This window comes from Leptonotus elevatus, chromosome 12, assembly GCF_054856555.1.
Source record: "Leptonotus elevatus isolate MCC_2025b chromosome 12, RoL_Lele_1.0, whole genome shotgun sequence".
Lineage (NCBI taxonomy): Eukaryota > Metazoa > Chordata > Actinopteri > Syngnathiformes > Syngnathidae > Leptonotus > Leptonotus elevatus.
The window spans coordinates 6,399,485-6,976,200 of record NC_141250.1 but is presented as its reverse complement, the minus strand read 5'-3'; the positions used below and the strand labels follow the sequence as shown (position 1 = coordinate 6,976,200).

At 40.0% G+C, this 576,716-nt stretch overlaps 16 protein-coding genes across 54 annotated transcripts in view; 6 read left to right on the top strand and 10 right to left on the bottom strand.

Moving 5' to 3' along the window:
- Positions 1–7,875, bottom strand: part of shox (shox homeobox) — a 10,488-nt gene extending 2,613 nt beyond the window's left edge. Inside the window, exons 1-4 of one of the 2 annotated variants that reach the window (XM_086092086.1) lie at positions 7,400–7,875; positions 6,001–6,212; positions 4,154–4,211; positions 3,928–4,037 (exon numbers count right to left, since the gene is read on the bottom strand). In XM_086092086.1, coding sequence (XP_085948212.1) covers positions 3,928–4,037; positions 4,154–4,211; positions 6,001–6,212; positions 7,400–7,643 — 624 coding nt within the window. In that variant the 5' untranslated portion in view covers positions 7,644–7,875. The remainder of the gene's footprint in view (positions 1–3,927; positions 4,038–4,153; positions 4,212–6,000; positions 6,213–7,399) is intronic. The other variant, XM_086092088.1, reaches the window with a different exon arrangement.
- A 103,292-nt stretch (positions 7,876–111,167) lies between these two features.
- On the top strand, positions 111,168–140,207 carry ppp2r3b (protein phosphatase 2, regulatory subunit B'', beta). 2 transcript variants are annotated; one of them, XM_086092002.1, is made up of 14 exons: positions 111,168–111,345; positions 111,815–112,203; positions 128,005–128,190; positions 128,391–128,494; positions 130,143–130,245; positions 132,131–132,205; positions 132,277–132,363; positions 132,447–132,603; positions 132,684–132,732; positions 134,236–134,325; positions 134,406–134,581; positions 137,325–137,443; positions 137,509–137,615; positions 139,671–140,207. In XM_086092002.1, exons 2-14 carry the CDS (start codon positions 111,850–111,852, stop codon positions 139,801–139,803), a joined length of 1,740 nt encoding a protein of 579 aa, XP_085948128.1. In that variant the 5' UTR covers positions 111,168–111,345; positions 111,815–111,849; the 3' UTR covers positions 139,804–140,207. The 2 variants fall into 2 exon arrangements, with proteins under 2 accessions (XP_085948128.1, XP_085948129.1); XM_086092003.1 differs by lacking the exons at positions 111,168–111,345; positions 111,815–112,203 and adding an exon at positions 123,354–123,774.
- Positions 140,208–141,170: 963 nt separating this feature from the next.
- On the bottom strand, positions 141,171–162,328 carry LOC147164385 (cohesin subunit SA-2). The gene is made up of 32 exons (XM_086091699.1): positions 162,183–162,328; positions 157,135–157,239; positions 156,936–157,026; positions 156,504–156,668; positions 156,348–156,444; positions 156,178–156,266; positions 156,033–156,104; positions 154,808–155,012; positions 154,443–154,567; positions 154,297–154,370; positions 154,106–154,229; positions 153,915–154,013; positions 152,698–152,777; positions 152,502–152,609; positions 151,592–151,712; positions 151,399–151,516; positions 151,225–151,328; positions 149,637–149,729; positions 149,488–149,574; positions 149,134–149,334; positions 147,936–148,012; positions 147,779–147,866; positions 147,629–147,709; positions 146,598–146,690; positions 146,328–146,502; positions 144,381–144,514; positions 143,385–143,486; positions 143,153–143,310; positions 142,966–143,082; positions 141,817–141,995; positions 141,676–141,745; positions 141,171–141,601 (listed from the first exon to the last, which is right to left on the bottom strand). The coding sequence occupies exons 2-32, from the start codon at positions 157,182–157,184 to the stop codon at positions 141,475–141,477; spliced, it is 3,504 nt and encodes a 1,167-aa protein (XP_085947825.1). The 5' UTR covers positions 157,185–157,239; positions 162,183–162,328; the 3' UTR covers positions 141,171–141,474.
- Positions 162,329–162,833: 505 nt separating this feature from the next.
- On the bottom strand, positions 162,834–167,569 carry LOC147164384 (uncharacterized). Its single transcript, XM_086091446.1, has 8 exons — positions 167,221–167,569; positions 166,993–167,111; positions 165,506–165,566; positions 165,351–165,418; positions 164,825–164,927; positions 163,858–163,976; positions 163,634–163,779; positions 162,834–163,131 (listed from the first exon to the last, which is right to left on the bottom strand). The coding sequence occupies exons 1-8, from the start codon at positions 167,279–167,281 to the stop codon at positions 163,023–163,025; spliced, it is 786 nt and encodes a 261-aa protein (XP_085947572.1). The 5' UTR covers positions 167,282–167,569; the 3' UTR covers positions 162,834–163,022.
- A 590-nt stretch (positions 167,570–168,159) lies between these two features.
- Positions 168,160–187,441, bottom strand: med14 (mediator complex subunit 14). Of its 2 annotated transcripts, XM_086091292.1 has the most exons (29): positions 187,012–187,441; positions 183,535–183,561; positions 183,346–183,451; positions 183,087–183,260; positions 182,050–182,179; positions 181,848–181,976; positions 180,671–180,778; positions 180,122–180,254; positions 179,049–179,199; positions 178,864–178,975; positions 178,042–178,167; positions 177,893–177,971; positions 177,556–177,715; positions 177,275–177,469; positions 176,936–177,070; positions 176,749–176,825; positions 175,164–175,324; positions 174,936–175,082; positions 174,503–174,747; positions 173,761–174,030; positions 172,981–173,224; positions 172,531–172,653; positions 172,163–172,339; positions 170,917–171,155; positions 170,668–170,847; positions 170,118–170,225; positions 169,801–169,926; positions 169,530–169,725; positions 168,160–168,774 (listed from the first exon to the last, which is right to left on the bottom strand). In XM_086091292.1, exons 1-29 carry the CDS (start codon positions 187,185–187,187, stop codon positions 168,701–168,703), a joined length of 4,308 nt encoding a protein of 1,435 aa, XP_085947418.1. In that variant the 5' UTR covers positions 187,188–187,441; the 3' UTR covers positions 168,160–168,700. The 2 variants fall into 2 exon arrangements, with proteins under 2 accessions (XP_085947418.1, XP_085947419.1); XM_086091293.1 differs by lacking the exon at positions 172,531–172,653.
- Positions 186,689–253,706, top strand: usp9 (ubiquitin specific peptidase 9). 10 transcript variants are annotated; one of them, XM_086091284.1, is made up of 47 exons: positions 186,689–186,815; positions 197,720–197,983; positions 204,803–204,948; positions 208,714–208,793; positions 212,261–212,373; positions 214,629–214,847; positions 214,948–215,063; positions 215,146–215,397; positions 215,486–215,621; positions 215,702–215,854; positions 217,949–218,053; positions 218,368–218,574; positions 220,863–220,999; positions 225,196–225,329; positions 225,405–225,495; positions 225,582–225,695; positions 225,774–226,002; positions 228,816–228,911; positions 229,010–229,221; positions 229,311–229,551; positions 230,648–230,797; positions 230,902–231,022; positions 231,648–231,778; positions 233,682–233,960; positions 234,054–234,179; positions 237,769–237,906; positions 237,984–238,150; positions 238,261–238,369; positions 238,448–238,618; positions 238,691–238,837; positions 240,229–240,436; positions 240,726–240,946; positions 241,013–241,215; positions 241,281–241,454; positions 241,790–241,931; positions 242,045–242,801; positions 244,219–244,342; positions 244,409–244,634; positions 244,726–244,855; positions 244,969–245,154; positions 245,586–245,806; positions 245,893–245,981; positions 247,550–247,706; positions 248,173–248,385; positions 250,501–250,530; positions 250,821–250,919; positions 251,812–253,706. In XM_086091284.1, the coding sequence occupies exons 2-47, from the start codon at positions 197,888–197,890 to the stop codon at positions 252,103–252,105; spliced, it is 7,890 nt and encodes a 2,629-aa protein (XP_085947410.1). In that variant the 5' UTR covers positions 186,689–186,815; positions 197,720–197,887; the 3' UTR covers positions 252,106–253,706. The 10 variants fall into 10 exon arrangements, with proteins under 10 accessions (XP_085947410.1, XP_085947409.1, XP_085947416.1 ...); XM_086091283.1 differs by lacking the exon at positions 186,689–186,815 and adding an exon at positions 191,458–191,612; XM_086091290.1 differs by lacking the exon at positions 186,689–186,815 and adding an exon at positions 191,943–192,436 and having other exon boundaries at positions 240,277–240,436.
- Positions 253,707–255,412: 1,706 nt separating this feature from the next.
- Positions 255,413–257,135, bottom strand: rpl8 (ribosomal protein L8). Its single transcript, XM_086091294.1, has 6 exons — positions 256,989–257,135; positions 256,387–256,530; positions 256,182–256,323; positions 255,882–256,100; positions 255,686–255,801; positions 255,413–255,608 (listed from the first exon to the last, which is right to left on the bottom strand). The coding sequence occupies exons 2-6, from the start codon at positions 256,522–256,524 to the stop codon at positions 255,450–255,452; spliced, it is 774 nt and encodes a 257-aa protein (XP_085947420.1). The 5' UTR covers positions 256,525–256,530; positions 256,989–257,135; the 3' UTR covers positions 255,413–255,449.
- Positions 257,136–262,251: 5,116 nt separating this feature from the next.
- ddx3xa (DEAD-box helicase 3 X-linked a) lies at positions 262,252–282,209 on the top strand. 2 transcript variants are annotated; one of them, XM_086091831.1, is made up of 18 exons: positions 262,252–262,568; positions 263,224–263,275; positions 263,497–263,544; positions 271,046–271,181; positions 271,857–271,961; positions 272,051–272,150; positions 272,213–272,348; positions 272,433–272,530; positions 272,595–272,693; positions 272,809–272,969; positions 273,065–273,209; positions 273,729–273,873; positions 274,067–274,117; positions 275,393–275,574; positions 275,647–275,764; positions 276,640–276,793; positions 278,960–279,078; positions 279,287–282,209. In XM_086091831.1, exons 1-18 carry the CDS (start codon positions 262,524–262,526, stop codon positions 279,370–279,372), a joined length of 1,980 nt encoding a protein of 659 aa, XP_085947957.1. In that variant the 5' UTR covers positions 262,252–262,523; the 3' UTR covers positions 279,373–282,209. The 2 variants fall into 2 exon arrangements, with proteins under 2 accessions (XP_085947957.1, XP_085947958.1); XM_086091832.1 differs by lacking the exon at positions 274,067–274,117.
- A 2,922-nt stretch (positions 282,210–285,131) lies between these two features.
- nyx (nyctalopin) lies at positions 285,132–290,144 on the top strand. The gene is made up of 5 exons (XM_086090371.1): positions 285,132–285,371; positions 285,494–285,558; positions 286,515–286,801; positions 288,157–288,461; positions 288,846–290,144. Exons 2-5 carry the CDS (start codon positions 285,537–285,539, stop codon positions 289,642–289,644), a joined length of 1,413 nt encoding a protein of 470 aa, XP_085946497.1. The 5' UTR covers positions 285,132–285,371; positions 285,494–285,536; the 3' UTR covers positions 289,645–290,144.
- A 2,345-nt stretch (positions 290,145–292,489) lies between these two features.
- On the bottom strand, positions 292,490–394,571 carry caska (calcium/calmodulin-dependent serine protein kinase a). Of its 20 annotated transcripts, none has more exons than XM_086090762.1 (30): positions 393,852–394,571; positions 342,691–342,803; positions 335,743–335,848; positions 331,653–331,730; positions 331,488–331,560; positions 319,908–320,010; positions 319,574–319,749; positions 318,438–318,581; positions 318,146–318,229; positions 317,068–317,167; positions 316,358–316,375; positions 316,131–316,252; positions 312,222–312,299; positions 308,574–308,624; positions 308,109–308,189; positions 306,237–306,425; positions 306,065–306,143; positions 305,889–305,974; positions 305,746–305,814; positions 303,688–303,756; positions 303,231–303,266; positions 301,790–301,831; positions 301,207–301,403; positions 299,725–299,840; positions 297,446–297,526; positions 296,721–296,801; positions 296,435–296,637; positions 294,660–294,743; positions 294,493–294,519; positions 292,490–293,120 (listed from the first exon to the last, which is right to left on the bottom strand). In XM_086090762.1, the coding sequence occupies exons 1-30, from the start codon at positions 393,908–393,910 to the stop codon at positions 292,944–292,946; spliced, it is 2,922 nt and encodes a 973-aa protein (XP_085946888.1). In that variant the 5' UTR covers positions 393,911–394,571; the 3' UTR covers positions 292,490–292,943. The 20 variants fall into 20 exon arrangements, with proteins under 20 accessions (XP_085946888.1, XP_085946889.1, XP_085946891.1 ...); XM_086090763.1 differs by having other exon boundaries at positions 297,446–297,511; XM_086090765.1 differs by having other exon boundaries at positions 318,438–318,560; positions 393,852–394,570.
- Positions 321,806–324,915, top strand: gpr34b (G protein-coupled receptor 34b). The gene is made up of 3 exons (XM_086091475.1): positions 321,806–322,103; positions 322,982–323,554; positions 324,349–324,915. The coding sequence occupies exons 1-3, from the start codon at positions 322,096–322,098 to the stop codon at positions 324,896–324,898; spliced, it is 1,131 nt and encodes a 376-aa protein (XP_085947601.1). The 5' UTR covers positions 321,806–322,095; the 3' UTR covers positions 324,899–324,915.
- Positions 394,572–423,630: 29,059 nt separating the features above from the next.
- On the bottom strand, positions 423,631–458,223 carry maoa (monoamine oxidase a). Its single transcript, XM_086091361.1, has 15 exons — positions 458,151–458,223; positions 448,127–448,221; positions 447,764–447,901; positions 437,527–437,631; positions 437,378–437,469; positions 436,920–437,061; positions 435,460–435,609; positions 433,445–433,604; positions 433,262–433,358; positions 432,830–432,883; positions 432,699–432,756; positions 430,964–431,061; positions 430,780–430,891; positions 425,879–425,941; positions 423,631–425,792 (listed from the first exon to the last, which is right to left on the bottom strand). The coding sequence occupies exons 1-15, from the start codon at positions 458,203–458,205 to the stop codon at positions 425,637–425,639; spliced, it is 1,575 nt and encodes a 524-aa protein (XP_085947487.1). The 5' UTR covers positions 458,206–458,223; the 3' UTR covers positions 423,631–425,636.
- A 4,727-nt stretch (positions 458,224–462,950) lies between these two features.
- On the bottom strand, positions 462,951–494,330 carry ndp (norrin cystine knot growth factor NDP). Of its 3 annotated transcripts, XR_015096706.1 has the most exons (4): positions 494,217–494,312; positions 473,364–473,850; positions 463,124–463,781; positions 462,951–463,090 (listed from the first exon to the last, which is right to left on the bottom strand). XR_015096706.1 is itself a non-coding variant. In XM_086091550.1 (3 exons), exons 2-3 carry the CDS (start codon positions 473,571–473,573, stop codon positions 463,557–463,559), a joined length of 435 nt encoding a protein of 144 aa, XP_085947676.1. In that variant the 5' UTR covers positions 473,574–473,808; positions 494,217–494,330; the 3' UTR covers positions 462,951–463,556. The 3 variants fall into 3 exon arrangements, 2 of the variants coding, with proteins under 2 accessions (XP_085947676.1, XP_085947675.1); XM_086091550.1 differs by having other exon boundaries at positions 462,951–463,781; positions 473,364–473,808; positions 494,217–494,330; XM_086091549.1 differs by having other exon boundaries at positions 462,951–463,781.
- Positions 494,331–506,882: 12,552 nt separating this feature from the next.
- efhc2 (EF-hand domain (C-terminal) containing 2) lies at positions 506,883–519,652 on the bottom strand. Of its 2 annotated transcripts, none has more exons than XM_086091557.1 (15): positions 519,531–519,652; positions 517,987–518,175; positions 517,768–517,909; positions 517,073–517,296; positions 516,722–516,973; positions 515,252–515,359; positions 515,013–515,151; positions 513,007–513,172; positions 512,716–512,858; positions 512,401–512,597; positions 512,194–512,327; positions 511,273–511,467; positions 507,540–507,632; positions 507,348–507,447; positions 506,883–507,195 (listed from the first exon to the last, which is right to left on the bottom strand). In XM_086091557.1, the coding sequence occupies exons 1-15, from the start codon at positions 519,567–519,569 to the stop codon at positions 507,073–507,075; spliced, it is 2,244 nt and encodes a 747-aa protein (XP_085947683.1). In that variant the 5' UTR covers positions 519,570–519,652; the 3' UTR covers positions 506,883–507,072. The 2 variants fall into 2 exon arrangements, with proteins under 2 accessions (XP_085947683.1, XP_085947682.1); XM_086091556.1 differs by having other exon boundaries at positions 515,252–515,369; positions 516,723–516,973.
- Positions 519,653–519,819: 167 nt separating this feature from the next.
- On the bottom strand, positions 519,820–524,545 carry fundc1 (FUN14 domain containing 1). 2 transcript variants are annotated; one of them, XM_086090577.1, is made up of 6 exons: positions 524,455–524,545; positions 524,240–524,301; positions 523,661–523,814; positions 521,063–521,138; positions 520,851–520,979; positions 519,820–520,508 (listed from the first exon to the last, which is right to left on the bottom strand). In XM_086090577.1, the coding sequence occupies exons 2-6, from the start codon at positions 524,256–524,258 to the stop codon at positions 520,431–520,433; spliced, it is 456 nt and encodes a 151-aa protein (XP_085946703.1). In that variant the 5' UTR covers positions 524,259–524,301; positions 524,455–524,545; the 3' UTR covers positions 519,820–520,430. The 2 variants fall into 2 exon arrangements, with proteins under 2 accessions (XP_085946703.1, XP_085946701.1); XM_086090575.1 differs by having other exon boundaries at positions 524,240–524,519.
- A 511-nt stretch (positions 524,546–525,056) lies between these two features.
- On the top strand, positions 525,057–576,458 carry kdm6a (lysine (K)-specific demethylase 6A). Of its 3 annotated transcripts, XM_086090572.1 has the most exons (30): positions 525,057–525,553; positions 525,705–525,768; positions 532,030–532,138; positions 532,235–532,284; positions 532,684–532,742; positions 539,671–539,791; positions 550,862–550,916; positions 551,299–551,333; positions 554,230–554,323; positions 555,655–555,781; positions 557,372–557,470; positions 557,807–558,026; positions 558,268–558,408; positions 559,087–559,179; positions 559,280–559,357; positions 560,205–560,312; positions 560,392–560,775; positions 561,977–562,803; positions 564,582–564,711; positions 564,847–564,952; positions 565,522–565,727; positions 565,856–565,908; positions 565,986–566,054; positions 566,720–566,868; positions 566,953–567,067; positions 567,136–567,323; positions 567,422–567,563; positions 571,276–571,402; positions 571,485–571,655; positions 574,980–576,458. In XM_086090572.1, exons 1-30 carry the CDS (start codon positions 525,372–525,374, stop codon positions 575,004–575,006), a joined length of 4,329 nt encoding a protein of 1,442 aa, XP_085946698.1. In that variant the 5' UTR covers positions 525,057–525,371; the 3' UTR covers positions 575,007–576,458. The 3 variants fall into 3 exon arrangements, with proteins under 3 accessions (XP_085946698.1, XP_085946699.1, XP_085946700.1); XM_086090573.1 differs by lacking the exon at positions 558,268–558,408; XM_086090574.1 differs by lacking the exons at positions 525,057–525,553; positions 525,705–525,768; positions 532,030–532,138; ... (1 more) ...; positions 532,684–532,742; positions 539,671–539,791 and adding an exon at positions 544,294–544,445.
- The last annotated feature ends 258 nt before the right edge of the window (positions 576,459–576,716 follow it).

Genomic DNA, 576,716 nt, shown 5'->3' with positions numbered 1-576,716 from the left:
ACTCATATATTTGGAGTTATAAATATTTATCCAGACATATTCCTGAGTCAAAAGCAGCGGAGGGTAAAAAAAAAAAAGAGGCCATGGCGTATCCCTTTTCACATTCTGGGCAATTATTTCCTGAAAGAAGGAGGTGAAAATGAAGCATGTGCTGACTTCAGAAGAAGAAGACGTTGCCATTTCGCATGTGTCTCAAACGGCACATGAACAAGTGGGAAACTATTTGCTGCTTTGCTTTTCCAACCCAAATAAAAGCTTTAAATTGACCACGTAAATGTTTTTTTTTTTTGTATTATTATTATTCTTTTAGGTTAAAATGCTGAAAATGAAAATGGAAGTTGGACACTGTTTGCAGTTAGGGTTGCTTAGCACCTCAAGGGCAAACAAACATTGTGACGAACTGATTAAAAACTACATTGAGTCACTTTCTTGGAGGGAGGCGACAGCAGCTAAACAAAAAACAGGTGCTCCAACTGTCTGACCAAAGGCACGAAAACATGATGAACATTTTGTTGTTGTTGTGTTTCGGACAAAGTGACGCTGCAGCTATGTGGGAAAAAGTGACTAAAAGTGTGACGATAACCAGAGCAAAAGGCGACTTAACCTAGCTTTAGCTAAGTGAAATCTCTGTGACAGCCATTAATCAACTTTACATGCATTGGATCCATAACACGCTCTAAAAACAGTTGGGTCAAAAGTAACCCAATTATGGATCAAAAATGGACCGATCCACTATATGGATCCATTTGACCCAACTTTCTGGGTTGTTTTATATTAAATGGCCCAATTTTTTACCCAAGTAAGGGATCTGACCAATACTTATGAGTTGTTTTATACTAAAAAAAAAAACATTTCTTGACTCAAAGTAGAGCATCGATCCATTTTTGACCCATAGTTGGGTTATTTTTGACCCCAAAAAGTACAAAAGTAAACCGCAAAATTCATGACTAAGTATTATTTTTTTATTTTTTTATTTTAGACACATTTATTTGTTCAAAACACTGAACATTAAACATACAAATAAATAATAAAAACTAAAATAGGCTGACATTCAGGCAACAGTGTCCAAAGACACACCCGCAGATGCGACACAGTTGTTTGTTGATTTATTTATTTATTTTTATAATATTGAAGGTTTATAATAATAAACTTAGGTTTGTGTGAACGCCACATGTGTAAGCTCTGAAATGCTTTGGGAATTATGTTTCTATCTGCTTCAGTTATTTAGTAGGCATTGACAATAATGTTGAAATATGCAGGATATCCAGGATCTAGGGGGAGGGGGGCGTGCCATTGAGTCGCCAACGTGGAGGGAATCGAATTGAATCGGGGAAAACGAAAATCAAATCGAACTCTTGTGAATCGACATCGAATCAATTAAGTAAATTGGAATTGATACCCGGCCCTAATTTTAATGCATATTGAAATTGTTTTCATTGAGGGGAGGGGCTGAGGGTCCTGGTTGGTCGCCATATTTTCACACCACTGCAGACACACAATAAAAACACTCGCACGGAGCATTGAGCTAAACTAAATTAGCCGCATGGTAAATAGCCAATGGGACTGAATCCAAGCTCACTCGGCCACGCCCCTGTGTGTGTTGATTATACTTCATAAATCCAGTTAACATTTTTGACATTTTCTTTTAATGATGTTTACATAGAATACTGTTTTTTTTCCTGGCAACTGGAACCGATTAACGGCATTATAATTAATTGTAATGGATACAAGTAGCTTGAGTTACAAGCTTGGTCACCAAATTCAAACTGCAAGACTCCAAAAGTAACAGATTAATTCAATGTCGACGATTTCCTTTGAGAAAAAATGTTGACATCAAATTGTCTCTTCAGGTGTTAAGCCTACAAAGTGCAGTTCACCTGCGTAGTTCTTTTTTTTTCTCACCTCACTCCAGCAGCTTTGGCTGTGTTTGGCGAGCGTCTCTCAGCATGCAGGCCTCACACTCCTCCCGCCAGCTCAAGCTCGATAAGCGTCATTTCGCTTTTCAACCCCTCCCCGCCTTTCATCGTCTCTTTCATGTGCTCACGCCTGCCGCCCCATTGGCCTAATTAGGCCGCCGCATGTCACAACATAGTGGGCGAGAGAAAGTGAGACCGAAAGAGAGAGAGAGAGAAAGAGCAGCAAATGGAGGATGATGAAGTCCGCCGTTGAGGGGGTGAACGGTGGGGAATGGCTACACAAAAAAGGGATAATCGCACATCCAGCTCAAACTCTTGCCTGTTTGTTATGTCCTACTTTACTTTTGATTGATTGCACTGAGCAACTCAGGAAAGAGAATGTAAAGACATAAATGTTGGGAAAAGGCGGAAAGTCACAACGGCAGCACACCTGTGCTGTGTTTTTAAAGGGGCGTGGCCTAGTGAGTGATGTTAGTAATGTGACCAATTAATCTCAGAGCATCCAGACGTGAGTTTTGGCCTCCTGTAGCTATTTGCGACTGTTCTCATTTTTTATTTGTGTGATCTGTCCTGTTATTCTTTACAATCCAATTTTGGCACAAGAAAACCCCCCCACATTGAACAAACAACTGTTTGTAAGTCGTACTCATTTGATTCCTTGGTGGCCATCACAATTTTCCTCCACTTTTGTTAGTACGCTACAGAGCAATGAGATATTAAATTGTATCTTCTGCTTTCGTCACTTTTGTTGCTAAGCTATGGCTACAGCTCAATAATAAAGTTCCATTTCTGTTCTTTGGTCGTCGTCACACTTTTTGTCATTTTTTTCATCAATATAGCAATTGTGATTTAATATTCTGTTACTTTTTAAAGGGCTTCTTCAGGTGTTTTTTGTTTGTTTTTTTTAAACACGCAATACATTCATTGGTATAACTCTAAACAATATCAGGTGTACTACACTCTAAAAAATAGGGTCAAGAATGGACCAATCCTCTACTTGGGGCAACTTTGAGTCAAGTAATTGCTCTTTTAGTGTTCTAAACAACTCGTAAATATTGGTCAGATCCTTGACTTGGGTCAAAAAATTTCATAATTTTGTATAAAATAACCCAGAAAATTGGTCAAATTAACCCATAAAGTGGATCGGTCCATTTTGTAATCCATAATTGGGTTACTTTTGACCCAACTGTTTTTAAAGTGAAATGTTTTGGTCTTTTAGGTTAGGCTTAAGGATCAAATAAAAGAAAATGAACCATGAATTCATATCAAAGTTAGTACTTCAATTTGAGTTTTAACATTTTGACTTACAGTCCTTTACGTGTTCGCTCTATACAACTTCACAAAATTAAGCAAGGCAAGTGTGACATAAGCTTAAATCATTAATCAGATTACAACAATAATGCAAACAAATATGTGGCTTTACCACTTCAGCTTTTCGTGATCCATAATACAATGACTTGTAAACATGTAGACTACACTTATTAAAAACTGAACTTATCATGACACTGTATAATGAAATAAATAAAAAATACATACATCGGATGACGCCTTTCATTTTTTCAAAATTGCAGCCTTTTGCGATTTGAAAATTGCATTCTACTACATTGCGACGTCGATTTGAATGTAATTAATTGTTCAGCCCTATAATATAGTACGCGGCCCACGCGGCTCACGGTTTCTCACCCCATGCAGCTTTTTGGTGCACTTAAAGAGCAGAGACGTTACACGTAGATCAAGGACCGGTTTTGGACCACAGGGACCATTGTATAAATTTTGTTCCACTGCAGTGGTACCTTAGCTGACAATCATTTCATGACCAACTCACTATCAAATCAGTTTTCCGCATTGAACGGAATTGAAATACCAAAAATGCATTCCAGAGCCTAACAAAATGCCACAGGACACCAACCTTGAAGTTCCCGTCATTTCAGGGTAGAAATTGGACTGTGTACTATAGTATCATCCCCCCCACACCCCCAAAAGACCCCTCGGAGTGGCTCGTGCGCCTTACCTGTTGGAAGGGCATCCGGAGAGCCCCCATGTTGACGTAGGGTGCAACCCTGCAGGCGTCCAGGTGACTGCCGCTGCCCAAGATGACCCCTGGGGAGAAGGGAAAGATGTCTGTCAGACAGCCAGACAGTGTTATGTGAGATGAGAGCACTTCTTTGCAATATTTTCTTTCATTGACATCAAATTAAGCATTGATTTCAAATCAATGTTGAAAAAGCAACATTTACCTTTGTGCATCTGATTTTCTTGTTTTCGACATTTCGCTCTTCTGTTTTGAAACCAAACCTGCAATTGAGAAAAAGGAAAATCACCATTAGAGAGCAGGAATAAAATCACCTTCAAACTTGATTTATTTTATTTTTTTTGTCAGTGGCGGAGAACAAAATCATCCATCCAGCCAATCACATGAACAAATGTTCCATTATTACATTATACAGTATTTACCGTAAACTATATGAACCCAGTAGTAAAATATAAGATACTTAAGGAAAGCAACAGCCACACATTGCAAGTAAAGCATATCAAGGTATCAAAAAATATGATGAAATGTACTTTATAGAATGTATAAACAATTATATAACAATAAAAAATATGATTACATTCAATATTTTTTTAGAAGCATGACACACATTGAATTTTTTTTTTATCAAATAGCATTTTCGAATTTGAAGTGAAGCATTGCAAATGGTGGAAGGTTAATGAAATAAAAGGACTAATATCAAGAAGTTTGTTGCATACTTGGTTTTATGTAAAAAAATTAATGTTGCATAATAAAGTAAATTATTTCAAGTATTGTGCATTTTTGACACTATTTTTTAAAGAAGGGAAGCGAAAATACACTCTTGCAGTCTTCTGGCTGCTCTTATGTGTGGCTGCAGACTGCAGGCAATTATTAATCATCATCAACCTAATTTGTCCTCATGAATAATCTGAACTAGCCCCGCCCCCTCGGACCCCCGCAATGATTTAGATTACGCTGATGGGGAATTAACGAGCGCCTCAAAAGACGATAATGATCGAATCCAACAACGGGCCTGTCAATACATGTTTTGAAGAGGCAACAGTCGGAAGTAAAGTGAAAAACAGTTGAATCAATTTGGATTATTATTACTATGTTATTATTATGTTATGACGCATGATCCTTCAATGTGTAATAGGAGTTGCAAGGTGCGAGCTACACAGCTTCAGACAGAGTATTTGTTCATTAAGCACCACTCAATGATACGGCCTAATCTCATTTCCGCTTTGAATTATTTTTTTATTTTTTTTGTATTCCAGACAGTGAATAATGACATTTAATTTAGCACGGCCCAACATATTCGCGCTAAGTGCATTAGTGGCTGGCTCTCATAACTTTCAATTACATCCAATGACAGCTGCTCTCACACAAAAAAACAACAACAACAAAAAAAATTCCACCAACGAATTTGAAAAGGAATGCATTTGAAAAGACTCCCAAATACTTGCACACATATACGCAGCACTATAAATACATAATACTTATATAATACTGAGTTGGACAAGTGGTCACGCGCGCTCACGCCTCATTCATGCAAAATTAAACAAAATAATTGTGGTATCAGCAGCACCGAATTTTTCTGCGGGTTTGCAATATAATGTATACATATATATTGTAAATTGAATCTGTTATTGAGGGACAGATTGAGCCTATAAATTACAGAAATATGAGAGGTTGAAATTACGCGATCGTTGAGAAAAGACAAATTTGCCTCCACGAATAACGGAAATTATGTATATGTAAATATTTTTACCAGATGACGTCACCTAATTGCATATGCGTGTGTAATTCTGCGAAATATTCTCATTTTAAACATTTAATAAATAGATTCAGTTGATTTATTTTTATTTTATTTCTATTTTTTTGTATCTCGAGCTCGTTGGCGGAGTGACCAACTGAAACTCCAAAATCACAAATAAACACATAATAATACTAACAATGAAAAAACCTAATGTACTTTTATAGCTCATTATGCTCTTTTGGTATCTGTGAATGACTGAAATGAATTGTTGTCTTCTTTTTGCCTGCAGCGAGCGCTCGCGCGCATGCACGTACCTGTACGCGGGCCTCGGAGAGGCCGAGTCGCTGGCTGAGCTCCTCCCGCATGAAAGCGTCCGGGTAGTGCGTCTCGTCGAACAGGCGCTCCAGCTCGTTGAGTTGCTCCAGCGTGAAGTTGGTGCGACTCCTGCGCTGCTTCAGCTTGCCCTGAGCGTCCTCGTCTTCAGACTTCACATCCTCCTTCTTGTCCTTGCTGCACTCGTAGATGCCTGCACGCGCGCACGTCACATAATCAACGCAAGGTCGGCAAGGCACCTTCCACGTGCTGTATATGTAGCGACACTTTTATTTTTATTTTATCAATCCAGCCATACGCATACATACATTATCTGAACAGCTTCTTTAACCAATTAAAGGATAAAGAAATTCGGACAAATTATTGCTATACGCCTTCGGTATTGTTAGTCATCGAAATTGCTGGTATTTTTACATTATATATATTTTTTTATATAGTTTGGAGTAATGAGTAATTATTATTATTATTATTATTATTTAATTTGCTGTTTGTTGTGTGTATTTTTCTACATTTGGGTATTTATTAATGAAATTATGTTAGGCTAGGAAATGACAACTCGTAATGCTCATTTTCATCCTAAAATTTTATTATATTATATAATTATTATATAAATAAATAAATATACATATATATATATATATATATATATATATATATATATATATATATATATAATTTACATATTAAATATTGTTTTTGTTTTGTTGATTGGCTCCACGTGCCCTGCAAGTTACTGCATGTCAACTTTTAATTGAAACAAGGAGCACCTAATAGGAGTAAAGCTGTACTGATATAAAATATAATAATCATTAAAATGCATCTTGGTTGCATCCACGTGTATATCTTAAAATAAAATAAAATAAAATAATCCAAGAAATATTAATATACACTTTAGTCACTACATTGGAGTTTCGCATTAGTTTAAAAATCAGACAAATGGCACATGTGCAGCTATTTTGGGGAATTATTTTTTTCATTTTAAATATGTAAACAGACTAACATAAATTAATGCAATGAGTAAATGTTACATATGGTCGTTTTTATTTGTGCAACATGCAGCTCGAATAACACTATTTGGAGAGATTTTCTAAATAAATTATAAAAGTCAAAAAATTACTTTTGCGACCAAATACACGCCATGTTAAAGTCTGTGGGGGGGGGGGGGGATGTCATAATTATCATATAGGTTTGATATATTGATTTCGAGTTAAAATCACTATTTAGTCACAAAAATCCAACACATAAAAAACTTGAACCTCACTTGATTTTGCGCAATTTTTCAGCGCCCTGCGCGCTACGCCAGCTTCCAAACGATCATCAATTGCAATTGTTTTTGTTTTTTTGTTTTTTTGGGGAGGGGTGCTCGAGCAAGCCGTTTACCTTCGGCGGGCCGCGTGACGTGGAAGTCCTTGAGCTTGTCCTTGTCCAGCTCCGCATGCTCCTTGTAGGCGTGCAGCGGGCAGTGGGCGCCCTCGCTGAAGTCTTGCTCGGCGGGGCTGCCCAGCTCCCGCGGCCGCCCCAAGCCGGACGTCTCCAGAACCTCCCGGTACGTGATGGCCTCCTTGCTGCTCTCTTTGCTCTTCGCCTCGAACGATTTGGACACGAACGCCGTCAGCTCTTCCATGTCCTCTCCCTTCCCTTATTTAGGAAAAAAAAAAAAAAAAGCCCCCCCCCTTCTTGACCCCGATCCCTCTGATCCTCCCCGGGGTATGGAAAAAAAAATGAAAATAAAATATCAAAAATAATGAAAATGAAAAAAAAAAAATCCAAATAAAAATCCACGCGGTGTGAGAGCTCCGTGCTGCCTCGCAGTGAGTGTATGGAGAGAGTGGGAGTGGAAGGAGTGGAGGTGAGATCACTCCTGCTGTTGTGAGTGTGTTTTGGAGAGACGACTATTTATACCACCTCAAGACCACCCCCTTTCTTTCACACACACACACACGTACACACGCGCGCGCGCGCACACACACACACACACACACACACTCTTCTCTGCGTCTGGTGCAATTAAAGGCCTTAGCGCACTCCACGCACAATTCAACTTTCGGCAAGCCCACCCCCCCCCCCCCCCTTTTTTTCTCTTTTTTAAAATGTATTTATTTCCTTTTTAAACTCCACTAATCAATGATGAACTGATGGAGGCGCTTAAATGGATTAAAGTAAAAGTGCAGGTGGAGATTGGGGGGGGGGGGGGCATTAAAATGCTCACCATGGCTCTGTTCATGCTACATAATAATTAATCAGCCCCCCCCCCCCCAAATGGGGTGGGGACTGAAAGATGATACCTTGTTGGTGAGTTATTTATTTTATAGGCCTATTGTTAAAGCAAAATGTGCACCAATGTTTTGTTTTTTTTAATATGTACTTTCTTGACAATTATTTCAATTTTAAATATTATTGGGCTACTGTATTATTTTTTCGAGGATTGTTATTATTTATTTTTATTGGTGTCCAAACCACGTTTGTCTTACGGAGCATTAAACATTTATTTGAGCTATTACTGAACTAATCATGACCTAACCTTCTGTTTTTTTTTATCTTGGTCTATTTTTAAAAAATATATTTTTCCCATTTTTTTTGAAAGCCACAAGACCATTAAAAATAGGAAATCTTATATTTAACACACATTTTTATAATAAAGAATGCGAGACTTGATGTATTTAAATTCCATATTTTTAAGACATAGCTCTACGTAACGTTTTAATGCTTGGATAATCTATAATGTATGTCTGTCATCCTTTGTGGTCGCGAGTGCAGGATGGCAATCAATACATATATCAGCAGTATGTATGAGGGTATCGTGGGCTGTTGGGGTACAAATGTCGCTTGGATGTACCAAGTGAGTCAATCAAGGCTTTTTAACTGAGCTCCCTGAGAGCAGGCCGGCACACGAGCAGCAGGGGGAAAAAAGGCCGGGAGAGGCGCGCGCTCCCCGGGGAAGGCGGGCCCGCCAGCACCGCGCATGCAAGCTCCATCCAACCAGCAGCGCGTCTCTCCTTTAACAGCTCCTCTGCTGCGTCTAATGACGCCCTTGGATGTCTCTCCATTTATCAGACACGCGCGCACACACACAACATTTTCTGCTGTTAATAAACCCTCTTAAAGACGCGCACGAGCTTTTCGCCTGCGCTTTAAGCAACACCCAACTAAATGGCGTTAACTATAATTATTCAAATACATGATTATGAGAGGTGATAATTAGTTTTATTCATAATATAATTTATTTATATGTGGAAAATCATGCTTATCAAATGTAATGTAAAGCTTAATTTGCTGACGCATGCACGTTTGACTGAAACTGTAGCCATGACATGTTGTGCTTTTACACGTTGAAGTATGACATTGAAGTCTTGTTTTTGAGGTGCTGCTCCAATCAGACGCGTGCATGCATGCGTGCATGCTGCATTTTAGTGGACCAAAAAAAAAAAAACTCTTAAAGGAGCCTCAATCATATTTTCATAAGCTGTTCTTCTCCCCTACAAACACACAACCCCCACCATCCTGCTGCACTGGAAAATAATTATCTATGATTATTATTATTGTTATTATTATTATTGGATATACATTATGTGTTCTAAAAATGGATTACTCAGTCACATCCCCACATGCCTTTAATGATGCAAGTTCAAGTTCAGTTAACATTTATCAACTTATTCACACCACTACCACCTCAAGTGCAGATATAGCACGTTATTATTATTATTATTATTATTATTATTGCCATTATTATTTATATTATTGTTAATATTAGTATTGTCGTTATTATTATATATATATTATTATATGTATTTCAGGTTGTTTTATTAATGACGTGTCACCTTACATGATGATGATATTGATGATAGTATTATTATTATTATTACTATACTGTACCTAAATAGCCAGTTATAACTTCTCAGAAACTTTTGACTTATGGATAAAATGTGACTATAATGGATTCATATCATTTAAATATGAACTCATACTTCATTCAACACAAGAAGCTATAATGTGTAGGATGTATTTTTGTATATAACCTTGATTCATGTTGACTATGAAAAAATCATAGTGAATTACAATATCAAGAATTGGTAAAAAAAAATATGAATACTGTATATCCATTAATATAAATTTAGACACTGCAAAACTTGAGTGCTGTTTGTAGTATAAAAGCGCTCAGTACAATATATAATTCTTTACCCATTTAGTCTCAGCGATGAGGCAAGATGGGAATGTCTGGTCATCTTCTCATCCTCCATTTACTCATCGTGAGAGGAGTTGAGGAATTCTTCCTTGTACCTGCTTGTGAAGGCTCCTTAACATTCTCCAAGCATCAGCACTCGTCACTGTGTGTGTATTGGGAGGGTTGGGTCGAGAGAGACAGGGAGAGAAACTGTCGTGGAGGACCACCTATGGCACATGTGCATTTACATGGTCCAGAAGAATGTTTGTAAAAAAAAAAAAAAAAAAAAAAAAAAACATTAAAAAAAAAAACTCACTAGACAGGGTAAAATAAATCAGCATTGATATCAACTTTCAATAGCTGCTACTTTTAACATACACAGAACAGCAACACATACAAGCAACATACAATACTCACAGGCATGTATTTTCTCTGCTGTACTAGAACAATGGCTTAGAGCTTAGTTGGGGACCCTCTCTGCCTCTTCTTCTATTCATACTTCAGTTGCAGGACAAAGTGGCATGACGCTAAACTCTAAATTCGGACTTGTCTGTATATTGTAAAGACCCATTTAACAAAAAACAAAAAAATAAGACCATTTAAAAATCTGCGCTATAGCGGAGTCACAAACGATGAACCGCGATATAGTGAGGGAATTCACTATAAACAAAAGCACAGTGTGTGCAGATTAGCATTGCAGCAATGGGAAGATTATTAGCAAGTTTCATCTACAACATTAGCATTAAACTAATGTAGGTACTTTAAATCCTCGTGTTGACGCTGTCGCTAATCCATCACCGTGTGTCAACATTTAACATGATCCCAAATGCAGCGCTGGGTTGTCGGCATGTGGGCCAAAAATGGTTTTCTACGTGAAATGGATCGCTAACAACATTTTGAACATGTCAACGTCATCGTTTGTGCACGGGTGCAACAATCTATAACTAGAGCTGCGAGATGATAATGAATTATGTTTACCTCACCTGTACAGTATATATTGTGAGCCTGAGCTACAGCTGACAATGTATTTCTGTAGTTGTTGACATATTTGAGCTGTTGCTATCATTAACGACAGTTAGGAGTCCTGAGGCTGGTCTGCGGGGATCTTGTGCTTCATTTATGCCTTTTCTTTTTCTCTTTTTACATTTCAACCATTGAAGGCTGCATGTGTATTCAAAAGCCTCCTCTGCTGTTGAAACCAAGCATCCAGCACTAAGAAGGACGAAAATGTGAGCGGTTCGGATGTTTTGACAATGCGCCCGTGTTGAATTGTTGTGTGTACTCTGTAGCCACGGGGCACTGGGAAAGCATGAAATTGACATTAACTCCTTAAATTGGGGCTGGATTTGCAAGGAAAGCGCACTCTTCCTGATGCATGTCTCTCTCCCCTAACAAGTTACATCACCCCATTAATTAGCCATTATGTTTTTCTTTTAAATTATTTAATGCTGGAGTGCAGAATGTGGTTCGTGGGCCATACAGGATGCAAAAGAGCATTTGATCTGGTCCATCGTGGAATTCAAGACATTATATGCTCATATATATATATATATATATATATATATATATATATATATATATATATATATATATATATATATATATATATATATATATATATATATATATACAGGGTGTCAAAATTAGTGCGTTCATTTTGAGTTTATTTCAAGTTCCTTTAACACCACTCATTTCTTTAATGCGCGATTAATGACCGCCCCTTACTTGGAAAGCCTGTACTGGGGGAATTCTACTCGCAATGCAGCAGATACGGCCACATCAAAATTTAACAGTAAAGAATTTAATAATAATGCATATATTTGTGGAGATTGGGGTCAAGTTGTATTTTACAATTTTAAAAATGTGCAGAATTTCTCTAGTTTCTTTATGCTAAAGATTAGATCGCACTGAGCTGGCACCAACATATTACAAATGCAATTATGCCATCTAGTGGCAGAAAAATGACCTCAACACAAATCAACATTACACTTGTTTTTTTACAATATAGTACATCTTTTTAATTTTAAGTCAATTTTATAAATTATTATGAACTTACTGTATCAATGACTAAAAAGATGCAGCCATATTTCTGCTAGTTTAATATTTGTTCCACTTATATGTTAGCAGGAGTAGGGAAACGTAGAAAAAATATTTTATCGTACATTTTTCGTACATTTACAACAGATACAAAATGTACGATTAATCGTATATATATATATATATATATATATATATATATATATATATATATATATATATATATATATATATATATATATATATGAGATTTATCTGATCTAAGAGGATAAATGCTTAAATGGACCCCGTTATAGAAAAAAGGTCGACGGCGTTGTGGTGAAAAGCTCCACAGGGGAAAAAGCAACAATTGCGCCAAATCAATAGTGTGCAAATAATTCATGGCTGATCACATGGTGTTTTAGCTCCTGATTTGCAGTAGAAATCCCAGTTTAGTTTGGCTCCCAGAGGGCAACATGAAAGAGAGTTGGGGAAGGGGGGGGGGGGGGGGCAAGCAGGGGGATAAATAATAATAGGAGGACATTGATCATTTTTGGGGAGGGGTGTGCCGAGACAGCTGAACCAAGGCGCATACGTACGTGTATATATACATTATTTAGACTGGCGTGTGTTGTGTGCGTTTTCTTGCATCAGGTTGGCGTCAGCGCCCACTCACCCCCTCCCCCCCTCCCGGGAGTCGTGGCGATGACCACAAATGTGAAACAAACCCCAGTTTGAACAGTCGGTCACAGCTTGTAATTAATTTAGCCAACACCGACATGGATCGGGTTCCCTCCTGGCAGGGGGAGTCGACCCGCAGACGTGTTAACAACGTCTTCAGAGAGCAATGAGGCCCATTTGCAGTAAGTGTCTTGCTTTGTGTATCGGGCCATTGGGGGGGGAGTCCCCCTGGTGTCGGCCAGCGGAGGCTCCTTTAATGGAGTGATGCTACACTGTCTCAATCGCGCTATTACAAGCTGGTCCACTGAGAGGTTTCATAGAAGAGACTCTTGCGTGCGAGACATCGTCATTGGAATGAACAGAATGACACAAAGATCAAGTGAGTGGTGCGAGGAATACAAAAAGAACAGCAGAGTGTGACAATAACAAAAGGCACCACAGTGGGAAGCGGGTTGCATCACAGTGAGATGATTCTGGGAGCAGATTTTGACTCGGGCCTTTCCTCCAAATGTGCGATAGTTTCACTTCAAAAACACCATTGAATACTAAATATGTCGTTAGATCCATTGATGACTGAACCATATTAAATGCTTATGACAACAGATGAACAAAATGTGAAGTTTTTCCCTCCCATGTTGAGAATCAACTTGGTGAGCCTTTAGTAACTCATTTATGTCAAAGATGAACATACCTTGGTACCTCGCTTGATGAACGTCTGTCACCATGTTTGAACGAGCCCTTATCACACTACACTTGCTCAGTGTGAAAAGTCCGTGCAACAGCGTGCCCATATTTGGAAGTGCTGATGTAGCAGCCAACCAGGAAGTAAACAGCGAGGCTTTTCCCACTGTTTTGGATGAGAAGAGGACCACACCTGGACAGAATGTATCTTTTATTGTTTTAAAAGAAAACCCTGTCTATGCTCATTTTAAGAATGAGGACAAGAAGAGGACAAAATGTATCTTTCGTTGTTGATCAAGGCTTTCTTCATTCTCCTCATGCTGTTGCCTGTAAATAAGTCCACCAAAACAAAAATAAATTGCCCCACCAGCCCCTCTCGTATTGGAAATACTCTTAGCTTGGTAAAGCTAACATCTGAGAACTTAACAAAATAAAAGCAATCAACATTGTGAAAAGAAGTCACTATAACACAATTATATATATATATATATATATATATATATATATATATATATATATATATATATATATATATATATGTACAGGGAGTCCTCAAGTTATGTCGTACGCGACGTACGTCGTTTCGACTTTACAGTGCCCGTGCCTCGTCCGTAGCACCTTCTTTTTTTGTTAATTTCCCACAGTAATCACGCCATTTTAAAGTTGTGTTGTTGTTACCCCCAGCAACGGACGTCCATTTAGCAGGTCGGCTTACCATCAAGCGCGTCACATTTCCGTGTTTAAGTTTGAATTAGCTCCGCTCTGCCGTCCGTCAGCAATGAATGTCCATGCGGAAACACAAAATATTGGTTTTGGCTCTTTCGGGTCGTGCAAATATGTTTTTTAAAATTACTATACAAAGTATTTTCATGTAAACATTGACTTTAACGGTGAAATACGACTTGAGTCGAAATTTGGATTACACCGCCAGCGTAGGAACGTAACTCGGCCGTAACTCAAGGACTCCCTTTATATATATATATATATATATATATATATATATATAAAGAGAGAGAGAGAGAGAGAGAGAGAGAGAGAGAGATAGATAGATAGATAGATAGATAGATAGATAGATAGATAGATAGATAGATAGATAGATAGATAGATAGATAGATAGATAGATAGATAGATAGATAGATAGATAGATAGATAGATAGATAGATAGATAGATAGATAGATAGATAGATAGATAGATAGATAGATAGATAGATAAACTCAACAATCTTTGAAAATAAATATTGCCATCATTCAGGACTAAATTGTTTTGTTTTTTAAAACATCTTAGTTAGGTTCATTCGTCCATTATCTTTTCCAATCACAAAAACGTGTTAGTATAATTGAGGATGCTTTAATGGTTTTGTGATAATGACGTATGTGAGGTTTAGTAAAAAGAAACGACTGTCACATTGCCTCACACGCACTTTAGCTCAATAACGAAATAACCTGTTTACACCAAATTTTGGGGCATGAGCCAAAAGAGAACGATTGCATTTTGAAGCTGATCTGGGGTTATTTTTCACGTTTCCTGGGGCATTGTACAACATCTTTAAAAATATGAGAAGTGGCGGGTATTGGTTTGTTGATTTCATGCTGATCTGAATTGGGATTTTTCGACCTTGATTGGGGGGAGATTGTTGGAAGGGGTGGAGGCATAGACCATATCAAGATGGCAGTGTCCTCGCCGGCTGCAAGCAATAATTAATCTGATTCCCTCGAAAATGTAAAGAAGGTAGACACAGGTGAACCGCTGACACGTGTCATATGAAATATAGAAGCTAACACATTTGCATGACATTTCTGATCTTTTAATTACATTTGCCCTCTCATCCCATCTCTCGGTCACGTGACGCGCATATGTAATCAGCAGGTATTATTGGTCGATTCTTGATATGAAAGCACGAACACTAAAAAGCCTGCAGCCATGCTCCTTGCCTCCAATGTTGTTTTTCGCGAGAAAATTAAGCGATTGACTAATGGTATAAACGCCATTAATTAGCGGCAGCAGTTGGCCAAACAGTCGTCTCTGCCTGCCGCTAATAAGAAATCAATTAGCAAATGAATTGGTCATTAAGTGAAGAGCTCATCTTGGCCGGGGCATTTTTTTTAATGATTTTTTTTTCTTTCTAATGCGTGTGATGGCGGCTAATTGCGTGTGTCATATGGCGCTGGAAGCCTTCAGCATGCCTAATGAAGCGTCATTAGATCATCACTGGCACTCTTGGAAGATTCTCAGGGAAAAACCTGCTTGCCAATTATTTTTAATTGCCACACAGAGCACAAACAAGCGAGCAGCCGCCGCACCTTGCTGGCCCAACACGCTGCGTTTTCTCCACGACTTCATTTGGAAGCGATTAGGGCAGCGGGGCCGGGCCGGGCTCGTTTTTAAAGAGCCCATCAGCTCAAATGGCGACGCTCGTTGTCGCCGCGTTTCCTGTCTGGCTTTGATGCAAGCGGCGAGAGAACATGGCGGACGTGTCTCTTTATAGCCTACGTGCACGTGTTTGCTTGGCTTGTCTGCAGTTTAGGTCTCATTTTTGTGTCAGGCCAGACACTCCATTCAACATCACAGATACTATGTTTGTAATGTTATCACATCCTATAAAAACAACGTATGTCCAATTAGTGCTTTTAGTTTCATTACGACCGCAAATAGCAGCAAACATTGAAATCCAGAACTCTTAATGTTTCACAGCCATTTGTTTTAAATGGACAATTTAACATGTAATTTTTCATAACATCAAAGGCAGTTCAGTCTTGATACAGGATATTAAACGTTTTCACACTCATTAATTTAATCTTGAATAACATGGTGATGATAATGACACTATACGTTTCCATAAACATCAAAGTCTTAACCCTAGAAAGCCTGAACCAAGAAATATATGAGAGAAAATTCAGATAATTTTTAAATAGAGTATTTATTAGTCCTTTTGAACATTTTTTTTTAAATCTACTTCCACATATGACTTTTGATTTGTGTCATATTTGATACATCTGGTCATAAATTTGTACAGACATATCACACATATTGGTATATATCTATTAGTATTTATTATTGCATTATAGCACAGCTGGACAGCAAAAACTGGCGAGCAACAAAGAAACTGTAAGTCCACAGGCTCACTATATTAACTCTTTGACTGCCAGCCGTTTTCAGAAAAGGGATGCCGTCAGTGCCAGCCGATTTAAGCATTTTGACTGATCTTTCAAGGTCCACAGAAAATGTTCTGTTTGGACTATGGAAACACACGTACTACCAAATGAAAGACTGGACTTTCATCTTTCATCAGAAAAAGTTTGTTTCTACCTTATTCCGTTCTTTAGTAATCAACAATAGAAAATGGTTAGTTTCACCCGATTTCGCTTGTTTTGGACTCAAATACGGAGAAATCAAGCTTTTAGTGAAACGATATTATTTCTTGCATTCTAGTGAATTTTACACTTCTTTTTGTCCATGAATGATGCCACAAACACCTAAATAGTGCTTTACTTCTATAAAACACTACCACCAAGAATGAAAAAGTGTTTTTTGATAGCAAAATACGTTTATTTACATTCAACAGTGTAACAATTTGACAACAATTTGGCAAACTATTTACAAATGTGTGCAACTGTGGTGCTATTTACAAATATGTGGATGTTTCAACGACAGTTTTTCTTTTTGTTTTTTCTCCCCTGCGTGCAAGGAGACGCAACAGCATTTGCACAACAGATTGCCTCTTCGCGTGCAAAAGCTCCACTTTCTTGCAGGCCGTTTTTTCCGGGGAATAGCAAGTATATACTGCAGTGTGTGTTGCCATCAAGTCTAATATCAGGATCATGCTACGGTTACGTTACGGTGGTGTTACGTCTGGCTTCCTCATGTCCTTCAGTTGCTATACCGGGTGGTAGATGTTCTGATCCATCTTATCCACTCCATTCATGGTGGCATCGTAGTCCAGAACCAGTGTCTTCTCCGTGATCAGACTGTACCCGCTCCTCCGATGAATATGCATTGGACTCGGGGTACTCTTCATTGTCCGACAAAATGTCCGCATGTGGAGCTCCGGCGTTAGCAGAGCTAGCCGGTGATGCTTTATGACGTGAGAATAAAGGCCGCGTCCAACTGTGGCGTCAACCTCGGGATTCACCATCATCATCAATGTGCATTGGTCGATGCCAACTCTCCATCGCCCGATCGAATGTCCGATTGTGTAGAAGTACCCGGTCGGTTATTGTGCGCGTTTTCCGGCCTTAGCAGCGCTAGCCGCGCTTAGCCGCGCTTAGCCGGTGAGGCTTACTACGTGATCATAACGGTCGCGTCAAGGCTTCCAACTTTGGCGTCAAGCTCGGAGTCATCATCATCGTCGACATCAATGCGCTTTTTAGTATTGATCGATGCTTTCCGTCTTTGAAAAAAATGCTCAAGCGTGAGCTGCTTGCAACCGGTTGCTTGGTCAGCCATTGTGGCTTCATCAGCCATTGTCTCCTCAACACTCTAGCTCCGCCTCACGTCTTCTACTGACGCCCACGGTGGGCGGCCCATCCAACCTTGTGCAAAGAGAGTCATCGCTGCCATCTAGGGGCCAAAACGAGTCCTTATACTAACCAGATCTGCCTGATACTTTCAGCACAGCTGTCCAAGGCTTTCCTCCACCCGTTTCCAAAAAAAAACAAAAAAAACATAGTGAACGTCTTTTAACGTCCTCGGCGCCCTTCCGTAGGTTTATGCTAAACGTTTTATAACGTTTATGGCGGTCAAAGAGTTAAACGGAAACAAAAAAAACAGTGGGCTTCTCGGCGCCACCATGCGTCACGATAAGCGTATACATCCACGGCGTCAAAAACATTGATGGCCAAAACGAAAAACAAGAACAAGGAGGTGCCACTTTGTGACATGGTGCCACACTGCGGATTGTTACACTTCACAAGTGGGATTTCCGAGTTCAAGGGGGCGTTCTAGTACACACTTCCTGGTTTGAAGTCGGAAACCCCGACTTCCCACTTTCCTCAAATGTAGCATAAATCCACACAAAATAATTAGACAACAAGGGACACCTGGAGGAGACACAAGTGGCTGAGGGCACTGATTGGCTGACACAAGAGGGAAGGCAGACAAGCACAGGTGGACAAGATCACACTTAACGAGACAAAGGGAGACGCAAAGAAAACATAACAAAACAGACCACAACCAACCAAAAGAAAACAAGAAAACCCAAATCACCCAATAAGCATTTTCATAAATAGCCAACACGCACTTCAAATCCTACAAAATTGTGATACACTGCCAGCGCCGCATTTTGCTTTTAGGTTGTGAAAAATTTAGTGTTTGGTCACCAAATTGCCAGACAATTGAATATGCCGGAATGTTGAGGGGTAGCACAATCTACCAAATTCACATACAAGTTAAAGTTTGCCGGCACAAAATTGAAGATGTGCCAGATTTTACACCGAGCATACGTGCGCCTGTCTACCTATTAGGGCCCCTTTTGTCTTGAATGAGGCAAATGTGCCTTTTTCATAATCATCAAATACAATTTGGTCATGAATTCATTCTAATTTATGTTTTCATGAACTGCAAACACAATGTTTTGAGTAATCGACTCTGTCCTGTGACAAATATTTATGTCCATTATTTTATTATTTTTTTTACGTTTTTGGAATGTCTGCATTAGGTTTCATCCCATAAACGTATAAATGTAAAAAAATGACAAAAATAGACATAAGTGTTTTTCACAGGACAGCGACATATTGCTATCCAAAACAAACTCTGTCTTGAATGATGGTAACATATGCGTTTTCCTAAAATCAAAGACATTCTTGTTTTATCATGCTAACATGTTTTTATAAACATCAAAGACAATTTAGTCTTCAATGATGTTGCAATTGTACCGTTACTATATATATATATATATATATATATATATATATATATATATATATATATATATATATATATATATATATATATAGTGGTTATAGTAGTTGTAGTTGGTATCATGTCTGTGTTTTGTGAGCATTCAAGACAACTTGAGAAGTTTCAATTAGGCTATATCTTACTATTTTGTAGAATCTTTTGTCAAAATGACAAAAATCATCGGAACTATTTTTGTTCTCCTGGAAAGATACCAATTTAACAGACAGCATGGTCTGGTTATGAATATTTATGTTGTTAAGGGGACATGTATGTTAGGCAGGAGAAACAAATGTTAGAGAGCATTTCTTATGGACATAAATAATGAAGATAAGGACAAAGAGCTTGCTGTATCATGAAGTAAACGTCATTGCAGTCCTCTAAGAAGATTGAGGCTCCTTCTCACACAACACGTGTTTCCAATCTGACCCGGGATAACTGTCATTTGATGAAAGGAAAATTGCTTGAGAGTGTCAATCCCGCTGATGCGTTCTGACATTTTCCGCCCCCCTCTCCCCCCTTCCAAACGTGGGGTATTTTCCTCCTCCTCGTGGTGTCTGCATGAGAAACAAAACAATACGCTCGCTTCGGCCAAGGACTGAGTTTTGCAAATAGACCAAAAGAACCAAATTCAATTGTTGTCAGAACAATCGCTTGGATGGCGCAAAATGTTTGTGACCGGCGTCAACACAGCTGTCATCCAATCGCATTTCTTCGTTTCGGCCGGAAAAATGCTCACTTTGAGACAGCAGCCAAGCGAGCAGGCGAAGTTGCACAGGCGGTGTGGCCAAGGCTTCCGATGTGCAACCATGCCAAACACTTCCTCCCAGGTGCGAAAAAAGAGGGCCGGGCCTTTTGAGTTTGACGGCGGCTGCAAACGGCGCTCCAGATGTCCATCAATATTTAGCAGTCAACAAAGCGCCGGGAGGGGCGGCGACGCAGCAGCTGACGACTGCTGAACTGTTGACTCTCACTTTAAGTGCTGCAATAAAGTGGGCCACACTGTGACACTTTGCTTCAGACGTATACAGTTAGTTCAGTGAAAAAAAGACATGAGCTCCACTTTCTATATTATTTGAACAAACATTGAGGGTCACCTGAAAATGGGTTCACTGGGAAAGTACGTACAGTAATTGTGGGAATGCTGAAGCATATGTTATTGTGATTTTTATTCTCCACATTTTCGCCTGTGTATACAACTCCCACATAATACTTCCCATTTTCACTGTGCCGTGAATTTGAATAAGTCGAGTCAGCTCAGTGCTTAGAGCAATTACATTCCACCACGAAGAATCTGGGTTCAAATTCCGCTTGGGCCACATTTTAGTACATTCGATGGTTCGATACCAATTGACCATCTTATCAGGAAATGGATCATAATTTATATGGAATAATTAAATACCACCTTAGACAGATTGCAGTTCAAGTTTTCTTTTTATTCATTTGTCATTTAACTACATTTAAAAATGTGTAATTTCACATAATTTATCTTTCAATTTACTTCATAAGAATCTTAGCATTCAGCTAATAGCATACAGCTTTTCAGCATTCCCACTCAATTTCTGCAGAAATTGCACTTTGTTTAGTATCACTCTCATACTTATTTATTTTCTTCCACATTAGTTTAATCTAAACCCCTAGATAGAAAATTACCTGTGTTATGGGGTTTCTCGTCGCAGTCAAAATTGAATTTTGCGCCTTATCAAAACACACTGAATAACAAAACTGAGAATCAAAAATGTTAAAGTTTTTCCGATCGGCGGTCCCGAAAAGACTTTGCCGAACTGAACACACGTGCGTTAAAGTGGAGCAACACTCTCACATCACCTGTCGCAGATACAAATACAAACAAATCCACAGTTAAATTCTAACTGTACAATGTGATATAATTACATATTGATATAATAAATTAGAAAAAATCACATCATATGATGAATAAGAGGTTCATAACAGGCTAAAAACAGCTGCAGCTTTTTTTCAGTACATACATAAAGTAAACCTTTAAAGCCTCAGTGTGTATTTTTTTTAGCTCCATCTAGTGGTGAACTAGTAATTCAATAAAAAAAACTATTGATTTCAATAATCTGCAAAAAAAACTATATTCCATCATATATATATATATATATATATATATATATATATATATATATATATATATATATATATATATATATATATATATATATATATATAATTGTAGATCTAGTAATCACTAATTATGACATTGCTGTCGTCTCACTTTACAAAAGGTTGCCATGTTTCGCCGCCATCTTCCTGCGACGGATGCTCAAAGGACAACTTCGCAAACATAGTTAGCCTGGTGGTGCTTGCGTCGAGTGTCGGACCTTATGGGTTGACTGCTGCTTACCTTCCACAGCTGTGGGCTGCGGGTGGTCGTTGCTGACTCCCGTGATTCAGGCTCCCATCGCTTGTCACCTTCTGCTTTGCTTTCTCAAGCTTTTACTAGCTTTTTTTTTTTTTGTAGGTTGTCCCGCTAGCCGCTCTTGTTAGCTGCTCCAGCTAAATCCGGCTGCCAAGTCGCCGTCGCTCGCCGAGATGCTCGTTCGCTCAGGCAAATTAAGAATTGGTGGTATGTTTGCGAAGTGTGGTCTCTCTGAGCCACCGTAGTGTGTGCCTCTAAACGCATACATTTCGGCTGAATTCTATGCTATAGCGACATCTAGTGGTCGCTTTTTACCCAGTGTGGCTTTAACGCAATAATGGTGGGATAGATGAGGTGAGTTTTAGTACTAAAATTCAAAGAGGTTTATAAAACTGCTGGAATAGAGAGTGTGGGTGGGTAGTGGGATTCTTTATTCTGAGTCTACATTAAATGTTTACTTTAAATTCTTCATTCCCTTTCAAAATGATGAATTGTCGAGTGCGCACTGACAATAAAAGAGTCCAAGTTGAAATATTGGATGACTGCATTATGACAGGTGGTCAAATAAATTTGTCGAGCACTATTCAGAGTGTAAATTCTGTCAGCTAGTTGAACCAATAAAGATAATCCACACAATTTGAATTGTATTTTTTTCTTTACCTTGATAAACCTCTAAAAAATAAAGAATTTCTCTCGACTCTTTTCCACAGCTGATGGATTGAAGTCAAGAGAGCAGTGACTTCACTTGAGCATGTGCACACATGTGCTTGCAGCGCCCTCAAATCGCATTAGAAGTCGTCTAATTGAGGTTTATGATGCTGAAGAGAGCATATGCTCTCTGGGCCAATTGAATCATTACGAGAGCGCTCAGTCGAGGGTGAAGAGCTGCCAGAACTGCTGCGTATCCCTCCATTATTCACACTGTAAGCGGATGCAGGACTCGGTTCTTAGACGCGGGACCCCGCGGTGAGACGCTCCTTGACCGGCCTTGATGCACAGACGCGGGTGGGGGGGGGGGAGTGAAGCGGACAGGCGCAAAGACAGCCCCTCACACTTAAAAAGGCAAACAGACATTTCATTTTATAAGCTTTCCACTGCCACCGCCGCACTTGATGAAATTTACATGACACGTCAGAAATGCCGCAAGAGGCTCTTTGGTGCCTGAAAAATACATCAGTCGCCATCTTTTGTGAGATGGAATGAAAATACACTTTACACACTCACATGCGTCGACGTGTGCAAACAAAAAGGACGGAGCCGGCATGGCGGCGGCACAAAAAGCGGGTCGCGTGCCCCTCGGTGTCATGTCTCATCGTGATGATCTAAATGAATGAGAATGGATGGTGCCTTCCACCAAATGCGGTTAGGGGCCCGCTTGCTTGATTCAATGAAGGCGCTGTGGTGGCAGGCAGGTGTCGCTGGCAGATTTCCCTCAAATGGGGTCACTGAATTAACAAATCAAGTTAACATAACACTTGATGGGGGGGTCCCGATTCGCTGGAACGGGTCCCCTTGCATTTCGTCTGCACGGATGCTCCCCTCTTGTGTCCAGATGTCCTTTCCTGGCCCAGAGTCACTCTTTGGATGACTGCACTGCAAAAACTAAAATCTTAAGTAAGATATAATTTCTTACATTTAACCAAAATTTGCTTATTTTGATTTGACAAGTTATTTTTACTTAAAATGAAATTGTCAGGCAAGATTATTGTGCTTATTCTAAGATACTTATTACTTAATTATCTTATTTGATCAAGCAGTCTTGGCATAAAGTGTTAACAGACAGTTTTAAGTACTGTGAGGATTAAAACAAGCATTTGCCACATTTTAAGATGACAACTAACCAACATCAAAGGCCCTGAACTGGGGTTTCATGAGTTTTCTTATTTTATGATTTTGCATAATCTAGTAATAAGATAAATGGAAAAAAATACAAGTACGAAAACAGACGAGTGCCATATGGTTCATTTCGTTATATTTACTAAGCTCATTTGTCCTTTTTTCAGTTCCAGCTCAGTGGTCTAGTGGTAGAGTGCCTGCCCTCAGACTTGAAGGTTGCGGGTTCTATTCCTGGCTAGGTCATGACAAACAAAATGGGACCTGTTACCTCCCTGCTTGACACTCAAGCTAAATTATCCAAGCGTAAAAGAAAATACTCTTACAGAAGAGTAAGAAGTTGACATTACTTGTTTTTAGTCTGAAAATACTATTTTCAAGACCGCAGTGGTTGATATGGGCCTAGTATTACTTTCTTTTCAAAATCTTACCGGAAAATTAAAGTAAAATGTTTTTGTTCTGTTGGCAGAAAATTTTGCTTATTTGAAGTAATAATTTTCCTATTTTACAGTACTTTTTGCAGTGTGTCTTTCGTGGCCCTAAACTACAATAGTTTTCAAGGGCGGGCCAGTACGATGTCAGGGGGATTTATGTGTGACCTCAGGAAATATATATATATTTTTTTGTGCATACTAGAATCACATGTTATTGCACATCCTCTACTTTAGGTGGCAGTAGCGCTCTCATTGTTAGAGAGTGTGCAAGGAATATTAGCTCCTCTGCTTACAACTCTATACAAAAAGTGAGTCTCAAGCATCAAATGTGATGTAAACTGTGGCTGAAAAACTGATTTGTCATTGTAACATGAGGATTTGCTGTAAAAAGATGTAGGATGAGTAGATTTAAAAAATGTAAAACCAGGACACTACAATTTTGCTCAAATTCATGTATTGTATACAATAAATCGCCTAAAGGGATTATCGATAACAAATTAAATTGCTAGTCAATCTGGTTCCTGTTGTTATTACCTTAGCTAATGCTAAATGCTATCTTGGTAGACAGTTCAACATCGCTAAGCAAGCCAATGCACTCGCCATTTTCGAGCCTTTTATGGTTGATCCTGGCTTCCGTGTCATTTACGCAACAGTCCCGCATTGAAACTTTGGAAATATGCCACCAGAAAGGCTCAGCTTGCGTTGGGTCTGACCGGCAACCGCAGCATTAGGCTACATTTCCCATGATTCTTAGACACAGAACCAGGAAGTAGTTCTTGTTCCACTGTGATGAATATGCGCCTGCTAGCGATTAGATACGGATGAGAATGAGACAAAAATGCATTTGATAGTAAATACCAAGGACATTCTTAATTTGTTTGTCGTATGAAGTGCTAGCTTATGACTAACTGCGTGATTGGCATACACATGGCCCAAAAAAACGCGATTTTGGGACAATACCTGCGTAAAAGTGGGACAAAACAAAAAAATATGACAAAAGTGAGCACATAAGAAGTTAGAACATTAACTTACCCTGTTGCTGAAGCGTCCGTCTCCACAGTCTCCACTTTGCTGCAGGACTCATTTATCTTGCTTCCCTCAGTCTCTTTACATATAAAATGTGTCTTCTTCTTGAACCCGAGTAGTCATTACAGGAGGAGATGTGCTTTCACATATGTTGTTTTTTGTTGTCTTGTCTCCTTTAGACTAATGTGCTCAATGTGGTAAGGTTTTGTACACCTTTCTCTGAAAACAATGCTACATTTCTGTGAGGTAGCCTAATTCTAAATAGTGACAGAAAATAAATAAATGAAAGGACAAGTATTTAATTATCAGTAATTACATTAATATTTCTACTCAAATCCGATTCAGATTCAGGCAACTTTATTTATCCCACGAGGGGATAAATAAAGTTGCAATTGAAATCACCCTAGTCCAGATCCATTTTGCTGTGTTCCTTCCTCACCAAGCACTTTCTTTCCTGGAAGCCAAAATAAATATTGCAAGAAGGTTTAAAAGAGGTGCTAATTCTCCGAGGTACACAAGCCAATTGTAGGCCTTTTGAAACATGCCTGCGGGTGCGGTTTCAGCCGCTAAACGCATCCAAGCGTTGTTTCCGAGCGTTAAATGAGTGATGCGTGAGCTCCGTGAAGTGTTGTAGCTGGCAAAGGCGTCAGCGGCAATACCTCATCGTACCGACCGTGCGAGTCCTCTTTTTCTTCTTCTTTATTTTGCAATAACAATCCTAATTTATTTGACTGGAGCTGGGGCGGCGCACTTCGGGAAGAATGCAAGCGTTTTAAAAGCGCCTAAACGGGTCTGCAAGCAGGCTGTCACGCTCGCTTACGGCCTCCGCCATCCGTCGACCCGCCGGCGGCGCAAACTGTTAGCAGCCGTTAGCCGCGCTAAAAGGGAATACTAATGGAAATTGGGAATGAATGGCATTAAAAAAAGCTCAAAGCGGGCTTATATGCAGATGTACGTGGTCCATTACCTCCGTTTACCTTGGCTTTTATTCAGCATCTGACAGCAGTAAACAACTGTGAAAACATCTACGCACGCAGGTGAAACTGATTGTGACGAGTGCTATAAAAAAAATACACTTCCAGGGCGAGGAAACTATTTAAAGTGACGCTTTATGGGGTTTATGGCTACAAATGACAGCAGTTCTGATGGAATTGAGGAGCGAGCCATTGCTTATTCATGGGGAGTTACGCTGATGGATGTGTACAGTGAGTCAATCATAAACAGCTCTCATCCGCTAATCAGGAGGCAGCGTTGGGCCGGGGATGCCTGTGAGTGGGACTGCGGGACTGACAAATCTAATGATCAACAAATAATGGGAAGAAAAACAACAACGCTCGCAAGTAGAAATGAGACTTTCCAGACAAGTTGTGCTGAGTTTTTTAAGGCGCACCTTCCTCAGCATCCCCCTCAGCTGCGTCCATTTCCATAAACGCTGCCGGCTGTCTCACCTCCACCAGGAACGCCGCCCGGCTAAATGCCTCGGCTTCTCATTTGGCTCCCCTTTCTCTCCTTCTCTCCCAAATGTTCATTATCAGCATAGCGGCTCGCCCGGGAGTGGAAAAGAGTTGAGAGATGAGATCATTGACAGCTTGATGTGACGCAGGTCAATTGAACTAACAGGTTTTTGTGTGTTTAGATTCTAAATGGGACACTTGTGTCGGCTGTTCTTGGCTCGCACGCACACACTGGAGGCTGTAATGAGCAGGTTATGCAAAGGCACAGGCGGCCCAAATCTGTGATTATAATCAAGCTCTCTCCACCTCCATTGCTCACCTCCCTCGCTTCCTGTGTGTAGAGAATCATTCCATAAAATACGACTTTATTGATTAACACCCGCCCTCGCTCAAATGAGTCTTGTTTTACATGATTAGTCGCGCAGCAGGGACACGACACGCACCTTAGAAGTCCAGTACCTCACCGCCGGTCCCGGAACTGCAATCTTTTAGGAGTTTACAGCCTTCAGGGGTTGTTTGGACTTTTCCGCGTCAAGCGCTTGAGCATGCAGGTAAGACGCGCCCGCCTGTCAAAGATGTCTGGCAGCGACACATCTGGCGACCCATCTGGAAGTCAACTCACGCGTCGAATGCCACGCGACCTCGATTGTCTCGTGGCGGCAGATGAGTGTCAGCAAGTCAAGCGATGCTCCACTTTTTACAAAGAGGAAACTACATATGAGAGAATGACGGCAAAATAACGTGTTTTGTATTTGAATTAGGACTATTACCTTTAGTCTTTTTTAAGTTGCGTCATTCTTTTCATAACGTAAGAGTTTTTTTCCCCTTCCAAAACGTATTGTATTTATATTTTTGCTCTTTGTCTAGTCATGTAGTATCTATTTTTTCTCATATTTGACCTGCAATTACCACCTTGCATATTTGAATTTTTTCCTTCTTTTTTTCCTTCAATATTTTTAAATTTTTGTGGTGCCTTTTTTGTTTCTTTGTGTTTCCCAAATGTTCCCCATCTTTGAACATTTATGGAATGGAATCCAATTTATTGTCATTGCACATGTCAAAAGCACAGCGCAATTTAATTAACAGTTACAATCCGTCCAAGAGACATAAAAAAAAAACTGAATGGAAACCTGATGGTTCATCAAACAGCACCCCTATTTTTCAGATGAAAAAGTAAAATATGCTCCAATAAGGGCGGGGCACAGCATGGGTTTGGAAGAAAACCTCAGCAAACAGCCACATGAATAGAAGACACAACAAACAACGACATGCACATGTGGAAGTGAACATTTCAATAGTGCTGCCAGCACCTTCTAAACTTTGCAAAAAAATCAAGAAACTGCCAATTTAAAGCACCAAAATTCCAATTATTTATGTGTCTTCGTTCAACATTCTGGTCAGAAAGAATGGACAGTCGTAGACAAGCTAGGCTTCCCCATTCCTGATCTTCACGTTGAGAATATTTGGCCAATTTCATTAAGAGTCCAGTTGATCAATTCCAGAATCTTTATTTTTGGAGGAAAATACAACGGGAGGCTCGTGATAGTTTTAGACAAAAAGACCACATGTGACAAAGCCAGCAAGCAAGAACAATAATGCTACGTTCAGACCGAACCGAATATATTGCGATTGCTTCACACTTTGACAATTAAACAAACAAACTCACCAGATAAGCCGACCTCCACACTTCTTCCTCCAAGTAATCTCCTTTTTGGCCCGATCCCGGTACACGTAAATAGAGTAAAAAGTGTCTTCCTCCATCGAAAGCCAAGAAGGAAGTGTTTTTTAAGTTTGGGGGTTAAATTCCTTTTTTTAATCTTCTTCAGTGAATTTTAAATGGTCAATTGGTGGGTTTCTCAATTTGCAGTTTTGCTCGGTCCCTATCCCCATCAGTGACAACTGTATATTGTTCTGTATGTATTTATTTTTAAGTACACACCGATAAAAGCAATGTAAAAACTACCTAGGTCTTGGTCTGGAACGGATTAATTACTTTCCCGTTCATTCCAATAGGAAACTTTGCTTCAGTTTGCAAAATGAGTTTCAGAATGAACTAAATTCATGAACTGAGTTTTTGCTTTTTTTTTTTTTTAAAGGACAATTCCGGTAATTGAGGTGAGTATGTTTTCTTCAAATTGTCTCTGGTAGTTTAGCTACACACTTTTAAAAGTAATGAGAACATGACAAATGTCATGATGTGAAAATGGTCTTGAAGTGAAAGTGCAATCCAGACCTACTTGAGGTCTGTGTCTCCTCCCCTGAGGAAGAGTCAGCAGTGACAAACACACACGATATGCAACAGTCTGTCATGTACTCTCAGTGGATCACACACTCATGATAGCCACACATACACTCACATTTTCTTTTTCAACATTTGCACATTTCCTGTAAAGCTTTCCTGGCGTGCCACATGTCAAGATGATATGAAGACACCACCCCAAAATATGTCAGTGGGTAAAGAGGATGGCGTCCATCTCAGCCAAGGCCACTTTCATGTGATGGCTGTTCGGCTGTGTGATGTCATGTGATATGAAGGCGCCCCGTCTGTCACATGACATGAGCAGTCTGACAGAGGCTGTGATGGTGCTCAGGCGGCAAGCACATTGCACTTTTCCCTATGTGTGGCCAAATTCTTTCTAACTTACTTCCTGCATGTGACTCCTGTGCCATTTGTACAGAAGAGTGACGTGGAAAAAAGCCGTCTCACACAGGCAGTGTGAAAGGGGCCGCATGGTGTGACACAGGAAGAGTTTACGGAGTTGATTGATGGTAGAGAGGTGGGATAAAAACAGGCGGGAGAAGGAGATAATGAGGTGTTTTGATGTGACGTACTAGTTAGAGCGTTCAAACGCACAAGTCAGCTCGTGCGGGGCATCAACACACACACAAATACGCACACACACTTTCACTTAATAGAGGGCGCTGGCCTTGTCAGTCACATCTTCCTCTCCATTTTCTAGCTTGACCTGTTAAACTGCTGAGAAGCTCATAGATGTAGCAGCTCCAAACGTGAACTGTGTTTAGCCCAAGAGCTAATAATGACACAAATCATCTTTTGTATCATTAGTTTTATATGCTTGAACTTCATTTGGGGGGTTAAAATTACATTTAAATATTAAAGCTTAACAGACACTTGTCCAAATCTATTTACAGTTCATTCACTGGCCACAACATTAGGTATACATGTCGGTGGCACCAACATTTGGTCAATCTAAAAAAAAAAATTCACAAATCTGTAATATGGTCAGTTTTACAAATTACTGACTATTCTGAAGTGTTGAAAATGCTTTTCTCTCTTTGATTATGCAATGATAATGGTAGAACAAATATGCTGCTTTGGGGGTCTCCTGAAAACGAGTTTGGAGGTACAATGAGTCCACCCAATACAAGTCAATCTTATGACATCCAATGCTACAGCCTACATTTAGTCAAAATGAGTATTGGGGCCACATAGGAAAGGAAAAATGTGCGAGATTCAGTTTTTTATTCCTTAATTACAATGGGTAAAATATTCATATTAAATACAAATATAATTAAATTAAATATTAATTTAGCTAGAAATGTATTTGTTAATGTATATTAAGTCATTTATTTTAATTGCATTCTCATTCATTTTTTTCTCATAAAAATGTAAAGCAGCAATATATTTATATGTGAAGACTCTGATCTTGTTAATGATTCTTCACAATAATGATCAGCAATGATTTAACTAGGTAGGATAAACATCAATATGCAACAATTTATTTATGGAAATCTCTGCAAGTTTGTATGTTTTCATATGATCGTCCAATCATTGGTGAGCTATATTTAGAACAGGCTCGTGGACTATTGATGTGGTCCTTAGGGGCTACTTGCTCCCCCAGAGCACCATATTGATGTAAAGAATACAGAGTATTTTATATTATGACTTAATTCTCGCAACATTAGCACTTCTCAGATTTTTGGGGTCAAAGTTAAATGAAATATTTTAACTGTTACTTGTTTTCTTGTCTTGTGTTTTTAGCCACCGTGACACTGTCAGTCAAAAATGACCATTACATTGCAATTAATGTCAAGAATGTGCAGTCGCACCAAATCTTGTGGCTAGTTTTCTTTTACATGCACATGTACATGGGTAGTATTTACATGTAGAGTATGCAGCGATAACAAGGATTGTTGTGTGTGTGTGTGTGTGCAGAGTGACAAGAGACAGCGCATGGAAGCGTGTTTGTGGATGCGTTCACACTGATGCAAGGTCTGGATTGTTTATCGACAATAGTTGATAGTCCATTTGAACGAATCTCAAAATCTCAAACCTCAAAGGGGGGTTGGGGTGGGGGGGGGGGGGCACATATATTGTGCATACAAAGAAGAAAATTTATGATGGAATTTAAACACAGTGAAAGTTTGAAAAGTGAATTCAAGGTTGGAAAAAATAAAAACAGATGCCTTACCTCAAATAGATGCTTTTTGTCTCCCCAGGAAACCAAATTAACACTAATTGACTGTAATTAGCTTTACAATGACCGATAGGCTCATGTAAATAGTTTTGGGAAACATCGCAGCCAGATGTGGCATCTGTAAAGTTGAAGTTCACTGTGGACTTTAAAGTGAAGTGAATGTTTGCTAAATGACCCCAAACTAATTTGAGACATGAAAAACCGTGCAAGTGTCATTTTAAACAAAACTAATAAAACAGTACAATGCTAAATAATCAAATAGAGGGCTCACCTCAAATAAATGCCTCTGTCTTATCCTTCAGGAAATAAAAATAACAGTAGTTGGCTGTAATTAGTTGTAAAAACAACAAAACCGTCCCTACTTTTAGCTTGATAACAATTCTTTGATGCTCACTAAGCTGAAGACTAGCTTTGAAGTTTAGAGAGAAAATTGCGGTCAGTTTTGAGTCAAACAATCTTTTTCTTTTTTTTTAACGCAAAAGATAATGACGGAAGAGGATGCGGCACCGGGACACAGACGATCTGAGAAGGAATGACGAGAGGCCGGCTCGGATGAGTGCTGATAAAGGCAACTCGAAACAGATGATCACTCATACAACAGAAAGGTTGTTTCAAAGTAAAACAGGAAGTGATGATAAAGGGAAAAACACACACGTCTCTAAAAAAATATCGCATGACGACTCTTATAGTTTCAAAGAAATAATAATGCTCAGTTTAGGTTTATGCTCTCAGAGAACTATTAATTGAACAATGAGTTTGTTATTGTAGTTAGCAGAGGTAAGAGCTCTTTCTAATATTTTTGCAGGAGAAGGCAGAAGTGGGAAAAGGAAGGAAGGAAGTAGGGCGGTAGAATATGAAAGCTTAAGGCAGTCGAGGGTCTTGGCATAGTAACAAAGGCACAACACATTGTCACCAAGGGGAGCACAGTTTGATGACATATGCAGTACTGGGAAGCAGCCGATTGAACAGAAGGGAAAAAGTCACAAAAACGTAAAGCAGGAAATTTATGATGATGATGATGATGATGATTATCATCATCATGATGATGATGATAGCAGTCTTTTCAAAAATAGGATAAAGATTAATAATGGTATGAGAGTTTTAAACTCAGATTCGATAAAAAAAAAAAAAAGGTTGCACCTATTATCTCAACCTGCACTGACTTTGCATTAAGATGGCCTAAAATTGTTTTGTTTTTGTTTTTGGCTGCTTTTAAATGGTCATAACTGTCTTAATAATTGTCACAGCAAAACAATACATGCATCACTGGTATTGTCGCATAAAAGACCAATCGAAAGATCTGATAATTCTGGTTTCATTCCTATACACTCTAAAAATGGATTGGCCAAAAAAAAAAACTAGGTTGAGCTCATATTGGCTTGATTAACCAATAAATTGGTCAGACATTGACCATTCTGAGTGGTTACGGGCATACCAATTTTATTGGTTAGCCAAACAACCAATAAAATTGGTTACAATAGAAAGAAAGTCTGGATAGATCACTTGGAAATATATTTATTGTATCAATTTATTTTCTTCTAAATATATTTATTATTATTAAATTTGTATTATTATTATTAAATTTGTATCTGTTTTTAGGGTGTACCTAAATCATGGCAGGTGGATTTTGCTCAAGACTTGTGAATGACATTGAAATCCATGAAAAAGATATATATATATTTTTTACTTAAATTGTTCTTAATCTGAAATATTCTGTGTAGTCGGCTGGTCAGAACGTGTGGACCGCACACTTAAACTTTCAAGAACAACTTTAAAAAAAAAATCTGTATAAAATAAATAAAAGTGATGTTCTGTCTCTCTGTTCGATCCAAAAAGAAAGAAAGAAAGAACTTAAACAGTCAACAAACATTTGATAATTTCTTGGAAATGTCATTTCCAATATTATTAGTAAGTGTGGTGTATTGCAAATGTATCCAAACTTTCAGTGTAGTATGATGTCGCACCTTTGCGGGGCACTTGACTTACTAAAGCAGGGGTGAGCACATTCGGTCCTCGAGGGCCGGAGTCCTGCAGGTCTTGGATGTTTCCCTTCTCCAACACAGCTGATATATGATCAGCTCATTAGCAAGCTCTGCATAAGCTTGGTAACGATCCTGTTGATTGGAATCAGCTGCGTTGCAGCAGGGAAACCTCCAAAACCTGCAGGACGCCGGCCCTTGAGGACCGAGTTTGCCCACCACTGTACTAAAGCCTCTGGAGCGCCGAAGAGGCAAAATGCTCAAGTTAGTGGGAAAACACAAGCAAGGTCATATTTGACAGGTAAAGGCCACATTTCAGGTTTGCTCCACTCAGAGCGTGTCGTTGGCATGAAGTTGCGTAAATGATCACTTCAAATCGGTAGGAGTTCAGTTTGAAACTTTACATTTTCCCTCTTAAGTGAACGGGAGAACATGGATGCCTGTGAGACTTTTATTATTCTTTTTACATCTTAATTGAAACAGTGATCATTTTTACACTTTTATGATTGTGATATTTTGAACTTGGAGCAGACAAACAACGAATGGTGTGTATTGTGTGCATGCATGTGTGTGCGTTATAAAGCGAGGGAGGTAGCAATGAGTTGGTGGAATAAATCAGACCCAGCCGATGTGTGTTTACCTTGCCAGGCCCCGCGGGACTCTGGGTAATTGAGCATGAGCAGATCAGCAATAGAAAAGCCATTTAACACACACACACAAGGTGCTGGCCTTTGAGGTAACAAAGCGTGAAGGGTTGCGCACGGCGGTAAGAGACGACATTAGGTGTCGTTAGAGTGGTTCAATCTCCACTGATGATACACGCGTGGCCTCATAAAACATTAATACAAACGTCCTCATCGAGCGGTTGAGCCAGCTCTGCTGATGCATAAATCAAGCGCCTCTTCATTCCAGCGTGCAGCCGCTGCTACCTGCTGCTCAACATCAAAATGTTATTTAAGTCAGGCTAACTGACAGCAGACATTCAAAGCGGGGAAACGGCACCATTTATCTCAACTGGTTCATTGATTTCATATCTCCATTCAGCAAACATTAAAAGCCACACTGGGGCCCTCGATCCATCCATCAATAGAAATCCGTACAGTACTGTCAAGGGTTATAGTAGCAGCCACATGCTACCAAATTTCTACTATAAATCCTCAGTCATTCCAAATGAAGTTACAATGTACGTATGATTTTGTTTGACCTGATTTTCTATCAATATCGCACAAGATGTACATAAGTCAGAGGTCAACTCAGAGGGCATTAAAGAGATCATTTCATCTTTGGATGTTTATGGCTGTTTAAATTCAAAACTTTGTAGAAACAGTTTTGTTATTATTAGGGGTGTGAATTGCCTAGTACCTGGCGATTCGATTCGTATCACGATTCGATTCGATACCAATTCATCCCAATCCGAATCTATAAATTGATTATTGCAATGTTTTTTTTTACTCACATTTTGAAAATACAAATCAGTAAACTTGTACACTGTAAGATTTTGTATGAAAATTTAATTATAAAATTCAGTCTTATAACAGAGCCACTGCATTTAGCAAACAGGTTGCAGTCTGTTTCATCTTTGAACAGCACTGAAATTAAATATTAAGGCTTAATGTTCCATTAATATAACATTCTTCCATGCTTAATGTGTGAATCCTAACCCTAAATAAGACATTTTGTTGAATATTCCCATTAAAAAATGATGTTTAAAAATCGATTCGGCCGCATATTGAATCGATTCGAGAATTGCGTGCTGTAATATTGCGATATATTGCCGAATCGTTTTTTTCTAACACCCCTATTTATTATTATTAATAGTGGTTACTTTTACTTATATGGTGGTTATAGAGGGTTACATTGTGATTTGTAATATTAAAAAGTACTGTACAATACAGTAAATACAGTATTTGTAGAATAGAATAGCTCTCTCAATGTTAAATGTACAATAAAATTTGTCGGTACAGAAAAGTGAGCACAGTCGAGCGCATTTCGTGTGTGCCAATCTCCTGCATTGGCTCTAGCGAGTCCTTCTGCCATATTGGTCTCTCTCTACACTTTAAATGGATTAATATTAATGTGGAGAGCCACTTCAATTGACCGGGAGTCGGCTGCATTCCCTCCCAAAATTGTACAAGCACTCTCTTCTCTCTGTGCTAGTCAAGAAAAATACCAAAAGAAAGAAAACTCCACCCATGCACACAAACTAGACTTGAGCTAGGAATGAAAATAGGGCTTGAAAAAACTAGTACATTTTTTTTCACTCAGAAATTCTAAGTACATTTTGAGATTTTTGTGTACATTTTACCAGTTAAAAAAAAAAGCTACTCAAGGGCTGAGGAACAACTCCACGCCCTACAGGTTATGAGACACCCACTGTACCACCTGAGCCGCTCCTGCTGGCTGTTAGTATATTGATGGAGTCAGGCGAAATCCTTGTTCTGTACCAAGACCTGTTTCTGGTCTCATTTTGGACACACCAGAAATGCAGTACAATGGCAAACAGCAAGAGTGGCATTGCTCAGGTGTTAGAGTGGCTTTCTCCGAAGCTGAAAGTCATGAGTTTGTTTCTTAACGCTTGAGTATCTTAAAAAAAGATAGAACTTGTAAAATGTACTCAAAATCACCTTGTAAAATGTACTTAGAATTTCTGAGTGAAAGACTTTACTAGGTTTTTTCAAGTAAATAGTACACTTTTATTAATATTTTTTTACAGTGTAGGTTCAAATCTGCCAGTGTGGAGTTTGCATGTTCGGATTTTCAAAATTAAAAACTAGTACGGTTGAATACACAATAAATTTCACGAAATTGAATCGCTAGTCAATCTTCAATGTGGGGGGAGTGAAAGACGGTGTAAGGGCCGACAGGGAGTTGGTCATTGCTAATGCTAAATGCTAACTTATTTGACAGTTCAACAGCGCTAAAAACGTCCATGCACTCGCCATTATCTTTTTTTTTTTGCTCTGTCCCGACAGCTATTGGAAGCTGGCTGTGCCGGTCACACATTGTAACACTATAAATATACCGCTGGAAAGCTCAGCTAGTTTTGGCTGACCAGCAAGTGGTGATACTAAGCCAAAATTTCCCATGATTCTTAGATGTGAAAGTAAGAAGTACTTCTAGTTCCGGTCAATGCCGAGTCCCTCAACCAAAATCCGCTGGGATTGACTGACGCTCACTTGTGAGGTGTGACTGATTTTAATTACAGCTGTCAAAATGTATTGATTAATCGACAAGTAATCAATTAGCAAATTAATTTTAAAGGGATACTTGACTCATTGAATTTGATAACTACATTATTTTTTGTATACAATTAATACTTTTAAAAAATTGTTTTTCCGCTTGTTTTCGACCGAAGATGACATCACTTGTGCTGAGGAAGTAGATAACAACCAATCACGGCTCAGTTTGCTGACCAAACTCAGAAAACAGGTGAGCCATGATTAGTCGTTACCTACTTCCTCAGCACAGGTGATGTCATCTTCAGTCGACAGCAAGCGGAAACGTGTGTTTTTAAAGGTATTAGTTCTACATTATTTTTCATGTAGAAGTTATCAAATTAATTCTGGACAAAATATTGACTTTTTACTGCTGAAAATGGCTCAATTTGGTCCACTAATATTTGAGTAATCGTTTGGAGCCATTTTTTAATTTATTTAAAAATGATCCAAAACCTCTGGTTTTGGATCATTTTTGGGCATATCAACGAAATTGTTCACTGATTTCTGTAGTCGACTGATTATCTTCTGTGTTTGATCAAAATAAGACATTTGCAAACATCTGTTTTTACTTCGGCAAAAAACAATGATCGAACCATCAATCCCCCTTTTTTTAATCACTAAACCAGGGACGGCCCTAACAGTACACTTCACTTTTACTGTAGTTGAATGCCCCTATTTCAAACATACGGCACAGCCGCTATAGTTATTAAGTGTGGCCTGTATTCTGAATGATAAATTGGCCAAATTGACCAATACAACAAAGTACAATGTCACCTCTATACCTTTGTTTATTCATACGTTGTGAAAGCTCAACGCATGTAAACAACTTGAAGATGAAGCAAAACGCGCTTCAACAATTTTTTGTATGTTGTAACGGCACCATTAAAACAACGGTATGCTGTACAGTGTGTGTGCGCGTAGTCGCGTGCATGTGTGTGTGCGCGTGCGTGTGCATTCCCGCTCTTGTAATGGCGTCATGAAAATTCATGATGAGAGCATGTTAAGTGCATTAGTCAGTCTCCTGAGTTCCAGCACATGAATAAAACCAACAAGGCGCGCAGGAAGGAGAAAAAACATGGAAATTCATTTTGATGCCTAATTATTTTTGGACTTGACAGCCCAGCCTGTGTGTATGCATGTGTGTGTGCGTGCACGTACGCTATATGTGTGCAGGTCGTCCGTGTTGCTGAGTAGATGCACAGTGCAAAACGGGGGGCCCTTCATTATGGGCCATAATGAGTACATCCGCTCCCCACACACACACACACACATCGGCTGGGGAACCTTTGTTGCATTGTTTTGTACCGACACCTTGTGCGACAAATCAACACGCGCTGTGCGACAAATCAATACAGTGCGTGGCTGGAGTAGCTCGGCTGCGGCGATCATGATGTCGCCACGCTTGCCTTCTTCCTCCTCTCGTTATGTTTTGACATGTACCAATCATTACCACGGCCCTAACACCGCCAGTGTGTGTGAGACAGTGCCACGCGAACACACACACACACACACTTACACACACCCAGAACAGTGAAGCAAATTATAATATTTGTGTCGAACATATCTGCTATTTGCTGAGCTGGCTGGCTGCTGTTTAACAATGTCTTGCATTTGACTTAGAGCATACACAGGATTCAAAATGGAGTCTCAACGCATGTGTGTGTCCATTTTCTGTAGCTTGTCCTCATTAGGGTCGCAGGTGAGCCCGAGCCTTATCCCGGCTGACTTGGAGAAGAGGCGAGGGAATGGTCGCCAGCCAATCACAAGGCATATTAGGCAAGGAAACATTTCCACTCACATTCACACCTCTGGACAATTTTCAGTGAATCTTACTTGCACATGATTGGAATGTGGGAGGAAGCCAGAGTACCTGGAGAAATTGTTCCAATGCAGGTTCAAACCTTGATCTCCAGATTATGACATTCTAACCCCTTGCACAATGCGCTGACCCTGATTTGAACCCCTTTGGACCCATAGATGAATGCAGTGGACATGACATATTTTTATTAGTATGAGTATTTTTTTTAATATTAGTATTTTATTATTAGATTAGTGTGTAAATTCCTTGTTAACTGTAAGATACTGTTGGAGTCACGACCACACCGACCGAGACCAACACATTATCGAGACTAGAGAATATTGAGACCAAGACAAGACCAAGGATTTTGGGGGTCCAGACCGAGACGAGACTAAGACTTTTGGGGGTCCACACCGAGACGAGACCAAGACTTTTGGGGGTGCACACCGAGACGAGACCAAGACTTTTGGGGGTTCAGACCAAGACGAGACCAAGACTTTTGGGGGTCCGGACCGAGATGAGACCAAGACTTTTGGGGGTCCACACCGAGACGAGACCAAGACTTTTGGGGGTCCGGACCGAGACGAGACTAAGACTTTTGGGGGTCCACACCGAGACGAGACCAAGACTTTTGGGGGTACACACCGAGACGAGACCAAGACTTTTGGGGGTCCGGACCGAGACGAGACCAAGACTTTTGGGGGTCCACACCGAGACGATACCAAGACTTTTGGGGGTCCGGACCGAGATGAGACCTAAACCTTTGGGGTCAGCACTAGCTAACCAATCACAATCGGAAGTTGATTAGCATGATGTTCATGTTAAAAATGTCACATTTAAGCTTGGTAAGTTTACAACACGTTACATCCATACTATCCTGGCATCCACTATAATAAATAAATAAATAAATAAATAAAAAACATGAGATAGAAAAGAGTGAAAGTCATTAAAAAAAAAAAAAGTGCAGCAGAAAAAATGCGGGTCTGAAGGGGATATTACTGTCTTCTTGATGGTAACTAAACCAAGTGTGGGAAACCTATGGCCTCAGGGCCATATAAACACGGCCCACTTAAGCAATTTTGTGGTTTTATTTCCTTTTTAAGAAGAAAGAAGGTGGTTCTAAACACCAAGTTGTGTAATTTTCAAGGAGGAAGCAGATAGCCACAAATGGGCAATAATAAAGGAGATAATGTTGATATTTTGAGAGGCTGTTGGCAATGATCAATTGTCCCATTCATTGATTGCACTCATTCATTTTGGACTCTCCACACTTTGATTACTGCGGATTCACTCTATCGCCGATTTAAATGAAAGTGAATTTCTATTTTTGGCTGTTACTAATTCAAATTCAAATTTTTAACCAAAGTCAAACCAGTGGCCATCAGTCGGCCATTGATAAGAACTTGCTGCCAAACCTCACACACTGCGTGACAATTCTGCTTCTTCTTCTTCTGCGCTGTGGGCCTTAGCTTCCGGAGTTAGCCGGTTTAGCACCAATTTGTTGTACAAGCCAAACCCCGTTTTCCACTTGTCATAACTGTTCATTTGTGTTTTCCTAACTTTTACTTGGTAATCCACTCTGTCAAAGCTAGAATCATGTTGATTTTTAACAATATCTGACACAAGATGGGAGACTGTTTAAGAAATTTGGAATTGGTTTGTGCCAGGTCACACTGCGAAACATTGTGTTTCTAACCTTTATGTGCTAATCCACTCTGCCAAAGTAATCCTATTGAAATGTGTTAAGGAAGCTGACTTCCAAGATATATATCGGACTGGAAGGTGATTATTTATTTATTTCAATCCGAGGCTAACCAATGTTTTTATCTAACTATGTATCTTTTAAATTATGTAGCTATTCAGTGCAACAATTCCACTTAATCAAACCAAGAACCCAAGTGATTTTTATTTGTATTCTATTTTTTGTGGCTTCCTACACAATTGTTGTCGGTTTAGCGCACCTCTCGACTTGTTTTGCTCCAGCAAAAACTACAATTTTCCTGTCGACTGATTTCTCTTGTCTGATTGCTCCAGTGTGACTTTTACGGAACTTCCTCTTCTTCCCTCTCGGAGAAAACCGACGATACGCTTCCTCTCGCTAATGTGCGTCTGACCAAAGATTTTCCTACCTTTGGATAATCACAAGCACCTGTGTGGGTGCATGCAAACGTAATAATACTAATCAACCCCATTGGTGGGGGAGGGGGGTGGGGCCGAGAGTCCTTCCTGGCGACGCGCTTCACTGCAAAGGATGCGGCGGCGGCAGGGATGGGCCAAATCTTCCAGGATTAGCCGCAGGGACGAGAGCAAAGAAGCGCATCCGGATGGAATTTATTGGTTTATGATTGGCCTTATCCCCACCGTATTAGCCTCTTGATTGCTCCAGCAGACATTATTGGACGCTTCCGCTGGAACAGAAATGGGGAAAAAGGGGAAAATAGAGGCTAGTGAACAATTACGCTCACTGGCCTGTGTCGGGAATCTAAGGCTGAATCACTCACAATTGTCCAGTCTGCCTTTTTTTTTTTTAAATAATGTCAGACTTTATTTAAGTCAAAACAACCCGAGTCAACCCAAAACTATTCTTTACGATATGTTCTATGCGCCTTCGCCAGTCTAAACACGTCATTCTGCTTACTATTGCTTTTGTGGAATGATGAATTTTAAGCAGCATAATGTACCTGTTTTATCCATCTCACGGGGCGGCCATTTTGGCTCTTCCTGTTAAGTGAAAAAGGCATCACAGTTGCTCAGGGCTGGGGTAATGATAATTTTACTGAGTTTGGTCATGTGACATTTGCAAGCTGATTTCTAGATTCAGATTTCTACAATGATTCAGAAAGATTGTGCCGTGCTGCTGTTATATACTCAACAAAAATATTGACGCAACACTTTTGTTTTTGTTCTTGATCTAAAGATCTAAAACTTCTTCCACACACACAATATCACCGGTTCTCTCAAATATTGTCCACAAACCAGTCAAAGGCAAAGACGGAAGCAAACATCATCCCTCAAACAAATCCCGTACACACAGAAGCATTTCAAAACTTGCGTGTGTCCAAAAGAAGACGCTGAGGACGTTTAACGGCTGTAATGTTTATGGCAAGTCGGGAGTGGCGCTGTAGCGCAGCCACAGGGAGTTAACGGAAAGCATAGAAGAAGAATCAGAGGAACACTTTTTTTTCTAACTTTATTGCAATTTACAGAACAAACATGGCCTAGCATGTATCGAAACAACATGAAAAAGACGTGTGGACGGGGCCTAAATCTGTGATAGTGAGCACTTCTCCTTTGTCGAGATAATCCATTCCACCTCACAGGTGTGCCATATCAAGATGCTGACTAGACACCATGATTAGTGCACAGGTGTGCCTTAGACTGGTTTTCTGAGTCTGAGACAAAACTGCACCTTTCAGAGCGGACTTTTATTGTGAGCAGTCTAAGGCACACCTGTGCACTAATCACGGTGTCTAAGCATCTTGATATGGCACACCTGCGAGGTGGGATGGATTATCACAACAAAGAAGAACTGCTCACTATCACAGAACTATTGTGAACAATATTTGAGAGAAATGTTGATATTGTGTAAGTGGAAAGTTTTAGATCTTTGAGTTCATCTCATTAAAAAATGGGAGCAAAAACAGAAGTGTTGCATTTATGTTTTCGTTGAGTATTATGAATGAAATCCAGTGACATCCACCACACACGTCCACGGTGTGTCAAATTGGTCTGCCTGCACCTCGATCAATCACATTGCACCACCTGCGCTACCATTTAGACCTGCTTTTATTTACCGAGTCTAAAATTTAAACATGTACTTTATGTCACCAAATTGGAGATGTGCCCCATTACTGGAGGGGTTAGAGTTAGGTTGTTACAAACACGTTAAACTACACTTGCACAAAAATGGAGATGCGGTCAGTTTTTATGCTGGTTGCAATCGACAGTACTATCTGTGAACAAATTGTCAGGTGTGTCGGGGGCGAGGCAGCTTTGTGCTCCTGGCTTTTATTTCTTATATTTTCATCAATTTGTCAAAGTATAAAAAAGTTTCAACCATTATTGCTTGGAATCCTATTGATGGGATGAGAGTTAAGTGCTGCATCCAGATGGAATGTATTGGTTTATCCCGACCACATTAACCTCGTGATTGCTTGAGAAGACATTATTGGATGCTTCCACTGGGGAGAAAAATGGTGAAAATGGAGGCTGGCGAACAATCACGTTCGCCGGCCCGTGTAAGGTCGAGCGAGTAATAGGACTCAAATGGAGAGAGAGAAAGGACGAAGAGGAGGTGTGCTGCGCTTTGCCGGGGTTGTGCTGAACGGGTGGGAATGTGCCCGATCATCGATTAAAGTGCAATTGTGCAATTTCGTTCCTGTTCTTGCACAATGAGGAATGAGATTAAGCTCAATTTGGACCTGTTCAAGAGAGCTCCTCACCTTTGTGTTTAAAGGTGTATACACACACATACACGAACACGCACACGCACACAGTGTCAGCGCACCCCCGAGGGAAATCAGGCGTCTGGAGACAGGTCAGCCCTGGCCCATGTATATATTCATGGGCTTAATCTGGCATCATTCCTCCCTGCTGCCAGGGAGAGCACAAATGTATTTCATTTACACAATCTCCATTTGGCTCGCGCTCACCCAGCACCAATACTTGGGGGAAAGTAGGCCCGGAATGTTCGCATAAACACGCATGGATGTGAGGTGTAAAAAACAGAAGAAGCAGTATTGCAGAACGGTGGCAGCTGCGCTCGTCAGTCCGAGCGTGAGGATGAGCGTTGCAGCCAGCAGATGCTGCGTGTGTATTAAACAGATGAATTATTAAAAGATGCTTGACACATGAAAAGTGGCTCCTCGGGCTATGAAGGAAAATGTTTATTCTTCTGCCACAAGACTTCTCCATAGCCAACACTTTAGGTGCACTTACTTTCAAAGTGATGGAGCTCCAACTAACAATGCATGTGACTTACAAGTTTAATTTGTTCCATAACCAAATTCATAACTCAAGTTTACGTGTACTGGTTATCAAATCAATGTTCCCAATTGAAGTGAAATGAAATGCCGTGAACCCCTTCAAGAAAAAAAATCAAATTTTTTGTTCCATGTTTTTAAGAAAGAGAAATAACATTTTACTGTATTGTATGTATATCAGGGGTGTCAAAATTAGTGCATTAATTTGGAGTTAATTTAACGGCGCACATTTTTTAATGCACAATTAATGCCTAGTTAAAACCTTACTTGGAAAGCCTGTACTGGGGGAATTCCAGTCGCACCGAAGCATACACGTCCACGTCAGAATATAGCAGTAATACATTTAATAATAATGCATATCTTTATGGAGACTGGGGTCAAGTTGTATTGTACATTTAAAAAAATTGCAGAATTTCACTTCATGTTAAAGATTAGATCGTTCTTAATATGAAAAGAAGAATGCACTGAGCTGTCACCAACGTCTTACAAATGCAATAATGCCATCTAGTGGCATAAAAAAGACCTCAGCACAAATCAATATCACACTCTTTTTTTTTTCAGTACAGTACATCTTTTTAATTTTAAGTAATTTGTTATGAATTATTATGAAATTACAGTATCAATGACTAAAAGATGCAGCCATATTTATATTAGTTTAACTTTTTTCCACTTTTATGTTAACAAGACTATGAAAACTTGGAAAAAAATATTTGATTGTACTTTTGTACAATTGTATCTCCCAGTGTTTTCTTCGAGGCCATCTGAATCCAGCCCGGATCTCTGTTGTTACTTTGTATTTTGTTTTCCTAATTCCGCACCTCACGTAACAATTTGCCTTTGATGGGAGTGGTCGAGTAAGTGACGTCAGGAGTTAGAGTTTTCGTCTTGTTTGCATTTGGCCTATCATCCCACTCAAAAAACAACAGAAAATGCATTGTGACTGCCCCCCATGCAAGTAGCTTTATTTCTCAGGGTGCAATGAAAGATAATCAGCGGGAGATTATGTAGTTTTACTTAGTGTCTAAAAATTATTATTTGTTCTATCTATCTTTTAGGGCTGTAACAATAACGGCAATATCGCGATATCCCCAAAACTACCACAATTTTGTCATTGTCATGTCACAATATTAAAAGTAGGACATCTATTAAAAAGGCCTGGTTGATTTGTGCAGTTCTAGCACCCTCTGGTGGTAAGTTTATTAGTGTGGTTTAATTTTAACTATGCGTGTTTTAGCCACCTACATTTAAGGAAACGTAACACATTTGAGTTTCTCCACAAATTGACTTGGTTTACAATGTGTGCATGCATTAGCATGTAAGTGCCTCAATATGAAGTGTTATTCAGGGTTTTAGGTCATTTATGTGCATTGTGGTTGATGTTACCTGTAATTATGAACTCATCTAATTCTATAGATGAGACGTTTAAAAGAAAATGACTGGCCAAGCCTATGTCTCTGTCTCTGTTGTTATGTACAAAAACACATTATATATTGTGAGGGTTTTTTTCCCCGATATGAGATCTCTTCTTTTTTTTTTTACAATATCGTGAGTATTTATAAAGGTTCGTGAGATTTTTTTATATCACAAACCTCCCCACAATATCGTGATAGTTATCGTATCATGAGGTTCATTTTGTGATTTCGTTTCGTGACGTTTGGATATTGTTACATCCCTACTATCTATGCCAGTGACGTATAGTGAAAAGCAGGCCCAGATTTCACACAGAGCACTTTCATTAAAACAAGACCACCATTAGTTCAGTCATTTTGTTTGGTGTTTTACTGTGAGATTTTAAATGGGTGTTTTGGCTCAGTCAAAGTTGTGAAACCAATTGAGCTTCTTTGGGCCTTCATGTATTAGTCCACTCTGTCTGGGCAAGAACCCTATTGATGTTGAACTACTTTGCCAAAAGCACAAAACAGCCAAGATAAAAGTTGTGTCATCATTTAAGAAGTTTAGCTAACAGTACAACTGCTTCCATAATGTCAGCAGACACCAGCGGAGAGCTTATTAAGGCCACTATTCATATGTTTTTGAGCACAATACATACATCATTAAAGTTTACATAGCGCAACGAAAAATGGTGACCGTAATAATGGTTTAGGTGGGGGTGTCGCCATGGCGATGAAAGCCTTTTTCCATGTAAACTTTAATGACTTATGCCATCCTTATGCGGCGGTTTCAACACAGCATCTGTTTGTCTTTCTTTTTGAGCCACAACGACTTTGCTCCAATTAAGGAAATTCCTCGCGTCGTTTACGACCTTTGAATTTGTCCTCCCATTGCGGCATTGCTTGTTCCTCGTGGCGGTGTCGGCATCTGAGAGCAAGGTGCGCGGGTGATTAAGGGATTGTGTGGAAACCACCCGCGTGCTCTTAAACGCACCAATGCTAGTTTAGCATCCATCTTCCCCACACTTTGGAGTGTGATCAAGGACTCCTCAGTGACTTTTAGGAAGCTAGCCTGTCGCTTCATGATTAGAGGGTCAGTGAGTGAAATGGCTGCTCGACCCACGACTTGTCCCCGGTCGCTAACTTGATGACATCAGAGGCCAGCGGGGGGTCGCCGGGCCTTTTCCCGACCTCACCTTTTGCGGCGCAGATAATGAGGCGTCATCCCTTCCTTCACTTCCAGCTTCCCGCTCAATTGCTACTGGATATCCTCCCACCCCACCCCACCCCAATTGTCCTGCAGACCAGAGACACCCTACTGTTTCTGCTCCTGCAGCCCTCTAATGACTGGCACACAAGAAGAACACGGCCACGACTTGCACCTGCGAGTTGCCTCGGTCTTGTAGCTCAGATGTGCTCCGGAGGAGGCCACCTCCACTGTCTGTGATGTGAACCACCGGCCCCTGTGCTCGCTCATTTGTCAGCCAAACCATTCCCACGGGAGTGCTTCGTGTCAGTCTATTGTATCCTGATAGCCGCATGGGTCTACTCGGTGGAACACCAGCAAGGATTGGAGTGGAGTCATTTGTCAGCAAGCCATTGAAGAAAGACGACTTCTTTCCCGACCAAGTTAGAGATGTATTAAGCGATTCCGTTCACTCCAATTGATTTAGTGCTAATCCACATCACTTTTAACGCAGACTGGCCAATCCAAACGCAGAGAAGAGATCCGACACAGTCCCGGAACCACTCAATTGAATTACATTTTTCACAATTGCTTGTGTACAGCTCACTTCATATCAGTTGGGTCAATTACTCAATCAGTTAGTCGTGTAGATGTAGCTCGATTGTCTAATGATTAAATGAAGGCAAAAGACGTGATGCACTTTGTACATGGTGGTTTAATCAGCAGATGCTAAGGAGGCTAGCTTCAGGCAAGTTACCATACGCAAAATGTGGGGGAAATAATCAGTTTTGTTCGTTTGTGGTGCTATGGTTTAATAGATATTACACAGTTGAATTTAATAACTGACCATAAAGGCTTTTTACGGCATAAATGACGGCGGCACCGGCGACCGAATTAGCAAGTGCTAAGTTGCTAACGTACCTAAATAACACTGCCAAGACTTGCGTGAAACTGCTACTTGCAGTGGCGCAGATGGGAAAATATTTTAATTCAGCTATCGTTGAGTAACCTACATGTCAAACCTTATCTATCCAAGGAGAGAAAAGTTACAAACACTGACTGAATACAGTATTGTTCCTTCTATCATTCACATTGAGCAAACACATTATTTATAAAAAAAATTACGACTCATGGTGTGTTCAATTAGAAATCGGAATTTAGACCTCTAACTATTCCTAGCGCTTCCCAGCCTTACAAAACATGTAACTATAATGTTTACATGATAGGCAGATAGCATACGCTTGGCTTGAAGAAGAAGGTTGATTGAAATCCTGATTCAGAGATCGGAGTTTCGACATTTGTGTAACTTCAACACGTCAGTTGTACCACAACTTACCCTGTTCATTGGCGCAGCTCCATATCCACTTAATTTCACCAACCTCGACCCTCCCCGCGGCGTCCCCAGTGGGGTGGGGCTCGTCCGGGGGTTCGATGACTGCAGCAAGTCCGAATAGGTGCTCTGTTGCCGGTGCATGCCTCCCTTTGAATCTGGAGCTCATAGCATTCCAAGTTCTTCCCGCAGCCCCGCTCCAAGTAGCTCGGGATAGTGGCTTGTGCATAATTAAGCGGCGGCAAGGTCTATATCCCGTCAGGCGGACGCCGTTGGAGCTCCAAGCGGAGTACCAGCAGCCGGCGACTGGCCCGGGATACGCGGACTTCCCGATTCTTTGTTTTCATTTATTTTGTTAAATGTATGAAGACCATTCACCCCAAATTGAAAAAGTTGTTAGTTTATTGAAGAAGAAAAAAAGTTTTCTATTTGTAATGGGGTGAAGTGTTGTTCATATGCCGCAGACGCTCTTCACTGCCCCCTATAGCTTGGGAGAATATGGACCACAGCGGGGAAAAGCCGCGCTGTGTATGATGAAGGCAGCAAAACGTGTGCTCGCAGGCGCACACCGTCAAGCAAAAACCCTTCAAAAGTCGAGAGCCAGGGTTAAAAAACTGAGGGGGACGCGTCTCCCCCCCTCCCCAGTACCATCTGCGCCCGTGGCTACTTCGATGGCATTTTGACCACACATAAAGGGGAAATAAATCCAGGTTGTACAAACTGGTAAATCCTTTTGTATGGTCAGATTTGAAAGCACTCACCGGTGTAAGAGAGGGGTATTCCGCATAGCAGCGTCGCCGAGTTGAAAAAAAAAAAAGCACTCCTGACACTTGGCAATGGTAATATCATCCAACCTGTCCACCTCGCGCATATATATCATGTCCTTTTCATCAAAGTGACTGTCAATGCTCTTGGGCGGAAAGTTGAGGGATAAACTTGTAGACCATCAACCCAGCGTCGCTACTTTACTGCCATGGGGTGCGTGTTCAGAGAAATAGTTACGTGACGTCTGGATCTTTTCTTCTATTTTTGCTCCTTTAAAAGGTAGTTAATGTCATATTTGTGTTTTAAGGCACATGAAACGTGACCTGTATAATCCATAGGGGGAAAAAAAGTTCTGTTTCCAAAACCAATAATCGGAGTAGACCACACACTTTGAATAAAGCTATGCAGTCATCTGCATGCTACGTTTAGTCTGTTTGGACAAGTTACAATCCATGGTGCTAGTACATTAGCCAGCTTCAGGCATCTGCACAAGAGAGGGGGGAAAAGAGTTTTGTTTCAAAAATTCACAAAAGATAAACATATGCTTTATATAATGTATTGCGGTCATCTGCTGCGTCAGTTCAGTCCAAGCTGTTGTCTATTGCAATACAGTTGTGAAATCTGTATGTAATGTTGTTGTTTGCTTGGTAACCCGAATGCTAATGCTACTCATGTGAAGTCTGGGTACTATCCGTGGCACTAGCAAGCTTAGCCAGCCAAGCTAACAAAGCAAGCTACATGCTTCTGGTTCTAATCTTTGTGCATATCTCTAGTGTAAATCCAAAAGGAGACACAATTTGACACAATGGCTAGATGCCTTCGCATCATTGGCAGTCATGAGGACGCCATATTGTACCTTTACTAAGTGCCTTAAGAAGACAGCATTCTGTTATCTGTTCATTACGTGTCTGTCGGGGTGTCTTTAAATGCTAAGTCGTTTTATTTTATTTTAGTTTAATTTAGTAATATCATGCAGGTGTTCTCTTATTTTTTGGTATTAAGACTAATGGGATATTAGTGGCCTATTCACCATGCAAACATCGCAATAAGTTGAAGCTCTCCTGTCTCATTCGCCATCCAAGGAGCAGTGAGGTTTTGAACTTGTAAGCGCTGTTGAAAGGTGACACAGTTCTGAGTCGTGACGACTTTGAACACTCAAATAATCTTGTTTTCTTGAGGGGGAGCACCTTGACAAGACAACAGTTGTTTTTGTTGTTGTTGTTGTCAACTAACTTAAAAAAAAAAAAATCAAACAAAATCAAAAGTTGCAGAACCTTCTCGTTTGCCCCCAAATCAGCATGAAGCTTCTTTGGTGCAAGATTGGTGAGGTGTGAACCGCCATGTTGTCACCTTCTAAAGACTTGCATGCTGACAAATAGACAAATAGGTATTTTATGTTTAGATCAAACTGTTTTGGGACTCTCCGAAGCCCACCCAAAACCTGTCTTAGCCTACCCCTCATGACTATGTAGAATTGTCAATAAATTTTACTTCTGATTGGTGGGTGGGCATTTCCTGATGACCACAACAAAAAAATGCCGCACGAGCATATGTAACTTGGCTTCTGTCTAGTCATTGTCAGAAGCATAAACATTTCCAGCTGTGTTAACACCAAGGAGCAGGTAATGCTTCATTTCTAAAATGGCGTGATCTATCAATTGCATAAATGACAATTGATCACACAGCGATTCTGTTTGCCGTTTCTTGAATTGCTTTTTGTGTTAATTTGTGATATTAAATGTCACTATGAAGTATCTAATGCCATTATAGGGTATGTATAAACTTGGTGGGGTTTTTTGTTTTTGTTTTTTTAGGAGTTTGCCTTTGTTTATTCGTCATGTAGTTATATTGTATGATGTCATATTTTTGGCTGGCAGCACGTGAAAAGGCGCGATGAAATGTGAGAGACCCTTATTATTATGTTTCAGAGACGGGGGATAGAGAGGGTCCAAAACCTGGAAGAAGCAGGTGAGAAAGGGTATTGATTGTTTAAGGGGTGGAACTAGATAAGTCATTTTACTTCTTCCTACACCCTTTTTGAACAGAATCTTGTTTTTTGAAATTGAATACTGGTAGAACAATGATGTCATAGCTAAAAATATATATTTTATTATGTTGTGTATGTACAATTGTTTACAAACATATGCAGGGTTGTAGAAAATTTGGAGACGGCCGCCACCACCTAATTTGCTCGCCGCCTCCAGCCTGAGCGACCTTTTTTTTTTATAAGTTTTATGAAAATGTACAAAACTGATAAAATATTCTAATATCAATGAAAGCAGTTTTTATTTCAAAGTTCACCTTTTACTTTGTTTTGACCACATTTTCAACATATATTTTTCATTGAATATCAACAAGTTCTAGTGACTGTGTAAATACAAAACAGATCTAATCAAATATCGTCATTGTTTGAGTAAAAATGACCCAAAGGAGTTTTCATTCGTCCATCCATTTTCTGTACTGCTTAAATTGCAGCACAATGTAAGCAGCGACCAAACCCCTCCCCACCACCACCAAATCATATACCACATGTGGCTTCCACCCTAAAAATGAGAACCTAGAATCGCCTCTGGAACATAAAGTAGCATGTTCAGTGAAGTTTTATGATGGTGGTAGTTTGAGCCTGCAGCAAATTAATTCCCACTAGATTATTTCTGAAGGGCAAAAAAGTATATTATATAGAAAACATTTCAAGTAAACTAATATCGTTCGGCTTGGAAGATTGTGCTGTACAAGTCATTTATGTAAAGGAAATATTGTCATACTTGTGCAATCTTGGCAACGTCAAGTTCCTCAGATTGTTCTAATGCAAATATAACCACCTTGCAATGCTGAAGACGTTGTCATGTGCAAATCTGTCTTTTTTTCCCCCCACCGCTGTCATTTTTCCCAGCTCCCTGCCCTCAGTCAAACCTTGCGAGCGGGATTTGTCTAGGATGAATAGTTTGATGATTTATAGGCCGGCTCGCCACATATACAATTACATGCGGCGCTCGTACCTTATATGAATGCCATTTTCCCAAAGTCCCTCCTTAAAAGAGACACCAGCCATTTGTCTCCTCAGCCACGCCAATAACAAGCCATCTGTCGCGCGTGGACATGAAAGATTAAAATAATATACAGTATGAAAGCTCCCCATTCACTTGCTAATGTCCGACATTCGCCGACGCACAGGCCAAAGCTGTCATCTCTCCCAGGAAGAGGTCATTAGCGCTCTTCCTCCGTGCCGGCTGCCACCGGCCAAACCTCATTTAGCAGGGGGGGCCGCAACAATGGGCCGCCAAATGCCCGGCTAATCCGCGCCATCCTTTGTATTCATTGAGGGCCGGGGGCCTCCCGAGGTGAGGGCCCTGCTGGTGGTGCATGTGCGCGTCGCAGGGCGGGGGTCAACTTCAAATCCACGTCAGTGATTAGCGCCCTCACCGTCCATTAGGAACAGTGAATGTGCGTGCGTGTGCGTGTGCGTGTGCGTGTGCGTGTGTGTGTGTGTGTGTGTGTGTGTGTGTGTGTGTGTGTGTGTGTGTGTGTGTGTGTGTGTGTGTGTGTGTGTGTGTGTGTGTGTGTGTGTGTGTGTGTGTGTGTGCGTGCGTGCGTGCGTGCGTGCGTGCGTGTGGGTGATCCTGAGTAAATAAATAGCAGATTAGAGGGGAACACAGTTGTTGATCTGAGCCGGTTCAAATGGCCACCATGCAATAATGAATGTGGCATCACCTACTGCAACTGTACGTATGATTTAATTCCACATGATTTATTATTTTTGACTGGATAAGTCAAACCTTATTGATCACATGCTTAGTTTTACATTGTGCAAAGAGTACTAATCATAAATGTTGCAAATAAAGGTGGTCAAAAAAGCAGTTTGAAATTGCAATATAAAAGAACACACTGGTTGAGTGAAGAATAAGAGTAGTGGGAAAATAAATTCATAACATCCATATTATAATATTAGCATAAAATAAAAGGCAATTATTTTCCCAGAGTAACGTTGGGAAGAGAAAAAGACTTAACATTAAAGGAATAATGTGTAGATTAAATGGTTAACTTAAAACGGTACAATTTTTATACGAGTAAATAATATTGCGACTAAAAAGAAGGGATTTTACCAGAATAAAATCCCCAAAATGATGCATTTTACGAGAAGAAAATATGTGATTTTCGGCCAGTGAAGTAGCAATATTACGAGAAAAGATCTGATTTTACAAGAATAAAGTCATTAGAAATACTTTATTGAGAATGTAGTCAAAATATACAGTATTACAGGAAACATGTAATAATTCCATGCTAATGTCATATTAATCAAATAATATAAGTTTTCAAGAAAAATATGATTTTAATATGACATTAAAATCTAATAATTTTATGAGAATAAAGCTTTTTATTGCAAAAAAAGATGTGATTTTATGAGAATACATTTATGAATTAAAGAAAAACAATACTGTGCCAATATATTTAGAATATAGCTAGGAAAAAACTACATAATGACTGTAAAAACACGTGAATAATAATAATCCAAATCGAAGTGGGGTATTTTAAGAAGAAATTAAAAATGTTCAGCTTGTTTAGACATTTACCGGGCAGCACCTAGGGGTTTAAAAAAAAAAAGAAAAAAGACTCACATTTATACATAGTATTCACATGACGTCACCGACCCCCCGCCTTTGGTGTGGCAAGCGGCCAGCAATACAACGCAAGCAAATGCTAAGGAGCGCTCGTGTTGCTTACTACAAGTTACTTTTATTTATTCATTTTGTTCATTCATTCCAGATTTTTACAAACCGCTTCACAATGGTGCAAACCTGTGCTGTTCACGGGTGCAAAATTGGGTGAACTAAGATATGAAATGAAACTTCTATATATTATTCACATGCATGACAAAGAAGTGTCCAAAATTACAAAGATCCATCATGCAGGATTTCCAACCGTCAAAGTCTACCAAAGTGTGTTCTAACCATTTTGATTATCATTGTCATTGTAAGATGGTAAAAATGCTTCTACCATAATGCAATCGTGATATTTGTGAGTCGCTAGCCGTGGCTAGCTCTGGCTAAAAATAGATTTGTGGTCAAGATGTTCGTTTTTTAGATCTCTCCAAATACCCTCCTTAAGGTCTCTTATTTTCATTACCCAGCAGCCCAAAAGTTTTTAGGAGCGTAAACTTGCAAGAGAAAGAAGTGCTGTTTACGCTTTGGTCAAGTCATATTAGTAGCTAGTTGTCAAATTAACATTATCAACAGCATAAGCACTTTAAAGATAATCTCACATTTATGTGTGGCCTAAATACTCCTCTTCCTCCATTTATCTTCCACTCCTCAATCCTCATTTCACCTTCACACAAGCTTCTCTTTCTTACACGGACGTCAATTATAAATAACCTTGTCAGTGTGGCCATTCAAAGGGAGAGACTTGGAATCCAGTGGAGAGCGCTGTCTGAAGACATAGCTAAGATAACTTGGAGCTTAATGCACGATGGAGTGACATCCACTCCTGCAGGGGAAGCCCTCGCCTCGATGACGTTTAAATATTTGCTGCTCAAACCTGCCAAAGAAAAGTTGTAATATTATGAGAAAAAATATATTAAGAATAAAATGTCATTGGGCGGGGGATGATTTACTATTCAGGTATCACGAGAGAGCAACAGCACAGGGGGAAAAAATCTGAATTTTGTAAGAATTGAGTCTATGATTTGGAATAATGTTGTAATTTTGTCATGTTGTAAAAGAAGAAAAAATATTTTTATAATTTTTGACATTAGGAAAAATTCTGTTTTGAGTAATGCCACAATATGACGAAAAATACATAATTAAAAAAAATTTGTCACAACACTATCCGAAACAAGAAGAAGGAAATCAAATTTTACAAAGGACAAAAAATTACAAGAAAATCCTCATTTTATGAGATTGAAGATTTTTAAACAAGAACGAGTCATTATTTTACAAAAATACATGTGCAATATTGTGTTGGGAAAAATAAGTTGAATTATGGTGGTGAAGCTTTACTTCATGAGGATTTGTTACGAAAACCTGCCAGTGAAGTCCTTCTCAAGTTCTTCTTCAGTGAGGCCAAGAGTGATTGTTTCTGTCAGTTGTCCTGATTGGATTAAAGTGTCCGTCCATTACCTTCATCACTGACCTTCTCAAGCTGGTTAACTGCAAATTCCTTAACCCAGACATTAATTCCATCTAACAGCAACGGTAGAGCTCATGGCAACATAAAGGAGCCGGGAAAAGTCTACCGTGAAAAAATAGGTTCGATCTAAAATAATCCATGTTGGAAGTTTCTCCTATTTTTCCGATTTTGGCGGAGATCAAAGGCGGGTTTCAGGTCTAATTAAGTAAATGAATGCAGATCCCAGACCTTCTGGCTGGGACTGAGGCCTTGGAGGGATCCAATGCTGAAAATCCACCTCAGATTTAAATAATTAATATGACTCCTTGAGCTCCACAGAGGAAGGGGGGGCCCTGTCTTGGAGTTTAGAACAATGTCACTGCCAAGTGTAATGCTGTTTGTCTCCATAAAAACGAGCTGCCACTCCATTGTGCCGTCTCCTCGGACCGCTCCCGTCTTTTGTCATGCTAACGGAGGGAGGCTTTGCTAAAGAAGGCCCGCGGCCTGAGCCGTGTTTCCAGGCAGAAGCAAGCTGGGCCTGAGCTCTCGGGGACTCGGAGCTGGGGTCATTTTATGCTTTTTAATCCTCCTAATCCCCATTAGAAGGGGCTTGGTGGAGACAAATCTGCTCCCAGAGGTCCTTAGGATTCAAACGCCGTGCTTGAGCAACTGTATTATTTGATAACAACAATGGCGGAGGATGGCGAGGGAAACGTGAGGCGACAGACTGCAGGAGTGAGAACAGTAACAGGAACAAGAAAGATAAGAATCTACAATGCGATCGAGGGAGGGATGGAGATCACTATCTTGACCCTTGAGATGGATAAACCAAGTCACATGACATACGTGAAAGTCTGACTCTCATGCTAATGACCCTTATGTTGGGCCCCCGTGCGTTAAGACCCCCGAGCTGCCTCCGGAGTGCCCCACCCCTCCAGTGTGGACGGCAGGCACAGTGGGCTGGCTGGAAGAGCCCGGCATAATCCAGAAGGGACCTATTCAAATTAATACACTCCTGTTAACCTCATCTCAGACAAGCTCTCTTCATTATCGCTCAATTAATGCTGCATACATGAAGAGGGCTGGGCCTCAGCAGAAGCCTACTGTCTGAGCGGCGTGACCAAAGATTCCAAAAGTCATGCTGGGACCTATAAACACCGACGGGTGAGGAGAGGACAAACGAGACCAGACGTAGACCTAGTGACTTAAAACAGGGAAAGCAAAAGGGATGGTGGTGAAGTTTGAGTCCAGTTGGGTGCAAAATTCCGTTTTCAGAAAGATTCGGAATAAGACGCAAGGCAAAAGTACTGATATTCTGTACTTAAGAAGAAGGACACATATTTAAGTAATAAAAGACTCACATGATTCAAATGAACAAATACAACCTATATATAACCTAACCTATATATATATATGTTTGTTTTGTTTTTTTCAGATTAGAGATCTTTCATGCCAGAAGGTTGTTGTTTATAGGCTTACAAAATCAAAAATAGCAAAAAGCAAAATCTTGCTTTTCCAAATCTGTTGCTCTCTGGTTAAAGTTCCTCCAAGTCTCTCAACGTTCCTCAATTTTCATGTTTCTAATTTATACGATCAAGATCTTAATTATGATTAACTTTGCACTTCTGCATTTACGTCTTTACTACATTTTGTCCTCTGCGGAGTTTGAAAAACACAAGCTATTTTGAAATTTTGGATTCATATTCCACAAATGTAATATTAATAGTGAGGTCGCATATGACATATTATTATCAAGAAAAGTGTAAGTTTGACTTCTCCTTTAAAGAACTTCCGCTTGAAAGCCCATTGTAGGAACACAAACACAACATTTTGTAAAGCCAGATATGACGCTTTGGGAGTTCATTGTCAGCAAGTTGGGGGTAAAGTCACCCAGAAAGTTATAGCTAACTATGACCGATCCTCAGTTGACTAACTTTAACATTCTTTATACTTGAATCAACATTTTGTTATTCCGCCGTGTGCTCCCACATGTAATCCGCCGCTTCAGCCCGCTTTCCGGAGTTGACTCTGGGTGTTGAAGCAAACGCTGTGGGAGCAGGTTAGCTGTCTGCAGTGTGCATATAGCCCGCAGCCAAAGACCGAGCAAAACAGAAAGCACAAGTCTGGCCTGTCTGCGGGATGCCAGGATTGCTTAGCGCACCAGAAGTACACCGCTGTCATGTCGCAAAGAAATGCTTGAGAACTTCACGTATTACGTAGCTGTGGAATTACCAGGCCGAATCGCTCTAACTAATGTTGTGCGCGGGATGACGGTAGCCCGTAGCTACGTGTTTAATGGCTGGAATCTCTTAATACGGTTCATCAATAAACATCCTGGAGTTGCTAATTGTTTGTAGGCTACATCTGCTCTTATATGCACCTACCTAAGACTTCTGTCCAAGTCTACTGACTCTTGCTTTAGGCTAACGTTTGACAGCTAGCATCTCCTACACGCGTTTGGCATCCCATAATTACACTCCTGACGATCGCTTCCAGGCATTCCTTCGCAACTTGCCATCATATCATTATAGCAAAAAAATAATCCCGACAGTCACGACTGACAATATCGTTCCAAATCACTCTAAAATGATCATGTGACACAAGAATGCAAGTGTACGTGACTGCAGGGTTCATTCACATTCCAATCTGGCCAGAATGTCTCAGGCAGGAGTGTCCAAGATATGCCATCTTGGGTTGCGGTATGGGAAGTATATATTATTAGAGGCTTTCTTTGGTAGAATGCACGCATGCAGGCAAGGCCTAGCATGAACAAGTATTCTCCCTTCTCATGTCCTTTAATATGCTAACCAAAATACAATGAAGCCTCAATACAATTTGAAATTTTACTTCCAATGGCTATTTAAGATCGCTCGATGAATGAATTAATAAGTTTTGTTGATACTATTATTTTTCAATGGCATGACATCATCTCTCTACAAGTTCTGAACTCCTGTTTTCCATGATTGTCAAATTCCTTTCAAACGCTACCAGTGCAGCCGGGAGCCTGTGTGTTTAACATGTTTGCACGTGCGCTGACAGCCTTTGAGCCCGTTTCTCGCCTCCGCTAAAAGTGCTCAGGGCACAAAGCTACCCCCGCCCCCCCAACACCTCAAACAACCCACACACCTGAACATGGCCCCTGCGCCTGACAGCCGCTGAAGGTAAGCGGCGAAGACATCCTGACACACGTGCGTAAAAAGCACTTTTGATGCAGGGAAAATGGACCGCTTTGCTGTGTGTGTGTACAAACAACAGCAAAATGTCAACACGAGGCGGCGAGTCCAACGGGAGGCAACAACATACACGCACACACACACACACACTAGTTCATATGATATTACTGCAAGCACCAAAGGGCCCTTTTGCTTGTCTGCCTCCATCTTGACATCGTTTGTATCATGATCCCTGTCATCCAATCATTCAGTACAAGACAAAGAAACATGCATATAAACCTGTTCTGCCACAGATGTTGCCCCATTTTCACTTTATACCAAGAGCAGGGGTCTCCAAGGTGTAAACGAGCGGAACATTTGTGGTGCACATCTTTCTTTCTTCATTATTCCGTGGCATACTGATTCTCACACACAAAAAAAACATATGGCCCTTATCAGAGCATTATGGGCTCTATTTGTCATATTTAGGACGCCAGCTAGTTAACACCTCCTTTTTTGCACGGTCTCCACGCGGCTTCATTCCGTCTTACTGTTTTTAATTTGTACTAGATGAAGAATTAACACTCACAATGGTGCAAAATGCCAGAAGCAATCGTTGAGATGGCTTGAATGTAATTGGTCCATCCAGTATCCATGTACTCAGATGGGGGTTTCCATGTCGAGGCCTCTGCACACCAATCCCACATTGGCAATTGAGATGCCCCCGACACGGCTGTCGGGCCAGTTTTTGGAATTTGTGACATCGCTAGCTAGCGAGTGAATCGGTGTATGAAACAAGAAGTGGAAGTGACAAACGCAAAAAAAAAAAGGGCAAAGAAGAACAGTCTCATGAAGAAGGCGCACACAGGTTTTGCTCATTTATTACTTGACGTTGTTCGCACCAGCATAGGATTTGGCCGCACCATTTTACAGCATACCATACATACTCATCTACAGTTGTCTTAATAGGCATAACAAGACAGAGACTCAAGATAGTTTGTAAAATATTTTCCTGAAACAAGTTTGTCTGCAATGGCTGACCAAACAGGTTGATTATTTTTATACAACTTTAAAAGAACACATAAAAGGCTTTGCCTTTATGTGAAAAAATGTTTTGTTCAAATCCGCGATTTTCACCTGTTTTTCAAATCAACAAATTGTAAATATTTAGTTCCGGTTTTGAATTGTTGAAGGTACGTTTGTGGATCAGCAGGCACATACATTTATTTTTGAGACAAATGTCATGAGTGTTTTCAAGATACCGTATTCACGCATCCGTTCCGAACACTCCATTGAACGGGAACGTCTTATTTCATGTTTTTTCTATAGAAATTTGAAATTGAAAAACCAAAAACGAGCCTGTATGTGATCTATTTGCGCTTATTTAACCCAAGTCGGGAAACAAAGAATGACTATAATTAGTTTACCTGAAGCCGGAAGACTTTCCTCTTCTTCTTACATCGCAGCAGCAGCAGCAGACAAAGTAGCAGCAGAAGAAGAACTTTTTCCGGGTCAAGACAACGCAAGCTCTGAACGTATTCGGTGTTATAAACCAATCAGCAGTTCATCTTTTAACTTCTTCCATTCGTACTGCTTGACGCAGAGCGCTTACATTGGTATTGGTATTGTGAGTGGGGGTGGAAGCATTGGTCTAACATAGTATTTGTGAATGGTTGTTTGTCTACATGTGCAAATGGATCAATCGATACCCTGACCACCATTGGATTGGTTTGAGGCTGTTAATCAAAATATGAAGAATACAAAGTGGATTTTGGGGGGGGGGGGGGGGGGAACTGTGATAAGGAGAACATCGGGTTCCAATGTTTATATTTGTGCCATACTACCCTAATTCATGTTTAAAGGTAACAATTTAGAAAGTACAATCTGATACAAGTTAGCGAACCATGAAACAGATTTTTTATTTTTGTTTACCTCAAATTGTTGCATTGTGTTTCTTAGACTATAATCCACTTCCTTGTGCTTCCCCTTCCCAATCAATCTCCTCACATTCCCTGCAGCTTCTCACTCTCCCATCTGCCATGTTTTCCATGGGTTAGGCCTGGGCGTGGGGGGGGGGGGGGGGGGTGCGTTGTTAGGGTCAGGACCCTGCGATGCTGTGGAAGATAAGTGCATGCTTTAACCCAGGGCTACACCTGTAGGCTGGTGCTCAGCGATGCTAATCCCTCAGGCGTCCGCTAATACTGATGATCCACATCTGAGACCCTCTCCCGTGGGAGTGCAGCAATGTTGCATTGTGGGGGCTGACAGATGAGGCTACAGGGGGGTAACCTGTATCTACGCCTGCATGGGGGTGGGGGGGTGCTTTTTCCTCAGCTTCCACCTTTATACAGTATGATCGTATCTTCATTTGCAGTCAACAATAAGGAAATTCATGAGCAGGTGGCATCGTTCTGCAACAAACAGATGTTTCTGTCTGCAAGTACCCCAACCCAAACCCCTCCTTTTTCTTTATGTCGTCGTCTCCCTTTGGCTTCTCTCTTTCAATGAATCACACTATTGTCTCACAAAGGAAAATCACAAATGCTCATCCTCCTGTTTGTCTGCCACACGTCTCAATGTTGGGAAACAAACAGCGCTGTTCCAACAGTATGTTGCGCTTAGCTCTAGTGATTAATAATAGCATCTAATGCTAAGTCTACTAGTCAAATGGGTTAAGTACACAGTAGCGAGGGTTTCATTATCACGAGGATGGCCAGTAGTCGTGTGAAAAATTAAGCTCAAGTGCTTCTTCTGTTAAAAGGTACAGTGTGTATTATTTTATTACATCTAGTGGTTAACTGATTGAATGCAATCTTTTTTAAGCATGTGCACTACGGCGCCTCAGTGAGACCACACTTCGCGAGCCTACCATCAATTACCACTTTGGTATGAGCAAGCGAGCAGCGATGGCAAGTACAGAGCGAGCAGCAGTAAATTAGCTGGAGTGGCTAGAAAGAGTGACGAGCGAAAACTCACTGGAACGGCTAAGAAGAATGGCTAGCAAGAAATAGCTGGATTGGCTAACAAGAGTGGCTAGCAGGAGAAGGTGACTAAAGCTAGCAAAGCAGAGGGAGACAAGCCCCGGAAGCCCAAATCACGGGACTCAGCGATGAGATGACCACCTGCAGGACCCAGCTGTGGAAGGTAATCGACCGATTGGGTCCGACACTAGCTGTAATCACCACCAGAGCGAACTACGTTTGCAAAGGTCTCCATTGGGTATCCATAACAGAAAGATGGCGGGGAAACATGTCAACTTCCTGTAAGGCGTGCTGCGAATTAATACTAGAACTACGATTATATATATTTTTTTAAATGTACGTATTATTGTAATCAATAGTGGATTTTTAAATGAATGAATTATTAGTTCACCACTAAATGCCGCACTGTCACCTTAAGGTCGTATCCCACTGAGGAGCGAACATTGCAGAACGCATTGAATATTAAATTCACCAACTATAAGGTTGTCGTCTGTCATTTTTGTGACGTTTTAGCGACCTTTGAGACAACCTCTCAATTAACTTGAAATCTGGGTCAAATTGAGTGATTGTCTGTCCTGTTTTTATTCACAATTTATTTTTTATTTTTTTACCCAGAGTGTAAATCCAGTAGATTAAATTGATTATTTTTCATTTCCTTTTTATTTAGAAGATGTACCGGTAATACTAATAATTGGACAAGTTTGTCCAGTCCAAGTAATTGCTGTGACATGTTGCAGCATTGTTCATTTTGGACTTTGTTTCCTGGTCTATTTTGCTAAAATAAATAAATAAATTATGGCGTCATAAAGTATTGCCATAATTTAGATCAGTGTTTCTCAACCTTTTTTGAGCCACGGAACACTTTTTTCATTGACAAAATCTCAAGGCAAACCAGCCAAAACTAACTAAACTAGTGTTTTATTTTTTAATGCTTATATATACAAACTTTTGTACACTTTCAATAAAGAGAGTATGGTGATATATCTTCAGTGTAATAATTCTACATATTAAAAGACATGTATAAGGATTGATTTACGCCAGAAAACTGTCCAACTCCATTTCACCATTCACATACAAATGTTATACAGCTGCGTACCATTTCTGACTTTAATCCGTTCGGTGGTCCCGACTCCATCCCCTCCGTCAGTGTGATTTGCCAAAACTGCATATTTCTTTCAACACTTTTCACATGTTTAGCACTCGTGACATCAAAGAAATACAATTGTTGGCGCTATGAAAGACATACTGGTATCTTTTCTTTATCACTGTTAGGGTGCTTGTGGAGTCGCGATGTTAATGGTTCTTGTTGGAACAGAATTGTCAACAAATCGATCCTCATGGCGGCCGTTTTTCAGCAAATCTCTGCTGTTATTTTGATGAATGTTACTCTTGCCAAAGTTGTCAAACTCACAATTGAAGGTGAGGGATGTGGACTCTTTGCTAAAATGCTAAGGAAGGAAGACGCGTTTCTCACGTAGTGACACACTTCCCGAGGCGCCTCCAAAATAAAAATCATTACACAGTTCAGCTGTCAAGAGACTTTTATTGTGACGAGGTCCGACAACAACAGTGCCTCTAACTGTGCGCAAATAACATTTTTCAGAGCCAGTCACTGCACAACGTCTTGTAAGCTTACTTCGAGCCTTGAAACTAATAAATAAATTGTAACGCAACGCAACGCATTTCACATACAATAACGGCGTTTTTTACAAATTATGAGTACATGTGTAGACGTGATATTCATAGCCTGAAAATATTAGAATGAAACTCACAAAATTTTGGATTATATTAACATTGTAAGCGTTTTTCATCTTTATTCTTACCCACATCCTATTTCTGTAGCAACATGTGTCTCCTAAGACCAACACTCGTCTTGAACGACAATCTTGCTTCCCGCTGGGTCCTTTCTTGGTCGATTCGTTCTGTCAGGAGGTAGTGATGGTTGCGGACCCAAACGCAGGCAAGCAGGGCAAGGAGGAAGAGGTGATGTAAAAAATAAAAAAATTAAAAAAGTAATTTCATTACACAAAACAAAAGCGAACTTCAAATGGCAAGTGAAACAAAACTTGGGGAGGACAACAAGGCAAAAAACTGGCAGCCTGACGTGAGGAAAACGACAATGAATCGACACAGGAGACTAAATACACACACACATTAACGACACAACAAGACACACTTGGGGCAAGACACAAGTGGCTGTGGGTACTGATTGGTTGACACGTGGAAGGGCAGGATTACACTTAACAAGACCAAGGGAGATACACAAGGAAAAACAGAACCCAAACATGACATATATATATATATATATATATATATATATATATATATATATATATATATATATATATATATATATATATATATATATACACACAAATAATAGGTAATTAATGACACATTTAATAACACATTGATTGATTAAATTCCATATTTAATTAATAAATGAAACATTTAATGAATTAATGACACATTTATTTCATTATTTAATCCATAGAATGTTTGCTTGCGACACAGAGGGGGGGAAATGGCCAAGTAATGGCTCTTAACTGGGAAAACTCCTAAGTTTTAATGTTTATTTCAACTTCAAAATAAAAACTGAGATAACCACTGCAAAGACAACAAATCCGTCGACCTTAACAGAAAAATCGGCAAAAAGGAACTCTGCTCCTTTTTCCATCCAGTCCCAGTTATCATTAAAAATCAATCGTTTTCTTTTAAGTGCCACGTGAGACATTTAATAAGGACATTAACTTGCAAAGCCAGAAGAGGCCAAGTAATTAAACAAGGGGCCTTACAGTATAGCACTATAAAGGCACCTTGAAGAGTCTCGGTGGTGCTCCTCGGGGCCCTTGCCGCCATCTGATGTGTTAATAAAACAAAAAAAAAATCATTAGGCTAAATTAAAACGCTGTTTGAGCGTAAGTGGATCCTTTAATGAGGTCAGAGGAGAGGAAGGCCATCGATTATCAATCATGGAGGTCCTTAAGTCTCACACGCACACACTGGTCAGCCTATGTCGACTGTCTCTACAGCATGTTCCGAGGCTCACTTACAGGGCGTCGCAAACATCCCCCGTTCAGCACATCTGTCGATTTAATTAGCGGTACTGATTCCTCCAGCAGCAGGCATTGATATCTAAAAATACAAACAAAACAATAAAAAGTGATTTTAAAGAGACAAGATGCAGTAAAAGCTGACAATTATGTTAATGTAGTTGAGTTTGGGATGGCAGGACGTGTGTGTAAACAGGACAGGATTAGCATCTCGCAGCAAAACAAACGTTACGAATGTTAATTGGATGCCACTTTGAAGCGTTCGTTCATTTAGCCTCCATCAAAACGTGCTGTTGTCTGGTTGAAAGAAAAAGCCATTAACACTATCAAAGTCATCATCATAGCAGATATGCTACGACAAAGAAGTCTTTTTTTCCCCTTTTAAAAACAATAATGCATCAATGGTTGTGTTTTAGGTCATCAAAAGGGTTGAGAGTTAGGATTCATTACATTTCATACAAATTGGATGACATCAAGATTTTCAGTCACTCTTAAAGTCTAAGTGAATATTTGCTTTTAATTCTGTATTCATGACAGTGGTTAATTTCTTGCTTTGCTCTTCACTTTTTTTTCACGTTGCAATGTTACAGTTAGCATAATTGTCCGTTAGTTTTGTCTGACTAATAAAGTAAATCCACTCGCCAAGATAGAAGTAAAGACGTGCTGTTTGTTGGCTAGCCATTAGCCATTTCATCTACATGCTACTTATGTTAGCATATTTGGATAAATTCATGTGCGTATGTAACTTATCTGATCTAATTAATTGTACTGATATTTTACTGAACATTCAGACCTTTTTTCCTACTCAGTATCATTGGCATCACTGATAATTAATAATTTTGTAATGAGGATGACATTGCAAAAAAAGCCAAAGACAAAACTACATTTGCTAACTTCTTGATTTTGGTTTGTTTGACCGATTTTGTTTGAGGCATTTTTCCAGATCATTTTGTTTAACCTGAAGATTATTCAACTTGTGTGCCATTTTGACGAACTGGGAAAGTAAAACTGCTCGCCAGCTGACACGCACGTAACCCACGTTTGTCTGGTTTCCATGCGAGCAGTTAGCCATAATGATTTAATTTACATGCTAGCTAGCATCTATCTTATTTAGGGTTGTGGTGCCTTAGCATGCTGATGAAATTAATGTGTGTAGATAGTGTAACTGATATTCATTTGTTTGCTATTGTACCAAGCACCCAGCCTTTTTCCTATGGCGTAGTAAGTTTCGTTTTCTGTTCTCCACTTTTGCTAGCTTATAGCTTACTATTTAAATAGCTGTGGTCACCTGCACCCGAGTTAACAGAAGACTTGGGTGTGGCTGTAATTGCCTGCCTGGCAAGTGTGAACATCTCCATAAGGATACATCCAGAAGCATCTTTTGTGCTTCAGTGGCGCAGAGACAGCAAGACAAACACGCGCAACATCCCCACCACTGACAACTCCGCCAAAGCCACATCCACACACAAACACGGAGCGTCCCTGATCACAGCCGCTCTCGGGCCTCTTCTGCTCGACACGATCGCTGCCTGTCATTAGTCAGCCAGCCGCTAAATTATTCAAGCGTGCACATGTTTGGAAGCATCCAAACACAGCAGACACAATGCCGTGCAAAACGCTTTCATGCGCCGAGCGGGGGGGGGAAAAAAACACAAAATCGGACCCTCGGAATGAATGAATAAATAAATAAATAAGCGAAACAAACAAAAAACAAGCAAGGGGGGGGAGTATGGGAGGAATATGACGGCGTAATTTCGTGCTTCCACTTCAATGCCAGTCAAATTAAAAGGGAATCTTAATGCACGTGTCTCTCCCGCCATTGATGTGCGCTCTCCGCAATATGGCTGACAATCTATTCCCACACTGGCGCCCGCTGCCACTCAAAGCAAGCAGAGCGGCGCTACTGTAGCGATTAGACAGCCTCTTTTGGGGGTGCAACTGATGCCTTTTTAGTGGAAATAAAACCATCAGCTCTGCTGCGCGCGCGCGTGTGTGTGGGTGTGTGCGCGCGCGTGTGTGTGTGTGCGCTCACATTCAATGTCAGCACTCCAAGTCTTCTTAAACAGTGTATTATACTAATATTACAAGTAGAGCTGTCAAACGATTAAACTTTTAATCAGATTAATCACATCTTAGAATTTTGATTAATCACGATGAATCGCTTAATTAAAAAAGGCTTTTATATCAAAAAAAAAATTCCCGCCAAATTTGAAGAGCACTGGTTATGTGTTCATTCTTTTGACATTTAATGTTATGAGGACGTCTTCAAAAAAATTTGATCTACTGCACACGCTCATTCTCCTCTTTTTCTAATCAGTTAATTACTTGCATAATTTAAAATGGAAAAAAAATTACCCCAATATTTTGACATGAACAAATATTCTAAATGTGATACGCAAATGCTTTACTTTAATGCAAGCAATTATTTTTATTGCTAAAACACAACCTGTGCTACCTTAAAGGTAGTCATCCGCTGTCACGCTAAAGGATAATCTATGGTCAAAATTAATAGTGCGATTAATCTGCGTTCATTTATGATTAATGCAATAATTTTTTGTGATTATTTAATCAGTTAATGCTTTAACTTTGATAGCATTAATTACAAGTAACAACAATTTACCATTTTTAAATAATAAATAAGTAGATAATAATGAGAACAAAAATAAAAGATTGTTATAAAAAAATAAAATAATGTTAATAATCAATAAAAAAATACTGTACTATAACTCGTTTTTTCAAGAAAATAGTATTACACTACTGTTAATACTACTGTCCATTGAATCTTTGTACTTTTAATTCAGAGATCATTCACCTCTTTGAAACTGAGAGCTACTTTTTGGGTACTGATTAATGCAAGTTTTTTTCAGTTTGACACACAAATTTGCCCAAATTACTTTTAGCAATGTTATTATTTTTGTCTATTCATGTGAAGTCAAAATCATGATACTTTTTCACAATATCAATATGCAACACTTAAAAAAAATAATCTCTGCCAGTGCTCAAATGATTCCTTCTACAACATTCCTAGAAAATCACAATGTCCCCATCAGACGTGAACAAGCCCTCGGGCATAATGTTGGTGACCCCGATTTTAACTAAATCAAGCATAACTTACAATGTTATGTTTTTGACAGCCATGTAATGCTACCTCATAATAAATAAACTTCATTTTAAAATTAGCTTTAGAGAAATAAAATAATTATCACTAGTGTAAAGGGAATATACATGGCTCATTATCACCAATGAAAACCGACTGCCATTAAATTGAAAAGCGAGCATCCAGCATCATGAAGTGCTGTTATGCAAACACTTTCATTTTCAGTAAACTCTTGTCGTATTATCATTTTGAATAAGATTGAAGAATTTCAAACTGAATGCACATTTTTATTCAAAATTAAAATAGCAAAAGACACATTAGATACACAGTGAACTGAATGTCTGCTGACATCTTGCCTGATTACTTTTGTAACGCGTTACTCCCAGCACTGCGCGGGTGTGGTAAAGTGGGTAAACAGCATTTGACATGTTTTCAATGTGGTTACATTAGAACAAGCTGCGTTGGATTGAAAAGCTAATATTCCAGCCATGCAAATCATCAATCATGGGAAAAGGCCTATTAATTATTCAGTCAAAGTGTCTAATTCAAGAATCAATGTCGGGAAGCAGAGGGAGTGCTTGGGATGAGGGAGGGAACGGAGGCGGGGGGGTAATATAAAGGAATAGGGAATTACCCCTCGCTCTGTGAGCTGTGGCCCGTCTCGTCGCGAGCTGTCAAAAACAACTCGTTTCATCTCCCCAAGTTTAAAGACGACTTTGGAAACATTTTCCTGCACAAAACTCGTTAGGTCTTTGTTCCTCATTAGTTCCCCCTTTCCGTCTCTGCTCCTCCGCCTCTTTTGTCCCCCGCCACCATCCGTCCATCCTTTCTTTTTTCTTCGAAGTTCTTCGACCGTCTGACTCAGGCGTTTTCTTGAAGTTCGCTATTGTGCCCTCTGATCTGCGGCAATTACAATCTCTTCCTTGGGAATTCATTATTTACGTTCAATTAAACAAATCCCGTCCTCTGTGTCTAAGTGGTCGGCGGTAACGAAGCTCTAATACAAAGACTGGCCATGTTAACGCCAGCTCCTCAAAAGGTGTTTCCAGAGGCTTCATTACTCGCCATACGCTCCAACCACTTCAAAGATCATTAGCATGTATTATTAATGGATTAATATCCAATATCTGACTATCCTTAAAAAAAAAAAAGTTATGGACTGAGAGTTAACATCAGAACGCTCTCATTTGAGGATGGGCTTCTGAACTTTTTACACAAGAGTTTAGGCCTTGGAAGCTCTCTCCAGGCTTTTCTCATTAGGGTCACGAGAGTTCGTACGATGCATTTAAAGTGGCACAGACAGCCTGAGAACACCTCATTCGGCAAGAAATGAGAGTTTAAATCTGGCCGATACAAGAAATGAAATCTCACTGAATTAATTTCAAGCCGACTGGGAGCTGCAGACGAAGCTTCTGGCAGAATGTCCTTTGGACATGTGAGTCACCTCAGCTCTGGGTTTACAGATGCACGCAAAGGACACCGTTACCGACGAAGAAACATGGAGGAGACCGGGGCTGCTTTGCTACATCTTATAATGAATGTTGTGAATCTGTGCTGGGTACAATGAAATACCAAGATGATCAAGGAATTCTGGAATGTAATGTGCTGCCCAGTGTCAAGGAGCTTGGTCCAAAATAAATAAATAAATAAATAAATAAATAAAGCTTTGTTTCAGCTGCAGGTCATAGGTCCTCCAACACTGTAAAGACACAAAACACACAGCTAAAACACACAAGAATAAAAAGAACAAAATATACAACTGTTCTGACCTCCCCAGATGCCTACCATTTTGCATTTGGCCCACAGTGAATATAAAAAAATAAAATAAAATAAAAAGAGCTTAAGTGCTAGATTTTTATAATGTAAGAAACATTAAACTAAGATGAACTTTTTCCATCTTCACTCTGAACTGTAACATGAACACTCCATCCATTTATTCATTTATGATAGCAAGTTGTTCTCATTAGGGTCGCAGGTGAACTGGATCATATCCCATCTGACTTTTGGACAAGACATCATGGACTGGTCACCAGCCAATGGCAGGTAAGCAATTCAATTGAAAAACACACTGAACACCTTAACTCAGTCACTCGCAGCCATTTTCACTGAAGCAACCCCCTTTGCTCCCAGCTGTTTTACTGGATTTTGACTGATTTTGAAAGGCCCACAGAATATTGTGTTCTATTGCTATAAAAACATACCAAACACCTACAAAAAGAAAGATTAGAGTCTCTTCTTTCATCAGGAAAAAAACATATTTGTATCTGTTTCCATTTTGCAGCAATAGGCATTATAGTTTAGCTAAGTTTCATCATAATTCACAAATCTATTTAGAATTGTGAGTAATTGAGGTTTTTTTCAAAATGGCCCCGGCTGATCTCTTATACTCTGATGCCACCTGCTGACCGTTTTTCGTAATAACTAACATTGCTTTAAGCGACCTCTTCAGGTCAGAGGCTGCATCAAAACCTTCTGTATGCTCTAGGATAAAAAATATATATTTTAAAAAAACAACAACATATAAATACATTTTGGGGACCATGGCAATATTTAAATGAAAATGTTTTCATACGTTTTTAGGAGCAAATGAGTTAAGAAGAAAAGAGTCAAACAGAAAACCTCCTAAATGGAAACACGGTTGTGTCAAAGTCACGTCAGAGAGTAGTGAGTGCACATTTGCCCTCATTTAAAGTGACTTTGTAGCTGAGCAGAGCGATGTCATTTATTTAAAGGTATCAGCTCGGAGAACAGTGCAACAAAAAGATCCAATTAAGCTATAAGCAGGCATGAACAGAGGCAGAATAGCCATCGGGAGTTACGGGAGTTTCCAAACAGTGTAGTCCATTGGACATTGGTTTTCCACAAAACCATTCCACCCCACATGGGGAGTATGAGTGGAGATGTATACAGGATTTGTCCTCGCAATCTGACACATTTGTAGAGTTTTTGCAGTGAAGTCATGTTGATAGGACACCTACTCAAAAACACTAAATAATGTAACAAGATCTAAATTTGCATCAACAAGTTATTAGATTAAGGGTGTCTCTGCAAGAAATAGTAAATAATTATAAGTCATGTGTTTTTACTGATTATTTTTCCCTAGTCCAAAAGAATGAGGTTGATTAGGGCCTTCTTGAAATTGATTCCCTTTGTCATGAGGCCAATAAATTGCCATTTTCAAGGCTCAAAATTACATTTTGCAGGTGTGTTCATGCTGTAGAAAATGTATGTCCAGTATGGCCCAAAGGTGTGACATTCCAAACTTCGGTTTGCTCGCCCTTTTTATTTTTTATTTGTTTTTAATGAAACACCCAATGCCAGTTTTACTTTACAACATGACATTTGGTAGGCATGTCAATCATGAGTAGTACCAGAAAAAATCCAAGAATGTAATCACATAGAAAATCACCAAGAAGTAGAAATCATTTTAGGGTCCTTTTTTGGCCATTTATCGAGGCCCTTCAAAAACAAACTTTTGGACAACCAAAAAGAGTGATCTCGACCTGACCAGATGTCTTGAGTAGAATAGAATCATACGTAGTTACTGGCATAAATCAATACATGCAGTAATTACACACCTGATCCTCAGATTTTCTTCAAACTTCCGTCCATTCCTGCTTGTGGCTTTAATTTCTCGAGTTTAAAGCAACACTAAGGAACTTTTCAACATTCATAAAATATTTTCATAACTCTTCTGATGAAACATCGACTTACAGCAAGTTGAACTTTGTCATGGCCTGAGGGCGTCTGTATCGCTCTTACTGGCACTAAGCAACTTTGAGGAGGGTGGCAGGAACCCTGCCACACAAGAAAACTACAAACACGCAGACTGCTTTATGACATTCATCACTTCCCCCGTTCCCCATTCGTTACAAAGACGCAAGTCGATTCGAACGTCTACACACAATGACTTCTGTCATGACAGAAGCTGCAGAACAACCCAAGAAACAAAAAGTTTTTTTCTGAGGAGACGAAAAAATATAAATAAAAAAAGGGAGGCCACCCAGTTAAAAGGTCACTCGAGAATCAACAATGGTTTCAATTGTTGGAAAGTTCTTAAGTTTTGCTTCAATTCACACATATTTGTAAAAAAAAGAATGAATAAATAAATAAAAGTTTAATTTGTGTTTCAAGTTTCTTTTAACAGTTCAGTTAACTCGTCTGTCTGTTTGTGGATCACTATTCGAGAATCCACTTATTTCCTTTTTTTCTGTAGAAACTATCCTCAGGTATCACTATTTGCATATTGTTGTGCGCTTTGGACACCCAAAGAAGCTCCAAGATGTAACCATAGCCCTTGCTTGTAGAAAAATTGTAATTTGCAATTTGAAGTGTTAGTAAAAGCTCCAATTACTTGCATTTTTTCGATATTCAGCACAGAGCTTTACTGTACACCTTTTATATCCATTGTAAGTGGACCTGTGGATGAGGATAACTCACACGGCGCACGTACAGTATTGTTTAAGGCAGTCAAGTGCACACAACAAGGATCACGAAAGATAACAGAGGGCTTTCTCTGTGCATGTTCAACAACACTGTGACTGTCAACAATCAGGCATAAATTAGCAGCCTTGGCCTCTACTCTAGTTATTCTAGTAATTACCTCCCTCGAGGGCACACACACACACGCACACATTTCGAACGCTGCACGACACCTCATAGCGAAGGGAGGGGCCTGCACACATCAACACAAGATTCATCCGGCCTCTTTGATTGGCCGCGGAAATGAAAACAAACAACAACAAAAAACCGCTTGAAACCTTGGGAACGATGGCGCTGATGAAAGCTCATCACTACTTCCCATTAGGGGACGGCCACCTCACAGACAGACGCTGACTGATTGACGGACAGTTGTGAGAAGACAACACATTGCCAGTATCAGAGTTCAGTGAAGGCGGGCGGCGAGACAGACGGGAAGAGCGAGACAGGAAGGAGGTGGAACGCTGACAAGCTCATCTCCATTTTTGACAATGGGGGGAGCGTCTGAAGCGCCGAGAACAGAGGGAGGACTTTAGCGCCTTTCATCTTGTCATAATTATCTCCAAGAAGCCACATGAAACGCTAAATCTCTAATTTTTTTGGTTGTTTATAAATTAGAGAACAAGGACATTTTTTTTTCTGTGACAACTCTGATGGCTTTTTTTCCCTCACTCTTCCCTCTGTGCATGCTTGAGCAGTCCTGGGCTAATGATGGTGTCTCTTCTTAAGACCAACGGGGGCGCGAGGATGAAAATTGCAATAAAAAACGACACTAAACACAATTTAGCAAATGAACGGCGAGCTGAAGTGTCAGGATACGAAGAACGTCGTTATCCAAATTATTGCAAGTCAGTCCAAGCGTCTGTGTGCTGTCATCCACCACTATTAAAAGCAGATATTTTGTGCATTTGCAATTTTTCCACAATTTAAAACATTTCCCTGGTATCTTAGTCAAATGTCTGTGGTGCGGTGTGGTTGAAATAACCCAAGGATGAAAGATTGTACCCTCGTTTTCACAGCCCTGGTGAAATCCTGGTGATGAGCAGTGCCTGGTTTCAGAGTTCAATCTTTGTCTCATCAGACCACAGAATTTACTTTCTCATGGTCTGAGAGTCCTTCAGGTGCCTTTTGGCAAACTCCAAGTGGGCTTCCATGCGCCACTGTTCAGGCCTGATTGGTGGAGTGCTGCAGAAGATGGTTCTCCTCTCTCCGCAAAGGCCCGCTGGAGCTCTGACAGAGTGACTATCGAGTCCTGGCAGTTCAAAACTCATTCCATTTGATGGAGGCCACTTTGCTCCTTGGAACCTTACTGTACCGTTCCCCAGATTTGCTCTTCACAATCCTGTCTCAGAAGTCTACAGACAATTCCCTTAACTTCAACTTTTTTTTTAAAAAGGCAGATAACTTTACTTGGTCATTTAATTTCCCACTTGATGCATGGGCAGACACTCCAAAGACACTATTTGTATACAAACAATAAGAAGTCGATTTTCCAAGTCCCTGTAAAGGGATTAGGTCAATGGTTCACTTGTGACTCGTGACTGCCTTTCACCGATAGCCCGTTGAGATAGACTCCAAATCCCTGCAACTCTCAGAGCAAGTGCTATGGAAAAAGGAAGCATCCAAGCTGACTTCTGGGTGAGAGGCGAGTACACAGTAAATTTTATATAGTCAATTTTACTTTGAAAAAGTCTATAATCAGTCCCAGTCTAAAAAGAGTCAACTTTACACTCGGAAAATAGTAACATATCATATATATAATAAAAATAAATCAAATTGTAAAAATTACTCAAGGATTCAGGAACAATCCCACAACTTTCCACATGTGAGACAGCCACTCTATCACTTGAGCTATGCCATGCCCACTGTTGGATAACATTGCTGGTGTGTCCAAAAGGAGACCAAAAATGGATTTCACCTGACACCAGCGATATACTGACACATAATAGGACCGGCTTGACTCAGCAGGTTGATTGGCCATCTCTCAACCTGAAGGTGCTGTGATCGTTCCTCAACTCTTGAGTGATTTATTTATTAAATATCTTATTCTCTTCCAAGTGTAAAGTTTACTTTAGTTTAGACTAGGACCGAATATACCGGTAGTCTTTTTAGAGTAAAATTTACTATACCGAATTGACTGTGTACACAGTGGAATGGCTGCCAGTCAATTATAGGGCACATAAAGAGACCCAACCGTTCAGACTGACATTCACTTGTGGATAATTCACACTTCACTTAATCTGCATGTTCATGGTAGTTTTTCTGAGAAAACCTGCTCAAGCACGGAGAAAACATGAAAACTTCTTACAGGAAAGCTGCAGCCAAGATTTGAATCCCGAACCTCAGAACAGTTATGCAGTGGTAAATCATCCTTCCTTTATTTAACGCCGATCAAGGAAATGTACCGAAAGGATGTCCACAATAAAATCAACACTATCGAGAATTTGAGGGCTTCAATTGTGCACATGTTAGCATGTTTTAAAAAGAGAGCCAGGCGCTGTCCATGTGTGTGAAACGTTGGACGAATTTGAGACAGCTGACCTGTGGTGACCTCTGCCAAAGGTCAGAGGTGATAAGGAGCACAGATGGCTGGTCAGCAGAGAGAGTGGACACTGAACAAATTCATACATAGCAGGAGATGTGATTGTCTGGAGCATATGTCTGAAAAAATAACACTCGTGGGATAATAACCCTAACCCTAACCGTGAACATATGATCCCAATTTTGAAGGAAAATCCAGAACCGTAACGAAAATGGGTGCATACTGACAGCCCTATGCTAAACTTAATTTTTTAAATACTTCATTAATGAAAAAAATAATATACATGAAGATTTTGTTATTTAGGAATTGAATAAATAAAAGACGAAGTAAGGGCTCAAGGTAAATGTCTGGGCTCACATTTAAATCTAAATACAGGAACTTGTGTCGCCACCAGCCTTATTATACAACGTTAAAAACATTAAAATTCTGTTGGTCATTTGCAGGTTTTACAAGTTATCTTTAACTGACTACTAACTGTTGTATGTTTTTCCTAAACATAACATTTTCGTTCATACTGCGTAAAAATGAGTATGAAAGATTGTATCTATATGTGCATTTGATTGACTGGTTTCCAGTCCAGGGTGTAATGTGCCTTTGGCTCTACGTCAGCTGGGATAGACTCCAGCTTCTCGCGACCCAGGAACAAGATAAACTCCACCGAAAAATCTTTGGATAGATTTTATGCTTGATTCATTGGCGACATCTCAAAGATGTAAAAAAAGAAAAAGAAAAAAAGATTAATTTAGTGTCCTGTGATTGACTGGCGACCAGTCCAGGGTATACCCTGCCTCTTGCCCAAGTCAACTTAGACCCTAATAAGGACATGCACTATAGAAAATGAATGGAGGTGAATTGAGCTTGAAATTGCTGTTCAAAATGGTAAAATGTCAACAGCACACTGAAATCGAAAGAGTCTGTTAAAACACTTAATGATGACACGACATCTCAGACAAATAGGTGGTGTTATTAGAACACCTAAGAAATGTGTTTAGCACTGTATCTAAAAAAAAAAGTTATCTAATTTTGTCTCCTCTGTCACCTTCCTTTATTTATCCCTAATGGTAGTTTACAGCCACAAGGTAATCACTTGTTACTTGCTCGCCCTCGGTGTGAATCCCAAGCAGGTCTACGGCTGCGTCTGTGAATCCTAATGTCTGGATGGAAGCGAGGCGGCAAGCGAGAGCGAGGCTGACAGCGGCGCTTGACACGGGCATTAAATCATGCCCCGAGGAGTCCTCCATCCACGCGCCCCCTGACAGCCGCACTGTCATCACGACCAGGCCACTTCCTATGTCTCTTGACATTGCCGCGGCAGAATTAGTCACAGCATCAGATGTAAATTGGCGCTGTTCAAGGATGATAATGAGCGCCAAGATACATGTCGGTGTCGGTGACGCCACGCCGCCGTGATGGGCTGTCCCGAAAGCCGCCCTCCATTAGGCCTAATGGCGTTCCGGTAAGGGCAGGAAGGTGGGAGCAAGGGGACGGACAAGGAGAAAGTTTTCCTGTTTTTGGCACCTTTTGGAGGGGATGGCGTGAAACAAAGTCACTTCAACCATTCAAACTTTTATAGTATTCAACTGGAATGACACAATAGATGCTGACCTCCACCAAGGCCAAATAATCAATTTTTGTGGCGCAGATTTATAGGCAGCATCCATCTTGTGACGTGTATTACAAACAGGTGCCAAAGCAAAATGTGTTCACTGACACGTCCAATCCAACTTTTTTTTTTCCATAGAGAGCTTTAAGAAGAACCCAATTCGGCCAAAGTGCATAAGGTAAACAAAGAAAATAGAAATACAGCAAGAAACAATATCTAGGTGAAATATTGGGCATATAAGACCTATATAAAACAAAGTACAAATCAACAACTCAAACTGAGGAAAAAAGGCACAAAGATTTAAAAACAGGAATTGAATCGGCCCATCTTCGGGGCAGCAAATAAGAATGCGCAGTAACAATGAAACATAAATTTGCAACCTTTCCAAAATGGGTCTAAAAAAGTTAATGCATTCTTCCAATTCCCCACAAATCTACATTTAAAACTTACGTGTGAGTGTCTGGGCTCGGGCTGCTCCTGTGTGAGTTTGTCATTGAGTTTATGTATTTTACATTGCATTACAGTAAATGAGTATTCTGTAAAAATCAATTTTAAAAAAATCACTGCTTAAAAATGTAATATTTAATAAACTGCAAAATAGCAGGGTAGCTCAGTATTGAAATAAAAACAACTGTGATACATTATGCCATGTATGTGACTGAAGTGGGGAATACTAATGGAAAAGTTTGTGGGGGGAATAACATTGTTAAAAAAAAAAGGTTTTATTTTTTGGGTAGATTTAACAATGGATGGAGGAGAATAATGACAGTATCAATATTTAATACAGTGAGCTTTTAGTTTATGATTCTACTAACAGCGTGCAATAGCTCAGTTATAGACGTTTTTTAGACTACGGCATTGTACAATTTATGTACAAATTTGGGTTACGTCGCCATGGTAACGGATCTTCATATGCGACCTGTTGTATCGATACTGAGAGATAATGATATGATCTCATACATTTTGATGTATCATGAATTTATTACTATATTATATTTGTATTATACACACACTACTCACTTTTAGAAATAGTGGAAACTAACAATATTTTTTGAAAAATTCCAGTCAGGTTTTAGGCATTATCATAGTACTGAAACGTCACTTCTTCGGGTCACAAATGACCTTTTGATGAATGCAGACTATTCTTTTACTGGTTCTTTTGGGCATTAGTTCTGCATTTGATACAGTCGACCATGTTATTATGATTGATAGGCTGAAAACTTGGGTTGGGCTCTCTGGCACTGTTCTGGAATGGTTTAATTCTTACCTAGCAAATGGGACATTTTGGGTTTCCCTGGGTGAGCATGTATCCTCACCTCTGCAGCTTAATTCTGGTGTACCACAAGGCTTCATTCTGGGGCCTATTTTATTCTCAATTTACATGTTACCGCTGGGATCAATTATTCGCCGTCATAAAATAGCACTTCATTGTTATGCTGATGACACTCAGTTATATATTTCAGTAAAACCCACTGATTTTAGCAATGTATTGGTATTGCAGAACTGTTTAGCTGATGTTTGAAAGTGGCTGACAAATAATTTCCTGCAATTAAATTCAAACAAAACAGAAGTTATTATATTTGACCCAAAGGAAGTCTCAGATAGGTTACAATCTTTACTTGGCTCTTTTGTTTTGAATATTAGACCTTCTTCTCGAAATCTTGGTGTGATATCTGATTCAGAACTGAAGTTTGATATCCATGTAATGACGCTCGTGCAGTCATGTTACTTGCAACTCCGCAATATTGCTAGAATCAGGTCGGTTCTCTCATTTGAGGATACCGGAAAAAAATAATCATACCTTTGTATCGTCAAAACTGGATTATTGTAATTTACTTGCTTGAATAAGAATTCTTTGAACAAACTACAAGTAGTTCAAAATTCTGCTGCTTATTAGAAATAGTAAAATAACTCATATCACCCCGATTTTGACATCTTTACATTGGCTGCCGGTACAATTTAGAATTGATTTTAAAATTGTATTAATAACTTTTAAAGCATTCCATGGCATGGCACCAGAATATATTAGTGAGCTTTTAAATCCGAGTCCAAGTTAAAAACTAAGTGTGATCGAGCTTTTGTTGTTAAGGCCCCGAGACTCTGGAACAGGATTCCTAACCATGTTAGAAATGCGGAGTCAAGTCTTTTTTAAAGACTTATTTTTGGGGGCTTGCGTTTTCTGATTACAATGTTTGACTTTTTTTGTATTAGTATATTTGTATGTTTATTCTTTTTATTTTTATTTTTTTCTTCTTATGTCTAATTGTTTTAACTGCCTGTTGGCTTTTATGTGCTTTATATATATATTTTTTGTAAAGCACCTAATAAATAAAATCATTATTATTATTATTAAAAGTTAAGGATAATCAGGTGAAATTTCAAGATGAACCTAAAATGAACAACCTTTACCTTTGAACTTAATTTGACCTTCTCTGACCTTTTCCATGACCATGTTTAACTAACAATATCTCAGTACTTGTTGCACAACTTACTCTTCTCTAACAAGGGTCTGAAAAAAAAAAAAAGGGGGATCCATTCCCATCCCCAATCATCTTACTGGCGACCAATACAGGGATGACAATAGTCTGCCCATCTGTCAAACTTCCATCTCACTATTCTCCAATTGACAATGCCCGTGCATGCATGCGGCGTGTACACTTACGCTAACATAATGCAGTAATGGCTGCCAGTGTTGCCATTTTGCCTGCCCGTGAGCCAGCCAGCGCCTGGCCCAGATGCATACATTTGCCATAATGAGGCAGGTGGCCTCGACAGACGTTCGTTCTGTCGCCACGGTGACACCGCGGAACACCGCCTAGCGCTCTGGGCATCTGACTGACAGTGCCAGTCCTAGTCCTGTCCTTACCGCCCTCACTTTCCCCGTGTTTTTCTCTTTCTCCGCCTCTATGTGTGTGGTTACATTTCTCCGCTTCCCAGCAATTCCAAATGAAGATAGCTCAAGGTCATTAATTGAAGTGCCGACTCACTAACAGTGTTAAAATCTTGCCGTAATTAAAATTTAATAAATAATAGATGATGTATATTTTGCCGTAATTGCCTTCTCGTTAGCCTCCTACATGCTAATTCATGCAGGGGAGCTAATTATCGTTTTAATATGAAGCTAGCGGTGTATCCAAAGAGATGTCGAAGATGAAGCAGTGAGGTCCCGTTGAGGCTATTTCACAAGGTCAAGCTCCCGTTTCCCCTCCAAATCCCCCTGCCCCCTCCCAAAAAAAAAAGCGGAGTGGTCCAAAATTCAAAATTCCCTGACAGCCACTTAATTATCAAAGTATAGGAAGTGGGAAATGGCAAAGATAAAAGCCGGAAGCAAGAAGAGGCATTAGCAAGAATTCCCAGTTGCCTCAAAGTAAAGACGAAAGCTTAAGACGCACAATGAAGCGCCAGAAGATGCTAGCTGTACGAAAAACACTACAATAGTGATTATTCAAGACAGAAACACCAGATTTTCATCAAGGGTGCGTAAAATGGAGTGTTTTCTGTTTTATCAAAGTATTCGTTCCCCGTTTATCTTCGCTGCACACTCCACAGTTTCTTTGGGGAGGGAAGGGGCGGAGTTTTTCTTACCTCATTTGAAGTCATGTCTTCCTTTGTCAACTGTGGCTGTCGCTTTAAGATCGTGCACGTACTCGCACGCGTGCCACGAAACGAGCCTGACAAAGATGCTGCAGTTACACTTTGGGCCAGAGGTGGCAGTTGAGAGTAAAAAACTGATAAACTGCACAAAGATCCTTTAAAAAAATAAATAAAGCAGGATATATATTGTTAATTGTATAATTCTATAAAATTTGAGAATCTTTTTATTTACTAATTTACTGCTAGCATTTTTAGCCAATTATTTTTGTTTCATTGTTGACAAAAAGGCAAACAGTAAATTCTGTAGACTAAATTTGATTCTGTTTAGAGTGGGACCAAATTGACTCAGTTTTAGAGTAATATTTACACCTGGAAGAGAGTAAAATAATTGGGGGGGGGGGTAAATAATAAAAGTCACTCAAGGGTTGAGGAACTAACTCACAACCTTGAGCTTGGGAGACAGCCAATAGCAAATAGTAGAAAGAGCATAGCTCAGGTGGTAGTGTTGCAGTCTCCCAAGCTGAAGGTTGTGAGTTAGTTCCTCAACCCTTGAGTGCATTTTATTTATGTATTTCAATTCTTTATTTTACTCTATTCCAAGTGTAAATATTACTCTAAAACTGAGACTATTTGGTCCCACTCTAAATAGACTCAAATTTACTCTACAGAATTTACTGCGTGGTTTGCATTTTGTTCCTTCATTGCACCAATTCAATCGAACAATGACCTCATAACCAAGTCATGTACTCACGGATTTTTGTCATAGTGTTACATCCGCTGGCTAAAATATATACCGAACCCACCAAACCATGTGGAGCAAAATGGAAAAGAGAGAGCCATGTAGCTGTGAAAACAACACTGCCAAAACTCCAATGGGTGTCGTTCAAAGGCTGCATTGCATTGCACTGTAGCATGCAACATATTTTCTCCCTTGTTTTTCTATTTGGGATGCGTCGTTTTGCGTCTTTGAACGCTCCCCACGTGGCATCCTCCCGCTGCTTTGTGCGCGTTTAATGTATCAGTCATTCAGGTGGGGAGTGACGGCAATGGCATTGTCCCATTTTCCCGACGCCGCTCTGGGTGAAAGTGAACGTGACACATCTTTGGATGCATGCAGGAGGCATGTTTATTGGGAGAGACGTCTTTTATTCTCCACACGTTTACATCACGCGGAGCTCGGCCAGGGCGCTCTTGATCCCAATCCCTCTGTGGATGTGTGAAGAGTGGGGAGGGGCCTGCGAACGTGTATTTGTGTGAATAGAAAAACGATCATTTCAAATTGATAAACGCAAGCGGGGCTGAACTGGCTCCAAAAAATGGCCCTGGCATTTTGGCTTAGGCCCGCTGGCCCCGGCCCAACTCCTGAACAACCCTGGCTGCCACGTAGCTATGCCACTGATGTCGATTGGTTCAGTTTGCTGTCTATATTGGATATGGATTAATGGGCTGCTCCCTCTAAATTGCGGCCTGGTCTCTCGGGGTAAAATGGAGGACAATGATAGCGCGCATCGCAGGCCCACCGGGCATATGCCCTGAATGCCAGATGGCCAGTCCAGACCTGGATGTAGGAGTTCAGAAATTCACCAGTCTCTACCCCAGTTAGTCAGTGGTTTCAACCATAGTACTCATAATATACCCCACAGTCTTTACTTTACTCCTTTCTTTTGATGCCCTTAATCTCCTCTTGGGTCTCCTTATTGTGCCTCGGAAGTAAATACAGGATCACCTCGTACTCTCTGGTCATTATTTGTCTTTTTCCAACTTGTGTTTAGTGTGGCGTTGTTTTCTAAGTTGATAAAAATGATTACAGAAAAATGTAAATTTTAATATTTCAAAATATACATCTATCTATCTATCTGTCTGTCTATCCATCTATCTCTCTATCTCTCTATCTATCTATCTATCTATCTATCTATCTCACTAGGCCATGGCCATTAAATACACAATGCTACGTTGTTGTGATTTAATATACAGTGCTATTTTTCTTCAAAAAAAATTAAGAGTTAAGAAGCTTTATTGTCATTGTAAAATACAACAACATATCGTTTGTTTGCATCTGGGTGGCTGGAACAGATTACTGGCATTTCAATTCATTTCAGTGTTGAAAATAAATTTGATTAAAGAACTGTCAGGTTTACTATACAAGATCATCCATGTGACTACGTAAACAAGATGAAGATACCCTCCATCCATTTAGATTGTGCGAAACAACAGATAGAGTAGCAAACTGGGCCGAGGTGCTGACCCAGTGGAAAACTGCGTTGTCCCTTTAAATTAATGAGCACCAGAACACTTCCGCAGCGCTTGGCTATTAGGAGGAGAAACTATTTGAAAGTGAATTTTAGATATCCGGTAGTGGTGCTTTTTTGCCTGGGAGTGGCAGGTGAGAGACGGCACACACACGCACGCACGCACGCACACACAGCATGGATGATCAAAAGGGGCCAACGGCTGCCGACCATTATGCCAATGACACTTTGAGTAAGAAGTCCAGAGAGCGCGGCGACATGACAGCCATTAGGGATCCAAAGTGGGACTTTAAAGGGCAGCTGAAGGATGACTGTCAGCGCCCAATCAAAGGCGCACAAAGTTAAATCTTCATAATGTATCGCGCAGGAGAACTCCAACGCTCCCAAGGAAAAGAAGGAGAAGAAGTGTCCCGCGCACAGCGACGACGCCACGCTCGGGCCCGCAAACATCAAGCAGACCACTGGAACAAAGGCCTGATGAGGTGAGTTCAGAGAGAAACCAAAACCGATGGCGGTGAGCGGGCGCCATTGTGCGGATAGATCATTAAGTTGGAGTTAAACTCCAACACGTTTGTTTCATGTGAAAGAGGCACTAAGTCATGCATCACTTGGTGACCTCCTGCAACTTTTTGACTACGTATTACGCACTTTTAATGCTCCCTGGACATTTACTACAATTTTGGACTTAATATGATACGTATATGGTCACCTCCATTTTTTAATCCCATCCCTTACATGCTTAGACAAGTCCAAGAATAGTTGTTGTGCTTTTTTTTCTGTAGAATTTGATATCTAAAATGCATTTAATTGTATTTTTTCCATCTTTTCATTCATTTATTTCATTAGGGAAAAGTGAATTGACTTAGTGTTAATTATCAGGTAAAAAGTGAAGTAAAAATATTTAAAGAAATACTGTACATTAAATAAAAAATTGTGTTTATTACGCTTTTTCTCCATAGGTTTGGCACATTTCTTCAAACTGAGATGACATTTAGTAAATTTGATTCTATTTTGAGTGGGACCAAATAGACTCCGTTTTAGAGTAATATTTACACTTGGAAGAGAGTAAAATAAAGAATTGACCCCCAAAAAAGTCACTGAAGTGTTGAGGAACCTTCAGGTTGGGAAACAGCCGCCGTACCACCTGAGCTACGCCACTTCTACTGTTTGCTTAGCTCCAAGATGTTTTTGGTCTCAGAGTTATGAAGATTCCAGCTGACACAGCAGGGGTAGCCAAGTTCGGTCCTCAAGAGCCACTATCCTGCCTGTTTTCCATGTTTCTCTCCACTAACACACCTGATTCATGATCAGGATCGTTATCAGGCTTCTGCAAAGCGTGCTGATGAGCTGGACATTAGATTCAGCTACGCTGAAGGAGGAAGACATGGAAAACAGGCTGGATAGTGGCTCTCGAGGACCGAACTTGGCCACCCCTGTACTACAGTAACACACAGCAGGAGCTCTTTTGCTCAGGGCGTCGATTGGCTGTCTCCCAAGCTGAAGGTCGTGAGTTCGTTCCCCAAACTTGAGTGACTTTTATTTATTTATTTTTCAATTCTTTATTTTACTCTCTTCCAAGTGTAAATATTACTTTACACTCTAAATAGAACCAAATTTACTCTACAGAATTTACTGGGTAGTAAAAGTGTTACAGTAGTTCGTTTACGCTGTGCGCTAGATATAATTTTAGTTATGAGTTTTTCATAAATATTGAGAATTTGGCTTACACTTTCTTTTGTTGCAGTCTAATGTGTAAGTAACTTTGCGTGAATAAATTTTTTTTGCAATTTCCTTGACTGTGAGTGGAGTATGTCAAACCGCAAACTTTGAAAACTGCTCTTGTAAAATAATTTTTTCCCTCTCTTATATATATAATTGTATTTTGTTAGCGGCACCTCAGCTGTTGTGACAAAACATCTAATGATTTTGACTTGCAGTGCTCACAGAATACCAAAGCGACGATGCATTTTGGAGACAGATAGAAATTTGATTTTGACACATAGGTAAACTGTTTTGGGAGAGATACGAGCTTTTGCAGATGATCCATGGTGTTGTGCAAAATCATCCAAGTTACTTTTGGCAAAAGCACAAAGTGAATGCAGTTGAGCCAAAGCAATTGAGAAGGGTCTTTGCAGTTGTGACAGTACCGATTCTTTGTTTGGGAAAGGAACTTGGAGTGAAGCACGCGTGACCAGTTTTGGGATAGATATGTGCTTTTGCTAATGAACTGATAGGTTGTGAATAATATGTAAGTCTGTTTGGCCAAATGAGCTTGCAGTTTTGAAAATGTCATCTCAGTTTCAAGAAATGTGCCAAACCTATGGAGAAAAACTTTAAATAGTAATCATACATGATCAATTTTCAAATGAGGCAAAACAGACACCTGGGTGTCTGTTTTAAAGGGGAAGTTCTACCCAAACATTTTCTTTACAGTAATAAGTTGTATGTGCCCCCACTGGTCTTAACGTGGCATTCTGATTAATATTGTGTTTGTGGAATATGAGTTATTCTGCTAAATCCATCCGTTTTAATCCATCTGAGTGGTGGCCACTTGCTGCCAACTGAAAATGACAACACAGTTGCTCACAAGTAACAACCACTCACGGCCCATCTTCAGAAAACAAGGTGAGCTGTGATTGGCCGTTACCTGAGCCCTAAGCAACTGTGCTGTTATTTGCAGTCGACAACAAGTGGCAAAATGAGATGGGGGGGGGGGGGGGGGAATCACAATTGATAACAATACCATGTTTAGACAAGGGCTGCATAGAACATATTATGGTAAAGAGCATTTTGGAGTTGACTTCCCCTTTAATCTTTTTGCCTTTTGCTGTTTCAGAAATAGAAGGTGGTACGGTATGGCCGGGACCGGAAAACAATGTTGTTTTGTGTATAATGTTTGTGTATGATGGAGAATTAAATAAATAAAAATGCACAGTGCAGCCATCTTACATCATGCTGCAATGAAGTAGCCTGCTAGCTAAAAAAAAAAAAAAAAAAAAAACTACAACTGACAAACTACACTCAGTGTTTTGTTTTGCTCTTTTGTTTTTTTGATTTTACATTATAGAATAATTTATTTTCCCATTTTTCAGTTTGGGTCGTATGATCCGGCTGGAAGGTGGTCTCCAAGTGCTCACTTCACAGATCTACCTTTAGCCAACTTTATGTCATCTGCCGGTAGAGTTCTGCTTGCAGTTCCTTAGAATCCTATTTTGTGTGCCTCGACCTGCTGCAAGAGCAAATCAAGCAAATTAAGCAAATTTGTGTCTTTTCTCACCGTGTCAAGAACAATCAGCACTTTTGTTAAAGTTAAAGTACCACTGATTGTCACACCCAACTATGTGGGGCGAAAATTGTTCTCCGCATTTGAACCATCCCCTGAGGGAGCAGTGAGCAGCAGGGATTGCGCTCGGGCAGCATCTATCACTTCAACTGGCAGCGAAACAAGTCAGCTGTGTTTACACGCAAAGCATGTTTTTTAAAATGTGCCTTGCTGCACCAGCTTGCATGGGTCTTAAAAAATACCAAAACCTGGTCTAACCAGCCCCTGCGCAGATTTACACTACAACTCGCACCAGACTTGCACCGGGCACGAAAATAGAGCCCTTTGTATTTCCTAAATTCATTTGGAGTTACAGTACATGCTTTTCACATTTTGGCAAACATGCATTATTGTTTCATCAATCAAATTAAAGAAAGAGTTGTTTTATTTTATTTGAGTTCAACATAATTTGAAATATTTAGCTCTACACATTATTGATATTTATCTCAGTCATCACTGCCTTGTCAGTATTTTTGAATGAGAAAAACTGTGGAAAATATGTTGTTTTTTAAACGAAAACAAAAAACACATTTACACATTCAAACTAGTGTACACTATTTTTAAAAGTTACATCTATTAAGTATGACACTAAGAGATACATGTTTTTCAAGGTGAATAATAATTTTTCAATTGAATTCATTTTCAAACACAATTTGAAAGTATAGAGAATGAGAGTGGATGCATTTCAATTGATATTTTTAATGAAATCAAACAAAATCTTTTTTTACTGTCAAAAAAAAAATGTAGCTTTTTTTTTGTTGCCATAATTTGGCAGGGTCAACTGCTATAATGCTAACCCTAATTGCATCCCAAATTTCACATAAAAAAAGAATGTTGCCAAGAAGAATATTTAACAACCTACAAGCAGACCACTGTCTTCTGTTAACATTTGATAGAACACACAGTGCAGCATGAGGTGCTTTTATGCTGGCATATTGGACTAGAGGTGTGGCGTTGGCACGGGCCGAGCGTTCACCGCCGCTTCTCCCTTCTTGGCAGGAGAACAGCGTCTAATGCGTCTCCGTGTCGCATAATCAAGGATTTCACACTCTTTGAATCTTTGATGTGGGAGAAGCCCGCCACCCTCACTGTACACACACACAGAAACACGCGCACACACACATCTCTGATCTGCCTCCAATTAATGATGTCAAATGAGTGTGTTTACAGGCTCATTAGATTACCGCTGCAGAAATAGAGCACCGCCCTACCACAAAGACACATGCGCACACACGCACACACATGTACCAAGGCTTCCTCTGTATTGACGTTCCCGTGGAAGGAGGCCTCATGGCAAACCACCAAAGTACTTTTGCCACCACATTTCATATCTGTGCCTCGGTGTGTTTAAAAAACGGTTTGATAACTTACAACAGCATACAATTGTGCACTCTAAAAACAGTTGGGAAAAAAGTAACCCAATTATGGATCAAAAATGGACTGATTTGACCCAACTTCCTAGGATGTTTTATACAAAATGACCCTCTTTTTTTTTTTTACCCAAGTAAAGGATCTGACCAATATTTATGAGTTGTTTTATACTAAAAGACCAATTTTTTGACTCAAAGTTGGGTCAAATTGACCCAAGTATAGGATCGGTCCATTTTTCACCCATAATTGGGTTATTTTTGACCCAACTGGTATTAGAGTGTGCTAGAAACTAGGGACTGAACAGGTCCTGTATGAGCAAAACAAAACAATGCTCAATTAACCCAAATATTTTTTGAAGACCAGGAGCTGGTGGTTTTTAAGTTGGCACAAGTACTACTTTCGCCACAAATCCATTTTGTAGCAATCATCAACAACAACAAAAATCTCTTAAGGCCATTGATTGGGGAATGTCTTGCTTCTCTGAATTTGATACACCCTCGTTGTTAATGCTCGCAAGGGAATATAAAAATTGTCTGATAGCTCCACTAATTTTGGGAGATCTCTTGTTTTCTGTTAATTGTGTGAAAATGATTGTTAATTAATTAAGTTAATTAAGTTTTTGAGATAAAATAGAGAGCACTACTTGGTTACAATTAGAAGAGGCACTGCTGATTCACTCAGCTAGATTGCCCTTTAAATTGGATTAACACAAATCCTGCAAAATTGGCACAACAAAGCCATAACCGATCATTCCACATTTGTCCAACTTTGTTTTTTCAGAACCCAACGAAGGCGTTATATTGATGCAACTGTGTGCGCTTCCACGGAGCAGCACGGCATCCCACAATCACTTAATTCGATGATTTCAGCACCAACGTCTGACGTGACATATAAAATACTCGTGGAACACTAACAATTGTTTACGACATGGTCAAGCCTTTTCCTTTGCCGGTCCCTCTCTTTGGAATGACCTCCAGCTGAAAGTTAGGCAAGTGCCTTCTATATCCATTTTTGAAAAGTCATCTTAAAACAAATGTGTGTTCTATGGTTTTGGGCTCAGCAATATTTTATATCCTGGCTGACTTTGGTCAAAAGGCATTCACAATCACATGAAAAATTTAGAATCTTCAATTTACCCAACGGATGCTTTGGGGATGCCGCGCTGCCATTCAGTGGTATGTTTTATTTTCGATTCATTGTTCATTTTCACCCATAGACAGTCAAGTAAATGTAGTCAAAAGACCAACCCTTGTTAAGAACGGTAGTAACAGCAGTCGAGCTCATTACTATGCATCAGAGTTGTTCATGTTTCATTCATCAAGCAACTGCAACTCACACGTCCTTCGCTCTACACAGTGGCTTGTTGGCATGCAAAGCAGCTTTAACCTCTCTATCGCCCCCTGTTGGGTTGGAGGTCACGCCCCCCCATCTACTCTACGCACGCCAAGGGGTCCCCACTTTCAATGCACTACACTAATGAGATGAGTGTGAATCACAGGCTAAGGCAAAGCCAGCTGTTGCCATTCATATTTCATAGCTACATATATGTTTCACTGTACATATGTGATTGATGTAATGGCCTCTTTAATTTGTGAGGCATGCAAGACGCTGATGAGTTCTAATGTTGCCCCCTGTTGGTGAGAGGTGTCAAAAAAAATACTCTCCAGTTAAAACAATGTATTAGAACAGTTGTTCTCAACCCCGGTCCTCGAGTACCCCTACCCAGCCTGTTTTCCATGTCTCTCACAAGCAACACAGGTGTTTTAAACAATCAGCTAATCAGCAAGCTCTGCATGAAGCTTGATAACGATCCTCAGCTGTGTTGGCTGAAGGAGACATGAAAAACAGGCTGGATAGGGGTACTCGGGACCGAGGTTGAGAACCACTGTATTAGAATGTATGTAAAAAAAAAAAAGTTTTATTTTTTTCAGCAATTTTATCCAAAACACAATTTAGAATAAATTTTGATGTTTTATTTGGATAAAACCGTAACTATTTTAATTATTTAAAAAATGTATTTCCAGGTGCATGATTTTCACAATACACAGTATATTATTTATCTTTTTTTTCTGTTTTTAGATCCAAGTCACATTTATTTTTGTGTGTATGCATGCACACACGTGCACACACACACTCAAAAATAGATGTAAATAAATATGTAATATATTTGGGATGTTCAATACCACTTTTTTCAGACCGAGACCAGTACAAGTACGGTACTCAGCTCTTACCGATACCGATACCAAGTACCGATACCACTGGTACTTTTGATACACAAAATTTCCCCAAAAACACAATGGCAGATAAAAAAAAGATTGTCATATCCCAATATAGCATTTTCCCTTTAAATCCCATGAAATTAATGGAAATTTTCTATTCTTGTAATTTCTAGTTCCTGGGAGTAAAACAGCCACAAGGGGGCGCCGTCAGGAGAACCAATACCTTGAAATATGGCCTGGTATCGGTCCGATACGAATACCTGGTATCGGTATTTGCCCATGGGGTTTTGCTGACAATCTATACAATAATGATGTCAAAAGATATTAAATTATACATACATTACAAAATTGTTTATACATGTTTGTCACCAAAAAATTACTCTTTGTTGTCATTTAATTTCCAATTATTTTTATTTATATATACAATATATAACATATTTTGTATGAATTTTGAATTGTGGTATTTTGCAACAATTCTACTTCAATAAATACTAATAATTTGTAATAATTTAGCTCGAAATAAGTGGTTAGAACATTCGCTTCTCAGTTGAGTTATCGAATAGGCTCTGGCTTACCTGTGTGGAGTTTGCATTGACTCCTCCCACATTCGTGTCCAGGGTGTCTAGGGATTTCAAACAACACAATCAAATAATTTTCTGTTTATCTCAATTACAAGTCATATGAACAGCAAACATTGTTTGGTTTTGCCCATTATGTTTGATATAACACAATTATCCTAATAAAATGCAAAAGAATGTCAGTTACAATAAAGTGGAACGAGTAGGAAAAAACACACTTACGAAATGAAGCCAAATATTTTACAACTATTGATTTTTATTTCTTTGACTTTATTAACTCACCGAGGTCACTTTACATAACACAAGTTGACCCCATACTGTTACAATAACAGTGTCAACACATCAGCCCAATTGAACACTTCCGGTTTACACCAGCCTACACAAAACTTGAGTGGCAGCGTTTTACTGTGTGTGTGTGTGTGCGATGTATATGTATTTCTTACACTTGCTGCATGTATGTTGAGTTTACTTGTCCAACTTGGGTCCACAGACTTTGCCGCACTTCCTTTTGTTTTTGCTGGCTACAACCTAGAATAACGAAAAGATCAGTAATGTTACTAACACCTCTCTCTTGCAAAGCATAAATTGTCCGACATTTTTGCTGGATCACATACTTACTTCAGCAGATGATGGTTCCGTAGATTGAGTGGATTATGGGCGAGAATTAGATAAGAACCCCAAATAGGCATGTCAATCAGTTTGGTCCATCTCCTTCCACCTCTCTTCAAAATCTAGCCTTCCTTTAAGATTAGTGCAATCTAAAATAATTTTCTGGATGGAATCTGGGATGAAAAACTCAATAAAGACTTGATGTTTTTCACAAGTACATGCTAGCCGCGTTGGCCCTGTTTGCATCCTTACCACATTAGCATCTGCAGGGTGGCTCATTTCTTGGGCAAAGAAAACCATTTGAATTTGGCATTTTTTGACATCCATATTTCTTCAGTTGCTAACTGGCGGTCATGTTCTGGTGCTGGAGTTGGCTTCTGACGAGCTGGGCCCGGTGTTGGCTGCTGGTGGGCTCTTCGTCTTCAATTTCATCCTAATTGGTGGTCAACTTCATCCTCTTCTTCAAAGTTACAGTCAGCCTCTGAATTTTCAGAAATGTGATCTTCACATTCTGAAACCTCTTCCTTGACATCATCAGAAGCTTCTTTCCCTTCCAAAATATTTTACAAGGCCAAGATAATCTTTTGGCAATCTTGATCAGTTGTGATAACTTATTGCAACTAAATAAAAGTGTGGAGAGTTTAGGTCCACCCAAAACCTCAAATTGTTACACTTTTATTAAAGCTAAACACCCTGTATGTAATATAAATCCATAGGGGGGGGGGGGGTCTCTCCACTATCCAGTCATCGAAAATGTGTTTTGATTTATGTTCTTTTTTTTTTAATATTGTTTCTTTTCTTCTTTTTTTCAAAAACTGAACACGGGTCACACAGTCCCGAACATCATACAAGGGTTAACTTATCTTACTCAGTATTGCCTGAACAAAATAAACTACACATGCCAGAAAGCAACACTGTGAAAATGACGGCTTTCCTAATATTTACTTCTTTTTTTAACTCAAGATCTTTTTTATAATGTAGCAAAAAATATAAACTGTACTTACTTCACACTCACTCATTTTCAAACTACACACTCACACATGCACACACACATTTATAGTCTAACATTTATTGCCTCCCACAGGGAAGTCACTGCATTAAGCTTTTTCCCATCTTACATTCCCAAATGTTGGCTTAAACTGTTAAAAGACTTACTGGTGGCAACATTCGTATCAGGCTTGATCACATGAGCCATTCCGACTGAGTCTTTTTATTTTTTGTAATGTTGCCCAGGCATCTTTTTTTTATACTCCTCTGGTCGTCTCTTATGTGGTTCCACACACTAGAGGCTTTGTGGTTAAATTATGTATTAAGGTCAATGTCAAAACAGGGAAGATGTGTAATCTGCAGGGAGTTTCCTTTTATTCATTATTACAGTGAAGGCTGAGCACAACTGTCAGCCGGCCGTGCTTGTGCTCAGCATGGAGCCCCCACCGTCCCCCCTCCCATCACCATCATCATCATCTCCCCCTTGACTCCCCCCTCCTCCTCTTCCCCCACCGCCACCCTCTTCATCATCATCATCCCCCTCCCTCCTCCCCTGGACAGGCTCCTGATAGATTTAGCCAGCTAACCCATCTCACTTTGGAATCTCCCTCTTCTTACAGCGCCATTCTGAGAGCTGTCAAGTGCTCCTACATGCCGTGTCATCAATCTGATAAAGAGAGGGAGAGAGGGAGGGGGCAGGTGGAGTGCAGGAAGGGAGGTGTCACGCCATCCACTTGTAGTTTAGGGTATTTGTCTAATCTGGAATCATGTCAGGATACAGCGAGGCGACACGCAAAGGCTGCCCCATGTGACTCCACACTTGTGGAGGACTGGGGTGGGGCGGAGCGGGGGGAGCAGAAGCAGGTGATGATGAGTGTTTTTTTGTTTGTTTGTTTGTTGGTTTTTAGTCAGCGTGGGGAAAAATATGGATATCACAAAATTGCAGTCTCAACTTTTAACAACCTCTGATATTGATACTAAACCAAAAATATGACTCATACATTATGACTCATATAATGTGACCAAAAATACACCTCTAAGTGGTCAATTCCATGTGAGTTTTTTTAATTACGTTCATCCAAATTGTGATGAAAAATATGTTAACTAAAAAAAAAGAAATTTCATAATTCCTCACCATTCTCAGAGGTTCTGTTTGCGTATAAACTGTATTTGTTTTCATACTCTATTAATTTTGGTTTGAATTTTCAATTAATTATATTGTTTATGCATAATTTGGATTGACATTTTTTGTGTATAATTCTAAACTAATAAGTAAAATATATATATAAAATCTCCAATGTAATCAATTTACTTATTAATGGTAAAGAGAAGGGAAAAAAATACTAACAAATATTATTTAAGTCTTATTTTCTCTATTGGAAGTCATTTTAATTATTTAATTTGAATGTAATATTTTCTTAGGTTTTGCAAGATGCAGGTCAAAGGTGAAAAAATCATTCACACTCACTCACATTCAATGTGTCATAGGTGTGAGCAGTGCTTGACATGCAAATTCCATACAGGAAGGCCTGATCAAAATGATGCTAAAATTCAGTTAATTGTAATTAAAACTTCAGCTGAATTAAAAATCAATATTTAAATATTGATTTAATGTGGATTTTGTTTTTTGTTTTGGAGGGGGATGATTATGACCAAAAACATTTTCAACCAAAAAAAGAAAAAATCAGTGTGCAATTCCCACCTCTGTTCATATAACTGAAGAATTTTTATTGTAATTTATTTAGTTTTATGTGCATCCTCTTCACAGGAGTTTTTGAAGGATTTCAAACCTTATTTGTATTCTAACTAATAGGGTTGGCGTTTTCTAACTCATTACATTTTGGAGAGAAGCCATTTATGACATCGTAAAAATTTGATTAAAAAAAAATACTCAAATTATTAATTAAAAAAAATTCCCGGATAATCTATTTCTTTCATTTGGCCAGTAAAAATAAACTGGGGGGGATCCTCTTTAAAATGTTCAATTTATCAGACTGTACTAGGGTTCAAGTAGGGTACAAGCTATAGGGTTCAGCTATCTCTTAATATTAACTATAAAGATAAGCTCTGGTATGATGCAATATCTGAACAAATCTTTGTTATGAATTGTGATTATTTGTGGGTTACCTTTTTTTATGAGCTTGGTGGCCTTTCATTTGTTTGTCAAATTTCACGATGTGACAAATCAAAATCCAAGCTATTACAGCAGATGTACGACTGATTCAACAAATGATGCGTTCAATGTCCTGACAGTTAAAACAAACACTGAGGCCAACCTACCGCCCCTCCCTCGACCTTCATCCTCCAGCCTTGACCGCTCCTCTCGCTCTCCGCTAGCTGTGCTCTCCAAAATGACTCCTGACTGCTGGGCCTAATTAGCGGCTCCTCACTGACCCGCGCCGGGGCGAAAGGCCTCGTCAGAACACTGATTCGACATGAGCCCCCGCGCCGGCCCAGCGCCTCACGCTAATGAATACTAATGAACGATTAGCACTGCGGGGACACCGACAACATGTCAGCGCCGTCCAAGTGCCGAGGCGGGTGGATGACGATGCGCGAATATGCAAACATCCCAGCGGAGATGGCGGGAGGAGGCGTAGAAGGCGTGAAGGTTAAACAACAGAGTGAGATGCATTATGCTCAACAATACAACATTGTCTGTATTGTCTTGACCTTCACTTCTCCAATACGGTTTTGTTGACTTCACTTGACACTGGCCAAATTAAGAATAGTCCAGACTTGTGCCTTCAAAAAGTCTTTCTGACCTTCTTTCACAGGTTGTTTGAAGTCAATATCCAGCCTTTGCCACTATTCTATTGCAGACACTTTAATTTGCTGCTGTGTCTTGCTGCCTTCAGTTCTGACTTTAATAAGTATGTTCTATGTTTTCATAGATTAGGCCATTACTCAAAAAATCTTGAGTTGCTTTCACGGTATGTTTGGGCCCACCGGGTTTTTGCCAATGACTGAAACTCATTTTAGTTCCGGGCTTTCACCTTTTCGAGTGGTCGGTCCAGTTTGTCCATGGCCTAACAATGGGTCAAAATGTTTCCTGCTTTTTTTTTCTGCAAATAATTACAAGTACATACAAAATATTCCCATGCATTAACTATTATCTTATTGCAGAGTAATCTGAAAGTTCTTAAGAAAAATGTGTGGAAAATTGTTGCATCAAATCCTGATTAACAGCCAAATTTCAAATGTCATTGAAGTGGTTGTCATTGCGCCCTCCAGTGGAGGGGGGTTGCGTAGACGAACGATTCGATGAACGAATATTTTGAACGGTTCTTTTTTTAATGAACTGATTCTAAAGATTCAGTTCACTTAAAAGAACTGTCATGCCCATCACTAGTATGTTTGACACCCTTGGACAAGGCCATTAAATAATACAGCATTCATTTTCTTTTCATTGAAAAAGTCTTGAGTTGTTTTAACAGTATGTTAAGACCACTGATCTGTATATGTTACTGGATAGCCGACAGCCCATACACGCCCGTGCAAGCCATTGAAGCCACAGGGCGGCCATTTTACACCTCCCATCTAGCGAGCAGACTACTGTACGATATACGTACAGATTAGACATATACAACATGTAGGCTCTTAGTATAGGGGGGGGGGGGTTGTTGTGTATTTTTAAACTAGTGGATGGTATTTGCTGCTTTGAAGAACCCCTTTTTCTTTGATTGCTCAGTTTCTTAGGCCCCAATATTAGATTTGGCATATTTTGTTGAATTACAGTTATAATTCTTTAATAATAAATATACAAGTTTCCTCCTGTAAACATCATTAAGCATATCATTTATACATGTATTTAAGGCAAGTAGTAAAATGTCTGAAGTCCTCTTGTTTATGTTTAAGAAATTTAAAACATCATAAATCATGCGGTTTCTACTAAGTACTGTCTCAAATGTTCTCCAATTTCGATACTGTAAATGTATAGGATCGTATGCAGAGAAACGTTTCTTGGGAGGAGCAATATGGCGCCCTCGAAAGTCTTGGCCTATCGGTTATCCAGTCATATATACAGATCAGTGGTTAAGGCTTATCTATTTGGCCGACTTGTGTTGTAGCATTTGACTGAGTGTGAGTAGTGTACAAGACATTTAGCTTTGTCAAGTCTTCACTTGCTGCTTATTTGTTGGTCTTTCAGTTTTCACATTTATCTTCAATAAAGTCCCAATAGTTTCTTTGTGCTTACAGAGCATGTCGCCAGCCAGCATCCATCTATCCTACCAGTTTTGTAGCATTTGACTGAATGTGAGCAGAGAGTATCAGATACTTTGTTAGGCCTTCAGTTGCTTCTTCACGTTTGTAAATGCCGCTAGCTGTAGGTTCTTTTTTTATTGTCAGAGCAGCCCACTGCGTAAGATGTTTAGCTTGTGTATCCACGCGCAAAATAAAGTGTGTGGGTATGTGTGTGTTTGTCTGTCAGTGAAGAGATCTCCAACTTGCCGGCGTGTTTGATCTGCGCGTACATAATCTCCCGCTCTTTGAATTTCAATTCCACTGTCATGTAAACCCTTTTCATCCCGGCCGACTGTTGCTGCTCTAATAATAATATTCAGCTTTTAGGTCACCGCCAAATGCTAATTAGGTTGCTATTTTAATTAATATGCCCCTGCAGGTTTCCAAATCAAATCAGCTTTAACGCCGCAGCGTACACAATAAATTACAGTCAACCCCAAAATAAAACCATTTTAATGAAAAAAGGCGAATTTTAAGGTGAACCAGGAGCAGCTCTCATTTGAAATATGTTTACATAAATTGCTCATTGTTGTTAAAATAAAATTACCATGCACACTGGGAAACGTTTGAAGGCACTGTAGGCTACATGTTTCACTTTATTTCTCATAGAGGCACAGATGAACCTGATCATAAGTTTAAAGAATCAGCTTAACCCGCCTTTAAAATGTGGCGAGTGTGCAAATGTACTAGTTGGCACACAGACCGAAGGAGTTTAATATTTTAGCATTCAAGAAATCGTATTAAATCTGCATGGGTTACAAGAGTTAAATATGCAATTGTTGAAGTTTTGCTTGTAAAGACGGCTCCACACGGGGAAGTTTTTAACGTCTTAACTGTTTTTTAAAATGATAAAATGTCTGCCATGTGTGCTTTTTACGTTATATTGTGTTGTGTACTTGACGTCACATTTCTAATATAGCACCACACACGTAATGATGCCTGTTGTAGTACCAAGACTGACCTGTGAGAGGCAGCATGGTACCAAAAGGAAGCCAGGCTAACTGTTAGCTTATTTTGTAACTACCGGTACATTGGAGTTGCAAACTCTTTTTGTCTATTTTATTGTTGTATTTTAGAGACACCTTTTACAAACGGGAGCTTCAAGTTGCTTCCTAATTGCCATATCGTTTAACTTGTCACACACACTTAGGATTTGCTATTGAATATATTGAACTGGTATAATATTTACAATACTTCTTGTGGTGGTCTATACATAGTATTCACATGACGTCACCGAACCCCAACCAAATGCTAAGGAGCGCTCGTGTTGCTTAGGTACAAGTTACTTTGATTGATTAATTTGTTCATTCATTCTGGATTTTCAAGAACCGCTTCACAATGGTGCACGTGTGCGGTTCACGGGTGCAAAATTGGGCAAACAAAGATGTGAAATAAAACTTCTAGATAGTATTCACATGCCGTCATTTTCCCCACATTGTGTACCGGTCCATGGAATGTCGAATGGGAACGGCAAAGAAGTGTCCGGAATTACAAACGACAAAGTCTACCAAAGTGTGTTCTGACCATTTTGATTAAGGTAAGTGTCACTGTAAGATGGTAAAAATGCTTTTACCATAATGCGATCATGATATATGTGAGCCGCTAGCCGAGGTTAGCTCTGGCTAAAAATAGATTTGTGGTCAAGATGTTTGATTTTGAGATCACTCCAAATACCCTCCTTAAGGTCTCTTATTTTTCTTTCCCAGCAGCCCAAAAGTTGAAATTGTTGTTAAAGTGTACGAAAATAAGTGATGAATCAACAATGTGATTGTTGTTGTTTTTGTTGTAACATGCTAGCGCTAGTAGCTAGCGCGTTCGGGGGAACTAGCTACTTGGTTTAAAAAATAACCCGAGAGTCTTCACCTTGAATTCACAATTGATAAATGCACATAGCAACCAATAAAATCCGACAGTACAGAAGACGCAAGAATGTCCGTGTTTTGAGACCCGTACGTTTTCAAGTCGTCCGGTGCGGGCAGTTTCGGCAAATGTTTGTAATCCAATCGATTCCACTAACCAAACGTTTCAACGTGTACCGCTGCAAAGAGTGTTGAGCTAAATCTTCCGCATACGTCTTGCTTACACAAGTAACGTTAGAGGAAGCTGGGGGTGACATTTGTCAATAGCAAAAGAACATTCGGTGTAAACTCAATAAAAGCAAAGCTGACTTCACTGGAAAGTTGCCCCACCTTGAGGGGCGGGCTCGCGACCCCGTGACGTCAGTGAATACTATGTATAACGTCTTCTCACGGGTGCGATCAATTTAGAGGAATCACTGGCATGAAGATGGACAAACATGGGCTAGGGTAGTTTTACTTTCAGTTTTACTTGACGCTTTTTGGACAAGTCTAATTTGCATGCTTATTAAAGGTATACAGGACTTATGAATAGCTAACCAGCTATTTTGTGAAATGGTTAATTTCAACTCTCCCATGAAATAAAAAATCAATTTATGTTGAGCGATTATGATTTTAAAGCACTTTTTATTCATATTTTTGCATTAAGTACAGTATCAGCCATTTTGGACAGTCACGTGATCATCATGACGTATGGCGTGTGTAAAACACACATTGAATGACATGCCCGCCACTGACAACAAAGACACTCACGAGCAATTATTGCGTCCCACGGTGGACCTCAAAGGTGAAATTACGCCCCTATAGCAAAGAAGCACTTCTTCAAAAGCAGTACAGCCACGGAGGACTCGCCAAAGATGTGTATCCAGCTGAAAGCCGAGATGAAAATTGGCCGATAAGGAGGACTCACTCACGTGGCCGGCTCATAGTAAGTTGAAGTTGGGGAGCGTCTGCAAGTTGCATGTTACAGAGGCTCAAATTACCAGTCAAGTCACCATTGACATTGTTCACTCTGGAAATGTAATTAATTTGTGGATGGTCCCCAACCTGGACTGTAAACATCTGGGTGACTTTTACTCTGCTAGGCCAAGCTACATGTGTGCTAAACCCGCTTTTGCCCACATTAGGAGAGGCCACCCTCCACCGCCCACCACCACACGGAATGACATGAAACCTCTGATCAGAACTGGCGCAGTAATTGGGATAGAAGAGACAGCCTTTTTGTTGCCCATTACGTCAGCAAACTCGCATTGAAATGAACGAAGACGGCTTTCGTTTACGCACGGGATACGTCATCAGGACCACGTGACCAGGATAATGCCATTCACCGCGGTATGTTTTTATTTTTATACTTAATTAGTTTAAAGGAAAATTGAAGGAATAAGATGCCAGAGATATTTGCACTTTTATTCTTTATACACAATGCCTAATACAATTTTGGAAAATGAGTTATAAGTCTTGTATCGCTTTAAAGCCAAATACAAATACCATTAGTTGCACTTCTTTGGGTGTAATCTCAGAGCAAAACACGCTGCTCAAATTACCTCCATGGAGCCAGCTCGCAAATCAACACTGCTGGACTGGAGTGTGGTGTGTGTAAGCAGACATGGAAGCGCAAAATTTTGAGAATTGTTTCTAAAAGAAGATTATAAGAAAGAGGCCCGTAAATCAGTCAGTTTTGATTGTTTTTGTTCAACATTTGTATTTTACAGGAGATGAATTGTATTCAAGGATCAGAGAAAGCTACAAGAAAATCTTTTGAATCACTTTGAATTTGATGATCTTAAATAATTCCAAGATTTTACAAGTTTAGTGGAAAATAGCAGAAGTAGAAAAATGTGATTAATCGCGATTATGGAAAATTGTGACAACATTGTAAACTGACAGCATCAGTTTATACATGCTAAACGGAGTGCACTTTTACATCACTTTTATTTACACCATATGTATTTATTTTGCATGCATGTGCAAGTATTTGTAGGTTTAGTATACTTCAAAATGAAGAGATGGGTTAATTAATGTTGTGTGGGGAATCTTGAATTAAAGATGTAAATCCTGACATTTTGGCATGAGGGACAGTGGTCTCCAAGGTCTGGATTATTCTTGGCATCTACCAATTAACACCATGTCTCTTCTTTTATGTTCACTTCAATTAGGAGCCTTTACCATTTTTAAATTCTTTTCTTCTCACTAGTTGGAGAGTGTCAGTGAGGCTGATCAAAGGAGGCCGCGCACCATAGGTAACGCTGCTTTGCATAAAGACATCTGCATATTTCCTTTTCGCATGAATTACACCGAGCAAGCGTGGAGGCAAGCAGCTGCACTAGGACACTCACGTCGAGAGGGAAACACTTGCACATGGGGCAATGCCAGGTTCCTGATACAAGCTGTTGCTGTAACCGTTAAAAGTGTTCAAGTGTAAGTAGGAAGCATAAACACTAAACACCAAAATGGACGCCTTATTGTAGTGCAGTTTGGGTCTAAGCAAATTTGATTTGGGGTGGGCTGATTATTTTTTGCGATTATTTTATTTATTTTATTTTTTTATTTTTGAGGGATTAAAATGAATGAAAAATATAATAAGGAACTTGTGTTAATTTACAAAGCAAAGCAACTAAAACCCCTTAGATATAGAAAAAAAGACTTAAAATGTAAGAAGTACTTGAAACAAAATGACAAACATGTTTTATAAAACTAATATAAATGTCAATATTTTGGTCTTGAACCTGTAAAATGTGTAAACGCTTTAGTTAAAAATATCAAAATAAACTAACTTGATCCAAATATTAAACATTGTTTCTTCTTCAATACTACTTCTGCCAAAAAAATAATAAATATAACAATAATAATAATACTATTCAAAATAGTACTCAAGGTGGTCTTTGGGGACCCTAGTGGTCATGGGGCCTGAAACAGGTGCTTAGTTCATCTATACCTTGGACAGCCCTAATTGGGGGATTTTTTTTCAATGACATCACCACAGAAATGCATCAGTGATCGCTTATTATACACTAACACTAGGTGACTAATTCCACTGCTAGTATCTCATTGGTCAAGCAGATTCATCATTGTCACGTTCGCGACTACGCTGCAATAAACGAAAAAAAATAACCACATGCTCTAATAATCCACATTGCTGCAGGGCTCTGCTTTTATGCTGCCCCTAATCGTCTCTTGGATCAAATCAGCATGAGTAATTGACACCTCTCCTAGAAAGTGTGAATGGCACAAAATGGTGGTTCAGTGCTACTTTTGTCTGAATGAAACTTCTCAACTGACTGGCACCAAATAATTATTCTATTGCCATGGCCTAAGAACAAAAACAGAAAATAAGTGAGTTTCGCTGTCAATAACGGAGTATAGGTTCTGAATCGTCATCCTACTATTATGTTATGTGATGTGCTCAGTATATTACTTAAAAGGCCTAGTAATAGCATTAGTTTCAAATGGAAAACTTATTTTTTTCAACATGCAAATGTTTTGCTAAGCTACATAAGAAACGTTTTAGTTGTGCTTATTTTCTATTTGATCGTTTTTCGCTGCTCAAAGCCATCTAATGTTTTGACGGACTGACAAATGAAGCCCGCCCTTCAGATGAACACACATCACATGCTTTGTTTGCGCATCATCATTTCATTCCAACGTTAGCTCCACCGATGAATCAATGGGCAAATGAAGTGAGCGGCGCTGAGCGATAGGCGCCGTTCTATTGATGTTCACTCTTCCTGCACATATTGAACGCTCTTTAGGCCAAGTGCTGACATCGGAATAAAGAGGACGGCCGTGCGGTTCGGCAGCCTCGGGCAAAAGGGAGCCATGAAGAAAAAGAGGAAGAAAGACCATCTACTGAGTCTGAAGTGCATCCAAAGTGCTCTTTGTGGTCACATTTAATGCTTAAAAAGATTCTTTAATGAGACACATGGAGGGTAATATAAAGAGGAACTCCACTCTAGTCATAATTACAGTGTAACTGTGATGAATGATATATTATGTGTAGCTGTTGGCGCTCATATAGCAGCCCAGGCTTGTTTTGAAACGTGTCACTTTAACTGAAGACTCCAAACAAAGCCAGATGTTGTATATAGATCACGTTTGACATTGCATAGATTTAGAAAGGAGTATTTTTAAATGCGCTGCACTTTCACCCCCAGTGAGGAGCTGACAGTATATTTGATCCATTGTTCTTGACTTTATGATGATAATAATAATAATAAAAAACTGGAATTAAAGGTTGGCACATTCAGACATCAAAACTTGACGTCTGTGTGTTTTCATAACCTGAGTGTCACAAGGCATTAGGAGGAAATGATGCTGAGAGAACACAGTACATACTGCCATCTAGTGGTCAAATTGGTCACTAGTTGGACCAGATAATATGGCATACAAGGAACCTCCAACAGAAAACTGAAACCTTCATACACAACTCCTGCAGGCATCTGAATTCTCCTAAATAATAGTAATAATTGCATTTAACATCTCAGAAATAAAGACAATTCTCATTTGATCCATGTTATGTACTGGCATGTCTTTGTTTTATAATCATATTATGAGAATAATTTAGCACATTTATAAGAAAAAGGTATTATATATTTTAGGTCGAAGTCATAATATTAAATTTTATTTAAACAAAAAATAATATATATATTTTAGATAATATAGATTTTTCACAGATCACAGTGTTACACCAGGGTTTTTTGGGGGGAAGGGAGGCAAGGTATATTAAGAGTATTAAAATGAAAGAAACTGCCTCATTGCTTCTCTAGTTGTGTTGCACACAACTTGTATTAATCCACTTTTCTCCAATTCTTTTTATGATGATTCTTGTAAATTTAATTTTAGAAAAATAATTATTTATCATCTAATGTTGTATTTTTTTTATTTTGACTGTGGCTCTAATGCACCATCATAACAAATTGCAAACCCCGATCAAAAGAATCAATTATTCACATGTTGCTAGGCGGAATTCCAAATGATATGACCTTTGGACCTTTCCAAAGTTTTTGTTAACAAAATTGTTCTTTCTGTTGTTTGTTTGCTACTAAGTACATAAAAAATGACAAGATAAAAAAAAAAGCCTTAATCTTGATCAATGTAGCCAAATTAGCATGCATCAACACCATTTTACGGACAAATATACTGTTTACATGTTTGATTGAAATTCATGGCAGACAGTACAAACAGCACGGTGTACTAGTGGTTAGCACGTCTGTCACACAGTTCTGAGGTTCGGAATTTGAATCTCGGCTCCGGCTTGTGTGGCGTTCACACGATCTGGCTGACGGGGATAAGATAAGATAGAAAGATAGATAGAAAATGGATAGAATGGCAACCCCACAGCTCCCCCTGCTTCCAGCAGGTCATTTGTCATTGTTCCTTTTGGCACCAATACAAGCGGACTGTAGCTTTCAAAGGTGAGAGGAAATTCATGTATCCACATGCAGCTTCAATCAGATGCTCACCCAAATGTTAGACTTTTTTCCACAGGAAGTTTCATGGAAATTAATTGTGTAGCTTTATTTTGTGATCCACCGACCAACAACACTGTACACATCAGGAGTACAAGAAGGCAACGACAACAAAAATCGCATACAGTACGCACAAAGCAAACAATCTCACATTCAGTTTGAAATGTTCATCGTGCCAGTCTCTGTGCATTAAAGCTCATGAGTGGGGTCATGCTCCGCCCCCTTTGCTATCCTTCAATTGCTTTTCATTGAGTCTGTCCCGTCAGGTAGTGGATGTTCATCCTTTTCCGTCACAGTACAGCAAACAACAAATAAAAATTACTCTAGTGTCCTTTTTTTTAAACTCATAATTTCTCCTTCAACAAGAGCAGTTCAACAATAGTTCACATGATTCATTATGAAACTTATATAAACAGATTTATTTGCTTAAACTTTCATTTTCATGTTGATTTGCAGCTGTCGCTAGGCAAATTGTGTGGGTCTTTTTATGAAAGGCATAATCCAATTTTATTTATAATGCTATTTGACTATGACTAGTTATAGTCAGATGCTCCGTGCATATAATATATGCTGAATATAATTTGTATGTCAAGGTTGTACTTGCATTAACAAAAATCTATCTTATGGTACATGCAGTTTACTACAGTACATACTAATGGTATCAATAAACAATTGGAGCATGCCTTATGAGGTACTGTGGTACCTTGACTTATGAGTGCACCTATTTGCGAGATTTTCAAGTTACGAGCTGTTGTTTGTTTTAGTTTTTTCATGTTGAGAGCTACAATTTGAGTTACGAGCGGTGAAAGTGGAAAAAATAGAGCAACTAAGGCAATTTAATGCCCTCACATGTGGGCAAGGAGAGCCGTTAGCCTGTAAGAGCACTTGCACAAATCAACTTAAACACTTAAGTTTTATGTTTGTATACATAAAACATGCATTTTGTGTTGTTTTGTTTTGTTTTGTAGATTGCTTATGTTATGTCAATTCATTCCCAATGTGGCTAATGTCACTCTCTAACTGAAGTCTATTGCTATTGATCTACTTTATTTGAGTACATGCACATACTGTAGCAATAAACCCTTGTCACTCACAGTATTAAAAAGTTGATGTTTCTATGATGTTGATGATACTCCTCTGCCCTCCTTTTTAACGAGAGTGCGCTCGTCAGGGGAGGGACGCTAGCAGAGCCTTTTTTTGATATTGTGGTAAGGGAGCCAACGTTAATGCTCCTAATTCACAACACCAATCAAGCAGGGAATGACAGTAATTAGCAGCTGCTTATTGTTTGCTTATTGTTGTCGTATCATCCTATTTGGAGGTCAGCAAGCGGAGAGGCTCCTTTGAAGTGTTAGGCGACGCTTTCAAGATTAAAAGGAGCATTAGACACTCCTTGGTGAACTGCGCACTAATTGATCACCTTTTTGTGCAAAATTGTGTTTCATACATTGTTTGAGGTCAATATGATGATTGCTGATGGCTTCAATGTGGAAATTGACGATTTGATTGTTGGTTCACTCTATGTTAATGGTATTGCCTTCTTTCTCTCCTTGCTGTAAAAACACATTCACACTCAGCGGCAGATTTCAAATTTGTCGTCAATGGCGCTTGTTGATGTCAGTAGTTTTACATCCTCTGATTAGTTGGTCAGATCAAAAATTGTTACAGCGCCCCAAGCCACCGTGCGCACTCCCTTCCCTCAAACAATCGCTGGATGATGGCCGACCCCCGTTGTATTTTCCCATTTGATTTTATTCCCATTTGGAATTATATTAAAAAGTTATAGAGAGATTTGAAATGATATTGAATGTAATGAATGTTTTTTTCGAATGTGTCATTGGGAATGAATGTGAATTTTTTAAGTGGGTATTGTATTGGGGAAAATGTAGAATTTTTAGTCAGTGGGGAATTTTTGGCAAATTAATAATAGTTCCCGAGGTGAATTGAATGAACAAAATAATTTCAATTTCAAATGGGAACGATGTAAATATGCAATGCTGATTGTGCCATTTGGAACTAATGATAAAGAACCTTTGGGGAAACCCGGGTCTTTGGGATTTAATGGGGAATTTTTGGGTGAAAAATTTAGCATTTTGACTGATATTTGGACTGAGAAAAATACTAGCCTCCATGGGTGTGAATTTTTGGAAAATGTTGAGATTTCAATGATGGGAATCAGATAAATAATATGAAAGGAGATGCATGTCAAAAATGGGAGGAATAAAAAATACGAATAACATATAACATCTCTTATGAATATGATTTACAGTACTTTATTTCATTTTTGGTTTGTTTTTGTCATGTTTGTCTTTGTAAGTTTGAATCTTCGTTCATCTTTTCCCATTTACATAAAGTGAAAGGCAGAACTATTAAATGCCCCTGCACTACCACACGTCATTATTTTAGTACATACACTGCAATGTGACTCCTGGAAAATGTTCACTCGATAATAGTTGGGAAAGGACGCCTATAGTGAATACATAGTGGTCATTGTATACAATGAGCCACTTGTAGTAGTTACGTCCTTGATTTTACTAGCAATAAATATGTAAAACGTGATAGTTTCAACATCCTGGGCAAGAGTCATTGGGCTAACTCTAATGGCCGTCCATGCAGACAAATCTGCCCAGTTCTCCTTGTTCACGGCATGAAAGTCAGAAAGAGATGGAAATAAGCGAGGCCTTGGTGGTAGCGAGGTCGTTAGCGTTTGCTTTTATCCTCCTCTGCACTTATTGGAGGTTAGGGAAGCCTGTTCTCCATCACCCAAGGCCTCACCTTTGAACATACTCACACTCACACACATACACACACAGGTATCTCTTTCATTTGGCCTGCTTGAATTTCATCATTCACTTTTACATCACATTAGCGGGATGTGGGCGTGTCGGTGCGTCACGGGGCCGCTGTTACTCCAGGAGAAGACGTGAATAATGCACGGACCGAGGCAGCGGCAACATGGCACACGCGGAAACACTGCAGAGAAGGGGGGGGGGGGGGGGTATTGAAGGACTTATCTGCATAAATGTGTCTGGATTTTATTACATTACAATGTGGATTGGTTTCATGAAAGGGATGCAAGTCAGTCAGTGGATATCAAAGTACTACAACCAACTGCTTTAATGTGACTGACAAGCTGTGTCCGGCTATTTTTTGACAATAGATGAGGACATATTTGATTTAAAAGAACATCTTTATTTATTTTATTGTCATTGTTGCGGAACAAAAAACTTCAGCTAGGCTACTCTGTGCAGCTGCATATTAGTTTCACAAATTCTTCTATTGATTTCACCTCTATGCCGTTTTCGTGCTCAGGCCAAAGCAATACCACCTCAAAGGACCTAGGTGCCAAGAAACTATGTAGATGTGAGTTGAGGAGCTTTTTTGGTGCCATCTTGTTGCGTGTATAGGTTATTACAAACCTTTTATGGGGTGTTGCTGATTTGTGGCAGGGCTCAGTGTCATCGTTTTTAATAGTTGGGAGGAGTGGGTAGTATCTTATGAACATCTAACAGCAAATCTATTGAACAGCAAATCCAGGTACAGTGAAAATTGTACAAAGACTGGTGCTTCTTCTTTTTTTTTAGGTCGTGTATAAGTGTTTCCACATTGGTGGGCATTGTGTGAGATGTAAATAGACTGAAATGCAAGAATAATTTGAAAGCGCTATATAAATAAAGATGACTTGACTAATGTAACTGCGGTGATTAGGTATCATGGGTATCATGTAGAATTGTAAATATTGCATAAAGACAGTGTTAACATTCTGTTGAATTGATGTCTGTGAATCAAAAGTGAGCATTGATAACTTTGCAAAGGCACAGTTCTTATATTGGATCTCAGGTGTATCTAATTTTACAGTAATTGTGCTTAAATCTATCTCTCTATTGGCATTCTCACAGCTAGGTTCTTCCGTTATAGTCTTTCATGAATATTTGATTTGGGAGGAAAATCTCCTAAGGCCTCAATAGGCGGAGGCATTTTTTCCATTTTAAAGTCACATTCAAATGAAAGGAGCGCCCTCCTTTTTTTTTCTTTTCACGGAATCCAAATGTTGACGCAAGACAGTTTGATTGTGCGCCTTGTGATTTTCTTCAGGAATGAAAAAAAAACGAGCATTGTAAGCCATTAAAAGAGTCTCTGACTACCCAACGCCATTTTTGGAGAATCATAACCGGTTCATTTGAACATCTTATCAAACAGGGGAAATGTTTGGGATCAAAGTCATTCCCGGTCCAAAATATCGCTAGAGCGGCGGCGGCGTTCTTGTAAAATAGTGGCGAGCGCTTATTTCAACAATGTGTGGCTATTATTGGAAAGCAGATCCATCCACTAATCTATCACATTGACTTTGAAGTGTTGCACACTTGAAGGCATTTCAAGAGCACAGTGAAGGCTCACATTCCTGCAGGAATACAACATGTTCAAATCAGACTGTATACCACCTGAAAAAACACTCTTATTCTATTCTCACTTTGAGCACTGCTGATTTTTTTAAGCAGTGAAACACAATATAAGACTTAACTTTTACGTCACAAAGCAGCCACAACAGTCATAAAATTGTGTGTAATGTTGAATAATACGTATAAGAGTAGGTGGCAACTATTTAATCAAACGCAAATGGGGGAGACATATCAATTAAGTTAAATAGATTGTTTACAAATGCATTTTGCGATGTAAACAACATCATTCATTCGATCATCCTCTAATTGCTTATCCTCACACAATGACACAAACAATCAAGGTGGAAGGCGTTCTCCAAGTGCCCACTTGACAGATCTGAAATCGCTCTGGCTAACTTGACATCATCCGCCGGTGAAGATCTGCTTGCAGTTCCTCATAAACGTCATTTGAGTTCCTGCGTGGACTCCAGCAAATCGGCTTCTTTTTCTGCAATAGCAAATTGGTAATGAAAACACAGACATTTTGAGAAACCTCTCAAATATTGCAAACAAGTTTTTACGCTCTCAGGAGGTGGTGTTTGCGATATTTTGATATAGAAGTATATCGCAAAAGAGTAGTGGAAAGACATTTTTTGCATTTCCACTAGTCATGTGACCTCACTGAGTCACATAGTTGGGAAATAAAGGAAATACTGAGCCACTTGCTTTTGTGTCAGAACTACGTCCCGAGGTGATAGATAGATAGATAGATAGATAGATAGATAGATAGATAGATAGATAGATAGATAGATAGATAGATAGATAGATAGATAGATGGATGGATGGATGGATGGATGGATGGACGGACGGACGGACGGACGGACGGACGGACGGACGGACGGACGGACGGACGGACGGACAGACAGACAGACAGACAGACAGACAGACAGACAGACAGACAGATAGATAGATAGATAGATAGATAGATAGATAGATAGATAGATAGATAGATAGATAGATAGATAGATAGATAGATAGATAGATAGATAGATGTGATTGCATTATCTGACACAATCAGCTATCAAGCCTTTGAATTTGTGAGCATAAGTCACAAACCAAACAAACTAGTGGAAGAAAGTTAAATCCTAAGCGTTTAGATTTATGCTTTATGCAGGCGGACTGTGGCAATAAACAACACCAAACAGCACAAATCCCAGGCCGCCACACAATACTTTCAAGTGTGTTCACGGCGCTTATTAGAGCAGATTGCTTTTGGCCCACTTCACAGAGCAGCCCGTGCAGCATGGCTGACAGCAGCACTGCACACATGAACTCCTCGCTTAGCACAGTGCTACGCTAAGCAGCAGTACCCCTGTGGTTTCAGCCTCGGCCAAACACTTTGAAATGTCCTTCAAGGCATGGAAAAAAAATAACATGCACTGCAGTGCTTTTGGCTAAAACATCTTATTTGTACGCTGTAATTACGCTTTGAAAAGTAGCAAAGTTTCAACTTTAAAAGACTTTTCACTTTTTATCTCTCCATTGCTGATATTGATTGGGTTCTCGCGAGCGCGTAAAGAAAAGGCTGGATGTTGTGAAGGAGAACAAAGAGCTCTTTAGCGGCCGCCGTCAACTTTGAAAGTTTCACGTGTGATTTGATGGTACTGTCAAGGGAAGCAAAAGAATACAATAAAAAAAAAAAAGTCAATAATCTTCACAACTGGCTCAGTTCTTCATTGGAAAAAATTAAGGCATGTAGCTTACTGGAAGCAAATTTACAGGTTAGATATACACTAATTGGACATAATTGGCCTTAATGTTTATAGTATACACAAGAACAGTATAATTCCCCATCAACAGTGTGTTGTGTGTGCAGTCCTCATGTATGTACTTCTCTACACATGTATACTTCTGTGAAGATTTCTTATTGCTGCACTTCTTATTTAACTTTAATTTATTATTACTATTTAATTTAATTTTATCTCTTTCTTTTCTGTTGTTTCTTCCTTACTGTAACTGCAGCTGGACGGAGTCCAGGAAAAAGATCCCCACGGGGAAAATAAAAGTATATCGTATCGTATCGTAACAGCATAAGCAGTAGAAAATTTACAATAACAACCCTAACCCTCACACATGACCGGTCGGCCAAGATGAACGGTGTCTCATTGTGCCTGCTTCCCAACGGTGATCTGTGATTGCCCTGGCCATTCGTTTTCTTTGTTTTATTCTAACCATTCAAAATCTGACCCAATACAAAAAAAAATTCCTAGCCCATTTTCCCTGTCTTCTTTGAGATGACTTTCAGGCGAGTACCTTTGGATCCCTTTTCTGTTTTTAATAAATATTTTAAATCCTGACTAAACCATGTGCTGTTCCACACAACCAAAACGCACACAAACACGCTTGGCCTCTTGCTTCGGAAAGAGTCAAATCAGGAACAGATGTAGAATTGTTATTCATGCAAATGGTTTAAGAATACAAAGTGGATAGAGTTCCTGGAAATACCCTGCTGATATGTCAGATTTCATAATTTAATTGTTTATCATAAATCCATTACAAATGTAATATCTACCTGTATGGACGACTGCATTTCCTGTCTGTTTCTTCTCATGATAAATCAACAACAAAAATGACATACTGTACTTTTATATTATATTTCCTTGTGATTCGCAATTACATTAAATATAGTATACAGTAGTTTTTAACTGCAAGTATATTTGTTGAAGGCATGCAAATTGAGAGTGTATATTTAAATAATTTTTCATTAAATTGCTAAGGAAAGCCCACATCAGACACATACAGTAAAGATTAAATTCTCTTAAAGCCTCTTAAATATAAAGTGAAACAAAAACTAGATACAATTGCACTCCGTACTTTTTTTTGCAATTGGTACGCCCATACTTCACCTATTGTGCACGTTCAAGTGTAGCGACACTGGTCATCAATTAATCAATTAGTTTTATTATAGAAACGAGCTGTGGATTTATAAAGTTGGATTTTTCGAACACAATCTGTTAAAATGTATCAATCTTATAATCAATCAATAATCCTATTTAAAACATTCAACAAATTATTACAACGGTGATTGTATGTGATTTGTTTCCTTACCATTGCTGGTATATTGCTTATTTCCATTGTTGAGACACTATACAAATTCTGAATAAAAACTGAATGCATTTATGTGTAATTATTCAGAATAGAACATAGAGAACAGGTCAAAAGTTTAAACTGAGAAAATGAAACATTTTAAGGGAAAACTATGTTGATTTTAAATTCCATGGTGTCAACAAATCTAAAAAAAAAAGTCGGGACAAGGCCATTTTCACCACTGTGAGGCATCCCCTCTTCTTTTTACAACAGTCTGCAAACGTCTGGGGATTGAGGAGACAAGTTTCTCAAGTATAGAAATAGGAATGCTGTCCCATTCTTGTCTAACACGCGTTTCTCTAACTGTTCAACTGTCTTGGGCTTTCTTTGTTGCACCTTTCCCTTTATGATGCGCCAAATGTGCTCTATAAGTGAAAGAAGTGGACCTTTTCCTACGCAGCCATGATGTTGTAATTGGTGGTGCATGTGGTCTGACTTTATCGTGTTGAGAAATGCAAGATCTTCTGTGAAAGTGATGATGTCTGGATGGGAGCAAATGTTGTTCTCCAATCTGAATATACCTTTCAGCATTGACGATGCCTTGCCAGATGTGGAAGCTGCCCATGCCACACGTACTCATGCAACCCTATACCATCACAGATGCAGGCTTATAAACTGAGTGCTGATAACAACTTGGGCTGTCCTTGTCCTCTTTAGTCAGTATGACATAGCGCCCCAGTTTTCCACAAAGAATTTCGAATTGTGTTTCGTCTGACCACAAAACAGGTTTCCACTTTGCCACACTCCATTTTAAATGACCCCTGGCCCAGAGAAACGCCTGCGCTTCTTGGTCTGCTTTAGAAATGGCTTCTTCTTTGTACTGTCAAGTTTCATCTGGCAACGGCGGCTGGCACGGTGGATTGTGTTCACCCACAATGTTTTCTGGAATTATTGCTGAGCCCTTTCTGTGATTTACCTTACAGTAAGCATTCCTGTTTGCGGTGCAGTGCCGTTTAAGGGCCCGAAGATCATGGGCATCCAGTATGATTTTTCGGCCTTGACCCTTACACACACAGAGATTATTCCAGATTCTCTGAATCTTTGGATGATGTTATGCACTGTATATGATGATTACTTCAACCTTTTTGCAATTTTTCGCTGGTAAACATCTTTCTGATATTTCTCCACTATCTTTCTACGCAACATTGGAGGAATTGGTGATTCTCTACCCATCTTCGCTTCACACTGCCACTCCGAGAAGCTCTTTTTATACTCCAATCAAGTTGCCAATGAACCTCATTAGTGGTAAGTGGTCTTCCAGCTGTTTTTTTTTTATAAGTGCAATTGACTTAGCTTCTTATTGCTGTCCCAACTGTTTGAGATTTGTTGGCACCATGAAATTTACAATCAACATAGTTTTCCCTTAAAATGAAAATGTTCTCAGTTTAAACTTTTGACCTGTCATCTATGTTCTATTCTGAACAAAATATTTAAATTTGGCACTTCCACATAATTGCATTCAGTTTTTATTCACAATTTGTATAGTGTCCCAACTTTTTGGGAATTGGGTTTGTAGTTGTTTTGTACTATTGTTCGTATGTGCTATATTAATTACCATTTTTGGTATCACTTTCTTTCCTTACCAATGCTTGTATATATATTGTTGATACCTGTTACTTATGGTAACTTTACTATGAAATGACATGTTGTCGTTTCAGTACTAACTTGTGAATTATTGTTCGATACATTTTAACACATCTGCTTACACAGTATTAAAGTCCTTAGTTAGCTTCTGGATTTTTGTTGTTGTGTTTACATAAATAAGGGAGGGCTTTAATACGTTATTCTTTATTCGTGCTAATTTTCAGCCATTACTGGAAACTTTTTTGGAACGGGAGTTTTTTGCTCTTGTTGTTGGTAGAACATGAAATAAGCTTTGCAATTGCTTCCTTGCCATTCAACTGTGTAATGTCATTGCCCGCCCTAAAACAAACAAACAAACAGACAGGCAGACAGACAAATAATAAATAAATAAATAAATAAATAAATAGTTGAAAGCACCCGTTCCAATATACAATGAATGATTGTCCATCACTATTGAGTTTTTTATTACTGTACGTATTTATCTCATATGACATTACATACATATCTAGTCATACCCTGTTTTCCTTGTATATTTTGACTATCTAATCTCTAAATATAAAGTAAATATAATCTCTGTATTAACAAACTATGAATGGTTGGTGCAAACAATGAACTTCGTTCTTTTGAGAGGCTCTTCTTACTTCTTACAGAGATCCTGGCGTAAATCACCCACTGTAACCAGTGTTTTCAATAAAAACAGCATTTAAGTTGTCAGTAAGAGTGGCAACGTAAGATGGATGCCCTCTGGCTTCACCCGTGAGGGGACAGTTGACAGTCCATTCATATGTACGTGCATTTGAGACGGAGAAATTCCCATTACTGTATACATTGAACGCCTCACACCAGATCTCGCGATAAGCTCGTGTGGTTACCAGGGGAACACGATTTTGAAAAAGTTGGAGCCGAGTGGCAGAGAGGCATGCAGAGTGGACTTGATCAACGTCACACAGTCCGCATTCCGTATTAGGGTTGAATATATGTTCACCAGCATTTCCAAATGAAGGGAATAAGGTAGCGTGGTACTACCGTACTTGGAATTTACGTGCTTTCAGTACAAGGTTGGTATTTTTAGCTTAGCTTGCTAGCGCTAACTGGCTAATGCTAACTCAAAACAACTTCCCCCAAACTATTTTACTAACGTCTCTATGCTTTTCCGTTGTTGTAATCATTGAGTTTTCGTTGTTATTTGCCACCGCGGTGTTTAAAATAGGCAATATTGTGTGGTCGCTCATGCGAGCCTGCGGGTTCAAAGCATCGACGCGCTAAAATCCAATAATGTTTGTGTGTTTGTGATAGTGTAACATTAGTAGAAAACAAGGTCGACTCCTAGCCAACCAATGGTCCGTATGCACTGCAAAACTGCACAGCATCGTCGGGGTGGGTGTTGTCATGTGTAGCCCCTTTCATTGTAGCCAAATAAGCTGGCAAAATACCTGTAGGTTGTCGTAGGATGCTGTGCAAGTGTGCATTTCTGCAGCAGTAGTAATACTGAAATGAAACATTGATGCTATTATTGTTTCTGTGCAGGTACTTAACCTGTGGAATATTGGGCTTCCTTCAAAATGCCATCCAGTCAGATTCTTCAACCAGTCCTCAAGTTGAAGGTGGACGAGCTCTTCCTCACCTGGTTGAGCGATCCCAAAACCCAGGCGGTGCTCAAAGACTACCTAGACCTCATCAAAAGCAGACAACACGGCGAATTAAGCAATGTGGGCATCAAGGAGAAGTGCACTCTGACCTTCAACCAGAACAACAATGTGGAATTCCAAAAGAACTTGAAAGAGAAGAAGTCAGCTGCCCCTAATTTGTCCATGAGTCCGCCTTGTGCCTCAACCCTGCCCTCAGGATGTAACGCTGGCACGAGGGTGATGGGACCCCACGGCAGGATCTTACGGAGGTCCGTCAGCTCCAAAAAGGTAAGTAATCTAATGCAATGTCCCAACCTTTTTCGGCAAAGGTACACACAAAAAAAAATAGCTCTGTGAAAATTAATACCGGTAGTATAGCCCACAAAATAAAATAAAAATTGATGAGGGGTGTCCAAACTTTTTCTTCCAAGGGCCACATACAGAAAAATTTAAGGAGGCAAAGGACATCTTTAATTTATTTATTACACTTAAACCAGTCCATCAGTTTGGGTAGTTTTTTTCCCCAGTTTTTAAAAAAATGCGTATTTTGTAATGTCATTTATGTTTTAAATGATTTTATTTTTGTGTGTGTCTAAAAGCCCTACTTGAGACATGCATTGGAAAGTAGCATTAGCTACAAAAGCTGTGATGCTGTGCATTAGAGATTGTTTATCATTCATCTATATTGTGGCAGCTGTCCCGATTTAAAATAAACATTAAACAAAATCAAATAAAAAAAAAAGCTATGTGAAGCCACTGTCTAATACAGATGTTTTTATGTATGCTGTATATAAGGAACAATAAAACAGCTAGGTAGTATAGTAAAAAGTCAATAATTTTTCAGAATTGTCAGGTGGCCAGTGAGCTTGTATCCTACAAGAATAGAGCCACCCCTGCATAGAAAAGCAACAGAATCACATCTCCACATTTCGGACTGTAACAGGAGCATTGCTGTATCAAGCTTACCGTGATTGGTTGAAAACAAGGAAGTGAGAGATGAAAATGAACTACTTCTTCTCTTCCCCTGCTTTTCCACAGTGTAGAAAGTAAGTACTGTAGTACAATGTTTCTGCTGCAAGCTGCAAAGCAATGAATGGCCATTGTTTTGGCACTAGTACTACCGATTTTAACCATGCAAACGTTTCTTCTTTTTTTTTTACCCTGCTCCCTAAAATAATTGGAATCATGTATCATTTGGAATGGAAAAAAAGATGAACCAAAATTGTTTAAATTCAAATAAAGGCCAACCCAACCCTATGCTCAGTGTGCATTCTGAAATGATATATTTGCAAACAAAATGCCAGGAAAATGTGTTTGTTTTTGGATAAGTCATAGAAAAGTATTGCTAAAAAAGTGTTTGAGCCCTGAATTCGGCATTGCCTTTAACTCAGACCTCAGCCTAACGTTACAATTACCATGTCTGTATGTGTTTTTACAAAGCAACACAACTTCTGCTGGCATATAACGTGTCAGAAATGTTCCAAGACTGCTGTCACAAAATATATACAGTAGTGTTCCCTCACTTTTCGCGGGTGTTACGTTCCACACCCACCCACGATAGGGGAATTTCCGCGAAGTAGAGGACATAACATTTTATTTATTCTTTGTTTATTTATTTTGTTTTTTGGTGGCGAGTTATGCTTCTATTGAGCCATAATGAAGCCACCACACCGTTCCCACCCTTCGAAACACTTGTTAACTTTGAAAATGGCAGCATAAATAAAGAATACAGTAAATCCGGGAGGGGTGGGCAGGGGGCCAGGGGTCGGTGATGATAATCTCTGAAAAACCCACCAAATAGAAAGGTACAACCCAACATAAACCCTGTAATGTATGAATTTTGGACCCTAATACAAATCCGTGACATAGTGAATCTGTGATAAGTGAACTGTGAACTATGAGTTTTCCCCTTCATTGTGGGCCAGCCGATCGACCATCGAGCACTTTTCTAGAAGAAGCTGTATCAGGACAAATAGTGGTTGCTGTACCATAACGTCGTGCCTGCTCCCAGTGCCACTTTTCCCGGTTTCTGGTTGAGAAATCCTTTTTTTTTAATGATCAAGTTGACTTCACTGTATTTCCTTTCACACAGCCACCATCCTGCCTCAGCCCCTTTCACACATAACATCGGCACAGGAGAGAAAAAGTTGTCAAAAGATGGCTTTGACAGAAAGGAGTTATTGTAAACAAGAGGCTCATGTATCCTATGTGATCTTTCCCAGTGTGGCCACAAGAGGAGGCTGAGTAGCATCTGAATGTGTTGTCTGTTCCCGCAACATTGTCCCAGAGTAGGCCCATAGTCATAATTATACGGACGCTTTCCAAACATTCCAACCTCGCCCATTAATTACTATGTATGATCATACTGGCTCAGCATGTTGATATAATTTTTTTCCCTGCTTCAAGTTTACTTTCTGGAAGCTCACAACAATTCTGTTTGTCTTCTATCAAAGTTTGCTTGTCCTTAAAATGTTGACAAGATGAGATGCAACTATGTAGCAAGCACTGGCTGGCGGTGCCTACTGTGCATATGGCGCATGTGTTGCAATGACAGTGAGGAAGGAAGACAGCTGGAGAAGGGCTGGGGGGGGGGGGGTGTACACGCTCCTCCAGGCTTCACCTTCTGCATGTTGGCACGCACAACACCTGAGGACATATTTTTGTACTGTAAAGATCATAACTACATGCTCTACTACCTGATGCACATATATAATGTACATACTATGCATTAAGGATTTGTGTGGATTTAATACTGGATTAATAGTATCTCGGGCTGCAGCTAATGATTATTTGAACTCATTCACTCGCAGCCATTTTCACTGAAGCAATCCCTTTCACTCCCGGCTGTTTTACTGGATTTTGACAGGTTTAGCAAGGCCCACAGAATATTGTGTTCTATTGCTATAAAAACATGGAACCTACCAAAACAAAGATTAGAGTCTCTTCTTTCATCAGGATTTTTTTTTTATATTTCTATCTGTTTCTAATTTGCAGCATTCGAATATAGCTGAGTTTCATCATTATTCACATTCCTGTTGAAAACGCTGTCAAAAAGGGCTTGTTGCAACATAGCGCTGGCTGATCTCTTATACTCTGCTGCCACCTGCTGGCCGTTTATTTATTTATTTAACAACTACCATTGCTTTAAGGCCACCTCTTCATGTCAGAAGCTGCATCAAAGCCTTCTGTATGTTCTTGCATAAAAACTTTTTTTTTTTAAGTATAAATACATTTTTGGAGAGTGAAGGACAAAGTATTAAAAAAAAAACATATTTACACATTTTAGGGTTTGAATTAGTTCTATAAATCGACAGATTTTTCCACTTGCTGTTGACTGAAAATGACATCACAGCTAATTACTGTCATGGCTCTTCTGTTTTTTGGGTTTGGTCATGTAATGTTCACAAGTTAAGCAGGGAGTCATCGAGTTACGTCGTATGCGACGTTCGTCGTTTCGACTTAACCGCGCCCGTGACTCGCGAGTAGCACTTTTTTTTTGGTGTTAATTTCCCACAGTAATCACGCCATTTTAAAGTTATTTAAAGTAGTGTTGTTACCTCCAGTGACGGACATCCATCAGCAGGTCGCTATCAGGTGTGTCACATTTCCGTGTTTAAGTTTGAATTAGCTCCGCTCTGCCGTCCGTCAGCAATAAATGTCCGTGTGGAAACACAAAATATTGATTGCGCAAATATGTTTTTTTTCTAAATTACTGTGCAAAATATCGACTTTAACGGTGAAATCTGACGTAAGTCGAAATTCGGGTTACATCGCCAGCGTTGGAGCGGAACTCCGCCATAACTTGAGGACTCCCTGTATTCTAAAATGTTGGTTTCTGTATTCATTCATTGTTTTAGTTTTAAGCTGATATATTATATTGTTATATGATATGTGCTTTTCCATCATGTATTATCAAAGGGCGATTGACAAGTATGTTTTATTAGACATTGGTAATCTTGTTAAAATGTTGTATGTGCATTGGTGTACTGTTAAAAAAGATTTATGATGGCGCTGAAACTGATTGATTCCGCTTCCATTGTTCTCTATGGTAAAAATCCTTACTCAATGAGTTGGCTTTGGAGTTTTGTGAATAAGATCTAAAGCATCAGTTGGACAGTATGTGCACTCGGAGTGTAATGTGGCACATCATGTGGCAGCCACGGGTCATTCAATATTAAAGGAACTGTGTGGTTATAACTGGGGGAGTGCAGCGGGGCGTGCTTCTATTTTAAGACAACAAAATGGATTCCTGCGTACTGGTGCATTCTTGGGCAGATTAATGGAAAAAATTTGATTTATGTCCCGGTGATGCGGCCCACAACAGCTGGTGCGACTTTGACACCGGACCCTGCAGAGAGTCCCGTGTCGCCATTAAATACCCAGAATTCCCCCGCCAGGCAGAGGCGTGGCGACACACTCATGCACTAGATCAGGTGCTAGTTGAGGATGGTTATTGACATTTTGCACATGACAGTTGTTTAAAGGCCTCAGCTCATACATGGGCATTCTAGAGTCATAGTTTTTTTCTTGATATTACAGAATAACTATTTTAAGTAGGCCTCTCTAATCTGTGCCCTACAAGTGTCTTTATTTAAAGTGGCTTGTAAATGAATGGAGGTTGGTATTTACGTGATGTAGATGTAAGAAATTTGAGCTGCACTTGGAAACCCTGAAGATGCCTTGCAAGTTTATTCTTGTGTCAAACAGAAATGAATGACAGTCAACTCAAATGAAGAATTAGCGTGCATATTCAGCTAGTTTTGCATGACTCTCATTACTCAGAAAGTCAGTAAGTGATTATAAGACTTATTACACTGTGTTCCAAACTAGTATTTATAGTAACAGTTTGTTTACATAATGGTGAACACTTGGACAATACAAATCTACGTACTGTTGGAGATTATTTGAGCGTGACTCAGAGCAAATGGTCTCCTTTTAGTAAAGCCATATTAAGGAAAGTTCCCGAGCAACAAATGCATCGTATTAAGAGAGCAGCTGTTAAAACGCCAATGATGACAAGAAGCAAGCGGCTATTTGAAGGCGATGGTATCCCTGGAGTCTCAACAGCCTTTTAATGCAGAATTCTCCCGACGGCTTGCAGTCATACATAAAGCTGTATTTCGGCCACATCAACCTAATGTTCACAAGGACATTTGCAGTTTGCTCAAAAATACAAGAATCGTTGAGAACCTTTTTTTTTTTTTTTTTTTTTTTCCACTGATGAATATCAGATGGTTGGAGTTCTGGATGGTGTTAGTGGCTATTCACAAGAGTGACCTTTAGGGCTGTAATAATGAGTAGTTGGATGGTAGGTCCGTGAAGGTATTAAAATGACCTCTACAAAATATGTGAAGTTCAACGGACTGTTTGCTGCCATGGTCAAAATAACTGTTCCTCCTTCAATAAAATATTTACACACATACCAGTTTACGCTGCAGAAAATACTATCAGTGCTGTAAAAAGTGAGAAAAACTCATGGTCTGGTCAATCACCAGCATCCAGTTTCTATGAAAAAAAAGATGGCCTGTAAAGTTGAGTCAATTTTAATCGTTTTGTTTAACAGTTGTATTTTACAGGAGAATTATTCTATTGAAGAATCAAAGGAAGTTATTGAAACAGTCTTTGATTCTAAATGTATTTTATATTTAATGATTTACAAAAGTACAAATGTAGAAAATAGAGTGCAATTAAAAATGTATGTGTAAGGCTTTGTGCTGATTTATAGATCTGTAAAAATGTTTGCTTATCATCAACTAAATGTCCAATACTGCTGGCATATCTATGCACATATAAGTGCAGCTGTTTATATGTTTGTTTTCTTTTGTAAGAGGGTAGTTTTTTACTTCTTCCTACTCCCTTTTGAACATGTAAGCTGTGCTTAATGATGATTATGTATGTAAAAACTAAACAAAAAAACGTTTTTATTTTATTTGCAGTATTTCTGTTGCTGGTTTATATGTTCAATAAACAAACAAACACATTTTATATAAATTCCAATATTTTACTCAAGTAAATATCTGTTTAAGCTTTTGAAAAATAAACTAGAAGTAGAACAAATGTGATTAATCGTGACTAAAATTATGCGATTAATTAGGTTGAAAATTGTAACCGCTTCATAGCACTCGATTCCTCTCATTACTTGGTCAAAACGTGATGAAAAAACCTCGTAAACATTATGGTGAATTTTGCAAGCCGTGACAGCTCAGTGGCGATGAAACCTTTTTCTCCTTTTTTTTTTCTCGACCCTATGCGTGCGTGACGGCATTGGACTAAGGGTTTGTCTTCACTCTGAACTTGGCGATGATCTGTAAGTTGGTCGCTCTGTTTTTATTGTTTAATTGAAGCAGTCTCACAGTACACAAAAGCCAATGAAGTATTAAATGCAGAAAACTCACGCAAAACATGCCTCGTAATTTGATCGATCTTTTAGACATATTACTGATTGTGTTGTACTGTTTTTTTGTTTGTTTTTGTTTGTTAAGACAGTTATTGCGTTTGCCTGTGACTATCATACAAACCAGGCATATTGTTATCATAGTCAATCAAACAACATTTGATGACATCTAATGAGCCTCACAAAACATATTACAACGATCCAAAGTCCAATGCTTTTCAATGAGCAGAGTGTCGTTTCACTGAGGGAAAATGTTGCATTTGCGGAAAGTGGGAAATCGGAATTATCCCATCGGATTGTGTCAGTTCCGACCTCAAAGCGTTCGAGGCAAATGTAAATACAAGACATGTTCATGGACACAAAGTGATTTGGAATGACTGTTAACCAGAACAACAAAGAATTTATCGAAATCAGCCATCTTTGTTTTTTACATTTACCTCAAACGCTGTGAGGACCTCAAATGCAACACAAGACTTGTGACGTAATTTCGAAATTGTCAATAGATTGGAGGGACCGTTCATTGTGACATGTATTTTATATTGTTTAATACAACATATTAAAATTTGTAGATATCGTGTCCCATTCATATTAAGAGGAAACAGCTGGTAGTACAAAGTACACGTCCAAACAGCAGTTAAAATGTGATACAGACTTACTGTATAATTTTTTGATGGACTTGGCAATGTTTTTGTTCTGGATGAGTAATTTTGCACACGAAAAAGAAAAAAAGGTAGGTTTGTTTTATTTTATTTGTCTTGTATGTATGTACGTATATGGCAGTTGAAACAAATCCATTCGTATTTATGTTTCCTGTCAAAGTAGTTGAAAGCCAACCAGCGTCATGTCATGTTTTTGACTTTGGATGTTCCACTGTCCAGTCATTGCAAACTTGACAATAAAAAGTTTCCTTAGCTTTTGTCTCTAAGGATTAAGTGTAGCAGAACTTGTCTGTGTATTGTCTGTGCTGGTGAGCGCAGCTGACATGACAGTTGTTGTGGGGACACCTATGTCAGGCAGCTGATGTGCTCACGTCATGTTCCCGCTGTTGGCCTTCCCTGAACGTCTCATTCTGACCGTCCCTTTCACCAAATTTTGGCCCCCATTCACGTCTCATCATTCCACTGTGTACACGTGCATTGACAAATTCTTCGCCCTCCTTTGGTAATGTTCCCTGCAAGTTGTTTCTTGCATGTTAAAGAGCAAACCTGCAATCATTGCACTCATCTTCTCATTCTAATTCCAGACTCTTAGGCTTTCTTACACTCTTGTGTAATAAGCAGCGCATGACTTAAATTGGGTTTATGCTCAAACTACCGTGATGGTCAGCATGACTTTTGTGTCACAATAACTCTTTGGAGTAAACACATTCACTCCCACTGGACACAGTTAGTAGGTAGAACACAATTTGTTTGGAAAATTCTTCCCAAATAAAGACAATCTTGACAGTGAACCCTTGTTTATGGCGGGGGAGGGGTACGTTAAACTTATTAAACAAACATTTTAAACACATTGTTAATGTATTTGAACTCCAAAAAATTGTAAGCATAAAATGTCTAGAAAATATTGTATACAAATTGGCCTTTAAAAACTGGGGTCTGTTGGGTTGGCCTTTGACGTGGATGGGGCTGCATGTGAGTGTCTGGGTGTGAGCTGTGGTGGCCGAAAGTAACTTTTACCTGAGGTTGTTTCACTGTTCTCCCGACTGTTCGATAAACGGCTGAAAAGTGCATCTGTGACTGTGGCTCACATTTGTGACAATTACAATAAGTACTCTGTAAAAAAACTATTAAAACTAATATAGTGAGGGGTTTGACCAATCATTAATCACATTTTAGTGGGTCAGCACTGCACAATGGAACCTCAGAAGTACCGGTAGTACACTGTGGAAGCTTTTTGTTTAAACTTTTTTTTTTAAATCAATTTAAAAAAAGTTTCCGAAGTGTTTAAAAAAAGCCTCATTAAATGGTGTTAAAATAAACTACATCACAATTAAACATCAAGTAAGCAAAAAACGATAAGATAATGGCAGCATCTGTTGTAATGTGTAAAATTGTTGTTGGACAGCAACATTTGAGTTCAACATCACAGGGTGGGAGAAGGTTGGTGTTAAACTTCACACTCATGTCCTTGGATTTTAAGTTTTAAGTTTAAAGGTCCCATCCATCAAAATCCAACATTTCCCACTGTTGTATGCATAATATTAGGTAAAAAGGTACGAGTCTGTGACGTGATTTAAGTTTGACATCAAAGTGATTTGCTTTTGTTGTTTATCAACGCAAGGCACAAAGGCCTGCCAAAGCGAGCCAATTTGAATTTGGCATCAATGTCCATCCATCCATCAATCCTTTTTCTGAACCGCTTTATTTCTCACAAGGGTCGCAGGAGTACTGGAGCCTATTCCACGGGTGGCATAGCATAATTTCTCAAGCATAATATGCACTCGGGTATATAATAAGTCTCCCCCAAATCACCCTTCAAAGCTTATTTTCTTGTGTACTCATGTATGCGCTTCCCCAATTTGCTACATTCCATGCTCAAAAAAACTGAACTAATATCTGCAGAGTAATTTGATAGATTAGGATTTCTCTTGTTCAGGCACATATTGTTTTGCATAAAGAGAAGTTTTCTCAGTTTCGGCAGTAAACATTCAAGCCCACTGATATGAATACTGGTAGTGGTTCAGAGATACAACACGACCGTTTGAACATTGCTAGTCAATCTAGTGACCGGTGATTGTGTTGGCTCCTAAATACAATCTTTGTTGAAAGTTGAACAGCTGTAAAGAGTGCAATCCACTCACAAGATACGCCAAACAGGTCGGCTTTTCACCGATCGAGGATCAGTGATCGACCAAAAAATTTAGATTGGTGCGCCCCTAATTTATAAATAGTGTATGTGCAAACCAATATGTAAGGTCCCATTTTACTGTACTGATCCCAAAATGATTTACACTTGGATTGGACCTCATTATACTGTGGCTTTATTAATTTTGTCCTCACTATACAGCAAAAAAAGTTGTATTTATTCAATGCAACATCATTATGTCCGCTCGCAAACTGCATTCATTGTGCAGACTTCACATTTGTTTTGCTTTCAAACAGACCGAGCAAAAGCACACGCGAGATGACGGTTCCATGTGATCTACTGGTTGTTTTGTGCATTTGTTTCCATGTATGGCTTGAATTGATTAGCATTCAAAGAAGAAATAAAAACAAGGCGCCTGGGAGGGAAAAAGCCGTCATGCAAACAGCTTATCAAGCTTGTGCAGTGTCCTGCATGGCGTATAACAGGAAGTACATAAAACAGTGGAAAACGTTGGTCTTTGTCATCCTCTCATCTAAAAATAATGTGTGTGGGTGCAGGCAAGTTCATAACATAACGTTAACAAATATTGTTTTGTTTACATGTCTGTGGTGAGCATGTGTAAATCAAACAGGCTTTTTTTGGGCCATGTGAAAGGCGACACCGTTAGATCAGCAACTTTGTGAAGAATTGATGTAATTGCCGTCACTTTTGGGACATAAGTGGACCGCAGCACCGTCGCAAACAGTTCTTGCCTGGTGCTTTTAATAGGCTCAGACTACTTCGGACATCATTCTTTGAATTTGACGTGTCCCGTCCCTCCGCTATCCCCCTCCTTCCTCCACCGTCGCACATCAACTATAATAAGATGTGGAATGGCTGGCAGCCCGAGCTCACAGAGGGAAGGCAAAACAAAGCAAAGCATAATATGGGAAGCAGAGGAGCTAGATGTATGCATGACGTACGTCGAGTGAATATGTCACACACTAATTTGGATGATTCTCTGAGGAAACTACGTTTTGATATCTTGGCTGTCACACGGAGATTATTTTGTCTTGTTCTTGGTATTTATACTTACAGAAAAGCTGGTTAGAAAAAAATTGTCCGTAATATTCAGTCACTGTGAGGGTTCTTCCCATCCATAGAAGGTACTTGCAGTACTTGTATTTGTAAGAGAAAACATATTTTTCATAACTCAGAATATTAGGAGAAGGGTGTTTTTACTTTACGAGAGTAAAAAAAAATTACAATTTCACTAAAGACAGAATCTAAGAAAGTAACGTGGATGGATGAAGTCCTACAGAAATTGGTATTAATTTAACAAAATAATTATAATCAATTAAACACCAAGGGAAAGTTCGATTTTATGAGAATAAACATCAAGTTGTCCGTAACTTTTTTTTAATACATTTAATCACTGTAAAGGTTTGAATTAGAGCTGTTAAACGATTACATTTTTTATTCAGATTAATCACATTTTAGAATTGGGATTACTCTCCATTAATCACTTAAAAAGGCTTTTTATCAACTTTTTTTGCCCGCCAAATTTGAATAGCACCTGTTATATGTTAATTCTTTCGACATTTAATGTTATGAAGACTTCAACTTTTTTTTTGATCCACTGCGCACACTAATCCGCCTCTTTTTCTAATAAGTGAATTACTTGCATAATTTAAAATGAAAAAAAAAACGACCCCACTAGTTTGACATTCTTAATGTCATATGCAAACGTTTCTTAAATGTTTTAGTTTAACACATGTAGTTATATTTGTTGCTCAAAAACAACCTATGTTACTTCAACGTAACTATCCGCTGTCAAACTAAAGGATAATTTGTGGTCAATATTAATAGTACGATTAATCTGCGTTAATACATGATTAATGCGATATTTTTGTGTGTAATTTTACCAATTTTAACTGTGGATGCATTTGTGGTACTCCTGAATTTACCACATGGTAAAGCTTGAAATTGACATTGGAAAGTTGTGATGTTCCCTGATTGTTTCTATGTCTGATGTTGCTGGAGGTTTAAACTAGTGAACCCTTGTACTGTGTCATCATGTTGCTCAGGTGCATCCCCCAATTGGCCGCTGTGAGCGAGCTGCATCAACAGGTCTGCTTTTCTTTACGTAACCTTCCACGAGCGCACAGGAATGCAAACTGGAAAGGGCAGATCCAATGTGCACACCCCTCCCATCCCCATACGCACAGAGAGCGAGTCCCACACACAGACGTCCTGTCACTCCTTATCTTCCCGGCAGTGTTGAGAAGAGCGCTCCCTTTGCCCCTGTCCACTGTACGTGTGTGTTGTGTAGCGGCAAGCAGAGTTGAGATTGCGCGACCCGATCTGGAATGGGAGAGGGAGTCACAGTAGCAGCTGCTGCCTTGCATTAAGCTGTTCTGACTCACTCAGAGGACAAACGCAGGGATACGCACAACTTCTACAAACAATAGCGCCTTACTTGTCCAACCCGTCCGGACCCCACTGGATTTGTTTATGTGTTCTCCGTGGTGTGCGCCGTGAGGATGAGGATGAGGGAGTTGTCTCTGCGTCAGGACCCTGACCTGAGGAAGGAGCTAGCCTTGCTGGCGCGAGGCTGTGACTTTGTATTGCCCTCGCGCTTCAAGAAGAGGCTTAAAGCCTTCCAGCAAGGACAGGCCGAGGTTCGTATGGGGGGTACTGGACTCATGCCAAGGGACTTGGATTTTATGTTCTTGTTATGCTTCTCTTGTGAAAACTGAGCACCAACTAATTGAAGTTCATGTCACTATTCCGTTCTTTGATAGCCAATGGCGTAGGTGTTCCCTTGTTGATGTCACTTGTTCAGTGACATCAAGTGTGCGCCACATTTACTGGGTAGCATTCGTCTTGCGCTGTTTGCCCACCAGCAGCTGTTGCCATGTCAATATTTGTTAGCCAAAGGCACAGGTGTTGCTTTGGCCTTGTGAGATCGGCCGATCGCCACATTTATTGGATGGGGTTTGTCTTGCATGGTGTACCATCCAACACATGCGCCACCATCCAGAGCCAGTTCCTATCACCATATCATTCTTTGATAGCCAGTGGCACAGATTTTCCTTAGGCCCTGTAATTAAAGTTCCTTCAGTTCCCAAAATCATACGATCCTCTGTTAGCCAATGTCACAGGTGTTCCTTCGGCCCTCGGAGATCTGGTGTGCACCACATTTTTACTGGGCGGTGGACTTCTTGCGCAGTATGCCCCTTGTAGCCCACTCCTCTGTCCTTGCTTCAGGCCACATCACTGGGAATGTGTAAAATGTCATGAGGCTTAGCAAGTCGAGCTTCAGGCGCTTAGCTAGTGGTTAGCATAGGGGGTTAGAGGAGGGGGACAGTGTGTGGCAGCAGAAGAGGTTTATGTCCTTTTATAGCAATGGCTGACACCGGCACACGGTGCAGCACAGCATCAGGCGCATTCATCATTCATTGTGTTACCCTCAGTAGTGTTTATAGTTTAGACCATGTTGTCAGGTGTTACATGAGTTTGCAGGTGAGAAACAGACGTCAACTGGAGTGGCACTCATTGATATTCACTCACACCGCATAAAGACTCACTCAATATTCGTATCTTAGATACCATGGTAATGGTTTGCTGCCATCTGCCTATGACTGAATCTTGTTTTTAAGTTTCAATTTAAATTCTTTTTTTTTTTTTTTTTTTAATCTATCCATTTCACGTTCTAGCAGATGTTGTGCAGGCACCACTTTTGGAGTTATGTCTGTGCTCAAAAATTGATCCTGATGAAAAGTCAGCCAAATTGTCCTTGGTTCATACCAAACCTACAACCTTTTTTCTTTTCATCTTTACACATTAGTCACGCTGGTAAAATCAACAAACTTCTATCCATTCCATTCTTCCACTTTGATGGAGTTAGTCCTCCACAAATGTCGAAGCAAACAGCCAGACACCATGGAGAATAATCCACTCAGTCACCTTCAAATCTAAGTACAACCTAAGTCATCTTTGGCTATAAGATGACACCTGAGACCATGTTAGTCCCATCATAACATCTCATCTTTTGCAGCATCATGTTTTTCCAGGAATATGAGATCATATTAAAGACCACATTTGTCAATAGTGTTGTAAACTCTGGTCTCAGAATCAGTTTCAAGGTCGCTTTGATTTTCCTTGTGATATCAGTGGCATCTTTTAAAATTGACATTGATTGACTTGGCCAAAGAGTGAATATCGTAGGGATGGCATGGCTCAGTGGTTGAGTGGTCATCTCCCAATCCAGAGGTTGTGGGTTCAATCCCCAGCCCTTGTGACCATGTCAAAGTGTCAACATACTGCACCGCCAGTTGCTACTGATGCTGCATCATCAATGGGTGAATGAGGAGTCAAGTGTTAAGCGCTTTGAGTGCCTTGTAATTGGAAAAGCGAAAGTGAAAAGTGAAAGCCCATTTTCCGTTTAACAGGCCTTATCTCATCTTGTTTTCACATCTGTTTAGAGAATATGCAGGCCACACAGTACTCATTAGTGGTGATTGGTATAATTTGATGTTGTTTAAACACCCACTCACTCAAGTGTGTAGACTGCAGCAAAAAAGTGGCGGGCGATCAAGGCAGCCGTTTAAAAAAAAAATATCCGCACTCCTCATCCATTCCTCTAATGTAGATGTGATTTGTATGAGGCCTACCACCTGCGGATGAAATGCCAAAGTGTAAAAAGCACTTGCAAGCACACACGGCACAATGCGTCATTGAATGGCGGCCATCAAATGTGCTCAATGGAAATAAAAAGCGCAAAAATGATTGATCAATTTAGTGGATAAATCTCAAAATATTGAATATTTCATATTTAAAAAGCAGCAGCATGTTGATTTTCATCACATTTATTTATGACATTTTTATTAGTGACCCAGCTGGACCAGCATCAGTGAACTTGAGGTGACCTGACACAGTGGCCCCAAGGGCCATCAGGCCTCTCCGTTAATGAAACTCCTGAAATGGCAGAATATGCTGGCAGACTGGCATTGTAAAAGTATCTAATGATATTCCAACGTGCATCAATCAGCATGCAGCTATTGGAACACTCTAAAACACGAGACTGTGGTTCATCTCATCATTTTATTAGCAGCATGTGTTAGTTTTGCTGTGTCTGCAGAAACATCTGCCATGAAATAACAATTTATGAACTTTATGAACAATCTCAAAAGCCGATATAGTATCTCACTGAGCGGTGAATGCTTGCGAACTGTGTGAACAACTAGTGAATTTTGGGTTTTCATCAGGATTTGTAAGATGTTCACAGACAGTTTTACTTGTCGTAAAGACATTTTGAACATGTTCAGACAGTTTTTCACTGTCTGCGAAGATCTTTTGAAACCTTTTACGAGCCCTGACTGAAACCTCAAATTAGCTACAATCGCACTTTTCATTCATGGATTTGTTTAAATTTCCACTTTACTTTGTAAAAGATGATGCTGACAGTGGAAACTCCCTACACTTTTTATTTAAAAAAATTAACATTAAAAAAAGAAAAAGAAGAAGTAATTATGTTGAAATTTTGGAAAACTTTATTTACATTAAAAAACTTTAGGCAGCTATTTAGTTGCTTCGTTTTTAATTTAGTTTAACACATGCTGGAAGCTCCCTAGACTTTTTGTTAGAATTTTTACACAAAGCTGTCTATTCCTTACATGTTTGAAAATGAAAATTGGAAAGGTTGTTTTAACAAACATGCTTATTAATGGCATTTCAACAAAAAAATTATTTTTCACAAATATTTTCTCTTTTACTGCAAATTAATATCGACTTGAAATATCAGTTATCGGCCTCCTTGACTACTAATAATCACTATCGGTATCGGCCCTGAAAAAAATATATCGGTCTATCACTATCTGTAACCATCCCAAAATTTCTGCCTGTTGTTAAATTTTAACTGTTGTTGTTGTGGCTGTAGCTTGCATTTTTGTATAACTGCACTGAGGAATGCTATCTTATTTAAATGATTAAACCTGAGATGGTACGTTGTGGTATGTTGTGAAAACATTGCAGTGCAACAGATGATGTCAGTTTCCTAGTCAGGCCAGTTGACTAATCCTCTCTGCCCATCAAGACATCAAAACAGAGGACCAGTTGGCTGTTTACCTCTAAATAGAGAACACAAAGTGTAAGTGGATAGAAGTTATTGCAGAGTCCTTAAGCCAAATCAGCTGATGTTGTTGTTTGATCAGCACTGACTGTTTTTCAGTCCTCATTTCCTCAAATAGTGGCCTGCCTTTTAATGGTACCCCGATTAATTGCCAAATGCATCGTCCACTTAAAGAAACACTCCAGCCCAATAGACCTCCTTTTTCCAAATTTTCCAGGAATACAAAAATGACAGGAGGTTGCACTAGGGGGCTGTAATGATACTTTATGGACTAACATGTTTACCATAACACACACCGCCCTCACAGCAAACATGGCGCCTGTAAAGCTGAGGTCGTAATAAAATGTGAAGTATAGATAGATATTGTATTATGTGTTTGTTGGTCAAATGAAGTGCTTTTTATATCCAAATGTTGATGGTGTTTTCTTTTTATTAGAAACACAATAAAAATAAACAGAATTTAGTGATATCTGTTTTTTAATGGACAGTGGCAATTATTATTATTATTATTATTATTGATTTAATATTGTTATTCAAATGCTTTTGGAGAAATAGTAATAGACATAAAGAGTTTCCGCTAAAGTACCCAATAGGATCTGCAGTTAAGTAAAAAAACGCACTTTGCTACTCTATAAAGAATGCTGTTTTTAATGGAGTGCTTAAGTATTAGCAACTGTTGTGAAAGGAAGAGTTAAGAGGGATCTTAAGACTATCATTAGCATACGATAACATCATGTGGTTAACAGTGTGTGTGCCTGTGTGTGTGTTTTTACATCAGGCGCAGGTGAGGACAGAGGAGCCCGTCAGCCGCGCGCTGAGCGAAAGCATTCCAAAGTTTTACTTCCCGCAAGGTCGGCCCCAAGCCAACGTTAACATCGACGGCCTCATTTCCAAAATTGAGGCGACGTTCTGCCAATTCCCCAATGAAAGGGCCACCATTGAGGACATGGGGCAGGTTGCCAAGGTGAGAAAGTGATTTGCAGCATGCCACCCAGTCACATGATTTACGTGTTTGCTCCTTTCACACCAAAAATACGAGCCCATCCTCCCTGTGGTTTGAGGGAAACCTAAAATGTTTCCTCAGGGAAATGATCAAATGATGCAAGTCTTTATTTATTTTAAGCATTCAAATGTCCTTGGTTATAACAACGTGTGTCTGCTCAGGCCTGCGAGTGTCCCCTCTACTGGAAGGTGCCATTGTTCTGCTCGGCCGGGGGCGACAGGACGGGCTTCGTGTCTGTGCACAAGTTCGTGGCTATGTGGCGCAAGTAAGACAATGGCCGCTTTTGTCGACGCGTTCAGCTGGGCCGCTCGTGCACACGCTCGTACAACGCCGCCTGTTTGAACTGTTATTTCCTTGGCATCAGTAAACACAAATGATGGGTGGCAAAGGCCTTACAAACATTTGCACTGCGAACAAAAACAGGACAAGAAAAACATGACTTTTAGAAATGTAAGCATGCACAGTTGTGTGCAAAAGTCTCAGCCGCCATTTGGTGAGTGTTGTTTTTTGCTATTCTGTAATGACCCTATATAATTCAGAAGTGAACTGTTGACATAAAAAAGTTAAAACTACAATTTAATAAAACCTGTTTTGTTTGCACTTTATATGTACAGTGTTGAGTATGTGAGAGTGAATACACAAATTTAGATTAAATTGTAAAGTAGTATCTTCATCAAATTACTATATTGCTTATACTAAGTTTGTCTGTGACCCTCATTGGATTTGTTTGAACAATTCTAAACTGTTAACCAAGTGAAAAAAATTTACTTGATCATAGAATTATGTATTTGTGCGATCTGTTAGCCATAGCTGTGGTAATGGCAGAATATCTCACCAACACGTCCATTAAAGCCACACAAGCATTCAAACAGTGACCATAAATTTCTGCATCTTTAACCACATCCTCACCAAAATGTGCCCATGTACAAAATTTCAATATGCAGTATGTGTTCTAAGTAGGGGTCAACTGATTAATCAACCGATTATGGCCCTTCAAACATCGGCCAAAAATAATAATAATAATAAAATAGTTTGTTTATTTATTTATTTATTGACAAACCAAAAATATTATTCAAAAAATACTGGCAAACATTTAGTTTTTCACGAAAATGGAGGGAAATGTGGATAAAAATTCCATAAAGGAATGGAAAAAATCAAAAATATAAGAAAAATATTGTTGTTTCAATTGTAATATCACCATTCGCCACTAGATGGCAGACATGTCTTAGTTACTGTAGGTCTTATACTGCTCTATACTACAACGTGAGTAACCATAATAATTTGGCAGGACAAATATAGTACCTCAATAATATTAAATTTTTGAGTGAGTTAATTTTTGTGAAGAAATGTACAAAATTAGTTTTTAAACAATATATTTACAGGTAAGAACTGCTATTCGTGAAGCAGGTCGGTCACTATATATATATATATATATATATATATATATATATATAGTTCTTACCTGTAAATGTATATATATATATTTTTTTTTTTTATCAATTGGCCGATTGTAATCTGTATTGTTTTTCTGACAACAATTTGCATCTGCCTCCAAAAATCCGTATCAGTCAGCCCTAGTAACATTTACGGTGTAATATGTAAAAGTATTGCACACTGTGGGCATATGCCCTTGTATTAAGCATTCAGAAAGCTGGACAAGCTGACCTTTGACTTGAGCTCATAATCGAGCTGTTCTTAGATGAGAGGCCACAACAGATGCTCACCTTTTCCTCCCCCCCTTTTTTTTTTTTAAACTACCACCACTCTCAACGCTGATAATTACCCAGAAGCCATCCAGAATCCTAATTCCAGAATGTATTAGAGCTGTTCTCCTCTCATAATAGGACACAACAAAAGAGGGAGTAACCTCGCCACCATCTGTTCTCTCTTTCTTCCCCCGCCCCGCCATGCAGGACGCTGCAGACCTGTCACGACGAGGCCGCCAAATTCGTGCACCTCCTGGCCAAGCCTGGCTGTAATTACCTGGAACAAGACGACTTTATTCCCTTCCTGCAGGTACTGGCAAGGCCGCACGCGCGCTCGCCACTTTGGCTCGCCTTGTGGCTCACACAGGAGTAATTCATATGCACTCGATGGCCACTTCATTAGGAACACCTGCGTGGTGTTAACCTTTGATTGACAGTGTCAGCGACTCAGCGATGTATTACTTAAAGCAGAAGTGGAAAGAGCACTCATTGTACATAAGTACAGGGGGTCCTTGCATTAAAGTCTAAGCATGTTTTTTTTTTACTAATGTAGTGGACATGAACCGATGCCATATAATGCGGATTTTGTTTTGAAGAATATTCCATCGGGGTGTGTAGGCGGTCTTTACGCTTGCGATTGATTCCGGTGGCGCGCTCGCTTTAATTTGTGTGCTTGCACGAGGGGGAAATGTCTTTTGACTGTTGTGATGAATGAGAGGCCGATTGAGGCGGAGTAGATGCGACTGTTTCCGCCCGTTTCCCCCCGCTTGTGATTTATGTGTTTCGCTATGATTTAATTTCTCACAGTGGGAGTCAAAGAGGCACGGAAATAAGGCTTTTTAATTCCTGCGCAGACTGAGCATTTATGTCAACACATGGGAATGAGGGCATAAAAAAATTACTTATGATGTATTTAAAAAAATAAAAAAATAGCTGCACTTATGTGGCACGAGAAAGAAGGTTAATAAGAGCACCTGCATTTTTCATTGGCCTTGTCACCACTGTTCAGTCACAAAGTTCAGTGCCGTTCACGCTTATTTATATCATTGCAAAATATTTGTAGAGAAGGTCTCTTACTTCAAAGTTTACATTTGCACGATATAAACATTGCTGTAATGCACATCTTCACCCAATGTCAGGTTCAGGCAACCTAGAACTTTTAATAAACAACAAATCAGAAAGGAAGACAAGAAGTTTAAATTACTTTTGCGCGCGAGGAGAATGGAAAGACATGTGTCCATTTAGTCTCTTATCGCGCTCTGGTCACACTTCGCCATTCCCTCTTTTTATTGGATATTCACTAGTTACATAGCGGTTGGTGTTCTAAAGGGGAGGGGGAACACACAACAGCCGTCACAGATACAAATCATCGTGCAGAAAATAATGTAGACATGTTTTTCTTCAGCACTGAAACTTTCAAAGTCAAAGCTTCAACAGTTCAATCGCAAAATGTTCCAGTCGTCATCTTGCTATAAGGCCACAGTTCTTGTTTTTGAAGATGAAGGAGCACGAGTCATATCTCCCTTTTGTTTTCTTCACAGAATAAATGCTTAGAAGAATAAATATGGGATACCTTATGTACATTCTTCTAACACCAAAACAGAACATAATGAAAGGAAATGTGAGGAAAGTTGTACATATAGATGGAAAAGGCAAATTACCCATTTTTTGCCATATTATTACCAGAAGTGGTGTGCCAATGCGAGTTGCGCACTGGAAATTCAATAAGTTGCTCCAGTTCAAAGTCCGTGTACTCAGGGATGGAACCGGCCATAAAAATAAAATAAAAGCTTGATAAGTCATATGTGCAGGAGAGTTGCGCGGCTTTGACGGTTTATCGCCATGTCGCTGCAGCTTTGACCGTCCAAAATACAGTATGTCCTTACGCGGTCAGTGGTGCAAAAAAAGAGCGGACAGCGGTCGGCTGCCCCAGAGAACTGTGCTAAGCTAGTTAGCTGATCACAGGCAATTCATTTTCCGAAATAAATTTTTGGTGTTAAATATGACATTAATGTCTTTTTATAAAACATAAAATTATATATTTTTTCTAGCATCATGAAGTCATTTATAACCTTTATATCTTTACAACCTCATTTTAATTTAAGTGAGCTTCACTAGCTACTGCTTAGCTTCGATGTCGCCGCACTGGGAATGTGAGCGAAAGGCGATGTGATGGGGCTGTTGTCGTCTTTCAGGACGTGGTGAATTCTCACGCCGGCCTTGCTTTTCTGAAGGAGGCGTCGGACTTCCACTCCAGATACATCACCACGGTACGGTGCCCTAAAACATCACATGCACGCTGTTACCTTGATGTCGTCGTTGAGCGTGTCCATACTTACAGGTGATCCAAAGGATATTTTACAACGTCAACCGCTCGTGGAACGGAAAAATAACTTGTTACGAGCTCCAGAAAAGTAACTTCCTTCAGGTTGGTGTCAACATGAGGATTTACAAATGCTCCGTTGGAAATACGCGTCATTCTATTTGTCTGTGTTTTGTTTGCTGGGTTAGAACGTGGCGCTGCTGGAGCAAGAAGAAGATGTGAACCAGCTGACGGAGTTCTTCTCCTACGAGCACTTCTATGTCATCTACTGCAAGTTCTGGGAGCTGGACACCGACCACGACCTGTACATCGACCCCAAGGACCTGGCGCAGCACAACGACCAAGGTGCGTGCCCAGGCCACACGCAAGATGGACGCTCCACTAGCATGTCCAAAGACTCACGTTTGCTGATTGTTTTTTCCAAGCCATCTCCCAAAAGATGATTGACAGGATATTCTCAGGAACAGTCACAAGGTAAGAGGCACACTCACTTGCAGCAAAAATGCACTCTGGTTAGTTTTTTTGGACAATGATTGTTTTTCCTGTAATAAGAATTCCACATTATCGTAATGTAACTTTTTTGTATTGCATTATTTTTCCTTCAAATTACAATGAAATACTAAATCTTTCAATTAACGCTAAGGTTTTTGTAAAATTACCCCCAACACCCCTCCCCCACCCCCCATAATAATACAACTTTAGCCAAGCATATTTATATATTTTTCAACAAATTTCCCCTGAAATATGAAATTTTTATTCCAATGTATTTTAAGTTTCATAATGTAAAACACTTACTAATGTCAACATTTCTAAATGTTCCCATTTTTCAATATTCTTGCATTTTTTAAATTAGTTTCATTCTTGTGGAACAGTAGACTTATTCGTATAAAATTACTGCATGTTTTTTTTTTTATATATATTATGAGGTCATATTACCACTATATATTTCCCTTAAAAAATGACTTTTTAAATTATGATTTTATTCTTGTGAAATGATAACCTTATTCATGTAATATTAGGCCTTAAAATCTTCTTGTATTTCTTTTTCCTCGCATGGTACTTATTTTATTTTTATGAAATTACTTCTTTTTTGTTGCACTTTTGCCATTGTCGTCATCAATTTACTGCTATTTTTTAAATATGTTTTTTCTTTTTGGGATAGGGTCCTTCTAAAACTTTATTAAAAAATATTTAATCAAAATGCATTTTTACTTGTTTTATGTCTATTACCAAGTTATTTTGTTAAATTACAACTGTATTTAAAAAAACAAAAAACTAAAGCATACAAGTATCATTCTTGTGTAAGTGTATTTTTATTTGTATTATTTTCAATTATTCTTGTAAAATTACAACTATATTTTGCACAAAAAATTCTCAGATCAAATTTTTTCTTTTCTATTTTATTTTTTTGCAATTATACAGCGTTATTATTATTATTATTTCATTATATTACCATTGTTGTCATCAATTTACGGCTAAGTTTTTTTTTATTTTTTTTTATGTATTTTTAGGATAGGGTCCTTCTAAAACTTAAAGAAATAAAATAAGGACTTTTTCATCGTATTTAATAAAATAGTATTTTTACTTGTTTTATTACTATTACCAAGTTATTTTTATTAAATTACAATAGTATTTTTTTTTTAAACATATTTTTTGTATTATTTTCGTTAACCACTTCATTCTTATAAAATTACTACTATATATATATATATATATATATATATATATATATATATATATATATATATATATATATCATATATACGGTATATTGCAAAAATGTGATTTTTTTCTCAGATATTTTTTTTTTTTTCCGTATTTTCTTGCAATGTTATAACTGTATTCTTACATTATGGCTTTGTAATATTATTGGGGGGGAAATCAACAGGTTTTGTTTTTAAAATTGCCATTTTTTTCACAAGAATCTGACTCTTGTAAGAAAAAAAAAATCTGACTTGTTTTGTTTGTGATATTGAGGGACCGGCGCGTGTTCAAGGAAGGCCGCTTGAGTTACCCCGACTTCGTGTGGTTCCTCATCTCCGAGGAGGACAAGAAAACGGACACCAGGTACACTAACTTCTTCACGCCGGTTGTTGGACTTGAAAACGAGAGTGACCGTCTTGTCGCGCGTGCGTGTTTGCTTCCAGTATCGAATACTGGTTCCGCTGCATGGACCTGGACGGCGACGGCGTGCTGAGCATGTACGAGATGGAGTACTTCTACGAGGAGCAGTGCCAGAAGCTGGAGAGCATGGCCATCGAACCGCTGCCCTTCGAGGACTGCCTCTGCCAGATGCTCGACCTCGTCAGGCCTCGGGTCCAAGGTCGGTCGTCTCTTACTCGCCCCGCGGGAAATTCCGCCTTTTCTCCATGATTGATTGACAAGTGGCCCACAGCTGTTGGTGTCATCCACATGCACGCACACGTGTCGTTAGCGCAGGAATTTCAGCCATCGTTTAGCACGTAATAGGACACCAAAGCGCTATTTCAGAGCAAAGACATGTCGACATTTATTCTTTTCAACACAATCACACCTGTTAAAAAATAAAAAATAAAATGACCTACAACCTAAAGCGAAAGTCAACCTCCCCAAAAATGTTGACAATAAAATGTTCTATACAGCCCCACTAGTCTAAATATGTTATTTTGTTTAATATTGCGTTAGTGGAATATGAGTTAAGCAGCAAAATCCAGCCGTTTTTAGGTGTCAGGTAACAACCAATCACAGCACAGCTTCAGAAAACAGGTGAGCTCTGATTGGTTGTTGCCTGAGGGCTGAGCAAATGTGATGTCATCTACAGTCGACAGCAAGTGGCAAAATGGCCGAGATGGAGAAAAAAATGGCTGGATTTTGCTGCATAACTCATCTTCCACAAATCTAATATTAATCAGAATGTCATGTTTACACTAGTGAGGTGACATATAAAATATTATTGTCAAGAAATATTTAAGGTCGACTTCCACTTTAAATGTAAAATTATGCAATTTTCTGTTACTACATTTTTCTCATCAAGTTACAGCTTGGTCTTGTAAATTACACTGCACACTACCACATTTTTTGATCAGAGATGTTTGGGGTTTTTTTTGTGGTTGTTTTACTTTTCTAGATGATTTTTTTGTGCTGATTTAGAATCACATCATAGCTATAAATATTAATGCATGGTAAATTCCGTATTGTGCAAAAGCTTTTTGTAGGTCAAACCAAAAAACTAAAAATATTTCAAAAATCTGAAGTTCTAGAAAAAAAGTAATCTTTTTTAAATCAGTGTCAAAAATATGTATAAATCAATTTGATTAAAATTTGCATTTGACCAGTATTAACTAATTTGCTCTAAAAAACGTATGAACATTTTTATTTTAAATATTTTGCCATGGTCCCAAAAACATCTTTATACATTTTTTATGTTGTTGTTTTTTTTTATGGTAGAGCATACAGTAGGCTTTGATGCAGCATTTGAACTGAAGATGTGGCTTAAAGCAATAGTAGTTGATACAAAAAACGGCCAGCAGGTGGCAGCAGAGCAAAAGAGGTCAGCCAGGGCCATGTTGCAACAAGCTCTTTTTGACAGTGTTTTCAACAGGTTTGTGAATAATGATGAAATTTAGCTATATTCTAACGCTAATTGCTACAAAACGGAAACCGATAGAAATATACTTTTTTTCATGATTAAAGAAGAGACTCTAATCTTTCTTTTGGTAGGTTCCATGTTTTTATAGCAATAGAAGACAATATTCTAGTAAAACAGCCGGAAGCAAAGTGGGTTGCTTCAGTGAAAATGGCTTCCAGTGAATGAGTTAAATTATTTTTTGTTGTAGTTTTATAATATTTTTTACTTTTTATATTATAACTTCAGTTCTAGTCTTTTTCTCCAGCAAATCAAAAATTTTCACATCACGGTTTCATTTACATTTTGTCTTCCTGTTTCTCTTGTACGTTGGAAACATGAAAATAGTCACTAGACTTAACACCAATCTGAAAAAAACTGTATTGTACACCTGTTGTGGGGTTCTCTTTATACTTAACCCCTCCCCCGGGGCATCACATGGAACAATTAGACATGTGTTTAATTTATTATAGCACACAAGGCATTTTAATCATGATTTTATTCTTATTATACATTTGTATAAATATGGCCCCACTAATAAATCATGAAACAAGCGAGTTACTGAATGAAACACAAACTTCCACACTAGGGATAGACCGATAATCGGCCCGGCCGATATTCAGCATTTAATGAATATCGGCATTGGCCTCTTATTTTGTTTTGATGGCCAATAGATTAAAAACTGTTATTTTTGCTCCGACGGGCACTTTTCTCCTCCGTCTACTCTCAGTCTGCGGCTGTTGACTCCCTGCAACGTTGGCACACAGCACCATCTGATTGGTTGCTCTTGCAGTGCTAACAGCCAATAAACAGCAATTAGCTTTAGCTTGCGGGCTAACCTAATAGCTGTTTTTTAGCAGCTATTTGGGAGTTAGCGTGTGGGTGAACGGTTAGCCCGCGAGCTAACCGTTAGCTCGCGAATTAGCGGCTATTAGCCCACGAGCTAACAGGCGAGCTTGCGAATTAGCAGTTATTTGCGGGTTAGCGTGCGGGTGAATGGTTAGCCCACGAGCTAACAGGCGAGCTCGCGAATTAGCGGCTATTAGGTTAGCCCGTGAGGTAACGGTTAGCTCGTGGGCTAACCTAATAGCCATTTTTTAGCGGCTATTTGGGAGTTAGCGTGTGGGTGAACGGTTAGCCTGTGAGCTAACAGTTAGCTTGCGAATTAGCAGCTATTAGTCCACGAGCTAACAGGCTAGCTCGCGAATTAGCGGCTATTAGGTTAGCCCGTGAAGTAACGGTTAACTCGCGGGCTAACCTAGTAGCCATTTTTTAGCGTCTATTTGGGAGTTATCCTGGGGTTAGCGTGCGGGTGAATGGTTAGCCCGCGAGCTAACAGTTAGCTGTATATCGGCTTCAAATATCGGTTATCAACCTCCCTGACAACCGATAATCGATATCGGCCCTGAAAAAAGCATATCGATCTATCTCTATTCCACACTGATGTGAATGACGACGGCAGGTCAGATCACGCTGAGGGACCTGAAGAGGTGCAAGCTGTCGCACATCTTCTTTGACACCTTCTTCAACATCGAGAAGTACCTGGACCACGAGCAGCGGGACCCCTTCTCCATCATCAGGGTGAGCACGCGGCGCACACGCCCGCCCAGCCTCCCGGGGCCCCGTTAACCGTCCGCCTTTGACAGGAAGTGGAGTCGGAGGGACAGGAAGTGTCCGACTGGGAGCGGTACGCCGCCGAGGAGTACGACATCCTGGTGGCTGAAGAGGCGGCCGGGAATCACTGCGACGACGGGTACGGTCACGCTTTTGACTTGCAGGTCACAACATTAGGTACACTTGCACAAGATGGATCCAAAATGAGATACTCGAGCAGGAATACAACCTTGCGGAAATGTCATAGCGTCATCCAACCGGTTGAATTAGCACGACCGAGAATTTTGGATACAACCCTCGCATTTGCTTCTAAAGGTTATTTCTCGTGAAAACATTTGAGTGGTTCTCAGTTTTTTTTAGATAGAGCGTCGTCACACTGTCAGTCAGCTGATAGTTGATAAGTTTATTGTGTGGCACTTTAGGACCACCACTAACCTCTGAAGGTGGACCACCTCCCGGCAGGTAAGACCATCGCGGTACCAGAAACCAATCCAAACGTTCTCCTTCCTTCTTTTGTCAAGACCGCTCTGGTCTTTAAACCAACCTGACCACGTGCCACCAAAACCTGCATCAAATGTTCTCCTGCACTTTCACACCTTCGTCTTCTTCTCCTTTGTCTTCTCCATTCACACACTCGTCTTTTTTTTTTATAGTCAACAATCTGCATGACACAAAAGCATTGCTGAGATTTTCGCTTTAGATCATGAGGGAGGGGAAGTCAACAACAAAGTTTGCATTTGACTGGAAAAATGTCATGTCATGAAAATGAATTCCATCAAATTCTAAAAACAAACTTTTGTAAAGAAAAAGTCCTAATGTGAGAATGAAAATGTAATTTTACAAAAACAAAGTTGAAGTATGACAACTGTTGGAATATTCCAAGAAAAGTTTTGATATTGTGAGAACAAAGTCCAAATATTAGAACATTAAAGTAATTTTACAACATAAAAGTGAAAGCTGTATGCGAATAGTTGTCATTTTAAAAGGTTATATCCTGACTATATTTTTGCAAATAAAGTCGGATTTTCAAGTCTTATAATGTTGTGTAAGTATTACGCCGTATCATAGTCATACTGTCATTTTATCAGAGATAGTGAAATGAGAAAAACGTGAAATTACAACAAAAAAAAAAAGCCTAACTTATCATCTAGAAGACATTTTGATATTTCATGAGTATAATATTTTTTTCCCCCAATAAAACTATATGCATATGATCTGACACATGCATTGCACGGATAATCCGTTAGAGGGCAGTATCACCCAGCTGATGGCTTTTCCAACGACCTTGCAAAATCGCCTCAATTGAAACCTGAAAACTTATTAATAGTGGGAAATGTTCTTTCTGATTTTTGGAAATACTAATATGTTTGATATGTCTGTTTATTATTATATTTTTGATAGTTATAAATGTACAAATTAAAGCATTGTGACCAGATGTATCAAATATGACACAAATCAAAAGTCATATTCATATATAGTCATATATATGTTTATTTAAAAAAAATATATCAAAAGGACCAATAAATACTCTGTTTACAAAGAATCTGAATGTTCTCATATTTCATGGTTCAGGCTTTATAGGGTTATTAAGAGAGAGAAAAAAAAATATATATATATTTTTTTTAAACATGTCATAATATTTTACTCTTGTAAAAATCAGAACAACATTTTACCAAGAAAAAAAATGTACGGCGCTGATGTGTAAAACCCGGAAGTCAGAAGTCCGTGGCATCTACCCCAAACTCCTTCCGCACTCTCTGACAATGAGCGCACCACTGCCACCTACCATAGTGGATGTGATATTACAATTTATTCTACTAACCCCCCCCCCCCCCCCCCCAAAAAAAATTTGTTCCCTGAGGTCACTCGTGCAAAACATAGTAAAATATGAATATTATAGAAATAGTTGTCATGGGGGGGGACATAATATTAGTTCAACTATTTAACTAATTTCATGATAATTGTATTTACTGACTTTGATTGAAATGTAATTTGGAGAAAGGAGTAGCTTTGCTCTCAGACCAGCACGTTTTTGTGATGCTTCTGATTGGCTTCCCTGGTCAGGGTTTTTATTAGGCAAAATAGCACCACCTGCTGCTTTGGTGTGCACAAAGACTGCCCTCCTGTGGCAGCAGAAGCGCATTGCATGCCTTCTTTTTCCCCAAATAACATTTAGCGGCGGTTATGTGTTCAGGTACGAAGCCCCGCTGAGTCCCTTGGAAGCTCACATCTCAAGCGACCTGGGTCTGTCCAAAAGGCACTTCTTCCAGATTCCCTCGCCGCACTGCAACCTGGACGACTACGAGTACGAGGATGACTTTGAATGAGCGAGCGCCAATAAAGCAGCCTTGATGTTCTCACAAGCGGCTTACTGACAGCCAAACGCTGCTTCTTCTTTCTTGGCACTTTCCACGATTTACACCCGATGAAGAAATTGCCATGGCATCACAAACTTGACTGACTCTCCACGTCTGTCCCTGTCCCTCCGTCCGTCCATTGGCTCGCTTTACATTCCAGTGACCATACCGGAAGCTTCTCTACAACAAAATGCCAAATCATCACATTGGACTCTGCGTGTGTGTGTGCGTGCGTGTTTTAAGTGTGCGTGAGATGGGTCTTGTAATTTAATAGATGAATTTATAAATACTATATATGAATGTGTAAATAGTGTTTGCTGTGATATAAATCATTTGGGCAAGTTTTTCTATCTAATAAAGTTAATAAAGCCTCAGTCATTGACTAATAGTTTTATTTACATAAGATATACCATTAAATACATTAACAAAGAACAATAGAGCTAGCCCGCAATTGGTGAAACTGCAAAAAAAAAAAAAAACTTCAATAACGTTTTCTACAAAACAGGGATTTACATTTTAACAGTAATGCCCCGTACTGAGCCCTGTGGTACACCACTAAACTGGAATTTAGCTCAACTACACATGAAAGAGGATAGGACCATAAAGTGGTGATAAAGGGAAAAAAATTAACTATTTATATATATATGACAGCATAAATTGGGCAAAATGGAAGACTAAATGTGGATTTTTTTTGAGGAAGAAGTCATAATATAAACTACATATAGATTATAAGAATTGTATGCAGGTTTTATGGAAATTAAATTTCTCAAGGATTATTGTTTATGTTTGCTTAGAATTTTGTGATATAATTTGATGAGGAAAGGGATCATATCAAGAATTAAATCATTGTTGGGAGGAAGTTCTCAACTTTATTTCGAACATTTAAAATGACAAAACAAAAGAGCATAATTTGACAATTGTGTCAAAAACAAATGACAGAGACATTTTAAGTTATTCCACAAAACAAGGATGAAATAAAAGTTTTTGTTCTCATAAATAATGACTTCCAAAGAAAGTTGTTTACAAAAGAAAATACTTACTGTTTGAAATGGAATAGGATGAAGCAACTGCTTATCTGAAGTTGGTAAAAAATTGGCAAGAATAATTAAAAAACAAAAAATGTAATTGTAATTTTACAAAGAAGTCATACGTCAAAAAAGTCCTAATTTTGCAAGCAAAAATGACAATATTGAAATCAAGAAAATTGAAAAACAAATGTCAAACTTGTATTTACAAGTTTAAATATGAAATTTTTCATGAAAAAATGCTATTGCTATTTAACATATATTATCCGTATATATTTTTACAATACCACCCCCCCCCCCCCCCCCCACAATTAAACTATCACTTTATTCGCTACTTCTGTAAACTTTTCCATGTGCTTTAATGAAAATTGTAATAAATAGGAAAAGTCATCATTGCGGACAATATTATCTTTTGGGGCACCTCCAGGAAGTGAAAATGGACATACCGTACCGTACCGTACCGTACCGTTCTGTACGTATCCTCCAGAGTTTGCAGCGAAAACGCTTCATATTCAATATAATGTACAGTACGTACAAAAAAATGACACGACACGTTACAAACTATGGAACTAATGTCAAAAGGCAAAAGGACAAGCGAGAGCACCAAAAACGTTTGTCAGAGTTCAACTTCGACAGCATCTTCATCGCCGTCATCATCATCGTCACGAGCTCCCGCGTTGAGTGTCATTTGAGTCGGGGGTCTTTTGACGAGAGGTTCCAGGTTCGTTGGTGTGGTCTTGTTGCTGAGTATCAGATAAAGAAACGTAAAAGGTGAGACAAATCAACAGAAAAGGCAGCGAAAGTTTCCGTTGCGTACCTGGGAATCGATCGCTGAACTTTTCCAACTTGGAGCTCAGTGTGGCTGAGTGGTCCGAAACATTTGCTACCTGCGGAAGAAAAACAAACAACAGAAGAGTCGTTTCCTTCAATCATCTCGAAACGTATTGGACGTACATACCTTCCACTTTGTTTTTGGACACGTTGGAGCGTCCAGGCTGCTTTTTGTCCGAGCTGCCGTGGGAGGCGGCATCGTCTCCTTCGGCCAATAGGGAGCCTCGGTAGAAGAGCAGCGGCTGCCAGCGGTCGTCCCTGAGGTCCGCCATGTGGTCCGAGGTGTGCTTCTGCAAGTAAGATAACCTGCGCACGCACGCACGCACGCACAGTCATTGATGGACCCCTCAAACATGTATACAATTGCCTATGGATGCCACACGATTGCGGCAAAGCACTACTTTTTGTCTTAATGAAAATTCTCAGCGTATTCAACATAGATTCTTGGCACAAGATGGTGGCAAAGCACTATTTTTGTCTAAATGAAACTCCTCAACAGACTTCAACATAGTTCAATGGTACAAGCTCGCGCCAAAGCACTACTTTTGTCTTTTTTTCTGAGAGAGTTCAGTATTGTTCATTCGGTAATTTAATCGGTAATTGATGGACCCCTCAAACATGTATACAATTGCCTATGGATGCCACAAGATTGCGGCAAAGCACTACTTTTTGTCTTAATGAGGCTTCTCAGCTTATTCAACATAGTTCCTTGGCACAAGATGGCGGCAAAACACTACTTTTGTCTTAATGAAACTCCTCAAGCCACTTCAACACAGTTAATTGGCATAAGATTGCGTCAAAGCACTACTTTTGTCTGATTGAAACTTCTCAGCTGACTTCCACATTTCCTTTGCATAAGATGGTGACAAAGCACTACTTTTGTCTTAATGAAACTTCTCAATGCACTTCAACATAGTTCATTGGCACAAGATTACGCCAAAGTACTACTTTTGTTTCATTAAAACTCCATCTTATTTCAACAGTTGCTCAGCACAAGATGGTGACAAAGCACTATTTTTGTCTTAATGAGGCTTCTCAGCTTATTCAATGTAGTTCCTTGGCACAAGATGGCGGCAAAACACTACTTTTGTCTTAGTGAAACTCCTCAACGCACTTCAACATAGTTCAATGGGACAAGATTGCGGCAAAGCACTACTTTTGTCTTAATGAAACTCCTCAAGCCACTTTAACATTGTTCCTTGGCAGAAGATGGTGGCAAAGCACTACTTTTGTCTGTTATGTGCAGCACTTTGAGGATATCGCGCGGGACACTCACACTGTCCTCTTGTCCGGTTTGAGTAGTTTGCTGGAGAACTCGGCCAGGATGCTCAAATAGGGCAAGAACGTCGGTGCGGAACTTTCAAAGTCCTGGAAGACAAATTGGATGCCGCTCCTGCGAAAAGTAACGCGCGCACTTCACTCGCAGAAAGCAGCAGCGCAGACACGCAAGAGCATTTGCTGACCTGTGTATGAGGACGACACACTCGCGAAACTTGACGAGGTCCCCGAAGGTGAGGGCGAAGCGTCTGGCCAGCTCCTTGATGCCGGTGAAGGTCTGGACTCCCTGTTGGACGCGAGGCGAGCCTCCGGCCTCCTGCTCACGCTTCAGACGCACAAACAGCTTGCCAGGACGCAACAGAAAACAAAAACTGCATCCTTAGTCTTTGCCAGTTGATCTTATGAATGTGCGCTTACCTGCTGTAAAGAGAGCACCAGCGTACGAGCGCTCTCCAGCTTATCAATGAGTCTGCTCCTGTGGATGGTCTCCTTGATGATGTCACCGAAGTCGTTCTGGTACTGATGGACGACAGCAACAAAGTCACAACACTCCAAAATGTTAAATAAAAATGAAGAAAAGTGTGATCACAAATTTGACAGCACAGTAAATTCTATAGAGCAAATGATCTTTTTCACCTTATTATTTCTTCTTATTAGGCTATTTGGTCCCACTCAAAGAGAGTACATTTTAATCAAAGCATTTTTAGTGTGTATGAAAGAAATTTGCCTATCCCATTAACTCATTCTTTTTTTCTTTTTCTTTTCTGGAGATCATTCATTCGCAGCCATTTTCACTGAAGCAACCACTTTTTGACTGATTTTGCAAGGCACGGAATATTGTGTTCTATTGCTATAAAAACATGGAACCTACCAAAAGAAAGATTAGAGTCTCTTCTTTCATCAGGATAAAAAGTATATTTGTATCCGTTTTCCAGCAATTAGCATTAGAATATAGCTACGTTTTTTTTCAACATGGCCCTGGTTGATCTCTTTTGCTCTGCTGCCACCTGTTGGCCGTTTGTGTAATAACTACCATTTCTTCAACCGTTCTTTGCAGTTGAGAGGCTGCGTCAAAATCTTCCGTATGTTGTTCTAGCATAAAAAATAAAAATTTAAACGAATAAATATGTCTTTGGGACACTTCAAACATTTAAAATAGAACGTATTTATATGTTTCTTTTGGAGCAAATGAGTTAAAAAGACTATTAAAGATTTTCCACTCAGAAATTCTAAGTAAATTTTGCAAAAAGAGATTTTGACTAAATTTGACTAGTTTATTAAAAAATAAAAAATAAAGTTACACAAGGGTTGAGGAAGGAACTTCAGCCTGGGAGCCTGCCACTCTACCACTCCTACTGTTCGCTTACATCCAAAAAGTTGTTATTCGAAATGAAGGATTTAATGTCAATCTACCTTCACATAGAAGGTAAAGATGTCCGCCGCCATGCTCATCTCCAACACGCCGTGTAGGGTGAGCTTACAGTAGGCAGCCAGCATGACTCTTCTTCTGTGAAGATCCTCCATCTTCTCTTCAGAGTGCCCACAGCCTGAGAGGGACCACGTAGAGAAGATAAAGTTACTAATGGCCACAGGTGGCTCAAAACCTTATTTCCCAATCCAAGACCTGAAGATCTCAATAGTGGTCATCCGTAGAGGTTGCAACAAGTCATGAAAAAGTGGGGATGTTTCTAGACTACCTGAAGGCCTCAGGCAAGAAAGACCACGGAGACGTCCCCAAAAAACAATAACAAGCCAACTTGTAGACCATTATGAGCTCTCTCTCTTTCTCTCTGGAGCCCGTACTAGCCATAAGCTAGCTAATAGTTAGTAAGTGGCCCTATGAGGGGGATTCTTAACCCCTTGTTGCTGAAGTGTCCAAAACAGTATCTAATTTGTGGGGTGGTGTCAGCCATGACATTGTCCCTTTAGCTTGGGGGCCCAAGCCATTGCCCTGTTGCGGCAATAATTGCTCGCAAGACAAGGTAACACAAAATTTGGACTGTATACTATACCCCCCCCCCCCCCCCCCCCAACACCTGCGAGGGTCGGCTAGAACGGAGCAAGCCTCGGCACAATCATTTCAGCAGGTGCAACATCAAAGGTAACGAGGATGTTTGCGGCGACAGCATGTGGCTTCAATCGGCGGCGAGGCCAATAAAACGAGCGAGGAGGTGAGCCAGAGTTGAGTGGATTTTTCTCACGGAAAAAGAGATTGGAGCCACTTGATGCTTTGGCCTCGCCGTGATCTCCCACACAAGAACAAGTGTCCATAAAAGCCAAAAGTACTAGCAGGCTAATCCCATAAAACAGCAGCTTTTTAGAAGCAATAATCCCCCCCGGTGTGTTGCTTTGAACAGTGAGAAGCTTCCCCCCGGACCACTTATTGACTCGCCTGGTCTCTCCACCATATTTGGATGCGATAGTTCATTCAGTGTACAACAGTTATTAAAAACCACTGAAGGAATGTATCCATTTAACACCTCCTTTTTAGAATTACAACATGCTAAAGCTGTTTTCGTCATCTTACAATATATACAATAATATATAACACACATGGACTTTAGGTCAGAACACATGAAATATGATTTGAAGGTCTCACTCTGCTTTCGCAACTGCTGCAGAGACGTAAGGTAGTTGTAAACTGTATGCCTCCATATTACTTATAGACAGAGCGAGGGCACCACCTAGTGTGCAAGATGGGTTCTACACATTGATAAAAATTTAAATATTGGGAGATGTACTGTTTGGCATTGTTTGCAACAATCTTTTACAATATTTTACAATGTTATTGGAGTTGTTCCACAGGACAATATTTTAATGGTTCAGTCATTGTTTACTTTTAATATTACTTTTGTTGAAATTATTCTCTTATTATATTTACTTGTTCTGATTATAATTTATAAGCAAATGGACACGTTTTATGTTTATACATGTACCATATATTATTATTCTCTTGTAATATTTTATTACTATTATTGTTCTACTGAAAACAATTCTATGAACTATTTTGAATTTCAGTTTTAAAAAAATCTTAATATATCTATTTGTTTAAATATAGTAGAGATTTATGATTTATTATTATCATTATCTGCCACTAAAATAATTGTAATATTAATAAGAAAAGAGACTATTCAAAATCACAGTGACTTTCGACCAATGAAAATAGCTTGAAAGTTGCATCTTGTTCAATTTCAACCCAAATGATATTGCAAACCCAATAAAGGAAATGCAAGATGATAAGAAATAGAGAAAAAAAGGATGCAGTATATAAAATAGAATGGAACCTTTCCCAATTACCAAAAACAACACAAATGTGCAGTTAATATCTGTAAACTATTCAACGTGTAAATAACCTCTCACCTTTGCGTTCGTGGTCACAGTCTGGCCCGACAAAGACGTTCTTGCACACAAAGTTCAACAGCGCCATCTGCAGTTTGGGCGTGGGTGTGTAGGGCAGGGGGGCCCAGGAGGTGGGATGCCACACTTGTTGCTGGTAGGAATGAGCAGTCAGCACGTCACACACACCCAGGAATGCCTGAAACGGGAATAACAATAATAATAATAATAATAATAATAGGAAATTGAGAGCGGAGAAAATGGATTACTCTTAATAAGAATGACACTTTTTACCTGCTGCCTGACACTGTGGTCGGCGTGGGAGAGACAACGATGACTTGCCTCACTGAGCACACGCAACTGAAGCCTCTGGGACACAGCCTTGTCCTAATACACGACAATAATGTAACAAACACGCTGGCTACAATATTTAATAACAACACGTATTGAAAATTCTGTTTTTACCTAGGCTTAGTTTGAATGTAACTTACCAAAATGTTCATTATTGTGGTAGTACTACTGTATACAGCATAGTGTTAATTTCATCACCCATTTTTAAATTTAGTCTCAGTTTTAGTCCAGTTTAATGTTGAACATTTCGGATCTAAAACTATTTCACATAAAATGTTCTCTCATCTTTTTGATGAAAAACAACTTGACACACAATTACAGTATATCAACAAGTGGCTACTATGGCTCCATGCTATGAGCTAGTAAATTAGCCAGCATTTGTTAGCGGTTGGATTAACATTATTGTTGAAACGTTATAGCCGTTGGATTAATGTTGCATTATAAATATCATTTACTTCTTTCTTTTTTTAACCGTTCACCGTGAATCCCCCTCCTGCCTGTACCATGTGTTTGTGCATGTTGCACTCGCTAGCTGTAGATTTAAAAGGCCGGTGTGTCACAGTGACACACGAGCAGAGACAAGATTTTACAAAATCATATCATTTTGTCTCTAAAATGGTCACTTAGATGTCCATAGATTTTAGCCGAGTGGAGTACATTTTCGTCTCGTCTTCATTAGTCGACGAAAATGCATACTGATTTAGTCCCAGTTATTGTTTATTAATGAGGGATTTAGTCTAGTCTAGTTTCAGTCCTGTGAAAATTTTGTGTTGACGAAATTATCTTTGTTTAGTTTCCGTTGACAAAATTAACACTAATGCAGAGGTGTAGAAGTGCACTGTGAGCTGTTAGTAGTATTTTGATTATTTAGCTACTGTCTTCCTATGAACAATGCCAACATCAGAATTGAGATTAATTTAGTAATCATTTTTCATTCGCTGTTTGTGTATTTATTATATTTTGCAATAACTCACCCTGGAGGTCAAAATGTCACTGCTTGTGCTCAATGACCAGAAAACACAGTAACACAGACACTGTAGCACTTCCTTTAATACCTGTCAGAAAAGATATCATTAAGGTGATATGTTTTAAATCCTAAAATCCCCCATATTAACCTTAATGACCTGAGGTGGCGGCTCCTTCTGGCTGCACTCTACCGGCAGCAGAGGCGAAAGCAGCTCAAACAGATTCCAGCCGGATAGATCATGACAGCTGACAGAATGCATAAGAAATGTCAGTAGAAGATCATGATGAGAATGCGATTTGTTTTCAACAACTTACTTGTGAAAAGCGCTGACTTTCTTCAGTGTGACGAAAAGGTCTCCAGTTTGCTCCTCATCAGCAGAGAAGATTCCCCCCTGCAAAATGGAGCTTAATTGTTTGCATGGAAGAAAAACATCTTGGGTTGAGTATAGAACAAAAATATATCAATAGGGTTCTTTCTATAGGGCAGGACGGAAATACTGAAGTTTGTGTGCTGCAAAGATGTTGAAAAGAAAAAGCATCTCCTGATCTAACATTCAACTCTACCTCCACACTGGGTCAGACTGCCTTTAAAGGGGAAGTCAACCTTAAACGCTTCTTGACAATAATATATGTGACCTCACTAGTCTAAACATGACATTCTGATTAATATTACATTTGTGGAATAAGAGTTATGCAGCAAAATCCAGCCGTTTTTATCGACCTCAAGGGGGCGGCCATTTTTGCCACTTGCTGTCAACTGAAGATGACATCACTGTTGTTCAGGCTACGACCAATCAGAGCTCACCTGTTTTCTGAAGCTGAGCTGTGCCAAAATGGCTGCCTTCTAATATAGATCAAAACTGCGGGATTGTGATGCTGGACTCAATATTAACCAGAATGCCGTATTTAGTCTAGTGGGGCTGCATAGAACATATTATTGTCAAGAATTTTTTGGGGGGTTGACTTCCCTTTTAAAAGTACAAGATACCTTCATGGCCTAAGGTCATTAGAGTTCTTGCTCTGCTAACGTGACAGAAATCCTTTGAGTTTGAAGGTTACGTTAAAATTGTGGCTACTCAATAAGGTAACCCACCTTCTTCCCCCCCAAGATATTTATTTATTTAAGTTTAAAAATACTAAAAAGTTCACGTTCCAATAAAATGCCTGTTCCCATGTTTGCGCTGGAGCTGTACCACCACGTGAGTCTTGCAGTTACTCGTGCATTAGCAATTAATCGCTTTGTAGTAAACATACAAATCATAAAACACAACGGGACAGACATCTTATGAAATAAATAGGATTCTTGTCTTACTACTAATGAATGAATGAATGAATGAATGAATGAATGAATGAATGAAAGACACTTGTATGGCCCAAAATCATTCTGGATTCAGCTCTGCCAACAGAGATGATCAGCTGACTTCAGCCAAGTCAAAGACACAAGACCAGATCACTGTTAAAATCAGTAAGATTCTTCTAATTGATGGTGTTGCTAGCCCTGGTAGAAGCTCACCTTGCGGGACTCAGTCAGCAGGTCTTTCAGGTGGTCCACCCAACCCTGAACCAAGGAATCTCTGATGGGCCGAACCACAGATCCCCAGGTGGTCTCTTCTCCACACATACTAAGGAACGTGCGGGACGCCGCCTCCAGGACGGCGGCGTCCGAGTGGACCTCCAGGACAGCTCGAAATTCTGCCAAAAGCCTGGAAACCAACTGAGGAAGAGGAAAAGTTGGCACCTAAAGTTAATGAACTATGGAGCTTTATTGACTGGCAGAGAAACCAACGCAGGTGTAAACATCATTAAAACATCCCATTTAACTTCATGAAGTATGAAACCCGCACCGACATTGGGCCGGAATGCTGACCTGTGTGTTTTGGGCCTCGGCGCTCTCTGGCACAAAGTACTGAGGAATCCTCATCAAGGAGGCAACAATATCCCAGCGACCTGAAAACTTAAAGTAGCGATATGTGTCATTCAAACATATTGACAATGATGACTGGCAGGCAGGCATACCTTGACGAGTAAGCGTGGAAGCACCGTGAGGAAATGCCGTGTTAGCTTTGTGCAGTCATCTACCTGAACTTTCTTCTCTCTGGAACTCAACATCTGGTTGAAAAGACACACATGAACATCCACTTAATGGTTAATGTCTTGCTAGGAATTACAAGTATTCTGTATAGCACGGTACAGTACTGTATGTAGTAGTTTGTTAAATAGCTTGTGTTTTGAGAAGAGTTCTAATATTGTATTTTGACCATCTATTTTTTATACTGGCTTCTATGAATTAATTTGTATACCAATGCCTACTGTCTTGTAGGTCATGTTTTTGTAATTATTTTCTTAATTTTTTTTAATTTATTTGAGATAATTCTCCTTTCAATAAAGCTTTTAAATGGTAAATGTAATGGACTGCATTTATATAGCGCTTTAACTACACCATATGGTGCCCAAAGCGCTTTACAATTAAGCCTCACATTCACCCATTCATACACCAGTGGTCGGCTGCTGCCATGTCCACAAATCGGGGTTCAATGTCTTGCTAGAGGACACTTCGACAAGGTCACCAGGGGTGAAGATCGAACCCACAACCTTAAAGATGGGACACGACCACTCAACCACTGAGCCACGCTTCCCCTAGTCAAACTTTTATGATCTTCCCAATTTATGAATAATTTCACTTTTCATTGACTTTTTTTTCTTAGTGTTGATTTAATTTAATTCAGGATATTTTAATTACGCTTGTATTGTATTAACTCAACTATTTATGTGTAATTAATTTTTTACTTGAAGGGACAATGTGCAGAAATTTAGTGGTGAACTAATAGAATGCAATGACCTAAATTCAAGGCAAGTGGATTTTGAAGCACCCGCACTACGGTGCCTCAAAGAAACCTTTTTTTTTTTACATGCATATTATTGAAATTATAAGTGGAATTTGAAAATTAATGAATGAAGAAAATCAATTTTTTTTAAATATACACACTGTGATTTAAAGTTTACTTGTATTCTAATTGGTTGTCTTTTTATTACTGCTTATTTTATTTCAGATTATTTTCTTACTTTGAAAATTCTATCTAGCGCACATATTTATGCATAATTTACTTTGACTATAGGAAGCATTCTATCCCTTGTGTAGAATTTTTTTGGGGTGCTTTTTTTCCCTTACTGTTTATTTTTACTGGTAGGTTATTGCTATTTTTTTAAATAAAAGTTTTCATCTTTCTAGCTCTTATATTTGTACACAAATTACTTTGATAAGGTGAGCAGTGCAATCGTTTTGAACGACTTACTTTATTTTGACTTTAACACCACAGTACTCTACTTCCTTTTTAGTAGTATTTTAGTTAACATAAAAATAATTTACTTTAGTGCAGTATCTTGTGTTTAGCCTCTATGTGCTGTAGTTGGTTTAAGTAAGGCTCTATATAGTAAAGTTTGAAAGGTGCTAGAATTCAAGAAAGTCCCTCATGGATTAATAATCCTCTGTAATCTACATTATACTTCTATACATTTCCAACTAATAGGCACTTTCTTTTTACTCATTCCTACAACATCAAAAATTGTGCATTATGAGTGTGACTGACTATACAAAATCATCAACCTTCTTTGCACCATTCCTCCCAGCCAGCACTGGTCCTTCTGATGCCTGACGCACAGAGGCAAGCATGATCTCCACGAGCACCGCTTTTTCCTCCCCAATGAGGCCTACAAACAAGAGTCAGTCATTTGTTTAAAAAAAAAAAAAAAGCAACGAGCAAATCCTCCCAAACTGTACCCAGCATAGGATTGTGAGCGTCTTGCAGCAGTAAAGACGTGATGGCGGGCCAGTCTTTGAGCAGGCCTCCACTGCAGTCCCACAGGCTGTCCACGAGGTAGACCACATGGTTGTGCAGCTGGACACGGATTTGTTAGGAGTGCGCTGGAATGGACATGAATCTCAGGCATGCGAATTCAAATGAGTGTTTCACCTTAGAGCTCTGGTAAAATTCCAGCAGGGCCTTGAATCTTGTAAACGTTTGTTGTTTATGAGCCTCCTCTTGACTTATTTCATCCTGATTGTTAGTAGCAGGGTCATCAGTGCTGAGAACCCTGAAAGAAACACAAAACATATCCTTTTTAATTTAGCCAAACTAAAAACAGTGAAGGTTTTTTTTCTCTCATTTCATTCCATTTAAAATTATTTTATTTTAGAATTTATTATATTATTACCATTCCCCCATACATACATATAATGGTACATGGACTTTTGCCTATTAAATATTGTTAAGAGTCTTTGGGTCTTTCGCAGGGTTATTATATTTTTGGTTTTTTAATTTAGTTAGTTTTAATTAGTTTTCAAGGTGGTTCTGTTAGTTTTTATTAGTTTTAGTTCATTCATAAATGTTTAGTTTTAGTTAGTTTCAGTATTAGTATTAGTTTTATTTTTTAAATGTGTATTAATTGTGCGCAATATTTAAAAAACACCATGGGAGCAACGTCATCTGAAGGTGCTTTTCTATTGGCTGCTGCTAATTGACGTCACTTTTGTGTGACACACTTTCAAATGTACTTATTCCGGTTAATATAAAAATAAATCTACTTAAAATCACATTTAAAATCATCCCCAAAGGCTCATGCATCAAATTTATTACTAAAGACTAAAACAAAGGACGTTTTTGTTATAATTATAGTTAGTTTTGTAAACATAAAATGTAGTTTCAGTTACTTTTTGTTTTTTTTAAAAGCATCTTCGTTTTTATTTTATTTCGTTAACGAAATAGATTTTAAAATTTTTGTTTTAGTTTTTTCATTAGTTTTAGTTAACTAAGATAACCTTGGTCCTTCGAGCACTTCAAATTATTGGCAAGGTTGTGGTTTTTTTTACCCAAAATTGTCTACCTGAGAAAGAGCAGCTCCCCAGTTGTGGCTGCAAGGGGGCGCTGTGAGGAATAAACAAGCTGAAGGAGAGGCTTGTAGTCATCTGCAGTGAGCACATCTTCATATGTTCTGAAGGGATATTGACATAGAGAGCAGTGAAACAATCACTATTATGAAATAAAAAAGTATCATCGTTGCTCAGGGAGTGGTGGCTAACTTGGAGATGAGCAGCACCAATTTCATGGTCTGCAAAGCCACTTCGTTGTCTTTATCCAGCGTCATAGAGATCATACGATCCTGGAAAACAAGCATTAATTATTAGTTTTTTTTTTTTTTTAATACAACGTCTTTCTCTAATATATACTGTACCTTGTCTCTAATAAGCTTCTGGTATGCTTTGCATTACATGAATACACTCAGACTATTTAAAGACATACACTAAAAAAGGTGACTTGGTTTTTTTACAGCTTCATCAACCCTCCATAGCAAAACTCAACTCAATTGTTTTTATAAAGCTCTTTTAGACAACCATTCGCTGCATAAAAAGTGCTGTACATGGAGTAAAAATTAGTCAGGCAATAAAGACAGGTAAAACCAAATAAAACAATAATCAACCCTATAAGGCCAAACGTATCATATTAAATACAAGACATTTTTCCCCCCATTAAAACCGTGACGTATATGATCTGACACATGCATTGCACGGATAAACCATTAGAGGGCAGTATCACCCAGCTGATGGCTTTTCCAGCGACCTTGCAAGATCGCCCCAATTGAGAAAGGAGAGACACCTATACTTATTAATAGTGGGAAATGTTCTTTCTGATTTTTGTAAATACTAATATGTTTGATATGTCTGTTTATTATTATATTTTTGAAAGTTATAAATGTACAAATGTAAAGCACTGTGACCGGATGTATCAAATATGACACAAATCAAAAGTCATATGTGGAAGTAGATTTTTTTTTTAATGTTTGTTTGTTCAAAAGGACGAATAAATAATCTATTTACAAAGAATTTAGAATTTTTGCTTATATATTTCATGGTTTAGGATTGATAGGGATAATAGATATCATAAGTAAGTATCAGATACCGTTGTTGACATTTTATGCAAATTATGCATTACCTTCCATAATAAGATAAGAAGTAGTAAAATAGTTTAAACATTTAATAAGAATGAAAAGTTACAAAAAAAATACCATATCTTTATTATTCATTTAAATTATATGCACACTTTAAAAAGGTACTGGCTCCACCATTTACTAAACTGAAACAATGATATAAGTATGTGTATTTCTGGATTATGGCACTCAATGCTAACAGCCTTATGTTATTGCTAAATAGTGTACTTTGACCTCATATATTTTCTACCCTCTACTGGATTTGATGCTGTTTGAGGAGTTCATCTCACACTAAACAAAGAACGTGACTACCTTGAAGCGGCTGGTGAAGAGGTCCAGTTGAGGCAGAACAGCGGGATCTCCATATAAACTCTGCAAGCCTAATACACACTTGAGACGCGCATCTGGAATCTATAGGACAATACCACATCAACACAAATGGAAAACAGTATTCTTAGGAATAGAAAATCGTATTAGCCGTGTGTACTGCATAACTTGTTCACCTTGTCATATGACATCCAGTCCATGTATTTGAGGTAAGTGTCATTGAGGAACACAGAGCTGTAGAGCCTCATCCATAGGCCCAACTCCTCCACGCAGATGGAACGAATTTCTGGAAGCACGTCACTGCACCACACACACAGAAAATATTAGCTTTCAACAGTGTGTTCAGAAGACCATGAAGTAGTTGTACCGATATCTCTTGAGAAAAACAGCCTTGAAGATGACGTCCATCATGCTCTCAATCTCGGACCTCTTCTGCTGCAGCTTGAAGACAAAAGAGCAGATGTTTGGAATGTTATTTGTATGCTGGCAAGAGGAAAACACCTTAAATCTTACCTCCTTGACTTTCTGTTGTGCTCGCTCCATCTGTCTGCTTGGTCTCTGCGCCAACTTTTGACTCTTTTCAACACCCGTGCTCAGATTGACAGCCACGTCCATCAGGGAGCTCAATAGTTTTACCGCTGATCAAAATGATGAATCAAAGGATGAATTAATACTCTAACAAATATATATAATATTTCATCTGAAAAATAAAATAAAGTGACCTTTTCAAATTCAGCGACATCAAATTACCCTAAAACCGTTTCAACTCTCTCGGCACTAAAATGTAATGAATATAATGTAAATATAAAAAAGAACCTAAAATAGCTGCATCAAAGCAAAACAGACTTGCACTGTGTGTGCGCGCACGTGGCCATTACCTGCTAGCGTGCAGGTGTGTCGGAATGCTCGTACGTGGGAGTCGGACAGCTCAGAAAGCAGCGAGATGAGCGTGTTAATCAAGTAGCTGTCAAATATGAGGGTGTGTTGACACTGGCACACCAGCACAGACACAAAGTCGCACAGCTCCGAATGGAACCATCGGCCGTACGGTCCGGGTTGGATCAGAGGGTACTCCATGCTGTCCTGAGGGGCAGCAAAGTGTTACACAGGTTTATACATTTTCACCATGAACAATTTGGCCTATTACTTGTATACTAATCACTGAAGCTTTGTTTCATCGTGGCAATCAGGTCATAATGAAGACGTTTATTTAATGCTTATTGTGAACTTGCACCTGTGGAAAAACATGCGCTACTATTATTGGTCATTTGAAACTTATTTAAAATATAGTAGTATCTCACAAAAGTGAATGCACCCCTCATTTTTGTAAATACTGTACAGTATGGTTATGTTGCCAATAAAGTGTAATTGTACATCCACTACAGTATGTGGCAGTGGTGCTCTCATTTGCAAGTAGTATTAGAGCCGCTGCAGAGGTGTACTTAACAATTTTAGAGACAAATGATACTAGTTATAGTCAGCATAGAGTTGGGGGTGCGCAAAATATTTTCTTCCTCCTGGAGGGGACGTGACAAAAAAATAATTGAGAAGCGTTGCTAAGCGTGGGCAGTATTTTATTTTGAAATGGCTTGGTCAGAACCATCAAAAAGCCCAAAATGGATCACAATACCGCCTAGGGCTTAATTAATGTTGAAACCGCTGACAACAAAAGTGAGTACACCCCTAAAAGAAATTAGGCCCAATGTGTCAATAATTTGCCTCCATTATTTCTCAGCACTGCCTTAAACTTCTTGGATATAGAGACAAGAGGAGGTTCAAAGGTTTCATCTGGAAATCTCCTCCATTCGTCCATGACATCACAAAGCTGGTGGATGTTAAAGAGCATTTGCTCTTCCACCTTTTGTGCGTTAAAAAATTTAAATAAAACACGTATTTATTCATTAGAATTTTTTTTTTTTAATATTTGTTTATTGTGATTGTTTATTAATCATAGTTAGTTTACAATTAAATTTACTTTATACTATACAGTATTGTAAATAAAATGCTTTAAGTGTGAATTTTTTTGTGATATGAAATTAATATGACAAAATTGTCTACCATTTGTATTACTGACTGACTGTTAGCATAGGACAGAATCCTTACAGCATCCGTCGGCCAAGTGACAGTGAGAATCCATGGAAAAGCCAGAAACTTCTTGTATTGCAGACCGGCAACCTAAAAACGTAGTATTTTGTACACTCTTAGCACAAAGTTGTGTAACATTTGCAACAAATCAACGTCTTTTGACCTCATCCAAGTCCTCCACCAACTCGTCCGCCATCTTGTCCATGGCCTCACTGTCGCCTTTGGTTTGACACATTTCTGCTGTGACCACACCTGTAAAACAAAACAAAAAACACATTTGGCATTTATGCATGCAAGCTGACAGCTGATCATTACAGTGTAATGGCTGCTTACCTTTGCAACCACAGCACTGGATGAAGAAGCTAATGAGGTCGAGGAGGGACGCGTCTCTGTCCGCCGCGTAGGCCTCGGCCCAGCCGTCAATCACCACCTGCACGGATGACAGTCAGAAGCGGCAAAGAACCAGGATGTTGTAACAGTCAATCTTACCCGCATGGCGCTTGGACCCATTGTAATGACGTCAAACAGAGTGACGGCCTCCGCATGTGCACGTTTACGATGGCAGACGCTGTCCTTTCGAGCGCTGCAACGGCGACTTTTTGCCTTTTTGCTTGTGACGTTCTCCACTTCCTTGTGAGTTCTTTTCCGACGCCACTGTGGTTTACACAACCAACACACACATGGAGTAAATAGCGGTATGAGTGGTCACAGGACAAAATTTAACTTAGTAACACTACTATAATGAAATAAACAAGACGAATCAATTTTTTTTTTTTACCTCAGACTACAACATTGCCATAAAGTTACAACTCTAGTACTTTGCGAATCAGATTTTGAGTGGCATTCTACTGCAATTTTCCTCACCGGGGCTCTAGAATCTCAGATTTCTCCGTTTTCTGTAATGCAGCATGAATAACTTACCCCTCTCTTGTGTCTGTTCTCATTGCCAGACTCATCCTCGGAATTGTTGACAGCTCCTGAGGCATTTGCCTTGTCCGGGTTTGAGCTTTTACTGACAAGAAAAATGAGACATTATTGTACATTGATACAATATAAATGAGCCAGAAGGAAACATAGTGTCTATTTTATTCTGTAATGTAAAAAATAAAAATAAAAATACTTCAGCTTAGAGGGACCGGATGCGGCTGCAGACGCGGGGTCTGGTATCATCTCCTTCTTCACACAGCACTCACGTGACTCGCTTAACTGGGAGCTTCTCTTTGGTCTTAAAATCAGAAAAGCATCATTTAATCACCTTACCATAGGCCTACACTGCCTCAAGACTCCCACGTTGCACTCTATGCTCCATCTTTATTTTTTTACATTCAAATGTAAGCATGCTACTAACCTGCTTCTCTCTCTGTTTCATTGAAATTAACTGCGTTTATTTTATTATATTAAATCTTATAGACAATAATTCACTCATAATGGATGTCCACTGAGCGCCACATACAAAATGAATGAAGAAGGTAATTTCATTTTATGAGTATGAAAAAAAGCTGAACCTAATTTAATATGATGTAGGGGTATGTATGCAAGAAGTAATAATACAGGCACTTAAAAAAAAATTAAAAAATTAAAAAATAAAAATCTCAAATTTGTGTTAGTGGTGACACATAGCAAAAAGCTGTTAATATTAGTGTGATTTTAAAATGTTGCTATTAACTCATTCACTGCCAGCCCAGTTCAAATGGAATTTTGACATCTATAACCGTCAATGGCAGTGAATGAGGTAAAAAAAAGAAGAAGATGATATCATGTAGGGGTGAAATAGTGTATTTTTTAAACAACAACAAAAAAACACTGCTTTTATTCAGTTTCTGGTTTCTCCCAAATGATCAGTGATGACGTTATTTTCTGTGCAGTGTTTTCTCTCGTTTATTCCTGAAGTTAAAAAACACCCGCAATAGGTCAAATCTGCAAAGTAGTCAGGTTTGTTTTAAGGCTGTAAAACCCCTCGGCAGTTAGCACACACTTTAAAGACTTTTCTCAGACAGGCATTACCATTTTCTAACATTTCTCTCTTGTGTAAAAACTCTCACTGTTCAAATCTTCATAAATTTTAAAAACGAAGTAAAAATTGCACTGAAAAAAATCTGCGAAACAGTGAGGTTGTGAAAGGTGAACCACGTTATAACGAGGGGAACACCATACAAACCTCTTTTAAATACAGAATACTAGAAGTCGGAATGTTTTGTGTGCAAAACCACAGTGACGACAAGCCAGGCTGTGGTCTTCCTCACTATCCGTGATCAAGTGGCCATCCCTTACGGAAACAAATGCTCACTACTTAAAAAGTCATCACAAAAGGAGTAAAAAAATAAAAATAAAAATAAAGAATGTTGTGCTCATGTAGTTTTCTTTGTCGTAGGTTAGTAAAATGTCAATAATTGTGTAGTCTTACGAGTTTTCACCAAAGAATGAGTGGATTCTAGTGAACTTTTGTTTTATTTATTTTTCCCTTTTCGGACACATTATTACAGGTTACATCGATCACATCACATCATTTGCAACATTGACATCCGAAAAAAGGGCTGACGGGTAGAAGCCATCAGCTTGTTAGTAACCCGTCCCCATCGACTCTTACTAAACTAAAATCAGTCAGTTATATACATTGATTATGATAGTCATTAATTCATATCGTTATCCCAGACTTATGTTTGCACACTCCTCGCTCAGTTCATCTTGAATGTCCATGTGTAAGTTGCGGATCGTCCCAGTCATTTGGAATTGGTATATCAGTTCCCGGACGCCACCAACAGGCCCACCCAACCAGGAAAGCAGCCAATGCGAGCGCATGCTCCTTCACCAGTAGCGTCTTCGCTGACCTTGGATCAGCTTTCACACATGTTGTGGCATCCAGAAGAGTAGATCGGCTTGCATTCTGCCCATTGCGTCCACAGCAATGTTCACTCCATTCTGGACAGGTCAGCACTACCTTTACAAGCATCCGAAGATGCTTACTTGTAGATCTTGATACTCCTTATCGCTCACCAAAGCCGTCCACCGAGCAGAGTAGCCCCCCGCCCGCCGCATCCAGGAACCAAATTCACCAACCCCATTGTGAATATTGACAGCAGATTCATTGCAGCCACAATACAACCTTATCACGACAGCCTTGCATGTTGCATCAAATGTCCAACCAGAAATAGAGCCAGACAATGTTTACATTCTTACAGGAACAGCAATGCATGTTACCAATGCAGATGGATAAACAAGAGTTAACCTTGGCAGTGTCAGCACGTAATCATATGCTATATTGACATTATTCAAATCATAGCGACTCCAGTTTTGGGTTAATTAGTAATAGTAATATGTTACAATAATTTTATTTGGGCAAGACGCAATCCACAATTTAATGATGTGAGTTACTGATTGCAGTTATGGTCTCTCAAACTCCGCCAATTCTTCCACTCTTCTCACGATCCGTATTTTCATCTGAGCAGATGAGTTTTCTTGTGTTTGAAGGTCTTTTGTCCATGTGTCCTCGATAAGTCCATTCTTACTCAATTGTCGCTCCTTTTTGGCAATGTCAGCATTTTGTTTATAGTGAGATTTTCGTTGACGTAAACATGTTTATCTTTAAGCTTGTATCTATCTCTCAATCTCTATCTATCTTTTTCTTCCTGCCAACAAACCTGATCAGAACTGCTGGTGGTCGTGTCCCCCCAGTTGGAAGCCAAAAGCACATCTGAATGTGCGATGGATCCACAATGAATCCCAAATCTCTGAGTTGAGTTGTTACTTGCTGTTCGACAGTCTCGTTCGCTGAAGCTTGGTCTATGGAGGTAAATTTGGTGCAAAACTAACTTGTGCAAAAAATGTGTACCTGTAGAAAAAAGTCTAAATTTGTATCTGTAAAAGTCGTGATTTGTATCTGTAAAAAAAATGTGTGCCTGTAAAAAAAAAAATTGTGTCTGTAAAAGAAATGTGTACCTGTAAAAAAAAAAATTGTGTCTGTAAAATAAATTTGTACCTGTAAAAAAAAAAATGTGTATGTGTAAAACAAATTTGTATCTGTAAAAACAAATTTGTACCTGTAAAAGTCATGATTTGTATCTGTACAAAAAAATTTTTGTACCTGTACAAAAACTATAAATTTGTATCTGTAAAAGTTGTGATTTGTACCTGTAGAAATGACAACTTATAGTCAAAGAAGTCGCCACTAGGAGTCACAAGTGGGTTTTCTGCTGCTGTTCAGTGACGTGAGTTTTGCCCCATTTTTCGCGCTACAAATGGAGCAAAACTAATTTGTACTTGTAGAGCGCCGTGATTTGTACTCGTAAAGAAGGGGGCGGGCTCTGGTGTAATGAAGGGTTGTTTTGACCAATCAAGTGAGAAAGATTTGAGCGGATTGGAGCGCAACCTCATTGGTTTAGCGAACGACGGTGGCGGGACTCGCGGAAGGATACAAGCAGGACACATCGTCGCCAACCAACATACATATTAAGAATACTTCTTAATATGTATGTTGAGGAAGAATACTTCAGTATTCTTAATATGTATGTTGAGGAAGAATACTTCAGTCGACTGAAGTATTCTTAATATGTATGTTGGTTGGCGACGATGTGTCCTGCTTGTATCCTTCCGCGAGTCCCGCCACCGTCGTTCGCTAAACCAATGAGGTTGCGCTCCAATCCGCTCAAATCCTTCTCACTTGATTGGTCAAAACAACCCTTCATTACACCAGAGCCCGCCCCCTTCTTTACGAGTACAAATCACGGCGCTCTACAAGTACAAATTAGTTTTGCTCCATTTGTAGCGCGAAAAATGGGGCAAAACTCACGTCACTGAACAGCAGCAGAAAACCCACTTGTGACTCCTAGTGGCGACTTCTTTGACTACAAGTTGTCATTTCTACAGGTACAAATCACAACTTTTACAGATACAAATTTATAGTTTTTGTACAGGTACAAAAAAATTTTTGTACAGATACAAATCATGACTTTTACAGGTACAAATTTGTTTTTACAGATACAAATTTGTTTTACACATACACATTTTTTTTTTTTACAGGTACAAATTTATTTTACAGACACAATTTTTTTTTTTACAGGTACACATTTCTTTTACAGACACAATTTTTTTTTTTACAGGCACACATTTTTTTTACAGATACAAATCACGACTTTTACAGATACAAATTTAGACTTTTTTCTACAGGTACACATTTTTTTGCACAAGTTAGTTTTGCACCAAATTTACCTCTATATTGGTCAGAATCAACTGCCGGTCTCAGCTCTCGCCAGAGGGCCGCAGCGCGGTTTAATCTGGATACATGTAACTATCACTTCGTTGATACGAAAATTATGTTCCAAATCCTCCACTTTTTGTTCCAAGGCAACAATGCGTCAATTTTTTTTCTTGTGTCTCTCTCTTCAACTGCCTGCAGAAGTGGCTCAATGCTCTTTTTCATTTCAAGTATTTCGGTGACCATTTCTTTGAGTTTTGCAAGAGAAGATTTGCTCTCCTCAATCTCGTCAGCTCTTTTTGCGCCAGGCATATTGCAACAACGTAGTCAAAAATCCCAATGTAAAAATCAACAAAATATTTAGAAGTCACAAGCGAGTGCAGGAGCGAGTACAGATACGTCCTTGACTTGAACTAACATTAAAAGCTACATTGGATCAGTCTAATTGAACACACCTACTGCACTACTTGTTAAGATAAACACAATAAAAAAGCCATTAATATGCTAATTACAGCCACGTGTGCGTGTGCGTGTGCGCGTGTGCGTGTGGTGGGAGGTCGCGACTCGCTATGAGATGCTGTGCGATAGTCCTCAATTCATCTAAGGGGAAACACAATCTGAACCGCCCACGGGATAATTGTTATTGTTCTTTAGCGTTCTGCACATAATGTTGAATAAAACTACATTAATCGAGAAAAGTATTACAAGTACATTTTAGAAAATGGTTCCACTTCTACATAGAAGGAGCACTTTTGCCCGGGGCACTTCGGCAGAATCACAAGGGAATTGAACGGTGTTTTGACGGCACAGAGAGCAATTAGCTAGCTATACCACACAGTGAGATCAAATAATCCTCTTTATCCCAAATAAAAATAAAATATAATCCATGGCTAGTGAACTGTATTGTGAACATCACACGTTGATAGTCACATCAAAGGTATGTCAGACAAACCTAATAAAACAACTGGCATGCTTACCGTTATTGTCGTAGACAATTCTTCGGCGAACATAATTTTATTATTTTAAAATACATCTGTACTGAAAACAAATTATTCGCTGAATTCTGGCATGTTTTCCCCCGTTGTTTTCAGTACCGTGTCTCTCACAGTCAAGTTTACAGGAAATACAGAACGTTCTTGATTGGCTAAAATACTAAACCGGAATTGTGTGATTGGATTCTCACTAAACGTAAATCTCTTAGAGTCCCTCCCCCTTAACCGATTGGTCCGTGCTGTGCTGTGCTGCATTCGTTCCTTTCTGGAAACATTGTAAACATTGGCAATATAAGAGTTTCCTTTTATATTCTTTATATTACGTTGATACAGTTACTTCCTTTGATGTTTTAGACAGACAGACAGCTAGACAGCTAAACAGCTAGACAGATAGATAGTTAGATATAGATAGATAGATAGATAGATAGATAGATAGATAGATAGATAGATAGATAGATAGATAGATAGATTGATTGATTTTGTTTCTATCTGATGATGTCTGTTGCTTCGCCAGGTTGAGATTGCAAATGAGAATTGTTTTGCTTTTGACTCTGTAGCTTCCACTGTAGCTACATGTGAAAATAAAATAATAATCCCACGAGTCACCAATCGCATTAAAATTTATTGTTACAGGTATAAAAAGCATTCATAACACGTCACAGTGCAAGATTCAGACAAACCATTGCAAAAACGTACATGTTGGATTTTATAATGGATTTTATAATCCAACAGTTCTAATGCCATAGCACCATCTGAGTCTATATAAAAAATAAAATTAAAATAAAACTAAGAATGAAACCCACTGGGGCTAGTCGTCAGACAACATCAAGACACAAACTGGGACATGAAGGTCATGGCCTGGTCAAGGTCATCGGTGAGCTCGTCCGGAAGCGACAACACTGCTGACGTCAGTTTGTGAGTAATGTTTAATATCCTACAGAGGTAAAAAGGTTATGAGATTGGATTAGATTAGATTCCACCTCATTACACGTCACATGTAAAAGGTAACAAAATGCAGAAACCAGCCATGGTATGCCATCTCTACTGTCCTAAACACATCTGAAGTCCTAACCTGAGGATAATCTTATAGAACAAACAGATAGTTGGGTGTTTGACATCCTTTGTCAGGAAGGCAGGAAGGAGCAAAATCCTGGGGGGGGGGGGGGAAGCTCCATTGCCTTTATTTGTAGACTATTGTATAGACAGCAGTTGAGTATCACTGAATTAGCTATGAGACTATTTCTTTAACTAATCAGGTTTAAAAATTGTCCTCACAGTACGCCCTTGATGTCAGTATTTTCCTTCCTCTGATTGGTTGGACAAAGCAAAACTGGTTACAGCCAACAACAACTTTCCATATACAGTATTCATTATGACTCTCAGAGAATACCTAAAACATTTTGCTCCTCTGTTTAACATGATACACTTGAACTCACCAGTGGATATAATGAGCAGCCAGCTGAGGTTCGTGCCTGGAGCCTTCCTCCACCACCAGAGACTCTTTCATCTGCTTGAAGTTGGCCTCGATGTCCTTCTTTGTCTCGGAGAAGATGTCGACACAGTGGAAGGAGCTGACTACTTGCTGTGAAAAATAATAATGAAAAAGACACTTAATAGCAAGCCACTAAAAAGTAAAGGGAAGCAAGTGAAGTGATCTCACGTATATAACGGAGAGCTGGTGGGCGATATATTTGTGACTTCCCAGGTGCCTGATGTCTTCCTCAAGCTGCTGACTCAGCACAAGCAGCTGATTCAGTTTGGCAATGTGGGAGAAATAGTCTGCAAAGGAAGCATCAGCTTGCAGGGAACTCTGTCCAGTTTGATGATGCTTCAAAGTATGCATACTGAATTTATGGAAACAAATATGATGTAGCATTCAAACTAATATGTATGAGCATTTGTGTGATTATTTTTAAAATTTTGAGCAAAGGCTCTTAGGTATAGACACAGAATTATGAAACCTTTTTTTCTACACCTTCTAATGTGGGCGGACCACTGCATACAATTTTGAGATCATTTTAAGCATTCTGCATAAAAACGGTGGTACGTGGACTGGTTCAATGCCACTTGCAGCTTTAATTTGTTTAGAAAATTGCATTGCGGGCCACTCCAAATACTACATAATGCATACAGTACAGTGTTCCCCCACATATTTGTGATTTGCTACACATGAATTAAAATTGCCTGTAGAAGTCACAAGATGTCAGCAAAGCACTACTTTTGTCAATATGAAACTCTTAAACTTACATCAGCATAGTTCCTTGGCAAGGAGATGGCAGCAAAGTAATACTTTTATTTCTTTGGACTCAGCACAAAAATAGCAAATTTCGTGTCACTGTGTGAAAGCTAATGATCTTGCTTCACAATGTTCTGCCCAAGGTGTTTTTAATGTTAGTTCATAACAGTTTTTATTTTGGCATTGGTTAGTGGTGGTGGATATTGCCTGTACTGTTAAATAATAAAAGGCTTTCTGATGACAATGTGGTACAGGTGGTTTCAAATTCTGAACAAATTGAAGAGGTTCAAATGTGCATGTAAAACAGTACAACATAAGAATCCTTCATACATTTCATATGCATGTGTGTTATATATCAATTAAGATTGTGGCTCCAAGGACAAAGCCTTACCATCCATTGGTGGCCTCTCCAACATGTCCACCGGGCTTCCTTGAATGAGGAAAACCTCGACACGTGGAAACATTGCAGACAAACCCACCATGTCCAGGTAATCCTATGAAGGGAATATGGAGACTTTTTTTTTTTTACACTTGAAGCATCTACAGAAGAGATGGGCAAAGCCACACGGGCCACTTATGGCCAGCTCCATTCTTTAGTCCAGCCCAATGAGCATTTACTTTATCAAGAATCCTGTAGTATTTTTTTTTTTAAACTGAAAGTAGTTCATAAAAATGCACTGTATTCTACTTTTATTCATTTCTAATTATACATTACTCACATTTGTATTATTTATAGTTAAAATAAACTATTCTACATACAATTTTTACACCAACCCCCCTCCCCCAACACACCATTTTTTATTTTATTTTTTAACTTATCTAAAAAAGTCTTTCTCTGCTATTTATAAATGAAATTTTGCCTTGGAGCACAAAAGTCTGCCCACCCCTGATCTGCAGCCATGCATGTGATGTGATACCTCAAGTTGTGGCATAGGCTTTGGTAGATGTTCAAGGCACTGCAGCATCTGGTCGAGAATCTCCGATCCTGGAGGACGACAGCAGATACAGTGAAACACAATATGCATTTATACAATACAATATTCATTCTGTACAATATGTTGTCCCTGCTGACCTTGAGCCTGGAAGGTGTCTGACTCCTCTGGGCTACAGCCTTGTCTTAACTGCTCCTGGAACTGTCACAGGAATGAAAAACTATACAGTACAGTATGTGTATACTTTAAACATGAATGCAACATGTGACTTGGACACTTTATTAGGCACACTGGCAGATGAACAACACAATAGCTGTATAAAATAATCAACCATAATCTTGTGATTGACATTGCTAGATTTCAATACAGTGCAAAAATATGCCTGCTAATATTAACAGTGATAAACGTTTCACACTTGTATAAAAATGAGTAATTTAAAAAAAATTGAAGTCCACAGCATAACTTGTGCCACTTTGCATCGTGTTCATCGTTTGGAGGGTTTATTGTTTTTACATTTGAATAGGCCTACTAGCAGTGAGGAAACTGTATGGTGGCCTACTCACAGGGATTAGCACGTCAACCTCAAAAAAAAAATTCAGAGTTTAAATCCTTGCTACAACCTCTGTGTGCTTCCATGATTGTGTTGTCCAACTTCACCTTCTTCACAAATTTAAAGACATTTGTCAGGTTAATTAATTATAATTGGTGTGAATATGGTTATTTGGCTGTCTGTATGTCCCCTAAAATAAGCTCCAGCTCACGCACGGTGAGAACAAGCGCTATGGTTCAAAACACTCGCATCTCAAAGTGTCTTTCTCCATTGAAATGAATGGATATTCCATTTAACTGTTCCGGCCTCCCACAAAACACAAGCAAAATGTTACACATTTTTTCATAAGGCAAAATAGCACTCTATATTGTACTTTGTTTAAAAAAAAAACAGTAATTATGAAATTAAACAGAATTTAAAGAATTAAACTGTTTTTGAACATTGTTTTGCTTCAATTCAGAGGACCATGGGTTGCTTCTGGTGTGTGCGCCTCAGCCACCTGGGGGCATTATAATACATGCAGAGAAACAAAAAACAGTTTCACCACTGACTCAGTAAGCTGCAGTAATAGTCAATTCAATTACATAAGGGATAAAGAATATATTCCTATGAGTTTTGTTAAATATGTTTACATGTGTTGAAATATCCTTTGCCTTTAGGGTTGTAACTTGTTACACCACAATGCCAAATGCTATTTGTTAGCCCTTCGGCATGGTGTTGCATTGAAGGTTAGCATTAACAATGAAGCTGGACAAGTTCGTCTGGCAAGTTAAACAGACTTTCCTATGGCAAAGTACGTGGTTGTGTTAAGTACACAATGCGTAATTCTCTTTGTTTTTTGTTTAGTTTGGTAGTAAACCTAAACTTGGAGTGGCAATTAAACAAGTTGAATCTTTTCTCTCTCTCTCTCTCTTTTTAAAGAAGATAAAAATGTTACATATAAATCCCTGCCCCGTTAACTCATTATTTATACTCATGCTTTATAATGGGCACGTAAATAACCCTGCAGGAGTACATCCAAAGTACTGTATTTTTGTCAACAATGCTGCGTTCAAGGATACTCGGGTGAGTGTGTACCTCCTGCATCTGCGCCCTGATGAGGAGGTCCAGCTGCCCACAGAGACACAGCATCTCCACAGCCACCTGTTCTGGTTTTAGGCGGAGGGGCATCAGGGGTCTCTTCACCTGTAGCTCCACTAAACGGACACACACCTTAATCCACTTAGTTATAGTAACAATCACACACGAAGCAACATGGATCAATATAGTAAATGGAGGATTTTTATAAAGCTAGCGTAGACTTACCTTTAAACGCCTCACGGTAGACGCTCGGCTGACAAAGCGGCTCTGATAAGCATCCTGCCATCTTAAAAAAATAAATCACTTTGGTGAATGTGACTAAATCCACACAGAGCACAAGTGGAAAGAACTAGGAGGAAGCGCCTTTTTTACGCATGTTTGGAGCGGCTATGGTGCGCTCGAGGTGTGCAGCGGTTAAGTCGCGATAACCATTCTCGGAAATTGTCCTATTTGCCTAGTTGTCTGGACAGGTGATGTTCGGAGGCGCTATTTTGGGAGTTGGTCGGATGGATACATCGAAGCGACCACCACCCGCCCCTCAACCCACGCCCTGTCAGTGCCAGCCGTGCAGCCGCAGTCTGTCAGTGGGGGCCGTGAACGCCCCTCCTCGCTTACAATGACGTCATGCTTAAAAAAAGCGATCCAAGTTGTTTTCTTTATTTATACTCAGTATTTTATATAAAACGAAGGTTTACAGCACTATATATTTTTTTCTTTTTTTCTCTTGGGTGAGAAATTAAAAAAACTGGAGCCATGCCTGTTTATTATATACACTATGAAATGTGCACATTAACAAAAACAAAAAATAATACATTTATTTGTGTTGATGCGACCCTTGTGAGGAATAAGCAGTTCGGACAATGGATGGATGGTCAAATGACTCAAATTAATGACATTAGGCCTCTTGACATGGAAGAGCCGCCCCAACGAGGTTGATTAAATATCAAAGCTTGACAGAAGGGAAAAACCTTCCGTTAACATCATGATCAAATAAAGCCAATGCTATCCAAGTCATGACTGCTGCAACAAAGTGGAGAGTGTGAAATCACAAATTTAAATCTATATTTTGTACAGTACAGTATACTGTATTGAACAAAAGGTACCGGTATTTATATTTTATGTGGTGCTGCCATTGTCTCACACTCAAATAAATGTGCTACTTGCTCTCTAGCAGTGGAAGACCATCCTCGGTTTGCTTTATTAAATAGCAAAGATATACAGAATGTATCAAATCCTTCCATTATGATCAAATACTTGTGAAGTGTGTGACAGCTGTGAAAGAGTTAAATAAAATGCAGACAGAGCTTTTAGCAAAAGACTAAGGAATCGTTCATGACACTACATCAGAAGGGCATAACAAAAACAACAAATGAGGCTAACATTCAAATATACAACAATGTACATTTTGTAAACAAAATTAATTTCAATAGATAATATTCTGTTTACAAGTTCCCCCATGAGAGAAAAAATATTATCGATATCCAAAATATACCTCATCTGCTCATCTTAAGCTGGTAACAAAAACGACCAGCACTTTGTTGTTCACTGTGGTTTAAACTGGGCTCCATGATAGCAATTGAACATGGCGTTAAAACAAGTGAGAGGCCACAGCTGTTCAATGCCGACATTGTCTTCGGAAGGGTAGCAATGAATTCACTGTCACGGTGTCAAAGCTGAGGTCCAATTAGTTGTTTGTTGTTGTTGTTCACTGTCGTGTGCCGGGCGGCAAGGTCAGGTTGGCCATCAGCTCGTGGACAGATGCAAATATGGTGCACTCCCCTAGATGGGAAGGAAACACACTTAAGAATAGTAGAAACATAAGGTCGTACACAATCACTATGCATCCCACCAGGAATTGTCCAATTATATCTGAAGAAAAATTCCTACACATACAAGTATTGCTACTGAGCTGATTTATGTCTGATGCATGCAGTTCAAAATCAGGGGCTAAGTTCGCAATTCAATTATTTCCACTCGGTGAGGATCAAAGCCTATGGCAGTGCAGTTACTTTGTTTAAATAAACCATGTCAACAGAATGTTTCTGAGCTGAGCAGAGTTTGAATGATGATGCATGCAGATTAAAATGAGGGGCTTAATTAGCCATTAAATGAAAGTTGGTGAAAGGGAAAACCATTATATTGTTAATTTATTTCTGAACAACATAAACACAGTCTCTGGATTAAGTGAATCTGATGGATGCAGGCCAAAGCCAGGGTCTAAACGAGGGGTCACCAACCTTTTTGAAACTAGAAGCTACGGTTCTTGGGTACTGATTAATGCAAAGGGCTACCACTTAGATACACACTTCTGAAATAACTAACCTGCTGAAATTAACTTTATATGTTATTAATTATAATAATGTGTAAAGACACTGCTCATGTTAATGATTCCTCACAATAATTAGAAACAAATTAATATGCCACAACACTTTAGACTAATTCAACATTCCTGGAGAATAATGTCCCATGAGTTATTTTTTTTTTTTTTTTTTGGCAAAAACATTCATGTATAAAAAATTGGGAGACGGCCTCACCCTGTCTGGCAGGGTGCATCTCATTGAACCTCTTCAGCATGTTGGAGACCATAAGTGCTGCCGCTCCCGAGGAGCTGTGCTGCCTGGGGATGTCAGCCTGCTGGGTAACGCCCGACGCCATGTCGTACACGATGGGGACAATGATATTCACGGGCTCCTGCGGCACGGGCACGGGCAAGCGCTGCGTCAACTGCAACTGTGGAGGGTGCCAAAACAGTGTCAGGAGGTTTTGAATGATGCACGCAGAACACTTGTGATGACGTGAACTTACGAAGAAGAGCATCTTGGACTTGAGCACCACAGCAATGGTTCCAGGGGGAGCAATGGGGGGAGCGCTGGGAGGTATGGTAAGGCAAAACTGAACGTTCCACTTGAGCTGTCCGGCTTGGTCGGGGAACTGCGGGAGGACGGTCACATGTTCACAACATGGTAGAGTGCTGACTGCTGATTATCAAAGTGTACTGTGTACAGTAAAACCCCCTCCATTGCTTTTTTTTTATTTATTTTTTTTTATAAAGTTGTTGACCACTTAATGGGTGGCAATGCCTCTAAGGTAGAAAATATCTTAAAATTGCAGTCAACACCAACCAGTTCAAGCTTCATGATGCGGACACAGTCCCTGAGGATGTGTGTGGGTGCCCCCAAAAGCTTGGTGAAGGCATTCAAAGTGTTGTACTTGAACGGGGGACCGGCAACCTTGAAAAGAGGACATGACATGAGGCATCATTAAAATGAACACATCCTTCACGGTTTGCAGCTTGTCTAGACACACTTAAGTAAGGACCACAAAATGGCTTTGTTTGTTTGTAACTTCCTGGCTGCAAATTTTTTTGGGTATCCATTATTCCATGGATGTTCCTGATAAACATTCACATTCATCATGATCAAAAAACAAGAAAAAAATGTAAAAACATTTTTTTACCGATATCTGTCAAATCCCATAAGCTTTTTTCTTGTACCTGTGTGTGGTTTACCACGTTTAAACATTTTTTTTGCTTAAACTCTTTATCTTTAAGCTATTAAAATCATAGGTAATCATACAGTGATTTTACATATGGTAAATGTATCAGCTGCAAATTTTGGCTCTCTTCATTTTCAAAAACATCGATAAAAGAAAGAACCATAAGACTGTACATACCCGTGTCTCAAAGAACTTCTCCAGCACCTGAAGTTCCTCCTGGGACCAGGGACCTGCATTCTCCGGAGTGACCTTAAGTTGCAGAGTCTGGTAGTTCTTTGGGTTTAGAGCAACGCGGCACTTGAGCACATCTGTTTTGAACATGATCACGCCGGGCTCATTGGAGTTCACAATGGATAGCTGCATCGGACGCAAGCAGTGAGTGGGGGAACAGAGCAAATATATTTCATTGATTTGTCAGAGGCTCACATTGGCTTCCTGCTGAATGATCCGCTGTAGGTGTCGCCTCATGATGACTGAACCAAGGAAGCGTTCTAGTGGTGAGCAGAGGTAGCTGCCCGCCAGGCCCGGTACCAGGCACGGGGTGGGCGAGGGCAGCAGAAGAACGTGCAGGGCACTGTGGGTGAGGACAGTGGGGATTGAGGCGGCCCATGGACGCTGAGGTAGCTTGCGAGGCGGAGGCATACTGGTAGGCATGATTTGTGAACCTACATGAAAGAATCCAAAAGGTCACGACACAAGCTGTATTTGTCAAGATTTGCACCAATTAAGATGAATTACAGTGAAACTACATGGACTCTCTAAAGCTGAACACAATTCATAATATTTTCACATTATACATCATAGTCCAAACTACGGCCCAGAGTGATGAGGACTAACACTACTATTATTAAAGCTTTTCTAGATATGTAAAAACAAAAACAAATTAATTAACAGCTAAAATTAAAACAGAATTTCTTCACCTTTTACAGAAAGCTTTTTGACGTAGTAGTTTTTCAAAATGTGTAAATGCTTGGTTTATTGATAAGATAAAATACAAAAATAATAATAAAATAAATAAATAAAAAACAGAAACGTTTGCACACCCCTGGTGTAAAGAGTAGTTACTGTACCATGGTCTTATAAGTGGCCTACCAGGCTTTTCTTGAACCTCGAGGGATTTGAATAGTAGTCTACAGCCGGCGGCCACATTCAAGTTCCCCATTGACGAACGATGAATATTATTTGTTGGATGTTGGTCGGTCATTCATCTAGATTTGCTGATCTTACAAGTTTTTTGTTTGTTTTTTACTTTTGAAAATTATTATATTTTGGTGGAACTCTAAATTGTTTGACTTTTGGGCATTACATTTTTAAGAGCCACTGTAAGGACTTGAAAGGGCTAACACATTTGTAGGCTATTGAGAAGCCTTTATTTTTGTATTTCTTGTATTTTCTAAAAACAATAAGGGAATTGAGAAACAGGGTTTGATACATTGAGGTAAAGTGAAATGGAGTTCTTCCTAAATATTAAATATGAAAATTGATAAAACAATATAAAATTGGATCATGTTTGTGAGATAAAAACATAACATCATAAAAAAAAAAAGAATACAAGCCACCTCAAAATCCAGTTGTTTTTTTTTAACTTTAATAGAAAAAAAGATTCAAACTAAATTAAAATGGCTAGATATACAAATTAATGCACAATTAGTGTTTGGTGAAAGGTATTTACCAGTTCCAGCACGTGGAGAGTGGGGGTCAGGAATTGGCGAATGCAGTGACGGGTTCCCAGGCGACATGCCATGGATCCTCGCCCCAGGAGAAGGACCTGAGACCTGGGGAGAGCCTGGCCACTGGCCCCTGTGGCTTGGAGACACCATGGCATAGGGAGAGCTGGGGTCCAGAGCACCTATTGTGAGGGAAAGTGACAATCTTGATGTGCACAAAAATAATATAACACAAAATAAATACACGACTCTATATGCCTGCTCTTTTGAAGTCTTTTGTGTTTACTGTCCCGCACGCAACCTAAACAACAGCTCGGCAAGGGAAGTTGGTGTTCAGGCATCTTAGAGGCCCCCAGAACTGTGCCCGTCTTACCGTGGGGGCTGGCAAAGCTTGTCTGACCCATGGCTATGCCCAGAGAAGATGGAGATGGGGTGGGGCCGAAGGGAGAGGGGGCCCTCAACGCTCCACTAGGGGAGCCAGAGGCATGGATGTTCCCTGCACATACATACACCACATCTCGTCAGACTAAGCAGGTCTCTCTCATACACACACACACACACAGCCTCTTTCATCCGCAAGTGCACATGCTAAAGCTGGGCAGCACGGTTGGCGGGCTGAGATGGCGCAACATGGAAGGGGCAGGACTTGAGGTGCGTACATATTTTTAAAAACAAATAAAGATATGTAAACAAAATGGCTGCTTCTTTTCCGTGAAATGGGTATTGCTTTCTCAAGGTCAGCATGGTGGTGATGTAACAGCGGGCCAAAAAAAGTTCGCATGAATCATACAGTGTCCACTGGCATACTTTTCGCCAAAAATACCTGGCGATTGCGTGGGCATCATGGATGGCGAAGGAGTGACGTTGGCGTGGTAATTAGGTGGTGGCGACGTGAGCGGCGGGTATACGCCGCTACCAGCAGCCCTCATGGTTTGCGGCTGAGCCTGCAGCTGGCTCATGAGTGTGTCCATCATGTCCACACCCACCGGCGATGGCGGGTTGTCATCTTCATTGACTGAACGCCTGCGGGCATCTTGGTTGCTGTCTACAAACATGCTCAAGAATGTCTGAAATGGGAATAATTAGGAACAGGAATTTAAATTGTTTTTATTACAGAACCTAAGCCATAAGTATTTTTTTCTTTTGTTGTCCTGTATTTTTTGCTCATGAGCTTTTCATGACAATGTTTGCTACTTTGCTCATCTGGTTCATTCAACTATATACAATTGTCCTATCTGCTTCCATTGTATTGCATTTGTTGCTATAGAGAGCCATTCCAGTTTTAAAGATGGAAATACAGATACTTTCTTCATCCCGTGAAGGAAATTAAATTATAGACCTCCAAGGTCCACACAATTATTACGATTTTTTTTAAATAAACGTAACAATCTAGCAAATGTTTGTTATAAATATATGACAATTTGTATATTCAGTCATTTCAGTATTTCATAAGAGTAACTGTGAAGTTTAATTTGTTTTTAATTTGCAAATCTGTTGGCGTGTATGGCCAACAGGCAAATTTTATGAATATCATCTTCCAGTATTTACTGCCATCTAAAAAAATACATATACAAATAAATCAGAGTAACCCCATTAGAGTTACCTTGAGTCCAGGAGCTGGGTAAAATCCCTCCACAATCTTGGTGTTGTCAAAGAGACTGTATGCTCCGTCCCTGATGGCCACCACGCCACGGCTCCGGCAGTAGATGTCGATGCAGTACATGTTGCGAAAGGCCAGGCGAATGTGTGTAGGTGACTGGGGCAGGATCGAGAAGCACTGGTAGGCAGTGTTGGTGCGCTGGGTCAGGCCCAACATGGGCACGGTCGGTAGTTTGTTGATGGCATTCAGAGGGGCCTGCGTATCGTAAAGCACCTGCAAGAAAAAAGCATCTACTATTTTGTAAAGGAAGTACATTATCTGAATTAGTCACATTATACCTACTTTGGGATTTGAACCACCTTAACCTGAATTTCTGGTATTTTCTTTTAATGCTGATGCAAAGCCCCTGGCAATCTTGCTAGGCACAAGCATCTCACACGATCCTGAAAACTGCTGCATCAGAGCCATAACAGATTTATCCATCTTTACATTTTACACAGAAGCTTGTGAGGCTTGATATTCCCATAATCATGTGCTCATACTCATGCTCATCAACTACAGGGCAAGAGAAGTGAGTGCTGGTTGGGCATTACAACAATGCCTTTACAAACAAGCGCCATCCCACCACCCACACTACCTTTACAACAGAACACTGCCAGATTGACTTTATCCCTCAACACTGTTCATACAGAATAGAGGTAAGAAATGCCAGCTAGAGACAGTAAATGCTGCATACTGTGTTTACCTGCAAGAGCTGAATGACATTGGGGTTCTTATTGAACATCTCCTGCAGCTGGTGAAGGATGATGTTGTGGCAGTTTGAGCAGCCTGAGTTTGGCCCCACAGTTCCAAGGGCCAAGTGGAAGCGTTGGCTATTGGAATTCCACTGAATGGTGACGGAGCTGCCTTTGGTGGTGCCGTAGCAAAGAACCAGCTTGCGGAAGTTGTACAGCCGCACTTCAGAAAACAGGCCCAGGTACGACGGCAACTCTGGGACATCACAACGAGGAAATAATTGTTAGATGGCACAGTCTACGTAATTGCAGATGTAAACTACTGGTTTATGAAATATACGACCACCACAGTTATCTGCAGCAGATAGATTGTGTTGGCCCTTAGGGGTTCCATTGCATTAGCCAATTCAAAATGGTGATCCATTCGTGAAAGGTCACCAGTACCTGGCATTGCCCGAGAGAAGTGAAGCACACACTGGTACAGCTGGCTAATGGCGCTCCAGTCATTGAGAAACATTTCAACTACTTTGCGCCCACCCACAGGCTCTGACAGGGGGTTCTCATAGGTGAGGTACACGTGCCGTGTGGAGGCTGCCAAAGACAAGATTTGAGTTCAGTGTATAGTGCGCAAATGACACAGCTCAAGAAAAATGCGCTGTTTGTGGTAGTTACCTTGCTCCTTGCTGTTAGTGCTGTTGAGGGGGCAGTTGGCCAGCACCAGTTCGGCCACCCATGTCCGGTTGTTCCTGCCCTGTAGCCGGAAGGTACAGTCCAGGAGGGAACGCTCCAAAGCCCTTCTGGTCTCCTCTCCAACACCTTTGCAAGGAGGGATCCTACAAGAACACAATAGGTACTATATGTTTAGATCTGTTTATCCCACACACATTACAGTTGCCGACTTTTTTCTGCACAGTGCACCCATCAATAAACGTGCTGCGGTTGCAATCCGACATCCAGTTATGAGGCTCCGCATACAATATATTGTGCTGTATTTTTGGGGGGCACAAAAACATGGTACAATTGTCAAGGAAGAAGCAGACTGCAACAAAGGAGGGAGTATAGATATTTTGAGAGGGTTTTGGCAATGATTGTTTACCCCACACTATATATACACCATAATGACAATGTGAATAAAGGTTTTGGTAATATTTTGGGCATCCATCCATTTTCTGTACCGCTTGTCCTCACAAGGGTCGCGGGGTTGCTGGAGCCTATCCCAGCTGGCTTCGGGCAGTAGGCGGGGTACACCCTGAACTGGTTGCCAGACAATCGCAGGGCAATTTTTTGGGCAACTTTACTAAAAAAAATAAAGTAATAAATCACATATACAAATGTATTCACAGCCTTTGGCACAAAGCTCAAAATTGAGCTCAGCTGCTTGTTTTCACTAATCATCTTTGAGGTTACTACAGCTTAATTGGAGTCCACCTATGGTAAATTCAGTTGATTGGACATGTTTTGGAAAGGAACACACCTGTCTGTATTAGGTCCCACGGGTGATAGTGTATGCCAGAGCACAAACCAAGCAAGAAAGCAATAGAGGCACCAATCTGGGTGAAGGGTACGGAAAAAATTCGGCTGCTTTGAAGATTCCGATGAACTTGGTGGCTTCCATTATACGTAAATGGAAGATTAAGTTTAAAACCACCAGGAATCTTCCGAGAGCTGGCCGCCCATCTAAACTGAGCAATTGGGGGAGAAGGCCTTTGTCAGGGAGACACAGCCAAGACAACGGAGGAGGGGCTTTAGGACAACTCTGTGAATGTCTTTGAGTGACCCAGCCAGAACCCAGACTTCAATCCAATAAAATGTCTCTGGGGAGATCTGACAATGACTGTGCACCGACGCTCCCCATCCAACCTGGATGGAGCTTGAGAGGTGCTGCAAAAATGAATGGGCAAAACTGCCCAAAGATAAGTGTGCCCAGCTTGTGGCATCATATTCAAAAAGGCTGTAATTACTGCCAAAGGTGCATAAACAAATTATTGAGCAAAGGCTGTGAAGACATATGTACATGCAATGTCTTAGCTTTTTTTTAAATATAAATTTGAGGGGGGAAAAAACTTTATACGGGAAGGATTTGACCTGACGCGCGTCACAGATGAGCTTTCGTCTTCTGTGTGCATTTTAGGACTTAAGTTGCCACAAGACGGCACTAAAGCCTTGTTTAGTAAGGAATTGGTCTCAAGGAAGTATGTTGAAGTGATACATCTTGACTGGTATATGCATGTGTGCTTGTGATGTGTGGTCATATTACTTAAGCAGCCGGATAGCGTGACTGCTGCCGTCTCCTTCCACTTGAACACCCTGGTTGGGAATCTCCATGTTGGAAAGCTACAACACAACAGCCGAGGCGAGCACCATCAACAGAGCTCAGTTTAATTGAGCAAGCCGCAGGAACGGAATGAAGTAATATTTTGAGCAGTCAAGTCACTGTGCCTCACCTCGGTTCTGAGGCCAACAAAAGGCATGTTGGTGTCACACATGGCTACTAGGTGTGCCAACTCCTTGTTGAAGGCACTCATCTCCCCTGACCGCTTGGGCTTCTTTGGTTCAGTTTCTGCCTGCTCCCCAGTCATCTACAGAGACATTGAGAAGAAATCATACCATTATGACTATGACAAAGTCATACAATTTAATAAACAGTTTATTTTGTAGCTTGTGTCTTCCTAGCAACACTTTAGTTAGGTAACTATTGGGATACAGCACAAACAAACGGAAGGTCGACAAGCGTTGAAGTTTCCACTATATTTGCATAAAACAACCAAAATACCAATGCTGACCTTTCTCTTGGTAACAGGCCGGTGCGCTCGTGTCGACGTGGTGTCTTGGACAAGGTGTTCAAGGTTGGGCTTGAAATGCTGCAGGAGTTGTGCGCACATGGGCCCGTCGTCACCTTCCAGCTGAGTCACAAACAGGAAGGAGTACTTGTACTGCAGCGCTGTCGGATTGCTCGGCAAATCAACCATTTCCACCACCTAAGCAATAAGTCAGGAAGGATGTAGAAAATGGAGCTAGACGTCTTGCGTTTATTGCTATTGTTTCATGGAGGAGATGGACTCACAATGTAGTACTGCGGAAGACGCGTGAGCTTGATGAAGAGCTTGTTCTTGGACAAGTTTCCCACAGGGTGTGAAGCAGTGTTGGAGAGGTGAAGGACGTCGGTGCACACAGTGGGAAGGTGCTTCACTGACTGCCTGCAGCGCTGCTCACCCAGCCAGAATCTGTTCACAAGACAGAAAAAATCAAGACGTTCTTTATCACATCCCTAACAATTTTAACATCCCGTCTTGAGTGTAAGATGTCATTACATCTATTCCGCCTGTTTTGACAAGCTAGAATCGAGCATCAGTCTCTTTCAACTACAGATGTTCAATGCCTACTCTGACAGGCACACTTACTTGAGTTGTTGAAACCACGACAGGATGCGCTTCATGTCATCGTTGATAGTCTTCTCAATGTCATCCAGCATTGATTGATCTAAAGGAAGAAAGTGCCGCCATTTTAGAGCCGCGGACGAATGTGACGGATCCTAACGGCTTCCACTCACCTAAGCCATACAGCATGGGTTGCAGCATGCCAGAATGCAAGTCAACAAAGATATGCAGACACTCTGAGCGACCGCACGGCTCCAGTATGGGAATGACGAGAGTGGGTAAAGCGGTTTCAATGAATGCTGAAGTTAAAAGGAAGAAACATACTTTAACTCATTTGCTCCCAAAAATGTATATATAAGTTATATATTAAATGTTTTAAGTGTTTTTATGCTAGAGCATACAGAAGGCTTTGATGCAGCCTTTCAACTGAAGAGAATGCTTAAAGCAATGGTAGTAATTACAAAAACGGCGAGCGGGTGGCAGCAGAGTATAAGAGATCAACCGGGGCCATGTTGAAAACAAGCTGATTTACCCACAGTTCTAAACAGATTTGCGAATAATGATGAAACTTAGCTATATTCTAATGCTAATTGCTGCAAAACGGAAACAGATAGAAATATTTTTTTTTCCTGATGAAAGAAGAGACAAATTTTTCTTTTGGTCTTTCTTTTCCATGTTTTTATAGCAATAGTACACAATATTTTGCAGGCGTTGCAAAATCAGTCAAAATCCAGTAAAACAGCTGGGAGCGAAGGGGATTGCTTCAATGAAATTGGCTGGGAGTGAATGAGTTAAGTAACTCTTCTCTGCCATGCAGATGAGCGTACAGGTATTAATTCAATAAATATTGCTGCAATTAAAGAGCAACGGTTGTGCAGCTACTTTGCTACATTTAATTTTAGGTGGCTACAATGTTACAGGACATGTGTTTTACAAGAGGGTGTATGAGAGGCTTGCGTGGTTTTCTTTATAAGAAATTGGAGTTAAATACATACAACTGTCGCTAGGATTGTTGCCTTTCAGAATGGCTTTCAGCTCCAGCAACTTCTGGTGGGAACGTGCGTGAACGCTGTCGATCAAAAGCTTTTCCACAAACAAATGGTCGATCTAAAGATGGAGGGAGGAAAGTATAATTAATTTCTGACAACAAAACTGTCAATTTAGAACCAGTGCAATTTACTTTCATTGCCCTCTCCATCAATTTGGAGTCACATGCAGGTAGAGGGGGCTCGTGGGAGATCTGCAGTGGCTTCGAGCCATCTGATTCGTCAATCTTGATGGTAACTTTATGCACAGAGGCCGTACCCGTTTTCCTACCAAGCACCTGTTGGCTGCGGCGAACAAAAGAACACATGGGTAAGCTTGGGTGACCTTACTGAAAAGCTTTGTTGGTCAAGTAAAGTACACCACGTTTACATACAATGCAAATTTGAGGTGTTGAAATCAAGGTTATTATAGTTAACGAAAATTAGCAAAACTAACTAAATTAAAATAAAAATGATTTTCATTTACAAAATAAAATAAAAACGGAGTGCTTTTAAGAAAACAAGAACTGAAACTATATTTTACGCTTGTAAATATAACTTAGAAATATAATTATAGCTAAAATGTCCTCCACTTTTATCATTTTCAATTTCCCTGGTTGATATCAAACAAATAATCTATGCATCGCGATGTGGACATAACTGATTGTGTATCAATGCAGTAGCAGACTCTAATCACTATAACAATGCTTTTTGACTTTCAGCCCATTGCATAAACATTTTTGTGGTTTGTATATGGCACGTGTCAATGATAGCCTCATCCAGAGTGTTATATTTGTACTCTGCTGTCACCCAAATGATGTCATTCGTTGCATATGAGGCCATGGGTTCACTTCAAATGTAAGGACGCTCCAAACCTTTCAAAAGTGGATATCCGGACACATTTTGCATTTTATAAACAGATAAACAAAAATGAACTGGACAAGTCACATGCAGTGTAAAGCCTGCAACACAAAAATGTATATGTCGGGAAGACTACTAGTACTAACTTAAATAATCATGTTCGCCATTTCCACACTTTAATATTTTTTTGTGGACGTGAGACTGATAGGGTATGTGGGCTAGTTTAGACTATCGTTATAAGTAGGCAGCGTCAATTACTCTAGTTTTTTCGCAGTTCGTGGCAGGGTTATTAAAAAAACTAAATAAAAAGTGGTTAATGGCAAATAAATGCCCCGCTAATGAATGTCGAGGCTGTCTAAAGGCTTACTTCCAGACAGAGAGGGTGAGGTATTTGGCAGGCATGTATCTCTCCTCCTGCACCAGGTCTCCCCACCGCTCCCTGATAAGCATTAGGGTCTGCGAGTGGAGAACCTCCAGCTGCAGCGAGAGACAAAAGGAGTCTGGAAGACAGTGGAGTTAAAGAAGACGTGTGTGGGGAAAAAAGCAAGTCCTCGTCAAGTACCACACTGATTCTCCCATCAGCATTCAACACACGCACTCGGGCACATATCCTTCGTCACAGCGCTGGTAAAAAGAGGTGCCTGTCCGCCACACAGGCTGCTCTTTGATGTGGTGAGATGCACTGCTCGTGCTGGTGCAAGAAAGGCAGAGCAGAAATGCACGGAGTAGCACCGATTAGCACAGTGACGCAGTACTCTTGAAGCAAATAAAAGGCCTCTATTTTTTTCTAATTGATTTCACCCATTACAAAATGTTGGGTCAATTAACATGTGGTGTACGTGACCAATGAACTAGCTGGCAATGTGCAAAGACAGTTGCACAATTATATAAGGACACACGCGCAGCAAAAGGATACGCAAGCAGTTATACATGTCCTGTAGGGGTTTCTCATCCGCACACAGGCGTGCTTGCACCAGCTCGTGGATATAGTTCACTTGTAGACTGTGCACCAAGGCTCTGCCATCTGTTGTCAGAAGATGAATATGAAAAAAAATAGCAGTGTCAAAAAATGAGTGCGTGCGTTAATTTTGAGTTAATTTAAAGTCCCTTTAAAGCCACTCATTTTTCAATTAAAAAAAAATGAACATTAATGACCGCTCCTTACTTGGAAAGGCCTGTACTAGGGGAATTCCAGCAGCAGACACGTCCACGTCAACATTTAGCAGTAATTAATTTAATAATAATGTATATATTTGTGGAGACTGGGATCAAATTATATTTTACAATTTTAAAAATGTGCATCACTTAAAGATCAGACAGCACTTAATATGAAAAGAAAATTGCACTGAGCTGTCAGCATCTTGCAAATGCAATTATGCCATCAAGTGACAGAAAATGACCTAAACACAAATCAATATTGCATATTGTTTCTTACAGTACAATACATCTTATTAATTTTAACTTAATTTTATGAATTATTAGTCAATGACTAAAATATGAAGCCATATTTCTATTAGTTTAACTTTTTTTCTACTTCAATGTTAACGAGTATGAAAACTTAGGGGGGAAAAATTATACATTTTTGAATTTTTAATGTATTTATTTAAAAGGGACAATGTACTAATCATCATTTTACAATCTAAATGTGCCCAACTTAGCTAAATCAAGCTAATTTTCATTTCAAGTCATTAAAATCACAAATCAATTTCCAACAATATACAATAATATTACACAAGTACATTTCCTGTACAGTTGATAGTGCTTACTAATCTCTTAATCAATGAGAGCAGTTTTGGCCCAACTTCAGCCACTGTTTCAGTTGTTTGTTGAAGACACTTTTTTTCGTCTCCAACTTAAGTTCAGCGGGGAGAGTATTCCATAGTTCAGTTCCCTTATCGCAGAAGCTAGACTGTCCGAAAGTTGTCCTAAACTTTGGGAGCTTTATTGTACATTTACAACAGATATAAAAAATTGTGATTAATCGTGAGTTAAATTTGGAAGTCATGCGATTAATTTCAATTACAAATGTTAATCACCTGACACCACTAAAAAAAAAACATGAGCAAAACATAGCAGCCAGCATCAAGCCTTACCCCCAGTTTCCTTGTCCTCCACCAGAATCTCCAACTTCAGTAGCCTCCAGGGAATATGTGGATCATCGCCCATCACCGTCAATGTGGCCTCAAACTCTCCCTCCACACGAAACTTCACACGGCCATTAGCTGCATATGCGACCAGGCATGTAAATTAATAATCAAAGGAGCTAAACACACTGACAAGATTAAGAATGCTTACCGACTGTAAGGTTGGCTAATTGTGGGGGCAAGTCTGTGGTAACAAGGCGGTGTCGTAGGATCTGATTCAGCTGGTTCAGAGTTGTCAGTTTCTCAACTTTCGTGATGGGGTCAGGAGGAATGATTTTATCCTATTCAAAAAACAGCAGTGAAGATGGTTAATGTCTTATGTTGTTGAAATTCACACTATTGAATGACTATTGCTGGATTACACTAAATCAGACCTAGGAAAAGTATGGCCCAGTGGCCAAATCCGGCCCTCCCACGGTCTCTGACTGGCCCTCACACAGACAAAGTCCAAATAAAACGTAAAATATGTGATGATTGTATTCTGAAAGGTTTGCTTTTATTTTATGTGCACACAGGCAGACGTTGGCGCAAGTGAGCTAGAGCTACGACTTGTCTGCAGTTTTGCCAACTCGACATTTTTGGTATTTTGAGTGACTCAAAAACCCTCTAGCAACTATTTCTCCAAGAAAAAGAGACTTGAAAAAAAATGACAGTAGCCCTAATGCTAGCCACATTCTTATTTCCTGCGCGGTGTACTAACCTAAGTAAAAAGGACTGTTTATAATTGTGAAAAATTAAGAGAAGTACCAGGTCCAATTTTTTGTGCCAGTCCAGCCCTAGTTCAAGCCAGTGGTCACCAACCTTTTTCCCCCAACCTACTTGTGTGACCTGGTACCAAATGGCCTGCGGATCAGTGGCCTTTAATTTAATCCTCCCAGAAACATAAAGCATTAAGTGGACATATGTGCCTGTAGAAACAATTGCTCCATATTTTATCCCAACATTGTATTATTCGATATTGAATACTAAAATATTCGATAGCTGCAGCCCCCCAACTCCCCTGTTATATTGTCATATTTTTATTGTTTAATAAAAGCCTTGCTTCAGGTCCCGAGGATCAACCTGAAAAAATGTATCCTCAAAATTACTAAGTTCCTCCTCAAATTAAGCAAGTGATTAAAAAAACTGCTCGTCAAAGAAAAAAAAGTCATTTTTCGAACCATGGTTAATGAATACTTGCAGACTTACTCGTATGCAGGTGGGCAAGCGCGGATAAGAACCCGTTGTGAGAACATCGATGGCAAAGGGGATGGCGAAGCTGGGCAGACGTGCATGCACCAGGGCGTCGCGGGCGAGTGATGCTAGCCGGTCTGCTGTATCCACAAACAAGATAGTCTGCTGATCCAAGAAGCTGGAGATCATCTGTCGCCAAGGATACCACAAGTTAGGAAGTGAAAATAGTGCATGTCCATGGATAGATACAATTTTAAAAATTCTTCATACTTACAGCACATTTCTCCACTTTCCCCGCATTATTTGCCCACTTTACCAGGGCCAAGAGGCGCACAAATAGCTGCCGGGTTCGACTTGCAAACTGGACAATCTCAATTTTCCTTTAATTGAAGTGTTAATTAAAAGCTGATTATAACATAAACAAATGTGACAGGCTGAGTAAGCAAAATAAAAACAAACATACCTCTCCATGTCCGTCTTCCTTGGAAGCCTAAATTAAGAACATGAGAAATGCATTACATCCAGTGTCAATCGTTTTAATTAGTATTCAATTTGCGTATTTTTTTTAAGCCGTTGAGAGAAAGCATTTTATGGAGAAGTGATGCAATCATCTTCAAACACAACATTAAGTACACTTAAGCCACACAGTCTAAACTAAGGATATCCAATACAAAAGCTTTAACTAAAATCTTGCCTTTGACAAGACAATGCTAAGTTTTGGGCGACACTGTCAATAATTTATTGAATTAAATTAAATTATATACTAGACTTTCTACCAATCTGATTGGATATATCAGATTGGCCTATATTGTCCACATTTTGTGATTGGCTGCAACGTTGTAATTAGCTGAACCAGTCATCTGAGGGGGTGGCCAGTTTACCACTTACTATCGACTGAAAATTACATCACAATGCCTAAGTACTCAGGAAACTTGCCAACAAAAGACCAAACCCAGAAAAAAGGTGATCTGTGACAGTCGTTACCTGAGCCCAATGTGATGTCATTTTCAGTTGACAGAAAGTGGCAGTACAAGGCAAAATGGGATAAAGATGGGTGCATTTTTCTGCTTAATTCATATTCCGCAAACACAATATTAATTAGAATACCGTGTTGAGACTCGTGGAGGCACACAGAAAATATCATTGTAAAGAAAATGTTTGACTTGACTTCACCTTAAATACAATTATTTGTCATTGGTTTAACAGAAATGTTATGCCTACAGGAAAAGTACTAGTTGGTTACTTGTTTGTTTTGTTGTTCTTGTTTTACTACTTACTTTACTTTGTTTTATCCATCTTTACTGCATGACTGATTTCCGTTTCATGTACAGCACTTTGTAATGACCATTTGCACCGACGTCACGTGATCACGTAACTGCATTGATTGTTGAATGGAAGTGGACGTGACCCGGAGTGACTTAGCGACTGTTATTTTACAAATTAAAAGTTATTATTACCCATAGAGCCATGGAATCTACTACTTCAACCGAAGGTCGCCTGTCAGTCAAAGTTGCACATTTAGTCGGGACTCATAGAGCGCGATATTTACTTAAGTTGGAGATCGCTACTTTGAAAACAGCCCCATACCTTCTGTTGCCTGCTGTTTTTACCAAGTTAATCAAATCGCCGACTTTGCCGGAATTCACAGCACACGACCTATATCATTATGTAGTCAATGCCGTCTCTTCTCCTTAAACCGGGGCTGATTTAAAAGCTTGTCGCTGGCTGATTCTCTGGGACGAGATGCTACGCTCACACCGGGGGTAAAACTTGTTTATCATGCTAACAGACTTATTTTTAAATAGTTTGTTCTATATTGAAACGCTTTGATGATGTTATGTTACTATGTTTACTAGCATGGAACAAATGACTATCGTAGTGGCAAGCTATGCAGTAATTTCATGAATATGACTTTGGCTCCTGAGTGAAAAACTCCAAGCACAAAGATGAAATCCCCCATTATTAAACAGTCAAATGCACTTAATAGTTTTGAAGAAGGTGCATTTTAAAACTAAGCTGTGTGCAGTTGGAGTGGACGCTAACTATCTGGCTCGTTAATGTGATTTGAAACACGCAATTCGACACCTCTATTACAATCTTTGTGTATGTCTACTAGTAAAATGTTCGAACATTTATCTACTAACCTCGCAAAAAATGATCGCTGCAAATCCGTGAATACTTTGTGGGCTGCCAGTCTTTTCTGTTGATTGCTGCTATCAATCAACGTCATTCATCTTCATTAGTAAGTATGTGATAAAAAGCAACATTTGGTTTACTCCTTTGTCTGGCTGTACAACCGACCGCACAGCAAGATATGACCATTTTATAAGATTATCGATTAGATAAAGGACTTTACGCTGTACGAGATTCAATGGTTACAATACAGGCAAGTGGCTCTTTTGCCATCCAGCGTCCCGTAGGGGGCGTTCCCATTAGGGCTGTGACGTCACGTGCAAAAGGTCAATACAACAATGCTTGTTTTAAAGTGCTTTAAAGATAACGTTTAGTTGAGTTCGTTCTTTATCATTAATGTCAGAGGAGATGATGTAAACATATAATCATTACATGCTATATTCATGTTTATCAGCATTTTTTTAAAATCCTGAGAGTGTATTTTTGTTTCAATACATTTAAATGGACGTCAGTTATAAGTGGATTTTCGCTATGAGACATAGTAAATATACGAGTTGTTTAAATGGATATATTTCTCAATTTTCTGATTGAATTGGAGATTGTGTTTTACTTCTTTCAAACGCACTGATTGACCCCAAAATTCTTGATTGCATAAAGCCTTTTTCTTTTTTTTATTACAGTAAATAAATTATTTAAATAGACACATTACACCATCTTCTGATCAGATCTGTGATTAGTTATCGCTTTATTTTTTAATTCACTCACTGATCGGCCCCCAAAATCCTGATCGTGTTAAGCCTAATTTAAAAATATTATTTTACTTGAGTGAATATGTCCAAGAGTTCCAATATGATACAGTGTACACCACAACATTCAACAATCTATTTTAATCAAAGGGCTGAGTGAACTGTCTTTATTTAACCATACTGCAGGAAAATTTGATTTCAAGCATATTGTAAGAGGATTTATTTTTATATTGTTACATGTATTTGTGGAGGATCTATTTTGGTTTTGATTTGGGGGGACGGAACTATATTATTGTAAATAAGCATGAGTGGCGGAAGGATACTGTGAGAAAATGAGGGGGAAACGTTTGTGACGGTGTGAGTGTTGACTGGAGAGAGGAGGAAATAAAGTTGTACCAGAAGCTATTCCCTCCACGGCCTTCGTTTGGAGTGATACACATACACTCCCGTCTTCTCAAAGATACAATGTTACAATATCATTTTACGTCGTTTTTCACGAGTTAATTTTTGTGCTTTCATCTCACACTCCTGGAGCATGTTTTCCGAGAACCACCCAGATACAGATATCATATCATATTTGCATAAATACATATTATACATGTATTTTACGTTATCCGTCCATCCATAATCTGATTTGTTTATTTATTTACTGTTCGACTCAGTCGTTTATTGCAGGATGCACAGGAAGCCCATGAACCTGTTTTCCGGGTTTGGTCACGTGATCCTCCGAGGACTCGCTGGCTTTATGAGGACGAATTTGAAATCTCATTGGTTAAAGGAGTTGCATCGCATCCGTACTAATAATTTTTAAAAATGAAGGCTTTTGGACAACATTTGTGAGCAAGTGTACCTAATGAAGTGACTGGTGAGTGTCCACCTCTTGTAGTAATGACAGCGAGGCGGTGATGTTTGCAAGCTACGCCCCCAAGTTATTAGGTTAAATACTTTGATATAAATTTACCTTAAGCACCTTTTACTGTCATGTCAACAGTGTGAATAGGATTTAGCATCCGGGTTATCCTAGCCTAGCTTTTGAGGCCTTCATCGCGTCATCTACTTACAGCTCCGCCAGCAGGGTGATTTCATGGTAGGTTCTCTGCAGAAGGAAGTCGATGAGCAGACTCAGTCGTATCCCATGTGTGGCCAGGGCTCCCGGTGCTGGTGGCTGGGGGCCCGAGACGACCGGGCCCCCGAGCGGCACCAGCTGCCCGTCAGCGCCTATCTGCACTGGAGCCATTTTACAATGACGATAGAGACCAGCGAGCTAGCGACGAGGCTCGTCCGGCGCTAAAACGCGGGACTGTCGGCTTGTGGTGGCGAAAATCCTGGAGGAAAGTGTTAAACCGCAGGCTAACTACATTTCCCTCGCCGGACGAGTCGGATTACTTCAACGGAAAGATCCGTAAAAGACGCATCAAAGAGGAAACGCTGTAGGGGGAACTATTCAATGCCTCTCCGCCGCCATCTTTGCTTATGGAGCTCATTAATAGTAGGCTGGTGAAGGAGAAAACCCAAACAAGAGCCTCGGGGAGTGGGAGTCATTAAAAGCGGTTTATCCATGCTCGTTTGCGACCAATTAAATACTGTAATAGTAGATTGATGTGTGATTACGTTTTTCCAGCATTGGTGGACAATTTAGGCACTAACATTTCAAACGGATCCCTTATTTTATTATATTGTGTTATGTTTTCAAGATTTTTTATTTTATTTGTCCAGCTCACAACAGTTCGCTTTCTATGTGATATTTTCTTTGTCGTATCATGTATTTTGCTGCGTTTGGCACATTCCTGTTAATGATAGCCAGCCAATCGAAAGGCACATATAAACAAACACAAGCAACCATTACACTCTTATGCACACTTAAGGACAATTTAGAATCTTTAAGTATCTTAAAACACATTAGAGTGTTTTACATATATGTTCTTGGAGTGTGGGAAGAAACTGGAGTTCCTAGAGAAAAGCAATCCAAGCACAGGGTGAACATGCAAACGCCACACAGGAAGGCTGCAGCCACGTACGAACCCACGACCTCTGAAATGTAAGGCGGCAACCGTTAACACCTCTACTGTAAAACAGCTATATAATAATAATTAAAAAGCTGGATTGTAATAAGAGTAACGGTAATGTTGGGTCTGCGATCAGCAGGCAACCAGTGCAGGGTGTATGCCGCCTCTTGCCTCAAGTCAGCTGGGCTAGGTTCCAGCCAGTGGCTTGCAAAGGACAGTAGATGTCCGGGGCGAGCGTCTGATTTTGATGCTAAAAATTGTATTCGCCTTTGGGTGCATACAAAAGATTTTCCAACTTTATGTCCATCAATCCCAGGGATGTGATTACCCTGGACCGACGCCTCGTTGGCCCCACCCTTTGCACGCCCTGGCTCCAGTACACTTGGATTTGGAAGAGCTAATTGATATATGATATTTTCAGTAATGCTTAGGAATCAATACTACAGCTACAGTTACATTTTGTCTCAGGACAACTATAATTAACACAACACTTGAATGCGTCTGTTTTGCGCATAGATTATTTGAAATATTATGCTTTAGAGAAAATGTCCAATTCTGGTCTAGAGTGACCCAATTCTCTAGTCTTATGTTTACGTACTGAAGTACAGCATTCAGCATAGCTTGGCTGCCCAAACTAACCAAACCTTATTCATTCTAGCAGGATTTCTGAAGGTCAGGGCCCAAAACGGGTTGAGGCGATCTTTTTGGGGTTTGTCAGGTTATTCTATTAATCATCCCAATTTATTGGCAAAGAGCCTGTGGATTCTTTAGTAAATTGAAGTCTTATGTGTTTTCCTCATTCGTATATTAAAGTATGTAATTGTTATCCATGGCATTACGTAAGTAAAGTAAATTTCATTTATATAGTACAGTTGAAACCACTATTTGCAGGGGTAGGGGTGAATAAAAAATTTAAACCCCAAAAATTCCTGGGGGAAAAAAAACATTTTTTTAATATTAAAAAAATACTACAAAAAATATTGAGGGGGGTGAATCAGCGGGTGCCGAACCACAGTATGCAGTTTCCCACTGTGGAGCACTTTATTACAGACAAGATGCACAAAGCCGCCCAAGTAAAACAAAAGCTAATTTACTCAGGATAATTATATCCTGTCATCTCACACTAATAGTTCCATTTTGCCAGTCTGCTGTTAATCTTTGCAATTCTGAGGCTCCTGTCACCAGTACATTACACAGTATTATTAATACGTGGCATTGTGGGGGCCCTTGTAACTGTGCTAACCGTACTAAGGCCAACATGGTACGTAGGTAAGATGGGCATCAATGGTACAATAGTGATTATAATTCATAAATGTCTTCTTATACACATTGTAAGTAAAATAACACAACACGCCTTTGTAACGGGTGAGCTTTTATTTAATTTAATACATAACAATTAAGCATTGAATAATTAAGCAAGATCAAAAGCGACATCATGTATAGAAAATCAACGATGTCATGTCACGCACAGGACATAGCTCTTAACTCAGAGGTATAGCAAATAAATATTGTCTCATCTCTTATGATACAGAATCGATCACTACCATCAAATATTCATATTGCTGCTATCTGATGAAAATCAAATATGTACAATTATGAATCTCCATTTAGTCTCCCTATATATGCTCCCAATAAAAAACTTTTACTTCCCGTTTTCAATAATAGCTTCTTCTTTTTTTCAATCCCCAGTACAAATTCAAGTTCTATACAATTTCAGTTACATATTTAAAATACAATATAATATTGTGATGTACTGCTGTCTTCCAATGTATAAAATTACCACAGTCCTGTGATGCAACACAATAACATCCCACCCCTACTTCGATTTCCTCTGGTACTGCTCACACCCCCACACACACACCCCCACACACACACATATATAATATATATATATATATATATATATATATATATATATATATATATATATATATAATACAATACTGCTCAAAAGTTTGTGAACCTCTTTCCAATTGTTTCAACCTGATTTTGTTGTTCAATCTGAACCACTACATTTTATATGAAATAACAGGTATAGTTTTATCAATTCAATGCATTGTTCTTTTTTTTTTTTAAGTCAATCGACAAGGCTTTAATGGAAGGCTTGCTCGGTAGGTGCCTCTGCTCACAAAAAAAGATCAAAGCTGCCCATCTCAACTTTGCCAGCGAGTACCTGGACAACACTGAAGCTTGTCGCTTCTGTGGACAAATGAGTCCAAAATTTAACTGTTTTGGTCACAACTAAAACAGTCATGTTTGGTAAAAAGTCAACACTGCATACCAGCAAAAAAACCTTCTCCCTAGAGTGAATCATGGGGGTGAGAATGTTAAATTCTGGGCTGGCTTTTCATTCTCAGGACCTGGACAATTCCACATAATCCAAGGAATCATGAATTCAGAGGAATATTGTGGAATCCTGGATCATAACCTGAAGCCGTTCTTTGTGAAGTTACAGCCTGGTAGAAGATGGATCATACAATAATCCAAAGCATTCCAGCAATACAACCAAGGAATGGCTGAAGAACAACAAGATGCATGTTCTGGATGTGCCCAGTCAAAATCCTGACTTGAATTATTTCAAAATACTGTGGCGCGGGACCTGAAGCGGGCAGTTTATGCTAGACACCCATTCAACCTCTCATCTGGCAGGAAGAGAGGCAAAATTTTCCCCAAAGTAGATGTGAAAGACTGATAAGTCACTAAAGAAAGTGTTGGGATGCAATTCGTATTGCAAAAGGAGGTGCAATGTCCAATTAAGTGAGCGGTTCACATGCTTTTGCACCCATGAAATCTGAGTTTTTCTTAAATCAACAACTTTTGTTCAAGAATGAATGACAATATTATTATTTTTGTTCAAGTCCATTATTTTCAATGTCAGCATTGTAGATATATGTGTGTGTGTGTGTGTGTGTATATATATATATATACACACACACACACACACTTTGGTGTTTTTACTTTTCAGTAATATGGAAATTTAAAATTTTGCTCATAAGTATTTATAATTGTGTAGATATTTAAAATGCAGACCTTACTACAATTTATTTAACACAGTGACGCATTGAGAAGGGTCAATTAAATATTTAGCATCCAGTCCAATATTTTGTCCGCCTTTAAATAAGACTGCGTTATAGTATTTTTTTATTTTCTTCCCATTCGTTCGCGCGACGTCCCATTACCCTCGGACGACAAAAAGCCGACTGCTATACCACCTTAAAAACAATTATTTGGCTTTTTAATTAACGGTTTCTGTGTAAATTATTTACCCACACGTGAATAAAACACCACAGTCCGTGTGCCTATATAAATGAGCATTTTACTATCAACCCGTTGACAAATAAATAAGCCTACGGGGTAATAGCACACAACAATCACGTCCATGTTATCGACCGAATACACGTAGAGGATACGCACATGAACATCACAGACTTAAAAGAATTCTGCAACGGCACCTTTATATAAATCGTTGTTGTAGTCGCTGAACCACACGAGGGTATGCGAACAAACGACATGCTCCTTACCAGTTAACCGGTATCAACACACGTGTAGTTGGAGAATTAGTAGTGTGATTAATGTAGTTTATTCGGGGATCTAAAGTTTTGCTTTGCAGTATTTTTTTTTCTACGAATACAACGCTGGATTGCGGCGCCTAACGGGTAAATAACAAATATTAATATCGCATTGACCACAGGGCAGACATTCAGACCTAAGTAGGTCTTGATTTATTATATCAAAAACTGTTAAAACATCCTGGCTAGTTTCACTTAGCCTAGAAGTTTCACTTGCACTTGACAGTTTCAGCAGCCATTTTATAAGTTGAGTTCAAGGTTCCTCCGTCTTTTCGGACGCCTTTACGGGCGCACCTGTTAAATACACTAAATAGTCATTTTTTTCGTGTAACTGAATGCAACATATGCGTATGATGGGCGGGGATGATCTTTCGTGCTGAGCTCATCGTCCAGTTTTAGCCAAACCACGGAGCTGGCTCTTATCGGAGCCGGACTCCCTAAGCCATCAAGACTGTGGAGGAGTTAAATGCACTTTCAGTTCAGCTGATGTTGTGTTGACTGGGCTGCGGCGCAATCTCTCCTTACAAACGAGGGCCGATGCTTTTGGATTTGCACTCGCTCGTCTTGCCTTTTTTTTTTCTTTAACGGAGCGCCGCTCGCACCCGACTGCGCTTCCGCCATGTTGAGCTGATTCAAGTTGTGTGTGCGAGTGACTGCTGCTGGGACCGAAGTGACAAGCCCCAGAAATTGGTCGAGAGTCAGGGGGCTGTGACTGCGCCGGTGACGCAGGGAAAAACACCCAGAAGCAAGAGGGGGAGACGTCTGAATTAGCGATCTTTCTAGCAGTGGGTCGGTGTTTCCTGCGAAAAGCCGTCACCAATACCAGGCCACGCTTATATAATAAACGACGACACCGCCGCTCAAGGCTGGATGTAACCGGTGAATAGAGGGGAAGTCGTATCAAATTCCTGGTGAGTTGTTAGCTAACTAGCTCCGTAGGCTAACGCTAGAGGGGATTGTTAGCCGCACGGCTAGTAAGTTACTAGCGTCAGCTGCTGTAGTGGACCACAGGTAACTATTGCAATTGTGTCATTTGTGCTTTTGGTTTGCTGGCAAGTTACCCACTCACAACTATCGATTTTTGATTGTACAATCACGTGTCAAGTTGGTTAAAATGCAATTCACTGTCCTAACATCACGTTCGTTCCCACGAACTCACCCGGTTTTACTGGCTGGACGATGGCTACTGCTAGCTATCCGTCAATTGACGACACAGTCTACTAGCTGAATTATTTCTATTAAGTGTTATGACTAGCAGCGTTAGAAATGTATGGTTTATCTTATCAGTATTCGCAACCTAAATGCAAAACATATGTTAAATAATAAATTATAAAGGATGTCTTTTCGTCTGGTATGACTGAAAGTATATCGATAGTCTGTTAAAAACTTGGATGAAAGAAGTCTGAACTCTGTTCAATTTCAGGAAATAGACGATTCCTGTGTTCAGTTATAGCTCTTTACATTATTCACGAACACCGATACCTTTTTATCAATTCACTAAACATTGGCCTTCTGCTTCCTCACAACAGTTGATTTAAATACAAGTTGGAAAAAATGCTTTCATGTTGAGTCATATGATCTCGGTGCTTGTCAAAATAGGACGGGGTTAGCTAACTGCACCAACTCGGGACGTTAGCACCGTCGGCTAAACCATCGTTAGCATGTCTTAAGCTAACTGGTAATGGCGACTCGGGACCACAACTTGGTCAACGGGGAACGCCTCACAACCCCACCCAATCTTCGTTGTTAGTAGTGCGGGGCGCTTACCAAATGGGCCCACTTGTCATTCGTTTATCAATGCATATGCTATGGGAGCGGTTAACGTAATGTCAGGCCGGGCCGAGTGATGATGAGGCCTGCACGTCTCGACGCAATTCGCTCTTGACGACAAGGCCTCCATGGAGGCTCGGCTGTTTGGGTGGATCGCCTTATACGTTCGCTAACCTCTACCTTGAAAAGCTTACGTAAAATATGCCAGCCATTTGCCATAATTCATTAACGGGGCTTGTTTCTCCCCCCACCCCCACCCCCACCCCCACGCAATGGACGCTGCATACGTTCGTTATCGGTTCGTACTTAACGCTGTGTGAATGCACGAATGTTGTAAAGCCGGTTCAGTCCAAAAGGCCGGTCGATATGAAGTTTGTTCTAGAATGGACTTTTAGTGGTGTGCTAATTGTCATGTCATGTCAGGTGAGTTAGCAACACCTAAGGATGGTTAGCATGTGAGGGCTTCAACCATCTTTTACTTAGGTTCTTGCATGGCCTTTAGTATTTGGTGATCCAGGATATAACTGCAAAAATGATGGGTAAACTACTGTATTAATGTCAATCCCCATCAATAATGCAATTTTAGCTTCTCCTGAAATCATATCAGTACACAGACGCTTTAAATTAACAGTACAGTACATAGCTCCAAAAGTGTAAAGTAAAACATCAGTCATGACCTACTAGTTTATAATGCCTTTTATTGGACAAGTTTATGCATGTGTTTCCACATATTAAAAAAATAGGCATGTTAGGCATATGTTTTCTTTCTAAGGCTATCCTCACACTAGGTTTGGTTAACTCTGGCACAGTCTTGGTCAGGTGTGAATGCTGTCATCTCAACACCTGACACATCGGGTAGTCATGACTAGATATGCAGTATTCAGTATCTCCGCTTGTCTCTTATCAGTCTATGTGGGTTAATTAAAGCCAACATGATTTTAGCAATTTTTTTATTATTGAAGTCTCTCTAAAATGTAAGTCTATATGTACACGGTCACTATCATATACACTATCATGGCTGATCAAATTTCTGTCAAGCCAGGATTCATTAGATTCAGAGGGACCAATCACACCTCTTTCGGTGCACAAGTAAGAGTGAGATTTTAAATCTACCCTAGTTAAAAGAAGGAATAAGATGACTGAATCAGTCTTCAAACTGACTTAAATGGAAGTTATGTTTGCAGAGAAATCAAGGGATTTAATTTATTTGGTTAATGTTGGGTGACATGGGTTTGGCTCTGATTGGATACCTCAGCTAGACAAATTCCTGGCAAATGATATTGCATGACATTCAACGACGTGGTGTTCTTTGACGGTGAGGTTTAAAAGGAATACAAGTCTAAAAATCATCATTGATTTCTTCTTTGTGACACGTTTGCTAAATTTTTGCTGTGGACAGATTTGTGTAGTTAGTCCCTTTGTATGCTCATTATGGACAGAAATGTTCATGCTATAACAAAATATAAGAGGTATCTTGTAATGCAATTGTGTTGGTCAACATCAAAGTAGGACAATGCCACAAAATTGCCACACCAGAGCCGTAACCGCTTTTGCTTTAAACAGAACCTAGTAGAGGTGGAATATCGTAAACCGAGGACCCCTTTAACATTTACAAGGTGTGCCTTGCATGGCTCTGATAATTCCCTCCGCAGTTGGGAATCTTTATCTGGGAAGACCTCATCTCACTTGTGCTGTCTGTCAGTGCCATTTGTACAGAACCAACACAAGAAAAGGGTGAAAAATCAAATAATTATTTTGAATAAAGTTCTAAATTGATTTGATGAACAACGTGGGAACAAAACAAGACAAAACACAAGCTCCGTCAGTTTGAAACTTTCTACACTTTGTAGCATTATGGTATCTGTACGGTTATTCATTTGTCCGCGGCATCATCTGGTATAGCTCACTTAACAATGCCACTGCTATGAATTCTTACCCGCATCACAGCACTGATTCTGGGCCTTAAGTGATTATCAATGAATCCTATTTAAAATGACGAAACAAAAAGCAGTTGCCGTTGATCATTTGGCAATTATTGATGAAAGGGGTATGTAGGAAAGTAATGTTTCTGAAGACACGTTTGTCATGAGTATAGTAAATATTAGCAAGTAAATGTTAACGCATTTACACATCATTACCGGTGAATTGGCTGAAGTTTGGACCAGAAGTTTGTCAAGTAACAAAAAAAAATATTCAAGTGTAGTACTTAAATAAAAAATACAGTAAATTTATTGGTCGCACAGGTGCGAGTAGATGAAAAAATTACTTCCATTGTCTCAAATTTTACAAGCAAAACGCTTGGCGACTTTCTCGCTAAATTTGGTGGTTTTCCAAAGGGCTGGACAATATATTGAAAAAATATCTATCTCGTAATTGGCCCATGCAATATGCATATCGCAAAGACATACAATAAGCTTCGTATGGAATTATATTCTTTTATCTGAATTTGACCAATCAGATGCAAATTTAAATGTGCGTCACCATCCAATAGTTAAACCTTATTTTATAGGGTAAGTACAGTTAACTAAGAATACATTGAGCTTGCTTATTTTGCCTCAAAAAATATTTTCATTATAATAAAAATTACATTTTTTGAGGTACATGTCAAATATTGCAATATCTAAATTTGCGTATTTACTATATCGCTTATCGCATGTTTTTCCAATATGGAGCCCCACTTTTTTTTTGCGACAAATCTAGCGACTTTTTTCTGGTGTGCTTTTAGGGTGTTTTTTTTACTCACTTTTTGCCTCTACCACAAATAGGGATGTCACAATACCAGAAATTTAGTAGTCGATGCCGACCCATTGAAATTCCTCGATTCTCCGTGATCATAACAGTCGCGTCAAGGCTTCCAACTTTGGCGTCAAGCTCGGAGTCATCATCATCGTCGACATCAATGCGCTTTTTAGTATTGATTGATGCTTTCCGTCTTTGAAAAAAATGCTCAAGCGTGAGCTGCTTGCAACCGGTTGCTTGGTCAGCCATTGTGGCTTCATCAGCCATTGTCTCCTCAACACTCTAGCTCCGCCTCACGTCTTCTACTGACGCCCACGGTGGGCGGCCCATCCAACCTTGTGCAAAGAGAGTCATCGCTGCCCTCTAGGGGCCAAAACGAGTCTTTTACTAACCAGATCTGCCTGATACTTTCAGCACAGCTGCCAAAGGCTTTCCTGCACCCGTTTCCAAAAAAAAACATAGGGGACGTCTTTTAACGTCCTCGGCGCCCTTCCCTAGGTTTATGCTAAACGTTTTATAACGTTTATGGCGGTCAAAGAGTTAAACACAAAAAAAATACTGTGCATGCAGCATACACACACACAGTTACACACAGTCATACACACAAACAAAATAACAAATGTTTGATATATTATTTCAGGGTTGTTTAATGTTACTTTCGGTGATTCAGTAAATTAGCTTCCTAGCAACATTACCTAACTTTATTATGCGGTACAGACGAGGCTGAACATAACGTTAACGGTACTTCGCCAGGCAGTACTTCGCCATTTAGTGTGGGGGTCATGGTACTAACGTTATTAGATATGGGCAACAATGATAACACGGGAATTCAAATTAACTCATCTTGAATTCTTTATACAAGTCTGGATGTCGATTTGTTAGATGTTTCGCTAAGTTGGATGTGTTTCCCCCTTTCGCCTGAAAATGGTTTCGGCATCTTTTGCATACAGGTATTTGAGGATCGATTATTAATCCCTGCTCATCAACCGCAAATCCAAAGTACTTCTATACGCAACCTTTGGCGTTTTTCTTCTCAACTAGTTGAGAGGCAGCTGTCGCTGCAGTTGAAGACGACGCAGATGTGCGGGCAACTGCCATGTTGCATGCATTGACTGTTGTTCTCTTTCCTTATTGTCGCAGCGGCAGTGTAGTCATGTGACGTCCTTAGACGTTGCGTGGGTTGCCAGATAACCGCTCCTTTACACCCCCAAAACAACACAAAAGACGCGGCCAGATCGGCGGCCTCGGTACCAACGGTACTTTAGGTATTGTAAGGCAGTACCGTCACATTTTCAGAATCTTGGTACCGAAGTATCGGTTCTTGTGACTACCCTAACCACAATGCCATTCCTCTCTTCTATAGTATCCATTACTATTACATACATGCAAATTGTCAATTATGCAAATTAGGCAATGATGTAATTGATCAACTAATGGCGACTTTTAGCACAGCCAATAGCTACTTTCCTTATTGCGGATTTGGCACCATTAGATTAAGAGGCATTCTGGAGCCTGACAATGAAAACTCAAGTCCTAATTAAATCTGTTTTTGTTAGTGTTGTTTTTTAAAATATGATTGGCGCAATGAAAGTGTATTTTGCATATTTATTACAAATGACTTCCCCGTGCCTGCTGATTAATCCCAACCTCTAACCCTTCTCTCGCTCTCTCCTTCATCACTTCAGGTTATGCAATGGTCTCAGCGGCACATCCAGATCTCAAGGTGCTTGTGTCCCTCTCTCGCGTGTTCGGCCTCTCTTCCCTCCGCTCCACGGCTGAGGCGGCTCTGATTTCCCTCCTGGTCAGTGCTGCGTAAAGAGGCCAAGATTGCCAAGATCTGCCCTGTGGCGAGCATGACGGCCACCACGCGTGGTTCTCCGGTGGGGGGCAATGACAGCCAGGGCCAGGCGCCTGATGCTCAGAGCCAACCTCCGTTGCCACAGAACCAGGTCAGTATTTTAAGCAAATATATGAAATAGTAAATTCATTAGTTCCAGGCTCAACCTTTTGTCATCATAAAACCTTTAACTGTATAGGCAATGTCTTTAGGAAGTTGATGCATTTTTAGAGTAAACCACTGCACAGTGAACCCTTCACAGGTATACATTCCAGACTTGACTGTGATATGTAGAAAGTGTGATAGAGACCATAAAATGTTTTCCCGATAGTGATACTCCACACACATTTTACACTTAAAGCGCTTTCATACACTTAAAGAGAATAACGTAATTTTGAAGAAACAGACTGGCTCCCCTAGTTCGCCAAATAAGAGGCAAAGTGTTCAAGGTGTTACTATAAAACTGACTCATGAAACGAGAATTAAAAATTGCAATTGGAAAAGTTGATTAATATACATAATTCCATTCAAAGAGTTGACCCACTAGTGCGCTCAAGGCTCAGAATGTTTAATTTTTTTGCGGTAATTGCGGAGCAGTTTTGCGTATCTATGACTTCATTGGAGGAGAACATTTCTAATTTTGTGGAGCAATTTCTTTTTTGTTTTGCAGCCGGTTAATTCCAGGGATGTAAAGTAAGGGTTGTATTTAACATAGAAAAAAGACAATATAGCAAATACATTTTTTTCCTCTTTTTTTATATAATCAACAGTTTTTATTTCTTAATTCACGCTGTGTAAAGCAAAGTGATGCAACGGATCATTATTGATCTGTGATCGGTTTGGATCAGGCCCTATGGTTCGGATCACGCACGATCCGCGGATTAGCTGGTGGGGGTTCCCTCCACATTCACTATAGCACCAAAGGAAGTTGAAAACCCTTGTGGATCACGTAAGTTGCATGTATTGGAGCATTTTGGCAACGTGGAGTGAAATTAGTCATCAAATTAATGATACAGTATTTTTTTTCTCCCTCTTTTCCTGACAATGTCATTCAGACATGTCAAGGAAGCTGGAAACATACACAAAGTAGCACGTTGCCTACGCTCAGTCTAACGTCAATAAAGTGTGTCAAATAATACATTGACAGCAATGTTATATTAGACTTAGTAGACTTTTACTTTGAAGTTGGCCCACGTCGTGGCGTAACAGCGAGCTTGACTTGCCTTTGACGTTTTGGATTTCCTTATCGTAGTTTTTATTGACATTACATAGTTGCGACCAACATCCACCCACCGCTATCCCGAACTCCTATTCAATCGCTTATTTAGGATGCTAAGAAACCACTAGTTAATTACGCTGTCATTGTATGATATGGCACAAATGTCCGACATTAGTGCCTAGCAGCTAGCTGTTAGCATTAGCAAGGAGTGCCTGGCTGGTAGGCTTAACAGTAAATTAATTTGACAGCTGGTACCTTTCTTTTTCAGTATTATCGACCAAGGCTACTTTGTAATCCACTCACCATGTTTAAAGGAAGGAAATGTGCCTTAAATTGCACTCAAAATTTCAAACACAGCCGTTTAGATTTTAGGAACACAACTTTAAGCCATTAATATCTTACTATTTTTGGACAATGTATAAAATAAGAATGTATATGCCCCATATTACACTTAAACTTGTATTCCTAAATTATAAACGGCCAAATTAGACATTTAGAGTTGATTTTTTTTAAATAAAAATTTTACAAAATAAATGACAAGGTACTATTTCTGTTTTTTTCTTTTCTTTTTTGCTGGTCTGAAAAACGATCCAAACCGTGACTCAAATCCGTGATCCAATCCGAACCGTGACTTCTGTGATCCGCTGCATCGCTAGTAAAGCAGCAGGCAAACTATTTGTTTGTTTCATGTCTAGAAGCAAAGCTAAATGGGCTAAAAATATAAAACAGTTGAGATTTACTGTAATGTAAATTTGAGAACATTTATTGTGCAGACCTTTAAAGTCAAAATCCAGGGCTCTGTTGTGAAAACAAATAACATTACTGCTATTATAATTATTTAATACTACTGCACTTTAGCAAATTGTGTTATGTATATTGTTGTTTGATATGTGTTGTGTACTGTACTGCTTTGCTAAGCAATGATATTTCTGAGCGTCTTTGAGTGCAAAATGCGACAACTCGCTGACGGGAGGCAGGAGTTGCAAGTGCGGAGGCGAGAGGACATTTGTTCATCTGTACTCTTTGTATCAGGCTCAGTGTTTCCTGTAAGAATTTTGTCAACAGCAGCGCTCGACGGGGGAGGGGTGTTTATTGTAAGATGTCCGGCGTTAACGAAGTAATTGGTTGACCTAGTCCGGAATACCGACGGACACTTAACCTCCGTTCTATGTGGGGGCGAGGGGGCATTTGATGTAACTAGTGTTGTTCCGATACCGTTTTTTGGCCCCTGGTACCGATTCCGATATTCAGCTTTGTAGTATCGGCCGATACAGATACCTAAGTTTTTGGTTATTTTTTCTCAACATGAAAAAGCTGTCCTTCCATTGGTTCAGAGCATTCAAGGGCCAATAGTATATCTCAGCTCGGCATGCAGTGAACATGTGTCACACATCAGTGAATGTCGTGCATGAGCAAGACACAAGATGCTGCATCCAAAGTCCTATATTAGCGTCAGAATTAATGGTATCGGCATATTACTTGTTAGTACTTACAGATACCACTGTTTTAATGCAGTATCGGGGCCTCTGCCGATACCAGTATCGGTATCGGAACAACACTCGATGTCACCCATACATAAAGCGCACGCGTTATTGGGTGCATGCTTGCTAAAACAAACGGTTTTATTCATTCAGCCACCTTTCTGAGTCAACAACTCATCATCATCGCTCTCCTTTGTCTTATCCTAATGGCTGACTTATATTAAGAGTGGATTTTGCCGATAATGGGGTCCAAAACATGTTAGGATTGACAATCTTTAATAATGACTGTGTTCAATATTTACTGGCAAAAATGTTTGAGTGGAGGAAGCCAACGTCCCCCAAAACATTTTAATCCGCAGACTGTGATGTGACAGAATATAGCCAATCAAGGAAGCTGTCTGACAAACAACGAAGCGGCGTTAAATCAAACCATGTGTAATTAAAGCAAAATGTCTTAACCGATGATCATCTATCCATTTTCGGAACCGCTTAGTCTTCACTCGGGTTGCGGGTGTGCTGGAGGCAATCCCAGGCATCTTCGGGCAGTAGGTGGCCTACTCAATTATGTTTTTTGGTATAAATGTGTTTCTTTGCCAACATTGCCACCTTACAACACTACCGCCTTCAGTCATCTTGGGAAAGACTCAGTAACCACCAGAAGAGCCTGGTGGTCTTCATGTTTTGGGAGATCACATGTAACCATGTGAGAGCTCTTCCACGCAGGGCTGGATTTTTGATCGGTGGTGGAAGATAGTCTTTATTTGTGTGGGGGGCTGTATTGATTATCAGAGTACCCCACGCACAATACAAACAAACTGTTAAATGCCGGATTGAAAAAATAAATATTTGTGTCTTACCAAAGATGTAAAAATCTTTGAAAAATTGTGTACCTGCCAGGCCTTGAAAGTTGTTTCACCTCTATCCAAGAAGTCTTCACGCTAGTCAACCCTAACTAAGCCTTGTTTGAATGAGCTGATGACGCCTTGTGGGATGGGAGGCGGAACGTCTTCTCAGACAAGCAGAGCAGTCCAGTTGCGATGTTGACAGTTAACGTTATCAATGATTAAGGGAAATTTCAAGTGTCCTACCCCAATTCCAGACACTGCAGTGTAGGTTTTGACAGATACACCTTGCACCTTACCACACACAGATGTCCAAAGAAGATGAAAAGAGAGGGGTGTGGGGAAACGGAAAGAGGGGGAAAGTGAAGACGAGGCATCAATGAACAGAGCCTCCTGAGTGATTGATGAGGGATGTGTGTGTGTGTGTGTGGGGGGGGGGGGGGTGCGTGCGTGCGTGCTCGCTCGCACACAGCGAGTGTGTTGATGAGCCGTGGTGATACGTGAGAGGCAAGCTGTATATGTAGGTCAACCAAGCAGGAGGAGCCTTCACCGCACACCCCCACATTTAACATTTCTCACGTCTGCATTTATCTGTCCGTCCTGACAGTCAGTGGCGTGATGGACACCTACGCTCAAACCTGCTAATAGCAAAATTGACCATGTAAAAATCAAAGCTATGCCTTGACTGTAAAATGGGTTGTGTAGACTTTAATACATCCATTGCCTATACATTGGCTATGTAGTAGGGCTGCACAATATATCGGAAAAAATATTGATATTGCGATATTGGCCCATGCGATATGCATATCGCAAAGCCAATGCAATAAGTTTTCTTATGCAATTGCATGCTTTTATCTGAATTTGACCTGCAAACTTAAATGTGCATTGTCATCCAATACAGTTGATTATCATCTTGGGTAGTAACAATGAACTAGAAAAATTCCCGCGGAAATTTTGAATGGGCCTGCTAACTCTTTTCAATGAGCTGAACAGTTTAAACTTTCAACCATTGAAATCGGTCAAGAAATGTGCAAGTTAACCATAATCTACTAAAAGTATTACTGCCCCTTTAAGAAACATGCACATTCACGCACACACATTTGATTTTAACCAACATTTCAATGAGCTGAACAGTTTAAAATTTAAACCATTGAAATCGGTCAAGAAATGTGCAAGTTAACCATAATGTACAGTATGTTACTGCCCCTTTAAGAAACATGCACATTCACGCACACACATTTGATTTTAAGTAACATTTCAATGAGCTGAACAGTTTAAAATTCAAAGCATTGAAATCGGTCAAGAAATGTGGAATCTACCATAATTAACAGTATCTCACTGCCCCTTTACAAAACATGCACATTCACGCACACACATTTGATTTTAAGTTGTGAGGAGACGTCACGCACCAACACTCCATTGATTTGTATAGGATTACGCTCACCTCAAACAAAAGCCTCTCGCGACTTAACGGTTGAAGATGCAGATTCCAGAAATGGCTCGTTAGAACGGCAAGGGTTTGGGGAACGCGAGCATGTTCTCAGTTTTTTAATCGGATGAAAAATGACCAAATGAGAGCAGGTTCAAAACTTATGATTGATCGAAAATGAAGAGGGCAAAACGGCGAAAATTACATTGAAAAGAGATCAAAATAGTGCGACTTCTCCTCGTTTAAAGTGAAAATAAAGGTACTAAATGACACCGTAGCCAAATAAAACTTAGTTCTTCAGAAAGCAGAGGCTTGTGGCTACAAAATGTGCGAATTTGATGTCTAGTGAGCAAAGATTGTGGCCATGGTGACGAGTTGAAGTGAAACTTTTGGAAATATATTTTTTGGTTCCCAGCACTCAGACCTTAATTAGTCACGCTCTAACTGATGCAAGAAAGGCGACTTTCACCCCTTTGCTCACTGTCTTTGAACCCGCACAGGGGGGAGAGCTTTCATTCCTTATTGTTTTTTTTTGACACTGAGCTAAAGATGACAAAAATTCCAACAAAATGAGCTAATTTTCATATCGGTCGGTTAACGTATGCGCGCGCAGCGTGTCTTTGAAAAAGGTGCTTGATTGGAGTTGATCTCTTTCGGATTCCCATTCATTCCTATGGGACTTTATTTGGGAGTTTTTTGGGAATAGCGTCGCCATGGTAACTGGGAATTCTTATAAAAATAATGCCGCACCGAGTCAGATCGAGCCGCATCGTTTGATACCTCATTCGTGCCGGTGCGATCTACGGTACGGGCCGCATTTTAGCAGAAAAAATCGTGGAATAAAATATAAAAAAAATAAAAATAAACCCTTTTCTAGGGTGGATAGTAATATGTGCCTGCTTGCTCCGCTTAGCAGGCCCATAATAAACTAATAAGAAGAAATGCGTATTTTGCCGCATAAAAAATATGTAATTCTTTCAATCTTAGGTAATTACAATGACTTCAGAATAAGAAGAATTGAGCTTGATTATTTTGCCGCATGAATTTTTTTTTTAATTAATTCATCAGATAATAAAATGTAATTTCTTTAGGTAGCATTAAATGTTAAATTTTGCAATAATATCGATATCGCCGTATTACGGCAAAAATATCGTGCAGCCCTCCTATGGAGTCTACACATCACTGTACAAATGCCAGGTTTTTGTGATTAAAAACAAAACAAAAAAAGATCACAACTACTGATGGATCTTATATAAACGTTCAGAAAGGACAAAAAGCCAGGAATTTTATTATATATTGTAGAGCTTGGACGGTCACCCAAAATCTCCATTGACCATTCATTTTTACGTCAACGAATTATGGTGTAATTGATTCTCATCTTGCACATTTCCGAAAAAATGTGTCGTAATCCAATTTAATGAAAATTATACGTATAAATATTTGTAGCACTGTATCTAAATCATATGGTGGGTGCCCAAGGAGCTTTACAAATTCTCAACTTACTTATTTACACACTTGAGGGGGTAATCTTTTTTTGGCCATTTTACATATTAAGAACTAGACATTAGAAGTTACGAGAACCCCCCCCCCCCCCATTATTTTCATGCAATTTTAAGATAAAATGCTAATTTGGGATATACATGTGGTTCTTTAAAATTATCTGTCATTGTTTTTGTTTTGTTTTTGGGTGAGACTTTATGTATCAAAAGTACTAGTGGTATCAGTACTTGGTGTCGGTGACTACTTGAGTTGAGTACGCAATGTCTGTCTCCAAAATTGGTATTGAACATCCCTAGAAATAATGTCCTGTTTTTAAATAAATGAGTGGAAATTTTAAATATTTAAAAATGTTTCTTATCCAATTAGTCAACAAAATAACAGATTACTCGATAAAAATAAAAATAAAGTTAATTGCAGAACCACCGTATTTATTTGTGATGATCTGTTTATGTATTTTCAGACTTCATCACCTAACTCATCTAATGAGAACTCTCCAGTGAGCCCACCGGGTGAGCACGGGCAAGGGGATGGGCCGCCCCAGCTGGAGGAAGAGGAGCCCGCCTTCCCCCACACTGACCTAGCCAAGCTAGATGACATGATCAACAGGTACACAAGAACATTCTGCTAAGAGGCAGTGTTGCTGTCTGCGTTGAACAGGAATTAGCCATCTCCCGTTTTTCGTTTAGGAATTGGAAACTGAAAAATGTAAAACAAGCCTTTATGTGTTGATTCAACACAAGTCGGGAAAAATACAGGACCGGGTTTTATTTCCCTCAAGCTTGCTTTACCTTGAAACAGGAAGATGTTCTGCTGCTGTTGCTGCTGTTACTTTTACGCCACTGCAGTAGCAGCCGAAGATGTGACGCGTAGAACGTTTTCCGGTCAAGACAACGTAGGCTCCGAACGGATCCAATCAACTGCTCATGCTTGAAATGTTCCCATCTGTACTGCCATATACAATGGCTGGAATGGAGCTCAGCGTGCTCGGAGTGTATTTCTGAACACGCTAATAGATGAGGAGGCAGTGCTCAAAGTTGCAAGGGAAGCGTGCAGGTGTCGGAGTACTGACAAAGAAGGCGACTATTAACCATGTTTCAAAATTGAGAATTAAATTTTTACCAGCGCACTGAAAAGTTGGCTGCATTTGTGAGCATATTGGTCGCAGTCTGTAGCCCTGTACGGACTGGCGCTTTATACCTCATATTAGGGTTGGCGCTGTTCAAATTTCAAGGTCTACTCATTTCATCGGTGTGCACTGTAATACCGTCACTAATTTTAGACCTCCATTTTATCTTGCTCTGACCACCGCCAATCTGTCAAGTGGTCGCAGATCTCTTCAGTATGTTTGGTCGCATTTGTAATAATCTCTTGTGTTGACGAAGCGCCTTGTCTGTCACCCCCTGAGAGGCGCTAGTTGTCTTTGGCTGAAGTGTGCAGCTGACGTCAGCGCACATTATGCACTCTTTTTTTTATGCCGCAGAGCCAATCTCCGTTCAAATCGTTTCCCTGCGGACCCACGTAAACATCTAGCGGTCCTATACATCCACAAACTGTTTCTTGGCTTCCTGGACTCTTTTGTTCCCCTTGTTGTGGTGTCGAGGGCACACTAGAGGCATACACTTACGTAACACACAAACAGACTAAACGCTCACCTGCGTGCTGCCGTCACAGGTTGACGTGTGTTCATGAACGAAACAGAGGCACGTCCTGATTTTTGGTATAAATAGCGCTCTGTGGCACGCTTCTGGAGGTCATGAGATATGGACTGAACTATAATAGTAGTTTGTAAATGTTTTTGGACTTGGCGGCAAACTCATCTATTTGCAACAGTCAACGAGGGATTATTGTTCCTCAGATGAGTCCGGCAATGCGAAGTGTATTCTATCTCACTCAATTACCATCTTCATGCAGATTTTGGATATAGGCCTCATCGACATTTGCTGCCAAAATCCAGCAGTTGCATATTTGAGCTGCGCAACTGGCCATCTTGTCTCGTTCCTTCTTATTGGCGGTCATGTGACTATCACATGACTAATAGAAGCCTATTATTAATTTTAAATTGTTATAGTATAACTAATTGTTAATTGTTATTGACCTCCTTGCCTGGCAAGCCACACCCACTTTCTTCAAAAAGAAAGTGGGTCTGGACTAGTGTTGTTCCGATACAGTTTTTGGGCCCCCGATACAGATTCCGATACCCAGCTTTGCAGTATCACCCGATGCCGATACCATACAGATACCTAAGTTTTTGTTTTTTTCTCAACATGAAAAAGCTGTCCTGCCATTGGTTTAGAGCATTCAAGGGCCAATAGAATATCTTGGCTCGGCATGCAGTGAACATGTCACACATCAGTGAATGTCGTGCACGAGCAAGACACAAGATGCTGCATCCAAAGTCCTATATTAGCATCGGAATTAATGGTATCGGCATGTTACTTGTTAGTACTCATCGATACCACAGTTTTAATGCAGTATCGGGGCCTCTGCCGATACCAGTATTAGTATCGGAACAACACTAGTCTGGACAGACGGCCATAGACAGCGATTCGGCTCAGTCCGACTCCGAAAACAGGACGGCCCAATCAAATTCATCTATTTGCGTGACGTCGTCTTCGTGAGCAACGTCGCTCCTCAGTCAAGTTTTTCCCACAACGATGATGTCACGTCCATTCACTTCTGTCTCTCTTCGGTTAGTAACCATGTTGGATTTTTACTCCATCTCCGCAAAAAAAAAATACTTTGAATCTTTTTTCTGACGTCACGTCTGCTCTTCTCGAATTGGTTTAGTCCACTGTTTGTTAGCTCAGGTTTGCCCTGCCTCAGAAATACGACTGATAGGGTGTTGACCGGCGCAAAGCTCTACCTCCTTATGGCAGCAGACACCGGTTCCCCATCCCTACTCGTCCTCTTGGACGACTGATAGGGTGTTGACCGGCGCAAAGCTCTACCTCCTTATGGCAGCAGACACCGGTTCCCCATCCCTACTCGTCCTCTTGGACTTCACAGCAGCTTTTGTCACAGTTGACCATCAAATCCTTCTCCACCGCCTACAGCGTACCATTGGACTCTCAGAAAATGTGCATCACTGGTCCACCTCCTACCTGTCTGACAGATCCAAATACGTCAGTTTGGGCCAGGCAAAATCACACTCACACTGTCACCTGTGGTGTCCCTCAGGGTTTGGTATTGGGTCTCACCCTCTTCACCCTCTAACTGCTCCCCCTGGGAAACCTCATCAGCAAATATGGGGTTTCCTACCACTGCTATGCTGATGATACACAACTCTACATCAGGACAACTTTCACCTCTTCCATCCCCCTGCCAACATCCAAACTGTCTGCCTGCCTTGAGGAGATAGAGGTGTGGATGAAGCATAACTTTATTCAGTTAAACAGCTCCAAATCAGAAGCCATTCAAATTGGCACTTCACACCAGCTCCGCTCTTCTGCCATCACCAGCATAATCTTTTCCGGTCAAAGCATCCCTCTCTCCACATCTGTCACCAACCTAGACGTAAAATGGACCCTCAGCTCACATTTGACACACACATCAAAGACCTCTGTAAAATCTCATTTTATAAACATTGCAAAACTCCGTCGTACACTGTCCCAGGCATATTCAGAGAAGCTCGTCCACGACTTTATCTCCTCCAGGCTAGACTATTGCAATGCACTCCTCATCGGGATTCCTGACAAGAACATCCAGAAACCGCAATACATCCAGAACAGTGATGCCAGGATCCTGATGGGGGTGCGCAAATTTGACCACATCATCCCTATCCTGAAATCACTGTATTGTGTCCCTCAGAATGGAATACAAGGTTTCCCTCCTTACCCATCGGTGCATTCACGGTCATGCCCCACAATACCTCAAAGAACTCCTCATACCAAAGACCTCGTTCTACATCCTCAACATCCTTCAAGCCCCCAAAACCAAGCTTCGGACTATGGGCGATCGGGCCTTCTTCTCGGTGGCTCCGAGGCTGCAGAATGCTCTGCCTTGACCGCCTGAGGGCTCCACAGCCTATTGACATTTTTAAACAGGCTCTTAAAACTTTTCTTTATGCAAAAGGTTTTTGATATACTTTTTTTTGTATTACTTTTTTTATTCTGTAGCACTTTAAGATTGTTTGAATTATATAGTGCATTACAAATAACATTTATTAATATTATTGTTACTCATTTGAAAACACTACAAATTTATATGCGCGATCAAAAAAATTATGTTTAATATAGGCTTTACATGATCAGGATTTTTGGGGCCAATCATGATTGCCGATCAGCGACAGAGAATTAGTTTGATCCATCCATTACATCGTATTCTCAGCATCTGCTTGGATTTCTTGATGATTGTCACTCTGCTTCCTCCCAGGCCTCGTTGGGTGGTTCCAGTTTTGCCAAAAGGAGAGTTAGAAGTCCTTTTGGAGGCTGCTATCGACCTCAGTAAAAAAGGTAGGAATGTGCACCACACTCGTAATTTAAAATGCGCTGATACAATTACTACGTATTTTAAATTGTATAAAATAAAATTTTGAAGTAGAAGTAGAGTACTGTGAAAGTATTGGGCTTCTTATTTTATTCTTAATTTTTGCAGTTACCCCGGTTACGCTCATCAAACAAATGTAAATATAAGGTTGTAACTCAAGTTAACATTAAATGCAATTTTTAAATAGTAATTCTGTGTATTAAGGGGGGGGGGAACTATTGAATGCTACCTTACCCTGTCTGAAAAGTTATTTATTTAATTATTTATTACCGTTTTTGCCCAGCCTTTTCCTTATTGTTGAGTCATGAATGGAGGCCAGCAGTTCTTTAGATGTTGTCTTGAATTCTCTTTTGACTTTGTGGATGAGTTGGTGCTGTGCTCTTGGGATAATTTTTCAGGGTGGCATAAGTCTGCATCTCCCTGTGTTGCAAAATGTTGCACAGACACTCGCATTTTATACTCTCAAACCATTTTTCTTGTCGCCAACAAATTTTGAACATGTTCAAAATTGACCCTGCATGTTCACGCATAGAAATATGCTAACTAGAGTAGCAGTCCTCCGCAGGTTTGTTCTTTGAAGGAGGCATTTTCTGTAGCCTCAGATGAAAAGTTGCAGGTCAAATCGACACCTCTGAACTCCACCGGACCACCAAGCAGCCACCCGCTAGCCGCCGGACTTACAGGCTTAGCCACTTAACTTAGCAAGTTTGGCGTTAGCTTTGACACCCCGGGCCTTCGCCAGGACCTCCAGCATTGACTTTGACTTTGGTGTGTCTATTACTCAGAAGTAAGTATTTTCTGTTAAGGCCTAGATACACCAATCCGACGTTGGGAGTCGGACAGCGTTGGGGGGCCGACGGCATGCGCTGTCTGATCAGTATATGAATTACTGTCGTAAAGTCGGATCGAGTTGGAATCTGTCGGGGGGCTCATTTTCAGCAAATTCGACATGTTGAAATGGCATCGGGGCATTTAATCACTATGATTGGCTGTTAGCTAGCGAATCAGCGCACGGGGCAAGAAGAGGAAGTGATGAATGCGGATAAACTGTACTGATGGAAAGCCTGGACCTTTTTTTTTCTCCCCTGCTCATTTTGCGCATCGTCACCCTGCTGTACCCGGCGCATTTGAACGTACAATGTATGTCTGGACAGAAGATCGGGAAGATGACTTTGTCTCTTTGGTTCAAGAGAGACCGGCATTGTATGATATTACCGTTAAAGGGTATGCCGACAAAGGTATGAAAGCCAAACTATGGCATGACATGGGGGGCGCGACTGGATATAGCAAGGGTTGACAATGACAGCATTATACGATACTGTGCAAAAAGCCGAAGGGTTTCATTCACGTGGGGAGGACATCGTTAAAGGAAAAAGTAACCGGTATGCATAGTTTATGTTTTTATATCCTGCCCCCGTAAAGCGGTTTCTGGTTGCCTTTAGGAATAATGACTACCGCAGCTGATGGTATGGAGGGGAATTCTCGCGCATGCCCTGAAAGTACGTAATAGTTGGGGTTGGTGCGGTGTGTATTTACGTCATTTTTCTACGCGCCGTGCCGATGTCTGGGCCGACGCGTAACATTTGGCCGACGTCGGATTGGTGTATCTAGGCCTTTAAACAGCTTTCCGTCTCACGTAATCAAGCAATGAGCTGTCAATCAGTTCAACAGCTCTAAACGAGTCCAATTCACTCACCAGATATGACAACGTCCTCACTCCCCATTCTCCAAGCCTGCTTTTGTTTCGGTTCCAGTATTGGAAACTGGTTGTGTTGCATACCTCTCAGTCCCACAGCCTGCACTCATTATATTGTCGTTCATTGCCCCCCCCAATGCTAGTTTTACCACACTGTGTTTGTCACTGCTGATGTTGCATGTAATTAAGTAAGTGTATTCTCGTTGCTGATTGGTTGTTGGTGACTCCACGGAAAGGTCACATTTACAAACCCTGCCAAAATGGACAAAGGAGCGCAATTTTTGCTTCTAACGCTTCATTTGCGCTGCCCGGCATGCAACCGCGCCTGACCAGTGCAAACTGCATGACATATAAAGAAGCACCGCCAGAAACGCTCAACTCACATTTGGACTGCACACAATTGGTCTGACTGCAGCATAAAGCTTTGTAACCCTTTCCAGAGTGACAGTTGCGAATGACTTTATTTTGCATCTGTTTTTGAATTTTTTGTGAGCGTGGCATTTTGTTGCAGCTTTTTGTCCGACTTCATTTTGTCGGACTAGTTCGGTCAAAAAAAATTTTTTTTTGTTTGACTAGTATTCAGGCTTGGGTGTGTTCTGTGGTCAGTGAGAATGACCCCCCCCCCCCAAAAAAAATGTATTTGCCACAGTTTAGTCATGAAGGCAATTCTTAAAGGAAGAGTTGGCCAAAATATATCCACAGAGATGTATGTGAAAGAATCATTTACTGAAAAAATTGGGGATTGATAATTTACTTGAAAATATCTAGTAAAGTTTGTTTACATCAGAAATTCTAGTTAAACTCCTTGTAAAATGTACTTAGAATTTCTGAGTGCATCAACCTTTACGAAGCCTTTTCAAGTAAATGTCACTTCCCATTTTTTCATTGTTGCCAGTTTAAAAGATGCTGGATTTCAGTTGTTGTGGCTGAGGGTGACCCGACCATTTATTATGTTTAGTGGGAAATTACTTTTTCACACAAGGCCAGGTAGCTTTGAGTATTTTTCCATAATAAAGCAAATTAACATTGAAAAGCTGCATTTTATGTTTATTTGGGTTATCGTATGTTTTACATTGGTTTGATCACCTTAAAGTTGCATTGTGGAGTTTAAAATGTTAATATTAAAGATTTTTTCTACATCATGCATGCACCAGTGCCTAGATTAGTACAAAGAGCCCTGACTTTTGACTGCGACTGCGTCTATCGGCTTGTATCTTTCCTTCAGCGTGGAGTGTTGGGGGCGAACACTCCAGTTTCTTGGGGTGGAGTCGTGGCGGGTGAAGTGCTTGGCCCCCCCACGGACATGTATGTTGTGTCAGCTGGCGTACGACACAATTAAGATGGAAATTGAAAAAATAAAATAAAAAATGCAAGAGGCCGGCTTCGAGCACAGTCCAAACTCCAGTTCAGACTTCAAGAAAACTGAAAAAAAAAGTTTGAGTGCACGTACGCGTACGCGCACCATGCACAAGCTTGACACAGAGGCTGCAGTTATGTTTTAAGCCAGAGGTGGAATTTGGGGGTAAAAACAAAAAAGTGACAAACTCTGCAATGCTGCTTTAAACCTTTAACTGGCTAAGCTATGCAAAAAAGAAAACATTTGAGAAGAGGGCAAATACATTGTCATGGCACTGTGTCTCACTGTGATCATTCCCATGTGAAATGGGGAACAACCCTTGCAATTCCTAACAGTTGTATGCCTGGTATTTCAGAAATTATGTTTTTTTCCCCTTGTAGGACTGGATGTGAAGTGTGAGGCATGTCAGAGATTTTTCCGAGATGGTCTGACTATCTCGTTTACAAAGATCCTGACTGATGAGGCAGTCAGTGGCTGGAAATTTGAGATTCATGTGAGTACCTTCGGACTGCTGTTGTATCTTATTTGAAGGAATATTGCGATGAGTGGGTTCCATATTGCTAATTGTTTGTAAGTCCCTTAAAATGCCAGCAGAAGCAGCCTTATATGCTACTAATGCAGTATTAATTTAGTTCACAAGCACAAAGGTTCCTGTGGTCCATTATTCACACAGCAAGTCGTTGGAACATCCTGTAAAACACATTGATGACACTGTAGTAACTGCTTTACACTACCATGTGGCTGGCACTGAAAAAGGATGACATCTCTCCAAAACCAATGATATCATTAAAGCACCAAGGCAGATAATATTTACAGTAAATGCAAATTACAATTAAATACACCAATTTTCTGTAGGCATGAGTTGTACATTGTCATTTGTCAGGACAGGTTACCCTGTTAACAGCCATAGACAGCTCAGAGGCTGAAATACAATGCTGCAAATAGACATTTGGTAGTGTTGCCAAACCCCTGCTTGATAGTTGAGGCCAAAAGTTTTTTACATACACCTGAACGTTCTACTTCAATTTTCACAAGGTTTTGCAATTTTTTTAAATTTGCTTTTGTGATCTTGAGATGCCTACTTTCTTTTATTGTTAAATTCATTTATTGTTTCTTTATTTCTGACTTGGGCAACAAAGTTGGGTGTATGTCAAAAAGGGAGTAGTTCAAAAGTTTACATACACCAAATAAAACTCTCAAAACACAACCTTTAATCTTGAAGATATTTACGCCTAAGGCTTCGCTGTCATTTTATAGGCTATTTGTAACCACAACAGTTATGTGATAGTCCAGGAGGACACCCCATAGTGGTTTTATAAAAAGGCCTTCCTCTGGTGTTCAGCCCTTTTCTAGTGTCACAAGTATTGAGACCAGATGAGAAAATCCAAAGAGTATAGCAAAGACCTTACAAAGCTTGTGGTTGATCTTCACAAGAGAGGGGTTTCATTGGCTCAAATTGCCAGCCATTTGCAGGTGCCCAGGGTTTCCGTTCAGACCATCGTCAGGGTGTACACTGATCTTGGGGCCAAGCTGCCCAAGCCAAGGAGTAGAAGAAAAAAGAAACTGAACCAAAGACAAACGGACACTGGTGCACAAGGGTGAGAATCAACCCCAGGTCAACCAAAAAGCAGCTCTGCAAGAATCTCCAAAATGTAGGAGTGAATGTGTCAGGATCTACAATGAATCTGCACAACATGGTCTCATAGGGCACCTTCCCAAGAAGCCACTGCTCAAAGATGAGCACAAAAGGGCATGACAAGAGTTTGGAAAGAGGCATGATTAGTACAAAAATACAGCATTTTGATGGAAATTTCTGTGGTCAGACAAGGTGAAAATTGAGCTTTTTGGTCATAATGAGTGACCAGAAGTTCATCTGGCGTGAACAGGGTAAGTCCTTCAACCCAAAGTATACCATCCCGATCGTCAAGCATGGTGGAGGTAGTAGCATCATGCTTTTGGCGTTGTTTTGCTGCATAGGCACGGGAAGACTCGAAAAGATCGGTGAGATTTTGAAGAAAAAAGATTATATCAACGTTATTGATGATAATGTCAAGCTTTCGGCCGCAACTCTGAAGCTTGGGCGTGATTGGGTGTTCCAACAGGACCATGATATATGAACAAAGTAACCAAATATTTTGAAGAAAACAAAGTAAAGGTTCTGAAGTGGCCTAACCATACAACCAGCTTTGTTACATAAATTAACATTAATCAATTTATCTAAAAAGAAATTAGTCAACTCAAGTATAAGACCACCTAAAAAACAACGTCTTTTTAGAAATTGGGAAACTTTGTGAAAATTGACGACTTTATTTATTTTGGATATTTACTGATTATTATTTTTTTTTTATTATGTAATTCCACTTTAAAATATTCTCAAGAAATTATTATTATTATATTAGTTGAAAAATGATATGAAAACCTCAATGTTATCATTTATTGCAATATTTTCTGGGGCAATTTATCATCAAGCGCAATTTATCGTGACAGGGCTAACTACCCTCCCACCCTTTGAACTCTGTTTGGTCCGAAAAGTTAGCATGACCTTAAATTCGGAAGAGTCCATGTGGTGGGTGGGGCAATCTTCCAGTAGTGTGAAAGGGCCCTAGAGGTTGGCCAAGGGGATACATTGCTGGTTGTCAACAATCATGCATTCCTAGTTGATATCTAGAAGGGATGTATGTTTGATTAGCATTTTTTATTAATTGTATAATTGTTTGTTTTTCTTTCTTTGCCTTTTACCACAATCAGCGGTGTATCATCAATAACACACACCGCCTGGTAGAGCTGTGTGTGGCCAAGCTCCCTCAGGACTGGTTCCCCCTACTAGAGCTTCTGGCCATGGCCACCAACCCTCACTGCAAGTTCCACATCTATAACGGCACGCGGCCTTCTGAGACAGTCCCTGCCGGAGCGCAGTTGGCCGATGATGACCTCTTTGCCAGACCACCAGACCCACGCTCGCCAAAGGTATGACTGCTAAAACTAAGTATTACCTTAATTGTGGAATCAAAATGTCTTGCTTGTACTTGTTTTCACAACAGACTTTACTCTCTTTTGTAAATTGCAGGGCTGGTTGGTGGACTTAATAAATAAATTTGGCACGTTAAACGGGTTTCAAATGTTGCACGATCGCTTCATGAGTGGCGAAGCACTGAACGTCCAGATCATCGCTGCACTTATCAAGTAAACTTGATGACGAGCCTGCATTAATCTCCATTTGCTGCACTGACTATTCATTCAATTTTTTTCTCATTTTTCACTTTAGGCCTTTTGGCCAGTGTTATGAGTTCCTCACCTTGCACACAGTGAAGAAGTACTTCCTCCCCGTCATTGAAATGGTCCCCCAGTTTCTGGAGAACCTTACAGACGAGGAGCTTAAGAAAGAGGCCAAGAATGAAGCCAAAAACGACGCACTGTCCATGATAATTAAGTCTCTAAAGAGTCTTGCATCCCGCGTACCAGGGCAAGAGGAGACTGTGAAGAATTTAGAGATTTTTAGGTTAAAAATGATTCTTAGGTAAGGATAATGTGCTAGAATGGTAAAACCAACACATTAATGTTGAAATTATCTGATCTGGTATAAATTTTAATTTTGCTTTCACCAGGTTATTGCAAATTTCTTCTTTTAATGGCAAAATGAATGCACTAAATGAAGTCAACAAGGTGATCTCCAGCGTGTCCTACTACACTCATCGGCACAACCCTGAGGAGGATGAATGGCTGACTGCAGAGCGCATGGCGGTGAGCTCAGTTGCTCTGTACTTAACTTTTGCGCTCCATTTTTCTCTCTGTACTTAACTATATTTATTTTTGCGACTTAGGAGTGGATCCAGCAGAACCACATCCTGTCCATCGTCCTGCGGGACAGTTTACACCAGCCTCAGTATGTCGAGAAACTGGAGAAGATCCTTCGCTTCGTTATCAAAGAGAAAGCTCTTACCATGCAGGATCTCGACAACATCTGGGCAGCACAGGTGGGCATCCCAGTATTGTCCTAATAATGTCCCGATGATGAAACTGCTGCTTTAATATAATGAAACTACCATGGTTTATTAAAATACACCATGGGTTTCTGTTATAACTAATAGCAGTGTGTCTGCAGTTCTTTGGTCTTATTTGTAGGTTTTCCACGATGAAGTCCTTGTCCTTAAAACTCATACTTCATCCTTAGACAAAACATTCAAAGGCATTAAAAATGCCGCATTCACACGCATTAGTCGTCCAATTATGTCCAACCAGCTTCTAGCAGAGCTGGCAAATGTTATGCATTATTCGTTTTTTTAAACCAATACACCACTTTAAACTCATTTTCCAGTATTAGATTAGGCATTGTGTATAAAGAATAAAAGTGCAAGTATCTCTGACATCTTATTCCCTGAATTGTTTTCTAAGTTGATTGAGTATCAAAATAAAATCATACACTGGGCATCGGCATTATCCAGGTCACATGATTGCGATGATGTATCCAGTGCGCAAACAGCCACCTTCGTTCATTTGAATGGGAGTTTGCTGACGTAATGGGCAAGAAAAGCGGCATCTTCTGTTGCCAAATACTGTGACAATTCTGATCGGAGTAATCCTCAGCATGTCAGGTTTCATGTCCGTCAGTTGGGGGGTGGGGTTGTGGGGGTGGCCTCTCCTAAAGTAGGGGTAAGCACGCTGAGCACAACAAAATATAGTCGGCCGAGCAAGTAAAACTTGGCCGGATGTTTAGCGTCCAGTGTAGGGGCCATCCGCAAATTAATAATTTCCAGGGTGACCATTGTAAATGGTAACTTGAGTTCCACATACATCACCACGTAACTTGCGGATGGTCCCTAACTTCTACTTGCCATGGGGCGGCTGAAATCTTATCGGCTACAGTATCATCGTCACTTTCGGCTGGACACAAATCTTTGGCGAGTCCCCTGTGACTACTGCTTTTGAAGAAGTGCTTCTTTGCTATAGGGCGTAATTCCCCCATCTTCGTGAGTCTTTTAGGTAGTCATTAGCAGCCATGTTATTCTTTTTGTGTTTACAGCATGTGAATACATGTCACGATCACGTGACTGTCCAAAAATGGCCGCTACTGTACTTAATGCAGAAATATCCCTAAAAAACACTATAAAATCATAACCGCGCAACATAAATAATTTTTTTCACGGAAGAGTTTAAATTAACCATTCCACAATTTAAATGTTTTTTAATAAATGGTGTGTTGCTTTAAGGAAAACACTGAATGTGAACTAATTGCATCCAGAATGCTAATTGTTCCGGATATTTTAACAAATCCAGCGTCCAACAAGCGCCATACGTTGTGCTCCTCTACTAAGATGCAGCCCAGTAGAGGGGGAAAAAAGAAAAGAAAAAAGATGCAGCCCAGTACACATTTCATAGATGTGTACGCTGTGCATATCGGGGAATGCTTGGTGCATCCTATTTTGCACTCTCCCAGCTCTCTCCAATCTAACGGCTGTCCAGCTAACGTAGCTAAACGCAATGTGAAGCCGGAAGTTCAATTTGCGTCCAGTGTCAACGTGTTCCATGGCAGAAAATAATATACACCTCTGACTAGTATCGTTCTAACGAATCAAGAACGGGGAGAAGGACTGAGAAGCCATGCTTAATGACAAACGTAGACATGAAACACCTTAACAAGTGATTGGGTAATGCCATACATTCGTCACAAAAGTCTGGCTGGAACTGGATTGTAGTGGAGAGTAACCAACTTGGAACAGCAAAATAATAGGTAAATTACTTGGAACAGCAAAATAATAGGTAAATTACTAAGTGTCTGGAGGGCCGTGCTATGAGGTTAAAACTCAAGCATATAAATATAATAAACAAGGCTTGAAATGAGCAGTCTCGCATCGCAGTTTTCTTGTCAAAATGTGGATTTTGCAAGTAATAAGCAGGGGCGTCCATGAAAAAGACTTGGATGCCTGCATGTTTCTTCAAAACATGCATGTCCCTTCAGCGTTAATGGCATTAGCAATAAATAAATAAATCAATGTATACGTTGGGGCTGGATATAGAAAATTGGTAAATTGATTTTAATAGATTTTTATTTTTTTTTGCTCCGTGTGCAGGCAGGCAAACATGAGGCCATTGTGAAAAATGTCCACGACCTCCTCGCCAAGCTGGCATGGGATTTCTCACCTGAGCAGCTTGATCATCTATTTGACTGTTTCAAGGTGAGTCGGAGTCTTAATTTGACATTCAGAAACTTTTAGATGTAGTTGTATTTACTATTCATTGATTGATTGATTTATTTGTATCGGGGACAGTACATATTAATAAACATTTCAGTAAATATGCCAGAATTTGCCAAAAGGCTATTTTTCATCTGCAGTCTCATATGCATATATATATTTTTTTCCCATCCATCCATTTTCCGAACCGCTTATCCACTCACCCACAATCACACCTACAGACAATTTAAAATGGTCAATCGGGCTTGTTCTGCGGTTTAATGCAATGGATACCACTAAAACTGTTTACCTTGCAGGCAAGCTGGACGAACGCCAGCAAGAAGCAGCGTGAGAAACTACTGGAGCTTATCCGCCGCCTGGCTGAGGATGACAAGGATGGTGTGATGGCCCACAAGGTCCTCAATCTGCTGTGGAACCTCGCCCACAGCGACGACGTGCCTGTAGATATAATGGACCAAGCTCTTAGCGCTCACATCAAAATATTAGATTACAGTTGCTCACAGGTAAGTTTTGTTTTTCTTTATTGGTGTGAAATGTTGCATAAAAGAGATGCAATTTTACAATGTTATGAACAGGAATGAGTAATTTGTTTTAACCAAAATTTTCAACAAAGTAAAAAAAAAAAAAGGATCTCTACAAAAAACTAAATGGAATAATTGGTTTAATACAGGGAGGGAAAAAAACTATGGATGTTTGAGTACCGATACCAGGTATCTGTATTAGGCTTCTTTCAAGGTATCGGTAGAAAATAGCCATTAATTTCATGCAATCTTAAGGGAAAGTGCTGTATTGGAAAATATAATTCTGTCTTGTAAATGAGCTGTCATAGTTTTTGGAATTTTATGTAGCAAAAGTATTAGTGGTATTGGACTTAAGAGTTGAGTACTTGTACTGGTATTGGTCTGAAAAATAGTGGTCTCCAAATCCCTAAAAAAGTTTTGAATACAAACATTTTGAGTTGCTGCATTTCTTCTTGATAAACATTTGCCAAAGATTTAAGATTTAAACAAAATGAACTAACATTAACAACTAAATATATATAAACTGCTTTTTATCTGAACTTGTTTTATTCTCTCATAACTGCTTTGCTGCCTTTCATAAACCCACTCGCTCCACTTGGCGTTCAACTCTGAATGACCCATTTTATTTGCTGATGTGTGTCATGTAGGTAGTATAATAATATATACAGTAGATCTGTATTTCCAGTGTGTACCTGCATGTACAGTACTAAACTAGAATTAAATAATTTAGCGAAATAAAATGTAAGTTATCATCTTTGGCCCAAAATTCCTCTTTCTATATTACAGTGGTGTCAAAGTCTGGTCCTCAAGGGCCTGAGTCCTGCATGTTTCAGAGGTTTCCCAGGTTTAACACAGCTGATTCATATTTAAGATCATCAGCCAGCTCTGCAGGAACCTGATAATTATCCTGATCATTGAATTAGGTGCCTTGAAGTAGAGAAACCTCGAAAACATGCAGGACTCAGGCCCTCAAGAAGCAGATCTTGACACGTGTTCTATAACATCTCTCTACAATAATGGTCACTCAATCACTTCCTTCCCTGAATGGAAACCTCTCTTCCTTTTACCTCTGTAACTTGGCATGATTCCGCCACACCTTTGCCTCATCGGCCACTGAAACATTTCCCCGTCACCCTCCATCCCCCCAACTAGACTACAACAACAGCGTTGTTGCCCTTCTGTTGTTCTCCAAAATCTTTAATATGTTTGAAACTCATCTGCCAGGTTTGCTCACCCACTGTTGCTCCCGAGAATATTATTTTTTTTCCATCAAGCAACACATCAAGAGCTTCCTCATCACCAACAAAACTCTAAACAACTTGGCCTCCTCATATCTAACTGATCTCCTTCATCACTCGTAGACTTTACACAGATCTGATCGGCTGGATCGGATTGGCTCATAATTTGATTATTTGCAATTTTTTTTGATCGGCTGTAATGTCTTTAAGAGCGATAATGATGTAATCAGGGCTTAAAGTATTCCGGCACCATGCCAGATCTCCGGCTTTTGACTATGCCTTCCTACGTTTCCCAAAGGCACTGTCACTGGGGGGAGGTTCAATAGCATTTTTCCGCAGCTGTCACTCATGATTTCACACCCCGCTCAGTTGATACCATGCCCCCACGTAACATTCGGGTCAAAAGTCTGAAACTAAAAAATAAAATTAAAATTAAACAAACAAAAAAAAAAGATCTGAATCTGAAAAGAAAACATGTAACTGAAAAAAATTAAACCTCAAATATCAAAATATATATGGAGGGAGTGGGAGGGAAAAAAACATTCAAAATGACCACACCGAATCAAAATTAAATTTGACCTGAAAAAAGACCAGTTTCACACACTTATTATTTTTAATGCATTGTTATATTTTGCAAAATTCAAGATGAACACATGAATTTTCAGTTTCACATTTAATTTTTTCAAGTACAAAACTTTTGACCCTAATTTAACTCCATAACAGAATTTTTTCCTACACTGGGGCGGGGGGAAATATTTGTTTTTAAAAATACCCGGCTATGTGTCGACAAGGCCTTAGTTTGTGTGTTTTGGCTTGGAAACGCCACTCCATCTTGGGCAAAGCCTACGCATAATTGTCAGGGTCTTCTGAGTTTTGGGCTTCACTGAAAGAAGACATTTACTGGATGGATAAAATAAATACATATTTTGAAATATTCTATAAATAAGTTATGTATAACTTGTTGATATGTATATTGTAGTGCAGTGGAATGTATGTAAGTAAGTGCTGACAGTTTTCCTTTCACATTCACAGGATAGAGACACTCAGAAGATCCAGTGGATTGATCGTTTCATAGAGGAGCTTCGAACCAATGACAAATGGGTGATTCCTGCCTTGAAGCAAATCCGAGAAATCTGTAGCCTTTTTGGAGAAGCTCCACAGAACTTAAGGTGAGCTCATGGCCGACATGCACCACAGTTAACTATATAAGCACAAACAAGCAAACTTTGCTTCTAGCCAGTTAGACAGACTCCCTAGCTGTAATAATGCTTGTCGTCTAGTTCCCTCTCAAAAATATGTAGTCTGCATGCCTGTTGTTTTTCAGAAAGAAAATGCCAATTAACATGCAAATGAACTTAGTGGGGTAAGTTGAGTACCAGTACCAGGGTTCTACCTGCTTCTCCACCGGCCGACATCAGCTTTTCCGACATGTTTTTTGACATGTTATGGACATTTCTACCATGAATCCGCTTTTGCCAATTATCTCTTGGGTTCCATCTCAAATGACTGTATTAACTATTCATTTTTTAACCCTCAAATGCATATGGAATGGTACAGGTACTTTTTTCCCCAATCGACAAAAGGTTTGTCCATCGAAAAATATTTCACAGCACAGAAGACACACAGAAGTATACACTTAAGTTAGTTGTAGCTGATTTTTCATCTACTTTATCACTTAGTGCACTATTGACCACACACATCATGACAAGCACCCAAAATCTAAACATTTCAAGACCGAATGACGTAAGGTGATTTGAGATGGAGCTCCACACCTCCTGATGCCAGCACATAAATATCAGTGGTGTTTGCTCTTGCCTTGCACCTATCACTATTGGCAGTGAAAGCCATATGAGAGTCATCTATCTGCCACAGCAGAACGCAGGTTGCAGTTTAATACAGATAATATTGAAACAATTTTTGCGTTTGTAACATTATTAGTATAAAATGGGCTGTTTATCTGTTTATTCGGGTACAATGTCATAGCCTATTAATGTTTTGGATTTTTTTCATGAACAACTCTTGATGTGCATATCATTATCCTCTTTCAATTTGTTTGGACTCATGCAAATAATATTTGCGTCAGTGTTTTAGCCGTGATGAATACTGCCCTATTTTCGCAATAGTGTTTATTTACTCAACTGCATATGAAACAGAAGCCTTTATATAAATGCATGTTAAACAATGTTACCGACATACTTCAATCTATGTCAGGTGAAACTGGATTAATACTCAATGGAAAGACTTATAGGATAGGACCTGGGAATATCGAAAATCCACGAATAATTGACGCCAACCTTGAAAGGGGTTACTTTCTAATTGCATATACAATCCCTGGCAAAAAAATATGTAATCACCAGTCTGAGGAGTTTTGTTCAGTTCTTTGAATTTGTAGCAAAGAAAAAAAGGCAGTTCACGGACATGACACAAAAATAAAGTCATTTCAAATGGCAATTTTATGGCTAAAAGAAGCTAAGGGGGAAAAAAATTGCAGCATTTTGATAGCGTCGGGCCAAAACCTCATAAGTCACAATTTTGTAAATTTCATATTTTTTCCAGCATCTATACCAGTCGTTGGCAAATCCGGTCCTCGAGGGCCGGAGTCTTGCAGGTTTTGGATGTTGCCCTTCTCCAACACAGCTGGTATATGATCAACTCATCAGCAAGCTCTGCATAAGCCTGATAACGATCCTGTTGATTGGAATCAGCTTGTGTTAAGAGGGAAGCCTCCAAAACCTGCATGAATCCGGCCTTCAAGGACCAAGTTTGCCCACCCCTGATCTATACTTCTGGTCAGTATACGTGTGTGTGTTACTTTTACTGTGTGTTATTTTTACAAATTAACAAATCTGAAGTGTCAAAAATGGCTTGCTCTCTTTGATGATGCAATGTTAATGGTTGAAATTGAATGATGTTTTGGGGATTTCCTGAAGTTGACTATTTTGGAGGTAGGTTTTAGCCCGATGCCAGCGATTTTACATTTTTATATCAAGTGGAGGAAAAACAATATAGAATCATTCAATTCAGAGGGGGGAAAAACCCCTAGGAATCACCCTGTAAATATCCATTCCGAAAAGTAACTAACACATGCATCAGACTAGTTCTGCTTGTTAGTCCACAGTTTAACAAGAAGGAATGATCATACCTTGGAGAGCTGTTGCACCAAGTGAACTGACATGAATCATTGCTCCAACACGAGAGATTTAAATTGAAACGAGTTATCAAACTTCTGCAAGAGGTAAATCATAACACAATGTTGCAAAGATCTTGGTTGTTCACTCAGCTGCATCTAAAATGTCAACCCAAGGACTACAAACAGCAGAGGCAGACTACTGGTAGACCAAGGAAGATATCAAATTGTCAAGACATAAAACATAAAATAGTATGTCTTGGAAGCAGAAAATTCACAGCAAAACAAGTGAGAGGAAACTAGAGTCAGCGTCTGTGACCTAACTGTAAGAAACTGCCTAAAGGAATTGTAATTTACATACTGAAAAGCTAAACAAAAGTCATCATTAACACCTAAATAGAAAAAAGGTCACAATGGGCTAAGGAAAAGCAATCATGGACTGTGGATGACCCGATGAAAGTTGTATTCAGTGATTAATTGCAAATTTGCATTGGGCAAGGTGATGATGCTGGAACTTTTGTTTGGTACCGTTCGAGTGAGATTTATGAAGACTGCCTGAATAAACAATCTTCAATAAATGCACAAGTTTTCATTGACTTTTTGGACAGTTTTTCTTATCCCCTCATTTGAAAGGAAATTTGGGGATGATTAAATCATTTTTCAAGTTAATACATCTAGCCATAACGCAAAAACTGAAAAACATTCCGTGAAGAAAGACACAAGGTCAATGTCATGGCCTGCAAATAGTCCGGATCTCAGTCCAATTGATAATCTTAGGTGAAAGTTGAAGAAAATGTCCAAGACAAGGCTCCAACTTGCAAAGCTGATCTGGCAAAAGCAATCTGAGAATGTTGGAGCAAGATTGATGAAGAATACGGTTTATCACTCATTACGTCCATGCCTCTTGAGAGTGCAATCTGTTAAAAAGACAGAGGTGGTGCAACAAAGTACTAGTGGTGTGTTCAAGTGTTTTGTTTTTTTCCTCAAAATGGAGTGATTCCATAGTTTCTCCCCCCATATAATGGTCTGAACAAGTACCTTTTACTGCCTACTGTATTTTTCTTTATTTGTTTTAGTATTTTTTTAAAGCCAGAAAGTTGCCATTTGAATTTACTTTAGTTTTGTGTCATGACTCTACTTTTTTTCTACAAAATTAATTAAACTGAACATCCTCACACTGGTGATTCCATAATTTTTGCCAATGGGTTGTAGATGCCACAATATGGTGACAAATAGAGGTGTAACAGTTACGGTTCTGTGTCCTTGCGGCAAATGCTGGATAGCTTAGCCTGCTTGCTACTTGGGGGAGGGAGTATTGCTCTATGTTTAACATGGATAGTAGATACCGCCTTGTCTTGTTGCTGACACAGGTAGGGCTCCCATCTTGCGTGTGTTTGGCTCCAATAAATTCATTAGAACTTTTATTTCTTTAGCAATTCTGACGCGGATTGTTTTGTTGCAAACATCAGACATATATAGCCTAACATGCCATGGCTTGCAAAATTAACAAAAAAATAATAATTTTTACAAGGCCCTTTCATCGCATATTGACAAAAGCAATCTTTGAATCATACTATATGTACTTGCACGCTTTTTAAAAAATGCTTCTAGGGTGATTTTTTTTTTCTCATGTTTCCACAGTTTAATCTGAGACGGTTTGTGTGTCTCATAGGTGCTGCTATTTTAGTTAGCAACATATTTAACATTCTGTGTGTATGAACAATAGGATTTTTTTTAACAGTGATGATTGCACATACTTTTATTCCCCCCTAATGGGAAGATGGGACACTTTTTGAGGAGGCGTTTGTGTCTTAAGTGGATGAAGCACCTGGCCACTAGTTTATTGGGGATTTGCCGATATGAGGAAATGGCGTGTTTCCTGAATTCAGCAGTTCAGCTTGAGCCTAGCCATTGTCAGTTGTGATACCAGTTAAGAATGCAGACAAACACCCGTGTTGTCGTCACGTTTCAGTTTTTTTTTCTTTTTGTTTTACTTTTGGGATGCAAGGCAGGAAATAACTATTGATATGGCATCTTTGATACGTTACTATATTGTTACAAACAAATGCTCCTAAATCTTCTTGCTCTGCGCTGCTGATGAATACCAATGATAAATTAGCCAATCGTCAGGCATCCTCCTCGCCATCGGTTTTCATTCTTTCTCGCTTCATTGCTAAATTTTTGTCCTGACCATGTTCTCTTCTATATCCTTTACTTTTATTCCTTTTTACTTTTTAGTCAAACCCAGAGGAATCCACATGTGTTTTACCGCCATGACCTTATCAACCAGCTGCAAAACAACCATGCTCTGGTTACGCTCGTGGCTGAGAACCTGTCGGCCTACATGGAGACAATGCGGCAGTTCTCCAAAGGTATACGTTTGAGCGCTAATACTGAAAGTGGAGTAATCAGAGACTGATCGTTTTTGTTTGTTTTTATGATCGCAGAAGAACAGGCAGAGTTTGACCCTCAGATAGTCCGACCAGGAAGCCGCTACAGCCATGTCCAGGAAGTGCAAGAACGACTTAATTTCCTGAGGTACAAATTTTCACAGAAATTCAAAGGCTACCAAAGGGGGGTGGTGTTGGTTCCAGTTGCCACTAACAATCAAATGTTTTTGCCAGGTTCCTTCTTAAAGATGGCCAGTTGTGGCTCTGTGCCCCTCAGGCTAAACAGATTTGGAAGTGTTTGGCCGAGACTGCAGTCTTCCTCTGTGACCGTGAAGCCTGCTTCAAATGGTACCATTCACTGATCCCGGATTTTTGTATTTTTCACACACAAGTGTGTCGAACAACATCCCAAATGCCACATTACAGGTACTCCAAACTTATGGGCGATGAACCAGACTTGGACCCAGACATCAACAAGGACTTCTTTGAGAATAATGTGCTGCAGCTGGACCCATCCCTGTTGACAGAGAATGGCATGAAGTGCTTTGAGAGGTTCTTTAAGGCTGTCAACTGCAGAGAAGGAAAACTGGTGGCCAAACGTAGGGCCTACATGATGGACGATCTGGAACTCATAGGCCTAGACTACCTCTGGAGGGTGAGAAGTGCTCATTTTGTGCTTTTTTTCCCCGTATCTTTACTAGCATGTTTTGTTGGCATGCACAGGTCCAAGCTGATAAAATTGTCAATGATATAAACCTTTATTCCGCAAGTCTATTCGCAGTCTGCTTTGGTAATTGGGAAAACTAAACAACTCAGGAAAACCGTGCGTCTCCAAAACTAGTTAATCATCCATCATATTGAGTGCACCACTCCACTGAGGCTTATGTGTCGCTTAAAGCTGTGATACCTAAATTTCAAAACATTCATATAGCTGGTCAAACATGAACGCAACTTCATGTGGGTTATGCATTTAACCCATTAAGGTCTGAAGCGCCGGGCAAAACATGCCTCTAAAACCTATGGGTGACTTTAGAATCATCCCCGAAAACCTGACCTTTTCCTGGGAATTCAACAATATTGTCACTTAGGGGTCGGCCGGCCGATTTCCTTATTTTTGGGGGATCGGTGATCGGCCGATCCCTTAAATATAAACCGATCTCATCTCCCTCCTCAGAGGTCTGAAAAAGTCAGCCACTGTCCTCTTCTGCTGAGATGACTAATGGGCTTTTCATTTTTTATTTCAGATAACTACTTCATTTGCAGTTAAAACAACCTGTTTGTATTATTTCACAGATATTGTTCAATAATTTAAAATACGATTAGAACTTTGAAGGTGTATGCTGCTTGTTATGAAAAAAATCAATCAGCAAAAATTTGGATTGGCCGGTCAGACTTTTTAAAAGCTCGGTAATCGGCCAGAAATGTATGATTGTTCCACCTCTATTCTCAATGCATACTAAATAATTGATATCTCAACCCCTAAAGCAGATAGAAACATAATTTCAAAAACATTTGAGAGCTTACACTTTTGGCTTAGTTGACTTAAGTTTATTATTATAAACCTTCCAAGTATATTTTTTTAAATCAACAAATTCCACACAAAGAAATCAAATAAAACAAACAATGTGTGAATAATAGACTTCTCACACATTTTTTGTGTTCGAATTGTTGTATATTGTTTAGTGGGTCAAAATTATTGTCATGTTTCATTTGCCGACACTTGCCCAAAAATGCAACGTAAGTAGTGCAATAGAAAAAATTTGGTGGGAAAAGCAGTGTGGGCAAAAGAATATGTAAGCATGTACATTGATTGCTCACATGTATGTAAGCAGTCAATAATTTTTCAAAATGTATTTGTTGTAGGGGATTTTAGTGGTATTTGAAGCACCGTGTTTTTAAGAAAATTTTACAAAGATGGCGGCCACTTGTCACGTTGCTATATTCTAATTCTACACTTAATTGCCTTTAAAATGATGTATAATAAATTGGATTAATGTTGTCACGATACCAAAATTTTGACTTCGATACTATACCTGCATAAAATACCTCGATACCGGTACTGAAACGGTACCTCGACAAAACTCTAAAACATCAGCAAAAGCAGCTAAATTAAAACTGACAAAAGAACTTCAAATTATTTATATTTACTATTAATTTAAAATATTGGGATGTATACATGTTAATTTATGTACATACTGTATATATTTATGTTTATACTGTAAGTGCTTTCACATTGCATGCCATATTTTTGAAGTACTGCATTGGATGTCATCAGTTTTAAATATTGGCAATACAGTGGCACTCCAACGACTCAATGTAACGTTGCTTGAGTGTGCGGGCATTTCTCTGCTCTTCTCTATTTCGCTCCCAATTAGTCGAATGCGTAATCAAATACTACAAAATAATTCACACTCCACTTATTTTTAAGGGAAGTGTCAAAAATGCGTCACAACCTGGGTCTGTTGCTCTGTCGTATGAGCTTTTTCTATGCATAACTGTGATTTCCTACTCGGTGCCTGTTCATTGAACGCACCTTGAGCACACTGCAGGAATGATTGCTGCTTTTTCTTCTGCTTCTCCGCAAAAAACATTTGCTCTTGTTACAAAACGTTTCTAAAACTGAAAATTTAAAACCGCACGTGTTCTTCATGTGTTTATTGAAAACATGCGTAGGCAATGCCAATGCTGTCGCGTGGCTTCCACTCTGCTTGCGCGCTCCCGTGGAGCCTTAATTAGCACGTCATACTTTTCAACGAAGAGTGGTCGGCCAGCAAGCGCTACACTTAATAAGCTTAATTAGAGCTTTCATGCTTCTCAACGAGGAGTGCATGTCCAGCGAGCGCTTCAGTGCGTGAAGCCATCTTCCTGCGCCCTCTCGCACACACCCTGAAAGAGGCGTGTCGCTTACTTAAGGCGTTTTCCACATATCGGTAGACTGGCGACCATGCGTGTATGTGTACGTGCCTTTAAAACGGAGTTGGTGGGCTGTCTCGTATTTATTTTTTAAAGTACTGGTACTAAGAAAAAATGATACAGAGCCGTTTTTGACGCCAAAACATCAAGGTACGGTACTGGTACCGGTATCCCGTGCAACACTAAATTGGATCAACTGCAAAAAAAATTGACAAGGTTGCAGCAATTTTAATGTTATTCATTCTGCACTTATTTTTCTTCAAAGTGGGTATTTTTGAAGAAATTGCTGAATTGAAATTTTCAACCACCAAATAAATTTTTCTATTACACAAAACTAAGTGTTGTGACATGTGGGTCCTTTATTCAGCAGGTCGCATATGTGACTTAATCCCACCTCTGCCATAATGCTTGTAGGATATACTGGTGTCATACTTGTGTACGTAACTTTTGACTGTTCAATGTTGTAGTCTTTGGAAAGTATTGGGGAATATTTGTCCCTCCTTTGACGAAGACATGCATTTTAATATTCATTATATTGAATTGATTGTGTCTCAGGTGGTAATTCAAGGAAGTGATGACATTGCCAGCAGAGCCATAGACCTGCTGAAAGAGATTTACACCAATCTTGGACCAAAATTACAAGTCAACCAGGTAATTGATAGAACTCCAAACCTGCTATTTATCAGGTTAGAGGTCATCTACTTGTCTTCTGCAATGACAAGGTACATGACATTATGATATGCTCGCAGGTGGAAATTCATGAAGATTTTATCCAGTCGTGTTTTGACCGTCTGAAAGCGTCATATGACACCCTGTGTGTGTTGGATGGAGACAAAGATAGCATCAACTGTGCCCGCCAGGAGGCAATCCGCATGGTGCGAGTTCTCACTGTGCTCAAGGAGTACATAAATGAATGTGACAGTGACTACCATGAAGAGAGGACCATCCTGCCCATGTCGAGGTGAAATTACTCGGCTCAACTTTTCAGTAATTTTGAGTTTGTTGTTTTTTTTTAGGCTGTATTCCTAAATGTTTTCATTTCTTTTTCAGGGCATTTCGAGGAAAGCATATCACGTTAATCGTGCGCTTCCCCAACCAGGGGCGCCAGGTGGACGACCTGGATATCTGGTCGCACACCAACGACACAATTGGCTCAGTGCGACGTGGAATCCTAAACCGCATCAAAGCGAATGCTGCACATACCAAGATAGAGCTCTTCATCGGAGGGGAGATGGTCGACCCTGCTGATGACAGGAAGCTGATTGGACAGCTTAACTTGAAAGACAAAACGGTAACTTTCATATTTCATTTTGTATTATAACGCCCAGGGTTTCTTTAAAAATGTATTCAATACAGTTACTAATTACCTGTTAAAAAAAAATTGTTAGTAACGTAATCCAAATACCATAATATCAGTCATGTAACTTGAATACTTTTAATCACCTCTGGATTACTCCAATATCAAATATGTTGAAAAAAAATAACGAAAAAATCAGTATGATATATATTTGTCTGGCATGGATTTGGAATGCTGGAGGGAGCCTGAGCACCTGCAATTCAAATCCAAAATGCAACAACTGTGCAGGAGACATGCCAACCCCTGGGCACTATGCTGAATTGCTAGACAGACAGATGCAGATGGATGGATAGATAGATTTAAGTTTGCATGAGGGAAGCTGTAACACTTATGGGGGATGGATGGATAGTGACAGAAAGTAGATTGACTAGCTTCATAAAATGTTTCGAGCCTTTCCACATGACTAGTTTGTTACAACTTGTGAAAGGTAGAAAAGAGAAGTTTGTTTCACTGCACTACTTTCTACCAATCTATTGTTCACTAACTAACACTTTTTTTGAATGTTTACTTAAATGTTACGCGACAAGCTATATTAATTGTGATGACACTTCGCCCCTTTCGTACTCTAAGTTTTTTCCCAAGATTGTGCTTATTCCACAAACGCAGTATTAAGAGTCCCTTGTTTTGACTACTGCTGGCACTTGAAATGTATTGTTGCATAAAATAAAATGAAGTCGAATTTTGTGGGTTTTGCTCCCCTTTAAAAGATCTGTGGTGGAGAGTAAGAGTTATTAGAGAGGTTTTAATAAATGGAGCAAAATCTCAAGAGTTAAGGCAGACTGGACCCACACAACATTGTGGGACGATCACGTCAGTCTACTACGTTAATTGTTGAAGACACTGTCATCACATAGGTGTAGGTGCTGCTTTTTTAGTTGGCAACAGTGGTCCAATGGGTTCAGCAGGAAATTAGTGAATACCTGTGCACTGTTTTGAATGGAAAAAGGGAGTTGTCCATTAGGCCAGTTGCAATATGAGATTTCATATGTTACAATAGAACAGTGTTGGTAATTTTGTCATCCTCCTTTAGCTGATCACGGCCAAGCTAACTCAGGTGAGCACCAACATGCCCTCCAGCCCGGACAGCTCGTCCGACTCTTCCACTGGTTCACCTGGTAACCATGGCAACCACTACGGCGATGGGCCCAACCCTGAAGTGGAGAGTTGTCTTCCTGGTGTGGTGAGTTTGTATATGGTCACTTTATGAAGAGTTTCATCACAAGTTGATGTTTGAATGTCATGGTGTTTGAACAACGTCTCTCTGAGTAACGTCCTGTTTTGCAGATCATGTCGCTGCACCTACGTTACATCTCCTTCCTGTGGCAGGTGGCTGACCTGGGTTGCCAACTTAACATGCCCCTACTTAGAGACGGAGCCAGAGTTCTCATGAAACTCATGCCCCCAGGTACATGTTTAATGTGCTTTCATTATAAGGCTGTCTTTTCAGTTCAGGGAAGCATAAAACCTAATACTAGGTTCAGACGTAGCACGATAGCCCTGCATGGTTCAGGTGCTTTAGTTTGCAGGGTAACCACACCAGGCTTGCTTTGAGCGAGGAAAAAAAAGTTTCAACATTGCTAGTCAGTCTTGTGACCGGTGGTTGTGTTGGCTTCTAAATGCTATTTTTGTTTACAGTTCAACAGCTGTAAACAAGCAATACACTCATCATATAAATAAACCAACTCACTCCCCATTCTTCAAGCCTGCTCCTCTTTTGGCTTGTTTCTGGCCGCTTTTGTACACTGGCTGTGTTGTATACCTCAGTCTCACACACTGCATGTGACAGAGTACATTCTCGATCCTCATTGGCCGTCGCCGACACGACACCTCCAAAAGTTCACTTCAGTCTGCCATGGGCGAAGGAGCAAAATTTACGCTTCAAATGCATTGCACTGCACACAGTTGCTGTGACTGTGCAGACTGCATTGACTTTATATGGAAACACGCTGCCAGAAACATCCAGTTTGCATCTGTCTGACCGCAGCATAACTGCTACACTGCTTATTTATTATTTTTTGTACTTCTTACAGATAACACTACTGTGGAGAATCTGCGTGCTGTGTGTTTAGACCATGCCAAGCTCGGGGAAAACAGCCTCAGCCCTTCACTGGACTCTCGCTTCTTTGGCCCGTCACCCTCACAAGTGCTCTACCTCATTGAGGTACAACTCTATATAAATTACAAAAAGTGGTATGAAAAAGTGTGCACCCCCGTCTCTTTTTTTTTTTTTGGAGCATTAATATTATTTGGTCCATTTGCAATGCCACCATTCACACACAGCTACTCCATCTTGCTACGGCAAACCTTCACACCTGTAGCTTCTCCTCCACCTGTTTACTGCTCACTACAGATCACAATGTCATCTGCGAACATCATAGTCCATGCAGATTCCTGTCTAACCTTGTCTGTAATCATCTCCATTACCATAGCGAACAAGAATTGGAGCACACATTACTGAATTAAACATTTATTTAAAATACAAAAACTATTCAATACTTGGTGGCATAACCCTTACTTGAAATAACTGCACCAAGCCTCCCACCTTTTGACTTCACCAGACTCTTGCATTCTTTTTTTGAAATGCTTTGAGAGGTTTTTCTCCAGCCTCTTTTGTAGTTAGTTTGTTTCTGAGAATTTCTTACGTCTCCTCTTGAGGAAATAAAATGCATGCTCTATTGGGTTAAGGTCCAGTGATTTACTTGGCCAGTCCTAAGACCTTAGACTTTTTGCCTATGTTAAAGTCTTGTTGTGTTTGCAGTGCGTTTTAGGTCATTGTCTTGTTGAAGCTTCTCATGATAAGTTTGGATGTGTTTTTCTGTGATTTGCCAGACAAAATGGATTTGTAGACTTCAGAATTTATTCTGCTGCTGCAATCATGAGTTACATCTTCTATAAAGACGAGTGAGCCTCTTCCAGACACAGCCATGCAAGCCCCTTCCAGACACAGCCATGCAAGCCCAATCTATGACAATACTCCCACCATGCTTCACAGATGAGCTTGTTTTGGATCACATGCAGATCCTTTCTTTCTCCATACTTTAGCGTTTGCATCACATTGGTACTCTAAATGCAATCTAGCCTTGCGGTCATTTTTCTTATGAATGGTTCGCATCTAGTATGGCTTTTCAGTGTTTCCCACACCATGTTAATACTTGGTCGGGCCACCCAATTAAATTGGCCACCACCCAAGTAGATTTCAAGAAAATGTAATAAATAAATAAAAAAAATATTTATATATATATTTTAAAAAGTGTTGCGACCAGATATACTGCATCTAACATTAGTTCGCCGTCACTCACTTGTGGATCATGAGGTTAGAGGAGACGCAAGTAGCAGGACTTAGAACACCCACCCGAGTCCACCCACAAGTAGATTTCAAATCTGTGGGAAACACTGCCTTTATATTAACTGTCTTCTTTGAACACTGGATTGTGATACCTTCACGCCTGCCCTGTGTAGGTTGGTAGTGTTGTCACCGACTGTTGTCTTTGGGTGTTTCTTCACAGCTCTCACAATAGCTGGGTTTACATGTAATTTGTTTTGTCAGTCCGATTGAAATTATTCCGAATGACTATCAGTGGGAAATTATTCCGAATGACTATCAGTGGTCACCTGTTTACCTGTGACGTGATACATTTCGATATGCCGTTTACATGCTCCACTATCTAAATCAGATCAGCCGTGTTACAGCCATGGAATGCACAGAGATCAATGTAAATATCACGTGATTTATCAAGACTGGGGTTCATTCATCTATTAAGCACAGTAGTCGTGATAGTTTTGACACTTACATTAAAGCAACATCTTGATTAAAAGATAAGTTCCAAGTACTGAAGCAATTTCTCCTGTCGCAGAGGAGATGCTGTCATTCTGAACGTGCGTAAACGACATCACGATGCAATAATGTCAGAACCAGAGCATGAGCAGAGCGGTCGCAGCTTTTAAGCTTTTGTGGTTTAAATGTTTTTAGAGCTTTTTAAAACAGTTCGTTTTCAAAATTGCTCTATATACCAGATTGGCTGTAGGCTTCCTGCCCGTTTTCACTGTTCTTGCCTGTGTTCCAGGTTGTGTATGCTTTGTTGATGCCGGCCAGCGCCACTCTGGGCGAGGATGCTAGTGACTTCCAGTACAACTTCCTGAAGAGCGGTGGCTTGCCGCTTGTGTTGAGCATGCTCACACGGAACAACTTCCTGCCATCAGCCGACATGGAGACGCGGCGCGGGGCTTACCTCAATGCACTGAAAATCGCCAAACTCCTCCTCACTGCCGTAGGATTTGGACATGTGAAAGCTGTGGCAGAGGCCTGCCAGCCCAACGCTGAGGGAAATATCCCTGTTTCCCCGGTAAACCTACAGATTGGGATCATAAATGGTTCCTAAACATTTTATTGAAAATTTACTAATCATAATCTTTCTCAACTCTCTAATTCACAACAGATTAATCAGGCCACTCACGATCAGGCTCTGGTGCTGCAGAACGCCCTGCAAAACATCCCAAATCCTGCCTCAGAATGTATGCTGCGCAATGTAGCCATCCGACTGGCGCAACAGATTTCTGATGAGGTAACTGCAAAGAATCGAATGAATACATTCTGTAGGGGGGTTGAAATCTGAACATACACAGATACTTAAATGTTCTTAATTTGAGGATCCTTGTAAAGAAGCCTCAAAGACATGTCATGCTCAAATGAATTAAGGAAACCTTCGGCTCTGCATAAGTATCATTTGTCAGGGTAAAAATACCAATAACTCGTTACACATACAACAGTTCACAGGTGGACAAAATTGTTGTCACCTTTGGTAATGAAAGAAAAATAATCATAAAAATAGCTTTAGAATTATGGTTGAACAGAATTTTTCAAAATGCACTGGACAAAAATGATGGTGCCCTTAACTTAAAAAATACTGAGGCAATTACTGCAATCAATTTTTGTAAATTTCAATGAGACTAATCTGCACCTCTCAGTAGGTATGTTGGGCCATCCACTCTTCATGAGCAAACTCTTCCAGTTGTCTAAGGTTTGAAGACTCCAGATGGCATGTTTCAGCACCTTCCACAGGTGTTAAATAGGATTTAGGTCAGGGCTCATAGAAGGCCACAGAATAGTCCCAATTCTTGGGTGTTTTTCACTGTGTTTTGGGTTATTATGCTGTTGCAAGACCTGCAGCTAAGACCAAACTGACACTGGGCAGCATATTTCTCTCTAGATACCTTGATAGTCAGTTTAATTTTACCATCCACAGATTCCAGACATGTGCCAGAAACGCGGCTCCAGAGAATAACACTGCCTTGTCCATGTTTCATAGTGTTCCTTTCTTGGTATGCTTCATTTTTCCATCTGTCAACAGGCAGTTTGTTTTGTTTCTGTTTTTTAATGATTTTATTTCAACTGTGGTGTCCTGACTCCTTAATGGTTGTCTCCCCGTAATGTCCACTTTGACTCAAACAATGGCAGGTGGTCACTGATGTACCTTGATTTTGGAATTCACAATTCATTTCTTTGGAGGTAGTTTTGGCCACCTCCAGAGAAGTTGCCTATACTCCAGGGGATGTTAAATTTCTGAATATGTGCAACTGTAGTCACAGGAACATGAAGCTGCTTGGAGATGGTCTTATAGCCTTAACTTTAATATGCTTTTATATAAATGTATTTCTAATGTCCTGAGCCACCTTGCTCCTTCACATTCTGTATTCTATGTTCAGTGTGGTACAAAGCATGTCACCAATCCTCACAGCGACTACTTCTCAACCTTTAAATAGGCCAAATGAGTGCGTAAGTTTATACACCTGTGATGCTAATTAGAGGACACACCTTGCTTGAGCATGTCGGTATGGTCAAATTAAAATTAATCAAGGTCAAGTTTATTGTGGTTTTAACGGACATTTGTTGTCTACATGTCTATATCTTCAAACAAGACCCCAACAATGCCGGTAGAACTAAGAAATGAGTGATATGAACATTAGCACAAGAAATAGAGGATTCATGTGAAACAATTGAGAAAACCCTGTGTCCAAATTCACAAGGCTCGGTCCTCCGAAGGCCGAAGTTACATGACGTCATTCCATGCGCGACTCGACGGCACACACGGACTTACATATGAATGGACTGTCAATGCTGCTTATCGGTAGCGCATTGACCAAGAGTCCAAAGCAGCTACGGTTGCACACGTTCAGCAAATTATCCAGAGTGCTCATCCTCCAAATGAAAAGTAACAGTTTCAATCAATTCCCAGCTGTCTCTGAACAGCAAGCTGGGCCAACAGGTGGTTATACCTCGCTTCCTGACCCTACTGTCACATTGCACTGCCCTGTCACTGAGTGACGTCATGCGGCCAACAAATTCGCCCTTCGGAGGACCCAGCCTTGTGAATTCGGACACAGGTATATAAAATGGCAAAACGTTTACCCCATTGGCCATATTCTCTCAAAAGGAATAAAGGTCCACACACAAGGTCCATAAATGGATTGATGGATGAAATCTTCTCAACGGACAAAACATGTCTTCTGTGCAAACTCCCTAACTTGTCCTCAAGGAGTGCCTCTTGTGGTTATTAACTACCGTATTTTCATGACCATAAAGCGCAGTCACAGTTACTGGTGCTATTTCTGTTTAACACACACATAAGGCGCACCGCACTATTAGGCGTACGCACGATTAAACATACGCTAGCTTAAAACATATGGTAGCATGCTATTATGCTAAAACATATGCTAGTGCTAGCGCATGTTTTTAAAAGGCAGTGATCGGGACAAAACTGAGTTTGGTTGAGTAACAATGTAAACAGTGAGTTCAGTTGTACTTGAAGTATATAACAATGTACTCACATTGCTTTTGATCAATCCTAATCCACAAATTAGTCATAGTCCTCATGATTGTCTATTTCAGAACCAAACAACTGGGCAAGTTCTCCATCAAACACGCCATCTCATTGTCAGTCAGTCTCGTTGTCGTGTCCTCGGAAATAATGCTGAAGGCTTTTGCGTTGCCCAAGCATTCACGATCCATTGACAAATTGTGGCATAACTTGCATGGTGCTGCCTCCCATTCTTTGTAAAGCTCTGTTCGCTAGCCTCCCGGAATGATAGCAAGCTCTGCGTTCATTTGCCGAACTTTATTTTTCACAGCGGCTGGAGATACAGAAGGAAAGGTGATGCGTGGGAAAAAACAATCTGGTGTCTTTATGTGGTGTGATCTGTTTAGCTACACTGTGTAGACTTGCACTACTTCAAAGTGACTTGCACGTTGTTCAATAAAGCATTTAAAAAAGGAAACAATACACTACTGTATGTAGTAGTTTAGCCCGGACACCCCTTTGCATTTGGTATGTTCCATTTCCCTCACTCCCTGCACAAGCAGACCGCTCTGTTTTGGAGAGAGCTGTCAATCAAACAATTAACTTGTAAGTGGCTCGTTAAGCTCTGAAACGAGCAAAAAAGAAAAAAGAGGACACATGCTCACTGAACATGCATGCTTTTAACGCCATGGCATAAGTTTGAACACAACAAGTCACGATTGGCAGAGCAAATGGGGGTGGGGCAGAGGGAGAGGAGAGGGGCTGGAGAACCCACCAAGTTGACTCTTCCGTGCTCTCATGTGTGTCCTAAGTCAGGTCCACCTTTCTTGTATATAAGCAATGTGTGCGGAAGTCCTCTCACACAGTCAGATTATGGACCTTGGTCCACACACAAGGCGCACCTCACTATTAGGCGCACCGTCGATTTTTTTGAAAATTTAAGACTTTTAAGTGCGCCTTATAGTTTTGAAAATACGGTACATCAATTAACTGTATCCCTTAACTACTATTTTTACAGTAATGAAGAACAAAAAAATACATTCCCCTTCAATATGTTTTTAACCCAAAATAAATTGCCTGAAAATTATAACTTAATTCATACACATGTAATAATGTCTTTATTGTACTTTTGAACCAAATTAAAATATGATAAAAATGAAGAAAATAAATGAGATTCCTTATGGCAGTTAGACTTGGTGTACCATCGTTTTTATCCAGGACTGTTTTCATCAAAATATTTCTGATGAACCACAGTTCAAAAGCAATGTCTGATTTTCATTAGATTTCTTTTTTTACTAGTACTATTATTAATTTGTCCACATATGTATATTAACAGATTTTGTTGTGCCACTCTCAGAATTTTTTTCAGACATCCAAGTCTATTCCTGACATCTGTGTAATCCGAGCGGTACAAAAAATAATTTGGGCATCAGGCTGTGGCACAGTGCAGCTTGTCTTCAGTTCGAATGAGGATATCAGTAAGATATACGAGAAGGTAAATATTAAGTTAGCTTGACTGGGAACTTTTTAATGGCAACTGCATTCTTTAAAAATTTTGTTTTCCCGTGTTAGACAAACGCAGCTAAGGAACCAGATGGTGAAGATGAGCAGGTGTGTTGCGAGGCCTTGGAAGTGATGACGTTGTGTTTTGCCTTGATGCCCACAGCCCTTGACACCCTCAGTAAAGAGAGGGCTTGGCAATCCTTCATTATAGACTTGCTGCTACACTGCCACAGCAAGTAAGTGCACCAATATGTGTTGGATATTTTAAGCATAAATGTCAGATAAGCAGCACAATGGGTTTACGTTTGCAGTTTTTTTATAGAACTGTTGTCTGTGCCTTTGGCAGATCTGTGCGTCAGATGGCCCAGGAGCAGTTTTTCCTGATGGCAACCAGGTGTTGCATGGGCCATCGACCACTCCTCTTCTTCATTACCCTCCTTTTCACTGTTCTGGGCGTGAGTGACAAAAATGTAACATGTAGTGCTCCTTTGCTAGATGCTGGTCTCATCCTAATGTTCCTCACCTGTGTGCAGACCACCGCTAAGGAACGAGCTAAACATGCCGGGGACTACTTTACTTTGCTTCGGCATCTCCTGAACTATGCCTACAACAGCAACATCAACCTGCCAAATGCCGAGGTGCTGCTCAACAATGAGATCGACTGGCTCAAAAGGATAAGGGTAGGCTATCCTGTCTTGTCTCAGGTTAGCATGGGACTCGTTTTTGTTGTCACCATAGTGAATGTGAGCTGACGTTACTGATCTTACATCTACTAGGATGAAGTCAAGAGGACAGGGGAGACCGGTGTGGAGGAGACCATCTTGGAAGGCCACCTTGGTGTCACCAAGGAGCTTCTAGCCTTCCAGACTCCTGAGAAGAAGTATTACATTGGCTGTGAGAAAGGAGGAGCTAACCTCATAAAGGTACACCTGATAGATGTCGATCCTATTTGCATTTTTTTTTTTGAAGAGCTCAGTATTTAATGTTCATTCGGTAATGTCATCATCATTGCTTTTTTTTTTTTTTTTTTTTTTTTTTTTTTTTTTTTGTATGTGCGTGAGTGTGTGTGTATTCGTTAGTTCACCAAAAACCTATTTAAAAAATCCCATACCGTTCACCTAAACCGAACACCACCGTCAGGAGACCCGAGGAAGGACCAAAGAAAAGAAAGGAAAGTGAAATCCAGCACCGACCAGACACCACCCACCGGGCCACCAACCAGAGTTCTTCACCAACCCCAGAAACATCTAAATTCCAACAAATCAGGGAGACCTCAAGAGACCAAAGGAGAGACTGAGGAAAGGAAGGAAGGACAGACTAAGCAGAGTGAGATCCACAGACACCAGCCTTCACCGATTCAATGACCTGAGGAAGAAGCAGATTGTGTCTGAGTTTCGATAGATGCTGGTGTGGTGGATCTGGCATGCATGAAAATCTCCACCAAAGAGGGGAGCCGTCGACCCCTGCCAGGACAGAGCAAGTGCAACACCTCAGGGCCCCCCAGGCCGCGGCAGCGCCAAAGGATGACCCCCGGGCCCCGCCAGGGCCACCGGCCGGAGAGCAAACCCAAGAGCAGGAGCGCCCCCCCAACAAAGCCGCACGGACAGGGGACCGCAGCACTGCTTTATACTGCGGTCTGCCCCAACCGATGCCCCCCCCCCCCACACACACAGTTGTGTAGTGCATTAAAATTGGAGGAGAGTTGTAGGGCGAAGACTGTGTTTCCACCCTACCCCACCCCCCCAAAGTGTGTTATGTGCCCTATATGTCTATAAAAGTGTATTGTGCAAACCTAGTGCAGAGAGTTAAGAGGAGCGACCAGCGGGGCCCCCCCTTACCGGGCGGGGGCAGGGGGCGCACCCGCCCACCAAACCCCCACCCACCCCACCGGGACCCCGGCGGGCATATGGGACCAGCCCGGCGGGGCGATAGAGCTCGCCCCCCGGATACGAGGCACAACACCAAACCCAACCAACCCCCCGGAGCGCCGAGACCCGGGCCACGGATGGAGCCCCCGGCCCAGGGGAGGGGAAGGAAGGCGGACAGGGGAGGGGGAAGGGAGGGGGGAAGGAGACTACAAGAAGGGCAAGGGGCAGCGGCAGGGCTATTTGCATTTTATGCTAAATGCTCATGAGTTTAAGGGAATTGTTGCACAAAAGCCAGGATTTTTCCACTTCTAGGGAGGGAGGGTTGTCTATATAAAAGACAATACTCAGTTCTTCCAACAGCAGTTCTTCCATCCTGTTGTGTTGAAAACATTGATTGTTGTACATCAAGTATTATATAGATAATAAAAAAAAAAATTCCTCATCAGGAGCTGATTGATGACTTCATCTTCCCGGCATCAAACGTTTACCTGCAGTACATGAAGAGTGGAGAGTTCCCCACGGAGCAGGCCATTCCAGTGTGCAGCACCCCGGCCTCCATCAACGCTGGTTTTGAGCTCCTGGTAGCGCTGGCTGTCGGCTGTTTCCGCAACCTCAAGCAGATAGTTGACACACTCACAGACATGTACTATTTGGGTATGTTGACGTTTTACAGCAGGGTTTCTTCCAACTCAAAGTCCAATAAGAAATGTATTTTCTCATTGGGATCCAAACTTACACACTTATTTCAGTGTATATAGTGTATTGCAAAATCTACAAACTGAAGAGCACCGAAGCACAGTTATGTGCCTGCTTTTGCCATGTCAATCGGTGACCCAATATAAACTGCTGTTACATTTTGCGTCCCAACCCTCAGTTTGGAATCCCTTGTCTTAAAAAATGTCTCACGCGAGGAAATTTTGAGATCTTCCTCGTCTCTTTCCAGGCTGTGAAATGTTGACGGAGTGGGAGTACCTGCCTCCGGTGGGCCCACGGCCAAATAAAGGCTTTGTGGGTTTGAAGAATGCTGGGGCCACATGTTACATGAACTCTGTAATTCAGCAGCTGTACATGATCCCTCCCATTCGCAACGGCATCCTGGCCATTGAGGGCACGGGTACCGATGTGGATGATGACATGTCAGGCGATGAGAAGCAAGAGAATGAGGTGCTGACAGCTAATGAATAGTTTAGGTTTAGGTTGGCAAATGTGGCATTGTGGAAACTTTTTTAGCTTTTGTTCCAACAGACGAATGTGGATCCTCGTGATGAGGTGTTCAGCTATCACCACCAGTTTGACGATAAGCCTGCCAGCAAAGCAGAAGACAGGAAAGAGTACAACATTGGAGTATTGCGTCACCTGCAGGTCATCTTTGGCCACCTGGCTGCTTCCAGACTTCAGTACTATGTCCCGAGGGGCTTCTGGAAACAATTCAGGTATGTAATTGTCATTTCTACTGGTTTGGTTTGGAAAAGCTTATAAATGCTTTCTACTACTGCAGGTTATGGGGTGAACCAGTGAATCTAAGAGAGCAGCATGACGCTTTAGAGTTTTTCAATTCTTTGGTGGATAGTCTGGATGAAGCACTGAAGGCCTTGGGTCATCCTGCTATGCTCAGCAAGGTGCTAGGAGGCTCCTTTGCCGATCAGAAGATCTGTCAGGGATGCCCTCACAGGTGAGTTTTGTTTTGTATCCCAAAGTGGGCCTTTTACAAGTACACAATATTTTTAGAATAAAAATCCAACCTCAGTCAATCATCAAATATTATTAGTACCTGTATTTTTTCTTGTTGTGACCCACCTGAAACATTTCCACTACCCACCAGTTTTGAATCACTAATTTAGAAGATTTAGAAAACTCCTGCTCTATTGGACAGCTTGTTTTTGTAGGATGTCGATTCAAAAACAAGGATGTGCTGTAGGATCAATAGTTTGTCACCATCTATGACTCTGAACGTATAAACTCTGCGTTCTTGTAAAAAATAAACTTTTTTTTAACCTTCATTTTTAGATACGAGTGTGAGGAGTCATTCACAACACTTAATGTAGACATCAGAAACCACCAGAACCTTTTGGACTCCATGGAGCAGTATGTCAAAGGAGATCTACTTGAGGGAGCCAATGCATACCACTGTGAGAAGTGTAATAAGAAGGTAAGATAACACCTTTTATTTTTTATTTTTTTGCTTTTGCTTTGCATAAAATGTTTTTGATGTAATTGCCAGATTTCTCATGAATGTTTTTTTCCCCGTCTTTCCCTGCTTAGGTGGACACTGTCAAGCGTCTCCTGATCAAGAAGCTGCCGCCGGTCCTTGCCATCCAACTCAAGCGCTTCGACTACGATTGGGAGCGGGAATGTGCCATCAAGTTCAACGACTACTTTGAATTCCCGAGGGAGTTAGACATGGAGCCGTACACGGTAGCCGGCGTGGCCAAGATTGAGGGCGATGACGTCAACCCGGAGAACCAAGTGATCCAGCAGAATGAGCCCTCTGAACCCACGCCTGTGGGCAGCTCCAAGTACCGTTTGGTGGGGGTTCTGGTCCACTCGGGCCAGGCCAGCGGTGGACATTACTACTCATACATCATCCAAAGAAATGGCGGCGATGGCGAAAAGAACCGCTGGTATAAGTTTGACGACGGCGATGTAACAGAATGCAAGATGGACGACGAGGAGGAAATGAAGAACCAGTGCTTTGGTGGTGAATACATGGGCGAGGTGTTTGATCACATGATGAAAAGGATGTCGTACCGCAGACAGAAACGATGGTGGAACGCCTACATCCTTTTCTATGAGCGTATGGACTCCCTAGACAAGGACAGCGAGCTTGTCAAATACATCTCGGAGTTGACTATCTCCACCGCCAAGCCACATCAGGTCAAGATGCCTGGTGTCATTGAGTGCAGCGTCCGCAAGCAGAACGTCCAATTTATGCACAACCGAATGCAATACAGCCTGGAATATTTCCAGTTCATTAAGAAACTTCTGACCTGTAACAGTGTCTATTTAAACCCTCCTCCAGGTGAGCAGTGCAAAAATAATCACAAGAACACCAGCTTTGTAACACAAATGAATGTTGTGAATGACACAAACTTTTGAAACCTTGTGTGGGCATATTATAAATACCATATGATCTCATAGTGGCTGTCCTACTAAAGACAATCAGCTCAAATAGATGCCACCTTTTTCCCCATCGGGGGGGGGGGGAAGTTTTAAGCACAATAACCTCAACATCAAACATCAAAATGTCAGCACCCACCACCAGAGCACAATGTTTCAGATGACGCGTAAACTGCACGGTACAAATGAGTCTCCATTATGTGGGAACTTTATTTAACGGCTATATGCATTCTAGATACTGGAATTTCCCTGCTTTTCCCCATCATAACAGTTTGTGGTTCTAAACTCCAGTTTCTTATGAGATGGTGTCTCGTCTGATGGTGATTATCGTCCTGGTTATGTGATCACTGCACTGTTGTGTGTGTTAATTATATTTAAATGAACTGCTGAGAAAGATATTACGGAAAGAAGAATTAGTGGAGAGACGCAATAAGACCCAGCTGCCGAGAACTAGGCTGGGTATTACCAACAACCTCATGATACGTATTGCATATTGAATTGTGACCCCTGTATAGGGATACATGACCTTCAAGGTGATACAAGTCACGACATTTTTATGAAAACAGTAATATCTATACTTAGATATGTTTTATTATACAGGATACCAAATTTTTTTTTATTGTAATGTTAGTAGTGCTTCCGGTTTACCACCAGCGCCATGCGTGGTCAAAATGTGTGCGCTACACAGCAAGGAGCAGCTTTCTCTGAGGCGCTGGGAAACTTTACAAATGGATGTGCAATATCGATTCTGTATCTGTGTATTGTAAAAAGGCCTACAACAATATATTCTCTTATCTATTTATTTTTAAAGCACACCTACTGATAACTGCCTCAGTCTACAGTGTGTTAGCCACGACATCCTGTTCCTGCTGCACAGGAAATTAGCGGTGATTCATATAAATAATAATCTTCTTGTGTCATAAGGATGTTGACCACAGCAGTTAAACAAAATTCTTCAAATAGTACCCTCCGAATTAATCACCTGGTTTCTTACCACAACCATTATTTTTGTCTTTAGGAATAAAGCAGATGGTGGCTGCAATTAAATTACAAATGACTGATGTCACCATGCGTTAAAGCTTCATGCGCTGTGGAAGAAAAATAAAGGATTAAAACAGTGTTGACTTTTTAGCAAAAGAGCTAAACATTTCAACATTAAACAAAAAGAATGCCCTCCTTTGTATAGTTGAACAAACAAATTAAATGGATATAGTTAATTGATGTTGTTGAGCTGTTGACAAGCGGATAAGAAAATGGATGGATGTTTTGAAGTGCTTAGACACAGCTGGTCCAAGCCCTGCTCTTTGTCTCTTTATCAGGACAAGACCACCTTCTGCCAGAGGCAGAGGAGATTGCTATGATAAGTGCTCAGCTGGCTGCTCGCTTCCTCTTTAGCACAGGCTTCCACACCAAGAAAGTAGTCAGAGGTCCTGCCAGTGATTGGTAAGTGTTTTCCACATTATTTCTCCCTCCATTTTGTCTTCTAAACATGCTTTCTCCATTTATAAGGTATGACGCTCTCTGCATCCTGCTGAGACACAGTAAGAATGTACGTTACTGGTTTGCACACAACGTCCTGTTTGCTTACCCCAACCGCTTCTCCGAGTACCTACTGGAGTGCCCGAGCGCTGAGGTGCGTGGCGCCTTTGCCAAGCTCATAGTTTTCATCGCTCATTTCTCGCTGCAAGATGGCCCCTGCCCCTCCCCCACCGCCTCGCCTGGAACCTCTGCTCAGGTTCAGCTTTTTGTTGATGGATTTTAAGATTATTTGAGAGGTTTTCTGCTTGATAGATTTGAAGTCACTAATTGTATTTTATGTTGATTAGGGCTGTGATAACCTCAGTCTAAGTGACCACCTTTTAAGAGCTGTCCTCAACTTGCTCAGACGAGAGGTTTCTGAACACGGCCGTCACCTGCAACAGTACTTCAACCTCTTTGTCATGTATGCCAATCTGGGTAAGGAGCGTACAACCCACCTATCATGTACACCTGCTGTGATTTAGTGGATTTATTGTGTGCATTTAGTGGATTTATTGTGTGCATTTATTATGTTCCCCCGCCCCACATAGGCTTAGCAGAGAAGACCCAGCTGCTAAAGCTGAATGTGCCTGCTACGTTCATGCTAGTGGCGCTGGACGAAGGCCCTGGCCCCCCCATCAAGTACCAGTATGCTGAGCTGGGAAAGCTCTACACGGTGGTCTCCCAACTGATCCGCTGCTGTGACGTATCCTCACGCATGCAGTCCTCCATCAACGGTGTGTTTTTTTTCTTTCAGATGCCTGAATTCAGACAAATACAACACTCGAACTTGAACACTATAGTGCAGTTTTTTTTTATGTTGGATATTTAAAAAAAATTGTCGCATGCAGACTAAATCAACCGCCCAAACACCAAACATAATTCCTATTAGCATGCTTGTGTCCATTAGAGAAAAAAACTTGGATTATTACTTTTCTTTTATGGTGTGAAACGATGCCAAGCCATCAGTGATTCATACCCTAACTAGAGTGCCCCATGAGGATCATCATCCTTGCTCAGGATGTAGTGACTGACAAACCAGCCACTCTTTGCTTCTGTGCTGTGTTGCCAGAGCTTTGAGCTGAGGGCTCAATCTCAGGAAAAAAATTAAAATCATCTTAAATCCCCCCCTCCCCAATTTCTAATAATTGCTCACCCATCTCTGCAGGTAACCCCCCTCTGCCTAACCCCTATGGGGACACCAACCTGACAGCCCCGGTAATGCTGGTGCAGCAGCTTGTGGCTGAGATCCTGTTTGTGAGGACCAGTTACGTGAAGAAGATCATCGAGGACTGCAGCAACTCCGAGGAGACGGTGAAGCTGCTCCGCTTCAGCTGCTGGGAGAACCCCCAGTTTTCCTCCACTGTGCTCAGTGAGCTACTGTGGCAGGTAAAACCTCTAATCACCACCACCACCAGGGATTTCCTATTTGTTTCATGTGTGCTCAAATAAAGTGTTTGTTTGGCTGTGCACAGGTGGCGTACTCGTATAATTATGAGTTGAGGCCCCACTTGGACTTGCTGCTACAGATCCTTCTTATTGAGGACTCCTGGCAAACGCACAGGTCAGACTCTATTTCTAAGCTGGGGAACGATTCAGTGCCTGAATAGTTGTTTGTCCGTGCATGCATTTTTTTCTTTTTTATAATGCTGGAGCAGATTCTGTGTGTATTGTTACAATAATTATGTGGGTAACATGGTCTTTCACGTTCATCTTTTGGCAAACTGCCATCATCCATTAAATGTATCTTGTTAGTTGATGCCAGTAAAATTGGACCTTGCATTAGTTTAGTTTAGACCAACACTAACAATGTGTGTGGATATTCTCATTCATCCAGGTAATTTCAATCTCAGGGCATTGAATCAATTGCAACTGGGCTTTCTTGCTTGACTTAAAAGACGTTTTGCCTCTCATGCAAGTAGGCTTCATCAGTTCATGCAACAAGGTTTGGCTGGGACTGCACCTGCCTAAGTGGGGGAAACCAACTATTTATGCTCCAAGTTGGAGGCACATCCCAGACCACGAATGGTATAATTCTTTTAAACTGCAAAACAGCAACCATTAAGGTCTCTCAAAAAGAGGCCGCTGTCTGTCAAAAAGTCGTTGGTTGGAAAATATATATAATATAATAAATATTCATTTGCAAAAAGGTAGTGGAGCTACATCCGTAGTCAACGGGGACTGTTGCAGACAAAATAGTTTTTGGGGGATGGATGAAAGGACGGCGTTGTATGTGGGGCATAGGTGGTCTTGTAGGCCACCGCCTGAGTTTAGAGAGTCTTTAGGTGGCCTCTCACTCTTTCAAATACTCTGCCTCGACTGTCAAGAATATGTAAATTTTTGTTCCTCAAAATTGCTTATCTTTGAGGTGCAGGTTGACAGCTGACAGCTAGTCTACGATGCGTTAATGCTAATAACCTTTCACTCACACTGATGTGGTAGCAATAATGTTGAAGAAGCAAAGCTTTGATCCTCGTCAATATTTAGTTACTCATACTCAATATGTTAACAAAATACTACCTGCACTGATCGCTTGCATGAATAAAAGTAGAAGAGAATATGGTCCTTAGATTAACGGATGATGGCTTGTTTGGGTAAAACATCTGCTAACTGGCAGTGATGATAAGTATTGTGGTTGGTCCTTGTATGTTAGTAGGGGAGTGAATTGCCTAGTAGCTTGCGATTCGATCTGTATCACGATTCATAGGTCACGATTAGATTTGATACCGATTAATCCCGATACGAATCTATAAGTCAATTATTGTGATTTTTATTTATTTTTTTACTCAAATTTAGAAAATACTAATCAATAAACGTGTACATGTACACTGTAAGATTTGTATGAAAATTTACTTCAGGTTTATAAACTGTGGTCCACCGTATTTAACAAACAAATCACATTTTAAGGCTTAATGTTCCATTAATATAACATACTTCCATGCTTAAAGTCTGAACTCTAACTCTAAGACATTTTTTTGAATTTTTCCATCAAAAATGTTTCTTTAAAAATCTATTCGGCTGCATATTGAATCGATACGAGAATTGTGCACTGTAATATCACGATATATTGCCGAATCAATTTTTTTTAACACCCCTATTACTAATGCTGTTCTCCATGTTTTTGTGGTGTAGGATTCATAATGTGCTGAAGGGAATTCCCGATGACAGGGATGGACTCTTTGACACCATTCAGCGTTCCAAGAACCACTATCAGAAACGAGCCTACCAGTGCATCAAGTGCATGGTGGCGCTCTTCAGCAACTGCTCCGTGGCTTACCAGATCCTCCAGGTAGGCCTGATCACATAAATTACAAATAATTATTACTATGAAGTTTGGCAACGTGGTTAGCCATCTGCCTCACAGTTCTGAGGTTCTGTATTTGGATCTCTGCTCCAGCCTTACTGCAGAGGTTGCATGCACTCTGGTTTCCTCCCTAAAATCGTTCAGCCCTAGTGCACACCGCATTTTGCGTAAAGTCAGCTTGTATAGGCTATAGTTTACCAATTCCCCGAATGAAGGCTATAGATAATGGTTGGATTGCAATTAATCTTGTTGATTTCTGACAGATTTGCATAGTTGAAATTAGCAAGCAAAGGCAAATTTACAGCTATGATGTTCATATTGTAGAAAATGGTCTGGTTGGCAGTAGTTGAAGTGCTTTATTTTTTATTTTTCTCCCTGTTGGTTTGATTGCACAAGTGTGTAATTTTTACACCAGACTGCCATTATACTTTTGTCCATGGTGTGCACGCAGAGTAACGGTGACCTGAAACGAAAGTGGACGTGGGCTGTCGAGTGGCTCGGCGACGAGCTCGAGAGGAGACCATACTCTGGCAATCCGCAGTACACGTACAACAACTGGTCACCTCCGGTCCAGAGCAATGAAACGTCCAACGGTTACTTCCTGGAGCGCTCGCACAGCGCACGCATGACCCTTGCCAAGGCCTGTGAACTTTGTCCTGAGGAGGTAATAACCTGGCACACTAAACAATTACACGCTGTGCAAGACCTACGCAGGCTGCTATCATAATATGAGCATTTCACTTGTTAGTAGTTTTTATGTTCATTATGTTCATTATACCATACAGTGGAACCTCCAAAGTCGTCAATCAGTTAAAAGTTGTTTAAATTTCAGAGGAGAATTCAATCCAGTCAGAAAGTGTCCAAACTGTTGTCATGGCATCTTTAAATGTAAAGACAATGTGTGCAAGTTAACCGCTGTTTGATGATACGACAAAAACAAAGTAAAACAACTCACCCTTTGTGTTTGGTAAAGAGAAATGACAAAGATGTCACCTAATGATTTTTATAGGTATTACAACCCCCTGGCAAAAATGATGGAATCATTGCTTCTGGAGGATGATCATTTGAATGATTCATTTTGGAGAAAAAAGGCAAATGACTAATGTTACACAAAACAGTTTTATTCAAGATGCCACCCTTCTAGCTGTTAGAAACATTCCATCATGTTATTGTTGATGTAAACTGAGAACTCCTGTTACTGTATGAACATCAATATTATTAAATTAAGAGTTATCAAACTTTGGATTCAGGGACTCCTTTCAAGGGGATTTTTTCCCCAAGGGGCCCCCTCATGATCCTAACAGCAATTAAATACAAATACCATGTGTACCCCTAAATCCATCCATCCATTTTCTTAACCGCTTGTCCTCACAAATGCCATTGAAATTAAAAAAGTTGCCTATTTTCTTGATCTAAAAAAAAAATAAAAAATTTGCAATTTTAGGACAGATTCTTATTCTTGTAATTGTTTTTTTATTATTATTTTAAACAGAAAAATGTGTAAATAGTCAATAGTGTTGTGCTCAAGACGACTAGCTTAGTGGACTAGTGGTATAGTGTCCGCCCTGAGATTGGGAGATCGTGGGTTCAGACCCGGCCAGGTCATACCAAAGACTATAAAAATGGGACCCATTTGTGTCCCTGTTTGACACTCAGAATTAAGGGTTGGAATTGGGGGGGTCAGATCACCAAATGATTTCCAAGCGCGGCTCCTGCTTCTGCTCACCGCTCGCTGAGGGGGGATGGCTCAAAAGCGGAGAAATAATTTCGCCCCACTTAGTTGGTTGTGATAATCAGTGGTACTTTAACTTTAACTTTAACTTTACACTACATTATCCAATACCAAAACTTGCCCCTGACCAAAACTCACTGCAACCAAAACTTTTAGGAGTTGAGACCGAGACAACCCGATATTGTGATGAGACCAAGACTATAAAAATCCATTTAAAAACCGTGACATGGTTGAACAGGGTAAGAGCATTCTAGGGCTAGGCGATATGGCTGGAAAATGTTATCGCAATATACCGTATTTCATAGCAGTTGATATTTATAATTTATTTTTTTAAGCTGTTCGAAATAAGAACCAGGAGGAGAAAAGGCTGAATTTAGGTTGTTTTATTTTAAAATAAAATAATAATTTTTAAAAAATCTCGACACAATTATGGAAAGGTTTTGGGGTTTTGTTTTGTTTTTGTAAACAATTGCAATGAATATTGTGTTGTCCCTCAGGCACAACAATGTGACTGTTGCGGTCATTATGGAAGTAGTTAGGGGTTTGTAACATGATATGAAGTTATTTGTTGTTTGCCTAAGTGCATCTAATTTGCATAGTACTACTATGTTAATTATTCTGAAAAAGACAAATTTGTTCTTAATTAGGACTATAGTTTTGAAAAAATATGCATATTTCCTATGAACTGGAAAAATACTCACTGAACTATAGTCACTCAATCAAGTCACAAGTCAGCTTGATGTTTTGTAAAAAAATTGTACCACTCTAGGGTGGATTTTTATAGGACTTTGTAGGTTCTGCTGTGTAGCATAAAGAGCACCAAAATGTTGAATTAAAGCAGTTGGAGGAGTAAAATGCATGATGGAAAATGTCGGGTAGATGAATTTGTGATGCGGTGTTGAGTAGTCACGTGAAATGGGCTTTATTTTTTTTTATTGTAATACAGTGAGCGTGGTGTGTGTGATTGTATTCAGTTGCATTTGTTGATGTTGCTTTTTAAAAGAATTCCAGTGGAGTGACATGCTTCTTGTAATATTTCATACACAGCTCAAGTGTACTCAGGAAAGCCCAGGGAAGGTCAGTATTCCAGGCACCGCAACATAAGGAAAAAGTCAAAAATACTGGTGGTATTTTAAGGGTTACTGTGCTAATGAACTGACCTCCCACACAATATTATTTTGTTTTCTTATTAGTCATCTGTGACCAAAGCTAGATATAGAATGATGTGTATGAGTGAAGTAGATGTTTGTGTATGTCAGTGTTGAAATTGATTTATGACCATTCCCATAGTTTGAAGTTGATCCCATGTGTATCGCACGGGTGCATGCAGTCAATGGATGTGTGTTGTCTTCCTGTCCTGTTTGCAGGAGCCAGATGAACAGGAAGCCCCTGACGATCAAGACTCTTCCCCGCCGGAGGACACCTCTTTGTACCCACATTCTCCCGGAACCACACAGTTTCAGCAGGTAGTCATCACTGCTGTAACATGCCAAATGATCATGATAAACCATACAAATGCTATTGCATAATACACAGTTGAGTTCTCTCATGACTGCTAAAGGTTTAGCAGTATAATAATCCAAGACACAATGTATTAGAGGTGAGCCAGTTCTCAGAATCCACAGTTCTTTTTAACATGTTTTTTTGTGGGCAGACAATTGTCTTTAACTCATTTGCTTGTGACTTCAAGCATTTGTATTTGTAACAGATGGCTACTTGATGAGGAATAGCAAGGAGAACCACAACCCGACTTGTCGTCTGTGGTTTTGCACACAAAATCCCGACAGCTCGTGACATGTATTTTGAAGAGGCAAAACATTTTTTCTTAACTGCAAAAAATTAATTGATCAGTCTAATTAATGAATTTGGCGGAAGCCAGCAGCAACCACAAAAAAAGTCATGTACACTCTATTTAACATGACTGGAAAGCTGAAAAACTGTAGTCAATAAGTGCAGATTGAACTGGTCATTTTTAAGGTAATGGATAGTGTTTTTGGGATGTAATTTGGGATAAATTTGGGGTTGTAAACTATTCATTTAGGCCAGTGGTTCTCACACTTTACACTGATACCTAGCTTTCAAACACCATCATGACTAACATTAAAATACACTTGTGTACATTCTTTTATGTACGTTAAAGTAATATTGTATGACAATGTAACATTGTGCAGTTTGAACATTAACACTGCACATAAATACAGGATTTTTAAAAAATGCTTTAAATGATTGCTCAACACACAGATTAAATAAAAATGGTTCCGTTATACGCGAGTGTATTTTATTCACGGGATTTGATTTGCTCTAATAAACATCCTACTCGTATAATCCTGTATATTAATATATGATACTCTCCTCCAGAACAACCACCCTCACGGGCAGCCGTACACCGGCCCCGCCGCGCAGCACATGAACAACCCTCAGCGCCCCGGCCCCGCATCGGCACCGACCCCGGGCCCCACGCAGGCTCCGACTCCGGGCCCGACCCCTGGCCCCGGCGGCCCCGCCCCCGGCCCCGGCCCGAGAGCACAAGAGAACTGGGAGAGCACGGAGGAGATGGCACCCGCCACGGCACCTGCCCCGGCCCCCGCCCCTGCCCCGGCCCCTGCCCCGGCCCCGGCCCCCGCCCCGGCTCCCGCCCTACCTAAGGAGTAACGTCGCCCTCGCCCCGAAGCCCCCTTTTACCGCCTCCTCCCTCCTCTGCTGTGCCTGGAGCCTCTGTCGTTCCTGCTCTCCTTACTCCTCCTCTGCTCTTTGGTTCTCAGAGCGTGGCCAGCGGGGGGCACCGCAGGAGGAGTGGAGGAAGTGGATTTGAGAGTTCTAAATAAAGAAAAAAAACTATTAACCCAGAGCTGGCGATGATGATGAAAGGTGTACATAATGTTGATGTTTGTGACTGTTGGGATCGCCCAGTAGCATCACTCGCTGTGCTTCGCTGTTGGGAAAGAGGTTGCTGATCATACTGACGACAAAAGTGGATACTATACGGAAAACAAGTTCCCTGCCCAAAAACAAAATACTTTTGTGTTGATTGCCCATGTTCCGCAGTAAGAGTTTGTTCCAGCCATGGGATACTTTAACGGTCATTCAACTGTTAGAAGAAGACGCCGAAGAAGAAGGATGCGTTTGTTATTCTCACCAATATGTTCTTGTTCTTCGTTTGCTCCCCGGGTCTCGAGTTTGTTTGACGGCCTGGGTGGGCTGTTACGCTGTTTGACGTGAAAAAGCAGTTCATGCAACAATTGGTTGGAGAAACATTGCCTTTTTTCTTTATCATTTTTTTTTTTGTTTCTAATTATTTTTTGAAGCTCAGTCAGTCAATATGCTGTAACATTTAGCATGGCTTTTCACCAGAATAGTGTAGCCCAAGGAAAGACATTCATAACAACCTAAAACTGTTCTTACTCCACATCTCCACAGGGGGTACTTCACTCTGGGGTTGTTGTTTTTTTTTCTACTCATCTACAATGAGGGCAATATTTTTGAACCAATGTACGACTAAGTGGCTTTTCAATTGCACATATAATCCTTCACATTTGGCAATGGAGTTTTGCCGGTGGGATAGACAGCTTAGATAAAATATTACACCCCTTCCCCGCCCCATCCCCAGAAAAAAAAAAACCATATGCAACAGAATCGCTGCACTGGCGGCCATCTTTGTGGTGTATCATAGACCAAGTGGTTTAGCTCCGAAGAGACCCGCTTCCCGTTGGGGTGAACTGACCAGTCGCTCACCATCTTGCTTGGTGGCCACAGGTGGGCACCACGGGATGCGGTGCTTAGGAATAGCAGCTGGTTAGTCACATTGCAACTAACCTGTGATTCTGTAGTAAAAAGGTAAACTTCAGTAAATACTGTATTTAATTGGTAACTTGAATACGTGTTTTTTCTTTTCTTTTTTGTCTAAAACATACCAAATACTCCTGCAAATGAAAATATTCTGCCCACCGTATTATATTTAAATATTTTGCTCTTATTTTATAGAATTTATTTTGTTGTATTTCACTAAAAAATAGAATTTGATTTAAAAGGAACATTTTTGTCCTTTTGTTATTTTTAAAGAAGATATTGACTGTACAGAGTTCTAATCTGCGCCCTGTTTTTTGCCGACTTTTGTTTTGGCCATGGTGTGACGTTGAATTCTGGAGCTACAGTCGCGATGTGGACTTTCACTTTGTGAGGTTTTTTTGTGCACAGAAATATAACAAAAAAAAAATGCATTGCGCCCTTAGCAAATAAAGAACATTGAATCTTGATCTGCGTCATGTTTACTACAAACAAACCTTAAGAGGTGGAACATTTGTAGACACCTATCATAAACATTGTGAATTTGAATTAACAGGTGGGTGCCAAAAAATGTGAATGTTAATGGAAAGTCCATTTATTTTTGATTTGTTTTATCAGTGCACCACACACAAAGTAAAATATTTCAAGCTTTTGTTTGAATATTGATCATGGCAGAAAGACAAAAGTAAATCCAGTACTTTACCAAATTTGAATATCATGACAATGTTCTACATTGTAGGCTCCCTGTGTCCCAAACATGTCAGCTAATAATTGCAAAACACCTGCAGAGGTTTTCCTCAGCCTTTGAACGGTAAAGGTCTTGAAAAGAAATTGCAAAAGAAGCTGGATTCTCACACATCACTGAATCAAAAGTACATTAACAGCGTGTAGAGGAATGGATTGAGGCTGGTGTTAGTTTTTTGTGAAGCGCTTTGTGACTTCTGTCTGTGAAAAGCGCTATATAAATAAAGCTTACTGACTACTTACCCCACATACAGATGTCTGCATAACATTGGCTACAGCTGTAGAATTCCATGTCAAGCCACTCCTGAACCAAAAGCGTCATAAGCATCTGTGCTGGGCTAAGGAGAAAAAGCACTAGCCTATTGGCCAGTGTTGCTAAGTCCTCTCTTCAGATGTGTACATTTTGCATTTCACTTGCAAGTCAAGTGTGAAGTTTCTTTCCACAATAATGGTTTGGGCTGTCATTTGCTGATGTGGTTCCATTGTATCTTATCAAGCCCACAGTCAACGCAGCTGTTTACCAGAACATTTTAGTGCACTTAATGGTTCCTGCTGCCGATTAGCTTTTTGGAGGTGAGGTTTTGTTTTCCAGCAGGATTTGGCACTTGCCCACAAAGCACAAATAACAGTACTTGAGTGGCCAGCAAACTCACCTGACTTAAAACTGTTTGTGCCTCCATAATGCTATAATTAATACAAAAGGAGGCCCAACGAAGTACTGATGGCATATTTAATACACTTCAGGAGGCCAACATTTTTGTGTTTAAGATCCTTTTTTGTTGGTCACATAAAAGTCAAATTTTGCGAAATAAAAAGAACATTTAAACAAAGGCTTGAAATATTTCACTTTGTGTGGTAACCTAATGCAAGTTTCACTTTTTGAAAAAAATATTGAAAGAAATGGGACTTCACTCAAATTTTTGTCAACCACCCCTACATTTTAATCAATTTTATTACCCAGTCATTCACTGAAAATCTGAGGACTGAAATCTACCTACATTTTACACCCCTTTAATCAAATGTAGTGCACTTTCCTGCTTTCTACCACATTAACTTTAAATACATTTTGCAGCATACTTCCACTCATTGGCCTCTATAAAAAAGGTTTTACTAAAGGTGTACAAGTGGTTAATGCATCCACCTGCAAAGCAATTTGCATCTTTTGAGTATTTACATCCAACGATCCCTTCTGAATTGTTGTAGCCTGAAGTTCAACATTTTGACTTGATCCAAGAGCAATATATTTTCTTTAAATATTTTTGAACTGCTGAGTGTCCTTTGTAAACCATCACTATGTACAGTTACTTTGGTTCAAGAGTGCTTTATTGAATTCAGACTAACTTGGATTACACAAAGTTTTAAAATGTATTTCAATCGACAGGTCATAACGGGTTTTTTTGTCCACAAACTGGCAAAAAACAATGAAACAATGTTGCTTTGGAACAGTTTTAGTTTTATTTTGAGCAAACTCAGTTCTCCTTCTCCTGGACAGTCTTTGTTCCACGCAGTCTGCCGGTACGACGGGCAGCAATGAGACCGACCTTACGACCGGCGGGCGCATCCCTCCTGATTGTGGAGGGCTTGCCGATGTGCTGATGGTTACCACCGCCGAAGGGATGCTCAACAGGCTGCATGTGTGGAAACGGAAAATGAGCGTACGCACTAAGAGCCGCGTCACGGCGCGCACCGGTGCGATGACACTTACGTTCATAGCCACACCACGGACACGAGGCCAGCAGTTCCTCTTGGCCTTGTACTTGTGGTAGGCGCGACCCGCCTTCAGGATGGGCTTGTCAATACGACCACCACCAGCAACCACACCTACACATACAAAATGTATTATTTTCTTTAAATCATGGGCACGAATTGATGGATTATGATCATCGTCGGCCAATCCTCACCAACGACGGCTCTGTTGGCTGAGGCGATGACCTTCTTGGAGCCGGACGGCAGCTTGACTCTGGATTTCTTGGTCTCCGGGTTGTGCGAGATGACGGTGGCGTAGTTTCCGGAGGCGCGTGCAAGCTTGCCCCTGTCGCCAGGCTTCTCCTCCAGGCAGCAGATGATGGTGCCCTCAGGCATTGTGCCCACAGGAAGGACATTGCCAATGTTCAGCTGAGCTGCAAGACGGAACGCAATGTTATCTTGTGAATTTAATATAAAATGGCATCGCACAATCTGTCATAATATGTTCCTCTTACCCTTCTTGCCACAGTAGATGAACTGCCCCGTATGGATGCCCTCAGCAGCGATGAAGAGCTCTGTCCTCTTCTTGAAGCGATAAGGGTCACGGAAGGCCACTTTGGCCAGGGGGGCACCACGACCGGGATCGTGGATGATATCCTGAAACACGCCAGGAACGTCACTTTAAAATTCCCCTCCACAAAAACTGATTCCCGAGCATACCTTGACGATTCCCTTGATGTAGCCATGGCGTTCAGCGAAGTCAATGTGGCGGAGTTTAGCGGCGCCTTTCCTGTGCTTGACGTGGGCTTTAAACACAGAGCCCGCACCTTTTCTCTGTCCCCTAATCACACGTCCCATCGTGAACTGTAAAGCAGTTTAAAATAAATAAGACACTATTGATCGAAGCACAAGTCATTGGTTACTTTTGATTGACGGCTACCACAGGCTAGCAAGCTAACTGCCGGTCTTTTGATACAAAATATCCATTCGACACATTATGCTACTTCACACTCATAATTTGACAATAAATACACTACGTTAGACGAAATATAGCGTTTTCAAACGTGACGTTGAGTAAATGCATCAACTAACGCAGCTCAAGCAACTTAGCGTGCTCATACTACAGCTACGCCATATCACCATTAGGCCACATACATCTCCTGAAAGCAATACATCTCAGGGTTATGGATACAAAATAATCAGTATGTCATGTGCGCTAACGTGTTCGGCGTCATCCTAAATGTCCATTTATAATGGATGACTGAATAAAATCGTAGTTTGCAGCAGATTCGAAACCCACAGTGATGCAAAAGTTGTCCTACCTAAACTCCGTTGACGGAAAGAGGAAGTAGCAGGCACGAGTAAAGATTTTCTTCCGGAGGAATTGGCGATGAGGCATGTGGGAAATGTAGGCTTGCTCAAGCTCACAACCAATCGTAAAATAGTGGGCCTTTTTTGGAGTTTAGAAGCAAACTATATCGACAGCAGGTGCGGAATAATCACATGTATGCTTATACTGCTTATGTATGGAGGGTCAAAACTTTCAAAATTAAAATTAAATTAATAAATGTGAAAATAAATACAGAAAAAACAAGATTCCAAAATAAAATGGATATAAAAATAAATGTGGGAATAAATACAAAATAAATACATAAATATAATTAATTATCAATCAATCAATAAAAAACGCTTTGCTCTTATATTTATTTAGTTCATGCTACAGACGCTGACAGCATGAAATGCGTCTTCAAATTTTATTCAAATGAGGGGGCGTCTTAAGTGTCTTGGGTTGAACTTCTTTTTTTTTTAATCAACAAACAAACAACAACAAATAAAAATACTGGTGGGAACAGTTTTAGTAAAGTGCTCCGTAGATGAACAAATATTTATAAGCAGGTAACACGTTTTGAAATATGATTCCTGAGTTACGTGTTTCACAATATTTCCAGGTCAAAGCTGCAGGTAGAAATTTCGAGTACAAGTATAAAAAAATTAACTGGTTGCTAGTCAATCGCAGGGTGCATATAAACAATCATTCTACCATTCACACTTAAGGACAATTTAGAATCTTCAATTAACCTAACATAAATGTTTCTGAAATGTGGGATGTGTGAAATATACAATAACGTTCAAATAATGTCAGCATCTTTGTTTGAATAGGCTAAACATGAGAGCAACTGTTCCAGAGATCCACATTGCCCTCCGGGGATAAATTAATTACTGTATTCCTGACTCTGATTCCGAAACTAGCCATCATGTGTTTCACATTTTATTTTCTCTTCTTTTTCAGTGCCCCCAGGAACAAGCACACATACTCCACAGTCCTGAGCCATTGGTCGACAGCAGCTACAAGTACCTGTACGTGGACGTTGGTTTCAATGGATGGATTTCTGAAGGCAGAGATTTTAAAGTACCCTACTTCCTGGTTCTGGCCAGCTGGCCTGGCACAATACTACATTATGACAGATGGGATATTTCCCTTGACTGAGTACCTCATAAGTGCATACCCAAATGGCAGCAGGCTATCTGATGACTAATGAGCAATGCATCGTCAATTCAAGCTCAAAGGGGGATGGAAGATGCTTTTGAATCATAACTAAACACTTTTGAATCTTTCTCACCACCATTCACCTTCGGGACACTGCCAAAGTGAGGGACATTGTTTTGGCTTGCTGTGTTAGGCACAAATTCCTGAGACCTATGCTTGATGGACATTATTGACCAGGAAGGTCTGGATTATGAGACTGTCCCGAGAGAATGTAAGCGAGACCGTGACCTTCTGCAAGCCGCTCTGCTACACACAACCAGTTTTGCAACAAAGGCATGAACTCTGACATTATGAGGGACTGACCTTGCATATATTTTTGGGAATGTGGATGTATGATGGTTTGACAATAATTTGTTGTTTATTGTTTTTTAATTAATTAATTATTAATTAATTATTATTAATTAAAAGATTAACTGTCATTATTTTTCCGTGTGTGCATTTATGGCACCAGAATACCCAAAATAAAAACTCTAAATAAAAAAGTCTTTTTTTTTAAGGACTGAAACAGTACATACCTCGCACAAATTTTCCTTTTTTCTTGTATAGAAATTGGAAACGTCAAGTGACACACCAATAATAGAAAAAAAGTTTTGTGGTGCATTTGCTCTAGGTGATATAGTGAAAAAATAAACATGATGCAAATGAAGTATTTAATCATGAATAAAAACATTCTATAATAATGTTGTATAATGTACTTATTTACTACACACATTCCATTATCTATAGTGATAATGTTGATTATTCATTTTAATAATAATAATAATAATAGGGCTGTCAAAATTAAAGTGTTAACTCTGGAAATGAATTTCAATTCATTAAAGCTGTAAAAAAAATAAAAATAAAAATAACTCAACCAATGATGCTGGAATGCTCGTGAGCAGAACAAAACCCGTAAGTGAAAAGTTCTGAGTTGCATTTTACAGGAGAAAGAATGCTATTAAAACCGTCTTTGATTATAAATATACTTTCTGTTTGATTATTTTATATTAATTCCAAGTAAATATCTGTTACAAACTCTGGAGAGAAAAGTAGAAGCAAAAGTATAAAAATGTGATTAATCGCGATTAATTGCAATTAATTATGGAAAGTTGTGCAATTAATTAGTTAAAGGAACTATCATTTGGCAGCACTATATAATAATATTAATATTAATAATACATCTTTGAATTAAATGCCATATGGATTATATTTTGGAAATTTAAAGCCTTTATATTTCTTTGATGACAAATCAGATATCAATTGTGTCCAAATAAGAAAAGGTTAAATGTGTAAAATAGATGCCCAAAAGTTGAAAAACAATATGTAGCATTATCCAGCAGATGGTACTGTAGAACAAACCTCAACACATTTAGTGACCATAAATCAAGGCTTGGAAAGTCTGGTCCTCATGATCCGCTGCCTGTTTTAGATATTTCCCTTCTCCTCCAACATAACTGATTCAATGAGGACGATTGTTATCAGATTTCTACAGAGTTTGCTGATGAGCTGATCATTTGCTCTCGAGTTCCCTGCTCCTGCCTTAAATTTGAAGCTGTTATTTTTCTCATCGGTTATACATAAAATTATGTTCTTAAAATAATGCGATGTACATACGGTTAATGCTCAACCAACCAACCAATTAAGTCTGAAAACAAAACTTTTTACATAGTAGTTGTCTGCCTCACGCACCCACATTGAAAATGTGGCCCAACCAGTCAATAACTATTGGCAGGTGTGATGTCACGTGAGGCTTTTCATCCTGCTCGTGTAACCTGACTTTCAAATAAAAACCTATTCAGGTTGAGATTATGTGTGCTCACAATAAGCCCCAGTGCTTAGTCATCGTTAATGTGGTTGGACTTTTGGGTAAAATTTCAGGATGAACCCAAAATACAGCAACTTTTACATCCAGGTCACGGAGGCAGCATCTTATGCAGTGAAGGTCAGCCACTTCATCGAATTCTTTCAGGGGTTCTCATGGCGTTTACAGGACAATCGGGAGAAAATCTGTCCAGGGTTTCCTGGGTGGTCCCTACGACCTCTTGCCAGTGTGACGTACCCGGAACACCTCACCAGGGTGGTGTCCATTCTAATCAGATACTCAAGCCACCTCTGGGTATAGGTGGTTGGATAGGAACGTAGAACTCACTAAAATTGACCTTTGACATGATTACGTCCGCCTTATCCCATCAACATATGGCCCTCCTCGGTCCTTGACGCAGCTAAGCAAAGTCCACTGTATGCGGAGAGGCCAAGCTCCAGAGCAGAAAGACAAGGAGATGAATGAGTTGTCAGAGGGGAGGGGGTCGGCGGGGTTCTTTTGGTTGTGCTAGTGCTTTACTCTTGCCCAAACCTTACACAAAAGGACATTTGAAGGCAAATAACTAAGAGTCAGTCAGTCACAGATGTCCCACTATCTCCTCGGAACAGCTTTGGTAGACAGCTAAGAATGACATCTAGAACAATTTCTACTTCATTGGCGCACGATATTATTAAACAATTGGAGGGTACTTGTTGGGATACATTGTGGTGGTCTGCGACCATTTATTTATTTCTATTCTTAATTTTTACCAACTCTGTAATAAAACATCTAGTGGTGGGCCATACATTTGGTACCTAGGCCTTGAGTGGGGATTTACTTCACAATTGTAGAAACCAAACCATTAATAATATGCAAAAATGTTATATAACAGCCAGCATGGAATATTTATCTAATAACATGATAAAACTGTAAATAAATAAATAAATAAAAATCTAAATATATATATTTTTTAAAACAATCCCCAATTCCAGTTGGACATGTTTAAAATGTAACTAAAAATAGAATGCAAATGATTTGCAAGTCATTTTCAAACCTGTATTCAATTGAATATGCTACAAAGACAATATATTTGATGTTCAAACTGATAAACCTGATTATTTTTGTAAATATACATTTATTTTGAATTTGATGTCTACAATATGTTCCAAAAAAATGGGGGCAGGTGTATGTTTACCACAGTATTACATAATTTTTCCTCACACACACACACACACACACACACACACACACACACACACACACACACACACACACACACACACACACACACACACACACACACACACACACACACACACACACACACACACACACACACACACTCAATAAACATTTGGAAACTGGGGACACTAACTGTTGAAGCGTTGTAGTTTGAAATTCCAGGGTCCTGTTGTATTTTACGCTCCATAATGTGCTACACATTGTCAATGGGAGACAGGTCTGGACTGCTGGCAGGCCAGTCTCACACTCTTTTACTGTGAAGCCACATGTATCACATGCTGAATGCGGCTCGGCTTAATCTTGCTGAAATAAGCAGGAATGTTCCTGAAAAACATGATGTTGAGGGGATGGCAATATATAAACTGCATGTACCTTTTCAGCATTAATGGTGCCTGTCTTCACAAATGTGCAAGGTACCCATGCCATGGGCCCTATATAGTGCCCTATATAGGGAATAGTGCAGACATTCAGAGACAGCCATGGTGAGGAGCTACATCCATTGTCTGAGCTTGTTGTGAATTTAGGGAAAACTATGATAAACAAGATTATAGCATATTTATTCAGTTAAATCTTGGAAAAATAATAATTTTGGGGTAGATTGTATTTGTATTGTATATACTGTATATGTTGAAGTGAAAACTGTTTACACATTGTTGGTAAGTATGGCAATAAAAATGCAAATGGTGCTGTATTATTGTGATTAATAATTGTATGTAACAGTATGAATAAAAAGTAATTGTGGTTATCACTTTGGTCATAATTGTGCAGGCCTTGTTTGTTTTTAATTTTTAATTTAATTTAATTTTTTGGTGCATAAGCATAGTTTATGGATTGTGAAATGGTTTACATCTTGTAATAAATTTACATGACACACAATCACCGATCCTATTACGGTATTCATTTTGATGAAATTACACAACACTGTACTTCCACCGATGAGATGTAAGGAAAGTCTCGCGATATTTCAGGTCCCTATCTACAGTCGATACTGGTGATATCTCGCGTTACCTGAACATAGCGTCTCATTCCAGCACGGTCAACCCCGCCGGCAGCAGCAACAGCCGCCGCTTCTTTTCGAAACTTAAGTTTAGAATTAACATAAGTGTCGGCGTTTTATTTATTTTTAAGTGAACGTCTTTTTGTTGTCTTGTCAACTCTTTAAACAAACTCCGGTCTATTTTTTTCTAAACAGACGAGGAAACAAAGTTGCAGTGTAGCCCGGTCGCGCTAACAAAGAAAAAAAAAATCCTTTCTCCTCAGAAAATAATCCCCCACTCCTCTCTAGTTATGAGTCATGTGGTCGTTGATAATCCACACGGTCTAGATCAGCAGGTAAGTCTGTTTTTCTGTTGTCTACTTCCGACTTTTTGTGTTAAAATGTCGCGGTTTGCCGTCAAGCGCGTCTGATGTCGAGCCTCGTTGCTAACTCGGGCTAAAGCTAACATGGCCACTAGCAAAATGGAGGCGACGATTTTGCTGGTTAAGGAAGGTTGTGATGGCGAAGGCCGCGTAAAAACCCATCGACGCTAATTTTCCCCCTAACCACTAGTTTTTATCCGACTAGGTTGGCTTTTAACCCAGCATCCGCACGCTGTCAAATGTCCATCTGCCGTTCACGGTCATTTAAAATCATTTACCGGCCGGTATAGCAGGTTAGCTAACATTGGGCCTTGTCAACCTGAAACGTGGCGCAGGAGGAAAAAAAAACGAGCTGGCTGTGGGTTCACGAGGCACATACTAACCACACCAGACACAACATTTACGCTTGGTGCGTTAATAGTTTCGCCAGTATGTTAACTCGAAGTACGTGTCGCATTTTTTTTGTGTTAGTGCGTGGCGTTTCCTGCTATCGACGGACCTCCGCTGATGAGTCGCATCGTAAAATAAAAAATTGTACTTTTTGTCTTGTATGCCATCCACATTATTTTAACAAGCAGTTTGTACATTTTGTTAATTAATTAAAAATTCCCTCGTTTCGTCTTTATAGCTTGCTGCCCTAGACTTGAACTCTGTTGAGGGACAAGGCGGAGGAACTGGCAGTAAGTATTTGCTTGACCTTAAGGTTTTGTCTGTCTTTTGATTAAGTACGCCTGATGTGAGGCACTGATCCCTTTATGATTGAATATATAGATCTGTCTGTACTTGATTCATTTGTATAGTTTAGTGGCATGGTGTCCCTTTCTGCGAAGTGCATTTAATTTTTTTTATAGCTGTAGCTACTGTTTAAATTCTGAAATATGCTATTTTACTCTTTCTCCAGGACGTTACATTCCACCTCATTTGAGGAACAAAGAGGGTCCCAAAAATGGTGAGTTTCCAATGTAGCCTTCAGACATCATCACTACCCCATTTGTTTTCCTTTGTTACATGTCCCCGAGATTGCGGTAAACTATAGAAAAACCGAGGTTTATAGCTACTTGATTTCTAAACGTTTGGTTATACTGTAACATCTTCAATGTGGTAGTTTTGGTTATACTGCACAGAGTAAAGTGGCCAGTGGCTAGTGAATCACAAAATGTAATTGGCATCAAATTTTCACCATATACTGCCTACATTAAATAATGTTGGGGGGCCATACATGCTCATTTGCACAAAAGTGATAGGTCAGGGTTTTAATGACATGTAGTAATAGTTGTAGTATGCCTGGCACTTTTAGCTCATATCACTTGACACTTGACTACAACTTTGAAATCTTCTTGTATAACTCGCTTGATGATTTTTTTCCGTGTTTTTTTTCTTTCTACTGTGCTCTTATTCCACAGCAGGAAATGCTTATTCCGCTGCTAGACAGTGCGGTTATTCTGTGGCACCAGTAAATCTCTGTAAGTCCCTTCTCTCTGCTTTTGCTGAGGGCAAATCTGCATTTCCACATGCATGAAGTAGCCGTAGCAAAGCCAGTGTGAATGGGTGGGACATGGTTAGATTAGGATAGGTGGACTTTACTTAATTTTAACCATGGGTTCAAATCATGTGCTGTGCTGCTGGGATGCTTGCAGGCATATTTCTATATATTTATCTTGAGTGAGTAATATTGCAATCATGTAATACAGGGTGCTCGTTCGTGGTTACATAAAATTGGATTTTGAAAGTATGGCCATTTTACATCAGTATAGTGGAACCTCCAAAATGGAACACGATTTGCGATGCTCAAAAAATTTAACAATACAAATGGACGCAGATAAAACTAAACCACCATAAACATTAGCATCGAATTTAACCACAGTATAATTAAACCTTTGAAGTTCCTAGTGTAGGTAGACTGGGCATTACTGTTCATCTTGTTTGAATCGGTTTGGAAAATTGTATTTATAATTTAATCTGGAAAAAAGTATTCATAATAATTTAGTAGTAATTCACATAGCACATTTTAACACTCTCAAACAGCTTTTCTTGTCAAATTCTGAACATTTTCAAAGTTTCTTTGTGAGCATAAAAACGGTTTGTGATGGTCTGGTGAACGTCTCTGCAACATTATGCAGTTGTGAACGAAACCTGATGAAATACCAGCACTTGCTACATTCGCGCATCCGCACAAGCCTGCGCTGCTCAGTGAAATACGGTCTTAAAAGCTGCTTGGTTACATTATGTGTATGAAGTTGATATGTAGTTACATGCACAGATCAGCCAGACACTTTCCTGTGTTAACATTTTTGGTTCTATGGTTGAACACAATTTCCTGCTTCAATCACTGGTACCTTCTTGCAGTGGCCCCACAAAACTGGGAAAAAATACCAAACTCTTTTAGAGCTGATCTTATAGAGTGTTGAGTTTTTCCCACAGATTGGAAATCTACTTGGGTGGGTGAACTCCGGTGGTTTGATGGGAGGCGGGTTGGACGGGAGGTGGGTCTTAGTCCTGTTACTACGTCTCTTCTAGCCTCACGATCCACAAGTGAATGACGGCGAACTAACGTTACATGCGGTATATCCTGTCGCAACGTGTTTTTTTCTTGTAAATATATTTTAAATAAATTTTCTTGGAAACTTTTTGGGTGGTGGCCAATTTACTTGGGTGGCCCGCCCAAGTATTAACATGGCGTGGGAAACACCTTTGGCCTTTGGGGTATTTCCCCAAAATTTTTGGTTGAAATCCCCAGTTATTGAACTATACCCTTAAGGCCATTTGTTACTTGCAATGTTTTCCAAGTTCCCCCAAAGCCATGGCAGGCAGAGAGCCAGGTGACCCAAAGAAATAACTCCTCTGTGTCAGGATGGGATGCCGCCGAGATTGGTAACTATTAGTGCTGAGTCAAGACCTCACCCTCTCGTATTGCATGAGTCGGTCACTCCACATGAGTCTTTTTATAGCTTGCTTCCCTACCTTTGCTCAGGTTACCCAAGACTGGCCTCTCAAGAGGTTGCCCTTTACCATGCCTACAGCAGGGGCGGGCGAAACACATTTGGTACACCCTGGCATGCCCTCTTGACTCTCTAGTCAGTTTGTCTTGGCCATTGGAGATAAAACCACAGCAGCATGGTGATGGTGGTGCCTGTGATAAATTAACACACTGCATCACTTGTGGCTGTTTTTACTAATACAAGATCTTAAAGCCTTCATACATCATCCTTTACCACAATCAAGACTTGTACATGAATGGATTACTATTGCCACAAATGGTAGCCTTAACTATAACATACTCTGTGCCCTAAATCCTGATCGTGTGTTGACAAAGATTTGGACTGAAAGTTTTTAATTGGATTCTGTACTGGATAAACAGTACTTTGAATGCTTTTCAGTACATTTTACTTGCTTTGAATACAAGCATGGCGGAAATTGTCAGATGTAGAGAAAAAAATCTGGAATTCTTTGCAAACTAGTTCCTGCCATGCAGTCTGTAGACATCTGACAATGAGTGTCAAAGGGAAAGTCTCAAAAGGTTGTCATCATCTTCCGTTATAGTATAAAGTGTTTTGTTACAAAGTTGACTTGTATCATTTGGGCCTCCTTGACCAGGAGTTCTGTACATACCTTCACAAAACTGTATGTCCTGACTGTAAGGTATATATCAATTTACATGTCGCATAGGAACATTTGGAAAACAAGTGCTGTACTGCAAATACCAAGTGACATCATTATTGTTGACATCTTCTAGTTAAAATGTGTTTGCACTACATATTTAATTGCATTGCTTATGTTGCACTGAGCAGACAGATCATTTTCTCTCTCACATGGTCACTTTCTGGTTTTGTGGCTGTCACTTTATTTTTTTATCATCAATTTTATGCCAAAAACAAAGCCAAATAAATAAATATGTGGTAGTATCATAATACTATAGAATAATAACAAATGTGTTAGTTTTTTTTAATGTGGTCATCAATCTGACTTGACAAGGGAGGTTCCACTGTATACTGTCTGTTAGGAGCGGGGCGAAAGATAGTTACACTGTTTGGGTGTTAAAAAATGCATAGAATAGACAGATGAATGACAAAATAATGCAATTAAAATGTCTACATTTATCAAACCAATTAGCATAATTCATTGTTCTGTGGAAATTTCCATGTACTTTTACTATTGAAAAAAAGCAAATGACAGTATTTTAAAGATTGCATTCAGAATTCAGACATTTGTTCCAACTACTGTCCAGCATCTTACATTCTGCTGTAAAGATCAAAGTGATCAAAAGGCGTGCTTGTGTAGCAGTGTTAAGGCACACATTGTGTATAAATACACAGACAAACACATGCATAACAAATGAATGCAGTCAGCAGAAGCGGCTGGGTAGAAGTCTTGACTTGTGTGCTGGTTAAATGATGACAGCTGCTCTTGGTGTCCCCACAGAGTTCCCTAAACCCTGATTTTCTTAGCTTGTTAAGAAACCCTTTACAACAGGCACATTTTAAAGCATGCACAGCAAGTTGGTACTTGATTAGGCAATGCTTTTTTTCCCTGCCAAATTGCTAAGAGTGCATTTAAACATTTCAAAAGTTTCAGTAACATTGAGAGAAGGGTTCAAGCGGTCCCGCACACCCTGAGTTATTTTAGAAACACACGTACACCCATTTGCTTGCATTCTGTGTAAATGACAGTTAGCTATTCTTGTGGCACTCTGAAGAAGAGATGTTTGCTGCGTCATGATCCAAACAGCTCAGGGGGAAGGGTTGAACGATTTTAAGAAATCATAGCATTGTGATTTATTTTTTTTTATCCCCGGGCAGACATTGCGATTTCGATTTAATTTGAAATTTATTTTCTTTAAGTTTCAGTGCAATATTCACTATGTACAGTAACATTTGCAAACATGACAGAAAATTACATTAACCGTCTTTCAGTGCAGTATTCATACTCTTAATTTTTCCCCCCCGGTATGAAATGTGGGTAGCTTGGCTATAAAATAATGCAAAGAGACGATAGCTATTAGCTGATGCGTGTCTAGCATTAGTGCTTCTTGGCTATTCTTGGCGCTAGCACTGTTGTTTGGTTGGAATGTGTCCCATCGGTTCTTTACTGATGGGGCACATGTGAACCAAACTGCTTGAAAGAGTTTGAAAAGCCATTCCACCTTCAGTGTTTGTGCCACGTTTGCGGTGTCAGTTCACACGGCGGCAAGTAGGCCAAGTCAGCCTGGCAACGAAGCAGTGCGAGTGTATGTTGTAGAGCTGTCAATGGCAAGCTTTTTAAATGTGATAATCCTTTTCTACCTCCCCAACAATAAAAACAAAATTTGGTTAATCCACTAAGGTTGGACGTAAATTAAATTGGGTGTTTATAAGTAATTATAATTTATCTTCTGTACATATGCCAAGTGCCATTAGTGCATTGACTTACTTATTTACTTATTAGCATTGACTTATCCAACTTTGTCGACAGCCCCTGTATGTTGATTACTTATGTAAACAAACACACATAAAACGTTCAATTTTTCCCCCTCGTCGAACGATAAGTTGATCAAAACAGTGATAGTGCGTGATAAGGTTTGTAGTATTAAACTTACTTGTGCACTATTGCACTCGGTTTTAATGCCTTTATTCGATTTCAATGAAAAATGCTCCCACACAGCCAGTATTTTCTATTCCATTTAAGAAAAACGCCACTCTGTGATATACAGGCTTTCTTTCTCTGTGTGTTTCATGGTTAGATGAGTCCTCGACCACCATTAGTGATAGCACTACTTTAAGTCTAGCGTATTTGCCGCCGCTGAGGCAAGGATTAGGCTACCCCTTTCACAACCCTATTCTTGCTCATATAAACACATTCGAAATACCTCGATTGAACGGCACATTTTGCGCAACCAGAAGATGCGGCATGGCAGTCGCCAGTGTGAACTTTCTTTACTGTCCTGTTATGGAAAATAACTATTTAAGACATATTAACATAAGTTTATACTGTATTGTGGACATCTGTATTTTCTTTAAGAATGGGGGTTTCACTTCTTGTATATGAAGCAATATCGGAGTGACCTTGACCAATAAGCCTGCTCGGAACAGACTGCTTGCTTTCCTGTCTAGCTGACCCTCCCTTTCTCCTCCCAAAACGTGAGTCCAGGGTTTTTCCTGGCTCAAAATGAGGAAGAGGGTGGTATCCTGACTATGATGGGTGACTACCGATACCAGGTATCAGTATCGGTGCCAAGACAAGTCTTATTTTAAGGTATTTGTACTTGCGGCGGTGACCGATACCATTATGGGCCGCCCTCATGCAGCCACTTTACGATCAGGGACTAGAAATGAAAAATTATATGAATACAAAGTTGCCATTTTTTAAACTACCATCATTAAAAAATCATCCACTAGTATATATAAAATTGTAAATATAGTTCAGCGATGTTGTAAAACACTGTTATGTTAATTGTATATACTGTGTTTTTATGAGTTTGGCAATGGCTGGAGCGCGCCGCCTCTCAACTAGAAAATGGCGTGTGCAACGGTTGCTCCATGATCTGTTTCTTCGTTGGTACATTAAAGTTTAAAAGAAAAAAGAAAGCTGTTCTTCGATTGTTGCTTCAGGTCTTTCCGGTGAACTGCTGTTGATATAGCGCCTCCATAATGGAGCAACACTGCAACTGCAGTTAAAATGCGTTTCTGCTGAGCTCAACACAGCCGAAGAGCTGCGTTGTGTGATATCAGGGGCTCAGGCTGGAGGTGGCAAGTAAATTTAGGTGGAGGTGGCCGCTGAATTTTGTACAAAGGAAAAACCCTGGTGACTGTTTTGGCAAACTCAAAATTAGTTACTGGTTGTCTTTGAAGCAGAGATATCAATAAAATTCAGCTTTATGGTGCTTCACACAATGTTTCAATGTATTTGTACATGTTAGACTTGTACGTAATAGGACTCGTAAGTATATTTGTATTTAAGTTAATTTTGCAAACAATTATCGATCGGCTCCATGGTTATCAACATCGGCACTAAATTATTAGTTTATTGTATCGGTTGAAAATAGCATTATTCTGCATCCCTAATTTTTTGTCTCTACGATGGAAATGCCACAGTTTGTATAAAAAATAATACTCAAGCCAGTTTAAACAAACATGACGAGGCAGCAAAGAACCACACTTCTGGAGCAAGGAGAAAACTGACTACTTTATTTAGCGTGGTGAGTGACATGAATAAATGTCTTGTATTGAACGTAGAAGCGGAAATTACGTCTATTTACGTAATAGGGTATTCCAAACACAAATGACTATGTAAACTGGAGTAACTTTGCCATGCATGTAAACAAGTTACCTAGAATATTTCAGAAACAGGAATACTGACCTTAACCCAAATATTGACTGCATGTAAACATAGTCTGTGTGATGCGGACTGTGTGACACTTCTTTTTTTAATTTTAACAATTTCCTAGCTGATTTGTTGGTGTGACCAGTCCACGAGTAGAACGATTAATGATTTAGATTCGGGAAAAAGATCAATCTTTCAGCTCTATTAGGGTGTTTGCTTTGCATTGAGTGAGCATACATAGTCCCCTCCAAATAAATGGAATGGCAAGGTCAATTCCATTGTTTTTATAGTATACTGAAGACATTTTGGCCATTCCAATACTTTTTGAGGGAACTGTATGTTTAGGCTGTTTGCACTGCTCTAAGCATAAAAAATGATCATGTGCATTTTTCCCCCCACTTGGTATCAGTCTGATAAAGTCCTCACTTCACATTCTAGCATTTCTAAGGGTTGGAACATTTGGTTATTTGTGAAATCATGTCACGCTTCCATGGGCTGTGTTTTTTAGCCAGAAAGTTTATTGTAATTATTTGTGTAGCCTTCGAAGATGCCCATTGACTAATTCCAAATCTTAAGGTTGTCGGTGGTATATGGTTTTGTTTCTACAGTCTGAATTTTCATTACTCTGATCATGAATGGAAATTTCTTATGTGATGGACAAGCCATTTGAGCCCAGAGGACTACACAAATTTAGCAAAATTGTGGATACAGAAGTAGCAAAGTAAGATATTACTGCAACTGTGCGTTTTCACTCCGCAACAAGGCAATCCAGAGTCACACGTCTGCACCATCATCTGGAGTAAAATGTAATTGAGTTTGGCACAACATTGATTGCCAGGTGTAAAACCTCTATCCTGGCATTGCGACAGAAAGTCTGACAAGTGTTGAGTGTGTGAGGAGGGTGTAATGGTTTAAGAGGTATAAATTCTCTCCCCCACCCCAGAAGTCAACCTCTATTTGACATTAATTTACATATTGCAGGGGATCCTGGCACGTATCGCCGACGAAAGTGAGGAAACGCTGTAATACCAATTAGTAGTTAGAGTAAAATTTAAACCAAAGCTATTACGGGATGTCACCTGCTTGTTTGAAAGCAGATTTTCAGGAAATGGCTGGGTGTGTTTGCTGACGGAGTCATTTCTGCTCCCTGCTAGGATTTGGTGGTTGCGAGAACAAAGATGGCAACTGGGGTGGACAGTCCAGAGACAACACCTACAACAGCTTTGGAGGACGTAACGACAGGTCAAAGTCTGCCTTCTTTAATGACCGTGGAGCAGGCTCAAGGGGAAGGTGAGACTTCTAGTTTTTGACAAGGGTTAAACAAGTAATTGCGTTTGCAATGTAATCGTGATTTGATAAGATGGAAAAGCCGCAATTTAAATGGCCATTGAAATGCACAGCAGAGGTGGAGAGCAGTCAGTCGTCATTGCTGTAACTAAAGCCTGGAGCTGTGGATGCAAAAAAAAAATTGTGCGTTGTGACTTTTTTTATGCATTTTTTATTTTTTCCCATAATGGAGCTGAACTGTTTGTTGTAATAAATTGCTTATTGGGTAAAAATAAAAATGAAAGCGACTTTGAAAAAAAATAATCGCACATGACATTGTAATCACAATTTTTAGGAGGGTTGGGGGACGCAATTACATTATTTTCCATAATCGCTCAGTCCTATTTTTGACTGGCCGTTGGGCCTGTATAAGGTATTATCTATAGTGACGTATTTGATCTGGCCCTATGCAATTTGAAAATAGAATAAAACTTCAAATAAACCTAATTTAACGCACTAATACATCAGATTTTTTTTAAGCACATATTAGATTTTTGTAAGTCCATAACGATGACAAGTAATCCTTAAATCAGCTCTTTTAAAGGCCTAAATGCCACAGTTAAACAACTTTGCTGTATTTTCTTTGTATTTGAGTAAACGGTTGTCTGAGCGCAGCATTTAAGTGTTCTGTGTCTTCAGGTACGAACGCGGTGGCTTTTCTGGTGGAGGAAACAGCCGTTGGGCGGAGGAATCCAGAGACGAGGATTGGTCCAAACCTACTGCTCCAAATGAGCGTCTTGAACAGTAAGCCACACATGAATTTGCGTGTCAAACAACCTCCGGTCAGATTGGGTCTGTGCTCATTTTAAATATGTACTAATCTCATTTTCTAGTGAGCTCTTTTCTGCCAGCAACACGGGGATTAACTTTGAGAAGTATGATGATATTCCCGTGGAGGCCACTGGAAGCAACTGCCCACCCCACATTGATAGCGTGAGTTTGTCATCAACACTCAAGTCAATCAAGTTTTCACTCAACTGATTCAATTCTTGTAGTTCCATGACGTGGACATGGGGGAGATCATCATGGGCAACATCAATCTGAGTCGCTACACGCGTCCCACTCCTGTCCAGAAGCATGCCATTCCCATTATCAAGTCCAAGAGAGACCTTATGGCCTGTGCCCAGACTGGTAAGATTTGTTCAACTCATACAGGCAGAGATGACTGCATTAATCAACCGAGTTTTTGATATATTTTTTTGTGGTTTATTTTAGGATCTGGAAAGACTGCTGCTTTCCTGCTGCCCGTGTTGAGTCAGATCTACACAGAGGGGCCAGGAGAGGCTCTGCAGGCCGCCAAGAATAGTGGACAGGTAAGTCCTGTAGAAAAACGATCTTTGTTTCTTACTTCTAATGAGGCATGTATGAACACAATAGGAGAATGGAAGATACGGGCGTCGTAAGCAGTACCCAATGTCGCTCGTCCTTGCTCCTACCAGAGAGCTGGCACTGCAGATCTATGATGAGGCCAGAAAGGTGAGCTCATAAGCATGGCACCGTCTGCTGCCATCATAAAACAATGCAATACCTTGTGCAGCTGTAAGTAATTTCAATCATAATAATGAGAATGTGTTTCCGGGTCCTGCTCCAGTTTGCCTATCGCTCACGCGTGCGCCCTTGCGTGGTATACGGTGGTGCCGACATTGGCCAGCAGATCAGGGAGTTGGAGAGAGGCTGCCACTTGCTGGTTGCCACTCCGGGCCGCCTGGTAGACATGATGGAGAGGGGCAAGATCGGTCTTGACTACTGCAAGTCAGTATAATACCATAGTGCACTTTGAACTGGGAAGAGTCCTGGGATGTGTGTTTAAAAGCAAGATGTTTTTAAAATTATTATTAAATGTGTAGCTACTTGGTGCTGGATGAAGCTGACCGCATGTTGGACATGGGCTTTGAGCCACAGATAAGACGCATTGTGGAGCAAGACACCATGCCACCTAAAGGCATTCGTCAGACCATGATGTTTAGCGCTACCTTCCCCAAGGAGATCCAGGTCTGTATAAAGACTCTACCTCGTAGGGCTGGGTGATTATGGAAAAAATACTGTAATTAATATTCATATGAAAATCGGTAATACTGTGAAGTCACAGCTTCAAAATCTATTGTAACATATTTATTGCATCATCATTGTTATGGTGGACACAGGTGCAGCTATGATTCAAAATGAGATTTCACCGTGCCATGGTCTCATTAGTTGCCATCGTCACATAATATAAATGCTCTAAAAACTGACTGAAGTGTCAATAAACATCCTAAATCATGCACAAAGAAGGCAGAAAAATAATTGCGTCACACGCTTGCTGCAAACTACCTGGGTGCATTTAAGAGGCTTTCACAGTGAAGGAACTTGCATACACACCGTGCCGTTTGGCACAGTCGTTTTTCTTGGTTTCTAAGTTTTTTTATGATTGTAAAAAGCCATTATTGAAATCACAATAAAATTTTAATTGCCCAGCCGTTACCTCAAACAATACACAAGTCCTAATGGCGCCTGGGGCTTTCTTTTGTTTAGATCCTGGCACGCGATTTCCTTGATGACTACATTTTCTTGGCGGTCGGCCGCGTTGGGTCTACCTCGGAAAATATTACCCAGAAGGTGGTCTGGGTGGAGGACACTGACAAGAGGTCCTTCCTCTTGGACCTGCTCAATGCCACAGGTGTGACGACCCATATGATTTTTTTCCCCCTTCTCACGGGTATAACATTTTTAGTTTTCCTTGTGGTGCCCCCATGCCTAGCTAAACAGTTACAGTACAATTTGTTAAGTGTTTAGTAGGAAGTCTGCATAACTTCTGAATGCTGTATACCACGCAGGCTCACACTCTGGCCTGGTTTTGGTTTTTATCTTAGTTATTCCCAATGAGGTTCAGGAAAATGGGATCGATGCCCCAGAAAAGCCAGGTGAGTGTGAATACAAAATAAAATCATCACATCCCACAGCTCATACCCGCCCCCTTTTTTTTCTATCCCTTTGCTCCCCAACCACTATGCTGCTTAGTTTTTATTTCCACAGCTTGAATGTAAGCTGTTTAAAATGGTTTTCTGCTCACATGGTCCTGTTAATTAAAATGTGCTCATCTTTGAGGAATGACGAAGTGGAGCTTTGATTTTGGTTCTACCTTTTGGTGCAATTGAAGTTGGCTGTAAATGAGGTGGAAGGACCTTTCCTTCCTATCAATCAAACCCTCTGCCATTGTACTTTGAGTAAGATTTTACCCTGAAAGCCATTGCTGCCCATCTGCAGTATTTTTTCCCGCCTTGTCTTTACACAAATAAATGAAAATTAATGGTAGTCAAACGCAAAGCTACTGCATATCCCTTTTATTATTTTAAATTTGTCATTACCTAGAATTAACGTACTTTCCGAACTAAAGGTTGCTACATATTTCTCATCCTCTAAAACTTACGGCTTTAAATGTGATTAAGTTTATATATGAATGACGAGCTTTCACGCCGCCAATAGATACACATAGTCTTCCCACATCTGACATGATGAAATTCCCAAACACGCTACAGCGGTTCAGTGAAACAGTCTACCCCCGATCTTCAGAAATCAATTTCTTAGTTCGGTGGCGAGTGAATGAAGCTTAAGAGTATAGCTTACAAGAGCGACTATTGCTGAAGAGTGTATTCTGACAAGTGTGAGCTAAGCGGCTATTACTAATGGATTTTGTAAGGCTGCAAGACAGCTCATCAGTGAATTTGCCTCGTGGTGTAACTGACACCAGCGACAACAAGAAACGGAACATGTTTAAGAAGGAGTTTTATGCTGTTGAAGAGGGCTTTAGGTTTAGTACACAAGAGGAGGAAGCTAATGATGGCAATCAGTGACTTTTCTGGGAGACTAGTGGCTACTGTGTAACTAGCAGTATTCAGGCATTGTTTTGGGGGTAGAGGTTAGAGGGGGTGTTTTCCAGTCTTTAAGGTTTAAAAAAACAAAAAAAACTTCCTTGTGACTCCTTACTTTGCAAATGTCCCTTGTTAAAACGTGGGGACCCGTGGCCAATATATGTACAAATAAGATTTTATGGCTAAAGTTTACCTGTTGCGGTTTTTATTGAGGTGCGTTTAGTAGTCCGGAAATTACGTTTGTTCATTTATCTACTCGTGTTTCCTTTCCCATCAAAAATGCAACGTATATGAGTAAATTGCTTTCTTTTTCCTCCGTCTTTACAGGCAAAGAGTCTCTGACTCTTGTGTTTGTGGAGACCAAGAAAGGCGCAGATGCTTTGGAGGATTTCCTCTATCATGAGGGCTATGCCTGTACCAGCATCCATGGTGATCGGTCCCAGAGAGACCGCGAGGAGGCTCTGCACCAGTTTCGCTCAGGGCGCTGCCCAATCCTGGTGGCCACAGCTGTAAGCAATTCACAACAAAATGTAATGAACAATGTGAAGAAGATAACAAAATGGTGATCTTGGTTTTACTAGGTGGCTGCGAGAGGTCTGGACATCTCTAACGTGAAGCACGTCATTAACTTTGACCTGCCCAGTGACATTGAAGAATACGTTCACCGTATTGGCCGTACGGGACGTGTGGGCAACCTTGGTATGAATTTTTTCTATTTATTTTATACACATGTACTGTACTGAGAGTTTTTGGACTCTAATCGGAACGAATCTTAGAATATTGTTGTGGTTGTCAGATTTTAATATAATGGGACCTCAGTATGTTTGAGGATCTACGGTATGAAGGTGCACTGCTTTGGAGGAGAGTTGATCTCTGTGAGTGGGCATGGGAATAGTTAGCCAGCTAATGAGTTTGGTTTTAAGTAGTTTGGGTGGTGCAGCAATTAACCGGTTTTACGATTTAACCGTGGTTTTTAAACGTCAGGATCATAGAACCGCAGCCATGCAACAACAGTTATTTCTGCTCACGTGCAACGCAAAATGCGGCATAGTTCATAGCTCCATTTAGCGGCGCACAACAACAAAGTGCTCGGCTTTGACGCCGCCTGGAGAGAGTTACGTACCTGACGCCCCCCGCCGGTGCCAACGCGGCCCGGCCTGGACCAGGTTGAGAGGCCGGAATGAGGTGGCGAGCTCAGACTATAATCGTACACCAAAATCTGAAACCCTTTGCACCCCTAGTTTGAAGCCACAGTAACTATAATTCTTGCTGACATAAAAAGGACCAAATAGTGATAGTAATAGTTGTACTTATTTTCGATGGAATGAGGTGAGGAGCTTCTGAAAAATGCAAACTCTCCCTTGCTTTTTACGGCAGAGTGCACGCACGATGTAGCAGGTGACTTGCTTAATAATCGCATGACACAACAAATCGCTAATGAAATTCATTGTAAAAAAAAATTATTACCAATTTGTACAGTATTCGCAGCCTTAGTACACACTAACATCTATTGCTTTGTTTGCACACCAATGTTGTATGTTTCCTAACATTTGCATTGGCTTGTTCTCACACAGGTCTGGCCACGTCGTTCTTTAACGACAAAAACAGCAACATAACCAAAGACTTGTTGGACATTTTGGTGGAGGCCAAGCAGGAGGTCCCCTCCTGGCTTGAGAGCCTGGCCTACGAGCACCAGCACAAGAGCAGCACTCGCGGCCGCTCAAAGGGGTAACTTGCATAGATCTGACTGAAGCAAAATGGCAATCTCCAAAAAGATCTTTCACATATTGTAATGCCCTGGAATGAGAAGCCCATAAAAAAAATATATATATATATATATATATATATATATATATATATATATATATATATATATATATATATATATATCTTTGGCTCTATTTTGGAAAAAGTGCACATGTTCACTTAAAATGTCTTTATTCTCAATGAATTGAGAAGTGATAGTCACATTAGGGTCACTCACTAGCTGGGTTTACATGGAGGTCTTTTTAGTTATTCAGAATGAAATCATTCAGAATGAAGATTTGATCACCTATTTACATGTGGCATGATCCATTCCTGTGGCATGATCCATTCCAATCTGCTCCCCTGTTAATCAGATCAGCTCCGCGGCAGCCGTGGGATCACGTGATTTATCAAGATGGAGATCATTCTTCATGTAGCACAGTAGTTGTAGTTTTAACACTTTTATTGAAGCAGCATCTTCATCAAAACAAGTTCTACCCTCGCAGACAAGCTCTTGGCAAGAAGTCGTAATTTTAATGTACGGAAATGACGTCAATGTGGAGCATGCGCATACCGGACGCAGCCTCACCATTCTGATTAAACCATTTACATGATGCTCGTTAGGATTGACAAAAGGAATATACCACCAAGTGATTCCGAATGAAGTTCCATTCGATTTCAGCCTTTTCATTCCGATTGAGGTGTTTATTTATGGGGCATTTTCATTCAGTTTGGTCGTTAGGATTCATTCCAATCGGAATACATGGTTCCATGTAAACCCAGCTACTGTGGAAATCTAACCGTCACATGTAAAGCCCTTTTCACACTGCACTCGCTCAGTATGAAAGAGTTGCGCGGCGACACGGAATGACCGGTTGCCAGCGTGCCTATATTTGGAAGTGCTGTCATAGCCTCCCGGGAAGAAAAAAACGGAGATTTTTTCACTTGTTAGACCAGACCTTGACAAGATGTAGTGTTCATTGTTGCAAAAGAAAGCCCTGACTTGGCTCATTTTGAGGAGGAGGAGGAGACGGCAAGCAGCAGAGAGAATCTAATGGCTTGGCGGGAACTTAGATAGATAATCATGCGGTTTCTTGTTAAGAAGTTTGCCAAAATAACACTAAATCACTCTGCCTGCACCTCTCCAATTGGACACACTTGTCCGACATCACGTCGCCACCACTCTCAAATAAAACGTTGTCCAAATTTGAGGCGCCTTACCATCGTAGCAGAAATCCTCTTGCCACTCATCAACACTCCATTCCATTGTCCCCGCCCCTCACAAGGTACACCATGAACCTGCTAAATGCAGTGTGAAACGGACTTCAGAGGCACTCTTTCCCCTAACTAGAACACCTCCAAAATTGCTGTTATCTAGGGGTGTGAATTACCTAGTACCTTTCGATTCATAGGTCACGTTTCGATTAAATACAGATTAATCCCGATACGAATCTATAAATTGATTATTACGATTTTATTTTTTGACTCAAATTTAGAAACTACTAATCAGTAAACTTGTACATGTACACTGTAAGATTTTGTATGAAAATTTAATTATAAAATTCAGTCTTATAACAGAGCATTTAACAAACAGGTTGCAGTCTGTTTCATGTTTGGACAGCACTGAAATAAAATATTATGGCTTAATGTTCCATTAATATAACATTCTTCCATGCTTAATGTGTAAATCCTAACCCCAAGTAAGACATTTTGTTGAATATTTCCATTAAAAAATGGATGTTTAAAAATTGATTCGGCCGCATATTGAATCGATTCGAGAATTGCGCGCTATAATATCGCGATATATTGCCGAATCGATTTTTTCCAACTGTCTTCAACTGTTAAAATCATTGTCTATACTATTTTCTTTTATCGCTGGTTTTCTACAACATTCAGAAAATGGGGGGAAACAATCAGTGTTTTACAACGTACAAACAGATGTGTGAAAATGTTGTTTTGATTAAATGAACATAATTAGCCTGCTTTCATGAAGGACAACAAAAATAAGAACATTTGCTTTTGAGAGGTTGAAAATTTTAAGTTAAACAATTGTTTATATATATATATATATATATATATATATATATATATATATATATTATTATTAATCCATTAAATCAAATTAACTTTGACACCTCTAATCTATAGTAGGTTCTCTGGTGGTGGTTTTGGTGCTCGAGACTACCGACAGACACCAGGAGGATCTGGAGGTTTTGGTGGCAACCGCGCAGGCCGAAACTCTGGAGGGAACCGTGGCTTTGGTGGAGGTTGGTCATATGCCTTGTTTGTTTTTCTTCTCTGTTCATAATATTAAACCCACAAATAAGCATTTCATGGTCGCTACTACTATTTAATGTGTGCACAAAATCTTGTTGTTGTTGTAACATTTTCTTTTCTATTGTACCAATTTTTTGTGATGGTCAACAATTTTGCTTCACTAGTTGATTTTAAGTTTTTGTGGCGTCCTCCTCCCAGGTGGCTTCGGAGGCAACTGCTATGGCAACGACGGCTATGGTGGAAACTACAGCCACTCAGGAAGTGTGGACTGGTGGGGCAACTAGTCGCCAAAGGAGTAGGTTGCCATGCCACCCTGATGGGAAACCACATGTTTAAAAACAAAAACCGCCAGACCATAACAACTCTCCCTGTGTAGCTTCACTGACACAGTACGTTAGCCCGCCTAGTTCTCGGCCGGGCACTTGTTCAAAACAATCACTTGAGCGCAGCGAGACGCTAAGCGTACGCGCATGTGCACTGCAGAGGTGAGCGCTCCTCCTGAGTGTCAGCATGGATGTTGACATATGCACAGTTATTATTAGATTAGCATTTTTGGGGAGAAGAAACTACCCCCCCCCCCCCCCCCAAAAAAAATTGGCAAACCAACAACCCAGAGAATCACTTGTGTATTAATGTTCTCTACCTTTATGAATCGAAACAGGATAAATCTATGTTCTTAGTTCACCAGTTGGGAAAATGGCCAAGAGCTCTAATTTTAGAGACTGTTTAGTTTGTTGGCAGGTGTTAGAAAGTTTAAAAATAAATAAAAAGCAAGATCGTATATAATCAAACCTTGGCAAAAACTGAGGTGTTGTGGCTCTTTGAGTCACAATTCCATTTGAAACTCAAATTTTCTACCAAACAGCTGACGGGCCCACTGTGCCGCTCTGAATTATCCGCATTTTAATTTCTTTTTTGCTCACTCTATCCTGAACTGGCTCCTTTTGAGTTTACCGTGAAAGCGATGGTTGTTTTTGGAAATAACCATGTCATCCAGTTCAGTGCCAACAATGGCTGATTAAACGAACTTGTTACTCCACCATTTTGTTTTCCTTCTTATTTCAATTGACTTGCCAGTGTTATGGCAGCTACCATGTTACCGAGCGCTAGCTACAGAAAGTGGGCGGTGTTTTTGTTCACTATTTTTTTTTTTCTTAAACATTTACAGTGTACAAAATTGTAGAGAGAAAAACTGAGTCGTTTTTTTGTTTTGCGTTTGCATCTAAACAAAAAAAAAAGCCTGCATAAATTGTAAAAGTGGGCTGCATTAAAGGACCACCGCATCGAGAGGGCAAATATTGCTGCGTCGACCCGATCTCGCAGCGCGACGGTCCGCATGTGCAAGTGTTATGTTTTTTGGTCAAGGTGAAAGGTCTCGTGAGTCGCAGGCTTAACAAACATTTTCTCTTTTTCAAGCTGCGTTTGGGGGTGGTGGCACGGTTCGTCACTTTAGAGCAGTGGTTGGCCATCTCATCAGGGCAACAGTTTACAAGTAAATTAGTTGTTCAATCAGCTCCTCAGATTTTTCTTAAACTCAGTGAGGACTCGATAAGAAAAAAGTTCCCAACCCCTGCTTTAAAATATTACAGTAACTGAAGAATAGCAATTCAACCAGGAAGTGAAGAGGCAGGGCTAAATGGAACATGGCGCAGTTGTCATTGGTGTAACCACTGGATGGGGGAGGGGTTCCTGACCCGCCAATGGGTGGGGTGGGGGTGGGGGGTCATTTAAAGTACTGTCTGCACGGTCACACATCAGCACGTGTGCCGATGCTCGGATTCTCTCATCAGGTGTGTTGTGCCTTGAAAACGTTTTTTAAATAAAACTATGAATGCGAATTAAAGCAGATGCACTGATCGCGTTGAGAAGCAGAGGTCGAATGGTGCTACTTGATTTTGCCGCGTCCAGACCTGTGTGTGTGCGCGCGCGTGCATGTATGCGTGTGCCCATCAAGTTTTACTAACATTCTTTTTATTGCACATCCAGAGTTTTATATAGATGTCTGGCTTATGTGTCCTTAGGCTTCCAAATTCGGCGTGTGGGGAGATTGTTGGGGGAGTTTGAAAATGAAAAACGCAGCTTGTTTACAAAGGGGATGGGTTCTCAACGTTAAAAAACAGGATTTATTTGGGACCAGGGGGGGGATTTAGCAGTCGGTGGGTGGGGAATTTAGCCATTTGCACAGATTTCTAGATTCTACTTTTGCTGCTAGTTTTTGTGTAATTTATTAAGCATTTTTGACAAATATTTATTTTTGTAAGCCTCAAAAGTGATTCTTTGAAAGTTTCAGAAAACTTGACCAAAAGACAGTACAAAATAAAAAAAACACTGGCACTTGAATGTTGAATGTCACCTGTATGCGTGAAATTTCTATATTCCGGCTAGTGTGAGCTTTTTAATGTTCAAGAAACGTCGGACTCAGTACCTACTTGATGATAAAATCCACAGCTGTGTTCAGGGCCTCTGCGGGGCCAGTCATCTGATTTATTGAAATTCTCCTGATTGATCTGCAAAAAGAACTAAATTGCTAATGGAATTGAAGAAAAAAACAAACATGCCAAGGTTTGGAATCAAGCTGTCAAAGAGCAACTCTATTTCCTAAGCGTAGCGTTGAAGTGTTCTGATACTCCTACTGTGTGCATAATAACTCTTGATTTGGTCCGATTCTTTTTCTCCAGTGAATGTCTGGCACATGGCAATCCTAAAAGAAACGAACATGTGGTTTATTGTCATTGTTGTATTTGCATTATATATTACTGCTCTTCAGTTCTCGTGGAGGTGGGGAACACATTGAGCCCGGAAGCTTCCGGTCGTAGTTCCGCCGTCAATTTTAGAACTGCAGAGCTCTTTAGATGTAGACTTTGCTTTCTGTATTAGCTTCCACGCTAATGCGCAGCTTGGGAAATAACTGCTGCACATTTGTAAGATTTTATCATAATAAATATGTTTGAATGCAAAATTTCTGGAAAGCAAACTCCAGCATGTTTACTGTAGTAGTAAGAGGGAGTGAGCCTGTAGCAATGCCACCCCTTGCCTATGGGGGCAGCAAACTTTCTAAATTGGTATTGATTGAATGGGCTTTGTTTCTTTTGAAGAAATTATATAAAGATTTCATTTGTAATTGCTTCTGTGTCTGGTCTTATTTACTCAATTTCACTAAAACTACCAATTTCACAAATTGTCAAGTATTTAAAGCTGCTCAATGCAGGAAATTTAATTTTGAATCGCTACAAGTGGCTGAAAAATGAAACTGCACACTCCCTTCACGTACACAACGTACATGATGGCAAATCTGAAAACCAGAGGCTTTCAAAAGTACCCATTGTGAACAGCTGGGGTTTTAATCTTATAAGATGTTTAGTCATAAACTGTCAAATAAAAAGGCTGTTTTGATTTTCTTTGAGTGTTGCCAACACCAATTCCCCGTAATACTCTTAATTTACACCCAAGTCCCGTATGCTATATATTGGTGAAGCTACAATTGAGAAGACTTAAAAGCAGAAGTCACCCCCCCCCCCCCCCCCAACTTTTTTTTGACAAGGTCTATGCAGCCCCACTAGTCTAAATATGGTATTCTGGTTGATACGGTGTTAGTGAGTGGGATATAAGTTAAGCAGAAAAATCCATCTCGGGGGGTGCCATTTTGTCACGTGCCGTCGACTGTAAGTGACATCAATGTTTCTCAGGTAACAACCAATCACAGCTCAGCTTCAGAAAACGGGTGAGCCCTAATTGATCGTTGCCCGAGCCCTGAGCATCATTAATGTCATCCTTAGTTGACAGCAAGTGGCAAAATGGCTGCCCCTAAGTTGGATAAAATGGCTGGATTTTGCTTAATAACTCATTCCACAAATATCATAATAATCAGAATGTCACATTTAGACTAGTGAGGTCACATATAACATTATGGTCAAGAAATGTTGAAGGTTGACTTCCACTTTAAATACAGTAGTTGGTGTCAACAGTCCAGAGGAGGAGAAGAAATGGATCTAAGCAGTTTGGAACATAATTTTTTGTTTTGTTTTTATAATTATTTGATACAAATAAACCAAAGACTTGGTGTTTAAAAATAAAAGTGAAAACTACTGAAGTCAACGAAATGGCATAAACACTGTCCTGCCCTTGTCCCAGTTGTCTTGTTTATTCCCATGGGAAAGCACATGAGCAAAGTGAGGATGAAGGCTTAAATCCCCCTCAGCTGACCTGCATTTGCCTTCGCAATGTTGGACCTGCTGGAGCTTTTTAGGCAGCAGAATCATGCCATGTTAGACAGAGTACATCCACTTCTCTTTACACCGCCTGCCCCAATTTTGGAAGCTTTTATTGGTGTCACACTGCATGGAGGGGAGGGGAGAGGTTACATGGCACATAATGCTCAGAAACGCTTTCATACCTACATTGCCAGTGACACCCATCAAAAATGGGAAAGGCAATACTTGGAGGAAAAAAAAAGATTTTGCGCACACAATATTGTTAAAAGTAGAGGTGTCAAAGTCAAGGAAATGAATGGAATAAAAGTGCCTTACCTCTGGCCTTTGGAGGATATGATAGCTAATGCGCAAATGAGGGACCAATCAGGGTGATCCTCACATATTGGAGCTGGTCTGCTGTATCAACTTTTTGGGCCCATAAAGCAAATCATATGTGTCTAAGCGAATATATAGCGATAATAACACCCATTCATTCACCCATCAATTTTCTTCCACTTATCCCGGGTCAGGTCAAGGGTGCAGCAACTTTAGCAGAAAAGCCCACATTTCCCTCTCCCCAGCCACTTCGTACAGCTCTTTCGGGAGAATCCCAAGTTGTCCCCGGGCCAGCCAGCTGGGAGATCGTTCCCGGGGCCTCCTGCTGGTGGGTTGTGTCCGGAACACCTTACCGGGAAGGCATCCAGGACGCATCATAACCAGGTGCCCAAGCCACCTCATCTGGAGGAACAGCAGCACCTCAAGTATGAGCTCCTCCCACATGATCGAGCTTCCCACCAGAGAGTGTGGACAACCTAATGAGGAAATTAATTTCAGCAGCTTGCACCCGCAACTGTAATTTTGTCAGTCTTTGAGGTGATTTCATGTATTACGTGTCATTTTAAAGGGAATAATGTGTAGAATTATATAATGAAGATCCCAATTTGCCATTTTTGACCCCTGAGGACCGTTTAGCCAGAGGCGGTCGCACATATATTTTCTTGCAATACTGTATACAATTTTGACTTTCTTCTTTTAAAAGTGTAAAAATATATACTACATTAAAACTTTCTGTCACAAATTATTCTTTCAAAATTTTTTATTTTCCCTAGAATATTATGACCTTATTCTTGTAAAGAATAAATGTTCTTGTCAAATTGATCACGAGTTGATATTTCATGAGTTGAGTTGAATGTATTCTCGTAAAATATTTTTCTTTTTTTAGAGGGGGGGGGGGTATCATTCAGTTGAATTCATCTTCAGTTTTATTCTTGTATAAATATGGGTAATTCCAAACAAAACAATGATGATAATAATATTAACCTTTTTCTTTCTTTTTCCACAAAAAAACAACAACTGCGATGTGGCTGGCGCCAAACATGACAAAGTGTGTGAAGCAGCCGTTCCTGCCAAGAGAAATGTCCCACAAGAAAATTTGGGACATCAAGTGACAGACACGCACACACATCATTTTGAAATATTGATTGTCATTCCCATCACTCAGATACCCTTTCTGGAATGCTTCGCTCATCCTTTAATCCATTTTAACATCTGTGCCTGTTATGTTTCCAACTTTAAGCCAGTTGTGTATTAGTGTGTGTTGTTGTCTTTACAGCTTTGTAGGCGCCACCCTTTACTGAACATCCCATAGGCATAGGATGTTTTGGGGACATTTTGTTTGGTAGGCTACATACATGAGAAACCGTGTGCGTGCGTGCATGTGTGTGTGTGTTTCCAAGTTCACACTGCCTCGCTCGCTTTACTTCGATAATCCCGCTACCAACCTCCCATCTCCATCTCAATGCATCAGAACATCCCCGGGGATTTGCCTGCCATTAAGAGATGGCTTTTTGCTCCGTGTGTGTGTGTTTGTGTGCGCGCGCGCAGACACACGTACATTTCAAGAGTGGGAGGTTCCAAAATGCTGACAGACTTTGAGTGGGAAATTGACATTGAGGCTGGAAGCAGACCTGCAAGCTGAGGGTGCACATGGGATGCACAGCAAGGATGCATGGATGTTCATTCCAGATGGTGACTTTTTATTCTTTTTGTTATTATTGCACACGTGGATTCGACTGTCAATGAAAGATCTGCAGGTAACGAACGGCACATTCTGCATGCCTTGAAATCATTCCCGATAACAGTAGAAGTTTAGACGCTACTTTTCTTGTTTGTTGCGGTCATTCTTGTTGATTTATTTGTGTGTGTGTGCTTTCAGAGCTGCGTTAATCCTGGCATCTCCCAGATGACAGTCGACAGTAATGACGTTAATCGCTTTCACTGGTCAGTATAACAAAATATTTCAACATATTATATATATATATATATATATAGAGAGAGAGAGAGAGAGAGAAAAAAAAAGTGCTGCATTCACTGAAATCAGACATTCAAGTTCCCTGTCGTAAATGTAAATAAATTTGGCGCTGCAAATTGGGGGTGGCAGCAGGGGTTAAACCCATTTATTTATTTATGTATTGTTTTATTGATTTATTTTAACAAAACAAATCCTTTTTGGGGGGACTGACCCAATTTTTGGGTTGTGCATGAAAAAAAAAATTGGGGTAAAAAATAATCCAAATTGGGTCAAAATGTTTTGGGTTAGTTTATGTTAATCAAAAAGTTGGGTCAAATTAATAACCCACAAAACAACCATTAAAAAAAACCTTTTGGGGTTACAAATGTAAACCAAAAAGTTGGATCAAAAGAAAAAGTCAAATTTCTGGGTTGTTTTGTGGCTTTTTTTATTTTGACTAGCAAAATTGAAGAAGAAAAAAGGGATTGTTTTGTTTTCTTTTACAAAAAATTGGGTTGTTTTGCGTGTTATTCATTTGACACAACTTAAATGATAAACCCAAGCATTTGGGTTGGTCCCATTTTGATCCGATTTGGTTTATTTTTCGACCCAACTGTGAGCGCAGGGTGCACATAGACAAACAACCATTCACACTCACAATTACACGTATGGAAATTTAGAATGATCAATTACACAACCATCCATGCATGTTTATGAAACGTGGACCACTAGTTTCGCCAATATTCTTAAACCTTCCTACGTAGGCATGGCACTGAAGAAACAGTGCATTGCCACTGCAACAGCATGTGACGAAATAAAACACTTAATATCACTTTCATTCTCACTCTCATCGGAAAATTCCGATTTGGCATTATCATCTTTATGTTGTGTGCATGATTTGAGTTCACATTCCAGATTTGACAATGGTGTCATCCACACTCCACAGTCTCCATGCTTTGCCTGCTGCCTTCGGAGGCACTGGCCCGCTGGGCATGCGCTCGGGCCTGTCCGCAGTCCTGTTCCTGCACACAAGAGAAGAGCTGCAGCGTGCTGTGCGACCGCTCCCGCCTCACTGAGCTGCCCAGAGAGTTTCCCTGCGAGGCCTCGGCCATCAACCTGGACAAGAACAGACTCAAGTTCCTGTCGGAACGGGCCTTTGGAACCCTGCCGTCTCTCAAGTCCCTCTCGCTGGACCACAACAACATCTCTTTCATCACCCCTGGAGCCTTCAAGGTCACAACGGTCTTTCTAGCCCTGCACTCCATTCACTGCCATTGGCGGCTAAAGACGTCAAATATCTTCTTTTCCTCTGCTGGCATTGAATGAGTTCATCTTGACAAAACATCAGTGGGGTATTTTTTATTCAATGGCGCCCAATAAAATTAAAATTAAAAATTTAAATTAAAATTAAAACTAAAATTAAAAATTAAAATTAAAATTAAAATTAAAATTAAAATTAAAATTAAAATTTAAAATTTAAAATTTAAAATTTAAAATTTAAAATTTAAAATTTAAAATTAAAATTAAAATTAAAATTAAAATTAAAATTAAAATTAAAATTAAAATTAAAATTAAAATTTAAAAATTAAAATTAAAATTAAAAATTAAAATTTAAAATAAAATTAAAATTAAAATTAAAATTAAAATTAAAATTAAAATTAAAATTTTAAAATTAAAATTTTAAAATTAAAATTAAAATTAAAATTAAAATTAAAATTAAAATTAAAATTAAAATTAAAATTAAAATTTAAAATTAAAATTAAAATTAAAATTAAAATTAAAATTAAAATTAAAATTAAAATTTAAAATTAAATTTTTAATTTTACTTTTTAATTTTAATAGATAATAATAAAATAGATTTATTGGTCTCAGAAGCAGATGTGAAAGCTACTTTAGTATGCCAAAATGTGCTTTAGTAAGAAACAAATCAACATAAATCATCTTAAAGAGAAAGTCAACCATGAACATTTCTTGACAACAATATGTTATATGTGACCTCACTAGTCTAAATTGATTAATATTACATTAATGGAATATGAGTTATGAAGCAAAATCCAGTCGTTTTTTTATCCATGTCAGGATGCGGCCATTTTGCCACTTCCTGTCGCGCGAAGATGACATCACATTTGCTTAGGGCTCAGGCAACGACCAATCACAGCTCACCTGTTTTCTGAAGTTGAGCTGTGATTGGTTGCTACTTGAGCAACTGTGATGTCATTTTCACTCGACAGCAAGTGGCAAAATGGCTGCCTTCTGATATTGATAAAAACGGCAGGATTTTGCTGCTTAACTCATATTCCACTATCGCTATACGAACTAAAATACTGCATTTAGACTAGAGGGGTTGAATAGAACGTATTATTGCGGGGCGGGGGTTGACTTCTCCTAATACCAAACGTAATTAAAAAAAAATATATTTTTTAATGTTATTCTCCACCTCACCTCTGCCGTCTCTCACAAAAAAATACTACTCCAGGGTCTTTTGACTGTAAATTGCTCTTGGAGGTCTCCCCTAGTGGTCTTTAATCAAATGTGTCTTGGGCCTTCTCCCAATCAACATAGTACACTTCCAAACTTTTCTTCTTCAGGGTCTCTCCAACCTGGTGGAACTGAAAATGGCGCACAATGACTACATCAGCTACCTTCACACACGGACCTTCACAGGCCTGAAGAAGTTGGTGCGCCTGGACCTGTCCGACTGCAACCTCTTCAACATCCCGGACCGAATCTTCATTGAGCAGACGGCGCTCAGGGAGCTGCTCTGCTTCCAGAACAAATTCCGCCGGATCCCCGGCGCCTTCCGGGGTATGGAAAACCTGACCCACATCTACCTGGAGAGGAGCAAGATCGAGGCGGTGGCTTACAACTCACTGTTGGGCCTGAGCAGCCTCAAGTAAGTCTTTGGCCCGGAAACGGTCCATGTCATGGTTGGGGAGCGGAACCAGTACTGACTTTGCTACAGTGGATTTCAGAAACGGGTCTGTTTTTCTACTACTGGGTTGGGATGGCGGTGTCAGCTTGACGGTTGTTGCAGTTCTTGTTATTGTTGTGCGGGGTTAGAGGTTGTAAAAAGACACGGTGGGGCACAGAGAAACTATGTGAGGAAAAGCACCCACACTCTTGGAAACCATTTTGATTGTTCGACATTTATTTTTCTCGTAACTCATGAAGCTCTTTCATTTCTTGCAGACCTTCTGGACTTCTTTCCTCATGTGTGTGTACAATCTCAGACTTGCTGTGACTGTTTTAATCCTCTTTGACTTATGTTCCCTTCCAGGTACTTGAACCTCCAAGAGAACCGCATCAATGTCATCCACGACCAGGCCTTCCAGGACCTCGTGCGGCTGGAGAACTTCTACCTCAACGACAACCTGCTGTGTGACCTGCCGCGGCTGGCCTTCAAGGGTCTCAGTCGCCTCAGGATGATTAACCTCGGCGGTAACCACCTGACCAACGTCTCCAAGACCTGGTTCGGCGACCTGGTAGAGCTGGAGATCCTGTACCTGGACAGGAACCAGCTGGTGTACATCGAGGAAGGAACCTTCGAAAACCTGACCAGTCTGATCACGCTCCACCTGAACAGCAACAACCTCACCACTCTCCCCTTCCCGGTGTTCCAGCCTATCTACTTCCTGGGTCGCCTCTACCTCTTTAAGAACCCCTGGGAGTGCGACTGCTCCTTGGAATGGCTGAAGGAGTGGATGGAGAACTACAATCTGGTACGGGACATCCCGTGCTCGTCGCCGTCGTCGGTGGCGGGACTTGATCTGGGCCGGGTGTTCTTTGCCAAAGCGAACGGCACGTGCGTGGACCCCGCCGAACTGAACCTGACCACGGTGTCCTCAGAGGTGGCCTCCACCACGGAGAACCGCTTCAACAGCCTCATTTCCAGGTTGCTGCAGCAGGAACTTCGGGAAGAGGCGGTCAACGGGACGGACAACGGGGCGCTGCCGGGAGCCGAGGACGGACAGCTTACTGCGGGTTCAAGAGGACAATATGGTCAAATGCAGTACTTCCTTGTGGCTTGCTTCGTCTTCGGTTTGTCTGGAATGAATGGTGGACTTTCTTGCACATGAACATGTGGAAGCTTTTCTAACTGCAGATACGCCGATCGGCGTGATGGCTTCATGTCCGGTAGATGAATTCTTTACGTGAAGCAGGCGTTGGTAGGATTAGGAGTTAGGGTTATGAATAGGGCTCTCTACTTCCTTGTGGCTTGTCGGCACATTTTAATTAGCATGATGTAATATTCATAGCGCACTACACGTGCTCTTTTTGTATTTTTCAAGGTTAAAGGTTGATGTAGTGAAACAGATGTCCTCTTCTCTGTCGAGTATCCCCCCCCCCCCCTCTGCATGAATGCATTAATCTTCTTATCGCTCGTGAGTCGTTCAACGTGCCTGTGCCTCCTATGGATGGACCCTCGCGCTTCACCATGCTCGGATGGAGTCTCGCTTCACACCACCCCGCACGCTGCCATTGACATACGCAGTTATGAATGACGATTCAGGTGAAACGTGTGTAAAGACTGATGAACATTCCTTTGCCACTCTACTAATAAACTCAAATATTCTGACCACTGTGTGCTGCTTTGGTTTATTCTGATAATGGCACTTAAAAGAATAGCATGTCTTTATAGTCATTAAATTAAATGTCAATAATAAGTTTAACACAACATTATTATAAAAATAAAGCCCCCCCCCCAAAAAAAACGGTCAAATTGTGACTTTTTTGTCTTTGTGGTTACATTACGAGATTTAGGCTACTATTGTCATTGCGACTTTTGGCAACCACTTCGTTGCATTATAGTGCAATTTTATAGTGGTAAGGTGGAGGAGGGGAGAGAACGCCTCAGCGCAAGTAAGGAGAGAGAGAGAGCAAGAGACAAAGTGACGCTTTTCTGCGCCCTCTTTTGTGCTATCAGACTTTCATTACTTTTGAGAGTCCGGACACTAAGAGTGTTTTGTTTAATTTGTTTGGCTGTGTGTCGGCCAGAAGCCTGGCTAGGGCGGGGGGGAGGAAGACGCTTGCTTAAAAAATGCGTATGATTCATTTTGCACAAAATAGCGGCCAAAAGGTCCATAATTCAGGCCAACAAAGCGGGAAAATGCAGTCCACTCCAATTTAGTCACTCTGGGTCTGAATAGGTCTCTACCAAAAGTACTTTAATTGTTGCTTTTGAAATGAATTTGCTGGTCGAAATAAACAGCGTCCCCTGGCGGCCAACTGTGGAAATTTCCCCCGCAGGTTTCGCCGTGTCAGTCCCGGTCTGGCCCGTCATACTCGTTGCGATCTATGGCCAAAATAATCCGACAGTTCACTGTCACTTTGCTTCACTGATCTGAAGATAGCCGATAACACATATACGGGCGTGCAAGCCACAGGGCGGCCATCTTGCTCCCTTTTTCTTTTATCGCTCAGTACCTTATAGGCTCCAATATTCGATTTGGCGGAGACATCTTTTGTTGAATTAGTTATTATTCTTTAATCAAAAAAACATAATTAAGCATATAATTTATACATGTATTTAAGACAGGTTGTAACATGTCTGAAGTCCTCTTTTTATTTTTGACAAATTTAAAATATCATAAATCATGCTATTTTTACTAAATGCTGTCTCAAATCCCGAGAAACGTCTCTTGGGAGGAGCAATATGGCGGCCTCGTGGCTTCAAAAGTACTGCTGCTGGTGTATGAGACGCAGCATAGTGGATGAGGGGTCAACATACCTGACTTAGTTGAATTTCATTTACAACACCTGTTTAAGTTTTCTCACACATTGCAAAAACATGCATGGTTAGCTTCTTTTGACACCGAATGCCACGGACTTCTGACTACCGGGTTTTACAAATCAGCGCCGTTTCCGGCCAATGCTGGCTGCGTTCCAACACTCGCACCCCTACCCCTGCGCAGTTTAGGGTTGTTGATGAAAGTCACCTTGGATCGGCTCCAGACCAGCACACCTGACAAACTGATGAAGACAAGCACCACACAAAATGGATGCACACGCTACCTGTTACAACCTTTGGCTCACAATGTTTTTTTTGTTTTTAATCACAAGTTCATTCTTGTGAAATGACTTTTTTGGTTGATCTTTTTTTCCTTTTTTTTTTAATATATCGCTGGCATCGGGTCAAAACCTTGTACCTCAAAAATCGTCACTTTTCAGAAGACCCAACCATTAACATGACATCATCAGAGAGCAAGTCATTCCAACAATTTAGATTGGTAATAATTGATCAAAATTACACCCACACGTGTGGACTGACAAAAAAAGCATAATTGCCAAAGTATGACTTATGGTTACGGCCTGAAACCAAAATTAAATATTTTATAAATTAAAATGTTTTTCCTCCTGATATAGCACATTTAGTTTTTTTTATTAATTAAAATGTACAGATCCCCCCCACCCCATTACATCTTTATTTTCTTATCATTTGAAATTGTCACATAAAAAATTAATTCCATCTTTCATATACCCCCCCCCCCCCCATTACACGTTTGAATAAAAATTATTCCATGTCCTGTTTTCCTCCTGTAATATGAGATTATTTGTATGCCTTTGTTCTTGTCTAGTGTATTTTTCTTTAACTTCCGAGTGCCCAGTGTATCAGGGCAAAAGCATAAAAACACTCCAGTCAATTAGTCCCAACACATGAAAGGAAATATATATTTTAAAAAATTGTTCATACTGATTAGCTGCTATCGCGCTGCCCCACCTCGCACACACACATGCTCACACTTTTTTTGTGTGCTCAAAAGCAGCCATGTTGAAAGTCAGAATACATTTTGTAAGACGAAGAGTTAATGTACATTGTGACAGGATGGACACTTGACAGATGTCTGCCATGACAGGAGGGACGTGTACATAGGAGGACGTCCAGCCAATCACCTTTCAGGATCTCAAACAGCTGGACTAGCATCTTTGTCATTTTCTTTATTATTATTATTTTCTTAAATCTCTTTACAGAGGGACACGAGGAACACTGACCAAAATTGTCCACATGCATGATTTCCTCAATAACGACACATGTATGGATTTATTTAGAAAGTCCAAAGTTAGTGGATCATGAGGATTTAAAAAAAAAAGAAAAAAGGGGGTGGGGTAGGGAAAGGAGGACAAATAAATAACTAGGGTCGAAGCATGTTTGTGTGCTTTTTCTTTTTTCCAGTCAGAAGGCTCCACCCACTTTTGACACGGGTAGGGGGGAGGGGGGGTTGTATGACTGGGCTCGTCTCTTGAACAGAAACATCTAGTAAAAAAGGTCCTACCCAGGTGGTACAGACAGACAATATTCATTTTGTAGCACAACACCACAGTGACGATGCCGAGGTGGTCTCGGGCGGCGATGGTTGGTGAGCGGAGGGGCGGGGCTTCAGTAGACCCAGGAGACGGGCACCCACTGGCTGCTGTTGCACACCAGCTCCACGGCCTCCTCCAGGTGGCCGATGGTGTCGTCGATCTCGTTGTTGATGATAGTCTGGTCGAAATAGTGCGCGTACGTCTTCTGCAGGATCTCCGACTCCTTCTGAAGACGCTGCAAAGACTCGTCCTGAGCGAGGGGGGAGGGGCCAAAGTTAGTTAGATGCCATCATCTTTGGTCTGCGCCCTTTTTTGGGGGGGACTAGGACAGCTTTAAGATTGATACATTAATTTGATCCATTATTATAATTAGTTATTATTATTATGAATGATTTGTTTAAACATTATTTACATTATTTTTCATAACATGTAACTAACTTTATTGTTAAAATTACGAACTTCTTTTCCTAACATGACATGCTGTTATTGTAATATGACAATTAACGTTGGTAAAATTACGACTTGTAATATTGAAATTTAATTATTGTAAAATTACGACTTGCAATTTTTTTCTTGTAAAATGTCAACATAACTTTATTTGTGTTGAAAAATACAAATTAAGTTACAAAATGTGAGATATTTTGGTGAAGTTAGTTTTTTTAGACCTTCATGTACCTTAGAATGTTTTGATTTTAACAAAAATACTAGGAATGGGCGAATACCAATACCAGGTATCGGTAACCTTATTTTGCGGTATCGGTACTCATGAACCTTACAATCAGGAACTAGAAACGAGAAATTGAAAAAATAGAAAATTGCCATTAATTTTATGCAATTTTAAGAGAAAATGCTATATTGGGATAAATGGGTGTTTTAAAATGACCTTTTTTTGGCGAAATTGTATGTATCAAAAGTACTTATGGTATCGGCACTTGGTAAGTTGGTATCGGTGAAGAGATGAGTACTTGTATCGGTATCAGTCTGAAAAAGAGTGGTATGAAACATCCCTAAAAAATACTAAATTTGATTTTCATATTACAACTTTTCTTGTAAATTTTCTTGTAAAATTATTACCGTGTTGTTTTTGTAATATCATGTCTTAATTCTCATAAAATTGATACATTGCTTCATTATATTTCTTTTGTATTAACATAAAATTAATGTTATTGTAAAATTAAGATTTTTTTTATTATGTTGAATTACAACTTTACACTACAACTTCATGTTTTAAAAATTACACATAATTTTTCTTTTATTCTTGAATATTTTTTTCCCTTTTACAATATCATGGGCATATTTATATTTTTGAACACTTTTTCCAATTTGTGTATTGTTAGCTATTACCTAATTATTTTCTTTTTCCCTTTAGAACTATATTCTAGTCAGCTGGTGACTGTGCTGTTGGAATGTATTCTTCCAAATATGATGAATTCAGGTTTCAAAAACCATTTTGTTGAATGAATTGAAAGATATGAAGGTTTTGATGCATTGTTCTCTAAACTGCTTGGTCAGACGTGCACGGCATCAAAATAGCAGCAGGCCAGGCTAAAACCACGCAAACACACACGAGACTAGACGACACACACAATTCTATTGGCTTGCAGGTGTCAGGTGGTACTTACTGGAAGCGTGCGACACCACCTGGGCGTCTGCGGGGGGCGCCATACAAACACGCATGCATTGTGTGCAAAGATAAAGCAGCAATCAAACACACATGCGGACACATGCAAAGACATGCTCATGTTTTCATAAGTGAATTCGAGAATGTGTGTGTGTGTGTGTGATGTACCTCGTCGATGCCCGGCGTGATAGTCGGTGCCGCGATGAAGACCACGTACGGGGCAAACTCGGCAGTACGAAGGACTTTCAGTGCCTGTCAGAAATAACAAGTCTGTATTTGTGACTTTGTTTTCACAGTTGTGACGTTTTTCTTGTAAAATGACCCATTTGTTCTCAGATATATATATTTTTAAGTATAAAACGTTTTCCTCTTCATATCAATTCTTGTAAAATGAACCATCTTCCCCTCGAAATGACATTTACCTTCTGTAATATTAAAATAAAATGATTGTAATTTTTTTTTAAATCATCATATTACTTTTTTCCTTCAAAAATCTAATAATTTACATTATTTTTAATAATTTTATCATGACAGAAAATTGACCATTGTTGCAAAACTGGCTTTTCTTTAAAAAAAATAAAATTAAAATAAATCCTAAGTATAACAGCATTTACTATTCCAACACGTCCCAGTTATATTAGAATTTGTTTTTGACGACGAAATAATAATTTATTTCATGAAATTCAAGTACTGGAGTGACGCCGACTCACCAGTTCACCTGTTCGCGTGACAAACTCGTCATCTTTCCAATATTGTTATACTTTTTGTCATTGACATACTTCAGCTAATTTTCAATGCACATATTGTGTGTCACACATGTTTCCTGTTGGAATGTGTGCTTCAGACCGTTTAACTAAAAGTCTGTTGAGTTTCGCCGTTGTGGCCATGACAGTGAAGTCCCCCCTGACGCCACTGCAAACAGTTAGCAAATCGAAATTGGTGCAACAGTACCCTCTGCTGGCGGTTTGGCTCATTACTACTCCTCAAATGTTTGCAAATTAAATGGCCAGCACATCAGACCCATGTCTACCCCTCCCTTCCAATATTAATATTCATATTAATAGAAATAATAATAATAAACGTATCAAATGACATAAATCGACTTAAGTTGTTCTTGCCATTTAATTGTTGTAAAATTACAATCAATATCATATTAGGACTTCTCTTATAATACAAAAACTGTAAAATTAATGTTTTGCAAAGCAAATGTATTTTCTTAAAATAATTAAATTGGTAATTGTATTTTTTTTTTATGACATATATAAATATATATTTTGGGTATTTTTACAGATATATTCACATAAAACACTTTTACAATTTTGCCTTTTTGCATGACTTAAATATAATAATAGTACGCCATATTTTTGTAACATTAATACTTTATTCTTATTAAAAACTACAATATTACAATAACTTTAAAACTTGATGTTTTTCCTGACATAATTAGGAATGTAACGAGAACGGCAATATGGTGATAACACGATATTAAAACTGCCACAATATCATCGTTAGTCACGATATTTAAAAGCAGCACATGTTAAAAGAGTCAAGTTGATTTCCATTTGTGAGGTTCTAGCACCCTCTGGTGGCTATTTTTTTAGTGCAGTTTTTTGGCTCTTCTATGTTCAAAATCCACGCTAATGGTCAGATGAAGGGGAACGTAATATGCTTGTGAATCGACTCAATATGTGGAGGAAGAAAATGATTGTAGGTTTATACGCATTGCTGTTATGTACAAAAGCACAACATTGTGCTTTTTTTATTTTAGTATTTTTACAAGGTCGTGACCTTTTTTAATATCGCCACCCTCCCTACAATATCATGATAGTTATCGTATCGTGAGGTTAATATCGTGATGTTTGGATATGTGACTCCATTTTTGCAACGGCTTGTCTTTCCTGTAATATTGCAGTAGGACGTCCCCATTGAGTGTCCACGCAGACCTGCGGCTCGACGTCCAGGATGGCGACCAGTCCCTGCTGGTGGATCTTGCGAATGGTCTCCAGGCGCGTGCCGTACATGGCGTCCTCGTGGCTGCCGTACTCCAAGTACTCGTTGTTGCTGATGTCCTGCATCATCTGCTCGTGCGACACAAAGTAGTAGTTCTTGCCGTTCTCCTCGTCCTTCTTCGGCGGTCTCGTCGTGTCTGCGGCACACGCGCGCCCACTGCTTAATGCGTCCACAAACATATCGAGTGTGTGTGTGTGTGTGCGTGTGTGTGTGTCTCACGTGGGATGGGATAGGCGAATCTGTCGGGGTGTTTGGTGATGAGCGTGTTCTTGATGTGTCTCCTGCCCACGCCGTGAGCGCCTGGAAAACAACGTTTCATGCAGCTCATCGTTCCGAGTTGAAACGTTTCATAAATTTCACTTCAAATCGGATGAAAAAAAAATGTGTTTATGTGCCATCAAGGACATTTCTGGCGTGACCAACACAATTAGTGCTGTCACCATTGAATATTTTTGGAATCAATTAATCTACATATCATTCTATTCGACTAATTGGATTCATTCAAATTTGTGTTAAAATGTATTACAAAAGCATTCTCCCCCCGATTATTGATTATTAACCAGTGATTGGTGTTTAATTTGTACTTTGTATTCGTATAGTGATTTAAGGAAAATAAAATGGGGTGGGGGTGGGGGCATACATGTCGTACTATCGTCGTACCGATTCGGCCATTGTTTTCCAAAGTAAAAATAGCGAATGTCTTATTTTGATTAAACACAGAAGATAATCAGTCTTCTTTCATGAAAGAAATCAGTGAACAATTACTGTTGATATGCTGAAATCAGAGGATTTGGACCATTTTAAATAAAAAAAGAAAGGCTCCATACGTTAACTCGATTATTAAAATATTTGTCGATTCATTTGATAATCAATTACTTGTGGATTATCTAATTAACTTTGACAGCTCAACACACAGCCAGGTGAAAAGTCAGACGTGGTCTCACCTAACAAAACGAGCGTTTTCCTCTTGAAGGCGGGCAGCTTGACCACTTCCTCGTAGGTGACCAGATCTAATTGGTCAAACACTGAAGGGGCGGAGCAAAGGAGAACGTGTGAGCGTGTGCAAAGGCAGACAAAGGTGTGTGGGACAGTTTTCCTTAACATAATGACTCAAATCCAAACCAAGCAACTATCACATAATCATATTTAGGTTTAACACATTTGATGATATTATTATTATTATTTTCATTTTAAGTTACTACTTTTGATCAGTAACAAATCGAGGCACACGTACAAAAGGCGCACAAAGCGGCGTCAGTCTTTACAACAGGAAGTAAAGTGAAAGAGCACCAACGACAGACAGGAAGTAACCCGCTGGGGAGCTTTCAAAGTAAAAAGCATGGAGGACGAGAAGAGAGTGACGTCAGCAAAGGTTACTTACATGCACAGAGGTCGTTCAGTAGGAGCAAGCAAGAGAAATGGACAGGAGGGGTTACAACACAAGTTTAATACACCCACACACCCACACACACCCACACCCACACCCACACCCACACCCACACCCACACACACACACACACACACACACACACACACACACACACACACACACACACACACACACGCACACTCCCTGTGAAAATGCACGCACACACGCACACACAATGTTGATACAAGTGTGTAATTTGTATCAGCTGCTTGGCAGACATTTGAAGGCAATCCAAACAGCACCCAAAAATGATTTGCTATACATTTTGCATAGTTTGCATGATTCGGGAGCCAATTTCAGTTTTGGGCATCATTATGTGCACTAAACTCGGCGTACATGTTTTGCATGTCACGCTGCACGCATGAACAAAAGTATACAACAAATATACGGTTAACACGTACATGCAAAAATACTACACTTCTCTTATTATATTGATCTCATCCTACAGGAATGCATGTGCACATGTATCTGATGGATCTAAACTTATTGCACGTAAAGGCAACATGCATACACAAATACAAACACAAATATGCTATACATGTACAAACATAAGCTCAAATACCGTACACAAAACGTACTGCACATTCACTTTGACACCTATGCTAATTTTCAACATGCACTCGTACGTGCTCAAATATATACTGCACAATTACGAATATATGTACAAACACATATACTGTAGTTATGAATACACACAAATACTTCACATGCTCAAATATACGACACATTCTCACATATTATGCTCAAATGTACTACAAATGTACTAACATGTGCACAGGCACTAAAACATATACGTAAATTAGGGTTGGGCAATCAATTGCATGAATTCCATTAATTGGCATTTTAAAAATGGAATCGTTGAAAATTTGCTAAATCGCGGAATCGAGTTTTGTCTTCTGGATTATTAAAAGTTGTTGTTCTTATGTTCTCTTACATTCAAATTGTTATTGTGACTTGTCATTTTGGCAGAATGTTTACAAGACATGTTTACAATAGCTAGCAACTATTTTATTGTGGCATTTAACTCGTTCACTCCCAGCAGCCATTTTCACTGAAACAACCCCCTTCACTCCCAGTTTTTTTTTTTTTACTGGATTTTGATTGATTTTGCAAGGCCCACTGAATATTGTGTTCAATTGCTATAAAAACATGAAACTTACCAAAAGAAAGATTAGTCTCTTCTTTCATCAAGAAAAAAAAGTATATTTCTATCTGTTTCCATTTTGCAGCATTTAGCATTAGCATATAGCTAAGTTCACAAACCTGATGAAAACACTGGTAAAACGAGCTTTATTGCAACTATGATCTCTTATACTCTTCTGCCACCTGCTGGCCGTTTTTTGTAATAACTACCATTGCTTTAAGCTACCTCTTCAGTTCAAACGCTGCATCAAAGCCTTCTGTATGCTCTTACATATTTTTTTTAGGGGGGGGGCATTGAAGGACAAAGTATTAAAAAACGTGTTTACACATTTTTGGGTTTAAATTAGTTAAACACAAACTATGAATGTTAAGTTTGTTAAAATTGATCTAGAATCAGTACACAATTGTTGTGTGAACATTTTGCACAGGAATTATTTTTATTTTTGAAACTTTTAAATAATTGTTTGTTGAGTTTATTAGAATAAAATCGATTTATTAAATGACTGAAATGTTTTTCTATTTTGGCCCAGCCCTAACCTAAATACTTGTTACATGTACTAACAAATGTGCATAAACAGCACATGCACATGTGTAACGTAGTGCGCTTGTGCGCATACGCGTGTGTGATTATTATTATTATTTTTTGCATACCTGCGTTGTGCTTGGCCAAATACTTGTCTTTGTACTGCTTCTTCTTCTTGCCGAACCAAGTGCAGCTGGCCTGTTGCTCCTGCTTGGTCTTCTCCATGGCCATGCACGCCACACGCCTGACGCGCGCGCGCACACACGCACACGCACACACACAAGTCACATTCGACAAGTTTGCTTTTCAAAGTGAAGCGCTTCATAAACTCAAAATCATGCAAACAAAATGTAAGAAAATGTGTTCATATAACACCTTTAAAGACTGCACGTTAAAATATAACTACAGTGGAACCTCAAACGAACGGACCCTGATTTAATGGATTTCGGATTTAATGGACAGAAAAAAAGTGTCCAGTCTACTCAAAATGCCCTTTTTTGTATAGCAGTTGTAAAAAGTTAGTTACGGAATTTTCTAGCGCAATCAAGAGTGAACACGGATTTCCAGGTTGTGCCACTTTTGCCACAAGCAAACAGTATGGACCAGATACCGGCGAAGTGGATGCGTCAACGTGGCGGCCATGTTGGCAGGGGCGACGTTCCCATCAAAAGCAATGGGAAAACATCGACATTAGCTTAGCGCCCGTAGGCACGCAGCTCAAGAGGGCCAAATCTACTTTTTCATACACATCTCTTGAGCATGTCATACTGTACTGATTTTGGTTGATTATAAAGTTGTTTTTTGACAAGCCCTTTTTTCTATGGCGTGCGATTGAAGTGAAAAAAAGGAAGCGCACGAACCTCGCTGCTCGTGAACGTGTCAATCTGCACGCCATTTTCACCCCACCCAGGACCAGTGAGGGAAGTTTGGATAAACAAGCTTTATTATATTTATTTACAATAATAATAATGATAATGATAATAATGACAACAATTTTAGGCCACAAAAAAGTGATTGAATTTAATGGGTAATCGGCTTTAATGGCTTGAGGTTCCACTGTATGGTAAAAGCCTCCATAAATGTTTAAATATTAAAATAAAACTGTAGCGTGTTCACAATAAACAATTGTAAATCCTGCAAAAGATGTACAGGTTAAATAAAATGAAAACTAATGTATATATTAAACAGTAAATTCCCTACAAGTTGTGCAAATTAAAATAAAACTACCGTAAATAAGCCAAATCTGTGTACGTAAAAAGAAAACTCTCAGATCACAAAAAGCGGTGCAGTTTAAAATTTTTGTGCAGATTAAAGATAAAAAAATCCTCCAAAAGTTGTGCAGGTTAATAAAAATGAAAATGTAAATGCCTCAAAAGTTGATAAGGCTAAAATAAAATGACGGCAAATCATCCAAAACTTGCGCTAGTTCAAACACATTGATCGTAAAAATTTAACTTCCAAGACAAATCCCTCCAAAACTAGAGGTTAAAATAAAATGATCATGAATCTCCCCAAAATCTTGCATGTTTTTATAATAATGATAATATTAATAACAATAGTTTGAAATAAAACTGCTGTAAAAGATGTCTTGAGTAAAATGTAGTCTTCACCATTCCTGCAGCTCGGGCGACGGGATGAGGCCGGCCGTGCCGTTCTTGGTGTTCTCCAGCTTGCCTTGCCACCAGTTGTGGTCGTCCTTGGAGATGATCTGGATGATGTCGCCCACGCAGAAGCGAATGCCGGCCTCCTTGCAGGGGATCAGCTCGTCCTTGGAGGGGTCGTACTCAAATTGAGTCCGCACGTAGATCTGTGGGGGAGGGGGTCGGGTCAGTCAGAGCCGTATATAGAGAGTTTGGCCAACTCAAGAAGGCGTCCATATGTCACGTGACCGATTGGTCAACTGCTGGTCACATGACATATGGACGCCATCTTGTAACCCTGCTGAAACCGAGTTGGCCAAACTTACTCTATATACGGCTCTGGGGTCAGCTAAAAGTTGCTGTTGCCGGAAGGAGGGACAAAGAAAATGGCGGACAGGAAGAGAGGAGCGGCTAGACTAGGCTAGGCTAGGCTTGGTGTCTGTGGTAGTCGTGGCACAGGTCTTGTTTGTTTGGTCTAAACCACTTGTTCAACTTGTTGTCGCGAGAGGAGCATGGGTTGGGAATTTCGGGGGAACGAAGGCCGATATCTTACCTTGACAGACATTTTGTCCTTGATTGGAGGTCCGGGTACAATCTATGGATTTGAAAGCATCACAAACGTCATGCAAACACACATTTCAACACAACACGTGTGTCTGTGTGTGTACCTTTGCGAGTGTTTACTTAATTGTGTTTAAAAAAGAAAAAAAGAAAAAAAAGTGTATTCCCTGACAATTGTCAATACTAGTAATGTTAGGCCATGATGAAATATCAAAGAAGTTAATTTCACTACAGATATGACGGAAATTTAATAAGAACACTTTGTAATATACTACAAGAAAGAATATTCATTTAACAAGAAAGCTTTTCAATTCTCTATAATCATTTCCTGTTGTTAAAATTTCATCCTTCCATATTTTATACGGAAAGTCAAACATTATCATTACAATGGAAAGAGTCTAGGGCTGCTCGATTATGAAGAAAATATTAATCAGGATTAATTTGGTAATAATACGATAAGGACAATCATTAGTTTTTTGGTACAAAACAAGAAACATGACAGAAATATGAAGACAAATAAATGTATTTGAAGCATTATAATTATACAAGTTCCAATTGGACCAAATAAGATTTATTAAAAAAGTCATAAAAAAAAAAATGTATATAAATTTTAACAACTCAAAATTATTATTAATAATCTTTTATTTTGTTTACGACTATGCCGATTTTTAATTGTGGAGTGTAATAATTGAAATTGTAATTACATTTCGATGAATTGCACAGCCCTTAAAGAGTCCATTATATCAATATCATTATGATAAAGATGACAAAATTTTAAGTTAATAAGAAAACCTCTTAACTTAATTAGTATTTATAATTTTTTTAACCTAATTGTATAAAATAATAAAAAACAAACGACTATACTCATGGTTACTGTATATGAATATAAAGAAAAATTAGGAGAACATGCATACTGCTCCAACTGCAATAAGCTAAGCATCGATCCAACTACTGTATCTAAATTTCTCGATCTAAAAGGTTCGGGGGGAACGACTGTGACGGGATGATGAGATGACGGTTAGTGAAGGCTGCTTTGCTGGTTTTAGGTAAATGTAGTGCATGGATGCCCCATGTGGATGTAACGCAGCCATGCACGCCCACCTCACAGGGCTCATCATTGGGGTTGGCATTTTTGGAGTGGGTGGTGTTAACAATGCCTGTGCCATTAATACCACAGAATGGGAGCCGGTGTAGTTGTCAGTGCAAAATGGCTGTGTTTTACTTTTGGTGGCCAATGATTGGATTTCCAGAATTAGGCTGGGAAAAATGAGCCATTAATGATCAATTAATCATAAATTTTGTCCTATTTTCAACATAAAAGCAGCAAGGACATCACACAGGTGGGTGAAACTTGACTTTTGGATCGTTGGATGATCTTTGAAGCACAGCAGAGGCGGCGAGGGGAAAACACAAAAGCGAGAGTTTCAATTCACCTGTCGACCTTTGGGCTGGATGGTTGATGGCAGATCCTGAGGAGGTTGAAGAATCATTGAGGAGCATAGAGAACAAACGACAGGTCAGAGAGGTTGGATCCAAACATTGGAAATGAATCGTCATGGCCTGTTGAGGAACATTAGAAAGCTCTTCCAGAAGAACAGAACACCTGCTGCAAGCAAAGCGCATGGCCAAGCTGATGTGTGGTGTCAGTTATGATGCACAGCACACTGTGGGCGTTTAACGAGGCACACCAATTTGTGAACTGAGATATCGGACACAATGAAAGGGGGAACCCTTGGAGAACAACACGGGATTGATGTGGACTATCTGCCCTGGGAACCATTTAAGGGTTTCTTCGTACATTTAAAAACACACGTACATCTTGACGCAAGGTTGAAAAATACGTCAATAAATGGGAAGGACTTTTTTCCCCTCGGGGTCGGACATCCTTACCAAGATTGAACTGTTAATGCTGGAGTGGCCATTGGCAGGGGACTGCCTGGACGTGGTGGGGGACTCTTTCTGAAATAAGACACACAGGTCAACAAAGCACACACACACTGGACAGCGACTGTGGCTGAGATGTACCACAGCATTGATGTGATTCACACCATCATGACCAAGGGAGTGATCCTGGACTTGGGGCAGATTTCTACTACAGCGGTCGGTGCAAAAATGTACTTGGCGGCCCGAAAGACATTCAAATGTGACTATAGTCTTCTCTTGCTATATTGCGGTTCATTGCTTGCAGCTTCACTATATCAAGGATTTTTAACTCATTGACTCGCAGCCATTTTCATTGAAGCAACCCCCTTCACTCCCGGTTGTTTTACTGGATTTTGACTGATTCTGCAAGGCCCGCAGAATATTGTGTTCTATTGCTATAAATACATCGAACTTACCAAAAGAAAGATTAGAGTCTCTTCCTTCATCAGGGGGAAAAAAGTATATTTGTATCATTTGGATATAAGTTTCATCATTATTCACAAATCTTTTGAGAACTGTGGTTAAATTAGCTTTTTTTTCAACATGGCCCTGGTTGATCGCTCTTGCTCTGCTGCCACCTGCTGGCCGTTTTTGTAATAACTACCATTTCTTCAACAATTCTCTGCAGTTCAGAGGCCGATTCAAAGCCTTCTGTATGCTCTAGCATAAAAAAAACATAAAAAACAAACAAAACGTATAAATACGTCTTTGTTACACTTAAAACATTTAACATTTGGGAGCAAATGAGTTAAAGAGATACTTATTGAGCCTTTTTCAACAGTAAGAGGATACTTTGTCTATAATTAATGTGATAACTTAATCATTTTTCACGAGCAATTAATACCTTTAATTTAGCCACTTGCTGTCAACTGAAGATGACATCACCTGTGCTGAGGAAGTAGATAACAACCAATCGTGGCTCAGTTTGCTGACAAAACCCAGAAAACAGGTGAGCCGTGTTTGGTCCTTACCTATTTCCTCAGCACAGCGTAAAACAACTCATAAATATTGGTCAGATCCTTGGGTCCCAAAAAAAATTGGGTCATTTTGTGTAAAACAACCCAAGTTGGGTCAAATTAATCCATAAAGTGTATCGGTCCATTTTTGTTTTAAGAGTGTAGCAAATCATCACGTGGCAAGTGTTTTGCCAGCTGCTGATTGGTGGTTGTGTTCTGTCAGGAGCACGGCCATATATATGATGGAGTCTCAATGCTGCCTGCTTGCCGTAGCAAGAGGTGAAGCCAGCGGCCATCTTATGTTGCCACTCTCTATAAGCGCATCTAACTCAAATTCATTGATTTCTCTGTGGCATTTTCATGTTATTTTCTGTCTCCAAGGCAAGAATTCCACAGTGTGTGGCATCTGGTTGTACCAATAAGTCGGCGACAACTATTCCTTGATGGGGGTCGGGGAGGGGGGGGGGGCACTTAGCCTGGTGGGCCGCCAGACTAATAAGGCACTGGGGGAAAACATCACGGAATTTCCAAAATGGCTGATAGGAAGTTGATACATTCAAATAATGTTTATAAATTCTATACTAACTGGTAAATTGAAGAGAGCTCATACTTTCTGACTGCCCCTCGTAAAATACATTTCATACGAGATCTTACTTGACAGACTTAACATCAATCTCCCATTTATGTTGCTTTGGTTTTGCTCCACAAACAGGTGATTCCTCATGACTTAAAAAAAAATCATGTTTCTGTTTGAAAGGCAAGATAAGAATCTAAAAGGAAGGAGTGCAGACAACGGGGATGGGGACTGGTGCACACGGCCAAGTAAGTGTTTGTCATTCCTGGAGCATAACGGAGGAGGACAGGAGGGTTTGGAACATGGAGCGGGGAAGTTCCGGTATCTTGGTTGCGAAATTGGTGTGCTGGATATCCAAGTCAACCAGTGGCAGCGAAACACACAGAAATTCACACAATCCACCCCACACAAGCTCAGCGCCTTGGCGAGCGGTTAATGAGAAATGAGTGAAGAAGAAGAAGAGGAGGAGGAGGAGGTCGAGGAGGAGGGTGTTACCTCACAGGAGGAGCCCTGCGTCCGGTAGCTTGGCACTATTTTAAATGTGATGCTGCCTCGCATCTCCTTCTGCAAACACACATGATGTTAAACAGATGACGTGCTAACGGCTTAGCATCATTAGCATCCACCCACCCACTCACCAGCATCTTCTGCAGCTGCTCGACTGTCTGGTTGGCCACGCTAATGCCATTGATCTCCCTGATCTCATCTCCTACGTGCAAGGTGCCTGATAAGACAAAATAATTTCAATATTTCGGCTAACGTTGGCTAACGATGGGTTGCTGCCAATTTATTTTATCCAAGTTTTGTGTCCTACCTTGTCTGTGAATCATTCCACCGTGCATGATCCTCGCCACAATGCAGTTGTTGGAGTCGTTCATTTTCAGAGTGATGCCCTACATTCATCGACAACAGACATTGATGAGGTAAGAATTGCAACGCAAATGTGCCTCAGGTTGTGAAACTTGGTGAGTGGGGCGAAAGCGCACCATGGGCTCGTCCGTGTTCTTCTGGAACTGCACCAAGCGCACCCTGGTGACGTTTTCCAGGTCCATGTCTCCGTTGGTGCTTTCGGGCGAGTCGCCATTCAGGTAGGGCGAGGTGGGCGGTGGCGTCACCCTCAGCGCCTCGTCGCTGTAGACTTCATGCGCCACTACGTCGTGGGCCTGCAGCAACGCCTTCAGTGACAACAAAATGTAGCGTTAGAGCACAAATGCATCTGACAAGTGTGATATTTAATCTAATGAATTTGATCACCATGCTCGTATGATTGCATTTTTACTTTTCATACCTCTTCACTCTACTATGAGTAATCATCTGACTGTCCGCACAAGATTAATTTTTTCAAGCACACATAACTCTACTATTGCTATACTGTATGTGTATGATGACATTGTCCTCAATTCACAGCTCCTAACTATCACACTAAAGTACATGCACATGACTTTTTTCACGTTTCTGATTGGAGAATCTCGCTGCATGTTCTGAACTCTTTAATAGCATTAATTCTTCCATAGTGGAGATCTGCATGGACACAACTCAAGTTCCAATAGCTGATATCATGTTGTTGTTCTTCAGACAAAAAACTAGTTGAGAACATTTAAAACTGTCCTTGTGTGGTCATATCAAAGACTTACTACTAACCCCAGTCGGATCACCCCCTCCCCCTCCTCTTCTTTAACTGGTGACATGAAGATGACGGGATTAGCGGTGGGGACACTGATGACATCTGAGTGGCTTTTCCATGAAACAGATTAACTCACGCTGCTCACATGCCTGAAACCTTACTACTAAATTATGTCTCACACACACCTTTGAAACTTTGCATTTGTTTCCTATCTTATGTTTGTTAGCTTTGATTGCTTGTTTGTTTGCTCTGACTGCTCTTAAAAAAATATCTAAGGGAGCCCTACTAGTCAAGCCTATTGAGTTTTTTGGGAGGGGTTTCCCTGGAATGATTGTCATTTTTTTTATTTTATTTTTTTATCTAAATGTGTTACAACTAAGTATTTTTAATATGTGCCTAAATAAATGAAATGGAAACTGAAAACGTATGGGTGTAGACAACCGCAGTGTATCAAAAAAGACTTAATTGTGACCTTCTTTCATAAACTACAAAAGCAGATAATTGATAATTCTCAAGTTATTGAAGCATTAAAATTGGGTGCCTTGAAGTGACATAATTAAGAAATTATGAACTTCACTAAATTTGATGTAAAATCTAAATTCTTGTATACAATCATAAGCTTTGTATATTCTCGTTTTTTGTGTTGACATTATTTTTTGATTCAAACATTTTTTAACAAACAGTTTTAATTAAATAAAAATTTTTTTTTATTAAGTATCTATTTCATTATTTTTACATTTTCACATTTCAAGAGCACCAATTGTATTTAGAGTTGTTTATTTTATGCCAACTATTTTACAGGACTTCTAACCATATCTCAATATTATGATAATATAATGAGATGATCATTTTTTGGCTACTTTTATACATAATGTGTTTCTATAAATCTTCCCTTCTTCACTTCACAAATCAATAATGTATCATTGCCGATATTCTTCCAATGTATGTCAGTTATTGCGCAATCACTGTATTGTTTATTTGTGTTTATTTTGAGTTTAAATTACTTCACGTCTTCTTGAAATTATCCCTTCGTCTTTTCTCACTGGTTTTCTTCCAATATAAGGATTATGACAGTAATGGTCCAACTGCTGTGGCAAACTTATCATGACTCATATGGCATGATTTTCACCGCTAGTCCACTGTACTGTTCTTGGTATTACCAAAACAAACATAACACTAACAAGAGAACAGCTTTCTATTAACTCGGTAACAGCGCATGCGCTCTTTAACTCACCATGAAATGCGGCTGAGTCAGTATCCGTCTGAGTTCTTTTGCGTCGTGGTTCTCCGGATAGCAGGAGATCTCCTCCAGCACCTGAGGACGACGACAAGGACCTTTTCAATCACCCGTATTCTTCCAAAAATCTCTTCGGTAATCTCCCGACAACCTCATCGACCCTCACAAAAATGTCACCCCCCCCCCGCCCACGGAATCGCCACTGCCAAGTTTGGACACCAAGTCGACAAATCTCCTGCCTGCTTATTTGTCAGCGCTCGGTTGGAAGTCAGCTCCAGTTATGTTAGCGCCTGACTGGTGAATGTGGCGTTGCAGAGGTGAGGCGGGGAGGGGGGGCTTTTTCAATACGTGCCATTGTGAAGCAATCATGTGCTCATGTCGCTTGTCAAGCAACAACCCATCTTGATTGTCCGCCTCCGACAGATCTAAAAGCATTGGTAGCACGTGTGATGGAGCGCTTACATATTCCAGATGTTTCAAAGCGTCACTGTCTTCTTGATGCGAGGAGGATGTCTTGAGTGGAGGAAGACACAGGGAGACCAGGTTACACAGTCGCAGTCAAAATGTTTAAAAAGGTCGTCTTCCGTGAGGTTATCGGATTAGTGCGGCGAGCAAAAGCAGCTAATTTTTGTTATTAGTTGGATAGCAACACCCATGTCCTTTTATTGTAATTAGTGAAGTGCTTGAAGCACCTTATCGGTGAGAAATAAGAGTGCAGAAAGAAAGTTGTGTAGCCTGATTGGCTCCAAACATTCAGCATCAATCAGAGTGAGCGGCAGGAAACGAAAGCTGAGTGGACTAGAGCTCTGTTAGGAAAGGATAACACCAGCTGTAACTTTGTTACTACTACTTTGTTACTTTGTTTACTAGAGAAGGCTGAGACATGTGATCACATAATGTCTTGGTGAAGCAGCAAGTAGCTCAGGTTATTATTTGTGTACTCCCTGTTCCAAGGAACTAAAATGTATGTTTATGTTTGTGATCACGTGCCGTGTAGCATCCTGTAGTGTAATAATTTCCTGAAAATATAATAAAGCCTGAAAATGTAATGCAATTTGCACTTAAATTGATCAGAAATGTAATATATCCCAATAATGCAATCATTTCACACAAAAAAATAAAAATCCTCACTGATACTGGAATAAATTTTTTACCTTATTACATAATACTTTGCAGCAGAGCAGTTCGAATAAAGTGGGAGGAGCTTAACTCTCTGCATAACTAAATAAATCTCAACTCCATGTAAATCAGACTCTGAAAATGTTAACATCAAAATTTTAACACTTAAATGCTTGCTGTGAATGCATACAACAGTCTAAAATACTCAAAACACAAAAGATAGAACTTTGGACTGAAAATGAACATATTATCTGCCAAGTTTTCTTAATTTTGAGGGAAAAAAGACCCACCCAAAAATGTAATAAATCCCCAATAATGTAAAAAAAATAAATAAAATACTTTATTGATAAAATTATTACATTAATGGATTTTTACATTTTTTATCAAGTTAAGTGCACATTTGATTACATTTTCTGCAAATCTTTACATTGTAGGGTGACACAAGGCAGTTCATTTTCGACAAAGTGTGACAGCCACGTCTAATCATAAGACCTTGTATACTGCTATTTGCAATTCCAACCCTTTTCTAAACACAAAGACAGTCTAGGCGCTTTGAAGCACCATACAGAAAATAATGCGATCACAACAACAGGTCTCCTTTCAATGCCTTCAAAATACAGCAGAACCTCGAAAGTACATCTCAATAAAGTCCATATTTCTGGGAAAACTTCCTATAATATCCCCCAAAAACGCAAGATTTCATCATGTTGTGAGACTCCGTGAGCATTCAAAAGATTAACTGCACAAGTGTGTTTTTATACTTTCTGCGTTTGTGATGCCACCATCCATGAAGGCATGAAGTGTGATGATAGATATGTCATTTATTATTGTGATCTAGTGGTCCACGCAATGGAAGGTGACTGGTGTTTAGGCATTATATGAAGGAACTCACCTACCAAAACGAAGCAGTCATTCCTCTACTCTGTAGATAGCGAGTAAACGATTTATCAGTTTTACCGTTCACTACTTATTTTTACATGTGAGTAACAGTTTAAGTGATTGTTCGACTTGCCTGTAAATGGTTTTATGATGCCAAGGGTGTGATTGCGCTTTTCCACAGTTTTGTTGCACAGTGTTGTAATCACAATAAAAGCTTCTCTTATTTTCTTAGCAACCAAAAGTGAACCTGACATCCTTTGTTGTGGAATACAATGCTATTTAGCTCGGTTTCCGTGAAATGGATTTCCCTGTGTGTGGAATTTGGGATTGGATGCCAGCCAAATGCTGATGTCAGACTTTAGACTTGTTCCTTCCATAAACACAACTACTGGTTGTATACTTGCACGTAACCCACACAAACACATTTCCCCCAGCCTCCTTCAGCAATGTAAGCAAACGGCAATCAAATGAGACTTTACACAAGCAGGATGAGACTGCGCAGGCCATAATGCAACCCTGTATAAGCGTGCGACAAGTATGAGTGTAGCTGGTGTGTGCGCATCAAGCAGCTAATGAGGGAAGTCAAAGAGCTTTATGAGTAGAGCGCAGTGCAAACAGGCCAAAGGACTGTGGTGCAGCTGCTCAGACAATGAGCGCGAGTCAGTGGCAGTGAGCACAAAGAGTACTCGGGAGGTCACGGAGGTTCATCACCAGGCACAATAAAATACTTTATATACAGTCTGACTAAAATATATGAAAATGTATATACAGGCTTTGTTTGTGACTTCTTCGCAGCTGCAAAACAAGTCAGCATCAAACGAACATGGTCAACAACTTTTCGCGCTTTTATCTTGACTGAAAAAAGTGGACAAAACACAACCCTGACATTGTCGCTACATAGGTGCTGAAGGGTGAAGATATTAGTAAGCAAAAAGCCAGAAAGATGAACAAAACCCCAGCAATGAGAAGAGACACTTTAATAACAATTTTCCACTGCATAGCACCAGCTCGGCTCGTTGGAAACAACAACAAAGCATACCACGCCACATCAACCATACCACTTGGATTATGAACACACAACAATGGTGACGAATGAGAATCTCCTGAATTTTTGACAAATTTTATCCAAGGGCCACAAGAAAAATGCATGCTGCAGAAATGTGGACTAGCTGCATTGAACGCATGACTCCGAACAAGACACGCTAACAAAAAACAATGACGAACAACACATTTGATCAAAAAGGAAACAAAAGAAAATAAGACTCTGCAGCAAAGTGGAAACATTATTATCAACAAGAAACACCAACAGAGTGTGCTTATATTAGCATTAAGGATTTGGATCACAGAGTACTGTAACTACAATAATAAAACTGATTTCCCGATACTGACATTACTCAAAAATGGCAAGTGTACTTGTTGCACATTTATCATAAAGAATTGTGCATTTTCAATGTGAAACAAAGCCAATTTGTCAAATTAAACATTTATTTATTTTTAATTTGGACATGTCATTAAAGGGGAAGTCAACCCCACTTTTTTGTTTGTTTGACAATAATATGTTCTATGCAGCCCCACCAGTCTAAATATGGTATTCAGGTTAATATTGTGGTAGTGGAATATGAGTTAAGCAGCAAACTCCTGCTGTTTTTAATCCATCTGAGGGGGCGGCCATTTTGCCACTTGCTGCTGACTGAAGATGACATCAATGTTAATCAGGTCACAGAGCAGCTTCAGAAAACAGGTGAGCTGTGATTGGTCATTGTCTGAGTTCTGAGCAACTGTGATGTCATCTTCAGTCAACAGCAAGTGGCAAAATGGACGCCCCCTCAGATAAAAATGGTTGGATTTTGCTGCAACAACTCATATTCCACAAATGTAATATTAATCAGAATGTTATGTTTAGACTAGTGAGGTCACATATAACATATTATTGTCAAGAAATGTTTAAGGTTGACTTCCACTTTAAAAAATAAAATCAAACCTGGATTCGCCAATATGCTAGTGCTATATTAACAGGCACAGTGCAGTGGAAAAGGAAAATGAACAGCAAGTTAGCCTCTTTAATCACAAAAGAGAAGAAATGTTGCTGGAAATGATTGTGTGTTGTTTTACCTCTTTGGCTCTCTGCACGCAGTCACTGGACGGGTTCCTGATCTGCGGGGACGACTTGGTGTTGATCTTATCATAGAGCTGCAAAAGACAAACGCTCACGTCCATTAATCAGCTCGTGGTATAACACAATCACCACTTCAGTTCTGTCACTTCATCAACACCTCTGTGAAAAGAGCATCTGGGTATTTGCACACGTCATGCCAAATGAAGAGCTCGCAATCAAACAGTTGATTCATAAATACAGCTGTAGTGTACATCATTGATAGTGCTCTGTTTTGCTTGGAATATTTATTTCTGAGTAATTTCTCTCGTGTTTTTCTGAATTTTTTTTGACAGAAAAAGCCATATTGAAAACCATCTTGCCATTTTGCATTAACACAAACTCCATAAGTTATGGTGCTTGCCATTCAGAATAGACTCAAACATCAGTTGTGCATGTCTTTACTTGCTGACTGCAACACACCAGTTGAGAATGGCTGACTTGACCCAACATTGGCTGGTGTCATCATAATGACAACCACTCGTGGGATCCATCCATCCATTTACTATACCTCTGATCCTCACTAATGTCAGCAGTGAAGCTACAAACCATCCCAGCTGAATCTGGCCGCGATACGAGAGATTCAAAAAGGTTGGTGACCACTGCAGTAGCCATTACACAATTCCAACAATACCAATAAAACACCACCAGGTGACAGTATATCACTGCAAACATTGTCCTGCATCTTAGGTAGGTGGGAGTCATTCTACTTTTAAAGGGGAGATCAACCTTAAACATTTCTTAACAATAATATGTTATATGTGACCTCACTAGTCTAAACATGACATTCTGATTTATATTACATTTGTCGAAGATGAGTTATGCAGCAAAATCCAGCCGTTTTTATCCATATAAGGGGGCGGACATTTTGCCACTTGCTGTCGACTGAAGATGACATCACAGTTGCTCAGGGCTCAGGCAACGACCAATCACAGATCACCTGTTTTCTGAAGCTGAGCTGTGATTGGTTGTTACCCGAGCAACTGTTATGTCATTTTCACTCGACAGCAAATGGCAAAATGGCCGCTCCCCTTAGATGGATAAAAACGGCTGGATTTTGCTGCATAACTCATATTCCACTAACGCAATATTAAACAGAATACCATATTTACACTAGTGGTGCTGCAGAGAACAAATTATTGTCAAGTTAAGTTGCATTTTGCAGTAGCAAACTAACTGAGATGACGCTTTAGAATGTTAAATTGTGATTCAAAATGTTGACTTCACAGTTAATAAAGGTTTCATGATGAGGCAGGTTGATGCTGGAACAAGTTAATAAATGTATTAATTAACATGATTTCTTATTAGAAACAATCCATTCCGTCCATCTTTTTTGTCTTATCAAGGACTTATCAAGCTAGACTCCCACTAGCCCAACCAATTTGTCTAGCTTTTCCGGAGAATCCCAAGTCCTGACAGACTTTCCAATATGTCCTTTTTTTTTCTTCATGAGAAACATTTTTTCCAGATAGGATCAACACGTAAGCCAACCAGTGTCACAGAGCGGATGTGCTCAAATGAGCAAATCTGTACTTTATTTCCTTGAAGGCACCATTTACCCGGCCAACCACAAAGCTTAAGAAGATTAAAAGAAATCAGCCTCAAGTCAGACATCAAAAGAACCAGAGAAGAATATTTCTACTTTGACTCAATTACCTGGAGGCCAACACATGAAAGCTGTCAAAGACTCACCAGGCAGGTGCAGGAAAGGGGTTCCAACAAAACTTTCTAGGTCAGGAGACTCCATCTGCAGCCATCCTCTGTCTTCAGCGTGTCGCAGTGCATGCTGCTTTCAGCTGCACTCGCAAGTCCGCAACACAGCTGTGCTTCTTACACATGTCCTCACAATGTATGCCATTGTTCCTACTCCCTCGCCGCTCCGTTTACGAGCAGAAACGACGCGGACACGTGCAAGACGCCCACACTGACACTACACTACAATCCACTTCAACCTGCCAGGCCGACTCTGCTGATATCTTCTTGTTTGCAAGACTTTTTGTCCTGATGTGGTGGGAGTTTTGTAAGAAAACTTCATTAGATTGGGTGCAAAGTGCTTCCTGTATGTATCATCATGAGTTTCTCGAATAATCTTTCCAAGAAACACACATATAGACGACCGAAGCGTGTTCTGCCAGCGCCGAGTGTCACTCACTTTTGTTAATGATACTGTATACATGTACCATAGAAGTTCCTACACAGGTAGACACACTTTAATAATACTGTGAGTAAAATTAAAGGATACATATAGCACAGTGATTCTTAGCGTGGCACTTGGGCTCCATCAAGCAAAGTTAACTAGACGGAATGCATAACTTCTGACAACCACAGTTTAACCCATGGCCATCCTTGTAATATGCGCTGTAAAACGTATATTGTCAATATCTAATAAGGAAAAGGCCACCAAATTTTGTGAGTTCTTTCTTTTTAGCAGAAACACAAGACAAATATTATTGTTGTTTGGAGACAAATAAACATGGAGTAACATGATTAGCATCCGGCAGCAATATGTACCAAAAGAGTTGTTCGTGTTAACTAATTCTAGCTCCAATAACAAAAATCATCTTCCAATGAAAAAAAAAAGACGTGCTAATTATATGCAATTATCTACATAACATGAAAGAAGCATAAACTACTTTTGAGAGCGCATACAGCCTCAACCAAATTAAATTATAGGGAAAACACACAAGTCAAAATAATGACCTTTTATACAAAATATAACTGATGTAAAATATAGTCCGTCTGTCTGATGATTTTGATTTGTAGGTGAACAACATGACTGACTGCACGACATAACTTGAGTCTCAAGTCAACTCAAAGTGGAAAAAAAATAGCACAGATGAATTTTGTATGGTGACTATTCAATTTTTTTGTTTTGTTTTAGTGTAAAGGTATTTATGTTGTTCTTAGTCAAAAATATTGTCTTATTAGTTAGAACCTGGTGGCTGACTGGTTAACACGTCCGCCTCCCAGTGCAGAGGACGTGAGATAGAGTCCAGGCTTCGGCCTTCCTGGGTGGAGTTTGCATGTTCTCCCGGTGCTTGCGTGGGTTTTCTCCGGGTACTCCAGTTTCCTCCCACATGCCAAAGACATGCATGGCAGGTTAATTGAACACCCCAAATTCTCCATAGGTGTGATTGTGAGGGAATGGTTGTTCGTCTCTCTGTGCCCTGCGATTGGCTGGCAATCAGTTCAGGGTGTACCCCGCCTACTGCCCGAAGCCAGCTGGGATAGGCTCCAGCGCCCCCCGCGACCCTTGTGAGGATAAGCGGTTGAGAAGATGGATGGATAGTTAGAACCTCTGAGGTTGAACGCAAAGTGTTTTGTGATGCTTGTCTGCAGATTGCTGGAAAATTCAAAACAATTCAAACTCTGTACATTTATACTGCATGCATGTATACTGTATACATTGATAATAACAACAACATACATGCATATACATGTACATGAAACTTCGAATTGTACAACTTCAGGGGCATTTTAGAGGTTCCACTGTACTTGAGCAATTACAAGTGATCAAAGCAGATATCCACCACAACTTTGTGTGATCTGTATTGTGCTTGTTGCTCCTTCCTAAGAGTATCTTTTGCTAGGTACAATGCTGCTGCTGACTATTGCAGCCGGTGTTTACGGTCACTTTGGTATATATCGTAGCAAGTCATTCATGAGAGAATGTCAGTCACATCTGTACATGTCATTCGTGAACGCTTGCCACATAGGCTGTTCAGTTTCATTGTTCATTGTTGCAAATATTGCATTTGATTTGATATGATGGTTGACGTGTGCTCTGATTCCACTTTGCTGTTGGAGAACTGTACTTACTGTAATCTATTTCATTCTAACAGACGGTAGATCACAAGGGACTGACTTACATCAAGCAGTGTGTGTAAATGTTGGTCCTGGAAAACACTGTGCAGGAAATCAAGATCCTTCTCACTGCAGTCAGTCAATGCATGGATTTCCTCTAAACTGTCCAACACCTGAGACACAGCCCCTGAAAAGAATAAAAACATATATTCAAATAAATATCAATCAACATATTGCCAAGTGGCTGGAAGGAGTCACCACACAGCATAAAAAAATAAATAAAGATACATACTTTCTGCTGCGAGTAGCCCTGCAGTTGGGAAGCATTAACAGAAGCAGAAAAACAAAAAGATTGTAAAAAGAAAACAAAAACACACTGAAGATATGCCTGATGAGGTCATTCCTGTAGGAGGTGGGTGTTTCAGATAGCATCGTGGGTGTTTTGCATTAGACAGAGTAGATCTTTATTGGTTAGAAACAAGATATTTCTTAGGGTGGGTAAGGAGAGAGGGTGAACGCCAACTTTGTTGGGTGTTCGTTCTATGCAATTGCAGTAGATTAGATTAACCACAGGTGCTTTTTTTTATTTTTTATTTACCATTGTTATACATATGTCATTGACAACATATTTCTATATGTTCGAGGGTAGGACACACCTCCAATGTATGTTAGACCACATTTAATAGTTTGGAAATAATCTCCTGAGTGTGGGTATAGTTCGGGTGTGCATGTTTTCCATCTGCGTATGTTGATTACATCAGGCTAGCAATGTAAAAATAGGCATTTTTTGAGGGGCCATGTGAACGTGAAATGTGGAGAGACACAACTTTGTTTTGCAGGGGATGCATGGCTTCATAAATTTGGGACTGGTCTGTACACCTCGATGAATGTATATTTACACGATCTTTAATAGTAAATGATTTACCATGTGTGTTATCTTTTAAATTCACTGCAGGTGTGTTGTTATGTTCCCTTAAACACAACACGAGTTTAAAAATTCACCTGAGGAGGTGGGGTTGTCTGAGAAGTCATGGAGTTCCTCAGGGGGGTCTCCGTAGTAGGAATTAAACTTGTGACTGGACACTGCCGCCAGGACCGCCCCCTGAAACCACACCAGCAGGTGAACATCCTTCATGGTGGTGACAACATCATCACACGTACACATACTGTATAGAGTAAGTCAAAATCTTTACCCCCCCATAGGCACTATTCAACACTTCCCCAAAATACTGCCAATGTTTATAATATTTGTATGATTTTATATAGTAAACCATTATTTTTGGTAAACTGTGGAACGTTAAATATATTCAAAATTAAAACTTATTTTTGAAAACTAGAGTGTCAAACACTGACGGTCAAAAACAGTGGCCCTAAATATCGTCATGCCAAAAAGCAAAAGGGTCAGTCTTAAGCAGAAAACATCATCATAAGTGAGTAGGTTATACAGTACAGTGGTATCTCAACTTATGAGTGGGCTAAGTTAATTTGTTCTGTAACAAAGCTCGTTACACAATTTATTTCTTTATCAAATACATTTTCCAAATTGAAATGAAATGAAATTAATACGTTCAAGACACACCTCACACATAAAAATCACAATATTTTTGTTACATTGTTAATAACAGAAAATAGCACTGTATCATATAAAAACAAAACACAATAAAATAGAAATAAAGAAATAAACGGTTTTTATAAAGTGTATTTACGGTTTGTTGAATGTAAACTTTTAAGGGGCATGGCATAGTGAGCGACATCAGGAGCTGGAGTTGGGTCGGCTACTGTTGCCAATGAATGATATTAATTAAAATTAATCGGCAGAAAAAGCATCCCAAAATTGTATTGAAATTATTGACTATTAAATGTCAGAGGACTTATTACTTTGGCCTTGCATTTTGTGTGTGTGTACGTTTTTCTTGTTTCAGTAATAGTAATAATAGAAAAAAAGTCATGTAAGAGTCGTCTTTGTTCCTGTCAATGCAAACTAAAGACTTTGGATTATGGTCATGTCATTGGAAAAAATGTATTTATTTTTTGCGAAAGGGTTAATCATTTTGATCATAACGGTGTTCATGCTGTATACCTTCAACTTCCTCCTGGAGTTGAACTTTCTCAGTTGCTCCACCGTCTCTGGCAGGTGGATCTTGTAGGCATAACGGTCTCTCTCCTGCAATAGACAACATCACAAATTGCACATTACTGCCACCTGCAGCTCAAATGAAACTTTGATTAAAGATGAGAAGAATTATCATAACTTAGTACTGAAAATTGACTTCAAGATGAAAAAAAAAAACACTTTTTATTTTTATTTATTAAAAAAACCCAATTAATTTATTGATGATCTATGTTAAAAAGATGAACAAGGGGGAGCCTACCTTGAGCCAAGGATGGTTGAGGGCCTCGTAAACGGTGATCCTCTCAGCGGGGTCCAGCATTAGCATGCGCCTCACCAGGTCTTTAGCGCTCTCCGAGATTTGACTCCACTGCCGCGGGTTCATCTGTGTTAGAGCATTGCAGAACTACACAACTTCAAGATCTTTCACATATGACTTAGTGAACCTTTGTTCATCTTGGCGGATATGTTACAGACCCACCCGCGGTGCCCTGAGATACGAGTATAACTCATTCCGTGACTACACTCATAACTCAACATAAAGGCTTGTCTTTTGCAAAAAAAAATCAAATCAAATCATACATTGGGAGAATATTCAACGTGGTGACCAAAGTTGCATTTTTTGATTGGTGTGTGTCTCATTATTACTGTTAATGTAAATGGTGGTGGGGGTGTGATGGTCTGGAGCTGCTCTGCTAATTCATGACCTGGATGACTTGTGATTGACAGCACAATGAATTCTACTCTTTACCAGATAATCCTAAAGGAGAATGTTTGGTCCTCATCAGTTTGTGACCTCAAGCTAGTGCGCTTGGGCTCTGCAGCAGGACAACAATTCAAAACACACCAGCATATCAACTTTTAAATGGCTTAAAAAAACACAATGAAGGTTTTGGAATGGTCAACTCACGGCTCATACCTCGAAAAACTCACAAGTCGGGTTACTCGTAGCTCATGGTACCGCTGTAATTTTACCTCACTACATGCTTTAAATACATTTGAATGCAAAAACATAGCAAACATAAAATGCAGAGAAAACAAGTACTGTATAGGATTATTATATATTATAGTGCGTGCATTAGATATGTGCCTTTAGGGTTAGAGGCAGGGCTTGGTGAGGTAGTGTGTGATGTCAGTGAGGCTGTGTGTGACTTGCGGACAACAGCAGCTCTTGCATAGGAATAGTCATTATGTTTTGGTGTTTTACTGTTCTCCTGGCGAGTAAATGGTTGAAAAATGCATCAATGACTGTGGCTGTCCTTTGCATTACAGTTAGTATACTGAAGAAACCCGTAAAACACTGCAAATGACAAATTGCGATATAGTGAGAGAACCATATATAAAGTATAAATGATGTATTTTGTTAAAAGACAACAAAATCTCATGTATTATCCTCACCTTGTATTTCCCCTTGCAGATGGCTTCGAAGAGTCGCTCTTTGGTGCCATAGAAGGGCAGACACCCTGACAGGAGGATGAAGAGGATGACGCCGCAGCCCCACACGTCCACGGGTTTTCCATAAGGCTCCCTCTTCACCACCTCGGGTGCCATGAAGTGGGGTGTTCCTACGCGGCCTGTGCATATAACAAGGCGGTCTTATATACACGTTGTGTATTGTAAAGAAAAATGCTATTTACTTATGAAAACACTCTGGATGAGCATATTTGCCACAACAGCCCTGTAGTTGCTACTGAAGTGTCTGAGACAGGGTGGTTAAAAGTGTTCCATGTACCTCCAGCCACCAGGCCTGACTCTCCCAGTTGGATTGCAACTCCAAAGCCACCTAACTTGACGGGAGCAGAATTCTCCTTGGATGCCAGGAGCACACAGTGAGGCTGAGTGAGAAAAGAGACAGAAATGAGTTTGTGGTTGCTTCTGGCTAACTAAAGAGTGACACCCTCCTATAAATAACGGTAATCACACGCCCAAAAATTAAAATCAGTGTTCACAAAAAGTCAACAACGAGGGAAGCTTTAACTGCATGGAGGAATGGACATTGAGCTTTTTACTTCTACTTTTTGAATAAACAAATATGGTTGACTGGCAACTAGGAGGAAGGTGCCGCCATCAAATCTGGATTTACATAGCATGTGAACTCAAAGTCACACAATTCCGTTTTTTTGCTTTTGCTTTTAAGTGGCACAATTTGGACATCTGTAATGCCAGTGTAAAGAAAAACACACACACACAATTTTTTTTATATTTTCAGATTAGAATCAGGGATTTTCCAAATGTGGAAACAAATTTCATATGTATGTATGCAAGTGAAATAAATACAAATGTTGTATATAAGCCATCAATGTAAACTTCACTTCATTAAAATAAAGCAACTGGTCAGCTCAAACAACACATAGAAACAATATTAGAAAACACTGCCTGTAAATCTAATTCATAGAGACTGCATAGAGAATGAAATACTGGTTAAATATTACATGGAAATTTCATATTTAACTCAAAGGGTTAAGAGTCACTCTATCCGAACAGCTAATGTGTTAATCTGCTAATTAGAAGATGTTTGAGGCCTAAATTAAAAGTAAAATAAAAGTTTTCATTCTTTCTGTATTTGTTTATCCCTTGTTGGTTTTAATGTACATTTTAGTAAAGGTATTGCTTTTGTTATGTAAAATGTAATTTTAACTTAATAGTATGTTCATGAATGTATTGTTATTGCTGTGAATTTAATTTTAATTTTAATAGGGTGACATTTACGATTTGTCTCAGCACTGCAGATGAAAAATAGCCTTTTGGCTATTTCTGGCATATTTACGGAAATGTTTATTTATATGAACTGTTCCTAATACAAATAAATCAAATCGAATCAAATGTTCAAATAAAAAGGCTATTGCAAAGATATTTGAGCACATTTCTACATTGAGCAGCTTTAAGGAAAAAGTCACCATACAAAAATGGGATATTTTTAAAATGTAAAAAAATAAATAAATGATGTGAATTATGTCTGTTGAATAGATTGAGAAGATTAAGTGTTTTATGTGTTTAATATTCACAGTGGTAAACTTTTTAAGTTTTCATACTTCTATGATGGCTAAAAATGGTCTAATAAGACTTAATTACTTAAAACATGCCAGCACCCTCATACATATGGTCAATTGTTATGAAAGTTAAAGATGATAAAAGCCTGATAAAAACCTGAAACCTACCTTTGGCAATTTTAGGCCTATCAGTAACTTTACAGTATAATGTTTGAAGCCTACAAGACCTATAGGTATGCCATATTTTATCATCACTGTATATGATGTAGGTCACAGCAACATCACCACACAGACCCCCCCCCCCCCCCCAAAAAAAGGGGGGGGGATACCGTATGTTTGTCTTGGCCAGTGTACTATTGTAGAGGCATTGTATTTTAGGAATCTTTTTTATCTTCTAAGAATGTCTATACTCAGAACATAGTGTAGCTGTGTTTTATAATAAGAAGCAGGAGTGGAAAGCGTATTGTATTGTACAAGTTGTGCATGATGCACGCTGACACCACTTGCACTCATGTGTGTAACCAGAACTTGCAAATTGAGTCCAACCCCCGCCAACCCTCTCTCTCTCTCTGTCTCTCTCTCTGTATTGGGACTACAAGTGGCAAGAAAAAAGAAAAGTTGACCACAGCCCAACATTTTCTCTGCGCGACACCACCACATTTTACATGTCAGCAATTCTCTGTTGACTTTCAACGGCACACGCGGGCAGGGCAAGGCGAACATGAGCGGCAGCCTTGGAAATGGAGGGAGAGGGAACAAAAGATTTTCTCTTACTTCATCTGAACCACTATCGTCTGAAGCTACTTGAAGCTTGATGAGACGTTTAGAAACGTGTCTTTGCCACAGGCTGGATGTGTGAGTAAGGAATTCTGACGATGAAGTCTAATGAGCACAAATGAGCAGCTGATCGACCATTGTTCATGGAATTAAATGACTGGGTGAGTACATCCTATTTAAGTATGAATAACATATTTTATGCCGTTATATTAGAGGCTAAATGATGATTAAACATTGGGACTCGCTAGCAAACACTCCAAGGTGTACCTCAACTCTTGCCTAAAGTCAACTTGAATGGGCTTCAGCTCCCTGTAACTTTAATGGCATTTTGCACCATTTGTATTAGTATGAAAACAGAACAATGGCTGTACTGTAAATGTACTGTATGTACACACAATCAGCTTTGCACATCACTATTGGGACTGAATAACCGCCTATTGGCAATTCACTATTCACAAACTCACCTAGTCACATTTTCCCCCCTGTGCAACCTATCCTCAGCTACCAACTGAAAAACTTTCCTATATGCGGAATTTCTGCCTATTTTTGAGAAATTATGCATCTTAATCGTTTTAAATCTTTGTACGTCAGGGAGGGACTGAGTTTAGCCTGGATTATTAGTGGAAGTTATTGAGAGTTTTGCCACATGCATGTGTATAGGTAATTTTTTTCAAAATCAAATCCATTATGACATTAATATGTTTTGGGATAATAGTTTGTGGTGTATTACAGTTTAACTAATTAAAGGGCAAGTTGACAGTTTTTAGACTCACTTCATTAACCTTGAACCCGAGTCTAACCAAATCGGCACACTTCACCGACATGCACGAGCATGATTCTCAAACATATACATTTTTTGGCATGTATTAACAAAAGTGGATAGTTGTAATAAATACTCTCAGAGCATGCCCCACAAAATAGCAGTGCCAGCAATATAATGCTAGCATTAGCACCATAAACAAACTAACGTTAGCTGCTATGTTGGTGGCATGACTTATTCGTAAAGACACCAAAATATTTGTTTTGTTTCTTCGGACAGGTTGGAAGATTGTCACTATCCATACATCATTTCAGTTGACCTTCAGACATCCGCTTCCCCTTTTGTCAACGGGATGAACTTGACAATGACGCCTGATCCTCAGCAGCCTTGTGTTGATTACAGCGCGCTGCAGTGGCCACTTGCGGTGCTTTACTCCTTCATCTTTATTCTGGGTCTGTTTGGGAATCTGGTGGCTCTGTGGGCTTTGTTCCATGTGTGCTCCAAACAGAACTCGGTGCGAGTTTTCCTCATCAATGTGGCGTTCGCCGACCTTCTCCTGGTGGTCTGCCTGCCGTTCAGGATTCTCTACCATATCCGGGGCAATGTCTGGACCTTGGGGCCCACGCTGTGCAACGTGGTGGGCAGCTTCTTCTACATGAACATGTACATCAGCATCACTCTGCTGGGGCTAATCAGTGTGGATCGCTACTTGAAGATCCATCGGGGAACTCGGGCACAGAGCAGGCTGCAGTCCACCAGATGGAGCACTGCTATCTGTGCGGCGATCTGGATCATGGCCTTTGGCTTGGCTTCAGCCTTCTTCATACCAAAGAATCCATCGCAGGTTAACAGGTTGGTCAAGTTGTTGGTGGTTAACACAGTGGCTAGGCTATTTTCTGTGTTTCCATTACTGGTCGCTAAATAAGCAGTTCGATCTGATAATTTTGGGCTTTTTAGTAGCAAAATAAATGAGCAGTATGTTACCGTCTCTAGACCATTCGGTAGCCAAATAAATGATACTTACTTAACGGCTCTTGGTCTTGAAAAAACAAAAATAAATAATCTTGTACCTTGCCGTTTTTTGGCCCTTTGCGATTAAATTAAGTGATCCATACCAAAACAAGTTCTTGGCCTTGTGCAATCAAAATAAGTTATCCAAGCCAAAACATTTCTTGACCATTTGGTAGAAAAATTAGCTAGCACCTTACCATTTCTTGGCCGTTCGATAACGGGTAAGGTCTTGCAATTTCTTAGCTTTACAGTTGCAAAATAAGTGAGCCGCCATTTACACAAGGCACATTGCTTGCAAAGGTTTATTATTCTAATTCCTCCCAAAGTGAGCTGAACTAAACTGTTCCGCTTGGTGGAACTGTGGCTTCTATGAATAAGGGTATGCTTACATGATAGAAATCAAGTAAAGTGCTTTTCACGCAGAGACAACATTGTTTTCAAAGCGACTGCACCAACTGCATACTGTCCTGGTAATAATTGAAAACTGGCAAACCCTGTTTTTTTTTTTAGTTCTCCAGACTGAACACTGAGTACACACATGCACAGTACTGTTTTTACATGCAGGTTTTCGAAAGGAGCAATTAAAAAAAACGTTCACTTTTGTTGATGCGATTTCCCATTTTTGGTGTGTCTAGGTGTTTCCACTACAAACAGCTCCACGATGCAAAATGGAAAGCGTACGTCAACATTTGCATTCTGATGGTCTTCTGGTTGGTGTTCATCTCTCTGGTGGTGTCCTACATGAAGATCGCCCTCAAGCTTCTGAGGACATCACAAAATAAACCCAACCTGCCCAATGCTCACTGTTACTCAAGAACTGCATGGAAATCCTTCTTCATCCTGCTCATTTTCACTCTGTGTTTCGTCCCGTACCATGTGATTAGGGTGTTCTACATCAAGACCCAAATTACAGACACTTCCTGCTTCTGGAGGAGCGTGGCTGACAAAGCCAATGAATTGGCACTGCTCTTTTCAGCTCTTAACACTTGCCTCGATCCTGTTCTTTTACTCCTCTTATTGTCCTCTGTGAGGAAGGAGGTGCGGCGCTTGATGGGCAACATGTTTCGTGTGCGAGATACTTCGGTGCGAGTGAGTGGGAACAGCTCCACAGTGGAAATGGAAGGGAGAACTGGGAGGCCTGACAGAGGGCAAGCTAATGTCCCAGCTACCGGTACTTTGAAATAAATGATTTGTTAAAATCAGTTTTGGCTTATCTTTGCGTCTCTAGTAACCATGTGCTGTTCGGAAAATGGATGAATAGATGGATGGATAGTTCAACTGCTCTGTCTCCCAAACAGGGGTGTGAGATAATATTTTAGAAGATGCGCTATGTGAACCACAAAACTTCCAAAGTCCCTGTAATGATGCTCACGCTCACAGCAACAATGTATGTGTTGCATTCTAAAGAAAACAAGAAGTGGAAGTTCAAAATTAGCTTTATCTCTGACTTCGAGAACTACTTTGGCACGCTGTAGTTATCAATTTTTCATGCAAAAATAAAATGATGACTGCTGAGTCAATTTAAACTCTGTTGATAACTGTAGCGAATCTAAACAAGTCTAAAAATGTGTAAAAAGTCTGCAAATGAAATGTCTGACTGCATGATGGCAACAAGTTCCCTCCATGATATTGGTGATTTTATTTTATGTGGCCACATCATCTTTAACTGAAAGTGGCTGGAGAGAGGGAAGGTTGCTAGTGCTACACATGCGACCTGACCCCAGATAAGTGGAAGAAAATGGATGGCTGGATCATCTTTGATGACAATTAGTTGCTTCGACATGCAATCGCTTCAGAATGCAGTGTTTTATCCTGGGCGCAATCATCCAATGTACCGCAATTCTTGGCATTTTGGGTGGCTATTTATTTATGCATTTATTTTATTATTTTCACCTTTTTTTGTTAAGTACATAAGTACAAATGTGTTCGTTAGTTGTCATAGTTGTTGTCATAGTTTTGATGCCTCCAGTGAGAATCTACAATGTACATAGTCATGAAAATAAAGCATAGTATTAAATGAGAAGGTGAGTCCAAACTTTTGGTCTGTACTGTATACAGAAATAATCTGCTATTTGCAGTGGATACGGACAGAGTCTTGCCCAAACAGCAAAAATCAGTGAGTAATTGAAGCTCATCCATAAACATATTTATTAATGATAATCTCCATAGATGCTATAAAATGGTGCCAAAGCACTATTTTTCTATTAGACGGGGGGCCATCTTGGGGCATTTTAGTGCATTAATTTAAAAAAATAATAATAATAAATAAAACACGCAAAAGAAAACCCCCCACAAAAAAAAACCAAATCCAACAAATATGTGAATACATGAGGGGGACATTGTGAATAATCTATGAACACGTAATACCATTGCAATTGTGTGATTAGACAGACAGTGGGAGAGAAGCCAGCCGCAAGAATTATGCTCAGACATTGTGTTCCAAAGAAGTGGATACATCTGATGACATGCAAGGACGTGTGAAGGTCAACATCACTACATTGCCACATCACCAACACAGTAGAACAAAACAAGTAAAACAAGACGAGAGGGAAAACATTTGAAGGGACTTTCCTGGGATCTCAATTCCAAAAGCTGAAAGTGGTCTTGCCTACCTTTGAAGATATTGGGTCCAAAAGTTAACGTCTGTGCATTTATCAAGTTTTTGTTAATATTAATTTTCAGATGTTCTGTGATTAAATTATTGAAACTATTGTTTATAGCATTCTTTCCCGAGAGAGGGTTTGACCATGGATTACTACTTTTTATTTAGCTTAAACTCGATTCTCACTTACATACAGAAATATTAAACTACAAATACTAATAAACGGTCTTCCACATCAGCAATTGTTAATAACCTATTACTTGGACACCATATTTCTTTGCATTATTTTATTGTTCACAACCAGTTCTGTATAGAAATTGGTGTGATATTTTCATAATGTTTAAACGTGTATGTAAAATGTAAAAATGAAGTAAGCAGTCAAAAAAAGGATAATTTTGTTTTATGCTTTTTTGCAGTGGACTTGAAACGCTTCAAGGGGGATATTTCCTTTTTCCCAGTGGTGATGAATACAGCAGTAAAGTCAGACAAAGACCTCAGTGAGGGTGTTCACTCCCTGTGAGGTGGCCATGGAAAGAACAACAATGGAGATCCAAAAGCAGACAGTGTTCTTCCATTAGTCAGTGCATTGCAATCACTGAGACATTCAGACCAAGTCAAGACGCAGACTACATCAAAGCCCAACTTTGATGATCATAAGCTCCAGATGAACTTTTATAAACATGAAAGCTGAGGTTCAACTCTTAGACATAATGTCCATGCATTTGGAGCTGTAAAGTGCATGTTTTTTCCCCTCTTGGCTTTACACAGTCATGTTAATTACTCAGCATAAATGTCATGAGTCTGAGTATTTGGTGGGATGATGCAAAACACTAAACTGGAACAGCTGTGCCATCTAGAGGCCCATTACCTTATAGCACTTGCAACTGCAAGCTGAGTAGTATGTCCTTCACTCACAAGTGCCTTCTTGAAAAACTTTCTTTATTTTCTTTAGTAGCTTCTACTTGTGAGATCAGAGAAGTAAAGATCTTTATACAGTGAACCCCTGCTATTTTGTAGTTTAGCATTCACTACTATTTGTCCAAATTTTTCTGTTGTGCTTTTTCAATGTTGTATCGCGTTGTCGCAATGTGCCCGCAACGCTTTGTTCTACTGGATGAGATGCAGCATAATCAACAGTGTAATAATAAAGTTTTAATATTTGTTCTTCACACGGAACAGAAATAATATACAGTATGCTTTTGACTACTGTTATAGTCTATTTGTATATGTTGCTGCCAGTGCCGCCGCTACCCCTTTTGAGTGCCCTAAGCTTAAAAGTGTGATGGTGCCCCCCAATTTATTTATTTATTTTTTTTTTATTTTTTTTCGTGGGGTGATTTTGGTGCATCTATGACAAAGATTTTTAATCTGGGAAATCAATTATAAAATGATTCCACGTAGCCCCTGCAATGTGCTCAGTGCTCACGTAGTATTTATTTCTGATTGAGACATTGAATGAGTTTTTTTCTATGTATCTTTGAAATATCCAATTGTGTGAGTGGTCATTGAATGCACCAAGAGGAACGCGAATGACATGCTTGGTTTTCTTTTGCTTCTCTCCACGCATCTCTGTATCGTAGAATGTAAGCCCTTTTTTTTTTTTTTTTTTTTTTTTTTTTAAACCTTGTTTATGTATCTGACAATCACAATACTCAAAAGTGGGTTCTTCATGTCTCTAAATGAAAACAAACGTAGTAATGTCGCATCCAATGCATGCGCGACGAGTGGTACTCCCCACCCCCAGCCCCCAAGGCACGGGTGCTCGCGGATGTTTCAGCAACATGTCAAGCGCATGTCAGAAGGTGGAGATGGCGGCAGCGTGCGTCTGAAACGGGAAGCAATTCAAGACGGGCTCAAGCGCGTTGAGCCAAGCCAGGAAATGCTCCACTTGTCACACCAAGTCAGCAAGATTGTTTTTATTGAGTGCTTTTTTTTCCCCGCAATGCGTGCCCATAGGCAAATGGGGCCCCAAACGGACGATGGTGCCTTACGCACTATGCGTATGTGTGTCGAAGGATTACAAAGCAATTACTGTGACAACTCCATTAGCAATTTAGCCTGTTTATGGCCTTTCACATTACACGTTAATATTCAAACAGACACTATTTTTAAAAGGTTTGTCCTATTGAACATATTAATGCTGCTGGGATAATTTTCCATATTGTTGATATAGACACAAACTGATGTCATGTTGCCTTGCATGCTAGTTAAGAGTGACTCAATGGCGCCTCTGCAAGTTACAGGTGGGTAGTGCACACCATGTTAGTCTCAATGGTTTCAAGACACCATTCATCAAGTTTAATCAGTAATAATGATCAAATAACCACAATTCTCCCCATTCCTAGTGGATAGTGTTAAAAAAAACTACTACAGTAAGGCGCACCTGACAATAAGCCACGCTAGCTAAATTTGGGGAAAACTCGAGTTTGTTACACATATAAGCTGCACCCGACTGTAAGCCGCAGGTGTTTTAATGTTATCGCACCGGGTTCCCGCTCCTTTATTTTCCATAATCAGGGCGCAAATTGTCTCACTCTCGTTCTGTCTCTCCTACTGTATTTGGGCTCACTTGGTTTGTTTTGCTCTGCCTGATGCTCTTGCGCTTCCTTTATAGTGCGCCCCCTAGTGAGCTGATGGATAAGCCGCACCTTTATATTAGCAGCAGGGTCGAAAGCAAATGAAAAAGTAGCGGCTTATAGTCCAGAAATTACTGTAGTCTGAAAATGTCTGCGTCACGCACGCACGCACGCACGCACGCACGCACACGCACACGCACACAAATTTACAAGAAAGCTGCTCAAGCGAGCTGCAACTTCCCATGCATGAAAGTCACTGAATTGATTTAAAGCCTCAGTATTTATCTCCCTCCATACGTCACTGCTGTCAGTTCTTTTGTGGCTGTGTGTGTGTGTGAGTGTGTGTGAGAAAGAAGATATAAATTGGGGGAAGCACATCTGATAAGGACGAGACAGCAGCTTCTGTTATAGAGTGATAGTAGAAACCTGTTGTATTTATAACCTGATTAAACACACATCGCACAAAGCATTAAAAGGTGAGTAGGGATGGGCGAGTACTGATACCAGGTCTCGTATCGGGCTGATACCGGCCTTATTGCGTCAGTTACTTGCAATGGAGGCCGATACCAGTCGTCGATACTTTGTCGTCTGCCGTTTTACAATTGGTATCAGTGAGCATTCAAAGAGTTGAGTCGTCGTACTGCTATCAGTCTGAAAAAAATGGTCTTGATCCTTAATAGTGAGTCATTTCTATGGCAATGAGTGGCTGGTTAGCCCAAGTGATGCTAACAACACCAAGGCAACAGTAACAATGCAGTATGTAAGAATTAGCGTATAGAATGGAAACTACATTCTTGTAATATTGGGACATTACTCTCATAAAATTGTGACTTTATTCTTGTAGTAGTGCATCATTCTCATAAAAGTACACCTGTATTACCCTCAAATTATGTATTCTTTATTAGGGCTACTTTGATGCAAAGTTTCGCAAAATTGCTAATTTATGCTTGTTGTAATTTCACGGTTTTATTTGATAAAATTACAACTTTAATTCCGTAACATGAAAATTAGAATTTTGTTAAGCAATTACTCTTACAAAATAGTGACTTCATCCATGTAAAATGATGACTCGCTATGTAATTATAGTAACTTCATTCTTGTGAAATTATCTTCTTTTGGTTTTGCAACAGTAAAAAAAGAAAGAAAAAAAAAGACCTCAATCTTGTAACATTATCACGATTTATTGTAAATTGCGGCTTTGCTTCCAAAATATTATGACTTTATTCTCATAACACGAAGATGTTTTAATAAAAAATAAATACATCTCACTCTATGCTCGCAATTTTATTCTCATAAAATGTGACTTTCTACTTGCTAAATTAAAAAAAACATTGTTAAAAAATTGTTCACTTCTATTGTTTAACTTGATTGTTTTACGATCTAGCAAAATTCTAACATTCTTGTATAACTCACATAAAAGTACAACTTTATGACTTTATTCTTGTAATATTATGTCTTCATTGTCAAAATACAACACATCATAACACTATGACGATTAATTTGTTTTTAACCTTCAATCAATCCCCTCCAGCCTCCGACAGCTTTCCCGGTAAAATCTTGGATGTATTATGTGTTGAATCAGGCCTTTTTGACTATTACAGACTCGAGTGGGAGTCTCGTAACCGGCTGCTTACAGTGCAGCAGGCCAGGGTTTTCCAGTTCCTGTGTCAAATATTGCCCACAGTGTAAACTATTTACATTGCTGTAAATTTGGGAGATTAGCGGGAGAAATGACTGATCCAGAGCCACGTGGGAGATAAAGTTGAGATTCGGGATACTCCCGCTGAGTCCCATGTGAATCGGGAAAGTTGGCAAGTATGCAACAGGATTTCACGTCGCTATGCCCTGGTCCTCATGGGAAATGCAAAGGCAAAACACTATCACTTTTGTCCATTTGGTGCTGCTATTATCAGTGAAACCCGAAAGTTCCTGAGTGTTGCTTTAAATAACTTTATTCTTGTAAAATCGCTACTACTTTCCATTAAAATTCTCATTTTATTCTCACAACATCACAACCTTACTCTCTAAACTTTCAAAGTTTTTTACAAGCAAAACTGTAAAATTCCCAACTGCATAATTCTGGTGAAATCATAACTTTATTGCTGTAAAATTGAATTTTTATTGTAGTGATATTATTCTCATGACATTATATTTTTTGTGTAAAATTATTTATTCTAAATTATAAAATGAATATCCCCCTTGAATTGATTTATGATGTATGACCCTCATACTCAGTCTTAGTCATCAGAGAGCCCATTAGGCTGAGACAAATCATCAGGGAATCAGAGTTTCCTGAAATGAAAATGTTATCCAACTAATATTGACGAGACTGAGGAGAATGACCCTTTGTGTCTGTGATTGAAATTAACCAAATTTATATTCATGTTAATGAGATTAGGAACTGGTATGAGGTCACTAATCAAAGCAGAGATTCTGAAAGGGCGCCACTTTCAGGAAAAAAGCAGCTGTTGGAGTTTTCAGCCTACAAATGCTGAATTTCCGCTTCGACTCCCACCTGCAGCCACAGCGTTTCCAAGCTCACTGCATATTAAACACTATAATTGTATTTATTTTATTTAAAAAAAGGAAGAAATACCTTGACATCTCTGTGGATGACGTTGTTGTCATGGCAGTAGCGCAGCGCCTCCAGGATTTGTCTCATGTAGTGACTAAGAAAAACGAGAAAAGAGAGTGTCAAAATCCAATTAAATCAAATTAAAACAGCAGCCCAAGTTGCGAATCAAATTCGAGTTGACCTCACCTGGCCACCGCTTCGCTGTAGACAAAGCCGGCGTCCGCTCTCTTGACGATCTCAAAGCACAAGTCAGCTCCGTCCATGCTGAGATAAATCAGAGAAGAAGAAGGTCAGAATGGTGGGAAGAAATATGTTCTTAAAATATTTGCAAAAATGTTGGTCAAAAAAGACAAACGGTAGCAACCAACTCACAAAAGAACATTTGTTAACTGCTAAGCCGATTCTAACTCTGTTGTAGGGCTGGGAAATAAATTGAAATAATAAAAATACATTGTCATTTTAAAAATCGAATCTTTGAAAATTTGCTAAATCGTGAAATCGAATTTTGTCTTTTGGATTATTAAAAGTAGTGATGCACCGAATATACGGCCACCGAAAATGGGAAAAATATGCAAATAAAATTCAAGCCGAAAGAGGATGTTGTGGTGAGAAAAGCAAAAAGGAAAAAAAAGCTGCAAGCGTCTGTTTGAATTAAACACCAAACACGGGAGTAAGTGTCCACCTTGCTGATCGCTGGCGTTTGTGAGTACTGGTAGCTTCATTGTGCACACCGGCGAAGGAGAGGGTCGCTTGGTAAACTATGTCAAAAAAGAGAGCGCTGCCGAGTACTGCACTACAGGTGAGCCACTCTTTCTCCTGCAGCGCCTCCCTTTTTTTCTTTGATGAGAGCCCCTCGAGCGCTTCCACTTTTTCACTTGCATTCTGGTGGTCGTGCTAAATACTTTAGCTAATATTAGCACTATTGCTAACAACAGTTTTAAACAAGTAAACACCACTATCTCCGGGTGACTACAGATCTGTACAGGACGCTATGTGTGAATTTCCAAAGCCGCTGGTGCGAATATTTTTTTTAATTTTTAAACATTGGTGAACATGTGAATGTGCTGGTTTTAAGTGTGCCGCACCGTGTCCCGCTCCAAATAGCCTACAAATGCGTAATCCGCACCGCACGCATTAGTGCCCGCCGGTGCGAAGTACTGTACATTGACTATAAAGTGCAATTGCACCGCCAGAAAATGCTCAGTTGCTCACCCCGCGTTTTGGTGTTAATGTACTATTCGCCAACATGTCTCTGTTGTCTGTGGTGTGGACGCATTTCAATTTATATTGTGCTTTGTTAAAATGCCCGTGTTAAATAGGCCTAAATATTTTATAATAATATATAATTTTAATTGATTATAATAAATGTAATCATAATAAAAAAATTGGCATACATTTTTTTTCCCTCTGCGTTTCGGTTTTCGGCCAAGCATTTCTCCTTTTCGGTTTTCGGTTTCAGCCCCAAAATTTCATTTCGGTGCATCCCTAATTAAAAGCTGCTGTTCTTATGTTCTGTTACATTAAAATTATTTTCTAAGTTAGAATTTGGGTGGTTTACAAGACATGTTTACAATAGCTACCAACTACCTAATTGGGGTATTTAAGAAAAAAATATTAATGTTAGGTTTATGTTAAAACTAATTTAGAATCAGTACACATTATTGTTGTCTGAACCTTTCACACAGGATTTATTTTTGAATCAATGAAACCTTTAAATAAATGTTTGTTGGGTTTAATAGATTTAAATCGATTAAAATCGTAATCGTCCTGAATGACTGCAAAAATCGAGATTTAATTTTTTGGCCATATCGCCCAGCCCTACTCTGTTGCTAACAAAAACAGAAGCATCATGCCTCTCAGATGTATTAAAATGTGGACACTTACCATGTTGTTAAAGGGATACGCAACTCATTGCGCCATTTTCAGCAGTATAAAGTTAATATTTTGTCCAGAATTACCGGCAATGTGATAAATTTATAATTTTTCATGAACAATGTATAACTTCAAAAACAAATTTTCCCACTTGCTGTCGACTGAAGATGACATCACCTGTGCTAAGGAAATAGGTAACGACCAATCACAGCTCAGTTGGCTGTCCACACCCAGAAAAAAGGTGAGCCATGATTGGTCGTTACCTACTTCCTCAGCACAGGTGATGTCATCTTCAGTCGACAGCAAGTGGGAAAATTTGTTTTTAAAGGTATTAATTGTACAAGAAAAATAAAGTTAAATTCATTCTGGACAAAATATTAACTCTTTACTGCTGAAAATAGCTAAACGAGTCAAGTATCCCTTTAATGAGGTCCCTGTACACTATTAAAGATGATCTGATGTTATACAGAGATTGCGTCTTTTACGACGATTAGTGTTCAAATAGGTTCTGGAATTTGGTTGCTCCACATCCATGTTTATTTTCCACAGAGCTACACAACCTATTCCTGTTCTATTTCTAAATTTCTATTTTATATCCAATACAAATGTTGTTTTAGGCTCCAGTTGTACTTTATTTGTAATGTGATATAATACAATAAACATAACATGTGCCTTGTCGTGGCCGATTTTCATGGTAGGTTCCAGGGTGTTGATTGGCCTTCTCCCCAAATTCAGCTGGGTTAGACTCTCGCTTACCCACAACGCTAGTGAAAACAGATGGATGGATATGGTGACGTTTAAATTTTTAGGCACAGGCCAACAATTGCTGTTATTATTAAAGCCACTAGAGGTCGCTCTTGCTAACAAACCTGCACCTAGTAAATGTTTTCACACATTAGGTACAACTGGATGAAACCTGCTGTCTTCAGCTAATAATTCCTGTTTTATTTTAAAAGTAAAATAGTGCGATCTCCACTATGAGAAAACTGGCCACAAATTTGAGTACACCAAATGAGATTGTCATCCAGTTAGAACCAGTTTCCTGCTCATCCAACAACTCAATAGTAACAGACTTGATGGCTATTGCATTACTTAAGTATAAGGGAGTTCTTTTTTTTAATTGGCTCTTTAATGACACAAACAGGCACATGTTGCCGTGTTGAATGACATTAATAGTTGACCTAGTCAAGTTACAACCACTGCGTCTCTCATAATTGCTCGGATTCATTTCCTACCCAATTATTTAAAAACCCAGTCTTGGTGTCCTCTCCAATTAGGCCAGGCTGCTGTGAGGCTCTCGTTTTCATCACATCATTTAATACAGTATTACACACTATTCATATTTAAGCAGGCTTCAGGGAGAGACATATGAAGATGTCTGCAGTTATCTTATATGCATGCTCTGTTATCTGCTCTCTGAGGGATGAAGTGCTCAAATATCTCTTCCATCTACCTGTAGCCTCTTTCACACTGAAGTCCCGCAAAATATAGATGCATCATTCACAGCCATAACAGAACATCCAGAATTCATCCGTTTGTACCCAGCAAGTCAGGATATTGTCACAACTGTGTGCATGATTGATACAACTACTACATAACTTTCCAACTGGATAAACAAAAAAATCACTGTATTACAGTATGTTAACATTTCATGTTGTACTTCTCACATGCCACCACTAGTTGTGTGCCATGTGGCCTTAAGGTTTGGGAGGAGAGAGGCAGAGTCGCTTGGAGCGCCAGATGAGTGTGCTGAATAAAAGTAGGCTGTCACTTTAATTCATTTAATTTCCTTCTATTTCTGAATGTGTAGCTATTGTGAAAGAGAGAGAGAGAGAGAGAGAGAGAGAGAGAGAGAGAGAGAGAGAGAGAGAGAGAGAGAGAGAGAGAGAGAGAGAGAGAGAGAGAGAGAGAGAGAACCACTAATATCGGTAATAGGTCCTAGATAGCCCCAAAACTGCTGTGACGACATCAGCCCCTATTTCCTGTCATTAATACAGGAAAAAAAGCGGAACATATCGTTGTCTTACGGCTGTGTGAAAAGGCCTTGCATTTCCCTACTTGAGTACCAAAAATAAGAAGTGTGAATAATGAAAAAACTTCTTCCCCCAGCCTTTGATGGAACTTTATGCACAAAAATGTTCTTTTGGGTGAGATGAGAATCTGGAATAAGCCGGGGAAGCGGCGAAGAGATGAGGATACAAGAGTGGGGATGAGTGGAAGGGAGAGGCGTCTGCTACGAGCGAGTGTGAAATCTTAATCTTCATCTTTTCTCCCTTCCATGCATCGCTGCTCCATGCACTCTCTTGTTCCTCGTGCAAATCCCCACCGCCGCACGATAACAAGAATCCTCCTATCAGCGGTGATTCACAATTGTGCTTTTTCTGTAACTGGATGTGTGACTTACAATTCAAAGACCATGTAGAGCATCCCGTCGGAGCTGTACGTCTCTAGCAGCTCCACGATATGCGGGTGTTTGAGCATGTGGCAGATGCTGGCCTCCCTCTTCAGGTCTAAGTGGTTAGAGGGAGAAAAGACAACAACAATATTTTATGAGCTCAGTTTTCACACCTTTTCCACTGACAGTCATATCAATAATATCTATCATCGGCAATTTATCAATCAACTAGGGCTGGGAATTTTTTTTGTTTGGGTCGACCACAAAAATTGGTTGACGCAAAAATGCATGCGTCGAAGTTACTTTAATGATAACAAAAAAAAAACATATTTGCGGCACCTGGAAGTTGCCGGGAGGCCCGGAACCAATATTTCGCGTTTCCGCACGGACACTTATTGCTGACGGACTCCGACCGGCATTCACCACTACTAACTAAGATGCTTCTTAGGTTTTGTTTGTGGTCTCTTTAGACTGAAAAGGGAGAAAATTTGCATCGCTACATGTCTTATGTTTGTAACAAAACAATCTGCGTCAAAATCGCTAAGTAAATAAAAGAGCGCTAATGAATTTATTGGCGCCGGGCTGACACACGTAAGATGGCGGCCCTACGTGCGTCAGCAACAGGAAGGCGGTATCCTCCCGATACAGCGACTCCGCCAAGTTTTTTTTTTTCACTCCTCCAAGTCGCGTGCAGGCGAGGCCATCAAGCATTTGCCATAATAAATATTATACATCGGTTTTACGCTACCAAATGTGCAAAAAGCGAGCAAAATTCACTCACGTTCAACCTTAGTGGACTTTAAAAAAAAAATATATATATATATTGGGGGGGGGGGGGGCGATTAGTCGATTACGATGTAATAATCGATAGGCTACTCGATTTTTTAAAAAGTCGTTAGTGACAGCACTACAATCAACAAATGTGTAATTATTAATCATCCATCCATTTTTTATAGATCGTCATCAGTAGGGACGAACGACTTTCAAAAAAAAAAAAAGTTTCCCCTCAATATTGCGGTTGTGATTTAATATGTGATAATTTTTTCAAAGTCCTCTTTCCATGTATTTTTTTTTTAACAAACACAAGCAAATAAATTTAGCAGTATTATTATAAACAACATCAGATTTATTATACATCAATGTTTTGGTCTTGCAAGGTACTCCCTGGACAAGTTGCCAGCCAAATGGAGGGCACAGATAGACAAACTTGTACCCTCAAATTCACACCTATGGACAATCAGAGTCTTGAATGAACTTAACCGGAGCACCGCACTGGTCATAAAGCCCAGCCTTTTAAAAATCACTAAATTAGCATCGTAAGCAAAGCTCATTAGCGCTAACACATTCCTACAGATGCCCAGGCTTGTACATCAAAATGATAGACCGCTAGCTACACAGATCCCTGGGGTGCCATGCATGTGCTTTACAATCATCATGCCATAAGATTAGCATTAACGTTCTTTGACATCTTGAAAGACACTTCAGCGCTCTGAAGGCTCCCCTTGAACTAAGCCTGTACTCTAATTGACTCCTAATGGTGAGAAAGGTTAATGGAGGAATGAAAATAATCTGGAGGTGCTGACAAGTTTGCGACATTAGCAACAATCAAACACTCTTCTGCATTAAATAAAAACAAATGATGCTAACAAGTTACACTTTCCTCCTTCTTTGTCTCCATATACTTAAGTGTGATAATGATGGAGGTGAGAGTGTTGCACGTGGAGAACAGGATTTTGAGCTTCTGAAACAAATCAAAATTCCGACTATTGGCGTGTGGCACAAATGGAAAACTGTTAAAGGAGATAAATGGCTGCGAGATTACGATGTACGGTGCGGTAAATGAAGCGGGGCGATTGATTTCAATGTCTGATTGACGATAAAATGTTGCTGATTGATTAGATGTTGACAAATAGTACGTGAAAAAGTAATGGGCTATCTCTTGAATGGGGTAAATGCCACGGAGGAGGCGGGACTTTCGACTTCCAGGTTTTCACACATCAACTTTGTTTCCGGTTCCGGTTTGCGACGTGTGGGCCGCGTCCTAGTACTTGCGCTTCCGCCTTTGTGCCACTTGGTTGCGCGTTGCCGTCGACAGGTGCGAGTGTGTAGTGTGTCTGTATCAGTTGTCCGACGCATTTCAGAGAGCTGAGACGCTGAGACGATGGGCGAGAGCGCGCGGTTGGGGGGCGCAGGAGTGGGGGCGCGAGTGTTGGAACGCGGCCAGCAGTGGCCGGAAACGGTGCTGATGTGTAAAACCCGGAAGTCGGAAGTCCGTGGCATCTACCCCAGATTTTTCACAGTACAGTAGTCATTTTTACAAAGCATGAAGTAGGACAGAGCAGGGGCAACAGTGGCCATCATGTTCCCAAACTTTGTGTAAAGAAAAGAAGGGGGAAAAAAAGTCGACTTTGAGTGGGTCGCGAACCGCCAGCCTGGTGCTTACAGGGCAAGCGCTAACCACTACACCATTCATTCAGTTAGGTTAAACAGCGCAAAAAGTTTTACTTCAGCCAAAACCCTTTCTGGAATTTTAAGACGGCTAATTGTCATTGCACATTGACACTGCAAATGTGAAGGATAAGTGATTGCTTTGAATGGACAGAATGTTTACTGATAAAGGCGACTTTTGCCACGATTCCATGGAGGTCTCAGAGAAAGTGGGTGTGCGTTTAGTCCGCAGAGGCGGTGCGGGGGTGGGGCCGCACCTCATGACGTCAAAAAGTTCCAACAGCTCATTTTCTCAGGTTGGGAGGAGCTGATGCTTGGAGAGCAGAATGACCTAGAATTTCTCAGAGGGGCCAATGGAGGAAAACACCATTTCGGTTATGTTTTTGGTGAGGAATTAGCATTTTAACATGGCTAAAAGCTCCAAAAAGTTGATTTTTCACGTTGCTGTCCCTTTAATAAATATTATTCATTAAAAATACAGCAACTCTTTATGTATGCCATCCCTGAAAGTATATTAGCTTTGCGTTCAGGGTTAGGGTTAGGGTTAGGGTTAGGGTTAGTCTTTAGTATTTACACTTTTGTTTGCTGGTTACTCGTGAGATTTTTTTCATTTAAAATAGGTACCTACCTGAGCTCAACAAAATGTTGTTTTCCAAGGGATCTATTCAATATTCTCCTAAATAAAAGCTCATGTTATTGAATAAGTCTTTAGACGCACATAGACTGATGTGTTTAACATATATCGATTTCGAGTGAGCTGTAAGTTCCCTCGATGCACCAGAGATATTGCATTGGAGCTATTCAGACTCTGTACGCTGGTCTCGCTCGAAACAGGTATCTGGTGCCATTCGCCGGTCTCAATAATTTTTGGCAGGCACACTGATTGTTCGTAGAATAAAGTGCACCATAGTAATAGCTGCCTGTTAGTCCAACGGTGATAATTTAGCATTAGCTCTACTTTTCCATTATTAGCATTGCTACTGCATACTGCTGCGACTCACTAAAAATTAAGCTTGCATATGCCTACGAATTGACAGGACATGCAAACTGAACTGGAACGGTTTTCCAAAAGCCATTCCACCTCTCGTGTGTTTGTGTACTTTTGAGTGCCAAGTGCCGACTCAACAGTGGCAAACACGTTGACAGGCAGGAGAGGGAATAACGCCTGCCCTCCATCTGCAGTTGAGTAAATACAGTAATATGTTATTCTGTTTTTTCTGCCCGTCGCAGCATCCCAACTATCTATGCAAGCATGCGTATGATTGTGCATATTCACAACTTGTGCCGACGGCGTGGACAAGATGTCACAATAAGAGCAGACCCACCAACACACACAGCGCTGTGTCGTTCGTGACTCTGGAGAAGGAGGTGACAGACGAGGAAGGTGAAGAGGACAACAATGTGAGGGAAAATAAAAGAACGGCAGAAGGAAGACCTGTGGGAAGGGGGGAACGGGTGGAAGCGTGCAAAGGATTGGGGAATTGGGAGGCGGGAAAGGAGAGGGAGCGAGCGGGCAGCGGCACATGATGGATTTTGCTCATTCGCTGGCTTGCTTTGCTCTCTCATCCCCTTGGAGAGCTAACCTATTCGTCAGACAGACCTCTGGACACGCTTGAGAGACACTGACTGGTGTGTGTGTGGGTGTGCGTGTGCATGCGTTTGTGTGTGTGTTGGTCAATCCATTGCCAAGGCACGAACAATTTGACCCACTTCCCTCACTCTAAGGTCTGAGCAGAGAGTGTACGTGCAATGCTAGAGGAGTATAGCACAGTACCACATGATCACGATATTTTGTCAATGACAATAATATTGTCATGTTAGTCTTTTTGATGACATCTTTTCTAAATGATGGAATGCTGAATGTTATGACATCACTTCAGCATACAGCAAGAGACCTTCGAGTACCTCACCAGCTTAAAATCAAAATCAAAGGATTTGATTCGACATGTGTTTTGCATTTTTGGGGGCTTTTTATGCAGCATATTTCGCCAGACCTTTGAGTACCTCACTAAAATCACCTCTGCACGTGCTGCTTTTTATTCCGCTTTTTTGGCAGCGCCGATGATAAAAGACGAAAGACGTCATGCAAGACCATAACGTGAGACAGCATACATTTAAAATCACGATTATGCCTTTTCGGGACCTGCATTTGGTACCTGGGCCTTCAGTGGGGACTTACCTTATTTAATCCACTTCTTAATACTACTGCTATTATGTTGCAATTATATAATATAAATCATTACTAACTACTATACAGGCCCTCCTTGGTAGGGATGGGTACCGTGGTATGGACCCATTTGGGTCGGTACTTCCGAGCACTGATTCACATAAAATCAAACGGTGCCAATTTTCGGTTCTGAAGCACGTCTTTCAAAGTTGTGACTGTGCGGGAGTGGAAGATTTGACGATTTTCCATGGCGCACTTGAACACAACGTGCACCGGCGTACTGACGTCACCCAATCGCACAGGATTTCACGTGCGAGGAACGAGGCCGAGGGCGCGGTCTGGGCTCGCGGGAAACCCGGTCGGCGGCTCGGCAGCATCCACGCAACGTGAACGGCGCGGGGATGCCTACATTTTCGGGTCTGGAAACGAGCGCGATTTTTGTGTCGTTAGGCCAAACAAATATAATTTATGAAGTATGAAAGCCTCTGCGCCGGCAATATCCCTGCACAATCAGCGCACGCCGGAGAGAGGTGTCGGCGGCGGTCTTCCCCCACCGAATGGAATCATGCTGGAATGTACACGGATTCAACATCGTTAAGGTGTATGGACATTGTAATTTGGATATACTACTGGTGACCATATTTAAAATAGCAAAAGATTGTGGCCAAAATGTAGCGAGCATTACAGACTATGTCGGGTGCATTCAAATGATTGATTTGAATCAAATTATTCTCTTTGTTCATGTCATGTCCTCTTCCAACTGTCATTTTTTCATATTTGAGTCCAACGTGGGTTCAAACTTCCAGCTCATCGTGCAGCAGGCTTTACGTCCTTGAAAAACAACTGCACAACTACATCAGTTATTGTTAATTTATATATTTATTGTTGTTCATAGCACAGAACTTAGATTCACACTTTGTTTTTGTAATATTAACTTATGTTTATTAATCATACTTCAATAATTGTAAAATGTTAAACTTTTATTTTTACTATTCCTTTCTGGCTCATTTAAATGAATTTATTTTTTATTTTTCAAGTTACATATTGATTATTGATTATTAATTGTAAAATAGATTTTTTAAAATATTTATTAATTTATTTATTATTAATTTATTAATATTTACTATTAAATAAACAATGATGAACATTTGCTACCACCCAAACAAATTAATAAATACAATTTAACAAATAAAATAAATAAATAAATAAATACAAGAGCGAGAGAGAGTACAAAAGTACCGAAAATTGGTACCGTTGAGTACCGGTATTGATTCCCAGGTACCGAGTATTAGAACAGTATCGGTTCAAATGTGAAAGGTACCCATCCCTGCTCCTTCGCCGCAGGGGGAATTGTGTTCAACCTTCGAGGTTGGTGTAACATTTTGACACATTTTAAAAGGCCATAAAATATGCAGGTAATGTGCCAGGCCTATGAGTGAATACCTTCCATGATCCATCTCACGCGTTTAACATGATCAACGCTGCCGTTGCTAACGTTTGTCATTCTAAATGGCAAAAGCAAACGGGCGGCACCCCCTTCACACTATTTATCTTTGCTAATGAGACTGCCTTGAAGTAGTCCAATGCTAATACTGTAATTGCTCACAATCGCACAGAATGACACCACCAATATATACTGTACCCTGACACTCAGTAGACGCAACATTAGGCACATCTGCACATTTTAATGACAGAACTGTAGCAAAAATAAATAAGTTTATAAATAAAAGTTAATTAACTATTAATGCTTGGTTGGTACTACTAATGTTAAGTAAATATTTTTCATGGAGAGACATAAGTTGTATTCATGATATGTTCTCAAGATCGCTGTGCACCCTTCCTGACTTTGTTTAGCTCAAGTCTTCTTATCAGGCTTCACCGCAACCTTTCAACTATCTTTAATGCCATCGCTCGTCCTCTAGAGTCATCACATATCTAATCACAGCTGTGGCAGATTGCTACAGAAGATAACCAATAGCTTCAAACCCAATACTGGGATATGCGACTTCTTAAATCTTGTGAGACTTCAGCTCAGTGAACATTCCAAGAACTGACTCCACAAGTGTGCTTCTTTGTCTTTGTATGTTTTTATACAGTTGTTAAAGGTTTTATACGGGTGACAGTTTGAGTCTGCAATTTATTATTTCACTTAAGATTACTTCCAATGGTCTTAGCCTGTGACACTTTTTATATTTCTGTTCATTTAACGATCCATCTCCTGCAGAACACTTAACAATAAATAATTTGTCTGTGAAGGGCCATTCAAACCGTGGTCAAACGAGGAGGAAGCAGCATCTCTATGGAGACATCATTTTAGTTTTATATGGAAGGAAAAACCTTACCCTCTGTGCTGAGTCCAGGACTGGAGGTGAACTGGGCCACATCCACAATTTTGACAGCAAACTGCTGCCCCGTTTCTCTGTTGATGCATCTCCTCACCACGCTGAAGGGACCCCTGAAGAAGATATTGAGGAAATGCTTTAGTACAACCATGCAATTAAAGATTTACTACAATGTGAAAAACACATGCAAACGCATCACAGCCTGTTTTACACAGAAATCACGCACAATTGCAGCATCGAATCCACAACAGAAGAGCTGCTTTAGCTTTTACATACAATAGTACCAAGTAAAAAGGGGCGTTGCTGCAACTATTATATGAAGTGTCTGGTTTGATTATAAAATACCATAAATAATACCAATCCAGGTAGAAGAAGTGAGTGCCAGACGCCTCTTGCGTTGGATCCTTCTTTAGAAAATGGAACTATTCATGGATCCCCGTTTGAAGTCCTATAAAGTGTCAGTGTTGTTCATATAGAACAGCGGCACAAAAAACAAGTCAGAAAAAGTACAGCTTTTATAGGCAGTGTGAAATGGGCTATTATTTCCGAAAGCAGCTGCTAGAACTCATTGAAGCGGGATATTGCCACAACTGTGTGCACTTTCGCGCAGCGACATGGCATCTCACAATCAGATAATGAGATAATTTCAGTGCCATCTTATGGTGTGGTAGATAAAATACTTCTCATCCAGTGACTGCTGTAAAATTTTGTGTTGTGTGTCACACTCACAACCCTATCCCAGTATTGTGGAATACTCTGAGATAAACGCAGCATCCTGTCTCTGATCCCACCTGAATTAAAAAAAAAAAAAGGGAAGTGTGCAGTACACACACATACACATACACATACACATATTTTGGCCGAATATTAGTATTAGGGGTGCACTGATCACAATTTTCTGGTCGATCACCGATCTTTTAAAAAGTCTGACCTGCCGATCCCGATTTTTACAGATACCGATTTTTTTCATTACAAGCAACATATACCTTCAGTGTTCCAATCCTGTTTTATTGGAAAACATTGAACAATATCGGTGAAATAATACAAATGGGTTGTTTTAACTGCACATCAAGTAGTTCTCTCAAATAAAAATGAAAATCCTATTTGTCATCTCAGCAGAACAAATTTTTCAGACCTCTGAGGAGGGAGATGAGATTGGTGGAAAAGATCAGTTTATTTTTAAGGGATCGGCCGATCACCGATCTTCTAAAATTAAGGAAATCGGGGCCGATAAATCGACAGGCCGATCGATCGGTGCGCCCCTGATTTAGGATCCTATTATGGTAATGTGACAGACCTGCTCTCACTCTTAGTTTCTGTGGGAAACGATGCATAAATACCAGATCTTCAACTTGCTGTGGTCACCAGTTGACTCACTTCAACAAAAGTCAGAGTACAACAATGTCATTTAACTAATAAAAAGCACAGTGTTTGTGCAGTGGAGCTAGTGGGAAGATACTGTTCTTGTCCAATATCAAGTCGCGTTTGACACCGGTGCTTTCACGGCTCGTTAATGTGAGGCCACTGCCATTTCAGAAGGCTGAGCGTCCACTCCGCTTGCTCGTGGTACATCGGCATGCCGAGAGGCTGACTTCTAATGGCTCAGGCTGCAACAGTCAATGGCCTTTCCAATGGAGTAATATCCCATTCGGTCGATGGGGATAAACACTCGAAGAGGGACGAAGGTGGCGCTTCACAACAAGGCAGTGGGTCAGAGCCCCCCCCCCCCCCACACACACAAAAAAGCAAATCTTAACAATAATATGTTCTATGTAGCCCCACTAGTCTAAATACGGTATTCTGTTTAATATTGCATTAGTGGAATACGAGTTCAGCAGCAAAATCCAGCCGTTTTTATCAATATCAGAAGGCGGCCATTTTACCACTTCTTGTCGAGTGAAAATTACATCAGCTTCAGAAAACAGGAGAGCTGTGATTGGTCGTTGCCTGAACCCTGAGCAACTGCGGTGTCATATTCAGTCGACAGTGGCAAAATGGCCTCCCCCTGAGATGGATAGAAATGGCTGGATTTTGCTTCATAGCTCATATTCCGAAAACGTAATATTAATCAGAATGTCATGCTTGCACTAGTGAGTTCACACATAACATATTATTGTCAAGAAATGTTTAAAGTAGACTTCTCCTTTAAGAATTTCAAAAGGGCGCACAGCACTGGGACAAAGAGCTTAAAATGGCCTGATGGTACTATGGAAATCAATACAAGTAATCTTATATATTACAAATAAGCAACACAATGGTCTGGATGAAAAAAGAGCAGGTGACAAAAGACAGGAGCAACACCCACATCCTACCATCCATATCTTCTAACTGTTAATTACCAGAGTGTGTCCCAAAATGCATTTTCTGAGATTTTGTGTCCATCACACAAGTACACACTCTGCAATGTACACACATTTCCACCTGCCATGACGTTGCAATGTATCTTTGTGCAAGAGTAAGGATGGGCCTTAGGTTCTCTAGAATCTTCCTCTGTGGCTTTGGGGAGGTAACTAGGACACACTACTGTGTATAGGATAGGGACTCAATCTTGGACTCATTCAATAGGGGATGCGGGTCAGAAAGGTGCTGGCCCTTCATCTGCCTTATCATTCATGTCTATGTGCATTTAATGGGTTATCGGACCAGGCGTCAACATGTGATTGGAAATTATAGAAAATAATAACTTTGTCTTGGTGAAGCATTCAGCACATTACGGCCTCTTCAGTTCCCAAGTTTGTGATCGTAAGTCGGATCGTGTAAAATCCAAGTGTGACAACAGCTGTTGTGTAAATCAGAAGATTGTGTATGCTGCATTCCGTACATTTGCTCTATGTAATCTCCCCTCAGTATTGAGATTAAAAACATAATTGTCGACGTACGATGAGCAAACAGAGGGATGCAGTAGGTGAGTCGAATTCTCTTTTGGTGGGTGAACGCTATATTCCTGTGCCAGCACTTTTGCCCACATGTTGTAAAGTGCATCATGTCATGTTAATTACAGTATATAATTTGTAGAACAGCAACAATTGCTCAGACAATTTTGAGTGGAGTTCCTCAGAGAAACATTTTAGGCACATTCATTTTCTAAAAAGATCAAACAGCCTCTAACATTTCTGTTTTAACATGATAGTTTCATGTTGTAACTTTTAACATGATGATTATTATGTTAAAACATGAAACTTATGTAAAAACATGAAACCTATCACATTGAGTTCTTCAACATATTGACTCGGCTCACAAGCATATTTCATTCCCCTTCATCTGACGATTAGTGTGGATTTTAAACATAGAAGGACCAAAACATGCCATATGAAAATTTAACTGCGCTTTAAAAAAAACTAACCACCAGAGGGTGCTAGAACTGCACAAATGGAAATCAACTTGACATTTTTAACAGATGTGCTGCATTTAATATCATGATATATTGCCGCAGTTTAATATCGTGGTTATCAATATATTGCCATTATCGTTACAGCACTAATTAGTACATACTAGTACATAACATACATAACACACTAGTGTGGCAGCAATACACTTACGTACAAAATAGACCCAACAGGCCCTTCTCCTAGTTCCAACACCAGTGACTTCTTAACTCACATTTTGAGTGGAGTTCCCCTGGGAAATATTCGGCTTCATTCATTTTCAAAATGTCTGGGATGAACTAGAGGCAAACTAGCAGGCCCTCTCTTAGGTCCAACATTGGTTACTCACAAAATATGTAAAAAATCCCACAGACCCCATATGCTGTATAATCTTGTACAAAGTAACAACACCACTTTACCTTCATTTTCCAGCTTAGGTATGACTATGTCCATATATTCATATATTAGTGACTCTCTAAGGTTTTGTATACAAGAGGTCTCTAGTGTTTATGTGTGATTTAGTGGCTGAGGAAAACGGGGGTTGTCTTTGTACAAAAATACAGACTGGTGGAACAGATGGCAATCAAGCTAAAGCTGCTTAGCATCAGAAGGGTGAGGTGGGACGGCATCGTGCCCAACCGCGGCACATGCACAGGCGCACAAACAGCACAAACATACACTCACCAGTCACCGACCACTTCCAATATGGACGCCTACACCAAAAAAATGGGATCCCATACAAAAGAAATTCAAAGTGTACATGGCACATCTATCCATTGCTCAGCCAAATACGTCATCAACCATTCAGCAGCAAACACAGAGAACATGAGTAATCATTGTCCTGAAATTTATATAAATCAGCATGTGCTGTAAAAACTGGACTATTGGTGACATGGATTGGTAATTAGCAAGTGATTAACTATTGGTGGCATTAAAGGGCACACTCATATGAGCTCTTATTAGTAATGCAGTCATGTACATGCTGTTATCGCGCCAGTGCTACAGTCCAGTCTGACCGCCTTTGCAAACCCCACACACAGGGAGGAAAATGTCACACCTCGCTTGCTCGCGGCTAAACCCAAAAAAACCACCACCTACACGACCTGTGGGATGAAGTGGAAGGATACATTGCAAAATAGACACCGATTTGGAAAAAGTATGGACGTTTAAACTTGAAATGAAGAATTGTCAACCATTGCATCTTTGCATCATCACCTTTCAACTTGCGACACGGACAGGACGAATCCCTTTAATGTACGGTATTTGACGACCTACATAGAAGCAAATTAAAAAAAAATCCACTCGCGCGAAAATGTTTCATAAATTAACAAAATTTAATATGTCGATGTTAGGCCGTCAGCATAATGAATTTATTGTATTGTATTGTATAATGGGACACCATGACGTGTTTAACAAACAACAGACTGTCTGCCACACTGACTCCCATTTTGCCTTTGTCTTTATGAAATTAATAATAAAGGTAAAATGTACACTGTTGAACGATATTGGTCAGAAAGACAACTAATCGCATATACGTGGTTGTTTCTTTACAAAATCGCATCACCATTTGTGGGTCTCGTGTGCTCATTAATTTTTCAACTGACACTGTCTGATTGTTAGAGTACAGTCACCTGCACGTGAAACTTTTCAAAACTTTATTTGGTTGCTTACGTGAAAAAATAAAAAGCATCAAACTGGATGTTTTTGATGTCGCCACAATTATGTTTTTTTTTTTAAATCTGAAAACAGCTAAGGGCAGTAAAAAAACTAAGCAACCCGGTGCGTCAAGGTGGAACACAGAACAGTTGCTGCATTTCAATCAATCAATCAATCAATCAATAGTTGTATAGCACCTTTCATACATTAAAATGCAACTCAAGGTGCTGAACAATTGAAACATCCATAGTACAATAAAGAAAACTCTCATGTCCCCGCCCCAACATCCCCATGATCATACCCGCAAAAAAAAAAAATGCTGCTCAATATAATGATTTTAGAAACAATTCTCCAGGAACGTGAACATTCACTTTACTGCTACTGAGTACTGAGATGTATTACATACGTAAAGTACTATACACAGTTTTATGCCGATTAAGGGTTTTTGAAAGTTAGTTTTGGAAAAGAGGAGGAGAAACAGTTGGTGCATGTGTGGAAAGTGTCTTTTTATGGACAAATTGTCCACTACTGGTCTGGCTTGCATATAACTTTACAAAAATGCTAAGACATTTTTTGGTTTCTTTTGACTAGGTTGTTGCCATGTAAACCTTCCTTTAGACCTTGTTTTTTTTCATCTTAATAACAGGCTCCATGAGGCCCAGTAAGGCCAGCTTCTCAATATCCATCCCGCAATACAACAGTATGAAACAGCTGGAGAGTATGATGGGGGGGAAAAAACTGTCAGTGTAACGCAGTCGACTCAAGAGGCGGAAATGGGCGTCTTGGAAAAAATGGTGGTTATGCGGGAGGAGGTTTTCTAGCTTTGACGAGGGCTCAGCTGCACACAGCGTTAAGCCATTAGAGCTCTGAATGGAAGTCAGCTGCATGGGGGCCCGTTCTGATGACGGTTGCACTTTAGTAGCCCCCCATGGTAAAAGAGCAGGAAGTGAGAGTGAGTGCAAGGCAAAAGTAAGAGCAGATTGAAAGCAGAGGAGCCTCCTCTTCTTATAGTCTTAGCCAACATGAACAGAAGCTGCAATAGTTATATTAGTCGCGGATGTGATATGTCTGCTGCTATTTCAAGACTGGTGGTGGCTGTTAAACACGAGTAGCACACGTCAAAGAACAAAATACACTCCAATGTCAAAGATTCGTCCATAATATTAATAACAAATCCAACTTTTACCTCCAGCACAGAGGTTACAACACTCAGGAAAATAACCCATTACATTTCTGTGACAATTCATACCAAGGTTTGGTTTAAAAAAATAAAAGAGAGACGGGATTATTTGGTCAATTTCATTCATTTCCAACTAAATAATGCATAAACCTTAATGACAAAATTCCCCCACTTGAACGACTGACTAATTAAAACTGTGTGTGTGTGTGTGTGTGTGATGGGAGGGGGGGGGGGGGGGGGGTCATGTATTCAGTCTCTTAGATTTACCCCCAAATGGCTTTATAGACTTGCCAACTGGAGACGCCACCTGAGGAAGCATTAGAGCAGAAGAGAGGTTGTTGTTTTTCTGACCATCCCTCCCCAAAAAAATGCTACAATTTCTATTAATATTATGTTTTCGTTCATGAAGTAATCACTAATACTCAACATAAGAAACATCAATCATAAACATCAATTAAAAATGAGAAACAAAATGCTGTACAAAACAAAATACTGTATAAAACAAGTAAAAAAAATAAATAAAAATAAAAATAAAAATAAAACAAGTACAAACAGAAATAAATAATTGATAAAAATGTCAAAATCAAGCAAAACTTAATTTGCATAGCATCTTTCAAACTAAAAATGCTACAAAGATTGTTTTAAAGAAAAGGCAACATTGAATGAAATTCAATTCCTCAAACAGTGAATTTCCGAGCCGATGTTTTGCCACACCCTGTGCCCCCTTTCCCATGGACAAAATCAGTTACAGTAATTTCTGGACTACAAGGCGCACCTGATTATGAGCCACGCTAGCTAAATTTGGGGAATACTCAAGTTTGTTGCACATATAAGCTGCACTCGATAGTAAGCCGCAGGTGTTTTAATGTTATCGCAACGGGTTCCCGCTACTTTCTTTTCCATAATGAGTGCGCAAATTGTCTCGCTCTTGTTCTGTCTCTCCTACTGAATTTGGGCTCACTTGGTTTGTTTTGCTCTGCCCGACGCTCTTGCGCTTCCTTTATAGTGCACCCCCTTGTGAGCTGATGGATAAGCCGCACCTTTATATTAGCAGCAGGGTCGAAAGCAAGTGAAAAAAGCAGTGGCTTTTAGTCCAGAAATTACTGTATGTACCAAAATGTGGATGATGCAAATGATGATAAGGAGACACTGCTTAGAACAGAGTAGTGGAATGAGGAAACACCGTCATGGAGGGCCATCAGCACCTGGAGCCGCTTGCAGCTCATAGCTACAGAGACAAAAGGGGCCACCCCACCCCAGGCAGAGCAACGAGTCAGGATGACAGTGAAACGATTAGCAGAATCACACAAGGACCAAAGGTCACACCAAAATCTTTTAGTAGCAGCCAAAACAAATTTTTGCCGGCCCGCCACATGTACAGTAAATGTGTATGTGGGAAACACTGCGGCTGTAATGTTGTATTTCACAATTTCACGCAATCAATGTCGTCAGTGATCAATCAGCAAATTAAAGACTTCATGGACTCAAAACATTTGCATAAAATGCACACTATCGGTCGATCCGATCCAGCTGATAAGTGAGTCTCATGCAGGTACACAGGCACTTTCAAATTTGTGTTAAAAGTGTGTTTTAATAAGTATAAAAGTGTTTAAAGCCTGTGGGACATTATATTTTGTATGGTGTCTCTAGATTGTGGGTGGGTCTGGAGCATATCCCCTGCACTAAACGGGGTTTTCATTGTTCAGTCAAAAATGTGAGACTTAAGCAGCACTTCCCCACAGAGACAGGATCACACCAACAAGTGTGGGGTGGCGTAAATCAAAGGTGTGCAACACATTACATTTAAGTGTTAAGTGAATGAATGAGACTAGCAGAGTAAAAGTTATACTGTAGATGACCTTTACTTGCTCACTTCACTGTCTGTGTAGAGCTTTAACCCATGAACTGCGGATGACCTGACAAGCGGGAGGAGTCACTGTGGCCCTACGACCTTACGATGTGTCTAGCATAGTCAACCATGTGACGAGAGAATGTGGCGGAACACTCAATAAGGATTGTTTGCATTCAGTCCAAGTGTAACGTTTGGGAATTTACTAGGGTATCAAAAAGACGTGGTGCCCGGTATTGCATCGCCATGTGTATTGGTGTCGTAAAAGGCGATTTGCAGCTAAGCGCCCGCATACCCCTTCCGCGCTGCATCAATCACGCTGCATCTCATTCGGTAAATGTCAGCGGTGTTTACGACACACGCTCAGACACCCCCCCCCCCCCCCCACACACACACGCACGCACACACACACACACACACACGCGCACGCACGCACGCACGCACGCACGCACGCACGCACGCACGCACGCACACACACACACACACACACACACACACACACACACGGAGGACAACATGCCTCAGCACGCAAGAGACAAGGAAAGACGATGTTCCACCCAAGCTGCTTCCTGTCAGCCTGTTTGCACAATCAGCATAAACAACACAACTGTTTAATACATACACACATTGGCTACATCATTACATACTGCAGATGTTTAAGCAACTGTTTTTATTTATTTTACAGTACACAGAAAAGTCCAAACATATTTTTCACACTTCCAGTGGAGTACGACATTGTGCTGCAACATGCCGGGAACTTGGGAAGCACTGAGGTCTACTGGATGTGGACGTAACGTAATTAAGAGCAAGAAGAAGAGGCAAAGAAGGTCTCTTTGTAAGATGCCTTAGTGGTCATTCTCGCAGAGCAGACAGAATATATGCCTGAGCTTGTATGCTCTGTATGTGTTGCTGCTTTATATTTGTTAAAGTACCACGTTTGAATGTTTATAATAGCCGCAACATTCCAGTATGCTAATTTCCATTAGTCTGTGATATGTTAGCATTAAGCTAGCAGAGTGACAGATGGAATTACATGGTCTGGTAGAAGATTTTGAACAGTCAAATTACTTTGTATATGTTACAATTCTATATTCTATATAGTTTTGTCGGTTTTACAGTAAACTTAGTGACAAACAGAAGCAATCGAGTTCAGTGGGAAAACTCTATACAATAAACTCAGAATAAAATACTTTAAAAAGTGTGTTTAATTAGTTTCATTTATTCATTTAAATGTGTTTAAAATGTGCAGGAGGAGAATTTTTTTTTAAAGGCCTCTATATGTTGCAGATTGGGTCTTAAGTAGAGGTGTCAAAATGATCAGTTATTTTGATAATTGTTTAGAGCCATTGTTTAACTTAAGGTAATATTCTCTGATTTCTCTAATGCTTCATGACAGAAAATGTATTATATTTTGTGTTTAACTAAAATAAATCATTTGCAAACATTTGCTTTTACTTTGGAAAACAATGCTCAGTTTCTCCCAATTTTCTGACATGTTACGGACCAATTCAGTGCCTGAATCATAATCAATTTATGGGGGAAAAATGCTCAATGTAGTTTGAAAATAATCGTTATTTGCGGCCACAGTATGAATACATTGTAATTGACATGTTGAACCTCAACCAGCATCGCTCCTCAATTTTGGTTAATTAATCAAAAGTACCAAATAAACAGCAACAAACGGTTAGCAAACAGTAACCGGGGAAAAGGGATTTTTATATGCAATAAATGTTTAAAATTAAAAATTTTAAATATATTTGTAACTGATTAATCAATGGAATAGAGAGAATAATTGATTCAAAAAATATTATACAATGAAAGCCCTAGTATGAAGCGCAGAGTTGACAACCTATAGCTATTTGTCAGAACAACTTTTCAAAATAATGTCAAGATCATTACGGTGGGACAGTTGCAGTATATAAAAAGAATTCTGCATACAATTGTTCTACTTACTTAATTACTCTATAACCGTAATTGATAATAAATTGTGGCTTCAATATTTGTTATTGTAATGTATTTATTACATCAAGTTTGTAATGATGAGAATGTAGTCATATACAATGTAACAAATGCAAGTTTTGCAAATGGTTCAGAGTGTAGCAGAACAGGCTCCGGATGTATTTACGAGTGCACCCAAACTTTTTTAGTTGCCAGCGCCCAACAGCAACATCTCTGTCTCCCTTTCTTCCTGCTTCAATGAGAGTTAATTTTCCTTGGGTGTCCCTCAATGCTGCTACTACATTTGTCTTTTTTTCTTTTCTGCAAGAGTATCAGAATTGTTTACAACAGCACTACCATCTCACCTTACTGTATTGTATTATTTTTATCTTTATTGGTTTAATTTCTTCGACTGCATCTTGCACATTTATCATTTTCATTTGCACATTATCATGGTTGTAGTTTCCTCTTCTTTCACACACAAAGGAGGAACATTCTAATTTCCTCATGCACTGCATTACTTGAAAGCCTTTTCTATTGTACTTTGCAGCATAAAAGTGACACACGGTATCAAAAATGAAATATTTACTTCAGCTTAAAACAACATAATTTCAAATAGTGTCACTTCAAAATGTGTGGAAAGACAGGAACTAACTGAATCCGATAGCAGAACCACACAAACTCACAAACAAATGATGAAGAAAGAGCATCATCCTCTAAGAATCTTATTCTGCTATTTCCTCGCAGCTTTCCATTCTCTCTATTACATCTCCGTCATTCCTTGTGGCACTACGCTTATGTAAGGAAGCAGAGCCGAGGCGGCTTATTTACGTTCCCATGGGGATTAAGGCAGCAGCCGGGACAAGGCACCAGTGGCACCTGCGATGCTTGTTCACAGTGTTCTAATACAAACACACACAACACACCTACAGTCACACACACACATTTGTTCAGCAGAAGGAGACAGGTTTTGATGCACGTCAGCTGCACAGTGGAAATCGTAGGCTTGAACACAATACTTTCCAGAACGCTGGTTGACACTATTCGGATATTTAAATGAGTTTTCCCAAAGCAATGACTGAAATATGAAGAATCTGTTCCACATCAACATAACAAAAAACAAAACAAAACACCACTCTCAAAAGAGGCCTTCCTTTGTTTCCCACTGGGGGAGGGGGGGGGGAGTTTGAAGTATTGTTTACACACAGACATTAAATAGTTAAGTAACCAAAACAGCAGTGCCTACCGAAGCACATGAACAGTCTCTCAGATAAAAACATAGATAGTTAACCTTCCATTAAAGTCTGAACAGTGATCATTCCACAATGCTGTGTGGTGTCTGTTTACAAACTGAGACTTACACATGCTTTGCTTTGCTTCCTTCCTCTGCAGTTCTACTTAGAAATTATTTTAAAACTCCAATTTTAATTGACAAAAGTTAAGACTGTCAACACTGTTGGCAATGTTATTACTCTTGAAATGCGCACAAACAAACGAACCCTCCCATCTGCAGTTGTGTAAATCATTGTTCGTGGCCATAATTTGTGAAAACACGGTCTACAAAAACAACTAGAGGAAGACAGAATTCTATCATTTAGAATCAAAGAACACTTTGCTTTCGTCTTGTTCCACTTATGAAAGATGAGATAACCACAATGTCTCTACCTCCCTTCCCTTCTCCCTATCCAAACTTTGCAGTAAACACACTTGAATTTTTCTTCTCACATTTTTTCCCATTCTGCAAATGATAAATCGAACAAGAAAAAATGAAATTAAAAAACAATCTGAGCAGCAAGGGGGGAACATTCAACATTGTGGCAAAAAACAGATGACTCCAGGTGCAATGAATGAGAGAAGGACAGCATGAGGGTGGTTGACGATGAGCAGTTGTGACAGGAAGTCCCACTGTGGTCCCTGAGCACAAATTCCTCCTTAACCTCCTTTTCAACCGCCCTGTGCAACCTCAGTCCCAGACAAGGCCTGAAGCATGGAGACCGCCTATGGAGAAAGTCCAACTTTCTTCATGCGCTCAGTCCTTCTCATTTTTACATTTTGCATTTTCTTATGTACCATAGTGACCAGGGCTGCTAATTTACTCAAGTACATTGAGTACCGCATTAGTTGTAAGATGTTTGTTTGTTTGCTTATTTATTTATTTATGTACCCGTGTCTTTTCAACTTATTTTCCTATTTTTATGTACAACACTTTGGCTTAGCCAGTGGATCTCTTAAATGTGCTGTACAAATAAAGTTGATTGATTGATTGATTACTACCATTACTACTATTACTAATAATAATTAAATTTTTTAGTTGTTCTATTGCAAATCCAAATGCAGTGTTTATGGTCACCCTTTTTTTTTTTTTGGTCATTTGGCTGACATGCTTTGCATTTTAGGTGAGCTATCTCGTCCACCATCACGAGTGGGCTGAAATCATGCAAATGAACCACTACAGTGTAGTGGCGGTGTAGTGACTACACCATCATTGACCTAAAGGAAACCTAATGACCTAAAAAGCCAGTTCTATTCTGGGTAAAGTTTTGCCGAGTGTGCGTGCGTCCCATGCCAGAGACGTTTGCTTGCTTGTCTGCTGACAGGGAGGGAAGGCATCAGGAGTGCATTTCCTGCCGCTGCCCATGCAATGGTGCAGTGTGAGTGGCCGAGTCGCCCGGTGCCTGAGAGGACGGGACTTCATCTCCCATCTTTGCACTCACTCCCCTGACTCTGATGCTCAGTGACACGTTTAAAAAGAAGCAATATTGTGAAGGATGCGTCAATTAACCCAGATTCAGTCAGTATGAATCATCCGGGAGAAAACATGTGTTCAATGATCTATGTGGCCCTTGTGTACAAGTGAATGTGGAAGCTTGTTCACTGTCTCTGAATTTCTAATGTAATGTGTGTAGCTTAGCAATCAATGAAAACACGTTTTATAATATATGGTTTTAAAATGCAATTAAATTGGCCACGAGAACTGTCCTTCACATCAAAACATCTCATGAGCCACAAGCTGGTATAGACAAGAGTATATCATCATTGCCTTATTTGTTATTTTTTACAAATAAAACAAAAACAAAACTAAACATAAACATTGGATAATCAATGTAATGCTTTCATCTTATTATTGACAAGGAAAGAAATAATCTGTTCAGCCCCTTGTTAGAACGGCTAATTGTAGAAAAAGTAGTGAAACACTGAACAGTTCGACGTGTATTAAAATGTTTCAAGAAAGTCAAATTAAGGTCACGTGTAAAGATTACAGAGCATTTTAGAGTTATCCTAAAATTTTACCCAAAGGTGAGAAAATGCAAGTAGCGTATATCCTCATTCGTCCATGGACATATTTGTAAATCAGTTAACATTTTAAACTGTACATGTGTGATACAATGTGATGGTTGTGGGGGTGTCATGGCTCAGTGGTAGAGCGCTCGTGTCCCAACCAAGAAGTTGTGGGTCCAATCCCCCGGCCCTTGTGAACATGTGGAAGTGTCCTTGAGCAAGATACTGAACCCCCTGATGCTGCACCATCAGTGAAGTGAATGTGAAGTGCCACTAAGTCAGTGTGAAATGCATTCAGTGCCTTAACAGGTGGAAAAGCACTATACAAGTGAAAGACCATTTGCCAAGCCTGTTTGTCTCGTGGTAAAGCAATAACAATTGTTTGCGGTTTGTTCTACAACATATAAAATACTTTGTAAAATGCATTATTACAGCATTGGGGCTCATTTGTGGCGTGTTGTATGGATTCCGACGCCAGGTAATGCTTAAAGCAAACACCGAAAGCGGCAGTCACCACAAAAGTGTGCAAACGTTGTGCACAGAGGTTAGAGTGGCAAGATTTTCTGTTTGAATGAGCGCTAAAAGGTCTAAAGGAGCAAGAAAAAAGATGTCATGTGAGCACCAATGGTGAAGTAGAAAAGTGAGATGATGATGATAAGGCAGAAAAGAGCAGTCAGGCGATGGGTGCTGCCTAAGTGGCAGCAGCAGTAGGAAGCGTAAAAAAGCAGGGGGGCAAAAAAAAGACCAGAGAAAGAGAGGAAAATCCTCCAGTCCAATCCCCCTGAGTGTTTTTGGGTTTTGAGCCAAGCGTGAGATTTGCTGCCGGATGCTTTTTCAAGTCAGTCTGCAGGCAGTGAGGAGGTCTACTGTGGATTAACGGGCTGATTTGTTGCCTAGCTTTGGACTAAGTACACAATCAGTCATTTCCTTAAACGTACACAGTCTAATTAAGGAAAGATTCCTCAACTCCTATTTCTTTTGTCCCAATACTATTATCCATATGTTGTATTGTACATGGCACATACATTATTTTGCACAACAGCAATTCACCATTATCAGACAAACACCATTTTGATGACTGGAGTACCTCATGGAACTGTTTCAGATCTGAGGTTTATATTTACAAGCCAATCAACCATTTTTGGCATGTGCTCTTGTTCATATTATGTATAGTGCTGTGAAAAAGTATTCCCCTCCACAAATTCCCTTTTTTTTTTTGCACAGTTTCCCCACTTTAATATTAAGATCACAAACAAATGTAAATACCAGAAAAAGATAACCCAAGTCAACATAAAATTCCATTCTTCAATGGTGGTTTTATGTATTTAAGAAAAAAAAACTCTTCAAAGCCTGTGTGGAAAAAGTAGTTGGCTCCCTTGTTAAATCATGAATTAACTGTGGCCAAGCACAGATTTTGGAAATTCTTTTCACTGACCACACAACTGACCATTCTTCGCCTCTGGCCAAAGGTCAGCTGGGATATGCTCCAATTACCTGCTCCCGAAAGCTGCTCTTTGTAACAATTTGCCCAGAAATATCTTTGCAATAGCCTTTTAATTTGACCATTTATGGTTGAAACATCTTCTAATTAGTAGATTAACACCTTAGCTGTTCACAATGGGTAGTCATGCAAGCCTCTGGCCAATAGTTTTCAGACTGGATTCGGGTTCGAATTTTTCGCCCTATGTCTGCGGATGTGACATTGTGTATATGAAGATAGGAAATTTCAATTTCATTTTTTAGCAACAGGTGGCAGTAGCAATTCAAAATGTAATTTTCTGCGCTCAGCAGCTTTAATGTGGACTGGTGCCACAGAAAATGTATGTATGCATTGGATGGATGGATGGATTGATGGATGGATGGATGAACCATTGGGCTCATCAAACAATTTATTCCTTTTTAATTACCTGCAGGTGGAAGTGCCTGCACTACCTGGTGCCTTTATGTTAGTTCATACAATATATGCTAATTTGAATAGAGCATATTGTTTAAATTGCAGTAATGAGAGATAATTTCAAATATGATGAGGTCCCCAGTGACTCGGCGTCTTCCATTGTATGTGTGATGTCAATGTGATCCACTTCTACTATGTTAATGGCGTGGCAGGCCCATTAGCGCTACGCCACCATCCCACTGCTAAATCATTCATAAACTGTGGGGCCATAGCTGGATCAAAGATTGTCCATTAAGAAAGCATTGAAAGACAAGTGGAGACAACGCCTTCATGGGCGTACAGCCTGCAGCCTCACTGTGATCCGGCAATTAGAGGCGGCGTTAAGGGCCTGCGAGCATGCGTGTATCCATGTACTGTATTCCATAGAGGGTGCTAAACAATCTGAGCCCTGTAATAATGTGCTGAGATTACAATTTGAGAATTGTGAAGGATGGATCGTATATTGGCTGCTCAGGGTTGAAGGGAGCTGGAGCCTGTCCAAGGTTGTATGCGATAATGGATGGATTGAACATGCGCTGTATTTACAGGACATTATGCAGCTGGTATTAGCCAAGGCTGGATTTACACTGCAGGTCTCAGTGCCCAATTCTGATTTTGTATTCTGCTTACAATATTTTCAAGTTGATCCGATCCATATGTGATACCACTGTGTTGAAATATACTGAACACATGGAACAACCCGTCAAAAATGCACGTTAACAAATGCGCACATCAGAAAGTAAGCCAACAATAATAAACAAATGCATTATTCTAATGTTGCGAGTTTCAGCACTTTGAGTACTTGCAAGGTAAAAGCTTTTCCCTTCATTACACAACACATTTATGAATATCAAATTTTCTCTTCTTCGTAGTGGTAGGTTGGGGTTAATTTATTTTGTTTTAAATATATATAATTAATCAAAATAATTCATATATATAAAATAAATAATAAGCACTGTTCTGAAGGAACCAGAGAGCTCCATACTTAAATTCGGCCATGTACAGAAAAAGCTCCATCTGAGGATTATTATTATTATTATTGTTTTAAGGTTTTAAGGTATTCTAATTCGTTTCAGTTTTTAGCCTTGGTTTCTTCCTTTTCGGTTTTGGCTAAGAAGTTTCATTTCAGTGCATCCCTAATCCTCAGTTTTCCAAACATCACTTGACGGTTTGTATATAACTTTTAACAATGTATCCATTTGGCCTAAAATTAGTGCGGCTTCAAAAACTGTCCATTTTGTATTACAAAATATCACAACCTAGATATATACCTTTTTTCACCATATCATGCTGTGAAAATACACGATTGTTAGTGCAGATGTAGCACGGGATTTTATTTTTCTAATTAATGAAGTGGTGTAATATAGGGGGAAAAAAGAGGGCTGATTACCAGTTCAGCATTCTTCACTCGCTCTAATTTGTTGGCTCTAAGCCTCTCCCGTTTCCAGTCCAGGCCCAAGAAGAGGGAAATCATTAAAAACGATGCCAGCAATAAAGCGCCCGAGAGAGCTGCAAAGCTGTCATTGCAGTTCAAATCAACATGATTCAGAAGAAGAAGGGAAAAAACTAAAAACTGGTCATCTTATTTGCTTGGCGCAGGGACGTCCTGCTCTAGTGAACAAAGCGCATATTTAGGCGGCAAATGAGTGATATTGGATTAGTAAGAGAACAACACATCATATGCCATCACCCAGACATACAAAGATGACCACAAACCATCATAATGCCCCCCCCCAAAAAAGGCTAAAGAAATGAAATGAATGCCTTTCTGTGCTACACGTTCTAGCACTGCACTGCATTTGTTAGAGAGAAATGAATGGCATCCACTGAAAGTCTAATTATCATTGCAGCTGGTAACATGATGAAAGGGTGAGATAAGTGCTCTGGATTTAGCATGAGTTTGTCTTTTCAAAAATGACCAATTAATCATGTTGGCGTTTAGGACAGATGGGATGAGTTATAAAGCACCTTATTTCCCCATGTAGTAGCTCAGGGTTTTAAAGGGATACTAGATTCACTGAGCCATTTTCGGCAATAAAAAGTTAATATTTTGTCCAAAATTAATGTGATAAATTCATTATTTTTCATGAGCAATTTATATCTTTAAAAACTATTTTTTCCACTTGTTGTCGACTGAAGATGAGGAAGGAGGTTATAACCAATCATGGCTCAGTTTGCTGACCAAACCTATAAAACAGGTGAGCCATGATTGGTCGTTACCTACTTCCTCAGCACAGGTGATGTCATTTTCAATCGACAGCAAGTGGAACAATTAGTTTTTAAAGGTATTAATTGTACAAGAAAAATAATGAAGTTATCAAATTCAATCTAGACAAAATATTATCTTTTTACTGCTGAAAATGGCTCAATGGGTCAACTATCCCTTTAACATAAAAACATTTTTTTTTTTAATTGAGCACTAGCCACCTGGCATCTATTAAGGGGCAAGTCGTTGAAACAATACTCTATTGTGATTTTATTTTTTTGCAACATCATGACCTTTTATTTGATTTTTTTACTTTTTTTTTTTATACAGTATCGTGCGTTTTAGTCTAATATCACCATCCTTCCCACATTATCAAGATAATTATCATGAGGTTCATAACGTATAAAATGTTTGGATATCGTTAAATCCCTAGTCAAGAGGTCCCACAAAATTATCACATCAGAGCTATCCACATAGGTAGAGTGGTAGACTATGCATTTATCTGTCTATGCCTTACAAACATGGAACCCAGCAAAGCGACACAGCATTCTGCAGTCAGATTAGTAAATGACGTCAGCACCCGGTGTGGCGTATAAAATACTTGGTCAATTGCCTTCAACACAGCAGAGAAGAAAACATGTCAGAAGTTTAAACATGTGGAACTCTCTCACACTTAGGCATCCTACTGTTATGACTGCTAGCATTCCAAACAGTGTGAGATTGTACAGGCAGTGTAAAAGGTGCTATTGTGAAGCTAATTACTGTCAACTTGTAACAGCCAACCTGCAATTCTTTTCAAAGGGAAAAACTGTGACATCTATAGAGGGTCTTTTTGAGTGGAGGCCATTATTTCAGGACGTGTGTGTGTGTGTGTGGGGGGGGGGGGGGGGTGCGCGTGTGTGTGCGCATGTGTGTGCGTGTGTGTGTGCGCTCGTGTGTAATGAAAATGTGTAGTGGTGGTCAGCACATCATCTCAGTCATATCCTTGCGTCTCACACTGCAGTCTATAAAAGTTAATGATCACACTGAGCCGAGGCCTGGAACGCACGCTCGGGCTTCACCTTGCATGCGTCGCATTCCCTGTCCTTATTGCAGATGTGTGCACGTCGTCTTCCTCTCACAATCACGCACGCACACTGGGAAGCGTTCAGCTTCACATGAGTCAGACTGGGGGCTAGAAGTTTCCTCGTTGTCTCCTCACATTTCAGATACACTTCAATGGTGAGCCTTCTTATGTAACACTGCTCCGAAACCTCCGCTGCAAGCGCCAGGGATGTGCGTGCGTCTGTGTGATTCATTGGGCCACGAGGATCATTTCACTCATCAGTAATCACTGGCCGAGGAGACGTCCCGCACTTTTAATTCTCAACACTGCCCATATAAAAAGGACAAGGAGACATAAAACGACGTAATGAGAACGAGTGGGAATAGACGGTCAATTGCTTCAATACTGTGGACACAGAGGCTGATGGTTAGATATTATATGCATTCTTATACGCATAACTGTCTTTATAGGCAACCCCTCTCGTTATTGAGAGAGATCCATTCAAGACCCACCCATGATATGTGAAATTCAGTGAAATCGTATAGAAAGTATTTTTAGAATGTTTTACCCCACCACACCTTTTTAACACATTAAAACTTACGAAGACACACTTAAACCTATTAAGACACATCTTTTCAAGTATTCCTTATCACCTGTTCTCACTTACTCGCACAGTTATTTCAAAATAAGGTTTGTTTCCCGTAATCGTCTTTTCGGAGCGTAATCCAAAACTCAGAAGATGTTAAGTTGACGACTGTACATTGGCTTCAGCCAACATGGAGTAGTGTTTCCAAGCAAAAAGACACACAAATACAACACAAATCTATGCCGTGACGAGACGACCATTACACCTGCTGGAGTGCCACGGGGGATCGATACCGTTCACGCTGTTGATACCACTGATACCAAAAAAAAGATCGATTTATGTTACTTTTGATACATCAATCATTTGAGGTACTGTATTTGCAGTATTGCACCGGAAAGCAGCACGGGTATCGACACATACAAGGTCAAGAAGCTCTAAAATCTTTTAGTAATGGCCAAAATTCATTTGCGGCGGCCTTCCACAGTCAAATACGTGTCGGAAAGCCTACAGCTATAAGATCTTATTTCGTCAAGGCGATCAATCACATCATTAATTGAATAGGCAAATTAAGACATTGGTGTATAAAATGCAAAATATTGGCCAATCGCAGATAGCTGATCAGATCGGTGTAAAGTCTAATATTTAAATACCAAAATGTTCAATAAAATCACATAATTCACAATTTAAAACTAAATTATAATACTGATAGACTGGTTAACATAAATTAGCATAGATTTTACCGTAATTGTAAAAACTTCAAACAATTGCTGCTTTAACAAAGTGCAGCAACACATAAAAACACAGGTGTTTTTTTTTTTACATGCCTTGTGGGAAAACAAATATTAAAATGTCAAAATATTCTTCTAATAACCTTGCATCTCTTCCAGTAGACTTCATTGAGACCTGATTGAGAGCAAGGAACTGAAGGAGAATCTACGGATTGACTTTGGACCACAGACCTGACGTTGCGGCAGACACGTTAAATTGGAGAGAATGGATCTAGTGAGAAAGTGCTGTGCGTGGAGATGTCGCTCTGGAAATGCAGCAGCGCTAACAAATGTCACATTACTGGCCGACACTGACGTGATGTGCAACTGAGAGAAAGAGAAAAGCAAATAAAACCCTTTTTTCTATTGCTCTATGCATGAATAAAAAACACATTAAAACACTTTCTCTAATGCTTCTTAATTAGACTCCTACTGTGTCGTATTTTCCCCTTTATGTTCCCTTTCAACCAATGGTCAATCTTTATTTGTTTTGCAGTTATCGGTTTGAAGGCTTCTGCAAATGCAAGATTCCTTGAGGGTATAAAAATGCTACAACAAAGACAATAAATTACATACAAATGTGGGCCTGCAGCTAGTCTGCTAGTCTGTGGATTAGCAGTGAACGTCCCTGTGCACTTCAAAGGTGCTTTATGTAATTCTGGGTGAACCGCTTTCAAATGTTCACACAGCCGTCACATGAAATGCGGATTGTCATGAACCACCATTACGGGAATTCGTTATGATTATATTGAACATACAGTACAGTAACTCCGATTCTGATGTCAGTTGCGTTGCTTGAAGCGATTGTAGCGGAACACTACACCGTACTTTCCGGACTATAAGTCACACTTTTTTTTTCATAGTGGTCATATGGGCTGGTTCTACGACTTATTATGGTGGTGCGTCAGATATTGAAATCAGTGCTTGGACTGGAACCCCAAATCCCCCTTCTCACATTATGCTGAGTTTCTGTGCATTACCACCTTTTTTCCACCAAATGCATTGGCCAATTGACAGTTTTTGGTCCTACAGTTCCTCATGATGCATCTAGTCTGAAAAATAAGGTATTGCACTACACCAGGCTTTACCCTAGCGTGTTATTAGCCCGGCGGTCCACCAGGCTTTCCTTGGCCGGGCAGGGGTGGGAGATATGGGCCAAAAAAAAAATATATATATATATATAATATAATATATATATTTTTTTCAATAAACTCAATAATCATTTTCTACAAAAAAATCTTGTAAATCTGCACTCGTTTCACACAAAAAATTAGACACCGTTTTCAAACAACAGCTCTTGTTTATATTTTAATTTACTTAATACATCTTCTGCAAAACATTTTATAACGATATTCTACGGCAACATTTAATAATGAAAGCTTTATTATTATTTCCAGGCTATATAGGGTGTTTTCATTAATCTTTCAGAATTTTTGTTAATTAAATGTATTTTATTATTCCATAATAACAGATCTGGTAAATGGTAAATGAACTGCTTTTTATATAGCGCTTTTAACTACACCATTTAGTGCCCAAAGCTATTACAATGCCTTACATTCACCCATTCACATTTTAATCTGCAGTAAGTACTGGTGCACCACTGCCAAATACTACAGAAATCACAATGACAAAAGCTGTTTACTACAGCAGTCAAATAGGGGGGATTTTTTGGGGGTTATATATGGTGATTTGATGGTGATGGAATGAATATAATGAACAATTGATTCATGATTTTCAGTCAATTCACCTAGTTTGGTGGCTAACGTAATTAACGGAAGAGCAGAAGCAGAAGAATGCGGAAGATGGCCAAAGAAAAATGCTCAACTTGTAAATTGTATTTAACAGTGTTCAAATCCTTCAGATGGCGGTAATGTACACGCTATTGGGACTAACAACTGCAGATTAACTAAGAAAAAAACGTTTTTCACAATGTGAGCAAAAACCATTCAGCATGCACATATGGCCATGAAAACCTTGCCTTCTACTTGGTGCAGCTAATAAGACCACTTGCAGTACAGAATGAGCTCCTGATCCTTGCCTGACAAATACCACTGCACAAAATAACCTTACAGGAGCCTTAGTGGAGGAGTCAATTTCTGCACTTCCACTTGTGTATATGGGATTTCCTGTGCAAGTTGGCATTGATCCACAAGTCAGTGAAGGTGTCCCGGAAGCCAATCAGCTCTGCACACTGAGTACACCAAATCTATGCCCCACAGTCAATTGTCTGCCACTGCAGCCTGACAATAACTCAATGCTCAGCGGGTGACTTTGAGCAAAGCCTCCCTCTACTCCACAATAAGCTCATGTACTAGCAAAGACCCGAGATCCAATAGTGTGATTGCGTTTGTGGATGCCATATTACAGCCGTCATATGCATTGAAAAGTCAACTCGTGAACCTTGCAGCCAAATGAGAGCTCTGACCTTTTTACCTGGCTATTATCCCACTGATGTCCATCTGAGAACCGCATGTCTGCCCGAGAACCCAATCAGCCAGTGTGAGGTCCAAGTTCAAGGCGGTAATGATGAGATTGACACTCTTGACGCCAACGCTCGCCCAAGAGTGACTTTAAATGTAATCCATACCTTGGTAAGAGGTTGGAGAGGCTCACAGCCATGTCTGTTACTGTCATCTTCTGACCTGACAGTACATTGGGGTTATTTAATGCATGATTAGTTTTCCATTTGTCTCTGTTATGTCTGGCTTTGTCACGGAAACCACACAGCTTTTCGCAGCATCACTTGGCTGTCCAACATGAAAATATAAAAATTATCAAAATACCAAGTGGCGAGAAGATACAGTAAATATTCCAAGATGCTGTGATATGAAGATGCTTGTCTTTTTTGTACCACGTTAGTTTGGCTTTGAAATGGCACACCGTGCTACTCAAAATCAACCAACAAATCATTGCAGACCATAATAATTTAAATGTTTTAATATATTGCGATTGTTCACATTGTCCTTCGTGTTCTGCGAACATGGTAGTTAAGCACCTGAACCATTCGGAAGCAGGAAAACACATCAACTCGGTCAAGACCGGTCAAGATGACTGCCTATCACCTTTACTTTATTTTAATAAATCTAGTGCCAATGCTGATTCGATAAAGAACGTTGTGCTTTTAACAAATGGTTTGACCGTTTGCAGGACTCGAGTCTGATTGATGCATTCAAGTCATAAATGGGAAGCTGTGTTAGCAAATAGCTTTTAGATTGCCAAGATTTCACAGTAAAATGTCAATATGATCCTTTGAACTTTGTACTTTTTCAGATACTTTGCTTGCTAACCATTGTTACAAAGCTGAGACTTTTGATGATCTTTATATTTAGGCATCATTTAGATTTGTAACAAATAATAATAGATTAAAGTTAATCACTTAACTAGTTTGCTAGTAATATGATAAAAATGATGATGGTATTGAAACTGGAGTTCATGAACAAAGATCGTCCCATTAAAAATATTTCATTGATTCATTTATTGTTAGCTTCCAATAATTACTTGTGCTAAATAAAAGACCCTATGGGACATTTTTTTAATCTTTATTTTTATGTACAGTAATGACTGTGAAATTACATTTCACACCTCAAATAAAGAAGACATCCGTCGCATTTGAATGTTTTTAGCGTTAATGTATAATATTGATTGACTTTTATAAAATCATAAAAAGAAACAATAAAGGGTGTAATCCTTGTCATTTTCTCACAATTTCTTTATTGAAACGCCTTAAAAAAAAGGTTGTGAGAGAAAAGCTGCCATCTGTCGTGTGTTTTTGCTTTGTCTCCTACAACGTCGCTCACGTGGAACAGAAGATTATCAGCCTTTTGTCTTGCTTTCTGCATTGTCATTTGACATTTGCACATCAACTGTCAGATTCCTACGGTCTTATCCAGTGTAGCGTAACCACAGTAACGCTAGTAAGAATTAACTCCTAATCAATTAACTCCGGTCTTGTGACTTTCTCACAACTTTCTGCGTATCTCAGGTTGTCGTGTGATGCCTCGCTGCTAGTGTGCTTATGTATCTTTATCCTCATCGTTGGCTGGGGCCAGCGCAAAAGCTAAGATTAGCCCACATACACACACACACACACGCACCGCTACCAACTAAGAGGTCATGCACACACAGACACACACATGCCTTGACACATTGCAGTGACACAGCGATTACACACCAACACGCTGTGTTGTCTTTAGTTGCATCGGTGCCGAGTGAAAGTGAGTCGGAGACATCCCGTGGTGTCGCCGCTAAGTGTGGGGGGGGGGGGGGGGGGACTTGCAGCATCTTGGACACGCTGTGCTACACAACCATGAGGAGAGCATTCATCCCACATTCGGCAAGGAGTGCTTATTACGTTTAACTCCGCCAGGCCCTCTATTTCTCATCGTCACACTTGAGCTAAAAAAAGACTTAATCTTTTTTTCGCTTTTGGCCCTTTTTGTCTATGCATTTAAAGCCAATAAACGGAGCTACTAGCAAAGTCTATGCAGCGTGTGAAAAACGGAGCTTCAGGGAGACAAATATGTAGGGCAGTACCATAGCATACTATAACATAGCATCCATTATCGAGTGCTCAAAATGAATATACCATATTTACTCATACACTGGCCAGAGCGGTTTCTTGTTGCTTATTTTCACTGTAATTTAAGGCCTAAGCACCAGGTGGTAAAAATCTATGACTTGGGGTTTTTCCTGGCTCAAATTGAGGCAGAGGTGGTATCACGCTGACTATGATGGATGACTACCGATACCAGGTATCGGTATCAGTACCAATACCAGTCTTATTTTAAGGTATTGATATTAGCAGTGATGACAAATACCATTATGGGCTGCCCTCCTGCAACCATTTTACGATCAGGGACTATTAATTTGAAATTATATCAATACAAAGTTGTCATTAATTTTGTCATTGTTTAACTACAATTAGGGCTGCATAATATATCGAAAAAATACCGTCACCACGATGATGGCATGTGCAATATGCTCATTGTAAAGTATGCTCATCTCAAAGACGTGCGATGAATTCAAACTTTCCTTATGGTACTGTATGCTTTGTTGCACGCATTGGCGTTTATCCAAGTTCGACAAATCAGATGTGACCTTAACTACGGATCGGAACTTACCTCCCTAGATACTGCTCTCCTATTGGCTGAAGCGGACCACAGGCGTCCTGTGAGCAACTCCGCAGCCGTGGACAAAGGAAAAATCAATAGCAGATGCGAGAGAGGAAGAAATGAACGAGGATGAAAACAATGAACTATTTGTGCCTAAAAAAAAATAGCACGTTTTGCAATTGTCACAGACGCAAGTATTGTGCAAGTGATGTCGAAGAACAGTGGCTACGTCAAGAGGAAACGCAACCAATCTACACAGGCGTCTTCAGAGTCCCAATGCTACTAACGTGAAGGCAAGTTGTAAACTAGTCAATTGAAACCAGCCTTTGTTGTACCCCCGGTGACATTTTTTCAGCCAAATACACCCTTACCAGCGTAAATTATCTTTGGTAAAAAAAAAAAAAAAAGATTTAAAACAGAGTGCTGTCTGGTGTTATTAAACTTTGGAACTTCATTTGTACAATGGTTTCTTTTGAACTATTTGGAAACCAAAATATATAACATGTAGATATATAAAAAACTGAATTAACCTCATTAAAAATAAAGATATGTGCACATAAAAAATACCACTATTAAGTGCCCTCCTTTGGGGTAAAAGATAAATATATAAAAATAAATCATTAACTTAATTTTAAATATTTTCAAATGATTTACAAGTGATGCTCGGTGGCATATGACAAGTTGGGTCGAACAATTCTGCTTTGAGGAGACTTTTTTTCTTGGACAATGAAAATGTTTTATAGCCTACTGAAAATAAATTTCACTTCAATCTTATATTTTCCTGAAATATTTACACAATTTGATTATTTTTAAAGGGTTTTTGCATGGATGCTACTTTTTAAATTTATTTTAAAATTTCGCGTACCCTCTGGGGTGCTTTCATGTAGCCTCACGGATACACGTAAGTCCATTTGAGAACCACTGTTTTAGATGAATGGGTGACATTTAATCAAAAACCTTTATTTTTGTGTGTACGCCATCTAATGTGGGCATGGCAACTGTGATGTCATTTTAAGTCCACAGCAAGTGCCAAAACGGATAAAAACGGGTGGTTTTTTCTGCTTAACTCATATTCCACAAACACAGTATCAGAATACAGTACCATCATGTTTAGACTAGTGGGGCTGCATAGGACATATTATTGTAAAGCAAATTTTCGGGTTGACTTCCCCTAAAGCAATTAAACCAAAGTAAAGCGTTAGTTTGACACTGATCTCTTCCCCCCCCCCCCCTTTTTTTTTCTGCAAATTAATTTTGGCTCAATAATTGTAAAGGCCCTGAAAAAAGCATATCGGTCTATCACTAGCTTATATTTACAGGGAAGAATATTTTTTGGAACCCTTACTTAAATATTTGCGCCATAATTGGTACACTGTCTGAGTCAGGAGGAACTGTTACTTATTTTGAATCAATATTTGTGTTCTCCCATAATCTTTATTAGCTGCTTCAGGCACGATCCGAGACCGAAAAGAAGGCTTTGCATTAAAATTAATGTTGGATGGCAGTGTGTTGCTCCAGGCGCTGAGACATTAACATCTCATCCAGGCAAAGCAACAGATACTTTCATTTCAAGGCCTATCGCACACACACACGCAGCTTGAGAAACTCTGTGAAATAAATGTTGTTAATTCTGTAAATATCTGATTGCAGGCTTGATTGCGTGCCACTGACCACTGCAGTGCTCGGCCGATGATGTCATGCTGCAGTGCAAAAGTTGAGCTTGGGCGCTCGCGACGGCACATCCGCTGCAAATTAATGAGGCTGCACTCGTGTAGCAAGGCTTCAATCAATCTGAACCCTGCCTGATATTGCCTGTAGGGATATGAATTATACATGGCGGCAGAAGGCGGGAAAAGAAACTCAACAGAGCAACTGGCGTTGGTGTGTCTTTGACATGTCCAGTGTGGCTAGCCTTTTACGATGCAGGTGTGCTTTTTATCTTGGGAATACCACGGTGCGGCGATGGCGCTTTCAAGATGACAAATGATACTTTGAAATCTTTGGCAGACTCCCTCATATATGTTTTTTGCAACCACTAAAATTAATGAAGACTTAAATATAAATAGACCCACCTTTGACACTAAGCTGTAAAGATGAACGCTTTGCGTTCAAATTTAGGTGATTGACTTTCACTTCAGTGTAGTGTTGCGCCAAGTACCGGTTAGGGGTGCAACAGTTTCAGATTTTGGTGTACTATTATAGTCAGAGAAAAAACGCGGTTTTACGTTTTTTACGGTTATTCTTGGAGACATAAAAAAAAAAAAAATCACATCAGCATTCTTTGAAAATGTTTATTTGTAACAACAATAAATAACTGAAAATATATATATTTTTAAAGTTGCTGCCCTTTAAACAAATACAGCAGATTAGACAGACAGCTCATAGGCTCTTAAAATAGGGCCTGGGCACTATGTATTACAAGTGGATGGAATGTACCCTCTTTTTCTTTTATCTTAAAAAAAAGAAATTTTTCTTTCATCTTTCAATTTCTTTTTATTTCAACCTACAGGTGAAACGTTCGTCCACAGCCTTTAAACTGGCGATTTGTGCAGTTTACCGCTACACATGTAGGCATTTTGCAGCGAAATGTGTATGCCGAGATAGTCCGAAGATGGCGGCCCCACGGCTTCAAAAGTCTCTGCCTATGGCCTCTCCAGCGGGCGGCCCAGAGCCCCGGGGTCGGGGAGGCGGCCGGCAGTCGGTCGGTGGCGATGAAGCAGCGGCGAGCGGTGTGCCGGTGGTTCCTGGCGGTGGCAACGGCCGAGAGGCCCGACCATCGCGCCCTACGGGACCTCCGCCTCACCCCCTCGCCACCACTGCCTCAGTTCGGACACCCCTTTCCCCACGTCCACTCATCCTAGTCCGGGTGGGCCGCAGCCGTCGGGTACGCAACTTTCCCCAGGCGTTGTTCAAAGGTGAGCCCTGTGTTGTTGTGCACCCGCTAAATGGAGAGCTATGAACTATGGCGCATGGGTCATTTTGTACCGTACGTTAGCGGAAATAACCGGTGTTGTTTAACGGCTGCGGTCATTTAGTCCTGACGTTTAAAAACCACGGTTAATCGAAAAGCCGGTTAATTGCTGCATCACTAGTAGCGGTACCAATACCGCATCTGGAATTTTAGGCAGCATAAATAATGCAACAAACTAACTTCTAACTTCAATGCCATCAGCATGATGAAAAGTCCAAAAAGTCCACTGATCTTTTCTTACCCCCCAACCTCCACCCCCCTTTTTTTTTTAAATATGACATACTGTCAACGTTCAGATGTCATTGTAATGTAGTAGGGACATATATATACAGCCATTGGACAGTCGGTGAGCGTATATGGGACACATAAGCTCCTCCAAAGAAGTCAATGAGATTTTATAAACCCTAATAATAAACAACAAATCATTTAGTGTCTTAATACTTTTGTACAGTACTGGATGCATTGTGCTTTAAAGTAACTTGTGAGCATGCTGTAAGGTAAGAAAAAGGCTTAATGCCCATAAAATCCAAAATACCGTGGCAATTATTTTGATATTTGACATGAGTAGAGAGGTGCATGTGAATTTTGGTGACGATTCATAGCATTTTTGTATCATTAAGTGATATTTAGCTTTTCTACATTACAGTTGTGTTTCTAAGTTTACATGCCGCAAGGGTATGTAAACTTGGTTTCAAGCACAACTGTATTTATAAAATTATCACTAGTGTGCTGCGAGGTATTTTATGCAGGTATAGTATCGAAGCCAAAATGTTGATATTGTGACATCACTACTTCAGTGTGTGTTTTATTATCATATCATTATTATTATAATATTACATTATATACGGGGAAGGAGGGTGAGAAACCAAGTCAGAGTTGTTTCTAAATATAAAAAAAGCATCTTAAAATGTAAACATTTTGTTAGATCTGTTGGACTGGATCTCATTTGATTGTGCAGCACTCAATGTGGTCAGTAATTCTTATGGATGCATGAGAGTATCCCAACAGACTTCAAATAAGCATAGTGGTCAGAATCTACACAGGTTGCATCAACACATATTAACCCAAACAAACCCACAATTTCTTTATTCATATAACACACCCAACCCTACCCAACACACACACGCACGCACACGCACACAAACACGGCATCAAGGTCAGCTTTTGGGCCACCATATGTGTTGTGTGTGCAAATGGTGTGTTAGTGTCGCAGTGAGTTAGTGGTGTACTGTTTGCTGGCCAAGCACATTTCAATAGATCATGTTTCTTGAAATTTAAGGACCAAACAATAAAAACAAGGCCTACTTCCTTAATAGGTTTGACGAGTGTTACTGTGGTAACGTGCAAGTTTGGAGAGCATTATCATTGTACGCCTGAATGTTCTAGGTGATAAAAGGAAATAATTGGTTGTGCAGGCTACACACCCCAGAGTGAAAACACAATCCAGATCAGGCTCTACCTTTCTGAAATGGATTATCATGTTGAGCTGAACTTGCCACTCAATGGAAATAATTACAAACTTCTTGTTGGTGCCAATGAATCAACAGCATTGACAACAACAGCCCAACGAAGGTATGCAAGACACTGTATTTATGTACACACACAGCAGACTCTCTCTGACTCCTTTGTGTCACTCCCACTCGTGTCCTTGTACAGCGTCTCTGCTCATTTGTTCCTCTCTCTGAGCTGTCAGCGGCGTAAGCGCAGCTGCTGATTCTCTGACGTGTGCACTCACAAAAGAAGATCTTTTGGAAGGAAGGAAGGAAGGAGGGCTGTCTCTTTTGCAGATTATGAAGTGGGCAGCTTCTGGTACTCTGTTATGTGTAGAGTAGAAATACTTAAACGCAAGCATGCCCCTTATGGTCACTGGATGAGGTTTAAGGAGCGGACAGTCTGCTAGAGATATGACAGACAGAATGTGTGAATGGCCACATGACGCATGAACACGCTCAAATATTTGCCATCTTCACTTCATGTTTGCTGCTGGAACCTGATAAGAGGGAAGCCCCCATTCACACTGCCTAAAACAAGCCAGGTTTTTCCGCCTTGTCTAGACTGTGAGAATGGCACAAAGACGGAAGTTATTTCAAGGCACTTTACACGTTATAATCCCCAACCTGGAGCGGTCACTCCATCTTTTTCTGACTGAGGAACAGTGACAAAAGGCAGCCAAGGCGGAGCACAACCCTCACTGGAAATGAATCCGACTTGGAATGCGGACCAAACTGACATCGGTCTCACACGGACCAAACATCCCATACCAGGAGGTTAGGTACCCCATACTCCAGAAGCATCACCCGCGTAAGTCCCCAAGGAACACAGTCGAACACCTTTTCCAAGTCCACAAAACACATGTAGACTGGCTGAGTGACTTCCAATGCACCCGTGAGGACTCTGTCAAGGGTGTAGAACTTGTTCACTGTTCCACGGCCAGGACAAAAAACACACTGCTCCTCCTGAATCTGATATTTGAATACCTGACGGGCTCTCTTCTCCAGCACCCCTGAACAGACCTTAACACGGAGGCTGAGTGTGATCCCAGTATAGCTGTAACACACGCACCTAGTCTGCCAATCCAGAGGCAGTCCCCAATGTCCACAGGCTGTTGCAGAAGCAGCCCCACGATACCCAGAGCCTTTAGGAACTCTGGGAGGATCCCAGAGGGCCTTGCAACCGAGCAGCTTTTTAATCACCTCGCGACTTCAACGCCAGCAAAAGGAGAGCCCACCTCAGTCTCCAGACTCTGCTTTCTCAAAGGAAGGCGTTTCGGAGGAATTGAGGAGTATTCTCCCCACCGACTCATAGACTCCCAAGTTGAGGTCAACAGCACCCCATCTCCCCTGTACACAGTGTTAATGGTGCACAGCTTCCCCCTTCGGAGACACCAGATTGTGTACCACAACTTTCTTGAAGCCACATTGCCTCTTTGGCCTGTGCCTGGGCCCCATAGGTCCTGCCACCAGACACTCACCAACGAGTCCCACCTCCAGGCCTGTCCAGAGGAGGGCCCCAGTGGCCCACGTCTGGGAAAGGGAAAACCAAGTGCAATGTTTGTATTCATCATAAGGGTTTTTTGAGTGACCCAGCCAGGGGCATAAAGCCCCAGACAACTTAGTAATGATATGTCTTGTAAAGTCAGTCAGTGTGCAGCAAGAATTGCAAAAACTATTTTGATAAAGATTAATGGCTGCGGTGCCTTCTTAAGTGTTCTTTAAATAAGCAAAAGTCACAGTAACAGTTGGCAAGGAGGATCTTTAGTTTACCCAGCGTGTGTGCATGGTAACTGAACATCGTTGTGTGACATTCGGGGTGGCTTGATTTAGGACACTTTGTTTTTTCCCGCCCTGCTCACCTCCACAAGCCTTGTGTGTTTGTGCCGCTTACCATGTGGCACATGTGTCAGCCATCTGTTTGACAGTATGTCAACACAGCCATAATGCTACCATGCTCAATGTGGCTGTACACACACCCCTGTCCCTCATACACCCCCATCAATGAATTCCCTGCCTTCTTGTCTTTCACTTGCTTTGTATTCATTCATATCACACCTCAGTGGGGGTTTGTTATAGGCAGCTGCACATTGCCCAACATCTTTTCAGCAGACAGCAGACACTAACTTGAAACCTGACACGCACACATGCACGGACACACATATCGTTAAAATTTATTATTTAGGTTTCCTGTTGCTGTCCTTGTCACACAGGCAGCAACACAACCACACAAACCAGCTTGCTACTATGGCACTGCTTTCAGCTCAAGGCAATAGGTGCAGTTCATTTCACTGCTAATAACCCTGACAGACAAACAACCATTTCAAAATGATTTCCCAAGTCACACCAGTACTGTGGAAAACTATGAAGAGCAAGCTGAATTGAACGCACCAGTTGGAACAATATACAATGGCACCTCGACTTAAGTGCCCCAACTTACGAGTTATTTTGAGCCATTGTTTTTCTTTAACAAAATATTGACTTACGTCACTCATATAATATCGGCAATGCTCCTACAGAAGCCCTACTGACAAAGTAGTACAAACTAGATAGCATAACTTTTATTGATAATAAATATACAACAATATACTGATATTTTGTTCCACTCATTATCTATATTTGGGTAAAATTAGTTTACGAGACAAACAAGGATTCTCCTTGGTGGAACAACAATGTTATACTGCTAAAAGAAAAAGGAAAAAGAAAATCACCCTGCGTTGAAATATTTATTAAATGATATTTAATCAAAGTTAAAACAATCAGCTCTTAAAGGTATCCTTGTCAAAACAATATGACTAGTGATTAGTGAGTGGGGTTGTCGCAATACTAAAATTTCAAACTCAATATCGATACCCAGGAAAATACTCGATACCGCAGAGATCAAAAAGACAAATACTTTAAAAATGCATAGAAAAATATTTTTTATTATGACCGCAAATAGTCAATTAAATAAAATTATTAATAATCAGAAAATGAAAAAAATAAGACAATCACTGTCTTTTCACATGCCAATAAATTATAGATAACACAAATGAAAAATGCCACAATGACAACATTTTTGGTTGTCTGAGGTAAAAACACACATAAGAAACATCAATAAGAAAAAAAAAATTAATTGGTTAACTATACAAGTAATCAGAAATATTTTGAGGAAGTAAAGTACCCAAATAATAAACAATCAGTAAAAACGAACATCAAATGCTGCAGTTGCACTCAGCTACACCATTTTTTAAAAGGCTAAAATTGGAAATTGCTATTAATAATTATCTATTAAGGCATAAATGGGTTTAGAAAGTGCACTTTATTCTATGAATGACTGTCTAAGCTTGTCGTATCACTGGTCTCAATTTTCTTTGCTGTTGGAAGATTTTTTACAATTAGCATGTCAATGTGCTCCTTTGTGAGTCTTGCCCTTCCTGAGTTGCAAATGAGCACCGATGTAGTAAACACGCTCTGAGGCACAACTTGAAGCAGCAATACATAGGTACACATTGACTGAGCATACAGCTAACCGTGAGCCCACGGCTAATGGCTAATAACAAAACAACGTTCACTGAGCATAAAGCTAACCAAGACTGGCTGGTTTGGCCCTCTTGCCACCGCACTGGCTATACTTAAAGCAGCTGTAACGTAGCTGAGCAAGCAAAGTCGTCGGTCGCTGTGTGGGCTCTCCTGGCTGCCGGAGGCTGTTTGCCGAGTAGGCTGCGCTGCGGAAATGCTACCATGTATCGATAGTATTGATATCATGACAAAGTAGTATCTATCCGGATATGACGTGTTAGTAGCTATACTTTTCACAGTATCGATACTAACAAACATTTGTGGTTTATATAAATCGTGTTCTGCATGATTACGTCAATATTTTGTCCCCCTTACTGATAGCTCAAATACATTTATCTGACACGCAATTCGATATGGTTGTTTTTTCCAGGGGAGCTGGAGATTATGTGATTGGTGTTTATCATTGATATGTGATCTAGTACATTATCCGTTTCACAAGATTATAAAGAACTGTTACGCAGCAATGTTCTTTACAATAATACAACTGTGATATATCGTACATGCTGTCAATACATTGTGAACATAGCCTCAAGAAGAATAGGATTTGAACAGATTGCTTCTTTACTTCTTGCCATTGATCAACCATTGGAATTGGTGCAAAACCAGAAAAAGATCTTGAACATTTATCAAAACGAGCTTGCTTCTGGGCTAGCAGCTATTCAAGTAGCACAAGTCTTCCAGAGATTGTTTCCCCCCACTCCAAACATCAAAAGATCACCCGTAGTACACACACAACACAACTAAAATCATCTAGCAAGCCCCCCTCTCCCCCTCAAACAACAGAGCGGGCGTTTCCAATAAAGTGATAATCTGCCCACATGATCACACACGCTAGTGGGTTTACAAGCATAATCTTAATGCTACTGATTGGATTGGAGGTCTTCCCAAATATGAATTGACGGGAATCTCATCGAGAGAAAACGGAATACACAAATGCCAAAAATAGCACTTACCACTCTTGTTCATTCGTTTCAATTAGCTCACTAATACTTAGTTTAGGCTGGATTTACTTCAAGTGCCCAATTCAGATTTAAGATGCATTTCTTTACACATACATTTCAAGTGACACAATTCGCTATGGTTGTGTTCACACTGACGGAACATACAAAATTAAGGGCATGTGCAAACACCCAAATTGAATATCAATAATTACCACAACCATCAAAATGTAAATAAACTATAATGCACAAACAATACAAATATTATATGTTACATAGCGTCGTTACATTAGGCTGACTCTTCCCCCTCTTTGATTGAAATAAGGGTAACCTCTGCATTACCCCACGAGCAACCGGTGGCAATTATTTTCTTTAATTATCTTTCATGATTGTCATACTTCAAATGTAGACTATATTTGATCGCATATGCTTTGCTGTAGGTTAGATTAACAGCATGTGTATGTATGTTAGCAATTAGTATATGACAATGATGGCAAGCTCACAATGACGAGTTATATCCAATTTGGGTTTACACTACATTGGCACAGCTCGAATACTTACTATATATACTTTATCCACAGTTGTACATTTGTAAGGCCAATTTGAGGCCTGCTTCCAATCTGAAACTATTCAATTGCGTGTGTTGTTTCTCTTTACACTGCCACGACACATATTTGAATTATGCCAATTGAGAGTAAAAAGAAGGAAAGAAAAAAATCTGTATTGCGCCACTTAATTGGAGTGCTAATCCACCTTTAGATGGGTGTTTAAGCGACCGTGCAAGAATTCTAACATTAAAAAAAGAGCAGGGTTATGAATTAGAAAAAGAGTAGACAATGGAACATTTTAAATGGATGCTGAGAAGTCACAGCTACATACAAGTAGCTTTGGAGGAAGAGAGTTGAACAGAGCGAAAAAGTGGAATCCATTACAGCAATTTAGCAGCAGGCCTTCAAGCCTGCTGCCACTGGCGACTGTTGTAAGAATGCTTTCCACTCTCTTTAATCTCACACGAGACTGCTTTTCATGCATTTGTGTGTGACTTACTTTACTTTTTACTATTAGGCCATGTAAGCCTCAAGTACCCTTTGCATGCATACAGTATCAACTATTCAATAGTAGTAAATCTTAATGTTATAAACATAATGAGATGCTTCTTTTACACAGGAAACCTGAAAAATTGCTTTATCAGCAATGTAACAGAAGACCTATGTAACATGGATCTGCTTTTACCTTTTAATACAAAACACCAAGTAAAGCAGGATATCACGGCAACTGTGCACACTTTCACACAGCATATCTACAATCTGATAAATGCAGACACTAGCTAATCTGATTGTGTGTTACATCAAATACTGCGACAATTGTATATTAGTGGGAAACTTCCACAAATGTGTGCACTTTCACACAGTAACGACAATTCAAATTAATTCTGATCACCATTGGCAAGTAAAATCTGGAAAAGCGCCATCATGGACGATGGCAGGATATGCTTACACCTACCTTAGTAGCAATAGGAATGCACGATAATTATTGGGCCGATAATTATCGGACCGTTATTGAGGGAAAAATGACGTCATTTCTATCGGTCCGATAGCTCAGAAATAGACCATTATTGAAATCCGCCTGAAATACACCAACGTTGCTCTGGTTACTGTTACTTTAAGAGCTCAAATCGATTATTTCATTTTAGTCACACCACATAATTCATAAAATGGGCATCATCGAATAAACTTATCCTTCAATGACCCTTTATTCTTTTAAACTGCAACAACAGATATATTTGTAATAAAAAAAAGTTAAAAGTTCGGTATTGGTGTGGAGAAGCAGAAGGTTATTGATTATCGGTATCGGTGGGGGGGGGGGGGGTGCTGTTATTGTGCATCCCTAGTGAGCAAGTTTTGCTTTTTTTTACCTTTGTAATAAACATATTCACAGAGTGGACAGCCTCAATAAGGGGTGTTAGGGCATTTAAAAAAAAAGGTGACAAGTAGGTTATACACAGAAAGTTAAATGAGTGGAATCACTTTCAAAGACTCCAGCGTCAACATGCTGTACCTCACTTGTCAAAGTTAAGGTATAATTGTCTTTACAGTTTGTGTTTAACATCAAATTTTCAAATCAAATTATGCATGATGATTATTTATTCCTTTGTTGAAAAGTAAGAATTTGAAAACGTTACTTAAACAGCATCCTCGAATGGATTGTGTTTGACCACCGACCACCTTTGTATCCTGAACTCAACTCTCTCTCACAAGATGATTTTATGTAGAACTATTGACAAAGTGATAGTGCTGCCCCGTCAACAGGCCGCTAGGTTGTCAGGCCAGAGAAAGAGAGATTGTTGACTAGCTCACACAGTACAGCTCATTGTGTGTGCGGGCAATGACCTAATCAACCCTTCATTACATTATGCCACATACACCAGCACACACTCACAGACCTCTTCTTCTAATCAACTTATCGAGGGGGTTGGCATCTTTCGTTGTCCCTGAAACTTAATTTCCCATTTCAAGATATTTTGGGCAATTGTATGCTTCCAACTTTGTGGGAACTGTTTGGGGGAGACCTTGAGCTGCTTTTCCATTGCGACTGTGTCCAAGACCCAAGTAGATTAAGTGATATAAACTATGTGATATAACTAAAATGCAGTTGGAAAAGTTGGGCAATTGATACAAATTTATTCGCAATGTGGCTTCTCAGGATCATAAAACATTATAATTGGAGGTGTCAAAATGAGTGCGTTAATTTTGAGTTAATTCAAAGTTCCTTAAATGCCCCCCAAAAAAATTTACGCATGATTAATGATCGTCGCCCCTCACTTGGAAAGCCTGTACAGGGGGAATTCCAGTCATAACGCAGCAGACACATCCACATCAAAATTTATCAGTAATAAATGTAATAATAATGCATTTATTTGTGGAAACTGGGGTCAAGTTGCATTTTACAACTTTTAAAATGTGCAGAATTTCACAAGTTACTTCATGATAAAGATCAGATAGCTCTTAATATAAAAAGAAAAATGCACTGAGCTGTCACCAATGTCTTACAAATGCAATTATGCCATCTAGTGGCAGAAAATATGTCAACAAAATTTAATATCACACTCGTTTTTTTACAGTGCAGTACATCTTTTTTTAATTTTGACAAAATTTTATGAATTATGAAATGACTGTATCAATGACTAAAAGATGCAGCCGTATTTCTTTAAGTTTAACTTTTTTTTCATTTATGTTAACAAGAGTATGGAAACTCATTAAAAAAAAAAAATTCATTGTACATTTAGAACAGCTATAAAATGTGCGATTAATCATGAGTTAACTAGTTATTGAGGTCATGCATTTAATTACGATGAAAACATTTTAATCGCCTGACACTCCTAATTATAATCAAGGAAAAACAATTAGTTTGTCAAAGAGCACGGTGTCCCCGTGGATTATGTAAATCAGACACAAGGTATCTCAAGAGTTTGCCAGGTGGAGTACTATTTTTTCCATTCCCAAAGCCAAAAACAAAGCTGGGGCAGTCTCTTCAATAGAATAAACAGTGTGGACGACGGTCTCACTCCTGGCTAAATACCAGCAAGATAAACAAGCATTCCTACGTTTGCCCTAAGGTAAGGGACCTGTAAAGTAGCTAGATGGTCTAGGCTAACGTCATAGCAATAATAAGCAACCAAATGAGTTAAAAGCTAGCTTTAGCTCTGTTGTCAAATAAACCTTAGCTCTACAGGTATATTATGAGTATTCAGCTTTTGCGAATGGTCAATTAAACAGTGATTACCGACCAGGCCGATTATCGACGACAATGTTTGGCATTTTGACGCATATTGGCATTGCTCTTTTTTTCTTCCTCCCTAAATCCAATTATATCTAATATTCTTTGTCAGAAGTTTTAGTTTAGTTTATATATTATTATACAATGGTAAACTTAACAACATAATTGTACAACAGATGTTAAAATGTTAATCAAAATCTGTATGGCGGTAACAAAAAGTTTAGTATCTTTTTCTTGCAGAACGTGGAGCCGAAACCCAGTAAGTCAATTCATTCGCCATGTGTGGCTTTTGACTGTTTGCAGAAGTCCAGAAGCCAGCTGGCATCTAAGTGCTTGACAAAGGAAATATCTTTTCTCCGTGTCCTATATAGTGGGTGTTCTCCTCGGGGGGGGGGGGGGGGGGGGGTAAACTGTATCCCAGGTGATGGTGTGTGTTACTTGGCAGGCAACTGCATTGGACTGAAAAGGCCGCATTTGAATGATGGCAGCAAGAGGAATGAAACTAGAAAGCAATACTAAAACTTATACCGAAAACAAACAAACACAAAAAAAAACACCAGACATGGTTTAATTCATACATCTAAATGCTCACACAAAAATGAATATTTCACACATGGCATCTCTGTAGGTGTGCATTTAAACAGGCACAGCATGAAATAGGTTTTAATGCATTACCATTAGTCAAATGAAGGCGTATCCTTGTCAATTAACACGGAAACTGCTGTGATCACACGCTCAACTTTGTGACATTGATAAAGTGTCGTCGGTCATAGTCAGTTATACTAGAGTATACAGATAAAGATTAAAAAGCAGAAAGTCCCGTCCAATTATGAAGCAACTCGTTCTCATAAAGTGTGATGTTCATAGTACAGCGATTGGGAACCTCTGCAGACTCTTCACTACAAAGTCTCTTGTCACGCCGCTGTGCTTCTGTCACTCTCTGAGCTTTTAGGCAGTTTATATTAGGAAGAATCTTTGACAACGTGAAAATCCTCAGTCATGTAAGAGGAGCGAGCGCACTTTTGAGCTCACAGGGAAAGAGATTAAGTTTGCCAATCTGACGACAAATGGTTGGCCTACTGGTTATTATTTGCAGCTGAGCTCTTCCTTTGAGTCATTTAATGAGATCATAAGTGAGATCGCATGAACGTCGCTGTAGTCCCAACTCACTTGGAAACCGGAAATCATTAACAAAACTTCCAGCTTCAAACAAATTCAGATTATCATTTTATTATTGTGTCAATCATTTCAAGTACTTTTGGTTGTATTTTTGCTATTACAATATACCATCTCCCTATTCTCCAGTTAGCTACGCGTCTACCATGGGTAAGTACGTAGTGTGTTTAAATAGTGTTATTTTGTCATTTTTTAGTTCCTGTCCGGCACCTGATGAAATATAGCCACTTGGTTTTGGATGTGGTTAAAGAGAATGATGACTGATTGGATACCTGTAAATAGTTCAACATGTCTGTCAGGAGCCTTTGCTGAGTCGTTTTGCTTTAGTTTTATTATACTGTAGTTGAATTTTCTTGACAATTGATGACAGTTAATTAATAATGTTCAACAATATGATGCTTAAAACATTTCCTTTAGAGTTAATAAAGGTTTTATGAAAAGGAGAGTTTGAGCCTTCAACAAAATTGAATGACTTGTTGGTTTGGAAGAACAATCAGATTGTGTGCAACTTTGGAGAGTCCACTGTGTGACTGGGCTTGTGTGTATTTGTTTCTGTTTGTTTTACCACTGCGAGCAGCAAAGTTCTGGCAGGGTTGTTTGTTCCGGCTTGATGGGAATTCATAAATATTTTAAGTGGCCAAGTGTGAGATCTTGCTGCTATATCATCAATGTGTAATTGTGCGTGTCGGAACCAGCCTTTTAGCACATTTTCTCCCACCCTCAGAACCCCAACAGAGTGGCTAAGATTATATTATACAAGCTGCTTGTGCACACACACACACACACACACACACGCACGCACGCACGCACGCACGCACGCACGCACGCACGCACGCACGCACGCACGCACGCACGCACGCACACACACACACACAAAATGGCCTCCTGGAGGCAACAAGACAACATGCATGTTCCCCACAAGGCTCGGGACCCCATTCAGTCACAATGCACTAGCCCAATATATTATTTTCTATTTTCTATTCTTTTTTGGGGGGGGACTCGTCCACAGTCATCACGCAAATGTCAGGCGTAGTAACATTAAAAAACGCAACAACATTTTGACGGAATCATCTGGATTGTGCAAACTTTTTTGTTTACCTTATTCCCTAATGGGCCAAAAGCATTACAGTGAACTTGAATTTGTACTTCTTCTTTTTTTGTATGTTTGTTATTCAGCAGACTCCCTCTTAATGTGGATTCATGATGATGAGGGGGACGTGAGTCACCAGATGAAAAACAAAGAAAATATATAATTATTTGGGCTTGAGATTTTATTCAAACTGATCGCCTAGTAGTATTATTCCTTTTTCTTATTGAGTCCATAACCTACAAAAAAATATTAGGGCTGCTACTAAAAAATATTTTAGTAATCGATTGATAGCAATCAATTAACCTGTCAATTATTTTTTCGATTAATGGATGAATCGGATTCATTATTATTTTATTATTATAATATTATTTATTATTATTTACTCCTACGCAAGAAGGAGAGAGCACATTTGGTCAAATTGGTAAATTTGAACTGGAAGACACGCATCATGTCACGATTGCCAAAGGGCGTTGACAATATGCTTACTATGTCTGATACATCACGCACACGCACACGCACACGCACACGCACACACACACAGAGCGTTCTGCTCAGGTAGCGTGGCAAACAATGTAGGACAAACAAAATCAATCATTGTGGTTTGTGGCCACCCAGCGATGTACAGCACAGCCAGCTTCCAACATCGGGGCCGAGACAAAAAAAGTCTTGGAGAAGGGTGAGCGAGGAAGTTGGCATATCTGTATATACTTGTTTATAGCTGGTGACCTGTGGAACAAGATAGCAATAGCATTTAGCAGTAGCAAAAGTTGTAGCACAACCACTAGTCACCTGATTGACTAGCACTGATCATACTTTTTTTTCTGTCACGTGGGAAGGAGCCCCTCCTCTGTTGTGGCATGGCACAAAGGAAGCAGCTATGTTTGTAGTATCCCCCGATCAAATAACGTCGACAAATGTGAGACAAAGCTTTGTTTCTATTATACTGTAGTGCAGGGGTGGCTAAGTTTGGTCCTCGAGATCCCTTATCCAGCCTGTTTTCCATGTTTCTCTCCACTAACACACCTGATTCATGATCAGGGTCGTTATCAGGCTTCTGCAAGGCTTGCTGATGAGCTAATCATTAGATTCAGCTGCTGAAGGAAGGAGACATGGAAAACAGGCTGGATAGTGGCTTTCGAGGACCGAACTTGGCCACCCCTGCTGTAGTGTAATCTATTTAAAAAAGTGCTACAGAAAATGGATGGATAGATGATCTGTTTCCATTAGATTTCCTTTCTTCCGCTAAATAGCAATTGTATTTATTTTTGTATCCATATTGATTACTGCATAAATGCTGAATAATGATATGGTACGGTTAGCAAAACATCCTTGGTGACTGATGCTACACAACTACATCCAGGCTCTTATAAAGCCTACTCCTAAATCAGGAAGTATGCAAATGAAGGGAAATTCCTTGTCCTCCTACTGGAGTAAATCATCTCTGAAGTAATACAGTACATCGTAGGACAGCGTCTGCTGCTAAATCAGTGTGATGGCTATCTTGGCTCCATTAACAGCATGTGGAGACAGATGTTGGCCTCATAATCATTTAATGGATTTCTGGCTGGTGGTGTCAACATTGTGGCAACTGCATTCTAATTGAACCTGGATGGCTTGCGCAAGAATTATTGTTGCCAATTACCAACTCATATACCAATATTTTATTTAACAGAGATCAAGGAATCAGGGTGCGCGTTCCCCGTTTGCCAATGACGAGGTGAAAAGGGGAGTGGCGAAGTAAATATTGCCCACTCACGCCACATTGGCGCGGCCAATTTGTCAAAGTTGCACTGGGGGAATATCGCTATAACAGGCATGTCCGTAGGCAAAAAAAAAAAAAAAAAACACGGCCATATGCAAATTGCATATAGTAATCCCACGATGTTCGATGCGGCCAGTGACGCATATATGATTGGTTACAGTACAATCAACAACATCGCTCCAAGGCCAATGACAGCATTGTTTACATCTGCCGATAGCAGCTAGCGAGCATTAGCAACATTGGCAAGCAAGCAGTTATGTCGCGACCCAAAGAAGGATAAAAATGTGAATACTGCGTGTCTGTTTCTGCACCAAAACTGAACCATATTTATTGCCCCCGCGTTGCGTAAACCAACTGTGGATTACCCTCTGGGACCGCTCACATGTTGGGGGTGGGGGGCGAATAACTTATTTAACCAGTCCAAAAGAATGAGAACCCCTTGTCATATCTTCGTGGTTTGGCCACGTCGCCTGGCTTTGACAGGAGGAATATGCTAACTTTTTTGGTAAAGTGTGAAAGGATAATCAGACACTTTCACGAGCAGGAAGTTGGCCAAGTTCTCTGAGGCACCGAGTAATGTGCACAAAGTAGAGAAACATTACCGGTAAGTGGACTGTGTTTCGTAACCCGTTCCATTTTACATGCATTTTCATGTGACATCAAGTGCGCACATATAAACTAAACACTGATTTACGTGACGTAATTGATTGTTGCCTTAAGTTGCAACTGCAGTTGAATGTAATAATGCAGTAATCATGACAAAACAGTACTGTATGTATTAATACAATTACATGTGGAAACATTTGGGTTATACAGACGGGGGGAAAATGCCTAAAAAAAACCTCTACAAGTTTCATCATTTGGATCAGCATCTCAATACTTTAGCATAGTGGACCTAAGTGCAGCGCTGGACTGGCCATCTGGCATACAGGGCAGATGCCCAGTTGGCCGGCCTCTTGGGGCAGATGCATTTCTTTTTCATGATTATTTTCCTACATTTTACCACAAGATTGGGCCACAATTTAGAAGGGCCAGTCGATTAATCAATTTTGAATATAGATAGCAAACTGAAACATCATCAATAAACATCAGTGGCAGAACTACGTTAGGAAAGACTGGCTGGGCTGGGCCGGGCCGGTGGGCCGAAGTAAAAATGCCAGGGCTGTTTTTTTTTGTGCCAGTCCAGCCCTGCCCAAGTGTTCTTAAAAATGAGGTAGAGTTTCTATTCCTAAAATACACATGTATCTATTATTATAGGCCATTGCAACATTATGCACAGTTCAGACATTAACACTGTACTTGAATGTAGGAAAATAAAAGTGTACTTAAGTAATGATTACATTCGGATGTATTGAGAATATTGAATAAAAATCATATTCCAATATATGTTAAAAAAACATTTCCTAAACATTAAATGACCAGTAAAAAGCATCTGAGTTTTTGTAAATGCATTCAATATTTTGGTCAGAAAAAGAAAACATACAAGACTGAGATCAGTTTAGTGCAGAATTGCTGCGATATTTCGGGAATCTTGTTCACACTCAATTGGACCGATTTTTTGTGTGCGTGGGGCTAAAACGGTGACGAACTGATGCAACAGTATATAAGTACCCTCGATTTGGCGCAGTTGCCACTTTTATTTATAAGAACTTTGCCCATTTCTACCACTACAATGTGCAGTTTGCCATCAAGCTATGCCTCGAACTCCCCCCAAAATCCAGGAGATTTTTTTTAATATTTAGCCACATTGGCTAAAACGTTTCATGACCAAGCGCCAACCCTGGGAATAAAAGTGAACTTTTGGTTTATACGCTATGCATTTATTTTGGAAGATGAGCCAGAAGAGAGCATGGCCCAGAGGAATGGGCTTGTCTCTTAATGCGAGACTCAAGCTAATGGACAACCTTTTACCAGGGTAACCATAAACTCTGGATCCTCTTAGTGACTCATCCATCCTAAATTGACTAGCCTCATTTTTGTCTTGTTTATCTTTTACATCTCTTTTACTTATAATACAAATTAAATCACAATTGCAATTTTTTAGGGTAGAAAAAAAACGCAATTAGATTTTTTACCAAAATTGTTCAGTCCTAATTTCAACGCCAGTGATAAGTATTCTTCAGAATTAAAATTAATTTATTTTGAAAAATATGTACTTGAGTCATTATGCTCTTACATTATTATATCAGTGGCTTAGAAAAAAAATCAGACACTATAATTTATCAATAGTTTCTGTGAAAATACATCATCCTAAAACGTGTTAGCATGACAGGCCTATTGTCACACATTTCGAGCTTATGAATCACGCATTATGACTAAATTTTCATAATGACAACAAATATATGTTGACACAAGAAGAGCTGCTCAGTTATCTGTACTTACTGATTTTCATTTGATTGTTTTATATTTATCACCTAGAAGTGTTTTTTTATATTGCTGGCATCAAAAACTCATAAATCACAATTTCGCAATTTTTTTCTTTTCAAAAATATATACTATTTGCTAGCCCACACGTATGTTATTATTGAAAATATTATTATTATTTTTTTTTTTACAAATTATTAACTAATCTTAAGTGTTGAAAATGGCTTGCTGTCTTTGAAAATGTAATGTTAATGGTTAAACAAAAATTTTGGGGGTCTACTGAAAATTTTGGATTTTGAAGGTACAAGGTTATGGCCCGACAGCAGCGATATACATATTCACTAGGGATGTGCCCCAAAAAAATAAATACATTAAAAAAAACAATAAATTCTCATGAGAATCGTGATTCTCATTTAGTACGATTCAGAATAGATTTTAAATGTCCCAAAATCGATTTTATTTAAATTAATTTATACTGTCTTCCCTTTTGTTTGTGTGTGCCTTTATTGGGAGTGCTGTTCATGTTGTACCCGATTTGGTCACTTACGGGCAGTGTGGTTCCACGCGGTCTGATACACTGTTAAGTTGTAGCCACATTAGAGAGTAGAAGGAAAAGACACGATCAAGTTATTCCAATAAAAGGTTGTTTTTTTTTGCAGCGTGGAGCTGTTCTTTTGAGTGATAAAAGTGCTCCGAGTAGTGCACTAATTAGCATTAGCGAGTCAGACTGGAGTAGATCATTACGATTCCTTGAACATCTGTAAATTGAAGAAAAATCATTGTCAATCAAAGCATTTTGAATAAAAAAATCGTTCCGGATCGAAAATCGATTCTGAATCGAATCGCACACCCACAAATCGGAATCGAATTGTGAGACATTCAAAGATTCCCACCCCTAATATTCACTGTAATGATGACTTCACTAATGCATTAGTGTACAAAGCTGATAGATTGTGGTACATTTTAGACGTACAATAGACAGGTAACATCGACACCCATAGGAATGGAACTTAATAACTGTATCTAAGGCCCACCCCTTTATAAAGTTTAGTTGAAGTAGTGAACACATTATCAATATATGGTAGTGGTACAGAAATGATTGATTTCCCCACAGGGCCCTAATAAAACTCGTGTTCTTCTACACGGTGTGTAGTCTCACTCTGCTTCTCAGGAATAAATACAAGAAGTAGAAAGCTGTGGCAGGAAATAGAGTGGTTGACTTGTACTGGAAGGTTACAGGCTATAATTCACTTAAATTAGTAAGAGAACTCGGATGTGTGTTTGTACAACTGGCTCATATTTGAGTGTTTCTGCTGGCCAGTGTCCGCTGTGGCGGCGCACACGTCCAAAAAGTCCTACACAAAAGGCGCTGCTAAGATCGCCACACGTATGTGTTTAAATACATCATTTTCAAGCTTGCCCAAACATGCAGTGCAGGTCTTATCGGCCTGTCAGACCCGCAAGTCGTCACCCGGGTTTTGACTGAGTGACTGTCAGGTTGGTGCACCCGAAGCAAGGCATCATTCGGATGACGCTGGCTTATTCGTGTGTTGCTCAAAGCAGGAACGGACTCCATTCCGGCGCTCATTCAAGCGCCTCTGTTGTGTACAAAAACAAAGAAAGCGCCTCCCTCGACAGTCTTTCAATTCCTTGGCTGGTTCGTGAAACGTTGTGATATCAGCTGCTACTTCCCCCAGTGTAGCGCAGGTACTGAAGCTTATTTAGCTAAACAAAAAGGGTGAGCTCAACGGATGTGAAAGGGAATAAACGCTTGGAGAGGATGGGCCATCAAAAAATAAACACAGACCGTTTACAACCCGTTTGGGTTATTAGTCATCCCGGTGGCATCAGCACAGCAGCGAGGGAATGTTTTGAGTTAATTGCACGCACAATTCTAAGAACAATGCAGCAACGTACCGGTCGTTTGTAGCAACGGTTTAGAATTCAAAGCAGTCCTGCATTACAAAACACATGTACGATTCAAGAAGTGGTATTTTTACATTCTGACTCCAAAAGCTATCACAGTTGCTCACACTGCACATTCAGGTTGTTGCTGTTGCGATTAAGTCGCCGAGCAAAGGTGTCTGCCACGTGCTGCCAACTGCCAAAAGCAATTTAGAAGACGTGTCAGTTGTTTGTGGACTTGGAATGCTAATGGTAAAAACAATTCTAAGAGCAGCATACAATAGATTGCGCATGATGATTTCAAGTCATGTGTTTTCAGGGGTTTTCCTGTATACAAAATTCAGAGGCGGCCACCTCCACCTTATTTGCTCACCACCTCCAGCCTGAGTGACTGATAATGAATGAATGCTTTAATAGTCATATTCTTATTGGAACTATTATTCTTATTATTGAAACAAGGAATTATTATATGTTGCCTGTAAAAAAATGAAAGTAAGTCCTTTGAATTTACAGAATACATGCACATCATGGCGCATGGTCAGGCTTTTTTCCACGACCGATACGTAGTCATTGCTACTGATACCAAATACTGATACAAATAGTAAATAAAATTCCTCACCCATAAATGACATGATTTTAAAGAAAGACATATATATCCCAATATATTATTTTTCCTTAAAATTGCATGAAGTTAATGGCAACTTTGTATTCATATAATTTCTCATTTCATGTCCCTGATCGTAAAACGGCCGCAGGAGGGCTGCCGATAATGGTATCGGTCACCACTGTGAGTACCGATACCTTAAAATAAGTTATTGGCACCGATGCCGATACCTGGTATCAGTAGTCAGTAATCATAGTCAGGATGACACCACCTAAACCTCAAATTGAGCCAGGAAAAAAACCTTGTTTTCTCATTTCATTGACAATTTTTGTTCAAACTGACAGAAGGATAGCGTGAGCCTGTTTCGGTTCCCCGGAGATGTGTTTTTACATGAAAAAGACATGGAACGGCACCTTCTACAATCGAAAGCCAATCAGAAAAGAGAAATAAACAGGTAAAGTAACAACTAAAAATGTTAACACACAGACACGTTGACTATTTAACAGCCGCTAACCTCTCACCAGTGACAGAAAGACGAATGAATGGGACAAATAGTGCTTATTGAAATGTGCATTATAGCATCAAACAATTTCACCGGAACCCAGTGAAAAGCTGCCTGATATGATTAGCAGAGATTGGGTTTAGCATCAAGACGTTAGCCAAAAAGACATGTACACTAGCATCGCTGCTAATCAATGAGCAGTGACGCATTATTTCACCGGACATCGGGCATAATGCTGCCTGATAGGAATAACAGCGATCGGGGTTAGCATCAAGACGTTAGCCGAAAGAACTCGTCCAGTATGTCTCCCAGTAGGGCTAGGTATCGATTCAGATTTCTAAAATCAATTCGATTCGATTCAGAAGGCACCAATTCGATTCGATTCACATTGATTTTTGATTCAGTTAAAGGGACTAAACCATGGTATTTTGAGCCCTTCCACAGTTAACTACAGGCATATAATGATGAAATCTTACCTTTGACACAAGCGCGTTGTCATTTCTTATGAAATATGAGTTATTTCGGTGACTATTTTTCTTACCCGGAAGTCAAACGCTCGGTTGAGTAAAACTCCGCCTTTCCCCCTGTGGCTGCCGCGCCCCTCTCATGACGTCGTCCAAGTCGGCGGCTTCCCGCAACGCCCACAAAACATACAGATAGGTTTTAAGACGATTTTCTAAATGGACTCTAAATTTCACGGTCTGCTAGATCTCTGCGTTTGGTCACGCAAGCCATCAATTCTTGAATAAACATTTGAAACAAAACGGGTCTTTGCCGCAAGAAATTGTGGAAGAGGAGGGGAGCAGAGAGGTTAGAGGAAAGCACCACAGCAGTTCGCTAACCCGCACCCCATTACTTACGGGGCGAGCTCACTATCCACTACACCATCCATTCATTCGTTCAAATTCATTAGCGCAAATGTTTTACTTGTAGTTTACACCAGTGTCAGTTAATGGATTTTAAGACAGCCAATTGTCATTTAATTAAACTTTGGCATTGCAAATGTGAAGAATAATTGATTGCTTTGAATCCATTTGGACAGAATGTTTATTGATAAAGGCTACTTTTGTCATTATCCCATGGAGGGAGGACTCAGAGAAAGTGGGCGTGCGTTTAGTCTGCAGAGGCGGTGCGGGGGTGGGGCCGCACGCAATGACGTCAAACCGTGCCAATAGCTCGTTTTCTCAGGTTGGGAGGGGCTGGTGCTTGGAGAGCACAATAACCTAGAAATTCTCATACAGAGGCGAATGGAGGAAAACACAACTTGTCATGTTTTCGGTGAGGAATTAGCATTTTTAACATGGCTAAAAGCGCCAAAAAGTTGATTTCTCATGTTGTACCAATTTTTTATGGAAGTCATTCTCAGAAGTACCAATGCTGCAAATAGTAGAAACTTCTTGCTCTTACTTGGTGCATTAGTATGAAAAAATTTGAATATTTACATTTTAAATTGAATCCAATGCAGTTATAGTAATCATGTATGTTTTATTGAACATGACCGGATCAAAACAATAAATAACGATTGAAATTGATTACAACCACAGCACTATCTAAGTAAAGTAAACACTGGGCTTTTTTGTAAAATAAATTTCCCCTTGACGCGAGAAGGCACATTAATTTATGTTGAGGGGCGTATTAAAAGTATTGATTCATGGTTTTATGAATCGTTAATGGGCTATGAAAAGGAATATCGATTCGATTTCGATATATCGATTTTTTTAAACCCAGCACTACTGGGTGCAACATGGCAGCAAGTGATTTCAATAACAAAATACAGACAATCCATAACACTTGGCAGCTCAGGAGATGGTAAAGCCTACTCGATCCTCACTTGTGTCATTTCAATTTTAGCAAGCTGTCAGTATAACACAATTAGACTCTGTAATATGTCTACAAGATCTTGGTTTTGGTATACTATGAGACTATTTCAATTAAACAATAAAAATAGAGAGACCAATTTACTGACAGCTAGTGATCTCCCCACACACGTAATTCCACAATGGATCAATAATCCAGTCCTCTGAGGGAAAGCTCTAGCTTGATCACGTGGCTTCACATACACGAAGGCGACCAGGCTCTTCCGGGTATGCGCCAAATGGTTGCCGAGTTTTTCCGAAGTAGACCAGAGAGGGGAGTGTTATAAGGTGGTAATTTCTGAAAGGAAATAGTTGTTTTGAAAAAGAATTGCTGCCGCCTAGAGAACCCCCATTTATACAAAAATGACATTGGTTAGACCGCTTAGCGCCCGAAGGGCTGGGACAGCCTCCAGCACTGCCGCGACCCGACTGAAGGAGGAAAATGGATGAACATTAGGTAGGTAGGATATTACTTTTTGTTTTATTTACCGATGCTTTCTAGTTTGTCAGTAAGAGAGCTTCTTTGATTGGCTACATTCAGTTAGCAGAGTCAACTAGCGGAGACCTCCACTCCCCACACACACATGAAGAGGTTTTTTTCCATAATAGTGATAATTTAAGATTGTCGGTCCCTACTGGTTTTGGATCCTATTATCGGGTCAAATCCACTCTTAACACACCTCACACATAAGGATAATCTTGTAAAACAACAAAATCTTATAAGACATAAGATTGTCGGGTGTTTGACGTCCTTGGTCGGGAAGGAGCAAAATTGTGACAAAAACAACCAGAGTGTATTTGTGTGGCTCTGTGGGTGTCGTCTGCCTTTAAAGCCACTGAACGTAGAATATTCCATTTCGAATTGCTTCTGCCACCGGCTGACGAAAAATGAAACTGCACATACCGTTCTTCACACACACACTACGCACATTACGTCACATCCGCAGACAGGGCGCGGGAAATTCTAACCCGAATCCAGTCTAAAAACTATTGGCCAGAGGCTTGCAGGAGTACCCATTGTGAACAGCTAAGGTGTTAATCTACTAAGTAGAAGGCATTTCAGTCATAAATGGTCAAATAAAAAGCTTATTGTAAAGTTCTTTTTTGGGGAATTTTTTTTCCATATTGCAACTTTAACCTGAAGTCATTGGGGATACGCTTCAGTTCCCTGCGACCATGAACAGAATAAATCAGTATAGAAAATGAATGGATGCATGTTTACCTTTGGTTTGGTCAAATGTGAAATGAGGGCGTCTGCGCATGCGGGTTGTGTCATGTGTTTCATAAACACAGCAATTATATGATGTGTCACTTCAAATGCACAGGGAAAGATTCCCAACCAGTGTGCCGTGCCGCCTCCATCCTAAAATTGTTCACGACAAATAATGCATCTTTGTTGGTCTATCTATGCCAGCGACGTATAGTGACGAAGGCATAACAATAAAATACTCTCTTCTGATGTAAAACATGATTTTATTCAATAGATTTTAGGAAACAGTGCTGTAGGTATTTATTTTATATTGGGCACTTCAACCTACTCTGCTAACCAAGCAAGCCTTACCTAACGGACTTTGCTTTCAACACAACAGGGCGGACGAAGTGAAACTTCACACCTCTGTCCCGCCTTTCCAGCATTCCCTTACATACAGGCGCCCTCCCGCCTCCGTACAGCTGTGATACCACCTCGGAAGGCGGTAAACTGTGTCTCGACTTAAGGTTCCTCCATTCTTTATCAGTTGAACGCCGAAGCAGCAAATGCAAGACGACTTGAGTCAGTTGCAGTTTGTGCGGCTCGTCGGATGGAAAAGATGTGCACAACTGCACACATTCGGGATGAATGTTATTCCAAGTGGCCAAGATTCCCTAAACATGACCAGATGTGTGCGGCGTGCGTGACTCAGGGTACTGTGTGTGTGCGTGCTTGTGTGCGCTTTACTCTGTGCAGAAAGTTAGCAACTGCAATCACGTTGTGTACTGGTGCAAACGTAATGGATCCTAAACCCATGTTGGCAATAAAAGTGGGAATGCAACAACTGTTTTCCGTGACATTTCTTATTGGTGTGTGTCTCATTAATGCACTGCACTCTTACAAGCGAGTTCAGGGGTCGACACGGGAGGGATTAAAGGATCATACACACCAGCGAGGCTACTATTGATTCAACCACAATGACGCCACATTAAATGCTTGCACGTTACAATATGCGCGCACTCTAATTGAAAAGCAGGAATAACAGTGATGCAAACACTTACTTCCCGATCACCTCGCAGAGCTCGTACACATCTTCGAAGAGAATATCGTCGTCCGCCATAGTCCCAGTTCCACCGGGAAGGTGCAAATCCTGAGTAATACTGGGTTAGACTCCAAACAAGGAGGGAAAAGGGCCACGACCAGGTGACCGTTGACAGCAATGACTGACAAACGTCGCCCGCGCCCAACGGCGTCGTCGTCGTCGTCGGTGGATAATTCCCGGTTGACGTCCGTGGAAGCTCCCCCGACCACCCCCGGCTCCCCCCTAGACTTCCGCTGCGTCGTTGGGTACGAAGCGGCGTAGGGGGAGCTCGGTAATCCCGGTGTGGGAGACCACCAGTCCGGCCCCGCCTTTCCCAGTTTTCCCGATGGCACACTCGGGTGTGAGAAAGCAAGCGTCTCTAGCCTCGGCTTTGCAAGCAGTCTAGCCGGCTGTTCGCGTCCACTTTAATTTGCGTCCAGGTGGGTTTACGCCGAGCTTCACATCCCGAGAAGCCGGCGATTGACAACCTTCGTGCCCGCCGGGACGTGGCTGCTCACTGTCGGTCCTCTCTCTCGCGAAGCTGAAGTTATCGGGGAACAATCCAAAAGCGTCTCGTCCCCGCACGACGCGCTTTACTTCACTCCACCTCTCCGGGTTCGTGTTTTCTTCCCCACATCAACGTCTTCCGTTCGTTCAGCTCCACAGAGCAATCCAGAAAGCCATGCTCCGCCCACCAGAGCAGTGGATGTGAAACTGCGCCCCAGTGTCTTCCATGTTGGCTCAGGGAGGATTCCCAGGGTTCCTTGAGGCCGGGTGAAACAGTTAGAGCCAACATGGCGACGCAACAGACCTGTGTAGGCTAAGGAGCCGCAGTTTCCTCAGTATTTTTTCATTGGTTTAGGGGAGTCCTAGTGGTGTCGTAGTCTTGCCCCCCCCCCCCCCCCCCCCCCCACACACAAAAACCCCTCTTATTTTCAGTGTTACAATTTGTATATTTTCATGTGTTGTGTCAAGTTAAAAATGTATTTCACAAATAATACAATTCGATTTCAGGGACACCACCAAATGCACATTACATTTACATAAGCTTTTACTTTATAGTTAACATTCATGCTTCATTTTATTAGTAATTTTGGTAATAGCGAGTAGCAGCAAGCTTGCAAGTGAATTTCCTTTTTCCACTGGTCCGACACCCATATGCAGGCTGGACTGCAGGCTAGCTGCCCGGTGGGCCATAGCGTCTTTTGGGGGTAGACCGGCCCATAATTTCGAGGGAGAAGCCCATTAAACCATTTACAATACAGACAGCAAATGGAACCAATGAACATCAATGGCAGAGATGTACATGTGGTAGGCTGGTAGCTAGCAGTCAGGTCAAGAGTCATATGACATGTATAAACACGAATTTTATAAGAATCTGTCATTGAAATAGAACGTTTGATTCTTGCAGTCGGTGTCCATATTTTCACACCACAGCAATCAAACAACATGGCTGAAAAGTCATTGTTTAGCATCCGCCATCCGCGGTCATGGTTTCATGAGAGAAAAAAAGAAAGGGAAAAAAAAAGCACACATACCTTGCTCAACACATTCATAATACAAGCAGGAACAAACCAAAGTAAAAGGCAGTAATTAGAGTTGTGAAGAATTAAGAGATTTTTGTGTCCATGTTCTTTTTAGATATGTTTTGAATGATTGGACCATTAATCGCAGTATGCAAAACAGTGTTGGCTCTGATTGACTGTTAGTTAGCAAATGCATCAGATAGAAGTATACTAAAAGCTAAGTAATGGCGAATAAATTGGTATTATCAAGTAAATTAAAGCTTGCACATCTCATAACCAAACTCAGAAAACAGGTGAACCATGATTGGTCTGAGCTCTGAGCAACTGATGTCATTTTCTGTCGACAGCAATTGGGAAAAGGGCCATTCCCTGAGATGGGAAAAACATGTTTTTTTTCCTGCTTAATAAATGTTCCACTAATGCAGTATTAATCAGAATGTCATGTTTACACTTGTGGGGGACATAGAATATATTATTGTAATGAAAATGTTTGGATTAACGTCCTCTTTAATTCCGGGACATGGTGAGAAGTTTCTAAGGTCTTTATATTTACTGAAATAGCACTCAAATTTATTTAGCCTACTCAGTGTAAAATCTGGGCTTGTTTAGTTGAACATCACTTAATATGTTGTATATGAATGGCAACAGGTGAATATACATCTTTACCTCTATCATCTAATGGAAAATAGTTAAATTTTTCTGCCTGTCACTATATTGTTGGCATAGATAGATAAACAAAAAATATATTCTAAATTAATCAATATTAATGATGTGAAATTAGACTATTTTCTGCAACACCCCTGATAATCTTTCATGTTGCACAGTGTGCCAAAGCACCCTGGTAGGGAATCACTGCCTTAAACCATTCAATTGCATAGTTGACGGTTGAGGAAGTTGTACGACTGGTTTTGTGAATCAACGATTTGGATCTCAACTAAGATAGCTGAATGACAGACCTAACAATGTCATTTCTAAAATAAACCTGTCTGTAAATATATGCTTTAATGTGTTTGACTGATATACATTTAATCAAGCTAAACTGTCAGACAAACAAAGATGAAGTCAAATAAAGTTTAATTGTCTGAGGGGACCAAGACAAGCCTATGTTACACACTGCAGTTTCCTAGTTTAGTCTTTGGTGGGTTTAATACATTGCCAGATTATTGCCTAACGTGGAATGAATAATTGAGCAGTTTGTAAACCCAAGATGATGAGCTTGTTATTTTATTCATGGTTTAAAAAAAAAAGAGATTATTACATATGGAATAGAAAACAAGCCTCATAGCAGCTATGTTTGGCATTGTTGCTCCATCCTTGAAATGTAACTGCCTGTATTTTTAATTTAGGACATTGGTTCTCAAAAATCTTCCAGATTACCACTTGAAAAAATACTTGGCTCCCAAAGTACCACCATGATGACTCACAGTCACACAGTAGGGCCATGTGTTTATCAAAAAACAAGGAAGCATATTTAAAACATTGCCTGCGCAGGTCAGTTTTATGATGGCAACATTTTGTATTGATAATTCTATTTTTTTACTATGGGAAAATTAGTTTTGAAATGAGAACAACTTTGGTGGCCCGCATAGGCGGACTGGTTAGCACTCTAAATGGTATATGTGAATGTGACTGCTTGTTTGTCTATTTGTGCCCCACCTCTCACCCAATGTCAGCTGGTGAAAATAAGAATGAATGGATGGATGAGAACAACTTGGAAATCAAAAAAACACCAAGGAACCATCTTCCATTTTGGAAATACATGCCATGTACAAACAATTTAATAAGGTTTGTTAACGATAGGCTCCAGGATACTTTTGGATGACAGAAATGTGACTGACAACCACTGACCTGAAATGAAAACAGTAACAAAAATGTCTTGTGTTTGAGGTTTGCACCGCCAGATATTACCCAACCAACACGTGTCTTCCTGGGGGCTGGTCAAGGTGTTTCGGTGGTACTGGCAGACTGCCCTGGGTCCCAGGGCGTGGGTGAAGTCACCTAGCCTGACAAGCCACACCCACTTACTTAAGTCAGTCTGGACAGGTCGACATTGACCGATGTTCGGCCCGGTTCAAAATGCATTGTGCAATCAGAATTTGTTTATCTGCAGTGACATACTCTTCGTGAGCAACGTTACTCTTCGGCAGCGGAATTCCATCCTTATAGCATTCAAAATGGCATGCAGGTGAGACGATCATTTTCATTCAGCATTAAACTCAGTTTTAAATGAATAGAAACACATACAGTCATTAAAAACAGCAGCTGACACACTGGAAGCATTTATTTCAAACTAAGACGTGTGTCAAGATCACGGAATTATATATGAATGCACTAATGCTGCATTTGAGGATGGTCGGAAGTTGGACTTTTCCAAGTTCAAACCAGGAAGTGTGTACGGGAACGCCGCCTTGAACTTGGAAATTCCACTTGCGACTTCGCCGATGGACTACAATATGTGACGTCACTCTACAATGGCGACCCCTTTGGAAACACAGACCATGAATGGTAAAACACAATTTACTCGAGCGTAAAACTAGATAGCTTTCTTCATTCATAAATATTTAACATCATTTCACGTAACACAACGTACGTGACAGTATGCCGCTATCTCCTTGCATAAAATTATACGTTAAACTACTAAACTGTATGGAATGCTTATGTAAAAAGATAAAAACAATCAATGAAGCAAAATTGCGAGAACAAAAGTTTGCTAGAGGTCAAATTTGTTTTGACATGTCGTATCGGTAAGATTACCGAATGAACAATACTGAGCTCTCTCAGACACAAAAAAATAAGTTTTGAGGACCAATTTATCACTATCCGCCATTTTGCCTGTTTACTTTCGCCTTGAACGCTTTCAGGTCGGAACTGGGAAAAACCAACTTGGATATATCCGACTTCCGACCATCCTCGAATGCAGCATAACAATGCCGTTGTGAGAAGTGAAGCCATTTTACATTTGCCATTTGCTAAGGCCGCCAAACTTGAATACATTGATTTCTTTGCGGCGCTTTCACGTTATTTTCTGTCTCTATGGTGAAAATGCCACCGTGTATTGCCTACGGTTGTACTAATCAGACTGGGAGACATGCTACATGCACATTTAATCAATTGCGGCAACTACACTAGGTCAAAATACGTCACTACCAAAGTCATTTTAGTCAACGAAAAGTAACAAAATAACTTCAACTAAAATAAAAACAAAACATTTTTGTTAACGAAATAAAACAAAAACGAAAATGCTTTCTAAAAAATGAAAACTAAAACTACATTTTACATTTACAAAACTAACTAAAACTAACTATAATTATAGCAAAATTGTCCTTTGTTTTAGTCTTTGGTAATTAATTTAATACATGAGACTTTGGGGCTGGATTTTAATGTGATTTTAGATATATTTCGATATTAACCGGAATAAGGACGTTTGAAAGTGTGTCACACAGAAGGGATGCCATCAAGCAGCAGCCAATAGAAAAACTCAGCTGAAATGCAATGCTAGGTAAGAAATGCGTTACTTTTTTCATTTTACCATGGTGTTTATTAAATATTGCACATTTTTTAAACGAAAACTAATATTAAATACTAACTAAAACTAAACTAAAAATAAGCATTTTTTTTTTAAAAAATAACTAAAACTTATAAAAACTAACAGAATCGGCCTGAAAACTAATTAAAACGAACTAAATTTAAAAAACAAAACCCAAAATGAAATAAAAAATAATTGAAATGAAAATTCCAAAACTATAATAAACCTGCTCACTACCCTTGCCTGTCCTGTCCAGTCCTCTTCTATGTGCTACTTTTTACGTCACAGGGCTTGATACTGCCTTCCCTCCACAAACAAGAATCCTTTGTATGTCACATTTTGTGTTATTCTAGTATATATATTTTTTTAATCACACCTTTTCTCTTTTCACCCATCGGTCCCCTCTAAAACCTTGAAGCATTTCCAATAAATGTCAATCACCATGCAACAATGCAATTTACCTCACTAGACATCTTTAAAACTGACACTTACCACATTGACATTTTGGAAGTGGAGAAGAAGACTAAAATAACAATTCAAGCTATTTATCCCTTTTTTTCATCTGTCTTTGTCCAATGACATGTAAGGATTTGTTTTCTGGTGGTGCCAGTGAAGAAATCTCCAACTTTTACCACCCAGAATTGGTCTTGGTGAAATGTCATACACTGGAATCTACTATAGTGTGTTTTTAGGATGCCACCCACCTCTTCAGCTTTGCACAGTATCATACAAGACCAAACACCCCGTTTCTAAGCGCTCCCCAGTAGAAGCCCATTTGGCTTAGGAATATCACAGGAATCAGGACATCAGAGAAAATCTTATCTCCAACCAACACACTATTCTCAACTCAGCCGTTGGGCCAATCTGCACTGTGTGTGTGTGTGTGTGTGTGTTTTTTTCTCTCAGGACGCTGTGTACTCACAGAAATGCCTTACAAAGTTTCTCAACATTCTATTGGCTGTTGCATGGAGTGATGGGCTCTCGTCTGTAACATACTATAACAAGCGAGCCGCTATTTCCTGCCTGAAAAAGCTAATCGGTGCAGATCAGTGGCACATCTTGACGATGCTTAATGATATCCTTTGCCAGTTTTGGTTTTTGGAGTACTGCCTACGTTTAGCCCTGTGGCAGAGTTTAGAGCAGAGGTTGCTCCATTTTTAATGTGGGGAGTAAACTGTACCACGCCGAGAGGCTGTATGATAAGTATTGCGTGTGGAATTCATCATCTTTTTCGCTGCGGAGAACCGTGTGAGGTGACCTGTTATTCTTCACCCTGCAGCCACTTTGACTCAAAACCACGCACGCACCCTCAATTTCTCACGTTTTCAACATGTGAACTCACCAGGCATAATATTAGGGATGACCAAAGGTTAGACGAAAGTCTATAAAAAAAAAAAGATTAAAAAAAAGAATGAAGTCATTTGTGTCGTATTGTGTTGTGTCAGTTTGTTCTTGATTCATGAAGCACAATGTAAGAGGACTGGGTCATCATTTTCTTATGGAGGGAGGGGTTGGTTTCATCACCATTCATTAGAAAAGAGGGAATTTCTCAGCTAAAAGTGGGGAAAATACGTGAAGTTGTCTTTTCACATTAAAATTCGTACCCATGGATGATTTAGCAGGAATCAACATGGTGCCCGTGGGCATTGTGATGTCATCTGCAGTCGACAGCAAGTGGCAAAATGGCCGCCCCCTGAGATGGATAAAAACGGCTGGATTTTGCTTCATAACTCATATTCCACAAATGTAATATTAATCAGAATGTCATGTTTGGACTAGTGAGGTCACATATAACATATTATTGTCAAGAATTGGTTAAGGTTGACTTCCCCTTTAGAGTGTCTGTATCTGTTACAGTGTGTGTGCATTTTGGTCTTTTTTTTTTGCGTGATATGCGTCGACGCCACAGGTGGTATCGGTCACATTTGGCTGATGTCGTATTGGTGTTTAGAAGCCATAAGAGACATCACCATGACTGAGTGGCTCTCCCGGTGCTGCTAACAAAGCATACATCAATGCTTGCTCACATGAATCTGACCAATGAACTTCACCGATAGAATAGATGAATCGTTTGGTTAGTGCTTTCGCTGGCATGCGCACGCACGCACGCACGCACGCACGCACACACCCACACACACACACACACGGTATGTGTGAGTATGGCAAAGGGGAGCTAATCTGTCTGGCTGACTGCAGCCCAGGAGGTGTCTGCAGGGTGCTTATCAGGCACATGGAGAGCAGCCGGCTATGAGATGAATGGTAAATGCTATGTTTTGCTTTAGAGCGTCTGCCTGCTTCTTGCTTGTGGATATTGCAATCGTAGCTACACACAACAATGTCTGCTCGTGACGTTATGTCCACTTTTCTCTACACCTACCAACCGTGCTCCCTTGTAAGGCTTTTTTTTTTATTGGCAAAAACATTTTCTATTGGTCAGGTCAGCAATGGTTCCAAGTGTTCTCTTGGCCACCCACTGCAGAATGACAAAAATAAGCATGAATGCTAATGCTAGCATGCGCTGGACTCTTCACTTGGTTTCACTAGTTAGCAGGAGTTTCATTTTGATGCTGGTGTCCGTTTTTGTCTCATTTTGAATAAAATATATCCATTAAGGTACAGTGTACCTTGACATATGATTTTAACTCAATTTGACCATTTTCAGAACTCAGGTTACTCAATTTTCCCCATTGAAATCAATGGAAATGCAAAGAATTCATCCCAATGCCCTCAAAACGACCCACCATTTTTTTGTTCTGTGTTGTTACTAAATAAATAAAATAATAATAATATTAATAATAATAATAATAATACACAAAACATACAAAATACAACGTGAATAAATTCATACCCCACCACCACAATCGTGCAAATACACAAATACTTTTAGACACACTTTATATAGTTAGTGTGATTGGTTCTGACTGATGTGTTAAGGGGCATGTATTATTGGGAAAAAAGTACTTTTAATTTGCTGATATAAAAATGCTTGGGGCTCCATTCAAAGAAATCTTTTGCTTTCTGCCTACAGAATTTCTGAAAAGATGTCTCCGTCGCCGTTTGACCGAGCTGCCATTTTTGAAGGACAATCGTGTTCACATCAGCTGTATTTTTGACCACAAATAAAATATTTTCCCAATCAACTGAGCTGACTCGACGAACCCTTCGTTCCGCTGCTGACCAGCTTGTCGGGTTGTTTATCTGGAGAGCACCGGGCCGGTTTTCTCCTCTCACATTCCATACACAACACGTACCAAAAGCCCATAGACATAGAGTACATAACTACTAAAGGAACTACAGGCTGGTTGAGGATGTGCAGACCTAGCCACCATTTTACACGAGTCCTCGGCAATCTCTTCCATTCACTTGCATTGAGCTAATTGTTTATCTCCAATAAATTCATTTTGACTCGTCAAATTCTTTACTGATTTTGACTTTGGTTTATTAGAAACATCAGACATGCAGTTATGATACCGGACATGGGGGTAATTTTATAATTGGGGCTTTCACAGCATGTTAAATATAAAGGTAAGATCAAATACTCTTTAATAAAAAACGAATAATAAAAAAATCAGCAAAAACAAAAAAAACACAAACTTGACCTTACATGAACTATTATTTGTTTTTTCTTGCTTTCATGTTGTTGAACAGTGTGGAATTGATAATTAAAATCTGAAAAAAAAATTAAATTAAGAAATATAGGTTAATCTTCTATTTTGGGTTTATATTTTTATATCCAACTCCAGATGAGTAGTATCTTCCCACTCATGAACTTCACTGCACATCACTGGTGAATTGTGTTATAAGTCGGCTACTTTGGCAATAATTGCCCCTGCACTTGGTTTGTATGTGAAGATCCAGAGGTACTTTCAAGCAGTGGCTGGACTCCAATGTCTTAGACAGACCAGGTAAATCCCGCATAGTGCATCAGTGACGTGCAGTGAGCTCTAGGTTTGGGTAGGCAGGCAGTCGCAAATTGAGACGCACACATCAATTAAAAATTTGTGTGTCGGCAGACGAGTGTATAACGTATCCTAGGGTGACCATATTTTCATTTCCAAAAAAAGAGGACACTCAGCCCGACCTCGAGATACTTGATACTCAGATACAAGATGCCATACATTCAAACTATTTTAACATATGCCTCCTCTGTATGGGTAGAAAATCAAACGAAAAACACATAACTCTCTTTTGAAGTCTTACATTTTTTCTTACTTCGAGCGGTGTTCGTACCCATCGCCTCTGGTGCGGCAGCTCAACACTTGCCATTCACCTTAAGTTCTGGGCCACGTCACAGCCAGTGCGCAGTCAGCCAGCCACGGTAAACGTTGCAGTGCACTCCCATTTGCCGCACAACGAAAAACGGACAATTTCGAACCCGCCCGGATGCCCGGAAAAAAATTAATCAAGTGAATATCTCCCTGCAAAACTGCCTAATTTCTCACAAAATCAAGTTAGCAATAGCAATAGCAATGCCAAACACAGCCAGTTATTCGAAGCACATCCACAAAGCCAATCTTTCCTTTTGCACCATTCTTTGTGAAAAGTACGAATAATTCTTTGCTCCTTACTTTGCTGAAGATAAGCTAGCTAAGTCGTTGGTCTCCCATCCTTCAAAAGGTGGCGTTTTAACTCAAAGAAAGGCGTGGAAATAGTTTTATATTCTCCAGAGTGGCGTCATCTTATTGCTTTGTGTGTTTTGAATTCACGAATGCACTGTGCGAACGTGCGTTCGCATAGGAATAATCCAGCGACGTAAAAAGGCTGCGTAGCGATCTGCCTATTTGCGTAAAGGACTTTTCTACTGGGAAACTGACTACGCATGCGCGAACACACATCGCTACGCGGACAGGGCTGGGAAAAGCACAGCATTTTTGCCTGCAGGCCAGACGAAGTAATGAGTCATTTTTAATTGAGGTATGAAAATCACCAAATGTTGTCACTTTTAAACCTATAGGTAGTGTAGGCTTTTTGAAATGAAATAAATAATTAAAAATAAATGCCAAACGGTTTCAACTTTCATTTCAGCGCCTTGGGAGGGCATTGCCTACCTTGCCTGCCCTCACTGCACGTCACTGTGGTGCATGGCATAAAAGGTTAGACATGTTATTTCGTAAATGAGCGCAGGCTGGCGTTTCTGTGAGAGCGCTGCTGTGGAAGTTGTCACAACTGACTTAAATCATAGCCTTTCACTCCTTCCTTCCCCGGATTCAGCACACGACACCGTATCTGTCTGTCACTGATGGCTTTAATGGTTGTCTTTACAGACTTCCTCAATTCCACCGTCGAACTGGTTTATTTACAATAAACAATGTGAAAACCAAAGTACAAAAACACCACGAACAAAAACCTCCAAACCTGTCTTCCTTCTTCCACGTAAAGTAAAATGCTGAAGCCGCGCAAACAGCCGGATGTGCACCAATATAAAGACTCCCCTGTGTATACACAACTTGTGAGAATGATTCTTAACAACCCTAAACCAAAATATAGTGTTTTTTTATATACAGTACAATTGACAAAAATATACATTTGAACAAAAATATCATTTAATAACAACCTTATGGCAGTTAAACTCCCACCAAATCACAAATTGTGATTTTTCCCATACACTCAATTATTCTACTCTGCTTCAAGTAGAAACACTATTTTCTGTAAGATAAACTGGCTTAGTTGAATGTTCTGTTCCTCACTGCTGTCTAAAGTGGAATCACTCATCAGATTTACTTTCCTAACTCTTCCATCTGCACTAGGATACACTTGTGTGACTAGTTGCACCTCGATCTTCTGGTGTTACGTGGAATTTGTGATTGAAACGTGCGCTCCACATCACACATTCCTGGGACTTTCTCTGCATCACATTGTGTGATAATGTCTTTCTTAAAGTTCACGTAGTCTGTGAAGTACCCCTGATTTTTCTTGAGTTAAAATATAGTATTTTTTTTTATACAGTACAAATGACAAAAATGTAAATTTGAACAAAAATATCATTAAATGGCAACCTTATGGCAGTTAAATGGCCAATCAAAGCAGCTTCTTTCATTCCCTTAAATATGGTGTGCTAGTCGTGCGCTAGAGTGAATTTGGCACTTGGAGAGCCCCCACCCACCCACCGTGATTGTCCATTTGCTACATGGGGCGGATGCACTGTATACGACCATAGAACCCTTCATCAAAGATATAATTTCAGTAGCTCAGCAGTGAGTTTTGTTGGATGCATGGTCAGCGTTAGCTATAGCAGAGTTTCTAGCTTCTTAGTGATAAATGACATTTGATTGCTCATTGGAAGTTGACAGGCTGAGCATGGAGGATTCAAATTTGGCGATGTGTACCCTCACACTATTGGATGAGTGTATAAATTGCTGCCTCTGCCACTACCTCTGTATCGTCAAACAAAGGCTTCTACACGTAAAGTAAAGGCCACTTGCCTCCTTCAACCTCCTTGCTCTATCCAGGTTGTCATGGCAATGGAACGAAAGCCATAGTCTGCATTGGTTGGTGCAGTACAGAGCTGTAATTCTCTTTAGTTGAGTTTTGTTTTTAAACTAATTTAAAATTGTGCTTCATTATGACACAATGCAAAATCATCATCAAGTGTGACATCAGACTGCGACAATATGGAATATATGTTTGAAGCTATTTTAAAAGATCAGGACAGGATAATATGCTACGATACGATATGTTGTGTCCTAATTGATTTCGTAGTGTGCGTTCTTCAAATGTGGCATATGATACTATCAGCATCGTCGGAAAAGTATTGTGATAAAAAAATTGTGAGTCATTCTCACCTCTAGTAGAGAAGTTCAATTGGTAGAAGAGAATTTGTCTTTAGCTGCTGTTTCATCATGTTCTTGGCTTGTGAGCAAACGACTTTCAACTCGAGCATGAGTCAGTTCACACAAGAAAGGTGTTGTGACCTTGACGAGATTCTGCACACGAAAGTGCAAATGCAGAAAGCTTTGAATGTGCAAATGCTGCCTTGAAAAAACACACACACTTTTTTTTTTAGTTCTATGCACCATTTCATCTGCCCTTCAGCACCGTCAGATACTTTAAGGAAATTGAAAGAAGTCTTGGAATTTGTGGTGGAGAGGAAAAAAGGTGAAAACACATTTATTTTTGACTTGTTTGTTCCTTCACAAAAAGGTGTGTCTGCTGAAAACAAATGAAGACTATCAGAATGCAACATTATTTGTTGTAACAGCAGTAGTTTCTCAAAATGACAGCTTCCAGATAAATGCAGCTCTCTGAATAATGCGCCAAACATCAGTAATCATATACCCTCTAAATGTCTTAAAAAGCACATGGTCTCACATTTATGTTCTGATGCCACTGTTATGTTGCTAAATAAGGTAATGTGCTCGAAACAACTCTCAGGATGATGCTGTGCTCTGCAACCATGTATAACCTCGGTAAATAAACACATTACTCGAATACCTCTCAAAACAGAGAAACACTTACTGGATTTTTACATTCAGTATTTTTCCCCCCAAGGACCGTCTTGCATAACAATTAACATTGAATGATGGCACAAAACTGGTGAACAGCAAACCAACATTAAGTCATTTGCTTCCAAAAGCGTATGAATACATCCCATTTTAAATGTTTTACGTGTCCCAAAAACGTATTTATATATTTTTTTGTTTTTATTTATTTATCCTAGAACAAACAGAAGGCTTTGCCGCTGAACTGCAGCAAACGGGTGCAGCCATTGTAGTAATTACAAAAACGGCCAGCAGGTGGCACCAGAGTATAAGAGATCAACCAGGGCCATGTTGCAAACAAGCTGATTCCCCACAGTTCTAAAAAGATTTATAAATAATGATTAAACGTAGCTATATTCTAATGCTAATTGCTGCAAAGCCTTGCAAAATCAGTCAAAATCCAGTAAAACAGCGGGGAGCGAGGGGGGTTGCTTCAGTGAAAATGGCTGGGAGTGAATGAGTTAAGTGCAAAAATTTATTTTGTGCAATTTTTCACAAAAATCAATTCACCGACAAATATAATATTATTGAGCTACTATATTTGTCCTGCATATCATTCCAAATCCGCCCACCCAAAATTATTAGGCCAACTCATGTTGCAGTATAGAGCACGATAAGACCTGATGTAAACTAAAACATGTCTGCAATCTAGTGGTGAATGGTGATATTACAATTTACAGTTGATGCATATTCGCAGTTCGGCACCCGCAAATTTGCATATTCGCTAAATTTCCCCCCTATTTTTCTCAATATTTTGTATATTTGGAAGGTGTGTGTGTGTTTTTTTTAATTGTTTTGCTCCATTTACTCCAGCTTTTTGTGTAAAACGTATAAGGAAGCTTTTTTTTTAATTATTATTTTTTTTGCTTTGTAAAAAAAGTAAAACATTTATTAATTTATTTATTTCTACAAAACTGCTTTGCACCGCAACATTTAGACAAGGGTTATCATTTCAAATGCTTTCATGACATGAGATTTAGCCCAGTAGGGTCTTTATATAAATGATCAAATTAAGCATTTAAGTGGAAGTCAACCTTAAACATGCTATATGTGACTTCACTAGTCTAAACATGACATTCTGATAAATATTACATGTGTAATATGAGTTATGAAGCAAAATCCATCTGTTTTCATTCATCTCAGGGGGCGGCCATTTTGCCACTTGCTGTTGACTGCAGATGACATCACCGTTGCTCAGGGCTAACCAATGACCAATCACAGCTCACCTGTTTTCTGAACTGCACTGCTATTGGTTGTTACCTGAGACATCAGCAACATTGCTGTTATCTTCAGTCGACAGGTAAGTGGCAAAATGGCCGCTCCCTGAGATGGATAAAAATTTTGCATCTTAACTCATATTCCTCTAACACAATATTAAACAGAATACCGTATTTAGACTAGTGGGGCTTCATAGAACATATTATTGTCCCCCAAATTTTTTTGAGGGGGTTGACTTCTGTGGTAAAGCAACTCAGTGGCTTTATCATATATAAGCGTAATACAAACCGCTTGGAATCGGATAATAGATTACAACAAACTATTTAGAATCCAACGAAATCCGAAGGTTTGTTTCGTCAGCAACGTCATATTTGATGACTTTGGAGCATGTTTGCGGAAGAGCACACCGCGATAAACACGAGGGAGGATTCTCTCTGGCGCTGACATTTCTATAAACCCAACAGCAGTCGGGATGAGATGGAATATTTTAATCCGGCGAGGGCTCAACCGCCTTAGCGGCGCTCTTGTCAGAGCGTTCCCTCTGGAGAGGAGGCTGCTTAAAATGAGCTCATCGCGTTGCTCATCACCTTCATCTGCTATGAGCTAAGCCTCAGGGCCACAGGAACATGTCTCCTGCACCTCACACCCCCAGAAACATCATATCAAATGACTTCATCCATCTTCTGACATAGCTCAAGGTTGCTTATTTGTTGACACTCAACATGTCATCTGTCATACTCTATTTTACAGTTCTGATACCACCTGATCCAGAATGTGATTTAAGTCCGCATAAATTCTATCCTTTTAAATGTAGCCCGTGTTTCTTTAACAAACTAAAGATGTCGATGCGGTTCTATTCATACAAATCTCGAGCGTCCTTGTAACTCACTGCTGCAGTTTAATAACTAAATCAATGGCCCTTGTGAGGATAAGCGGTTCGGATCATGGATGGATGTTTTTGTAAATTTTTTCGCAATAAACGCAATATTAATTAACATTAAAGTCAATATTCTCCAGCTGATCAAACATGAAGTGCTCTTACTGTAAATTAATATGAACTAAAGGTAAACTCTTGTAATGTTCCATGACAACCTTTTAGTATGAATGCCAACATATTGTTAAGAAAGTAGTTTATGGTTGTACACTGTAAAAAAACAAACAAAACAAAAAGTCATAAAAAACGGTAATTTTCCGGCAGTTGGGGCGCAAGAAAAATACTGTGAAATAACAGAAAATTACTTTCTCATAAAAAAATTTTTTTTCCATAATTAAAGTACAGTTTTAAACTGTAATTTCAACAAGATTGTATGTAATATAACAGTATATGGCAAAAAATTAGATTTTTTTTTTGATGAATCTTTTAGAACATGGCCAATAACTGATGAAAGACTTTTGGGTTCAAAATTGCAAGGGTTTACTGTTAGGGTAATGCATTTATATAGCATTTTTCCACTTTGAGGCTTTCAAACCACTTTACATTTTGACGAGACATTCACCTTCTGATGACACAGCATTAGGAGTTCAGTATTTTGCTCAAGCATATGCTATGATCGAACCCACAATCTCAGGGATACCAGACGACCACTCTACCACTGATCCACGCTACCACAGTTTTTTTTTTTTAATCATTTTATATCTCATGAAATGTATACTTGGCAGTGCTGATGCCTCAGCAGAGGACGCATCCGTAAGTCCAATTGTTTGCTTTACGTATTATTCACCCTCTCAATCTTGTCAAAATTACAGTTAAAAATTTACTTTAATTATGGGGGGGAAACTGTGTTTTTACGAGAAAGTAATTTTCTGTTATTTGCCAGTATTTTTCTGGCGCCCCAGCTGCCGGAAAATTATCCTCCCCCCCCTTTATTTTTTTTATTTTATTTATTTTTACAATATATATATATATCATTAGATGTCCTTTCAAAATAAATGTTAATACAATGAATGCAACCATCTATAAGACATTACATAAATTGTAGTTATTTTCACTTTTAAAAAATTGTCAGTTCACAAAGAAATTTAATTACGGATTGTTACTGTTAATTTCTCAGTAAATAGAAATGTTTTTTTTTTCTTTTTAGGGTTTTAAAGTTGAATTTTACATTTTATTCCATTAAATAACAGACAAATATTTGTGAATTTATGATATCTTTGTGAACGTATTTTAACAAATCAATATATGTATTTCGAATGGAGTTTTTTGTGTGTAAAAGATCAGAGTTTATGTTTGTAAATTAAATGATATTTTTAAAATATAGAAAAAAAAACTGTAAAATGAAAAGTATAATTCTGTTCTATTACAGTTTTGTTTTGTTTTACAGTGTAGTTTGCAGTGTTGTAGAATAGCACAGAATCAGACTGATGGGCGTTTGTTGTATTTTGGTGACCTTATTTAACTATGTATTAGAAGCATCTCTCAGTATGATGCAAAAGTTCTTCACCAATTACAACCACAAAATGCATTTATTTGATGGTGCAGATGATTTAAAAATGATGCAATATTATTATATATACATTATCGGCTTTTTTCTTTCTTTTTTTCTGCAGTTTCCAGTCAGAGTACTGTAAAACATAAAGTGATTGTGGTGGTGGTGTTGGGAGATGATTCAGGCCACTGATGGAAACAGAGCAGCTCAGGCGATTCACCACACTCGAATATTCCAAGTTGGAACTTCAAAAGGCAGGACGCAGGCACTAAGCATGGATTGGATTTCAATGGTATTGGTGTGTGTTGCCATAAGAGCATCTCAGTGGGCTTTATCTCTTAGGACCGCCTGGGAAAAGTGCCTGCTAAAAACCACACATGCACACAGGCATGGAATGCAATGGACTCACTGCCAGCACACTCGGAGCAGTCTTTCTTGCATATTCCCCAGAGGAAAGAGGCAGGCTAGTCTTTTATTTGAATGGCCGTAGTGCTGGAGGTTCAGTGCAGGTGCAAACTCACCAGGTGGTGTCCACTGATACCATAACCAACACAAATGGACTATAGAATGAAGTAAGAAAAAAAAACCCGTAGGCAACTCATTTAAACATGAACATGTTTTAGTTGTAGTGTGGTTGTAAGAGTCTGACACAAGAGTTCTATGAGGCCTTCAATCATCACAGTCCAAGCTTCATGGAACTCTTTGAATGGGAAGTCAAGTAAAAAAAACTCTCTTAACAATATGTTAGTCTAATCTCTGTCAACTGTTGTCAGGGTTTGGTCACATGACATTCGCAAGCTGAGTCCATCTGAGGCAGTGTGATGTCATTTTCAGTCGATAGCAAGTGGAAGTACAAGGCAAAATGGTCGCCCCGTGAGATGGATAAATACGGTTTGGATTTTTTGGTCGTCATTCATATTCCACAAACGCAATCAGAACGCCATGTTTAGACTAGTGGAAGTACATAGAACATAATGTAAAGTCACTATAAAGTCGCCGTTTTACCATAATGTTATTTATAATATGTGCAGCACTTTGGGCAATGTTTAACTACAGTATTTTAAATGTGCTATATAAATAAACCTTGACCTTGACCTCAAGACATTTTTGATTTGACTTCCACTTTCACTTTGATTTGAAAGATGTTGACATTCAGGAACAAACAAAAAACTGGATTTTTAAAATAATTTTTTTTGTAATGCGTACTTAATGAGCTGAGTTAAAGTGATGACTGGGCAGAAATTATCATTACTTGGACATTTTTAAGGCAACGAGTTCCCAGACTTTTTTTTTTCAAGTAAAGTCTATTTATCCAGAGTTAACATGTACTTAGCAAGCTGAGTTGAACGAGTAGTAGAATAAGTAGAATCTTCTTACCCAGTCAGTGTATACGGTGCACTTAAAGTATACCTCCGGAGCAACATTTCCGGGTATTGATTGGAAAATGGAGCATATATTGTAAAGTTTGATATAAACCTGGTGTTCCCATTTTTGTGTCTATTGCCAAAATAATTTGGCTTGTTAATTTTAAGACTCGTCGCCATGTTTGGGGTGGTTGCAACGTCACCACATTGACAGACTGCCACTCACGCCCATTACAGCAGTTACTACTGAGTGAGAGACGCCAGATCGCATGGCTATGGATTTAAACGTGTCAATTATTTATTTATTATTATTTATTTAAATGGGAAGGATATAACCTGTCCCAGCTTCCGGCTTACGGTTTTCCTATGGTGGGAGAATACTTACATTCGTGACAGCACCTCCACCTGTCTCATCTTGATCATCAGCAAACGGGCGTCGCCAATCACGTTTAATGTAGGGATGTGACAATGACTGCAATATTGTGATACCGCGATATTGAAATTGCCACAATATCGTCGTCGTCATGTCATGATATTAAAAGTAGCACATCTGTTAAAAAAGTGAGGTTGATTTCCATTTGTGTAGGTCTATCACCCTCTGGTGGTTAGTTTATTAGTGCAGTTTAATTTTAATTAGGAATGTTTTGGTCACTGCAGTGATTATCTCTCATATAAATCAATTATACCAGCAATATCGTGAGTTTTTACACAGTATCGTGAGTTTTTTTTTTTTTTATCTCACCAACCTCCCCACAATACCGTGATAATTATCGTATCATGAGGTCCACATCGTGATATTTATCGTATTGTGATGTTTGGATATCGTTACATCTCTAGTTTAATGCCACGTGGCTTTCAACGTGGTGACATCAGAGTTTTGCTCCTCGCCGGCAAAGATGGCTGCGAACGGTAGCTGCCTAGGCTTCGCCATAAATACATTCCGGGAGCTATTATAAGCTTGCATATATATATATATATATATAAAACATATCAAAGTAGTAGTATAAATAGTGTACTTCTCCAGTTTTACAGTGACAACTTAAGTTAAATCAATGGATGACGAATGATTGTCAGTACAGAGAAATTTGAGACGAGTTTTTTCAAGTAAACGCTATTATCTGACACACTACATTACACTATATTAATGAACCAAAGTGCCAGAGGAAGATCCAGGCAATTAAGGAGACTGAACTCCTGGATCTGGATATGTTTTGGGAAGGGCAAAATTACGTGACTGTAGATTGCCGACATAAAAATCTGTTTTTGTGGTAATGGCAAAGTATCACGATTATTGCGTTTTGAGTTATCGTCATCATGTCATATTGTTTGTCAATAAGAAAAATTCCTACCTGTCTACCCTCAAGGCACCACTCTATCTTCATGTACATTGTGGATATTTTCTGGGAAAGCCAGAAGGAATATAAGAAATGTGTTGCAGAATGAGGTTGGAGCTTCAATAATGAGACCCCTGTGGAGAAGTGGTGTACTTTGCATTCCAGCGCTTTTCTTGCCTTTCATCAGTCAACACACAAACAACGTATCGACATGTGAGCAGCGATACGGACCGAGCACCCACCTCTCCCTCCTTATTAAGAATTCTTTGTCCCTGTGGGAGATTAGACTGGAGGGCTGGTGTTAAGCCAAAACACAACTCTCCCTTTATCTCTCTTATCGCCAACCCTTAGTCGCTCCCTCTCGTCATCCTTTGTTGTACTTTCATTAACACCTTTCTCCTTCAACGTGACCTCTCCACTCTAACAGGCCTCGTTTTTATTCTCCACTGTAGTCTTTTTCTCCCCATGCCTTGCGCAACTTTTCATTGGCCCAAATCTGAATGTCAGGCCTGAGAGACACCTTGGGGTTGGTACGAGGGTGGTTGGGCGGTTGAAGGATGGAGAAGAAAGAAAAAGGGGGTGGAAAGAACATAAAATATGTGACCAGAGTCTTCCTGTGTTACTGCACAGATGGCCGAGGGTGAACTTGTGGTTAGCACATCTGCCTCGCAGTTCCACAGTTTTGGGTTTAAATCTCCGCTCTGGCCTTCCTGTGTGGCGTTTACATTTATTCCAGTCTTTTCATCGGGTACACCGGCTTCCTCCAACATTCCAAATACAAAACATTCATGTGGTTAAATGAAGACTCTGTCGAGGTCACCAACCTTTTTGAAACTGTGAGTTAATTCTTGGCTGCTGAAAAAACAAATTGCGTTTAACTCATTTACTCCCAGTCATTTTCACTGAAGCAACCCCCTTCGCTCCGAGCTGTTTTACTGGATTTGGACTGATTTTGCGAGGCCTACAGAATATTGTATTTTATTCTCTATTAAAAACATGGCACCTACCAAAAGAAAGATTAGAGTCTCTCCTTTCATCAGGAACAAAAATTCTATCTGTTTCCATTTTGCAGCAATTAGCATTAGAATAAAGCTAAGTTTCGTCATTATTCACAAATCTGTAAAACAGTTTGGAAAAGAGCTTTTTGCAACTTGGCCCTGGTTGATCTTATACTCTTCTGCCACCTGCTGGCCATTTTTGTAATAACTACCATTGCTTCAAGCATTCTCTTCAGTTCAGAGGCTGCATTAAAACCTTCTGTATTCTCTTGCATAAAAAAACATTTACAAAAAAATTACAAATATGTTTTTGGGACCAGGGTAATATTTAAAATATAACATATTTATGTTTTTGGGAGCAAATTAATTAATGATGTTGTATGTTATTATTAGGGCTGGGGGGGGGGGGGGGGGGGTCAGCTTACTCAGCTAAATCGGCCACCAAATTGGTTGACAGAAATGTCTGCATTGAAACGCACGATTTTGATGGAATAATCGATAGGATAATCAATTGTAAAAAGATCAGTGACAGCCCTAGTTATTATTAATACTATTGACACTCATTAATGTGACGACACTAATCATGTAAATGAGCTCTCACAATAATCTCTTCTATTGTTTACATTTTCAAATAATTCCTAGAAAATCACTGAGACTTATTAAGTATTTTTAGAACAGACCCGCAGGCTACTCATGTTGTCCTTGGGGCCAACTGGTGACCCTGCCTTGCTCTACATTGTCCATGGGTGCGAATGAGAGGCTTGTTTGTTTATTTGTGGCATGTGAAGTTGCGCAAAATGCAGACTACACCCTGGACTAGTCGCCATCAAATGGCAGTGTGCGTACAGTGAGAGACAACCGTTGACGTTATCTCGTTGCCACTCATTTGGAAGCAACATATCCCAGACACATGAAATGACAAATAATTGAGCTTGTCTCTTTCGATTCTGAAAGTCCTGTATGTTCTCACCTGAGCATCAGCGCTGGCAGTGAAGTCCTCTTCCCAACAAAACATCAACTCTTGAGCTCAGGTGACCAGTGGAGCATGTGAACGTGGTCAGGGCTGAGAGACGAGCGCAGGGCTGCCATTTGTGAATACGTAAGATAGGGATGACAAGTCCTGAGGCTGCTTCCTTTGCACCAGCAATGTCCAAAGGCCTCCAGTGCAATCTGCCTGCTGATTGGTCATCTTTTTGAAAGGATTGCAACATCCAAACAGCCATTTTCTATGACACACAGTTTGGTGGCATATTTTTTCTGTCTGCTCCCCAAAACTGCTCCAATTTTGAGGTTCCTCTGTACTCCGCGCATTAGGTCAAAGTGTAAAATCTGAAGAGATCCAACACAAGAGCTATATTGCCTTTACAAAGATAACAGGACACATTTTGACACAGCGGGGTTGAATAAGACAGAGACCGCTGGTTATCTTACCTACCGGCACTCATTTGCTGCTTCCCTGCACAGAAGCATTTACCTGCCTAGATGGGCAGCAGACTATTTTGAGTTCCAGGGCTTGACTTCCTGCCGTAGTGCGCTCACTCCACTCTGGGGATTAAGACTGGCAAAGCCTCTCTCTCAACTCCGTCCCTCCCGCCTGCGCTTCTTCCCATTGCAGACTCAGGTTTGCTTTGCCGTTTACTTCAGTTATTTATCACTCCACAACAGTGATGGAGAGGTCTGCAGGGGGAGACAGACAGACGGGCAGATAGACAAACAGAAGGTAAAGGTGAGAGTGAGGCTGACATGCTGCCAAGCTGAAAGTGAAAGGCCTTGCCTCAAAGCACTTTGATTACATCGCCATTTGATGAATCATGTGTGATTTTCAAAGGTTTAATAGTGAGTACTTCCTATCAACAGATTTTGAATTAGCAACCTCATTTTTTAATTTGCAATACTTCTTGTCGTTATTCAGGTCAGGTGTAAAGTTGAGTAAAAAAAAAAAAAGAGCACTATGAGGAAATGCTGTCTTTTTTGGATAGCCTACCTCAATTGCTATCATGAATTGTCCTGAAATTTGATTTTTGTGTGTGTGTGAAATTGTAGTTGTTGCTCATGTCGTTTCAGGGGGCACTAAAGGCGGCGGGTCATTTATGCTATAATCAAAGTGTTTTACCTCCAACCGGGCCTATTGCTAGAAGAGAAGCTGAGCAAACGAGCTCTATGTTTACGCCATAGTGCTTCTGCTTTACTTTAACCTCTCAACATTTTACCTCTGCCTGACCTCACTTTCTTATACAGTGGAGCCTGCAAGGTAGAACACACTATGTTCCTGGATGCTTAGTCAACCTCCCATTATTTTTTTTCTAAATAACTGTTCACAAAACAAATAATGTCAAGTGAATGCATCCATTACAAAGTTAATCTATTAGTTAGCCTACTTGTATCCCAATACATGATCTTCAAGGCGATACATATGCCAATATTTTGCATTAACTTACTTGCATTTTTTGTGTAACAGTCATATGTATACCTAAATGATATGTTTATTATGCTGGATGGCAAAGCATTTTTTGTTAGCAGTTCTTCTGGTTTACCACCAAGCGGCATGCCTGGTCTAATTGTGCACGCACAGCAGAGCATGGAGCAGCTTTCACAGACACACCGGGAAAAATTATGAAAAGGCATGAGCCGATATGATAACATCAAAGTATTAATATTGTAGCTCTAAATTGTGCTTATTTGAAATATTTGGGGGAAATAACAACATGTTTCTTCATGTAACACATTCTATTTTGTTTTTAAACAAAATATCAAAAAATTGGTACATTTAATCATGTACCATGTTGAGTTTATAAGTAAATAAATGTTTATTCTTCCTCTGTTTGAAATTTTCTTAGCAAGACACAGAATCCAATCACTGATGGGCTATTTTTAAAACAGACTTCACACGTACACTTTATTATTATTATTATTATTATTATTATTATTATTATTATTATTATTATTATTATTATTATTATTATTATTATTATTATTATTAAATAAGTAGGCTACAATGCAAACTAAACACCCAAGGCACTCATGTCGCTTTTCGTCTGCTCCTCCACTGCGCTCATTTGCTGCTATCATGCAACACGTCGACTAATTGAAGGCAAATTACTTTAAAGACTGCTTGTTAAGTACAATGCAAGCCCCCCCCCCCCTCCACACATGCTGCTAGTTCATGAGCGAAACTTCAGAGGCTGCTGTTCCTGCGCAAGCAACCTTGCTTTAACTGCCTATTTAATGTAAACGAGCAATATCGATTCTGACATGTATTGTAATGAGGCCCGCAACGATGTATTGCCGTATCGATTTATTTACCACACCCATACGTGTGTTCGGTGTCAAAACTGGCACTTTTTTTTTTTCGTGCAAAGGCAAGTCTGTTTTATTGTGTTTTGTAATTTGGCAGACCGCGTTGCGCCTCGCCGGGGGCGTGTCATAAAAAACAACCTCGGCGAGACTCGCCTGACAATTTGGTGGCAGAAAGTAAACTAGAATTTAGACCAGCTAAAAGCAGCCCCGAGTTGTGGCGCAGGTGGTTAACATAATTTTGGTAGTTTTGACCACAGCACAGGCAGGTAGATCCGGCGCTCTGCGGGTATGTGTGGTGTATGTGTGTATTTAATTTCTAAATATGACAACAGCGGGGGACAATCAGCTAATTGAACAAATTATTATTATTATTATCTTAAAAATATTTATTAACTCCCGCCTTCTTCTTCTTCTTCTTCAAACTTTTTAAAACGATATCCTTGGCAGCGTTCATGATGCTTTAATGACTCTTATTTTTATTTAACACTTGATTGAACATTGAAAATGACAAACTCCCAACCCTCGTGCCTTCTCTCGACTGACTCAAGGCCAAATACTAACCTCAAACAACCAGCGATTCCACCCTCTGCTGGAAACATGTGGTACTGCACCATTCCACTCATTTCTATGTGGAAAACATATTTTGACTACAACTTTTGAACCCAATGGTCTAGAGCAGGGGTGCTCAAGTTCGGTCCTCGAGAGCCCCTATCCAGCCTGTTTTCCATGTTTCTCTCCACTATCACACCTGATTCATGATCAGGATCATTATCAGGCTTCTGCAAAGCTTGCTGATTAGCTGAACATTAGATTCAGCTGTGCTGCAGGAGGGAAACACAGAAAACAGGCTGAATAGGGGCTCTCGAGGACCGAACTTGAGCACCCCTGCTCTAGACCATTGGGTTCAAAAGTTGTAGTCAAAAGATATTCTCTACATATAAATGAGTGGGATGGTGCAGTACCACATGTCTCCAGCAGAGGATGCAATCGCTGGTTGTTTGAGGTTAGTATTTGGCCTTGAGTCAGTCGAGAGAAGGCACGAGGGTTGGGAGTTTGTCATTTTCAATGTTCACCATTGGGTTCAAAAGTTGTGGGCAAAAGACATTCTCCACATAGAAATGAGTGGGATGGTGCAAGCTAAAGTCAAAGCTATTTGTCTTGAATGCATCAGTGCAAGTGTGATTTTTATTGGAAAAACATTTGGCCCTACAATCCATCAACATTTGAAAAACGTGAGTTTGTGAACATTTATTTTATTTTTTTACCCAGCGAACGTCTGTAGCGCAAAAGTCTAACTATGCAGCATGGGCGGTGTTTTCTTTCTTTTAGTATTTGATAGGCAGGTGCAGACAGAAGCGGCCCCTGCCACAGCCCGTAGATTCGGATTGGACTAAATGTGGATAATCGTTTGACTGAAGTGGTTAAAACGGCCATTTTAAGCACGTCCATTCAGGGTGAACAGGGGGGTCGGAGAGCCACGCCCAACATGTTCAGGGGCCCTGAAAATGGGGGCGTCGACGTTGGTTGTGTCAGAACAATTATGATTTCCCTCACAACTTTTATGTCTGATTTATGACACTACTTTTTTACTTGGACTAAGAACTAAACTAAGCATGTGCAAGTCGAATCAGGTGATTCCCAACATGTTCCTGATTGAAGCAATTGCAAGTGACTGTTACAGGTTTTTTCCAACTGTTTACCCACAATGTTGAAAACAGGGCTCCTTTTTTCAAAATATTGCCACAATTATCCAAACACCACACTCAATTTGTACAACTCCTACACGTTTTGCAAAATGACACACTTCAATCACAACATAAACACTTATATTAAAAACATACACATATTTGCATATTGTTTTGTTGCCATCTCACAAACACGGTCTGAAATGATGCCGCCGCTTAGCCAGGATTTCCTTGGAAAAGAGGCTTCGTGGTTAAATAAAGGTTAAAAGAAAAAACGATATTCTTCATGATTAATTTGATGTATGCAGAGGAAGCACACAAATTATACAAACTTACCAGACTGAAAATATGTATTTTCTAATATTCTCCAGTAACATAACACCCACTTAGGAATCAGTCAATCAATAAAAATGATTGCATGACGTATTTTCAATAAGCACATGCGTGCTTCCACACTCGGTGGTTGTGAATATCCAATGAGTTTATTGGTGTGGTCATTGATAAGCCAGTGCTTTGTAATGACCAGGAAGTAACCTCACAATCCTTAATTGTGTCTAAGGTATGGAAATGTGTGTAGATGCATGTAGTGTGTGTAATTCACTGTGTGTATTGTTTTGCAAAGCTGAGCCTGTGCCTATTGTTGTGCAACTGTGGACAAGTGTGTACGCGTCGGCAATTGTGTGAAAATGTTCATTTTAGTGTGTAAACGACTGTGAAAGATCGTAACTGACTGGGACAGTCTCCAGCTCACCCGTGACCTTGAAAAGTTAATGCGGCAAGTTAATGCGATATAGAAAATGGATGGATGGATTTAACAACATTCTGAGTCTTGGAACCTTTTACGGCACATTTCACTTGGGTAGTGCGGTTGCACTTGGGTGGTAGAGGCCCCGCACAATCCTCCAACCATGTACTGTTGCCATCTCTGCATCCAATTCCCATTGTGATGGATTGGGAGGCAAATTGACAGTGTCACATTTCATATCACAGCAAAGTTTGCAGAGACCGGGAGCAGGGCTGCTGCCGAAAAGGAAAGGCCGGGGTGTGTGTGTGTGTTGTTGTTTGTGTGTACATGAAAGCGAACAAGCCTGACCTGTCACAGCGCATTAGAAAGTGGCATCGCTGACTAAGTGCGCAATGTCAATCCGCGATTGGACGAGCCAGCGGCGTTGTGCGCTAAGATGGCAGTGATCAGCGCAATTAAGGTGCCATATGTCAAGTAGCAAAGCCTCGACACATACAACACCATTTAACCCCGCTCCATATTTAAAAAGCTGCTGCACACTCATTACAGCCATTACTATTATACAACAAACATAAGGGAGGATCTGGAGAAACACGATGAGCAGGGATGATGCTCGGATTTCATTTGACACTTTCCATGGGAATTAAAAGGGACGCGTGCAGGGAATTAATAGGAGCCAGGGGGTGTATATTTATAAAGCTGCAGTTGGTGGGAGATGTCTATGGGAGCATTTGTGTACATTTTTGATGAATATGAATATCCATCCATTTTTTGCAGGGATTGTTTATATTAGGGTCATGGGTCAGCTGGAGCCTATCACAGCTGACTATATGGGTGAAAAGCAAAAATTGTACTCAAGTAAGAGTAGCGTTACTTCAAAAATAATATTACTCGAGTAAAAGTAAAAAGTAGTCATAAAAAAATCACTCACATGTAAAAAACGTATTGGCTGAAAAGAATACTCAAGTACTGAGTAACTGCTAGAACGTGAAGTCTGTTTATTTAAAAAGTAATCATCAAGACAAAAACATAAAATCATGTACAAATGCTGGCATCTTCAAATCATAAAAAACAAACAAACACACACGCACACAAAAACTAAAACGTACGCCTCCTCTCCTCTTTGCTCCGTCTCTCCGTGACTTGTGTTCTAACTTCTGCCATGGTGCTAAAGCAGGCATGCGCAGTGGCCCCTTTTTCTTTCTTTCTTTTTGCTTGTTTCAGAGCTTAACAACCCATTTACAAGTTAATTGTTTGATTGACGCTAATATGCGAAAATGACGCTCCCTCCAAAAGCGCAGGAGGGATTAGGGGGTTGAATGGCTCTCACGTTGAAGAGTCGTTCAAAAGTCGATCGTTCGCGAACGTCACATCACTAGTGTCCGCGGAAATGTCAAGCAGAGCTCTTACGTGAAAATACGGCAAATCTAATGTATGAATGGGGAGGCGGGGAAGGACTCTAGTGTAGCCCAATGTAGAGTAGCGTTACTTCTTCACACATCTCCTCAAGTAAAAAGTCTTGTGTGGTAAAACTACTCTTAGAAGTACATTTCCCCCCAAAAGTTACTCAAGTAAATGTAACGGAGTAAATGTAACACGTTACTATCCACCTCTGGTGAAAAGCAGATGCGCCCGGAAATACTTTCCAGTCAGTCACATATACAGGGTGTCCATAAAGTCTGGCTACATGGGTCATTCCAGAATCGCTTTGGTCTTAAAAAATCCTGAAAAATAAACATTCACTTTTCTGACTTTCTGTTTCATTTTCATCAATAAAAGGTAATAAACTACCAAAAGCTTGATGAGCTCATTTGACAGATTAACGGTACAACTTTTATCTACTCTAATCACAGCAACAGCATTGCGGGTAACAGGTTCGCAAATCTGGACGAAGGAGAAGCTAGCTGTTCAGATCAGACCAAGAGGACGTACTTACTTATGCAAATAAGCAAAGAACAACAAGAAATAACTGTCTTATTCTCATCATATGCAGAGGGTTGCATGAGGTAGCGTGAGACATTCAATCAAGGCTAACTATGTTATAAAAAAATATGGAAAATAGAAGAGAGGACATACCTTTGCTCTACCCATTCTTTTGGAAACCTGTTTGATGGTGTCAAGTCCAGCATATCATGATTCACAGCATTCTTGTGTTGTGTGCATGTTGTTGAACTGTGGAACACACGTTCCATGAATAATAATAATCATCATTTGAAATATTTTGTTTATTAAAACAAATGTTCCGCTTCGGCCTGAGCACAAAAACAATAAATAGGTGAGTTTTTAAGCCAATAAAGTAAGATAAGTAAAAATAAATTTAAAAAATCTATCATTAAATTCATGAGTCTGTGAGGGAGATTTATACATTTATACCAATTTTGTCTTCAAATGAGCACTGTACATAAACGAGCATGGGGAGAACATCTCAAGTCCACACAGGAAGGCCCACACAAATAGAATTTTGAATCCGAACCTCAGAACTGTGTGGCAGACATGCTAACCAATGACTCTGTGCTGCTTTTTTGTTGTTGAGGATATTAAACAACATGCATTTGCCACAAATGCCAAGCAATCAAAAATAATGCATTGATAATGTGATATTGTGCACTTTTATAATATAGATCACATTGTATGTGAATTATTTGGAATACTAGACAGGTGTAAAATTTGACCGTGGAAGACCGTAGACAATTTTATCTTAAAAACACATAATGCTAAATAACATCAACCGCCACAGTTTTAGAGGTGCCAAAATGGAATTGGGTCTCGAAACAAAAAGAAAGTAACATTTTTAAAAGCGGCTATCAACTGTCCTCTAGTGGTCAAAATTACAAGTGCAACTAGAAAGTGAACCCGTTTGCAGACGGTACACTGCCCATCCTTACGACACAGTCGTTTCCAGGTTAAGAATGACTTCCGGCAGCAAAATCTTCACTCACTTAATACGGTCAGTTCTCAAAACTGCAATAACAAAGGAATTGCACAGAAAAGGAGTAAAATATGTAACTTCCCCTCTCCTGTACATGTCCCTACTTTCATTTGAGCAATCAAATACGTACATGTAAAAGGGTGTTTTTAAGGGGATTAAGGGAGATGTGACAGATGAAAATAGCCCAAGATTAAGTGTGGACTGTGTCCAACAGAGTGTGATGCGTTTTCAATAATCCATAAAATATCAGTGGACCCCTTGTGGTTCGACATTCACGACACTGATACCTGTAATGAATTTAAGAGAAGCGTAATTATTCACAGATTTCCATTTTTCACTGTTGGGCTTGGTCCATATCTCCTGTGAATAGTGAACATGTGGGATGGCTCACTGGAGATGAACAGTCTGATAATATGTCAGAAGAAGTTATCAGTAATTAAGGGTTTATTAACACAACGGTGTGATTGTAGAAACAGGGTTTACATTGCATTTTTTTTTTCAACAATGGCATAGTGTGGTGGAGTTATTTGCAACCTGTGTGAAAAGGGCTAACAGACACTTTCCAATCTTTTTTCTTTTATTTTTTTTGACAGCTGTGATACTACCTTGAAGGTTAAAAGTAGCGAGATTTACAGGAGCATACTTTACAGGGCAGTGAGAGAAAACAGGTAGTGCAAAAACGTTATTTTCAAAAACATCCACTAAATTCTATATTGGAATGTGTTTACACGGCGAGTGTTTTGAAACAAACAGCCAAAATGATCAAATCTTTCTTAGTTGTCAGTTAAAAATGTTCAACGCACACTTTAAGGGAATGTTGCATTATTAAAGCAGTTCCTGCTGAGGGCCTTTGAATTGACTCCTTATCAAACCTTTGACTTCCAGTGAAGCTGGATGGGAAGGAGTAAGTAAGGGATGTATGGAATTTTTAGTCACACAGGCACCTAAGAGAATCCAACAACATTAATAAAGCGACACCATTTTCCAATAAAGGCACAACAAACAACTTCACTGATGACACACAAACTTACATTGGTCTTTGGGACAAGAACAGTACAAATTCCCTCCATAGCACCCCCAACCCCGCTATAAACAAACAAACAAACACACACACACGCACGCACGCACGCACGCACGCACACACACACACACACACACACACACACACACACAAATTGCACAATACAACAAATAGATGATTTTTTAAAATAGATGATTTTTTTAAAAACACAATAACTGTTTATCCACCAGACCCATCCTTTATTCATAATTTGGCTATGACAATAAAAGAAAAACATGATGGTGAAACGTTAAGTACATTTGTGGTTAAAAGGTGTCCGATGCTATTAATGTTTGACATTAAAGCGACACAAGAAGAAGCACATATATGCAGACCATAAAAATATACCACCTATGAAGAAATAATAAGCAAATTTGCACAATTACTGTTAAAGAAATACATTCAAATGCTTACGTTGACTAAAACGCAATCTTAATAACAAGCAGTCGTACAGCACTCACTTCATTTCACTAAAAATACTCAGCATATTTATCTTATGTCAATAAATCCTGCAATAAATTCATATTTACGTACATAATTCCCCTCTATATCACCATTAGTTATTTAATGTAGAAGATCGATGTATGGGACATACTGTTTTGTTTTGTTTTTTTCATTGTTTTTGCTAGCTCATCCTGTGCTTTGATTGGCCAGTTTGCATTGGGGAGGTGTGGCCTACCAACAATTCAATTTGTTCTTTCTTTAAAAATAAAATAAAAAATGGAAAAGTGGTTATTTGAAAAGTGTGTTCAGATCGCAATACTTTGGCTTCATGACACATTCCAAAAACCGGCATTAGTGGTTAATCTTTTTTTTATCAGGAAAAAAAAGTATATTTCTATCTCTTTCCGTTTTGCAGCAATTAGCATTAGAATATAGCTAAGTTTCATCATTATTCACAAATCTGTTGAAAACACTGGGGAAAAGAGCTTGTTGCAACATGGCCCTGGTTGATCTCTTATATTCTACTCCAAAGCCTTCTGTATGCTAAGGCATAACAAAAAACATAAAAAAAACCCCATCTAAATAAATTTTTGGGACCCTCGCAAAATTTAGAATAAAACATGTTTATACGTTTTTGGGATCAAATGAGTTAATTCTCCATAGGTGTGTATGATTGCTTGTCTATATGTGCCCCACGATTGGTCGGCGACCAGGCCAGGTTTTACCCAGCCACACGCCCAAAATCAACAGGAAAAAATCACTTGCGCCCTAAAGATGACAATCCAATTAAAATGGATGGATCATAAAAGTGCATTTTTTTTCATTAGTATGTGTTGACAATTACAGTAAAACACAAGGACAACAACAGACCTACAGTACAGGCCAAAAGTTTGGACGCACTTTCTTTCTCAATGCATTTGCTTTATTCTCATGACTCTTTTGTATTGTAGATTCTCACCGAAGCCATCAAAACTATGATGAACTGATGTCAAGTTATGTACTTATTAACAAAAAAAAAAAAAGTGAAATAACTGAAAAAAACTTTTCTATTATAGAATCTTCAAAATAGCCATCCATTGCTCTGGTTACTTTTTTTTGCATACTCTTGACATTCTTACCTCTGGGAACACCTTAAAGACGGTTGGAAAACCCTTTCGAGGAAATGCCAAGAATGTGCAAAAAAGTAATCAGCGAAAAGGGTGGCTATTTATTCATATATTTATTTTATTATTTTCACATTTTTTGTGTTTAAGTTCATAACTCTACATGCTCATTGGTTACAATGCACATAGTCATAAAAATAAAGCAATGTATTGAATGAGAAGGTGTGTCCAAACTTTTGGCCTGTACTGTATGTTTTAACCTCCACTGCAATGGCACAGTTGCTGCATTATCACAATAAATCAGCACCTAAAAATCACCAGATGCACGCACACACACACACTTCACAAAAAGCCCACGCAGTGCACCAAAAGCTCAGATACGCACATTTGAGTAGGTTTTGTGTAAAAAAGAAAAGAATGGCATGGAGGATTAACAGAAATGTGGTGCGTGTAGAGAGGTGGACGTTATCATGATAAGAGGTATCTATGTAGCTTAGTTATTCAGGTTGTCACATGAATAGTTTAAAAAAATGTCGCTACGAATTAACAGTCAGCACACTTCTTTCCATGTGGAAAGTCGCGCTCAGAAAGTTAGCACACGAGCCCGGTGATGAGACGGCAAACGCCGGCATCTAACACCGAGGGATGAGGCCTTTCTTGTAGGCGACCGTGCCGGCCACTGTGGCGACGGACAGAAAGGCCGACACTCCCACAAATTTCACCAGGCCGGCTACTGAAGGCAAGTTCCTGTCCCAGAAGGTGGTGACGAAAGGGCGCGCTGGCACATCCTGTTGGGATGTTGACGAGGCGGGGCTTCAATAACATGTATCATCACTTAAGTATGTGCAGTCAAATTTCCGAAGACTCTTCTCACCTCCGATTCGGGCTCCGTCTGCCAGATCTGGCTGCGGTGGATTTTTCCCATCGTGCATAAAATCTGCAGCACAGTAAATGGTGGTCATTGTGCATTAAGGGCAGTGTTTTTTTACGAAATGAATAAATAATATTTCAAGCCTAACTTATAAATGCCCATTTACTTTTTTAAAGAAAATTTTAACACAAACCTACTAAATAAACCTCAGATGATACATATTCATTTATTTGAAATGCAAAATTCTCAGGTGTATATATTTAGTATTAATATTTATTTATTTATTTATTTATTTAACGTTTTTGGGATGTCTGCGTTCAGTTTCATCCCTAAAACATAAAAAATGAAAAAAATGGAGAGAGAAAAATGGACAAAAGTGTTTTTTTCCATATTTATCAGGTATAGGTGCAATTCATACAATATACTTTATGTATTTTTAAATAAATACTCGTTATATAATAATTAATATATTATTATATAATAAATACTTTGGCTCTGTGTGCCCTGCAATTGGCTGGCAACCAGTTCAGGGTGTACCCTGCCTACTGCCAGAAGCCGGCTGGGATAGGCTCCAGCACCCCCCGCGACCAGGACAAGCGGTTAAGAAAATGGATGGATGGATGAAATAAATACTCTCATTATTATTCATTTAAAGTAATTATACTATATTAATACTAAATACATAAACCCGAAATAAATAAGCTTTATATATTCATATGTTTATTTGGCAGGTTTGTATTAAATTAGGAAAAAAATAGAACATAATGCAAAGTATTTTGATGCAACATAACGCAATGTAAAGTAACATAACATACGACACAAGGTAAGATCATTTAAGCTTACATGATGTAAGATAACGTCACAATTAGCTAACGTCACATACTTCAATGTTCACATAAGTTAATATAGCTAACCACAGGTAACGTAATGTAAGGTAACAATTACTTTTTTTTCCCTTTTTTTTTTTAAATATACGGTATTTAGTTAAGTAACTACGAAGAATTCAAAAGAAAAACAACCCACAGGCCCTCCAAGAGGTGGGATGAAAGATGGGACTAAAAGGACGGACCACCCGGCAATGACAATGGCAACAGAAAGCTCCGAATGTGAACAAAACGCTCCGAAAGTGTGCCCGCGGATGGGAAAAGGTGAAAACCTATAGAGGACTGAGAATCCACCAGGGGAAGGCTAAGTGTGGTCAGGGCGGCCAACAGCAACCTCGCACCGCTGCTGCGGATGAAACAAGAAGAAGGAGCAGAAACCAGGTAGAGAACCACAGTGCAAAAGGACTTAACGGCACAGGGGAAGGACGTTCTCCCTTCTCCATCTCACACAGAACAGAGTTTCAAGCAGAGTCTAAGAAACCAGCGAGAAAGAACAAGCTCAGATGGCCAAAGTCAAACAAAGTAGCGGCATGCCGTACTTTGGATACAGACCTGACCAGGATCCTGAAGGAACGGTTGCATTGAGGGCTGGAAGCCAAGCATAACCTGATTGGAGACATCATATACAAGATCTGCAGGGACAGGTTGGGTGGAGTTATCTCCAAAAAGAGGGCTGCCCCAAGGGACCGCAGAAGGGGGGAAAAGGGAAGAGGTCAGGCGAAAGCTGAACAACTGCTGGAGGAGAAGTCAGGGAAGCTGGAAACCACCGGGGAAAAAATGGAACAGTTGTCAGAAGGCAGTTCAGCGACCCGCTAAGAAACACCCCGTTAGGAACACCAGGGTACGTTCCCAGACCTGCAAGCTCTACAAGAACTGCCCCAATGTGCTCGAGTTGCTCTGGCACCTACTGAGAACATCCTGGGAAAAAGCAACTCATTCAAACAGAGTGGAAAAAGGGCTGTAGCAGTCTTCATCCCCAAGGAAGCAATTCAGGAACATCGCTTTGTTAAACGTTGAAGGGAAACTCTTCTACTACCTACCTGCTCGAAAGTCATTACATAGGCTTTCCAACACTCTACAATGATCTGGTACCAGATTCAGAGGGCCAAGCGGGAGAAGACCGATCTGCACGTCTTCTGGCTCGACCTCGCTAACGCATATGGATCAGCTCCACATCAATTGATTAACCGTGCATCAAGACCATGGTAGCAAATTGCTTCAGTAGTCTGCAGATGCGCTTTGCTCTCCAGGATTTCAACACCGGGTGGCAGCAGCTAGAAGTGGGAATTGCCATTTCTTCAACCCTGTTTTGTGGCGGCCTTTGAGGTAATACTCATTGGAGCGAGGCAAATGGTTGCCGGAATTAACTCATTCAGTGCCATTGACGGCTATTGACGTCAAAAATCAATTTGAATTAGGCTGGCAGTGAATGGGTTACACCATTGAGGAGCTATATGGACGATGTCACCAGCCTCCTCCAGACATCAGCATGTACATCCCGACTGATAAAAAGTGTGGAAATGACAAGACCACCTTTGTCGTCAGGGGGGGGAGAGGGGGGGGAGAGGGGGGGGAGAGGGGGGGGTCCCCTTCCTGTCAGAATAACCCATTATAAGAATGAAAAAATACACTAGGCCAAGAGAAACACCACGGCCAGGATTAAAGGAGCGGAACGTCGGTAAATGGTGGTTCCTGGCTGACGACCCTGCAGCTGAACCATGGGCATCGGAGCAGGTGCGGCAAGCAGCAATGCCAAGCAGAAAATGCTAGCTACATGCATATCAAACGATTCAATTACATTTCGTAGTGAACCACACAGACTAGACCAGTGGTTCTCAAATGGGGAAATGTGTACTCCTGGTGGTACGTGAAGGCACTCCAGCCAGGGAACGTGTGATTTTAAAATATATTGAATAAGTATATGTAAATAATTCTAAGAAAAATATAAATTCATAAATTGAATTTTATATTTAGTAGGCTATTCAATTTCAACCTCTCCCCCATACTAGAATGGGTTGACCCAACTTGTCACATGCCACCTAGAATCACCTGTCAATCACTTGAACTTTTTATTTAAAATTCATTGAACTTTTTCGTTTTGAGAACAGAGCTTTACTAGGATCCCAAAAGATGAGACTTTATGCTGCTAATAATTTGTATGTGCACAAATCTTTATTTATAATTAAATCATTTATTTAATTTGTTGTTATATATTTTTATTTCCAAATAGAGACCACATAAATAGAAATAGAGCTCCAAAGTTTAATACATCAAACAATGATGGCGCAGCACAAATGTATTTATTTATTTTTCAGAAATGCTTTGCGCTGGTTAGGGGGTACTTGGCTGAAAAAATATTTCACAGGATTAACGTCACTGAAAAAAGGTTGAGAACCACTGGATTAGACGACGTGATTTAGCACAAGGTCAGAAGTGTAAAAACAACAGACATTTACATTTCCTTCCATTCCCATAAACTATGTATGCCACATTTGTACTGGTGTGATCTGCAATAAAGTGTTCATCCAAAATGCAAACAGTGTTTGTGGAGGAGACACTTGAGACACACTCGGGAAAATAAGAAGGGGATGCTACAAACGCTTTAACATCAAAAGACAGATGAATTTTGTATAGATGACTAAAGCGATATAAAAACATTGTGGTGCAAGGGAATATTATTTCAACAAAGCCTATTAAGTAGACCAAGTATGGAGTGCACTAAACTTGAAATGTGTCTTTAACGGGATGCGTGAGGGACACATGAGACACGGATGCATTCACAAGTGAATGAAGGTAGGCCGGATGTCTTCCAATCAGGCCAACAAAGCCAAGCTGATCTCTGGTGATAGTGAGGGAGTGGCAGCCAATCTTGTTATACAGTGGAGGTAAGAGGGTATTGCATGACGCTAATAACGTTAGCATGGCACCGGGTACTCAGCATGACCCAGAAGAATGGAGATTCTGTCAAGCCATATGTAATATCTTTAGTCGTCTTGGAAATTAGCATGAATATCATGTGCGTCAAGAAAGGCATCATTTGGCTCTCAGCAAAGAGCCTTGTGCTTTTTGTAAGTCACAAAGTTACTTCTTAAACAAGAAAGTACAACGTCGTATTAGAGCCACGTATATATATTTTTTAGAGGGCGGGGGCAATATTCAGAGAAACAAACTCGTAAATTTACAACTTTATAAAGTGGCAAATTTGCGCGAAAAAAACTAAAAAACTTACGAGAAATACACATAGCGTAGCTATAGTCTAATCATGTGAGGGTTCGTTGGTGGTACACTGTTTATAAAATGAAAAGACGGATTCATTCTTAAATTTAAACTTTACTCGTCATTCACCGCAGCTAGAGCGACAACACTTCCTGATCCCCTATCAGCTGATTAAACACTAACCAATCAGATGCTAGCATACTTTAGGTAAATGCTAGTGAATGACGGAGAGCAGCAGATTCGACACATCAACTTAGATACTTGTACAACAACAACAAAAATGTATGAACATTTGAACAAATTAACATAAATGCTTGATCGTCCGGGTGTGGACCTTCGCAAAGCGAGGCGTCTTTGTCGCTGGCCAGTGGCCGTACACAACGGTTCAAAGAGCGAATGCTTAACATGATATGGTTAATCTATGCTAAAGCAATTAGGCTACTATCTCCTTATTTGGAAACCCGATCGAAACGTATTGGCACAAACAGTCGAGTAGTACGCTACGTGTATTCGTCGTAAATTATTGAGGTTTTTTTCTCGCAAATCTGCCACTATATAAAGACGCAAATTTGCGCGTTTTTTTTCTCGCAATATTGCCCCCGCCCTCTAAAAAATATATATTTGCACGTGGCCCTAAAATGCCGTCGTAAGAAAGAGCAATGAATACTATTTGACATTAATATTATCGCTTCATCACGTGATGAACTTCAATTCTCACTGCAGCGGCCGTCTACGAATATATACTCAAGGTGTCCTCGTATTCCACTTTACCAACATTGTCTGATATTTTGTGTGTGTTCTGACCTCCCTGGCTGCCCTCTCTCCAGCCTGGACAGCACCCTCCATGTAGCCGCTCCACACAGTGGCGGTTTCTGTGCCTGCAAAGTACAACCTGCCCACCGGCTCTCTCAGCACCCTGCAAGGAAGACATGGAGAGGCTTTACCTGCTGTTAACCACGGACACAGCTCCTTTATCCACTCTGCTTACCTTCCAAACTGGGTGAGGATGCCTGGCGGGAAATAGGTCGTGTAGCATCCTCCTGAGTACTCCTCTTCACACCAGTTCTTCTCCTCGTAGTGGATCGCCTGGTGCACACATTAATGGCCTGATTTACTCAGATCCTAAATAGCGGGTGCTAAATTTTGTGTTCACTGTCCCTCTTAACAGACTGCGTGCTGTCGGTATGCTGCAGCTCAATACATTTCTAATAATTAGGGGTGTCAAAATTAGTGCGTTAATTTTGAGATAATTTACAGTTCCTTTAACGCCACAAATTTTTTTTTAACGCCCCTTACTCGGAAAGCCTGTACTAGGGGAATTCCAGTCGCAACGCAGCAGAAACATCCACGTCAAAATGTTGGAGTCATAAATGTAATACTAATGCATATATTTGTGGAGACTGGGGACAAGTTGTATTTTAGAATTTGAAAATTTTGAAAAATGTGCACTGTTTCACAAGTTACTTTATGTTAAAGATTAGATAGCTCTTAATATGAAAAGAAAAATGCACTGAGCGGTCACCATTGTCTTACAAATGCAAGTATGCCACCTAGTGGCAGAAGAAATGACCTCAACACAAATCATATATCATAGGGGTGAACCAAAAATCGATTCTCATAAGAATCTCGATTCAGAATCAATTTTAAATGTTATTTAAATTATTTTATACTCTCTTGCCTTTGTCTGTGTGTGCCTTTATTTGGAGCGCTGTTCATGTTGTATCCGATTTGGCCATTTAGGGGCAGTGTGGTTCCACGCGGTCTAATACACTGTTAAGTTGTAGCCACATTAGAGAGTAGAAGGAAAAAGTCACGATCAAGTTATTCCAATAAATGTTGTTTTTTTGCAGTGTGAATCCGTTCTTTTGAGTGATAAAAGTGCCACGAGTAGCGCGCTAATTAGCATTAGCGAGTCAGACTGGAGTAGATCATTACAATTCCTTGCAAATCTATAGAAGCAAAAATCATTGTCAATCAAATAATTTTGAATCAAAAATCGCTCTTAAGCGAGAATCTATTCTGAATCGAAACGCAGGCCCAAAAATCGGAATCGAATCGTGAGACATTCAAAGATTCCCACTCCTAATATATCACACTGTTTTTTTACAGTACAGTACATCTTTTTAATTTTTAACTCAATGTTATGAATTATTATGAAATTACTGTATCAATGACTAAAAGATGAGGCTATATTTGTATTTTTTTTAAACATTTTTCCCACTTTTATGTTAACAAGAGTATGAAGACTATTTTTCATACTTTTATGAATATAAAAAATATGTTATTGTACATTTAGAACAGATACGAAATACGTGATTAACCGTGAGTTAACTATTGAAGTCATGCGATTAATTAAGATTAAAAATCCTAATCACCTGACTCCCCTAATAATAATATACATTTTCAGTAAATAGCATTTGCTCTCTCTCTTTCTGACACACGGCTTAGCATTAGGAGAGTTGTAAGAAGTTGAGTGCAGTCATAACATCCATCCACCCAATCAACTTGAAATCTCTGCGTGGCAATTACGTGTCTTTGATATTTGCAGTCATGCTTACTTATGGTTAGCAGATCAGCTTCTACACTGTTTGCCAAAGAAATCAAGATTGTGCACAGTTTCGTGAGTGCAAACCTTTAAAGTAAATGAAGCCCATACTGTAGTGTTTACATAGATTGTAAATGATTGCAGTCTTCCATTTGTTTGTTTGGGATTCCAAACTCACATGCAGAGCTTCCTCAGTGTCTAGCGCTCTGGAGAAGCTCTCACAGATCTTCTTGAACCTAGACACGAAAGAACATTTTAGGCACGGAAGTGAAAATTTGTGTTGATCTTTTGTCACAACGGTAGTAATACCTCTCTTCTTTGGTGAGCCTGCAGAACTTTCTGCATTTGCGAGCCAGGATAAATCTGCCAGAGGGAACAAAAGACATTCTTTTTAAACCACCTTTAATGTTCAATTGTACACTCGAGTGCGGGGACTGTTGGGTTTATGACGGTCTCGACATATGACCTTTTGAGGTTATGAATGGTGGCTAGTTTGAGCTAATGTAATGAATGAGTTTATACAGCGGTGTTAGAATACATAAGGTTGTTACATGGCACAAGACAGCATGCTCATTTAGGGCTGTACTTAGTGTTTTTCATTATTTTGTTATGTATTTATGGCCTAAATGTGTTTTTTCCCCCTTTCATTTTAGTTTGGATTCCTTGTTCATCTGCCAATGTTTGAAGTTCTGAGTGTTCACAGTATTATCATTTCTTATTTGTCTGGATGTCTATTTTCACCCCATAATGGCTGGCACGCTGCCATCAGGCTTTGTGTCATCCAGTGTCAGTCCAACGGGTGCCCCCTCCTCCTCGATCACCATGCTGCCACACAAACCTGAACACAGCCCATCCAAAGTTGATGAAAAAAACAAACAAACAAACAAACAAAACATACAAAGCAAATGACAGATTCTCCCTCGCCTTTTTTCCTCCAGAAGTTCTCTTTGTAGTACACCATGCACTTGATGACCGAGCCCATGGGGACACGACTGATTAACTGGTTCCTCAGTGGGGGAAGCTCGGGGTAAAAGTGTACCTTTTGGTTGAGACATGGAGGGATGGCCAAAATCACGTACTTGGCCTGAGGATGTTGAAGAAGAAAAAAGCCAGCAGATGGCAGCACAGAGCAACATATGGTTATTGCGCTTGTAGCTCTCATTTCTCTGTGACGCGACTGCAAAGCTACATGGAGATATAGACCCGCCAGCACACTTCCAGGTGGCAAAAGGAAGTGACAATATCGCTAACCTGAACTGAACTTTATGACAGAAAGTTATTGTGTTTGGGGTTGTACTGTCAGATATTACCCAAAATGTTTAGGTGCTCCTGAAAAAAAATAAATAAATCAAAATTAACTCATTCACTGTCATTGATGGTTATAGACGACAAAAAAATTCATTTGAACTATAAGTTTAACTTTTTTTTTCACTTTTGTTAACAAGAGTGTGAAAACATAGATTTTTTTAAATTGTACATTTAGAACAGATTTAAAATTTGTGATTAATCATGAGTTAACTAGTGAAGTCATGCAATTAATTACGATTAAAAAATGTAATCGCCTGACACCCTTAATTTTTTATAATCTTTTCTTTTCTTTTTTTAAATCGTGTCAGGCGATTTAAATTTTTTATTGTAATTAACTGCATGACTTCAATAGTTAATTCACGATTAATCACACATTTTTCTATCTGTTCTAAATGTACAGTATTTTTTTTGGGGGGGGGGTTCATACTCTTGTTAACAAAAGTGGAAAAAACGTTAAATAGAAATAGTTCAAATTAATTTTGGACGTCTATAGCCGTCAATGGCAGTGAATGAGTTAATGTGGTGGAACCTGTGGGTTAAGAGGATAAATAGAGAAAGGGCCCGACTCAGAACCAAACCTCCATCATCAGGTTTGTAAAATAAAATTTTCCCACATGTCTAGAGTATAAAATGTTTGGCTGGGCTGACTTTTCTTTGAGTATCTCAACAATGCCAATGTTGCTAATGTCAGGAAATCCTAATGTTAGCTAGTGTTTGCCTAGCTGTAAAACAAATACAGTGGAACCTCGATATAATGGACATGGATATAATTGGGCAAAGGGATTGTCCGTTAGAGCTGTTTTTTTTTTATTTCATGGCTTAAAAACATCAAGTACTGTTTCCTCGCCTATATATGCCAAGTACTTACAATTACAAAATGGGGGAGGATGATGGTGTGCGTCTGGTCATGTTCATGAGCCACGATGTTATTGCTTTATTTTCACCACCGGTTCATCTTGTCAGATTAGATGCCATAAAGACTAGTTAAGCTATGACAAGAGAGCGGCGCAACCCATCACCATTCTGTAGCTGTTGATGGAATTACGGCCAATTCTGGAAGTAAGGGACTGCACCAATTACTTTAGAAGAGATGTTTTGAGTGGACTTTTTTTTCTATCTGCTGAATTCAGGGTCAGTTGGTTTTGTGTCCGTTAAATCCAGGAACAATAAAGGTCTATGCCCAGGCTAACAAGCAGCAGATTCCATTGTAAAGAATACAGCATTGGTTCTAACATGACCATGAGTTTAGAATGAGTGGATGCCGATCTGAGAAGTCTTCAGCACATAATTGAGTTCACCATCAAAAAAAGCATCAATGAGCCAGTCCCTGAGTGATCATGTTAACTATGTCTGAATTTCCACCATGTCTATTTTTGAGGCATCTTACCTGTGGCTAGCCATCCGCCCGTAACTTTGTAGCTCATGTAACTGTTTTTCGACTGACACTTCACAAACTTTGGCGGTGGTAGTAGTAAGCATTCCATAAACCCTTTTTTTCCCCTCAATCACTCTGCCTTGTTCAATTGACATGGAAGGGTTTGTTTACTAGTAGTGCCATTCGAGAAGGATCGGTCTTTTGCCACCTGAAAGTATGTGTGAGGTCATGGAAAAAAGGTGTGTTAACAACTTACCATGTATGTCTGTTTGTCCGTTGTCTCCACCACCACCATGTCGCCACTCTGGTCAATCCTGTAGACCGGAGATTGCAGCTTGACCCGATCGCCGAGTTCTCTGGCCATGCACTCGCTGATCTGACCCGAACCGCCCACAAATTTTCTCTCCTGGTGATGGAGAGAGCAATCAGCATGTAACTATTTCGAATTGTGTTTCGTCCTAACATCCAACCCTTAACAAACAAACAAACATCTCTCAAACAGACATGGGAAGTAACAAAGTACAAATACTTTGTTACTTTACTTGAGTAGTTTTTATCAGTACTTTGTACTTTCCTTAGTATATCCGTTACATTTTAACATGAGCATCTGTACTTTTTACTTGATACATTTTCAAAACAAGGTTGTTAAATACATTTTGTAAAATAGATACCAATACTGTAAAAAAATAAATAATACATGCAGCATTGCACTTTAAAAATCTGCGATACAGCGAGACCACGAAAAGTGAACCGTGTTATAGCGAGAGAACACTGTATACTCATTTTTGCTCCATTAGCTAATATTTTTCAAATTGACGTAGGAGGAAACATCCAGTAAAAATACTTTTTACTTCTACTCGCCAAGTACATTTCAGAGCCTGGTCTTTTTTTCTTTTTTTTTTTACTTTTACATGAGTAATTATTTGAGTGAGTACTTTTTACTTTTTAAGTAATTGTACTTTTACTCAAGAAAATAATATCAGTACTTTTATTATCTCTGCTTTCAAATAAGATGGCTTTTTTCACCCCCCCCAACAAAAAACAAACAAAAATATTGAAAAAAAATAGACAGTGGGGGGTCTACTGTACATGCAAATTTTCACTAATAAGCACTGTTGTTTTTAGAATAAACAAATACAATTATAAAAATGGAAATATATTTATGTAAGGGTTATTTATTTTGCTTTACTATATATTTATTTTACACATGCATATGACATATGGACTTAGTATTCATATACATTTATATAACAAAATATAATGCAATAGATAACCCATTATTGTATAAATCATATGATAAACTCATTTTGAACATGTAAATTGTACCAAAGGATATTTAACTTATTGCTGTTTTTTTTAATGTATTTTTTTGTTTATATGGTCAAATAGTCCATCAATGTAATGAGAATAGAGTCACGATACAGAAGAATATACAGTAGATGTCCCATTGCAGCAAAAATAATATCCAGAGAATAAAGTTATACTATTAGAAGAATAACTGCTGCGTTCATTACAGTGTGGGAATCAATAAAAAATGCAACCTAATTTTCGTAACATTATAACAAGTCACGCAAATCATTCACAATTTATGATCAAACAATGTAGGTCAAGGGGACTGCTCGGATTGGCCGCTTGTTACTAGGCAGAGTTCACAGTGCTCGATCATGACTGCCTCATTGGCCAGTTCAAGTGTGCGTATTGCGGTAAGAGTCATACCTGTCCCCCGTTGGTGGTGGAGAAGATCCTCATGGTTCCTCCCGACTGCTTGATGTACCACAGAAACCAGAGGGCCGACACCTCGTGAGGTTCAGAGGTTACGTTCACGTTGACAAACAACGTGGCGAAGCGACGAGTGGCGCTGCAAACACGAGGCGTCGTGTGAGAACTGTGTAACTGTAAGCTGTACTCATTTGACTTTTTCTTGGCTTTTTGTGTTTTTTTGCGACACACAATCAAGGAGTTGGTGTTAAGAAAAGAAGAGTATACACAGGAAGTTGACGTGAATTGACAGGACACACATTCCGCCGTCACCAAACGACAGTTAAAAATGTTAGTGAGATGTGTGATTGTTTTTATGCATTGATATCAACAGTAATTAACGTGTTCTAATTATATAAGCTCAGTCAATTTACCATTTACCATTTAAATACAAACGTAGCCAACTGACATGGTACCTGGTCCAGCAAATTTTCTCGATGAGCTGCTTCATGCTCATCTGGTCCCACTCCTCAGCATGGGGGGCTTTCCAGGGGGCTTCTCTGGGGATCTGAAAGCAAAAGGGTCGGTCAGTTTTGATTGAATATAGAACAGGAGAAGCATTTACCTCCTTGCCCATCTTGTCAAAGGTCCTGAACAGATTGTTGAAGTCCAACTTGACGAGGGGGTTCCAGGTGGATGGAAAAGAACCTTTGAAGGAGGTCGACTTTCCCTAATGGACACAATGGAGAGTTTATTTTTGTTACCTTTCAATGACATTTTTAGAAACAGCAAGCACATTTGGCCTTTTGCTTGAAACATTTTAAGACATCAAAATTAGGCATGCCTTCAAAATCTAAAATATAGTATTATCTCTCTCTCTCTCTCTCTCTCTCTCTCTCTCTCTCTCTCTCTCTCTCTCTCTCTCTATATATATATATATATATAGCCCCCCAGTGCACAGGACGTAAGATTGAGTCCGGGCTTCGGCCTTCCTGGGTGGAGTTTGCATGTTCTCCCTGTGCTTGCGTGGGTTTCCTCCCACATTCCAGCGACATGCATGGCAGGTTAATTGAACACTCCAAATTGTCCATAGGTGTGTTTGTGGGTGTGGATGGTTGTTCGTCTCTGTGTGCCCTGCGATTGGCTGGGAACCAGTTCAGGGTGTACCCCGCCTACTGCCCGCAGCCAGCTGGGATAGGCTAATAATGATGCTTGCTTAGAATAATAAATGTTATATTATATGTGAAGTGATTTAAACAGAGACCTAAAGGCTAATTACAGACAAAAATAAATGTTCGCAAAAAATGCAACTTAATCTTCAGTACTTGATTATTGTAACGGTCTTCTGACTGGACTCCCTCAAAAGAACATTAAACAGCTGCAGCTCATTCAGAATGCTGCAGCTCAGGTTCTGACTTGAAAAAGGAGATCAGAAGTTACTCCCGTCCTAAAGACTTTACACTGGCTCTCAGTACCCTGTAGAATATAGTTTAAAATTACTACTTGTCTATAAATCACTTAATGGTTTGGGTTGTTAATACATTAAAAAAATGTTTAATTGGATATAAACTCAGTCTTGCTCTGTGGTCTGCAGACACGGGACAATTGGTGGAGTCCAGGTTTAAAGCAAACATGGGGAAGCAGCATGTAGTTATGCTGCACACAAAAGGAATAAGTTGACAACAGAAGTGAAGTCAGCCCCGAGTTTGTAAATGCTTTTAAATCCAGGTTAAAATCTTGTTGTTAATGTAGGTTATTTTAGTAATTTTGGTAAGCTACGTTTGTTTTCTTTGCTTTGCCTTTAAATTTCTTTCGCTGTTTTATTTGTAGATGCTTTTAGGTGCTGAGCTTTTGAAGCACATTGAGTTGCCTTATGTATGAAATGTGCTACATAAATAAAGCTGCCTTGCTTTACTAAGTACAATAATAAAACATTTCAACAGAGACTTTTGTGGCTCGCTGGGTGCTGCTATTTTGGTTAGCAACATAATAAGCAAATGGGCTATGTAGGAGTCCCATGTTTGATGTGTTTTTACCTCCAACCACTAGGGGGCAATGTGTTTTTGTTTGTTTACCTGAGCCATGGGCAGGTGGCCAGGTAATACTTAATTGGGGTTCCACTGGGGGACAGGTGTTACTGATTGGGAAGGGAAAACAATTCTGACAGGTGTTATCTTGTATTTTTTTGCGTTTATGTTATTACTTTGAGAAATGTGATTTTGTGAATTAAGAATTAAATGTCAAACATCATTCCAATCAAGAGAATTCTGTTGTTTTTTTGGACGCCTCTTTTACAAAAAGTCCAAAATTAAACAAGTCAGTAGCCACGAGTGTAGCGGCCAAATGGTGGTGGACAATCCTCTACACAGGCTCAGCAAGTCAAAGTTTTAAAGTGTGTGTGTGTGTGTGTGTGTGTGGTCTTGTTTTTGTTATACAGTGGGGCCAACATTTCGGGATTTCACAGAGTTGTGGGGCCACCCGTCCATGTGGGGCCATTTTGCTGGGCCCCACAAGTTTAGACCTCTTTTTGAGGGTCAAGACTTGGATTTAGAGTTTAGGTTTGAATTGGGTTATGGTTGAGGTTAGGGTAAGGAATAGGGGTAGCCAATCATTTTTGATGGTTGGGGTTAGGGGAAGGGGCTAGGAAATGCATTATGTCAATGAGATGGCCCCACAAAGATAGTAAAACAAACTTGTGTGTGTGCGTGTGTGTGTGTTAATGACGCTGTTTATTAACTAAGATTATTACACATGCAAGGAGCACGCATCTGAGTAGGGTGGGTCCTGGCCTGAAGCACAATGTACCTAAGGTTGTACCAAATAAGCTTGAACTTGCACTGCCGTTGCCTGTGGACAGACTGGTTTTATACACACATGCATGCACACATACACACGCACACAGACACATGCAACCTGCACACTCACTAGCTGACTAAATTGTTTTTTGCCCCACATATGGTTTGAAATAGTTTTTTTCAGGTGCCTGAGTATATGTAATAAGGTTGCGCCAAAAAAAGCAAAAAATATATGACAAATAAAATGTATCACAAAAAGTGCACCGTTGACATTTCAGCTGGATGAATAAATTATATGAAAATTAATGGACGGTTTACTATCCATTTCTTCTTGAAAACATCAACTGAAAAATTATCAAATAAATGCTAAAATTTTCAATAATGTTGCCAAAATTGTGCGACAGTTTTGGAAGGATCCATGTATTTTAAATGTATAATATATAATAATGACAAAATACATTTTGGTGAGTTCCAAAACATGTTCTACTTTATTGACCAGCACTTGGTATTTTATGACTTTTATGACAATGTGCTATTATCAGTGGTTGGACTTTTGACCTGTTTCTTAACACTCATGCGGAGAAAGTCCATTGAAGGAAATGTTATTGTAGTCACAATTTGTTTCATGCTTTTGCTCTCTGTGAAAATGAAAAGCATGTATCTTCCACTGTTTTTCTTTTTTTCTTTCTTTTTATCTGAAACCCATAAAAAGTGTACATCACCACATTTGTTGTTTATTTTCAAGTCACCCAAGGACACTTAAAAGGGATACTTGACTCAATGAGCCACTTTTCAACAGTAAGAAGGTAATATTTTGTCTATAATTAATGTGATAACCCCATTATTTTTCCTTTTAAAACTAATTTTGCCACTAAGATGACATCACCTGTGCTGAGGAAATAGGTAACGACCAATCATGGCTCACTTTGCTGACCAAACTCAGAAAACAGGTGATCCCCAACACAGGCGATAGAATCTTTAGTCAACAGCAAGTAGCAAAATACGTTTTTAAAGGTATGACATTTTCATGAAAAATAATGAAGTGTCCACATTAATTATAAAGATATTATCTTCTTACTGTTGAAAGTGGCTCAATGAGTCAAGTATCCATTTAAGCATCGAAAAATGAAAAAGGCTTCACCAGGAACAGCCACTATATAGTGGGTGTGGGCACGATTCTGGTCCTCCGGTTGGTTACTTCCGTGCCTATTTGTGGCACCTTGGTCGCAAGGAACTATGTTGAAGTGAATTGAGGAGCTTCATTGAGACGAAATGTGTGCTTTACTGCCAAATTGTGGCATCTATATGCAATTATAAACCTTTTGAGGGGGTAGCAATTACAAATGTTGACTATTCATGACACTTCTTTTAGGTCAATATTTGTCTTCGAAACCCACTGTTAAAATGTTAGCGTTCCAGTTGCCAGGTCTATGCAGGCGGTGTGTGTTGCAGTAATTAATGACAGGAAAGGAAAATATAATACACCACGAGATTTTTTTTCATTTTCCCAAGGGAAAAAAATGAAATGTCTATTTGGGGTGCGGTATTTATTTAAGCAAGTGGAGAACACACCCAGGAATTAATTGTTTTTTGAGTAAATAAATACACCAAAGGTGGTGCCTCTTAGCTCTTCATGTTAGACTCATACTAACATGCAGTGCAACCGGAAAGTATTCGAATGGAGTAAACTCCTTTTTTTCCCACCACAACATCATCCAAAAAGGAAAAAAAAATGTTTTAAATGTATTAAAAATAAGGAGAAGAAAAAAAACATCGCATGCACATAAGTGTTCACGGCCTTTGCTCAATACTTTGCTGATGCTCCTGCGGCAGTAATTACAGCCTCAAGTTTAAAGTTATTAAATTATACCACAAGTTCCAGTACTTTTGGGCAGTTTCGCCCATTCCTTTTTGCAGCACCTCTCAAGCTCCATCAGGTTGACGGGGATCGTCGGGTTTCTCCGGAGATGTCCTGAAGTCACTCCTTCATTGTCTTGTCCTTAGAGTCTGAGGTCTCCCCAGTCTTAGGTCTTGAGTACTCTGGAGCAGGCTTTCAACCAGGGTGTCTTGTCTTGACTTGTCTCCCAGTTTCTACTACTCAAAAACATCCCCCACAGCACAATGCTGCCACTTCCATGATTCACTGTAGGGATGGTATTGATCAGGTGATGAGCTGTGCCCATTTCCTCCAGACATGACACTTGGAATTCACGCCAAAGAGTTCAATCTTTGCCTCATCAGACCACAGAGTTGTCTTTCTCATGGTCTGAGAGCCCAGACTAAGGAGTGGTTTCTGTTGCCACTCAGCTCAACTTCGAGCTTCGGAGCAAAAGCTGTAAATATTTTGCACAAAATAAAAACATTATTTCCCACATTTTCATTTTAGTATATCGAATTTTGAGGGAGGAAATGCATTTATTCCAATGTGTGCTGCCACAGAAAGACAGTTCATTTGCATTTCCATGGTAATGGCGGTGAAGCAAATAAACAGGGCAGGTAAGCTTGTGAGGGAGAGGGGGATGCACACAAGCATCTGCTTTTACATCAGAGCAGCCAATCGCCTTTCGCTTGGCTGAAAAGACAACACAAACCCAACGGCTGTGTCCTGTAGGTGGCGCTAAAGTAACCAAAATATTAAGAAGTTTTATTGCAAGTTATTCATCAATCATTCAAATCAAACTTATATACCTCTTTTTATATATTAAAATTCAACTCAAAGCCCATCTACATGAATTAAAATCAATGTTATGTTGCTAACAAGTACCCTGCGTCGTATCAAAGATAATTTTTTGATATGTTGTGACGGTGTCTTTTAAGGGGACCAATCGATGGGCTAAATGTCATGTTCTGGTTATTGAATGATTTCTCCAAAATAAATTGATCAAATTGAAAATGCAATCTAGTTTCAGTATCCTGATTTAAAAAAAAATAAAAATAAAGAAATGGGGCACCATGGCAAAACAGACAAAAATATTGATTACATTCTGATTTGTGATTGCTCTGCGATGTGTGTGTGTTCGTTTTATTTCATGTTGTAAACAAGTTCCCTGCACACATACGATATGATCTTATATGGTGACGCTGTCTATAATGATCATTACAATTCCATTGCAGTCAGACATTTGATTGCTGGGTTTTGTGTGTCGATGTTCATGTTTTTTTGTTTTCCATTTTGTGTTCAATTCCAGTAAAAATCCAAAATGCTTTTAAATAAAGGGCATTTGAGTCTGTCCCTCTTTGCTGGAATACTGTATGAAGAACCAATTACGCCCCACAAATGACATGGCAATAAAGAGAAGACTTGCACCTAATTATTAGATGTTTGTAACAATGAGGCAACATCCCTGTCTGATACAGCTTGAGTGATATAACTGCCAACTGTAAATATAATAAGGTGATAAAATGTCAAATAAAAAAAGTCTGCTTGCCAATGAGTGACATGAAAGATTGCAGTGCTGACAGCTGCAGACCTCAGAAGCCTGCTGATAAAGAAAGAAAGCACTGGCCTTTTGGATTAGAATCTGTCAAAGAAAAGCTGATTAGCAATGCGGCCACGCTAGCAGGGCTAGCCCCTGATTACACAATGGCTGTGCACACGTGCTGAGTCAATATTAGTCCACTGACTTTCCACCACAACTCAGTAGGGTTGCCCCCTTGGAATTGACACTGGACCAAGCTTGGGCATATACAGTATATCGTATACGTCAGGGGTGTCAAAATGAGTGCATTCATTTTGAGTTAATTTACAGTTCCTTTAACGGCACTAATTTTTTTTATGCGCGATTAATGACCGCCCCTTACTTGGAAAGCCAGTACTGGGGAAATTCCAGTCGCACCAAAGCATACACGTCCATGTCAGAATTTAGCAGTAATAAATTTAATAATAATGCATATATTTGTGGAGACTGGGGTCAAGTTGTATTTTACAATTTTAAAAATGCACAGAATTTCACAACTTACTTGTTGATGGAGTCCAACACAATACACGCTTGGGAACGCCCCCTCATTTGAATAACATTTCATGATGCATTTTATGCTGAAAGCCTCTGCAGTATGAAATAAATAAATATGAGAGCAGAGCCTTTGTAGTTATTGATTTATATATTATTTTTGTATTTATTTCCACATTTATTTTTATAGATTTTATTTTGGGAGTTGTTCTTATTTTTGTATATATTTTTGTTGTTGGTTTTATCTCCATCTATATTTATTTTTTGTATTTAAATATTGAATGACACATTATATCTGTTTTTATTTATTTATAATTTTGGGCATTTTTGGTCCTCCAAAGCTGCATGCCTCAGCCTGTAATACAATGTATATCCCTCATCACAAAACAAACTGAACTGGAATATTCAGCTAGTTACACACACTCGAAAGATACAAACAAGACGTGGCAACGCATAACTATTCTAGAAAAATGTCACTAACAATGCAGATTTCACACATTTACGTACGTACTACATAGTCACAGACTTGGTGAACGGTTCTTTAAAAAGCCACCATGTAATATAAGTGTCGTATAGGCTACATACCATCTTGTTAAAACTTTTTGTTCAAAGTGATGTAGAAATGTGACGTCTGAAAATACCCCGCTGTGTTTCTCTCTGCACTCTTTCATTGTAAATTACCTGGCTTCCGTGATAGGAATGACTGAAATTACCGTACCGCACTTTTTCTGAAAAGAGCAATGCCTTAGCTTTCAGACATCGTTGGAATTTTACAACACACGGTGCCAGAATTACGGTAATCCAAAGTGCACCTATGGAAACGCTCTGTGACAAAGCGTTCCGCAACAGTACAGGGGACATTTTTAGACTACAGAATGAAGTAAATCAAATGAGCTTTTAGCATTTTTCAGGGGAAAAAATTGTGTCCCGGAAGAGATTTTTATTTTCCCAGGACAGCTGGTTAAAAAAAGAAATTCTGGGAAAAACTGGACGGGTGGCAGCTCTACCTCTAAGCAATTGGCTTCAAGGTCATTGGCAGCTCCAAAAAATCTGCTACTGCCACTAAAAACTGCCTTACACATGGGCATGTCTTTCGGAAGAGGCTAACAGGTTCACTTGTCAATGTATTATATATTTCATATATAAGTCTGTGTTCAACACATATGTCCCGCTTTTATGACGTCATGTCAACTCGTCGCTGAGTACATCGTTTCACTGTCTGTTTGGTAAGGTTTGCCTCATCTCAGAAATGCGCTTGATGCTGACAGTGACCAGACTCATCCGCTGTTACAGCGATGAGTCTGGTTTCCAGGCAAATAGAAAAGCCGATATCTTTTTTGGTTTATGGGCTGTAATCTAATTGTGAGGGGGGAAAAAATCACTTAATTCAGTTGTTAAATAATGGAAATTTGAGGCATTTTTATGTATTTATTTAAAATATTTCATGTTAAGTAAAGAAGAAAAAAAGCTGAACATATTTGAGTGAATTTCCTCCAAATATGAGTAACAAAGTTGTGAGGGACTGTTTTGCATATTAAATGTATTAACCTATAGTATTTCAAGTCAAAACACAAACAGAATGCCTTTGTGCATCAAATACAAGTGAAAAGACAATATAGTAGTTATAAGTTTAGTAATGACTCATTGCTGAATTTTTTGCCATTAAAAAAAAAAACACTAAGGAGGACACACTTTTGGCACAAATATGAGGGTGGAAAATTAACAAAATTGCTATTCATTATTTTAGTTCATTAGTATCATTATTTAACATATTTACATTCTCTTAAAAAAAAGCACAACACATTTGTCATTTGTAGACATTTCAGCACTTAAATTTGAGTACAACATTTTTTTACAAGCTACTTTCAGATACACATAGAAAGTCTTGCCTGTTGTGTGCAGGCAGGGTTGAGGACACAAGTTCAGGGAGGCAGGAGAACTAAGGCGGGTAATGTGAACTGAACAAAATTGTTTATTCACAAAAACACTAGAGGGTACTGGTGAAAACGCAAGAAAACAACTAAATACTAAAAAGGCTAACACTCAAAGTAACAACGAAACAAAACATGCACCAAATTTGGCTGACGAAGACTGAAAAAAAAGAAAACTGGAAACTAAGCCTGTTTCAATGTATTCGCACAAGTTTCTTACCGTTTGGCCAGTTTGTCCACACGGTGGTGCCATTTCGGAGATTGAAACCGATCACTTTTGGAACTGGGCTCCAGAGTGGAAAGATTTCAAACCATACGTTCCAATGTGGACACCATATGCGGATATTCCTCCAGTTTGATGACGTATGCTCCAATTCTTGCGTGGCTGCGCGCGAACCGCCAGTCTGTCAACAATGGCGGATAGCCGTGTAGTTGTCGTTTTACGCAACCTCCTTAGCTATTACAGCAAAATACTTTGCGTGATGTTGTACTTGAATCACCCGCCATTGTCACTTCTCCTGTGTTCGTCTCACTGATCTGTATATACTACTAGATAGCAGATAGCCCGTACACACCCATGCAAGCCGTTGAAGCGACAGGGCGGCCATCTTACTACTCCCATCTCAAGCAGACTACTGTATAAACAATTTGGACACACGACACATGTCTTGAAACGTTTCTCTGTGTACAAGATTCTTTTGAGGAACAAAGCCGACTTTGCTTTCGTGTGAACAGGGCCTAAATACAAGCCAACTGACGAGACAATGAGAGACACCTGGACAAGAGAGAAGTGACTGGGGGAGCTCATTGGATGACACAACTAGGGATTGACGAGCACAGGTGCAAACAAGACCTAACGAGCAAGACAGGACACAAAGACAGCCATAACAAAAAAACAAACAAACCAAAATATAATGTACACAAACACAAGTCATGACACCTGTCACTATATAATATAATATGTAATAAGATTAAAAGTGCAACAATGTGTGACACACAAAACACAAGTAATAATATTTATATGCAGAACAACCAAAATCAAACAATAGTAAATTACTTAAGTACTTAGAACATTGGTATTCCTGATATGATTGCACACATGCACCGCAATATAGTGTGTTCCATAGCGTTGAGCTTTGGATGGGGCCCATTGTCATGGAAACCAGCCAGGAAGCTACAAATGGATCCCACTGTGATAGTCGTTAGGGGAGACGCATTTGCACAGTGGGTCATGTCAATAGCATATTGATGCTAACAGTGATGTTTAGTTTTCTTGGTGTATATGGCCAGATGCTCAAAGTATTTCTCTGACATTATGATTCATTGACCTGAGCAACATAGCCTACATCCAGATAAGAAGCACACGCTGGAGTCAGTCATGTGATTTAGAGCTGGGGTAAAAACATGGCTGCAGCACGAAATCGAATCATGCGGGGGATGAAAGACAGCGGAGCGCCCAATGCTAACAAGATATGGAGGAAAAGCAAAGAAAGAGGGCATCTCTCTTCTTTGAGTGCTTTCAGCAATCCTTTCATACATAATAAAAATTAACTGCATCATAGCCCCCAGGCAAAGATTAGCATCACTATCATACTGCAGAAGAGTACATATGGGATGGACAGATGGATGGTGTGTTTGGAGTTTGTGAAAGATCTCTTAGAAAGTCTTCCTAGATGAGTGGAAACTGTTACCTTTACTTCGTGAAGGTGAGATGGCCACATACCCTAAAAATGTTATCCATCACTCGACAGCACTGAACACTGACATAACGTTTTTGTTGCGGACTAACACTCTCTGTCTGTCCCCATTTGAACCTTGCACATCGGGCAAACAGCTCAAGAAGACTGATCAGTAACAGCCTCGCTCCTCCAAGTTTCTTCCTGGTACAGACTGTCACATGACACTTGTGTCTGCTAACTCTCAGCCCGTTGCACAGTCTTTCAATTCTATTTACTCTTTTATTGCTAAAATAATCTGCGTGTGGTGCTAACGCGAGGATGATTTTATGCCTAGATGATAACGGGCCAGACTCAGAATTTGCCTTCAAATGTTTGACAGTGCAACAAGAATTTAAATTGTAGCAAACGCTAGCTCACATTTATCCATCCATTCATCAACCAGCAATGTGAACCATTACCAATATTTCATCCCCCAACAGTCAAGTGGAAGAATGTGTGAACACTCACGTTGACATAATGCAGCAGATCCTCCTCCTCGTTGACTTTGTATGTCTTGACACCGTACTGCTTAGCCAATCGGAGGATGCGATTCTGTGTCGGACCGACATAAGCCCCACCCAGGTCCACCCATTTGGTCTCCTTATTCTGAAATAAAACATAATTTAAATATATTTAAGACAGCGAATTCTTAAAAGTTATAACACCTTTTTTTTGTTGCCTCAAAGAATTGTTATGTTGAAAATTTAAGCAAATGCGAAATAACTTCTTCAATTTTATCCAACAACTTTATGGTCTTTGATGGAAGTTGCTCGTTTTTCATGTTAGCAAGAAATTCTTCAGGCTAATATTATCTCAGGTCTAGGTTCTTACCTGCACAGTAAACGTTCGACCGCCAACTCTGTCGCGGGCCTCCAAGACCACGGGGCTCAGTCCGCTCTCTAGCAACAGCTTGGCTGCACTTAACCCTGAAAAGGGAGGGAGGTGGGGGTCCTAATCAGCCACAACTTTTTGCTCAGTTTTCTGGTTAATCATGGCAACTTAGTTTTGGTTCCTAGAAGGATTTAAAAAATGCATTAATCCACCAGGATTGTACTTTTGGCTACAATGTGACACGAAATTCTGGTAAGGTAAGCCGTTTTAAGGTAAGAAGAAATCAATAGAATGAAGCTCCAATAACTGAATCACAAAGTAGTGAGGGAACACTGTGCTATTTTTCTTTCACTTTTCATAAAGTAAAAAAAATGGTACAATCCTGTTAGCTCATGTCATGTCATTCGAGGAAAACCATTAAGTGGTCTGCTATCATCTTGTCAAACATTTCAGTTTTTTTTTTTTTTATCTGGTAACGACAGAACTCATTTGACATCATCCTCTGTGGAGTAGATGTGGCCTGCTAGCATGGCGTTGGACAACTGTCACTATATGTTCTGTTTGTTTTTTGTTTTACTTTTGTTAAAAGAAATGCTCTCGCTGTTGTACATTTATATTACGGTTGGGTATCGATTCAATTTCCATTTTTCCCGATTCGATTGGATTCACTTCAATTCAATCCGATATCGATTCATTATGGCACACCAATTCTTCTTAAATTCAAGGACGGGATTAAAACTCCACAAATATTGCATTCCAAAGTACATTTTGCGGAGACAGTAACTAGTCAAATAATTTAGTTTATTAATAAAAGTATCACGTGCATTAATCACTTAAGTGTTACACAAAAATTGACATCAGCAAAGATGAGATGAAAACATTTTCATAATTCTAATTCAATAATCGTAAATATAAATTAAAAAGATACTGAATTGTCTTAAAGTGCAATTAGTCAGGTATTTCATAAATGTAAGAAAATACTTTTAAATTCATGTGAACAGTAAATTTCACGAAAACAATAAGATAAAAAAAGTGATCTTTAGAATTCTATTTTCTTAAGAATTTATGGTAAACGAGATATTAAAATAATCGATTAATGGTTTTTGGAATCAATATCGGGCTTGAAAAGGAAAATCAATTCAATATCGATTATTCGATTCTTTTTAAACCCAGCCCTAATTCCTATTGTCTGACGTCACATATCCTGTGGATGAGGACAAATTCACACGCAAAATTTGTCTTTGCTATTTTCAAAACTTAATTTCCTTTCTTTCTTTTTATTTTTGCTGTTAAACTAGGATTTTAAATGGCACAGCCCAACTGTCATACCTTTAACTAGGAAATGGTCTACTAACATGTGGATGGACAAATACAAACTCAATCATTTCAATCTTGAGTAGCAAGATAGATCGATTCTATTTATGTTAAAACTTGTTGTTACGACCCTTTGTATTGTTTTAGGCTCTGGTTTCTACTTAGTATGCTTCTCTAGTCTTGTCAGCTTGGCCCTTCTCTCCTTGTGTCCAACCAAGCAGTTCCTTTCCTGCACTTTTGTGCCCCAGTTGTTTCTTGTTTTGACCATTCATCTCACTTGTTTTCATTGCTCTCATAACAATAGGATTAAAAGGAGTAGGATTAACTGACTCATATTCCGACTTGAAATGTACTGACCTGTGGTAACCGCAGTGATGAACACATGAGAAACACACCACAAATCAGACAGCGGGTGATCATGTGATGGGACAAAAGTGGGCGGGTTTCACACTCTGGCAGCCATTCACATGGGTGTGGGAAAACACACAGGCATGCACACACACACACATACACAGTGTCTGGCTGGGTGGTACACGACAATGTCAGTTGAGGAGCCCATTTGTTTTGATTTGTTTCAAGTGCATACCGCCATCAGTGTTGTTGCTGGTTCATGTGAAATAGGAATTGCGTTCCTGAAAACACAAAACTCCCAAAGACACGTGCAGAAAATATACGATACACTGACGTGATGAGTTCGAAAAATTCCAGGGAATTTCACATTTGGAAACTTCAGTGAGGATTAACAGGAATATGTGTGACTTAAAAGTGAAAGGTTGGCTCTCGAAAACTCAAAGATAGCTGAGGAAAATACATTTCAAATAACAATGACAAAATCGCAAGTCACATGTGTACATGTGTGTATGTACTCACATTCAAAGTCATCACTAGCGATCAAAGGTTAGCTAAACGTCACATTTTTACTCGTGACTGCCACCTCTGGCCCAAAGCGTAACTTCAACATACCAACTGTGGAAAGTTAGCAGCTCATGCGTGCAGTGTGGAACGCTAGCTAACACCAAAGGCTAATGCTGGCACAACACCACATGTCCGCTACTCCGTGGGGAACGCGTATCAGTATCGTTCATTCTGTAATCTTACCGATTCGACATGTCATCATCATTGCTATCTCTCTTTTTTCTCTCTTTTTATGAATATGTGCGTGAGTGTGTGCATGTGTGCGTGCGTGTGAGTGTGTACTCATTAATTTACCTAAAACCTATTAAAAAATCCCATACCGTTCACCTAAACCGAATACTTGAGAATCCAGCTAGAGTCGTGAGGTTGTCAGAAGACCCGAGGAAGGATCAAAGAAAAGAAAGGAAAGTGAAATCCAGCACCGACCAGACATCACCTACTACCCACCGGGTTACCAACCAGAATCTTTCACCAACCCCAGAAACATCTAAATTTCAACAAATTAGGGAGACCTCAAGAGACATCTATTCATTTTCCATAGCACTTCCATGGTGTTGTGGTTGTGCATTTGCATTACGATCAAAAGTAAAGGGCCAAAAACAAACTGTTACTTCATTCTGATCACTGTTCTTCAGTGAGGAAAGCATTAAAAATAAACATTTGGTCTGGATTTCAATGTGTGAGGCTTAGGGTTAAGAGCCCAAATAAAAAAAACATGGCTCTTATTCATTTTTACAATGTTTGTCTATCCTTTGGTCTGAATTCACTTTCAGGCTTCCTGCTGCTTCCAAATCCCACAAAGCCAGGCTGAAGCTGGAAAGGTTTATACTACTTTAAACATAGTTTGGGCTGCATTAAGCCAACTAGCAGCCCGTTCTTACACAAACACGCTCAGCCCGTCCAGGCTTTAGAGAATGCATTAGCCGTGGACACAGCGGCCATCGCAAATCCACAACGCTATTAAAGTGATGCTATTACCTGTGCCGGGTTGGAAAAGGTCATTGTCTGTCTTTGGAAACAAAGAGCATCTGTGCAGCGCTTGTTTATGCCTGCAGCCATTCGGCGGCCCAAAAAAAAAAAAATAGCCTTCTCTTAGGATGTTCCTTTGATAAGAAAGCTTGTTAGGCCTGATTGCAAAGCTCATATTATTCTTACATTAAAAAACCCACAGAGAGCAGATAGGATGCTAAGCTATCTAAGTGCAAGACAAAAAGGCGGACATGATAGTAAAAGCTTTTATCTTTCGGATCAACTGGGTAATTTGAGCAAATCAATAGGAAAACAAATCTGGCTTTGAAGCGACAATGACTGCAGGGTATTGGGGCACTGGCCACACCACCAGGTTTTTACAGTGTAAATACTTACTGTAATGCCTTTGCATGAAACAGGAGCTGCTGTGGACCACAACTCACGTCCAGACACTCACATGTAGAGTCACCGACGTCATACTACACCCCATCAGGCCAAAAGCCTCACTTCTTAAAGGTACGTGCATGCACACAGACACTATCATGTACAGTATTTTCTTCACATTACACACTTAACTTTTTCAATACACGTGACGTATCAATACGTCATAAGCTTTTATTTTTGCAAGAGTGTACAGGAGGGTCTGGCGCAGCTCCTGCCTGAAGGATTAGGCTTGACTGCAATGTTATTTAAAAGAAACGGCTAGGCTTGGGGAGTAACGGAATACATGTACCGCCGTTACGTAATCAGATTACATTTTTTTTTAACTGTATTGTTACAGAGAGAGAGAAAGAGAGATAGCATTGCTACTAGAGCTCTACAGTGAGGCGGGGGAACAACTAGTCGTGTCCGACACGCGCGAGCAGTTTAAAAAAGCTTCACGGACGGGAGGAGGAAATGGCGACCGGTATTTACCGTTTGGAACTTACTCAACTTGCTGAAGGAGCGAAAGTCTAGCGGCATGCTACGCGCTCAGCTTGTTGCTAGCCCGCTAACCTACAACCATAATGTGAGTTCCACCTTCCAAACAAATCTTCCTCCCACCAATTCACTATTTAAACATCATACACAATATATACACGGCTAAACTCTATCCATCCATCCATCCATCCATCCATCCATCCATCCATCCATCCATCTATCTATCGACCTACCTGTCTATCTAAACTGTGAGGTGTGGTTGCTTTCAGTGACAGTTCGAAAAGACCTAGCTAGCTAGCTCCCTAGCAGGTAAATGAGCACCCGGAGCTAGCTAGCTAGCACCTTGGGATAAAGCCACTGTGGCAGGGTTTTTACTTTCTGGACTTGGATTTGTCACCTCTGCCTGCAATAAACAGGGGTTCACTGTAGTCCGAACACTTTGTTTATTTATGCAAATAACATTTTAATGATTGACTACATTGCCCATATGATTATTTACTCCACAAAAGCCAGATGTTTTATAGCGGTGTTTTATGTATTTTACTCATTAGTTCATATACCAAATCTTCTTCCTGTTTACATTCTTCGGACTAATAAAAAAGGAGAACAATGATGTGTTATTGTTGTGTAGTATAACGTAATAATGATCAGTTTTGAGCTATTCAATTAAGTATTTTATTTTCTATATATTATAATTTGTTCCATGTATTTTGTATTGCTCACATAGCTAAATCGTGCTTTCACCAGCTTTCTTACATGCAAGTTCAAACTCACACACACACACACACACACACACACACACACACACACACACACACACACACACACACACACACACACACACACACACACACACACACACACACACACACACACACACACACACACACACACACACACACACACACACACACACACACACACACACACACACACCTTTTCATGCTCAGCAGTGGGCAAAAAAAACAGCGACATGCCGTTGCCTCGGCAACAGCGGCGTGCCAAATGGTTAAGAAGGAGTCACACGCACACGCACACACACACAATATAATATAGCGATGATAACAATAACAATGCATTCAATGCATTATTTCTTTCTACAATGATTCAGAGGGTTTGATCCATGCTGTTGTCATATTTATGAATTAAATATAATGCCCTCCACCACACATACCCGTGGAACTCAGAATCTGTCTGCCTGCACTTCAATCTAATTCATCAAAATCACGTCATACTACCTGCGCCAATACTTAGACGCAATTCCAGCAGAAGTAAGGTTTATTCTACTTTCAACCACCAAATTGTCAAGCGCGCCAGAGGCGTCTAACAAAATGGCCTCCGTCCGCTGGAATGTCTCGCACTGCACAGCGCGATCTGCCAAATTCCAAAACACACTAAACGAGGCACGAAAATCTAGATGCACCTATTTTTTTTTACACTCGAGTACACCTATGCCGCCGACATATTTAGACCCAATTGTATTAAGATATGATTGAAATTCAGTAGACATATGAAGTTGAATCAGCTGCTTGATTCCAATAAATGACAATGAAATGAAATGTGTGTTCTCCTTCCAGGAAAGCAAACAAAAACAATCCACTAGAAGCTAAGTAACAAGTGTGCATCTTCAATCACGATACTAAGAAGCTAGATATTGATCCATATGGGCCAATTACAATTCCCCTCGGGTCTCATGTCCTTGGATGAGGATGCTGACCACCTGACCCGCACATTTCAATGATAGGGAGAAATTCAAATTGTTAATACTGTACATCACAGCATATTATAGGAATTTGCATATACCACCTCCCTGAGGCAGTGAGTGACATAGATTAAAGGCCTTTTAATGTTATTATTCCATTAGTGTTTAGTCCAGCAGAGAAGGCTTTGTTGGCCCTCACAAACCACCACTGAAATAACGACATTCAGAAACACAAAGGCCAGTAGACCAATGAGGAATTTGATGACAAGATAAATATAACAGCACCTGTTTTCCATCATCGCCCTTTAACAACTTGCAGTGCTCTTCGTCTATCTAAAAGGATGTTAGTCCAAACTCTCAAAGTAAACTGCTGAAAAGTTATTTGGCAAAGCAAATTCTTCAGGGGTACATGAAAGTGCTGTCATTGCACACTGAGTTAAACCCCAGGAAAATTGAAGGAATGTTGCATGGGCATGTAGTGCAGCAGAGTGCAGCCAAAGTTCTCCAAATGGAGGTTAAAAAGAAAGAAAGAAAAAGTGTTGTCTCCTTTCCATGAATGGGCTCTATACCAGTCTGCATGTTTGCATATTTACATCCAGAGATGCTGCAACAGGTCAGGCAACCCAGGAAATTGCTCATGACCCTGAAATGACTGTTGACGCAAATGTATTTGGGTCGTGTACTGTATTCATTGTTGCCGATCAATAATAGATGAATGGGAATGAAGAAAGGGCATTCTCCTGAGTTCGAAAAGTCCGTTTGTGATGGGTTAGGTGGGGTGGATGCTCCATCAGCAACTATTTGGTACTGGGCAGCACAGAAAGTTTAACAAAATACTTTTCTTTTTTTTTTATTGTTAGCAAAATAGCACACCAGCTAATTAACTAGTGGAGACATAAAAATATATGCTTATCAATTTATTTATTTATTACTTGGTTGTGTTTTCGGGTTTAGTTTATATAGTCTAGTTATGTAGGTGAAGTTTGCTTTCAATTTTGACAGTTTTGTTATTCATCATTGTATGCGTCAAATATTTAATCCATTTATTTCTTATTCAGCATCCTGGTGTTTATTTCCACCCCCATTGACCTTCTTGGCTGTGGCCCCCAGAGGGGTCTAGAAAATGCCTGTGCTTACACCCTCTTCCCACTTTCACATCCCCCTGACACTCCTTACCCATTTCCTGCCCACATTCTTTGCTCCCCCTGCTGACACAAAGCAAGAAGACGAAGTTCCCCCTGCTTCCTCCCTCCTTTCTCACTGTGATAAGTGGCTGTCACAAGGCTTTATTGTCGCCTCATAAAAGTCATTCCATCCCCGAGGGACCGCTGGCCGGAGGCGTCGGTCTCTAGCAGCAAAAGGACAATTGCATTTCAAATGCGGAGGGAAATGGTCATCGAGCTGACCGTGAGGGTTTTATACGTGTAAACAAATGATGTCGTTACGAGGGGCTAATGTGACACACAAGGGGGTTGAATTATTGAATTAGCTTGTTTCTCCACCATTTGTTGTTTACACTTGACTAGAATTTGAAGCGACACTGACCTAAATGTCTCTGTCTGACAAGACGAACGCTCAGTTGGAGCCAGCACAAAGAGGGCGTCGGCCAAGAGGAGCCGACAACACAAAAAAAGCATTCACTCAGTATCAGAGCACAAATCTTGCAATATCGCACCCCACTACTGAAAACTTGAGAAAACAAAGAGGCGCGGGTGCATATTGACACGCAGCTCGCTTCATAACATGAGTTTGAAAGTGTAAGCAGCAAATGTAAATGGTTTGCAGTGGGGACAATAGAAGTGTGGATCAATAGGCTTCGGAGGCTCCAGTCCTAACAATGTTTTCCCCCATTTAATAAATTGAGCGGACTGTTGTTTTGTTATCCTGTCATTCAGAATTGTTTGGAGAATCACTAAATAGTCTGCTTAGTACATGCATTTCCCCAGGCAGTTAGTTCATCAAACCTTTCTGTATACAATCGACCGATACAAGAGCAAAAATGGTAGCCTTTGCACTTTAACTATCTTCCAGTGTTTATGATACAGCACCGATACTGATACTGGTCTTGGCTTATTGGCTCCTCTAATACTGTAGACAGATTTTCCCAGTTACTGGAGCTGTCATCCACTTATGACAAATAAATGCCTTGCTCAAATAAATGCCTCTCTTTTCCCATCAGGAAAATAGTGTTGTACAGTATGTGTAACTATGACACTTCATAGACTCAGTTATCAAAGGATTATCTGCTGAGCACATTTGAACTCTGCTGATAGCCAAAACAGCAGCACTTACTGAGCCATTTGAAAATCCTCTCAATTGAACAACAGTGAAGTCAAGTTTCTTCAGATTAAGGATGAACTTTTGTTACAGTATGCGGAGATGGCATCTTATTCATAAGTCACAACGAGCATACCTGTACAGTGTACACTCCGACTGGTGGTCGCTCCACAATGTTGTGTGCATTCACGTTTATATTCCGGGGGGCAACACCACCACCTTTAGTGCTTCATTGTTTAATGTTTAACATTATTTACAAATAAAGCCAAAGCGCCATCAACTGTAGATGAGTAGCAAAAATAAAATAAATGAAGATGGATAGGGAGATTCACCTTTACACATGTTGTACTTTGTGCAGTTATATTGAATTTAACATGAAACAGCTTTAGACATTATTATTATTATTATTATTAAAACAGACTTTTTTATTTTTTTATTTTTTTTAATTTAAAAATGGTATGGCATCCCACAGCAGCTGTGTGGCCAGGCAGGTGATTAGCATGATGAGGACGTGCCAGGCTTTACAGCTGTTTGTGGTTCTTCCACATGCTTACAGGGGTCAGTGATTGTTAAGTGAATGAACTTTTTAAACTTTAAACATCCAATCCACCAAGCTTGATTAAAAGCTATTTACATAAGAGACAACAGTATGTGAAGCTTGGTGATTTATCTTCATCGTACTTGATGGGGGTTAAACATTAACAGGTAAATCCAATCTAAAAATTAACATTATTCGAATAAACAGGAGAAGGGTCTGTATATCATTCTGTGGGATGAAACTATGGAACAGTCTATGTGAGAACTTAAAACAATATACAAATATAAATCAATTTAAAACTAAATATAAAACTTACGAGTTACAGAGGGAATGGGAGGGGGTAGACAACCACTAAATGATTAGGAGTGTTGCTGATTTGTTGACTACATATTTATGTTTAATATGGTTCGTGTTTTGTTATTGTTAGCTTTTTGGATCTGGGTTGTACTTTACTATCTTTTCTGTGGATTTATAATGTTCTCTGATTTCTCCGAGTACTTATTTTATATTATTATTATGGAGTGATTCATTATTATATATTTTTGTATTTTTTATTTATTTACCATTGATGTAAATCCACTGGGAGGGGATTTAATAAGTCTTGCGACTTCTTCACCCTCCCTTTTAAACATGGAAAAAGTGCTTTGTTGAATTTTGCTTGTTTTGTAGCTATTTTATTTTGTTGTTGTATGTTAATTACTGTTATTGTTTTTACTTGTTCAAATAAACTCAAACATAAACAAAAGTCTAATTTAAAAAGACTTAAAATAATACATTGATGTCAAATGAAAATAAAAAATGTTTTTTTTAAATAAAAATGCCAAAAATAACACGGAACATACAGTACTATAAATACATAAAACAGCACCATAAATCAATTGAAACACAACTATCAAAAATAATTTATTGTTATTTGTTATTTTCATATAATCTTGTGACGTTAAATCACAGCTTCTCAATAAGAATGACTTGAAGGTATTATTTGCACACTGCTGCTATTTTATCTCTAAAATGTTCCCCAGCAAGACTAGTCTGTGTAATTAAGCAAGCAAGCCAAAGGATAGCAGAGACCGAGAACCCCCACCCATCCACCCCTCTTCCCCCTGCTCTTATGTAATGCAAAGTCTGTTTGCTGTGTGTGGATGATTAGCTCTTATTCAACATGCGCCGTTCTGCTGCTGCTCATCATGCACACATAATAAGACCTTATTTTGTCGCATAAAATGTCGTCTACATGTGTTTGGGGGAGGTACATACGGTAGTAGTATGCAGAGCACACGGTGCAACAGTTGTCTCCTCCCATCCGTCCTCGCTCAAGCCAATTTACTTTGTTGCTAAGGTAAACAATCATTGTTTCTTGAAACATGTCAAAGTGACGCGTTGCTCACCAGATATTCCTCCGCCGACCACGATCACGTCGTAGGTGTTGCCGGGCGCCGTCATTCTGCTCGATGCTTTCGTCGTCCTGCCTGCCTGCCTGCCTGCAGCTGCTGCGTTCATGGCACCGGCGCATCTGTATTATAAACAGACACGGGTGGGCGGGAGTTGGCGGCGGGAGGGGGGCGTGCATCCCCCAGAGAGACTCCGCCCCTAGATTGGTTGTAAAGAAGTGCTTATCTTTGACCCCTCGTTCCAAATAAAACAATGCAGAATAAGCACTAAAATTATGTACATAAGTAATGAATAAATAGTCCCAAAAAGGCTAGTCGTGTTCCAAAGAAACCAAATATTGAATGAAAAACAAACCAACAATTAATAAATGTTTATCTACTTGAATACTATTTGTATAAATTTAAGGAAATTAAGCAAACAATGGATTAACTTCATATTTAATATTTGGAAAGAAAATAAATTGTATATTTACATATTTTGTATTTAATTAAATATTTACCAAGTGGCTGGAATATTAATCAATATTTACATACACCATAGTCATATGTTTAATTAGTTTTTATTGCACTTTTATACAGTATTTTATTGAATTACTTTTAAGTAGTGATATGATGTGAAATTGTTTTTTTTACTACGTCAATATATTATGTCATGTGTTTGTGTTTGCTGGATGTCAAGGTGCATGATAATTATTTGTAGTTTTTGTGCTTGAGGGCATGTGCACTTTTGTTGTATATTTTATACAATAAAAGTATCAATCTATCTATCTATCTATCTATCTATCTATCTATCTATCTATCTATCTATCTATCTATCTATCTATCTATCTATCTATCTATCTATCTATCTATCTATCTATCTATCTATCTATCTATCTATCTATCTATCTATCTATCTATCTATTTTGGGATAAAGTTAATCATATTAAGTTAATGTTAATTTAGTACTTACTACTACTATTACTTATATTTTGACATTTCTGCTAAATCAATTGGTATTAAAGAATATTTTATTAGCAATACAATTAAGTAAAGACTGAATCAACTTTATACATTATTTCTGTAAATGTTTACTGTTTTGGGGGAAACACTAACAGTTTGTGAATGTTGGATATATCTATATACTATTTGGACAGAACTGAATAAAATACCCTGTTGGATGGAATTCATATTTAACATTTGTGAAATTAATAAATATAAATTATTATTATTATATTATTCACAGGTTGATAGTTAAATCCAATCCAAATACAAAATTGAATCTAATAATTATAATTAAAGTTAAGTTGAGGTTGGCTCTATATAATACTGTATCTAATATTCAGTCCGATTTATAACCAGGGGTGCACAATACAATTTTGGCACCACAGGCTGTTGTCTTTTTTCACCAACCTTATGGATGAATTGTGGTGTTAAAGAAATACAGCCACGGGCGTGCAGAGACCTTTGGAGGGGCAGGTGCTCAAAGTTGAAAAGGAGGCACATGGAAACTTTTTGGGGGGCAATAATAATAATCATAATAATAATAATCATCATCATCATAATAATAATAATAATAATAATCTTCTTTTCCTTTCGGCTTTTTCCTTCAGGGGTCACCACACACCCCACCACTGTCTTACAGTCCTCATACATGTCCTGCACCACTTCAACATACTTCTCTGCCACTCCAGACTTCCTCATACAAAACCACAGTTCATTTCTGGGCACCCCGTCATAAGCTTTCTCCAGATCAACAAAGGCATAATGCAGCTCATTCTGACCTACTCTGTACTTCTCTATCAACATCCTCAAAGCAAATACTGCATCTGTGGTACTCTTTTTTTTTTGGGCATGAAACCATACTGCTGCTCACAAATGTTCACCTCTGCCCTCAGTCTAGCTTCAACTACTCTTTCCCATAGCTTCATTGTGTGGCTCATCAGCATTATTCCTCTGTAGTTGCCACAACTCTGCACGTCTCCCTTGTTCTTAAAAATGGGCACCAACACACTTCTCCATTCCTCAGGCATCTTTTCACTATCTAAAATCCTGTTGAACCACCCAGTCAAAAAATTCTACTGCTACTTCTCCTAGACACTTCCATACCTCCACAGGTATATCATCAGGACCGAGTGCCTTTCCACTCTTCATCCTCTTCGATGCCCTTCTTACTTCATCCTTACTAATCTTCGCTACTTCCTGGTCCACAACAGTCACCTCTTCTACTCTTCGTTCTCTCTCATTTTCCTCATTCATCAACTCTTCAAAGTACTCTTTCCATCTTCCCATCACACTACTGGCATCTGTCAACACACTTCCATCCCTATCCTTTATTTCCTTAACCTGTTGCACGTCCTTCCCATCTCTGTCTCTTTGCCTTGCCAACCTGTATAGACCAGTCTCTCCCTCCTTACTGTCCAACCAAGCATACAAGTCATCATCGTTTGGCCTTTGCCACTTCTACTTTCACCCTACGCTGCATTTCCCTGTACTCCTGTCTACTTTCTTCAGTCCTCTCAGTGTCCCACTTCTTCTTAGCTAACTTCTTTCTCTGGATCAATTTCTGCACCTCCTCATTCCACCACCATGGCTCCTTATCTCCTTTCCTTCCCGATTTCGTCCTCAGCTCTGCCTTTGCCTTCTTTGTCTTCCTCACCACCACAGCCATCCTACACACTACCATCCTATGCTGTCGAGCTAAACTCTCACCGACCACAACTTTGCAGTGTGAGTGTGTAGGGTTCATTGCCATCTAGTGGTGGACTAATCATTCATTCATTTTGATAAACCGCTATTAATTTCAATAATATGATCACATGTTGCGGTTTAGCATAGGCATTTGTCACTAAGCAACACTGTCGACTTGACATAACATAGGTACAAGCAAAATCCACCCTATAAAAGCTGAAAAGAACATGTGTTTTAAGTACAGTAATAACTCTTACCTTCAACTTTGGAAAAATAAGCAAAAATGGACAGAACTCTCCTGGATGGATTATCAGGACTGAGATAGTCTCTAATTGGGTGAACTGAGAAAAAACAAAGGTATAAGATGGTGCATATGGAAGACATCATGAGACAAGAAACATACAAATCCCATCATATGTTGACCTGTGGCCTCTCCCGCTCCCCATTTGAGAAAAAGAGAATACAACAAATCTCTTATATGTACGCTCTATTTAACATGACTCACTGAGATTACATAAATAGCTCTTGTTAAGACAATTCCCAATTTCTTGTTTTAAATAAAGGACAAAAAAAAATAATTAGATATGGCTGTGTAAAAATGTTTTTACTGTTGACATTACAATTTACCACTGTGTTATGTAACCATTACAAATGCTTAAGATTATGATTTTTGGGGGGGTAAAAGGTGCCCCGTGTGCTCATTAAATACTAACATTAGCTAAAAATGTCCACCTTGTAACCACCTTGTTGAATAGCATCATTTTAAACATTGCCTTCAATTTATAAAATGTCTTACCATTTCAAATTTGAAATGCATGCAGGTGTTTCGCTGTTGCAACATCTAATTTGACAAACCAACAGGAGCTACCACTTGACCTCTTATTCTCCAATTTCGTCTCCCCCCGTGCTATAGACGATTATGTAATTTTTGCATGTTTACAAAATTCCCTGCGGTCACGTCAATAAATGTGCCCTTCTCTCTACAGAGAGCGAGCAGTACGCCAATTAGACAGAGGAGGGAGTATTTGGATTCATCATTGATAGTAATAATTGGCCAAATGGCAATGAATTTTAGCTCATTTATTCAGCTCATTTACCTGCAAGTTGAGTAAAAGTGGGTGGGGGGTTTGTGTGCGTGTGTTTGCGTGTGTGTGCGTGGGTGCTTGTGTGACATACGGCCAGTAGATGGCAGCAAGAAGCTTGAAATGAATTCACTGAAGTGATTCCCATTTTTTCCTACGGAACGTTGTAGGAAGATTGAATCAAAAATATATAGGCAAAGAAATAGCAAATTAAATAAAGTATTTATGTAAAATGTGAAATAATTAAATTGTCGAATGTCTTAATGACTACAGTTTATTGAATTACGTGTTTAATATGTTTATTTAATATATGGTGTTAATATTTAGTATTGCATAAAAGTAACCTTAGTCCAACAAAATGCGCAGCATACAGTACACGAATATTTGGATGAACTGGTAAAATGGCAATAGTAGTTATATGCCATGTCTAATTTCTTCCCTGACATTTAATTGCATTACAACATCTCTTTGTTTTACTTTAGTTAATACCTCTCCTCGTATTTTTGTTTAAAGTGTGAAAGCATCAAAGCAGGTAAGTTAACATGTTGGCAAATTAAGTATAAGGTTGGTTTTTTTTAGCCTATGAATTAGTTACTTACAAGTATGTGTATATAGTTGATTGCTATTTGGTTTGCTAGCTAGCCTATGAAACAGCTTGTACGTGTAGCTAGCTGCTAGTTAGGTTGAAAGTACCAAATCAGGTAAGTTAATAGTTTATTTGTCTCTTGACAGGGTGATGTAAATAGTTTTGGCAGATATGAAACTATGGTAAGGTGTAACAAGCTATATTTGCTTATTTTGGTACCTTGACTTATAAGTTTAATTTGTTTAGTGACTGAGCTCACTCAACTAATTTATACATTTATACATTTACATAGGTATTACGGTACTACTTTTGAATTTACAAACACAATTTAGAAACTTGTAAACTGTATTATAACGACTTTAGTGAATGAACAAATTCAAATCTGGATGAAATTAATAATGAACACAATTCTGTAGTTTGGAATTTATTTTATTTTAATTCCTTTTAGAGGGAGAAAACTACAAATGGGACAAGAGGGTAAGATATTCCTTATTCGTCAAAGCTGATTAGTGGGAACTCCACAAAGAAAGTGTCGAGTTTCGTCTGAGTGACAGAATACAGGACGCTTGCATAAATCCAGACAGTGATATTATGTGAACCTTAGATTCAAATAGACGACATTTAACAAGCACCTCACACAGTCCGTGAAGAGTCCAAAACTGCCACGCAGATGCAGACACAGCCTTCTGTCTTTTATTCGTCTGCCTTTTTATTACTTCTTCTTTTTATAGTTCACCTGACGTCTTTGCCTGCCAGTGCCTTTCATGGTTTACATCGCCAGATGAAGGCCTGCGGGGGGAGTGGGTAAAAAAGTTATGGGGGTTAGGGTTTGGCCTGGGGGTATAGCAGTGCAGGTGCTCCATGAAAGCTTGAGCCTCAAATGGGTCAACTTTTTGTTTTGTTTTGTTTCTTTAACAAGGACAGCTGTCTGTTGTCATGCGGACTAATGGAGAACATTGGATTCGGTTCAAGTTAGGTGTTCCAAAAAAGATGGTTGGCACGTGAGAGTCTTTCTGGTTCCTGGAGAGAGAGGGAATGACCCCCCCTCAACTTGCTTAGTTCAGCTTAGCTGCACTCCTCGCAGTTGCAGGCCAGGATGTACCGGTACGTGGCGGTGATGCGGGTGCCGCCGGCGCAGCGCAGGCGCACAGCCTTGAGTTTGGAGGTGTGCGGGCGGCAGCAGGAGCAAGTGCTCTTGAAGGGCTGCTTGAGCACCGAGCTGAAGGAGATGAGCGGGTCGGAGCGCGTCGTCGGGCCGCAGTGGCCCTCGCAGCGTGCCAGAAGCACCATCTGGTAGCAGAAAAGGAAGCACAGAAATGGTGTTAATAGTGCGCTCCACAAAAATGGCAAGTGGTAAATTTCACTAAATTTGAATATGTCTACAATTGATCAAACTGTGTTCAAATTTCAGATGCTTAGTATTGCTAGGGATGTAACAGTAGATGTATTCAGATTTTTCAGTACAAAAGGTTCAGTCTGAACCGAGGTAGCCCGCGAGCATGAATATCAATGGAGCATAGAAAGAAAACTAGGTAGCGTTTAAACATCCTCTCCTCTTTGTTCAGTACTAATCAGCTGCCACAACGAAAAGAGGCAAAACAAAAAACAAAAAAAGGATCGAGCATGCATTCTCCAGGCCACCAAAAGAGGAACCAATACGTAGCCAATGGATCACAGGCTACAGCAGCCATAAAAAGGGTGAACAACAAGACGGATTGCTTGTGTGGCGATCACTTCATATCATGTGGGTCAATTACTGAATCAGTTAGTCGTATAGATGTAGCTCGATTGTATAGTTATTCAATGAAGGCAAAAGACGTGATGAGGCACTTTGTACACGGTGACTGATTCAGAAACTAGCCTCCTACCGCATGCTAAATGTTGGGGAAGTAATTAGTTTCGCTCGTTTGTGCTGCTACGGTTTAATATATATTTCACAGTTTAATTTAATAACTGACCAACACCACAAAGAAGACTTTTTACGGCATGAATGACGGCACTGACCAATTAGTTGCTAAAGTATCTAAATAACATTACAAGAGTTGCGTGACATTGCTAACTTCGATGGCAATATCATCCAATCTGTCCATCTCCCATATGTATACCATGTCCTTTTCCTCAAAGGGAGTGTGAATTCGCTTGGACGGAAAGTTGACGGATAAACACGAGTACACCCATTGCAAGTAATAGGCTTTAATACTGCTACAAGGGGGCGTGTTTAGGGATATAGTCACGTGACGTCCAGATCTCTATATAAGCGAAGTGCGCATCTCGGCAGCGCGGTGCATTATGGGTAGTCCGGCTGGTAGCCTGCTACCAACTTTTCATTGAAAACTAATGCAGTCTAACGGGGGAAGTGCTGATTCGGACCATTTCAACCGTTGGAAAGTTGAAGTTTTTTATTGAATCTATTTTAAACATGCATAGCGTGTCGTTACTGACTGCACGCTGCCGGGACACTGCAGTTAAACTTATTTAAGTGCTTAATATTTGGCTGAATGTGTGCACTTTACCGGGAGTTGGACCGAGGACACAACACTGGAACGCGAAGGAAAAGACGGTAGGCTCTTTTTTCACCGAGGGGGTCAATTGGGGCTAGAAGCAGGTTCTTAAATGACCGGCACTCCATTAGTTTCGTTACAAGCTAGCAAGCTTCGTGATGCTTCCGTCCGTTCCCTGGGTTTCAGCATATTGACAAAATAAATGTGTTAAAGACATTTTCCATTCTAGCCTCTTTTACGTCCGCTTGGACTTTCTTTTCTGTCAGGAAATTGGGAAGAGTGACCGGACATTTACAATCGTACACTTCCGTCTTCTCGAGCTTTGCAATGGTGTTTTTTGCCTATAAACTCAATTAGGACAGTTACAAATGGCACCAAGAGCACTTGTCGTTTTGTCATTTAAGACTAAAAGCCGTTTAAACAATGCTTGCAAGCTTTAAGGTGTGCAGTTACGCAAACATGTCCAAGACTCTAATCTCCACCATTCAAATGATGGCTATATTTGGTAGCAAGTTTTTTTTTTTTTTTTTACATTTGGTTTGTTTAGGTGTTTTTTGCAACACAAGGCGTCATTCATCTCCCACACCCCCATTGTAACATTACAATTGTATTTTGGTAACAGATTCTGATTATTTTTTTCTTCAGAAAATAACAATTTTATTCTTGTTGTAACCCTAAGATGTTGTTTCCGGAGGCTGTGTAAAAGGCGGGCTACAAATATTCACGTTTTTTGCTGGAATTTATTTATTTTTCTTAACTCGTGTGTGGTATTTTAATTTGAAATAGCATTGTCAGAACCTTTAAAAAGCCCAAAACGGGTCACAATAACAGTAAAATGTTACTCTCACAATAATCTTAACATGTAGCATTGTGGCACAAGTGTATGGAATTTAGATGACAACATGTTAGCAATACTACACAGTAAAGTATAAATTTAACTCCCATAGTGTTAAATTTAATTATTTCCCTGAGTTTATAAAATCCTCACCAGTTACATTTACACTTCCAAATGTGTAAAAATGTAACTCATAAGTAGAGTGAAATTACAACACCCATAATGTTATTATTTGACACATAAAATAACTTTTTACACTTTAAAGTGTTATCTACTTTACCTATCAGTGTTATTTTTTCACATTATCAGTGTCCTTTCATTTTTGGGCGTTAATTTCTCACTGTTTTGTTATTACTTTTAACCATGAAGTGTTATATTCGTTCCTGTCTCAAAGTTTTAGAGTTACTTCTTGACAAGTTTTTATTATCCAACCTAAATGGAAAAAGTGGGACTCAAACCTAGTACCTAGCACTTGAGGGGCAACAACACTAACAAGTACGCCACGAGATGTTCGTTGCCGCAAAATTCTTTCTTGTAGGCCGAGTTCCCGCATGACTCATGGTAAATACGAATTGCCGGTACGGCAAAATATCCACTTCCATTTTAGTTTTACAGAAAAATAATGAACATAAATTACACTACTCATGAAAATCCGGAAACTTTTTGTTTTATGTCTCATACGCTTTTGCTACGTTAACTCATGAACAAAATAATTCAAGAACTGTATAATTTCATCCTTAATTTATAAAACCGAATAATCTAGACCGAGAGTTGTCCTTAAAATCCATGCCTTGCAGGCGAAAATAGCCCAGATGCATAAGGTAACTCAGCCTGGAGTCAATTAGTTTGACTCGTTGAGTGTAATGAAAATTGTTTATGTGAATATGAGGATGAATTATTATGGTGTATGCCTATGAATTATATGTACATATGCTACTGGCAAATGTACTTACATGTCAAAGGGCAGTTGTATACACGAACAGGTTTATACATTTTCGTTCATTGAAATATATTAACTTATTATTGTGTCAAAACATAAGGGGTAAAACTAGATACGTTTTTAACTTCTTCCTACTCCCTTTTGAACATGTAAACTCTTTTCTTTCTTCCTATTCTTGTTTTTTTTCTTTTTTTACTTAAATTTATATTTTATACTTGTAATGTATTTTATGTTTTTCTATGTTTAGATGTTCAATAAACCAACTAAACCACCCCAAAAATTAACAGCACCCATAGAGCTTTTGCTTCACTGTGAGTGTTCAAATAACACCCAAATCAACACCCAGTAACTCAAAATAATTAACACTAGATTTTTAACTCAATTTAACACTACATAATTTGCTGTGTAAGCGACAGGATGAGTTGCCACTCACAGCATCGTGATTTAAAGAATAACTGAACAGGAAGTTAGACACTTGCTCCACCCCTCACAAAGATTTGAAATCGGCGCTCAAAGTGGATGTTGCCGGGAGGACCATTGGGTTGCGAATTGGGAGAGGGTTGGGCGTGGTCTGTGATTGACAGCAGCAACTCACTAAGAAGCCGTTTAAGGAGGCGTGTACGAGAATGAGCCGGTGGGTGGTGGGGAGACTACGTCATGCGCCACAAGTGACGTAGTATGGAGCTTCTCGTGTCATGAGAGGACAAACAGCCAAATTGTGTTTATCTCAGTGTGCAACCTTACGATGGAGCCAAACACACGGTTTTAGACTCAAATTCAAGCTTTCAACAAACATGCACTAAAATGTCCAAATAATGACCAGGACGTGTAAACAGCCTTTGTAGACACCAGTTTATACAGTTTATCAGCAAGAAAAAGTTAATTTAGTGTTGAGTTACTCTTTAAGGGTAAGGGTGGGAACTTGTGGCTAAATGTACAGCGGTCTATTTCACAAAGCAGGTTTAGTGAGAACCCTGGGTCAAGAAACCCTGAAATGTGGGATACTCTGCGTCTTCCGTTTCAGAAAGGGAGGTAACTGAAACCAGAGGAAAAGTGGTAACTCTAGCCTCTGTCATAAAAAGAGGCAATTTAAACTCTCGGTCAGTTACAGAGTCCATGAACCTAACCTGGTCGGTAGCAGGTTTTTTGCAATGAACCTCGAAGTTTTCTCTGTCCCGGCCTCCTCTAACCCACACATGACATTTCATTTCCTCATTCATAAATCCTGCTGCGGCAAGTCCTTGCGTAAATACGCCCGTAGTCTAGAGCGTAAAGTCCACTTTTGTCACGAACATGGCATGTCCTTTTGACAATGACCCTATTGATGAAGGTGCCGCTATATTACGCAATGAATTAAATATTTGTTGTGAGATTGTTATCAGACTGCGCATAGATATGCTGGCCTTTCTGGACAGTTATCTTTTTGAGCGGTACCGTTTCACATCACAGTCCATCATCTATATAAACAACTTAATCCGTCCTTACATTTGCCTAAATGAAATTAATTAATAAGCTACCATTCAACAGATTTCCCCTGTAATATTACTGTGATTGCAAAGGACTAAATTACATTTTACACATTAACACGAACAGCTAATGTTCTCCCACGCCGCCTTCCTCTATGGGGAGCCGCTGCGGTGTTGCACTTTTTTTTTTGCTAAAGACATGTTGAAATTCGCCATATTATCGTAATTTGATTTTCAGTTCAGAGGGGTAAAAAATGCGGAAGAAGAGGGCGGCGCCGCGCTCTGCTTCCCCGTTGCCATGGTGACTCGACGAATCGGGGCTCTATCGATGTGGTCTTTTTAGTGTAGTGGTAACGCCATGTGAAACTTCTCTGCGTCGATATAACTACCTCAAAACAGCTGTCCTGGAACCGTTTCCTCTCTCAGTGTATATCAACTCGCTGTTCAGGGTTAGTCTGGGTGTTTGTTGAACATGCTTTGTGAAATGGACCCGTGGTTTGTTATCAGGACTGCTGAAAGTCCAAACAAATAGTAGCTTATCATGTTTGTCAGCCATGTTTTTTGTTTATGTTCAAGCAGATCTCAACATTTCCCGGCCACTCGAATGCAGCTCCACAGCCTGAGAAAAAGAAATGGCTTCTTGAAATAATTGCACCTGCGAACTCAAATAGCGGTGCGTTGACCCGGGAGATCGGGGGACACGCGTGTGGGGCTAATTTACGGTCGCGTGTTGACTTTGCGTCGCGTGCGACTCCAGCCAAGTCTGTCAAGTCGTGTGACGCAAAGCAGCGCACGCGCCTGATTGACCGCCTTGTCCATCAGACCGACATTCTGCTTTGTGGCTTGCTGCATTCCTGTCGCCTCCCTAAACAGACTCCTGTGTCATGTTTGTCTGTCAGCTGCTGTGTGTCGCCACCCATGTACCCACTTTGCAACAGGCCTGTCTGGGACACACACACACACACACACAGACATGCAGGCGTGTTGTCGCCACTTTAAGACCGTTTGTCTTAGCCTGAGTTGAGGCCCAGCCTGTCAAACAGCAACAATTATTTTCTTATGTGACAGTGTCGTGTACACCACACACACTTGCTGCCATTTCTGTAAATGATTTGGGCGGCCGTGGCTCAGGGTATAGGGATGGTCGTTCGGTAACCAGAGTGTCGGCTGTTTGATCCCCGCTCTCCCCAAGTCACGTGTCGTTGTGTCCTTGGGCAAAGCACTTCACACACATTGCCTCCAGTGCTACTCACATTGGTGTATGGAAGGTGCGAATGTTTGGTGGTGGTCGGAGGGGCCGTAGGCGCACACTGGCAGCCACGCTTCCGTCAGCCTGCCCCAGGGCAGCTTTGGCTACTTAAGTAGCTTACCGCCACCACAGTGTGAATTTGTGAGTGCATGAATAATGTATCCATTCCTCTGTAAAGCGTCTTTGGGTGTCTATAAAAGCGCTATATAAATCCGATGCGTTATTATTATTATTATTTCCCAACCAAATAATCTAACGGCTACGGTTTCATATTGACAAAAATCTATTAGTGATGTCAAAAATTCATTTGTGGCAACCTGCCACAGATAAATGAACAAAATCTGTAATATGTGATATCGCTATCCAGATCAGTGCAAGGACGACCTCTGAATCACAGTCACAAGAAGGAGTCATGCCACATCACTTATGACAAAACACCTTTCCATTTTGAATTTTTATTTGGGTTATTGCAGAGCACTGTGACAACTGGTTCTGGCCTTTCCCAGTGTATTTTTCTGGGTGTGCTTTCCCAAGTTTTAAATGCAATGAAATGCAGGGCAGGCGTGCACATACCTATACAACAATTGGCATCTAGTCGGGGTGAGTTGCGGGCTTCCCCATATTGTCAGAGAGTCTATTTTCTGTAGCTTAGTAATATCATGTTTGTTTAAATCTTCCACTAACACTTCCAATTCTATCACTTTGCACTTTATTCTGTGCTTGCATTGCGCTCTCAAATTTTCTATGGCGTAAACCATCAGAGCTACAGTGATTAAACACACAATTTAGTGTCAGCTAATGTTGATCTTAGTAAAGGATTGAATCTCAGTAAATCCTGTGCAACATGGTCACCAACAGCTTTTAATCTGTTAGGGCAAACATGTAATTTAGTGCCCATTATTTGGGGTCAAAGTAAATCAGGCTCCAAGTATTTAAAATATTTTACTCTATAATGTAGCCTCACATACAGTACAGGCCAAAAGTTTGGACACACCTTCTCATTCAATACAATGCTTTATTTTCATGACTATGTACATTGTAGATTCACACTGAACCGACAACTATGACTATCGAACACATTTGGAGTTATGTACTTAAAAAAAAAAGGTGAAAGTAATAAAATAAATATATAAATAAATAGCGCCCCTTTTCTCTGATTACTTTTTTGCCCATTCTTTGCATTCTCTCGATGAGCTTCAAAAGGTAGTCACCTGAAAGTTATTTCACCTTTTTTTTTGTTCATTACATAACTCCACATTAGTTCATACGTAGTTTAGATGCCTTCAGTGTGCATCTACAAAGTAACCAGCTATGAGAATCAAGCAAATGCATTGAATAAGAAAGTGTGTCCAAACTTTTGGCCTGTACTGTATATTCAGTTTTATTTCTGCTAATTGTCATTACTCTTGTCCAGTTCCTGCCTACACTTTTTTTTTTTTTTTTTTAATGTTCCTTCACCTTCTTCTTGCTCTCACTGTAGATTACCGCATTAATATTTGAACATGATGGTCCATGAGGATTTCAGCCTAACCTCATCCCAGCCTATGCATCACCATTGCAATTACAGGCACTACTGGCACCAATCAGCACATTTCCATCTCTATCCTTAATTACCATAACCTGCTGCACATCCTTTCCATCTCTACATCTCATGGCCAACCTGTATAGTCACTCCCTCTTTACTTTCCAGTCACCAAATGCCTTTTGTTTGGCTCTTGGTTTATCACCTCTACCTTTGCCTTGTCGCATCACCTTGTATTCTTCCTCAAACCTCTAAGTGGCAACTTCATAGCTAATCTCTTTCTCTCTCAAGATAGTGATGCTAATGATAGGCAAATTCTCTCATACACACTAAAAACACTGAGTAAAATTTACTCTGAATATTTTACTCTCTTCCAAGTTTAAATTGTTCTCTATTTCGAGTAAAATTTACTGTAAAGAATTGACTGTACAAAGTAAAAAATTTTATGTTAATTATTTCATATTATAAAACAAAAGTAGGTGCAGACAGCACATATACATAGCCACATAGAGTACGAGAAAAGAAAATGAGCAAAGAACGTGCAGGTGGATTGTGTAAAAGAGTCGCCTCCGAGCCAATTCCTGGAGGACCATTTTAGAAAATGGCCGACTCCTGCTGCGAGTGTACCGCCGCGCCTCAGCTGAGCTGTGCTTCGGGCCACCTGCTCGACACACTCAGAAACAACAATATTAAAAAAAGACCCGACGGCTGATCGTTCACGCACGACCAACAACTGTGTTGGCATTTAAACAAAAGACAAGAAAATTTGCACTACTGTACCTGCACCACTAATGCAGCATATTTACACCAAATTCAATTGCCTATGTTTTTTTTCTTCCTGTTGATTAGATTTAAGGCAGATGTTTTTGAATGTGTTCATTACATTTTTGCCAAAATTTGCCACCAATCATGCATTTCAGTGACGTTGGGCCGAGGGCATAACCAATTTGTGCTTTAACTGCTTTTATGCTGCATTTGCATTGGAACATATCCTATACATATCGAATTTTTTGCCCCATAAATCCAGAGGATTAATTCTGATCTGACGTCATATTCCATTTGTGTTACCAGGAAGCAGAAAAATCTGAACAGTGTCATTTGAACCATGTAGTCTAAATTCAGCCAACCACTGTAGTTTCTTCAAGCATACTCTACTTATCCATTTGATGGGAAAGGAAGACGTTAGTGGGGATTTTCAATGGGAAACAAGACCAATGGCAAACCAAACAGCACTGGGAAACCATTAACCAATTTATAGTCAGTCAAATTTTCCCAAATTCCTTATATGACTTTAACTACAGTAAATATCTAGAGGCTCAATTACTAAGGACAAGAAATGGGCTGTTGGAGTGATCATCCATCTCGAGACAGACAGCGATACACAATCACATGATCAAATAATGCCAAGTTTACACAAGAACGATCTAATACTTAAAACTGAAGCTTTTGTTTCTTGAGGTTTTGAAAAGTTTCAGTTATTCAGTTAGCAAAATCAACCCCTGCTGAAAACTTTGTCTTTATCATCCCCGTCTCATCCAAATTATTAATACGCTCATGTGTGTATTTGGTTGGGAATTTAGTTACAGAGATTAATGGAGAGTAATGTATCTCTCACATTCACGGGAAACCAACACTTCATTATCAAGCTCACGTACTGGCACACGCTGCTTTAGAAAAGTTGGAACATGCTGTAATGCAGGTCTTTTCACTTTGAAAGCCATTTTATGACGTTTTTACATGAAACGTGACACAATTTTTGTCTGTTTGTAATTCAATAGCGGTGAACGGGGTTTTAGAGTCAACAAATGTGTGTCCTTGGACTGTGGAAGGAAGCCAGAGCACCCCGAAAAAGAACCTACGCAAGCACAGGATCAAACTCAAGACCTTTGTGCTGTAAAGTGAGTCAGCAACCACTTATTATACCCTTGGTTGTGAGCTACAAGCGACTTTCCAGACTGTCTAGAAGGTGTTGCTTTGACTGAAGGTTGTGTTTCAGACTCTTTTTTTTTTTTTTTTTTTTTTTTTTTTTACTTTGTTGTACTTAGGGAGTTGCATTTGACCTAGCCAAAGGGTTTTGTACAGGTCTGTCCTCTGTTCAACCCCTGGCTGAGCATAAAACCCAAACCAAAGAAAACATAACCTCCCTATGTTCCTTTTTACACAAATGCAAGACAAATTCAGTGCCCTTTGGTTGTGTTGGCAGGAGCTGCTGTTGGCTGCATATCGGACGCTCGGAACAAAATGTTTTCCAGAGTAGTCTGGTTGTGTTATCTTAAACAACTTTACCAAAAAGGAGCTGGTGACCACAGTGGAAATTCAACTCACAAGTGGAGTTGTTATATCATTCTTGCTGTCTTACCTTGGAGTTGCACTTATAAATGGGGTGGCTGATTGTCTCAACAAAATGATGCCTCATGCAGCGCTGCGGGTCCGAGTCACTCATGTGCAAGGGGCGTCCATTGTCGCTGGCCTTGTTGCTGCTGGCAGACTGCACCAAGCCCAACAGGGGGCAGCACATAAGGACCAGCAGGAGGCCAGAGGGCGGGACCACCGTGATTGAAGGTTTCATGGTCGGACCACCCTCGGGCACTGGGTCCTTACAAGGCGTTCCAACACTCTAGTGTTTGTCCAATATTCTCCGGCAAGTTGGACTTCAGGATCTCAAAACGATGATGTCTTGATCTCACTCACTGCTTACTACTTGGACAATGGATCTTCACAGCCGGTGTGCTGTAGAGCCAAACTTGGAAGCGGGTTCGCTTTGTAGGGCCTCTCCATCTCCAATCATCCTCATCCAACACAGTCTGGTTGGGGACAAAGATACAGCATACCATCAGTGCTTGGACCTAGAAATTTAAGAAATATAGTATATGGTTCAAAAGTTAAACAAAAACCTACAAACTGAATGAAAATGTGACAATACAATTTACACAAAGGTATCCGTAGTCCCTTTTACACAGCTTGTTCAAGCCGGGATTTGCCCATTTTTCTTTTTTTTTTTTCAATCACTATTTTGTCCAAGCAGCACAGATGTGGATGGAGTGAGCCAAGTTATTATGTAAACATGCCATCCTTGGTCATGCTATACCGCCTTCTGTATAAATGATGGACCAGAATAGTAGGAAAGTGGCAGAACTTTTAAATAGGGATGTCAAAATGAGTGCATTCATTTTGAGTTACGGTAATTTAAAGTTCCTTTAACTGCACTAATTTGTTTAATGTGTGATTAATGACCGCCCCTTACTTTGAAAGCCTGTACTGGGGGAATTCCAGTCGCAACGCAGCAGACACGTCCATGTCAAAAATAGGCAGTAATGAATTTAATAATAATGCATATAATTGTGGAGACTGGGGTCAAGTTGTATTTTACAATTTTAAAAAGATGCAGAATTTTACAAGTTTCTTCATGTTAAGGAGCTCTTAATATGAAAAGAAAAATGCACTGAGCTGTCACCAACGTCTTACAAATGCAATTACGCCATCTAGTGGCAGAAAAATGACTTCAACACAAATCAATATAACACCCTTTTTTTACATTACAGTACATCTTTTTAATTTTAACAACGATTTTATGAATTATGAAATTACTGTATCAATGACTAATATTTCTATCAATATGAAATAATTAGCATAAAAAATGTACTTTGTACAGTCAATTTTAACTTTTATGTTAACAAGAGTATGAAAACTTAAAATTTGCGATTAATCATGAGTTAACTATTGAAGTCATGTAATTCATTACGATTGACAATTTTAATCGCTCACATCTACTGCCCTCTTGAGTTTTTTTCTGACAACTACTATAAACAATTACACCAGTTGAAGTTCTGCATGAAAGGCAGATAAATACCCGATCTTCTTCATCTTCTTCCACAGCTCAGTGCGGCAATTTCGTGGGTTCTGCGTGTGAAAAAGGCTACTCATCAAGAAAATAGTGCTGAAAAGGAACAAAATACTTCACAAATAACCCTAGTTGTACAATGTATCTCTGCCTGACCTATATATAAACAGAACCCAGTGAACTGTGATAGTAACACAGTGACACATAATTAGATGACGCCAATGTCAGTGTAAGGTGTGACATAAAATAGTTGTCGGACAGCGGCACTCGCTTTCACCACAACGATGCGGTAGAGGTGAGTTCCAGATTTAAACTTCACACCGTTGTCCCGCCTTTCCAGTACATATTCCCTTTTCAAACCGCCACTGTCCCAGCTATGTTACGCCTTTGACTTTGGTATGTTTGATTGTTTTTGGGCTTAACTACCACCAAGTTGCACCAACATTAACATTTTACATGACAACCAAGGAAACTGAACAGCTCAACAGTACAGTTTTTCTCTGGAGTGACTATTCTGCACTATGCATGAACTTTGCGACGCATCTTGAAATCTGTCGTTTCTGTTGGCGGATGCCCCCCTTGACGCTCACGTCTGCGCTTTTTTATTATGGAGGAGAAACCTAAGCCATGCGCAAACAGCCTGCAGCCAAACCCTTTCCTCTCTTTTTCATTAAAACAAATGGCTTTCCCAACAAGACCTCTCACAACTGCAACAAACCTCCACCGAGTCATGCAGCATATTTTCACATGTATTTATGTAGGGTCTTTTTCCAAGATCACAGTTTTACTGTCCTCCAGATAATAGCGTTAAGAGCTGCAGTTAGTTCAGCTGAGGCTGCCGTGCTAATAGGCAATGTGTTGTGAATTAAGAAGTGGGCTGCATGTATGTCTCGGGTCACGGGTCTTAAAGGGGGGCACTGAGGTTTAAGGTTCAGGTCTGTAAGCTTTATGTTGATACTTCTGATTAGCTTGAATTTACAATCTGTTTGCCATAGGATACAATGGAAATAGAATTAGTCTGTTTGAAGGTCATCGTGTGCCCCCTCAAAAACTTTATTTACTGTATAAGGCATTTTTTCCCCCAAGTAACATTCTTAATTGTCTTAAATGTATGAATATATGTAAATTGCTGCTATAACTCATTAACTGCCATGGACATGTAGTTCCGTCAACTGGAATCCCACAGTTTACTGACACTGATGTATATATTTGTCAAATATGTTTTTCAACAGGGAGGAGTGTGGGCGGATCTAACACTACTTATCTAGGAATTTCAAAAAGCCATTCCTAAAATGTTGTTTTTTATGTTTTATGGAAATAATCCACTGTTCAGGTCTTGGAAGTGTCACTTTTCCAGAAAAAAATATCTAATCTTTAAGGGAATATAGAAGATAGAATGACGTGCTTTCCTGCGTCATAATAATTTCCATTTCAGGGCATTTGCTCGACATCACGTTGTTCTCTATTATCCAACCCACCAAGGTTGTTGCTCTTAAGGGACCTTTAAAAAGCATGATAGTGGTAAATAGTCAAGTTTATGCATCCTTCGTTTGCCTGTGAAAAAGTATTCAACATATCATGTTATACAGAGTGGGAGAATTTGAGTGTTTGGAACGTGAATGGCAAAGCATATCATTCAGCTTTTTTACGAGCACTCCCTGCTGTGAATTCATTGATTTTCCCCTTCGAATGAGTTCAAATGAAAGTGTAACAACGCCTTGTTGGCCAAATATTGCAAATCAAACGCCACTCGCTTGAGGTAAAAACAGAATAGGCATGCGGTCTGTTCAAATGAATGCTTGCCGGCATGTTTAAACATGAGCTGCAGCCAACACCGATCAGCACCTTCAGCACTTACACCTCGACACGAAACCCTACACAAAAACTCTGCTCTCTTCGTTAGCCTTGCTAGCATTTTTCCGGTATAGACCTCAGGGTTCATTCAGGTAGCATTTGTGTCTGTAATCATTGTTGTATATGAAGTTTTCCGTGTAGTTACAGCCAAGTAGAAACCATTTTAAGATACAGTAGATGCTCATTACTTCTGTTGTAGAAATCCAAAGCAGGCCAAGGGCTCATTTATGCTGTGTGTTGGAAAATGGAGTCTAGTGGTTAGCTTGTTAGCGCAAGACGCTAACGTAGCTGTCTACATATTCATTCAACTTTCCTTATCGTCAGATGGCACAAACAGATGGACTCAAATACATAACAGTTATTGAAGCTGCAAATCTAATTATTTTGTTCATTAAAATAATTTAAAAAATGCTGGTGAATACAGTATCTGGCCAAGAATCTAATGACATCAACACTATACTCTCCAATTATCAAGACCCTGTACAATGAGTTACTTTACCATCCTAAATGTTGGGAAATGCCACCAAAAACATGTGAAAACAGATAAATGGTTGATTCAGGCTAAAGATTAGTTGTATTTTATTTAAGGTTGCTGTGTTTTTGTGACGTTTACAATGTTTAAAACAAATGCATCTATTTTTAGAGCGTAAATGAGGCTTTAGCCTCAGGGGGGAACGCATGGAAATTTCCTACTGAGCTTTAATTGAACCCTACTGCCCATCCTGTGTGCATAGCGTACGTGCCCTATGGCCTTTAAGTTGCCATTAAGATGACAGATGACAGCTTCATTACGATCAGAGAGAACTAGAAACCAAACGTCTCTCCAGTGCTGGACTAACACTCGCTATGACCTCTGCTTGCTTGTTGACTGTTGTTTTGGTCTGAGTGCAGTTGTATTAAACAACCATGTGATCATTAAAAACACAAATAAAATAAAATAAAATGCCATTCTGCTGCAAAGCATTAGAGGGTAAGTCAAAACAACAAATCTGTCTACTCAAATACGGTACATTCAGACTGTCTCAGTAATTTATGCTTACCGGTAATTATGTATTCCTCAATACTGGCTACTTTTACTCTCCCTGTAAACGCTGCTATTTTTGTTCTCCATAAATACAGGGTTACAAATGATTAATTCCTCTGGCAGCGACACAATGATGTAGTAAAGTCACAATGGCGGTAAATATTTGTATAAAAAAACACTTCTAGGCCATAAATAGAAAACAAACAAATACAAAACACTGTGGTAACTGTGTGTACCTTTTTGCCCCTTGAACTCTTATTAACATCAAAATGTTGTATTTTAGGACTGTTAGGAACAGAGCACTCTCTGCATTCTGCTATTCTCTATAAAACAGGGGTAAACTTAATCTTAATCTGCTGGAACAGTCTCACATTATCATCTCGCATTCTGGTAAAATCAATTTTAATTTAACACATTTATATCAAACAGTAAATTGTGTTGTTTTGATCAGTTGCTACATGTGTATATGGCAAAAAAAAAAAAAATCAGAATAAAGATATTTATATATTTGAATTTTGCACTTAATTCCCTTTAAAATGATATATAATACATGTACTTACCTAAAAAATTAACAAAGTTACAGCAGGTTTAATGTTCGAATGTTGAAATCCCTAGTTTTGAGAAAAATGGGTTTAAAGTTTTGGTACTTGCATCTTTCAAATGTCCATAGCAACCAGTACCTTAGGAAAAAGATATGAACCTGAAATTTTCAGGAACTGTTCAAATATCAGTGGAAAGCCAATTCCAATCGCACGTAAGGCCATCCTCCAAGATTTAAACCCTTCAAAAGTTTGACCTCCCAACAGATGAAATCAGCCTCAACTTTGAAGATCACATACATCTTACAATTCAGCTTCTAAGGCATCAGCCAAAGTTTGGTTATTTTGTTGTTGCTCCTTGTGGTATTTCCTTGCTTAAATGAGGTCATTATAGTACAGTGGGAAATTTTAATTACTAATTTTGTGTGAATTAAAAGATTATTTGCCATTTGGTGTGGCTTGTGACAAGTACGTTTATTGATAACATCATGATGGATGTTATGCCGCAAATGCTTTTGGTCACGTGCATAAAAAAAATTAAATTGTTATGATGGTTCAACAGAGTTTATTTAGTTGAGATTTTTCAATATTTACTATGAGTTTTTATACGTACAAATTAGCTGGGCCTCCCCCATGAGATACGCCTCTTGTTTTTCGATTTCACATCTTTCAATATTTTGTATAATTTTTATACGTAAAAATTAGCATTTTAGCTCAATAGCTTCCAGGTCATGTAACCTGTGGACTGAAATATGGTGTGGAATCATTGTGCTATACCTTCCCTGTGAGATATGAGCCATTTTCATTGTAATATGATAGCACAATGCTAACTGGTTGACACACATGTCATATTTTTTAGTTTCCATGTGATGAAATTATATAAAAATGCGCCAGATTATAATGAGGCATACTTCCTGTTGCCTGTCAATAACAAGCTTTTATTTAGAAAACCGGATATACAGCGTTGTTTTCTTTTCTTTTCTTCCCTTTGCATCTAACCGTAATTTCTGTAATAGGGCCACAAAATGTTTTTGGCTTGACTTGCAGGCGGCTTCCCGGGAGCCCGGAGCGTATCCCCGTCGAGGTGGCTTGCCGGGGCGTATCCCCTTAGAGGCGGCTTTTCCGCGGCTTCCTCGGAGGCGGAGGTGTCGTAAATATCCGTCAAATATCGAATATCCGTCAGTAGTGACAACGAGTAACAGCACCTGTCAATCAATGTGCTTGACTGCTCGTCAGCGGACATGCCTTAACGTAAATGTAGTCATTTCAATTGAAATTTGAAATCTATTCATTAAGAAAGAGATCCTGGAAATGAAGATTATCTCTGGATTACAAACCACAGTAACCCACCGCCGACACGCTTCTACGACAAGGTATTATGGCATGTTATGATGACGTGCGCGTCATTCACTCATTCATTCATTCATTCATGCATGCATTCATTATGGTAATTTTTTGGGTTGCTATGTCCATCCATTCATTCTTTATCAGAACCTCTTATCTCCACAACACACTTTGGGGAGTGGGGTAGGATGGAAACACCGTCTTCACCCTACAACTCCCCTCCAATTTTAATGCACCACACAACTGGGGGGGGGGGGCTTGTGGGGGTGCCATCGGTTGGGGACCGCGGTATAGAGCAGTGCTGCGGTCCCCTGTCCGTGTCCCCGCCCCCCCCCCCACCCCACCCCCTATCTATTTTTTTTAATGCACCACATACACTCAGTAACACGCTTGGGAGGCGGATGGATCGGAGCGTGGGAATATCATTTCCCTAGGCTCCGGTTCACCTGCTCCTAATTTTAATGCACCCCACACACACACACTTGTATATACACTGGGTGGGGTCACATTCACGGTTTAGGGGTAGAGTTCGCCAGTCGGCGAGCTGGCGGACTCAGTAACAGGGGTTAACTTTCACAAAGAACACTGGGGTGACGACCGGGGCCTTCCCCCGCTGGGCCTGGGGTTCGAGGGTGTCGGCCGTCCTCCGGTGCCCCCATCTCCCCTTCTGCCCCCGGTGTTCCGTCCCTCCACGCGGCGGGGGGTGGGGTGGGCGCGGCTGCCCTCTCCGCTCCGCTGTCCGGCCCCTCGTCGGCGCCGGTGCCTGGGTGCGGGTGGTCCCCGGGGGCTGGGGGTCGGGGGTTGGGGGGCTGCCGGTTGGGTGGGGTTGGGGTCGGGAGGGGCGGCTTTGTTGGGGGGGGGTTGCGGGGTGGGGGGTGCTGGAGGTGGGGGGGTGTCTGGGGGATTGGGGACTTGGGGGCGGCTGGGGCTGGGTTGGGGTGGATGGGGGGCGGGGGGGTCGTGGGGGGTGCGGGGGTTGGGGGCCGGTGGGGTGCCTGGCGGGCCTGCAGTGCCCCGTCCTGCTGCGTTGGGTCGGGGGCGCGGGCCGTGTTGGGGTGGGGGGCGCTCCTGCTCCTGGGTTTGCTCTCCGGCCGGTGGCCCTGGCGGGGCCCGGGGGTCGTCCTTTGGCGCTGCTGCGGCCTGGGGGGCCCTGAGGTGTTGCGCTTGCTCTGTCCTGGCAGGGGTCGACGGCTCCCCTCTTTGGTGGAGATTTTCATGCATGCCAGATCCACCACACCAGCATCTACCGAAACTCAGACACAATCTGCTTCCTCCTCAGGTCATTGAATCGGTGGAGGTTGGTGTCTGTGGATCTCACTCGGCTTCGTCTGTCCTTCCTTCCTTCCCTCAGTCTCTCCTTCGGTCTCTTAAGGTCTCCCTGATTTTTTTTTTTTTTTTTTGGATTTGTTGGAATTTAGATGTTTCTTGGGTTGGGGAAGAATTCTGGTGGGTGGCCCGGTGGGTGGTGTCTGGTCGGTGCTGGATTTCACCTTCCTTGATTTTCTTTGGTCCCCTCGGGTCCCCTCGGGTCTCCTGACGGCGGTGTTCGGTTTAGGTGAACGGTATGGGATTTTTTCTAATAGGTTTTTGGTGAGCTAACAAATACACGCACGCACGCACGCACGCACACACGCACGCACGCACATACACATACTCACCCACATACAAATACTCACCCACATACAAATTTATATATATATATATATATATATAAATATATTAAAAAATAAAGAGCAATGATGATGACATTTCCGAATGAACAATACTGAGCTCTTTAAAAAGAAAAGAAAATTAAAAAAAAAAAAAAGAACCTCTTATCCCCATCAATCAATTATCAACATTTATATAAATCATTTGTGAATGATGTTTAAGGCAGGAAATCCGCCCGACGTGGCGCTAGCTAGCAGCTAGGCTAAAAACACTCCCTGGTTACCATGCATACTGTCTAATAATTGCTTATTTTCACACATTTCTATTACATTTTGACCTTTGTGCCGCTGGAAAATGAAACTAGAGACCTCAAGGAGGCTATTTGTGGAAAAATCTCAAAATCGACATTTTTGTGCAAACTGTACATTTTCGTGTTTAACTCGTTAAACATCCCGCCGACATGCGTATGCTTTTGCTGGAGCGGGTTACATATCATATACGGTGGTACAGATACATGGTGTATGTTAATACAATTGGGAAATTGAAATGTTAAATAAAAGGATTTATTTTTAATTTTAAAAAATCCAAAGGTTTTCAAATTTCAAAGGTACTATCTGATCCCTAACAGAAGCAGGATGCAAGAAAGCATGACGTTTAATTCTCACCATTAGGCCGAAAGGATTTTTCAAATCTTAATAGATTATTTTAATCACTGACAGAAAACACAAATTAGGATTTTTTTTTAAATAGGGCATTTAACAGTTTTGGTCGTATTATGTGTGGGGTCGATGCCCCGATAAATACACACTCAACACACTCAAGACTCTCTTCCACCACTGGTCAAGAATCCAGACCTCCGAGGCACAGCTCTCGTGTAATCACATGATCTCACAAATATGAAGACGACCGATGGTTACCAAGTGTTTCCAAAGAGGACTGAGGCAGGAGTGTTGTAAGATGGCAATGTCGGCAAGCTTTGAAAAGTACTTCCTGCCGTCTGGGCAACCCACGTTTATACAAAAAAACATCGGATAGGCCGCCTACCACGGTGCCACTCGAAAACAGCTGGGATAGGATCCAGCACACCTGTGACCCCAATGAGGGAGGATAAGCGGGACAGAAGATGGTTAGATATCAGGTAGGTCCTACCCGGTAGGACCACTGACTTATATTGAATGAATGTTCCAACAATAGGCTACAATAAGACAACTTGTGTAACTTATTTTCTCACTGAAACCACTGTCATCAGTGCGAGTTTTACACTAATATCCCTGTTCTCTGAAGCTGAGCCATGATTGGTTACCTGAGCCCTGAGCAACTGTGATGCCATTTTCAGGAGACAGCAAGTGGCAAAATGGCCACCCTCTGAGATGGATAAAAGCAGGTGGATTTTGCTGCATAAGTCATATTCCACAAACACAATATTAATCAGAATGCCGTATTTAGACTAGTTGGGGCATACATACATATTATTGTAAATACAATGTTTGGTTTGACTTCCCCTATATTAATATGTTAAAATTCCATTACTATGACCCAAATTTTGTGTTTCGGACATTAGCTAACATTTGCTTCTTATTTTAAAGCGATGCACTTGACATCACACAGATACTATTATTTAAAAAAGTGTCTCTGTTTGTAAAGTTTAAGTGAGTTTATATTGGCTATATTGGTTATCTTATGGATATCGGTGAAGTTGGAACTCGCTCAGTAGCAGTTTTCCCTCCCCATCTTTTCGCACTCCCGCACTGTACTCCGATTTATGGTGGCCTGGCTCCTTCCAAACAACAGCTGCACCCTCCTTATGCTTCGTTTTGTTGGAACGCGGTCACCTTGGATTCTTTCTTCATTCATTAACACCCCCCCCCCCCAAATGCTAGGTTGGCAGTAGAACAACAAGTCTTTCATTGTGAGTAATCCATGAAATGCTCAATTAAAGTAAACAAATTTACTTAATTGCTACTTAAGACGAAGCAACACAGTCACATTTCAAGGTAAGGGAAAATTACCTATTATCTCATGCACGTACAACTTTGAGAGAAAACAGACATTACACTGTTCAGGTTTCAAGTACTGTACTCTGTAAAGAGTTCTAGGAGATAAACTAGCTATCAGTAGTTCTATCATGTTTGTAGTGTGTCCAGCAGCGATGTGCTCTTGTAACCTTATCAAGAGGAATGAATGAATGAATGAATGAATGAATGAATGGCTGTCTTGTTTTGTACGGAAATACTGTAGCTTAAAAAGATCTTAGAACAATCCAGGAAAAACACCACCGTTGCTCCAAGTTGTGTTGCTGAGGCTGATCTGTAAAATGTGTTTAGTTCAGATGTTTTTAATTCTGGGTCCTATGACTAAAAAGTAAAGACCGAAATGTATTCCTCCGTTTGGAATCACAAGAATTGCAGCTAGGAAGACAAGCAAGACAAGACAACTACAGACTACTAAAACTGTACATGTCTACTGTATTTGGAATTTATATTTGCAGCTAGCCCCCAAAAAGTGAACCTTTGTATAAATGATACAAAAAATCAACCTAGTGTAGCTACCTTCTTTTTGTCCAAATTTCATTCTGTCCTCGTAGGAATGATTCAAAATCAGAGATCCTTTCCACAAAATCGGGGCACTTTAACTAAAATTGAAGATTGAGGCTAGAAGATAAAAGTAGTTGTTAGCATAACCAGCCTCTCTTATCAAGAAATCAAAAACGACACTATATTGTCTGCATGGTCAGTCATTTTGTTTGTTCAAAATTGACTGGAGCGTTTTGAGGTTGGCTCGATTTTTATTTGGGGGGGGGGGGGGCAGTTTTTTCAAAGTGTACCAGGCTGATTCTTATCGCCCAGCTTTGCAAGTGTTCTGCATTTCTTAGTAACTTTGCTTTGAAACAAAATACAACATGAATGATTCCGTGAAATCAGCCGATCATTAAACACATTCTCTGTTTGCTCTTTAAACTGACTTGCGTGAAATTTCTGTTATCCCAGAACTAATTTGCAACCAAAATCCAGAGAGCCGCAGGCGGCCGGCCTCGTTAAACAACATGAAACATATGCAACTGTCACATCCTGATCGTTAACTCAAACAGAAAATTAACATTTGCCAATCCCGCTCCATTTTCTTTTCAATAAAACTTGGCCAAAGGGTGGTCTCTTGTCTCTCCATTATTAAGAAGAAGCAGGAGAGCCAAACCACAAAGCCGCAAGACGATCCGTCTTCGTATCCCTCAGCTTGGGAAGCTTTAGGGCTTACCAAGTTATGAGAAGTTGTTTCAAACCAAAGGCGAGCAGATACAATGACGTCTCTACGGGGAGGCTGCGGTGGGAAAGACGCCACACACCGACATAGCCGGGCGCTAATAACAACTTCTGGAATGTAACTCTTTGCTTTTGCTTTTAGGCATTTGCTTTTGTGTTTTCGTTCCTACACACAAGTTTTTTTCCCGATCCTTGCACAAATATATTGTAAAGAACCCTAAACTTAATACCTGCCAGTTGTACTACAATATTCATACTACGTACACATGGCTCAACGGACCGTGACTTGTATATACAGTGCTTAACAAATTTATTAGACCATAGAGATAGCATTTAGTATCATGAAGTGCTTTCATTTTCAGTGAGCTCGTGACAATTTACCATCTTCAACCTTTTTGCCAAATTTTAAAGGCGGCTCACGGGGCTTCTCTGAGAAGTCATACATGAATCATGTATAATAGTCTACCAGTAAAACATTTTTTCTTCAGGAATGCACATTAGACTGCTAACCTTGGGAGGCAAATTTTTGCGAGGGGGTGGTCGGCTTGTTGGGTAATGGAAGCACCAACCCTGCCTGCCTTAATTCTCTCTACTCACTTCACACCAACCTTTTCTGAAATAAAAAATATGAGTAGTAGTCATTGTCATTATGATTCAAAATTGGGTCAGTCTCCTACCAAATTGGAAGCGTGACATTTTTGAGGTCCCGACCACAATCATTTTTTTCCTTCTCTGACGTTTGCGTTATGCAAGTAAAGTGAACGGACAGCCTGATGCAGCCGGCAAATGTAGACCATTACACGTGGCAACTTCCGACACGTATGCATTGCCTTGCTAGAAATCCGCTGGTCGTGAAGGCTAATAAGGCTCAATAATGGATGCTACAGGTCCATGGACATGGGAGTGCAGATGTCATTGTCATTGGGTGACCAGACATCCCGTTTTGGCTGTGACAGTCCTCATTTTGAGCCTTAGGTCTCAGGACCTCATTGTTTTGTCGCGCTATTAGGCAGGTCCATTCCCGGCGTCCGAAATTTTGCTGTTCTACTCCTTCCTATTTACTTCCAAATTCATGTTTGCATTGTCATTCGCATCTGCATCTAATCGGCAGCAGGACAGACTTACATATGAACGGACCGTCAAATGCTGCTTAAGAAGTGACACCACCAAAAGTGCCTTGGCGGCCATCTTATGTTGCCACTCTTTCTGTGCTAATAGCTTGAATACATTGATTTCTGTGTGGCATTTTCAAAAAAATAATTCTGTCTTCACAGCAAAAATGTCCCATCCACGTAGTAAATTCTGTAGAGTAAATTTGACTATTTAGAGTGGGACCAAATAGACTCAGTTTTAGAGTAATATTTACACTTGGAAGAGAGTAAAATAAAGAATTGGGGAAAAAAACTAAATAAAAGTCACTCACGGTTAGAGGAACAAACTCACGATCTTCAGCTTGGGAGACAGCCGATCTACTCCCTGAGCCACGCAGCTCCTGCTGTGTGTTAGTATATCACTAATGTCAATCTTACTAACTCAAAGACCAAAAATTATGTCTTTGGTCTCTTGGAGATAAGCAAACAGTAGGAGGGGCATCGCTCAGGTGGTAGTGTGGCAGTTTTCCAAGCTGAAGGTTGTGAGTTTGTTCCTCAACCTTTGAGTGACTTTTATTGGGTTGTTTTTTTCTCCCAATTCTTTATTTTACTCTGTTCCTCGTGTAAATTTTAGCCTACTCTAAAACGGAGTTTATTTGGTCCATATCTAAATAGAGTCAAATTTACTCTACAGAATTTACTGTGTTAGAATCATGGGGGATGTAGCTGTACTGTCGTCAGTCGCTACGACGCAAGCTGAGCTTTCTAGTGGTATATTTTCATTTACAACCAGCACGAGGTAAACGGCACAGCTATTGAGGCTGAGCAAAAAAGAAAAAAACGAAGATAGCTTTTAGCATTAGCATTAGCAATTGATATGCCCTCCCCTTCTTCATGTCAAAAATCTGGTCACCCTACATTGTCACTGTGATAATTCTCATGATCTTAACGTCAGCCATCTTGCTCTATGTGTATTTTAAGGACAGACTACCAGGCGATGCAAAGACAGTAGCCCCAGACACAAGTTGCACCGATTGACACACAATTCGGTGGGAGTGTCTATCAGAACAAGATGCACGAAAAAGTCTCTCAAGGACCCATGTGTGGAATTGAGTAGGAAGTACCAGGCCTTGTAATTTCCAAAACTCCAACCAGAGATTTTGGCTCATTTAGTCCTAGTCTAAACCTGGTATCCTCAACAGATGGGTGGATTTCATCCTACATACGTCATTGGGCCTGTGGTAGCATATACTCTTTGATGATTCACCATGCACCATGCAAGTCTAATATCCAGGCACAAAAAGTCTAAGCCTGAAAGACCAGGTCCATCCTCGGTCGAGCACTCAATATACTCAGCTGCCGGATGGTCGACCCGTGCAATAAAGTTGCAGATCCCTGTGAAGATCCGACTCACTATGTCTGCCCCACGTGCCATCCAGTCAGCATCCTAGCAATGCGGAGGGCCCCACGGAGCAAACACAACTTACTTTTTGACAAGTGCAGCTTTACAAATGTGACAACACAAAAGCCATAAGTTAAGTGGGCCGCGGATATTTATACGTGTGCCCTGCTGTGTGGAACGAATCCATGCGCTCACCGTGAACTTCTCTTGCACATGACATATGGCTGCAACAGTGTGTGTGTGTGTGTGTGTGTGTGTGTGTGTGTGGAGGGCGACGTCATGGTGTCCCATTTAGACACATAATGTCAGTGTTTCACTTGCGCCTCTTTATTAAGACTTTTTTTTTAGACTTTGGACGGAGCAGAGATATCTAATTCATCTTTTGTTCTATCAATCATCTGCACTATTAATATTCTTGTTTGTTTGTCCAATGTACGGTCTGAAACAACTATATTAGATCACCTGTCATGAAAAAGAGAAGAGTACATCCAGCATCATGAAGTGCTTTAATGCGGACACTTTCAATTTGACTTAGGTCTTGACAGTTTACCTTTTTGAACATCATTTTTTTCATCGGAGGAGGCTTACTGGGGTTCTCTCAGATCATAAATGAATTTAAGAATAACATTCAACCACTTAAGATGTATGAATCAGTTGCAAACTTTATCCTTGAGTGATGTGACTTACAACCTGTACAACTACATTTAAAGGAAAAACAACCTTGAACATTCCTTTACAATAATATGTTATATGTGACCGCACTAGTCTAAACATGACATTTTGATTAATATTACATTTATGGATTATGAGTTATGCAGCAGAATCCAGCTATTTTTATCCATCTCAGGGGGCGGCCATTTTGCCACTTGCTGTCAACTTAAACTTTAAGTTACTTGACTCATTAGGCCATTTTCAGCAGTAAAAAGTTTATATTTTGTCCAGAATGAATTTTCTAACTTCATCATTTTTCATGTACAATTAATACCTTTAAAAACACGTTTTTCCACTTGTTGTCGACTGAAGATGACATCACCTGTGCTGAGGAAGTAGCTAACGATCAATCATGGTTCACCTGTTTTCTGGGTTTGTTCAGCAAATTGAACCATGGTTGGTCGTTACCTACTTTTTCAGCACAGGTAATGTCATCTTAAGTCGACATTATGTGAAAAAAAATGTTTTTAAAGGTATTAATTGTACATGTAAAATAATGAAGTTATCAAATTCATTTTGGACAAAATATAATATAATATATTACTTCTGAAAATAGCTCATTGAGTCAAGTATCCCTTTAAGATGACATCAAAGTTGCTCAGACGACCAATCAAAGCTCACCTGTTTTCTGAAATTGAGCTGTGATTGGTTGTTACCTGAGACCTGAGCAACCGTAAAGTCATTTTCACTCGTCAGCATGTGGCAAAATGTCCACTTTCTGATATTGATTAAAAACGGATGGATTTTGCTGCTTAACTCATATTCCACTAACACAATATTAGCCAAAATATCGTATTTAGACGAGTGGAGCTGCATAGAACTCATTATTGTCAAGAAATTTTGTTTGGGCTGACTTTCCCTTTGAAAAAAACAAAATTGACAAGGGATTGGTACCATAAGCAAAATACGGGAAAATATCTTGTAGTCCGATGAAACCAATGTTAAAAAGTCAACCGTTATTGTTGTGAGGGAACATCTGGCAGAGTCCCTTGTCAGGAAGAGTTTCAACTCCCACTTTTAACAGAATTTCGCCCACGTTGCGGGGGGATGCTGAGGACATTATATCTGAGTGGGCCATGTTCCATGCCTTCATTGTTGGGGTGGCTGACCAGAGCTGTGGCCGTTAGATGGTCAGTGCTCCGAATACTCCGAAGACCTCCTCAATCCCACCGACATGCTTTTGTTTGAAGAAGCAAAGTCTTGGGTCTTAAGGCTTTCCCATCTTTGTGATTGAGGTCACCAAGGTGGTTAAAAAGTTCCTTGGTGGCAAGGCCACAAGGATGGATTAGAACTGCTCAGCGTTCCTAGAGGCTCTGGATATTCTGGGGCTCTCTTGGTTCACACGCTTTTGCAACGACACATGGACACCGGAGAGAGTGCCTCTGGAGTGGCACAGCGGGGTGGTGGTTCCCCTTTTTAAGATTGGTATGGTCCAACTACAGGGGGATCACATTCCTCAGCCTCCCTGGAAAGGTCTATTCAGGGGTGCTGGAGAGGAGGGTCCGTCGGGAAGTCGAATCTCAGATTTAGTACCCGTACACACTGGCGGCATCCCACTTCCGTTCCAGCTCTCATACTACCTTTGAAGGTAGAAAATCGACAGTTAGACGTTCCCATGTTATCCACCTTTTCCCTCTCTACTTGTCTTTCCCAAGGACAACATCACCCGGCTGTATGATTTGTTCCCCTGTCGCAACGTGCCTCCGTTGACGTCATGATGTTCTACTCGCCCCCCTCCTCCTCACGACCTCACCTCCCTCCATTGTTTCACCAGCTTTTAATAAACTAAAGGGCAGATTCCTGACTGGAATGAAGCAAGGGGGGTGGGGTTGGGCCAGTGGGATGGGGTGGGGTGGGGGTGATTGTTCAGACCCATAGACCTGTTCTACACACACAAACACATACACGCACACACGGTTTGGCATGTGGAGTGCCAAGCTCTTCAACTGTCCGCTGACGCCAGCTCCCGACACACATACAAATGTAGTCTTTCTCTACACAGTGGCCCTCCCCACACGCTAACCTCCTAAAAACTAAGCTCCTCACTAAATATAAACCCCCATCAACCCCCAAGTCCTGTTAAGACAAACAACAGGCACCCCTGCGAGCTAAGCGTCTGTTAGCATTACACTTTTTTTTTTGTCAAAATCACTGCCAACTCGCATATACACTTACTGTATGTCGTTATTTGGGGGCCATGCTGATGAAACGGCTTTATTATTTACAGGCCGAGTAACTCACCATGTTGAGGGTTTTCCCATATCAAATCAAAATTCACAAAGGACCATGAAATTGGAGCATAGTAATGTCTATCATAAGTCTCAAGGAACCATACAGGAAAACATACAGGGCACGGCTATTTTTGTTTCAAGTAGCCATTTTAGGCTCATTCGCAGGTTTCCTTCTGAGAGAATCTCGTCCTGCAGACTCGTCTGATTGGTAAACCAAATTTGAACTACGTACAGTGGTAGTGCCTTAACTTACAAGTTTATTTCTTTCCCTGACCAATTTAATGCTGTGTCAAATCAATTTCACCAAATGAACTTAAAAAACAATTTGAATTGGTCGAACCAAATTAAATAATGCTACATGCACAGTACTGACATTTATATCTATGTAAAAGGACAACAAGAAACTGCATCGTACCCTTTTCCAACTGAGCTGTGCCCTATCGAATCAAATCGAACCGTCTTTGAATCATATCGCACTTATCAAATCATATTTTATTGGAGAGATACAGACCTTTACCATTCATCCATTCCAGGCCCACAAAATCCACCACTATGTTTTTGTTTTCAGTGAAAAACAATAGCACAGTTTCGTTTAATAAGAATAATAATAATAATAATGAGAAGAAGTAGAAGAATAACTCATTGACTGCCATTGACGGCTATAGACGTCAAATATTAATTTTAACTGGGCTGGCAATGAATGATAATAATAATAAATTAATAATAATAATAATAATTATATAAAACGTTGTTACTGTTTGTAATGTGTTGGATGAGTGCTTTTGAGGGGCGTGGCCTAATAAATGGCGCTGGAGTTGTTTGTCGAGAGTCTCGGCATGACTACAGAAGCTCCTTGCAATGTTCCCATTTTATATTTGAGTTTGTTTGATTGTTTGTCTCATCACAATGAAGGCTATACGAGTGCATCTGTAACTGTGGCTGACCTTACCCACAAGGCATTACAGTTCATTAATTGCTCATATTTTATTGTGTATGGATGGAGCATGGCGGCAAAGTTTGATACCTCTCCGATCATTAAACACGAATCGCTAATAATTATTAATTGATCTATGAAGGATTCACAAAACAAGGTCCGACCTTCAGATTTGTAGGTGCCCCCTACTACTGGAAATGAACAGATTTTCGTCAGACAACCAATATTAATAATATAATTATACCACTAACCAAGTGTGCCACAACATTTCCTAACCTAACCTTTTTGTCATCCACATCACAGAGAAGTATTTATAAAAGGACAACCAATAACACATACCAAGCTGCAGGCTAAAGTCAGAGCATGAAATCAGATCAAGGCTTATTTCAGCGTCCAACCTCCAGAAAGCAAAAGCCATTATAGGCGTGTTTGTTTTTATCCTACCAGACCAGATTGCTGGTCTGGAAAGAACTTTTTTTTATTCAGGGTTGCAGTTCGCATCGCTTAATGAGAACTTGTAAATATTATACAATATGATAGAATACAAAACATTCATTTTAGGCCACATAAACAAGGGCATATATAGCAATATAAAAAAATCCATACAGTTCGGCTCTCCTACAACATGCAAACATGGCAAACAAACAAAAAAGAAATCATGTATGCTATTTTTTTTATTTAAACAGTATTCATTCATTTTTCGAATACTAAAGTTTGAAATGTGTAATGTGGTGTACAGACAAAAAATAATAATCTTTTGCACGTTCCATCTCCTTCTGTGAGTCTATTCTATTTTGAATACCTCAACTTTCATATTCATTTGCTATTGTTGATATTTTGCCTTTTCCAGCAATTCCTTCTAGGCCAGGGTGGTGAAGGTTTTCAAAATCCTTCCTGTTCTTTTTAAAAAAAAAATTATGCTTGCTCCATAGCGGTCTAACAAAAAACGTTTTGAATCAGATTTTTATTATTTTTATTTTTAAAGATGTGAATGCATTAAATTGAACCAAACTGTTCGCTTTAAAATATGTTGAACTACAAATTGAATCATCATTTAATGGAGCGATACATATTTGAAGTAAATGCCTCATTTACAGTACTAACAATTTCATTTACATGTAATGTAAAATGACATCAACAAACTATTGCATCATAACCTCTTGAACTGAAGTGCACATATTGAATTGAAGCGTAATCCACTGAATTGACCCTATGTTGAATCGTCTTTTAGAAATAACCCACCCAGCATTGACTCTGTCCCTTTCGGACCCAGTGCTGGCTACTTGCTATTGGTAATAATAACAATTTAACTGACCTGAGGCACCAGGCAGGAGTTCAGCACCATTTTGAGATTTGATCTATGATCATTTCTCTCATTAAGAAGCCTGCCTGTTCTACCAGAATTATTATTTTTTTAATCCCTCAAGTCCTTCTGCAGCTTCGGTGGTCCGCCGGCAGAAGTCAATCATAACGTCAGGCGCATAAACGCACACACCTGCAAGACGTGCACCCCCAAGGTCATTCACGCTACTCTTAACTCCACATTCCATGCTAGCTTCACGCCTTGCACTTATCCTTGCACGTTTTGTTGTCAGTGCCTGATTAGACGGTCCACTCGGCCAAGGCAAACACCTTCATTACCGCTGCACATCAATTCCAGCTAATTGCAACCACTCGCACTTTGCTGTCACCTTACGCATACCTGGATCTCCAAAGTCCATGGAAAAAGATCAGAGGTGCGAATAAGTCACTTACAGTAGTATGTGCAATTCGGAAGCAAATCTCAAGTCTTGACCTTCAAATTTCAAGCACATGCCGAGTTGCTGTCGCAAAAATAAATAAATCAAGCAAGTCAAGTCGATTCCGCATAAAATTTTGAGCAAGACAAGTCATAGTTCAGTGCTGGATAAGGAAAAAAATCATAAAATGTGGAGATACTGTATAGATGAAGATAGGAAGGCTATTTCCTGAAACCCAACTGTCCAATGAACAGCATGTTATTCCAAAATTGGTCAGGCTTTTTGTGTGAATTTTTTTTTTTTTCATAAGACAGAATGACATTTATTTGATCATTATTTAATCACCATATGCATGTGTTCAAAGTTACAATTGTGCAAAAGTAACAAACATGCGCATGCAGGACGCCGTCCTCTGACATATGTACGGTAACTCACCATTTTTAAACATTCCAAATTGTGTTTTCTTCACATTAATGATTTTTTTTTCCAAGTAAAAAAATTTGGACATAATAATTTTTTTTATTTTTAACAAGGGTGTTTGGTTGATGCTTAACCTCCAGTGTTGTTTAATGAAAACCATATGTCTCCAAATCTGTGTCCTTTTTTTTGGTTTGTTTTTAACACTAAAACAACAAAAATATGTCTTTATGTTTTGGAAATGAAGAAAAAAACTTGTAGATACTTGCAGGTTACAAACAATGGTCACTGTCCAATGACAATGACTGTAAGTTTTACTTTTTTTGTCCAGAAAATACAAGTTCATGTTGACTTAAAAAAACCTCAAAACATTTGGAGTTACAGGCTTTTCATTGGATCGCAACAATGAGCTCGTTGGGTCATGCAAACTATGTATTGCTGTCCAATGAAAAACATGTATCTCCCCAACCTTTTTTTAATAATAACCTAAAAAAAAAATACATTAACGATACACATTTTTCATAGCACAGCGACAATATGCATGTTGGTTCAAGCAAACCATCTATTCTCCGGCATTACCAGCCAATAATAAACAGCCAAATCAGAATACTTTGGTGTGTTTGTGTGGATTTGATTAAAATAACATGATCAATTAATTATTTTACATGCATATTATTGAATAATTCCTGAGCAGCATTTTGGAAGTTAAAGAGAAACTAAGAATAGATGAGACATGATGGCTTATTTTACAAACTTTATTATTTATTAAATTTTATTGTAAAAACTAAAACTAAAACATGATATTTTCTTCATATTTTAGAACATTTGTAGATACGTGTTTTATTTTGGTAGATGATGGTTTGGGCTAAAATCTCAGATTATGTGTCTTCATGTTTTGGATTTGAGGAAAAACCCAAGCCCCAAGGTAAGGAGTAGAAAGTAAAGATATCTATTTTTAGATGTAGAGAGTAAAAGCAAAACATCAGGAAAACAAATTCTCAAGTTCAGATACTGTACCTGACAAATGTAGTACAGTAACAAAATTATTTCTACGTCATTTCATTTCATGCTGACCACTTCACACCACTTTTTAGTCATTCTGTCTTTAATGTACTACACGCCTCTTGAAAGTGACAAGAACACGAGTCTTAAGCTTGCAGGATGGACGCCAGTCTTACCTTCACAAGAGTCCGAGTATCCCGACCATGCAAGACTGGAATTGTCCAACTCCTGTTCCCCCTCTCAGCTCCTCTCTACTCGTGTGCTGGTTGCTCTGCTTGTCTCCCTCTCCCATACTCTCTCACCTCCTCGTTCTCTCTCTCTCTCTCTCTCTCCGCCTCTCACCGTTCATTCCCAAAAGAAGGCAACAGCGTCAGTCTCGGAGGATGCTGCTACTGCCTGCCAGCATGTGGACCGTGATACCGCCAATCACATGCCCCACACCCCCCGCCCCTCTCAACAAAGCAGCTGATGCTCTGTGACACACTTCCCGTAGTAGCAAATGGTAGTTCCAAACCATCAGGATAGAGACAACCAAAAGTCAATTCTTTTTTTCTTTTGTTTACGAGGCCAGGGTTATAAAAGTGTTTTGTTTATTTAGAAACAAATGCTCCTTTCTCCTTACTTCAGCAGGTGGGATGGGTGAAGGGTGGCAGGAGAAGCGGGAAATTTCAGTACCTCATTGACGGGATCTCCTGACTTGTTACTCCAGTTTGTATTGCCAAGTCCTCCACTTGGGAGTTTACATGAAAACTTGAATAGTAGTTGTAAAACTACACCCTGAGGAGTCAGCTTCACTTAGTGGAGATTTCATTTTAAGAGCGTGTGTGAACAATTATGCTCACCAGACACAACATTAGGTACACCTGCAAGGTCTAATGATATGTACAGTGTGTATATTGGAAATGGCAAATGTATCATAAAAGTACTTGATAATAGATTAATTTACAAAATATATATATATTTTAAATAAAGTAATTAAGGGTAATTTAAAAATACATACTGCATATTCTTCTTCTTCCCAGCTTTTTCCCAATTCGTCGTTTAGTAACCAGAATGTCGGCTGTTCGATCCCCGCTCTCCCCAAGTCATGTGTCGTTATGTCCTTGGAAAAAAAAGTGCTATATAAATCCGATACATTATTATTATTATTATTATTGTAAAAGCAGTCTGAGGCGGAAATTTAACCAGTAACCCTTCAGTCACTAGACAACCCGCTCTACCAGCCCGAGCCGTCCCCGACGATTAACAGGAAAAGGACAAGGCAGGAGGCACGTATTTGCTCAATAATGGACTGTCAATGCGGCTTACTTGCTACTACGAGAATTGAAACCACTGGCGGCCATCTTACGTTGCCATTCGCTAAGGCCACCTAACTTGAATACAGTGATTTCTCTGCTGCGTTTTCATGTTATTTAGCTGAAAACAGTAACAGAAGTTGTCAGTAAAAGTGGCAAAGTAAGATGGCTGCCCTCTGGTTTCAGCCACAATAGTCCTATTGGCAGTCCATTCATATAATTATATATATATATATATATATATATATAGTCCGCGGCTAGCACGCTCAAAAAAAAAGTTGTTGACCGTGGCAGGAGGCAGAGGCAGGCAGTGTAGAGATCAATCCACACAGGAATATTGGAAACTCTTGCATGAGAATGAAAGTACAATTAGGCCCCGTCCAGACGGAAGCAAAGCCGTCTTCGTTCCTCAAACAAATCTCGTACACACAGAAGCATTTCAAGACTTGCTTGTGTCCAAAAGAAGACGCTGAGGACGTTTTATGGCTGTAATGTATATGTCAAGTCTTGGGGGGCGACGTAGCGCAGCCACAGGGAGTTAACGGAAAGTGTAGAAGAATCAGTGAAGAAGACGAACACTTATTTTTCTAACTTTATTGCAATCTACAGAACAAACAGGTATCGAAACAACATGAAAAAGATGAACACAGGAGATTCAAATACAATACCGCTTGTTGAACGTGGGAATAAAGAAGCAAAATATTTTGCTGCAAAAGCATAAGCAAGCTAAAGAGGCTGCGCAAAACGACTACGATGCGGCTATCCGCCATTGTTGTTGACAGACTGACGGTCACGCGAGAAATGGCGCATACGTCATCAATCTACGACCATTACGTCATCACTGGGCGAGTATCCTACATATGGTGTCCAGACGGACGCGTACGGGGCGCGTTTTGAAATCTTTCCACTCTGGAACCCGGTTTCAAAAGTGATCTGTTTCAAGCTCCGAGACCGCGCCATCATGTGGACGAACGGCCTAAACGGTAAGAAACTTGTGAGGATACATTGAAACTGGCTTTCGTGTGGATGGTGCCTTAGAGCGTGTGAACAGTAGAGGCTGATTGCTGATTTGAAGCACCTGTGTGCCCAGGTGAGCAGAGTGGCTGATGAGATGGACAAGGCTGACTGGGTGAATGGAAAAATAGTGAGTGCACAGGTAAGACAATGAAGCTGAGTTTGATTTAATAAAATCCCAAAATCCCCTCCGTGAGTCATCACCTTATCGTGGTGGAGGGGTTTGCGTGTCCCAATGAACCTGGGAGCTATGTTGTCCGGGGCTTCATGCCCCTGGTAGGGCCACCCATGGCAAACAGGTCCTAGGTGAGGGACCAGACAAAGCATGGCTCAAATGACCCCAATGATGAACACAAACTTTGGATTTTCGTTTCCCTTGCCCGGACGCGGGTCACCGGGGCCTGGAATCCTGGAGGTGGGGCTCGAAGGCGAGCGTCTGGTGGCCGGGCCTACACCCATGGGGCCCGGCCGGGCACAGCCCGAAAAGGCAACGTGGGTCCCCCTTCCCATGGGCTCACCACCGGTGGAAGAGGCCAAAGGGGTCAGGTGCGCAGTGAGTTGGGTGGCAGCCAAAGGCGGGGGTCTTGGCGGTCTGACCCTCGGCTACTGAAGCTAGTTCTGGGGACATGGAATGTCACCTCTCTGACAGGGAAGGAGCCCGAGCTGATGTGCGAGGCTGAGAAGTTCCGACTAGATATAGTCGGACTCACCTCCACACACGGCTTGGGTTCTGGTACCAATCCTCTCGAGAGGGGCTGGACCCTCTTCCACTCTGGAGTTGCCCACGGTGAGAGGCGCAGAGCAGGTGTGGGCATACTCATTGCCCCCCGGCTAGGCGCCTGTGTGTTGGGGTTTACCCCGGTGAACGAGAGGGTAGCCTCCCTCCGCCTACGGGTGGGGGGACGGGTCCTGACTGTTGTTTGTGCTTATGCACCGAACAACAGTTCAGAGTACCCACCCTTTCTGGAGTCCTTGGAGGGTGTGCTGGAGAGCGCTCCCCCCGGGGACTCCCTCGTTCTGCTGGGGGACTTCAACGCTCACGTGGGTAATGACAGTGAGACTTGGAGGGGCGTGATTGGGAGGAACGGCCCCCCCGATCAAAACCCGAGCGGTGTTTTGTTGTTGGACTTCTGTGCTCGTCACGGACTGACCATAACGAACACCATGTTCAAGCACAAGGGTGTCCATATGTGCACTTGGCACCAGGACACCCAAGGCCGCAGTTCGATGATCGACTTTGTAGTCGTGTCATCGGATTTGCGGCCGTATGTGTTGGACACTCGGGTTAAGAGAGGGGCGGAGCTGTTAACTGATCACCACCTGGTGGTGTGTTGGCTCCGATGGCGGGGTAAGATGCTGGTCCGACCAGGCAGGCCCAAACGTATTGTGAGGGTCTGCTGGGAACGTCTGGCAGAATCCCCTGTCAGAAAGAGTTTCAACGCCCACCTCCGGCAGAGCTTCTACCTTGTCCCGGGGGAGGCGGGGGACGTTGAGTCCGAATGGACCATGTTCCGTGCTTCCATTGTTGAAGCGGCCGATCGGAGCTGTGGCCGTAAGGTGGTTGGTGCCTGTCGGGGCGGCAATCCTCGAACCTGCTGGTGGACACCAGCGGTAAGGGATGCCGTCAAGCTGAAGAAGGAGTCCTATTGGGCCTTTTTGGCCTGTGGGACTCCGGAGGCTGCTGACAGGTACCGGCTGGGCAAGCGGAATGCGGCTTCGGCGGTCGCTGAGGCAAAAACTCGGACATGGGAGGAGTTCGGTGAGACCATAGAGAACGACTTCCGGACGGCTTCGAGGAAATTCTGGTCCACCATCCGGCGTCTCAGGAGAGGAAAGCAGTGCGCCATTAACACTGTGTATAGTGGAGATGGGGTGCTGTTGACCTCGACTTGGGACGTCGTGAATCGGTGGGGAGAATACTTCGAAGACCTCCTCAATTCCACCAACACGCCTTCCTTTGAGGAAGCAGGGTCTGGGGACTCTGAGGTGGGCCTCCCTATCTCTGGGGTCGAAGTCACTGAAGTGGTTGGAAAGCTTCTCGGTGGCAGGGCCTCGGGGGTGGATGAGGTTCGCCCGGAGTTCCTAAAGGCTCTGGATGTAGTGGGGCTGTCGTGGTTGACACGTCTCTACAACATCGCGTGGACATCAGGGACAGTGCCTCTGGATTGGCAGACCGGGGTGGTGGTTCCTCTTTTTAAGAAGGGGGACCGGAGGGTGTGTTCCAACTTTAGAGGGATCACACTCCTCAGCCTCCCAGGTAAGGTCTATTCGGGGGTGCTGCAGAGGAGGATCCGTCGGGAAGTTGAATCTCGGATTCAGGAAGAGCAGTGTGGTTTTCGTCCCGGCCGTGGAACAGTGGACCAGCTCTACACCCTCAGCAGGATCCTTGAGGGTGCGTGGGAGTTCGCCCAACCAGTCCACATGTGCTTTGTGGACTTGGAGAAGGCGTTTGACCGTGTCCCTCGGGGAGTCCTGTGGGGGGTGCTTCGGGAGTATGGGGTACCGGGCCCCCTGATACGGGCTATTCGGTCCCTGTACGACCGATGTCAGAGTTTGGTCCGCATTGCCGGCAGTAAGTCGAATTTGTTTCCTGTGAGGGTCGGACTCCGCCAAGGTTGCCCTTTGTCACCGATTCTGTTCGTAACTTTTATGGACAGAATTTCTAGGCGCAGCCGGAGTGTCGAGGGGGTCCGGTTTGGTGGCCTCAACATTGCATCTCTGCTTTTTGCAGATGATGTGGTGCTGTTGGCTTCTTCAAGCCGTGATCTCCAGCTCTCGCTGGAGCGCTTTGCAGCCGAGTGTGAAGCGGTTGGGATGAGGATCAGCACCTCCAAATCCGAGACCATGGTCCTCAGTCGGAAAAGGGTGGAGTGCCCTCTGCGGGTCGGGTATGAGGTCCTGCCCCAAGTGGAGGAGTTCAAGTATCTTGGGGTCTTGTTCACGAGTGAGGGTAGGTTAGAGCGGGAGATCGACAGACGGATCGGTGCAGCGTCTGCAGTGATGCGGACGCTGTATCGGTCCGTTGTGGTGAAGAAGGAGCTGAGCCGAAAGGCAAAGCTCTCGATTTACCGGTCGATCTACGTTCCTGCCCTCACCTATGGTCACGAGCTGTGGGTCGTGACCGAAAGAACAAGATCCCGGATACAAGCGGCCGAAATGAGTTTCCTCCGCAGGGTAGCCGGGCTCTCCCTTAGAGATAGGGTGAGAAGCTCGGTCATTCGGGAGGGACTCAGCGTCGAGCCGCTACTCCGCCACGTTGAGAGGAACCAGTTGAGGTGGCTGGGGCATCTGGTTCGGATGCCTCCTGGGCGCCTCACTGGGGAGGTGTTCCGGGCATGTCCTACCGGCAGGAGGCCCCGGGGACGACCCAGGACACGCTGGAGAGACTACGTCTCACGGCTGGCTTGGGAACGCCTTGGGATCCCATCGGAGGAGCTGGCTGAAGTGGCTGGGGAGAGAGAAGTCTGGGCTTCCCTGCTAAAGCTGGTGCCCCCGCGACCCAACCCCGGATAAGCGGAATTGAAGACGGAGACGGAGGAGAAAATCCCAAAATGTGGAGAGGTTTTGCTGGATGGCTAATACTATTGCAACCAATCCCATCATAGCAATCAGTAGATATGTAAATACAATTGGTGGCTGTGAGCAGAATATCGTGTGATGACATCATATTGCTTGCAGTTTAATGAAAAGGTTACCATGTTTTTTCTCTTTCATTAAAAACAGTCATTTATTAAACATTTATTGATATTTACATTGATTATTGCTTGTTATTGCTGTTTTCTGTTATAGACCTTTAATTTGACCTTATTGGTTGGTGCAGGAAATCTCCCGTCTTTTGGGTCGGTTAAAAACTGCAGCAAAAAGTGAAAATCTTTCAACAGGGCGGATATCGTACCCCCATACAACCCCCCACCCCCACCCCCACCCAAATGCGTTCTTCTATTTCCAAAATTAAACTCCCACACTTCAAACTCATTCTAGACACCTGCATAAATAGGACTGCTGCACCAGTGAAGAGACAAAACTTGTATGAACAAAATTCCATCACGCTGTACTAAAAATACCGTTTACATCGTTTTAGAGGAAGACATTTGACTAACAACAATAGACTGTAGGCTTCAGATGCCACGATGTAGTAGAGGGGATTCACAAATGAAAAAATGTGTTCACATTAGAGTAGCGCGTAGCCGTGGTCGCATAAGCCTAAACCGTGAAGTAGCGGGGGATCACTGTATACCTAATGAAGTGTATGCTGAGTGCCTATGACAACGTGCATTCGGGAATGATGCCCGCAGGACATCCAAATGTAATGACCTCATCTGTTAACCTCACATGGCTTCCTGTGATGAGAGACACCCTAAAGAAGAAGAATTAAAAAAAGAGGCAAAAGATGATAAATGTTTATAATGAATGACACTTAACTGCACTGTAGGCCAAATCATCTTCTTTTCTGGATGGCTTTGCTTGCTCCCAAAATAAGACTTGCGTTGACAAAGTTTGGCACCCTGTAAGTGCGTCGGAGGGAATCCAGAAGATGAGAAAAGGAGGAAGAAGGCACAGCCAGACTCATAAGTCACATCATCACAAAGCAAATATAGTGAAGGTGAATTTTTCACACAGACTGAAAAGTTGTGATAGCGTCCGTATGTTGGCATGTGACAAATGCAAGACCACGGGACTGAACCATTGTTGATTGTGGGGTGTTGGTGAACTAAACGACAAAAAGCAATGCTTTAAAAAAGAATACTAAAACAGGATATTGGCAATCAAGGCCATCTTTATGTAAAGCAACATTACTTTTTTTTTAAGTTCTTAATCATGAGGTGCCATGATGAACATTTATTGTTATTTTGAGGGTACAAAAAGTTATACACAAACTACTTTTCATTATGTCAAAGTGTCATATCTTCAGTGTTGTCCCATGAAAAGATATAACTAAGCAAAAATGTGGGTGGCGTACTAACTTTTGTGAGCTACTGTTGTACGTTCATTGTGCCTTGTGCGCACGTTGTTTCACACTGTTTGCGATAATACAGAGCACCATCTTTCCACCTTGGCGGAGACCTGTCTCGTTCTCATGTGGTCTTCATCCAGCAGCTGTTGTCTCATTTACTAAAATCCAGGAATTTTTCAGGACGAACTCCGGTCAAGACCGCACGCCCACGGGCCACCGAGTGTGGGATGTGACCCTGGCTGGCTAATCTTGACAAGATGAGGGAGGGAGGACCAGTCAGGACCGGTCACATCAGTGTGACGGCCCTGCTGGGGACAGAATGTTGTGTTGCCTGAAGCCAAGGTGGGACTTGTTTTACTTTACAAGTATTAGAAACTGCAGTGCGCATTTCTACATCTGTAAATATTATAAATGAATATACCTGATAGAATCAATCAAAACTAACCCTTCTTTCAAAACATCAAATAAATGTTGTAGCGATTAATTTCGACCAGTTTTTCCAGAACATGTTTTTAACATTATTACACCAGAACAGTATTACACTTTTAATCCCGCGCACCCCCGAGAGGGCACTGTCGCAGTACAATATCAAAAGTAATTCAAAATGGGTCCTTGAAGGTGGTTTGTCTTCTGGCTGCAGGCTTCTTCCTGCGGGCCCGCCCTCTTCCCGCCGCATATGGGATTCACATTTGGCTGACTTGAGCGTTCCGTTAATGTGATATTATGATGCATTGTCTCAAGCCATTTACTTGCTGACCGTGTATGTGTGTGTGTGAGAGTTGCAATGTTTTAATGTGATAATGTCAGCAGCAGCCATATCTGATGATGCCTGGAAGTGTCATTAGAACCCAAACTTTGCTTGTACAACTCTACAGGAGGCCGTTGCTGCTTTTGGTGGTGGAGGCGTAGGGGCCATCTTCTCATGGCTGTAAACAACACCCCCCCCCCCCCCTTCAATTCATCAGGCTCCTCGAGAAGGTGAGAAATTTGAGGGTCAGTCGAGGTCATTCAGGTAATTGTGTGTCTTAAACTTTTGACCCGCTAAGCTCCACTTAGCGCAGCCTCTTATTTCCCCCGAGAATTTAGAGCTCGCATACCAGGACAATGCTTACGCGCACGCTTCCATCTCAACAAACAGTTTTGCCAACAATTTTAATTCACCCCACTAATTACCCTTAGTCATTAAAATTATGCAAAAACACAAGTGATTTCCATCAAGGTTTGAGGGAGCGGTGACACTTGTGTCCTTCAAGGAGATATTCAATTATGGTGAGGATCTGGATAAAGGTCTTGATAGTACCATCATTTATTTGATTTTTTTTTTACCACCCACTTGTAGGATTTGGATTTTATAATCAAACAGGTTAACTGCTGTGTTTTTTACAGTGGAACCTCGATTTAACAGACTAATATGCGTGTGTCCGTTATAACCAATTGTCCGTGTAGTTGAACTGTACTATTTTGTGGCCTAAAAGTGACCATTTACTAAATAAAAATAAATATAAAGAAATAAATAAAAAAGCTTGAATATTTTTTTCACCTTAGTTAGTTTGACCCCCCCCCCCCAAAAAAAAGTATACTGTACAAAAAATATAATGTTTGAGAAATGTGTACCTACTGTATACTACCAGACAAGACCTCTCTCCAGTAAACAAAAGCCAAAAATATGAATAGGCGGATAAGGCATATTCTTTTTTAGCTACATGCCTACGAGAATGCAAAGCTAATGTTCATGCTTTCCATGACCTTTTCTGAGACTGTCATCCCTGCCAACATGGCCGCCAGTGGTTAGCTTGCTCCAGAAATGTGTGGCTGTTGATTGCAGCACAGCGCCATCTACTGGCACTGTGGTCAATTTTGGAATTATCAGACTTTGACAGCTAATCCACTTCCTTCTACTCTATAATTAAATAATTTAAAATCACTTATTTTGCTAATAAGTTCTTATTATTTACAATTAAACAGTAACAAGTTATCAATTGAGATGGATGAGGGAAGATTTTAACATTGTTTTACAGTACGTCACCCAAATCGTTTTGGTCAATGGATGGTTTTGTTGCTGCGGTGGTTGAAGGGGTGAGGGGTCAGACTATCAGTGTTTGCTGACTAGGACTAAGGACATGGATTACTGGAACCTTGTCCTGTGGTCTGATGAGACCTATTTGGATCAGATTGTGTCAAAGTGTGTGTGGTGGTCACCAGGTGAGGAGGAGTATAGAATGACAAGCGTGTCTTGCACTCTAAAAACTGTTGGGTCAAAAGTAACCCAATTATGGATCAGAAATGGACCGATCCACTTAATGGGTCAATTTGACCCAACTTTCTGGGTTGTTTTATACAAAATGACCCAATTTTTGGACCCACGTAAAGGATCTGAGCTATATTTATGAGTTGTTTTACACTAAAAGACCAATTTCTTGACTCCAAGTTGGGTCAAATTGACCCAAGTAGAGGATCGGCCAATTTTTGACCCAACTGTTTTTAGAGTGTGGCTTTACAGTCAAGCGTGGTGGTGGGAGTGTCATGGTCTGGAGCTACACGAGTCATCCGTTTTCTACACCGCTTGCAGGTGAGAAGAGCCTATCCTAGTGGTGGTTTACCCGGGAATGGTCGCTAGCCAATTGCAGGGTTTTGGAATGTGGGAGGAAGAAACAAACTGAGGATAGGTTTAACAAAACAATCAGCAATTAGGTGCATTTGCGAATGCCAAAGTTGGAGTGAAGTGAGGAAACGTTCAAATCTGGCTGCAAACTTTAAGTGTTTCCACATGTGCACCTCAAGACATGAAGCTTACCTTGTGAAGTGGGCTCTAAGCCCCCATAATCACACCTAATTAGATTCTTCAGCCTTATGTAAATGCTAGACCTCTTATCCAGCACTTTACATCCTCTCCATGACACTCCTGCCCGATAGACACCACTTCTACATGGGTTGTGATCGTTAACACCTGCTCAAACTCACTTCTCCTGCTTTGTTGGGTTGAAAGCAACTATCGCTCGTTGGCGACTAGCATATACATCACACCTGATGCCGATGTCATTTTGTGGTCTGATTATGCCATGTAGCAATGTGAACCCCCACTACCACCATTTCGTAAACTCCCCGACTCGTGATTTTTCTGTGGAACCGAAAAAACTAATTACAATTATTTACATTTTCTATAACACTCCAAGATTATGAAGATTCCAGTGTGATTCAATTAAATACTAGTTTTAACAACAGATATATATTGATAACCTGATAACCCATTTCGTGGTAGCTTTAACTCATCAGTATGGATAGTTTTGGGCCCTTATTGGATCAAAATGTTGACCTACCGGTAATGTAATGGGTCAAATCCTCAACCCAATGCACTGGGTATAAATAACCCAGCATTGGCTCAGTCCCGTTTCACCCAATTTGGGTTACATTTAACCCACCAGTTTTAAGAGTGTAGGCAATTATAATAATTTTCAGGTGGAAGCAACTAAACACAGATTTTTGCTATTTGTGCTGTGTATATATGTATTTATATTTTGATTTATTATACTCATAATCACCCAAGGTGAAATTCAACTCACACCATATTATCCGTACAAGCATCTTTCCAACAGCCATTTGCCATTTTTCATTTTTCCTTGAATTGTGACTCTCCTATTGCAATCAAAAAGTCCCCCATATTTTTTGGGCGGGTGGGGAACCCCTCATTTTCGCTGGGTATAAACAGAGGTTGGTTACGCTCGTTCGTTCAACACCTAACAAATCATAAGACATGTGATTCGCCTTGGTAATCATCCATCCATCCATTTTCTTAACCGCGTATCCTCACAAGGGTCGCGGGGGGCACTGGAGCCTATCTCAGCTGGCTTCAGGCAGTAGGCGGGGTACACCCTGAACTGGCTCCCAGCCAATCGCAGGACACACAGAGACAAACAACCATCCACACTCACAATCACACCTATGGACAATTTGGAGTGTTCAATTAACCTGCCATGCATGTCTTTGGAATGTGGGAGGAAACCGGAGTACCCGGAGAAACCCCACGCAAGCACGGGGAGAACATGCAAACTCTACCCAGGAAGGCCGAAGCCCGGACTCGTTGGTAATCATTAATCACTTTATTATTGATTTATATTCCCAATCACACTTTTCATGTACATTTTGTACAAGTATGTGCTGTGCATGTATTGACACTTCAAGCAAAACGCTATCTACTGCTAATGCAATTGCCAACACAACTACAATTCTTAATGAATGACAAAGTGGGTCAAAAATGATCAAATTTCCACAAAATGTGCTTCCACCACAAAGTTTAAGCAGGAGTTCTTAAACTTCTTACGGACCCCTTACAGTGGAGAGATTTTTTTTTCAAGAACCTCCTCACGTTCCTGAAATTAATTTAACATTACTAAACTAAAGTAATTAAACATAACTACCATATTTACCAGAGGTGGCAAATCCAGGTCCAGGAAAAACCCTGCCACAGTTTGGCTTTAGCCATTGATGCTAGCTAGCTAGCTCCCTAGCAGGTAAATGAGCACGATAGGAGCTAGGGAGCTAGCTAATGTTAACTTTGTTAACATTATTACTGTTTTACTTTATATTTTAACCATTTTGTATTTAGTTATAGCTGTGTAGATGTAGGTATAATTATGTTAACTCAGTATGGCTCAATGAATAGAATTGTATTCTTATCTGTGTTACCTTCATGAGAGAAAGGGCAACGGGTTTGTACATTTGCTATCTTAAGGGAGTTTTGTCTGGGGCCGGTCGGAAGGGAGGCACAGGCTGATTATTATTGTTTTTCTCTAATCTGATTTATACCCATGGGAACAGATTCTCTTGTATTCACTGAGTTGTAACCAAATATACTGTGGGCTGATGGGAGGAGACTTTTCGTATTCACCCACTTTTCAATAAATAATGATGTGACGGAGAGCCGGAGAGACAATCTGAACAAACTGCTTGAGAGAGTTCAATTGTTGTCATCAAAAGCTTTTGATACCTTTGCAAAGGGACTTCTTCACCAGGATCTCACCATTCAGTTAATTGAACACGCAAAGAGTACAATACTTAATATTGTCTACTCTAACACTAGCTAGCACCCGGGGCTAAAGCCATACTGTGGCAGGGTTTCTACTTTCTTACCCCTTAGTGCCACAGGAATTAAAATGTTGCCTATGGTTTTTTTTTTAATTAGTAAATTGAGTTACAAGCTTGACCACAACAAATTCAACTGATAAGTTGAGGTACTGCTGTATTTTTGAAAAATACACATTTTGTTATTTAAAAGAGAGGGGAAAAATGACATTTTCTTGTAACACTATGCCTATTCTAAATTAAAAAAAAATAAAACAATAATATTAATAAAATCTTTATTCATTGATGTTAGATGATTGAAAGGTCACAACCATAAAAGAGCTTTTAATTGGCCCGACATGACATTATGGATTCCCAAGCTATGATTCACAGAGTTTGAGAACCACAGATTTAGAGACATTACAAAAATAACATAAAATTGTCTCATGTCAATTGGACTGAATGTGAGCGTCTCATCAGTACCTGTTGTTTCCACAGCTGTGAGTTGACAGCAGCGCTCCTCTGTTGTAGCCAATTCTCTCTTGTATAAATTCAACTCAGTGCTGGAAGCTACAGCATAATACCTGCAGTCATTACGTAATCCACCTTGACCTGAAATGTGGTTCCGTTTTCAAGTGTGATGTCAAAACCACACAGATTGGATGTTAATTTCCCACACTCACGTGTGCGTGTGTTATTTAGTGCACTCATCTACGCTGATGCTGCGCTCTCCGGGTCAACCGCGTTGGAGACGCCAGGGAACGCTTGCTGCACCAGGGAAGAGTAATTGATGTTTTTCACTCCGCTGGCATCACGCCGGAGATTCACTTCAAACTGGTGAAGACAGGAAAAAAACTAAATAGTGTAACAGAAGGAAAAAAATATCACCAAAAATATTTCGTTTATCCTTTGTTGACCCGTTTCTTCTTAGGTCAGGTACACACATAAAGACAATGAAATGTATTTGATTGCATGCTTTGCCTTACTTTTAGGATGTCGTCGGGCATCACCGGGGGAGCAGGATGCTCCAGCCAGTTGATGCCAGCCAGGAAGGCATGGTAGTCTATCTGGCCCCCGTCTGCAAACCTTGATATCACACGTGCACCCACAGCAAAAGGTACAAATGGCATCTGAGAACTGCATCAAATCAATCCCACCTTAACATAGACAGTTCATACTTGCGGAGCAGACATGTGAGCAGGTTGTCAGGCAGTGGGAGCTGGAAGGTTCTGCAGATAGTTGTCGCCTCTTTGATGGACGTGCGTCCTGTTCTAAAGAAGCAAAGGAAAACGATTTGCAGAGCAATCAATATCTATAGCACTTTATAATCCTTCCGAGTAACCTAAAGGAGACATAATACTTTTTTTTTTGCAATTTAAAACAGATTCCACGTGTGCTGTGACTTTCTGCTTTTGTCAAAAATACCCCTAGCTTTAATATTACAGCAATCTAAAAAGATGAAGTGTATTTTCACTTGTGGAGAAAGCACTTCATCACCAAGTTATCAAATTGCACTTGTAAACAAAAATGCCTCCACACGCCTATGTAAGTGAAACATTCAAGAATGTGCCAGTTATTGGGAGCTAAGCCTGACAATGCGTTTAGCCAATCTGTGATAACATTGCAGCTCTTCTTACCTTTTCGCTTTGACATGATAGTACTTTCATGGAGTAGTAGTAATAGTAGAAATTCAGAATGGTTACTTCCAGACATATTTTGGAAATAGGCAATAAACAAAAGCTTTACTTAGGTGTGTCATTTCAAGTGTGATGGGTGGGCAGACACTCCAGATATCTGACTATTAGCATACAAGCAAAAAACATTGTTTAAAAAAAAAATCCACTTTAACTCATGTCATATGGTGTACATGGAGTTAGGGGTGCTTGTCCTGAACTGCCAGTTGTTTCACACTCACTGATACCACAAAATCCAGAGTCCCATTCCTGCCATACCATTTCATTAGAGCCTTGAAGAACAATCAACACCTGCCAGGCTCTCAACACACACATACAGTATGAACAAACACGGCTGTTTGACCTTGTCATTGTTCATTTCAAATTTCTGCTCGTAACTTATTTACTCCTCATTTTACTTCAGTTATGTTTTGCTTGGAAAAAATAAGAGTTTAATTGTATTCTCTTAACTTTATGATAGATATATATTATTTTTGAAAATAAAAAATATAGACATAAAATCTCTTGTCATATATCAGGTTGACGTAGAATATAACTTTGCTTTTTGTGTGTTACTTTTTTCTCTCTCTCTAAAAAAAACAACTTCAGTTTAGGGTATTTTTCGTTTTGTTTTGTTTTTTCTTTGTTTTTTGCCCAAAAAATCATTTTCATATCTTAATTTGACATTTTCGACTTATCTTCTAGAAAACAAAAATAATCCTTGTCATATTAAAAGGAGTTCTTGGATAAATACAACTATTCTAATAATAAAATAATTCCCCACAAAATACGACTTTTCTTATAATATTAGAAGAAAAAAAATCTTCTTGCTGTATAATGATAACTTGGAACTTTTTGGTGTAAATTGCCTTTTTTCCCAAACAATTTTCAACTTAAAGGGGAAGTCAACCTTAAACATTTCTTTACAATAATATATGTGATCTCACTAGTCTAAACACAACATTCTGATTAATATTACATTTGTGGAATAAGAGTTATGCAGCAAAATCCAGACGTTTTTTATCCATCTCAGGGGGCGGCCATTTTGCCACTTGCTGTCGACTGAATATGACATCACAGTTGCTCAGAATACCGTATTTAAACGAGTGGGGCTGCATAGAACATATTATTGTCATGAAAAATGTTTTTGGTTAACTTCCCCTTTTATGATTTCTTATAAAAATGTTTTTCTTGTAACACAGTGGTTCTTAAGCTGGTATCGAACCCCAGGGGTTCAATGAGTCAGTATCAGGGGTTTGGTGGAGGTCAAGACACACACCCGACTCAAATGATTTGTGATGATGAGCCCCGCTTGGCCATCATTGACTGCAGGTGATCACACGTTCACACTCCATTGCTTGGCCTATCTATGCTGCAAGGAATTTGGTGCACTCAGTAGTCGACTTGTGGCTGTTGTGATGGTACGTCGTGTGATTTATTTTTTAGTATTGTTTTCTCTCCATACTGACTATGTCCATTCATGGTGTTCCACAGAATTCAATTCTGGGGCCTCTGCTATTTTCATTCTTTCTGCTGTCCCTGGGTTTAATCTTAATTTTGAATTCAAGGTGAAGAGAGCCAGATTCAATTAAAAAGTTACTCTCTCTATTCATTTTGTTTACCAGTTTTTTTAAATCACATTTTATTTTTCAGGAAAGAAGGGTTCTCTGAATATGCATAGTAAACTGGTGGCGTTCAGTACCTTCCACAAGATTAAGAAACACTGTTGTAACATTATATAGAATTCTCGTACTAAAATTAATTCTCATAATAAAATGAAAAATGTTCCCCTTTTAAGCTCGTTAGAATTATTCCCCTCAAAAATACATAAAATATTAGAAACTGTACTTTTGGGGAAAAAAATTAAATGTAGCTTAATTTTATATATTTACTTTGTGTTTATTTTTAGTGAAGTTCATTTTTATATTGAGAGAGGGTGGGAATCTTTTTTTTATTTATTTAAAGATTGACATCTAGAGATTTAGTGCACTAAAAGGGAGGATAGGAAACGAGGAAGGTGACACAGAGATTGCAAGTTTGTGTCTGTGTGTGTGCGTGCGCGCGCGTGTGTTCTTCCCCACTACATGCCATTTCTTGTCTTTAGAGTCCATCTGGTTCCAATGCTCCACTCCCAAAGCTGGAACTAATGCTTGCTCAGAGATTTGGGGGCCACTGACTGCACGATTGATGCCTCGTGTGACGCCTACGTGTGTGCGCGCATGTGTTCGTTTGCTTGTTAATCCATTACCTGTGTATTTTATGCCTCGTTCACACTAAGCGATTTCGGACCGAGATGCTGGGGTGCTCACCGAGGACTCGCAAATCAGCGCTTGTGCGCTCTGTTCAAAGACGCAGGCCAAGAGGCTGACGCGTTACCGACGCATCCCAGGCTTTTAAATACCTGGGTGAGTCTGCGATGAGCTACAGCCATGAGAAACAAGGGGAGTGCACAACTTGGCATGAAAACATCTTAACGATGATGCAGTAGCAGGAACTACGGCTTGCCATCGATGAATGAATGGTTATGAATTTCGTGGAATGGTCTTGGAATTGATTGCTAATTAATCGCATCTTGAAGCAATTGAGGCAAAATGGAGTGTACTGTGTTTGGCTGCAACATACCAGTGGTGGCCGGTCCACAATATCAGAAGCACAGACCTACATTTACAACCTAAATTCTAATATTTGTTCCATAATATATAATCCCAATACTCTGTTCTCCTCATTTTGGAGCATTTCTCTGTGTGTAAATGTTTGTTAGATTTTTTTTTTGTCCAATCAGATTTCAGCCTGTATATGTTGCCATGTCAACCTAATCTGCCCTAAACACATATATTTTTGTGCTTTCTTTATTAATTCAAACTCCAACATCCAATTCAAACTATCTGCCCTAAACTATATACGAGTAATGAAACTCTTTGTTTAACCAATTAAATTGAGTGCAGACTCAATACATATAATCAGCATCTCTGGTGAGTGTGATGTATTTAACAATTTAATGAATATTCTGAACTGTTCCAGATTACTTTCGTCATTATACTGTATTTTTATTGATGGTTTCTATAATTGCGAATCAACACGATCAGTTGATATTAAGTCAGTTTAGTCCCTTCTGAAAGCCCAGGTACCAAATGCACCACCACCCCAACTAGCGATTGATTCTGTCTCAGTTTGCTGTTTGATGCAAATCTATATGATTTTGTTTAATATTATTCCCAAAATGTGAGTTTCTGCTTACTTGGTGAGGTCGTGCTGTTCAAAAGCTCGGGTCATGTCTGGGATCTGGTCAAAGTCCTTCTTCTTGAGAACATCCTGGGCCACAGCCAGCATCAGACCAATGTCCACTTCAGGCTGCTGGTGCTTGGCGAAAGATCGGCCCAGCACCAAAACCTCATGCTCGCTCAGACCGCACTCCGTTCCCATCAGCAGGCCCCTGCCAGATAGTCAAACAGAAAATGAGCTTTTCTTAATTTCTAGTGGAGGTTACATCATTCCACAGATTCACCATATGGAAAAACGTAATGAGACATTACAATATCTGTCAGATAAGAGCAGGAAGACCCTTTCTGTTCAAACATGCTTCCAAGTGGCATATTTTCCAAATGTTAGAGGTGTGAAGGAAAACAACAACAAATTCTCTACATTTTGGGAATTTCTTCCCTTAAAAAAAATACTATTTCATTCTCACAAATAACTATAATTTTTCATTCTTCTAAAAACAACTTCTCCTAAAATAATCTAATTTTCTCTCTGTTTTATGGTTATACTTATCTATTTGCACTAATACAACGGGTTTTTATTTTCTTGTCCTCATCATTTTATTTATATATTTTTTTATCTTGTTTTTAGGCCTAGCAAACATTTTTGGGGGAAAGAGATTTGGCGCTAGGTCCTCTCTTCGGTCCAACTTCATTGCCCGCGAATAGCCAACATTTGCATATAATTGTGGCCCACTGAGATGCATTAGGGGAAAATAATAACAAACGCTATAAAAAAAAAAAAGCTTAAAAACCTTGATTGCGTTTTCTGTAATTGTAATTGTCTTATTTTGCGGATCTAATTAGTGACATCATTGATCGATAGGTAAATTATGACATCGCAACCAATCCGACAGATTTTGCAAACAGTGTAAAAGTGACTCTTATAAATAAGATATTACCTGAACGACTCAAAGGTGACAAATCCGGTGTTGGCAGGATCGTTAAGGGTCAGAAAGTTCCTGATTTCACGCTGCTTCTCCTCTGGAATTGACCGTAGTGTAGCCAGGATGGTGCCAACATTGGCTTTGGGGAACTTTAGACAGTTACACAAAATGTGGCATTAACTAAATGACTGTGCTGCCATTATTTAAATATTCCTCCCAAACCTGCTCAGCATGTTGCTCCAAGTAGTTCAAAGTGTACTCATCAGCATCCAATAGCTGGAATAGCCTGTTGTTAAGGCAGAGGGTCGCTCCTACATACGAATCTTGGGCGGTGAAGTACACGGAGGGCTCGCTCTTAAACAACTCCTGGCCCGGCTTCTTGACACGACCCCGCGCCAGAAACATACCGCCCAGCACACCTAAAGGACCAGGAAGGAGAAAACGCTCTGAAGCTACAGCCTCGCAAAAACTCAACCCAAGCCAAATTCGAATGTTCGCTGTCGGTTTGCAGTTCATGTTCTGGCTCACGGTCCGAACCTGAGTTCTTCTGCGAGCGCTCAAACACGCTGATGGTGTCGTCACTCAGATAGAAGGAGATGATGAACTCCCTGTCGCTATCCACTTGACTGGTGGTCACCATCTTGGCATAGAACTTGAGCACATTACTCTCAAGGCCACATCTGTGAGAGAATAAAAAAAATAAAAAAACACTTCAAAATTAACATTTGCTGATTTGCGCCATATTCACAAAATGGGCAAGGTCCAGCAATATCAGACAGCTAAAATGAATATGTGGTTGCCAAATGTTGGTGTGTAATGTGATCCAACCTGTCATATTCCATGAATTTATTGAGATCCTTCTGTGGGGGTTTGGGCAGCAGGCGCTGGCAGGAGCTTAGCGAGTCCTCCTCTGAGCCAAAGCCATTATAAGGAGGTACAAGCCTGGGGGGCTTGGGGGCTATGGGAGATTTGTACTGCACCGGGCTGAAGTCCTCTGAGGTGGAGGGGTGGGGGTGGGGGTGGAGAAGGAGAAAACACTTAAAAGAAGACAAACCCTGGGAGGATCGCTGAAATGATCAGAGGTAATCCATCCGTGAGGGAGCACGGCATCCTCTGCGGACGTTAACCCCGCGGCGACCTGAAACTGCTACGCGTCAGACAGCAACTTCCATCACCACCCTGTCTGCTTTACTACTGTGACTAATGCAGCAGAGCCCCAACATTGTGCCCAGGGTAACAGACTCATCTCATCCCGGCTTGGGTTACTCCTGCTGGGGGCAGCTTGCCTGTTGCGGTCACGCCCACCCGTCCGCCCGCCACCCTCCCATGCCCTCATAGATGGCAGCTGAGAGAAGCATCACCACAGGAGGTTTACCCTTTTTCTTGCTCGCTGGTCAGTATAAACACAAACACAAACACCGTCCTGTCAATAGTCATAATCATGTCTCTTTTACGCAGAGTTCACAGCTATAACAGAAAATACGGCATTTTGTTTTGTAAATGAGGTGATTTTTTTTATTTATTTTTTTTTGCCTATACAGCATCTTTATACAACTGTGCGTGCTTCTACACAGCGATACTTTTCCCACAATCAGATAATTATAGTAAATGTCCTGCCTTCCATTACGGCTCTATTAGATTCATTTTGCCGAGTGAATCTCTGTGTAAGAGAAGCTAGTCCCTGCAACTGTTTGAGGCTGTGAAAAATTAGTCGAGTCAACCGTGCAGTCAAATCAAATTCATTCACATTTTGAGTGATTTGAAAAGCATTGAAAATATGACAAACTGTCCTATTTGTACAAATTAAATGATACTGTATGTGGATGGATGTATTTAAAGTACCGTATAAAGAACTAAATAATATGAATAGAAATAAATGTTGCCATATTTATAGGGTTATCTATTCTCACGTGTGCCGGACAACTGCATGATTTAAAAAAATAACAGGTCTTATGGCTTCTAGGGTTATTATAGTTTTGGAATTTTTTATTTTAGTTATTTTTATTTCGTTTTGAGTTTTGTTTTTTAAATATAGGTAGTTTTAGTTATTTCATAAATGCTTAGTTTTAGTTAGTTTCAGTATTAGTTTTTTTTTTTTTTAAGTGTGTATTACTTGTGCGCAATGTTTAAAAAACACCATGGGAGCAACGTCATCTGAGGGTGCTTTTCTATTGGCTGCTGCTAGATGACGTCACTTTTTGTGTGACACACTTTCAAACGTCCTTATTCCGGTTAATATCAAAATAAATCATCCCCAAAGGCTTATGCATTAAATTGATTACCAAAGACAAATATTTAGTTTTAGTTAGTTTTGTAAACATAAAATGTCGTTTCAGTTAGTTTTCGTTTTTTAAAAAGCATTTTCGTTTTTATTTTATTTCGTTAACAAAATTGTTTTTTTAATTTTAGTTTAAGTTTTTTCATTATTTTTAGTTAACTAAAATAACCTTGATGGCTACTTTAAAGTACAAGATGTAATATTATATTATTATAATATCTTATTGTCATATAGTAAAAAATATAAAAAAATCTATATATATATATAATACCCACTTAAGAAAGACCCCATGGACCATGTTGCAAAAAGTATTATATAAAGTTCTTGCTCTGGTCTCTGTCATTGGACTATTGTGGAGAATTACTAATATATCAACTGAGGGGAGCCAGAATATAACAGCATATGTGCAATAGCTCATTGAGGAAAAGTGTTGATGACATGCATGCGTTAACGCTTACTGCCCCCAAGTGGGTACATGTTGACATTACAAGAATAGAAGATGTCAGAAATAACAGACAGATGTGAAGGAATGAAAAAGGACGCTGCTTTCGGTTACCTATACCATACTTGGAGCGATAGTAGACTTTAGTGAAGTCGTCACAGTCGGCGATAATCACTTTCCTGCCCCACACGTTCAACTCGCCGCCCACTGTCAAATCACAATCCTTATAAAACTCCTCTTGGATGGCTCCTGTCTGCAGGAGGATGTAAACATCGGCTGAGCATATGTTATTGTAATTATGTTATTCAAGTTAACATTAAGGACAAATAAAGCCAAATGGAATGATGATGTACTTTGAGGCTGTCCAGTATGAAGCGGTCTCCTTGTCTGGTGGAGGCCAGCACATTAAGCACGGTGCGGTTGGTCACCTCACCAGGTAGATTCGATAAATTTGAAGCATGCTGTGGAGATATAATAACATAATCAAAGCTGCAAGCAGAAAATAATCATCAAACTTTGACGCCATGTTCCGCTCACATCTATGCAGTGACTAAAGCTACAGTAGTGAGAGGCAGAACAATAATATGCTTTTGGTTGGGCTACACTGGTATAGTAAAATAAACCAGGGGGGTGGGGGGGGGGGGGCACGGTGTGGATTAAGATAACAAGGATGTGTTGCTGCCTTTTCATTGGCTGGCTGATCCTGGTCAACATTTGGAGTGAAAGTGCACACACATGACGGAGGCCTGGCTGTCTTTCAAGTTGAATTAGGCACTCGGCTGGTGGAGCCAAAAATGCTGCAGGGGAGTGCGGCTGTCAGAGTGAATAAGGTCGACAAAGACGGGAAGAAGTCAGCCAACCAGAAGGAGGAACATTGTGAGAGTTTTGCCTGGCTGTTATTGCTCTCAATGAATGTGCTTGAGTTTGTTTTGTTAGGGTTTGTTGAATTAAGTGATTGAAAGTGTACTAGTGGCTTTATCTATCCTTGACCACCTGTGGAGAAATTAGCATTTGTTCTAATTAAATTAGCTATCAATGCTTTTTTTCCCTCCTTCCTATCAATGCTTACTTAACCGTAAACAATTGTGATTGTGACATAGAGATACATCATGTGTGTCTTTGTTCTGGCTGCTCAATACAATATAATAGCAATAATTATTATTATTATGGTTATAATAATAATAATTAACTCATTCACTGCCATTGACGGCTATTGACGTAAAAAATTCATTTGAACTATTTCTATTAGTTTCAACCCACCCCCCCCCCCTTTTTGTTAACAAGAGTGTGACAACCTAGATTTTTTTATTGTACATTTAGAACGGATATAAAATTTGTGATTAATTGTGATCTTACTATTGAAGTCAATTTAAAAAATTAATCGTCTGCACAATCTTGCCAAAGTCAAAACGTAAGCATGGCTTCAGTGTTAGCACAGATTAGCATTAGCTAAAAATCCGCAGTAGCTTCTGATCGTAATATAATAATGCTCAGTGAAGTTCATGACGTAATGGTCGGGAACATTTGTGTTTGGTGGTGTCCAGAACTTGGCACAAACGTTAATCGGCAATTCCCATCGATGACGAAGCCCACCTTTTGCCGAGTGCTTCCACATATTCAGCGCATCCTTTATGACAAGTCTTGCAAAAATATGCCGAATGAGAATGAGACGCATCCCGATCAGCGGACGTAAACACGTTTCAGTCAGTGCTCAGTCCGTGTATTTTTTCAAGGCTTCGCGTCATTGTGATGTCACTGAAAGGTGGGCGTGGTCGTCGACATATTTTGTATTTCTTACGAGGCATTTTCACAACCCTCCTCACCTTGGGTAGTTTGCTGCGACGGAGGAATTTGGATGCTGTGACTCTACCGGAATTTGGCGGGATGACTTCCCTGATCTCGATTGTGTCGTCGGCCAAGAAGTAGTGCAACACGAGCTCTCGGAGATCGCCGTACATGGCCTGAGTGTCATCCCAGAAGCAGAAGAAGCGCAGAACTTTACAGTCGTGGTCCAAGAACTGTTTAAGAGTGTCTCGCCTCTCGTACGGCCGCAATGGACTCAAGCTTTTCTCCATCTGGGAAAACAGTATTTCCATCTCAATTACCCACTATTCAAATCTAATGATATAAATTAACAAAACATTTATAATAATAATAATAGTAAAGAATGCAACCTTTTCCCGGAGGCTGCGGTAAGGGTCTTCAGGCACAGCAACGGGGTCATTGAGTATCACCCCACATTTAGCGAGAAAGTTCCTTGTGAACTGGTCACAGTTGGTCACCGTGAACGCGTGTCCGAACAGCGCCATCTGCTGGTTGAGGTTAAAGTGGAACACGTTGTAGAACTGCTCCTGCCTGGGTGGTGGCAATGGGATGCGTTGGCGACGGATCAGAGTGCCTGCCAACATGAAAACACTGATGATTCAAATATTATCAGACTTGCACAACTGAATAGATTGATAAACTGAAATGTGGTTGCAAAAGTGTGCACACCTTGTTCTATTTGTGTTTACAATTAACCAATCACATTCAAATGAATCTTAAATGAGAAACAGCACACACCTGCCACCATTTAAACCTTGAAATTTCATATATTCAAGTAGGCTTTTCCTGGCATTTTTCCATTTTCAAACAGAAGCCTGAAGCTTTGATGCTAACGGTGCATGCTATTTCGAACTGTTCATAATTCCATCCGTGTTAGCTGAAGAAAAACAGTCCAAAGCATAATGCTGCCACCATCATGCTTCACTGTAGCTAAAGTGTTGTTGTTTTTTAGAGATAAGCAGTGTTGTTTGTCTTTTGGAATTACGTCCAAAAAGTTCAACCCCTGTCTACAACACATACTGACATGTAAGCAAAATTGGTTCACCTTGAGGGATTCCGCTGTTTTTATACTCTGGCTCAACCACCTGTATGGTATCATCTTCCAGGTAGAAGTAAATTTTACACTTCCGGATTCTGTTGGGAGCATCTGGCACAGTTTCCTGAAAGTACGCCTCAAAACACAGCGCCTGCACGGTGGAAACGGCTGGAAATGTATCAATAGGAACCGTGAATTGAATTTGTGATGTAAATGAAGGTGGCATACCTGTTTGTCAAAGGCAACCCATGACGGCAAACCACCGGTTGCTGCTCTGGGATAGACAGAAGATTTTGGTTTGATCCGCTGTCCCAGCAACAGCTCACCACCGATGCCCGGCTTCTCTATTCCGGCCAGCAGAGGCACTCCACTCGAGTAGTCGAAATGTTGTGATTTGTGGAATTTTTCCTTCAGCAGCTGGAACACAAAGGACAGAATGTAGGTGAGATGACAGGTGAATTACACCATTGAGATAAAATAACAAGCTGACACGTTCTCATTGTTTTGATGAATACACATCCAAGGACGTCCACGTCAATGCCTAAATTCCGGAGCCATCTCCAGTCTCTTCGTACCTCACGGCCACATACCTCTGACAACATCCGATTTAATGCCTCGCAATGGTAAAGTTGAACAGATGTTTGTGTCGTCTTGGTTGCATGATGTCAAAATGTAAACAGCATGATGAAGTGAACTGTTTTAAATAAAAATTCTAACGGAACCAGGAAATGTACAGGTCGGTTTATGTATCAAAACACTAGTTGTGAATTTTGACATTCAGCTCCTTGTTAGAGAACAAGTTTTGCAAAAAGTACCGACATATTAACTCATTCACTGCCATAAATTCATTTAAAAAAAGATTATTAAAAATTAGGGGCAAGAGGCGATTACATCTTTTTATTGTAATTAATCGCATGACTTTACTAGTTAACTCGCGAATAATCACAAATGTCATGTTCTAAATGTACAATAAAAAAAATCTAGGTTTTCATACTCTTAACAAAAGTGGAAAAAAATGTTAAACTAATAGAAATAGGTCAAATGAATTTTTGACGTTTATAGCCGTCAATGGAAGTGAATGAGTTAAACAATTGGACATCTATCTTCATTCAAAAGTCTATCTTCAAATTATTGAACCCTGTCTTACATGAATTACAGTACATTTTTTAGGTCAGTGATGAGTAAGGTGCGGAACAAGTTCCACTAGTGGAACTGGCTCCCTCTAGTGGTAGATTAAAGGATCACTGAATTAAATGTTCAAACTTTGCATGTTACAGTGTACAGACAGTACACTTGTTAAATACAAATGTACTGGCATTTGTATTTATCTTTTAAAAACAAAACAGTTGCAGTTCATCTTTATGAACTGTTTTCAAACACAGTTTTAACTAATTTTTTATTGTATCATTATTAACATATACTGTATATATTGGACACACTCATTCACTGAGACAGGAAACATTGAACGCTGGTTTTCGGTTGAGACATTCAAACTTTTGAGTTTATTTTTTATTTTTTTGCATTGAGACGTACTGGAGTGTTGCCGAAGCGAACCAGGACGGATCTCCTCCTGCGTTCTGGAGGCTTGTAAATTACGTAAAGGAATTTATTACTAAATAGTTAACTCATGCACCAGAAGATATCAACCCAAATATAACTTTCGACAATCTGGCGAGCTTAACTCATATCAATTCCAAAGTTACAAGTACTGTATGTACATACATAGGTTATGCATATAAAGCTACCTACTACATAAACGTCACAGTACTTACGTGTATATTAGAATTTCCGGGTAGAAATGGTAACGCCATGACGGGAATGTGCGATGTAGGCTATGACAAAACGTGCTTGCAGGCGGCCCCTTCGTATCGTCCAGTGTTGACGGTAACCATGGTTACTTGTGTAGGTTTCCAATAGCAGGAGCCAACAAACAGGACTATCTACGTTTGTTTGTATATCCAGTTGTGTCTGAACTACAAAAGAAAAATACAGCATAAAACAAGTATAATCTAACGCATGTTTAAATTTATCTAAACAATAAACCACACAACACAATTAACCTAATGTTCAAATGTACTTTAATTTGTTCATCAAACATACATCATTATGAGCAGTCTGTGATATATGAATCAGTAACTTATTGCTCATTTAAAAGGCATAAAAAATAAAGGGCAAAAATAATTCCAAACCAACCAGCATGAAAATTCACTTCAACTATGATTCATTGACTTTTAATGGACACAATGCATTACAACAATGAGAACCTTTCAGTGGTGGTAACAATAAATAAAATGTTGCAACATTGTGATAGGTTTCCCCCCTTTAATTATCCGTTTTACAGGAGTGTCCAAAGTGAGGCTCCATGGCTTTTTTATTTTATTTATTATTTTTATTTTAAACACATGATTATGTTTAGACACCCCTGCTGTAATACAAGTGCAATCTTTTGGCCTAGTACAAGAACTGAGTGTATTCACCCATAATAACAGTGCTTCTTAAAGTGGCGGTACAGCATCTTTACATAGAGGAAAAGGGGTTCAGCCTATACAAAGAAGACAACTACAGGATTACTGGAAACATGCCGTCAGGCCATTGATCAGCCACCGAGCAACAGCTTATCCCTTTTCCCGATGTGTCAAAACGTTTCGGAGTGTTCAGCCATTCGTCTGCGCTTAGGACGCCAGGCCGAGCAGGAAGCCTCCGACGAAGCCGCTTGTAACCACAATGTTTTTCTTCACAAACTCTGTGGACTTAAGAGTGACAGGTACATGATTTTTCAGTACTATACGGTGAGTACAACCCTCAGCACCACACTAAGTGAAGTGAGATGTCATTAAATTGTATTAGCAGTTTCAAAATTGCAAACTCCCCCTTTGACTAAAAACATCCTAACAGTGACAAAAAGTAGACATCTATTTCAGATTTGTTGAGAAAATACTGTCAATATATCCTGTTGTTAACACCGTTATGTAATACAAACCTCAAAATTAGCATGAAATGAGTATGATTGGGCGTAAGATTGCGCCATCGGTTAAGCAAGTGAACCGCATTAATGAGCAAGACATGTTATAAAGCTGATGTTTTCAACTCACCCGCTCAACTAACGTGTTCAGCTCTGGACCTGCTTTGTCGGTGTTCTTCTTGATCTGCTTCTTGGCTTTGTTCACATCCTTTTCAACTCTCTTCCAATCCACTTGGATGTAGCCACTATTGTTTGCTATCTAGAGGGCAGACGATCCAAAAAAAAGTGTTCCATATCATTCCCATCAATGGCACAATTATTGAACAGCGAGCGAATAAATACCTGTAACAAAAGAAGTCCTCCACCCACAGCGGTGGCAGCAACTTTGCCAACTTTCTGGAAGAGGTAGCCTGCACACCTGACATGAAGCACAGCTCATTAGTTAAAGGGCGTCCGCGCATACCGATAATTGGGGATAACGTGAGCCTGATTATCCCGTTCCGATCAAAGCCAGGAAAGGCCAGATTATCGGAGAATTAAGATTATCCTGAGGAATTCATCACCCTTTGGTGTGCGGCTAAGAGTGATTTTTCATCACCAATTTGCTCAGGAAATGGATGGGGTGACAATAATCAATGTTAAACTTAGTTGATATTTAAGATGGCAACTGCTTGATATGTGGTCAACTCAAGGACTTGGTGGCTGACGGAAGTAGCTTGGACACAACTCGACCGGTTGTATTGAGTGTAAAACATGTCTCCCAAACCAGTCACAATAAAAATTGAAAGTGTTTGAAAAATAAGAAAATGTAGCCTAGCTTCTTGTACAGCTTTTTCTTCCATTTTCAATCAGTCGGTATGCCCTAATGCAGTGGTGTCCAAACTCGGTCCTCGAGGGCCGGAATCCTGCAGGCTTTGGATGTTTCGCAGTTCCAATGAACAGGATCGTTATCAGGCTTATGCAAAGCTTGCTGATGAGCTTCAGGTGTGTTGGAGAAGAGAAACATCCAAAATCTGCAGGAATCTGAACCTTGAGAACAGAGTTTGGACACCACTTCCCTAACCCCGGGATTACACCGGCTGCGTGTGCGTGTCAACTGCGGAGTAGCTGCGTCGTGACGGAAGCCGCCGCTCGGATAGACCCATTTTCTATTGTCGCCGGACGACACATCCGTCGGCATCCGTCAAATGGCAAACTAGCACAGAACACATTGAGCTGGACAGGAAGACTGACACAGTTTCAAAATAAAGTTGCTGGCATGACTTGTAACAATAACTGTTAGTTGATTTCAACAACAGGGCGGAAACTGCAACTGTTGGGTGTTGCATCACACCCCGTCCCAGCGTTTACCCTTTATTGACACGTGTCATCATTCCTGTCACAATTACAGTTCATTTGCTACCAGAGAAAACAGAATCCAAGTGCAACAAATTGATCGCCTCATTCCATATCCATGAGGTGGATATACGGGCACAACTACAAGTTACAGAAAAAACATGTAATCAGATTACAGGCACATTTATTTAAATGGAAATTTGTTTGATAAATTATCACAATTGTCGTGTAGCTCAATGGCTCGCCTGACTCCAATCGTGTGGTCATTGTGAGAAATCGGGTCGACTGTCTGCGAGCCTCCAAATTAGGAGTGTGAATTGCCTCGTACCTGGCGATTCGATTCGTGTCACGATTCGATTAATCCTGGTATTAATCTATAAATAGATTATTGCGATTTTTTGGACTCAAATTGAGAAAATACTTATCAGTAAACTTGCACATGTACACTGTAAGATTTGTATGAAAATGTATTTATCTGAAAATTCAGGCTTATAACTGAGCCACTTCATTTAACAAACAGGTTGCAGTCTGTTTCATGTTTGAACAGCACTGGAATAAAATATTAAGGCTTAATGTTCCATTAATATAACATTCTTCCATACTTAATGTGTGAATCTTAACCATAAGTAAGACGTTTTGTTGAATATTCCCATAAAAAAATGGATGTTTACAAATCTATTCGGCCGCATATCGAATCGATTCGAGGATTGCGCGCTGTAATATCGCGATATATTGTTGAATCGATTTTTTCTAACATCCCACCAACTGCAGCCAGTTTAAAAGCATCACGGGCACAATAAAGGATGACGTAGTGGCCGCTATTCACTGTGTGGGACGTAGTCACGGATGGACTAATTTACCGTAAATAAAATTTACAAAGAAAAGTCTGAGCTGTCAAGAGTCTTGCTACGGCGGAGCTAGTTGCTGAAAACTCTATATTAACAAGCTGTCTATACTTGTGACTGGGAGAAAAGTGTATTTTCGCGGTTGAAGTCAAGCGTCAAGCATCATCATCATCATCATCATCATCATCATCATCATCATCATCATCATCGCATAATTACGGTGTGTGTGCGCGCAGTTGTGTGTGATGGAGTTGGAGAGTGAAGTGTTAAAGGGATAGTTGACTCAATGAGCCATTTTCAGTAGTAAAAACTTAATATTTTGTCCAGCATTAATTTGATAACTTGATTATTTTCCATGTACTGTATAATTAATATCCTTAAATGCACATTTCCCATTTGCTGTCGACTGAAGATCACATCACCTGTGCTGATGAAATGGGTAATAGGCAATCACGGCTCCCGTTTCCTGGGCTTGGTCAGTAAAATGAGCCATGATTGGTCGTACCAGTTTCCTCAGCACATGTGATGTCATCTTCATTCAACAGCAAGTGGCAAAACATTTTTTTTAATAGGTATTTATTGTTAAAGAAAAAGTATTAAGTTATCACATTAACTATAGACAAACTATTATCTTCTTACTGTTGAAAGTGACTCAATGAGTCAAGTATCCCACTGCAAATGTTGCCTTCATAAGTTTGTCCCCGCCCCCATTTGACACATAACAATAAAAAAAATTAAAAAACACAAATGTATTGATTACCATCCGCTGACTCCTCCTATTGCTATCTGTGTGGCCACGGAGTATTTCTCTGCTAACGGGCCGGACGTCTTGCCAAACATGCGATTCCACCATCGCTGCCGTTTGGCGTACTCGGTCAGATCGACGACCTTGTCGTAGAGCTCCTCTTCCAGATCTGCATATGTGAACATGTACAAAACATGACATAGTACAGTAATGACTGGATTTCGTGGATGAACAAACTTGAGAGTAACGCTAGCACGACACAAATGTCCTAAAGGCTGTTTGTAGCGTGACTTGACAACAGACGGTGACGTTAGCACTTAAATTCAAACATCACCGCAATACAAAAGAGCATAGTGTAGTATGTGTTTCACGTCATTATTCACTTAAAATGAAAAGTTTTGGTGTCTAAACAATTTGTTAGCATCCTAACCAGATACGGTTAAAAAGTTAGCCAATACTGCGTAACCGTACTCTAAAGCCAGTGTTGATAGTTATAGGATGAAAGATGATCAGATGACGTTTCACTCAAAATAATTTTATGTTCATGTGAATGTCCGACAAAAAAACGCGAAATTAGCTTAACGCCTTGCTTACCCTTGTTGTGCTTCGCCATTTTGGATCCTCAGTTGCCTTCAAGTCCGTTGTCACTTGGACTACTTTTGACATTCAAAGGGAGGGAGAGGGGGGCTGCTTATATTTCCAAAATACAGTATACTAACTTTGAACACAGTATCGCTCAGGTTTCAGGAATATCAATATAACTTGACAACCAAGCGAACTTATGTATTTTGTATATAACTAGTACTTACAGCTGCCATGTCATAAAAGAACAAAGCCGAAAGTTTCCCAAAAGCCACAATTCCAAATTTAAAGGAAGCCGTCACGTCTGACGTCACATCAAACCCTGGTGAATTGTGGTTAATGTAGACCCTGTGGTTATTTTGTTAGACGTTTATGTGATTCACTCCACGCGATAGCTATTGTAATTGAAATTCAACATTTCATGCGTATAATTTGTAGTATAAAGACAAGTAAACTTTCAAATAAAATGCACACTGGGTTTTTGGACAATTCATATAGCGTTGTTAATAATTACGTCACTGCGTATCTGTCCCCCAATCGCAAAAACTACAAAATGGTTGCCAGGTCGGGACCGAACTTCCCTTTTCTCGCCTTTTTTGAATGACAGCTCTTCTGTCCAATTATATAACGGAATATAGGATTACGTAATCACAATATAGAGGGCGGAACCAATCGCGGGAGTATGGGGGGGGCCGAAGGCCGGACCTTTTTCTTTGCCAACGCGCACGCGTCCGTCCGCGTGCTCGTCAAACGTCAAGCAGGGACAGTCACGTGATGGAGCTGGCTTGCAGCTGATTGGACGAGGTGCGCGGAGGGCGTGCCGACAGCGACGGCGTGCGTTTGCCAGTGTGACACAATTACAACAACTTTGAGCCGATGGTTGGGGAAGTTTACGATATTATCAAATTACACCCAGTCGTAAAAAAGCCAACGTTGCATCCACACCATGCACACATTGGCGCCGGGAATCACGCTGTTAAAATGAGGCGGGTGGAGGCTAACTTGAAGGGCTCGTTTCCTTGAGGATTTGGAAAGAAAAATACGCTACGCCCCGCGCGAGTTGCTGCGAACAAGGTGTGCAACTCTTTCGTTGCTCGTCTCATTAGCCGGGCTCGACCCCCGTTGCTGTTTCAACTTGTCCACCATGAAATCGTGCGGAGTGTCGCTCGTCGCTGTCGCCGCCGCCTCCTCTTCGGCTGCTGCGCGGAGTCTGAGCGCCGCTGCTAATGACGAGGAGAAAATGGCGTCGGCAAAAGCGAGTGAAACCGAAGAGGACTTTCCGACGCTTACGACGCAAGAGAAAGATAGCTTGCTCGGAATTGACAGGTTAGAAAAGTGTGGTGTTAACCTATTTTTTTGTTGGGGAAAATATCCGCTTCGTTTCTTCCATATGTGCTTTATGCAGTTTGTAACAACACAACACGAATGCTCCTCTCAAGTAATACGGAACCGCCTGTGTTGTGTCCTCTACTTGCAGTTCACTGTTTGGATTTCATAGGCTTCAAGAAGATGGCGCCAGAACGAAGGCCTTACTGTTAAAGGTATGCCACCACAGTGAAACATCGCAGTCGCCTCTTTCCATTATTTCCTCTCGTTACTAGTGCACATCCCCTCCCGAGATAAAGTGGCAGCGACCTCTCAACGCTACTCGTTGCTAATACGGCTAATGTTGTTAGCAGCGACGTGCAGAGACGTGAATTTACCCAACTTTGACTTACTAAGTCACCATTTAGATTACACTATGCATGTTTTCTTGATTGTATGCGGTCTCACACAACTATAACACAACGCAATTACTATTAAAGGCCACATACGTTTGTTGACGCCACATTATAATAGTGTCACAGTTCCAAGCTAGCAAACGAACGCAATTTGAAATCTCCACGTTTAAGTTTAATTCTACATGGCATCCAAAGCGATAGAATGTTTATTTCACAACATTTATTTCAATAAAGGCAAGAGAAAAACAAGTTGGCAAACGTGAAATCCATAGCGTACATTTCGCTTGTTTTTAATTAGAAGTCAATCAGCGCTCGCTACTTGGCTACAAAGTACGGAGAGAGTGTGATGAAAAGCCTTTGAATGTAAATGTCCGTGGAAATTGCAAAATAAATTTTAAAAAGCTACGCGGCCAATTGACAGTTGTCAGCTCATACAATAACGCTCGTTTAGGTTTGTGCGTCAGCTTACTAATGCTAGCGTGTAGCTGTAGCCGTTCCCGTTGTGTAGCGTATTTTTGCCTCCCTATCAAACACGCTTAGCTGATATCTGAACAGAAACGTATAGCCAATGCAAATTTCAACGTGTTACCAACAAATAACGGTCGTACGATTGGAAGCAAGATGGTGGAGATGGGATAAACACACTTTAGCTTACGTTCCAGGCTAATTAGCCGTGCTAGCTGGGCTAATCACGTTAGCTAAAAAAAAAAAAAAAACATGTTCGTTACGTTTATAACAAGCATTATAGATGGACGCATGATTCAGCGGTACGCAATTTGAACAGCGTGGGTCAGTTTTGTGTACTGTACCCTAAACCACAGTGTAGATGTAGGCAGGGCTGCCTTTGCTCAATGTAAGTTTTCAACATGTGGTTTGTGGGCTTCTCGTTGGAGAGTGAACTGTGATATTGTGTGTTGAGACTAGGGGTGCGCGGTATTGAGGGTATATTCAATATCAGGTATGAATTTGCCCGAAGGTGGAGATATGGACCCAACCGAGGCAATTCGTGTTGATTACGTCTTTCAGATTTTGGTGTACGATTATTGTCTGAGGAAAAAAAACGAGGTTTTACGTTTTTTATGGTTATTTTTGTAGACCTAAAAAAAAAAATCGCTGCGGCCTGGAGCCCCGGGATGGCGTGGCGAGCGGTGTGCAGATGGTTCCTTGGTTGACTTTTAACTTTTTGATTGGCAAGCGTTATCCAAAAATAAAACCCCGAGAGTGTCAGCCGATTTCGAGTATGTTCACTCATCTTTCAAGACAGCCAGAATATTGTGCGTTATGACTATGTAAAAAAAAAAAAAAAATATATATATGAGTGTGAATCCAACCATCCATTTTCTGAACCGCTTATTCCTCACAAGGGTCATGGGATGACTGTGAATATTTATGCTTCTTTTTGGCAAAATGTTGTTATAAACAATTCAATGCACTTTTGTTTGCAATGGCGCTACAGTGTATGTAGCAGTTAATTTATGTTATAGACCCAGATAAAAATCCGCGGTAGTGAATCTGCTGTATTTCCTAAAACCGCCATGTTATCATGTCATTAATTGCTTTGATGCACAGTGATCTCATCTAAAAGTGATACAACACTGCCATCTGCTAGCCATAGTTGGTGTTTTTTTCTTCGCTAATAAGATAGCCATAGTTGTTTTTTTTGGGGGGGGGGGGGTTCTTAAACTCATAATCTGCCTGGGACTTTTCTCCAAATTTATGTCACTGGTGAGCTATTACAGGGCTCTTTTGCATTGGTAGCTCTGGTACTACCAACTTTTTCAGTTTTTTATATTTGGTTTCACCTTTTTTGGGAAGGGTAGTACAGCATGACTATATTTGCTGATATACAGTTGTCTCAATTTGCTTAGCGTAGTTTCAGATGACGTAAAGATTGACAGCAACTCAAGATATATCTGCATAAATATTTTACTGTAACAAGAACTGTCTGCAACAAAACACGTCAACTATTTTATATGACTTGGAGAAGACATTGGAAAAAATACTTTTATTTAAATATTATTTTATTCAACGCAGAGGGGCCAAATATATATATATATATAATTTTTCAAGTATTAACATTGTGTAGGAAACACTGAGGATAGGCGCTTAGTGGATTAGGTATTGTAAACAGAAGTGACTAGATGGATTATTGATTGTAATTAAGTAAAGCAACAAAGTTATTTCACATCCATCATTAATTAGGGCTGGGTATCTATTCAGATTTCCAAAATCGATTAGATTCAAAAGGGCCCGATTCGATTTACGATTCACATTGATTTTCAATTCAGTGAAGGATTTCATGCAGTACCAATTTTACTTTTATTTGGAAGACATTCTCAGAAGTACCAATGTTGCAAATAGTAGAAACTTCTTTCTCTTACTTGGAGCATTAGTAAGAATATGAATTTTTACATTTATAATTGAATCCAATGCAGTTACATTAATCATGTATATTTTATTGAACATGACCTGATCAAAACAATAAATAATAATTGAAATCAATTACAACTACAGCACAATGTAAACAAAGTGCAAAAAACACTCTGGCAAATCACGACATTCACATTCCTCTGACGGTTTTTATGCTAAGCTTCCAGTGGTTAATAAATAAATAAAAACAAATTGACATAAGAGACACAGTCATAATGCATAATTATGCATTCGCATTTTGGGTTTTTATGTCCAATTTCTTACCTTACTTCTTTTGGAGGGGTGTTTGTGTTCATTCTTTCGCTTTTTCTTTCATTTAATGTACAGTTTAATTACTGCCACATGCACGCACTCCGTTTAATAAGGTGGAGGCAATGCACCAAAAACACCTGCCAACCGCGATAAGAAAGAAGAAGTCATGCATTACCACCAGTGGCCTTCTTCATAGCCATAGGTATCTATGCTAAAGAAGGAGGCGCTAATGAACCAAAAGTATTTGACAACCATCAAATGGAAGGAGAAGAAGTATTTCGTAGTCTTGTGTAAGTTATAGTGTTGTATGACTTATTTACTATTTAGAGCAGCAAAATGCACAGTAAACGATCAGGGTTCTACTTTTGGCTCCAATGTGACGCAGAATTTTAGTTAAGGTAAGCCATTTAAAACTACTGCAAAAAGAAAAGCTTTTCCATAGTGCATCTGTCTAAACGGTGTGTGTTTGCATGTGTGTATTTTTCGAGGGAGAACCGCGATGCGATCCGCTTTCATTAAAACGCAGCCCATTTTTAAAGTTATATAGCAATCTTTTTAAGCACTGTGCTCCTTTTAGGGTACTCTGAATAACAGAAGGGCACATTTGAACAATGCTCACACGAGATTTTGAACAAGTTCGTGCTCGCCTCAAGCATATTAATTTACCAGAAAAAGCTGTATTAAAAGTAACAGTACATGGTTTTATGAATCAATATTGGGCTATGAAAAGCAATATTGATTCGATATCAAAATATATCGATATTTTAAACCTAGCCCTCCATCATTCTTCTTAATGTATGCCAGCTTTCATAGATTGATAGAAAGCCCACATTATTTCAATATTTGCAATTATTAACGTATAATGCATTGATTGACTTATTTTTTGTTTGAGTTTGAAATGTCTCTGACTCAATTTGAATGCTCTTTTTGGCTTGAATGCAGGTGATGTCAATGTGTATGCTCCTGTTAGTGGATAGTTGCTAACTGTAGACTTGTGCCGTATCATACAATGACAGACTAATTAACTAACTTTAGTGCCATCTAGTGGTGAACTAATAATTAATTCAATTAAAAAACCCACTATTGATTTAAAGTCACACTGTGTAATAAGTGACCATTAGATAGATGTCGCTATAGCAAAGAATGTACCCAAATGCATGCATTTTGAAGTATGCACACTATGGTGGCTCAGAGAGACCCCACTCCCCAAAGCCTGCCTACAATTCTTATTTTGTGTTAGCATACGAGCATCTCGGTGAGCGATGGTGACTTAACAGCCGGTGTGAAGCCCGGCGAGCGATGGCGAAAGACCAAGCGAGCCGGATTTAGCCGGAGCAGCTAACAAGAGCGGCAGTCGGGAGTTACCCCGGGATTACACCGCATGCGCTCCGTTCCGGCGGCGCAGCTGATTCGTTTCTATCAGCTTGTTCAAATTACACCGGCTGTATGTGCGCTGCGGATCGACTGCGGACTAGCTGCGTCGTGCTGGAGCCCGCCGCACAGATAGACTATTTTCTAATTTTGCCGGACGACGCATCCAATGGCATACTAGCACAGAACACATCGAGCGGGACAGGAAGACCGACGCAGTTTCAAAATAAAAATACATAGTAGAAGCTGTGGGCCTGCAGGTCATCGGCACTGACTCCCGTGATTCGGGCTCCCGTCTCTTGTCACCTTTTTTTTTTTTTTACAAGCTTCTCCCGCTAGCCGCTCTTGTTAGCCACTCCAGCCTCTGGCTCCGAGATTCTTGTTCGCTCACGCAAATTTAGGAATTGATGGTTAGCTTGGAAAGTGTGGTCTGTCTGAGCCACCGTAGTGCGCGTGCTTCGAAATACATGCACTTTGGCTGCATTCTATGTTCTAGTGATCATCCAGTGGGTTACCTACTACACACTGTCACCTAACACAAAATGAAACGCATATCAAGTGGCCCGAAACAGTCCAAAACAAAATATGTGGTTGTACAACTTTCAGAATTAAATTGATTTACAACAGTGTAACCAGAGCTTTAGCGACAAAAGTTCGTCACCGTTTAATTCAACTGTGGTGTCTGTCTCAACACTGAGTGGCACCCACGTAATGACGTACATGATATGAACACATCACCCAAACACATTTTTTAACATAGCCAACAGGGTGGCATGGATCAGTGGTAGAGTGGTCGTCTCCCATCCGTGAGGTTGTGGGTTCGATCATCACCACTGGTCACCATGTCGAAGTGTACTTGAGCAAGACACTGAACCCCGATTTGCTCCCAGTGGGCCTGGCAGCAGTCGACCACCGGTGTGTGAATGTGAGGCGTTGTAAAGCACTTTGGGCACCATATGGTGTAGATAAAGAGCCTATAGAGCAATATAAAAACCAGTCCAGCATTTACCATTTGATTTGAATGAAACCGGGTGTATTTGTTGATCGGGATGGCACAACACTAAATCTAGAATTTTGGATCAACTGGAGCATGGCTTTGGGAGCTACAGTTTGCCAAATTTTTACATTTTCACTTTCAACGAAAAGGGGCATGGCCGCCTTCTTTTGAACCTTTTATATCTCTGGACCTACTTCGTCAAGTGTCACAAAACAGGGATTGTCAGAAGAAGATTTCAACAAGGATTCTGCAATCGTTTAGAAGATTGATGCATATTTTAGTAATTTGACCTTTTACCTATAATCTGGCCTTGAATTTGACCTTATGGATGACCCTATGTGACCCGAAAATTTTTCATGAAATGTAATCTTTCACATGTTCTCTAAAACATATATGTTTCAAAGATATAATTTTTTTTGTTTCGAAGCAATAAGGAATCAAAGTATCCATACCGTCAGACTTGCAATAAATACCGGTATTCAATTTTCAACAAATATTAAAAAGAATATTTAACTTTCAATGGATGGACTGTTCAACGAATATCTGAGAGTGTGAGTACTTTGACTCATTATTACTTTTCCGAAACTTTGTCATTGGTAAACCAGATTCATGTGGAATTACTGCCACCAACAGGTATTGTCCTTTCCACGCTAATGCAACCAATTTGACCGTATGTTGGCTTGATTGATGATATGATGTCTGCTGCCCCGGGGCACCATATAATAGTGGGTGTCTGAAGCACTTTTGTAATTAAAATTGTGCTCATATCTCAATAATTTTTTTCCCCCAAGTTTCAGCTTCTATCTTGAAAAATATAAAGTAAAATGTAAGCCAAGGCACTTTTATCTTAAACCGCGCCTGTATTATGGTAAAATAGTGGCAAGATGTTGCACAGTTTTCTGACATGTAAAATCAAAATTTGCATTGAGTCATGATTATGACTGCTACCGGTAATCTCATTTATTTTACACCTTGTGTCATTAATCATAATTAGATCCACTAACATTAATGTTGCTTTTTCTCCTATCCAGGCTGTTAGCTGCTACAACGCCCTCATCCTGAAAGCAGAAGGGAAAGTAGATCCTGACATTTTCTGTCAACTTGGCCATTTCCACCTTCTGCTGGAGGACTATCCAAAAGGTTTGTGTAATGTTTTCAAATAGTCATCTTATTTTGGTCAGCCTGCTTTTATTTCTATTTACATTTCTGAATTTGTCTTCATATCCCTATTCTCAGCATTATCTGCATACCAGCGGTACTTCAGTTCACAGCCGGACTACTGGAAGGTGAGTTTAGAGTACAACTTAATAGCTCAAGTCAATGTGCGAGTTTTTTCCTGAAGGCCATTTTATTTCAACTACATAGCTGCGTCTAAATACTGTTAAGATTCTACCAAGGTGAGAAAGGTTTCCTTTGTGGCTAATTCGGTATCACCGGCTTCCATGAGTATGACCAATTTGGTCGCGCAAGCTCTCTAAATTCTGTATGGAGCGAGTAAAAAGAAAGAAAGAAAAAAAGAGTTGCATCACTGTGGGGGGTGGGGGCAAGGGGCATTGGGATGGGTTCAGTCTTTGCAGCTCTGAAATCCTCCATTTGGTTAGTCTAGACTAGCCCAGTATCAGTTAAAGGGTTTGATAATTAACCATGCTGCAGATTGGAAACATTTTGTTTGTATTTTCCCCCAGAATGCTGCTTTTTTATACGGGCTCGGCTTGGTCTACTTCCATTACAACGCATTTCAGTGGTAAGTACTAACTACTTTTTTCTTTTTCTCTATGAACGTGTGAGCTAACCTTGGAACAAGTGGATTTTCGCCAAATCAATCTTGCTATATTAATGTATCTGGTCAGGCCAACCAGTGAAATAACAGGCGATTGTCCACCTTGACTGAATACGGAAAAAAAAGCTTGTTGTGAATGGGCATCTGGGTTAGCCTTGCTAGTTTCAACTCGTTCAATTGCTGCTAGCCTTAAAAGATTAATACTAGGCAATTCACCCCTAATATATATATATATATATATATATATATATATATTTATTAGGGGTGAATTGCCTAGTACCTGGCTATTCGATTCGTATCACGATTCGATACCGATTAATCCCGATACAAATCTATAAATTGGTTATTGCGATTTTTATTAAAATTCAAATTCAGAAAATACTAATCAGTAAACTTGTACATGTACACTGTAAGATTTGTATACAAATGTATTTATTTATCTAAAAATTCAGGTTGCAGTCTGTTTAATGTTTGAACAGCACTGAAATAAAATATTAAGGCTTAATGTTCCATTAATATAACATTCTTCCATGCTTAATGTGTAAATCCTAACCCTAAGTAAGGCAGTTTGTTTAATATTCCCATTAAAAAAATTATGTTTAAAAATCCCCATATTGAATCGATTCGAGAATTGCGCGCTGTAATATCGCGATATATTGCCGAATCGATTTTTCTAACACCCCTAATATATATATATATATATATATATATATATATATATATATATATATATATATATATATATATATATATATATATATATATATATATATATATATATATATATATATATATATATATATATATATATATATATATATATATATATATATATATATATATATATACATACACACACACACATACACACACATACACACACACACACACACACACACACCCTAATGGGGTATAAAGAGGCCTGTAGCTGGATTTATTACATTTCATCCCATTTTGAAATCAGAATAATCCTCACAAATTAAATTACAAGGATCCAAAGTACAGTGCTTTTCACTGAGCGGAGAGCTTCTTTTTACCGAGTTGACTGCCGTTATGACTTCAACTGAGCCATGAGCCCAGAATTGTAACCCGGCATTATATTTTCACAAATTTGCAAAATCGTGAGAGTGGAAAGACCTATAAATGTTGGTTGGGCTCAGTAAGAGTATCTGCACAGCACATCTAAAATACATCAGAGGGATTTGATATCTATAGTTTAGTTCCCCTTGAATGCATTGCTGGGTTATCAGCAGATACTCAAAATCAAGGGACTTGGACTCAAACTCACATAGAAAAACATGATCAGATCCTCCCTGCTTATCATACAGCGACACATGGCAGGAGTATTGAGTGATTTATTATGAATCTTCACAGTCCTTTCCCACCATGAATTTACCATTTACATGGACGCCATCCGAGCTCTCTTGCGGCTCTAATAATTCATCCGATGGTGGAATATTGGTGGAATGCTTGGCCCCTCCACCTCTCCTGCACCATTGTGTGTCCTTGAATAGGCTATGTAAAAGGGGCTGTTGTTGTATCTCACTGTTCTGTAAAAAATTAGTTGAGGCAACAGCATGTTATCACAGTAATTGATAGGACAGTAATGGCAGCAATGGCGACAACATTGCTATTTGCATGTTCAGTTTGTGTGAACGTGAGTGGGGAATATAATCACAGTTAAAGAGATAAGATGTCACATTTTGTAACCGTGAAATTCATGCCATACAATGACTGACCAATCTCAAAATGCCCTAGCTTAATGTATTAGCTTGCAACGTGACTGTAACCCTCGTTCCTCTTTTAGCTGCAGTCTTGTCTCATGCTTGGTGACACCAGTGAGCTTTCCCAGCATTCTCTTAGGGCTCTGCCAGCGTGGGAGTAGAGGGTGATAGCAGAGCATAGTGATGGAGGAGTAGGAGGGCTCATTGAAGGGGAGGTGGAGGGAATGGGAGCAATGAGTTCAAAATGTGTGTGTGCGTGTCTGTATATGTGAGCTGCCTGAGAGGGGTTTTGAGCTAACATGCAGTTGTTAATGTTAGAGCAACAAAAACCAGGGGGTTTATTTGGAAGCTCCAGTACATGTTTGTGCTTGTGTGTGTTGTTTTGTTATTGTAATGATAATAGATGAAACGCGTCTTGCTGGTGTGCTGCCTTTCACAATTGTAGCAGTTCTTATATGTATTGTTCTACATGAGCTATTTACATGCCGAAAATTATATTGATTACTTAGTGTCCTCACTTTATGACAGTTGCGTTCATAACCTGGCTATGTAACCTGAATATTAAGTTGGAACTATGGGTGTTCTATGCTGGGGTTTTTTGCTGCAGATTCCCATACTGAACAAATTGAATAGCTGCACACTCAAATCACATGAAAGCTCCACATAGCAACAAGTTTGTTTGATTTGCTGCACAGCACACCCGTGCAGTGTAAGGAAAGGGGGAGGGGATGCTACACTGCACATAGGCAGGTCTGTAGTTGGCTGCATCGGTAGTATATTTTTGTAATTATATCACAAAGGACATTTGCAGTGACAATATGGGTAATAATTGCTGAACAATATGTGATGGGTGGTTCTGAATAACAGCATTTGTATTGCACACAATATTTAAGACACCTTTTTTCCTCCAATTATTATATAAACAAATTGCAAATATTGCGCAGGTGTATAAGTGACACAGCTTGAAATGGGGTGGAAAAACTGACCAGGTAGTGTTTTCCCTGCAATGTTTAATTGTAACACTAATTACTAATTGTAATTGTAATACCCGTTTGTACTCTTGCAAATTGCATGAGTCAAGAAAGTAGGGCTGGTTGATACAGCCCAAAATTCATATCACGGTATAAACGGCATCCCTTCACAGTAACGGTATACATCACGATATAGAATTAAGTGGGTTTTTAATAATTTGCTTACTGGTTTATAGAAGCTAAATGGATTAAAAAAATAATAAATTTACTTTGGATAACAACATTTATTGTGCAAATCTCAAATCAAAATGAAAAGTCAGCACTGTGGTGCAAAATAGTGGAAACAAAAAATATAGCTGATATTTTAAATGAAAACAGTACAACTGGCTTAGAGCAAGTATTCACTTGAGGATCAAAAATGCATGCACAAGTGACCATTGTAAACAGCACAAGCCTAGGTTTTATATAACACAGAGACGGAAACAGTTGCAAATAGTGATGGAAAATGCAGCTTCATGAACCACTTGTGATTATTTTTTTACTCTTATTTGTTAAGCTGAGCGCGAGCCGTGCGCAAGTCCGTGACGCAGATATGATGACATCATCAACATGCGGCATATAATGACATCGTCAACATGCGCTACCGCGGTAAGACGGTAGAGTCAAAATCTCTACCTTAGGCAAAATTTACAACTTATTTAGAGTATACCATTTATATAGCCCAGCCCTAAAAGAAATTCCATTATTACCTCCTGTGTGATTGATCCTCATGCTATAGCAGCAAAAAAAACTTCACAGATGATTTGGTAGCAGCCAGCTCGTGGCGTCATGTTTTGCTTATCGTAGGCAAATGTGTTGTTAGGAAAAATGTTTTCCTTGCGATGGTTTAGGCAGTGGTTATTGTGCCGTGACCGGCAACAACCTGCGAGCATTATTTTGCTATGAATGTCTCTGTTTGGCCAATCAGAGAAGCAAGAAATTCTTGGCCTGCTGTTTCATACTGTGATTGTTTGTAGACATTTACAAGCGGTTATGAATAACACAAATTTGCCCGTTTAGCACCCCGAAGTAACATCTAGGTGACGAGTTGCTGGTAACTAATATTTGGGTTTTAAAAGGGTTATTGCCTGCATGTAAAAAAGTTTGATTAGTGTATTGAATTGACATTTATGTACCGTGATTAAATCAATAGCAAAATTGTTTTTATTCACTGTGTTCAGTGTACTTGGTACAGGAAGATAAAACGCCTAATCGCTGTGTGAAAGTCCACAGCGTTTAATAGGGCTGGGTTTAAAATAACGATATATCGATATCGAATCGATATTGCTTTTCATAGCCCAATATTGATTCATAAAACCATATATAGATACTTTTAATAGGACGTTTTCCGGTAAATTAATGTGCCCGAGGCAAGCACATAATCGTTCAAAACCCTGTGTGAGCATTGTTCAAATGTGCCCTTCTGTTATTCAGAGTACCCCAAAAGGACCCTAGTGCTTACAAAGAAAGAAAACATCGCATCGCGGGTCTCCCTCTCGAAAAATACACACATGCAAACACACACTGTTAAGACAGATCCACTATGGAAAAGCTTTTCTTTTTGCAGTAGTTTTAAATGGCTTACCATAACTAAAATTCTGCGTCATATTGAAGCCAAAAGTAGAATCCTGATCGTTTACTGTACATTTTGCTGCTCTAAATAGTAAATAAGTCATACTACACTATAACTTACACAAGATTACGGACTACTTCTTCTACTTCAATTTGATGGTCGTCAAATACTTTTGGTTCATTAGCTTCTTTAGCATAGCAGATGCTTTTGGTGCATTACCTCCACCTTATTAAGCGGAGTGCGTGCATGTGACAGTAATTAAACTGTACATTAAATGAAAGAAAAAGCGAAAGACTGAACACAAATACCACTCAAAAGAAGTAAGATAAGAAATTGGACATAAAAACCCAAAATGTGAATGCATAATTATGCACTATGACTGTCTCTTATGTCAATTTGTTTTTATTTATTTATTAACCACTGGAAGTTTAGCATAAAAACCGTCACAGGAATGTGAATGTCGTGATTTGCCAGTATTTTTTCCACTTAACTTACATAGCGCTGTAGTTGTAATTGATTTCAATTATTATTTATTGTTTTGATCAGGTCATGTTCAATAAAATATTCATGATTAATGTAACTGCATTGGATTTAATTATACATGTAAATATTCATATTTTTACTAATTCTCCAAGTAAAAGAAAGAAGTTTCGACTGTTTGCAACATTGGTACATCTGAGAATGTCTTTCAAATAGAAGTAAAATTGGCACTGCATGAAATCCTTAACCAAATTGAAAACCAATGTGAATCGTAGATCGAATTGAATCGGGCCCTTCTGAATCGAATCGAATCGATTTTGGAAATCTGAATAGATACCCATCCCTAGCGTGCAAAGTGGATGACAGCTTGTTGATCAATCTCAATCAGTTTATCATAGCATTGTTATAAGCCCTCTCACCTCAGGGATTTGGACCTTAAATCCAGTCACTTATTAAGACAGACAATGCTGACATCATGAGATCTTAATCCCTGTGTTCAAAATAATTATGCACATATTGTATTTGTTCATTTTCCTAAATGCCCAATGTGATTTACACTGAATACATTTGTTAATCAACATTAACATGTTTTTTTTTGTTTAATCAACATTACAATACAATGTTCCAAATAAATCATAACTGTAAAACAAAAAAAGGGTAATTCAGAGAGAAATCTGCAGTTCTCATGTCATTACATCAAGATCATGAAAAAAATCAATTTAAATAAAAAAATATTTGCTGATCAAATTTTATGTTAAGGTTTAGATTTTGGGGGCGGCACGGTGGCTGACTGGTTAGCACGTCCGCCTCCCAGTGCAAAGGACGTGAGATCGAGTCCGGGCTTCGGCCTTCCTGGGTGGAGTTCGCATGTACTCCCCGTGCTTGCGTGGGTTTTCTCCGGGTACTCCGGTTTCCTCCCACATTCCAAAGACATGCATGGCAGGTTAATTGAACACTCCAAATTGTCCATAGGTGTGATTGTGAGTGTGGATGGTTGTTCGTCTCTGTGTGCCCTGCGATTGGCTGGTAACCAGTTCAGGATGTACCCCGCCTACTGCCCGAAGCCAGCTGGGATAGGCTCCAGTGCCCCCCATGACCCTTGTGAGAACAAGCTTAAGAAAATGGATGGTTTAGCTTTTGGATAGCTTCTGCTTTTATCAAATTTAAAATGGCTGTGTTTAATCTTTAATGCCATCTAGTGGTGAACTAATAATTAATTCAATTTAAAAATCCACTATTGATTTCAATAATATCAGCGTACATTTAAAAAATATATAATTGTAGGTCTTGTAATCACTAATTATATTGCAGAGCTAAAGGCGGAGCCTTACCTTACAAGGGGCTGCCATGTTTCACCGCCATCTTCCTGCTTCAGATGCCCAAAGGACAACTTTGCGAACGTAGTTGGCCCTGGTGGTGCTTGCAACGGTGTGTCAGACCCAATGGGTAGACTGTCGCTTACCTTCCACAGCTGGGGCCTGCAGGTGGTCGTCGTTGAGTCCCATGATTCGGTCTCCCGTCGCTTTTCACCTTCCGCTTTCCTCTTGCAAGGTCTTAGTAGTTTTTTTTTTTTTTTTTTTTTAAATAGCTTCTCCCGCTAGCTGCTCTTGTCAGCTGCTGGTGAGGATCAATCAGTTTTTTGGACATAGAGCTTTTCAGGAGGCTCGCAGGCTGGCTGCATTTGAAAGCCACTTCCGCTGGAAATGCCTTTTTTCTTTCTGTACATGAATCCTGACGGTTAGGAGTGCCATCTAAATTATGGGAATACTTGACGCCATATAGACCGGGAAACAAATAAAAAATTAACAGTCCCATGTTACAGCACTTGTTCCGTCAGCGTTTTTACGTGAATTGCTCAGCTGGTCAAGATGGTGCGTAGCTGTGCAAGAATATGTCATTATTTTTTTGATTGAATTAATCGGGTTAAACTCTTTTGTCAGGGAATCAGATACCATTGATATTTGCACTGTTGTTTATACACACTCCCTAATTAATGAAGGACAATGAATTTTCAGTGGTGTGTTGCTTTAACATCAAGGTTGTGTGAGAATATGGTCATGCAACATGTTTACCAGTTCATAATCAACATGCATAATCTTTTGCAGGGCAATCAAGACATTTCAGGAGGTGCTCTACATTGACCCAAGTTTCTCCCGATCTAAAGAGATTCACCTGCGCCTGGGCCTCATGTTTAAAGTCAACACAGACCATGAGTCCAGCTTAAAGGTACAGCCACTCTAAAGTGCATTGTGAAATTTGTCACTTTTTTACTTGCGACTGCTACCTCTGGCCTAAAGCGTAACTGCAGCCTCTGTGTCAAGCTTGTGCATGGTGCGCGACTGCACTTGCGAGTGTGCGCTTGAATAAAGGTAGTTTTTTCATTATTTTTTTTTAGTTTGGGCTAAGGGTTGAACTCTGCTCGTAGCCAGCTTCTTTTTGTTTTTTTTCAGTTTCCATCCCAATTGTGTCGTACGCTTGCTAACACAACACTATATGTCCACTATAATCTTTGACATTAACATTTTGAGCTCCACAATGCACCTTTAAATGTATACATATTTTTTGCTGTCCTTGCCTCAAACAACCTGCAACAGTTTTGAGAATTGTTGCTCGAGAAATAGGTTTTGTTTTTTGATGGTTTATACAGTCTTCACTCTTCATGTCTGGTTATATGATAAAAACATGGACGCCTGGTGTGCATTCCCAGAGGCCTTTGTCCAACCTCATCACACCTCCCAGATTAACAAAGACTGTTTGATCACCTGTCCCATCTATCAGAGGGAAGCACCACTGTGACCTTTTTCTGACAACTGAGTAGCGAGACGTCCAGACAGTCACTGAGAGCAGTCGAGAGGGATCCCTTAGGGACTACCTGCTATCTGATCTCAGGCCTCATATTCTCCTCTGGACTTTTTACAAAGAAAAATCACCAGTCATTCAAGATGACAGACGGCCGTGTATATGTGCGTAGAACTTGCAGTAAAAGTCACTAGTTGAACCACCATTAGACTTTGCATTGAGTCTGGATCAGCAAGTTCACTATTTGAGTGCAACAAATACTGTCATTGTCATCTTGGATTTAGATTGTTTAAGTGCAGCTGCTGCAGGTTTGATGTAGGGTTGTCGCAATACCAACATTTTGATTTTGATAATATACCTGTGTATAGTACATTGAGAACGCAACTTCTCAACTTCTACCACCGCAAAAACTTTTGAGTAAATCACAATGGAATGATTGCTGACAGCTAAACAACTTTAAATTATTTTTACTGGTAATAATTCATAAAATATGAAGGATATTAATTAGAATATGATAAAATATATTTGTTTGAACATTTTTAAACTCATTAGTGTTAACACATTTAACATGATAACACTACTGAATACTGAACCCTATATCCATCTAATACTGTACAAAAGTATTGGGCCATCATTTATTGTAATGTTGTTGTGATCATATTTCCCACAAGTCATCAATTCTATAAATGTTAACCGGTACATTGAGATTGTGTAAAAGGTGGTGTTATAATGTTACATATTTGTGTGTGGTGGTTTTGACACAGTTCCCCCACAGAACTAAGGACTGGTAGCCAATTGCTTAGTTGTGTGTTTTGGCGTGCTGGGTATCCGTATTACTTCCTTGTTAATATACTCAGAGCCACTATAGTTTCAGGACAAATATTCAAGTGTCCGGTGCCCCAATTTCAGGTATTGACTGGGAAATATCTGGTGTTCCCATTTTTGTATCTAATCTTGTATTTGCCGAAGTAATTCCGCTGGTTAATTCTCATGCTTGTCGTTGTGTTGCGGCGTATGTGACATCTCCACGTTGACAGACTGTCACTCGCGCCCATTAGTTTCTATTGAGTGATACGCCATATTGCTTCCTTCGGATCTAAATCAGTCAGCTAGACACTGATATTTATTTATTGTTATTTCTGTAAACGTAAAGTATATATAACCTGGCCCGTCAAACAGGCTTCCGGTTTGTATACAGCGGGAGAATACTTAAATTGCATGTACAGCACCTTGTCTTTCGTGTCTCACCTGTCAGCAAACGCGCGTCGTCAGTGACTAATTCACGGACTTTTCAGTCAGTATTGACTCTGCTGAGTTGCGAAAATGACTCAAATTCTGCAAAAAATGTCATGTTGAATTGGGAGAGACGGAGGAGCCAAGACGCCTTTCAACTTAGAGACGTCATAGCTTCGGTCCTTGCAGGCAAGTTTGGCTGCGAACACTGGCTATCTTGGCGTCATGACAAATACTTTCCGGGAACAATTATAAACTTGCTTTAATACAACCAGTGTACCAAAAAAATTGTTTGTGTGATGCAGTTTTTCTCGATAAACCATATATAGTTTTCCTTCTGAACACCACAGGTACACTTTCAGTAAAGTATTCTTCGATGCAACTCATACGCCACCAAGGTATTAGTTGGCTCCACGATAAAATAATTTTGTCTGCTAGTCAAGACTCATGACCGCATCAGGAGTGGGCTTGCCGGGGAAGAAGCAAACGACCATAAATTAAGCACATTCTCTTTACATGAAAAATACATGTCTAAACACAAGTAATCCCAGTCTATTAAATGACTACAGTAGTTAAGCGTGGATAGCAGTACATTGGGGACCTTATAATACTGTATTTGAGGACAGAGGAAAAAAATAGACGGTCACGGAGTGTGTGTCCGCTCGGCGCGCTCTGTCTGTCAGACATGGAGGCTAAAAAAAGCAGGGTTCCAATGTGTCCTGGAAAACCTGGAAAATTATTGACCTATTTTCCAGTCATGGAAAACACAAGGAAAATGTCAGTGCTTCACTAGCCATGAGCCTCGCCGCACATCACTGGTGAGCAGTCTGAGCCCTTTAATCATTAGATTTCATATCCAGCACACAATGTATGCCCAGCTCAAGTGAACCAGTATGAAATGGGAGCTGTAAAATGCAGCTTCTTCATGTTTGCTTTAGTCCACACCGGAAAATTACAGGAGGCACACTTGCACTTAATATTACTATTGCTTTGTCTGCAAAACCTTGCCTTTACCTCTAAGAACCTAATCAATATATTAACACAGGGAGATGATGCATAACATTGTCTGTGCAAACACCTTGGCTGCACATTATCGAGCCATGCAAGTTTTCACGTGCTGCATGTCCTTGTTCAGCTCTGGATGCAGCACTCTCTTGAATGCTGGCTCTTTGCCAAAATCACACACTTTCACATCAAACATGCACACACATACACGCACGCTCACAGTGCGACTGATCCACTTACCCAGCCTAGCACATAGGATACGAGTACATTGAATGGAAACGAGACAATAGGAAAAAACTATTTTTTTTTTAAATAGACAAATCCTACAGTTTGTCACTGATCCTGCAGGATCAAATTCAATGGTGCCAAGTGACTGCAATCTGAGGACACATTTAAAACCACACTGGATTATGTGTAAATGTTGCATGATGACCTACCTGTACTGTACTGACTCAATTAGAGATTGCCAAATTAGCCAGTAAGAGGTGAGATACGTGTGTGCCCTATACAGCAGAACCTCCAAAGTTATCGCGTGAAACTATTTCAGTATTTTGAAAATTAAACAAGTGAAATTGGAACACATCACGAGATCTCATTTCAGCCAGCATCAAATAATGCATGCATGTTTGGATTTTTGTTGAGTTTTAACATAGTTTTCTAGGTGGTGGTAAGAGAAGAAATTCAAGGATAACTAACCTGGTGCATCTGAAGCCGAAAGGTCATGTCCATTTGCGAGTGTTTCAGTGTTATGATGTGTTGATGGCCTCTTCCTTCTGCTAAGCTATGTTTACTTCTTTATTTGGTAGGGTTCTTATTCCTGTTCTTGTACACATTTTCATATTTGTGCCCACTCTCAGGATAACAATGTTGACCAACTGTTTGTGAACAGAGACATTTGATTTGGATCTTTTATGACTGGTCTTGTATTTGAGTCCATCTGTTTGTGCTGTTTGAGTTGTTTGACAACATTAAACGTAGAGTTAAGATGTACGCTGCTACGTCAGCTTCTCATGCTCACTAACTGCTGTCTGGTTAATCATTCTACATCAAATTTATATAGCGTTTTTCTGTCCACTCAAAGACCCTTTACACTACATAAAAAGCAAATTATAATAAAATAATAGTAAGATGGGGAGTGGAGTGTATAGGAGCCAGTGTCAGAGTCAGAGATCTCTGCCATAGGACAGCCAAGCCCAAGGAGTTGTGCGAATGTGCAAGGCAGTGCCACAACCTAAGCCGCAAAGAAGCTGACTTTGGGTGGCGGATAAAAGCTAAGTTTTGGTTTCCGGATATTTTACAGGGCCTTACTCAAAGCTTTGTGTTTTGTTAGTGTGAATGTATGTGTGTTGTGTTTAATGAGTTAATATTTGTATTAGCGGTTGTGACAGTAAATGTAAATAGTGAGGTGCATCGGTTATTGTTTGGGAAAAAATGGTGTTGAAAGAGTAATTTATTTTTGACTGTGAAAAAATGGTGTTGAAAGAGTAATTTATTTTTTACTCTAAAAAATGTAGGTACTGGTGTAGCTGATTTGCGGTATTATTGTGTCATCTCTTTCTCTCTGCACCGACCACTGCAGCCGTCTGCTGAATAGTAATCACTGACACCAGAGTAGACGAGAAGAGGAGGAGGGAGGCAAAGGAAAGTAAGACAGCAGTGAGCAAAAGAGAGAGTGGGAGAGAGAAAGGCAAAAGATATGAGGAGGGAGGTGGAATGTCAAGCTAACAGTCAGTGCCGCATTATCAGCCAAAGTGTGAAGGGGGAGGAAGGTGAGGACGGGAGGGAGCTGCAGGAGAATGCGTGAGGGCTTCCAGGAGGCGGCTGACGAGCCACCGTAACATAGGTAAAATTTCTGTGCATGTCTGATTGTGGCAAGTGATATTCTGAGTCTCTTATGAGGCAATTTAAAGCTGGTGTGTGCATGCATCTGTGTGCATGTGCAAGGCGCTGCCGGCCCTCATGCATACTGGTTGATGTTGATTGTCTATCTGGCCGTCACTGGCTCCTGAAACATTGTAGGGCCATATTGTGAATACATTGCTTCGTATTTTAATATCAGCGATTCATAGTGTAAATTAGAATCTTGTGTGTCGACATCAAGCCAGCACAAGCTATGCTCATGATTTCTCCAACTGACCCAGGTTGAGCACGATATTTGCATTGTCTCTTTATCCCAGCGATGGGCAGCCTACGGCATGTGGGCCATGTATTGCCCCCTAGAGCAATTGATGCACACCGCCATGCAATTCAAAAACCGATTAATGCTGTGAGCAACGATGAACAGGCCCGTGTACCCCCACACCCAAGTTGGCTGGGTGGATTTTTTCATGACTAATTATCAAAGTTTGGCACAATTCTACACCCACACACTATGGGCAAAATTCTAAAACTCAACCATCGCTCTAGTATCCTTAGTTCAATTGTGTTTACTGCGGGATGAACACCCAAGAAGGGGAGTTTAAGTACAACCACTTGAACCAAAATGGCTGACTTTCTTTTATGCATGTGGTCCCAGGTAGGTGCCTAACAAATTTCATCTGTGACGGAGAGCATTTTGATTTAACTCTCTGTCACTACTTAGTAGGTGGTCATGTCCAGGACCCTAAAATAGATAGTTTCAATACAATGCATGCACCCACCACATTTTAGTATGTTAAAGCTAAAGCAATATTAATAATTAAAAAAAGAAGATGATGATTTGAGCGATCGTGAAAAAAAAAATCTATTATTTGTTCGATATCATTTGTTTGTTTGACCATGTTTTTTATACATTTTGTATGGCCCCTTAAAGAGGAAGTGGAGTAAAAAATACATCAGATTTTAGTAGCCGTTTCTCAATATCAAGAATATAGGGATACATCGAAATGAAATTTTTGGGCCGAAACCGAAAATGAGAAATGCTACACTGAAAACCGAAATGCCCCCCAAAAATGATGCCATATTTTTATTATCATTGCATTATAATTAATTAAAATTATAATATTATTATAAAATATTTAGGCCTATTTAACACGTCATTTTAACAAAGCACTATATATATATATATATTTATTTATTTATTTATATTTATGGCGGTGCAATTGCACTTAATAGTCAATGTCACAGTGCTTCGCACCGGCGAGCACGGATGCGTGCGGTGCGGATGACACATTTGTAGGCTATTTGGAACGGGAGACGAATCATGAACAAAGATTACGTTCTTGTGATGCAACGAGCCGGGTCTTGGTAAGCCCGGTCTCTGGCGTATTTGCGTAATTCATAGCAGTTTTATCATGTGACTAGCTTTCAACCAATTTGTACTACTATGTTGATGTTTCAAAATGTGTTTGTACAACATACATTGGTTAAAAACCATACTTAAGTCCTTGTGATTTTGTGAGACGTCATCAGTGGTGGCCCAAGTACTGTTCCAATCGGAAGTATGCATAAGCCAAGACCACGCAGATTTCCCAAATGCCATTCTTTTCTGCTAGCTTAAACCAAGGATCCATCGGTTGTTGCTTGGTGAAGGCTTGGCTGGGAAAATATCCCAAAATACATTTCGTACTTCAATGAACGAATGGCAGCGGAGAAGCATCACTTCCGGCAGAATAGGCACAGCATGTGCATTGCTGCCCCCCACCAGCATCACGTTTGGAAGTATTCCTCCCCTTTTATGAGCGTAAATAAGAAATATTTAACATGTAAAGTACAACTTTATTAAATCTAGTCCTTTTTTTACACAACTTAGTTTAACTGCAATTTACAATATTATATATAGATATATTAATATATATATTAAACATAATTTACTATACATTCAAAAATAATTTTTTTATAGATATACCACAATTTCAGGAGAATCAGATCAAAACCTGCAACTCACATTGGTGTCTTTTCAGAACTTTTTCCCCCAATATAATCCTAAATTGGATAAATCCCATGTGTAATTTCAAATGATATTTCTTTAATATATTACTCATAATGATATAACATCTAGTCATGTGCTACACAGTTACGGCAATGTGTCAGAAACAGGAAGCTCACAGTAAGAATAACATCCGGGTATTCTGTCTGTTTGCTCGACCCTTATGGCTTTTTACCTACTTGCAATTGGAATAGTACTTTGGCTGCGACTGGTGACGTTTCAAGACATCACAAAGACGTAAGTACGGACAAGAATGCATATTGAGAAATGGCCAGAGTGGCCGTTTATTTTGGCCATCCTAAAGAACACCTGAGCAATAATCATACTGTCTAATCAGCATCTTGGTATGCCACACCTGTGAGGTGGGACGAATTGTCTTGACAAAGATATCACCAGAGATTTAGACATTTTTGCGAACAATGTTTGAAGGAAATGGTTTTTTGTTGATGTAGAAAAAGTTGTACATCTTTGAGTCCGGCTCACTAAAAATGAGAGCAAAAACAAAAGTGTCTCATTTATATTTTTGCTCAGTGTATTACTGTAAAGAACATTTTTGACATGACTTCCCCTTTAAATGTCTGCCTACTCTATTTGGATTACCCACGGCTGTGTATATACGTTTGTGTTATTAAACACTGACATTTTTGCCGCAGAAACAGAAAATAACGTTAAAATGTCGCAATCAATGTACAGTATTCAAGGGAGGCCCGTTAAGCGCATGGGATGGTGCAGCATATGTTGTTCCTGACCTGTACTACTAAAACCAAGATTCCTTGCGAATAGAACTAAGTGAATGAGAAGAAGAATAGAGCATGCACACCGGGCCAACCAATGCCCCGATCAATTGAGGTATTCCAAATATGTTTATACAGTATGAACAAGAATTCTGAAATATTTTTCTGCGCATTCAAATGGCCTTTTAGATCCAGAATATTGCCAATATTCGGATTTTAAAAGGGTTAATGCATGCATGTAAACATACTCAATGAAGATGAGATCCACTTGTAAAGGGACTAGCAAGTGTACAATATAATCAGGGGTGCACATAAATAATATAGCGTGGTCCTCATATGAGAACCAGAGGTAATTGTTTGGTGCTCATTTTTTGTAGTTTGGTGCTCTTTTTTTTCTCCCACCGACCTCACGGAGAATTGTAAAGACGTACAGCCCATCTGGGAAAAGTAAGGCCCATGGGCCACATTTGGCCTGTCCATAGCCTCTGCAGCCTCTATGAACTCAAACTAAGACATCAAGTATGTGCTGCTTTTTTTTATGTGCATGTGTGTCAAGCAGTGCAAGCGAACAAGATCAAGCAGCAACTTGGCTTCAGTGCTGCCAACTTAGATATTGGCTCTGTATTCAGTGACTTAAAGCATTCTAGCAAAAACATTTTTTATTTTATTTTTATGAATAGCGCCAATGCCAACTGTAGTCTTCATGTTAGGAACATTCTTATTTCCAGCACAACAGAGGGAAAAGCGGAATTTGCCCTGGTAATGATTCATTAGTCCTAAGAAAAGCTAATAGTGTTTTTTGTTCCCTCATGTCAGCACATTTTATAAACATAGAAGAAGAAAAAAGGACACTAGGAAAAAACTGTTTTTGTGTAGATTGGTGACTGAATGTTATATTTATAGATGTCATTTTGATGTGAGTGATCACACTTTTTTTTCACCAGTTTTTAATTCAAACTATACCAGGGCCACATAAGTGACAATACTATACTAATACTTCTTTATAAAAAGAAGACATTACATTCATAGTTTGTGCATTTGAGTTGGCATGTTGGTATGGACCTTGGCAAATGTTTGAGTTTAGCCACATGGCAGCTTTAGCTGTTTTAGCACAGTTCTCTGAGCAGCAGTCCGGTGCCTGAGACCAATTATACAGGTCAAAAGTTTAAATGTATAATTTTAAAGGGAAAATATGTTGATTGTAAATTTCATGGTGACAACAAATCTCAAAAAAGTTCAGACCGGTAGTAATAAGAGGCTGGAAAACTCAAATGCACTCATAAAAAAAAACAGCTGGAAGACCAGTTACCACTTATGAGGTCCATTGGCAACTTGATTGGAGTACAAAAAGAGTTTCTCGGAGTGGCGGTGTCTCTCAGGAGCGAAGATGGGTAGAGAATCACCAATTCCTCCAATGTTGCGCAGAAAGATAGTGGAGAAATATCAGAAAGATGTTTACCAGCGAAAAATTGCAAAGGGGTTGAAGTAATCATCATCTACAGTGCATAACATCATCCAAAGATTCAGAGAATCTGGAACAATCTCTGTGTGTGTAAGGGTCAAGGCCGAATAATCATACTGGATGCCCATGATCTTCGGGCCCTTAAACGGCACTGCACCTCAAACAGGAATGCTTACTGTAAGGTAAATCACAGAAAGGGCTCAGCAATACTTCCAGAAAACATTGTGGGTGAACACAATCCACCGTGCCAGCCGCCGTTGCCAGATTAAACTCAGTACAAAGAAGAAGCCATTTCTAAAGCAGACCAAGAAGCGCAGGCTTTTCTCTAAGCCAGGGGTCATTTCAAATGGACTGTAGCAAAATGGAAACTTGTTTTGTGGTCAGACGAATCACGATTCGAAGTTCTTTGTGGAATCATATATCATACTGACTAAAGAGGACAAGGACAACCCAAGTTGTTATCAGCACTCAGTTTATAAGCCTGCATGAGTGCGTGTGGCATGGGCAGCTTCCACATCTGGAAAAGCATCGTCAATACAGAAAGGTATATTTAGATTATAGAACAACATATGCTCCCATCCAGACATCATCACTTTCAGATAAGATCTTGCATTTCTCAACACGATAATGCCAGACCAGTTACAACATCATGGCTGCCTAGGAAAAGGATCCGTCCGGGTATTAAAATGGCCAGCCTGCAGTCCACTTCTTTCACTTCTAGAGCACATTTGGCGCATCGTAAAGGGGAAGGTGCAACTAAGAAAGCCCAAGATAGTTGAACAGTTAGAGAGACGCGTGTTAAACAAGAATGGGACAGCATTCCTATTTATATACTTGAGAAACTTGTCTCCTTGATCCCCAGATGTTTGCAGACTGTTGTAAGAAGAAGAGGGGATGCCTCACAGTGGTGAAAATGGCCTTGTCCCAACTTTTTTGAGATGTGTTGACACCATGGAATTAAAAATCCACAGTTTTCCCTTAAAATTATACATTTTCTCAGTTTAAACTTTTGACCTGTTCTCTATGTTCTATTCTGAATAAAGTATTAAAATTAGGCACTTCCACATAATTGCATTCCGTTTTTATTCACAATTTGTATAGTGTCCCAATTTTGGGAGAATTGGGTTTGTAGATGACCGTCCCGTCAGTATCGTCCCCGCATTCATCGGCTCAGCTGTTGAGTCAAGCAAGCAACCGTTTTCACGAGAGCAGACAGTCAAGCTGGCCGTTTTTTCATTCGCACATTCGCAACTTAAAAATAAAAGCTTCATAATAATAGTGTACATGGTCATTGATGACTTTATTAAGTAGTCTTTTATTCTGAAATTACCCCGAAGAAACAATCTGGGAAAACCTTCTACAAAATGTTGGATGGTGTTTGTGGCACTTTTGGTGCATTCAACTAGTGACATTTGTAATGTCAGTAATATTGGACCTGAAAGAGGCGTAGGACATAGGTTCTGCATCATTGTGGTTGGTGCCCCAACTATCTGGGCTAAGAAAAAATCAAATAAAAAATTCTAAATGAGCAATCCATAGATTCAAGTGTGTGTTTCAAGCTGTATTTCAGTATTGCATCATAGTTGCTCAGGGCACAGGTAACTACCAATCATGGCTCACCAATTTTCTAAATCGCAGCCGTGATTCGTCGTTATCTGAGCCCCAGTTGACAGCTAGTGCCAAAATGGCCACCCCCTAAAAAAAAAAAACGGGTGGATTTTGCTGCTCAACTTATTTTCTATGCAATATTAATCAGAATGCCGTGTTTAGACAAGTGAGGGCACATAACACAAATTGGAAAAAAATGGGCTTGACTGAGTTGGAAGGTGGTGAAAGGTGAAAACGGAAATGTAACTAATCTAACATAGATTGATTTACCAGTAAGTGCATTCCAATGTTTGTAGTGCCACACACGCACTGTTAATTTACTGTACTGCTGGTTACCCGAGCTTCATGGTGCCAAAAGGTGGTATGATTAATTTCAAATTCACTACTTTGATGCTCTTTAAATGTTTTAACATGGAAACGTAAAAGGGTGCTGACTGCAGTGTATAATTCCACCCTTGCAGGTATTGTAAAACTGCAGTTGTAACTTGGTACCCTAACAAGAGATTGACATAAATTTAAATGTTCTACCCCCCTCCCCCTTTCTGCAGCATTTTCAGCTGGCTTTGATCGACTCAAACCTCTGCACTTTGTCCAAGGCTGAAAGTAAGTTGCTGACCACTCACTTATTTTTATTGCAAATTTGCTATGAAAAATCAAAGTGTCTCCTACCTAAATGACATGTCAAAAACGTGAGGAAGTAAGGAGATTATTCCCTTCTCTGCGGCCGTTCCCTCCCTAAAAATTAGGTTGCCTAGGAGACAAGCAGAAGAAGAGAACTGCAAGATCTCAAATGCACACTGCACATGCTGACTGCCTTTTCACATCACATACATACACCCTACTGTCCCGCTCCACTCCTCCCATCTGTCTTACATGCTGGATGCAATTTGTACCCACTGCGAGGTCTACGGGGTGAACATGTAATATTGATTTTGTACAAGAAAATACTAATTTGATTGTATGCTTCTGTGTCTTCCTCCCACAGTTCAGTTCCACATTGCTCATTTGTATGAAAGCCAGGTAAGCGACACACCCTCTTTTTTCTTTTTTTTTGAATCTCTGAATAATATATTCTACTGATGTCACTAGCTGATATGGTGTTTTAATTGAACATATTTGGTGTCTTAAATGTTTTTAAATAGTTCTACATTCTCTAATTAGGGCTTTCCTGTGTCACCAATTTAAGGGGGGGGGGGGATATGTAGTCACGTTAAATAAAAGGCAAGTGTAATACAATTACTCAAACTATCCCCACATATAAATACCATATACCAACATGAAAAATATTATATATTGTGTATATATAGAAAAACATTTCTCAGTGCTCCTTGAGTTGGCTGTTTTCTTATTTGTAGCTTTTGCGTTAGTGGATGTTGTACTCTGATTCAGAAAATTGCATTTGGAATTAAGACAAACATTATTAGTAGGGCCCGACCGATATTCATTTTATTTTTAGACCTATGCTGATACTGATTTTGGGCAGAAAAAAATACAAATGACTTACTAACCTGTTGATTATTAAAAAAAATATATATATATAATGAATATATAAACTTTTGCAATTTAGATTTACTCTACTTTGAATGACAAGTCCATAGTATGACTTTATCAATTACACAAGGTTATTGTATAGATTTATGTGTCAATAATAAAATGAATCTTACTTGTTTACAACTGATGTACTGTATATGGTTAGAGTACATTATAATTGGCCTGGAAAAATAGCAGTCACGCTTATTTGATTGAGATTGAAATCAAGGTATAAAACAATTTGTGATTTCAAAACTTAGTATTCATTCAACTACTAAAGCTGCTCAACTACTTAAAAGTGTCATCGTAGCGTCATGCCATTTGTCCCTGCACTTTGAAGAGTTGTTTTTGTCAAGTACAAATGATATTGTAAATACTATGTGAAATTCAAGCCTCTTGCATTTTTATTACTCATTTTCATTCTAAGCATTAACCTTTTCTTATATATATATTTTTATCTTGTGTGATTTTCACAAGTCTTGAGAATTACTGGGCTAACCTGGGACATTGAGGATTGTATTTCGTGCCATGTGATATGGAAATGTGTGTTAAGACCAAAAAAATCATTTTTGAAAAGAAAAAAATCCTTTGAGAAAAGAAATTCTCTGAATACTTTACTCGAAAGGACAATGATAAAAGTGAAATACGAATAGAATATACTAAAATAATAGCAACTGAAAAAAATACTAAGGACAAATACAGATTGTTCCTGTGCGTTTTGGCCTCTTGCGGGCAGTGTGGTGCCGTGCATCCATGGTGGACACACTTAAAGTGAGTACAGAAGAAAGTTATGATTGAATTATGTTAAAATAACTTGTTTTCCACAGATTGGAAATAATTTCTACCTGTGGGTAGGTGTTCCTGCAACATTTGTGTGTGAATATGCGTTATTTAAAGGAAAAACACTCCCAAAGTCGATGCAAACTTGCCATTAGCATTTGAATGGGATCCTTCCTTCTCTTTTAGCATTGTCGCTAGGCTAGCGACGTTTTAAAAACGAAGCATGGTTTATATTCAAATTAGTGCTGTCAAAGTTAAAGCGTTAACTGATTAATTTATCACAAAAAAATGATCACATTAATCATAAATTAACACAGCTTAATTGCACTATTAATTTTCACCATAGATTATCCTTTAGCGTGACAGCGGATGGCTACGTTTAAGGTAGCACAGGTTGTGTTTGAGAAATAAACGTAATTACTTGCATTAAAGTAAAGCATTTAATAAATGTTTGCGTATCACATTTAGAATATTTGTTCACGTAAAAATATTGGGATCATTTTCTTCCCCATTTTAGATTATGCAAATAATTAACTGATTAGAAAAAGAGGAGGATGAGCGTGTGCAGTGGATAAAAAAATGTACAAGATGTCCTCATAACATTAAACGTCAAAAGAATGAACACATAACCTGTGCTTTTCAAATTTAGTGGGGAAACATTTTTGATAAAAAAGCCTTCTTTCTTTTTTTTTTAATTAAGCGATTAATCGTGATTAATCCAAATTCTAAAATGTGATTAATCTGAATTAAAAAAATTATCATTTCACAACTCTAATTTAAATATACAGTGGATGCAATTCTTATTGTCATGTTTAGTTTTACAGTTGACTCCAACAGAGGTGTCATTAAACAGCTTAAAGGACAACAGAATAACATACGCGCTACACACTTGTTGCTAATGCTACGTAAGCAAAGCCAAACGGCATTGCGGACTTCGGGAACCAATTACTTCTACTTAACGTTCGCATTCGGAGCTCTTTCATATCACCAACAGCACACAATGTGATAATCGGAGTCCATCACTTGGAAGTTCTTCATTGTTTGCACAACACAAAGCGATTTTTGTCTGAGTTGATTTGTAAAAGAAAAAAGGGGGGTGGGGTAAAGCTGTATTTCGACATGGTGGGCTGGATGCGGCCTCGTGTTTGACACCTGTGCTTTCAAACATCAGATAAGATGACCGACCTTTATTGACTTTAGAGGGGGTAAAATCGGGCTGAATATCAGTCCGGTCATCTTTGTGTCTACCCTACTTTAGTCAATAAGCATATGCCGTCTGTGATCTCGTCTGTGCTTAGTATTTTTGGTTTATTTCAGATGCCAGGTTGGTAAGGTCACAGAGTCAAAATAAACAGCGGCTCTCGTTTCATGCACACACAACTGCAGTGGTGTTGTAGTGCCCCCCTAACAGAATCACAAACGGTAATGGTCCAGACGAGTTGAGTCTGGCCTTTACTCTTGCTCTGACCCTCCCCCTCCCAAGTTTGTGTTTGTCCAGACGGTCATTACAAGTGTGAGGAGGTCTTTTGTCTGTGCGTCTCGTGTCATAAAACACTGTCCTGTCTTGACTGGATCGACATCTGTGTCTCTGTCCGTTCTCCTGCAGAAGAAGTACCGAGCAGCGAAAGAAGCTTATGAAAGTCTCTTGCAGACGGAGAATCTTCCTGCCCAGGTGAAGGCGACCACACTGCAACAGCTTGGTGAGTGTCACTGGATCCTTGTGACTACAGTATTTCATTCATGTGGATGGCACTTAGGAAGTGACATCTTTGTATTTTTTTTTTTAGCAGATAAACACCAATACCGCTTTTCCCCCCAGACTTTTTTTTTTTTTTTTTACTTTTCAGAGTACAAATACTTTAGTACTCACAGGTGCCATGTACCAATACTTCATAATTGCACTTTGGAATTGTTATGAAAATGTATTATTGTTAAGCATATTGGTTCAAAACAAAAACATTTTTGAACATGACTATCAAGTTATTAATAACCTTTTAAATGTACTGTAGAGCTTGCAGTGTTAATAAAAAATAAAATAAAAAACGCTACCATATATGTTAAAACTGAATATCATTAAAATGACCTTTAAAAAAATAAAAAAATAAATAAATAAAAACATTTCTTGCTGGCCACATTTTTTAGCTCAAATTAAATATTTAACTATGTGTAAATCATTTCACAGTGTGACAAACTGGCCAATCAGAAACTAGAGGCAGGAAAATTCTTGTAATGCCGGGAGGCATTGGTGTCCCTCACACTTACTGCCCTGTTGTGTTGAAATCAATTTAAGTATTTTATGGGACGCATCAGACAATGGCGCTGATATTTTCTAATTATCTGATTCTGTTTTGCCTTGTCATTTGAAGAACACATGGCTATGCTCTCTTGCTGGGTTCGCGCAGATAAATTGTTGGTCTGTGATGTAAATCTGTGTAAAATAGAATAACCTGCATATTTTACTCAAGCCATTTTGAAAGGCTGCTTCCTGTTTTTTTTTTGTTTTATATTTTTATTTTCCTTCACGGCAGAATGAGTGTAACTTGACAGCATTAAAGCTGAGTACGCACAGAAAATGATGAGGAACATGATAGCAATTGAACAAGCTTCATGTAGAAGTTAAAGCCTGGATCTAGTATTTTATACTGATGGCCATATTTAGTATTCTTAGTTATTTTTCCAGTCTCATCATAGACAGACAACAGCCTACCCACCCCCAGTAGTAAAACACATTACCAGTCTAGCCTGCTTGGGTTGTTATGGCGATCAGTGGAGCTTGCTACAGGTGTGCAGAGTAGTAATTATGAAGGGGCAGTTGTCTGTTTGAAATAAGAGCACTTTGGTACCTGTAGTGTAGTTATACATGAAAGGAGGGCTTGTTTGTTAATGCTACTTTGATTTAGCACTGTGAGGAACACACTGCTTTTTTGATAGCAGTCAGATCCACCGTGCTCGGAATCTGTTGGTGCTCAACCCTAACGGTGTTCTTAAAAAAAAAAAAAGGCTTTAAGGTGTTTTGTTTTGTCTCCTGTAGGCTGGATGCATCATACGGTGGAGCAGCTTGGGGATAAAGGCACCAAGGACAGCTATGCCATCCAGTGTCTGCAGAAGTCTCTAGAAGCAGACCCAAATTCTGGCCAGTCCTGGTACTTTCTTGGCAGGTGAGACAAAAAAAAGAAGCTTTCTAACTTAATTTAGTGGTTTCTTTTTAAACAAATGTAACCCTAAGAGGTTGTTCCGGAGGCTTGGTAAAAGGCGCGTTAACTTACAAATAGTTTCAAGTTTCTGATGTTTTCTGGTGCCTTCCCTGTTAAATTAACCAGACACGGCAGGACAGGATTCAAGCTAGTCTCCCTTTATTGAACTATGGAACGAGGCTCACTCAGCTACACCTCTCTCTCTTTTTGTTGCGCTCATGACATGTGCAGTACAAAAACACTTCAGCATGTAAAACTAAAATACAAAACCAAAATTAATAATTTACAAAACAAGAATTAGTCAAGTCCAAGTACATAAAAATACACATTGGTAAATAACGTGTTACACAAACGAGGCAGTGTAACCAGATTGATAATTGTGATTCACTCAAGGGAGTTCTTCACATTATCAATCATTGGTGCGGTTCACTGTGCTTTTTGCAAGTGGAACATATTGTGTTATCACGTCAAGTTGAACACAACGAAAATAGAAGAAAACGTGAAATTCCGACGTGCTGCATTACTTCCCTGCATATTTTTGACGTTATTAGATGCAAGATATTTGCGAGCGTCAAGAGCAGCTCATTCAATGGAGGTTTTGCGACGCTGTTTCTATTTTTGGAAATGCCTCGTCAATTGCGTGCACTAACCCCGAAGGAGCCGTTGCGCTCAGTGTGCCCAGCAGCGTGGCTAAACAGAATACAGAGGATTATGAATGAATTTAGCACAATTCTACTGGGCAATATTACAGATTGTTTTGTTTTTTTTACACCGGGAGGGGGGGAAATATTCGGTTTTAAAAATACTCTGCTACATGCGGCCGTCGCGGCCCAGAGTTAAAAAACTTAAATTACTTTGCGGCCCACCAGATGGCACTCGCCGCTGCCCAATGATTAAGAATCATTGCCTTAATCACTTCCTCAGTGCGCCGTGGCATTGCCTGGGGGTCCTGAAAACCCAGGCTTTCTCGATGCTTGCTGTCAGCTCTTTGTTTTTGGGTCTGGTGGCTGTCATTTTTCTTTTGATAGTATTGTATTACATGGAAAACTAGGGCTACAATACAGTACTATCAAGAGGATAATGAGGGCCACCAGACCCAAAAACAAAGCGCTGACTGCAAGCATTAAGAAAGCCAGGGCAGGGCTTCCAGGACCCCCAGGCAATGCCACTGCGCATCGAGGCAGTGATTAAGGCAAAAAGATCCCCAACCAACTAGTGAAGATTGACATATCGTTTTGAAAATACAATGCATCAATCCATCTTTTTTTCCCCCCCATGCAAATCACCAGGAAGTATGCATGGTGGTTTCTTCACATTATTCAAATTTTTTGACATCTTGTTTTTGTGGGTTTTATATGCTGGGAGCCCAAATAATGTAAAAATAAACAAATACTTGAAATCACTTAAATCTTGGGCCCTGAATCTATAATCTATGAAAGTTGTACTTTTTATCTTTGAGGATATTTACATTTTTTGACGAGCACCTGTAATGTTTGTAGTTTTCATGTTTTTCACCTATTATTGTCACTCATCTTCCTCTATTTCCTCTTGCAGGTGCTACTCTAGTATCGGCAAGGTGCAGGATGCATTCATCTCTTATCGTCAATCCATTGACAAGTCTGAGGCCAGCGCTGACACCTGGTGCTCCATAGGGTGAGGAAGAAGAAACAATGTATAGTATACCGCCCGTCATGCAGAATTGCCGCTTAGGAGCTGTGACAGAAAGTTAGAAATGTACCTTTCCCTTTTGTACCGAAGATGGGTATTTCCCCAACGATGTGCTTTTTCACAGCGACATGGTATCCCACATTCCGATGATTAGATTGTCATCATAGCCCTACACATAGGTGTCATCCTGCCGCTGTTTTGATACTATGACAAGGGGGTTGGGGGGGAAATTGTTAAAAGAGATACAACTTTACCCTATTCATTATTCTGGCTTTTTCAAAAACATGACAAGAGGATCCACCCTTTTATAATTGCCTTCAGGGTGCTCTACCAGCAGCAGAACCAGCCTATGGACGCACTGCAGGCCTACATCTGCGCCGTACAACTGGACCACAACCACGCTGCCGCCTGGATGGACCTGGGTACGCTCTATGAGAGCTGTGGACAGCCGCATGATGCCATCAAGTGCTACGTCAATGCCACTCGCAGCAAGGCCTGTGTCAACACTGCTGCACTCGCTCAACGCATCAAGCTGCTGCAGGTAGGCTGTATTCCTTCAGTAAAAGATGTACGCACCCTGCTAGATGTGGTTGAGTCATTTGGTGAATGTGTGTTGAAATCATTTTCATATCTGATGAGCGAGATATGAATTATCATAATTTTGTGCTTTTGCAATGATCATACGTCTTCATTACATAACACATTTGTGATATGTTCTCCCCAATTTGTGTTGCCTTGTTGGTTCCGCACTGAAACGTGTGTCTTGACACAATTTCTCCTAGGCTCAATTGTGTAACCTACAGCCAGGTAGTCTGCAGAATAAGAGTAAAATGCTCCCTAGTATTGAGGAGGCGTGGAGCCTGCCCATCCCTGCTGAGCTCACGTCCAGGCAGGGGGCCTTGAATGCTGCACAGGCACAGCAGGTGAGAGATCCAGCTCCTACTAGAGACCTCAGCCACTCAGAGAAGCAAAATGAGTAGTTCTAATAGTCTGATTTGCATCTTGGTAAGGACGTAAGGACCTAAAGATGCAATGAGGTGCTGATTGAGAGGGGGACAGTGAGCTGTTGATTTTTAAAGGCTTTGTCAGGTGCAAAAATGATGACAGAGCGTGACAAGCACCATACACTGCATTTCATGTAAAGATGTATGAATCTTGCATCAAAATTACTATCCAAGACATAATATTCCCCATGGCATCTCAGAACTAAAAAAAAAAGAAGAAAAAAACGTAATTTAAATAATTTGACTTAACCCAGCCAAGACCCAACTGCATGTTTGCATATTGATGCAATATTATTGTTGCATTATTCCACAAGCACACCATTATGACTCTGATTAAGACCTTAATCAATAGTTCTGATTAAGTTTTAAGGTGGGAAACCAAGCTGTATTTTAATCAGAGTGTTGTCATACATTCTTTATTTGGAAGCATGTAAATGTAGTGTGTGTATGCAGAGGATCCATGTCTATTTTCCCCCCCCTTCTCTTTTGAAAAGGACTTCATTGTTTTTTTTGCGTCATATTGTTATTTATTTGTTCCTTCTTCTGCCAAAACGCAGATGGTCGTGATCACAAGCTGTTTTTCTGCTGGATTTTTAGGATTGTAAGGAGGATGGAGCCCAAAGCACCAGCAATCACAGCGACCTACAGGCCAGTCCTGCCAAAAAGAAACGCACTGCCAGCCCAGGCAAAGTAATGCCAAGAGCTGCACATTAGCGCCCATTCCGCGCACATTGCAATGTGAGCGAAAATACTGATTCCCGCCTTTCCCCAATCCTTTGGTTATGTGCAGAGTGCTGCAGACTCGTGTGCAAACAGTGGCAATCAACAGCCAGTCCACAGCTGGTACCTTACTCCGCAGAAGCTTCAGGTTAGAAATATCGTTATTAACTCATTGTACATTAAATTGCACAGGTCCCCAGTAGACTGTCTGTTGTGATTTGAGAAATTGTAAGGTTAGGTGAGCAGTGACAAGATACAAGCCAATCCTGTGCATTGTCACTCCTTGCTCATGATACGACTCTAACCAAAGAAGAAATTCTATTTCCTCCCTCCTGACCGTTGAGTTTGAGTTATGCATGCATACCAATATAGTCACTGGGTGATCCTAGAAGGGTATAAGTTCCAGTATCACCAGAGGTTTGTTTCCTATGAAATCTTGAACACGTGTACACGAGGATTCCGAGTGACAGGACACTCAGTCCTGTCACAGTTGTCCGGGACTCATAAAACCGTAGTTACAGTTGTAACTCTTTTTTTCAAGTAGGTGTCTGAGGCATTTGAGCATTGAGAAAGAGTGTGTGAATTTTCTCAGTTTTTCTCCATCATTCAAAAAACATGTATGCGAGGTTAATGGAAAACTATAAAGTTATAAATAAATAAAAACTGCACTTTCCCACATCCTTTTGGTTCGATATTTTGCCAAAAGCTTAGTTTATCATCGTTAATATCGTTATATCAAGATATCCGGCATGAATATCAAGATATGAAATTTTACCCATATAGCCCAGCCTAATCCATGTTATACATGTTGTTTGTCTCAAAAACATTTTTTTGACCTGGACCTTAAATCTCTACTTGAAGACACCTGATCTATTGACCATGTTGATAAAGGGCCCCCTAGTGGCAGACAAAGAACACTGCATGTTTACAACAAATAATAAACTCCTTTTATTTCAACGCAAAGTGAAAAGATATATAAAATTTGTCCTTTGCAGCTTCTGGAGCACTTGCGAACCAATAGAACCATCCTCAAGCCCCTCCAGGTGCAGATGCTGGATCAGCTGGAGAACCAGTTCTCACTCATGCAGCAGCATCAGCAGCAGGCACATATTTTTTTTACTTTTGTAATATTAAAAAACAAAGTATACAGAAATCCTCAGTTTTTCCATCTTGCCTTGTCAGGCGAGACAACAGGCAATGGCAGGTGCCCAGCTGCAGCCCAGCCTTCCCAATGGTCCTCAGGCGGAGTCCCCCAACTGCCGTGAAGGCCTTACCCGTTCATCCCCACTGAATCACGCAGCCATCAGACAGCAGTGCGTTGTCCAGCCCACGGCCAACGGAGCATGCTCAAGTCCATCATCTGGGCCACTCGACACCAGGTCCCCAGGTGGGGACCACGCCGCGGTGTTGGGAAGTGGCAGCACAAGCAACGGAAACGTGCCTTACGCGCAGCAGAACTCTCTACCTCACAACTGCACAGCCGTCAGTCACCCCAGCACCAGCAGCGCTAGTCCCGCTCATCCAGACGAGACGTGGAGGAGTCCGCATAGCAACGCTAGCACTCAGGTAAACAAACATTTACGAGCAAGCCCCTTTTACGGCAGAAGTTATACTACCGGTATTCAATTCAATTTTATTTATATAGCACGAAATCATGAAAAAAGTTGTCTCAGGGCACTTAACACATGGAGCAAGTCAAAGATCACACCACTGTACCCCAACTGAGTGGTTACATTTTTTTCCAGACTTGTGACTTGGAACTCCCTGTTCAAAGTGACGTTTCAGTGTACTTTCCCACGTCAGAAAAGTCAGACATTTTGCTTTCTGGACTAATTTACCTGTGTTATCTCCATCAGCCTGATGCACTTCAGGGCTTTGTGATGATTTGAAAAGTTTTGCAGTTTTGGTCGCCTCAGCTTTTGTTATCCATCTTTTCTTCTGATTGCGCTTTCTTTGACTGTGTAAAGCTAAGCTAGTTTCCAATATATGTTAGAAATGCTAACTCTAGCCTGAGTCCCAAAAGCTACTCCTTCTCTTGGATTATGTACCTTTAAAAAAAATTAAAAGGGAAAAAAACACATGTAATAGCCTGGAAACTAGCAGATGAGTCTGGCCATTTCTGAGGCAGGGCAAACCTTACCAAACAGACAGTGAAAAGATCAGATCAGTGAAGAGCAGACATGACGTCATCATAAAAGCAGGACGTATGTGCGTAAGTAGTAAACACACGGACGTACATATGAAATGAATAATTTTCATATGGAAGTAAGTCCATGAGTAAACTGTAGCGGTGGGCAGATACATAGTAAATTCAACATAGCTACTCAAAGAGACACAGTAGTGAATGACATGTCGTCATTGCGGTTAAAAAGTTGATGATTTGTTTGATGATAGACTTCCGGCACTGAAGAGTGTTGTTGCTCACAAAGAATACGTCAACAAATAAGCAAATTTGATTTCACAATTCGTTTTGGCCCGGGCTGAAATCGCTCAACGGTCGAGTGACCTGACCAACTTCTTTTTTTTCAAGAAATTTGGGTGTAGCTTGCCAGTCTAGGAAGGTAATCCTTTGATGCAATCTAATGTGAGGTACGCCAAAGTCCTGTGTAATGGCAATTTGAATTCAAACAACCTCAGCGGATGTTCATAAATTCATAAAGGTCACAAATGTCATAACTAGCAGCCCAAGCTAATTCATATATTCAGAACTCAAGAGAGAGATTTGTTCAATTTTGCTATTGATTAAGTGTGTTTCCTCTTTGTCTAGGGGCTTCACAAAGGTCCAGGTTCACATTCGGCAGGTCCCAATGGAGAACCCCCTTTCTCTTCCTCCTCCTCTTCCTCCCCTCAGACTTCATTCTCTTCCTTGGCTATTCTCAATCAGGTGGGACATTCTTCTGGGCCCTACACTGCCTCGTCCTCTGCCTCCTCCTTATCCCCCACCTCCCCCAGGTCCACCCCCAACCACTTGTCCTCGCCGCCCCACTCCACCACTACCTCAGGGCTCCACACCAAAGACAATGCGCCTTCCGGGGGTAACGCGGGAGCAGCTGCCACTCTGCCGTTAGGTCCAGATACCGCCACCGCTGCAGGGATGACCCCAAGTCCCGGCGCCACTCCCGCACAGGCATCGACTAATCATGTCCAGCTGCGGGTGACGGACAGACCTGGCTCTCCAGCCCCCGGTGCGCCCACTATAGACAATCCTCCACTCTCAGCCTTGCTAAAGGGAAAAGCCAACACCACCACGAATGACGATAATAACAACTGTAGTAACCACGGAGGGCCTTTCTCAGAGAAAATCAACAATGTCCACGCGGATGCTGCCAATGCTGTGTCGGAGCACTTCTTGGCATCCTCGCCAAGGTCCACCACCACCACTACCGCTGTGCACTCCCCCAATAGCCTCTCCTGCCTTAACAGCCAGACCGACAGTCAGGGGCCCATAGTGAATGGGAAGGAGGACTCTCGCAGCCCGCAAAAACTGGAGACTCCAGAAGGCACACTGCACAGACACTTGGCCCCTGCTGGCCTGGCTCCCTGGTCTTCTGTTTCCATCTATCCCAGCTCCAGCGAGGTGCTCAAGGCGTGCAGGTATGACATTCCTTTTTTTCTCACTCCATCCGTTACATGTTTAGATTTCAACGGATGCAAATTTAGCCTTTCTTCTACAGGCCATCTAAAAGACAACTACCAGAAGGGGCAATAACTTGCGCAAACAAAAAAAGCATATTCTCTCATTTAAACAAAACACCCTACTAAACTTACTCTTCTGAATATTTTAGAACATATTTCTGCTCATCATTTCTTGTGATGCCAAAATTAGATAACTACACAATTAAATGAATAAATAAATGTATGTGGTATGCATCTCAATATTTATTTCAATAGATCCTCCATTATGTTCAGATTTAATTTATTCACTATTTATTTATTTTGGCATGCTTGTTCCTTCCTGTGTCATGAAGTAAATCTCAATCATGTCTTTCTCTCTCATAAAGCTCCAGTGTTTCCCACAGATTTTAAATCTACTTGGGTGGTGCATTCTAGTGAATTTTCAGAGTAAAAATGTTGTTGTAACATTATTCAGTGATTCCATATTTTTTGCACTTATTTTATATTAAAATAATTATACAAATAAAATAAGGCTGTCATATCGGATTATAAGTGAAAATAACTGGATCGGGACTGATCTGACGTGAATACACAATCACAAAGCACAAACTGCGAGCATAAAGTGCACAAAGTGTTTTGCGGTGGTTAAAGAGAAAATATTATGGAATAATTCTGGCCGAAATTAATAATGCCTACCTTACAGAGGAGAAAGCAAAACAATGAAAAACATCAGACATTCAACCCAGACGTCCACAATCCATTCACATACCGTGGCGTACCTTGTCCAGCCGGTGCTGCCTCCCAGTTTGTTTTGGTGGTGTGTGTTCGCCTTCTCTCATTGATCGCTCCCATGCGTCTCGCAACTTTACTTTCAAAGCCCAGTTTCAATGACCAGTTGGAGTTCCTTCGTTAATCCTCCCGGAATAATGGCAAGCCCCAATTTCGTTTTCTTGCTTTTTCCCCTTCCGAACCATGGATTAATTGATGTGAAATTATCTCGCGACTGCTCTATTCCCATGTACAACCACGTAACTGATAGCTTGCAGTTTAAATTATGCACCGTAAGCATGTCTCTTAGCTGATGCCATTTTCCAGAGTTCCTTAACCAAACCAATGTTGTTTTGTACAATGCAAATACCGGCATTATTTTGTTATCCGTTCCTGCTCGGTCTCGGCCGGTGTTCAAATCGTCTCCGTGGATAGCGCCAGGCGGCTGCACGTCGCCAAAAAGGTAGGGTCTAAACGCGGTAAACGAAATGAAGTACAGGAGACAAGAGGTCACACTGCAATTTGCAGTTTTATTTTCTCTTTTTGTTCACTTTCTCGTTCCATCTCCACATTAGAGTACATACAGCTGCAACTCTCTTCTGCCTTCTCCCCTCCGTTAATACAAGCCAGCAGCCAACTAGCAACAAGCGTGAACCAGCCCACCAATCAGAAACACGCGTTGGCACAACAAAATTGGCCCCTAGGGTTGTCTTGAAGGGCGGGCGGTACATTTAGCCTTTTATCAGGCCACCATGAGCCCTGTTGTGGTGGCCCTACCAGAACCAGTGCTGGCCCTGTTTATTCATTTATTGAATAATTAATACATCAGGAATTAGAAATTTGACATATTATCTCTTACTTCTTCAAAGTGGCATTCCTGATGCTTTTCCAAGTTGACAAAGTAATATCTCCTACATTTGGGCTGTTATTGGTTGCTCACTCATGCCAACTTTGTTTTTGAGCTAATCACTTGACTCCCCACGCCTCAGAAACCTGGGCAAAAACGGTCTGTCGACAAGCAGCATCATCTTGGACAAGTGCCCGCCGCCACGACCTCCAAGCACACCCCTACCTCCCCTGCCAAAGGACAAGCTCAACCCGCCAACGCCCAGTATTTATGTGAGTCAAAGTCACCGTTGACAAAGAAATAAGTGCATGATATTGTGCTGTAATGTTGGTGAAACGGTTCCTCATTAGCCTCCCTGGAAGGGGTCTTAAGTGGTGATTAATCCTTGTGCTTCCTCTCTTGCACAGTTGGAAAACAAGAGGGACGCCTTCTACCCTCCTCTCCATCAGTTCTGCACCAACCCTGCCAACCCTGTGACCGTTATCAGGGGCCTGGCAGGAGCCCTCAAACTGGGTAAGAAACCACCTAATAAATCCACCTTTGTTTTTACTTTTCACATATATTTTTTCCTGTACAGAGCACTGCAGCATGGCTCTGTGGATATTTCTTAAATGGCTGTTGTGATTGTATTTGACATGTCTGGCAACAGTACCACCCGCAGGCATCAAATGTTACTGCAATATACAGACACTGTCCTGTAATGTTCCTGACACAATTTTAAAAATATGAAATTTCAGATAAATTGCTGTGGAAGCAAGTTCCTATATGTTGGTACCTGGCAGCTCTGCTTAAGCAAGAGACATTATTTTTCTTTTTTGTTGGGGGCCGAGGGCTCCTTTTTTCCTTTTTTTTTTGAGATGTACAACTCAGGTTGTGCACAACTTTTTATAATCAGGAAGACTGACCCTTTCTGCTTGTAAAGTAATATGTTCAAATCATTGTATGACACAATAAATAAAAAATAATAATGACGATGTTGCACAAAAGCAGTGTCAGTCAAATGTCAACTGGGAGTTTAAAAACGCAAAAAATGCAGACATCAATGCTTGACCGTGCTTCCATATTCTTCCTGTTCTGTGCAGACTTGGGCCTTTTCTCTACCAAGACACTGGTGGAGGCCAATCCCGACCATCTGGTGGAAGTTCGCACCCAGCTGGCCCAGCCCACTGACGAGAACTGGGACCTCAGCGGCAGCCACAAGATGTGGCGCTGTGAGAGCAGCCGCTCGCACACCACGATCATCAAGTACGCCCAGTACCAGGCCTCATCCTTCCAGGAGTCACTACGGGTCAGTAATAAAGAGGACGTCCAAATTATCTTCTATTTTAATTTCCTGTCGATGGAATGGCCATGTGTTAAGACACATACATTTGCCCACGCAGTGTATATTCGAGTTGATATTGATTTCTGAAATAGGAGGAGAATGAGAAGAAGAAGGAGATGGAAGCAGAGGCAGCCTCATCTGACAGGTGACTTTCCTTTGGCTGCCTTGATGGAATCAACCATTTTCTCATTCCTGTTGCTAACACTGATGCTCTTGTGTTAGTCGGCGGAGGAAATGTCCATTCAAGCACATCAAATTTGGCACCAACATAGACCTCTCGGATGAAAAGAAGTAAGTGGACCATTGCATATATGAAAACAAGGAAATTAAGATGTTTATTTATTGTATCTCATTGGAATACAGACACTCTCTTTTTGCATCTATGTAAGAACAGGTAACAGTTTTATTTGGATCATATTCAAATTGTTCGTCTCGGTAACTACAATACATTATTGAAGACTTTGTTGTTCAAAGTTTGAATCTGAGTGTGTGTGATTGTTTGTCTACATGTTCCCTGCCATTGGCTGGTGACCAGTCCAGAGAATGCCCCACCTCTCGCCTAATATCACCTGGGATACACTCTAACTTGCTCATATGCCAAATGTGTAAAAGTGTTACAGAAAATGGATGGATGTAACAGTACTTCAGATTTGGAACAAAATGATTCAACCTTCTGTTTTATCAAATGTGAGATTATGCCAGGTATTGAATAAACCAACATTAGCTTTTACAGCTACAATTTTGTCAAATAGATGAATTATCCACGATGAAAACATTGACAAAGAATTCCAGCTGACTTCTTTTCAACATCAGTAGATTACCAAGTGGGCTTTCTTTCTTTTGTGTTTCCACGTTTGCAAAGATCTCAAAGATGTCCAGTGGGATGTATTGTGGTTGTCTCTAGCCATGTGTTTCTAGTTGTCTCATGCTCTGTGCAATGTTCCTCTCACTTACAGGTGGAAGCAGCAGCTCCAGGAGCTGACCAAGCTGCCGGCTTTTGCCCGGGTGGTATCAGCCGGCAACCTGCTCAGCCACGTGGGACACACCATCCTGGGCATGAACACAGTGCAGCTCTACATGAAGGTTCCCGGGTCCAGGACACCAGGTAAACATGGGACTAGCATTAATAGATCATGACTTGTCATTTTTGGTCACTTGGCTAAAAATAAGCGCTTGTGTGGTTCTTTAGGTCACCAAGAGAACAATAACTTCTGTTCGGTGAACATCAACATCGGCCCTGGCGACTGCGAGTGGTTTGCTGTGCCCGAACCGTACTGGGGCGTCATCAACAGCTTCTGCGAAAAGTGCGTGAGAAGCTAATTTACTGCATGCTTGATGTTTTGATGCTGACCTTTGGGGGATTCTATGACAGGAACAACATCAACTTCCTGATGGGCTCTTGGTGGCCGAACCTTGAAGACCTGTATGCGACCAATGTGCCTGTGTACCGCTTCATCCAGCGCCCCGGGGACCTGGTGTGGCTCAATATGGGCGCCATCCACTGGGTGCAAGCTATTGGCTGGTGCAACAACATTGCGTGGAATGTTGGACCCCTCACAGGTGATGTCAACACTCTCAAAAGGACTAGTCATTCATTCCCAATGATGTTGTTGTTTTGAGGCAGTAACTGAGGTGTTTTATCTGTTGATGTTCGCCAGCCCATCAGTACAAGCTGGCAGTAGAGCGCTACGAGTGGAACAAACTGCAGAGTGTCAAATCCATTGTTCCCATGATCCACCTCTCCTGGAACCTGGCCAGGAACATCAAAGTGTCTGACCACAAGCTCTTTGAGATGATCAAGTGAGAACTTGCTTCTCCTTTCAATTACCTTTCCTTTCCTTTCCCATTTATTAGCTCATGTCGATATTTACATGACCAAGATGTATTTATCGCACTGCCTGCGGTGTCTTATGGTGCTTGGAATTCATTCGTTCCTTGCAAGTTTTGAAAAGTGCTTGAATTCTCAGCTGCTTAAAATTCTAGCTGTTTGAAATATTGTGCTGTTTTGTATCAGGACTGTCATGCAAGGAAGGTTTTATCTACAGACAAGGGGAACACTCTGAAACATCAAACATTTGTTTTCCATTGATCTAACCATGGACCTTTAAAAAAAAAAATAATAATAATTATATATATATATATATATATATATATTAGAGTAAAGTAGCCCGTACCATGGTGCTCCCTCCACCATGCTTGACATTTGATGTTGGTGTCCTGTGCCAGTTTTTCACTACACATGGCAGAAAAACAATTCAAACACTTCGACTTTGGTTTAATCAGTCTACAGAAAATGTTTCCAAGTTGAAAATTTTGGAACATCTAAGTGCTCTTTATCAAACTTAAAATGTTCAGCAATTTATTTATTTTAGAGCAACGGCTTAGGCTATATTCACACTGCAGAGCGTGATGCCCAATTATGATTTTTTGTTTGGTTAGATCCAATCTTTTTATGTACTCTATCACATTACAAAAACAAATGTGATTTCTAATGTGACACGCATGCGGAACGGAAGTAAATAATTTATGGTCCAGTGACCAGTGTGTTGGTGTTCATCTTTTTATCATCTCATATCTACAGAGGAGTTTTGCAAGAGGAGATAGCAATATTTTGAGGAAATGAGGCAAGGCTTTTTGATCTCTTCATTTCATGGAGACTTCTACTAAAGATGACACACGTGACCTGTCCAGACATGCATTGCAAAAAAAATAAAAATACGCATTCAATCCACAAATGAAAGTGAGCAAAGTCAGATTTGAAAAAAAAAAATCTGAATTTAGCAATTTAGATTCCGTAATTTCCGGATTATAAGGCGCACTTTACTTTAAACCGCACTAGCTAAATTTGGGGAATACTCTAGATTGGTCTATGTATAAGCTGCACCCGACTGGAAGCCGCAGGTGTTTTAATATTACTGCACCGGTGTTTAAGGGTCACCGCTACCACAGAGGGTATTGTCGGGACAGAGATGACTGTTTGGGAACGCAAAGCGTCCCATTTATTAACATCTGAACAGCATTCGTAAGGTGCACAAATAATACAGTGCTTGTCCTGCAGTCCCAGTAGTAGTACAGTATAACAACAGAACAAAACTTACAGCGCTTGACGAGGCAATGACGTCAAATGAAATCCGTTTTTGAAAGTGCTTGTCACTGCCAGTAACACGGCAGTAATAACAAGGCTGTACAAAAATACATTACTCTAACAAAAATACCCCAACCTACTATAGCAGAAAAGTCAGTCATTACCGGTAATTCTCGGGCCATCGTCCTCCTCCTGCCGCACTTTTTTTTCCCCCTTTTTTCCCCCTTTTTTTCTTCCTTTTTTTCTAAAAAGAGCTCAGTATTGTTCATTCTGTAATGTCATCATCATTGCTCTTTTTATTTTATTTTATTTATTTATTTATTTTTTGTATGTGCGTGTGTGTGTGTTCGTTAGTTCACCAAAAACCTATTAAAAAAAATTCCATACCGTTCACCTAAACCGAACACCGCCGTCAGGAGACCCGAGGAAGGACCAAAGAAAACAAAGGAAAGTGAAATCCAGCACCGACCAGACACCACCCACCGGGCCACCAACCAGAGTTCTTCACCAACCCCAGAAACATCTAAATTCCAACAAATCCAAAAAATCAGGGAGACCTCAAGAGACCAAAGGAGAGACTGAGGAAAAGAAGGAAGGACAAACGAAGCAGAGTGAGATCCACAGACACCAGCCTCCACCGATTCAATGACCTGAGGAAGAAGCAGATTGTGTCTGAGTTTCGATAGATGCTGGTGTGGTGGATCTGGCATGCATGAAAATCTCCACCAAAGAGGGGAGCCGTCGACCCCTGCCAGGACAGAGCAAGCGCAACACCTCAGGGCCCCCCAGGCCGCGGCAGCGCCAAAGGACGACCCCCGGGCCCCGCTAGGGCCACCGGCCGGAGAGCAAACCCAGGAGCAGGAGCGCCGCCCACCCCAACACGGCCCGCGCCCCCAACCCAACACAGCAGGACGGGGCACTAACCCGTTACTGAGTCCGCCAGCTCACCGACTGGCGAACTCTACCCCTAAACCTTGAATGTGACCCCACCCAGTGTATATACAAGTGTGTGTGTGTGTGTGGTGCATTAAAATTGGGAGCAGGTGAACCGGAGCAGAGGGAAATGATATCCCCACGCTCCGATCCACCCGCCTCCCAGGCATGTCAGTGAGTGTATGTGGTGCATTAAAAAAATAAATAGGGGGGGGGGGCGCGGCGGGGACATGGACAGGGGACCGCAGCACTGCTCTCCTCCTGCCGTACTATTGAAGTCGTCGTCTTCAGTGTCAGAACCGAACAGGCCCAGATTGGCCTCGCTCTCTCCTTTATTGTCGCTCTCAAAACCAAAAAACTCCTCTTCGTCAATGTCACAATCAAACAGGTCGATTGCCTTTAACTTAAATGCAGCATCTTATTCACTTCTATGTTTGTTTTCCATGATTAGGGCGCAAACTGTCTGGCTCTTGTTCTCTCTCCCACTGTATTTGGGCTCATTGGTTTGTTTTGCTCTGCCTGGCGCTCTTGCACTTTCTTTATAGTGTGCCCCCTCGTGACGTGGTGAATAAGCCCGCACCGTTGTATTAGCCGGAGGGATGAATGCAAGTGAAAAAAAGTAGCGGCTTATAGTTGGGAAATTACACTTCATGTATGGGCAAAAAAATAAATAAAAAAAAATCCAATTTGGTTTGCATTTGCCTGCAGCCTGGATGTAGCCTTCGATTTGAAAATGTTGACGATCGGCCTATGTTTTATCATGAGTTTATGCAGAAATTTAAGAAATTATAATTTATCAACATAACTTTATTGTGAAAAGGAATTTTTATAAGTACTTTCAACCCTTGAAAATGTTCGACGCCAGGTAATAATGAGGAAAAAGCACAAATTGAGCAATTGACAGTCACTTTCAGGTTTCATCCAATTTTTAGGTGTTGCTACTTAGAGTTGTGCTCATTTGCTAGTCATTTTCACACATTTGACTTCATTAGAGCTGTGTGTGTGGGGGGAGGGGAGAATTATATTTCTTTATTCCAAAATGTTGTTATTTAATAGTATTTGTGATAAATAAATAATAGTTATTGAATGTTGATGTATTCTAACTCCAACTCATTCACTGTTATTGATCAATCAGGGATGCCCAATATGTATTGTAACATTCGATGGCAAGGAATGTGTTCATTAAAAAAAAAAGGGTGTCACGCTACAATTTACCTTCATACTCATAATCAAATAAATTGGATAGTAATTTAAAATCAAGAGTAAATGTGTAATAACTTTACTTTTTATGTTAAAAAAATATGAAGCACTTTTTTGTTTGTTCAAGTCTGCAAATCCTTTTCACGTAAATCTTTGCATTCCAGAGCGTTTATTTTCTGCTATATGTAAACAGCCAAAGAAAAGTCTGAAAGTATATAATAATGACTGCATTTAAAAAAAATATATATATATATTTATGAAATTTGTAACCCAAGCCAAACGTGTCCATATTAGGTATTGCTTGCTGCGGACTCTGAAGCAGTGCCAGATGCAGCGAGAGCTTCTGTTGGCTGCCGAGAAGGAGTTAGTATGGCACGGACGCACCCAGAACGAGCCTGCGCACTACTGCAGTATTTGTGAGGTAAACCACGTGGACCATCTTGTATCTCCTCCTCCACCTGCCTTCTCTGCTTGTCTCATACTGGCGTGTCTTGTCCCCACAGGTGGAGGTGTACGACCTGCTTTTCGTGACCAGCGAGAGCAACAGCAGGAAAACCTACGTGGTCCACTGCCAGGACTGTGCCCGCAGGGGGAGCCCCAACCTGGACAACTTTGTTGTGCTGGAGCAGTACAAGATTGAAGAGCTCATGCAGGTCTATGACCACTTCACACTGGTAAGTGTTTCACACAGAGAGAGATACATAAGATCATTTTCCTTCTTTTTTTTTTTTTTTTCATGCAACGTTAGCGGCACAATTCTGATTCCCCCCCCCCCCCCCCCCCATCTGACCTCTCTTTTGTAAGTCGAGAGAAATCAGATATCAGGGTTGAGCGGTTTCTAAACGCATAAGGACCTAGTATGATATTAAATAGTTTCTTTTATAGCACATATAAATGTGTAATTTGTATTTTCAACTTGATATTACTCTAACTACTTATACCTAATAGTAGGCTATAACCTATAATTTTTCTTGTAACTGCATGGGGAATGACGTTCTATTAGTCACGTGAGCGCTATTCGTGCAACAGATCAGCGTTGATCAGTGGTCTGTTCGGATCAGGCCCCACGGTTCGGATCGCCTCCGATCCGCGGATTGGTTGGTGGGGGGGAAAAAAACAACAAAGTGCGCATTCACAGTGTACACCATTCAGACATGTCAAGGAAGCGGAAAGATACTCAACGTAACACACCGCAATGGCCGCATACGCTCAGGCTAACGTCAAAATAAAGTTTGTTTACATTGATGGCAATGCAACTAGCCTTGTTAGACATTTACTTTGAAAGTGGCCCATGTCATGGCATGATGGCTGTCTTGACTTCCCTTTTAGACGTACGTAGTTTTGATTAATGTTAAAGTTGCGACCAACATCAAGACAATGCTATCCCAAATTTATATACAATTGCTAATTTAGGACGCTAAGAAACTGCTAATTAATTACGCCGTCATTGTATGAAACAACAGAAGTCTCCGACGTAAGTGGCCTACTGGCTAGCATGCAGCTAGCTGTTAGCATTACCTACGGGTGCCTGGCTGGTAGCTGTAAATGAGTTTGACAACTAGTACCTTACTTGACTTTGCTTACTTGAATTATTTTTCAATATTCTGGACCAAGGTTACTTTGTCATTCACTCGCCATGTTTAAAATAAGAGAAAATGTCTTAAATTGCACTGGTCTTTTCATAATTTTTTAATAAAATACAATAAATAGAACTTTGTCTTCATTTATTTTATAGAAACACTTTTGCCCATTAAAAAATAAAAACATTCAATTCAAAATGTCAATGATATCCGTTTAGATTGTAGGGACACAAGTTTTTAGGCCCTTAGTACCTTTGTTATTTTACACATGGACCATGTATAAAATAAGAATGTTTCTGCTATATATTGCACTTTAAGATGAGTTCCTAAATCCTAAACTGGTATATTAGACTTTTTGAATGTATTTTTTTAATTTAATTTAATGGACAAAAGCGTTTTACAAAATAAATGAAAACACAAAATCCTAAACGGCTATATTAGATATTTTGAATAGATTTTTTTTATTTAACGGGGAAAAGCATTTTACAAAATAAATGATGACAATTTATTAGGGCCCGACCGATTAATCGGCTGCTGATTATAATTGGCCGATTATTGGTCTTCAAACACTGGCCAAAACAATCGGCCAATTGGGCCAAATGGATGATTATTTTCCCCTTAAAACGTTATCGAAGAAAACTGAAGTTTCCGATGCTGTGAAAGTACCCTGAATGCATCATTTTGCTTGCATAGCATTAGCAACTAGCGTATGTTATTCTGTTGTCCCTAAGCGTCCTATAAGCTGTTAAATGACACCACAGTTGGAGTTAATTGTAAAACGAAACACACAACGTTAAGAATTACATCCACTGTATATTTAAAGACAAAACATGCTGTGTTTTAGAACATCGCTAGCCTAGCGCTAATGCTAAAAGCGAAGGGAGGATCCCATTCAAATACTAACAGGAAGTTAGCATCGACTTCCGGAGTGTTTTTCCTTCCAATAACGAATAGTGTAAAAAAGGAGTTATTTTTCTTTTAATACATTTCAATTGCAGCTTTCTTCTATACTCACTTTAAGTGTGTACACCATGGATGCACAGAATCACACTGCCCCCAAAAGGCCAAAACACAGGAACAGTTGGTATTTGTCAGTACTGTTTTTCCGGTTGCTAATATTTTTAGTTTATTCTATTCTTATTTCACTTTCTTATTGTTTTATTTTGTCATTGTCCTTTTCAGTTATATTTAAAGTTGGTATTTCAAGGATTCAAAGAAGTTCTTATCTCAAAATTTAAGGATTTAAACATCCAAGGATTTTTTTTTTTTTGTCTTAACACACATTTCCACATGACATGGCGTGAAATACAATCCCCTGAGGTCCCAGGTTAGCCTAGTAAGTCCCAAAACTTGTGAAAATAACACAAGATAAAAATATATACAAGAAAACAGCAGTTGCAAACAAGTAAGAATTGTTTTATTATTGATACATAAATCCTTACAATAACCTTGTATACTTCATGATTTTTTTTTATAAGGTCATACTATGGACTTGTCATTCAAAGCAGAGAATCTTAATAGTGAAAGTTTGCGCGTAAATTACACCCATTGAAAAGGAATTGGGGGGTGGGGGGGGTTTGTATACATTATATACATTTTTAAATAATAGGCAGATAAATCAGTAATCTGTATTTTTTTTTTCTGCCAAAAAACAGCTATCTACTACTGATCTACTATTTATCTTTGTGTGTGTGTGTTTTTTTGCTGATCCAAAAAACGATCCGATCCGTGATCCGATCCGAATCGTGAGTTTTGTGATCTGTTGCACCACTGGTGAGCATCCATAAGGGGATGGCGTGGCTCTGTGGTCGAAGTATCCTTGAGCAAGATACTTAACCCCGGGTTGCTCCTGATGCTGCGTCATCAGTAGGTGAATGAGTAGTTGAATGTAAAGCGCTTTGAGGGCCTTGTAAGGTGGAAAAGAATATATAAAAGAAGTACCATTTACCATAAGACTGAACGAGACAAGATGGCCTGTTGGCAGTTGCGGCTCTCAACTCAAGCGCATTGGTCCCCCCCAAAAATGCAACTCATGCATATTAGCAGCTGGACTCGTCTAAGGAACAGCAATCCCCTGCAAGATGCTGTGATTTAATTTGATAAGTGTTAAGATGGAAGTGCACTTAAACATACACAAAATACGTAATAAGTCATGCTAACCAAAAACGGGCAATCATTTTTTCTTCTTCAACAAAAGCAAAAATCATCTCCACACACCCAAAAAAAAATAATCAAAACGTGAATATGCAGGTGATCAGTGTACATGATAGTTATATTTGATTGGTGTTAGGATTATCATGTGGGGCATTGGAAAAAAAGTCCCTAAAATCCACCATTTTGTACTACTCTTGCACCTGTGCACTTTGGACAGCACGCCGTTGAGCATTCAAGTGATGATTTGCCATTTTCTCCTCACAGGCGAGTCCCTTGCCTTCCTCGTCTTGATGATATGCTTAAGGACGTTTTTCAACCACAACGGACTCTCCATGCATTTTTCATTGTCGTCATTTAGGAAGTAAGCCGTCAGTCCTCTTAAAGCACGCTCTGTAGCGTTCCCCCAAGGCAGCTAGCTGTGCTTAAGCTGTGTGTCTATGCAACTCGCCTCCCCCGGTGGACTGGAGGGGGAAGGCAGCTCCTGTTAAAGACTGTTTCACCGCTGGACTCCCTACATCACAGGTTTCAGAGTCCGGTCCTCGAGCGCCTCGAGTCCTGCATGTTTTTGAGGTTTCCCTACTCCAACACACCTGATTCAATGATCAGGATCAGCCTCCTGCAGAGCTTGCTGATGAGCTTAAAAGGAACCCCGACTGTCATGACAAGTTTGCGCTCTATTATTCATTTGGTTGTTACTAACATAACTATGAGATTCATTTTTCAAAAATCATTTCCAGTTTAATAAATTTTGTGGAAATTTGGACGTACGCCGCCATTGTTATTTACGTTGCAACGCATTCATTGGGTAGTGACATAGAATGGCGGCTGTGTGTGAAACGCCTGTAAAGAAAGCAAGTTAAGCCTCGTAGCGTTCCTAAAGAAACAACATGCGATCGGGCTCTCGTCATTCACCAGACACATTCAAGAGTTCTGATCGTCCCTTTAGTACATAGTATGACGTAAATAACAACATTAAGTTTCTACCAAATGTATTAAACTGGAAATTATTTTTGAAAAATTCATCTCATAGTTATGTTAGGCTCAACCAAATAAATAATAGAGAGCAAACTTGTCATGACAGTCGGGGTTCCTTTTAAATATAAATCAGCTGTGTTGAACGTGGGAAACCTCTAAAACATGCAGGACTCAGGCCCTCGAGGACCGGACTTTGACACCACTGTTCATGTAATCTAAGCGTTGTACATAAATTGTTTCAAATCACCTGACTACTGACTCTTATGTTCTCGATTCTCTTTTGTGCCGTTTGCCATCACCTAGCTGGTCTTTTATACGTTAGTTAAAACAAAAGAACATGTTTGTAATGTGAACAGTTGAGTTGATGCAGTCTTTGCGACATTTCCTTTTTTTTTTTTTTTTCTTTTTTTACATATATATAATTTTTCTGGAACAATGTTTGATAAATCATTGTAGACACAAGGCCATGTCACCAAGAAAAAGGGTTGCACATAGTTAATTAGTGTTTTTTGATGTAAATGTACACTATTTATAAATGCATATTTATTGCTTGGAATTTTTTGTTGATGGAATGCTGTCAAATTTTTTCTCTCCAGAATACCTGCCATTACATTTAATGGAGCCTTGTGATTTTTGAGGAGAGCTCCGAATATGTTTTGTAAAGAAATAAAAGTGCTTACTAAGCATTGTGCAGAGACCTGATCTTCAATTGGGTTTGTTGTTTGAAGGATGTTTTATGCGTCAATAAATGAATTGTCTCTATTTATACCTGATGTTTAGTTATTTTAGTTGCAGGTGCAGCACAGTGTAGTGGCTGCCTTACTGTGGATGGGTTTGAATGAGTTGTGCTCTTAATTTTCTATATTTGACTGAAAATGGTCTGGCCTGAGCCCTGCTCACAGTTTCAATCGATTCCACTCTGGCCCTGCCTCACACCGCGTTCTTATAGACAAGTAATGTAGCTAGTTTGTGCGCATGTGTGTGTGTGTGTGCGCACGTGTGTTCATACGGACCTCAAAGGATATC

Bases quoted from the DNA above. Each gene is read 5' to 3' on its own strand.
- ppp2r3b (XM_086092002.1), top strand. From the start codon at position 111,850: ATGCCATCCAGTCAGATTCTTCAACCAGTCCTCAAGTTGAAGGTGGAC. The intron at 132,604-132,683 runs GTGCGTGCCCAG...GTTTTTTCCAAG, and splicing joins GGCGCAGCACAACGACCAAG to CCATCTCCCAAAAGATGATT. The intron at 132,733-134,235 runs GTAAGAGGCACA...TGTGATATTGAG, and splicing joins TTCTCAGGAACAGTCACAAG to GGACCGGCGCGTGTTCAAGG.
- LOC147164385 (XM_086091699.1), bottom strand. From the start codon at position 157,184: ATGATACCAGACCCCGCGTCTGCAGCCGCATCCGGTCCCTCTAAGCTG. The intron at 146,691-147,628 runs GTGAGTTATTGC...GTCGTGTATTAG, and splicing joins GTGACATTTTGACCTCCAGG to GACAAGGCTGTGTCCCAGAG. The intron at 141,602-141,675 runs GTACGCAACGGA...TCTGATACTCAG, and splicing joins GTTCAGCGATCGATTCCCAG to CAACAAGACCACACCAACGA.
- LOC147164384 (XM_086091446.1), bottom strand. From the start codon at position 167,281: ATGGCAGGATGCTTATCAGAGCCGCTTTGTCAGCCGAGCGTCTACCGT. The intron at 165,567-166,992 runs GTACACACTCAC...TTCCTGTGACAG, and splicing joins TCAGGGCGCAGATGCAGGAG to TTCCAGGAGCAGTTAAGACA. The intron at 164,928-165,350 runs GTATCACATCAC...TTCCCTTCATAG, and splicing joins AGCCTATGCCACAACTTGAG to GATTACCTGGACATGGTGGG.
- med14 (XM_086091292.1), bottom strand. From the start codon at position 187,187: ATGGCTCCAGTGCAGATAGGCGCTGACGGGCAGCTGGTGCCGCTCGGG. The intron at 183,562-187,011 runs GTAAGTAGATGA...TTCTTAATTTAG, and splicing joins ATCACCCTGCTGGCGGAGCT to GCTTCCAAGGAAGACGGACA. The intron at 177,716-177,892 runs GTAAGTGTGCCT...TCTTGTGAACAG, and splicing joins TCGTGGTTTCAACAACTCAA to ATTCTGGCTGGGTGAGCAGC.
- usp9 (XM_086091284.1), top strand. From the start codon at position 197,888: ATGACGGCCACCACGCGTGGTTCTCCGGTGGGGGGCAATGACAGCCAG. The intron at 215,855-217,948 runs GTGGGCATCCCA...CTCCGTGTGCAG, and splicing joins ACAACATCTGGGCAGCACAG to GCAGGCAAACATGAGGCCAT. The intron at 245,155-245,585 runs GTGTGTTTTTTT...CCATCTCTGCAG, and splicing joins CATGCAGTCCTCCATCAACG to GTAACCCCCCTCTGCCTAAC.
- rpl8 (XM_086091294.1), bottom strand. From the start codon at position 256,524: ATGGGACGTGTGATTAGGGGACAGAGAAAAGGTGCGGGCTCTGTGTTT. The intron at 256,324-256,386 runs GTATGCTCGGGA...GGCGTGTTTCAG, and splicing joins ACATCAAGGGAATCGTCAAG to GATATCATCCACGATCCCGG. The intron at 256,101-256,181 runs GTAAGAGGAACA...TCCGTCTTGCAG, and splicing joins CATCTACTGTGGCAAGAAGG to CTCAGCTGAACATTGGCAAT.
- ddx3xa (XM_086091831.1), top strand. From the start codon at position 262,524: ATGAGTCATGTGGTCGTTGATAATCCACACGGTCTAGATCAGCAG. The intron at 263,276-263,496 runs GTAAGTATTTGC...CTCTTTCTCCAG, and splicing joins ACAAGGCGGAGGAACTGGCA to GACGTTACATTCCACCTCAT. The intron at 272,531-272,594 runs GTAAGTCCTGTA...TGAACACAATAG, and splicing joins CCGCCAAGAATAGTGGACAG to GAGAATGGAAGATACGGGCG.
- nyx (XM_086090371.1), top strand. From the start codon at position 285,537: ATGACGTTAATCGCTTTCACTG. The intron at 286,802-288,156 runs GTCACAACGGTC...TTTCTTCTTCAG, and splicing joins TCACCCCTGGAGCCTTCAAG to GGTCTCTCCAACCTGGTGGA. The intron at 288,462-288,845 runs GTAAGTCTTTGG...GTTCCCTTCCAG, and splicing joins TTGGGCCTGAGCAGCCTCAA to GTACTTGAACCTCCAAGAGA.
- gpr34b (XM_086091475.1), top strand. The intron at 323,555-324,348 runs GTTGGTCAAGTT...TGGTGTGTCTAG, and splicing joins AATCCATCGCAGGTTAACAG to GTGTTTCCACTACAAACAGC.
- caska (XM_086090762.1), bottom strand. From the start codon at position 393,910: ATGGCGGACGACGATATTCTCTTCGAAGATGTGTACGAGCTCTGCGAG. The intron at 301,404-301,789 runs GTAAGATATCGG...CCTCCCCCACAG, and splicing joins AGGACAAAATGTCTGTCAAG to ATCTACGTGCGGACTCAATT. The intron at 294,744-296,434 runs GTCTGCGTGGAC...TATTTCTGACAG, and splicing joins TCCTGGACGTCGAGCCGCAG to GCACTGAAAGTCCTTCGTAC.
- maoa (XM_086091361.1), bottom strand. From the start codon at position 458,205: ATGACGGCGCCCGGCAACACCTACGACGTGATCGTGGTCGGCGGAGGA. The intron at 448,222-458,150 runs GTGAGCAACGCG...CTCCCTTTTCAG, and splicing joins GGTCGGCGGAGGAATATCTG to GGTTAAGTGCAGCCAAGCTG. The intron at 433,359-433,444 runs GCGAGGGAGAAT...GGCTGTGTTCAG, and splicing joins GAACTTCTGGAGGAAAAAAG to GTTTGTGTGGCAGCATGGTG.
- ndp (XM_086091550.1), bottom strand. From the start codon at position 473,573: ATGAAACCTTCAATCACGGTGGTCCCGCCCTCTGGCCTCCTGCTGGTC. The intron at 463,782-473,363 runs GTAAGACAGCAA...TTCTGCTACCAG, and splicing joins TTTATAAGTGCAACTCCAAG to ATGGTGCTTCTGGCACGCTG.
- efhc2 (XM_086091556.1), bottom strand. From the start codon at position 519,569: ATGGCGTTACCATTTCTACCCGGAAATTCTAATATACAC. The intron at 512,328-512,400 runs GTTTGGGAGGAA...AACTGTCTAAAG, and splicing joins TGGAGCAACATGCTGAGCAG to TTCCCCAAAGCCAATGTTGG. The intron at 507,196-507,347 runs GTAAGGCAAAGC...TGTCTTCACCAG, and splicing joins TGCCCGACGACATCCTAAAA to TTTGAAGTGAATCTCCGGCG.
- fundc1 (XM_086090577.1), bottom strand. The intron at 521,139-523,660 runs GTAATCAATACA...GCTTCATGTCAG, and splicing joins ATAGGAGGAGTCAGCGGATG to GTGTGCAGGCTACCTCTTCC. The intron at 520,980-521,062 runs GTATTTATTCGC...TCTGCCCTCTAG, and splicing joins GAGGACTTCTTTTGTTACAG to ATAGCAAACAATAGTGGCTA.
- kdm6a (XM_086090572.1), top strand. From the start codon at position 525,372: ATGAAATCGTGCGGAGTGTCGCTCGTCGCTGTCGCCGCCGCCTCCTCT. The intron at 560,313-560,391 runs GCACATATTTTT...TTGCCTTGTCAG, and splicing joins TGCAGCAGCATCAGCAGCAG to GCGAGACAACAGGCAATGGC. The intron at 571,403-571,484 runs GTAAACCACGTG...TTGTCCCCACAG, and splicing joins ACTACTGCAGTATTTGTGAG to GTGGAGGTGTACGACCTGCT.